The sequence below is a fragment of the Dermacentor silvarum genome, chromosome 10, assembly GCF_013339745.2.
Source record: "Dermacentor silvarum isolate Dsil-2018 chromosome 10, BIME_Dsil_1.4, whole genome shotgun sequence".
NCBI classification, from domain to species: Eukaryota; Metazoa; Arthropoda; class Arachnida; order Ixodida; family Ixodidae; genus Dermacentor; species Dermacentor silvarum.
Window position 1 is genome coordinate 57366063 of NC_051163.1, and position 444078 is coordinate 57810140.

Here is a 444078-nt window from a genome sequence, read left to right on the forward strand (position 1 = left end):
TCAAGCTAAAGTTATGTTTTGCATAATATGCAAGATACAATCTAATAATAACAAAAATAATGCAGAAACGCCACTGGAGTTGTCAAGTATGCGTAATCATACCCCCAAATTTCAGTTGACCCACTCCCAAACTTAAGTAGGCCCACCCCCAAATTCAGGTTGGCTCACCCGGAGCTTTCAACTTGGCCCACTTCCAAATTTAAGTTAGCCTATGCGCAAATTTCGGATTGGCCCAGCCCCAAATTTCAGTTGGCCCACCCCATGCATTTTCCCCATGCTTCCCTATGCCTTTTCTATGGAGCCCTATCGGTATTCTCTATGGGTATTCATCGTGATGATTCTTTTTTTATTATTGTTCCTTCTCGCTCATAAAGCAACCAATCATCTACATTTTACACTAGTACAACGATTACATGTCTTTGCAAATTATGCATTTTTGTGCAGATACAAGGCATTATACTTTTCGAGTGACGAGGCGGGCGTACGTGCCAAAGAATGCTTACGCATTAATAACGCCGAGAGGTATGGTCAGCCTTCGCCTTAAACCTTGTAGTTTTCGAGCTGCAGCCACGACGGTGAATGAACTGGGCAACTTCACCGAGGGAAACGTGCAATGGTGTCTGACTAGTCACTACTTTTCCGAGTTATTCGATGTAACTATGTACCGGCATAATGTTTTCATAGAAACAAGAACTAATACTAGAGTGCAAATACAAACAGAAAAATGCACACAAATTTGGGGAAATAAAAATCTATAAATTTTAACCGGAATTATAAGTGACCAAGCATAAATGTAAAGTGTATGACGGAAAAGCCGATGCCATAGATGTCTCAAAGACATCTGCATTTCTCCCTTCATAGCCCTGTCTAGAGCCAAAGCACGCTCACGGCAAGCTGGACATTCTATATTCCGGCGTTATTGTAGGACCACGACACCCTTTAAGAAACCGATTAAACCGATTAAAAGTGGTAAATCGATTAGACAGCCGAACAATTTCAGAGAAAGATTCTTGGACCATGGTCCCACGCGTCGCAGGCTTACAAAACGACGCCGGCATTGCTACGATTCATGAAATCGACTGGTCTCAGTGACCGATTGTCGAGTGTTGGACAACCGCACGTGTTCACACTAAGAGCACCTTCTTCCCTCTCTCTCTCTCTCTCCATTTTTCATCCCTTTAAATCTATTTCCCGTGTAGGGTAGCAAACCGGACGTGCGCCTGGTTGACCTTTCCTTTCTTTCCCTCCTCTTCCTCCTCCTCCACGTAGATGATGGTGTCAAGCATGCTTCTCATAGTTTTGTATAAAACCCTGTGTTCGAAAGTTCGTAGCCATCGTCCTGATCACAAAAAAAAAAGAATTTTTGGCTTGGGGCAATAAATGGTGACGATATTCGAATTGATACGGTGATCTGCTGGTTCGATTAATGCTAGACTATGACGAAACGGCAATGCGTTTAGCTATAAATCTATACGTATAGCAGCACAACGTATTTCAACCGTATACATTTAAAATATACTTACAGTGTGTTCGGGCTCACAATATTATTTCTCCAGGAGAATAGCGCCTTTTATAGATGCATAAGAGAATACGCAGAACGCAACCTTCACGTATTTGTGCTTTACTGTTGAATAAAAAAAAGCGCCTGACGTCATAATGCAACTGACCACTATTTTGGGAGAGAGGGTCACCTTTGCAAAGAACTCACAGCTGATACAGAGCTGAAAGTTCACCGGAAAAACACTCACTGAATCTTTCACGACATCGAAAAAAGCTACAGTTCCGCCTGTAATGTCAAGCATTGACGCGATAGCTGGCACAAGATTTTGTTGTTGTTTTTTTTTTTGTAGATCGATGACGCGACTGTTTTGGTGCATTTTAAAAATGATGATCGCCCGTATACCACTCACAAGTTGCCCAAAGAGTGCAGTGTTCTCATCGAAACCGGCTCACTCGAAGCGGTCACCCTGTCTACAACCCTAGATCGGCTCCCGAAGAGTGGGCCCATCGGCTAGGCCTAAGATGGCTGCGAAGCGCTTTGTCTGCAGGAAACAACTGACAGCAGCAGCGTCGGAACTGTTGGCTTTACCTCCAGCACCAGGCTTCTGCGCGTTGTCAAGGATTCCGGGCACTTCGCCGAGCCACCAATTAAGCTGCACTGGAGCTTCAGCTGGCTCCATTAGCCGGTCACAGCAGCAGAAGAGACTCTCAAGAAAAAGACAAAAGACATGGACTTCCAATCCTGTACGGCTACTGTATGCCAACTATTCCAGAGCACGTATGATGCAGACACCAGACGCCGGTCCAGACACTCCATGAGTGAAAAAAAAATCGGCAGAACACATACGATGACTTTCGAAAGCAATGCGTTTAGCATTGGATCAGTATAGCGCTACAACGTATTTTCACCGTCGAAACGAGTTATGTAGGTAGGGCGTCCTAAATGCATGAGACACCGGTGCATGCAAACGATGAGAAGTCACGTGGCAACTGGGCTCCTCTCTCGCGCGTCTTTCCGGACACGCCACGAATGCACGCAAAGTGCCTCGTGCGGCCAGTTGTGCGGCAATTTTGCGTGAATTCGCGGGCTTTTTGTCGTTTCTTCACTCGATCCCCGTCTGTGTGCGCTGTTAAGATGCCTAGTTTGAGTTGAAGCAAGACGCAGCGCGAAGGGAAATAACTCACTGCTGCTGCCGCTCTTCATCCCGACAGCGTTGTGACAGCGAGTGTCTGCACTCATCGAGTGAGCTGCGTTCGTGTTTGCTTGTGCGCGCGTGACACCGTGGCTTGTTGATTTAGTTCGTCATCGAATGTTTTACAGCAGTAAAACTACTACCCTTACTGCGTATAGCTGTGTAATAATTTCTTATCGCGATCGATGCTTCACTTTCCGGGCGAAACTGCGACTATTTCGCTATCGGGATCGATGTTTTGCCTTTCAAGCAAAACTGCGGCATTTTCTTCTATCATCTATAACTTATATAAATATACCTTTCTCCATGCTAATGGCAGATGCTAAGCAACCGACACTGTACTAAAAACAATGATGCTGACCTTTAGCAATTAAGCTAAGAGAGGTGAAAAGGCAAGTTGAATAGTTCATTGTGCCTTCATGTATGGCCCAATGCCTTGCGCTCGGCTTTTTGTTGTTTTTTTTTCTACTTTAGGAATACGTCCGTATAATGTATGCATCTGGGTACCCGCTCTAAAAGCTCCCCTATGACGTCGGCTTGACCTTCTAAAGCTGCCGCCTCGGTCGTCGACTAGGGGCAGCGGGCGTCTCTCCTGGCTTTTCAATTTCCTCAGACCATTCCATACTGTGCTTTCATTTGTGTGCGAAGTTTTTCTCGAAAGAAATCTCTCTCATCTTTCCCCTCTGGCCTATAGAATCGCGTGCGTCTTTACTGCACTTCATCTACTGAGATTCAGTCGGTTTGCCGCTGTTGGACATCGACGCAGCCCTAGCTGCTCAGCACTGTTCATGCTTGATTCTTCCATGTTCTTTTAGAACCTTCATTCCCACACCCGACATCCGTATTTTATTTGAAATTCATCGTTGTTCTTTTCGATGGGGGGAGGGGGGGAAGGGGGAGGGGGGAGGGGGAGGGGGGTGCATTGTGTTTCAGTGTCGATAATATAAGCAGTGAAATGTAGGCCACCGCAATGTCCATACAATATTAGGTAGTAAGACGCTCTACGTACGCTATTTTTCGGAAATATGCCCAGCCAGCTTATACAGAGTTCCGACGCGGTCCGCAGGAAGGGGCAGGATTTAGTTTTTTTTGTGGTTGACGACTATAAGAAAGTAATCAATCGCATAGCGGTTACGAATCGCCTTCCATTTTGTGCCCAGTAGAAGTAAAGCAGAACTTATGGCCAAGACTGAAGAGAAATATGAAGTCCAGAGTACCGTGTCTTGATGCGCTGCGTTCTTCCCAATTCATATTTTTTCTGTGACATTCGTGGCTTCTTCATCTTTTAAACCTTCTAGATGTTCTGCCTCACTCAGTGCCGCGAGACGGTCCCTAGAAATGACACCCGCAACGGTGGTGTTTATTGTGCGGTGGTGAGACACGGTAACCGGAAGGACCCCGGTATGATAGCAGGTTATCCTACTGCTCCTTATCGCATAGTTCTAAAAGAAGACCACCGCTTGCCACGTTCGTAGCTTTATACCCTGCCCCGCCCCCCTCCCCAGTCAAGCATTTTGCAATAACAAAAAGTGAGATCAATGTCACTGTGCATTCTGTTGTTGTTTTTGTCACTATTGGTACATTTTACTGGTTTTTACAGCTCTTCAACTCGGTTTGCGGCGGAGGTGGGAGCCAGAGAAATGATGCCCGAGCCCAACGTTCAGCTGCTGCCAGAGCAGTCACAGGATACACGCGATTGGCATTCGATCTCGGTCGTGCTTCCAGCTCGAAGGTGATAGCGCTTCTGAGCGTCCCGGTTGAAACATGCGAGCGTGCTCCAAGCGCTCGATTTCGACCATCTAATGTAAAAGCGCGCCACCATAGCACTCTATAGCGCTCGAAAGGGACCAGTGGAATTTTTCACATAAATATCGTGGTTACAACGAACGATTTCGTTTCGATGTCGAAAAACCTTACATTTCTTCGGTGCGCACTCTTTCCTGAGAGCGATCGATTCGAAAAACCAGGGGAAATTAACACATGTAAAAACGTGGCTGTAATACCATAGTTCCACTACGTTTTATACGGGTTAAGGAAACTGGAGTCAAAGTTTGAAGTGAGTAGCATTTTGGGCAAAGAAGAAATCTTAGCGTCATTTGCCCTGCAGTTCAGAAACATGCCCTTTTCAAGGGACGTTCAGTCAGTGACGTGTGAAAAGACAGTTTGAAATTTGTGCCTTGCAAACGTGACGTCCTTTAATAGATACCATTTTCTTGCGACACAAAAGTTCCCTGGAGGCGTTTGCGTATTCCTACCTATCACTTCACAACCATGATTGCGGCTGCAAGCCAGTTTCTTAAGACACAACGCCGTTATTTAAACATCGGGATAATACGTCCATGTAGGTTATGAAGGCCTTCTACATAAAAAATGCCGCAGTTTCGCCCAAAAGGCGAAGCATCGATTGCGATAGTAAATTAGTAGGGAGCTATTCGGAGTAGGGATAGTAGTTTTATCGGCTGCATAAACTTGGACACATTGGCTTACCAACTGAATTGACAATCGTGGTGTCGGAGCGCACAAGCAAACATGAATAGATCACACTGAATGACCGCAGCCAACGACTATCAAAACGCTGGTAGCAAGCGCAGGTTCGCGCGGTCTATCGCTTCAACGGAAACTGAGCGGCGAATACACAGCGCATACAAAGGTCAGAGCCGTGTGGAGATAAGAGACGGTGCGGGCGAGCGGCACCGCCGGGCAAAGGGCAGAGGAGAAGCTGCCCCCCCCCTCCCCCCCTATTCCCGTTTCTTGCTTTCGCGTGGGAGATTGAGTGGCAAGATACGCTTTTGGTGCCGGAGCACAGCGCCGCCCCGCCTCCCTCCCTCCCATACCCCTACGGCCTTTCGCGCGACGGTCGCGTTTGCTTTCCACCGTGCGTTCGCTCTCCGTGATAGCGCGCGTCCCCCGCGCGCTTTCGCTCGCGCATACGGCGCGCGGCGACGATTTTATCGCCCTTGGAATCTATACGGAACCTCACGGCGACGGCGAAAACGACGGCGACGCCGACGGCAGAAATCCGGTTGAAGTGTCCATATAATTGCTATCGCAATAAAAAGTCGTCTTGGGCAGCTAGGCACAAGGTCGCGAGATCAAATCCCGGCCATGGCGGCCGCATTTCTATGGGGGCGAAATTCGAAAACACCCGGTGTACTTAGATTTAGGTGCAAGTTAAGGAACCCCAGGTGGGCAAAATAGTTCCGGAGTCTCTCACTACGGCGCACCTCATAATCAAACCCCATAATTTTTAAACATAGAAAAGACGGGTTCCACTTATGTCAGGCAGTCATCACTATCGTTGCTGAAGTACAAAACATATTCGCTAGATTTGTGTTGATGGCACGCACGTCTTTGGCTTGTTCGAATCAAGTGTAGTACCTACTTAACCTGCAGTCACCATTGCTGTCTGCCTGGTTCCGTAAATATTATCGGCCTTGCCTTTCTTAACGCTGGGTTTACACTGGGAATCAAGTGATGTGATCAGTGTTATATTTCTTTGCCACAATAAGCTTTCAGTCGTCGCGGGTTTTGTAGTCTCGCTGTCTTCGTCTTCGTTCCATGCACTACCCCTAACCATGAGTTACTTAGTATTAATTAGTAGATTCATTTCGATTTCCCAAAAAGTAATTTCTGCCTTTTGGAGTAAACCAGCTTACAGAGTAAAACTTTACTACCTTTCACAGGCGAGTTTTGAAAAATATGTGCTCTGTACCCGATGTCCTTACAATCAGTGCGGAGAGGCGACATATCAAAGAAATGGACAGGGGTAGGGGTTATCACATAATAGAATATTCAGCTCACTATCTCAGCTGTCCGAGCTTATTGCTTTTCAGCGTGGCCATATAGAAAAAGGCTTGTCTTCGTAATAATGCAGAACAATATCTTTCTTTCATTTCCGCAAGCATCGCTTCCTTTGTGTGCCGATGTAGCAGGACAACCGCGCAAGGCGCATGAGGGACAACTTCACGTGATACGTGGTCTGTCATAACTAACTGTATTGTAATTAACTGGGCCTTAATTAACCTCGCATATTAATTAACACCAATGGTCGTAGGTTCGACTTCCACCAAAGGTCGAGGTTTCGACTATCACCAAAGGTGGGTTCGACTCCCATCAATTTTGGTGCCATTGAATTTTGGAGCTCCAGTGCCCTAATTAAACCTACCTTAGTTGTGCATTAATTACCTTCGCATTAAATAGCAGAGAAGGTCGTGGGTTTGACTCCCACTAATGGCCGCAGGTTCGACTCCATCAACATTGGTGCCACTAAAGTTTGGTGCCCGAGTGCCTTAATTACCTCTACCTCAATTATTTGTATCTTAATTAACGTAGCCATAATTAAAACGAAAGCTCGTGAGTTCGACTCCCACCAAAGGTCCACGATTCGACTCCGACCAAAGGTCGTGGGTGTGAGTGCTAATTTAACTCTATCTTAATTAACCGTGCCTTAAATTAACTTCGCATTAACTAACACTGATGGTCGTGGGTTTCGGTGCCACTTTTTGGTGGTACAGAACTTTGGTGTCACAACGCCGGACTACGGATTTTTAGACCCACGAGCCCCCTAAGGCTTTCGCCTTAATAAACTTGTTGCGCTCGATGATGCACACGCGACGCATGACGACAAAGGAATTGTGACGACAGAACGCATCCCCGTCGTCACGAAGACGATTGGTTTACGATGACGGAACGACGGCGATGGAATGGTGATGACCACAATGACAACGACATGACGGCACCGGAATCAGGGCAAAAAGAGGACAATGCATCGACCACGATGGCGTGCCGAAGGTGCAATGATGACAATGGCACGACGGCTGCTACAATGTGACGACGACGGCACGACGACCATGGAACAAGGACGCTGGAGAAGATGACGATCGTATGACGATGATGTGAAACGAGATGACGACGCCTTGATGCGGATGTTAGAATGATGCCGATGGCATGACGGTGTGGCGAAGGGAGTTATGGATCTAGAATGACTACGACGGCATGACAGTATAATGATGCCAAAGAGATTACAAATGGTATGACGTCACCAGCATGACGACAATGGGAATTACTACGACAACATGAGAACGACGGCGTGGTGATGTTGCAATTCCCTTCCGCCGCCTACGTATGTCACCTGGCGCCGCGGGCCCGCCTCGATTTGTACTGTATCCGGTGTTTGCACTACGCCCGGTATACCTGCGAATCGTAAAAAACCATAACCAGGAGCCAGCAGGGATGGCAATGATACGCCGCCGTCGTCACGCTGTCGACATGTCATCTTCGTCCTCTTTGTCCATGGTATATGTGTGCGTTTTCATATGGGATAATAATTATCGCACATAATAACAGTAACGACGTAACTCCGCAAGCCATAAACAAGAGCACCTGGAGCACACAAAATTCAAGTTAGTACGCAAGGCACCATTCACAAAATGCTTAGGGAAGCCTAACTGTGGCCGAATGTCCTGGAGGACCTCACCTTTTGCATAACCGACAAGTGCGCGAATTCATCGCTGCAGTGCCTGCATCAAACAGAGCTCCGTGCATATATTTGATGCCTCCTGCTAATTTTTTTCTTTCGTGCATATGACTCCGATGTTCCCCCGACAAGTCAGGGCTCCTCCTATACCGCCACACGCTCCGTGGAAGCCCACCACTAGGATCTACGCACAAACGCCACTACGAGGAAATCCAACTCCACGTGAGGGATGCTGGAACCATAACCGTGGTCTCCACCGTGTGGGTCCTCTGCATGGCCATAGAAGCCAACGGCGCCAACTCAACGGCTATATTCAAGCTCCTCCGACAGACGGCCAATACGTCGCGGCTGCTGAAACGGGTGACCAACCGGCGACAAGCAATGAAGGAAGAAAGCGTCATCCGCCTCGTTCACTCGTTCGTCATCTGTCACATCACGTACGTCGCCGCCTTCCATAATTGGCACAAAGCAGAAAAGACTAAATTGGACATCATTATACGCGGCGCTTACAAGCTAGCCTTAGGACTGCCAAACAACACCAGCACTGAACTTCTACTCCAATTAGGACTCCATAACACCCTCGACGAATTAATCGAAGCACAGCGTCGGTCTCATCTGGAGCGTCTCACCCTCACAGAAACGGGCCGGCACATCCTAACTAAAGTCGGAGGACCTCTTGACCTCCGGACACTGTCGGAGGACCTCTTGCTAGGCACAGGGCCACAGAGTTGGCAGACGATAGAGGCAATGCGTGCTTTTGCCCGCTTCTTAGGCGACACGGGCCTGGGACTCACGCTTGTGATAACATTTATGCAATGTGTCCTTTCACCTAGTTCCTCCCATTATCATCCCCCATTGTGACCCTCTTTCTTCCCCTATTCCCCTTCCCTTACGTAGAGTAGCAGGCCAGATGCTCCATTTTCCGGCCGACCGCTCTACATTTTCTAATCATTAAACTACTTCTTCTTCGGCATCACCTACCACCGTCAACATGGAGACAAATACCCAATTCCACGCGGCATACAGACTTGGCTACATGCCGACCCTATCTCCAAAAACATGCACCGGACTACAATAAAGAACGTCGGAAGGCAAGGGCTGCCTCCCTCATTAAAGCCTATGGCGACACCACGGGCGTCACCTTCGTCAACGCAGCTGAATATCAAGACGGGCACCACTTCGCGGCGGCTACCACAGTAGGCGGCTCGCTCAAACATGCCGCCAGCATCGTAACCCAAAACGACGAGACGGCCGAGGAAGTGGCCATCGCCCTGGCCACCCTCGATCTGGACTGCCACACCATCGTGAGCGATTCCCACACGGCAATCAGCCATTACATCAAAGGTCATTTTCAAAACAAGCACTACGCATCCTACACCAAGCCACTCACTCACCTGAAAGCCAAATCACTCTCGTCTGGTTCCCAGCGCACGCCGGCGACGTACATCCGCACCTCACCAAGCTCAACGAGGTCGCTCACTCCGTAGCACGAGGCCTTGTCAGCCGTGCCGGAGACAGCGCAGGTGCACTCGCGGAACGCAATCGCCTCACCAGCTACAACGACCTTACGAAATCATTCTATCTCGAAAGAAGAACCTTCCCCATCCCTCATCACAAGCTAAATAGAGCACAGGCAACCACCCTTCACCTTGTTACAGACAAACACCTACCCCTCACTAACACGTTACCACAGGATCTACCCAGACACGTACCCTAGTAACACTTGCAATATCTGTACGACTCAGGCAGCTTCGCTTCACCACATACTATGGGAATGTAAAGACCAATATCCGACAATTAATATTGTGACCCTCTCGTCGAGATGGCACGCCGCCCTGCCCACCTCGACGACCAGCTCTAGGCTACCCAGCGAGCCTGCAAGGCGGCGAAGAGGCAAGACCTTGACGTCCCCACGTGGGAGGCCTAGGCCCAGCCAACTAAACTGCTGGTTTCAATAAAGGTTTGTTCCTCCTCCTCCTCCTCCTCCTCCTGCATATGTCTTGCGGCAAGTCCGCCGAAATGAAAGGAAATTCCTACTCAGACAAGCAGCTCAAGGATAACTAGATCAAAAATAAATCGACGTGCTGTTATTTTTCCTCCGCAACCGAAGTAGCCAAGAATCAATAAAATACCGCAGTTCCACCATAAAGTCCAAGCATTCACCGCGATAGCAAATTATTAGACAACTACACGAAGTAAGGCTCGTAGCTTTATAGGCCGTGCGAATTGTGGTAAATAATCGCTTACTAATTAAAATAACAAGCATAGTATTGCGCGCGCACATGCACACATGAACACCCGGTGAACGCAAGCACTGGCTCTATCAATGTTGGCGAGAAGAGCGCCGGCCGCTTGGCAGAAAGCGCTTCGTGCTGCCTCTCGCTTCAATGCAACCTCCAACAATAGGTACAAAGGAACAGAGCACACATGAAGCCACCAGCCATCTCTGCTCGCCCTTAACCTTTGTAGCCGCCGCAGATTACCTCCAAGATACGGCACACATTGGGCCGCGCATGCGCTCAACCTCGCGGACAACCGTGCAAGGACTAGATTGAAAACAGTTTCAAGGCTTATGCATAAACATGACACGCAGTTTAACGTTCCCGTATGCATTGAAAATATTCACGCCAAACTCACCGATGACAAGAAGATCCAATTAGTGTAGCTCAGCTTTATCTTCATGGCTCTGTGAAATGTGAGACAAGAACAAACACTGCTTTATTAAAGCGAAAGCCTTATACGTATGTCTCATTAGTCAGACGACCTTGAGCGAAAACACGTCGGCGACACGAAAGGTGCAAAAAAGGCTACGAACCCACGACCAATGGTGGGAGTCAAAACCCCAGCCTTTGGTGAGAGTCCAACCCAACACCATTGGTGGTAATTAAGGCGAAGTTAATTAGGGCACAGTAATTAAGACATAGTTAATTAAGGAACTCAAATCCACGACTTTGGCGAATTAAGAAGGGATGACTAAGCGAAGTAGACTAAGCGAAGTAGGCTAAGCGAATTAAGGGCGATGTGTACGTCATGTATCCATCTTTCATGCATTGGCACTTGGGTTTTCGCATTCAAGTCGTCTTAGGGATAACATAAGAAACCCTGTGAATTTTTAATGATTTATTCCTCTCTTGTCGCCCCACTTTTTTTATGCTAGCTAAAAGGCATACGCTTTGAATTTGCAAAACTAACTTCCGAGCCAGTCTCCTGTTGCTGTATATCACAGTATTGTGTATGTGAGCACAGTTTTGTAGAGTAAACAATCACAAAAACCGTTGGACTAACCCATTGTGGAAATAGTTCCAAGCATGAAACGATGCTTCATTTGAGAATCGTAGCGTAGGCATGATACGCATAAACTCGGGCACGCAATCCGTCTGTTGTTTACTCTGTCCACTCGTACCTGCATTGGGTCCGCGAAAAAACTGCCTCACGCGAGAAATTTCCTTTTGACAAAAAAAAAGTTCGAGTCGTTTTCGTTTCTGGAAGTTGTGCTCCCTGAGGTGAAGCTAATGTTTAGTTTTTTGGAGTGAAGCTGTATATTCCTACGCTGAAACACTCGTGGTCCGAGCACGGTAACCCTCTGGCGGAAATAAAATGATCGAAAACCTATCAAGAACTCGAATCACGTTCACTTGGTATACACCAAAATTGGCACGAATGTATGCCTAACATGACTGATAGGTCATGACATCAATAACATCCCATGCTCGTCAGTTCCGTCACGGTTAACGATAATAAAATCACGTGTGGCCCATACCGGGGCCGCACATTTCAGCGTCGCTGGTTTACCATCTGTACAGGATGCATGGGCAGTGAATTCACTTGAACAAATCAACAAAGGAAACTATTAACCAATCACGTGAACACAACAAATACAAAGTGCGAATACAATTGTCGCAATGCCAAGCTATTCCAGTCATCAATGATGAGCCGAAAAAAAAGTATTTAAATATATTAGCGCGGGCAAAATAGGGCGTTAAAGCACCTTGTTGATTCTAGCGATTGATTCTTCCTTAACAGATTTGTATAGTTGCAGGGGTCGAGTTCCAGTTATTGTTTGGGAAAGATATTCCAGCCGCAATTTCTTGCTACGCAATTCAAATAGTGGAATGTCATTAGATCTCCTTAGCTCAGTTGGAGAGTCTAAGGTTACAAATTTGTTGTACCCAAACCGGACCGCCTGCCTTTGGATGCGTTCAAGGATGTTAATGATGCACTGACTGTAGTATAGGGGTATTAGGCAATGCAGCCGTACTCGAGTTTCGGTGCAATCAAGCAATAATAAACTAGCAAATTAACACAGGGTGGAGTTTTTAATGTATTAGTACTCTTACGGAACCTCCCGCACTTTTCGGCGGCTACGTGTCTGTCTATGCACGTTTGTATCCAACCATTTTCCCGCCTATACCTAGGTCACTGTGTAGTCCGTGGTCAAATGGGTTGAGGTAGCAGGGTTCGAAACCAACCATCGGATCAAGTTGTGTCACTGAGCATGCAGCAATGTGTACATACGTGCCACTCTTCAACGAACCTCCGAGACCACGCGCAGGCTTCCAGGCAGCGTCGATAGATGGCGCCGAGTGTTCTTAGGGAAGTACATATTTGTATTGCAGCGGGATTAATATTTGTGTCGCTACATTGATTCAATGATAAACGCATCACCGTCGACCGTCATCGTGAGATGGAGGTTCTGTCTCAATTTTTTCTTTGCCTCAGAGTACATGCACATACTTAGCCTCTCATCGCACCTCTTGCAATCACCACAAGACTGGTCGTGTGGCGAATGCTCGCGCCCTGGCTTCTGGGAGGTGGTGGCACTCACTCTGGGCAGGTCAAAGTGTGGCCCCTGTTGGACGGGGTCACGTGCACTTTCGTGTCGAGAGCGAGTACACTGCCGGTGCGGTTGTGGGCTTAATTGTAAGATGGTCGAGTCTCTCGAAAGGAGGGCAGGCCACGGCTGGCTCCGAGTCGTATGCGCTTTCGTGATTAGCGGATCTCGGGTAGGTGAGGGGCCAACACAGCACACTACCATTCAGGTTTATTTTTTTTCAAGACTTCTCCTCCCAAAAGCGACCCTCCAACTGCACCGCCATGCCATGAACGGATCGCCATCTGAGACTAAAGCTAGGATCGGTTCGCCAAGCAGTGCCGTGTTCTTGTGTGCTACAGCAGTCATAGATGTGAAAGAAAAACCACAGAGAAAGAAATTCAACAAGAGCGGACACTCAGCGACAACTAGCAACAGGACAGATATCACGCTAGTATTAACATCAGCCGATAGCTGACGTGAGTATCGTAAAAAAATAATGTAAAATGATGTTAACAGACATTTATTTTTGTATTATTTTCATCTAAGATTAAAAAAGTGTTGCGTATAAATGAACCTATACTTTGCGACTTATTTTTTGCGTTACCTAGCAACAAGCCAATGATGCGCCAGACACGCCACCGAAGCGGGCGAGGCTGGATGCGCATGCTGGATCGCCTGTTCGGCAAAAATGCATGTCTTTTTTTTTTTTTTGGGGGGGGGGGGGTTGGGGGGATGTAACTTGTTTTCTTGGGCTCCTGGCGTATTCTCGCGTTCATTCTGCACTTCGACACGGCTCCACTCAGGCAAGGTCACAAATTTTGTTTCACAGTCTGCGACGCGTTTCAAGCAATTTAGGCTTACGGCACGGCACCGAGCGTTGTGACGCAGTAAGCGAAAAACAGCTCAGCCATGCTGCATGGCGCAGTTAATTTGGCGTGTACTGAATCGTACTGGGACATGTTTGCGACGCTTTCTATGGCCCTAAACATTATTAAGCATGAAATGCTTTTATCTCTCGTTGTCGGCGACCTTCAAGTGACATTGAGCCAAAAGCCAGAGCCGTTATCCGGGCACTTCCAACGAGAACATCTGGGCATCATTGCGAGAACAAAGTGAGATCATCTCAGTCAGAACTTAAAATGCGGTCTCTGGCCCCCAAACTTTTCTACAGGACCACATTAATATACCCTAGGTACTCCCCAAACAAGTTATAAAAAAACATTGCTTCCCAGTTCTTCCTATTGTTTGTTCACAATATCACTGAAGCTGTAACTTCTGGTACGCTGAAGTTTTACTTGTCACTTCCAATAGCAGCATTCAAAAGGCAGATACAGTGCACCATACACTTTACTGTCATCTTTTGGCCCCGAGACAGCGTCGCCTGTGCTATTTTCAATGCCAGCTGTCTGTGAGTGTGGTTTGGCGCCGCCTCCTTGACGAGAGATGGCGGCCACGCTGCGTTACCAGGCCGGCAGCGTCCTGCGTGCCGCGGATGGTTGTGTGGTGTGCTGTGGTGGGGCATGCCCTTGCAAACATGCACTATACAGATTTTAAGATTTTGTCTAGTATCATTCTCCAACCAATCTGCTTTGCCAGTAGCCATTTCATGCTTACGTCTACTCTCGATTACGGGAGAGCCAGCATTTTTTGTAACTTATTTCAGTACTTTTTGGCCACGCTCGCCGCACCTAGCAGTTGTGACGCAGCTGTAGCGAAAAGCAGCTCGGTCGTGGTGACAGTTAGTTTCGCGCGTACTGAATCTTACTGGGACAAGCTTGTGGCGCTTTCTCTGACCTCCAACATTATCGTGAGTAATTTCGTTCCTATTTGGGTACTTTTGACGCACGGTGGCCGCTGTTCAATACAAACTGCGGGTACGATGTATATGCACGGAGGGAAGTATGAACTATAGAAAACAATGAACCGAATATGTAAACACAACACATAAAAAGTACGAATACAATTGTCGCAAAGCCGAGCTATGTTCCAGTCATCGATGACGCGCCGAAAAAAGAGTATATAAACTTATTAGCTCGGGCAAAATAGGGCAAAACAGCCATTTGATGAGTGTGGCGAGTTGGTCTCATCATTAGTGGATTTATATATTTGGAGGGGTCGAGTGCCAGTTATTGAGAAATTGCAAAACCGATTCCAGTCGCAATTTTTTCCTGCACCATTCAAGTAGCGGAATATTATTAGATCTCATTAGTTCAGTTGGAGAATCGAAGGTCGAAAACTCGTTGTACATGAACCGGACAGGCTGCCTTTGGATTAATGCAAGGCTGTTTATGAAGGCCTAAGTGTAGGGTATGATGCAATGCAGGCGTACCCGAGCTTCCGTGTAATTAAGCAATAATAAGCTAGGAGTTAACAGATGGTGGGGCTTTTCTTACATTAGCATTCTTAAGGCACATCACGCACTTTCCGGGGACTATGTATGTATCTTTGGATCTAACCATTTTTCCGCCTACCTGCGTCACCGGATAGCTCGAGTACGAAAGGGTAGCGCATCGGGCTGCTGTGCTGAGGGAACAGGGTTCGAATCCAGCCATCGGACCAACTTGTGTCACTGAGCATGCGTACATACGTGCCGCTCTTCAGCGAACCTCTTTCGCACCGATATAGGTGACTGTAGATGCGGGACTGGGTAGGTACCACTGTTCGAAGAAACTGTGTGACGTCGACTCACAGCACTCGGTCATGCGGTCTATCCTGGCCTTCAATGAACCACCTTGATGCCAGCTTGGGTGACTGGATATGTGCCAGTAGGTGTGGTCCGCTCTTCCACTCTGGCCGGGTCAAAGTGTGGCCCCTGTGGGACGGGGTCACGTGCACTTTCGCGTTGAGAATAGTACACTACCAGTGCGGTTGTGGGCTTAATTGTAAGATGGGCGAGTCCCTAGAAATAATGGTAGTCCCCGGTGTCGTGATTCGCGGATGTCGGGTATGTGCGGTGCCAACACAACACACTACCGTTCAGTTTCTTTTTTTTTTTAGGTCGACTTCCCTCAATATCGACCCTCCATCTGCGCCACCATGCCATGAACGGATCGCGACATGAGACTAAAGCTAGGATCGGTTCACCAGCCGGTGCGATGTTCTTGTGTTCTACAACAGTCATAGATGTGAAAGAAAACCCATAGATAAAGGAATTCACGCAGCGCGGACACTCGGCGATAACTGGCAACAGGAAACACATCATGCTAGTATTAACATCAGCCGATAGCAGACGCGAGCAATGGAAGAAAGGAATGTGAAATATCATGTTAACAGAAAATGCGTTATTTTTTATTCTTTCCCTCTAAAATTGAAAATGTTTTGCGTATAAATGAACTTGTAATTTGCGTTACCTAACAACAAGCCAATAACGCGCCAGATGCATCCGCCGTGCGCCAGACACGATATCGAAGCGAGCGAGGCTGGATGCGCATGTGAGCGTTCGCCTGTTCAGCGACCCACCTGTCCTTTTTTTATATAACTTTTGCTTTCTTAGGCTCCAGGCGTACTCTCGCGTTCATTCTGCACTTAGACACGCCACCACTGCTCTGTTGAACAACGGCAAGGTCACAAATTTTGTTTCGCAGTCTGAATTGAATTGAATTGAATTATGGGGTTTTACGTGCCAAAACCAGTTCTGATTATGAGGAACGCCGTAGTGGGGGACTCCGGAAATTTGGACCACCTGGGGTTCTTTAACGTGCACCTAAATCTAAGTACACGGGTGTTTTCGCATTTCGCCCCCATCGAAATGCGGCCGCCATGGCCGGGATTCGATCCCGCGACCTCGTGCTCAGCAGCCCAACACCATAGCCACTGAGCAACCACGGCGGGTGATTCGCAGTCTGTTTCACGCGTTTCAAGCAATTTAGGCTTACGGCATGCCACCGAGCGTTGTGACGCAGTTAGCGAAATAAAGCTCTGCCGTCCTGGCGCAGTTAATTTGATGTCTGCTGAATCGTACTGGGATATGTTTGCGACGCTTTCTATGAGCCCCAATTGTAAGTGATTTCGGTACTTTTTGGTTGCGCTCACCGTACATGGCGTTGTGGCGCATCGGTATCGAAAAGCAGCTCGGCCGTAGTGACGCATTTTCGCGTGTACTGCATCTTTCTGGGACAACATTGTGGTGCTTTCTCTGACCTCCAACATTATTGTGAATAATTTCGTTACATTTTGGAGTACTTTACAGGCACAGAAATGCAAACTGCGAACACAAGGTATATGCACGGAAGGCAAATATAAAAAAAATGATCCAAGCATATGTGAACATAACAAATAAAAAGTGCGAATTGTCACAAAGTCAAGCTACGTTCCAGTAATCGATGATGCGCCGAAAAAAGGAGTACTTAAATTTGTTAGCTCGAAAAAATAGGGCAAGACAGCAATTTCATGATTGTGGCAAGCCGGTCTCGTCATTGGTGGATTTATACGTATATTGGGAGGGGTCGAGTGCCAGTTATTGAGTAATTGGGAAACAAATTCCAGCCGCAATTTTTTCCTACGCCATTCAAGTAGCGGAATGTCATGAGATCTCATTAGTTGCAGGATCGAAGGTCGAAAGTTTGTTGTACATGAACCGGACAGCCTGCCTTTCGATTCGTTCGAGGCTGTTTACGGTGCACTGAGTGTAGGGGTATTAGGCAATGCAGGCGTACCCGAGCTTCGGTGTAATTAAACAATAATAAGCTAGGAGTTTATCAGATGGTGGTGGTATTCATGCGTTAGCATGCTTAAAGGTACTTTACACACTTTCCGGGGGCTATGTATTTATGTATGTCTGTTTGCATCTAATAATTTTCCCGCCTACCAGGGTCACTGGGTAGCCTTAGGACGAACGAGTATAGCGCATCGGGCTCTGCTGAGTGAATAGGGTTCGAAACCTACAATCGGACCGATTTCGATCACAAGAATATGGCAGTGCGTACATACGTGTCGCCCTTCAGCGAACATCATTCACACCGACGTGGTATATACGGAACTGCGCAGATACCGCTGTTCGAAGAAACTCTTTGACGCCGACTTGCAGCACTCGGTTATGTGCCGCTCCATCTGTCCTGGTCTTCAACGAACCTATTTGATGCCAACTTGTATCAGTGTGTATGTGCTACTGGGAATGTGCCGCTCTACAATAATGAAATAGATCCCTTGAATATCTGCAATGTTGAGCGGAATTGAACCCACGTCACAAGGGTTCCTCAAGGGCGGCCATCCGCCGCATTAGCAGGCTGCGCCAGAAATGCACTAAATATACGCAATGTTTTATTGCGATAGCAATTATATGGACACTCCAAAGCGGCTTTCTGCCGTCGTCATCGCCGTCGCGGTCGCCGTGAGGTTCCGTATGACGTCAATGGTGATGAAATCGTCGCCGCGCGCCGGACGCTGTATGTACGAGTGAAATGGGGCGAGGGACGCGCGCTTTCACGGGGAGTGAACGCACGGCGGAGAACAAACGCGCGTTCTGCGCCGTGCTCCCTGAAGGGCTGAAGAATTAAGCGTCTCTTTCCTCCTTTATAAACACCATATATATAGAGCAAACGCGACTTCTTCCGTCGCGCGAAAGGCCGTGGGGGGACTGGAGGGACGGAGGAGAGGCGACGTTTAGCTGCGGCACCAAATTCGTATTTATATAAAAACGTTGCGAGGCGAGAAGGTGGCTAAGATTTCCGACGCAGCTCGACGAGTGTCCCATTCTGATCTCGTCGAAAACCTTCGAGCCGCCCCCAGAGGCACCGGCAATAGTCGCCAACGCCGCGCGCGTTCGGTGCGAACGCGGTTGAAACGCCGACGGCGTCGACAACAGTTCTGCGCGTTGCTGGTGCTGCTGCATGTCCAAGTCTATACAGCTTATAAATCTACTATCCTTACTCCGTATAGCTCTCTAATAATTTGCTATCGCAATTGATGCTTCGCCTTTCGGGTGAAACTGCGACATTTTTTTAAGGAATGACTTTCACGCTAAAGCTTTAGCGAGCTGCGCCATGAATGCACTGGGTATGTGCCACTTTTCAATGAACTTCTCGCCAACTTGGGTGACTGAGTATGTGCCACTGAGTGTGCGGCAAGCGAGTGAATCATTCTCAGCGTTAGCACTCCACGGCGCGACCCTCATTTCGGAGGCAACGCGCAGCCTTCGCCCAGACGGCGCTAGGTGGCGCCAAGTGTTCTTAGGGAAACTCGAAAGAGGAATTCCGCTGCAGTAGACGCCCCATAGCTCGTTTCGACGGTGGCAACATCCTATGTCGCTATATTGATTCAATGATTATTTAATTAAGTATGGTGTTTTACGTGCCAAAACCACGATCTGATTATGAGGCACACCGTAGTGGGGGACTCCGGAAATTTGGACCACCTGGGGTTCTTTAACGTGCACCTAAATCTAAGTACACGGGTGTTTTCGCCTTTCGCCCCCATCGGCATGCGGCCGCCGTGGCCGGGATTCGATCCCGCGACCTCGTGCTCACCAGCCCAACACCATAACGACTGAGCAACCACGGCGGGTATACTGATTCAATGCTAAACGCATTACCGTCGACCGTCAACGTGAGAGGTTGTTCTGTCGCAATCTTTTCTTTGCCTCAGAGTACCTGCACATACTTAGCCTCTCATCGCACCTCTTGCAATCACCACAAGACTGGTCGTGTAGCGAATGCTCGCGCCGTGGCTTCTGGGAGGTGGTGGCACTCATTCTGGGCAGGTCAAAGTGTGGCCCCTGTTGGACGGGGTCACGTGCACTTTCGTGTCGAGAGCGAGTACACTGCCGGTGGGGTTGTGGGCTTAATTGTAAGATGGTCGAGTCTCTCGAAAGAGAGGCAGGCCACGGCTGGCTCCGAGTCGTATGCGCTTTCGTGATTAGCGGATCTCGGGTAGGTGAGGGGCCAACACAGCACACTACCATTAAGTTTTTCTTTCATGATTTTTTATAAGTACGACTTCTCCCAAGATCGACCCTGTATCTGCGCCGCCATGCCATGAACAGATCGCGACCTCAGACTAAAGCTAGGATCGGTTCACCATGCAGTGCCGTGTTCTTGTGTGCTACAACAGTCATAGGTGTGAAAGAAAAACGTAGAATCCCGTACTATGAAGTCAAGAACCGCGGTAAGAAGGCAACAGAAAATAGGACAGTCGCACCAAACAGATGGCCTGGGCACCGCAGCGGTAGCTTTTGCGACGTTAACTTGCGACGTTAACATGCGATGTTAAGCCTTGCGTTAAGCCTTGCGTTGCGTTAACAACTTGCGACGTTAAGCGCGTCTAGTGCGCACGATGCCTCTTGGGCTTCCTGGGCGTTGCCACAGTATCCTCTTGACGGCTGTAATTATCCGTGACCCCCCGCAGAAGCATTGCAGAAACTACAGCGCTTACCTTTCTACTCACTTCTACTAACATGCGACCGTCCAGAAGGGAGTTATATAGAATGGTAGAGAGGAAGGGGGAGAGGAGGGAAAGAATGGGAAGAACCGACGCAGCCACGAAACTCTTGGCCCTCTTTGCTCGCAACTCGCATATAAGGGGGAAGGGCCGGAGAGGGAAAAGGCGACGTGAGAAGGCGAGGAAACGCTACTGCTTGGGTGCCTAGATGCGCGCGCCCCTGAGGCACCCTAGCGGCCTAGCTACTACTAGACACGACAGCGGTTGCGGACAAACTGAATAAATTTAAGTTCAAGGTGAGGTACCGAACATTTGTACTTTTTCCGAAAAATAAACACCACGCAAATTTGTCAAGCGGTCAACTGACGCACGGCATGCAGACTCAAAGACGCATTAAAGCACCGTAGCGTCTAGGCGCCATCGTAGCACCGTAGAGTCTAGGACGTCGCACTTCAGTTCAACACTTCTGCGCCCGCCGTGGTGGCTTTGCGGCTATGGTGTTGCTCCAGGTCATGGGTTCGTTCCGGACCCCGACAGCCACATTTCGGCGGGGGCGAAATACAAAAACGCTCGTGTACTCAGGTTTAGGGGCTCGTTGAAGAAGCCCAGGAGGTCAATATTAATCTGTAGTCTTCCACTACGGCGTGCCTCATAATCCGATTGTGGTTTTGTTACGTACAGTCCCATAATTCTGCCTCGATTCTGTGTGCCGTGTGAGGCAACGACAACACTAACCTTCTCGGAGGTTATGAACAATGGTGCACAACAGCGCCTCAAGCAAACACGTCTCGCTGTGAGTTCTGCGTACTGCGAAGACAAACAACAGTGGTGCACGCAAGGTAACATTTACCATCGACTCATCACTCTCGTATTGCACTAAACACTGAAGAAATGAAACATTCGCCGTCAACGTCACCGCTAATTTTCGTCAATCGAGGCAAACCGCACAGAAAGCTTCGCTAACATCGATTCCCGGGATCCAGATATTTTTCTCAAGAGCAAAAGGACCAGGACAAAAGCTGCCTTGCAGAAGCTTGACGTGGCTCCGGGGCGTTTACAAATTGGCAGCTGGGAGCAAGAAAAGGTGGTACAATCTTAACGTACATCATGTATCAACGAACACTACACGATGCAGCATTGCAATCAAACAGAATTGTGAAACAAAAGTAAGGACTATGATATACAACATACTGAGAAGTAAACACAATACCACAGCAGCTGGCCCGGTGCACGGGCCTCCTCAAACATGCGCACGCGTAAAAGAATCGCTAGTAAATTGTCCCATATATGTATGGGATAATTGTACGAGTCTAAGCGTCTGGTGAGCATTTGGGAAGCAAGCTTAGGTTTATCATCTTAAATATCTAAGCTTAGTACAGCTATCCAGACGTAAATGTGCTTCACAACTCGTGAAAGTCCACTGTAGAGACAGCGTGCTTACTAGTGCTCAACTTTGGTACAAATAAAAAACCATATATATATATATATATATATATATATATATATATATATATAAGAGTGGCTTAAGCCACTCTTATAACCATGTACCAACTAGCCCAACAATTGTTGGGCTAGTTGGTACATGGTTATACTTGGAGAATGCCAGCAAACTTGAAAGTAGAAAAATCGAGAAGCAGAAATAGACAAAGTGACCGGAAGGTGGCTGGCCACCTTCCAATCACTTTGTCTGCCACCTTCCAGCCACCTTCGTGTCATTTTGTCTATGTCTGCTTCTCGATTTTTTCTACTTTCAAGTTTGCTGGCATTCTCCAAGTATAACCATGTGCATATAAGGCGAGAAACCACGGCTTCCCAATTGTAGCGATGTTCGTGGTTAGCATGCATGCCGAGCACGTACGCACATTGCTACTAATCGAGCAAGTTAATTTTAATATTAGTTATTTTTAATCTAGAATATCTCGCAAGTTAATCTATTCTAACCTTTTATTTACGCCGAATAGTGTCCACCTAGTCTATTTGATGCTAACACCGCACGCTGGGGCGAAAATTCAAGAAACACAAATGCACGACTGTGCAGACATTTCCCAACGGGATATTTATTAATGTCTGAATGATGCATGCGATAGCTAGAATAATGCGATAACGATTCTCCGTTTGTTTAACAATGTTTAAAAGTATGCAGAAACTCCACTGGAGTTGTCTAAGTATGCCTAAGCATACCCTAAAGTTTCAGTTGACACCCTCAAATTAGGTTGGCTCACACCCAAATTTCAAGTCAGCCAACCCCTACTAAGCCTCCCCATGCATTTTCTATGGAGCCCTAGTATCCCTATGGGTATTATCAATTATAATATTTTTTTTAATTGTTTCTTATTGCTATAAAGCTACGCACCAATCATCTACATTTACACTTTATAACGATTAAATGCCTCAACTTTCCAAATTACATGTTTTTGTGCAGATACACGGCATTACACTTTTGGCATGACGGGATGGTTAGCAGACGACAAGAAATGATGAACCCCCCCCCCCCCCCCCAGCAATGCAGCACTCCTGGCAGCCAAAGCACAGAGAAAGAAATTCGTCAAGAGGGGACACTCAGAGAAAATGCCAACAGGAAATACGTCACGCTAGGTCACGCTAGTATTAATGCCGTCAGTTAGCTGCCGCGAGCATCGGGGAAAAAATAGAATGTGTAATGAAGTTAACACACATGTTTTATTTTTTTATTCCTTCCCACCCTAACTAAAAAGCTTTGCGTATAAATCAACCTATACTCTGCGACTTATTTTTCTTGCGTTAGCTAGCGACAGGCCAATGACACACCAGACGCGCCAGATGCATGAGCCATGAGCCAGACAATCCACCGAAGCGAGCGAGGCCGGCTGCACATGTGAGCGTTCGCCTGTACGGCAACCCGTCTGTTTCATTTTTTAATGTAGCCTGGTTTTTTGGGCTCCCGGCGTATCCTTGCGTCCCTTTGCCCTTCGACACGGCACCACTGCACTATTGGATTACGGCAAGGTGAAAATATTAATTGACAGTCTGCGACGCATTTCAAGCAATTTAGGCTTACTGCACGGAACTGAGACTTGTGACGCAGCTGGCGAAAATCGGCTCGGCCATCCTGGCGCAGTTAATTTGACTTAATTAATCATACTGGGACATGTCTGCGATGCTTTCTACGGGCCCCAACATTATTTTAACTTATTTCGGTAGTACTCGGGAACGCTCGCCGCACCCGGCGTTGTGACGCAGTTAGCGAAAAGCAGCTCGACCATAGTGCGCAGTTTCCCGTGTACTCTACCTTTCTAGGACAACTCCGTGACGCTTTCTCCGACTGCCAATATTATTGTAATTTTGTTCGTTACGTTTGAGGCACGCTCGCCGCACCCGGCCTTGTGACGCAGTTAGCGAAAGGCAGCTCGGCCGCTGTGCCGCAGTTAGTTTCGCGTGTACCGAATCTTACGGGGCCACCTATGTGACGCATTTTATGCCACCCCCCAACAAAATATACCTTCTTTTAGTACTCACACTTGTCGAAAACGCGACGAGCGATTGCCAAGAGTGATAACACGGGAATGCGCTGCTAGCGCCGGCCGAACGCACCAAAGATAACGCCGAGAAGCTCAAAAAGCAGGAACATGGAACTCGAAAATTCCGTCTTCTTAACGACTGAAAACAGGCTTTGTAAAGGTACGTTCAGAATACGCACGTAATGTGCAGATATTTCGCAAGAAACGGAAATTCAAACGCAAAAAGCGCAACTAAAGTGTTCAGACTACAATCGTATGAAGCGTTAAGAGCGCAACAGCCTTGACGCACGCGAGCGTAATTGTTGGAAGGCCCGCTACTTTTACGTTTCATACAGATACGACAGTTACGGCGTGGCCAGTAAGCGCCGCAGTTTCAGTTTTAAATTTCCGGTGACGCGACTGCCGGCATCCCCAGTTAGAGCAACGGCCCAACGGACGTGGCTGTGTGTGCGTAGTAGCTTGTGTGCGTAGTTCGAGTAGTGTGCGTAGTTGTGTGCGTAGTCTGTTTACAGGCGCCATGTTGAAATCCACTGAGACGCAACTGTCAATGTGAACGACCAGCATTGTTAACGATCTTAACGCTTTTAACGCGCAATACGGTCTTTATGACAGATGCGCACTTTGCTAACGTTACGAACGCAGTCTGAACATACCTTAACCATGCACTTGTGTTGAGTGCGAGTTGAAGGTATCCTGCGAGCGTCTAGCATGGTCTGACTGGGAGCCTGTGTTGTGGCCACCTCTGTGTACGTAGCGTAGCCTCGCGTCGGCTGAAGCCAAGTGGTGCCGAAAATGCGCAGTCGCCCGTGTACTTGTGCTATTAAAGTGCAGGAAATAATGCCCGGGCATAGGGCAATGGTTGGAATTAAGATGTTTTCTTCGTATTTATGGTTATTCTTTGGTATTAGTCGGGTATTTTCTACGCCGTGTAGGTAATTTTTTTTTTTTTTTTGTAATGACACCTATTCACCACTTTCGCACATTTCCCCTCTACACGCAGTATTCCTATAATGTCTAAATACCAAAATGGCACATGCTTGTCTTTTACATTTTTCAGCTGATGCCATCCGGTGGAGCTTTGTTCGGCAACCAGTGCTGCTTATCTGGTGCCACAACATTGCATGAATCCACAAAAGGCAGGGAACAAGCATTTATAAAGAGCAAAATAAACATTTCCTCATTTCACATAGCGTCTTACGTCTACTTTATGAAACTGCACGTTGCACAGATTCGATGGAGGCTTGTAATGATCGTTCGGAATCATGTTTACTAAATAATAAAACGATTCCGCACGAAGACCGCGCGCGGTTGAGGAGTAAAAACGAAAAAAATAAATGCGGCGCGGATCAGCGCAGCCGACGTCACGCATACCGGCTAGCGTTCAAAATGCCCGCGCCCACAACCGAAACCGGAAGTGTGGTTCAGGTTTTAATGCCGGTGGCTTGGTGCGCTGCCGTCAATTCCGCCGGTGGGCTCTATGGGAGTGTCCGCTCTTGAATTATTTCTCTGTGGCAAAGGGATGAAGCCCGAACAGAGTTGTGATCAGCTCGCTCTGCAGACAGACGGCGCCGTTCAGACACATTATCTGTTCTTCCACCGTGGTCTCGAAAGCAACTGCAAACGCACTACAGCGCATATGACCAATGGCAGCACAGTTTGCGTCGCAAAAAGCAACCGATGCGGTTCCTGAGCCTGATGGACCGATCCTATCTTTGGTTTCAAGTCACGATCCCTTCATGGCATGGCGGCGCAGATGGAGGGTTGATTTTGGTCTCAGTCGTGCTATTAAGAAAAAAAGAACCTGAATGGTAGTGTGCTGTGTTGGCCCCTCACCTACCCGAGATCCGCTAATCACGAAAGCGCATACGACTCGGAGCCAGCCGTGGCGTGCCTCTCTTTCGAGAGACTCGACCATCTTACAATTAAGCCCACAACCGCACCGGCAGTGTACTCCCTCTCGACACGAAAGTGCACGTGACCCCGTCCAACAGGAGCCACACTTTGACCTGCCCAGAGTGAGTGCCACCACCTCCCAGAAGCCAGGGCGCGAGCATTCGCAACACGACCAGTCTTGTGGTGATTGCAAGAGGTGTGATGAGAGGCTAAGTATGTGCAGGTACTCTGAGGCAAAGAAAAGATTGCGACAGAACCCCCATCTCACCACGACTGTGGTGAGATGAGGTGGACGGTAATGCGTTAGCATTGAATCAATCAATGTACCGCCACAACGTATTGACATCGTCGAAACGAGTTACGTGTGAGGCGTGTACTGCAGCGGGATTCCTCTTTCGCGCTTGCCTAAGAACACTCGACGCCATCTAACCGCCCCGTTTGTCACCGCCCCGTTTCAAAGGGAATACCAATAAATCATCATCATCATCATGGAGTGGAGGAAGAGCTTCCAGTCGAGGACCGTTTGAGAACACTGGTATAAGTGCTGCCAACCTACGAACGGATCAGTTATGGCCATTCCCACATGGACGTTAAGTTCGATAAGCTACTACTGGAAATTCTGCATAAGGACCTCGGTTCCCGCTTTTCCTTCAATAAACATCTATGTCGCAGGGCAAGCTTCATTAAAAAAAAAGACATGGCTTCTTTTTTTATCTTCAGTATCCTGCCTTTCGTATCTTGCCACTGGCTACGTTTAAGATATTTCAGCTCGGTGCTGGTTCATAGATTAGCAGCAGTGCATGCTACAATGGCAATCGTTGCTCTCCAGGCGCATTATTTCTGCTGCAGCATCGGTCGAGACGCAATATTATGCACTGTAATTCTTACCCTTCTTCATGCTCCTTCATTGTATACCACTACCTGCGTTTAAGTTCATTCACATCTGTGCTTGTTTATCGATAAGCTCCAGAGTGTGATCTGGTACATTTAGAGCACCTGGCGGCACAATCGCAGTGTCCCAGCGCATCACCTGCAACCTCCTTTCGGAGGTATACGCTGAAAACAAATTTATGTAAATTATTCCTCCGGTGTCTACACCCTTTTAAAAAGCTAAATGTGTTTTAATGCTGCAAAGCGGTTCTCAGCTCATAAATACTAATGAGCGTACGAGAATACATCGCGTGTATGCAATTGAAAAGTGTTTTGTTCTTTCTTTTTCTCCTAACCATCATTCCATCAGAATGTGTAGGACTGTCAGCTTCTTGCCGCACTTCCTTAACTGGGGTGTTGTTACACATAGGGAGTCACTGTCTGTGAGAATTAAGGCAGGAAAGTGTTGCGTGTGTGCCTCCAATTCTCAATCTATGCATTATGACATCAAACCATATGCCTCGTTTTTTTGTCTTTGTTTTTGTTTTTGTTTTACAGCGAAGCTGTCTACGGCTAGGGTTCCGTGCATTTTTCGTGTCGGCTATGCGTATACGCTCAAACCGCCCTCTCTTTGTCGTCGTTCCAAGCGTTTCCGTGCCTAGTTTCCTTCCGCTCTCCTGGCGTGGTGGTCCCGTCGACCACGTCTACTTTCAGACGGGTGGCGGTCCCCTCGCGCGTTTCTAGTTTCCTCCGGCTCCCCGAGGTGGCGGCAGTCTTCCACGCTAATGCATGCCGCCGATCAAAATAAGTGTGTGCGTGTGTCTTTCTTCGGAATGACCGCCGTCGCCGCTCAAAATGAATAAAATTTGCTCATACCTTTGACCTAAATTCTGTGTCACCTCTATGTCGTGTGCTAAACTGCTTCGCTGGTAATCCACCCTCACAGCAGTGGAATCGCGCGTGATTTTTCAGTATGAGCAGTGCACTTTACCTGCTTGCCATAACATATAGCACACCATTCATATTCTTTAGATTTAGGTGTTGGCTTAGTTGCACTGCTATCGGACCTAGGCTGGAAAGTGATTCATAGCCTCTACGGGAGTGACGACTTATAATCCTCGACCAACTAAAACAACACACTGCTCCTGCATGTGCCCCCCCCCCCCCCCGATTAAAATTTTGCGAACTGACGGGGCATGTTTCTGAAAAATAACGTACTTAGAGCGTGGTCTAACTACCGAATCGCTGGTGTCGTCGTAACTCTTTGAAATTAACCCTAGTAAAACAGTCTTCATGCTATTTCAACCCCCCGCAAAAGAAAATCATAAATACTCCGACCATAGCTATCGATAGTTATCCCATGAAACCTTTTAGTCATTGTCATTTTTGGTGGGTGTCCTTGATTCCAACTTAAAATACATTAACCACATTTCATATCTAAAGCAAAAAAATGCGATATGGTGACCGGATTCTTATAAAAGCACGTCCATACTTTAGTCTACCAACCTTGCTTTCCCTTTATCATGCATTCATTCACAGTCACTTCACCTACTGCATTGCAACTTGGGGCAACACATATAGCTCTCATCTTGCTCCTTTACAATACGTTAAGAACCAGGCCATCCGCATTATTACTTTCCAGTCACCCAGATATAGTGTATCTGCTCTTTTGCAAGAGCGTCGCATTCTCACGATTCATAGACTATTTCAATTAAACATGGCAATTCTTGACTACAATTCCCTTCACTCAAACATTCCCCACATAATTTTTAACACTGAACAACTTGCTAATCATAATAAAACTCGATTTGCATAATCTAACAACTTATTACCTAAAATCAGAACTAATTATGGTAAATTCGCTTCTGCGTTCACAGCGATGTCTTTCTGGAACTGTATTCCAACGGACATAAAGCTGTCTCCTAGTATAGGCAGCTTTAAAAAGCATTTACTCTCATATTTACTTAACTTGTGAATGCTGTGACGTAATTTAACATGTTCTGTTTGCTTCATTTACGTGTAAACTATTATATCTGTTTAACATTTCACCACATCTCAGTCCACTTGTTTCCTTGTGTCAGTACTTGTTAAAACTCTGCCCCTTGGCTACATTTCACTTCCCTGATTTGTGTTGTTTTCAATTCATTACAAGATGTAATTCTGTACAGCGTTATGCCATGTTTTCAGTTTACTTGTCTTCTTGCATTAATACATGTTAACAATTCTACCTCTTTGTTGCATTTGCATTAACCTGAATTGTTTTGTTACATTTGTATTTGTTGAAAGCGTAATTCTGTATACTATTATATAATGTTTCAATTCTTTTGCCTGCCGTGTGTAATTATTCGTAGACAACTTTACAACTTTGCTGCATTTGCTCTAACCTAAGTTATCTTGTTCTTATTAATTAGAACAGGAGGTCCCCTTACACCCTTGAGCTTTGGTACCTCCTTCTGTATATCTTGTTACTGTGCTTTTATTTTCGTGAATGAATAAATAAAATTCTTCTTCAAAATTCTTCTTGTTGTTGTACTGACGATTCGGTGGTATACATATACCTAGCCCCCCCTTAAAGACAACATAGTTCAAATAAAAGACGGATATATCGCAGTAATGAGGATTCTAAATGTGCAAGAAAAGAATCAAAGCAAGACATGAGCACTGCTGCTTGAAGCCTAATGAATTTCGGGAAATTAAAATCGCAGTGAAGGTGCACGCGACGTCAATCCTAGTGAGGAAGCTGAGAGAGATTCCTTTCGTGTACACACTCCCATAGATATGAAAGTAAAACATGGAATGGTCTGAGGAAATTAAAAGGTCAGGAGACAAACCCACTACCTTTAGTCAACGGCCGAGGTAGCAGCCTAGAAGGTCAAGCCAACGCCCTATGGGAGCATTTAGAGCGCGTATCTAATTCATTACAGTATACAGACGCAACCCTGAAGTACACAAATAAATAGCAGAGCACAAGGCATCGGACCGCGCATGTAGGCAAAACAACAATACAAATGCGTTTTTAACATCCCTGAGCTTAAACCCTCCTTGACCGTTCACTAAAGGTCAGCACGAAGGTTTTTTTAATGCAATGTGGGCTGCTTGATATTATTCCCACCCTCCGCCATTAGCACAGAATGAAGCTATCGTTATACGTGCTGTTATAGACGAGAGCAAAACTTCATCCTCAACATCAAGTTACTAGCCGATAAAACTTACAAGTTGCCTTCTTAAACTTTGTTTTTATAATTAAATGCGGAGCAATACACTTCTTTGAGGCACAATAACTTCCAGAGCCACGAGAAATGCGGCTTTAATTAAAATTAACTCCTGCGGTTTACGTGCCCAAACCACGATATGATTATAGTGCACGACATAGCGCGGGACTCTGGATTAATTTTAACCACCTGGGATTCTTTAACGTGCACCCAATGTACGGTACACGGGCGTTTTTGCATTTCGCCCCCATCGAAATGCGGCCGCCGCTGCCGGGATTTGAACCCGCGACCTTCGGGCTTAGCAGCGCAAAGCCAAAGCCACTGCGACACCACGGCGGGTAAACGCGGTTTTAGAGAGGGCATATCGGAAACTGAAAATTTTGTGTGCTTTGAGGCCGATATTCACGATGCATTTGTCCACGAACAGTTTTTCTTGTCCGTATTGTCACGTTGAATAATGCCGGCGAAGGACCAAGGTGGCACATCTGCGAGTCACGAAACTCTTTATTCGCCGAACCTGAGCCCAGAAAAAAAAAAGCGAGTAACACTCAAGCTCAACGATAACAGCGAGCACAGTTGTTGGTCGTCGAAATCCCATGCATGGGTTAAGTGACCCGGCTCTTTATGCATGACTTGACGTAGACTTCAGCGAAATCGATGATGCTCGCGTGCTTTCCAGAATGTACACCCCTATTCGCGTCGCGGACGCAATATTATTAGACAAGGTTCTTTAGCTGCAGTATCGGCGACAGCATATGAGAAAGTCTCGATACAACAGGGGCGCGTGTGGGGAAGGGCGATAACACTGCAACGGTGGTCAGCCGGCGAGGAATAGTCACAGGAAAAAGCAAACAATGAACACGAGTTACTTGTCAAACCGAAATTTGCGCGAAAGAGTTACCCTTTCGTATATCTTCACGCGGGAGACAGACGTAGCATACCTCAGAGAAGCTGTACACATTTCCCTACGCACCATCCTGCCACGATATATATTTTAGTCAGCTTATGTGGATGATATCCAGATAGGTTCTAAATCCTGCTACTTTGCAATATGTGGGCGACAAGTGCAACTCGTAGCAAGTGAAAACAGTTTCAAGTTTTATGCTCAGAAAAGCACGTGTGTTTTATTCATTCGAATAAGCCGAAAGGTATGCACGTTGCATTTGCAAAACTAACTTTCGAGCCAGTCTCGTTTGATGTACAGGGTGTTCATTTTTAAGTTTTACGGAATTTTTAGAAGTCACCTGTGGCAGGTAGCATAATTCTTATCATTGAGCTCGGTCATTCGATGAGGTGGACATTAGTAGCACGAGAAATCGAAACACATATTCAACTAATTAACAAAAATTGACTAATGAACTCCTTAGTTAATTACTTTACGACAGCATATTGCAATTTACGAATTGTAGCAGGCGAGCTTGCCAGGCGTATCCACTTGAAATGAATTTCCAGAATGACACCAGTTTGGAGATATGCGCCATCAAACTCGCCGTAAAAATGCACTGTCGTTCCAATTACTTTTTTACCAAAATGCTGCTTTATACATTGAAGCACAAAAGTAACTGGAACGCCCATGTATTTCGTCCCACACTTTGGGAAATAATATCTCGAAACTGGTCACTGAGCATGTGGCAATTTGTACATACATGCCGCTCTTCAACGAACCTCTCTTATGCCAACATGGGTCATTGTAGATGCGGGACTGGGTAGGTATACCGCTGTTCGAAGAAACTCTTTGATGCTGAAATTGGAGCACTCCATGGGCATGTGCCAGTCGGTCTGTGGTGGTGGTCAATGAACCTCCTTGATGCCAGCTTGGGTCACTGAGTGTATCTGCTACTGAGAATGCGCCGCTCTAGATTGACGAAAAAGACCCCTTAAATTTATCCGATGTTGAGCGGAACCGAACCCGCGTCGCAAGGGTTCCTCAAAGGCAGCAACTCGACGCATTAGCAGGCCGCGCCACAAATGCGCTGGGTTCATGCCACTTTTCAATGAAATTTCACGCCAACGCTTTGGCGAGATGCGCCATGCGCAACGCAGTGGGTAAGCGCCACTTTTCAATGAACTCGCTCACTTGGGTGGTAGAGTATTTGCCACTGAGTGTACGGCAAGCGAGGGAACCATTCTCAGCGTTCGCACGCACCGGCGTGACACGCATTTCGGAGGCCACGCGCAGGCTTCACGGCGACGGCGCTAGATGGCGCCGAGTGTTCCTAGGGAAGCGCAAAGGAAGAATCCCGCTGCAGTACACGCCTCACACGTAACTCGTTTCGACAGTGGCAATAAGTTGTGTCGCTATTTTGATTCAATGCTAAAGGCAATACCGCCGACAGTTATCGGGAGATATGGGGTTCTGTCGCAATCTTTTCTTTGCCTCAGAGTACCTGCACATACTTAGCCTCTCATCACACCTCTTGCAATCACCACAAGACTGGTCGTGCGGCGAATGCTCGCGCCCTGGCTTCTGGGAGGTGGTGGCACTCACTCTGGGCAGGTCAGTGCGTGGCCCCTGTTGTTCGGTGTCACGTGCACTTTCGTGTCGAGAATGAGTACACTGCCGGTGCGGTTGTGGGCTTAATTGTAAGATGGTCGAGTCTCTCGAAAGAAGGGCAGGCCACGGCTGGCTCCGAGTCGTATGCGCTTTCGTGATTAGCGGATCTCGGGTAGGTGAGGGGCCAACACAGCACACTACCATTCAGTTTATTTTTTTTTAATGCGTAAGCATTTCTATGCCTACCCAACGAGGAAACCCGTCCGTTCGTGTGTACTTCCGTCCGTCCGTCACGTAAGACTATCGATTTCAAGATAGGGCCCGCAGCAGCGAGCGAATTGACCTTCGTGCTGCCTCTCGCTTCAACGCGAACTAAGCGGCGAGAACACAGCGCACACGAAGCTATCAGCACTCGGCGCTCTCTTTACCCATCGCAGATCGCTTTCAAGACAGGGACCTCGCGGCCGCACCATACACAACCGCCGGATTACGGTTGATCAGGGTTGATAATGTTTCGACGCGGATGGGTAAGGCGCTAAAGAACCATAATGACTTATAATGATCGGAACATCATTAGCGCACCTGGCACCGCCACGTGCAGTAGTTTGCTTCCGTCTCAATTCACGTGGTGCCGCCATCCGCAGCAGTTCGTTTCACCGCAGCGCTGTCGTTTATACTGGTCGGATCAAGTTTCATAACACTGATAATGACACCGGGCTACGTGGAGATGAGCAAGTGGCACAATGCTTACGCATGCTGAGACAACTCCCAGGTGAGTTCCTGCGTGCATCTTTAAAGCGAAGTTTTCTTTGCCTCTTCCTTCGACTTTTCTACTGTGCTGCTGTGCTGCTCTTAACCGCCCGTCTGGGGTAAGTTAAGAGCCATTAACGGATCGCGATATGAGACTAAAGCTAGGATCTTTTCACCAGGCAGTGCCGTGTTCTTGTGTGTTACAATAGTAACAGATGTGAAGGAAAAACGTACAAGCCCGTAATATGAAGTCAAGCACCGCGTTAAGAAGGCGACAGAAAAGAAAATGGGACAGGTCGTATCAAACAGATGACCCGGGCACCGCATCGGTTGATTTTTGGGACGTAAACTGCGCTGTCCTAGCTGATATACGCTGTAGGTGCGTCTGCAGTTGCTGTCCGGGCTTCATACTGGTGACAAAATTGTTGAATTTTAATGCGTTAGCAGTTTTATGGTACTTCACGCATTTCCCGGGAACTATGTAGCAGGTCCTGTCTATGTTTGCATCTAACCGTTTTCCCGCCTACCTGGGTTACTGGGTAGTCAGTGGTCGAATAGCTATCGTACGCGCTGCTATCCTTAGGTAACAGAGTTCGAAAACAACCATCGTACCAACTTGGGTCACGGAGCATGTAGCAATGTGTACATACGTGCCGCTCATAAACGAACCTCTATCACACCGACATGGGTCACTGTAGGTGAGGGACTTGGTAGACACCGCTGTTCAATGAACTTCTTTGATACCAACTTGGGTAACTAGGTATGTGCCTGTTATTTATAAAGACAAATGTGCGCGTGTGTGCTGCGGCGGACGGCCAGTGACACTAAAAGCAGAGAATGAATGATGAGACTCGGCGCGAGCTCGCAGGACGCGGCACCTCGTCCAACAGCCAATCACGAAAGCACACAGGTCCTTGAAGAGCGAGGAGAAGAAAAGCAACGCTTTTGGAAGACGACTACTGTGCTGAGGTCGTAGAAGCGAGGCTATCGGGCTGCGGGCCCGAGTTGTAGCTTCAGGAGTGCCGGGCGGAGAAGTGAGGCTGTCGAGCTGCAGGTCCAAGCTTCAAGACTTCAGCGACAATCGGCCTCGATCTACCTCCAGCCTGTCGTCTTCGCTGGTTCTCAACGTACGAGACTGAAGGCAAGAGCTTCACTGTCCTCTAGCTCCTGCGACACCTTGGCCGAGCTGCGGATAATCCTCAAGAAGCAAGCGGCGACTTACCCTCACGCGACCTACACCCTGCAGCTGCTCCACGCATGTCAAGTAATTGTGACCCGTGACGGACCTTGCTTTTTTTTTTTTTTTTTTTTTTTTTTACTGCTAAGCTGTTTATGGCTAGGTTACCGTGGATTTTTCGTGTCCGTCAACAAATCTGCGTATGCCAAAACTCAGCTCCCACATTTGATGCAAAATCGCTTCATTCTATGAACAAGCTTTTACGTCTCATCACTTGCATATGCATTTTCAGTAGATTAGTTATCAATAGGCAACGTTTTCAAGATCAGTAGACTCTCAGGTAGATAACAAAGGCTTCTCAAACATTTGCCGCTGTGCTACCCGCGTCGGCCATGTGTACGCTCGCACCCTCCTCTCTGTCTTTTGTCGTCGTTCCAAGCACTTGCATGCCTAGTGTCCTTCCACTCTCCCGGGGTGGCGGTGCCGTCACGAATGTATATATAGTTTCCTCCAGCTCCCCGACGTGGCGGTAGTCTTCCACGCGAATGAATGCATGTCGCCGATCAAAATAAGTGTGTGTGCGAGTGAGTGTCTTGTCTTATAGCTGCATGAAGGTTTATATTAGTCTTGGCATCTTGTTTAGTTGGTTTGGGTTTGTGTGGCAGTTTGTTTTAATTATATATTCAGGTTTATTAAGTTAACAATCAGCTTCGTTGTTTCTTTTTCCACTGTGGATTCGCCTCAGTGGTGGTCAAAATAATTTAACTTTTTCCGTACCGCACCGACTGGGCACGGTTAGCCTTCTATCGATGGTTTGAAACGCCGCTTTCGAGACCTTCCGCGCCGCTCATGGACATACTGCGCTATGGGACGTGAATGAGAACTACATCTTAATTTTCTAAGCCGTTCGCTTTTTTCCCGCGATGCGGTGATTTTTCAACGCGCTACGAAGTTTCGCATTCGTCAAATGAGAACGAAAAAATGGCCGCCCGCTGTCGATGGTTTGAAACGCCGTTTTCGAGACCTTGCGCACCGCTGACGGACACACTGCGCCATCGGACGTGAAAGAGGAGAACCTATATTTTTGTTTTCTAAGCAGTTTGCTTTTTTCCCGCCAAGAGGTGATTTTTAAACGCGCTTCGAAGTTTCGCGATCGTCAAAGCAGAACGGAAAAATGTCCGGCTTCGGAAACGGCCCGAGTGCTTCGGAAGATCGCAAATATCGCGATTCCGCTGCCTCTGCGGCTGATCTTATCGATACAGCAAATAGCAGCGAATCAGAGGACGCTGACTTTTCGTCGGACTTTAGTCTGACAGCGACGACGACGCAAACCAGACCGCAACATCGACGGCCGCAGCCCGGCACGCCCAGCTGTAGTGCTTGCAGTTACCTTCTTGTAGCGGAATACCTGTTTAATTCAAATTTTAGATTTTTTCGGAGATAGTGCCTAATAGACAGCAATACATATTGTATATCTCATAATTTTCATAACATGTTTTTCTTAGTAGATACAAGCGTGTCTTTACAAACTTTGTTCAATTTTATCGCACAATCTTGATTTTAACAATTTATAGCTTTTTTATGATGTACATCCCGTTAATAAAACTTTTATGCGTGAAAAGTGCATTCATGTTGCTTTCTGTTTATGCGTTACATTAAATATTGAGTGCAGTAGTTCCTTCAGAAAAAACATCTGCCGTAACATACAAAAAACACCTATTTTCCCCATGGTAGGGAAAGAGTTAAATAGCCGCCTTTCAACTCAGTGTTACGACGTCCTGCGTCTAGAGAGTGCTGTGTCACACATGATGCTCATATAATACGCTATTTCAGGTTTCATTTTGTAGTAGCAAATCAAAGTAAAAGTCCACGATTTAGTTGGTAGTCAAAATGAATTCACCGTAGTGGCATCAGAACCCTATAATAGAAAAGCACCTCTGGTTGCGTAACCACTAAGCAAGATCATGCAATTAACGCAATTATAATAATGCATTTGTCGTAATATAAAGTGCATGACGCGACATGATGTGAGTGTTTGTTCACTACTTTTTTTTTCTTTTTTTTTTTTTTTTTTTTTTACTGTTGAGTGATGTTCTCGTCACTCCGTTCATGTTTCATGGTACTACAGAGATTGTGGAGTGATCAACATATCGTGATAATTCAATAAAGCGCGGCATTCACGTCTCACTGCCACTTCACTTAACAGTAGGTGAAATGCTTTTTGTGATGTACTGGAAACATGAAGCGACAATAAAATTGTAGCTTGTGGCTAGCGGAGGGTTCAACAAAAAGTCGCAGTTTCGCCCGAAAGGCGAAGCATCAATTGCGATAGCAAATTTACTAGTAGAGTATATACGGAGTAAGGATAGTAGTTTTATGGGCTGCATAAACTTGGACACATTCGCCTACTAACTGAATTAACGAAAATGGTGTCAGCGCGCTCAAGCACACATGAATATATCACACTCGATGACCGCAGACAAGCACTGTGAAAACGCTGCCATGATCAAGCGCGGCTGGAACAGTGACCGAAGGTTCGTGTGGTCTATCGCTTCAATGCAAACTGAGGGGCGAAAGCACAGCGCATACAAAGGTCAGAGCCATGTGGAGATCGCTTTCAAGATACAGTGCGCGCAAAGTACAAGTACGCAGTTCCTGGCAGAGTAGAAGCAGCGCACCCTCCCTCCCACGCTGCCTTCCCGCTTTCCTCCTTTCGCGTGGGAGATTGCGTCGCCAGTTCCCCTTGCGCCCAGTCGCAAGATACGCATTTTGTGCCGCAGCTAAACGTCACCTTTCCCATCAGAAGTCACGGCCTTCATTTTAAATTTGTAAAGTTCATTATTAAAGGAACTGTCTCCCCCTCGGAGCATGTCTTTGGTTTGTGGTGGGAATGAGACTGTGTATCACAGTAAACGAAACGCACATGCTTGTATCCCAAAACAAGTTTAAAATTTTTCGATGACAGGGGTGCAACAATGACATGTGGCACTGCTCGACGGTGAAAAGGTCGCGCAGGGAGTCAATTTGCTCGTATGCAATATTGCATGGCCAGTAATTGTATTTAGTGCTGTTCTGCCAACGTTTCTTTGATGTGGAATAGTAATTTTATTTTTTCATCTAGCGCGTGTTCACAAATGGCGCCGTCTTGCGCAAACGAACGCAGTGGTGCATTGATGGTCTCCGAGATGCAATAGGAACAACACAAGACAGAGTACACAGGATAGGCGCTAAACTAATAATTCGCTGGTTTATTGCACAAAGGAAAGGAAGAAAAACAGCTCCAATCTATGCTGTGAAGGTAGTTGGTTAGCAAAGCTTGGTATCGCCTAATATGATAGACCAATGTGACGTAGCCTCGAATTGGGTCCTGCCGAGCCTAAGCACGACGCTGTTGTGCATTAACGTTGTTGTACCTTTCGTCGCTCATCGTATTGGCGCTACTCTTCAGGCGTCCTACTGTGCGTGGCTTGCTTTGGGCCGGAACCGGCTGCGTCCTGCCTAGCCCGAGCACGACTCCGTTGTTCATATTGAATATTCACGTTGCAGTTCTCGTCGCGCGGTCATCGGGTTCACGCTGCTCTACTAACTATGCGTGGTTTTTCCAAAGCGCTATCATAACGCAAATGAAATCCCTTGGTAGACGGGTCCTTCTTTTACATATGAAAGTGCAGTTACGTCACTCCCTGCTTCGTACGCTACATTTGCCACTTCTCGGCCGCTGCACCTTACGCAGCCATAATATTAGAGAGCTTTAGATTAGGGGGACGCAAGCGCTAGCGGGCCCCTACGCTTGCGTCCCCCTAATCTAAAACTGTCTATTTACCGAGAAGCGCTTGCGGCGAACGCTATGCGCAAAGGCGAGCTTTCGGATTCTTTTTTTTTTTTCCCTTATGCTCTCGGGCTGTCGGTGTCTCCCGTCGTCGCCGTCACGGTAAGCAAGCGGCACGCGCTCGGCACGAGCGTCCCGCGTGCCGAGCGCTCCCGCGTTCGTCGTCGTTTTCCAGAGTTGTCTACGTTGCCGCTTATCATTCCAGCGTAGAATTTCACTTCTCTTCTGTCGTCGTAATGGGGAGGCCGCGTTTACGGGGTTATGAGCCATTGCTTAAGGCAGTATGAGCCCATTAGCGGTGCATCACTGCATGCTTAGCACCTCCCCAGGTTTCACGTTCGTGGAGCTGCATTTCGCTCAGTGGGTCATTTGACACTTACGCATTAATTAATTCACCGCTCAAACCGAGCGTACAACTTAAATCGTGCTAACTGTAATAACTAATAAAAACTAAAACAGTAAGAAATTTTTTTCTGCGCGCGGTCCGGCGCCGCCGCTGCCACGGATGCGTCAGATGCGCAGACGCGACCACCATCTGGTGGTGGCGCAAGGAACCCAGCAGCGCACGCGGCGCGCGCCTCCTGCTGTGATTGGTTGAGTTTTTGGCTGCGGAGATGAAGAAATCCCGGGATCCTAGTCATATACTGCATCGATGTAAAAGCAATAATGTTCATTCAATTGAACACCGCTGAGCGGTTTATGAACTCCTAGCGGGCAAGCGAGCGCGCTGAGACGCTTGGCGCGTTTTGATTTGGCCTCACCGAGGCGCAGTTACAACGCAGGCGAGACCTTGCACGAACAAGGAACGGAAAGGCACGTTTTACCAAAGGAACTCTAATGTTTTCACATTCCCACACGTCAGCAGTCTTAAGTGTCTCTGCCGAATTTTTTCTTTCGTATCTATGACCATTGTATCACACAAGAACACGGTACTGCCGGATGAACCGATCCCAGCTATTGTCCCAGATTGCGATCCGTTCATGGCATGGCAGCGCAGATAGAGGGTCGATTTTAGAAGAGGTGCTACAAAAAAAAAAAAAAAAACTGAATGGTAGTGTGCTGTGTTGGCCCCTCACCTACCCGAGATCCGCGAAACACGAAAGCGCATACGACTCGGAGCCAGCCGTGGCCTGCCCTCCTTTTGAGAGACTCGACCATCTTACAATTAAGCCCACAACCGCACCGGCAGTGTACTCATTCTCGACAAGTGCACGTGACCCCGTCCAACAGGGGCCACACTTTGACCTGCCCAGAGTGAGTGCCACCACCTCCCAGAAGCCAGGGCGCGAGCATTCGCCACACGACCAGTCTTGTGGTGATTGCAAGAGGTGTGATGAGAGGCTAAGTATGTGCAGGTGCGCTCTGAGGCAAAGAAAAAGAATTGCGACAGAACACCGTCTCTGATGACTGTCGACGGTAATGCGTTTAGCATTGAATTAATATAACGACACAAATATTGCCACCGTCGAAACGAGTTATGTATGAGGCGTGTGCTGCAGCGGGATTCCTCTGTCGCGCTTCCCCAAGAACACTCGGCGCCATCTAGCGTCGTCGCCGCGAAGCATGCGCGGGGCCTCCGAAATGCATGTCGCGCCAGGGTGTGCGAACGCCGAGAACGATTCCCTTGCTTGCGTAAACTCAGTGGCACATACTCAGCTCTTCGTAAGCGCGTTGCTCCTCGGTAGCACTACACGCGGCCTCCCCATTACGAGACAGAAGTGAAATTCAAAATGGAGAACGGCACCTTGTCTTATATACACGCGAGACGGTGCCGCCACCCCGGGAGTGGCAGGAAACTAGGCACACAAGCGGTTGGAACGCCGACAAAGAGAGGGCGATGCAAGTAGACATGTCCGAAGTGGGTCGGCCTTTTGGCCTAAGATCCGATCGTAGTATATGTTGTACCCTTGTTCCTGGTACCTATTTGGGTCCCAGGTGTGACAACGGTAGTCCCAAGGGTGTGTTACAGGTCTTGGAGCCCACTACCCAGGAGTCCACAGGGCTAGGACCATTTCTGCACTATCACCAGGATCCGCCCAGATTTTTGCTTGCGCAGAAGAAAAATGCAAGGAACCCCAGCCATAAACATGTTTGCTGTCACATTTTTATGAAATATTACTATAATGCCTAGGGCACGCAAAAAAAATTTCTTGCCACCTGTGGCCTTCAAACTTTTGCTTGCGAGTGTACATTTGACAATGAGTGCATGCCCATAAACTCATGTAATAAAATGGGCTCGAAGACTCAAGCTCGACCTCACTAATGAGGATAAGAAGAGGTCGCTGGTGTCATGGCTCCAGCTGAGGACGATGGCGAAGGCGCCGGCCAGCCAACAAAGGAATGGCGCACGTAAAGCACAGTGAAAAGGGACGTCAACTCAGACACAGAATAGAAAGGACTCCTTTTAATAACAGCCAGATTGTATATACAGGAGCATCGGTGATGTCATGTACACTTTTGTACATGGACACCTTGTGGATGTCCCGTACCACGCTTTAAACTGAAACCCACGGTAAACCAAGATTCACAACAACACAACTGGCAGTTGAAATTAAGTCTTGTGAAAGCACTTCCATGTCATGAGATGAGGCAAGTAAGATCACCAAATCTGATTGGAGGTTGAGATCAGCTCAAGCTTGGTGGGATCGTTTGCCCACCTTTGCTTGTACGTATAGATTGGCAGAATAAGCCGACATTCACTCATACTCACTCATCAATACTTCTGTAGGCTATACACTCACTCATACTCATGTGTGCTCACACTCCGTAGACACTCACTTTCCTACTCCTGCTCATCAGCACTCACTCGTGTTCATAGTCACTTTCACACTTACTGGTACTTACACTCATACTTGCACCAACACCCACTTAACTGCACTCACTCACATACATACTAATGTGTACTCACATCTTGCTGACAGGCACGTTGATACTCACGTCTGCTCAAACTCGATGTCACTGACTTTCGTTTATAATCACATTAACGGCACTCACTGCTGTTAATACTCCCATCCACTCCAAACTCAATTCCACGCACTCCCTTCATCGCTCACATGCTCTATATCTCATGCCTGTGAAATGAGTGTGAGTATGAATAAAGTGTACTTGTGAGTACATATGCTGACCTATGGGGGGTGATGAAGTTAGGAAATTTGCAGGCGCAAGTTGTAATCAGCTAGCACAAGACATATTGGAGATCGCAGGGAGAGGTCTTCGTCCTGCAGTGGACATAAATATAGGCTGATGACGATGATGCTGACCTATGCTTGTATGTATCACAAACGAAACAAGCTGCATCATGAAAGTGTCATCCAAGCCTACTAAAGAAATGAAAGAACGAAAAAAAATGTTAACTTTCGGAACATACTGAGGGTATGGCGGAAATGAGAGAGCACTTGCACAAAGCTGAAAGCAACACACGTCAAAATCGCTGAAGCTGTAATAAATTCAAGCCATGCACTGCTAGTGGTGCAAGGCTAAGAGCAACTAAAATAATGCCATGAATTTATGCAATACCATGTGTGATGCCTCTGAAATGTCTACCTTGCAACTGATGCTTACTTAGAAGGCAAGGTCATGTATTCAATGTGTTGCAGCGATACAGTTGAAGTTCTCCCGTTTATTTCATTGACGCTTCAAAACTCCCTTCATGATGGCAAAGCCAGCTACAAGCACGTGCATTAATGCACAAGCTCAAACAACCAAGGATTGCGTGATGCATGTCAAAAAATGTTCTTGCAAGTGGATTTCTTTTTTTAGGAGAGAAAGAGTAGTATTCTGAAAAGAAGAAAAAAAAAGCAATGTTTGGTCATTAACTGACAAAATAAAAGTCAGTCATAATTTAAGCAAAAAGATAATTCATGGTATTAAGATAAACAGTGAGATATTACAAGTGCTTATGACATTTAACAGAACCCGCTGAAGAGTTGATGTACCGAAGAAAGCTGTGAACAGCTGGAGCACCAAGTCATGCAAAGAAACCAAGACAATACAAGCGCTTATATGACCTCTTAAAGGATAACTTCTGTGCACGTCTTTGTCTATGCTTCAACACCATAAACATTTACTAATTGCTACAGCTATCTACCCTTCTGAACAAAACAAAAAACGTGGAGGACGCTTAAGCTTCGCCTCTAAGAGTGGAACACAACAGCATTCAAAGATCCCTGAATGCTTGTCAGGCTTCCTGGCAACGGCAGTTTTCCTTTTTGTCCACCTTCGCCTGTGCACGCCGTTGCCCTTTTACGCTGCCAGAGATAAGTGCCATGTGGATGGTGTTTCTGCAAGTAACCTACCCAGGCATGCCGCTGTGAAAAGGGGTTTGTGTTTGAGTTTCCTGGTAACAGAATTATGTTTTCTCGTATATTCAAATTACAATCCGATGCTATAATGCCTGGAGGGTGTGGTTAAGTCATACTTTACGATTTTTCTGACGTATTTTACTTTGAGAAATTCAATTAGTTCACCAGCGTCTTTGCACCACACGGAGGGCCTGCCTGGTTCGAGTGGTTCGGGATGATTTTCTCTGCCGACGCCGCCAGCACGCCCACACCCACGGCGACACCGACGCCGAATTTTCTGCGACACGGGGCCCTTATCGCTATTGCATTAAAATTCTGCTTATAGTGGCCAAATTGTGATGATAATGAAGGCCATCTGTACCACCCAATTCCTTCCTTTGGCCCTAAATGCATTTACTGCAACAGCAGCAGATGCCCATAGTAGACACCTCAATCTCTGGGCTATTTGAATAATAAAGTTCATCTCACTCTCTCAAGAACAACTCTTTCGCATACACACAATGCCACCTTCATCCAATACAGCGTTACCGGCTAGGGCCTCCAAAATATGTGCACAGATGCTATTGCTCTCAGAGTTTGCATGGCGCACAAAATCCTGCACAATTTTCCAGGCGCCAGGGCTGACTCTACTGAAGGAATGTCAAGGCAGTAGGATGCTTTGTACATTTTCTAGATAGTACTCATGAATACAGAGTAATTAAATAGCAATGTAGTGCACAAGAATTGACTGACATTCTCGAAGCACATGAACAAGTGAGGCATTGGCTGAATGCATTATGAGAAAGAATGATTCGCTGATGGAACGCAGCCCATCCACATTCTATCAAACATGGTAGTGAAATTGCCAAAGGTAGTGGCCTCGCTTCCTTATGGAAACACTGCGCAATATAGCCGCACCATCTGTAAATATATATTCAGACAAGACTGTCAGAATATGTACGACGCACTCATTCGCATACAAAAATACTCCTCACGCTCAAATGAAATGGCAGTCACACTGAGGATGTAAGGGGTTCAATTTACCCATAGCGCAATGTCGGATCTTTTTTCCTTGCTACCACAGGACAGAGCTGTAAAAAGAAATTCTGGCAGGACCCATCTCACGATGAATGTCAACATTAATGCAATTAGCATCGAATGAATGTAGCGATGCATGACGTGTGAATGCCGAAGGTTTCGGCTCTCACACTTCCCTCTGAACAAGCTGTACCATCTAACAACACCAATGCAAAGTGCATGTGTGGCGTGTATGTGAATATATAGTCAGATAAGATTGTTTGACTATACGTATGACATTGCTTGATACTGCCCTAAAGAAGCCTTTTTTTTATTAAAAGGTTGCATATATCCAGTGACCCAAGTTGGCATCAAAAAGGTTAATCAAAGAGCAGCACATCCAGATATAGACACCGGAAAGAGCGTGAAGGATCACATACACAAATGTATGCACCATCACCAAAGGGGATAGCAAGAGTGCAGCCGAGGATGACAAGGCGGTTTTACAACAATGACACTATAACGATAACTTGACAATGGCATGACGATAATGTTGGAATGAAAAGGACAGAAGGGATGATCCAGAAGACAGTTTCAAAGATTGCAACTGCCATAACAGCAAAAATACTGATCCAGACAAAGGAGACAGGATCACCTCATTACATCAAATGCGTGGCTAGTAAAGTGTATGCATGAGTTATTGTTGAACTTGCGTTTCTTATGACGATGAGGTTACCTGGCACAGACAGAAAAACCTAACTTATTACAGTAAGCAACCTTGGTGGTGCCAGAGTAAAAAATGTAACCCAAGGAGTGACTAGCAGCTTCAATGGGGCTTGCACTGGAAGTTAGGACTTTTAATAACTCTGTTGAATTCTCTGATGAATGTTTTATGACCTTGTTAATTAAAAAGCACATAAGTAGTTCTAACCTAGAATCTTGCACTAGTTATATGAAACCTCCTATGATTAAACTGAAGCTTTAGGCCAGCCAAAGCTAACGATTCCAGTTTTCTTGAAACAGCTGCCCAATGCTAGATTTGCAAGCCCACATTAACAATGCTTCAAATCTTGGACGCCATTCAGGCTCTGGGGTTTGAATCTCATACATTGCTAAAATTAGGAACATTCTTAGGATACTTCATGCCCTTTCCGTTTTTTTTTTTTTTTTCTACGTCTCTGTTTTCCCACCAACTTGGATGACTGGGTAGCCCATGGTCTAATGGGTAGAGGGTCGGGTTGCAGCACTGAGGGAACCGTGGTCGAAATCAACTGGTGAACCAACATGATTCATGGAGTATACGCCCCTGTGTGTGGGCCACTGGGTATATGCCACTCTTGTCCTGCTGCTGCTCCTCAATCTGAGCCACCCATGCCAAAATGAGCAAGTTGACGTAATCTCCCATGTGACCTCCCTCTATGTTGCTCTCTTTAAATTAGCCAGTTTTGATATCACATGATGTACAATCATTGCATTCTACCAGTGCTAGCATATGGGGCTGAAACTTGGAGGTTAACAAAGAATCTCGAGAACAAGTTAAGGACCGCACAAAGAGCGACGGAACAAAAACATTAGGCCTGGAAGAAAGCGGTGTGGATCAGAGAGCAAACAAGGATAGACCATATTCTAATCGACATTCAAGAGGAAAAAATAGAGCTGGGCAGGCCATGTACTGTGTAGGATGGATAACCGTTGGACCATTAGAGTTACAGAATGGATACCAAGAGAAGTGAAGCGCAGTCGAGGACGGCAGAAAACTCGGTGGGGTGATGAAGTTAGGAAATTTGCAGGAGCAAGTTGGAATCAGCTAGCTCAAGACAGGGGTAATTGAGATCGCAAGGAGTGGCCTTCGTCCTGCAGTGGACATAAATATAGGCTGATGATGATGTCACATGAAAGGTACTATAGTCCGTGACAGGTTGTGCCACTCCAACTTTCCATTTTCTCACTCACAAAACCTCCGTTCTTGCTACGAATGACAAATTTGCCATTAAAGTAAGCCTAATGTTTCAATCTAGCACTACTTAATATTTTCTTTTAGTGTCCCTTTACGTAGTTGCAGTGAACTTAAGACTTGACTAATAGCAGTGTCTCAAAGTAGCACTGCAGAACTGCTGTTTCTTGGCCTGTGCTGGTTATCGCTTAGCCTGCTTTTAAAAATATGTTGTCAATGATAGTCTCACATTTTCCCCTCTTTTAGTACGCACTTCAGTGCAGTGTGATGGCTGGAGCTACAAAGTGTCAAGCTCACAAACTTCATTTTTCCACGGTTGCTCAACATTATCCCTCAATTCCTCACAAATGTTGTGCAATATGCATGCAGCCCTAACAGCTCACTTTGCATTAGGAATGTGACATTCCATTCTCTTCGCAACATAGTGAAAGCGAGCTTTCATCCTACCAAATGTGTTCTCCACAATTCTTCTTGTTTTGGAGAGCTGGTAGCTAGATTCTCAATCAGATGTACCACTTTGGGCTTGCGCAAATGGCTTAAAGAAGTGGGTTGTCAAGGGGAAAGCCTAGTCACACTGTATAAATGGCGGCACAGCGCAGCCCTCTACAACAGCCACAGGGGATCTAAAGTGTTCACCTTCAACGAGAGTGCTCAACCCTGAATGTGCATAAACACTGGCACCATGGCACCTTCCTGGTCTCCCCAGATCAACGTACTAAAAATGGTAGCAGTGGTCCACAAGAGCTAATAGTATGATGCAGTGCCTGCAAGAAAGAAAAAAAGCTTCATGTACCAATTCCCAGCAGCAATTAAAGCTAATAAATTATACACTTTCACAACATTAAAAGATAGCATGCACGTGCAGCACTGAAAACTGAAGGGTCAATGCGACCTCACTGCAACCACACCTTTACTTTGAAAGACAAAAAACAAGCACTTTTGTTATGATGTATTCCTCTGGAATATTGAAATTTAAAAGTTTAAGATAGACAAGTCATTAAGCAATTGACACCAGTGCGGTATACATTTCATAGGCAAACCTACCGTCCTTTGCACTTGTAATAATCTGTTGCATGCTCCTTGGGAGTGAGATGAGAAAATGGCACCCATCCAGGGCACCGATGGCTTGAGGGAAGCCGGTGACGGCGTCGAACTTTCTTATGTGTGTCGCCATCTCGTCTCGATGCAACATGCGCAGCCACTCGCCCTTTAGTCGCTCGATGATGGTAGCGCATAACTCTCTCCGCATGATGACAATTGGCCCATCACCAATTTGTTTACATTGTGTCTCAACTTGTTCATGCTGCATCACTGTTTCACTATTTAGTGGGTACAAGTTCCAACAACCAGTCCAGCTAGTTTTTCCATGATTTTTGTGCTCCTCCTGCTGTCTACACACTGTGAACTGCATGTGGCAATATACTGCATGGTATGGTGACTTGCGCAATACGTCAGCCATTGGTCCTCCTTTTTTCTGCAAGAGATGTGATCACTTTGAAGCCACCTAAGGCAGCGCTGACTGCCCGAGTGCTATGACAATATGTAACTCCTTGTTTGTATGTCTGTTTGTGCAAGTGCATGTGTACACATGTGTGTATGTCAGGATCTTCCTCAGTTGGCATACAAGGGATTCATGAGCAAATAATGGCCTTTAATCAATAAATGCTCACCAGAAATCCGCTCGATCAGTGTGCGCTGTTTTGTACTCATCCCCTGACTAAGCGAAATATAATAAAACAAGTAAAGGTGGCTAAACATTACCCAACTTTCAAGCAATGGCGTTACCCTTCAACTTCACACCGGGTGGCTATTGCTATGTCCCGCCTCCTTCGTACGGCGACACCAATTGCTGTCCATTTCCAGTTGAAGTGAACTAAGTGTGGTTCTGCTTATCTTTCATACGCAGAGAGAGAGAGAGATTCAACTTTAATGGTGCCAGCAATTCACGAGGGCGGACGCAGCCTCCCTCCGCCTAGCAGACGGCCGAGATCCCCTGGGTCTCAGCGGCTGCCTCGGCTAGCTGGACGGCCCAGACCTGGTCTTGCTGGTCTGAGCTGAGCAGCAGGGTCTCCCACTGCCGCCGGTTTTGAATTTTGCAGCCCTCGAAAGGAGCCGCCTTCGAGCATGCCCATAGAATATGTGGCAGATCCGCCCTACATTTACATAATTTGCATTGATCGTTGTATTGCCCTGGATAGAATCTGCTGCAGGCCACTGGGTTTGGATACATGTTTGTTAGCAGTTTTCTTCGTTAAGGCTAGGCTACATGAAGCAAGCTTTAAAGAGTAAATTTGCACCACGAACGGAGACACGGTGGCATGACGCACAGTGTTCGCTGGCTTGCATTGCATGAAGCTAAAAGAGAGGGATGCCTCCATGGGGGTTTGCCACATTGCTGCAAAAATATATGTGACATACAAACAACAAAGTAGCTGTTTCCGGTATTATTTCGGTTTGATAATAGCCTGATAGCATGAAAAACTCTAACACATACATTTACGATTTTCTCTGTATATTACGCTCCCAAGATTTCTTTCCAGCCGTCCGCGGTAAACACCACCGCTCTCACAGCTAGGCTAGAGCTGCTGCTAACTTGCGAATGTGGTGAAATGGGCTATTCCTTTTATTGTTTGGTTTACTCTGGAATAAAAAAAAGAGAGAGAGTAAGGGAAAAAAGAGTACACCGACAGCAGGACATGAGCCCACACTTTCTTAGTACAAGGCAGAGACAGTACCACTACACTAAAGTCTGACTCAAGATGGTGGCATTCTGACTGACGTTTTTCTCACTTTATAAGGCATGTTCAATTGCCTTCGCAGAGCTTTTTCTGTGGATCTTGGCCAGTTCGGATATTTTTCTGCTGCCATTCAAGGCAAATTATACACAAAACTTGCCTCTCTGAGAAATGCGAAACTTGCAGTTGCAGCCAAAAGCACCTTTCTTTTCAAAAACTTGGGGGATCGCTATGTTGACACCAAGGAGGCCCGTGTTGAAATTGCATGCAGCACTCGGTGTCTCCTAAAGCGTGCAGTTGCGTCAGTTTACTTATTGCACACACCTGCAGTGCAATGCGAGCATAGTACAACACTGCTACTATTCATGTTTCTGCCACCAAAAAAGACATTGCTGCACTTATTTTCAATGAGAACTCCGCGTCCACCGGCTGCCATCACCACAACTACCACAGCAGTAGCAGACAATCGGCATTCTCAGGCGGAAGTAGGTCATTGATTTGAATAAACATCTGCATTTATTGCATTCGGTTATTTATTTCTAAGGTTACCCAATTACAATGCATACGTATGGTATTCAAAATAAGCTTAATGACGCTATATGTTTCTAGCATTGTCGACGACGTTGCGCAGGGAGCCAATCGGATTGCTCGCCAGAGTGACTTCACTCATCTCCACTCAATTGCCCCTTCCCACAATATGTACCATGGGTGCCGCTGTGGTTCTGGCAAGGCACATTTTTAAAACCTCATAATGAATTACACACTTTATACACAGCGCTTAAATCCGTCTCTTAATGATCAGAAAGACATACCCTATCGACTCAGTATGTTTATACACAATCGTCAAAATCATTTCAGGGTCCCTTTAAGCATTCCATTGAATAACAGTACATAAGACAGGACAGATAGAAGAAAACGGACGGATCGCTGTGCCTTCTGTCTGTCTTGTCTCTTGTGCTGTTATTCGATTTAACTTCATCATGTACCAACCAGCCCAAGTTTACATTATTTTGCAATCATTCCATGCATAAGGTTCCTGTAAAAATGCATCTCTGTGAATTTCCTGTTAATATTTAGCTGGTTTACAAATGCATGAATATCTTCCGTTAGGGCCAAAGATTTTATAAGTAATTTTATCATGTGGTCCCGGCAGAATATCTCAAAAGCTTTTCTCCATAGTCGCACAACTTCCTATCAAGAACTTACGGCCCTCCTACGATATTGTATCCTTCAGAAAGAGGAGCCGCACAAAAGAAATCCACTCCTTGGCGTCGAGGTTGTCCTCTGCAGGCGCACCACTCCTTAATATTTGGTTTCGGGCTTTCAAAACCCTGCGGAATGTGTCCCGCCACTTCATCCTGCAGCATTTCACAGTAGTCAGTAAAGCATGCGGGAATCCCATGACCCATGCTGCGCACGCTTTACATGCCTTCGTTTGTAGTATGACTATCTGATGCTCAATGGAGAGTGGAGCGCACTTTTGACAGCAGACAATGTGAACATGCAGTGCCATGATTATTGCAGCGATGCATTTTTCCGATGCTATTCCTTTTCGCGCTTCATCAGAGCGAAGCTCCGCGCGCGCTACGATAGAGCTCAGCCAGCCGTTAACGGTGGATCGGAAGACATCGCACAAAAAAAATCCAGGCCCAGCATACAATGTGACCAGCAGTCAGAGAACATGTGCCTTCCTGCTGGAGCAGTACTCCAATCGTCGCGACGAAAAAAGCACCACAACTAGTAAAAAACACGACTGAATAAATATATTTACGCCCAGCCGCCAAGCACTACCGCGCCCCGAGGATAATTACGGAACGCCAACGAGGAATGAACCAAAGTTGAAAGTTTACAACTCACCAGTCGCCCCGAACTCTCCTGCTACTCGCCGCCAAGCTGCCTCATAACCACCACATAAAATAAAGAACCAACTTGCAATACTACTGAACTGAATATCCCACAGGGCACGTTCTTTCCCAATTACGTCGAGGAGACGTTCGTCGAAGGCGTTTTATTTTTTACGAACGTGCGCGGCTCACCACGTTGACGTTTGTTTTGACCAGTGCCGCGTGTTGACAAGCGCGCACGTGCACCAACCGGTAGTACGTCACTGATGCACATCCTGTTCCGGCTTTGTGGCTCGCTCGTAGCACTTCCTTGGTTACGCATGGTTACGCGTGGCGCGAGATCAGCAACAGATGTTGCCATGATATTGGAGCTACCACACCAGAAAACGCTTGTAACAAACTGACCTGACATGATCATTCATGGATCATTCATGGCGCAAACCCACGAGCACGCCCGCGGGCGCCTCGAGATGCCGGTGCCTTTCGGCCGATCGCTGCATGCCCCGAAGGCAGCGATTTAAAGCTTCAAATGAGATTTTTGTTCGTGCTCGAAGCATTATACTCTGGAAAAGATCTCACAAATAGACCAGAAAGCTCGCTTTTTTTTTTTTTTTTTTTTCATAAATCTCATGCAACGTCCACCTCATAGTACTGCTAGCCATTAAGCACGACGAAATTCATCTCCTCGTTAGTATAGTGGTCAGTATCCCCGCCTGTCACGCGGGAGACCGGGGTTCGATTCCCCGACGGGGAGCATTTTTTTTTTTTTTTTCCCTAATGTCTCACAAAATAACTGTTTTTCCGTTTGTATAGCCCACGGGCAACTGCAAAATAGCATCAAGGAGGGCAGGCTCATTAAAATTACAGCCGGCAAGGGGAGAAGCAGCACAAATGGCCACTGCCAACACTCCAGTTGATAGTGTTCAGTCAATCGTTCTTTCACTATACATTAGGGCGCGCATGCCTCACTGCATACTCGGTTTTGTTGTCAGCGCACAAACTTTTTTGCACAAACACATATTTACCAAGATGTGTCAGAAAGTTCCAGCATGTCATGGAATGGGTTGGGAGGTGCAGTTGCCTCCCCGTGTGGCTGTGCTGGCGACCACATCCAGAGTATTTCCAATGCTTTTTAGAGGTGTCTATACTTTGTATGACTATACTTGGACCATGATAGCTGTGTCAGGCGTTGCAAATACATCTTTTTGAGGCTGCTAGTTTACTCGCCAGCTTGTCCTTCTTCTACCAAACACTTTTTAGTACATATATATAGTTCATTTTAGATAAAATATCCATTCTCTTAAAACTGCAACACTTACTAGGCTCTTCCATTGCCATACTTCGATATATATAGAGATGACTAAACAGTAGTAAAAATAGTGGTAGGTGAATATCAAGTTATTTGAATACGAATCAAATAATAGTAAGTATCGAATATCAAATAGTCAAATGCAGACGCATATATTTACAGAGATGGGGTGATGAAGTTAGGAAATTTGCAGGCGCAAGTTGGAATACGCTAGCACAAGACAGGGGTAATTAGAGATCGCAGGGAGAGGCCTTCGTCCTGCAGTGGACATAAAATATAGACAGAAGGAAGATTTATTCCGGTATAGTTAGGTACCACTTCTACACTGACTTTTGCAAGAATATAGACAGCTGCCTGTATTAGGTCACTAATACAGTTAAACACGAGATCACTAATTGGTCATTAAAAACTGCACAAATATTCACTAAACTACTCTTATAGCCTGGCTGCAAACAAGATCTCCAAAAATGAATGACTGCATGCAGTATGATAAGCTCTGTAAAAATGACAAATAAATGTAAAGGAAGAACAAAAGCTGTAGATACATGTAAAAGGGCCCGCTGCGAGAAAAACATTGGCTGTAGCATAAAAAATAAAACTTGTACCTGTGATTAGAATGCAAGGACACCAATTTACAGAACAGAAGCAAGAATAACAGGTTGTCGTGTAGGTTTCTGGTGCGACACCTCAAACAAGGCTTGCATTAGCCCTAGCTTCTGTTCTGTGTTGCTTAAAAAACTTTTTCGTTCACTTCTGGTAATTTGCGATACTTTGTTTAGCACACAACAACAGCAGCAAGACATTAACAGTCTAGGTTGTTGTAAAATGTTTGGCAATTTTCTGATATTCGAACATACTGAATACTTCCTTTTCGAATATGAATGCTCATAGCAAGTTTGAAATATTCGATTCGCATTCAAAACTTTGAATGTGTCACAACTCGGCTGTAATCAAATAAAGACTAATGCAGTCAGTCCCACTCCCTTTAGTACTTCTAGAGGAGCAGGAAGGTAACCGACCACGGTTGCTAAGGGGTTTGAGCTGATCACAAGTCCCAGCTTGCTGAACTCAATTAGCTTGCCTACAGGCCATACAGGTTTTGGATGATACAACAAAGACTTGTATCATGAGAAAGATACTGCTTCAATGTAGGTACATTGATTGAGCAGCTAACGCTCTATTCTGTACAAGGTCACAGAGTTTGATTTAACACAGCTTCGGTGGCATTGCTCTGAAGGGGCCTTCATTCAAAATTGCTTGTGTGCCAACATTGATACAGAGCTCTGTCAGTCTATGGCCCTTAAAGGTGAAATACACGATAATGACACATGATTTTTATCATGAGCAGATTGACGTCTGAAGGCACACTTATTTCTCTTGCAAAACAACTGTTCACCTGTTGCATGGGATGTAGAGCATTTCCTAGGAATCCGACAGAAGTCTCCATGCAAAACATCCCTGTGTAATTGCTTGGAGAAATCTGAACGCAGTTCTTCTTTTAGGCATTAAAATGCTGCAGCACAATAAAGACTGGATGAGAAATGAGAAACAGGAAAAGTTTCATGCTCCACCACTTCCTGTCCTTTCTTTTTCCTGTGCTGTAGCATTTGAACATGGTATACCAAGACGCCCTTGTTAAGCTATTTCTTTGGGCTGTCGCATTAGCACTTGCTATATGGCATGAACAATTCGTAAAGTAGTTTTAAGTGGCTCTGTATTGCAGAGAGCGTTCATACATTGTGCAAGCAGCTGAAGCAAATAGAAGACTTTATTTCTTGTCATATATCAAGGAACGAAAACTGTAACTGACATTAACGCAGAAGCTTCAGAACAGGATAGCAAATTTCGTGCAGTAGCTGCTGCGCTAGCAACTAACGGCCAGAGCGAGTGCTCTTATGGGCCACCAAACTCTTTTTGTGAACACGTTCAAATGAGCAGGTGCTACATTTGAATCGTTTTTTGCCTGTGTGAATGCCCACGTAGACTTCAACGCGATCATTTGTTTTAAATGTCTTCAAGCAGACACTACATTTGAATGGCCTTTCGCTTGTGTGGCTTATTATGTGATTTGTCATATTGGTTAAATGTTGGGCGGTGAAAGGGCAGTGAGGGCAGAATAATAGCTCTCCTGCAACGCATTTCTGCATCTCTGAAATGGGCATGAGTCTCTTGAACTTGTCTGCCTTGCGAGTGTTTGCACCCAAGTCCAAAAGAGGAACCCTCCCGGTCTTGCGAGGACTGAGTCTTCTGGCCCCAGCACTGGACCCTCCCTTCCCAGATGAAGAACCTGGTAAAGAAAGAAAGCAATAATTGACGTGTCACACTCCACTCAACAATTACCACTGGACACTAATCATATCATCAGGTGCTCAGATGAACATACTTTGCTGTTAAAAAAAAGAGTTCTCAGGACCTTAATAAAGTTCTTTGTCTGTCTGTCTGTCTCGGCTACCGAAGTAAAAATTTATTGAGAATATTGTCATTCACCCGACAGTAGCCCGAAGCCATCCTAGGGTAGATGACAATTCCCCCTTTTATAAAAGTTCCCCCAGCTTGTGGATTTCTGTGAAACGAAATTTTGAAATAAGAATTTATGATTGCAAATAATCATGCATCATGCCCACGACACAGTTCGATGTAGGGTATCAAATTGAAACTTAAAAAAAACTATTTTTGTGTGAATGTGAACTGAACCAGAATGTTAAATTTTCTTCTTTTTTTCACTCTGAAACGAGACCAAAAAGAAAGTTTCCTGCACTTGCCTGCACTTATGGCTCAAACAAGACATGACTGTGCTACCTCATTTGTAAATGCACATGAGCTTGCTGTCATTTTGGAAGTGGCAGCACTTTTAGTGTGGTTTTCGATGTGTCGCATTAGGAGGCAGGCATGTTAGTAATACACTTGTATTTGAAATTGGCAACTTTCAAACAGTTATTCGGTAGTGGGAGACCTATATAATTATGTATAAGTATTGAAATGAAAAAGCACTTCCTAGCTAGGCAGTCGCTTTTTATCATACTAGCATGTGAACTAAAGTAAGCGCTGTAGAAATGATGTATTGCTTCTGAGGTGTACTTGCAGAATACAATTTTTTTTACCTACTTGCCACTTTACAAACTGCACACAAAATTTTTTTTCTAAAATTGCGCACAGAAAAAATTTAATTTAAATTCACTTCATTTGGCAAAAGCAGCAAACTTCAATCTTGTACTAAGAATCCCAATCAACCTTTAACCATCTGTGCAAGCAAGAGCTTCAAATTTTATCTGCTTCCTTCTAAATATGCAAAATGTTCTGCACACTTCAGTCAACATGCAGGAAAACACCAAATTAGTGTAAACAAAATTACACTCGTGAACTCAGTACTCAGTGTTTTCGGCCCAATCTTGGATTTCAGAACACATAATTTGTACTAAATTTTGTGGAATTAAAGGGCTCGATAACGTCGAAACACAGACGCAATCCTTTTTAAGACCACCATTTCTTGCGAATCTTAAGCCATTTGCGACAATCACAAAAATTTGGTGCTCAGAAAAGCATAGTTGTTTACAGTAGCATAAAAAAAGCACATTCGTGAAAGTTTCAGTAAGTGCCACATTTTTCAATGCTTAAATGAAAGACCCTGCAGGTGCGTTCAGCTCGATGATGCAGAACAGTGCCCTGAAAAGGAAGACCAAAACACAATCACACTCTGTTCACTTGGTGACAAAATGAAACGTTCTTAATGCAAGCAGCACATTACACCACATTAGTGGCATCTATAAACATAACGAACACATTCAATCATCATAACCAGTAACAGTAAGATTGTACCACACGTAAATCGGGAAGCTATGAACACATTTTTATAATGCAACAAAGCTAAATAAAGGTGCAAATCACTATTACATTTACACATTCTCTACGACAAGATGACAGTGGGCAATTGCAAAATGCTCAAAAGATGATGGAATGTTCAATAGACAAGTTGTTTCTAAGTGCATTGCAGAATTAGTTGTAACCATTTGTTTTTTTAATGGTTTATTTATCATACAATGATGGCCTACGTTTATATTAAATGCAGTTTTCTTTCCTTTTATGTTGATTATGTCGTTTCAGTGCCGTATATATCATTTCCATTTGTACCAATGATACCCATGTATGCCCACTCTTGCTACGGACCTGGTACCCAGGCCTGCAGTATGAAATAAATACGTAGATAATAAACAATGCAAAAACCATAACAAGATCAATGTCAATCTAGGAGATGCAGCATAACTGTAACATCGGAACAGAGAAGCAAATGGCATTTGAAAGTCACTCAGAAAGATTACACGCTCTAGGTTATGCGACAAGACATGGGCACAACTTCACTAATGGTTCTGGTGCAATAAACATAATGCAATAATCATTGCAGCTCAGCATTTGGCCTGTTCTTTTAGCTAAGGCACAGTGCTAACAAATGCAAGGAATGATCACAGCTGATTAAGCTGGAACAAAGTGAGCAGATTCCTATCAACATGGCAATGAACTTAAAATCAAGATCTCCTCTGTGACAGGTCCTGTTTAGTAGGTGCAGTTCCCTGAAAAACAGAAAGGAAAGAGTAAGTGGACAGGTCAACAATGCAGTACATATTAAAGGGACACTAAAAGGAATGGTATTAAGTTGTATGAATTAACTATGCTTCTGCAGCAACAAAATAGCCACTCTGAGCATAACAGAGGCCTTATTAAGTCAAAAAAGATGCAGGAATGAAAAACGGGTAGTGACACGGCCCTGAAATTCTCACACTGGCTTTCTATGGTGTCATGGACATGACTTCCTCTATGAAAAGGAAGTCGTGGTCATGCATTTTGACAATGTACAATAGGACCTAGATAATTGTTTATCAGTAAAACATGGCTACACTGCATTCTAAAGGAACCAAGAACATAACCTAGCAGCTTTTGAGAACTTGTCCTGTGCCCAAAACAGCCCAAATAAGAGAAAATACTACATTGAAATCCGGCACGCCACGCGGATGTACAAGTGCTAAGTTTGGGCATTCAAAAAAGGTAAGCTTGAGCTTAATTTTCTATCGGGAATAATCAATATTTTCCTGGCAAACAAATGAAAATGGAGTTTCTAAAGAATGCTATATTCAGTGTTGTGCTTCAGTGTTTCTTAAAGGGCAGCAAAATCGAAATAATCATTGGCACACTCAAAACAATACAGCATTTAGCCAAGTAATTTTCTCTGGGTTTTGATGTTGCAGCCAAAGGTGCGCCCCATCCCCTTCCTCCATGCCTCCAGGCTGTTCTACATGTAATATGGCTTGAGCTATCCTTCCAACTGTGCGCACAAAATTTAAATTCCCGCACACAACTATACAAAGTATTCGGGTGCCAAGAGTCTGATACAAAGCATAAGACACCTATATAAATGGCTCAAATTGTCGTACAAAATGAATGCATGGGATAGTTGAGAAGAATGCACTGATGGGCTAAGGAATGAAGACACAAGGGCTATTGCAAAACATGGTTAGTAGCGGCCGCCGCTCGAAGCGACGGACTGCATATGCATGTAAGATGGATGCTATAGTGAGTGCCATGGGTTTAAATTTTATTTCGGTTACATCACACGCCGAATGATGTATGTGAGTAACGCAAACCGGCTTTTGTATTTTTTGGATTGACGTGACCTCGCTGTTGACACACGTAAATTCAATGACCCATTTCTCCTTCTTTATATATTTCCTTAGGTTGCAGGCTGCAGTAAGGCAATCGTAGGAGTGTCGTAATAGTGGAATTTCCCAATCAAATATGAGTAGCAGTACAAGAAAAATACTCAAATATTCAACCTAATACCCAACATTTTCTCATTTCTAAACAAAATAAAAACAGAAAACGTTTCTAGGTGTACATTCGGTAGGAAAAAGGTTACTACATCATTTGATGCACGTAATGTCGCTTACAAATGGACGTCTGGTAGAGTGAGCAGCTCTCTATGGAGAGGAACAGCTGAAGGGTGATAAAATCTAGTACATCATGACAACATACCACGACAAAGCACAGCATGCAGAGTGCTGTGTTCGTTGAACAAGCCACAGCGTCACTGATTAAAACATGGTGTGGCTGGACAAATAAGAAATCACCTTGCCCAAAATGAAGACCACAAATGTGTGGGCTGCCTAAAGGAGAGGCATCATTATTGAATGAAAGGATATTCTTATGCAGATGTCACCATATACCCGTGCCACATGGGCACAAAAAATAACACTCAATTGTTAATGCCTTACGTTCCTTAATTACATTTTTTTTTAGGCAGAGCTGCCACATGTCCAAATTTAATTACATTTCCCATGATGAAATCAATGGCAGTGTCTTCTGAAGTCACCAATTTTAGATACTAATGAAAAAATAAAAATGTTACAAGTTTCTTCTGCCTTTATGAATAGTGAAATGTAAAAATCACCATTTTATGGTGCCGTTAACTTGAGCTTTTTGCTATCTTTTACAACATTGCAACCTACAATACCAACTTTGGCCATTGCCTGTCAAATCCAAAGCCCAGAAGCAAAATGGCCCAAGCTGCGTCGAAGCTGTTGCAACGTCAACCAGAGGAAGTTTGTATAGTACAACCTATGACAGAACCATTGTAGTTGAAAGTTATGTATAAATATTTTTTACATAATAAAAACTGTTTTAAATATACTTCAATTATACTGCACTATGCTAGCAGCTCAGTCAAGAGTATGCCTTTCTCTGTTGAATGAGTCCTGGAGAACACATTAAATAACGAATGACATTAAAGCAAATGCTGTTAGGTTTGTCCATGTAACCTCATGCAAATGGCATTAAAAAATTCTTTTTTTCTTTCTTTCTTTCTCTTTTATTTGAGACAATTTCGTACAAATTGGCTTAGGAGGCACAACAAAAGGCCCGGAGAGAGCCTGACTAGGTTGGAACAAAGTGAGCAGGTTCCTGTCAACATGGCAATGAACTTAAAATCAACATCTCCTCTGTGACAGGTCCTGTTTAGACGGTGCATTTCCCTGAAAAACAGAAAAGAAAGAGCAAGGGGACAGGTCAACAATGCAGTACATATTAAACAGTGGAATTACACATTACAGAATGGAGTGGAGTACATATTAAAGAATGGAAAAAAACCTTTTTTAGTGCGCACTTCATAAGAATTTGTGCACTCTGTCCTGTCACCATGTTCCTTCCTTCCTATGAATTGCTCAATAAAAAAGGTTTTTTTCCTTGTTTAAACAATGCTGCGCTGAGGCACGATTTCCTGAAAGAAGGCATGGATCCAGCTAATAGCCGTGCCACACGGACACAAAAAAATAGCATTAACTTGTTAATGCCTTAAATGTTTCATTAAACCACCCTCATCGCAGCAACCACAGCTCCGCTGCAGCACAATTAATAAAATTGAGCACTATCACCATAGGCATTTGGTCTTTCTCCTTGCAGTGTTGTTATCTCTTATACCGGGTGAACGAGGTATTTGAGAACACTATTCCTTATCGCCATAGACACCAGCAGGCTCATCATATTTATCTAGGCGTGCGGCTTCTTGTTGGTTTACCCCTAATCATTTATACTGTGCAGTTTGTTCAAAGATGTAAGCGCACAGGTTTACGCTGGAAATGGAACACTATGCAGTCCTCGTAGCCTTGGCCGCACACCACAGCGACTTGGAAATTGCCACCTTTCTAAACGTGGCGAAGTCTTTCGTTTACAAGGTGCAGATAGAACTGGTGTGTTCTGGCGGTCACGTGGCATCTGCGGCAAAAAAGAAAAAAGCACAGTCAGCGGTCAGACATCATCAGAACCCTGATTTTTCTCCGGTGGCTGCAAGTCATCGTGAGTGACGACCCATGGAAGTCAATGCGGGCCATTGCAAAGGAGCTTCAAGTCGCAGAGTCGACTGTCAGGCTCACTGTGCATGAGGACTTGAGGTACCATTCCTATGTCATGAGGAGGGGGCAATTCATGTCCAATAAAACTTGGGAGAATCGTCTGCTTCGGTCCAAGCGCTTGCTAAGCAAGCTAAAGAGACTTAATTGAGGAGCCTGAAATACTCTTTTTTTTTTTTTCAGATGAATAGAACTTTGACCAAGACCAAAAACTTAACCGCCGTAATGATAGGCGGCTTTACGCAAGCGCTGATGAGGTGCCTACAGTGATGCACACAAAATTTCCGTCGTCTGTGATGGTGTTAGCCATTGTCAGCAACAACGGTGATGTCATGCCGGCACACTTGTTTGCAGAAGGACTCCGCGTTAATGCTGCCGCGTACGTGGAGGTGCCTGCCACCGTTGTAAAGCCCTGGATAGAAGCTGTTTCGAAAGGAAGACCTTATGTCTTTCAGCAAGATTCGGTAGATTCGGCTCCTGCCCACACCGCTTGCGTCACCCAGGAGTGGCTGGCTGACAACTTCTACGACCACGTCACTCCCAACTTGTGGCCTTCTAGTTATCCAGATTTAAATCCGCTCGACCACTATGTCTGAGGCGTCGTTGAGAAAGAGGCCAACAAACAGCCACATAATACAAGACTCGCTGAAAGGCCGCCATTGCTGACTCAATGGCCAACATCTCGAAGGGCCACCTGATCTGTGCATGCAGCCGTTCCCAAAGCCGAATTGAATCGGTTATTGCTGCGGATAGCAGACTCATTGAGTAATAGTAGAAATAAACCATAAGAGAAGTATTTCCCAAAGTTTGGTGAAAATATGTCAATTTTTGCTGGAGATATTATTCTCTGCCTGAAGCCAGCATTGTGTCCTCAAATACCTCGCGCACCCGGTATTTGAACAGAAAGGATTATTTGAACATTTCAAACAGTCGATGCTCAAATTGCATAGCAACCATTCAATGGAATTAAAAATTTGAATATTCGACTCTTGTTGAAATTTGACTGTGCTGCATAAACCAGCTATTGTCAGATATAGTAGGCTTATTTTTCCTGCAGTAAGTCGAAGTCCCTTTCACCTTAGTTTCCACCTCATCTTGTCTAGTCGTCAGTGCGCTCAAAACCACTGAGAGAGGCTGGGAAGTTCTACTGCGTACATCAGCAATCATCAGGCTTTTCCCAGCAGGTGCCTGGCAATGAGGGGAATAGGGATTTTTTTAAGACTGCAGACGCACAGTCATTATGGCAGTAAGCAGTGGGGAATATGAGGTTCACTTTGACCGCTTGGAAAAAGCTTTGTGCATTGTGGCTTTGCGCATGCAGTCGTTTGGCAGTCTGAAAAAAAAAAAGTGCCTGTGTTTCATTGCCTTTTGCTAAAAATAATCAAACCCCTGATTCACGCTTAAAGCTGCACTGCACTTGGCGAACATTTCGAACTGGTAGCATTAAAATGTGATGCAAGTACTTGTTGTACTGTAACTACTTGGTTGACAGCTATCTACGTAAACAAAATTTAACAGGAAAACAAGAAAAGCACTTCATATGTTTCTAGGCAAGGGTCTCACATGCACTCCCAAATGACAAACGTGCCACGCAGTAAAGCATTGTTTGTATTGCGGTAAAGCGCACAGATAGTGGCGAGGGCGGATCTGGCACGTAATATTCCAGCCAAAACAGATAAGCTGTGCAGTGAAGCAGCTTGTGTGTTGCTGCGAGGCATGCGAATGATGCATATAGAAGCATACAGATATCAATGCAGCCTGAAAAAAAAAAAAACATTGCAATGAAACCCATCGCACCATGACTGTTGACGTTATTACCATTAGCATTCAAGCAATGTAGCGACACACCACATTACTGAACACACATTATTTAGAATCTGTAGTGGTCATTCTGAGATTTCTATTGCTCCTGCTATATGCGACATATACTGTATCTGGACACTAGCTCGCTAGGGTCGGCCATGACCACGATGACGACACAGTAACAACAATGGAATGAAGAAGAAGGATTGATGTCGATGGAACAACGAAGGCAGCATGTCGACAATAGGAAAATAATTCTGAAATTAAGACGATGGTATAATGACGAGTGTGTGACGAGAAATTAATATGGCGAAGACAGAATGACGACGACCTAAACCATCCACGATAGCGTCACGGCATGTACATGTAGGACAACAAATGCATAACTACAGCTGTATGATGGCGATGGCATTCCAAGGGTGGCATAATTGTGGTTGGATAACGGCAGCATGATTACAACGGAATGACAAAGAGGGAATTACATTGACAGAATGATGAAAGCAGCACGATGACGACAGCATGACGACATTCAATGGGAGGATGTTTCTGAAATGATGACGGCATGACGTGACTCGGGTGACGGAGCTGGAATGAAGACGATGGAACGACCATGACAGCATCGCAACCATATACCTAGTGGCCCAAGCTAGCAGATAGCTTGGGTCACTGGGCAGGAAAATGCAATTAGAGATGGACATGAAATACGATAAAGTGCGTTGACTATTCTAGAATGCTCGTTGCATTCAAACTGCTTCGTGGCAGAATGCAATCTTCAGTATGTTGTTGGCTGGAGCAATACATGTCAAGTTCAAGCTATAAGTATGCCTTACCTCAATACACAAGACGCTTTACTCAAGGCCTCAATCATAAAAGCCATGGCATAATTTACAACTAAACATTAGGTTTTTCCAGCATGGTAACTTTTATTTACAAGCAATAACAATACGTACAGTCGGAATCCCACTGGTGAATTGGCCAAGCTGGCCGCCATCTTTCGTAAAAGAGAGAGAGGAAAAGAAACAGGCCGAGGCTGCAATGCAATCATGCACGGTCGTGCCACCCCAGGAAGCACGCATCTAGCTAGTAGACGTCTGCTTTCCAGCTTGATCTAGCTAAGGCCAGAGCTAGCAACCTTCTTTTGCAAGCTGTACTCTAGACCTAGACCTCTACAAGCCAGCTGGTAGATCAGCTAATGCTCCCTCCATTTACAGCTAGTAGCCATCTTAGGAAGCATTGCTGTAGCTGCGGTGTAGACATTCAATGTTGAGGCGTTTCAGCTTCGCAGGTGCTATAGTTAGCTCTACTTACCATGTGCGATTCTATTTCCCTTGTTCCACAGGCCATGAGTAGATTGCACTGCATGTGCACCTTATGTACCAGTAGACTTGCACTGATATGAAAACGTATGGATCCATATGCAAAAGCCACATATGCCATTTCCACAAGCAAATACAGCCAATAAATACCACTATCACCTCAGGTAAATTGCACTCTTAAACGGTTGCATGCAGTACTAACGGCAGCAGAACTGAGTGCAAGTGTGTGGAGACAGCCTACTAAGCAAGATAAAACAGTATGCAGAAAGGCTGTTTCCCGTTTCTACAGACACTAGATTCCATAATGGCTCATAAATGCTCAAGGGAGCAGTAAAAAGTGCAGTTTGTTTCATAAATACAAATGTGATTCAATATGGTAGCTATGAATATGAATAATGTAGTGGGTCCATAGCAAATACAACTTCTTTACAGAGAACTCAAAAACCTTCTTATCAATGCAACAAAAATAAAATTGTCTTAGTTAAAATGGCTATTCACATGTTTATAAAACGGGTACAGGGACCAATTGGCTTTGTTTGAGAACATCATTAAAGGCAGTAGTGTTTATTTTCAAATTAAGCAGACAGTGCAGAGAAAGAACAGGCTATGACTTGGACAGAATTGTAAGCTTAAATAGCAGCAAAGGTGCATTGACAATGCTCGCTTGAAATCTTTCCAGTAACCAAAAAGACTTATTTCGCCTAAATCATGGCTGCAAAAACTATACAATTCTCAAAAACACACAGAACTGATTTGTGGTACGCTTTCAACAGTTACCAATAGGAATTACAAGTGAACTGTAGCTGGCCTACCACGAAGAGCTCGTTGTGGGCCCTGGAGCTATGTCTTAATTAGGAAGCCCACCATTTTTGCTAAACGAAAAGGCTTTACTTTCACCCTGGAATACTTTGCTGTAGATCACAGCGACTCAACTTCCTTCTTCGTGCCACCTCAGGAAAAGATCCAGCTGCTTACACAGGGATCGGCGGGCTCAATGGTTTCTAGTATATTGCTGCACGAGTTAACACAAGACATCAACAGTGTAAAACAAATTGTGCATCAAAATCATTACTTTGTTTTAAAATCAATCAACGCACCTAAGAGAAATTCGCGAAGGGAGTGTAGGTAAAGGAGTGACGCATTCAGTCACGCTACATAGTAATATATATTTTAACATTCACACTGGCGAAAACATGACTATCGGGGAACGGCACAACACGCGCGCCCGACTTCATCGTCCTCTTCCTTCGAGCTGACGCACCAAAAAGAAGTAGATGCTACACGAGTATTGACACAAAAATTGTGTACCCCACTTTCGTGCATTTTTAGGTAGTTGCCGACCCCGCGATTATGACATGGAGCCTCAATTCCCTGAGCAGCACAAATAATTATTACATCACATTTTACGCAGCTAGTTTAAAATGTACTCCAAGTGCAGCACTCCTGTAGACGTGAAGTCTAAAATAGTGCTATTCACAAACCTATTCCAAACCTATTCACATCACCGAAACCATAGTCAGAATTCATGCGATGCCACAAACAACTCAAGCACAAGCCAGTTGGCTCAATGCAGTAGTTGACGGTGACGATATAATGAACTTGTCAATGAAGGCCGTCGAATTGAACCTTTCAATTGAGCGCTTCTTTTTTAAGTGCAGGAGGACTCTCTCCCCTGTTATCCTGTCAAGTGTAAAATTATCTGTTTTCGCAGCATGGTCATAGTGTGTGTGCATGTGTCAGTTGTGCCTGGTACCACATCGAGTACTGGTGACACGAATAGACTTCTGTTTCACGTCCAAAGTCGCACTACACTTCGCGCATGTTTTTAGCTTGTCACACTAAAAGGTAATGTATTAATTAATAATATTTATGTATTATTAACAAGTAATTGAGGCTCCGTAGCATAATTACTAATTTGACAGCTATCAATTCTTGGCATAAAAACTAGACAAAAATTTTGTGGTATACTCAAAGAAAAAAAAATCTACTCTCTTGTCATCGCCAACAATGACAAACAACCTTATCATCATTGCTTTGATGTCAAATTCACATTAAATATGGTAAACTTCAAAAGGGAAAGGCCATTTTCCTGACTGACAAATAGCACAACATGAAGCTCCCTTCCTGAAGCTGGCAGCATTTAAACATCGCAATTTGGCAAGCTAGAGTTCAGAATTATACCTAACTAAATTAAAGAGCTAGAGGTCCCCACCAATAAATGCAAGTATAGCTCACTTTCGTACATGCCAGAAAGCACAGTAAGAATTTTATGTAATTAAGGTTATAAAAGGCATCACATTTAACTTTGACTTGCAGATGACACTCAAGCAGCAGTTTTGTCAGCCGGTCTGCCGCTGTTTTGATAGTGTGTGACAGCGTATTAGCTCATGTTGTATCGTTCCTAGCAGCCTCTGAAATTCAGACAACATTGAACAGCTGATGCTGGTAGCATAAACTATCTCAATTGTAATGGCAAAATAATAGCACATATGCACTGGCTTATGTCAAGGAAACAGTTTAAAGATGATAGCTCACTATTCAACAAACAAAATGCACCTTGTTTTAGCCTTGTTTCTTGTCTCAAATTTATTGTCATTGCTTTCTCTCTGCAAGCAAATTAACCCTACACCCCTTCAAGGTCACATTGAATGGCAGCTATGAATCGCTTCATCCAAGGTTTTCCTCTTGAAGTGATAAAGGTTGAATGTCACATGAACAGTGATAGCTTACACAGAATTTAATATGCGACCTCCAAGTGATGACAGGTGCTAAAAAAAAAAAAAAAAACCTTGCAATAAATAAATAAACACATAAAATTAAAAACTATTCATATGTTCGGAACAAAGCACACTACTCTGACAACACTGCAAGCGACACAGCTGTCTTGACAGTCATATGGGTTAGTGCAGTGCAGAAACCATTTAGTAAAAATATAATGAAGGCCAATTGACATTTTTAAGACATCTTAATTAAACAATTTTGAAAAACAAATTATATGCATTACTGAACCAAAACAATACACACAAAAGTAATTTAAACTTCACCATGATTTGCGGATCGGCTTTTTACATTTCACACAGGATCATTGAAAAGAGTCACGCAGTACTAAATTACTTAACCTTGAAATTGCAAGTTTCATTTAGCCAATTTTTGCACTCAATATAGCAGACTTCTGAACCACTTTAAAGGTTACATTTTCATGAAATGTTGCACATGTATGCCTATGAGCTATTGAGGATTTTATTTTACTCCCTTGTGGCGTAATTCCCTTGAAACATCATAAACTTCTGCTCTTTACTGAAATCATTGTACAAAAGAGGCCTCAGCAGCAGGTGGCCGTTACCTTCGGCGACCGCATTTGTTTGGTGCCTGCCATTGGTATGATTTGCATTGCCTTCATGCTTATTATAATAGTGGAGTGGACACTTCCATCAGTTGAATGTAAGGGTATTAGCAGTTGCTTTTTTTTTTTTTTTTTTTTTCCAATTTGGAAGGTCAACGAACGGTGTTGAGGCGACTTTCATGCGATCTTTTTGTGGTTTCACTTATTTTTCGTCTGTAGTCGTCGCAGCCTGCGAGTGTTATTTACGCGCTCAAATCGAGTCGGGAACGGAATATTACACAGCTCCCGTCGCAGCCTCAATGCCAGCACCATAATCAAGTTGCTGCTAACAAACCTAAAAAAAAAAAAAAAAAGCTTCGACAATCCGAAACATTAACTGACGTTCGTGCCGTTCAAACCGTGCATCATGATTTCCAGCAAATTATGAACCCTTCAATATAACAAAATCACTTACCGAACCGAAATAAAGCGGTGTTGTTGCTGCCGTTCTTGCAAACACGATCCGAAGTTCTCCACTCAAAAACAATACTGCCGAACCGCCGCCACAAGTGCAGAAAGTTTCAAAATCGGCAAAAAGAGCGCGAAGCGGCACCGTGGGCACCGCTGCATGTGGCGCCACCCGCGCTGTTAAAACAACTTTAATTTAATGCACAGCGATGTTTTTCTAACAGAATACATTTTATTTTTTACTTGCTTTTTATGTACATTTTAAATTGTGCACCCACCTTTGCGGACTGCAAGTCGCAGCATTCTATCAATGTGGCGCCAGATTTGAACCGGCGGATGTGCGCCCTTCAGAACGTGCGTAGGAAATATGGACAATCGGTTTCCGCGCGCTTCACTTGCGGCGCTGATAACGCTACAAGGGTAAAACCCATGGAGGAAGGAAAAAAACCCGTGGAGGAAGAAAAAGGAGGTTAAACCTCCTTGTAAATTAAGAAATCTCAAACGCATCTCAAACGCCGCGCCACAGCTAGAGTACAGTGCCTAGAATAGCCATGTTTTACGAAGCAGCGCATTTTGTGGATTCTGGAAGCGCAGAGCTTTGGGAGAGGTTCAGAGCAGTTATGTAGCAGCTTTCTAGTGCGTCGTTTTTTAAAAATTAGTCAACATATTACAAAAATTGCCGCGTCGTCTAACCAACGAAAGTGGTTTGTTTTAAACGTGCGCTTCGCAGCTCTCCTCGTTAGTATAGTGGTCAGTATCCCCGCCTGTCACGCGGGAGACCGGGGTTCGATTCCCCGACGGGGAGTTTTTTTTTTTGCACAAGTGATCTTATTTATTGAACATGACACAAAGAGTGTCACACAAAGAGTGTCCCACGAACGCCAAAGCCAGTATTATTACAAGTCTTCCTGTAGTACTGGCACTCGCCCGAACTTATGAATTCATAAGTTCGGGCGAGGCCATAACAAATAAGTAACAATAATTACACACGTAACGCACCTTAGATTTGCGCCTTTGCATAATTGCTTAATCGGTATGCCTTTATATAAAGTAAATACAAAAAGATATAAATTATTCACGCCCTTATGATTAGGAAACACAAAGACTCGCGTTGAAAGGTGTGAATGTTTTACTTTACCGTTTAATATTTTGCGCTCCAGTTTGTGTTAAAATATACTCGTAAAAAGAGAGAGAGAGAGAGAGAGAAAAAAAACAAAGGACGAGAAAAAAAAAAAAAAAGAGTGGAGGTGCGGGGTATCGATCCCCGTACCTCTCGCATGCTAAGCGAGCGCTCTACCATCTGAGCTACACCCCCAAGACGTTCGCTAGAGGTTTAAAAAACGTAGTTGTCCATTCGGTGCTCATTCAAGATTGTCGTGAATTTTTTATTACTTCATCTTGCTTTCCTTCGCTTCATTTTCTGTTGGCTTTACATGATAATGATTAACAAAATCGATCCTCACGTCATTACTGTGCTGTCTAGCCCTGTCGTTGAAGCACTGGCCAGTTTGTCCTTTATGTAGGACAAACTGGAAAGGACAAACTGGCCGCTTCAATGACAGGGCTAGACAGCACAATATGACGTTAGAAAAGGATACGGCAGTAGCCACTGTAACGGTAGCCACTTGGCTGAACACTGCAAGAAGTGCGCATGCACTAGCAGCACTACACAACTTTCTTGAGGAAAGAAAGAAGAAAAACAGAACGCGATATAGTTGAAGCGTATTTTATAAGGAATGGAGGTGACAATTAAGTGTGTCAGCTGTCCATCTTTGGCGTTCCAGGAACATATATATATGCACGTAGGAAAAACATAACAGGACTTTACTGACGTTTCGGCCGGGGTCGGGTCTTCATCAGGTATTTATTTACTTAATACATACTGCTAGCCTTATGCAGGGTCGGGACATAAATGCAACTGTGAAAGTGGTATCAAACATGGTAAACAGTTTCTGTTCATAACAATTCCAAATATTGAGGACAAATAATAAAGACAGTACATACACTATCCTGCAAGTCATGTCAATGTATGCAATTCGTATACGCAAATGTATTAATAACACTGTAAACATAAAAAAGAAACTTTCTACGAGCAATCACTGGCATGAAACACACCGATACATGCATTTAATCTTTCAAGCTAAGGCAGTAAAGAAATATAATTATAGTTAGTCTTGAGACAAACATATCAGTTGAACTACTACTAACGACGTGTTCAGGTAGTGCATTCCATGCTGCATGGTATTGTCTGCATGTGGGAAAAATTAGGACTTAAATGTATCATTGTGAAATCTATACTTTCTAGTGTCTACTAGCTATATTTTGTTCTAGTATGCCTGGTGTCTGAGAACAATAGGAGTCGGCAGCTATTTCCGTTTACTTTATTATTTGAAAGTATACTTCAAATGTCGTCAAATATTCACTCTTGATGAAGGCCGCACCCCGGCCGAAACGTCAGTAAAGTCCTACGTTAGATGGTAAGCTTCCTACGTGCTTCTATTTTTTGTTTTTGTAACTATTTCTGTGCCGGCTCCATTGATTCTTTTCGTCACTGATATATATATATATATATATATATATATATATATATATATATATATATATATATATATATATATATATATATATAACTGATTGACTTGCACAATCTTTTGTATGCTGATGCGTGCATGATCGATGTACCTGATGGGCAGTGCATAAAATAGATGATCATTTGAAATAAACGCCAGTTGGAAGTTAAGCGCCCGTCTTCGTCTGCGCTTTTAGCGCATTTTTATGAAAAGCTATCAAGATGAACCAACTCGTCCAAACCAAGGCGCTGCGACAAGTTCAAATCCATTTGCCATTTCTGCATTGATAATTTCATTCGCAACAAAACAAAAATGGTTCATCAAAAGAACCGTCGGATCTCGTTCGGAAACCAAAAAGACACTGAAAACGTAAAAAAAAAAAAATTGGAACATTTCAAGAGCTAAAACAAACACTCACTGAATGACTGGAAAAATTAGAGCGGGAAGGCAGTTTTATTCCGACACACTTACGGAAATTTCTTAAGACTGGCCCTGAAAAAGTTTGCGCCACTTGAAATCGTTGAACAGATAATTGATGAACGAATAATTCATAATAAGCAATGACAATTAAGCTTCCGAGTTTAATGGCCATTTTTACTCTGCCTTCTCCGAATCGATCTCTCCAAGTTTGCTGACAATGCAGAAACCGTTGTTAAATATTCCGAATGCTTTCCTACGAATGCCGAGTGGCTTTCTAGTTTTCTTCTCGTAATATTTCGATCATTCATATTTCTCATGCCGTCCTTCCATCAGTGTGTCGCTCTTGTGCCTAAAGAACCGCCATCAGCTAGGGATTAGCTTTAGTTGACGAGACGCTTTAGTTGTGCCTATCCTTAAGAAAGGTGACCCATCTTTATTGACAAAATATCGTCCCATAACACAAACGAGTACATCGCGCAAGTTCCTAGAGCATTTATTTGAGACTATAATGGTAGAATTTCTTGAAAAGTGCAACGTCCCTAGTAGCTCGAATTGTTGTCGCCACATTGCCGCTATGTCGTGAGTGTTGTGGAATGTTACGCGAGATTTGGCAACGTTCAGCAATAGTGCACCAACGTCTACGATCGAGCGACGTTAAGATAACGTTGCATTTTTATCTTGAAACAATATGTTGGCCCACATTTGAGCACATGGCAACAACATAGCCACTGCAACCGGATATTTACGATAGAAGCGGACTTAATTTAGTGCATGTACAAATAAAAACGTTTCGTAACATTTACCATTGGCGCAATGTTGCCCATTCCGAACGCATGCGTGCATGTGCAGGGCCTCTTCAAAACAATTTATCCAATGCGACGTGCTAACTGTACTTCTTGCATAAATTATCCTATTTATGCGCGTTTTATAATATTGCGTGTTGATTCGGGCGCAGCCGCGCCGCAGGGGACGCTGCATAAGAAACTGAAATCGAAACAAAAAGCTTAAGTATTGGGGGCGAGCTCCACCACTGGAGAAGCTGGCGCCACCGTCGGTGTGACGTGTATGATGGATCACGTGGGCACAGGGGCCGCGTCGTCTGCTTCGGAAGCGCCGAAGCGAGCTGAAAACGAAAGTTGTCCCACCTGAGTTACGGCACTGATTATGTGGGGATGTTTTCCCGCTTTGGGTGCCTGCTTGACAGCACTTCAAAGCACTATAATAGGTAGTAGCTGTCCTTGAAGGCGTCCGACATGGTAGGCTATTGCTCGGTACCGCAGTGCCGGACGTACGCAACGGCCGGAGCCCGCTGTCAGCCTTCATACGTACCCGAAGGCCAAGAAGCTGCGTGTAGCTTGGATTGCGAAACTTAGAACCGGCAAGCAGCCATCCGCTACAACTCGGGCGCGAAGCAAGCACTTCCGCGTGGAGATTACTGCTACAGCGTTGGGGCTGCGGTGTTCGGTGAGTAGCAGAAACGCGCACTGAGAAGCTTGCCCGCGCGCGCTGCCCGGTTAACGTCATGAAGATTTGGTCTATGAACTTGTTGATACTAGATACTGGCATGTTCACCAGAATGGAAAGGGAACGGTAAATCACATTAAAAAAAGCATGGCATATGGTAATGTTTGTGTTAGCACCAAACAATGAATGTATACTGCATGGATTAACAAAAAGAAGCAGCGGGAAATTCTTCGCTTAGAAGACCGATAAACATACAGTGCGACGCGCCTTGAGAAATTGCGATAATGCAACGTCCAAGAATGTAGAAGAAAAGAAGAAGAAGAAGAAAAAAAGATAGAATGGCCGCGATGGCACATCACGAGTTATAGCGAAATTATTTTTTGAACGGCTCTGATAGCGTCCAGATGTTCATATGCTGAAGTTCACGGCACGGTGCGAAAACGCGCTCGCAGCGAAAGCGAAACATTGCGCGCGGACATGCATGTAGACGCGTAGTCGGTCGCTGCGAACCCGTGCGATTGCTGCATTGAGGCTTCATTCTGTGATGCTCCATTTTGTTATACGGACAGCACTCTACAAAAACACATTTCACATAGCTCTCAGCGACTGCCTACCTTTCACGTAAGAAGCTGGTTCGGGGGACTCCATCACGGCGACCGCGCGCAATGGGCGTCCACTGTGCGTATTCGGTGAAGAGATAGCGCCTGTAAACTATTCTGCGCTTTCTGTTTTCCCAAGATTATTATTTTGACAGTAAGAAACTTCCATCGCTCGGAGAGCGGGCGCCAAATGGCCAGGAGGGCTCCCGCGTGGTGTTTTTATTGAGCGCCGACAGCCAAACCTATGAGGAGCGCTACGCGTTATCCCTCATACCTACGCAAGCGAGGCGCTTCCGACAGATGGCGACTCCATAACCCCTCGCGCTTAAGAAAAAGTAATTGGCATCCTATTATCACTACATTATATAATGATGCTCTTTTATTTTTTGTCGTGAAATTGCAAACTATGAATCATTAGCCCTAGATTCCCCCTAGATCCTAATGGCGGAGCCTTTGCTGACTAGCGGCAGTCCTACGGTTACTGACATCGTCAATTGCCGAGTTTGTTTATTCTATGTTTGTTTTTTCTCTTCCTCGTCAGTGGTATCTCGTGTTCGCGCTTTCCTTGGCCTTCGCGGCGCAAAACTCAAAACGAAATGCCTCATGCTGGCTTGCAAAAAAGCGGTAAGCCTTTGTCAGTATATAGCATGGTTTAGTTGTCCAGTTGGCGATCACTCTTAGGATATGCTGTGCCAAATACAGAGAAAAGAAAACCTCAGCACGAGTGCTCGTCCTATACTTTTCTTTGTGTTTCGGCTGTCGCGATGTCATTATGCAGCTGCAAGTTAGTGACCCAACTGCTGAGCGTGGTAACGCCGTGCTCAGCGCCGGCGTGGTAAGTTTGTCTTGCTAATCGGTCACAGACGAGGATGACGTATGTGGCTTTACTTCGTGGCGAACACAGAATCGGCTGCTTTCGTATTGCCTAACGCCGAACATGTGTTTTCGAACAGCTCTGGAGATGACTGGACAAGTCCGTATGCAGTGGCTGTGTACAGTGCCGAGTCTTTTCTTGAGAGCGATCTGCGCATGTGGGCAGTCTATACTATATAAAGTGTCAGCTTCCCACCTGACTTCTCTCCTCAAGGTGCTGACGCCTTTTCACCCCAAGCTGCTTACGGATGCGAGAACATTACTGAAGGCCTCAAAGAAAACTGAGCCACTGTCGATGTGTAGTGGAGTGTACTATAACTTTGGAATAACATCCAGTCTGATAGAGCGCATTTTGCAGCACATTCTACCAGGGTGCCAGAAGCTCTCTGTGAATGTAAATGTGGATGGGCTGCCAATTTCCTGCAGCTCTCGAGTTTTGCCCAATACTCATGTTGGCTAGGGAAAGTTCCTGCTCTTCGCATTTTGTTGTTCCCCCTTATGAGGGAGACAGCAAGCCTGAGAACGTAACTTTGTACATGAAAGGCTTTTTGAAATCAGTCATGGGCTTAAAGAGGGACTTTTGTACAATGACAAGTCGTATGCTGTGAGACTCATTGCATTTGTTTGTGATGCACCGGCAAAGGCTTATATCAAGTGCATAAAGGGGCGCATCACCTATTTTGGTTGTGAAAAGTGTGCACAAAAGGGCGTGCACTCTGCTCTGGATAAGAAAGCCATTTTTCCAGAATATAACAGCCCCCTGCAGACGGATGAGGACTTTCAAAACTTTCTTCAGAAAGATCACCATCACAGTGTCTCCTCTGCAGTGTTTAGGTGTTGGAATGGTAACCCAGTTTTCTCTCGATTATGTGCATCTGGTGTGTCTAGGTGTGATGAAAAAGCTGCTAGTTCATTACTGAACAAACTCGGTTCTTGCAGTTCTTGTTGCACATGGGAAAGCGGTAGAGTTTAGGAACTTTCTTTTCTCCACTATGGGCCAGTTGCCCTAAAAGGAAAGTTTGAAAGAAAGCTTTTAATCATTTCATGAAGCTCAGCATCTCTATTTTCATTTTTGCTTGTCCAAAATATGCTGTGCACCATACTGATGTTGCTGAGAACCTTCTGCAGCAGTTTCTTTCTGAAGCTGGCTCTCTATGTTTACAATGTGCATTCTCTGTTGCATATTGCTGATGATGTCCGCTGGTTTGGTCCACTAGATCAGTTTTCTGCCTTTCCTTTCGAGAACTTCCTGTACAAGCTGAAGACGCTAGTCAAGTCAAAAGCCCAAGTGTTTCAACAGATTGTCAGGTGTCTTAAGAGGAAAGTTATTGCTGATGATGTCCGCTGGTTTGGTCCACTAGATCAGTTTTCTGCCTTTCCTTTCGAGAACTTCCTGTACAAGCTGAAGACGCTAGTCAAGTCAAAAGCCCAAGTGTTTCAACAGATTGTCAGGTGTCTTAAGAGGAAAGTTGCCTCAGTGGAACTACTTTGCCTGTACCAGATTCGCTTCCCCAGCTTTCTGGAGAGCACTGCAATGGTCCTGTACCACTGAGTTTCGAAGGCCGTCATAACTATTCTAAAGATTGCGGGCACTGTATTGAAGAGCAACAAAATGGATAACCGGGGGTGTCTGTCTAAAAAATGGTCACATTGTGTTGATAGCCAACATTCTTCAGCCATCCCCTGCGACCAGCTTCTGTGGGGGTATTTTAGATAACTGACAGACTCGTATTTGTGCCTAGTGCCATCATCTCAGCTATTTATTTTTGCTGCTAAAAGCCTTTCACAAGAGTTAGCAGTGTGGAATTAGGATGACATTCTGCACAAGTGTGTTTGCTTGGCAAATGAAGTGGGCTGCTACGTTGTTTCCCCCATCTTCTCATGCACAGGAGTGTACTCAAACTGAAGTGAGAGGACTGGTGTTGGAGTATATGCAGTCAGACTTCTTATAAATCCAGAACATAAACAATGCAGCAGTTGCTTGAATGGTTTGCATACTAACATGATGATTGCTTACTTTTGTGGTTACTTTTCTGCGTGCTGTCTTTCTAGGTGCTCAGGCTTACAGCATTGTGCATGTTCCTAAGCGGCATGAGGTGTCCGCTGTTCCATCTGCTTGGGTTGTTGGTGACCGAGTTTTATGGCCACCGTACCGAAGCACAACACGAATAAAGACTGCAGTTGAGGATCAGGAGGAGCCTTCAGAAGGCTGGACTAGTTATGATTGCCGAATGCTGTTCACATGTGGTGAGCTCACACAAAGCTTTTCTTAGCATTTTGAATAGATTAGAGCAGTTCTTGTACCCACTGCTAAGTTGTCCATTTAGAGGTTATTTCTGACAGAAATTCTTATTCGAACCACATTCACAGCACAGCATTGTCCTTTATGTTAAAGGGACCCCGAACGTCTTTTTATTGAAGTGGAGAAATGGATTTTGAGTTAAAAATAGGCTATTTCGGAAATACTTCGCCGCAAAAAGTACTTCAATGCGTTTAGCAGAAGCGGCGTTATTGGCAATCAAACACGACCTTCACGGTGCTTCCGCTCCTTCCTCAATGATTTGCACTGCGAAGGCTATGGCGGAGTGGGCGTTCCCACAACGCTCCGCCTACTGAATGTAGACGCCACTACTTCCGATTTTGGCGCCTACGACGCGCCAAACGTAAGCCAACTTGGTTTTCGTGAGCGACGCGCAGCGCGCTTAGCTAGTGGACTCGTCGTGGTAACCCGCGGCGGCCGTGGTATCTACGCTACGTAGGAGACCGCAGCTACATGCAACTGTAGCATGTATGCGCAGCGTTTGCTTTGTGCACAACTTGGCTTGAGTGCATGCTTGCGCTCGTACGCTGCAGTCTGATTGTGGTGCAGACTGGCTTTGTCCTTCACCAGCTTGACCGACGGATAGTAGCCACATCCAACTTGCGCATTTTGAAGCGCTATCAATAAGTCTACCAAGGCATCTAACTAGGAGCAGCCAGGAGTCAGCGCATGTGGTCTGACCTTAAGTTTCGCGTGTTTCGAGGCTAGTTGAGTGTTAATACTAGTCGAAATGAGTGAGATTTGACGGCTATGACACCGATAAACAGGGTGACCAAAGTTTAATTCCTACGCACGCGGCCGAGCATCCAGAAATGCGGCCGAGCCGCATTTTCTGGATGCTTTATTACGAAATAAAGCATCCAGAAAAGAGTGACGAGCAGGCTTCGTTTGAAAAGAGAGCGTTTGAGAGAAAGGTGACTTCATGCTCTGCTTGCGAGCGCCACGCGCCACACACGACTGCAAAACTTGGCTGAGATGTTCACAGCAGTGTATGCTATCTGCGTTTTTTCACCAAGTCCAAGGGGTGGTTCAGGACCCCTTCAACAATGTCTCTCGCGTTTCGATGGGCGGCGAAATGCAGAAACACCCGTGTACTTAGATTTAGGTGCACGTTAAAGAACCCCAGGTGGCCCAAATTATTCCGTAGTCCCCCACTACGGCGCGCCTCATAATCAGATCGTGGTTTTTACACGTAAAACCCCATAATTTTTAACAATGTCTCTTCCTCATGTTGTCATTTTGCCATTGAGTAATTTTGTCATGGTACTTCTTCTAGACACCTGAGTTTAGTTTTTTTTTTCCTTTAATATAATCAGATAGTGTGAATTTGAGTTTGTAAGAATAATAGGAAAACGGCTAGGAAATATGTCACCAGGGCTGGTATGCAGGGAGCTCAAGAGTTCCGAGTTTCATCTTAGTTTGCATAAGCCAGAGCATATGCCATAGTCAGAGCGCACACAAACTCGGCAAAACGCAGCAGTTAGTGCATGTGGATTGTGCGGAACACACATGGCTAGAGCCTGCACCAAATTTCACGCAAACTGGTGAAACTGGGAACCTCTAGCTTTTTGCACAGCGACCCAGGCAAAGCATAGGGCAACAAAGAAATGTTAATTCCAATGGGGGTAGTTAGGCTTCTTGTCAAGTCGTGTTAAAAGCAAAGTGGAGGTAAAGAGCAAGCTACAATTGCAGTACAAGAGGCGTGCCTTACACTGAGCTCGGATAGAGTGCTCCAAAGGACATGCAGATATTGTGAGTTTTGGACAGTGGTGGTGTATTCTGTTTTGTAATGTTTTTCCAACTGTCTTCGAACAAAAAGGTAATCTTAATGCTTCCATGTGCTTTTCTCGACTCGGCTGACTGCCTTAGGTCACAGAGGTATTCTTGTAATTTACTTTTCAGCTAGCTATGACATCGCCAGGCAGAAGGAACAACGGGCTGCGCTGACATCTGACCTTGCATCTGATAATGGATGTTATGAGGAACAGGCTACACTGCCGTCTGACCTTGCCTTTGATAATGGACGTCGGGAGCCAAAAAGAAAGAGGCGAGCACAGCGACTGGCTTCATCCGATGAAGAAGGTGTCTATGGTTCAGATGCTGAATGTGTGACACCAGTATCAGGACCATTGTGTGGCCCTGCAAGGGCTCCTTTGAACTCGGTTTCACAACCACCAACCCCAAAATTTCGGAAGACGGCACCTTCAAAGGGCACAACTGTTGCAATGCAGCCAACTGCACCCTCCCTACAGCCAGTTGCAGCCACTTTGCAGGCACTGCCAACGGCCAGCATTCAACCTATCCTGAAAAGTAAGCCAACTGATGTGGCCAGCAATCTTAGAAGCCATTTTAGACCAGTGCACTAGAGTTGCTGTGAGGCAGTCAATTGTTAAATTATGTGACAAGCATATATACATATATTTTTTTACAGATATTGCTGCCACTTCATGGTTCATATTAGTCACAGTAGCTATACCATAGGTGGCTCTTATTACTATGCAAACAGTGTGCAGCATGGCGGACAGAAATCGTTTTTACCACGAACAGCATGGATGATGCAGAATTCTGTACGGCTAACCTCCGGGTTAGCTCAGTTGGTAAATTGACGCCCTGGAAAGGTGGTGGTCTTGGGTTTATGCCTGTACCAGAACGAAATTTTTCTGTACCTGCATAGCTTTACTTTTAGGATTAAGTAAACAGCAGTTGTCTGTCAGTTTTTGTACTGATTGAAGGAGACCTGTGTGAGCTAGTTATCATTATCAGTTATCAGCTAGTGTGAGTTAGTTATCATTCTGATTTGGTTAATCATTTTCTTCTAGAAGTACCAGCTTTAAGACTTGGTTTTCTTGCACAGTTATGTTACGTTTCACCCTGATGAGAGCTTTTGAGTATCAAATTTTCAATGACGGGAGCAAAATGGCCGCCATACTTCATCGCCACTCCCTATTGAAAAATCTATATGTCCCATAACTCCCACATCCAATAATCCGATATGAAACGCATAGGATCCAATAAAAAAGAGAATGTTTTCCCATATCATATGCCATGTGATATTATTGGATATAGGAGTTATGGGGAATACAGGGTTTCTTTCAGTAGGGCTGTAACACATTAGCAAGAACCTTGTTCACATTTGCATTTAAAACATTAACACACCTGACTGATTGCAGTAGCAAACAAAGTGGTGTGTAGCAGTTTTATGTCAAGAGTTCAAAAGCTTGTGTAATTCCTTAGAGTAGCAGGCAGAGCAGTCTACATTGGGAACCAATCTGGTATCTGCCACTTTCATGGGTAAAGTTTTGTTAGGTTTAAAAATACAGTACCCGATTGCATTCATTGTTAGTCACAGTTGCCCATCATGGTGGTAGGCTAGTTTGGGGCTACTACATTTAAGAAATTGAATGACCTTGCACTTGCCATTCGAAATTATTGTCTTTTGCAAATTTTTTATATCTACATACATGTGTGCAATTGTCTGCAGCAGCTTTTAGAATGTTGGAACTGTAAAACACTAAATGCTGTGTAGCTTAAGCAGGCTGTCACAATAAAAGGAATTTTGCATTTTATTACCTCTCTTTTTGAAATTGTTCTTATCGCTTGAAAAACAAATATTTGAGGCTTTCTAATTTCAAAATCTTAATGAGCACCGGTATGTACACTCGTGAGCAAAAGTATACGGACCACAGGGTCACCGAAAAAACTGAATTTCTTCATCATTAAGATACATTAACTGAAGTTGACGAGTCTACTAACAATTTCGCAATGCCAAGTTTGAACTCCAGTCTTCAATTTCATGTTACATTCACAGGCAGAGGAGAAAATCAGCTTTATCGCGCAATCTCTGGTCCGTATACTTTTGCTCACTGTGTGTTAACTAGTCTAATATTGTGAAACCTGTTTTGTGTTTTTTTTTTCTTAATTTTACACAGTGCAAGAAGAAACATTTAAGCTGCTGAACGAGATGAAAGCCCAGCTGGATACACTGGAAAATGCCGTGCAGGGTCTGCAAAATTCCGTACCACCAAGGCAGACATCTGGAGGTTCCACTGATACGGGCATGCTTGATTTGCTTCCTTTGGCAACTCACCAGGACCTTGAAAAACTTGAGCAATGTTTGCGGACACTGAAGAATAGGACTGGTCTGGTAAGTTTTATCTGGTTTTAAATTGATTCACTTTGTGATATTTTTGAGCACCTGCTGGCGATGGCTCAGGTGTTCCACTGCTTAACACGTGGTTGTGGGTTCAATGCCATCCATTGTAGCGGCATTTCAATAGAAGCGAAATCCGAACACTTATGTACTTAGATTAAGGGTCACATTTAAAAGCCCCCATTAGTCAAAAGTACCGTATTTGCACGATTATAACGCACACTTTTTTTTTTTTTTGGAAGTTCGCATGTGCATTACAATCGTAACTAATTCTATTCCTAAATCAAAAACGAAACCGATTCTTACTAAAAAAAAGCTCGATGCAAGGTAGCTGGGCACACTGCCATCGAACAAACATTGTTTTTTTTTTTTTCCTTGGTTTGCGGTTGCCCTTTTTCCAGCTTGCTGTACGTGTGGCATTTCTAATGCATTACTTGGAACTGAAGTTGACTTTCTGTGGGTAGACAGCAAAAGGAGATGTCATCGAACTGCAATAGCAACTAGCCGCTAAGATTCAGCTGTGTGCGTGTCTGTGTGCCTTTGTACGTTACGCGTTCGACTCGGGTTTCATTACTTGAAGTGCACGGTAGGATCAGCACCAAGTTATTTTTGGGGATATTTGGGCGGCAAAATAACCGCGTGGTAGAATCCTGCGAATACTGTAAACACAAGCCGTCTGCTATCCCCTGGGCAGATTCGTGATCAGGGCAGCAAAATAACCGCGTGGTAGAATCCTGCAAAAACTGTAAACACAAGCCGTCTGCTATCCCCTGCGCAGATCCTCCTGCTTTCCCCTGGGCAGATTCATAATCTGCGCAGGGGATAGCAGACGGCTTGTGTTTACAGTATTTGCAGGATTCTACCACGCGGTTATTTTGCCGCCCCGATTACAGATGACAGATTCGTGATGAACCCAACCAATCAGATATTCTCCAGCAGTGGGGCAGTGCCAAATTGTACTGCTGGTCTTCTGTAGCATAAGATGAAGGCTATGCAGTGAGATATGGAAGCATTCTTTCTGGCATTATTTCAGGATACTTGCTTCACTAAGCATTGAAATTCATGAAAATTTTTTTTGCCCCTCCAGGTGGCTCACTTCTCTCTGTTTGGAGGCTCTTCTCTGATAGGCGCTCTACGATATCTGATGAGAAAGTGCATGAAGGATGCATTGGCACAAGACTTTTCACTAACGGGGAGAAAAGGAAAAAGGCCGTTTAACGCCTTGCAGCTCCTCCAAGTTGTCACTGGTACGTTTGATCTAATTTTGTTCAACTTCTCTGGGCATGTTTTGTTTTTATTGCAAGTTTCATGAACTAAGGGATTTTGAAAAGCCTCTTGGCGTTGAAACATGTCAAAGTAATCTTCCATCATAATGTTCTTGTTCCGACGACCACTAGGTTTTCCATTTTTGCTGTTAAAGTATAGCAGCAAATTTTGTGACGATGCTTACATTTGAGCTTAGGTCCTATGTGCATTCCCGAGTAACCCATTATAAGGGTGCCATGATTTAAGTTAATGAGAAAGGAAATAAATGAAAAACCTTCTTTTTTTTTTAATAATGCCTCCTTTTGCTCATTTTATTTTTTTGGTAGTATTGCTCTCCTTAAAAAAAAACATTTTTGAATTTTCAGAAACATTACAAAAGGCATACACAACAGCAACGGAGACAGATATACACAGCGGCATTGCAGCCTGGCTACGGCACGCCCCTTCACGGCAGAAGAAACGGTATGCAACTTTTTCATCATTATATAATGTTATTATTATTACATGGAGTCAAACATTGCTAGAGCAAGTTTCAAATCTCTCGGAATATGTTTTGCTGTGTTTTATAAGCACATAAGCATATATGTTCCCATGTTAATTACGCGCCGTGGTCGCTTAGTGGTTATCGTGTTGGACTGCTAAGCACGAGCTCGCGGAATCAAATCCCGGCCACTGTGGCCGCATTTCAGTGTGGGTGAAATGCCGAAAACACTTGTGTACTTGGATTTAGGTGCAAGTTAAAGAACCCCAGGTGGTCGAAATCCGGAGTCCCCCACTACGGCGTGCCTCATAATCAGATGGTGGTTTTGGCACGTAAAACCCCATAATTTAATTAATTTAGTTAATTAATTACCATGTTAATTTTAGAATTCTAGCCCACTTTGGTTATTCCGAGAATTAATTAGGCACCATCACATATAAACCTAAACATAGCACACCTAGGGTATATGGTTGTCAAGTTATTATTGTTACTAAGTGAACTCTGTGCCTAGCTTGTGCATGATTTGTTCATTGTAGGCATGCAAAATTTTATTTAATTTCACTTTTTAATACAGTCGAGTCCCGCTACAATGAAATTCATGGGACACGCGAAAATTTTGTTGTGGAGGAACTTCGTTAACGCGAAATTAGTATGTATATACGTACGTCAAACGGCAAAGCCGCGAACGAAACCGAAACAATCGTCCGGGAAACCTTCACGGACGATTCCGGGAACAATCGTCCGGGCAAAGGTTGAGATGTACTGAAGGCGGTCAATAAGTGTCAACTTCGCGAGAGTATGCATTTCGCGCCGCTGTTATAGCATTTTTCGTACGTTGCGGCCTACGCCCAACTCAACGCGCGTACCCGGCCGATCGCAAAACACTCATTTTGCGGCACATGCACCGTCGCAATGAAACGGATTGAATTATGAGGATTTCATTGCATATTTATGACAAGGTTGGCAAACTTGGCAAGCTTGCGCTTACCGGAAATTTTATTTCTAGAAGTCGGTCAGCCTGGATTTCTTGCGCTTCACGGCAAGCAAAGGCGCTACGCAAGTCTCACAGTCCGTTAAAAGAGCCATCGCAATGTCATTGTCGTGGGCTAAATTTTAAGATGAGGTCAAAATGATCAATTACTTTCAAAGCAGTCGCTAGAATCAGTGTTTCTAGCAGGTTGTCATTTTCCGCAGATGACGAGACGTTAGCATCTTGACAACAGCGGCTGCGGCGCGGCCGCTCGGGCGCTATTAGGCGCTATCGTGAAAGCAATCTGCGACGTCCACAAAGTGAGCGTCCGCGTTGACCTCATCTTGAAAGCGATCTGCAATGTGGGCAAAGTGCAACTAGTGCCGGTAGAGTGTGTGCGCTTTGCTTTCAACGTTTAGTTCGCGTTGAAGTGAGAGACGGCACGGAGGTCAATTCGCTCGCTGCTCGCGCCTTCTCATTCCAGGGTGTTGACACCGAGTTTCCGCGGTCATCAAGCGAGATGGGTTCTTGTTTACCTTGTGCGCGCGCGACACCGTGCGTGGTAATTTAGTTAGTAAGCGAATGTTTACAAGTTTATACGGCCGACAAAACTACGATCCTTAGTTCGTATAGCTGTCTACTAATCTGTTATCGCAATCGATGCTTCTCCTTCGGGTGAAACTGCGAAATTTTTTTCCTTCCGCTTTCTGCCTCGGCGATCATATGTGCCTTCTCCTCGAGAGAGAGAAATTTACGCTTCTTTGTTAGCCTAGGCCATTTCGACTGGACACACACCACAGAAAACGGCAGCGATTGTGGTGATCCGGTGCAGTTTTTCAAAGGTGCGTGATGACCACGCGTGGCTATGGATTATTGCAGTGCCTAAATCGGTACTGTGAACTTGATTTCGTTCGCGAAAGCCTCGTTCAAGCGGACATACGATCGTCACAGCTTTGGAAGGGCCTTCTAGTTTGACTACTCGGCAGTTCCAATTTCAATTCAGTCCCAGTTTCGTTCTCGAAAAGTTCGTTGAAGCAGAAATACCGAATAAAACGCCTTCGTTATGGAGATACTTTTTTTTGTATTACTTTCTATGCGCAGCTGATGGGGAATCGGAAAATCTTCGTTGTGGCGGAAATTTTGTTGTAGCGGCATTTGTTGTAGGGGGATTCGACTGTATCTCAAAGCAACACTTGAGCTATGAGGACAGCTTTGAGTGCGACGGATTAAATTTTACTGCCTAAGGTTATAAAAAGAAAGACCACGGTGGTTGGAATGTACTAAAATGTACTAAGTAGAACCCTGCTGTTACGTGTTTCACCGGACCGTAAAAAAAAAAACGTAAGAGCCGGGAAACAGGAAAAATTGAGAAATGGGAGTAGGTGGTGAACTGGCACACATTATTTTAATTCTTACGTGTGAAAAAAAAAAACGTAGTTTCGCCCGACAGCCCAAGTATCGATTGCGATAAGCTATACAAAGTAAGAACAGTAGTTTTATCGTCTGTACAAACTTGTAAACATTCGCTTATTGACTAATTAACAAGCATGCTGTCAGTGCCCACAGGCAAACATGAACACATCACACTCGATGAGCGTGGAAATGCTGGCGTGAGGAATTTAAGCGCCGCTGCAGAAGCGAGCGAAGTCACCTTCATGCTGGCGTCTATCGCTTCAACGCAAACTGAGCGCCGAGACCACACAACAAGCACATACTACGAGCCGCCGACGCACCTACACTGTGTACACTCTGCCCCCCTGCAGATCGCTTTCAAGATACAGCCCGCGCGCCGCCGCGCAGTATGGTGCCAGAGCACAACGCTGCCCGCTATCCCTCCCCCTCGTTCCCTCGCCGATGCCTCGAGCGCAATGGAAGAAGGCGCGCTTCCTTCCTGCTTTTCTCTCTTTCGCACGAGACGCGGTCGTCGGCTCCCCTCGCACGCTTTCGCTCGCACGCGTTATCACCCTTGGACTTTATACGGAACATCTATGAGCCAAACCAATTTTAGGGCCGCAACGCGTCATAGATAGCAAATCTTTAGATAGCAAATGCGGACCTCAAGGGCCATACTTTTGCTAGCGGAAACCGAAAATACGTAATAAGTGTCGCCCCCGGCACTTTGGGCGGCCAATGCCATCGTCAAGCAACCAAGCCAAGCGACATGAAAAGTAAAAATGGCCGCTCGGGTCGGCGCGGTGTGGCAGTTCGCAACGTATGATGCGGGAACGGTCCCACAGTTTCGACGTAACAGCGGGGTTACCAATGCATTGGGTTCTATGGGAGCTGTGCCGGGACCGGGCGAAAACGACGTAACAGCCGGAAAAACGCAGCACCCGGGAACGTAACAGCGGGGTTCTACTGTATCGACCAAGGAAGTTTACGGACCACGGGATCTCAGAAAACACTAAATATCCGAGCAGCCTTTAAAAGCAGCCAGTAAAACCGTACATCACAATGTTGTTCGCATATTCCTGCAGAGGCTGAAAATGGGAATATCAGGCTGTGTTTTGTTGCTGCGGAGATATTCAGCTTTTTGCCAGATCCCTTGGTCAGGAAACTTTTTTGGCCGATAGTACATTACCATGATTTGAAATCTCATTGCATCGCCGTTTTTGCATTTGCTGCTTTGAAAATGTGATTGCTACAGTCAAGATTAAACGGTGGGTTTATATGGTTACTAATATTGATAGGAATGAGCATCCCGAAATCCATTTACTCTGTAAAACACACTGTAAGAGATGGCTGTACATTGATTATTTCCATCTGTGTTTGTCGAAGAAAAGTGATATTCAAGTACATTTGTGTTCTTGCGTTTCTCGGCAGCCTAATGCTTTAGTCGTTTCGCAGCCACAGCAGGTACACAGGGCTGTGGTCAGCAGACAAGTGCCTTAGACCCTTAGTTGTTTTGTACTGTGAAGATGTAGATAAATTTTGCCGGTGCTCATACCTGGCAATGCATTCATTTCCGACCAATGAAACTGTGAATGAAGCTGTGGTGCATTTTTGAAAACCACCGATAAGAGAAAGCGACACAGGACTCACTGGATGTGTAGTAATCTTTTTGTACGTTTTTGTTTTTTAATGCCTTCACCACAAGTCGTTTGAGTCATATTTGTATAATAGATTTAGAGGTGATCCAGTATGACTTCACTATCAATATGCCTAAGTACTTCAAGTTAATTAAGCCTCTTACTGGCTTTTGCCAACTGTGCCCCCTTTCTTTTCCCTCCAGAGAGGCAGCACTGGCCTCCGACCATAAACGTTCTTCACCTCGGACAAAATGAAACGTCTACGTCTGCCCTCAAGAGTACTGCACCCATCGCTATGGTAACCAAACATTTTTTTTTTTTTTTTGCCATTGCCTTCATCCACATCACTATGCTGTTCATCAGCCGGGAGCACCACGCTTTGCATGTTTCTGCAGTCAGTCGTGACCAAATAATGCCGGTTAACGCACCACATCGGAAAAATGTGAAGCATTTGTGTCAGCTACTCTTCCTTCACCTTACAATGTACCTGCACAGTTCTGTCAGGCAAAGTGAACAAAGCAGGAGGTGCACCACCAGCGGCTGTGTTGATGCCCATACCCTCTGCTGATAGGAAGAGAGGGAAGTGTGTTAAATCTATGTGTCTACTATGCTGACGGGTGCTGGTAGGTGGCTTACTGCCAGTCCTAACTTTGTATCTTACTGACGGTTCGCAGTGGTGATTAATCTTGTGTTATTTCTGGCAAAGCACAGTTATTTCACCAGCGCTGTGAAATGTTTATTTAGGAATTTGCTAGAAAAAGCTTTCGCACATTTGAACGTTTTTTTGTTTCCATTTGCGATCTCGTTCTATGATGGAAATGTGCGAGGCCTCTGATTATTTCCAGGATCGTTGTGATCAAGAACTTGTTAATATTCTGTCAATGTGCACTAAACATTTTTAATTCCTTATAAGTCACTGTCTTAACGTTGTCATTGTCGTAGAAAGCCTCATAGTCATATGTAAAACACAAATTTATCTACACCTGGTTCAGTGGTCAGCATTTCATTTTCACTTGTGGCAGCAGTCACAGTTAAAGTGACTGCCCTTTGTGTGTTGCTGTGAAGGGATTACATAACATAATTTACGAGGTGTGTTCAAAAAGAAACCAAACTTTTGCTATAACACCTTTACTGCTAATGGTACAACATTTTAAGTGCTGTCCCCTTCAAAGTAGTCCCCTCTGCTGGCAATACACTCTTCCCATCTTTTCTTCCATTTTTGGAAAGCCTCCTTGAACACGCTTTCTGGAATGGCACGCAGGTCTCTTCTCGCATTGTCCTGGATCTCCTCTACGGTTTGAAATGACGTCTTTTCAAGGTGGTTTTCAGCTTGGGGAGTAGAAAAAAGTGCTGGGGCTAGGTCGGCAGAATATGGTGGGTGGGGCACAACAGGAGTGTGGTGTTTCGCTAAGTAGCTGCGGACAAGAAGCAATGCGTGAGCCGGGGCATTGTCATGATGCTACATCCCAAGCCTGATTTTCCCACAATTCAGGCCTCTTACTGCACACAGAATCTCTCAAACGTGCTAGGATTCCCTGGTAAACTTCTTTGTTTACTGTCTGACCACGTGGCACAAATTCGTGATGGACAATGCCTTTGCAGTCAAAAAACACAACCAACATCACCTTCATTTTTGATCGACTCATGCATGCTTTTTTTGAGACGAGGAGAACCTTTGGCCACCCACGGCGATGACTGCACTTTCGTTTCAGCATCATAGCCATAAACCCATGTCTCATAGCCTGTTGTGATGTTCTTAAGAAAGTTTTCATCGGCATTGTCAGCGGTAAGCAGTTCCTGGCTGATTTCAACACGGGTCTGCTTCTGTTCGTCAGTCAACAAACGCAGCACGAATTTTGCACTGACGTGACTCATCGCAAGTTTGTCACTCAAAATTTCATGACATGATCCTACGCTGATACTCACTTCGTCAGTGACTTCTCGAACAGTCAAACGGCGATTTCCACGAATCAAAGTTCGAACTCTCTCGACGTGGTCATCATCTGTAGATGTGGAAGGTCGTCCAGGCTTGGGATCGTCACGAACCGACATTCTTCCATCTTCAAAACGCTTGAACCAATCATAGCACTGTGCCCGACTCATACAGTCCTCCCCGTATACTTGACTAAGCAACTGAAATGTCTCTGTAAAAGTTTTCCCAAGTTTGTAGCAGAACTTCACACACACAAACACACACACACACACACGCAGTTCTTCCAATTCTTTCATTGTCACTTTGGCACCAATCCGAAGAACAGCTTGTTCATGTGCTCACTTCAGCGGCTGTAGCTCGCCAACTAACGGTCAGAGCGAAACGCGGCAAATGACAGTTTGTTGTCTAACCCTGCCGCTACATACGCTCAGTAGCCGCAGCGCGCTCCCTCTGCTGATTGGCGCGCTATTTCAAAAGTTCGGTTTCTTTTTGAACACACCTCGTATGTCAATTTCATTCCTGTGCTTGAAGCTGTGAAATTTACTGGGTCCTTTCTAGTTATTTAACAGCTTGCTTTTTAGTGCAGGTTTACATTATTTGCAGTGCTAGAAATTTTATTTGTCCACAAAAGTATGTACACCCGTGAGCAAAAGTATACGGAGAGGGGTTGCGCGATAAAGCCGTTTTTTTCCTCTGCCTGTGAACGCAACTTGAAATTGAGGACTGCAGTCCGAACATGGCATTGGGCGAACTTTTCAGTGTTCTCGTCAATTCTAGTTTATGCTTGTTAGTTACGAAGAAATTAACTTTTTTCGGCGACCCTGTGGTCCGTTTACTTTTGCTCACGGGTGTACACCTTATCTACATTTCGGCCTGTCTTTAGTACCTGAGTGGTGCGCTGGTTGCTGTACTTCATAATATGGCCATTTATGAGTGCAAAATATCTTGTTTAAAAGCTTAACGATCAGTGTATGTTTCTAAATATAGCTAGCCTGTTGCGTTGACGTTCATACACTTGATGAGTGGCCACGCAGTTATGTTGCAAGGTTATTGCTGAGTTTCTCCTGTGTCACATTTTGTCTGGTCAAAGCTGCTAGAATATCTTCAAAAGGGCAAGTTTTCTCATACTAATGTAATATGTTACCATATGCAGTATATTGTTTTCTTAGTTCATACAGTTAAAACTCGATCTAGCGAAACCTGATTTTACGAAGTTCCCGATCTAACAAAGAAATTTAAATTCCCCGGCAGGTACCCATAAGGTTCAATGTAGTCATCAGCCCGAATTAACAATATTAATGGCCAGAAAACCCGATTTAACAAAGTTTTTTCTGAAATTAATTAGTAAATAGAGCAGTGATTTTCTTACAATTTCAACACAGGCGGGTTTTTCTTCGAGCGTGTGCTCTAACGCTGTCGCGTTAAAACATCTCGGTGTCCTAGTCGCGACCCTAGCTTTATTTTGACAAGACTGCACACCGCGCATGACCGTCTACTTGGCCTGCATCGCACAAGCAATTCAGGCCACTCTTGCGGACTTTTCACAGGCGCAGGCGTGGGTTAGTGGCAAATACAATGCCGCGGTAGCTTTTGGGTGTCGCTACGTTACGATTTTAGATTTTGAATGACTGAAAAATCCCTTTATCGATTTTACAAACTTCTCGATTTAACGAAACAATTCGAGCGTGGTTATCACTTCGTTAAATCGAGTTTCAACTGTATTGCTAGTTTAACTAACACCAGCAAGGATTGGTGGCATTATTTCGATTCTTTTAAGCTGTTTTTTACTTTTTTAATTGTGCTATTTGTTGCAGCAGTATTTCGTTCTTTGCAAGACAGTTTATCAACCTTGCTGGTATTGGCTAGCATTTATGTTGTGAATCTCGGACAGCTAGTCGTAATCAGTACCTCTTCTGAGATTGTGAATCCTTCCTGTGATCAAAATTGATGTATTGACATGTTGCTGCTATTTTGATGTGTTCTGCACAGGTATGTTTATCTTGACCAATATGTACAAATATTTTGTTTTATTCTGCACTCATGAAAAAAGTTGTAGCGTTGATTTGATTCTTGCACATTTTTGCTGTTATTGTGTGCAATAAATCTTTCCATTATGTTGTATGTTGTTGCCCCTCAGCTAATGTATTTGTGTGCCCAAGAACTTCCTCCCATGGCACTTGGAAGCTCATTGTTATTCCAACTATTTAATAAGCTGCTGCTGCTTTTCAAAACTATTTTGTGGACAACATATTACGTGCAGTACGGAACCTACCGTGGTTGCTTAGCGGGTATGGTGTTGCGCTGCTAAGCATGAGCCATGGCCAGGATCAAATCCCGGCCATGACGGCCGCATTTCGATGGGGGCGAAATGCAAAAGCACTCGTGTACTTAGATTTAGGTGCTTGTTGCAAAACCCCAGGTGGTCAGAATTAATCCGGAGTCTCCCACTACGACGTGCCTTACAGGGGCCCTGAACCAACCCTCAGGCTTGGTAAAGTAACATAGTCCGCAGGTAGCATACGCTGCACCGAGCATCTCAGCCAAGTTTTGCTGTCGTACGCAGTGCGTGGAGCTCGCAAGCGTGTGAAGCCACCTTTCTCTCAAACGCTCTCGTTTCAACAGAAGCTCTTTTCTGGACTCTTTATTTTGTAATAAAGAGTATTCCCATATGCAGCTGCTATTGGTTGCTGCGGTCGGCTATGCTGCGGGGATGCCGCCACAAGTCCACTGGCTAAGCGTACTGCGGCTCGCTAAGGACAACCGACTTTGGCTTACATTTAGTGTGTCGTAGGCATACCTACCAACTCTTCTGAATTTTCCGTAAAATGTACGAATTTGGACCCATCTAACAAGATTTTACGAATTTCGGCTCACTTTTTACAAGAAAGTGGTTATATTCGCGAAATTATTTTTAAAAATTCTAATAAAGTCACACTGCTGCTGGTGGGTGGGGGCGCCACTTAAATAGGGGTGCATAGATGATAGGAATGTGTGCCGTAACCTTCATTGTCTGCAGAGTAAGGACATTTTTCACTCTGTGACGTTGCCTTCGTCATTGGGTCGTTGACAGACCTGACAACGACCGGACGTCACTGGTTGTCGTTACTCTTAAAATAGAAACCAACCTTGTATGTAAGTGGTGCCCCCAGAGACGACGGCGATTTCTGGTCAATGTGGCAGGCACAGTTTCTGTATTGGAGGCTGCGGCTTGTCGTCTCGTCTGTCACCTTCGCTAGGCTTTTTTCGCGAGTATGACCTGTTTTGTGGGCCTCGCTTTTTTTTTGTGAGATGTGCTGCTGCATCAGGTGTAGGGCGACTCCGGCACTCCGGTTTTCGTAGCCGTAGCGGCTGCGAAGTGTGATGGCGTGCTCGAAGCCTCGTCAATACTAGACTGTCATCAGTACTTCCAAGTGTGTTTGAAGTCGTACTCCTCGGCAGAATTCTCGTGCCTCCCCCCTCTTGGTCACGAGTTTACGAAATTGAAAGTCTTGAGGTTGGCAGGTATGCGTAGGGCACCAAAATCGGAAGCCGTGGCGTCCACGTTAACATCCAAACTGAAATTTAAACTGCATGCCACGGGGAAATTTCAAAGGCGGAGCATTGTGGCCACGCCTCACTTCACTGCAGCCTTCGCAGTGCAAGGCTTTGAAGAAAGAATGGGAGCACAGCGGAAGCCGTGTTTGCCAATAACTCCGTTTCTGCTGTTCTGCTGAATGCATTGAAGTACTTTTTGTGGCAAAGACATTTCTGAAATAGCCTATTTTCACTTCAAATGCCTTTCTCCACTTCGATAAAAAGTGGTTCAGGGCCCCTCTAAAGTCAGATTGTGCTTTTGGCACATAAAACACCCGTAATTTAATTTTTTAAATGCAGTAAGGAAAGCATCATGTGGTGCAATAATTGTTTACGAGACATGGAGAGGGAGTTCATTTTGCACACTGATATACATTGGGCTCGTACAAACAGCACTGTTTACACCTTTTGTAAATATTACTACAGTCGTTACCATCGACCAGCAACAAGTGTGTCTTCACATTAAACATCAGCTCTTCAGGTAAGGCTGGCTTTGTGACCATTTCAGAAAACCTGAAGCTTTATCAAGGCCTTAGACGAGTTGGTGAATATGTGGGACATTGTTACCCTTCTTTTGTGTATCCTGCAAGTTTTAGTGCCGGAAAGTGGAAGTGATATTTTTTCCCCTCTGCCATTAGCGGCTTGACATCCCACTGTCTGTTATCTGTGTGCTTGTGACATGATGGGAGGACCAGAATGCTTGAAAAGAAGCCGTGAAAAATCCACACACAATCAAATAGCAAAGCACACCAACGGCTAGACGTGAATGCGGCTGTATGTCAATTGGTGTACATGGCAAGTTACTCGAAGGTTGCCTGGATATTGTGGGAACTTTCAAGTAGCATTGCAAAGACATTGCATCAACGTTGCTGTATGTAGCAAGTTACTCTAAGGTTGCCTAAGCATTATACGAACTTCCAAGCAGCATTACAAAACTGTTGCACCAATGTTGCTTTTTAACGTTGCAGGAGTGCTTGTAAAAGCAGACATTAGCCACGTTTAGGTGTCACAATGAACTAGTTGCAACAAATTGACAACGTCTGGGCGTAAACTAGACCTATAAAGGCACAAGTTTAAACTCTCCTTCATCCGTGAAGCTAATACGTCTCACCTGTTGAGCCGAGATTGGAATACGCCTGCGTCATAACTGCAGCACATGAACAGACTAGCCGTCCACTTCATATATAATAGTTATGAACGTCACATACGATTCCTCATCTCACTGAATGAATAAAAATAATCTTGCCATGCTTGAAGCTTCCAGAAAAGTAGGATGCCTAAAATTTCTTTTCTTCCTCAGGAAATGTGACTCAGTCTGATTTTTTGCCATATCTCCATTTGCTATCAGACCGACTGTGCGTAATCACCCCGATAAGATAATCCAATTTCACGAGCACAAATTGCTTCATTTTTTCACCAGAAGAATTATCGAATGGAATGCCTTGCCTGTCTATGTATTAATGTCTGATAATGTACCTCTTGCAATAGAAAATTGTGTTTAGCGAACATTTCTCTTTGTGGGTGTGGGCATTTGTGTAAAACGAATCGTGCCCATGCTGTCGTGTTATGTTTGGCACAGTTCTATTAGTTCATAGATTTCATGTACAGTTCATATTTTCTTTCCGCGAAAAAAGGTTCTTGCTTATAAAGCAATGGTCGCATTCCTTTGTATTGTAATTCTACGTTGTACTTTTAGAGCGCAGCTTTTAGGCACCCGTTCCTGCGGCGAGCGTCGGTGCCGTACCTCGTAACCGAGTTAACGAGGACAGCGAAGGATGAGAGCGATCGCGGAGCGCAGCGGGAGGTGAAAGACTGCGAGCGCGATGAGGAGGGTATGGCGAAAGCGTGAGAAGAAAACCGTAGTGCCGCGCAAGATGGGCTTTGCGGCGACGATGGCTACGAGATGGCGCCGGGGTAGCGCGCGTGGTCTATATGGAAACAGCGCTGCATTATCGGAAGGCTGTTGAAGTGGCTGCTGTGAATCGCGCCCACGCGTCACCCACGTGCTGCCTCTCGCGATCTCCCGATCAGTGAGGCAGTCGCGCCACACTTCTCTCCGTCTGCAACGTGGCGCGTGAGACAGATTGTCCGCGCCACCCAGTATATCGCAAAATGAAAGCACGTATACAGCTGGGCTCAAATTTCGCATTAGGGAGTATCGTAATCGTCGGCGAAAAGTTCTATTCCTTTCCTTGGCAAGATTTACATTACGTATCACAGTGATTGTATAAACAATATTCTACTCCTGCTTGGGCCACACGTTGGTCTGCAGTATTCTGTAAATAAAAATTAATAATAATAAAAAACCCTCCGGCCTGGCCCCAACCGGAGACCCATCTTTCACCTCCTGCCTGTCGATCAGGACGCCCTCCAGCACGCGACGGACATTGCCCGGCAATACGCCAGACGCAGCGGCCTCCAATGCTTCCCCCAAAGTCGTCATCATCAGGCAGAAGGGAAGAAGCAAGCATGCACGACCGCCGATCAGTTGACCTCCTTCTAAATAAACAAATAAACTTATTTCCGCATCAGTGACACTTGGTAGGTACAGCTGAGTATTCGTTCGCCATAAATGGTCAACTAATACCCATCTTGGTACCTATCCATAAATGGCCAACTATCCGAAGCTTGCCAGCTCCGCGTCCTCTGCCTCCAAGGCGATGATGGTGGAGCTACAAGCATCCTGTACACATGTGATGCGCATGGTCGGCAGAATTACATCACGGTGACACGACCTCAAGGAAAAGGACCTACTGTGCCTCATCTTAGCCTTCATCATCAGTCGTGTCTAACCTGCCACTCACGCCGAGGGAGCTGGACAAGGAGAGGCTGGCCTCCTTCGCATAGCCTATAAACGTGCCTTATAGGACTTCCACCAGGTACCGCCGCCCTTCGACTGGACGCCCTTGGGGTCCATCACCGCCAGAGAAATGATTGAAACCTATAGTTAATCGCGCAGCCTATTGGAGCGCCGCCTGGCCCTCGCAACACGGGGCCAGAAAATACTCCAACGCGTGGGATAATCCACATAAGGCCCCGGACATGCAAGCACCGCACCCGCCCCTAAATCAGAGAACTCGTCCGCGTGGCCCCAATTTCACGCAACCTGCAACACGAGGCCCGAAACAAGGCAGGCACACTTCACAAACGTTACGGGACACCTTCCAGTCACACACTACACCGCCAACTCAAAAAAAAAAAAGGGGGGGGGGGGGAAGTACAGTGGTTTCTATTGTTTTTTTTTTTTTTTTTCAGTGGGACAAAGTTCTATCAGAATGACCCTGGTTGTATCCTTTTGTGTCTGGTTCCACCTGGACACCATGGTGGGTCCAATTGGTTGTACGATAGTTCCGACTGGACATCGTTATATTGGACCAGTTCATTCAACCGGTGCATTCCAGTTGGACATTGTTAGGGTACCGAGAATGCGAAGACGAGTAGCAAGATTTTCCGCATCGGCGGCAAGGTGGCAGACAAGGATGTGGCCAAGAACCTCGAGCTCCTGGAGGCCGGCGGAGGCAGCGAGTATCCACTGTCAGACACTGAGACTGTTAGGGTACCAGTTGGTATAAAGACTACCAGTGCGCCTCATGGAAGGTCCAGTTGGTATAGACTACAGACAGTTCCAATTGATCCTCACGTCAATTTGAGGATTCGTGTTGCTGAAGTGCTCATTCAAGGCTGTCATGTAGGAATCTGAAATTAGCAACTGGTCTTAAGGGCTCCAAATGCCAGCTGGCTTTAATGGGACTACATCCAATTGCTTTAAATGGGACTTACATGATATGTCATTTGATTTCAATTGGAAGTCACCCGCGCGGCCCAGCGGGATTGCACGTGGTCGCCCGCCGGAGGCGACAAGATGGCGGAGTAAAGCCAACTTCGGCGTTACTGAGGCTTCACGAGTGACTTCAGGGCCTCTCCTCAGGTTTTTCCTTCCTCCATGCTTACAGCCTTCGGTTCTATCATTTTTATCCAGCCGCTGTGGCTATTTCATCCGCCTGTTCACAAATTCAAAGCATCTGCTGTTTCCGCGTCTGTTTTGTGAGTCACTAGATGGCACTACTGGGCTAAATAAGGAAGGCGTGGCTAGGCTGGCCAACACCGGTAACACGTGCCTCTATGTTCATCCGTGCCATTCATTTTTCTTCTCAAGGGCATCATCGGCAGTACAGCTAGTGTAACTGACGAGCACTTTTATAGAGCTTACGTATACGGTGGCTCGAAACACAAGGTACGTGAACAAAAACGAAGACGCCGCCGGCACAAGATCGCGGCACCACGCGTCAGCGACCCATCGTGAATATGGAGTCTACACGTGGAGCTCTGAAGCGCACCTTTTCCACAAAACACCGCTTAAGTCGACGTTTGCTAAAGTCCTTTTAGTCAACCTGTCGCAATATAATCCGAGGGGCTTAAAGCACACGCTAAATCTGGAAATGTGCGAGCGCTTTGTCGGCTGCTCAAAAATACTGTAAAAAGAATGCCAGTGCCCTCTCTGGACAGCTTGAAAAAATACCCGCATCGCGGGTATTTTTTGCGACATGAAGCTCTCGCTTTCGATTTCGAAAGTACTGCGATATTGCAGTGCGTTGTTGTCCGTAGACTTAACAAAAAAAAAATGATCTGATGAAACAACGTTTTTGGCATATCTGCATTGACATTTATGCTTGTTCTTTTGTTTGCAAAATTTTTTTTCCTGTTTCCATCAACTTTACTAGATTACTCTAGTAACGCTGGTTTCCATGGCATCAGAAAATGCGCGCCCAATCTCAAAGGCCACGCTGTCTTTACTCAAGCTTAGAAAAATAGCCGTCAGGAGGCGCGCTAATCGGATGTTTTGCCCACTGTCCGCAGTTCTCGAAATTCCCACACGTTGTTGTGACGTTGTCATGTTGTCTACCACACAGCTGCATGCCGTTATCAAGCACCCACTTTGTCCGACTAGATATTCTGTCAACTTGACACTTAGGGCATCACGTTAGTTAGCGCATTATTGATTGCCCTCTGACTCGCTCCGCTGACGCACGTGCTGGACGGCGATAAACACCGGTTGCCCATGGCGGAAGAAGGCTTCTGCTTCTCCTTCGTGCCCAACCTTGCTCCGGTTACTTCCGCCGCGCCGTGAGCTCGCATGCGCGCCGCTCGCGAGGGACTTCCTTCGCCTCTCCCCTCCTAATCCCAAAAATACGCGCCCACGGAGGCGCTGCTCTGCCCCTCTCCCGACTTGGGCATATATGTGCCTCGGCATCCCACTGGTGACCCAGTGAGCCAGCACGCGTCGCAGACGCTCGTCTTCAAGTCGCGTCAACCCGCTTGCATCAGCACCGCCGGCACATTCACCGACCGATTACAGAGCGTGCGCCGCTCACTGATCAACGTCACAACGCGCGCGCGCGCGGCAGACCGGTTGGCGCACGTGTTTCGAATCTAAAATTCGTGCGACATTGACTTCAATCCGCCTAACGTTAAACAAACCACTGCGATCGATCCTTCCCGAAAAGGAGTTTCTCCGCCCAAGCAAACCTCTGCATCAACCCCGATAAATGGCTCACGGAGAACAACAACATGCAGTCCTACTGAGCTAACTTTCGCTTGCCCCGTGAACGCTCGTTCCGATCCCGTTTCTCTTCTGACCCGTATTTCTTTTGTCTTTTAATTGAGCGCGCGCGCGTCCTTCGAACTGGTTTAAAATTTTCTCCACGACAGCCCACCTCCTACTCTTCTCTACTACGCCCTGTCGCACCGTAGCCGCCGTTCCCCTTTGTCAGCGCTGTCGCGTCCAAGGAGGTTCACTTGGTCGCGTCCGGGTCGCGCCGTGGCAGCTGGAAGTCGGCGAGTTGCATCAGCCGCTTTCCCGACTCGCCGCATCGTCGTCGCGTGGCGCTGGCTACAGCTGCGTGTGACCGTTGTTGAGCTTTTCTCTTTCTCATTGAACCGACTGCCAAGAGCGGCCGCGTTGCGTGGACCGCTCCCCGGCTCCGGCGAGCGCTCAACCTCCGTCGGCGTGGTGTATCTTCGCCGGCCCAAAGAGGACGCAATATTTACATCTGCGTGCGTCGGCGCGCTTTGCCACCGGAGCCCCGAATAATTTGGTGTGTGCGTGCGCGCGCGTGTGGTGGTAGGATAATATAGGGTCAACGGGTGGACACTTTCTGCACCAATGCAAAACGGCAGCTATACCTCGCTGAACAAAACGGGTGAGTAGAATTCTTTACACGTCGTTGTCGATGTCAGTCTTGCGCGAGCGTAGCATATGTCGCTGGCCTGGAGCCTCGATAATCGTCCGGAGTGGTTTTGTTTCAAGTTGGCAGTGAAGGAAGCGGAAACAAGTTTCAAATGACATTACGTTTCGTCTGATGTTTTCGATTGACAACCGTTCTCGTCACATTGTCAGCTGCGACCGCCGTGTATAGCTTGTCAATTTCATTTGTGAATTACTAAAACAGTGCGTTCGTTTTGTCAGTGTCAAAAACAGTACGTGTCAACGAAATCAAGACGAACATCAAGATTGGAATTGTTTTATTTTAACTAGCATATTGGTGGTCTCGTAAACTTGTGGCTACTCAAACGGCGTCTTCGATACGTCAGTTACAGACGCGCAGCTGATCAGCTGACAACGTTCTATTCCAGATGTGTTGACGCGCTTTCAGGTATATTGTAAGCATGCCATAAGTATCGAATAACGCGTAAGCCGCTATACCAATGACACAATATAACCCCGAAATATTTCTCTGCTCCCATATTGTACAATGAGACAACGTCGTGAGAAAGGGTGCTGCAACGCAGCGCGTTGCTTTTGAAGTTGGCGCCTCAGCCACGCTTACGTGACGTCAGAGGTGTTTACTCAGGGATCTGCGAAACGGCAACAGCAGCAGGTGCGGGGACTTCCTCGTCCTGTAAAGCCGGAGACGGGACGCGTGGCTGATTTGACGCCTTCGATTGTGTCGTCATGTCTTCGCGAGCGTGTTAAGAGGAGCCACCTACCGCGGTGCTTTTGTTTTTCGAGCGACATACGCCGGGCTTGACGAAAGGCGGCGTACTACTGTAATAAAGCTATTGTTTCTATATGCAGCGGGGTATCGTAAATTCGGGCATAACGGGCTGCTCAAACTGTGAACAATTGGTGTCTAATTCATAGAGCGTCACAATGTTTGGAAAACGCGCAGACCTCCACGCTTGTTGGTGACGTGCGCGCGACATTTTGCAGAGAACGCAGCTCTAAGGCTAAAAGGCGAGAAGTAAACAAAGGCGTCTCTTTCTTTCCCTTTTCTTTTTTTTCTTTATTAATTTTCTTTCGCTGTTGATTTTCCTACGATATCTTCCAGACGTTTCGAAAGAGCGCGCTCTTGTCAGCAGATGCTCTTGTACGCAGTTAATTTTGGTTCACGTGATTTCGTTGCCTGTCTATGGCAACGTTCTACCTGTATACGATGAACAAATATTGCGTTGCTTCGCAAAATGCGAATTCCGCTGGTTCTAATTAGCGACTCAGTCGGTTTATTTAGCTAACGAGAGCGCTTAAAGAAAGCAATGCAAAAAGATGTCAAACTTTCAAAGACTCCCGATAGTCACTGAAGTCGCGGAAAGCGCACGTGAATTTAGGCGCTTTTCTGTCTAGAACGGATGGTTGTCTCTTTGGCCATAATAGGCGGCCTTTCTTTCGCCTTTTTTGCACTGTACCTCTAACATAATCGAATTGCTGAAATACATACCGTTAGTCTTCAGCTACGTTTGTTCCCATCATCATCATCGTCATCATCATCATTTATGTCCAATGCAGGATTAAAGCCTCCCAGCGTCCTTAAATTACCCCCGTCTTGCGCCAGCTCCCACCATCGTATGCATGCAAAATTTCTCAGGTCTCATCACACTACCTATGGTTCTCTACCGTCCTCGACTATGTTTTGCTTTCCATGGCAGGCTCCCATTCTGTTTTACTCCAATAAACAACCGTGTACTATCTTTCATACGCATTAAATGGTCTGCCAATCTCCATTTCTTCATTTCAATGCCAACTATAGATATTAGCTACCCCGCTTTACTATCTAATTACTCACCGCTGTCTTCCTAATCATTGATACTTTACTAATTGGCTTCAACGTCTTGCGGTTGCTCTGGTAACCAACTACATATATTAAACGACACCAACAAACGATATCCGTGATGCGTGTCCCATGTCTACGCCGTGCTAATAGATGAAATGACGCCGTCACATACTACCTACTGTTCATTTGTCGAGAGCTGTCTTGCCTGCCAACGTGTGTCATGGTTCGGAGGGATTAGAAAAAATAAACAACGCAGCAACTCATCGCACGTGCATCTGTATAGCACACTCGTTCAAAACACTTCTGCACTTAAGAAAGAATACAAGGAAGGAATAAAGAGAACGTTATACATTTTTTGTTCTACGTCGTCCTTTTCGATGTTGACTCTACAAAGCGTTATTTGCTCTCTAGCACAACGGACGATTTTCTGAACGTTCTTGCCTTTATTTTTTGTATTTGTCACTTTTTCAACGTGCCTTTACGCAAGGTTGCAGATTGTTGCAAACCGTTCCAGAGCGAACACGCAAACGCTCCCGATATAAAAAGACATTTGGATAACTGACCCACGTGTCCTGATCAGTCCGCAGAAGAATCGTAAACGTTTCATTCTCCTAACCTACGGCGAATTTCACTTACGGTTATGGCTACCTTCTTCAAAATTTTGTGACAGGGTTCGGCGAAGCTCATTGGCACTTCAATGAGGCTACATTTCGCCGTTTCAGCTCCATTGAAGGATCGAGGTTAGCATCCGGGTTACACTATATCTACGCAGTCAGTGACTATATGGCATCCTGCTCCTGAGAACACAAGGTCGCGGATTACGTTCGATTCCTATTTGGACGAAACGCAGAAAACACGTGTGCTTCAAAAAAAAAAAAAAAAAAAAAAGCGAGAAAAAAAGAAAACCCCAGGTATCATAATCAAAGCGGACTCCTTATCATGTAAAATAGATAGAACTTTTTCGTTGCATCGTTTTTATAATTGTGCACTCACATATGCTCATTCGTATTTCGTGTAATAAGTAATGTAATAACACACACACACACACACACACACACACACACACACACACACACACACACACACACACACACACACACACACACACACACACACACACACACACACACAAAAAAAAAAAAAAAAAAAAAAAAAAAAACGTGTATACCATGCTTCGCGTTCACATAAAACGACCCCCAGATTCATTCATTCATTCATTCACAAAATGTTATTAGAGCCCTGAAACCCGGTCTTTTCAGACCGTGGCGGGCCGCGTCCACGTCGGCACCGTCAGGCGGAGCCTTATGGCGCCATCGTGGACCCTCTGGACAGCCCGTAGTTGATCTTCATACGAAGAGTTTGATATCTTGTGCCAGTAAAGCCATTTTTCGTCGGGGTTGGCGAGAATCGCAGGGACAGCCCGCCAGCATGTGTCTGATTTCAATGATGCCATCGCATACGTTACATTTTTTTTTCGTAATATTCTCTTTCGGGGTGAATTTTATTTATGAAATACGGAGTGGGGTAACGTCCCGGTTTGCAGTAGAGGTAGCGTGACTGCCTGAGCCCTGTTCAACTTCACGTGTGGCAGTGGGAATTGCCTACGCCCCGAGTAGTAGTATTTAGTGATGTCGTTGTAAGTTAGTAAATGATCTTTATGGTCCCCGGAATGGTAGTGGGCGTCGGTTCGGTTCTGATCGGCACGGCAAGCAAGTCCTCGTGCCAGGCCGTTCGTCACCTAGTTGAGGTTGAGCCGAATCTCGTCCACTTGTCCCATATGTGCAGGAAACCATCGGATTTCAGTTTTGATAGTTTCGACCTTATCGATAACTTTAGCTGCAGTCCCAGCGACATTGCCTTTGTCAAAGCTCTTAATTGCTGCCCTTTGGAATCGCTATAAATGAAAGACCGTTTACGGTTCCTGATGGCTGGAGCAATCGCGGCTTGCTCCGCCACCGTGGAATCCTTAGTGAAGATGGTGACGGCGTCCCGTACCTCGCTCTGGCTGCCGACCACCACGGCCGCGCAGGCCTCTTTGCCTTTGACCCAGGCAGCGTCTACTAGGTCCGCCTGTTGCCCTAGCTGTTAAATTTCTTTCAACAAAGCTTTCGCTCTCGCTTTTCTCCTGCTGACATTGTGTTCCGGGTGCATGTTTCTCGGGAGGGGGGTGGTTCTGATCGCGCGTCTCTAAGGTCCGCGCTCAACTCTACCTCGGCCTCCTTCGGATTCCTCGATCTATCGGGGTCTCTTCCCTATCGCTCCGAGTATAAGCCTGCCCGCTCGCGTTTTCGTCACTCTTTCCTGCTGCGCCATCTGTTGAGCTTCCGCCATCTCTTCTATCGTATTGAGTACGCCTAGGTTCATGAGCTTCACGTTCGAGGTGCTATTGGGTATACCTACGGTAGCCTTGACTAACTTTCTGATCATAGTGTTGAGCTTGTTCAGCTCGGCCTGCGACCATTTGAGTAGACCTGCCACGTAGGTGAAGTGACAGAGAGCGAAGGCGTGCACTATAGCCTTAATTAGAGCGCTGTCTTCACCCAGGCCCCTGTGTCTGTTGCTGATTTTTCTTAGTAACCTGATGACTTGGTCCGTTTTGTTTGAAATGTGTTGAATGGCATTGAGGTCGGTACCTCCCGCTGCTATGTGCAAGCCTGAAACTCTAATCTTTTCGACCTGCTTGATCGCGGATCCGTCGTGACAGCGTAAGACAATCTTGGGTTCCTCCCCGGGGACGTAGCCCCTGGGTCTTCGACCCCTAGCTGCCTCGATGTTTTAAGACCAAAAGCTCCGATTTTGCCGCCGAACAGTTTAGTCCCATCTAGCCTATAGTGTGCTTTCCACGGTGTGTATACTCTCCTGCAGTCTAGTCTCCGTTTGGCCTACGTTACCGTTGGCGTTCCATGTGGTTATGTCATCGGTGTATATTGCAAAGTATATACCTTCTATACGCTCCAGTTTCCTCGCTATTCTGGTCATTGCTAGATTAAATAACATGGATGAGAGCACGGCCCCTTGCGGGGTGCCCCTGTTTCCCAGGTTCATCACCTTCGATTTTAGTTCTCCTAGGGTGAGGCTCGCTTGCCTACCGCCGAGAAGCGCCTTGACTATGCTGAAAAGCCTCTCGCCCAACCCCAGCTCGGAGAGGACCTCGAGGATGGCCTTGTGCTCTACGCGATCAAAAGCTTTTTCGACGTCTAGTCCCAGGATCGCTCTCCCGTGCACCGGGATAACTTGTATGAGTTGGTGTTTGATCAGGAGCATGACGTCCTGAGTCGATAGCCCGGGGCGGAAACCAATCAGGTTATAGGGAGTATGTAGTTTTGTTTGACATATCTAGTGAGTCTGTTGAGAATAACGTGTTCCATAGCTTTACCTAGGCACGATGTAAGCGAAATTGCACGGAGGTTATCCAGATGGAGCGGTTTGCCCGGTTTGGGTATGAGGATGGTGTTGGCCATCTTCCATTCCTCCGGATAGTCTCCCTTTCTCCACAACTGGGTGAAATGATCCGCCAAGAAAGTGATCGAGTCGTCGTCTAGATTCATTAAGAGTTTATTAGTAATACCGTCGGATGAAAACATGCGATGAAACATAATTAAACATGTGCACCCACAGATGGTCCACATGTTTAATGCGAGGTCCCTTGATTCACTATACGCCTATACCAAATTGTTCTGTATTGGGCCCTTAAAAATTTAATTCTTGCTCTCATTAACACAAATGGCGACGTTTTTTCGCGCATTACGTGTCGCAAGTAGCACCACATGCAGTAGAATCTAACAGTTTTACCAAGTCCCTTACGTGAGTATAGGCACAGCGCTCATTTAAACGACAAACGCGTACCGCAATGAACCGCAACGGGGCGTGCTCGCCATTCAATGCCGATCGCCATATAAGGAAGGGTATACCGTAATGAGGTCGTTTCATTGTCACGCGGATACAGAATTCCCGGTTAAAGAACGGCAGCCGCCTGAGCAAAGAGCCGGTTTGCGACACTTAATCTGGCGCAAAGGCGCGTGTCCGTATGCTAATTGAATAAAGCGAGAATATGGCGCCCGTATAAATCCACACCGACTTATCGATTCACGAATGCGGATTCAAACGCCGGATATTATAGAGCGCGACGCTCAGTTATGTGTTTCGTCTAGAACTCTTTGTAGTTGTTACGGGAGCAGCTTGCGTGCATTTCGAACGCGAGATGAGCGTGACAAATTTTGCAAGCGTAAAAAGTGTGTATGCTCGATACGTAAGACGTGACAGAGATTAAAGCGAACTAAAGAAAGACAGCAGGCGAGGAACTGTGCCAACTTTTGTGCCCCCTTCATGTTTCCTCGTGTTCCCTCGCCGACATGTTTCAACGACATCATCGCCCTGTGGACGTGGCGACGGCTACGCAATGTGACCCCGGCCGCCCGCAGTCACCTCCGCAGGTGAAATTCCACCTGCGCATGCGCAAAAGAGGTGACTTCGAGCGTTAATCAACTCGCACGGGAATGCGAAGGAATGAACCCGTTCCGGGAATGTTACCGGCCTAAGGAAACGACGTCATCTGAGGACTGGATCCTGCCACAGGGCTAACGTCAAAGAGACACCTATAGCTGACTATATCGAGCATCGCGTATGAAGTTTCCATTTAGCAAGCCACACCTAGCCCGATCTGTTTTCCTTTTACTCGCTTGCCGAAATAGGCCTCGAATTATCACTTAAATATATCATTCTATATCTCTCATAATCGCTATAATGTAGACCTCTATATACAAGTTAACGTGCTAAGAGTGTATCTTTTGAACCGGATCTACGGGGAAAAGAAAGCGTATATCACGGCTGACATTGTCTTTTCGCCGATCATAATCGGCGACGCGAATACTGCGGCTTCGTGGACACTGTTTCCCCGAGAAATCGGGCGTATTATAATCAAACACGATGGCAAAAGTACGGTAAGAAAAGTTCGCCAAGGTCGAGGTTGTGTTGGGACGTCGAAAACGGCACCGCCCAAAAACACGATCTGCTCGCTCAATCAATCATCCAGAGAACCCGTGTTGCAAGGAGAGCCGATCGCGCAAATCAGCGACTGGGTTTCACGATCACCGTGGGGACAGGCGAACGATTTTCCCGAGATCGCGGCCTCAAGATCGCGGAGCTGATCTTATAGCACTGAGCGTGTTCGCTCAACACCAGTATGTGAGTTCAAATGTCTGCAGTTGACAGCTCTTATTGCATTGAATGGACGCCAGAGGGAACATTTAAGACATTTCAGACTCTCATTTGTTTGGAGGGAACGGGCGAATTACAACGAAAAAAAAAAAAAAAGATTAAACCCAGTGTTCACCGTGTTTTTAAATTCGAGCACAAACCTCAACGATGCTAGCGAATGTTACGTCACGGATTTTGAGCTATTTTCGCGAATTTGGACCTTTAGAATCCTTGGTCCCTTTAGAATTTGGTGATTAATTAGTTAATGAATTCATTCACTCAGTCGAATTTACTCATACTCAGCATTGAGTAATGGCCATTTAAGTCATATACACTTGGCCCTCTTTCTGTGTACTATTCTACCTTGTAAATTTGTTCAAACGACACATAAAACACTACTACTACTACTACTACTACTACTACTACTACTACTACTACTACTACTACTACTACTACTACTACTACTACTACTACTACTACTACTACTACTACTACTACTACTAATTATAATAATATAGAAAGTCATTCTCAATTAGACGAACGCAGCGCATTCAAGGGCCTGCAGGAACCGCTGGATTTCATGGGTTCATTTGTTCGTTCATTACGAGTGAGCGAATTAATGATTCATTCACTCAGTCAAATATCTTTATTCATTAAAAACTCACGGGGCGAACGCCAGATTCAGAAACATGTACGAACCGGTACATTTCATCCATTCGTTCATGTTGAGTGAGCGAATGTATATAGTAAATACATTCCTGCAATAAAGTACTAATTTATCGGAAAGCCATTATACACAGCACGAATGCAGGATTTAAACGAGTGTGCGGACCTATAAATTTAATTAATTCCTTCATTCTGGACGAGCGAAACGATAAATTGACTCACTTTTCGAAAGCCATTATACAGCCGTAAGCGTACGAAGGCCGCGTTCACAGCTAGTCGTCTGCGAACGCGCTGGATTTCATTCATTGGCTCGTTCGTTCGTTCCGAGTGCACGGGCGAACTAATGAATTCATTCACTCCGTCAAATATCCTCATTTATCGAAAGTCATTATACACGTAGGACGAACGCAGGATTCACACGCGTGAACGAACCTGTACGTTTCGTTCACTCGTTCGATCATTCAACGAATCCATTCACTCCGCCAGATATAGTGAGCGAATCAACGAATTCATTCACTCAGTCAGAGTGAATGAATTCGTCACCGCCAGGCTAAAATTTCGCGCGCGTTAGGCGCACCCCTCGACGAGAGAGAGAAGTTGAAACGCCTTGCGGAGAAACAGCTACCGTAGGTTTGTCTTTATCAACTGTTACTAGAACCAGCGCTGGTCTTTATCGCCGCTTGGACGGCGGCCATTAGCGGCCTCTTGAGAGAGCCGCCGCCTCGCCGGCATCGTCGGAAAAAGGCGGACCGCGGGGGGTGGCTCTTTTCAAAGAAGTCGTCGCGGTCACCTCGTGTTTGCGAGGTCCGTCTGTGTGTGTGTGTGCCGTCTAGACGTCCTTTTTACACGCGCTGGTCGTCGTCTAGTGAAGCCGTGCTATGTCTTGTGTGTTTTTCCTGAGAAGAGTTCAACAACCTCCGCTTCGTTCCCCGGCTTTCGTAAAGACGGCCGTCGAAGACAAGCTCGTTTGCACCCGTGCCACGTGCTTCAAAACCGCACGATCTGCTCAGGAGGCTTGTCTCGTTTATTGGTGGTAAAAGCTGGGCTCTTGGATTCCAGGGAATGGCAAAAATAGTTTACATAAAAAGCAACCCCCCGCCCCCTCACCCTTAGCGATTCACGTTTCTTCAGCTTTATTTGGTTATTTTTTTCACGAGGTTAAGCCAGCAAGCTGCCCGTCTATAGGACGGAAAAGAAGAAAGTCAGCATACTTTCTCTGGCTTAGAACTCGTCCACTGCGATGGAAGCAGGCCTGCTTAGTTGCTTGCTCCTCATACCAGGGGACATACTTTCTTCCGGCAAGTTTATTCTAACAAGTTGATGAAGCAGGACGAAATATGCTACACTGCAGTAGTTGAAAAAGTCACTGTGATCTAGAAACATATTGTTTCTTGTCAGTCGCTGCTGTTCTAAGTTTATATTCCTCTAACTGCTGCGTCTAGAGGCAAATAATCGTTAAATAAGTACGTATATATTCTGCATTCATTGCATTCTACCGGTGCTAACATATGGGGCAGAAACCTGGAGGTTATCAAAGAAGCTAGAGAAGTTAAGGACTGCGCAAAGAGCGATGGAACGAAAAATGTTAGGCCTAACGTTAAAGGACGGGAAGAGAGCGGTATGGATCAGAGAGCAAACTTGGGATAGCCGATATTCTAGCTGACATTAAGAGAAATAAATGGAGCTGGGCAGGCCACGCAATGCGAAGGATAGATAACCGGTGGACCACAAGAATTACAGAATGGATACCAAGAGCGCAGCGAAGGGAAGCGCAGTCGAGGACGGCAGAAAAATAGGTGGGGTGATGAAGTTAGCAAATTTGCAGGTGCAAGTTGGAATCAGCTAGGGCAAGACAGGGGTAATTGGAGATCGCAGGGAGAAGCCTTCGTCCTGCAGTGGACATAAATAAAGGCTGCTGCTGCTGCTGATGATGATCTAGAAACATTGTGTTTCTTGTAAGTCGCTCTTGTCTCAAGTTTATATTCGTCTTTGGCTGCTGCGTCTAGAGGCAAATAATCGTTAATAGAGTACGTATATATTCCACAAAAGGTGTGTGATCAGGAAAAAAAAAACAAAGAAATAAAAATAAAACAAGCGTGGTACCCTCTCCCCTCTTCGTGATTACGCGGAAATTTTAGGAATATTGAAGTTCGCAGTTTGGCAGGATGCGCGAACTCTTAACGGATTAAGAAAAGCGCCATGGTAGGGCTGTCAGGCTATCATTTTCAATGGCTTTAGAAGTGTCCCAAATAAACACAGTGGCTATGACGGGCGCCATTGTAGAGAACTCCCGTTTATTTATGACCACCTGTGAGTACTATATGTGTACCAAAGTATCACAAAATGTAGTATAAAGACAGTCACAGTAAAAAAAAAAAAAAAAAAAAAAAGTGTGACAAAAGGTGTTCTTTAGATAGCGCTGATAAGCTCGTCCCCGCGCCGCCTTGCCCGATAATTCTTACGTCCTTCGGGTAAGCACGCGCGAACTGTCACGTTTAGTCCGTAGCAAGTGCACTTGGAAGCACGCCCATTGGCATTCCGTTATCTGAAGACGTAACACCTTTCTTTTGGCGTCTGTAGTATATTACGGCGTCCTTTCTTTCTTTCCCTCTCTTTTCCTTTCTTTCTGTCTTTCTTTTTTATGCTCAAGGGCACCATATTCTCAAGCCGCATATCTCTTGCGCGATGTCAACATTGCGAAACTTATACGACCGTCATCGTGCTTGAGATACGGGACGGACGCCACTCCGGTGAGACAAAGTTGCCTTGGTCGTGACAGCGACCAAGGTAACTTTGGACCAAGGCAACGACCAAGATACCTTATCTAGCACCGTGGCGTCTAGCGCTGTTGTACTCTGTACGTTGTGTCATTCTGTGCGCCACGCCCTGTATTTGTGCAGTTCATATACGCCCACTCGAACTTTTTAATGAAGCCAAATCGACAACCGCTTCCTATGGACACCAGAGGGTGAAGCAATAACACCGTATATATATATATATATTGAAGAAAAGAGAAGACGACGTACGTTGTATTAGCACAGTATATTTTGCAACGTTTCGGCTGGTGGACCAGCCTTCGTCAAAGCAACCTATGCTATATATATATATATATATATATATATATATATATATATATATATATATAGCATTAACAAGACGCACACACGAGAAAGGTGACAGGCCGAACGCTACACCTTGTTAACGCGCAGCATCTTGTTAATGCGAGATACGGTTATTGCTTTCAGTACGAACCGACTGGTCAAAAACAAGTTCTTCTAAACCGGGATATGAAATAGTATATACTGCTTAAGAAAGTGTTAGAGAGTAGTGTGAATTGGAGATCGAAATCGGGGTCGCTGATAAGCTAGTTCAGGTTGAGACGGAAAAGGGGAGTTTGGCTGTTCACGTAATGGCTCGGAAAAGATATCCGGTGGTTGGTGGTGATGATGACAGCGAAGACGTCCTGTTCTCGCTGATAGAGGGTTGTGATTGCCATCGGTGTGCTCCTTCATCATATATTCGTGACATTTTGGCGGCAAAAAAAAAAAAATCTAGGCTATATTATAGGTCGCGACTGCAGTGGGCCTCAGTAACGTGCTGTGCGGGCTGCTGAGGGCCTATGGACACTATAGGGCACGAAAATGAGGTTAACAAATACAGAAGTGACGGTTATTCACGCATTACAAGGCTTACATGCTTAGCTTATGATACAGCTAGTGGGAGTCCCACGATCTATAATCGTTTAATGATGCTCGCTCCCTATTCGTATAGTGGGCCCGCCGTGGTCAAAAGCGGTGGACGCAAATTGGTATTCCTCTGTCATGCTGCCCGAGTCTCTTCACGCCTTTTCTGGACCCTACGTGCCGAACGGGGGACGCGACAGCCGAGCAAGCGGGCAATTCCTGCAAAAAGAATTACGCACTTGTAGGCTTGATGATGAGCGCAGGCTTGGGTTTGATGAATTATGCCTACTGTGGCAGAGCGAGCTCTCTCAAACGCGACCACTCCCGCTCGGGTCGACAAAGGTACTGCCCAACTATACGCCTACGACAAGCGTACTCCCCAGCTATACGCCTACGACAAACGTACTGCCCAGCAATGCCTGCGACAGACGTACTGCCCACCTTTATATGCTCACGACAGACGCACTGCCCAGATACGCCTACGACAAACGTACTGCCCAGCTAAGCCTATCTGGACGCCTAGCGAGAGACTAAATTTATCTGCGACAACGGCGTCACCTGTGCATGATCGTGCATGATCGAGTGATGGCTTCCTTCCTGTACCCAATACCAAAGTAAGGCGCGTGGGTAGTACAGTTGCAAATATATAAGCGATATTAGTATTACATGTGTTCGCTACATTTCGTTACATACAAATAACGATACATGCGGTTTTAGCTATAGGGACCTTCTATGCTGACCGAAATGAAAGAGTTTCACGTCAGAATGATTATAAATAGGGATGATCGAAGCAACTGCGCTTACCGAACGCGTTTGTACTTAGGTCAAAAGATTGATTGCTGCATGTGATTTCAGGAGGCAACTCTCTTTGCCGGCACCAGGCCTCTTGAGTATAGTATAGTTAGCTGAACTTAGGCTCTGATGCAACGGGCTTCAGGTAATAAATAAATTAACAAATTATTTATATATGTCCACAGTGGTCACCTTGGTCAGCCCTGAAGTTTCCTTGGAGTTATTAGAATCATACTTTGATTAGATGTAAGAGTGTAATTATTATAATTCGTTCCTCAACTCTTGTGATTAGTCTGGCTTGCTGCATCACGTTGTGGTGAGCTATTGTGTAGAGAACAATGGGCGTTGTAGGGCGTGGGTGCAGAGAAATGGGAGTTGAAATGAAAGTAGGTGAGAAAAAGAAAGAATAATGATGCTGATTCTGACAAAATGTCGTCATTTGTCCTGTAGAAGCATTTAAAGTTGAGCTAGTCGGTATGACTCGAATGTGACAATAAACAGCGCACGCAAACACGTACACCGAGAACGAGGGACAAGGCAACGTGCTGACATTCGACTTTATTGGCACGTGCCCAAATATATAGGCAGGGCAGCACCGCTATCACACCAAAACATGACAAACAACACGCAAAAAAAAAAAAAAATGTGTGACGTTATCTCACTTCTTTTGGCGACATGATCGAAGCCTGGTTTACGCACTCTCCACCAGCTCTGATCATATGATAAGCCTCAGTACCAAATCTAGTGAGGACATGCCTATTCTTAACCAACTCCGTGGTTTTCTTGTAACTTTGTATATAGCTTTGGCACAAGCGGCAGTACGTCGCTAGACGGGCTGTATCAGTCTTTTTTATTGCAGACGCTTGTTCAGCCATCTGCTATAGTCTGTCCTGTTTATCCCTCCTCTCGTGACAAAGGTCTGTAATAGCCGAGGACTGTTGTAACAAATTACTTCCCGTGTTTCACCCAACAGCCGCTCCGTGAACCAGTCGCGCCCTTTTCCGCTTTTCGCTTTACTATAGAGCACAAATAACTAGGGGTGTGCGAATATTCAGTTCGAAAGTTTCGAACTGAATATTCGATCCGGTCTTATTCGATCCGATCTTCGAATAACACGCCAAAATTCAGTCTTCGATTCGGTCTTCGAATCGAATAGTTACTATTCGTAAATACGAATATTTCTTTCGAAAAGTTTTTGAATATTTATAAATGTCAACTGTGCGCAGTCAAACATAAAATTGAAGCAAAAGTACGACAATTTTCATACCTTGGGGCGTAACATACGTATAAAACTTGCACAGTGCAACAGGCTACGTTACAGGGATCATACGCACTCTACGAAAAGTCCTGTATACACGCGAACTGTTTAATTGTTCCTAATGGCTCCATTCTTGGGTTTTGATAAACAGCGTTTGATAAAGCGCAACGTAATGAGAGAAAATTGCCAAGGCGATGAATACTACGATGTGAATACCGTTTTACAGCAATTGCGAAAATGGCTGTTCGTTGTTCGACAAGTATTGGAAAATATTCGATATTCAATTCGATTCGCTTCTAGCTCTACTAGATTCGTATTCGATTCCGTCTCGAAAATTGACTATTCGCACAACCCTACAAAAAAGCCCAAGCGTCCAGAGGCTGAAAGCACAACGTCCACTCCATGTTGACCGGCCACCTTTTTAAGACCGTGTGAGAATTCGTGCACGGCGCTGCTTGTGGGGTGAAACATGTGAAACTCTTTGCAAGGTGCGCAGCATAGGCATCGTCTATTCCATACCTTTGTTAGGTGGGGCGCGATATAATAGGAAAGATGGGCCAGACTTGGCCCATCTTTCGCATGTTCGGCCAAACGTGTGGCCGAACATGCATCAGCAAAAAAGTGATTTAGCCCATCTGGCCACGCACTGCCTATATATTTGTGCACGTGTCAATAAACTTTAGTCGAAAGTCAGCGCCTTGTCGAGTCCTCTTTCTTTTTTTTTCCTCCGTGTACGTGTTTCCTTGCGCTGGTTAGCTAAAATTGAGTCATTTGTCCCTGCTCCGAAAAATGATCTTTGAAATTATTTTTAGACTGTCGACGCGTCTGCCAATTTCGACGTCAAATTTTTTGTCGTTTGAGGCCGCGCAGATAGTTGGGCTCCAGCTACGGCTGTACGCGTGCGTTCGCTACGCTATAGGTTCATAAAATCGTCTTCCAAAGAGAACCGTCTGTGCTGTCGTTTCTTTTTTAGTGACATACCGGATGCAATTCGTTACATGTTTTTTTTTTTTTTTTTTTGCTATTGTCATATTTTTTCTTGAGTGAGTCAACGTGTGATGTGCCGACACGTAGGTATTTATGTTTTCTTTCTTTTTGTTGTTTTTATTTTTAAATGTGAAAAAAATGAAGGGAAGGTAGGTCTGTTTAGTGCCAGCTCTTCCAAAATCGCAAATACATTTACCTTTTCATTCTCAAGCAAGAATAAAGAAGGAAAATATCAAGAACACATCAACAAACACTTCGAAGTCCATGCACACATGAACACTTTTCACAAGCACACATGGGTATGCGTATTTATTAGCGAAAGAAATTACGACGACTAAGACTACAACGACAACAACAACGTTTATGTGGAAAATATTTGTTCGCACGCCTTCGAATGAATTCGTGTAATGGCTGTTTTCCGAGTACACGATTATGCTTCTGGTGCCTGTGACCGCAGTGATTGATCATACTGTTAAGGTTCGTGTGGCTTGGTGCTATGTTTGTGCGTTGTTATACCACGTGTTTCTTATTCTGCGGAACATTTAAAGAAAGTTATAACGAGGCCCCTGCCGTTATCGCAGATGGGCTACGTGGCTAGGCGGACAGAAGCTGCACATATAAGATACTAACTAACTAACTAACTAACTAACTAACTAACTAACTAACTAACTGAATAGAAAATCAGCGATTTCGCTAATTAACAAGGTATACTAATCAACGTTTTTAATTACGAACTTTAGGACACGTGTTGTAACTGCGTAATTAAAGCCGAAGAATAGTGAAGTCGTTCTGCTTAGTATAAATCCTAAGATTACCACCACTTTCGAGGGGAGGAGGAATAAATATCCCTCCCTAAAATGTGCTAAAAAATGCCTCGGCGTTCCAGTAAAGATCGCGCCAAACTGTTAGATGCACGCTTTTGGTAAACTATTAACTGGAACGCTGCAGTGTATTTCGTAGCTCAATTTAATGGCCGCATATCTATGCAAGTGGTGAATAGTCTTAGGATTTATGCTAAGCAGACGTGATTCGCCACTACTCGGTTTCGATTTTCCAATTACAACACGTGCCCTAAAGTTAGTAATTAAAGAGTTAATTGGCGCGTTTCAATTAAATAGTGAAAGTAGCATTCAAAATGGTCATTCTTCCAATGGCCGCGCCTAGCCACGTAGCCTATTGGCAAAAACGGCAGAGGCCTAGGTATTAAAGTATTTCTGTTACGTGCACCGCACAAGGAGAAACACCTGGTGTGTGTGTATAATATATACAGGGTGTTTCAGCGAACACTTTCAAAATTTATTTAAGGTTGCCTGTGGCAGATAGCCCAATTCTAGTTCATGAGCTGGTCTACTCGAAGAGGCGGACATTACTTGCACAAAAAATTCAAATGCATAATACACTTGTCAACAAAAATACACTAATTAAGTTTTTAACTAATTATCTGATAGCCCATATTGCAGTTTACAAATTGTGGCCGTGGAGTTCGCAAGGCGGATCTACTTGGAATTAATTCTCAGGATGACAGCAGTTTCGAGATAATAATTCCCGAACTTTGCGAAGAAATGCATTGGCGTTCAAGTTAATTTTGTGCTTCAGTGCATAAAGCGACGTTTTGTTATATATATATATATATATATATATATATATATATATATATATATTATAACTTGTCATTTTCTTTGGATATTCTATTTCGTATGTGGCATTGCGTTATTAACAGCGAATTTCGGATAGCCGGCTCTACGATATTAAAAGGGCATTGCAACGCTTTTCGAACACGGTATAACAAAACGTTCCCTGTCTGTAGACAATGTTGCCGAGGACATGCGAGCCAAATATTATTCCGCTTGGTGCAGCAGGAAGCCTCTATATACGCTCTCGCACAATAGATCGCTTGCTCTCTCCTGCGACGTTTCAATATCTCCGCTCTTTTCTTTTTTTCCTGGCCAACCACAGTGGAGGCTCAGTAAAAACGTCCCGAAACTTGCCAAGTTCAGCGTTTGAATCTTTTGGAATATACTATGTATAGCTCTATTTTGTATTAGTAAAAAAGAATACATGTACAGTCAAACCTCGATATAAAGAACCTCGATTCAACGAAATTCGCAATGTAACGAACTATCTTTATTTCCCCATCTTAGTTCCGTTGTATTAACGAAACCTCGAAATAACGAAATTTTCCGATATAACGAAGCATTTCGCTGCAAGTACAACTTCGTTATATCGAGATTCGACTGTACAAGGCTGAGCAGACGCCCTCAAAAATCCATGACGCCACAGCGAGTGGTGCGGGAACTTCACAGGCCACGTCGCCACCCGTATCTCGTATTTGTGCGTTTTTTTTTTTAATTTTTTCTGGCCTACCAAGAGCGCCATCTCGTGGTAAGGTTGGGCTTCTGTTGTATTCTGGAAGGATGATGCACTGGTGCAGGTCAAATATTTTTTGTTCTCTCTCTCTTTGGTGTCCAATTTAACCTGTCTCGCGCCTCTCCTCTTACGGAACAGCTCTGGCGCTCTCGGACGCCTTTGCCGATTCGCAGGGCTTACAGTCGAGAGCAAAAGTCTATAATGACCGCGGCATCAGCAAAAGAAATGATTTTTTTTTCTGGCAAAGCAGTGCAACCTTGAAATTGTCTTGACACATGACGCTGATAAAAACAGGCGCACTAGGCAGTATACCACTTTGATTTCAGCCTTTATGCCTATAGGCTGTGAAAAAACAAAAACAAAAACAAATTAGCTGCACCTCTGGTCCCGAAACTTTTGCTCTCGACTGTACGCTGGTTTACTTTGTCGGAGTGCGGGGAATTATACGCTAGCTGCCTCTCCGCCCACGCATACTCACCTCGTGCGCGTTCCGTCAGCGTTATCATTTGTTTGTTTGTTTGTTTGTTTTTGTCACAGGTTGCCGTAAAGCGATTGAGGTATAAGCAGTGACGTGCGCTTTGGATCGTGAGAGAGACGAACTAATTAAAGCTCAGAGCTGGAGAGGCTGGCTATAACCAATCGCTTCGTACGTTTCTCCGAACGTTTGAGAGATAAAAAAAAATGAGGAAAACGAGGGGGGAAAAAAGAAGGAAGAGACAAAAGCTATATCAAAAAGAGTGATTATAGAAAATCTGGGAATGGATAGAAATAACTGGAATATAGGGCTACATGGACACACGGAGACGCGAGCAAACACATGCAACACGCACACGCACAGACAGATAGAGAGAGTGTTCTCAGATCAAAGACAGAAAAGTGAACTGGGTGAGCTCTGTAGAGCCTCGTTAAAAGTACCGACAATTTTTTTATTGCACCTATAGTATTATTGTTTTAGTGTAATAAAAAGCTTAATGTCCCGGGTACTCATTCCAGCAGCGCGGTTAAGCGGAAAACGCCGCGGTACTTCTATTTTAATGATAATTTTTTTATCGTGTTTATGTAGCCGTATGCTGGAAACATTGATAAGTGAGCGCGATAGCGATTATACATATATGCCGGAATAAGAGAGAAGCCGAGAAGTGCACGTCCCAGCCGCAAGAAACAAGAAGTTAAGCTTCTTTCTTTCTTCTTTTGTCTTTCCTTCTCTTTTTTTTTTCTTTTCTTTTCATCAAGGCGGTCATCACGTGGGTTCTGCTTTCAGAGCTGTTGAACTGTTTGTGCGATAATATATACGTGTTCTCGCTGTTGCCCGGCGTACCGTCTTTTATCTCCGGCCATTTCGACGCCAAGCCAAACGTTGCTGGCAGTGCTTTTCCGACCATTGCTCAATGCCTCCGACAGTGCTCTGACAACCCTTTCCGGTACAGGACTTTACTGACGTTTCGGCCGGGGTCCGCATCACTTCCAGTTATACATGGCTAATATATATATATATATATATATATATATATATATATATATATATATATATATATATATCACTCGCTCTTCGAAGTGCTGGGACGGGGTATAGTTGGTGGAATGTCATGACCATATACGTCATCTCACCGTCTCAATGCTGTGCAACAAACATTTTGGGTGGCGTTGTTTGGGTTGGACCTAGTGGTAACTTGTAAGTGGTTGAAGAGAGGAAGAGACGCTATTAGACCTTTTCATGATTCGCAAGTGCGCTTTTCAGCACGGCACATTTGCCCAACTAATGGCAGAACCGGTCATCGTCCAAATAAACAAGAAGTGTTAGCTTTATATGCTGGGACTTGTCTCTTCCTCATGGTTTCCTCACGATAGCCGCGACTGCGTTTTCCGTGCCATCATACAAGGAAACAGCGCTTGTACACGCTGTTTGTGAAAACGACTACGCTACCACTAGCCGGGCCAAACTGCCTTGTAGAAAAGCTAGCTTTACACAATTTAAAAAAGACGGGGATAGGATAGAAGGAGATGGAATATACCGGGTGTTTCAGCGAACACATTTAAATAACTTTTAAGGTTGCCTCTGACATATGGGCCAATTCTAGTTCATGAGCTGGTCTACTCGAGAGTAATTAACGTTACTTGCACAATAAATTGAAATGCATAGCCGACTAATTAAAAATCACTAATTAAGTTTTTAAGCAATTACCTTGTTGCAATTATATTGCAATTTACAAATTCTAACCGTGGAGTTCGCAAGGCGGATCCACTTGGAACGAATTCTCAGGACGACACCAGTTTCGAAATGTTAATTCCAGAAGTTTGCGGAGAAATTCATTGGCCTTCCAGTTATTTTCTTAACAAAACGTCGTTCTAGTGCATTGAAGCACAAAATAACTGGAACGCCAAAGCATTTCTCCGCAAAGTTCGAAATTAATATCTCGAAACTGGTGTCATCTTGAGAATCGTTCAAAGTGGATCCGCCTGGCGAACTCCACGGCTAGAATTTGTAAATTGTAATATAGGCCAAAAGGTAATTAGTTAAGAACTTAACTAGTGAGTTTTTTTAATAAGTCGATTATGCATTTCAATTTTTTTTGCAAGTAAAGTCGGCCTCTTCTAGTAGACCAGCTCATGAACTAGAATTGTGCTATCTGCCACAGGCAACCTTTAGAGATTTTTGAAAGTGTTCGCTGAAACAACCGGTTATAGGAGTCGGCGGCGTCCCATGACAGTGTTTAGGGTACTGGTTTGGGCGAGTTAGTAGCTTTCCATGACGGAAGGCTTTTGCGCACTAACTGAGAGGGCCGGTCACAAGATAACGAGACAGACGCTAACCTTCAGTCAGTCAAAAGTTCACGCTCATGTCTGTTTCGTCTCTTGTCACCGTCAACTGGTTTGCCTTGCTGTCGTGGAATGGAATGCAGTCCTGGCATGGGAATCATGCCACGACTGGCAAGGGCTGCAGTCCCTTAGAGCCTGCTGGACAGCGATGTTGTTTTCCTCGAGGTGGTCGAGGACTGCCTTGAACATCCGGCAGAGGCTGCGGGCGAGGAACAGGGTGACCGCAGGTAGGCCCGATGGTAATGATGATGATTATGATTACGATGGTGATGATTTATTGCCATCCCCGTTGAAACGGGGCGGTGACAAATAGTCACCTAGGCTGCTTTAGTTAATCAGGTATGCTATATACTCTTTTCACTCTAGCAGTTTTGTACACATCTCTTTAATCTTCTTTCTCTTCCTCGAAACGTCTGTATCTCACTTGTACCGTCATCTATGCTCTAACGGATCCGGTCGTATCAATCTCTTTCCGACTTTTATTCGACCAATGCCCGGTCGTAGGGTGCCTCGATGCCAGCGCCGCCGTTGCGCTGGGCATCGAGGCACCCTACCCGGTCGGTGGAGACAGCGCCTCTGGTGGAGAGTGGCAGCAACTTTGACTCGCTGCTGTGGGTGTGCGACCGGGGCAGTTTCTGGGGTCACGAACGCAGCGATGCCGCAGTTCTCTTCTTGTTTTTTTTTTTTTTTAATGTCTACTTTCTCCTATTCTGTTCACTTCTTAATCCCGTCCCGCCGAGGTTCAGTTGTCAGCAGTTGACTAAGCAGCTACGTTGCGGGCAGCCCAGCGCTTCTCCTAACATCCGCAAAACATATGAAACTGAGACTTCGCATCGAGTCTGTTTTCTAAAGCGTGTCATTGCACAACGAAGAAACGCATTTGTGCCGCAGCAGAGCGCGCGTCATCGGAGTATATCCTTGTATATAAACACCTGCGCCGCGTGCGCGAAGCGTTCGGGCTTGTTTTGCTGCGCGCTCTGTGAAAGCCAGCCTCGAGCGTGTATAACCTGCCTCTCTGTGCGACACGCGATGGCACAAAGCAGCAGCAGCTGCTTTGTACCCTTAAATTTCCTTCGCTGCTGCGTTCGCGACAGAAAACTATAAACGCAGGGCTGGAGAATGTCGTAGGCGCCGCTGTACGGCCTGGAAGAACTTGGCTCCATTGTTACGCATGATACACAGCGGGCGGGCTGTTGCGCACTTGAGAACGCGTGTTCAGTCTTCACGCCGCTATTCAAGAGGCCGCCGTGGGCGAGATTTGTGGTTCGTGCGCTAAATGACACGTGAGACCTTGCAGCCGCGCATTGTTTTAGCGACATTGACCTTGTTTTGCTCTTGACCGTTAGGAATTGCTTCGCGCATGGAAAAAAAAAACATTGCGCAGAAACCGTCGCAGGACAGTGGTCGAAGTCAATAAGCGACAGCATCCCGGTATTGTACTTGCTGAGATGTGTATGCCTGCAGGGTACGCGTATTGATTATCGCTGTCGGTTGATGGTGTACGAGGCGTGCGTATGCTTTGACGTTATACACTGCCTCCAGGATTTGACCCGTCTTACAAACCACATTAATACCATTGCGAGGACACATACATCGAGCACTGGTGTAGTAAGCATGCAGGTGGCTTGGCCCACCAAGTCATCGCCTTTGATTACTCGGCCCAGTTTTGATTACACTGTCCCCTGGACCGATGGAGTTTACTCTGCTGATATAAAGCGTATGTGTAACAGTTTGTGTGTAGGGTGGACCCACAAGCTTCAGATTGAAATTTATATTCGTTTAAACGGAAAATTCAAAAATACAAGTATGCATGAACTGTTCAGTCCATATAGCCTATGGGTATAGAGACCTATGAGTATGGTGTGGTGCTCAAACATGACAGTACAACCAGAATATTCTGGTACAGCTGCGGCTGCGACACATTGAGTCATTGTCCAGAAACATAAGATCAGAGTGAAATGCAAATATACAATAACTGATTCATTAACAGAGCCATCGAGAGCGAAATATATACAGGACAAGCATAAAAATAAAGCACGTGAATAACGGTATGGGATATAATGGTCAGTTACAATGTAGCAAGAGATGTAATCTAGGAAGACGCTCTGTGTGAAACTAACTTCCCAACAAGAAGGATAAAAAAAATTATACCTCCCTTCTACTCCGTGAAGATGGTCGAACAGCGAAGCTGTGTTAGTTACACCGAGTGTTACATGTGCATGTGTTGCACGTGATGCAATTGCGTAAACAGACGTCAACACAGATCTACATCAGGAAGTTATATTGAAACGCTGCGAGGCGAGAACAGGCAGCGACTTCCGACGCTACTCGACGAGTGTCCAGTTCTCTGGTGAAAACCAGCCGAGCCGCCGCCAGAGGCAGCGTCTCCTCTATTTTTTCAATTCCAGTGCAATCGATCTCATATTCCTGAAGGACACGGGGCTGTCGTGTAAATTGTGAATGCGCCGCTTGTCTACCGCTGACTTGAGAAGTCAAGGGCTGTGTAATCGCATCGACCTTCTCTCTCTTTTCTCTCTCTTTCTTCTTTATATCCCCCGCCCCTTCCCCAAGGCGCTGAGTCGTGCTCCCTAAAGGGCTGCAGAAAATAGCGCCGCTTCCTCTTCACAACCACAATCGCTCTCCGTAATGGGAGCCGTTGGTGCGCCTTGGTTCAGTGAGTAGCCGCGATGTGACGCTACCCAGAGGGTATGACTGCTTGCGTCACGCGTGCATCTGAGCGCGCGCCCATGCCGTTCCGGAGGAGATGCTATAAACGCTTCACGAGTCTGTCAGGATTACTTCCTCCGACTTCCGTCGTGAGGCGCCACCCAGGGGGTACGCTCCCCCACGACCGTTAAGGATGCGCGAACGCTAGCCGGCCGGGGAGAGTAGGAAAGAACGATAGGAGAGGGTGGTGAACCGTTGTATCGGCCGCATCTGGCTGGCATTGAAAATATAGAGGAGGCGCTGCCAGAGGCATCGACTGCGATCCCGGACACCGCGCGCATTCGGCGCGAACACGGGGAAACGCGGAGGGCATCGGCAGCAGCTCTACGCGTTATCCGAAAGGGCGCGCCGCACAGGCACACCTTCTCTTATCGCATCTCCTCCTCGCGCCCAGCGCGGCCTCTCATTGGTTGCCTCCTCCCCCGGAGCTGCTCTCATCCTCTCCTGGTCTCGTGACCTGCGTGACGCCGGCGGACAGGACGGATGGCGCAGCCTCGACCTACAACAGTTCCGCTGTTCAAATAAAGAATTTTCACTATTGGGCCTTTGCAAGCCCTTTAGGGTCAGCGGTGGAGTTCTTCACTTGTAACACTAATGACACGTAAATAATACGTCTTACTTGATTCTCATAGTAAAGCTTTCGGGAGTTCCGCACGGTGGAGGAAGTTTCGTGAAAAGAAAAACAAAAAAACAAATTCTCATCCACCCAACAATATCATGAAACTACAGAGCGAACCATATGGTTTCCCGAGAAAGTAAGTTAAGCTGTTGAGGAAAACTTTTCTCGCGCTTCGGGGATGAAAGATGATAGAAAGGCAGAAACACGATCAGCGCATAAATCGCGCGCAAAATCCAGGATTAGCACGTAGCATCCTTAAAGTACATGACGCAGGCCTGTAGACCTCAGGAACTGGACCTGCGCCTTCAGCTCAGAGTTACGTTTAGGGGCACTGACCTAATACCTTCCGTTTTGACAGTGGACAACTGTTCATCTTGAAACTGCAGCGCCAAGGTTTGTGAAGGTCTCGTCACAGTTCGCAGGCGCGGGGCTGTCGGCAGTGCCGTCTCTGTTGCACGTGTGCGACCTAGCTGACGGATTTACGGCAGGTCTCCGACAGTCAAGTCAGAGTTTTTTCAGGCTCAGGCAGGTGAACACCTTCTCGCGTTCAAAGCCTCGGCACCTTGTGTTAAAACTGTCGCCCGATTTACGCGTCGGCCCTCTGGCGACGGCTTTTAGTCTGGACGTATACGCCCTCTTGCTAACAAGCAAAGGGTGAAACGAACACTTTTCCGCAGTGCTTTATGGCGCAAGGCCTGCTGGGCAGCGAGCTATACAGTCGAACCCGGATATAACGAATTATGGTGATAACGAACAGCAGTAAAATCCCCTTGAAAACTTTTACATAACATTTTTTATTTTATATATCGAATTACCTATATATCGAACTTTTGTGTGATCCCCTTCAGATTCGATATATCCGGGTTCGACAGTATACCTTTCTTTGTAGCATATGGGCGGGAGCCGGATGTGGCAGGCAAGTGATGATAAGGTGTTACAAAATATTGCGTTATCTCCCCCTTTCATCACCTCATTCCGGGAGAGATAACGCGGAAGTGCGATAATAGCGCAGCTCTTATCGTACTTTCGACAAGTCTGTACCAAAGGAGACCGCTGTTTGTACGCACGCCTGTTACTGCCGCCTATTTCTGGCGCATCCTATACCGATATAGCGCGCGACCTCTTCTTGCGGCGTCCTCTGCGCCCTCGAAGCCTAAAGTTGCAATCGTGAATCAGAATCGTTTGCCATGCTCGGCTACGTTTCTCGTCCCCTGGCACTCGTTCTGTTTGTCTAATGGACCGTCGGTTATCGGATCCACGAATCACACGACTTGCTGAAGTTCACTTTCTCTTAATCTCAACCACAATTTCAGCTCTACGACCATTTTTTTTCTCTCTCTCTAATCCACACTATTTCTGTCCCATAATGCTACGACTGTCATTCGCTGTTCCACCGCCTTTTGCTTCGGTGCAAGTGGCTTGATGATGATGATGATGACGAATATGATGATGACGATGAAGATTGTGCTTCTCAGAATTATTCGTTACCTCCGAGCCCCTGTATCTATACGTTAACAGAGAAGCGAGTTCTAGATTTTGCCTACGGCAAACGGCTTTGGGTACCCAAGGGGACATTTGCGCACCCAAAGCACCGCACCTTGCTTGCGTTCTTTTTGCTCATTTTGCTTTTCTTTTGTTGAATTTTTGCATTATTTTGTACTACGCCCGGCGGTTTGCGTCCCCAAACTTTGGGTGTGCAAAATCTCAATTTGCCTATAGGTTTACATGAGGAGACGCAAACAGCCGGAAAGGCAAGCTTGTTGTTAACTTGATCTAAAACTCCTGTTTACACTAATGCCAGAATTCCCTCTAGTAATTTTTGTAGGTAACTATGGCTCTCTCAGGCCATGGTTCTGAGGTATGTTTTCACGCGGTGAGATGGGTTCGAGCGACGAGAGGTGGCGAGGGCTGAAGAAGGGGACACTAATGCTGCTCGAACCCCCCGCCCCTCTTCCTACGCAGTTGCGAAATTCCCGCCCACGACGTCTCCCACTGCTGCGCCGCTTTTGCCCAGTTCTGCCGCAGCCCCCCCCCATCGCAGATATAGATAAAAGTCATTGGCCTCGGAAGGCCTATATACTCGCGCCGGCAACCACCCTGACCCCATGCGTGGACAGCACAAGCTCACGTTACAGCCACGAGGGCTCGTACAATCCAACGTCCAGAGTCAGCATGCTAACGGTCCCGTCGACTACTGGATTTGCGAGTCTTGTACACCTGTCACACTCACGCTTTCGAAAATAATTCACACCGAAGAACGTCGAAATCTGCGAGCCTGCGGAAAGGGAGCCCGTCGTGATGAAATAAATGCGATCCCGATCGGGGGCTCGATCGAGATCGAAAGTGCCCGCGTGACACCGGTATCAATCAATACCTGTTTACAGCAGACCGTAGCGAAAATCTGGAGACATGGGACGCAGTCTATGAGACGTTTGTGTATGCGGTCTGTGGACAGTCGCAGTCTGATTCTATCCGCAACCGCCCGAGTGGCTATGACTTTCTGCTCCTTAAAAAGAAAGAAAGTAAGTAAGAAAGAAACCCGCTTGTGTACCGTGTCTCAAGTGCACGTTAAAGAACTTCGCATGGTCAAAAATAAAGTAAAAAAAAAAGGAAAAGAAGAGAGAGAGAAATAGAGAGAGACGTAGTCAGTGTACTTTGGAGAGCACATCTGGCAATACTGCAACGGGTGAAGACGACGTTGTGTGCATTTCAAAGAAATAGCTGTTCTTGTTAACGTTATCGTGTACGAGGACGAGCTGCTATCGGAGCGAAGGAGTTCAGAGCCCGAGGAATCGTTGAAGTTTGCCAATCTACTACTCTTTTGCCTTTCACACGTGTCTCTGTCGCTCGTATTTCATTCCACCCCGATAGTATAGTAGACTTATGACGAAACTCTGAACAGTGTAGAAATCGTCTTATCAGTCGTTCTCGTTTTACGTTCGCGATGCAGTCAAGTGCTCTATAGCGTTGGGGGCGTGGATACGTGGTTATACAATGCGGCGCCTACCCAAGCCCAACACTCAATCTGTTTCTTTATTTTTCTTCTCACTCTGCCTGCAGGTACTGTTTTTTTTTCCTTTTTTTTTTACCTTCTCTAAACTTCCTATACAGCGTTACACGTAACGAATGTTGAAACAATAGCGAACGGCGGGTTGTGTCAAGGTTTGCACCACACTTTTTCATCCTGGCAGTTACTGGCGTTCCGAACCATATATAATGTATAATACACACATTTGCAGACTTCGGGAGTGACTCAGTACAACCGCGGCGCATGCGCACTGTGCATACATTAGCACGTGGCGATGTGGAGGCAGTGAGCGTATATACATATATACATATATATCCGGAACACGCAGAAGCTCGCTTACCGGTGTCGCCTTGAAAAACACTGTAAACACGTTGCAAGCTGTCCGCGCCGGCAGGATCGGCACGTGTTTGCTTCTGAAGCGGAAGCAACACAATTTTGTCGTCGTTTCGCTACAGTGATCTGTTTAGAGCCCAACTGAAGTCAAGATATCTATCTGTCTTTGGATTCTGGAAGCTGGATCGGGCTGTGTTCGGAAAAACAGGCGCGCCGAGCTTAGCTCTGCGCGTTGGCGTTGCATGCCGGTTAGAAGACAGTGTATAATTCGTTGGTAGGCCTCTACACTTGTGTCGTCCGGATCTTCGTACCCGGTCGTCGACGCGGGTCATGGCCGTGGCTACGATCTCAGAAGAATTCGCAACGGCCTCTTCTCGGGAACCACCGGAGAAGGATCATTTCGGTGAGGACGGCGCGCGAAGGGCATGTACGCGATAATGCGCGCCGTCACGTTACATTCGTGTCCCCGGTGGCAAGCTGTCTCCGATCCTCAGAAGCCGCCGCGGTCGACATGGTGTGGTGCATGTGATCGTCCATCCGTCTTCTCGTATATCGTGTCTCTCTGGCATCTGTTTGCTTGCTTGCTTACTTGCTTGTTCCTGGCATCTGTCCCACGTTTTCGCCTTATGTGCCTTTTCTTTATTTTCATCTTTTGTACACGTGATGTGGCGTACGGTGGTGTATGAGATCGCGTGAGATCGCGTCGCATGGCATGCATGGTGTGTACGGAAGTCGGTCTAATGTTGCATGACCACACGGCGTCGGTTCTCGCCTTGGTCTGGTTGCTATCCCGAGAGCCTCTGCGCATGTTTGTCTTCTGCCGCAGCGTCAGTTGTATTCGAGGAACACTGCGCGTGATTTAGTGCGTCGTTATCCATGGGAGAAACACGTGTCACGTGTTTCAGTGTATAGCTTCGTTGTCCGAATCCAGCGCCCGTAACTAAAAAAAAAAAAAAAAAAAAAAAAAAAGAACGTTATGCATGTCCAATGCATAACGGTAATCAAATGCTGACAATCTGCCCATTTCAATTCTGCATCTTTGGCGTAAAGGAAATTGGCGCGCACGCATGTGCTCCTCTCGTGCACATGCATGATACGCAATGTGACACTTGCTGCGATAACCTCAAAGAGATGTACACGCGGCGTTGACACGGTAGAAGTAGACGGGCTATTGTGGCCTAATAGAGTACCGAGGTTCAATCCCACCATCGGGCACGTAATTAAATTTGTTAAAAGTACCGTATAGACGCGTCTAAGGGCCGCACCCCCAACTTGACAGGCCCAAACTTGAGAAAAACAATTTCCAGCGGAGAAACAATCGCGTTCTGTCTTACCGATGCCACGCGCTAATCGGCCAATTTTCGCGCCCTGCGTACTTGCCCGTGCCGCTACTAGAGGGTGAGAACCAGGGTGTTTTTTTTTTTATATACCAAAAGGTTTGATCCCGTGCAAAGGCCACACCTTGTCAAAAAAATGCGGCCTCAACACAAGTCTATGCGGTATGAGCCATTCGGCAAGAAAGCAGCGCTCAGCTACCACGGTAAGGAAAGTTCGACAGGGTTCGCTAAGAAGGGTTCGCTTTTCACCTCTTAAGACCCCTTGTACAATATATTGCACATTGCCTTGATTTTTCTTTCTTCAAAATTCACTCGACAGCGATTACTCCAAATAATGATTCTTGAAATGAAGTGCGGTGCGTGTGGAACTGTACAGAAGGTGTTTGCTCATATTCTTGCCCACCCGCTTTCGAGAAATTCGACACTAAGTTGATCTAGACCTCTGTGTTGTCACAGACGGAGGAAAGCACCCTTGAAGGGTGTTTCGAATTGTTTGATATTGCGTGAATATCCAGGATGCAGCAGCAGCATGGCAATGTACTACACGTAGTTCAATCTTCATCTCTGCGTTTAGGCAATGAAATGCAGTTTTTGCTATAGCAAACAAAAGGAGATGGATACTTCTTCCACGTACATGGAGATACAGCTTTTGGCCTCTATCAATGATATCTAAATTTAAGAAAATGTTTTTCACATTCATAATATAGCAGTGCACGATAAAAACCAGCTTGAAGAGCAATTATATCCCATAGCTGTGTTCGTGGTCTCGGGAGTTTAAAGCTGCAGTTTCGCTCATATATAATAAGGTAAGGTGACGTGGTAGCTGCGGAGCGGTGTTATGCTCAGTAAGTCTTGCACTGTGCTGTCCGGTATCGGTTGGAGTAAACGTTCATATACGAGTGCGAGCAATCTCCTTTCTAGTCGAAGACGAAAACTTTAGTCGTCTTCATTTGTTTAGACGGCGCTCCCTGGTGATGGAGAAACGGAGAGACCCTTTCATTTGCGTCTTTCTTATCCAGCCTTTCGCTACTTGCCACAGGCACCGTTTATATTATTTCACCTCGGCGCTGGTTTGTGGACAAACAGGGGGAGCATATAGTGTCAGCCAATCATTTTAGCGAGCGCTCAAGAGGCCAGGCACGATGGTGTCCAGCCGCACTATTTTTCGCTGCAGCATCGGATGAGTAGCTGAGGTAGGATCTTCGGCTGGTATTTGTGGGTACGGAGTTGGAACCCGACCCCCGTGGTTCGAAACCACTGGCATCAGTATGGTTTGAGAGGCGCCCCTTAATGGTTTCTCGAAGTTGTACGAAGAAAAAAAATCGATTTTTTTTAGCTCTTTTGATGTGCTAGCCGGACATTCTGTCAGTGAGGACTAGGTCTTCGTACATATGATATATATCTTCGTACATATATATCTTTGACTAGCGTCCACCTAGTGGACTGTCCACTTCGGCTGTCGCCGATTGGCTCCAGCTGCACGAGCGAGGAGCCAGCCAGTCTCCTTCTCGCTCGTGCAGCTGGAGCCAATAGGTGACAGCCCAAATGGACAGTCCACTAGGTGGACTTTTACAGAATACCCCCCCCCCCCCCCCCCCCCCCACACACACACACACACACCTCTGCTTTTACCTTTTTATTGGATAGAGTACAGGGGTACCAGGAGGAAAGCTACGCTTACTGGACGACCATGTTCTGTGCTTCGTCGGAATATTAATCACGGGCTTACTTGTGATGGTCGCAGTCTGTAGTTTGCATAGCGTTCGTATGCGCACGCCGTGACAAGATTGACAGCGAGAAGGCTTCACCCATCACTCGAACAACTAGACCTCTGCAGGTTTGTTTTCCCGGACGCTCTTCAGTGTCGACGCCCCTTTCACCACTGAGATGAACGACTGCATAGCGGAAGTTTACGACGCGGTTTCGCTGCTCTGGCAGATACCTGTGCTGTTCGGTGAGAAAAAAGACGCTTGCTATCGCTTCGTGATCTGCACACACCGACCACGGCGTTGCGAGGAAGCAAGATAGCAGCTCTTCTGCTGGAATATCTTCGCACACACTTTGGTTTCCTACGTGTGTCTGCACTAAGGCCAGATGGAAGACGCATTCTCCTCCTGTTCCCTTTTAACGCGAAAGCGTTAAGGGCCCCGTGTCGCAGAAAATCCGGCGTCGGCGTGGATGTCGGCGTCTGTGGCGGAGAAAATAGTCCCGAACCACACCGACCGCGCAGGCGCTCCACGTAGCGCAAGGTGTTAGTGCAGGAGTAAATCATTCCCAACCACCCCGACTGCGCAGGCCCTCCGCCTGGGCGCAAGGGGCTTGTGAACAAAAATTGAATTTCTCACAGTGAAATCCGTCAGAAAAATGGCAAAGTACGGCTTAACCACAACCTACAGACAGGGTGGCGTCGAACTGTAATTTGAATGTACGAGAAAACAAAATTGTCTTACGAGGAAACTCAAACACAAACCCCCTTTTCCAGCATTTCTACATACCAACAGCGGCGCGCTCGGGTAGGCTACTTGCGAAAATCTTATCCAGATGGCGCTCGCATCCTCGGCAGGTTTGGGAGTCTACATGCAAAGAACAGCGCTTGAATGTAGGCTCCCTCATCATCATCATCATCATCCTATATTTATGTCCACTGCAGGACCAAGGCCTCTCCCTGCGATCTCCAATTACCCCTGTCTATCAGCCGCAGGCTCCCTACGGCAGGTCAAATTGGGACTTGGCCTGCCTAATGCGTTTTGGACACGCGCGCGCGTCGGGGCAATAGCAAGGTTCTAGGGCCTTCTCATTTTAGTATAAGACGACTTATATTGCCCCTGGAAAAACGTCTTCCCTGCAATGCATTTCTGTTTAAATGTGAAGCCGACTTTAAGGGGATCGGTGTAAGCTTGGTCTTTGTAAGCTGGCTTTCCCACGTTATTTGTTGCAATGAAGCTTATTCGAAGGAAAAATGCGATGCGAACGGGGCCCGGTAACGATCGCGTTCCACTCTAAGGCGAAGCTTAAGCGTTCTCCAATTTTTTAGTGGCACGAGCACCGAATGACACTTTATTTCTTGCGCAGCAACTTCCGGTTAGGGACCGACTTCCGGTTTGTCACAGAGGTGGGACGAAATTAAAAATAAATCATAGAAAAAAAAACAGGTAGATGTCGATGGTTCTACTTGTGGCTGATGATAGATATGACATCAGAGCGCAGGTCCAGTAGAGTAAAGAGCTAATTAAGTGTCAGGAATAATCAGAAACAATTAAGGAAAGTCTAATTGCCGTACACCAACGCACGCAATCGTACGCTTGACATACCCACCGCATCAGTCACCGTTTGGCTCCATGTGCGTGGCGGTTTCCCGCCCGTTCCGTTTTCCATGGAAGTAGACGACGAGGACGCCGGGCCAAGTGTTGTGTAGTGTAGTGTAGGTTACATCGTTTACATCAAGAATTCACCAGCATTCTCTGTGTCTGTGTCGTACTTCACTTTAATAACGCAAAGTTAACACAAGGAAAACACAAAGCTAACACAAACAATACACCAGGGTGCACCAAGGAGGTTAAAAAGCAAATTTTTTAAAACCTCCTTGGGGTACACCAACGCCGAGGTGCGAGTGCCACTAGCAGACACCTAAGTCAAGGATTAAGGTCGTTTCTCTTTTTTTTTTTCTTTATTACCTTTTCTTTAGAAATCTTGCGGCGCGCTGTCTCAAAGAAGGTGTTCTTGCACGACTGACCTGCATCGAACGGGAGTCAAGTGGACCGTGTCGTGCGATTCCAGTGGCGTGCTTTGCTGTGATACTACTACTAAGCGGTCCGTTATGAGAAAAGAAAATGTTGGCGCTATCTTCTGCAGCCCTTGAGGGAGAACGGCTGAGCGCCTATGCAGAACAAGACGTTTAACTGTGGAGGGCTCTCTGGGTAACAGAAACATATGTCGGAGGCTGTGCTTTTGCTCGCTGCTGGCGCCGGAAGCTATTTGGGAACCGGAAACACCTAAACAGACGCCATGTTCGTCGTGACGTTGCGGGTTTTGACGGCGTGTACTCGAGTTAATTGATTATCAATAAGTAATCATTAGGTCGCATTCTAAAGGAAAAAGTGGGACAATCTTAAACAAGCTTCGAGAACTGTTTTTTTTTTTCTTTTCAGCGCCATAACCACCCTAACGCAAGAAAATCACTTTCAAATACGTGACGTCACACTTGCGTACCGGAGCACGAGATTTCGGGGCCAAATTCAACTAATATTTGCCCTCCATAAACGCCACCATAAACGTACAAACGTTTATCTGATACCAAGTTTATTCTCGAACTTCCCGACTCGAGCTGCGTCGCCTTCCGAGATAGCGACCATCGCGAAGGTGTTAGGAAAACAAAAAAAGAGCGGCGCCGCAGGTGTGTTTTTGTTTGCGCGACTGGGATTGCGCTTATCTCGCTTCTGGCGACTTCTCGAGTCTTGAGTGAGCGCGCGCCCAATGCACTAATGAGCTACAACGTCTTATTTCACCCACTCGTGATCTGTCCATCCTCTCGCTGATAATAAGTGAAGAGGATGCACTCGAGAATATCGCGTCGAGTGTGTCGTGTTTGGCGTTCCCGTCCAGGACCTCGCGCCTGCCTGACGGCGGCGTACGTATCTATGGCATAGGCGTAGTGCTTGCGGCAAACGATTGGCTGCTTAGACAAATACAGTAGGTCTGTGTGCGAGAGAGGTTCAGCTTCGGTATTGTGTTTTTGTCGTTTGGCCTTGCTGAAATACGGAGATGAAGAGAAATTTAATTGAGGGAAGGAAGTAACACAACATATCGATGTGTTAATATACAAGAAAGCACTCATTTCGCCTCGTTTACTTACGTATACTCTACACCGTTTCTTGTGAATTGGGCGAAAAAAAAAATAAAGAAAAGGCTTAAAAAAACTATCAATAACTGATATAGCAGTTATTGATAATTTCGTCAGCAGGTAAACGGTCCTTTGTCCTCTTACGCCCGCTAAATTTATTCGGTTATTTGAGAAGGTGAAACCAAAAGTATCTTGTCGTAAATTAAGTTACACTAATTGACTTTATGTCAACTGTGGCGCGGTCACTCGATGAAGTGGCTTGCCTGCGGCTTTTTTCAAAAGGCTGTTAAAGTTTTTCATCGCTATGACAACCACCGCGCACAGTCACATTCGCATGTGAATGATATGCATGCGCAAGCGTTCATCATGCAGTGTGAGAATGCGAATGACTCGGGGCTTTCCGGGATAAGTATACCGGCCAAGCTAGAAGGTGAAGCCACTCAAGGACTGGGTCTGACTACGGGCTAGCGGGGAACAGACACTTAACTCACTTCGAGCTTCGCGTGTGAAGTTTTCATATAGTCAGCCTCACTTAGCGCCTTTTCTCTTATCAACTTCCCCAAATCGGCCTAGCGCCATTATTTAAATATATATTATCTCTTTACTAGTGTACTCAAGCGCGTTTTCACTAAATAAGCAACGCCATCTTGTGAGATTCGGACCACTATTCTGAAATAGCACTAATGTATAGTCCTAGGCGGGATGCTTTACGATGCTGTTATATTTACGATGTTATGCAGTAGAAGCAGCTCCTCTGAACGATCGAACGGCATTTGCTTCTGTTATCCTGATTCTATATCGGCACAGGCTTCGGTGACACCGCAGAGTGCCCTCTCCGCTCTCTCTCTCTCTTGTGTTTATACAGAAAACAAGGCGCGGCAGCCATGTTGCGTTTTCTCCAATTTTAGCAGATATACCTAGAAATCAGATCGATAGTCTGCAGACTAGTTCTTCCGTCAGACGGGCAAATTCAGTGCCACATTGAGCGACTGCACATCGCCAGCCATTCGCAGCTGTCACATTGCGTCGTCGAAGTTGCGCATATAGTCTCAGTACTAGCAGAAAAAAAAAAAAAGTTGAATTCTGAATGCTGGGTACAAAGGGATTCAGAAACCAAAGCTTTATGATTTGAAACTCTATAAGCGTCCCGGTGTCATTAGCAACGGAAAACGACATTCTATCCTTGGCCAACCAAAGCTGCCTCGTTATTATTTTTTTTAACGACATCGCTTCGTTACTCTCAGCACTTCCAAAAGCGCAGCGCATCGCTCGGCCCTTGGATGCCATGGCGTCTTGTCTTAGCTATAGGGACGATTGATCACGCTATTGGGGTGAAGATGTATTACCTAACGTAATTTGTACCAATCTTAATCCACCTTAATCTACTTTAATTCACATTCATTCACTTTACTTGACCTTAATTCCATTTACTCTACTTTAAGTCACCTTACCCTCACTTGTTCTAACTTTAATTCTGTATTACTACTGACGTCATACAAGACGCTGATGACGTCACTGATGATGATGATCCTTGTTACCACTCGTTGCGGACAACGCCGGCTTTTCTGCCTCGTGAGACATATAATGCTTTCGCATTAATAGCACATGCATATAATGTGCCGTTTGATTTATCCATCGACACGGCCATCAATTCCAAATGACAGCTCGCCGCCAAAGTGACACTGCGGCTCATCGCCGCGACACAAATTCATGCACCTGCCGTTAGTTATTTGCGTTGGCTTCAGGTGATGATCACTTTGTCGCCCACAGAAAACGTTTTCATTATTGCTGTTTAGCTTCTGAAGTGCGTCGTTTTCGAGAAGGTCGAGAGGTCAGCTCTAGCGGGGATGTTTTGCTTTGCTTTTTCTCACGCTTTTCCTCTTTATATTCCCCCTTTTCCTTACCCCCAGTGTAGGGTAGCAAACCGGACGCTCGCCGGGTTGACCTCCCTGCCTTACTTCTCCTTGCTTTATCCCTCTCTTTATACTCTGCCACCGAGTTCGCCACCAATGTTTAGCCGGATCGCTTTCTCGCTCAACATTTTTCGTGCAGTGACGTAGCCACTTGTAGACTGAGTCAACTGACATCTTCGATTCTAATCAGCCAACTCCTGAATCCTTGTTGCCGACATTTTGCTAACACAAAAAAGAGGTATCGCCTTACATTCAACTTACTACGGCCAGCGCAGCAAAGCCGGAAAAAAAAAATAACTGAGTTATTTGGTGGTGACAAAGTCGAAAGACGCTGAGAAGGACTCTTCAAATACGGAGCTGATATGGCCAGACCGATAAAGGCGCCCTTTAACAGGCCTCAATGTCGAGAAGGTGACTCCATTTTATGAAAACGAACCTTAGTAAAGTTAAATTGGAACTATAAGGATCGTGCTGCAACAGTGGCAGACCTTGAAATCTTGCAAAATCTTTTACCCCTTCATTTCAACGTTTGCCGCATTGACTTCAGACCTCAAAAGGTGGCGAAATCGAAGTCGCAGCTATATATTCGCTTAACGTAGACCCTTCAAATGGCCCCTGTGAATTGACCTTGAATCAACGCTAGATCTTACGCACTAACTTACTTCGAGCTACTCCGCGTTCCGCTACGTAGAAGCGATGGAAGCTGACGACTTTCACGTGATCTTTTGACGCACCCCCCTCTGTTTGAAGTGGGCGCGTTGGCCAATCGACAATCAAAACTGGTTGCATCAACTCAAGCCTGCGTCGGCATCAGTCATGCAAGCATCGTCATGCTTCGACTTTGCGGGCCATCGGGGAGCGAATGGCGAAAGTCTTGGAGTCACATTGACATTTTCGCTTCGATCCCTGAGTGGCTGAAGTGCACAGCTCTTCGAAAGCTTAGGCCTCCACCAGGCAAACACTGTAATAATCTGACTTATTCAAACACGCCAGTCTCAAACTCCGAGCAATCTTGCTTATCTTTCCATAGGAGAGGAGAGCTAGCTAAGGGAGGGGTGAATTGGCGCACTACTAAATAAGTAACAGGATAAAACTCATCACCCACAGCCTGCTAACGCGTGCTTGAAAGGATTAACTTGACTAATAAAAATCGAAAAAAATTGCCGATTGAAAATTATCTTTGTGTAACTTTGCTTGCAGCGCGTGCCACTATCTGAGTTTGCTGGCCTTAAAAAAGCTGTTATTTCTTAAATGATGAGCGAGTGGGAAAATAGGACACCGATAGGTCGGCTGTACCAATCATCAAAAATCAACTCCAGCGACTAAGGAATGCAAAAAAAAAAAAAAAAAAAAAAACGTAAGGATTACATTATCAAAAGAGAATCCTTAGGATTGTACAGATCTTGAAAAAAGTAGCATTTAGATTTTCTTTTTTTGTCCATAGCTGACGCGACAGTCAGCAGAACCCCTCGTTCAGTATCGGGTATCCCAGTCTAAGAAGTATACTTAAAATGCAAAAGAAGTTAAGCGCGAGTTGAGAATATGTATAGGCTAGAATAGTAATAAAAATACCTAAACTGGAGAGTATATTATTGGTTCACGAATAATACGCGACCTTGGTTTCAATTTATTGCGAGAATAATCGTTGAGAGAGAAAATAACTTATGAAGAATTATGGAAGTAGTGTTCACGTGGTACGTACTTATTTATTTCACTGAATTCCCAGTCTGATATATATCTTTGACCATCAGTTTAATTTACTTAACACTTGGATTTCCTCGCTATGCTGGCAATATAGCCAGAGTATTGGTGTTTCACCACCTTTCTTTCCTTTAAAATGTTTTTAACACTCGGTTTCAGTTCGTTTGCTTTGCTCGGTATGTATAGCCAAACGACGTCAAATCCATTTCTTCTCTTCGTTTAATGTTACGTCACAATCTGTAGACGCCCGATACCCGCAGAATGTTCTCATTACTTTGCAAGTAAACCACACGTGCATCTGAGACCGAGATGCTTATGCGCTTAACGGCAAAAAAATCCGTCTGTTTCGCCGGGTCGTCTGTTTTCATGACCGCTAACTTAGTCTTAGTCTTTAATAGTAACTATTCGATTCGAAGACCGAATCGAATAGGACACTATTTGATTCGTTATTCGAAAGTTTCGAATATTCGCACTTACGAATAGTAACTATTCCATTCGAAGACCGAATCCAATAGGGCACTATTCGTTTCGTTATTCGAAAGTTTCGAATATTCGCACACCTCTACCGCTAACCATACTTGTTGCGAGGAGACAAGCAGCTCGTTCCAAGTCAGCGTGCCACGCCGGCGGCGCATTGTTTTTCGTTATTTTAACGACTGCGTTTGCCAAGCATGCAAAATAAGGCGGCACAATATATTGCTTTGGCGAGCCTCTCCGAAAGCCTTGGCAGTATCGAGGGCTGCTCGGTGACGTAACTGGTGCACTGCGCGCCTTTGAAGCCACGAGCCTTCATGCCGTCTTCGTGGATTTGGCGTTCGCTAATCCTTGCGCACACAATCTCTCTCCCCCCGCTTGTTTCGTCTGCAGCATCTTCCTGTACCGAGCGCTTAGCTAAGGATGACACAAAAAGCAAGCAGTGAGACGAAATTAGAAACCTCAGTCGAAAGCCAACTTCTGCCCCCTTGAAGTAAGAAAGAAAAAATAGCAGACGGCAGGTTAAAAATAGGCACACAAGAGATCTGTCGAATCCTTGCATCACTCCACCGACGTTCGTCGCTAATGGGAACGCGATCTTGTGACGGTTAGCTTTCCGAAACGTTATGTTGGCCTTTTCAGCCAATCAGTGAAGGCCATAGCGGGCCCGCGAGTCAAACCGAAACCGACAAGATGGCGAATTGGAGAATAAGGCGGGAATAGGTAATCTCTAGAACATACCGAACCGGGCACCCGAGACATTGGAAGGAAAAAACGATACCGGCTTTTTTTGAAATTGCAGGCGTTTTTGTTTGGCGCGGAATGCCGGGTTTCTGTCCTTCTTCCACTTCCATCCTCATCAATAGGCTAAGTCGGTCGCTAGGTCACCGAGCCGAGCAGTCAATCGTCATATCAGTGAGAAGTCAATCGATCAATCCACCTAATCAAGCAGCATTCAACCAATTTACCAGCTGTCAGTCGGTTAATATGGCAGTCTATCGAGCGGATCACTCAACGTATCAATTTATTAATCAATAAATCAGCCCACTTTGTCAAGCAGTGATGATCGTCATGATTTCTTCCATATGCTACGTTCTGGGGGTTGCTAAAAGACAACGAAGTTGTACGTATACGCTTATCAAATTATGGGTTTTGCGTGCCAAAACCACGATCTGATTATGAGGCACGCCGCAGTAGAGGACTCCGGAAATTTGGACCACCTGGGGTTCTTTAACGTGCACCTAAATCTAAGTACACGGGTGTTTTCGCATTTCGCCCCCATCGAAATGCGGCCGCCGTGGCCGGGATTCGATCCCGCGACCTCGTGCTCAGCAGTCCAACACCATAGCCACTGAGCAACCACGGCGGGTCATTCGCTTATCAACAAGGAAGTAGGGATGCAATCTGGTTTCCTCAAATCTGGTTCCAACTCACTCCATTGCGGGTAAACAGAGATAAAACTCATCGCTTCGTGCAGCACGCGCAAACACTAATGAGCGATGAAAAAGAAAACGCTAATTAGAAGAAACAGCAGGCGGCTGTGGAATCACCTTTCACGCGACAAACCCTTGACCTTACCCCTGCAGAAAAACGGTTTGAAAACAGGAAAAATTTTGCTTCCGCTGTATTTTTCCGACAGGTGCGCGTTGCTAAGGGCAGCACAGTCACAGAAAGGTGTGTTTATAGTTTCCTCCTCGACGGCCATGCGTAAATCAGGCGGCATTTTATTTCAGTTTGCTGCCATCCAGCTGTTTCTCTCGTGTGATGGAGGGCGTGAACATGACCTCCAATCTCGGAGGCGATAGCGTGCATCATAGAGCTTCTCACAACAATCACTAGGGCAAACTGTGGCGCTGCGATCGTTCCGCTGCAATGGGAACGATTGGCAGTGCAACTGTGTACACGGACTTGCTTAACTTTCGTGCTTGTGTCTACGGAGGTTCTTGTGGCGTTATTTCGTACATTTTATCTTTCTAAATGTAAAAAAAAAAAGGATAAACATCGCAGTTTCCTAAACAAGGCAAGGTGATAAGTCTCTGCGCACGTGCATAATCGTTGACGATTTTGTTGCTTTTATAACCCAGTATTTTGTCGAAAATGGTGAACGTGCAAGATCGCAGTGCTGTCTTGAAGCCAGAAGGATATTTACGTAGGCAAATAAACGTTCCGTCCATTATTCCCATTCTGACGAAACTAACAGAGTTGCAGCCTCCACAGACACTGGAGCCAAAGTTCCCTCTAGTAATTTGCGTGGGAAACTCCACGGGCGGAATATCAGAAACGCGATGGGCAAGTGAGTGAAAAAAAGAAAAAGAAAAAAAAAGGTGAAATTGTGCAAAAAAAAAAAAGAACATCATATGGCCAGCAATGACAATTCCGTGTAGAAAGGTTAGGTTATGTTCGTTAAACGTTAAATATACGTGGTATGTGTTATGTTAAACGCAAATATATGCGTTAAATATAAGCATTACATATATGCGCTCATTCTCGGGTCCAAGAAAACCGACAACATACAAGCCACACGCTCAATTTCTATGGCAAATATCCATTGGTGCACATATTCCTGCTAGTCCGTCTGCAGTCCGGAGTTAGGCGCAATTCGCATAGCAACAGTAAAGAGTCACGTGTTTCTCTCACGTCACCGACCGCGTTTACAACACACCCCGTAGCCATGGCAACTCCGCCAACAAGCGCCACGTGCTCGCAGTTTAGTCCCCTGGGCGCTGCGTCTAGGACAACAAACGACTATTTCGTGCGGGGAATGTTCTTGTGACACACTATGTCGAATTCTGTCTTTCTTTTCTTCAACTTCATTTCTTCTCCTTCTTAAGTTCTTCTCATGTCCTCTTTGATTGTTATTTGCAGCCTGGCGGTGTCGCCCCTGTTTGCCTCGAGACTTCGAGACAGACCGTCAGTGTCTCAAGACGCGGCATCTTTCTCAATTTTCAGTGCGCGCGCCCGACGCCGTGAAATTGCGGATGAAAAAGGTCCCTCGATGGCGTTTTGCACCCAAAGCGTTGTGTTGCGATGAACGAAATGCGAAGAAAAAAGAAACGCACACACAAATTAGATTAAAGGTCATTCGTTTAATAGGAAGTTCAGGAACTCGTCACTTCGCGAGAAACATATTGAACTTCTGCTCCACCTCCAACCCCCCCCCCCCCCCCCCCCCCCCCCCCGCGCGCGCTCTTTTTTTGTTGAGTCTCAAAGTCTTTTTTTACAACTGAATCTCTCCGGTGATATTAACCGATGTGAAGCTATACGGAAGAAAGGAATATACTTTCGGGGCGCGCGCATACATATGAAATCTCAGTGGATTTTCATTAGCCCGGACACGTATGTTCAGAGATCTCGGAAATTCGTCGCGCTGCGTCTTTTGCGATGCCAGCGAAGTCTGGTGGCAGAAGAACGCGCTTCTGGTACATATTAGGCTTAGAAGAGGCGAGCAATTTGGTCGACGTCGTTCGCGATTTAGTTATGTTAACTTGACACGGCGACCTGACTTGCTCGTCTAACTGGATGGATGTCGATCCGTGGGTTGCGCGTAAATTGCTTGGCTCCAATCTAGCCCATTTTCCGGGCTGTCAGGCTAGTTTGAATTGATTGCCAGAAGCCATGTCTCGAGCCTGCATACCGTAGGCATTGGCTACGTTCCAGACGTCATCTGTGGCCGTCGATATGAAGCCAATCCCTTGGTGTTCGCGCGCTTTGCTTACTTTGAAATTGTAATAAGGGTGAGCGCGACATTGCGTAGTTTATTGTCTGTCGTTTTATATTTTAGCGCGTCTACAGCTACGATCCTGAGAGTGCGCTATATAGCTGCAAGGCCTGGTCTACACTAGTCTTGGAGACAGGCGTCGGGTCTTTGCCTCAGCTCGATATCCGTGCTGCTGTAGTAGATTGTGTCGTTCAGTTGTATTCACGAGAGGAGAGTCTATATTTCGGGTTTAGAGTATTGTTTCTCATAGTATAATCGCTGTTTATCGCCCAGTTATGTGTTTATAATTCTATCATCAAAAAAAAAAGGAAAACAAAATAGAAGCTGACTCGCTGCGTTCTTGTGGTCTACAAACAGTGTTCTCGTCTCTTTTGCAACAATGTGTCACAATACCATGCGTTTCTTTTATTCTTCGCAATCGTAGCAATAAACATTTGTTTAAAGAAATAAAGATGTGACGTCGTGTCTGAAAATTGAGGCTTCGTCAGATCGCATCAAAGATTGATATCGTCTATATGGCGATTTGTTTGTGGCTTTGATATCGCCTATGGCCGATAATGGCTTTCCATTATCGCGCGCCGATACTGTCGGAATATCGCTCAACGTGTTTTTGTCTCTTCTACAGCATACATGCATTGCTAACGACCCTTTTGCAAGGATGATTAAGAGTTCTATATCACAAGATTAAACAGGACGTTATTTATAGGCTCTTCTCCTGTGTCGATGTAACAGTTCCTCCTTAACAAAGGTGTTGCTCTGCATGAGCAGTGAGCTTTACCAACGCATATCTACGTTGCTGACCTTTTGTCTTAATAGTTAGCCTAGGTAGTAGGTCTTTTGGCAACCAGAGCTACGGTGCGTGACATAACGAACGTGCGGCTGCACTGCCGTCACATGCCGTATGCGGGCAAGAGCAGAGAGAGAGAGAGAGAGAGAAAGAAAAAGAAAACTAGCGTCTATTTCGTCGACAAGCAAGATTAATAAGACGTGGCCAAGCTTACAACGGTTTTCTTGCAAAACGTTTTTCTTCAACGTGGGAGAGACCGAACAACTGACAACGCGGTCATGGGCTTTTTCTGCCTCTATTATTATTATTATTATTATTATTATTATTATTATTATTATTATTATTATTTGGTTTAAAATCGTGCATACAGGGGACAGAGAAGGAGACGAGGGAAGGCATGGGCTGGAAACTGCCACTGGAAGGGGCACCAAGCCTGCCTATACTCTTTAGGAAGGGGGGATACAAAGGGAAATAGAAGATAGGACGAAGGGAAGCACTGAGGGAAGAAAGAACAAGATGGCAGATCACGTAGACTAGAGTAGACCACTGTTGGTTTACAAGCGTACAGCTTGTGTATACAGCGCCAGCGATATCTTCTAGTATGTTGTTTCTCTCTATGCGAATTGTCGTATGGCGAAGCCGGTCGGATTCAGTTTCGATCAGTAGGGGCAGTCGCACTTCTTTGTGCGCACGGCAGAAAAAAAAAAAGGAAAAACCAAGGCGGGGGTCGTGACTAACGTTAAGTATGAAACAGAAAATTCTACCCCATGACTAACGAAAAGAGAAGAGAGAGAGAGAGAAAAGTCAGCAAACACGTGCCGTCCTAGCCGTGTTCTCCCTTCCCGGAATCGATATTCTAGCCGGCGCGGCAGCTACTGGGCTTCAAAACATCACGTGACCGCCGACATTTCCGGACGTTTCCCCAGAGGGCGCAACGTGGCTTCTCGAAGCGGAATGCAGTAGTAATGAAACACAGAGCACTGTGGGGCCACAGTAAGTATAAGGTGGTGCGTGGAATCTGGAAAGGAGTAATGGTGCCAGCACTAACGTTCGCAAATGCCATTCTATCCTTAAAATAGGATATCTTGTCGGGGTTGGAAGTTCAAAGGTAAGCAGGCCGGTTGGCTTTGGGAGCCCACGGTAAAACCACAAATGAGGCAGTGCAAGGTGAACGACATGGGTTGGGCCTCTTTTGAAGTCAGAGAAGCACAGAGCAAAATTAGTTTGAGGAAAGACTCGGGAACATGGATGGAAATAAATGGGCGGCTAAAGTGCACAAGTATCTGTACCTGAAAAGAGTGGACACAGAATGGAGGAAGAGGTCAAGAAAGTTGGCAACCAAGTACACGTTAATTGAAACTGTCAATAGACAACCAGGAGCAATCAGAAAGAAAGTGAGAGAAACGGAGACAGTGAATTGGATGCAAAGAATGGAAACATAAATGACCACGGTGATTTACAAGAATGAGAAGAAAGAAATTAGAAGGGAAACTCTGTACGATAACACAAACGGCGGTGCCTTGCTATTTAAGGCTCGAGCCTATTACCTAAGGACCAAAACATACCGGAGCAAATATTCGGAACTAGATGAGGCATGTGTATGCTGCGGCAAAGATCCGGAGACCACTCAGCGCATCCTAATGGAATGCGACGGGATTCACCCAGTGAGAGCCGTAGGTAACGTACACCTACCAGAAGCGCTTGGGTTTAAGTGGACGGAAGCATCAGCCGGTCAGCAGTCGAGATAAGCAAGAGACGTTTAGAGTATTGGTGGAAAAAAGGCAGGGAAGAGATTGATACGACCTGATTGGATCTCTTACAGTCATAGGTAGCTGTACAAGGTAGATCTTGAGGGAAAAAAAAAGATTAATGAAATGTATACAAAAATGCTAGATAAAACACATGTATAGCATACCTGATTAAATCAAGCAGGCTAGGTGACCATTTGTCGCCGCCCCGTTTCAAAGGGGATACCATTAAATCATCATCATCATCATAGGCGATTGGAGGTTTGGTGGCAGAGAAGTTGGGAGACCACAAACAACGGAGACGTACAAAAAACAGAGTTCCAGTAATGGTTCAAAGAGTTTGATGCTGGGAATTCGTTGCGTGTTTTCTCGAAAATATAGGTAGGACATTAGCCAACATAATAACAAGAGCTGGGTGGCGCAACCCACCACTCCGTTTCAAAGGGGACGCTCACAGCATCCATCCATCCATCCATCCTATTTAGAAGTGGGAAGCACCAGAGCGGCGGCGTTGGCTCTTTTGACGCACACGCACGCACAAACGCCCACGCACGTGGCGTTCGCGCACACATGTCAGCAAGCAACGTGCCGTCATAGTACCGTTGTGGCGGGTGACGCGGCAACCGGAGCGCGACGCTCCGCGCGTGGGAAGAGAGTTTGCGGAGGGTCGTGGAGAGAGGAGAGAGGCCGAGGGCGCACAACGTGCGCGCATTTTATGCGATGCGATGTCCCACTGGAACCGGCTAGAACCGGCCGGCTACGCGACGCCAACCGCTGTCGTAGCAGCAGTGTACTCGGGCGAGGCGCGCGCTCTCAGCAGGGCGTCGCTATTTAGCCTTGACCGGTGGAGGCGTCGGCTGCTGCTCGCGGAAACAGACGGCAGGAAAGGGGAGGGGAGGGGGGGGGGGGGGGTGAGAGCGGGAGCATCGTACGACGGCATCGAGAAGCTTCTCTTTCATGCTTCGAATCGCGCGCCCAATCTTGGCTTATATAACGCTCCGCTCTGCGTCTAATCGTGCCTTCTCCAGATGCTCCGTCATATAATCACCGTCTGGCGATCTTGTGTTCTTAACGCGATAGCGTTTAGGGGCCCCGTGTCGCAGAAAATCCGGCGTCGGCGTAGGGCGCGGGCGCGCGGGCGTCGTTGGCGGAAATAATCATCCCGAACCACCCAGACCGCGCAGGCCCTCCGCGCGGCGCAAGGCGTTAGTGAACAAAATTGAATTACTCAAAGTCAAATCCGTCAGAAAAATCGTAAAGTGCGACTTAACCACAACCTACAGACGCGATGGCGTCGGATTGTAATTTGAATATACGAGAAAACATAATTCAGTTGCCGGGAAGCCTGATAAGCAGCCAGGGATCTTTGAATGCTATCGCGTTCCACTCTTAAAGGCGAAGCTTAAGCGTCCTCCAAATTTTATGTCCCTCTATTTGTTTCTTACTTTTCCGTCCAGAGCAACCTATTTAATTTGTCTCTTATCCTCCTGATGACCCGACTTTCCCTCTGTTTTTGCGCGGCGCCGTTCGCCACTGTTGTAAAAAAAAAAAAAATAATAAATAAATAAAGGCGTTGATTCCTCCATGCACTCGACCGGGTGGCCTATACAGAGATTTTTGCTGATATCCGCGCGCAAACGGAGGAGCGCCTTCGATGACGAAAGCGAGTGGTCGAATTTCGATAGGTTAAAAAAAAAAAAGCTATGTAGATCCATGCTGGTATTCTGGACACCGCCGAATTCCGCCACATTGTCAACTTCGCCATCTTGTCATCTCTGATTGGCTCAGACGCGTGCGCTACATACGGCTCCTATTACGATTGGCTCAAAACGGCGCTATTGCAGAATTCAACAATATGGCGGAGTTTGACAATCGTCCAGATCCAGATTTAACATCCCCAGTCAGAAAGGCTGTAGGGCAACCCTTGAGAGCCAGCTGACATCAAGACGGTGACTTTGACAATATGGCGGAGTTTGACAATTTCCAGCAACCCCCGATGCCGTCCGGTGTGACACGGTGCTGTCGGGTCAGAGTTGCGCCTGTGATCGAAAAAATTCGGGAATTAGGGAGACAAAGTGACATCTTTTTGTTTCGCGCGCGTTGCATGCGCGCTGAACGGCTTCAACGTGTGTGCTTTCAAATTGTAAAGCGAGTTTTACAACTGGACTGTGGACGAGGCAGATAAGTAGAACGAGTACTTGCCTCCCCCCCTCTACTTTTTTTGTTTGTTGTTGACCATTGTCGGTGGTACAGCTGTTGAACTCGAATTCGTTTAGACTGCATATACTGCACTATCTCCGGGATCGGCCGACCGGGCCTCCTGATTTAAAAAAAAAAGAAAGATGAAAGAAAAAGGCGTGTCAACCAAAGTCGATGTGAAAGAAGAGAACGTCGACGTACAGCCGCCCTCAGAATACTTCGGAACACGGAAAATGAGAATAAGTTAAAGTTTTCTCGCTACTTCACCATAGAGTGTGAAATGTATGTCAGAAATGTGATGACAGTACGGAGAAGTATCAACTCTACCTTTCGGTTAAAGGACCTGTGCCTAGGCTGTGATCAAATTTAAATTTTACTCGCATCTCGTGTTCCGAAAACTTTTGAGGGAGGGTGTAGATGCGCGTAAAGAGAAGGAACAAAAAAAAAAAGGGGGGGGGGGACAGAAAAAGGGGCAAAATTGAATGAATAAGCTAGCCATGAATACAGTAAATAGATTACTCTCGTGCTTCAATGCATAAAACGACATTTTGTTAAGAAAGTAACTGGAACTCCAATGCATTTCTCTGCAAAGTTCGGGAATTAATATCTCGAAACTAGTGTCAGCCTGAGAACTCGTTCCAAGTGGATCCGCCTTACGAACTCCACGGCTAGAATCTGTATATTGAAATAGGTGATTGGCACGCAAATTTCAATAAGGTAATCAGTTAAAAACCCTAATTAGTGAATTTTTGTTTAATTAGTCGATTATGCATTTCAATTTTTGTATGCTAGACCAGCTCACGAACTAGATTCGTGCTCTCTGCCACAGGCAACCTTTGAAAAATGTTTGAAAGTGTCCGCCGAAACACCCGGTATAGTCATTTAAGACGCTATACCCTGTATATTCTTCGTGCACTGCTGTACCATCATTATTCGCACGCTGCTAAGCGGGGAGTCCAACTCCCGACCTTGGAATCGACGGCGCGAAAAAAAAAATAATAATGGCCCCCCACCGAGGACAGACGGCCTTGCCTTTGAATTGAATGCCTCATTACGTATGCGACAGTTGAACTTGACATCCTTTCGCCTGGTGCCGCCGCCGGTGTTGCGAAACTAGAGCGCTCCCGGTGTCTGCGCAGTGCACAATTCGCACGTGTGCAATAAATGAGAACGAAATTGAATGGCGTCCGGACAAGCAGCAGTTGGCAGTTGTTGCGTCATTCGTTGCATGCATTGTGGCTGTGTATAATGCCGACCGGTTAAGATTGTCGCCTGTTCCGATGGTTGTATGTTTATTTTCAGTAGACGTTACTGTAGTAGTGCTTTTGCTTCTGTCTACGTATGTGTATAATATTTGAATTTTGTTCTCCCAGTGTTTACTTGTTGTCCGGCCGTGTGACTCAACAGCGTTATACCGGTGTCACACGGCGCACTTTTGATCACGATTGAGTCCGATCCGGATCGAAATTCTCGACCGCGATTGGCTCCCTCGCGCAGCTTGCGCAAAGGAGCTAATCACTAGCGAGAAATTCGAGCCGGATCGGGCTCGATCGCGATCAAAAGTGCGCCGTGCGACACCCGTATAAGACTCGGGAGAAGGTGACCGTTCAAGTTTAGGTTCAAAAATGCGATTTTCTTGTTACCTGTTTTTTAACCTAATGTCTACGTCTCACGTTTGCTGTATAATAATGAATAGCCTCATTTATCATGTATATTTCAACTACCGTACATTTTTCAGATCATTACGTATATATATAAAAAAGAACAATTTAAAATGTCGTATAGTTGTGCGGTCACTCGTCGCGGTAGCCCAGTGGTTAGGGCACTTTACTGCTGAACTCTAGGTCGCGGGTTCGACCCCCGGCTGCGGCGACCGCATTTCGATGGGTGCGAAGGGCAAGAACGCTCGTTAGGTGCAAGTTGAAAAAAAAAAAAAAAAGTTCTGGGGCTTTACGTACCAGGACCACGATCTGATTGTGAGGCACGCCGTAGTTGGGGACTCCGGGTTAATTTTGACCACCTGGGGTTCTTTAATCTGAGCCCGATGCATGCATAGTACGCGGACGGTTCTTGCATTTCGTCCCCATCGAAACGCGGCCGCCGCGGCCGGGATTCGATCCCGAGACCCCGTGCTTAGCAGCCCAACACCATAGGCACTAAGCCACCACGGCGGGTAGGTGCAAGTTGAAGAACCCCAAGTGGTTAAAATCATTCCGGAGTCCCTCACTACGGCGTGCCTCGTAATCGGATCGCAGTCCTGGCACGCAAAACCTCACAATTTAATATTTTTTGTGTGTCTTTCATCACCCTCTGTCCTTAGCGCACTGCACACTACTAGCTCCGCGAGCTGTACCAAATTAGCTTTAGAAGGCACAGGTTAACCTAATAAAACGGTTCAACAGTTTATCCTTTCCTTCCTTATCGCCCGCCTGCGCGCCGTCACACTCACGTGACAGCATATAAAGTTTATCTGTATCTCTCTCTCCCAGTTCACGGAGTGCTTATCTGTATACGCATCTCTTCGTTTATTGTCTTGATCGCCGCGCGAGCGCGCGCACTAAATCATGCACGCAAACAGTCGCTGTACGCTCGGCCGCGCGCAGCCGTGCGGCGACAAGGTCGCTTCGCCTGTTACGCGGCTGCAAATGATTACCCCCCTCCCGTGTGTGTGTGTGTGTGGCGTTGTTCGACACTTAATCGGGCATTCTTGGCGTGCCTCCCCCCCCCCCCCCCCCCCCCGCCCTCATTTCTCTCTCTTCCTGGGCGAGGCTTCCTTATTATCTCCCTGGTTCTAAGTGGGGCCCCCCAAGAAAACAGCACACCCTCTCCTCCCCACCCCCTATACCCCTCGAGAAAGCGCAAACGTCATATCTGAGCGCGGCGGCGGTGCATACAACGGCGAGCTCTGCTCCGGACAGGAAATGCGCACGACAATTATCGGAGCGATCGAGGCTGTTGTCGTAATCACGGCGCTTTTTTGTATTATTATTGTCACGATGGTTATGTGACAATCGCGAATGCTGCTGGGTACACTCGAAGTGATGCCTCGTTTATCAGCGGTAGTATGCGCCGCTATTGCGTAATCCGGCGTATATTTTGTTGGCGTTGCGCTCCGTCTCTGAATGCTGTCACTCTGACGGCCTATACACAGCGAATATATATATATATATATATATATATATATATACACGACGCAATAGAGCGTGATACGACGGAACGCCCCAAAGGGCACTATGCACTTGCGCAACAGAATGCGGCAAATGTTAAGACACCGCGACGCGGAACCTGCCACGTTAGGAGAGACCTTCCCCTCTCTCTTCTTTTGTAATATCATATTTAACCGAAGGTTTCTTTGCCTCTTCCCCGTGATTTGGCGTGTACGTCGTCGTTTCCTCGTCGGATACACAATTTGCGTACTTGAGACAACTTGGGATCACTGGGTGGTCTGCCACTGAGTATACAGGCCCGTTCTTGGCCGATCCCCCAAAATGGATGCGCCTCTGTGACACAATGGGTACGAAGCCTGAAATGTGTTGAGACATGTGTCGTACTTCCTTGCACGTGCATCTATCATCGGAATTACCCGCCGTGGTGGCTTGGTGGCTACGGTGTTGGGCTGATAAGCGCGAGGTCGCGGCATCGAATCCCGGCCACGGCGGCCGCATTTCGATGGGGGCGGAATGCGAAAACACTCGTGTAATTCGATTTAGTTGCACGTTAAAGAACCCCCCGGGTGGTCCAAATTATTCAGGAGTCCCCCGCTACGGCGTGCCTCATAATCAGATCCTGGTTTTGGCACGTAAAAGATTCCATGATTTTTTAAAGTTTTCCTCGACAAGAATTGTTCCCTCGACAAGTATCATACGTAGTCTTCGTCCTCGTGATGTTGACGACAAACAGCTATAAGGCGACGAGCCTGCGCGCTTGTCATCTGCGATACTGCTTCTATGCCTCGCCAACTCCGGCAAGCTTTGCATAATTCAGATTCGAACATTGTGTTGAATCTGCGTCTCTCTCCTTAATTTTTTTCCTTCTTTTTTTTTTTACATTTGGATATCGTAACCGAAATCCTGCTGTATATAAAGGAGCGGAATACTACTATAGTCACCTTGATTGCAAGACAGGTAAAAAGAAATTATGGGGTTTTACGTGCCAAAACCACGTTTTCATTATGAGGCACGCCGTACTAGGGGACTCTGGGTTAATTTCGACCCCCTGGTGTTTAACGTGCACCCAGTGCACGTACGGTGCACGGGCGTTCTCGCAAAGTACAATGCTCGCCTCTTCGAGCAATGCACCTGAGGGTTAAAAAAAATATGTAGATCCAACGTGCATCTTGGGCTCTGTGTGAAGCGTTTAATCGTGTGAGTTGCCCATTTTATTCGTGCGTCTTTGGCATAATAGAAATATGCGCGCGCGTATGTGCTTCCGCGCACCCATGCTTCACATGCGCGTTGGCGCGATAGAAGTACCTATATACGTACGGTTGGGGCATAACGGTTATAGAATAGTAGGCCTCTGTGCCGGAGGACCGAGATTTGATACCACCATCGGGCACCTACCGTATAGACTCGTGTAAGGGCCGCACTTTTCTTTCACAATTATTGCGAGGTGCGGCCCTTACACGGGACCGAAGCAGGTAGGTCCCGTGTAAGAGCCGCACCTCGTCATAATTGTGAAAGAACGGTGCGGCTTGGTTCGGTCCCGTGTAAGGGCCGCTACTAGATGGCTCCATAGATACTAGATGCCGCTCCTAGATGACTCTCGCCATCTAGCAGTGGCACGCGGAAGTACGCAGCGCGCGAAAATTCTCCGACGCGCGCGTGGCATTGGGGCATCGAACGCAATTGCTTCTCCTTTCGAAAAGAAAATTTTCTTCAAAGTTTGGGCTGCCAAGTTGGGGGTGCGGCCCTTACACGAGTCTATACGGTAGTTCAGTTTACTTTGTAAGTTCGAGCTATAGTCGGCAAGTCAGCAGCGACGGTTAATAAAGTCGGGTAGAGTTCGCAAGGAAAAGCTTCGCTTTCATAACGCGTCAAGCTGTCGATTCTGTTCAACCCTGTGCATGACTTCAATTCTAAACAATATGACTGACATGTGTGAACAAGCTCAGAAACAGGATGCGACGACTGCTGAAGCCATCGCCCAGTGTAGTGGAATATGCGCCGCTGACGCATACGCAAGAGCGAGCGAAGAAGCAGGAAACAACGTGAAGTACTGAACAAGAAGTTGTGTATTGTTGTAGTGTTGTTGTAGTGCAGTCTTGCTGTGACGATCGTCCGTATCGTAGTTTACGTTCCCCAACGTACACTCGACTCGTCCCCCTAGCGATAAATGTGTACTTTATTTGGTAAACCCAACAATGCCAAGAAAGCGTTCGGACTCCTAATTGTAAAATAATTCAATGAAAATTCTGTTGTGCTATTGTTGAATGCACTCGGGAGCTTCGCTGAAAAGTCAATGGAGTCGACAATCTATCAATAAAAAAAATTTCCGACGGTAACGGATATCAGCCTTTATTGCAGCAGCTACCTCTTCTTATTCCTTCACCTATGGCACGTACCCATGATGAGCGGGTTGGCCATGGTTCGCAATGAAAAGATGATACTACTTAACGTGTCCAATAAAGTTTACTTCTCTGTCTCTCTCTCTCTCTCTCTCTGTATATATATATGAAGTTCTTGCTTCCCGTTTACTTATTGATCAGTACTACCTATTTTAATTAATGGTGGTTATAAATAATTTTTATGTTTCCCTGTGCTTGCCTGAATCTCCTCGTTCTCCCTCTACCTTTGCAGCGGACGGCGATGGCCGGCGCAAGAGCTCGGCCAGCGCCGGCAGCGACGACACACGCGGCAAGTTCGGCAGCCGCATCGAGTCGCTACTGTACTGCATCGGCTTCGCCGTCGGCATCGGCGACGTCTGGCGGTTCCCCATCCTGGTCTACCAGAATGGAGGAGGTGCGTCGTTATTGTCCCTATTAAATGCGTTATCATTAGTTAGGGGTGTCAAAGTGGAATAAAAGTGTGTGCGCGTGTATGTGTGTGTGTGTGAAGTGTCGGGCCGCAACGCAGATATTGTCGCCGAAAGCACTGGGCCAAAGCAGCGGTGATCTAAAGTACGTAGAATGAATACATACAAGAGCATGAAAACCCAAGTTTACTCGTAGCACTACAACAGAAGGAGTCTATTAATTTGTGCCAAATCGCCTGTGGCAAATGTAAGATTGTGTATAGGGTGTCTCAGCTAACGTTAGCTAAGCCTGTTCAACTAAAAAAAAATTAGTGCCCATCCACTCTGTTAAGAAGGACGACCAGCGAAGCTGTTATGAGTTCTTTTAAAATGACGAAATAATATATATGTATGACTGCATATTGCAATTAAAAGCATCAGGACAGAGACACCCTAATTCACCTTAGTCCTCCTTCATCCACCTTAACCGACCTTAATCCACCTTAATCAACCGTAATCCTCCTTAATACACCATAATCGACCTTAATTCACCTTAATCCACCCTAGCCCTTAATCCACCTTAATCAACCCTAACTCTCCTTCATCCACCTTAATTGGTGGATTGGTGGGGAGACTAGCTCCACTGCGGGTCGGCCCGGTATTGCACTATCTTCAGGATCGGCCGACTGTTTTCTCTGTCGACGCGACTTTTTTCTAGACACCCTGTCGACGCATGGACTTTTGGTCAGAAGCTAGCCATATACAGCTTCGCTGTAGAAGATAAATACACGGTGCAAGATAAAAATATAAGACCTACGGTGTTCGGTCGGCAGACATCTGATGACCGAACACTGCAAATATTAAAATTGTGTCTTGCACCGCGTTTTTTTAAATATATTTTAGTTTTCTTTCCGTTGAACAGCCTGGATAAGGTTACCTGGGACACGCGGCTGTAGATCCAAGAATTTATGGCGCATAGCGACTCTGGGGGATTGGCCAATAACCGTGTAGTTCGAAACAAAAGAACGAAGAAGTGTAAAACAATTCAAACAATATTTGATAATAGGTAGATTAGAATCAAGAGATAGATTGTACATGTCTTTATGAAAATGAAGGATTAATTGAAAGCAAAAATGCAACTAATTTAACTCAATGTGGCGGAAAGAAAATGAAACTTTTGGGTCTAAATCTTATTAATACTACAAGAACATCCTGAATGGCGGCGCAAACCATCCCGTCGCTGTGCGTAAGAGTCGATGCCTATAATGATTAGTAACTTTCGAACACTTGAATATAATCTAGGAAGACGTGACGGTGCTTTTAAGGTTCTCTTTCGCAAATTAGAATCTTTGACAAGCACCGAAGAAAATTATCTCTTGTCTCATCTTCTCCCAAAAAAGAACAATTCGGCGAAAGTGTCAGGTCGTATTCGTTGTCGTTGCCTGCCTGTTCCTTTTCTCGGAACCTGACCGTTTTAAGTTTTAACATTGCTTATCACAAGGAAGACGTCATGAGCACAGCAAAGGACGACGCATTTACTTCTGTACTAAGGCAGACATTTGGCAGACTTCTGTACTAAGACAGGATCACGCGTTCAGCGATCCGCGTGATTCGTTGCGTGGCATTAAAAACGTAAACGTCCCCGAATGAGAGCACATGACTTGCGGTATTTGTTTATTCAACCTCCCCGCAAACGGTCATCATCATCATCATCGTCGTCGTCGTCATCATTATACGAGATGAAGGCGCCAACAGCCTCGTGTCTCGCGAGTCACGAGGAGCTTGAAGCCGGTGCATCGCGTGGCACGGAATAGTATCGCCACGTTGGACAGCTCCAGACAGCTCGGGCAGTCGCTCGATTCGATTCTCTGGCGATCGCGTCTCAGCCCCCATCCAAGGGTTAGCACTCGCAAACCAGTCTACGCGTCAGCACCTGCCACCGGCGACATCGGAGCCTTCGACCTGCGAACCACCATGGAGGATTCCAGAACCGATGCATGCAGTCACTTCCCGCGAATAGCGCAACGAGGCGCGAAGGGCCGCGGAAGACGAGTCCACCTTGCGTTACCGGCTACGCCACCAGAACTTCTGCCTCGCAGTCCTCTTGTTCTTCGCCGTGCTCACGGTGACGTGCGCCTGCGGAGCCATCGTCTACGCCGTGGTCGAGCACTTCTGGACGACCCTACAAGACGTCTACGAAATGCGCTCCGCGGACTCGGGCGCTACTTCGGCCGGAGGCAGCAGCAGCTTGGTGCTCGGGTTCGCCGCCGCCGAGGTCATCATGCAGCGGCTGCCGGACGCCAAGGAAACGAAGCCGTGCAGGCGCCGTCTTCTGTTTCGTCAACCACAGCGTCTCTTCGGGGTCTCTGCACCGGTTCTACGTGGACAACGTGACGGCCGCCCTCTGCGACGCGCTCGTCTTCGTCTCCGTCGCCCTGCTGCCCCAGGTGAGCGGACTGATCTTCAGGCGACCGACCCGCGACGCCGAAGCGCTCCAGGTCTTGGCCTCCCTCGCCGGACCGTCGTCGGCAGCGTGGACTTGCGTGGGCGGCGAGTCCACGGACAGCGCCGACTTCGAGACGCTGATGGCTTACCGTCGTGGCGGTGGGAGACGCACGCGTTCTCTCGCTGCTCTCTGATCCGTCTGGGAGATCAGCGGTACGGCGTCGAGGACCGCTGGCAGCCTGGGCGCCACTAAGTCCGTGGTCCACAGGATGGCGGGGCTGGCCGTGTGGGACCTCCCCATGGACGACTACGCCGGCGAGCTGGGACCCGCGTGGCCTCTGCTTCGCGCTACCCACGAAGTGGTGCAGGGTTGATCATTGAACCTGCTGGCCCGGCGCCATTGACGCCTGCCTGCTGGAAGGCGTGCCAGCCCGACACGCCCTCAGGCTATGGTGTGACGGCGCTCCACCCGCCAATGATCTTTATTATTTTGTTTAAATGTTATCCACGTTTAGTTAACAGCGAATTAAAATCAAATTATTATGGAATTCTTGTCGAAATTCTTCTCGTGTGCTCGAGCGCGCTGTATGCATGGACTCCGATATAGTTCATCATATAGCTGTCATGTTGAAGTGACAAGCTGCGCCTATTTAACAGCAGCGTGCCATAGCCGAGCAAACCAGAAGCACGTCGCAGAGTATGTGGGCCGTAGTATAGAAGGGGAGCTTCCCGGGGCACGCAGTACATCGGTCGCAGACTTTAATCTACGAAGCGGCGGACATGTCGCCAGGAACTCTATGATACAGTGTTGCATTGCATGTGGAGCTTTCTGTGAATACTCGCGCCGTTCAAGCACCTAGCTCAAATAATTTATCGAATTTCTAGAGGCGCTGGTATGACGAGTGCTAATGGCCGCCCCTCAAGGCCGTACCTATAGGAAACATTTCGGGAGGGGTTCTGCTGCGTCGGCGAATTTGAGCGATATTTACTCGCGTGTTTTGCGCGTGTGACTCAAGGACGTCGCTGACACATAATAGTATAAACATATATATATTGGCATACACATATAATGACATACGTATATGTAAGTGTAGCTGAGCAGTATAACGCCGCAGCGGTAATGTTGGGGCTGTCAGAACCCCCCTAACCCTCCCCCTGGTTACGGCCCTGGTGTTAGCCTGCGCTACTCGCGACCATGGCAACAGATTAATGAGCTAGTAATGGTTTCTTAATGCAATATGGCAGTCCGCCTGTCTCTGCTTATTTTATAAATTTATCTATGCCTGTGACAAACCCGTCCCGACGTACTGTTTCTTTTCTCTCTCTCTCAAAATTCAAAAGCTCCGCACTACCTGCACCACTATCTCCCGAATGATATACAGAATTGCCAATAGACACCGTGGCATTAAAGGAGCTGGCATACTGCGTCTCGTACAGGCCTTTGTGATCAGTCGTGTCACTTACAGCTTCCCGTACCTGCGCATTCTCAAAAAGGATGAACTCAAACTGGACCGCCTACTCCACCTTGCATATCGGAAAGTCCTCACTCTACCACCATGGGCCATGAATGACAGGCTCCTTGAAATGGGCATCTGTAATACAGCGTCAGAGCGCTTCCAAGCTCATTACATGAACCAAGTCATTCGGCTAGCACGCACCAAAGCAGGTCGCGCCACGCTAGAAGCACTGGGCATCAATCAACCCACGCAGGTCGCCAGCAAGCGATCACTACCACCAGAATGGCAGCAGGGTATCATCACTCGCCCGTTACCACGTTATATGCACCCCGTCCACCACGAAAACAGGAGAGCTGCCAGAGCCTACGACAAGTATTCGGATCAAGCAGGTGCCTTCTTTGTAGATGCCGCCGGACTCTTGCACAACCGCCTCACGGCAACCGTTGTACACAGGGGACAGGTGGTAGACTGCATCTCGGCCACCGGAATAGACATCACAGCCATGGAAGAGGCCGGTATAGCCTTAGCCATGCGTAATCCAAGAGCCGCCTTTGTCCTCACGGATTCCCAGGCGGCGTATCGCAACTTCGCCAGAGGTCAAGTCGGCCACCTCGCACACTCAATACTGCAACAGGCTGCGGCCAATCGTCAAGAGGGTCAGTGGAAACAGCTGCTGTGGGTACCAGGGCACGCAGGGAGTTCGAGGCAATGAGATTACTCATGCCTCCGCCCGAGAACTTTTACACCGAGACTCCGCCGATTCCTCCACAGCGCAACTTCTCGCTGACCAGGACGATCCCCAGCCCCTCCTTTCATATTCTGAGATCCTACAGCACATCCGGCTGAGTAGACGCACTTTACCCCCGCCTGATCCTCGTAACAGAATTATGTTTTTCTCGTACATTCAAATTACAATCCGACGCCACCATGTCTGTAGGCTGTGGTCAAGTCGTGCTTAACTATTTTTCTGACGGATTTCACTGAGAAATTAAATTTTTGTTCACTAAAACCTTGCGCCACGCGGAGGGCCTGCGCGGTAGGGGTGGTTCGGGATGATTTTCTCCGCCACGGACGCCAACACCGACGCCGGCGCTTACGCCGGATTTTCTACGACACGGGGCCCTTGAAGCTATCTCGTTAAAATTTTAAATCCCCCTTTGACCTAAATAGAATTTGAATTGTTTTATTCTTACGGTTATGGTAGAATTTTCATTATTTACAAAATAATGCAGGCTGCTTTAATCTCCATCTTCAGAATCTAACTTAGCCAGTATAAAATTTTGCACTCTATTCGACATTTTATTTCGACCTACCTGATTCTTGGCAAATCCCCCAGAGTGGGGGCGAGCCTGTATATCCAAAGGATCTACATCTACATATGAAACATGGAGTGCTTGGGCTAGCGCTAGGGTCTTTATTACGCGACATTTCTTTTGGTGGCGAAATCGCCCGGTCATCGTCTTCCCGGTCTTCTAGCTTCAATGGCATCCGTGGAGCAGCTGCGCAAGAACCGTGGCGTCGTCAGGGCCAGCGTCGCGAAACCAATTACGCTCCTGACCGACGGGCTGCAGGCCTCCGTTCCCGATGCTTCTCAGTTGGACTCGCACTTTACCTACCTTATATTCAGAAGGACGTAATACGTTACTTACCTTATTCAGAAGGCCGAAATTCAATGGCACCAAAATTGATGGTGCCACCATTGATGGTCGAACCCACGACCTTTTTTGTTAATTAACGCGAAGTTAATTCAGACATATTTAGTTAAGATAGAGTTGATTAAGGCACTCGTACCCACGACCCAACATGGAGACATGGGCGAACCGGCCATATCTCCAAGTTGGATTCCAGTTGACATCATGAAGGTCGAGAGTCGAACCCACTACCTTCGACGTTAAGGCGAAGTTGATTAAGGTAGTTAATTAAGGTGGACTTAATTAAGGCACTCGAGCTCACAATCTTTGGCGGGCGAAAACAAGTAATATGAATTGAAAACGCATTAAAATTAAAATGTCAAGCAGTGTAATGAATGTCTCGTGAGCGCGCAGGCGTTCGCCTTCATGCTCTTTAGCGTATGCTAAAGTGACCGACGTTTTCAACTTCGTCGCTAACGGTCATCATCATCATCGCTACACAAGACGAAGGCGCCAACAGCCTCGTGTCTCGCGAGTCACGAGGAGCGTGAAGCCGGTGCATCGCGTGGCACGGAATAGTATCTCCACGTTGGACAGCTCCAGACAGCTCAGGCAGTCGCTCGATTCGATTCTCTGGCGATCACGTCTCAGCCCCCAGGCGAGGCTATAGACACCGCCTTTACTCCATCCAAGGGCTAGCACTCGCACACCAGTCTACGCGTCGGCACCTGCCACCGGCGACATCGGAGACCTCGACCTGCGAACCACCATGGAGGATTCCAGAACGGATGTAGTCACTTCCCGCGAATAGCGCAACGAGGCGCGAAGGGCCGCGGAAGAGGAGTCCACCTTGCGTTACCGGCTACGCCACCAGAACTTCTGCCTCGCAGTCCTCTTTTTCTTCGCCGTGCTCACGGTGACGTGCGCCTGCGGAGCCATCGTCTACGCCGTGGTCGAGCACTTCTGGACGCCCCTACAAGACGTCGACGAAATGCGCTCCGCGGACTCGGGCGCTACTTCGGCCGGAGGCAGCAGCTTGGTGCTCGGGTTCGCCGCCGCCGAGGTCTTCATGCAGCGGCTGCCGGACGCCAAGCAAACTAGCCGTGGTGGCGCCGTCTTCTGTTTCGTCAAGCACAGCGTCTCTTCGGGGTCTCTGCACCGGTTCTACGTGGACAACGTGACGGCCGCCCTCTGCGACGCGCTCGTCTCTGTCGCCCTGCTGCCCCAGGTGAGCGGACTGATCTTCAGGCGCCCGACCCGCGACGTCGAAGCGCTCCAGGTCTTGGCCTCCCTCGCCGGACCGTCGTCGGCAGCGTGGGCTTGCGTGGGCGGCGAGTCCACGGACAGCGCTGACTTCGAGAGGCTGATGGCTTACCGTCGTGGCGGCGGGAGACGCACGCGTTCTCTCGCTGCTCGCTGGTCCGTCTTGGAGATCAGCGGTACGGCGTCGAGGACCGCGGCAGCCTGGGCGCCACGAAGTCCGTGGTCCGCAGGGTGGCGGGGCTGGCCGTGTGGGACCTCCCCATGGACGACTACGCCGGCGAGGTGGGGCCCGCGTGGCCTCTGCTTCGCGCTACCCACGAAGTGGTGCAGGGTTGATCATTGAACCTGCTGGCCCGGCGCCATTGACGCCTGCCTGCTGGAAGACGTGCCAGCCCGACACGCCCTCAGGCTATGGTGCGACGGCGCTCCACCCGCCAATGATCTTTATTAATTTGTTTAAATGTTATCCACGTTTACTTAACAGCGAATTAAAATCAAATTATTATCGAATTCTTGTCGAAATTCTTCTCGTGTGCTCGAGCGCGCTGTATGCATGGACTCCTCTATAAGTTCATCCTATAGCTGTCATGTTGAAGTGACAAGCTGCGCCTATTTAACAGCAGCGTGCCATAGCCGAGCAAACCAGAAGCACGTCGCAGAGTATGTGGGCCGTAGTATAGAAGGGGAGTTTCCCGGGGGCACGCAGTACATCGGTCGCAGACTTTAATCTACGAAGCGGCGGACATGTCGCCAGGAACTCTATGATACAGTGTTGCATTGCATGTGGAGCTTTCTGTGAATACTCGCGCCGTTCAAGCAGCTAGCTCAAATAATTTATCGAATTTCTAGAGGCGCTGGTATGACGAGAGCTAATGGCCGCCCCTCAAGGCCGTACCTATAGGAAGCATTTTCGGGAGGGGTTCTGCTGCGTCGGCGAATTTGAGCGATATTTACTCGCGTGTTTTACGCGTGTGACTCAAGGGCGTCGCTGACACATAATAGTATAAACATATATATATATATATATATATATATATATATATATATATATATATATATATATATATATTGGAATACACATATGACATACGTATATGTAAGTGTAGCTGAGCAGTATAACGCCGCAGCGATAATGTTGGGGGCTGTCAGAAACCCCTAACCCTCCCCCTGGTTACGGCCCTGGTGTTAGCCTGCGCTACTCGCGACCATGGCAACAGATTAATGAGCTAGTTATGGTTTCTTAATGCAATATGGCAGTCCGCCTCTCTCTGCTTATTTTATAAATTTATCTATGCCTGTGCCGATCCCGTCCCGACGTACTGTTTCTCTTTTCTCTCTCTTTCAAAATTCAAAAGCTCCGCACTACCTGCACAAGTATCTCCCGAATGATATCCAGAATTGCCAATAGACACCGTGGCATTAAAGGAGCGGACATACTGCGTCTCGTACAGGCCTTTGTGATCAGTCGCGTCACTTACAGCTTCCCGTACCTGCGCATTAAAAAAGGACGAACTCAAACTGGACCGCCTACTCCACCTTGCATATCGGAAAGCCCTCACTCTACCACCATGGGCCATGAATGACAGGCTCCTTGAAATGAGCATCTATAATACAGCGTCGGAGCTCTTCCAAGTTCATTACATGAAGCAAGTCATTCGGCTCGCACGCACCAAAGCAGGTCGCGCCACGCTAGAAGCACTGGGCATCAATCAACCCACGCAGGTCGCCAGCAAGCGATCACTACGACCAGAATGGCAGCAGGATATCATCACTCGCCCGTTGCGACGTAATATGCATCCCGTCCACCACGAAAACAGGAGAGCTGCCAGAGCCAAGCCTACGACAAGTATTCGGATCAAGCAGGTGCCTTCTTTGTAGATGCCGCCGGACTCTTGCACAACCGCTCCACGGCAACCGTTGTACACAGGGGACAGGTGGTAGACTGCATCTCGGCCACCGGAATAGACATCACAGCCATGGAAGAGGCCGGTATAGCCTTAGCCATGCGTAATCCAAGAGCCGCCTTTGTCCTCACGGATTCCCAGGCGGCGTATCGCAACTTCGCCAGAGGTCAAGTCGGCCACCTCGCACACTCAATACTGCAACAGGCTGCGGCCAATCGTCAAGAGGGTCAGTGGAAACAGCTGCTGTGGGTACCAGGGCACGCAAGAGTTCGAGGCAATAAGATTGCTGATGCCTCCGCCCGAGAACTTTTACACCGAGACTCCGCCGATTCCTCCACAGCACAACTTCTCGCTGACCAGGACGATCCCCAGCCCCTCCTTTCATATTCTGAGATCCTACAGCACATCCGGCTGAGTAGACGCACTTTACCCCCGCCTGATCCTCGTAACAGAATTATGTTTTCTCGTACATTCAAATTACAATCCGACACCACCATGTCTGTAGGCTGTGGTTAAGTCGTGCTTAACCATTTTTTCTGACGGATTTCACTGTGAGAAATTAAATTTTTGTTCACTAAAACCTTGCGCCACGCGGAGGGCCTGCGCGGTAGGGGTGGTTCGGGATGATTTTCTCCGCCACGGACGCCAACACCGACGCCGGCGCTTACGCCGGATTTTCTACGACACGGGGCCCTTGAAGCTATCTCGTTAAAATTTTAAAGCCCCCTTTGACCTAAATGGAATTTGAATTGTTTTATTCTTACGGTTATGGTAGAATTTTCATTATTTACAAAATAATGCAGGCTGCTTTAATCTCCATCTTCAGAATCTAACTTAGCCAATATAAAATTTTGCACTCTTCGACATTTTATTTCGACCTACCTGATTCTTGGCACATCCCCCAGAGTGGGTGCGAGCCTGTATATCCAAAGGATCTACATCTACATATGAAACATGGAGTGCTTGGGCTAGCGCTAGGGTCTTTATTACGCGACATTTCTTTTGGTGGCGAAATCACCCGGTCATCGCCCTTCCCAGTCTTCTAGCTTCGATGGCATCCGTGGAGCAGCTACGCAAGAACCGTGGCGTCGTCAGGGCCAGCGTCGCGAAACCAATTACGCTCATCACTGAAGGGCTGCAGGCCTCCGTTCCCGATGCTTCTCAGTTGGACTCGCACTTTACCTACCTTATATTCAGAAGGACGTAATACGTTACTTACCTTATTCAGAAGGCCGAAATTCAATGGCACCAAAATTGATGGTGCCACCATTGATAGTCGAACCCACGACCTTTTTGTTAATTAACGCGAAGTTAATTCAGACATATTTAGTTAAGATAGAGTTGATTAAGGCACTCGAACCCACGACCCAACATGGAGACATGGGCGAACCGGCCATATCTCCAAGTTGGATTCCAGTTGACATCATGAAGGTCGAGAGTCGAACCCACTACCTTCGACGTTAAGGCGAAGTTGATTAAGGCAGTTAATTAAGGTAGACTTAATTAAGGCACTAGAACCCACAATCTTTGGTGGGCGAAAACAATAGGAAGTGAAAACGCATTAAAATGAAAATGTCAAGCAGTGTAATGAATGTCTGGTGAGCGCGCAGGCGTTCGCCTTCATGCTCTTTAGCGTATGCTAAAGTGACCAACGTTTTCAACTTCGTCGCTAACGGTCATCATCATCACCGCTACACAAGACGAAGGCGCCAACAGCCTTGTGTCTCGCGAGTCACGAGGAGCGTGAAGCCGGTGCAGGGCGTGGCACGGACCAGTATTGCCACGTTGGATGCCCAGACCGTTGCTCAGGCAGTTGCTTGATTCTATTCTCTGGCGATCGCGTCTCGATCCCCAGACTAGGCCTAGGCTTCGCCTCCGCTCTTCCAAGGCTTAGCGCTCGCGCACCGGTCTACGCGTCTCCACCTGCCACCGGCATCGGGTCCCTTGTCCTGCGAACCACCATGGAAGATTCCAGTACCGATGCGGTCACCTCCCGCGAACAGCGCAACGCTGCGCGGAGGGCCGCGGAAGAGGAGTCCAGCTTGCGCTACCGGCTACGCCACCAGAACTTCTGCCTCGCAGTCTTCTTGTTCTTCGCCGTGCTCACGGTGACGTGCGCCTGCGGAGCCATCGTCTACGCCGTGGTCGAGCACTTCTGGACGCCCCTACAGGACGTCGACGAAACGCGCTCCGCGGACTCCGGCACTTCTTCGGCCGGAGGCAGCAGCTCGGTGCTCGGGTTCCCCGCCGCCGAGGTCGACATGCAGCGGCTGCCGGACGCCAAGGAAGCGAACCGCGGTGGCGCCGTCTTCTGCTTCGTCAACCACAGCGTCTCCTCGGGGTCTCCGCACCGGTTCAACGTGGACAACGTGACGGCCGCCCTCTGCGACGCGCTCGTCTTCGTCTCCGTCGCCCTGCTGCCCCAGGTGAGCGGACTGATCTTCAGGCGACCGACCCGCGACGCCGATGCGCTCCAAGTCTTGGTCTCCCTCGCCGGACCGTCGTCGGCAGCGTGGGCTTGCGTGGGCGGCGAGTCCACGGACAGCGCCGACTTCGAGTGGCTGATGGCGGACCGCAAAATGAGGGCGGCTTTCGTCCACAACGCCGTGGCCTGGTCGCGCCGCATGGGCGTCGCGGGCCTGCTGCTCTACTGGAAGTACCCGCCCCGCCAGAGCCGCTCCGGCTACAACAGCTTCATCAATACCATGCGCGCCGCGTTCGAGAGGGACTCGCTTCGCCTGAGCGTGGTGGTGCCCTGGGCCACGACCGCGCGGCGGGACGGCTACGTCGTCCGGTCGCTGTACGGCCACCTGGACTTGGTCGTGGTGGACACGCACCACACGGTGGACCCGCGCGCGTTCCCGGTGACCACGTGCCAGACCCCCATGCGCGCGGCGCTCAGGGCGCAGAACCGCGGTCAGGTCGGCCTCTCCTCGCTGCTTGACGACCTCTCGATGGACGCCGAGCACTTCCTCGCCAAGACCGTAATGAGCGTCTCGTTCTCGGCCGTCACGTTCACCCTGAAAAGACCGTGGCTCAGGCGCGCGAGGCCCGGAATGAGCGCCGTGGGTCCCGGCCGCCCCTTCGGCCGCACCAACCAGTCTGGCCTGGCCAGCTACTGCGACGTGGCGCGGGCGCTCTCCCAGAATGTGTCGTGGCGGCGGGAGACGCACGCGTTCTCTCGCTGCTCGCTGGTCCGTCTGGGAGATCAGTGGTACGGCGTCGAGGATCGCGGCAGCCTGCGCGCCAAGAAGTCCGTGGTCCGCAGGACGGCGGGGCTGGCCGTCTGGGACCTCCCCATGGACGACTTCGCCGGCGAGGTGGGGCCCGCGTGGCCTCTGCTTCGCGCTGCCCACGAAGTGGTGCACGGCTGATCATTGAACCTGCTGGCCAGGCGCCATTGATGCCTGCCGGCTGAAAGGCGTGCCAGCCCGACACGCCCTCGGGATATGGTGCGACGGCGCTCCACCCGCCTTAGATTTTTATTGTTTTCTTTAAATGTTATCCACGTTTATTTAACAGCGAATTAAAATGAATTGATTATCGAATTCTTGTCGAAATTCTTCTCGTATGCTCGAGCACGCTATACGCAGGGGTCGTAGTAAAAGGGGAGCTTCCAGGGCACGCAGTACACCGGTCGCAGATTTTAATCTACTAAGCGGCGGACATTTCGACAGGAACACTATGGTACAGTGTTGCATTGCATATAGAGGTTTCTTTGAATACTCGCCCTGTTCAAGCAGCTAGCTCAAATTGATCGAATTTCAAGAGGCGCTGGCATGATGATGATGATGATAATTTATTGGCATCCCCTTTGAAACGATGCGGCGACAAATAGTCACCTAGCCTGCTTGATTTAATCAGGTATACTATACATGTTCCTTATCTAGCATTTTTGTGTACCTCTCGTTAATCTTTGTTTTGTTTTTTGTTTTTTTTTAATTACCTTGTATCGCTACCTATGATATTAAGAAATCGGGTCGTATCCATATTTTCCCTCCTATTTTTCCACCAGTTCTCTAATCGTCACTTGATTATCTCTACGGCTGATCTGTTGATGTTTCCTTCCACTTTAAACCCCAGCGCTTCTGGGAGTTGCACGTTACCTACGGTTCTCGCTGGGTAGATCCCGTCGCATTTCATTAGGTTGTGATAAGTGGTCTCCGGATCTTTACTGTAGCATACACATGCCTCATCTAATTCCGAATATGTGCTCCGGCATGTTTTCGTCCTTAGGCAACCGGCTCGAGCCTCAAATAGCAAGGCACTGCCCTTCGTGTTATCGTACAGATTTTCCCTTCTAATTTCTTTCTTCTAATTCTTGTAAATCTACATTGTCCTTTTTGTTTCCATTCTTTGCATCCAATTCACGGTCTCTATTTCTCTCACTTTCTTTCTGATGACTCCTGGTTGTCTATTTACAGTTTCGATTATCCTGTACTTGGTTGCCAACTTCCTTGACCTCTTCCTCCACTCTGTGTCCACGCTTTTCATGTACAGATACTTGTGCACTTTAGCCGCCCATTTATTTTCATCCATGTTCCTGAGCCTTTCTTCAAAACTAATTTTGCTCTGTGCTTCTGTGACTTCGAAAGAGGCCCAGCTAGCCCACGTCACCCTGCATGACGAGTGCTAATGTGTGCCCCCTCAAGGCCGTACCCAGGAAACGTTTACGGGAGGGGTTATGCAGGGACTGCGTCGGCGATGTTGAGCGATATTTACTCATGTCTTTTACGCGTGTGACTCAAGCACGTCGCTGACGCATAGTAGTATAAACGTATATATTGGCATACACATATAATGACATACGTATATGTAAGTGTTCCTGAGCAGTATATTGCCGCAGCGATAATATTGGCGGCTGTCAGAACCCCCCTAACCCTCCCCCTGGTTTCGGCCCTGGTGTTAGCCTGCGCTACTCGCGACCATGGACAGTAGATGAATGAGCTAGTTATGGTTTCTTAATGCAATATGGCAGTCCGCCTGTCTCTGTTTATTTTGTAAAGTTATCTATGCCTGTGACGATCCCGTCCCGACGTACTGTTTCTCTTTTCTCTCTCTCTCTCTCTCTCTCTCTCTTACGCCGATGCAGCAGTCATAGCTCGCTCAAGTCCTCCTCTGACCAGTCAACGTTTCCATCAGCTTTGAGCTCCAGCGCACCTGGAAGGTGGATGCTCCCTCTTGTCCAGACTAGATGGATGGGTATTCCATTACAATGGCGCTGATTTGCCTTCGAGATTTATTCTGCAGTAGGGGCAGGTTCTCTTCCCCATCACCCCCCCAGCTGCAAATGTTCTAGGCGACACAGGCACACACCTCCGCATGTTACAGAAAAGCAGTACGTTTAAAGAGACAGTATTGACGAACAAAATCACTTAAGCCCGATGAAATGTTCTTTTAATTGGTTCATTTGCATGAAAAACTATGGGGAAAAAAATAAACGTCAAGCTTCCCTTTGTTGAACTGCGCGCCGAAACGTCAGCGACGGTATGTCAGCGTGACGTCACAAATTTTGGAAGTATTTCCTTCTATTTGGGCAATTTTGCCGCAGGAATGGTTATTTACACTTGCTAGGAATATACACTTTGTGCACTTATTCCTAGCTGATGCTGCCTCTAATAATCTGATATTTTAATAGGAAACATCAGACGATCCTGATAAGATTTCGAGCAAAGTGAACGGTGTGAGTCGAACGCTGTTGTATGTTATCTTTTATTCAGTTCTGCGCGGAGGCATCGCTTTGGCTGCCTGGTTGCACTTCTTTGCTTAAGCCTTCCCGGCATAGGTTAATGGATCTTGCTTCCAAAATTACTCTTCATTCCTTAGATATGCAAGTTTATTTCGATTAACGTCCACTGGTTATTCATGGAAGCGTGATTCATTCTTTTTGCCTAAGTGCATATGGGCCGTGATACATCTCACTGTACACCTTGGCACGCACTGGACTCAACAATTTCATATATATTAGACGCGGACTTGTTACAACTCGGGTCAAAGGAAAATATCTCGCAACACTACTACAAAGCCAGGCATTATGGTTTGTTGCTGACGAAGAGATACAAGGACGGCTTTCCGGCACGCCTCGGTGCATAGTCTATATAAGAATAATCTTGCTCGATCGCCGCAGAGAAATACCACAATAGCATCGTTTAACACAGCACAGCTGCATTGTTTCGCAATACAACCTTGTTCCACATTGAAGGAGCGAGTTCGCGCGTTCGCTTCCGCGACTACCCCAGCATAATGGTTGGTGATCTTCACCTTAATGCAACTGTGAATATTAGGGTCATACATGAAGGTAAGGTGCCAGGCGAAATCTGTTGCGTCGCACAATGGCGTCACAGATTTATTTCAACAAATCTGACGCTGCCATCACATTTCGTGCCGCCGCCGAATGAAAGCGTATCCAAGTGTTTTTTTTTTTTTTTTTTTTTTTTTTTTTTTTTTTTAAACGTTGCTTTGCAAAAGTTGCTGGTCAAAGCCACGAGGAGCGAAGCGAATCGTAGTAACCGTAGCCATCGGCTGCCGTTTGCCTCTATTACGCCTCTGTCTGCAAACATTCAGCTTCACGTGGGACACCACGTCCTTACTGCGTGTGACGTAACAGTATGACGTCACAAGCAACAGCTTCGCAGTAATATCAGTGAGGGCTAGAGCATCTAGGCCTTCCTTTGCCAACCCACGCGCTAATAATTATTTCTTTCTCACGTGATTGTTTCTTGATGAGGAGATTGTTTAGATGCTTGCATGTCTACATCTTCCTACTGCTGAGGCTCCGAGCGCCCAAGTGTCTCTTTTCAGATTCTTTTTTTGACTCCTCTTCATTGTAGTCCGTTGGTCTCGGTAAACCGAAGTAGAGTAGGCTAACGGCATTATGTACACCGCACGATCACCCGCCTTGTTTATAAAAAATGGAACAGTAGAAACAATGCACATTAAACACAAAGAAAGACTGTATTAACAAATTTAAACAAAAGTGATCGACATCCCAGTATTCCCAAAACATTTTATGAGCACTGCTTTCTTTTTTAATACCTAGCGTACGAAAATTTTCTAATTCCAGCTATTCCGGATGTGAGTTAAATGTTGGTGAAATCATGTGTGTTATTTTTGGAAACCGTAGTCCGCATGAGATATTGAAGCGCCAAATTGGCCGTACTTCAATTTGCTCGTTGACGTGACTATAACATACAATATCTACCTCTAAAGTTTGTTGTAGAAAAAAAGAGGGTTGTAATAATTTTGCACAAGTATCGAGTACTCTACCATTAGCGTTTTGTTTTTCCAGAACCCTCGTTAATAGACAATCTTTTTTTTTTTTTCTTCCCACAGGCGCCTTCTTCGCAGCCTACGTCATCGTCATGATTCTGGTCGCCATTCCCTTGTTCACCATGGAACTGGCGCTCGGTCAGTTCTCCAGCCTCGGACCGATTGCCGTGTGGAAGTGTCTACCGGTGGCTCAAGGTTAGTGCATACGTGTCTGCTTACGCGTAATAGGGTGTCTGGCATGCGGCCGAGGTCTTCATTGTACACTTTTAATCTCGTTACGCGTATGTTCGACTAAGTTAGCGGGACAAATTAAAAATTAAATTATGGGTTTTACGTGCCAAAACCACGATCTGATTATGAGGCACGCCGTAGTGGGGGACTCCGGAAATTTGGACCACCTGGGGTTCTTTAACGTGCACCTAAATAAGTTAGCGGGACATATTTGCAAAAAACATTCTACTTACTTAAAGTGTAACCCATGTCGGATGAACGTCCTTGAGCGTCGGCTCTTGCTTATAATAGGTTGAGGCTCTTGCCATGCTTACTGCATTTCATCGTTAAGGGTAAGCTTCAGCTCGGGCTCAACTACAATGTCACCTATTCAAACGCAGAAATGCTTTTTTGAAACAACCCCAGGACTGATTGGAATGAAATTTGCTGCATTTGAGAGAGAGAGAGTCTTATTCTGGTGACTGTATGCAGCAAAGGTTTGGTTTTAGGCGTGAAATTTGTTTAACAGAAATTACCGAACGTTAATGGTGTATTTCAGAGCGCTGTATAATGCGCCGATTTTGTCCACTTCAGATGTACTTATAGGTGCAGTTTTTGGAACTGTGATATCGTTTTTCATTGCTGAATTTTGGAATTGTAAACGTAACAGTTGAGTGTCTCGATATATTGCACTTTTTAAGAGTTTTTTTTTCTAAAACAATCAACGGCCCAAATCAAATATCGGCTTCCTGCAATCACTAGTCTAACTTTTTCATTAAAATGCAAGAAACCAATTGGCTACTCTGCACAGGGAAATGGGGTAAGGGCAGAAAAAATGGGCAACCAAAAGAAGATAAAGGAACGCATCAGTAAGCACCTTCTATAGTTTTTCAATGAGTCCCGTTTCTTTGTAAAATCACACTAGCGTTTTTAAAGCAGCTCGGGCCGACGTCGGCTGGGACCAGGGTCCAAGAATTCGAGCTTCCATATGGGGACGGTTGTCAGTCTTATCGAGCGTGGTGCTGAGGACACTTCTTTGTGCACTGAAACGACGACAATCGCACAGAAGGTGCGATATCGTCTCTTTGCAAACACGAACTTCGCAATTTGGACTTGTGGCGAAATCAGTGCAGTGGTTGCAAAAACAATAAAGAAAAAAAAAACGATTTCTACGCTTCCATGTCCTTAGATGGTATTTAGACAGGAACCACGGCCAGGAAAGTCCAGGAGTGTGTTGCCAACAAAAAGCTTCCATTTAAAAGAAAGTCGTTGTACATTAGTCACCTCCCGTTGCAGGCATCGGCGTCGCCATGGTGGTGATGTCGCTGCTGGTGGCCATCTACTACAACGTGATCCTGTGCTACACGCTCTACTACCTGGCACAGTCGTTCCGGTCGGTGCTGCCGTGGGCCGACTGCTACGAGTGGTGGGGCGCGGACCCGGAGACGTGCTACGTGCGATACGACAACCACGTAAGCGACTGCTAGCTCCGGGCTCGAATTCGCGCGGTCTTTTTTTCTACTGGGAATGCCCTACTTGCGAGAAAAAAATCGAGAGTTTTAGCTTAAATTGTCCGTAAACATCTTACCGTGTGCAGGTGTGTGCCTCTGCGTTTAGTTTGATGCGGCTCACATCACTTTAACGAAACGTTGCGAAGCGTCTTACGACAAGCGTCGCGCTGAACTTCTCTGAGAACATACAAGAGGGCGGAAGTAAAGATAAACTTTTCACTACTCCCAGCATGTCGTGATGGCCTCCGCCTGCCAGACGTAAGGCGTTTTGAGAAAGCACTAGTTGCAAGAACCACACAACATCTTTTTTTAAGGACAAAGATATTCTGAGCGAAGTCTTACTATTTTACTGGTCTAGCAGGTGCTTTCACCACAGAGCGGTACAGGTCCGCAAGCGGAGATACCGCTGTGAATCTACAAAGCAACTTTAGTAATCTAAAATGACAAGTAAGCAGGATCGAGCAAACTAGGCTAATTAGTTTTCAGTTAATGTCCTTGTATAAGGTAGAGGGCGACGCCAAGTATAGTAATGACACCCCACTCAGCCCTGTTATAATGGTTACTGGGTAGTCATTATTTTGTTCGTCCTTTTTGGAGTTGTTGGTAACAAATGCGTTAGCGATGTTCGGCGCGACACAGCAGTCAAATGTGATTACATATGCGTAGTGCGTATATGTAGACTGCCTAATTGTATAAGGAAACTGAGTTACTGCACCTGCTTGTGTTACAGTGCGTTCGAATGTTGTATAAAGCTTTCTTTCGTTTGTTGGAAATATTCGACACAAGTGCGAGGACATCAGTGCAAAGTCAATATCTAGTAAGTGCCCTACAGGTATACAGGTAGAAATAACTGTTTATTTGGAATCTGGGATTCACGCTCTAGATTCCAACTTGAAGACTGCGTGCCGTGTGCTATGTTCTTTTTTTTTTTTTAGCTTCTTCTCTGCATATGTTCTATTTCATTTGACAATTCCCGGAGCGCCGTGTTGAAAAAATGAAGTGCACGTAAGATATAGATGGCTAATATCTAATGGATAATAGTTCGCAGGCGAGATAGAGGTTGTAAATTATTCTTACGACACATTCGACTGATCGTTCCCGAGCGCTCCTGCAAAACGTCAAAGATCTCTTGACAATCTAACTAAGCTTTTATCGTGACAATAAGCACGGTCCTATAGTGTTATCAAAACGTCCATAACGCTACCAAAAAGTCACTTGTATCTGTAACACGGCGTCATTGTCGTTGTCCACGACCGTCAGAGCACTTCGAAAGCGCTCTCAGAAGACCAGTCGAATTTGCTGTTAGAGGGTAGAGGTCAAGGTCTGGGTACACAGTTCTTGTTTATACGGGTCAGTGTGTCCCTGCAAGGGCCACCTGAGCAGCGTGAGTTATAGTATGTACCGTCAACCGCGAAAGTTTACGGGACGCAATATCTGCCAAGAAACTGAATTCTCGCGAAGCGTGGTCACACAGCCTCGAATTGAATGTTCCAGCATGCAGTGTAGCCTTCGCCACCTACACAGTGATTCATTAAATTAAAAGTGTCATGCCTTAACAGTACAGTAATTCACATTTGCAGGGGCAACCGCATCCCGAAGACTTTTGCCGTTGACTGTACTGTCACGCTTCTCGCATCGCATTTCGTGGTTGGCGCAGTGCCTTAGCGCCACGTGCTCCGAGTATTTTACAGGCGAAGCTTGTCTATCCTGAACGTCCGTGTCTGACCTCACATACTATCAACATCCGCAATGGCCCGAGAGTCGTCGCCTTCGTCCGCAGCCGGCATGTTGGCGCCCCTCGGCGTACCCGCGCGAACGCGCTCGTGCCACTGCTCCCGCGTTCGTCGTCGTCGTCGTCGTCTTCTTCCCCAGCTGGCGCCGTTGCCGCTCATCATTCCAGCGTAGAATTCCACTTCTCTTCTGTCGTCGTAATGGGGAGGCCGCGTTTACGGGGTTATGAGTCATTGCTTAAGGGGGTATCATGAGCGCTTCATTGTCTTACGTGAGAGACAGGTTTAATTTGGAAGCAATTTAATTTGGAAGAATCGCAAGCGGCAATGGCGGGCGGATGCTGCTAACCACGCCGCCGAGCAACCTCAAGACATCAAACGCAAGCGTTTGTGGTTCGACGAAAAGCGACACAAGTATGAATGCATGAAGAGATTCTAAGGCAGGATGAAGAACAAGGGCACATTCCAGCAAACATAAAGTCTATGGCAAAGGGGACGGTTAGGTATACAAAGGGACAAGCTTCGCTCATCATCCATCTTCACGGAGTGGAAGGGCCGACGAATTTTTCTTTCCCCGAGTGGCCTAGCGAGGCAGCGCCCTCTGTCGTATGAGGACGACGTTCGGATGCACGTGACGCCGCAGCTGCCACATCTGGCAACTTTCTGACGTCATCCCCAGCGCACCCTCGATCTCGCTACTAAAACGGTACAGGAAATCTCGCCGCCGGCTCGGCGACCTCGGAGGTCACAAATAACGGGGTTTTAATGGGTCGAACGGGGGAGGAAGGAGTGGGTCTTCGTTGTGGCTCAAGCACGCCCAAGAATCGACTAATTCCTTGATTACGAAGGGTTCGTCAGTATTCTGCATAATCTTTACGAAATGCGTACGAAATATAGTCAGTTAAAGGACCGACGGGGTGCACGAATGAAAACGAATCTGGAGAAATGAGGGTCTTACATTGGCTACAATCCGTTCCAAAACTAATTTGGAATAGGTAACATTAAATATTGATCCCGCACTTTGAGTTAGATGCATGGAAAAGTTTACGGAAGTCTTTTCAGTTATATTCTTGCAGTCATCTTTCGAGAAACTGTGGGCACTGATTTGGTCAAGACTTCTGTGTCGTCAAAGACGATGAAAAGCACCCGTGAAGATTGCGGTTTGATTACCGCGAGTTGACGTGAAAATCTGTGATGCAGCATTGACATGGAAAGTAACTTCACGATGCTACATCTTCGTCTCTGCGTTAAAACAAACAAAAGCGGCGTTCGCGACAAAAAAACACTGGGGTGGTCATTTTCTTCACGTACGTGGATATGCTTGCTGCTACCAGCGTTTATGTGTGGGATTTAACCCAATATAGTCTAATAATGATCGCAACACATCAGTTTTGTAGAGTAAGAACTAACTTGCTTGGAAATTATGTACCTGAATTGTCTCCTGGCTCCTGGCTTAGGCTTATCTCGTTCGACCACTGTTGCTCAAAGATGAGAGCAAACACGTTTGAAGGTCGCGCGTTGCCGGTAAAGCCTCCGTCTCTCACTTCTGTACTTCGCAAATTTCTTTGCACGCGGTGAAGCTCTGCCTAGGCGGATCTTGCGTCTAATTGCTCTTCTGGCCGTTTCTAGGTACAATGTGCCCTACGACAATTAGGCATACATCGTTGAATGCACGCGTACGCGTGTCGCTTCATCTTTCAGCATTTACTTGGTGTTGCAGACCGGCCCAGCGACCAGGCTAACATCGCCTGCTCTCGCTGACGTCAGCATCTCTCTTTCACTCTCTAACCATCGCGGTGGCTCAGTGGCTAAAGCTTTCTGCTGCTTAGCACGAGGTCGGAGGTTCGATTCACAGCTGAGGTTGCATGCAAAAACGCTACTGTGCCAAGCACTGGGCGCGCGTTAAAAAGAACCTCAGCTAGTAAACATTTATCCGGCGCCCTGCACCATGGCGTCTTTTTAAATTTATTTCTTGACCGATCAATCAATCAATCAATCAATGTCTTTCCACCGCAGACCAAATGCAGAGACGTTCCAGAGGTGCTGTGGCGGACGTACGGTGGTTCTAGCAGTAGCAACATGAGCAGCATCAGCACTGAGCTTTTCCCTTCAAGTGACGTAGTCTGGCTCACATCGGCAGTGCATGGCGCCAACTTCTCGGTGCCAGTGGAGGCGTTCCAGACCATCATGGCCAACTGTTCCAACGCGACTCAGACGGCGGCAGAACAGTTCTGGGAGTGAGTTTCTTCCGTGTGTTTCCGCGCGATTGAATGCGTATATTAAAGGCCCCGTTACGCAGAGAGCACGGCGTCGCCGTCGTCGCCGGCGTTGACCGTGAGCGAAAATTGTCTAGCAATCACATCCTGGCAGCGCCACCAGATGGCGCTCGCCTCCGCGCATCCGCGACAGCGGCGGCGCCGGCTGTGCGGGGGAAATAAAAAGAAGAACCAGAAAGCTCGCCTTGGTGCGTAGTGTTCGGCGCAAGCTTTTCGTGCGTAGTGTTCGACGCAAGCTTTTGCCGATAAAGTTTACGGTTGCATAAGCTGCAGTTGCCGGTAAGCGTGAGAAGGAGTCAGGGACCCTTTAATGCTATCGCGTCTTACTCTTAAAGGAGAAGCTTAGGCGTCTCCCAAGTTTTTTTTTCTTGCACTGAGGTAATTCAGGTATCGTTTGTTTTTTCATTGCGTAATTCTTTACAGAACAGTATCGTTAACCAGTACATCTGTAGCGGTGCCGCAACTATCTCGTGTATCACCCACACGAGTGGGAGGGCGACGGAACAAGAAGAGGGCAATCCTTCCTTGAGAGCTCCACCCCAACATCTAAACTTTCCGATGCCCCCAAAGCTCTCGCGTGACAGCAAGTGCCAGCAGCTCGGGCTATTCGTTTACACGCGCAACTCTCGGACCGTGTCACGAATTGCACGTCCGCGACGAAGTCGAATTCTACCATCGCATTGTCGCCCATTGCCATTGGCTATCATCACGACCTTCGTAACAGCCCTGAAAGTCCAGCCACCGACTATGAAAACGGACGAAAGGGCCAAAGATTATTCGTTTTAAAAGAAAAAAAAAAGGAACAGGTGGTACGCTTCCAACACCAGCAATTCTCCAATTATCTCAGTTTAAGACGCACATTGCAGTATCTACTACGATGTCGTTAAGAACATACAAGTCGTCGCTGCAACGCCGGCGTAGCACAGTGCAAGGACGTAGCACGGTGCAAGGACGTAGCACGGTAAAAGGTGGTAGCAGGGTGAAAGGTGGTAGCAGGGTGAAATGTGGTAGCAGGGTGAAAGGTCGTAGCAGGGTGAAAGGCCGTAGCACGGTGAAAGGCCGTAGCACGGTGAAAGGCCGTAGCACGGTGAAAGGCCGTAGCAGGGTGAAAGGCCGTAGCAGGGTGAAAGGCCGTAACAGGGTGAAAGGCCGTAGCAGGGTGAAAGGCCGTAGCACGGTGAAAGGCCGTAGCAGGGTGAAAGGCCGTAGCAGGGTGAAAGGCCGTAACAGGGTGAAAGGCCGTAACAGGGTGAAAGGCCGTAACAGGGTGAAAGGCCGTAGCACGGTGAAAGGCCGTAGCAGGGTGAAAGGCCGTAGCAGGGTGAAAGGCCGTAGCAGGGTGAAAGGCCGTAGCAGGGTGAAAGGCCGGTAACAGGGTGAAAAGGCCGTAACAGGGTGAAAGGCCGTAGCAGGGTGAAATGCCGTAGCACGGTGAAAGGCCGTAGCAGGGTGAAAGGCCGTAGCAGGGTGAAAGGCCGTAGCAGGGTGAAAGGCCGTAGCAGGGTGAAAGGCCGTAGCACGGTGAAAGGCCGTAGCAGGGTGAAAGGCCGTAGCAGGGTGAAAGGCCGTAGCACGGTGAAAGGCCGTAGCAGGGTGAAAGGCCGTAGCAGGGTGAAAGGCCGGAACAGGGTGAAAGGCCGTAACAGGGTGAAAGGCCGTAGCACGGTGAAAGGCCGTAGCAGGGTGAAAGGCCGTAACAGGGTGAAAGGCCGTAACAGGGTGAAAGGCCGTAGGCACGGTGAAAGGCCGTAGCAGGGTGAAAGGCGTACGGTAAAGGCCGTAACGGGTGAAAGGCCTTAACAGGGTGAAAGGCCGTAGCAGGGTGAAAGGCGTAGGGTGAAAGGCCGTAGCAGGGTGAAAGGCCGTAGCAGGGTGAAAGGCCGTAACAGGGTGAAAGGCCGTAACAGGGTGAAAGGCCGTAGCAGGGTGAAAGGCCGTAGCAGGTGAAAGGCCGTAGCAGGGTGAAAGGCCGTAACAGGGTGAAAGGCCGTAGGGTGAAAGGCCGTAGCAGGGTGAAAGGCCGTAGGGTGAAAGGCCGTAAGGGTGAAAGGCAGGGTGAAAGGCCGTAGGGTGAAAGGCAGGGTGAAAGGCCGTAGCACGGTGAAAGGCCGTAGCAGGGTGAAAGGCCGTAACAGGGTGAAAGGCATGAAAGGCCGTAGCAGGGTGAAAGGCCGTAACAGGGTGAAAGGCCGTAACAGGGTGAAAGGCCGTAGCAGGGTGAAAGGCCGTAGCACGGTGAAAGGCCGTAGCAGGGTGAAAGGCCGTAACAGGGTGAAAGGCCGTAACAGGGTGAAAGGCCGTAACAGGGTGAAAGGCCGTAAGCAGGGTGAAAGGCCGTAAGCAGGGTGAAAGGCCGTAGCCGGTGAAAGGCCGTAACAGGGTGAAAGGCCGTAGCACGGTGAAAGGCCGTAGCAGGGTGAAAGGCCGTAGCAGGGTGAAAGGCCGTACAGGGTGAAAGGCCGTAACAGGGTGAAAGGCCGTAGCAGGGTGAAAGGCCGTAGCAGGGTGAAAGGCCGTAGCACGGTGAAAGGCCGTAGCAGGGTGAAAGGCCGTAGACAGGGTGAAAGGCCGTAACAGGGTGAAAGGCCGTAGCAGGGTGAAAGGCCGTAGCCGGTGAAAGGCCGTAGCAGGGTGAAAGGCCGTAACAGGTGAAAGGCCGTAACAGGGTGAAAAGGCCGTAGCAGGGTGAAAGGCCGTAGCACGGTGAAAGGCCGTAGCAGGGTGAAAGGCCGTAACAGGGTGAAAGGCCGTAGCAGGGTGAAAGGCCGTAGCACGGGTGAAAGGCCGTAGCAGGGTGAAAGGCCGTAGCAGGGTGAAAGGCCGTAACAGGGTGAAAGGCCGTACAGGGTGAAAGGCCGTAGCACGGTGAAAGGCCGTAGCAGGGTGAAAGGCCGTAGCAGGTGAAAGGCCGTAACAGGGTGAAAGGCCGTAACAGGGTGAAAGGCCGTAGCAGGGTGAAAGGCCGTAGCAGGGTGAAAGTGCCGTAGCACGGTGAAAGGCCGTAGCAGGGTGAAAGGCCGTAACAGGGTGAAAGGCCGTAACAGGGGTGAAAGGCCGTAGCAGGGTGAAAGGCCGTAGCACGGTGAAAGGCCGTAGCAGGGTGAAAGGCCGTAACAGGGTGAAAGCGTAACAGGGTGAAAGGCCGTAGCAGGGTGAAAGGCCGTAGCACGGTGAAAGGCCGTAGCAGGGTGAAAGGCCGTACAGGGTGAAAGGCCGTAACAGGGTGAAAGGCCGTAGCACGGGTGAAAGGCCGTAGCAGGGTGAAAGGCCGTAGCAGGGTGAAAGGCCGTAGCAGGGTGAAAGGCCGTAACAGGGTGAAAGGCCGTAACAGGGTGAAAGGCCGTAGCAGGGTGAAAGGCCGTAGCAGGGTGAAAGGCCGTAGCAGGGTGAAAGGCCGTACAGGGTGAAAGGCCGTAGCAGGGTGAAAGGCCGTAGCAGGGTAAAGGCCGAGCACGGTGAAAGGCCGTAGCAGGGTGAAAGGCCGTAACAAAAGGCCGTAACAGGGTGAAAGGCCGTAGCCGTAGGGGTGAAAGGCCGTAGCACGGTGAAAGGCCGTAGCAGGGTGAAAGGCCGTACAGGGTGAAAGGCCGTAACAGCAGGGTGAAAGGCCGTAACAGGGTGAAAGGCCGTAACAGGGTGAAAGGCCGTAGCAGGGTGAAAGGCCGTAGCAGGGTGAAAGGCCGTAGCACGGTGAAAGGCCGTAGCAGGGTGAAAGGCCGTAACAGGGTGAAAGGCCGTAACAGGGTGAAAGGCCGTAACAGGGTGAAAGGCCGTATGAAAGGCCGTAGCAGGGTGAAAGGCCGTAACAGGGTGAAAGGCCGTAACAGGGTGAAAGGCCGTAACAGGGTGAAAGGCCGTAGCAGGGTGAAAGGCCGTAGGGTGAAAGGCAGGGTGAAAGGCCGTAGCAGGGTGAAAGGCCGTAACAGGGTGAAAGGCCGTAACAGGGTGAAAGGCCGTAGCAGGGTGAAAGGCCGTAGCACGGTGAAAGGCCGTAGCAGGGTGAAAGGCCGTAACAGGGTGAAAGGCCGTAGCAGGGTGAAAGGCCGTAACAGGGTGAAAGGCCGTAGCACGGTGAAAGGCCGTAGCAGGGTGAAAGGCCGTAACAGGGTGAAAGGCCGTAACAGGGTGAAAGGCCGTAGCAGGGTGAAAGGCCGTAGCACGGTGAAAGGCCGTAGCAGGGTGAAAGGCCGTAGCAGGGTGAAAGGCCGTAACAGGGTGAAAGGCCGTAACAGGGTGAAAGGCCGTAGCAGGGTGAAAGGCCGTAGCAGGGTGAAAGGCCGTAGCACGGTGAAAGGCCGTAACAGGGTGAAAGGCCGTAACAGGGTGAAAGGCCGTAGCAGGGTGAAAGGCCGTAGCAGGGTGAAAGGCCGTAGCAGGGTGAAAGGCCGTAACAGGGTGAAAGGCCGTAACAGGGTGAAAGGCCGTAGCAGGGTGAAAGGCCGTAGCAGGGTGAAAGGCCGTAGCAGGGTGAAAGGCCGTAACAGGGTGAAAGGCCGTAACAGGGTGAAAGGCCGTAGCAGGGTGAAAGGCCGTAGCACGGTGAAAGGCCGTAGCAGGGTGAAAGGCCGTAACAGGGTGAAAGGCCGTAACAGGGTGAAAGGCCGTAGCAGGGTGAAAGGCCGTAGCACGGTGAAAGGCCGTAGCAGGGTGAAAGGCCGTAACAGGGTGAAAGGCCGTAACAGGGTGAAAGGCCGTAGCAGGGTGAAAGGCCATAGCAGGGTGAAAGGCCGTAACAGGGTGAAAGGCCGTAGCACGGTGAAAGCGCGCTGACACGTGACGTATACGCGAAGACGATGGAAACATGGCGTGTCCCCGTGCAATCTGTGCAGGAAATACGTCCTGGACCTGTCCCCGAACATTGAAGCGGTGGGCGGCATCAAGTGGGATCTCTGCCTCTGCCTCTTCGTCAGCTGGCTGATCGTGTTCCTCTGCCTCATTCGTGGCGTGTCTTCCTCAGGAAAGGTACGTTCGGAGAATGCGACCATTCCTTTTCCTTAGCCACATGGTCCAATTCGTTGGTTTGTGACTAACCGTGAACACAGGGCACTAATATGGAGCCGAACAGGAGTTAACGAGTAGAAAACAAGACGCTAATCTTGTGGTGATCGTGGACTGTATGTAGTGATAGTAGCCGAGGATGCATTTCGTGTTTAGAAGCCATTTGATGAGTGACAAGATAATTCGCAAGATTATGCGTTATTCGGCAGCTCAGGATAGCTAGTAACGCTGTTTGCGTTATTGCTTATTATTTATTGCCTGTAACGGTAAATAATAGGCGTAACGTCATGAGACAGTACGGCAGAGGTGTGGGTTAGAGAAGTGGCGAGATGAGATCAGGAAGTTTATGCACGCATGCGATGGAGTCTGCTGACACAAAACTAGGTAATTGGAGATCGCTGGTTGAGGCCTCCGTCCTGGCAGCGGCCATAAATCAGGTTGATTATGATTATCATATGTTGCGTGACACGGTAGAGAAAACGGGCAGTACAAGACGGAACAGGAAGAGCTTGGTGCCTTCCTGTTCTTGTACTGCCTTCTTTACCATGTAAGCCAACGTACCCTTGATCAGTAAAAACCGACTAGACTAAGTTGTTGCTCTGTCTTGCGCTCAAATGATATTCCAAAAGAACTCCTTAGGACCGCATTATACTGAAAGCATTGACGTAAGATGTCGCGCGCGCCGTGTCTTCGAAACATGTGATAAAGGCTAGATTGCGAACTGCCGTGCAATCGGCAGCCTTAAATACCGCGATCTTTGTGCTTTGTACCGGTGTCACAAAGGGACATTTTTTGGCAACTTTCTCGATCGCGGGTGGCACCTTTGCGATTGGCGGCACCGCCAGTATGAAAATACTGTGCAACCTACCATGGCGTATCATGTCCCGTTTATTACTGGCATACCGTAGTCAATCACCGACAACAGAGAAAGCTACCTAATCGCGTTGCATTTCAACGGGAAAGAAAGCGCAGTTGCGCCAAATGTAGTGAACTCTCCTAAAGCATAAATCGCAGGCTCTACTTCTTCACAATGCTCTATCAGCGTGTCTTGTTGATGATGATATGGCTACTTTTTTTGTATCGGGCTGTTACAGTCGTAGCTACCGACTTAAAGGAGCCAGTAGCGTCTGGTCTCCTCCGAGATGGTCGGCGCAGCTTCGAAAGTGTAATCTTGCGTCGCGGGCAATTTGATTTGAAGATGCGCACGGCCGCTTCAGTCACGATTTTCTGCAAGGTTTCGTTTCTACGATGGCACTGTAACGATTTCTTAGATTGGTTCAGTTCATCATCAGCCTATATTTATGTCCACTGCAGGACGAAGGCACCTCCCTGCGATCTCCAATTACCCTTGTCTTGCGTTAGCTGATTCCAACTTGCGCCTGCAAATTTCTTAGGTAACTTCATCACCCCACATAGTTTTCTGCCGTCCTCGACTGCACTTCCCTCCTCTTGGTTCAGTTGCTTGCGTATAAAGCGCAGCAGTGTAGGACGGGCAGCAACACGGGAGACGTGGTGGTTCGTTCGCAGAACAAGATGATGACCTGCGCGTGAGACTGTTGAGACCGCATGTAGAGGGGTGGCTTCCCCGTCGTGTGCTCTCTGCCCCGTATAAAACAGGTGGTCTACTTCACGGCGACCTTCCCATACGTGGTGCTCTTCATCCTGCTCGTCAAGGGCGTCACCCTGAGCGGCTCCGGACAGGGCATCGCCTACTTCCTCGTGCCGGACTTCACCAAGCTCACCGACCTCAACGTGAGTGGCCCTGCTGCCCCTCTCCCCCTCTCCCCCTCCCATACCCCTCTCCCTCAGTCTCTCTCTTTCTGTTGCTACCTTCCTTGGTGCATCCAGTCAGAAGTCGGTTAAGCAATAGTGTATTAGCATGGTGCCACCGCGTTACCGCCCGCGACCGGCGTGCGGCGTAACTAGCACTTGCAAAGCTGGCAGGTGACTGGGACCGTAGTAGTAAAAGTATAGAATTAGCGATATGGTACTCTGTTAGGCCTGATTTGCACAGCCGTCATCCGGGCCCGTCCTATCACCGTGTACGGCGCCAGTTTTTGGCAGGAAACAACGTTTCCTCGCCGGTTCTTAAGGAGACATGCACCAGCGAGGTAGCGCTATCCCCGGACGGAAACCTGAGTGGTGACGGTGACGGGGTGGTGACGGGACGTGGTGGATGATGGCTGTGTTAATCAAGGTTTCGGCTGGCGTAGATAGAATACTATAACGGTGACACGTTGAAAAATATAATAAGCGGCAGGGTATAGTCATTGCGAATGGAGAATTTCTGGTGAATAAAGAAGTCAGTCGGGATCATAAATTAGGGAACAGCGCGAAAGATGAGGGACGCAGAAGAGGCGCATAGCAACCACACGGGCTGCGTCCTCTTATGCGTCCTCGTCTTTCGCGCGGTTCCCTAATTCATGATGTTCATCCAACTAGCCGACACGTTCACTTCAATAGACGGAATCCTAAGGCGACGTCTTGCGCAAACAATGCAAAATTTCTCTATGCCATTACATATGGAAGCTAGAACAACTAAAAAGGCGCCGCAGTCTCGTGCCAACGCTTCGACAAGACGACTTGCGCCCTTGTGAAGCCTTCGACCAAGTCTTCCTATCTAAACGCTGGCGCCTAATTGCGACGCCCCTTCCGTTGCTTTTCCTGTACATGTCTCCACCTTCCAGGTATTACTTAATCTTGCAATCACATGAAGGCGAATAAAAATCACGCAGTCGCTTTTTAAATGCCCTGCATATGACCTAGTGTGCGTGAACCAATAACTGGCATGTTCCTATATGCTTCCTATTGATGTCGCCGTGGGTACTACCCTAGACATTGGTCACTTCGGAAACATAAGGAGAGTCTTGGAAGTCACGTGAGGACATGAGTCGCCGAGTGTGCGGGAATAGCAACGGTATCTGTACGCGTCAATACGGGGCGTTTCCATACTTACTTGATCACGGACATTCTTGTTATAGACATGCAGTGATATAGCCCTGTACCCCTGCGGAAGACCATCGCGCTTACGGGTTCCGATGTTACTACAATTCGCGTACGGGTAGGACGTATATAGAAGTGGTCCGTGCTTTCCGAAAGGCAAGCACAAGACGCAGGCTTCAGTGCACTAAAGGTTGGTCGAATTCCGAAAGAGCGCCGCTTTCGAAGCCTCATGGACATAAGCATGTGCTGCGTCCACCTCGACAAGTCTTAGTTCATGACTGTCTTAGTTCTATTGGCGATGCGCTCAAACTGTCTTTATACAAAGCTCCATTGTACCAAGCAGAAATGATTGCTTACCCTCCCAGAGATAGATGTGATAAGGGAAAGACATGGAGGTTGACCAGGCTTGAGTCCGGTTGGCTACCCTGCACTCTGAAAAGGGGACAAAAATTGGTGAGGGCGAGAGAATAAAAACAAGCAGCGCGCACCCTCATGCTCAAGCGTTCCTCATTCACTCTCTTACAAGCACTTACATAGGATGTACAGACATCATCTACTGCGTACAGTCGAGCGCCTTTATAACGAAGTGCTTGAGGCCTCCGAAATCATTTGTGCCACAGGCCACTTCGTTGTAAAGGTCACAACAGCACAGCTGCACAGCTGAAATTAGAACCGGGACAATTATTCCTCTGTTATACAGGTCATTCCGTTGTATAGAGGCTCTCGTTGTAGAGGGGCTCGACTGCCGACGCATCACCAGATTGAATGTCGAACGCTAGAGCTTACCCGGGAGCAGACGTAAAATGATGTGAACAGAGTGCGCCTGTAAGCTTGCTTTTCGCGATGTATCACGCGACAAGTTCAACTGTCCGTCGCGTTCAAATAATGGCGGATGGACTAGTTCTTGTGATGCTCATTGGCGAGTATTAACGCGATAGCGTTAAGGGCCCCGTGTCGCAGAAAATCCGGTATATTCGGGTTATATTGCCACACCATTCTATCATTAATGTTGCTCATACCTTGTCTTGCATTCTTGGCAAAGCTATTCCTCGGGATTTTGAGAATGACAATCCACAAACAAATGTCATTAAACAAAACACCCACAGCGCATGCCTTTTATGTTAAATCTTCTGAGACTGAAATATTAAAAGTACAAAACAAAAATGTCGCAATTTCGCGACAGGGATAGTAGTTGTATCGGCTGCATAAACTTGGACACATTGGCTTACTGACTGAATTAACAATCGTGGTGTCAACGCGCACAAGCAAACATGAATAGATCACACTGAATGACCGCAGACAACGACTGTCAAAACTCTGGCAGCAAGCGCAGGTTCGCGCGGTCTATCGCTTCAACGGAAACTGAGCGGCGAATGCACAGCCCATACAAAGGTCAGAGCCGTGTGGAGATAAGAGACGGCACCGCCGGGCAAAGTGCAGAGGAGAAGTTGTTGGCAGAGGAGAAGCTGCCCCCCCCCCCCCCTCCCTCCCTCCCGCGCTGCCTTCCCGCTTTCATGCTTTCGCGTGGGAGATTGAGTGGCCAGTTCCCCTTGCGCCCGGTTGCAAGATAAGCATTTGGTGAAGCAGCACAGCGTCGCCCCGCCTCCCTCCCATACCCCCACGGCCTTTCGCGCGACGGTCGCGTTTGCTTTCCGCCGTGCGTTCGCTCTCCTTGATAGCGCGCCTCCCCCGCGCGCTTTCTCTCGCGCATACGGCGCGCGGCGACGATTTTATCGCCCTTGGAATCTATACGGCACCTCACGGCGACGCCGACGGCAGAAATCCGGTTGAAGTGTCCATATAATTGCTATCGCAATAAAACGGAAACCTGAAAATTAAGCTTTTTGTTTGCGCGGCTGTGCAATATCTCTAGTAATAAAACAACATGACAGGGTGGGCAGGGAAGTTCATGTCGTTACCGACTCGCAACAGGCCTGCCGAAACTTTACCAACGGACGAACACCGGTGCTGGCGGCTCAAATTCTAGGCCCGAGGCTACAAGAAACCCATCAAATCACTTGGACGCCGGGTCACGCGGGACTGGAGGGGAACGAAAGGGCGAACGCCTTAGCTCGAGCGCTAATTAACCGAGTGGGGCAAAACCAATCATCTTATCAATCCCCTCCCTTTACCTTTGTGCCCCTGCCATCAAATTACTGCGACCGACTCGAAATCCAGCGACTCAACCGCAGGATTTATCCTCCCCCTCACAAAAATCTCAGCACTGAAGAGGCAATAGCCCTCAGACTTATCCAAACAAACACATTCCCAAACCTACACAGATACAGCAAAATATACCCACAAACATATCGCGGCATCTGCCCCTGGTGCGGCGACACACGCCCTACACTCTTTCACATATCGTGGGGGTGCGGGGGCAAACCTCAACATTTAAAGACGCCTAACACGTCATTTGAGCGGTGGGAGGTACAGCTGACCGGCGATACCCTGGCGGGACAACAAGCTCTCGTCCAGCAAGTACGTCGAGCAGCCATGGCCAGTGGAGTCCTGGAATGAGGACACCACCCACTCGTCCTCAAGATCAACGATCTGAATGGTCTAAATAAATGTTTTTCTCTCTCTCTCTCCTACGCAAGAGGCCGCGTTTCTACCAGAAAGCTCGCCTTCGTGCATAGCGTTCGCCGCCAGTGTTTCCCGGTAACCATCTCGGTTGCTTAAGCTGCAGTGTCAGGAAGCGTGAGAAGCAGTCAGGGATCTTTGAATGCTATCGCGTTCCACTCTTAAAAGCAAAGCTTAAGCGTCCTCCAACTTTTTCACTGATAAGCTTTTCCCTTCGACTACAGATATGGAGGCGGGCAACGGAACAGGTGTTCTACTCACTGGCTATCTCGTGGGGAGGCCTCATCATGTCCGGAAGCTACAACCCATTCCGCTATGCCATACAAATGTGAGTAGAGTCTTTGTCTCTGCCGGCGAGTTTGCTTTGTCTGTCACAGAACCAGCTTTAGCTATACGAAAACCTAGATAAACTTTTTGTTTTAAAATAAGGCCTTACTATAGGTATTGTTCTGAATTTGGTAGTAATCGTTACTTGTAATCTATGAGATGATTTACCGACCAATCTCAAAAGGCCTACCAGGAATGCTTATTCGCCGCCGTTGTTACCTAGTTGAAAACGCTGCTGTTCGATTAATTTGATGCCCGTAGTTTATTCTCCCAACTTTTAAGTGACGAAGATAGTTTTGCCCGAGCACTTGAGGAGTTAAGCCTATACAGTGGGCACTGCTTACTTCGTGCAACAAGATGTGATATGAGCTTGATCTCTACTATAGTCGGGTACGAGTTAAGAAGACAGGAGGGGCCCGGCCCAGATGACCGAAGCGCAGCAGCCGATTTCCTCCGCGACTAAAGAAATAGTCCCGCTGACGCGACTCGCCCCGGCTTGAAGCGCGGGCTGCCATGCTCTCCGTCGGCGGGGACACCGGCCGTCCGGCTCATGGCGCAAATCTTTATTGCGCGGTCATTGGTGCAGACTCGTATGAATCCGCCTTTGAGGGGGCAAATGCCGCTGCCTTCTAAAGTTGTACCCGACTATAGGTGCTCGAAAGAAGAGGCAGGTTTCAACATAAACTGACCTACACTCTCTCTCAAAAAAGAGAGAGAGAGAGAGAGAAAACGTCGGAGTAGGTGCCATTTGCTACCTTAGTATAACTGCAGTTGGTAGCGATAGAGTTAGTAACATAACTGACTTAACAAGGTAGTCAGTGTTATTAATGGGTCTCAACTTCTAATTCCGAACGCAGTTACCACCACTGGATTCAATGTTTCTATTCTACTATAACGCATTTATCGGACCCACTGTGGAATACGCAACAGCTGGTCCAATATATGCAGCAGAGGTCAGAATCTTGGTATCAGGTGGTGCTAAGTGCGTTTGGAATTGGCAGCTGAGGCCCATTAGTAACACTGACTACCTTGTTTAGTTAGTTATGTGACTAACTTTATCTTTACCAACTGCCGTTATACTAAGGTAGCAAATAGTGTGACACTAGGTAGTGATTACTACGCCGTTCTTTAGGACTGTAATTTAAATAACCAGTGAAGGTAAACGGAATATTTAGCAAAGATTGTATATGAATATCTTGCATATAGCGTATGCCGTGGTCGCGAGTTCACGGACAGCAAATATCGTTAACCATGACTGTGTGATCCTGGCTGCGAGATGATCGACCTTCCTGGCGGAATGAATGTATGCGCTGCTCTGTCGCAGTGACGCGTCCATCGTAGTGGTGGCCGACCTGATCACAAGCTTGCTCGGCGGTATCGCCATCTTCGCCGTTCTGGGCCACATGTCTCTGGAACTGCAGGTGCCCATAGAGGAGGTCGCCAAGGCTGGTGAGTTCTCCGTATAGTTCTCACTGCCTTTCAGGTATGAAATGTTTTTTTTCCCTGCGTACTGAAGTTTGAGAGCAGCACACGATACTGATTTCTTAGGGCATGTCAGAGAACTCTCACGAACAGCCCAGCCTCAATTGCGGCATCGCGCCGCGACCTCAGGGAAAAAAAAAAAAAAAAGAACGTATATGCAGAAAGTTCATAGATTCATCTCCCGTGAAGAAAAACGATAATTTGATTCTATCACAGATATGCTTGTCTTAGTCTTTATTCCTATAACCCGGTGTGTAACTACAGTTTTAAAGCAATACGTGCGGTTGTTGTTTTTCGCTTGATTTCTCACTTAATTTATTTCTCCCCATAAGGTCAAGGCCTGGCCTTCGTCATCTACCCCGAGGCTCTGACCACATTCTGGTGCCCGCAGCTGTGGTCTTTCATCTTCTTCTTCATGCTCTACCTACTCGGAATTGACAGCGAGGTATGCTGCGCACGTTTCCGAGATTAACCGGCAAATCAAGTGCTTGTATCTTTGACGCTTTCTCTATGTTAACGGACCCCTCGCTCGACCTTGTCGGACATTTCGGTTATACACTGGAAGCTGTAAAGCGCCGCCGTCCAGCCAAGCTTCCAGACCGAGATGATTTGTACCGTTGACCTTTCGGAAGATACTGTCCGCCTCCGTGGATCAGTCGCTACCACGCTTTGCAGCTGAACACGGGGACGCGGGCTTGCTTCATTGTTCATCGACCCGGTTCATTGACCCGGGGCGCTACACTACTTCTTTCCCCATATCCCCACTGCGTAATGTCACAACGTTAAAACCCACATATTAATTAACCTTTTGAAGACTGTGACTGAGCACCACGCGAAGAGTCTGTTCCGTTCTAAGCAGCCCAATTTAAACTGCGATGTCACGCCGCTTCAATGCCCAGATGGCTGATACTGCTCTCTTTGGGACTGCAGTATAACGCACTCGAGTGATCTGCTCGTATCCACTCGGCACGCGCTGAAATCCCCAATATTCTTGATCGAGCCCGTTTGGGAGCATTGCAGTGTGCGCTGATTGGGCCAGACAAGTGGAATCAGTGTTGACGAAATGTATTGCGCGCGTCCAGTCAGTGTTATTTTCACGTCGCGTGGTTGTCGAGTGCCACGGAGGAAGGAAATAAAGCAGGATCGACTATTACGGTGACGCAGCCAGCCTTCGCGAGCCAACTCTCCGTGAATCCCTTCGCCTTTTCACTGTCAAAGCGTCGGCCCAACACGTGACCCTGCGCCCGCGGCAAGCTCGTATAACTCATAGACTTGGGGAGCCTACAGGCAAGCGCTGTTTTTGCGTGTAGGCTCCCTACATAGACTGCCCCCAGTGCTCTAGGTTCCCGGTACAGGTTATAATCGACGCGCACATGTTCGGGTGATTTGCCAAACCGCTCTGCGCGCATTTCATTTGGCCGTTTATTGCGACGTATGCATTTATCCAATCCGTTGCGACATTCGAGTGGCGCAGCCGCACTTTTCCTTGTCTTTTCGGAAGAGCGTGCGCTGAGCGTGGCTATAGAGCTGAGGTGGAAGGCCCAAATTGACCTTCCACCTCCGAAGGTCCGATTGGGTGGTCGATCCGATCTTGTGAGTCGGATTGAAAGACGCTCCGGATCTGAGTCAGATAAAACACGCGCCACACAAACAGCTGGTAACTTTCAGCAGCAGTGACAGGCCAGAAGCGAGGAGCCAAGGGGAACTTAGGCGATGCCCGACTGAATGCCGCCACATCACGGCGAGCGAGAGCGTAAGCCAGGCAGAAATGGTGGGCTGCGAAAGCGAACGCTACAGTGACCGTCGCTTGTAAGACGGTCTCTACTCCGGCTCGGCATGTTTTCAGTACTGCAATAAGATGCTGTCACTGCTTGCCTCTCGACTCAAAAGAACTGAAGGTGCCGCTAACAATTGCAAACGTTCGCCGCCTCGGAATAATCCACGCGAGGCACACAAAAACCACGACAGCGCAATTACTAAACCAACGATGCGAGACTGCCGAAACCAGCAGAAGTCTGCGCCTCCTAGATAGCGCAAGGCCTGTGCACTTCGATCCATGACGTCATGCTACCTTGCCCTAATGTCATAGAATATAATGCGGATGCTCCCGAGTATGGCTTCGATCATGGCTTCGATCAAGCCGCGGTGATTTTCACGTCACCGCTTCCGTCACGCCAGCCTTGGCCAACACCACCTTGATAGCACAAGGCCTGTTCACTCCGATCCAGGACGTCATGCTACTCGGCCCGACTGCCATATATTCTAACGGGGATGCACCCGAGTAAGCAGCGGTGATTTCGACGTCAGCGCTTTCGTCACGCCAGGCTTCGCAATGGAAATTTCGGGCCATGTAGCATCACGTCATGGATCAGAGTGAACAGGCCTTGTGCTATCCAGGTGGTGTTGGCTTGGCGGTGGAAATTTAGGTCCAAGTAGCATGACGTCATAAAACAAAGTGCACAGGCCTGCTATCTAGGAGGCGCTGCAGAAGCGCGCTGGCGGAAGTTACCTATAGCGCTCGCGTAAACGGAAACCGGTCGGACCTCGCAATTGCTCCGACGTCGTCGGTATAGGAGCATTTCTGGGTGCTCCAGGTCGGATATGCGCGATATGAAAGAATCGACCGAATGTAGTCCGAGCGCCCCTTTTTCAAACACCTGAACGCGATGACTACTTCTGGAGCGCTCCGAAACCGACCACCCGAAGAGGTCATACAATTTACCGCTGCATTAGCACGCGTTGGGTCGAATTTTAATGGCTTCGATTTGGTTACGTATAGCTCCCCCGTAGTCTCCATACCGAGTGCGCACTAAAAAGAAGTTCACCCACCGTGGTTGGCTATGGTGCTGGGCTGCAAAGCAAGAGGTCGCGGGATCGAATCCCAGCCACGGCGGCCGCGTTTCGATGGGGGCGAAATGCAGAAAACACCCGTGTACTTAGATTTAGGTGCACAATAAAGAACCCCAGGTGGTCCAAATTATTCCGGAGTCCCCCACTATGGCGTGCCTCATAATCAGATCGTGGTTTTGGCACATAAAACCCCATAATTTGAATTTTTGAAAAGACGTTCGTCCCTGTACTGTGGCGTAGCGCTGGACGTCGCGTCATGCGAAAGTTCTAGTTCACACGAACCCCCGTTGGGTTCGTGAGCTGGCCTATACGCTTGGCATGCGTTCGTTAAGCAGACATTCATAAGAGACACAAGAAGTTGCCTTTCTTTCACTGGTCCATCAGGGCTGGTGCATCCACTAACAAATCAAGAAAGAAAACGAGAAGCACATATCGCCGTGACTCAGCACGACGAAGACGCAAAAACGCACGAACCGACTCCGCTTCAAGGAACTACCACGCGTCACCCGCGTGCTTTTTCTGCAGCTTCACCCCGCCCCTTATCGCAACGCTGCTGTCTCGTGCCCCAGCACCGAAACAGCTAGATTATTTAGAACTACGTCGTTGCAACACCTCCGAGATATAGGAAGCTTGCTTGCTCCGCAGGTGACACCGCTGTAGCCTTCTCGCAGTTGGCGATAATCCGCAGCGGCTATCTTCTTTGAGCCGCGAGCGTCCACGCTCTTTTTGCCTGATGTTACTTTTTTTTTTCTATGTGCCCAGTCGCGACGTCCCCTTGGCGATGAGCGCTGTTGGACAGACTACTGGATATAATTGAACTCGGTGTAAATTGAACAGGGGTAACCGTAAATCTAACGAATAATGACCGCGTGTACTTCCGAGGGCAAATGCGCTGGCAAGCGCAAAAGGATTTAAACTCTTTAGTTTCCGTTGTCTACTGACGGAACTTAAAGGCAGGCTTTTTTATTTATTACTTGGGAAGTCAACGCGCTGCAGCAAGAAGCGACTAGAGGGCGCCTGAAAAATTGTCGTTGATGGGGCCTTGCGCCTGATGAACTTGAAGGCCAAACACACACACCTGAGGGCTTCTACGATTTTTCTTTCACATCTATTATGACTATTGTAGCTCACAGGAAGGCGGCACCGTGGTTGCTTAGTGGTTATTCCGGAGTCCCCCACTATGGCGTGCCTCATAATCAGATCGTGGTTTTGGCACATAAAACCCCATAATTTGAGTTTTTGAAGAGACGTTCGTCACTGTACTGTGGCGTAGCGCTGGACGTCGCGTCATGCGCAAGTTCTAGTTTGACTAGTGGACCGATCCTAGATTCAATCTCGGCTCTCGATCTGTTCATGGCATGGGGGCGTAGACGGAGGGTCGATTTTGGGAAGAGAAGCCGTGCTATTAAAAAAAAAGAATCTGAATGGTAGTGTGCTGTGTTGGCCCCTCACCTACCCGAGATCCGCTAATCACGAAAGCGCATACGACTCGGAGCCAGCCGTGGCCTGCCTCTCTTTCGAGAGACTCGACCATCTTACAATTAAGCCCACAACCGCACCGGCAGTGTGCTCGCTCTCGACACGAAAGTGCACGTGTCCCCGTCCAACAGGGGCCACACTTTGACCTGCCCAGAGTGAGTGCCACCACCTCCCAGAAGCCAGGGCGCGAGCGTTCGCCACACGACCAGTCTTGTGGTGATTGCAAGAAGTGTGATGAGAGGCTAAGTATGTGCAGGTACTCTGAGGCAAAGAAAAAATTGCGACAGAACCCCCATCAGCACGATGACGGTCGACGGTGATGCGTTTAGCCTTGAATCAATACAGCGACACGACGTATTGCCACCGTCTAAACGAGTTACGTGTGAGGCGTGTACTGCAGCGGGATTCCTCTTTCGCGCTCCCCTAAGAACACATGGTGCCATCTAGCGACGACACCGCGAAGCCTGCGCGTGGCCTCCGAAATGCATGTCGCGCCGGCGCGTGCGAACGCTGAGAGTGGTTCAACCCCTCGCTTGCCGCACACTCAGTGGCACATACACAGCGACCCAATTTGTCGATAAGTTCACCGAGAATCGGCACATGCCCTGTGCATTCACGGCGCAGCTCCCTCAAGCGTTGGCGTGGAAGTCGTTCCTTGAAAAACGACGTATGCCTAGTGCATTTGTGGCGCAGCCTGCTAAAGCGTCGGATTGCTGTCCTTGAGGAACCCTTGTGACGTGGGCTGGATTCCGCCCGGCATTCGAGAAATTTAAAAGATCTCTTTCGTTATTGTAGAGCAGCATGCACACTCCCACTGGCACATACCTAGATGCCTAAGTTGGCTTCAAAGACGCTCGTTGAAGAGCGGCACGCACCTACTGGCTCTTACTCGGTGGCCCAAGTTGGCATTCAAGGAGGTTCATCGAAGTCCAGCACAGACCGAGTGGCACATGGCCAATGCTCCAAGTCGGCGTCAAAGAGTTTCCTCGAACAACGGCACCTCTACGCAGTCCCCCCTCTACAGTGACCCGCGTCGGCGTAAAAAGAGTTTCGTCGAAAAGTGGTACATAGGTGCACATCGCCGCGTGCTCGGTGACCCAACTATGTCCGGTGGTTGGTTCCGAACCTTGTTCCCTAAGCACGGCAGCCCGATGCGCTACCCATTCGACCGTGGACTACTCGGTGACCCAGGAAGGCGGGAAACAGATAAAGACAAACGTATAGAGCCCCCAGAAAGTTCGTCAAGTACCCTAAAAATGCTAACGCGTTAGTAGCAAAAATCGTGCATTTTCGGTCGTGGGTACAAGAATGACTAAGCAGTAATGCCGCTTTCGACGCTCGACGGAACAGTGCACAGTTCTCGGTAACGTTTCCTGGAACGCTGCAGTCAGGCAGTGGCCAGAAAGATGAAGGAACGACAAACGCCGCTTCGAGAACAGCTTCGAGATCGTTTTTCTAAAGTAATTGGAGTTTTAACTGTCGAAGAATTGTTAGAAATAATTTCACTAACCTCTGTGTAGAGCTCTCATCACTTCGTATTCCTTCCAAGGTATTGCACGCGTAACAACCTATATGACGGCGGCTTCCTTCCTCCGGTTAGAAGCACGCGCGTAGCTGCGGCTCGTTGGGGACAGTTGTCGTGGCACCTTTGCACTCGACACTTAAATGGCATGGCTCTCACGTTTGGCAAAGCAGTATCACAACCACACGGTGCCCGCGAAATTACGCGCACTCGTCACACGCCGATGTGGCACACTGCAAGCACGACACGATCACAGAAAGACTTGCTCCCAAGCCGGGCGGCTCGTCGCCTACTGCCGGCCACCGTGCTGCCGGCCGACTGCGAAAAAGTGACGTGCGTGACGTCACGCGGAAAGCAAGCAGCATTTCACCTAGGAAGTGTTTGTCGTTGCCCGAGGGGGTGCGAAAGATGCGCGCCAGGTTTGAACGTTAAGTGGTTCGTAATGCTCCACTAAGTCTACCCTTAAAATAAGTCTGTCCTTAAAATGAATCGGTTTAGAAGCGTTGCAGCGAGCGCTTTTTTAAATTCTTATTGCTGCGATAGCAATTATATGGACACTCCAGGCGCATTTCTGCCGTCGCCATGGTCGTGGACATCGCTGTGAGTTTTCGTATGAAGTCCAAACAAGGTAACACAGTCGCCGCGCGCCGTACGCGGTATATGCGAGTGAAAGCTAGCGAGGGTCCGCCGATGATTGCAGCTCAATCTCGCGCGCGCGAGGGAGAAAGGCGGGGCGCAAGCGCGCCCTTGTCACGCGCTAGCGAGGGTCCGCCGATGATTGCAGCTCAATCTCGCGCGCGCGAGGGAGAAAGGCGGGGCGCAAGCGCGCCATGTCACGCGCGAGGCACGAGGGTGGGAGTTTACTTTGGCGACAGCCGCGCGGGCGCCGTATCTGTAAAGCGATCTGCGACGTGGAAAAAGTGCGCGGCCGCGCGGGCCTCATCTTCAAAGCGATCTGCGAAGTCGACACAGTGCAACTAGTGGCGGTAGCTTTGTATGTGCTGTGCTTTCGACGTTTAGTTCGCGTTGAAGCGAGAGACGGCACGAAGGTCAATGCTCGCTGCCGCGCCTCGTCACCCCAGCGTTTTGACAGCGAGTTTCCGCGGTCATCGAAGGAGATGTGTTCATGTTTACCTGTGCACGCGTTACGCCGTGCTTGTTAATTTAGTTGGTAAGCGAATGTTTACAAGTTCATAGGGCCGATAAAACTACTATCCACAGTTCGTATAGTTGTCTTCTAATTTGCTATCGCAATCGATGCTTCGCCTTCCGGGCAAAACTGTGACATTTTCTTTGCGATTTTAAATAAGCGCACGCTATGGATGAAGAAGAAAGGAAGACGAAATGCCAGTGCTGTCACCTTGTCCAATGCATCCATTTATTTTCATATAGGGCTGATATACGGCATATGAGCTGGTGAAGCTGACACGATTGATAAATATTTCTTGTTCTCTCGCCGTTTCTCATCGCCACGAGAAAATATTTTAGAAGTACCGTTTCTCTGCATTGCGATGAATATTTATACTCTTAACGATGTGTCTCCGGGAGGCTCTTGCCTCGAGCACTGTCATATGGATGTTTACGTTGCCGTTGAGTAATTTCTATTTCTTTCAAGACGATTTCCTTGCTAACTTCTTACGTCATAATTTATTTTCGCCAAATGTTTCCTTTGCTTTCTAGGCAACGTTAAGGCACCGAAGTGGGTAAGAAGGCAAAAGATAAGTGTAAGGTTGGTTTGTGAATACAGGTTCATAATTTCCCAATCCGATTCTTCTCCAGCCTTACAACTTAAAAGCGCCATATTTAGATGGAAACCAAACCAAACCTTCTCCGTCTTATTTAAACCTGAAACCTGAACCAATGGACTAGTCCAGCAACGTGTATCTTTTTTTAATATATAATCGTTAATTTTGATATTTGCCCCGTCCTGCTGTCTGCTCTTGCAGTTCCCGCTTCTGCAGACGACGCTGACCGTGCTGTCGGACACCTTTCCCGTGCTCCGCAAGTACCGCAGCCTCACCGCACTCATCGCCTGCACCACCTGCTTCATCATCGGACTCACCTGTGTCACTCAGGTGGGGCGCACCAGTAATACTGATAGACTGCTCCATGTTTGCTATAGTGAATTTATAAACCCCGTGAAGGGGGCACCACGGAAAAAGAATACCGAGCTACATTGGCATACTGCACCTTTGAAAAGGAATAGACAAGTGACTTTGAACTTCGGCAGATTCTTTTGTTTGCCAGAAAACGGCGACTCGAAATATAAGGACAGGGGGCGACGCAGGCCCTGATTTCCCTTACTACCCGTGATGTCAGTGACCAGGGTAACGCACAAACGAGAGAGAGAGAGAGAATAAACATCTTTATTATGTGAATGTAGCGCAAACGAGAACTGTTTGAGCATAATAATACCGATAACCTTAAAGACCGCATTAAGGAGTAACCGAACACTCAACTCGGTAAGTGCTGCATAACACAGCATCTAATACTCTGGCATTCGTGACATTGTTTCTCTTCCCTTGGCACATTCTGTTCACCGGTCACCTAGTTCACACACTGCATGATCCCACCGAAATTTCACTTTTTTTTTTTTCTTCTTAATCTCAGCTACCTTATCAGCTACGCAATTTTTTCTCTCCGAGCCCCACACGTGTCAATGTGACCCTTCTTTTCCTCTCATTTCTTCACGCATTCCGCAGGGCGGCCAGTACGTGCTGAACCTGCTGGACACCTACTGTGCCGGCGTGTCTGCGCTGTTCATCGCCATGTGCGAAGTCATGGCACTCATGTGGCTGTACGGTAAGTGTCTCGGAGAGGCTTCTTGACACTGAATTCGGCGATGCCGCCTCCGTTGGTCTCGGGAACCGACGTGTGGAACGCTAAACGTCCCACTCCTGAACAGACGGCAGCAACGGAGGATCGAGCGATGTAGTCGTTCGCAGGCTAGACTGAGGCGTTGATATCATGTAATATGCTACTCAGAAAGACAATTGGCAGTGTTCTCAGAGCGCGCAGAAGCCTGGACATAAACGTCAGACTTCTTGTGCTTCGCTTTTCATTGCTTGATAGAGAAGACAACGCGACGTACTTTGATGTGATACTGCCGAGAGAAAAATAGGGTTCATTATGAAAAAGCAAGGAAATTCGCCGGCGTGGAAGTATTCGGCGGCATGCTACATTGCAAGGGAGGGGGAGAGTAAGGCCCTAGGAGGAGTGCGGAAGAAATTGACAACAAATTAGAAAACAAGTTGATATGTTGATTTCGCTTTTGGCATTTTTAGTGATGAAGATTTAAGCCCAACTTGTCTTCCAAATTACACTGCCGGCTTCCTTGGCGTAATGTACATTAAAGTCCGATTAACAGCTAAATTTCTGCGCGCGGTTGGGAAATGGCTGCACGTTACTTTGGGAATCTTTCTGGCGTCTTTCGAATTACATTACCTTTCTCACTGTTCGAGCATTTTGCTTTCTTCTTCTTTCAGGGGTTTTACGTGCCAAAACCAGTTCTGATTATGGGGCACGCTGTAGTGGAGGGCTCCGGATTAATTTTCACCTCCTGGAGTTCTTTAACGTGCACTACAACGCCAGCACACGGGCGTTCTTGCATTTCGCCTCCATCGAAATGTGGCCGCCGCGGCCGGTATTTGATCCCGCGATCTCGTGCTCCATTTTGCTTTAACAAGCGAACATAATAAAATATCGCAGAAATCAAAGGACTTGCACAAAGCACTTTATTAGCACAAATTTTCGTCGGAGAAAAACCGATGCATTGCTTGCCTTATAGGGGTTTCGTTAAGCTAGTTCGTTAATCAGAAAGCTTCGTTAATCAGAAAGGTATAAAATTCCTAAGCTCCTAAATGAAAACAGGGAAATGTTAGACCTAATAAAGCAATCGTCTTCAATAAAATTGTATAAAAGAAATATATGTTACCGAACATAGCTCGTTGGTGTGATGTGCGGTTTTCATGTGGATTATGTGTTTTTTCGCTCTAAATGTTTATTCATGCCAGTTGGAGCCCAGTGAATAGTACAGCGCTTTTATATGTAGGACACAGTAATGAACTATGGCTGTTTTTGTTTCCCTGTTTCCTATATTTGTTCCCGGATGCGTACTGTAGCAATTCGTGACGTCAAGAACTGGAACAGCAGTACTACAAATATGGTTAATTACGTTTCTTATTACTCGCCCAAACTGTGTTTCATGCTGTTTTTTTTTTTAATGTTTGCACGTGGTTGTGCTTGTTTTTCTTAAATTGCATGTATAATTTTTTTCTCGAACTTGCCTGCTTAATTTGCTTGTTCACGTTTCCCCTACTCCCTTTTCGTTTATTCTTACACTGTCCTGATTGCGTCGCTGGAGCGCAGATTGTACAGGGGTCAGGGCCTCAGGCGCTTCCTAGCGCCTTTAGTCCTGACCCTTCTGGTTTTCTGTAAGCAAACTGGAGAATTTGTGAATAAAAAAAAAGTTCGTGTGAAAAAAAAATTCTTTTTTTTTCCCTTGACTTTGTTAAACCATAGGTTTTCCATGGAACGTCAAAGAGACATTTGCATCAGTACTGCTCACAGAAATGTACTTATACAGCCTTTAGGAGCTCTATCGATTATCTATAGATAGCTCGTGGACTTACAGTCTTTGCAAACTGTTGTCTGTACACGTTTTACAAACAAACCGTTCGGAAACCTAAGGACCACAATTACTAAAATAAATGACGTAGCGAAAATAACTGTCTCAAGCTGCTTACATGTATGGACAGTCTGTAGGCACTTTAGATAGTATACTGTGTCTAAATTTTCATTTGTACGAGCACTGCGGTCATGAAAGTACAAAGCGAAGGGGGGAGTGTACGTACGTCAGTCGTTTCGCTTGTATCTAGATTTCGCCGGCAGTGCGCCTGAGCTGCCCCCTGGCGTCTCCTCTGTGCAGGTGTGCGACGTTTCTCTAACGACATCAAGTTCATGCTGGGCAAGTCGCCCCCGTGGATCTTCCGCTTCAGCTGGGCATTCCTGTCACCACTCATCCTATGCGTACGTCTACCATCCTGATTTCCTCATCCCATCCAACATATATTTATTTCAGTATTCGATTCGACATTCGAAACTCGTTCTTTTTCTAACATTCGTATTATATTCGAAAATTTTACCATGTTTTTTTTAATTATGCTGTTATACGGGGCAAAACCACCGTCTGATTATGACGCACGCCGTAGTGGGGGTTCTTCAATGTGCACCTAAATCTAAGTACATGCATGGGTGTTTTCTGCATTTCGCCTCCATCGAAATGCGGCCGCCGTGGCTGGGTCCCGCGATCTCGTGCTTAGAAGCCCAAACCAGCGCGGGTAAAAAAAAAAAATACAATTTGAACACCCTTACTACCTGACCATTTGATGTCCGCACTCAGACAAGCAACACGCTAGTTATGCCGAGAAGGCGCTCAGTACTGTTCCCCTTACCATTACAGCCGATGTTTGCAGTTACAGCATTACGTTGCCGCATTACAACTGCGGGCGTTTATAAAAGCACACTGAAGGGTAATCTGGTGTGATAATAATATATCACACTTCTGAGGTTGCGGATAGGTCACTTTAATGTGTATGTAAGGTGTTTCTGGCACACACGTCTCCCTATTTTCGGCTTTCGCGTAGCTTATCAGCCGCAGCATGTCGCCGCCATGTTGAACAGTGCTTGTGGCGCCACCTGTTCGCGAATGTCGCGAGGCAGCGGACTCCGGGCCGCGGCGCTACGCGACGCGTGCGCGACCGTCGTAATCGGTAGTGAATTCCCGAGGTTGGGACCAAAAAAAAAAATTATAATGTCGCAGATTCGCCACGAAGGGCGAAGCGTTGACAGTGACCAGCCACTATAATATTACTCAAAGTAAGGTTTGTAGTTTAGGATAGTATAAATTCCGGGCGCAAATTATATTCAGTGAGCGGCCGAGTCGAGGTGATTTAATTGCAGCTCCAATACAATATTTATTTCAGCCTGGATACATCTGTGAACTGAGAAACGTGCGGTGGTGATGTTCCCGTTTACTCTGTTCCAAAAGAGAATCTCTTCTGCCGTATTAACTATATATAGCTGGCGCGGAGCTGCGCACTCTCCCCCGCTGCCGACTCCGAGCCGAGTGCGAGCGATATCTGCTCTTGTCCGTCCACCACGCAGGTTCTAGTGGTGTACGGCCTAGCCATGGCCGCCCCCGTCATGTACAACAACGTCGAGCCGTATCCAGCGTGGGCCAACAGGGTCGGCTGGTTCTTGGCCTCCTTGTCAATGATCCAGATCCCGCTCTGGGCGGGCGTGGCGCTCTTCAGGGCCAGAAAGGTATGTTCTGCTACCTTATAAACGAACGTTTATGTTACACCTATTTGCTAGTATGCACATATGCTTACGTGATTATACGGGCTAATCCAACGCGTAACCAGATGTCTGTCTGGTAGACCTTGTGTTTGGTTATTGAGCATTCCTTGTCCAACTGGACGTATATAGCCCACCGCAAATGTTTTAGAAGTACGCAAGTTGCGACAAGGTTAAACTTCCTCGCGACATTGCCGCTGATCTTGCAATATTGCTTAGAAATGCGCCAGTTGCACTGAAGTATTCGCTGCACTACTCGGTGACGATATAAATCATTATATCCATAATAAACCGCCCGGCACCGGCAATCTGTTCCTCCGCGTTCCAAGATATAGTTCCCGTCAGACGCCAGTATTAAAAGATGTTGACCTCCGCCATGACGTCACGGAAATAAGCGAAAGCGATTGGCTGGCGCATGTATACAAGTGGACAGTGGTGTACACTTGCAAGTGAATTCTTTGGTTGTCACCGACTACAATTGATTGAAGGATGGATGCATTGGCTGCAAGAAATTTTCGCTTTTTTCCTCCTTCCTGGTTTTCGAATTTCGTGCTCCGAGATATCGTCCTTGAGACTGCATAAACCGCCTGGAGTGTTCGTTCCGCTAAGGCTCCTCCAGGCAATATTTTCTGATAAGCGTTCATCAAGTAAATGATAGGGTGAGCTGCATTAGTCGCTAAACACATTGAGAGAAATGCATGCTGCTGCTTTGATCAGAGCTGTTCGAAGCACGTATTCCCTGACTGAGCCTATATGCAGTTGCGTCCATGTCCTGGTACGCTACGTTCATTGCACCCTATTTAAGCGCATCAACCCGTACATATACAGGTGATATAACCCTGCATACGGGTGATATTGCATCAGCACTGATATGCCCTCTTTATACGTATATCCTCTTCTTGTTCTCTGCGCAGAACATTCGCTCGGCGTTCGAGCCGACGGACACGTGGGGCCCTGCGGAGAAGAAGCTTCTCCAGGAGTACCGAGCGACGGTGGCCAACACCAAGGACAGGACTTGCAATGTGGCGCTGCGGACAGTGTCCGCGAACGGAACGGCGGCTTAACTTATTCTGTCCCAGTGCTTCACCGAAGCTAGTTCGTTTCGATTTACTCAGACTCGGCTGCAGCGTGTAGAATAATTTGCTTCCTGCTTGGCGGGATGAGGATGAAAAAAGAAACGGGGCCATCGAATTTAGAAGAGCTCGTCGACACAGATTTCTTACAGGACCACGCACCCCACCCTTGCAAGGGCAAGGGCCTGGAGTGTTGCGCCGTTGATGGGAAAGACACGGTTTCGATTACGTATGTCTGTGTGAGAGAGAATTACTTTATTGAAACAGTTCCTTGTCCTAACCGTCGATGGGATGATGTTAACACTTTCGTTAGTTTAGGGCACTACGCATTCACATCGTTTCGGACAAGGAGTGGCTGTGTAACTGTTTCGACGAAGGACTTATTATTTTTGGACACTAATATTTTTAATGGAAGGACTGTCGTTCTCAGTGTAGCCGATGCACTGACTTTCGCTCTGTTTGAGCTGGAGTGTGCCGTTAAGCCGCCATGTTGAACAGCGCTTGTGGTGCCATCTTTTATAGAGCGTCATGAGGAAGCACATTATAAGGATGGCCTCCGAGATTCCTAGCGACCGCGCGCCGCCGCTCGATGTCGGAGGCCTTGTTTATCTGCGAGATGGGACGTAATCGTAACCGTCGTAATCGTAAGATAATTTTCTCTGGTCACGTGCCATCACGTAAGCGGTAGTAAGAACCCTGTGTCGTGAAACCGTTCCGTGAACGCCACGGTTATCCTTCCAGAATTTCGCGTCGAGATTTGCACTACATTGTGTTCATTGTCAGTTCACAGAGCTTTCGTCGCTTCTGACAGATGGCGTCGCCAGCGTATTAAATGTGGCGGAGTCCTGCAGCTGCAGGATGGGCCAAGTCGAATAATACGCCGTTCATGTCGATATCCCTAACCTACATACGTGTCGATCTCTTCGGACTAGGCGAGCGTTATGTGCGTAATTGCTCGCAGTTAATAAGATAATTTTTCGACCCGTTCGGCGTTTACGGAAGCAGATGAATCTACACTAGCCATTTCGGCAGTTTTTAAAACGAACGAACCCGGTGAGTGCGTCTTTCCTGAAGATGTACGTTCCTGATAGTGGTCTGATGGACGAATTCCGAGCGATGTTCGAGCATCACCGATGCGGATTGAAATTGTTGTTCCATCGCAACTACGACGCGTGAAGAGAGAAAAAAAAAAGGACATCTGTGCCGCTGTGCGGCTGCTCTCGTCTAAACAGAAAGAAAAATAAAAAAAAATAATGAGAAATGCGAACGAAAGAAAACGCAGAGTGCGAAATCCTGTATGTCAGTTGATGCATTCATGTCTCTGTTTACAAAGAAACTTCGCGAAACTTAATCTCCATTGTACTTTGAGTCTGCGACAAACTGGCAGACTCAAAGTTCGTCTGCTTAGTCCATATACGCGTATACCCTCATCGCAATTCTAAACTTACCCTTGATGTTTGTAACTCTGCATGCTTATGTATAACTCTGCCGGTTAGCAGAGTTCAACCTGTCTCAAACATTCTATGAATGTTTACTTGTTTCATTATTTCGGACAATCAGTTTTTTACGTGCGTTATTCGTGCCTCCTCTTCTCAAAACTTTCCCTATGTTCATTTACACAGGAGGACATCCACATACGCTTTCGTTATGTTTTTCCCGCACACTTGTACATATCGGAATACTTGACGGTAAATGCTGTTTTCCATGATTGCATCGGCGCATCTTATGCGATAAACGACAATTGCGTTCAAATAGGACGTTCTTCTCAACCTACATTACCTCAGCATGTCGGCTGTCTGTGATCGATGAGAAAATGCGAGGATCTCGCGATTCTAGCGGAGTACACCTCGCGATCAAAATTATAACTCTGTGTGTGGTCAAGTGACTAAATGTGGTATAACAAGGAATGTCGCTCAAGCCTTCAGCGACATTCCTTGTTCTACCACAGTAAATCATTTCAACTATCTTATCTTTCTGTGAGCCTCTCTCTTGTTCGTGTATGGTCAAGGCACATGTGAAACGCAGACTTTGCAGTCTGAAAAAAAAAAAAAAAGTAGCACCCTGTGGGGGCTTATCGTCGCTCTACAATTATATTGATTTATCTTTGCTTCCGGTTACTTTATTTAATGCTGCGCTGCCAGTACACTCTCAAGTCACGAAAGTGCCCGGGGCGTACCAGTGTGGCATATAGAGTTCCTAACAGGAAAGTAGCCAGCGCAGTTTGTTAGCCCTTTCTGGTCCAAGGATTCTTGCATGATCGGAATATAATGCTTTGCATTAAAAATCCGATACGGAGAAAAACAAACACCAAAAACAATCTTAGAATAATCTGGGCGTCAGCATCTTTAATTATGTTGTCTGTCAATTCCGTGGGGCATATTAAATGTGGTTCCCCGTGACATTTCACAAATGTCCGGGCGCCGCATCAAGCGGAAGTTACACCGTAATGATTAGGAAATAAGTTCGAAGATACACGCGCTGCCTCCAACGGCTTGATTTATGAGCAGATTATGAGACAAGCATTTCATACGTTGCCAAAAACTGCTTCGATAATTTTTCTTTTTTTCCCCCCACTTTTGTTACGCAGATACACACATAAATTTCTCACTTCAGTGATAAAATTCGGACCAGAAAGCGTTAAAGAAAGGAGCTGCCCGGAATATAGATAGCAATTATTTTTTGAGGATAGTGATAAGCCCCGAAGTGTGTAAAAATCTCTTTAGAATGTGTTGTTATCGGGGGCCATGCTGTATCCTACATTCATATACGAAGAGTATATTCGAGGGAAGATCAAGGAACTGCGCCACAAGACAAAGTACTGAACATGCCCACTGCATGTTGGAAACACGAAGCAGTTCTTGTGCCTACATATAAGAACACAACTTCATTGTTCACTGGGCTTCGTCACGCACAGGTATCGAATTGTTACAAGACGAGCGGTCAACTTGTCTCGCGGAGTTCTCTGTTCATGGAACATTGCGAACACTCCAGAATTAAAATGCATTTTGTTATTTCTGGCTCGTGTTGTGACAGTTCTTTGGCGAGTGCTAAAAAAAAAAAGAAAGAAAACGGCAACCAGTATATGTATGCGACTTTGTCTGAACTCAACTGCGGTCGGAGACAACGTGAACTGCTCGTGATCAGTATACGACAGTCATGAAGCGCTCGACGAGAATCCAGCTGCATAAGCTGATCTCACAAAGAGTTCGAGCACCCTATCGCTTTCATAAAGGATGCCGGCAGGAGTGACTCTTTCAGCGGGCTAAACGGTAAGTATGGCGGGAATTTCATAGTTTCGCTTTTGACATTTTTAACGTGACAGCGTTTAGGGCCCTGTGCCGCAGAAAATACGGCGTCGGCAACCGGCGTGTGATCGAGGTGGCGGAGAAAATCATTCAACCGCATCGACCGCGCAGGCCCTCCACGTGGTGCATGGTTTTGGTGAACAAAAATTGAATTTCTCACGGTGAAATCCGTCAGAAAAAAAATGGTAAAGTACGACTTTACCGTTCGGCGTCGGATTGTAGTTTGAATGTACGAGAAAACCTAATTCTGGTACGAGGAAACTCAAACATTTCCCCCAGACCTGCGCGCGTCGGGGCAATAGCAAACAATAAAATAAAAAAAAAAGTGCTAGGGCCTTCACATTTTAATATAAGACCACTTATACTGCCCCTGGAAAAACGTCTTTCCAGCAATGCATTCAGTTTAAAAGTGAAGTCGACTTTAAGGGATCGGTGTAAGCTTGGTCTTTGTAAGCTGGCTTTCCACGTTCAGTGTTGCAGTGAATGAAGCCTACAGGTCCCGATAGTGCTATCGCGTTCTACTCTTACAGGCGAAGCTTAAGCGTCCTCCAAGTTTTTTTGCATGATTTGTGTGTGTGTGCGGGGGGCTGGATAAAGGTGGACGAGGGATGTGCAGATGAGATTAGAGGTTGTAAGGTACAGCAGGGGGCAGGTGAAGGATACAAACCGACACAAACATCGCTACTCATCTTTCGATGTCGATGGCTCAAACGCAAATGAAAAACAAGCACCATTTTTTGTCATTCTCAAATCCAGCGTAGGTATTCAGAAATGCACGATCTTGTTCACACTGTACTCATCTTCATAGTAATCAGGGACTGGGAGTGGAAGTTATGAGACATGCTCTGGAGCTCCGGACCTCTGCTGCTGAGTATACGATACGTGACCCTGTGCGTACATTCACATGATTGCGCAACTTTCTGACATATATCAATTTAGGGCATGTCACTTTCAGTGAGCGTTAACTGGCTGAACTAGTAGCGTAACGGATCGGGCTATCGCTTGTGTTAGTCACCGAATTTCTGTTCAGTGTGTTCTGTTGCTCTACTGGGCTATTCAAATGGCTAAGCCAACAGGCACAATGATCAGACAAACGCGGAAGCACCCCGCAAGTGATAAGTCGAGAAAATAACATTAGCTATAGCTTCTACTCCAGGAACTCCAGGGAGTTAGTGTAGTAGTTATATAAACCCTGTGTGCTGTGTGTGCACATGTGATCACTGTGTGTACCAAGGTTATCAACCAACACCAGCAGTAGCATATGCTGGGCCATCAGCTAGGCTAACATCTCCAGCTTGTCATTATGGTCGGCATCTGTCACACGAGTGGCAGCTAGCGGATATCCTTAAAACTGCACTGCCCAGAGACCGTGCGTGCATAATATAAGTATTCTGCATCGAACTTTTTCCATTCCGCGCTTCATCAATGGCAAGAGCGGCGCTACACTTGCGCTTTAACGTACACGGTCAATATTTCCGCTGGAGTGAGACATGCAATGCAATTCTGTTGAAACAGGTCGATCTTTATCAACGTGTTAACAGAGCGGTGGCCACAGAAACAGACAATAGAGAAGAGCAGAAAGTGAACAGAAGGGTACTCAAAGCATACATCGAGAAGCTCGGACAGCATATGTGAATGACTCGCCAAACATTAAACACACTATACATAGTCATTGATGCACTAATGAGTGATCCAGCAGTAAGATATAACATAAATCTGAGATAAATGAGCAGAGTCGCTTTAAGGTGATTGTTTTGGCGATGGAAATAGCTCATAACACACGTTTTCGTCACCTTCCGTACCTTCAATTTTCGTCTCCTCCATCTTCCTGTGAACTTCTGCCTTGTTTACCTTTCGTATCTCAGCGCACCATTCTAAGCGCGCACATTGTACTGACAGAGGACCAGGCTCCCCAACAATCCGGAGCCTATCGCTTTAATAAACACACCTTAATTGTTGGAGTGCCCCATAGCCTCCACTTTCAAAAGCAGAATACTTTCAAAATTACCACCGCAAGAACGACCTGGCGGCTGGGATGAGCAAACCAATCCCTCACGAACGTTCGGTAAGATATAATGGCTACTCTTGGTACAACGCATCGAGAATGTGCTGGGACAAGAGCCCTGAGCCTTCCAAACAGGCCCGGAATGGGGCCTTAGTTTCTATAGGACTAATAAACGTCAATTCCTCCTCACCTCACTTCTTCACAAGTTTCTTAAAAGTGTCCTTAAGCCTTCACTGTACAATCTTTCACGCAGGTTAAAATTCCTGACTTGTGGTTCCTCAGGCACGGCACGGTATATCGCCTGTCTTAGCCGTCGACGCAACGCATCGTCTTCCGCCGTGAACCCGTAGGCAGAATCTGTAGAGAAGTACGTCGCATCCACCACAGACCAGAGCCCCGTGAACGGGCAAGGCATACTCGACACCGCAAGTAGCGCTCACGTCACACAACAGACGCGGAGCGGTTGTTTTGGACGACGTCAGGAATAGATCGAGAGAACGTGCCTACTCCGGGCGGTGCTATCCTGAACGTTGTCAAATCCTTCGTAGGCGGCGTTTTGAGTCAATCAGAGAGGCCGTGGCAGCCCTTTTAGCCAATCAGAACTGATAAGATGGCGGATTCGGCAATGTCCAGAATGGCCGAAATAGCACTATAGCACCCTCGGTCAGCCGAGTTGCGCATCGGGGCGCAATTCATTAGTTTGGCTTGGCGCTGCCACTCGTTGTGACCGCGGTCCAGAAATAACGTCGAGTTTTCTATTCTCACTGGTGTAGCCGTGTCTACGAAAACTACAAGAGATGTTTATTGATCAAACGCAAGTGTATTGTGTGTTAGTCAAGATAAACGTGTAGTCGAATTGTATTTTGAGATGAACATGTATACTGCTTTGCAGGTCATGCGCTGCGTAGATGATACGGCAGATACCAAGGCTAGATAAATGCTACCGAGAGCGACATCAGTCGTTAGTTGTGTATCTAGAGAAATGGGTCGCGTCAGCCAATCAGAACAGAGAACCGAAAGAAAAACCGTTCCAATGTCCGCCTTCGATCAAACCTCCGCGAGACGCCGACTGAATGAAAGCTTCGCGGAAGGATTAGTAACATATAATGGGTGAGCTTTCGCAGCTCCCTTCTCTGGAACATGCAGCTGGCTCTCGTTATAGAATGGCTCGATATATGAGCTCCATACCCTGTACTGCGCAGAGTTGGTGAGACGGTGCATGCATAGGCAGATGATGACGATGACAAAGACTCATGGCGTGTCACGTGGCGCGGCAGCCCGCGGAAGGTCTTGTCGACTCGCGTGCAGCGCGATAATCTCCAAGTCCGCAGCGCAAATCATGGCCTCCGAGATATGCGAGCGCCGCTGCGCGCATATTTCGGAGGCTTTGTCTAGATCAAATTGCCTCGCGGCGTTCACGATACGTGGCGCCGTCTGCGCTCTCAAGTATGGCGGCGATACGTTCGGTTTCACGGTGTTCTGGTCTGTATACGGCGGTGAGCTTGCGATAGATGTAACGTAATGCGGTGGCTGGAGGCTCTAGTTGTCGCCGCTGCTCGTAGGCTGCAGCAGGATGGTAGTCAGGTTGCTGCGCGGGTACCTCCGCGCTGCCAGATAGACCGCGCCCACAGCGATAGCAGCGCCCAGGAGAAGCATCATGATGCCCAGCGCCGCCATGCTTCCTGCACGCATGCGCAGAGACCAATTACGGGACAGACATTGCGGTCTACAGTGGCAACAAAACTTTAAATGTCGTACCTCCCTCACAACAGAGAGGTTATAAGGAAATGCTAAGAATGTCAGCCTGAACCAGTATGTTCTACGCAGCTACTCACCATTTGGAAAATGGAGGAAAAGAGAACAAAGAAAGGTTAGGAATGCCGGTGACAGAAATATGACATAGCATATACTATGCTCGTCGGGCGATGAAGGCGATTGCGAATTTTTTTGAGAAAGGGGGAACACGATAAGAAGTGCTTCCCTCGCAAGGATTTGGTTAGACATTTATGGACCGTACGCAGACTCGCCTTTTACGAGGTCTATACAATGCTAAAGACAGTCTACGGACTTGGCTTGGCATCGTTTCTCGGGATTTGCTTTGGGACTTTTTGCAGACAACTCGTTCGGAAATCAACACAAGTTAGCCGACTGAAATGGACAGGCGAAAGGTTTCCGTGCATGGCCAGTCTGTTCATATCTTGCGTAGACAAATGAGCACGTGTATGCCAAGGCAAAACAACGAAGTCTACGGGTGGTATACAGAGTGCCCAGAATAATATAAGATGCAATACTGCTGAATTAAGTACAGTGTACTGCAAGATGACACCGAAAGACAAAAAAAAATATGTCATCGGACTCGAACGTTTGCGCACTTCGACTCAAAAAGCAAACGGCGAATATCACTGAGATTCGTACTTTAAAGCTCATGCGACCAATAGCGTTTGCCCCAACCCCTTTCACCCTTAACCCTCTGTCACCAGGTCGGCTTCGGAAAACATCGTACAACTCCGAAGATTGCCCCAGAGCCAAGAAGGCGAAAACAGAGTGGGCGAGGGTTGGAGCAAAGCTAGAGAGAGAGAAGGGCTCGACAAGAACAGCAACAGCGTTCGGTGGCATGTTATGAACGAGTATTGAGCAATATGAGGCACAAGTGGCAATGAATACTCACCGCTAGAGTATCCTTTGGACGAAGCGTCGGGTGCTGCCGCTGAAAAACAGGACGTGAACGCTGTACGAAACATTTCTCGAAGCACAGACATATTTGTGCGGAACAACCCGCTGTACGTATTTCAGGCATTATCACAGCGTGGTTACCACGCAGCGCGAAATGAACGCGGCGCCACCGGACGAAGCGGCGCGAAAATACGTCGGATAGACGTTAAACATAGTTGTCACTTACACGTGCAGGAACACTGCGGCCTGGGATGTGTTCTTCCTTGTTTTATTTATTTTCCTGAATATGTATACGCCTAAATGTATTACTTTATGACCATGCCTGCCATGGCAAACGCACGACATCGATTGATCACGGTTTGCGTATCGCTGACATTTGCGAAAGTGAGAAGAGACAACGACAATATGATTCTGGAATTGACGCTTTTGCTGGACATTAGCGTCAAACTGACGCAAGTTCAAAAAAAAAAAAAGCCGCAGTCTCATCCGAAAGGCGAAGCATAGATTGCGATAGCAAATTATTAAACAGCTGTACGAAGTAAGGATAGTAGTCTTATCAGCCGTAAATACTGGCAAACATTCGCTTATTAACTAAATTAACAAGTATGGTGTCAGCCGCGCACATGCAAACATGAACACATCACACTCGATGAGCGCAGATACTCGCTGTCAAAACGCTGGCGTGAGGAAGCGCGGCGGCAGCAGTGAGCGAATTGACCTTCGTGCTGCCTGTCGCTTCAACGCGAACGAAGCGGCGAGAACACAGCGCGCGCGAAGCTACCAGCCTTCGGCGCACCTACACACTGTCTCCGATCGCACATCGCTTTGAAGATGGGTCCTGCGCGGTCGCTGATACGCAGCCGCCGCCGGAATAGAACGCCTCACCTTCCCCCCGTCCACGGTGCATTTCGCGCGATGGAAGCCGGCGCGCTTCGATCCTCGCCGCCTTCCTCCCTTGCGCGCCCGAGATCGAGCCAGCATCCTAGGCTCACCCTCGCACGCTTTCACTCGCACACACAGTATACGGTGCGCGCCCGTGATGTGATCGCACTCGGACTTTATACGGAACATCACGGCGACGACGACAGCGGAAATGCGCATAGAGTCTCCATATAATTTATATCGCAATGAAACGAAGAGGGAGGGGGAGAGAGAAACCTTACTGCTGTATCCTAGCGCCCGATGCTGGGTTTAAGCGGTGAAGAAAAGAAAGAAAATGGCGCTGCCTGCTTTCATCAGGAGAGTAGCTTTGTCGGCGCCTCCAGCTTGAAAGCTCGCATTCTCGGGAAGTGCGTGGATCTCGGGACCGTTAACGTATTTCCGCCGACGGCTGTACGAATAAATCACAAAGAAGTGAAGCAAATTCCTGCAGGCTAATGCTGTTTCTGGTGGTCTTGGTATCGCTTTCTCCCATCGTCTTGCGACAGTGGTTTGACCGAAAGCTGCGTCCTGAGCACCGGAAGACCAACAGTTCGCGCAAGCCGGTCTTAACCCCGTTTTCAGAAATGCACCTTAACGTGAAGGCCATGCTTGACCTGATCTAGATGACGCCTGGGGTGAATGTACCAAGACGCTGATTGCGTTTCTTCGGTGTGTTGACGTCAGGTGCCATCTAGAACAAGTCAGGCATGGGCTTCAGTGTTAAGGCGCACTTTTGCAATACGGGGGTCATTCTCGCTAAAGAGCAATAAAGCTACACAGTGTTTGAGGTGCGAGCAAACGCCAAGAAAATCGAAACAGTTGAGGATAACTGCTACATATTTTTTTCACATGTTGTATAGTTAAACCTTGTGAGGAGAGAGTGAAGCCACTTACCTACGAATCGAGACGTCAGCTGTGTGGCTACGTACTCAGGCTTCTGTCGTAGGCAATGAAAAATGATAGATAGATAGATAGATAGATAGATAGATAGATAGATAGATAGATAGATAGATAGATAGATAGATAGATAGATAGATAGATAGATAGATAGATAGATAGATAGATAGATAGATAGATAGATAGATAGATAGATAGATATGACGTTTATAAAGCTGTAAGAGAGGTTGAGGAAAAGAAAGAAGAAAGGGAGAGGAAAACGTGTGTCAGTTAGTTCTCTTAATGCACAAGTTAGGAACACGTTAGCATGAACGAGTGCCACTAGCATTCAATTAATACTTTCACAGGAACGAACAAAGCTAAGGAAAATTTAATGAGTCTGTGCACGGACGTATAACAAAGTACGGATGCCAATATATCGTCATATGAGGTGGCAGATTCAGATAAGCGTTCCTCGCACACTGCACGTTAAAAACTTGAATGGGACATTAAGGAATGTCATCGCCCATTCTAAGGATAGATATCTCAAAACTGGTACCATTATCAGTATTTCAAAGAAAATAGATGCAATCGTTTTATCATCCGGCTCTTCAATCCCGCAATAACAACATGAGACCTAAAGTGAATAGTTTAAAGAAAGTCGATTAGTTTATCTCTGCCAATTAGCAAGATGAGCAATGCGACTTGTGGAAGTGATGTCCGCCTCTTCAACTGATTCACACGAAGAGGTGCAACCGCACTACCAGACGTGCTTTTTTTTTGTAATCAGTTAAAAGCACTAGATAAAGAACGACAGTGTAAAACATGCAGTGACAAAACATTTGCACCACCTTATAATGTGTCTACAGTATTTTTTATACTGCAAAAAATGTTTAGACATCGGAAGTGCTAATTCAATGACTGTGTGACATTTCTTGACGGGCTCATCCCAGAGGCAGTGCACGTTTTATACCATAGCGTCCGAAAGCTATCAAAGGACCCTGTTTTATTTCGCGCACACACAAACACATGGGCATCGAGACAAAGCCGAGAGATCCCGCTCCTAACCCAAGAAAAGGGAGTTGCACCAACACGATACCTGGTCGGAGCCAGTGACGTTGAGGAACACCCTGAAGTTCCCCGCGTTGACCGTCTCGTTCAGCTTCTTGGTGGCCTCGTCCACCGTGGGGTCCGTCACCACTGAAAACGGGTAATGTCATCTATCTTACTTGAACGGTTCAACGCATTCTTTTGATTGCATTAAAGGGACACTAAGAAGAAACATTATTTGAGCTATATTCGTAAATTACCCTTCTGTAATACCAAAAATACAGCCGGAAAGGACGCGAAAACTAAAGACGAGTGGTGACGCCAAGTTCCCGCTTCGTCGGTCGATAATTTTTTTTATTCTATTAACGATTAATCATTCATCACTTTAGCCTCTAATTGATTAATCGCTTTCGATGCAGGGAAGCACTCGGCTCAGCATCTCTCGTGACTCGGAAAAACAATCAACAGTCGCTCTACCCAGCTGCACAGTCACTGCTCGTGCTCCGCCATTCTAACGAATTCATAATTTTCGCCCCACTCCTGTCAAGCTCTCGAAAATGTGTCTAATCGATTAAGTTTAATAAATGAAAGGTGGACATCGATGAAGATTAATCGTTTTGAGGGATAATTATAATCGTATAATCGAACAATTGTTAATCGATATTATCAACCCTAGTTCCCACACTAGCTCGCCGTGACGTCATGGATTTAAACGCCGTCTGCTCGAGCAGTCACGGTAAATTTCTTTTTTTCTTTTTTTAGCGGTTAAGATATGCTACCGTTGTATTCTAAATGGACTCCGAAGACTCAACTTATCTATTTTCAAGAACGTTTACCGAGCCACGTCAGCCAAAATACGAGACGATACGCTGATGTACCGACGCTGGTGCTACGGCGCGAAATTCAATAAACGATACTTTGACCTTCCATTTCTTTTCTAATAATTGATCCATTACCTCGAAATTAACGAAGGTAGGGTTCTTGAAAGAATACTCGTCCCACCCTAAACTTATTTAGCGCTTCACTTTAGTGCCCCTTCATTTCGGAAAGTTATCTAATTTACATACTAATGTGGTCAGTGTTGGCTGCTGGCAGCAGGCGGGCGATGACAATCAGTCGGTTATTGCCCCGAGCAAACACCTGCGAATGAAGAATAAGAACGTGTACAGCGCGGTCCCAGTTACCACAGAATAGAGAAATCGTCACCAAAAGTATACAGATATAAAGATTATACGGACATGGTTCCGGTGCCCTGTATTTTTATGGAGGTAAAGAAGTTTCAGCTTGTCCGTAACTGTATTACCTTTTGCGGACTGCCGGGTCACCGGATGAGTGGATGGAAGCAACAACGCCAGCAGCGCTATCTTGCGCCCCCAAGTTTAGCCAGGGAGGACACAAAGTTATTATTGCAGTGACCTAACATATTTTGCTTAATTGCTTGCGTAAAGAATCGGTAGTGACACAATCGTTAACGTGCAGTCGTTTAATGATTTTCCTTGGACGAAAACACTCACGCAACTTAAAGACGTTTCAACGCTTTGTAGTTAAAAAAAGCGCCACAGGGTGTCGCTACCATCATTGCTAGTACCGTTCAGGGCTTGGGTAACCCAGTATTCCGTGTTATGTTTTCCGGAATACCCCTTTACCCTTTCAAAATTAATCCGCAACTCTTAATATATGCCCCAAAATCAAGATGCAAAAATTCTGTGAATTACACTGGTTAGAGCTTCTAACTACTTGACGCTACCCCCCAAGAGACTCAATTTTTATTGTACAGTTTCACCAAAACTCGCCTAACCTAGGTAGCGATTTCATTGAACATGCAAATCAACATATATTCTTTTTTTTTTACTTTCAAAACTTTATATTAGCTGCAGTTTGCAAAACAACTATATCTGTTCTTCAGGCAAAGTTACAGAATTCCAACTTACACATTCCAAGTTGTCACTGACCAAGTCAAGGTGGAAAAACTACTTGAACTTTTAAGGCCACAGACCGCACTCATCTGCTCATCGGAGCAGGACCACGGTTTAATCGCTTTGCTCAGTGCGGCACAACACCTGTGAAAGATGTTCGAACGGTCATGCACGCGAACACGCTGATGATCTTTATAGAATGCCATTTTAATGATCATATACTTGACTGAAGCGCCCGGCCTGTCACGGAAAATGAAATCTGAGCACTTTCATATTTTGGCACGAGAGAAAAAGTGAAACTAGTGAACTACACGCCTAAGCGCAGACGATGGAGGAGCATGTCGAACGTGTGGTTAATAATTCGCTTAGGTCAGAATTCAGCGGGAATGGCTTAACTCTGAACAGGAGTGTCTGCACAGGAGTGTCTGCACGGGGTTCAACTCTGCACAGCGTTTGAACTACGTCTCTTTCTTGAGAAGTTTCACGCGAATGCGCTTCAGGATGCGCAGTACTCACGGACACGCGGCTCAGTCGTATGTCTTGCGCGATGCCCATGGTCTGCCTCAGCTGGACCCTGAACGCATTAGCCAAAGCGTCTCGGGTGCCCTTGCCGGGACCAAAGTCGGAGTTTCCTAAATAAAAAAGAGAAGAGGGCGGGGAAAAAATAAGAAAGCCAAAAGACTGATGAGAACTTAAATGTCCGTTTGCACTGCAAAGCCTTGCGCAGTCTGTTTCCAATCGTGTTCAAATACTGTTCAAATGTTGTTCAGTGTGGCAGGTGCTGCAAGCATTTCTAATGGTGTCGATTTTAGGTGGAGCGCATTAAAAAAAAGAAAACACGGAACAGCAGCAAATCAGGACCGCCTCAACGTGTTCTAAATGCCCGATGTTTGTCATATTTGTCCAAGGAGCACTTTCTCCGCATGTCCTGTCTGTCCGAGCCACCGTCTGATGACTGTCTGCTGCTCGGGCCTCGATTGGTCCGGTTTGTCTGTTCGTCCTTTGCGTCCTATCATTTATCTCAGTTCTGCCTTTCTGATGGTCTGTTGCATTCACGTCTGTCCTGTCTCTCCAAGCCCCCCACCTTTCTGTCTGCCGGTCTGTTCGTCTGTGCTGTCTGTTCCGACTCTGTCCATCTGTCTGCCTAAAGATACTGATGATGATGACGATGGGGATGAAGATGCGGATGATCAGAAGGAAACGTGTCCTAACCTTGTACGCTGAGAAAGAACACCCTGACTTCGTGGGGATGGAAGCAGACCCCGATGTCGAACGGCGACCAGTCCCTCAGGTCCGTCTCGTACTCGAAGATGTGCCGCCTCTCGATGACGTCGCCGCCCTGCTCGTGGAAAGAAGCACAGTAGATCGCGTTGGAATCATGGTACAAAGCCAGGGTTCACCGCACCAACCATGTATCCGATAATGGCGTATACAAAATCGCAAACCGCATTTACTGTTTCACTCCAAAGTACTGTCTACAATCTTGTGCAGTGAGTACACAGAGGCAGCATTCTAAGACAAAGTTACACGCTACTTAAAATAAAGGGGTCTCCATTCATCTGGTGATATATCACCAGATGAATGTGGTCCCCTCTATATCAAGCCCGTGTGCCTCGTCTAAAATTGACAAGGCAGCTGACAAGCGCAGTGCTATCATCCCAGTTAGGGAGCCTTCATGGACAGACACGCTCAAATATGGGCCTATGAAGGCTCCCTAATCCCAGTCATTTCTCAGACCGACAAAACCCAATCGTTCAAATGGCCGACTAATCAGTTCCGTTGATTTACCTATATGACATGTGAGCATTTGGTATAATACACTCGTTTTGGCAGTCAGTCGTTTGACAGTATGAAGTTGACATCGACACTGCGGACAGCATGATGCTTAAAAAGTGGTCATTCTTTTCGAGCACCTCAAGTTTGCCGCATTTATCACTATGCGTTTCCCGAGCGCGATACCAGCGAACGCAACTGTTAACGACGCTCGATATATCGCACTGGGTAGAAGGATGTATCACGCGAACAAGGAAACTATTGTCAGAAACACTGAGTCAGTGAGAGAACTTTAATGAATACCCTGCAAATTGATGGCCTGGGTCTAGGCCGCACCGGGGGCAGCCGAGAGACCCCGTCTCTCGGTAGCTTCCCGGGTTTGCTGAATGACCCAAAGTTGGTCCTGGAGATCTGAGCTAGACAGTGCGGCTCTCCACCGCGTCCTGAGTTACCCCGGGGGGGATTGCAATTCTCCTCTGAACTATTTCGCAATGCCCTAGTATATACTCTATGGTGGCTCCTCTATCATCACATAATTTACATTTGGCCTCCGGGTAAAAGTCCGGAAACATACGGTTAGGATGTACCGAGTTCGTGTAACCTCTGGTTTGAAGTCGCCTCCAGTCAACCGCCGAGACCTGTCCAATTTCGGGTAAGGAGGTGGATATATACACCTCGACTTTCGATAGAATTGGGTAAAGTCACTGAATGTAAAAAGTCTAGCCCTATCCATCAACTCCATCTCCTCCTCGGCCAGAGCCACCCCCTAATCGGGTGCGGTTAATGAGTCCTCGTGTAACACGATGGGCAGGCTCGTTAAGGTTGGGGTGACGGTGGATTCGCACTCTGTATGGGCCGGGAACCAGATGATTTCCGTTTCGTAACACTCCTCAGATGATACGAGTTTGGTTTTACTGTTTGGAATTCTTGCAGCTTCAACTGATATCCGAAACAGTGAGCAGAATTTTTTGAGAGCGGCAGCTTCGGACTCCAAGAGATAAACCGCGTAGAGAAAGAGAAAAAAAATTGCCACGAACCATCAAGGGATATTCTTTAAGTAAAGTGACATCTTCGTGATGTGAACCGGAGCTGAGATGTCCGGTTGCGTGTGACGCGAGCGTGTGTGCTACGATGAGTAGAAGACAGCGGAGATAACAACATTGGCATAACGGCGATAGAATAACGACAATGACATGACGTTCTTTCTTGGCTTCTCTCTCATTTGTCCCCGCCTCTGTTCTCAGGCTGCCACTGTCCTGGCGGCATCAGTGCTCACGAGCGCGTGCGCCGAGCGGATGCCATTTCCACTCGCTATGACGTCACTCATCGCGCCCTCGATGTGCGCGCGAAACCCTAACCATGAAAACCGGGGGAAGTGAGTAAAGAAAAGTATCGCTCCGAAAGAACTAATCAAGGGTAAGCTAACTGAGCCGAACAATAAGCATTGCCACAATGTTGCAACAAGTTGACCGACAAGGTGACCGCAAGCAACGTGCTGCAGGTGCTTCCGCGACATAGAAGCAACGATACTCAAAGCAGTGTTACAGACACTGCATGTGCCCTTCGCGAATAAGGCATTTCCGTGACCGTCTGTAAATGTAATACTGTACTTGCCTTGGCTTCGTCGAAGAGTTCCATGAAAACGGGAAGCGTAGCTTCGTACATCTCGTTTTCCTGCAAGAAATGGGGATTTTATACATAAGCAATCAAGTTTGTTTTACACAAAATATCTCTCTGTTTCTTAGTTTTCCTCAATTAGTTGTCGACTCCCCTTTCACTGCATTTCTATGTACGATTTCATGCCTGCAGAAAAGTGTTGGATGACTGTATGTTACCTGCTCCTGCCTGAGCCCTGGCAATCAGGCCGATAGTAATAAACACGCGAGCACGTTAATCAATTAAAATGTTGTCCACGTTGGAACGAAGCAAGCCCGCGAGGCAGTGTGACGGTTCCATTCACCACTCACATAGGCGTAGTACAGGTTGGACACCACGGACTTCTCGGGAGCTGCGCTGGCGTCGTCCATGCCGGCGTAGACGGCGCAGTTCCAGGACCGGCAGCGTCTCTGCCAAGACCAAAGGCACGACGAGCAGCAGATCGTTTGAAACACTACTACACCGTTTGCGACTATGTACTACGGCGTTCACTAAACACATTCCGAGCAATATTTCCCGTTCCCCACAGTCCTCAATGCACTTGCGGCCTTGCAGTTTAGGGTCTTCAAGTTAGAACGTTGGTGATGTAAACTTTTATGCTTACACTAACATTATACATTGTGCATGCCTTCTTCTCTATCTCGTTGCAGTTTCCGCCAAATGCGTTCTTGTATCTGTCAATTGTTTCTGTTTTCTCTTCTTCATTCTAAAAATAAATTCTGGGGTTTTACATGCCAAATCTCCGATCTGATTAGGAGGCACGCCATAGTGGGCGACTCCAGGTTCATTTTGACTACCTGCGGTTCTTTAACGTAAATCTAAACCTAAGTATACGACGGTTATTGCAATTTGCCACCGTCACCTATCGAAATGCAACCGCCGCGGCTGGAAACGAACCCGCGACCTCGAGCTCAGCCATCGCAATGCCATAGCCACGGGGCTACCGCAGCGGGCCTCTTTTTTTTTTTTTTTTTTCATTTAGAACCCACTTCTGAGATAAACCCTCCTAGGGCTTGATACAAGTACGAGCAAATAAGTAATGATAAAATGTCCGCGACACGATACTAAAAGGCGCCGTTTGGTAATTAATCTAGTCACAGTGGCACGCAGGACTCTTAGCCTCAAAAATGTGCATAGTCAATCGCCAACAGGCACATAGGAATTCAAGGCGAGCGATTCAGAGATTTCTTCAGAGATTTCTGCAAGTGAGCAATATTATTCACATATAAGTGTGGAGTACAGCCTGCACCACCTGTTGTAAGCTGACTCTATGTGTTTTAAGTGACTGGGTTGTGTGTTCTTTTCTGTGCCTTAATTACTTTATGTGTCTATCTGAGACCTGACGTAGTGTTCTTTTTTATTATTATTATGGTATCTTATAATGTGCGTTTCTCTGACGATGAACTTCGTGTCTGAGAATGTTTCATCTTTTTTTTTTTCTTTGGAAGGGGTGGGTGCGTGTGACCTATCTTCGGTGCATGTATGTGACCTGACTTTACGTTTGCGTGTGTTCACGTGACTTGTTTTATTCCTGTTGTACACCTTTTTCAGGGGGGCCTTGTTCTTGCGTTTCCTTGGTATTATTATTACAATAGCATTATAGGCGGACTTCAACCACTTAAGATCCCGCCGCGTGGGCTTAGCGACTATGGTGAGCTGCTAGCACGAGGTCGCGGGATCGAATCCCAGCCGCGGCAGTCGCATTTCGATGGGCGCGCAATGCAAAAACGCCCGTGTCTTGTGCTTTGGGGGAAACGTTAAAGATCCCCTGGTGGTCAAAATTAATCCGGAACCCTCCACTATTGCGTGCCTCATACACAAATCGGGATTTTTGGCACGTCAAACCTCGGAATTCAATTCAATTCACAATTCTGGTATTTGAACAGGATTGCTCGAACAGGCGGGCATTACTTGCACGATAAATGAAATGCGTAATTTACTATCTACCAACATTTATCTAATTCAGTTTTTCAATCAATTACGCTTCGCTAAGATAGTGCAATTTACGAATTGTAGCCGGTAAGTTTGCAAGATACAGCTGCAGTGGAAGGAATTTTGAAACTTACAGCTGTTTCGAGATATGTGCGCCGTCCGACGTTCGGGTAAGAATGCACAGTAGTTACGCCAAATTTTATAACACAACGGCTTTTTTATGCATTGAAGCACAAAGATAATTGGAACGCCTATTAAATTTATCGCACATTTTGGGAAAGCATTCTCCCGAAATTGGTGTCATCCTCAGAATTAATTCCAAGAGGATACGCCCTGCCATCCCACCAGATGCAGTTCACTAATTGTAGCATTTGCCGTAAAGCAATTAGTTCAAATCTTAATTAGCAATATGTTGGTAATTAGTCTAGGAAATTACTAGATTTCGCGTGCAATCAATGTCCGCCTCTTGGAGTAGTCCAGATCAAGGAGCAGAAAAAAAAAATGTGCTGCATGTCGCAGACTATCTTTTTAAACGTCTAAATTAACTCAAAATACACCCCAGATATATCTCGACCGTGATTTTAAAGAGGTGAAATAAAAACTAGGTATATAATCGTCATGCCTCTCCGGCCTTCTGGTAGGCGTAGTTGCGTTTCGCTCCCCAGACCAGGGACAAGGGCTCAGGGACGTCCAGCTCTTCCTTCTCCATCACGAAGGCCTGACACTTGCCCGTGTTGGGAGCGATGAAGTACTTCATGCCTGTAAGAGAGAGGGCACGTGGTCACACGTAGATTTTCCTCGGTACTGATCCCGACCCGAGCTTGGATTATTCCCGCACGTCCAAACGACACTCTTATGCCTGAATTCGTGATACTTGCGCTTGTAATGTGGTGCTCAAGAAGGACCACAATGAACATTTATAAGCGTGAACATTTTTATTGATGCGATAGCATCCAACAAAAAGAGATAAAGCCGGCGTCTGTAGCTGCGAAACGGCACCTAAATTCCCATTGGCCACGACGCCACGTCACCCTCGCTCACGGAAGCCTGCGCTATTCACGCGTTCCTGGTCCGCGTGAGTTCTCGCCTGCCTTCTAACTTCGCCTCGGTAATTATTTAATTCATTCGTTTATTCATTCATTTATATCCACCAAGCCAGAAAAGGTGTCCACCTTCCCGAATCACTGTAGGTTCAAAGCTGACAGGAGCATCAACTGGTCGGGGTGGAAATGAACAAGAATTTATGTGAGTTTCCGTGGAGAAAAAAAAAAAGCAGCGAACCGATCCGCACGGTGTCGTCTCAGGCATAGGCAACTTTAAAAGCTAGCAGGCAGAATGTTAGATTGCAATATAGTAACAGTAGTATAGATATAGTAAAGCCTCGTTAGCTAGCGAAGGCTAGGCCACTATTGGTCACCACCAAGATCCATGGCCATCGCAAGATATCGTTCATCGCGCTTATCTGTGTTGGAGGTGACTTGCCCGTGACGTAGTCGAAGACGCTTCTCAAGACTGGCGTGTCGACATCTTCGTTGTACGTTTCCCGGGCCACCAGGAAGCTGGGAAGGTTGCACCACACCTACGCCACAGATTCGAAATGATTTCACCAACTCGAGTCGCCGATAGAGCACGTGAATAGAAAGCATTGGCCTTGTCCGCATGCATATTATCCTTTACGGAATGCCGAGCCTATTTAGTATGTTCGGTACACAACGATTAAGTAGTTCGACTAACGCCTTTAATTAAGCAATCATTTCTTCTGGCTGCGACTGAGTTGAACAAGTTACCTTGTTTAAAATAAATAAATACAACCCTTCAAGGTTGCGATAAGCATTGTTAAAATGGCCCAAACCTAACGCGCGAAATTGCAGAAGCGCACGCGATACACAGGAGGGACCTTTGGTGCGCAAACGCGCGAACAATCAGTTTAATTCACAAAGAGTCTAATTATATTTCCAGTTTGATCATCTGATCGAGTGATTTGGCTGTACGCTAGGGTTGCTCGATACGTTGGCTATTTGGCGTCGCAGTGAACGTTTACTTGCGCATCGTCTTTCAGTACATGTTTCTTCAGATAAAAACTGCCTTTATTTGTCCCTTTGTTTAGCGCTTCTGCAATAAGTGTCAATGCACCAACAAGCTCAATTTTCAACCCTTCTGCAGAAAGATAGTCTCAGCGGTATCACTAAATTACGCTTCTACAATACCAAAACAGAGCCGCTCCAGATACCACGTTATGTCGCCGCGACGTCGTGGATTTTGACGGCATCGGCTTGAACCGCAGATAAATTTTCAAGGATGGACTATGCGAACGTTACAACAGATGAATCGCAACAAATGATTGAAGGTCTTAACCAAGAAATTGCAAGAGTGGGGTTGAAGATTAGTATGCAGAAGACAAAGATAACGTTCAATAATAGCCTGGCAAGAGAACAAGAATTCAGGATCTCCAGTCAACCTCTAGAGATTGTACAGGAGCGCGTTTCTATCCACGACTTTGTCATCTCAAGGCTCACCTACGCCCTTCCCTACCTACAGGCTACATCTTCTCCAAACCGAAAGCGCACAACTGGACCGCCTCATTCGCAAAGTGTGCAAGGCGGCGCTGGGGCTCATCCGTACCCCCTCTACCGAGCACCTCCTAAGCCTGAGGGTTACCCAACACCCTGGAAGAGCTTCTAGAAGCACAGCGTACGGCGCACATTCGCATACTACAAGGAAGCAAGACATATATTGTCACGTGTCTTCAAAGGGGGCTGAAGAGGTTTATTGAGAGCAGCTGGCTCCTGGAGAAATGGAATATGGATCCTGGACCGAATCGGGCACAGAGTATCCCCAACGCACAACGATCCTGCCGCCATTCCCACCGACATCAGAAAGAGATTCGTCATCAAGCCACAGTCAAAGAACATGCTGGCAGGTCATCACGATGGCAGACGAAAAGCAAGAGCTCAAGCCCTGCACAAAACTCACGGGTCCCACTCCAAAGTAGCATACGTCAACGCTACTCAATATTCCTTGCTAAATAAAACGTACGCAATCAGCGTAATTACCCTTCCCAAGATCACTACAAGTAAGGACGGCCGGTTCTGCCCGTGCCCTAAACTTGGCGGAGGCAGCAGAGGCGGCCATTGCCCTCGCTGCAGCGGCTGGATTTACCACCATAATCGGCGACTCAAAGACCGACATATTCAACTTTGCACGTGGAATTGTGGCCCCAACCACGCTGCGAATACGAGGCGGCCCGGGTAACGAGGCGGCCCACCAATGTGCTCGAGGATTTGTCAACCGAGTGGTGGGTCCCGTCTCTGACCCAGGAGACCTGGTCAGCGAGCCACTGACCACATAACATGATATTGCACAACACTACCGCCTCGCAAGACGGCCCCACCTCATCCCAAGCTCACCAAGAGACAAGAAGTCATCTGGCGCCGACTCCAGACGCACTCATTTGCCAACCCACAAATATACACACACTTTTACCCTGACTTGACACACCCACATTGCTCATTATGTGGGTCCATATCCTCTTTAAATGACATTCTCTGGTACAGCAGGAAAGACCCCCCCCACCAGGCCGTTCCCTCGCCTGAAGCGTGGGAAGCGATACTCCGGGACCCGAGCCTGGAGGTTCAACTTCGGGTCATCAAAAGAGCTAAGGAGGTGGCTGTAAGGCATCGCCTGGTAGCCACCCCGAACTAATTCAAATTGACAAAATAAAGTTGGTTCCGCCTCCTCTAGGCCAATTACTCACAGGGGACCCTCACCACGAGATGGGAATTTACAGAATAACAATGGGTTGGACTGCATACGGCAGGCATTGCCAAATTCTGACTGAGTGCTTACTACTGTCATTGAGAAGAAAAGTGCACAATCATTGAGTTCTACCGGTTCTTGGAGGTTAACAAAGAAGCTCGAGAACAAGTTAAGGACCGTGCAAAGAGCGATGGAAGGAAAATATTAGGCGTAGCTTCAATAGACAAGAAGGAAGTGGTGTGGATCAGAGAGAAAACGGGGATAGCCGATATTCTAGTCGGCATAAAGAGAAAAAATTATAGCTGAGCAGGCCATGTAATGCGTAGGTTAAATAACCGGTGGACCACTAGAGTTACAGAGTGGGTGGCAAGGGAAGGGAAGCGCTGTCGAGGACGGTAGAAAATTAGGTGGGTTGATGAAATGAGGAAATTTGCGAGCGCAAGTGGGAATCAGCTCGCGAAAGACAGGCGTAATTGGAGATCGCTGGGAGAGGCCTTCGTCTTGCAGTGGACATGCAAATGGGCTGATGATAATGATGATGTAACATTGTACTCTAAAGGAGCCGAAGACTGAACTTGGCAATTTTCGATAACTTTTACTGACCCACAACAGGTCAGATACTAGAAAGCACTTTGAAAGCAATGACCCCACACTGACAAACAAACGCTGGGATTTCGGCGCGCAATGTTAAAAATGAAAATTTTGACCTAGTTTCTTTTTGTTCCAGTAATCAGTCTATTACCAAGAGACAACAAAAATGGAAAAAGATATTTATCTGTCCCAATAGTTTTTTTTTTCTTTCTTGAGTGTCCCTTAAAGCGTCGCTGTAGTCAGCCACACACTACCAACTGATGTACACTTTACTCGCCCTACTTACGCTTGTGTAATCCAGCCATATAAGTGCCTTAATTGTGTTCTTTATGTCAGGTCAGTTTCTTTTGTCCCGATGATACTTTTTTTATGATTCTACAGATAAAATGGTTGATAGTGATGTTTACCACCCCCTGCCTCTTGAGTCCCTCAGGGACCCTTAGAGCAAAAATAAATGATGATGATGATGATGATGATGATGATGATGATGATGATGATGATGATGATGACGCACATATAAGTAGCCGCGTTGGTGACGCCATCTAGTGGGGCGGAGTTTAACCTGAGAATACGCAGAGCTATTAATGCAGTGACCAACCATATTGCCACATAGTGTCCTCGTTAGCTTTATAAAAGACGGAGAAGAGTTGGGAGGCCAGGCGATAGCACGAGGCCGGTTATTTGCTGCGCGTATATTGTAGGACGTAGAAGCTTTTGTGTCGACCTGCTGCGCGACAATATTCTACTTGGCTGCCCGTGTAAAGCGTCGGCAGGGACTGTAATCATTAACACGCCCTCGGTACTTTTTTTTTCCGTGTAACACAAAAACGTTTCTAACACATTGTGCTCGGATAAAGCGTCACAAGGTGTCCCTATCGACGGCGTTACAGCCGTCCGAGTCTCTGGTACAGCTGTATTTCATGTACGTGCAACCTAAAGCACTAGATGAAGCTTATCTCTTTCTCTGCGTAAGACTGCCATGCCATTTCAAAAAGAAACATTGTTAGCGAACTTTCGCGTACTTCGCTGACCGTAGTTGCTGGGTACCACTGTCTGGTCGAATAGCTCCACAAAAAAAACATAAAAAATTACAGGATTACGTGTCCGGTGGTGTTATCGAACCTCGGTCTCCCTGCACAAAACAGCCCGATGGTCTAACCATTAGGCCACTATCCCCAATGTCCATTGTCAAATTCAGCCATATTGTCAAATTCGCCATCTTGTCATCTATCATTGGCTCAGAGGGCTGCTACGGAGTCCCTCATTGGCTCAAAATGCCGCCACTACATAGCTTGACAATATGGCAGAATTTAACAATGTCTTCACTAGCTCTCCAAGCTGGTAAGACTAAGGCTTCATGATCAGAAAGACATTATTCAGATCTAATGCACATGTTCGAATCCATGTGAAAGCTCTCGTGAAGCACTTAATGAAATGCTATTAATTTGCCAATTTCATTCGCGCGTCTTTGGCATAAAGGAAACTGGCGCATGTATTGTGCTCTCTCGAACCCGGGCAATTTCACAAATCTTATATTGGCTTGTATATCTTCATTTCTTCGTTCATTACTATCAATGTCCCATCTTTCTTTATACTAGCAACTTCTCAAGATAAGCATGATATGCGCTGACAGTGATTAGAATGATGATGATTACGATGCGGGCACTACGAAAGTTCCCTCGAGTAGCTTTACCAATAGTCGCAGCAAGGCAAAAGAACTTACCGGGCACGCCCTAAAAAGAACACTAAGCCAGCCCCCTGTACTATAATGTTCCTCCACTTAACACAGGCCGACTTAAGTGGTTTCCAACGCCGCCTCTCGACATAAGTAGGCGGTGCGTTTTCAGTGACGCTCTAAGGTGATTCTTGAGCGAAAATATTGTAACTAGACGCTCTCGAGGCGTGTACTCGAGCGCGCTAGAACGAAGGTGTGAGAGTCACTTGAGAAGCGTTACTTCATTGCCTCCGAAACGGCGGGCGGCGCGAGCAGCGCACGCTACAAATCTTGGAGGTCATGATCGTTGAGTTATTGTTCGATACAGAGAATAAGACTCAGCGTCTTCTCCTTCGCAGGGTGGCGCTGTGCTCCACTCGGTGGATTCAACTAAAAGCTTTCGAGTGAAGTCCCATTGGCAAATAACGGCGCTAGCATTTCACTGCAATTGAAAGTGGGACAACAACGGCTTCACTGTGTCCTTCTGTTCTACGAAAGTTGAGGAAGGCAATTGCACGATAAGTAACCTTGCTTTTCTGGATGTCTTGGCTGTCGGCCACCTTGGTCTCGGCAGAGAACGAAAACACTCGTGGAAGTTCGGGAAGCTGCGCCTTCTCGGCGCCAGCGCAGAAGAATCCCACGGGTTCCTGAAAATAAACACGGAATAACATTTAAATGCAGCATTAGGCCAGGTTTCTTTGTACCTGGTGCAAACAAACCCCAGTGCAAAGCCAAACAGCGTGTCGTCTGCTCTGTGGCCTCAGAGAATGTGCACGTGCGAGGCCACGTATCTCGGAGGCACCCAGGAGTTGCATACTAAATATACTAGAGGGAAAGGTGGCGATGTAGTCGTTCGACCACGGCGAAAATCGCGAGATAGTTCATTGATCATTATACGATTCGGGATGACTTCGTTGAATATCACGTTACGCTTTCTTTTCTTTTTATTACATAATGTTTAGCAGCTGTTGGCGTGTTTACGAGCTTATTTTAGGGGCGAAGCACCTTAGGGCCGAACCTTGTCCCTCCCTCGTCGTCCCTAGCTCTGGTTTGCATGGAGTACGCTAGGGGCGCTGCAGTCTTTCCCGACGCGCGTTCTCTTACTCTCTTCAGCCATGGATGATAACGGTCGCTTCTGATAACGGCACGCCCGCTATGGATGAAAAGGCGAGCGTGGCGGCTCAACTGCAAGCGGAGTCGAGGGCTCGCAAAGCTGCTGCAGCACGGCAACGCCGGCAAGCGGACCCGGAGCTGAGGGCTCGCGAAGCTCGCGCTTGAACCGAGCCTCGGCGCCACCAATTTCAGGTAGAGAACGCTTCCGGCGTTTTGCCGCCGCTTCCCGCGCTCTCGTCGCCTCGGGGTCCGCTTGCCGGCGTCGCCGTGCTGCTGCACTGATCACAAGGCAGTCTGAATGAAGGGAAAACAAAGTCCGCACCTCAATACCATATACGACCAATAAAACAACATTGTATATACTGTACACATGTGTTGTCACTCATTTGCATGTTCGAGTGGGCAATGGGGGATTCACTGTTACCCGAATGATCCCCCGGTGCTTCGCCCACTCATCATCATTCACTTCGCGGATATGCGGTGTTTCTTACTGCTCTTTCAGCCTTATTTTGGCGTGCAAGCTTCGCGACGTTTCTTCCGAAATTACGTGTGCCTAACAAATGCAATTAAGTCATCTTCTCAAGTAAACTTTCGACGTAATTATACCAAGGTGTTGAGATTAATTTATGCATTAAGTCTAGACGGCATCTGGGCTTATCGTGTCGCTTACCATGGTAATTATTTTGCAAATTCTGAAGAATTCCATTTGCCGGCGAAAACTGTCGATTGATATCGAAACTGTAGAAGTTTAACATAATAATCATCTTCGTAAGAAATTTTCCATGACAAGTTAGTTTAAGTAAATGTTTTCTGAAACCATCAAGACGAAGCGTAGCAAAAAATTCACGCACTGTCGATCATTACCACAGTGTCTCAACCGCCACATTGATGGTGCACGACTTCCCGCTCTACCACTGAGTAAACCACAGAGTTTACTCTGTAGTCTACTCCTCTTTCAGCGCTGCCTGGCTCTGTGGCATTTCACAGTACTTTCACAGAGCGCGCAACCCTTGTTTAGGCGACTAACGTAGGCAAAACTATTGCACCCCTCGCCCTTTTCTCACAGCCCTTCTTTCATGCAGCTGTGAACGAGTTTGCCGTCACCCCATTCTCACCTACTTGCTCGACAGGCTGCACTAACACAAGCTTGTCTTGTTTGTCCTTTGTACTTATGACCTTGACACGTTCAACTATTCTTTGCACTTTCCGAAAACAGCTCATTCGTATATTCTCCGACCGCAGCAGTACGAAGTACACGTTGTAGAACACTGCGAAATATTTTTGAACTCCTGGTACACTTTAAGTGCACGCATGATCATACCTACATTTAAAAAAAAAACACGTTTGGACCCTTTGGGGCGTATCTTAGTTCCACAACTATACATGTCCAGGAAGCTTGGACATTCCCGCTTCGGCTCTCCGTGGAACTTCACCGCAGCGTACCAGCGTAACTCAATGGGCAGCATTATCAAAAAAAATGATATTTCAGAAAGCCGCCCGAATTTCAACAAATTTCAATCGGCAATGTCCACTGTTTATTGTTACCATGCATATTCACGGCACATAATCGTAGCGTCATTGCTGCGTTGTAGCAGTGTTTTGATCAGGATTAAAACACTACTGAAACAGAGCAGGAAAGTTATGAATAACTTCTGTAAACAGAAGTTATTCTTATGATATGATTATTCTTCTTATGATATGATTAATAAAAATCGGGCCCCTCGGTTCTCTTTCTTCTCGTTCTGTAAACAGGCGTGTTATGGGTGTACCCGCTCGCCGTTATTAACCGAAAGTTGTTGAAATTCGGATGGCCTTCTGAAATATAATTGTATTGCGATAACAATTATTAGGGCACTCCAGGCGCATTTTTGCCGTCGGCGTCGCCGTGATGATCCGTATAAAGATCAAGGGCAATAACATCGTCGCCGCGCGCCGTATGCTGTACGGGCGATTGAAAGCGTGCGAGGGTTGCCGACTGTCGCGGCTCAATCTGGCGCGTATAACGGAGGAAACAGGAAAGGAAGCGCGCCGTCTTCCGTCGCGCGCTAGGTTCAGAGGGGACGGGGGGGGGGGGGGGGGGTGCGGCGTCGTACTCCCGCAGCAACTGCCTGTTCCGCGGCCGCGCGCGCCATATCTTGAAAGCGACCTGCGTTGACAGTCTAGGCGCTTCGACGGCTCATACCTTTGTGCGTGCTGCGTTCTCGCCGCTCAGTTGGTAGACAGCACGAAGGTCACTTCGCTCGCTGCTGCTACCGCGCTTCCTCACGCCAGCGTTTTGACAGTGAGTGTTTGCGCTCATAGAGTGTGATGTGTTCATGTTGGCCTGTGCGCGCTGACACCGTGCTTGTTATTTTAGTTAGTGAATATTTGGAAGTTTATGTGGCCGAGAAAACTACTATCTTTTATTAACTTACTATCTAATTTGGTATCGCAATCAATGGTTCGCCTTTAAGCCCAACTGCGACTTTTTTGAAAATGCTGTCCATACAGTTACGCTGGTGCATTGTGGTGAAGTTTGGCAGATGGTCGCAGGGGCAATGTCCAAAATGCCTGCGTGTATGACCGTCATCTGTCTTGCTTGAGTTTCCTTTCCTGAAAACTCTGCGCTCGCTACTTTCCTGTCAAGAATGCCGCGTCACGCTGATAATGCACGTAACGTGGAAGTAGCGGGCGCGCAGCCTTAAATAACAGAAAAGGCATGCGAGACATATGCCGATTAAAAATTAATTAATTAAATTATGGGGTTTTACGTGCCAAAACCACGATCTGATTATGAGGCACGCCGTAGTGGGGGACTCCGGAAATTTGGACCACCTGGGGTTCTTTAACGTGCACCTAAATCTAATTACACGGGTGTTTTCGCATTTCGCCCCCATCGAAATGCGGCCGCCGTGGCCGGGACATAAGCCGATTATCGTTTGGGACAACATAAACCTCCACAACCTGTAAACTCTTTTCAGAGTGTAGCACACTGGAGAGACTATCCAATATTTTCCTCTGCGGTGGCGAAACTGCGCTGGAAACCGAAACTGCAAACTTTGCACTCTGAGCCTACAGACCTTAAGTGCTGAGACAGCGTGGCAGGCAACCCTGATCAACGGCTGACACGTACCTCGAAAATGGTGTAATCAAGGTTCTCCTCGTAGTCGGCAAAGGTGTAGCGGATGGCTTTGTCGTCATCGCACGTCACGATAGCATCCAATGGCACGGGAGGGCAGAAGCCTTTGTTGGCTACCTTGTTGTCGCACCTCGGAGTGACGGCACCGTTCTCTGCGCGGTTGCGTTAAAGGAAGAAGCGCACTTAAAGGAGCATGCTGACGTGGCGTTTGCGACTTTTCCGTAGTTGCCGTTTTTTACGTTACATGAAAGTTCTAGACGTCGAAGCCTTAGAAGAAAATATTGGCGGAAAGTTCCTAGTGAAAAAAAAACGCATTCCCCGTAACTCCCATATCTATAGAAGGTTTGGGCTAGTTGGTTTTCCACGAGGCTATGTGGTGAAGCGTGAAGCAGGCCGAGGGACCAGATAAACGAGAACAAGCGCTTACTGCTTACTGCCGCTTACTTCTTCTGCTCTTTCCCATCTAATACCTTGCATCAGACAACAAAATCTCACTTGGCAGCAAGCGCCAACTCTCTCTGTGTCCCTCGTCCTGCTTCGGGCTACACCACATAGTCGAATATCCAATAGCATCATAAAACACACTATTGCAAAAACGTGTTTTTATATAGGATCCTATATGTTTGGTACCAAATTCTTGGATGCCGGAGTTGTGGAGCATACGGGTTGTTTTCAATAGGGAAGCCTCACGGCGCCCTAAATAATTCAAATAGGTAGCTTTTCCGCGAACCAGTTTTGATTTCGTTTCCCGTGCCATGATGTCATGACACGGAAAGTGGTCACGTGGTAGTAGGAGATCGCGACATTTTGGAACTCGTTCGAACTCTCTCGGTCGTCTGCTATGCTACTACTGATTTCGCGACCCAAAGAAGCAGCGTAGCTGAAGACTTAGCGAGTCTTAGCGAGTCTTAGCGAGTGGCAAAAGAGAACAGAAAAAAGAGGTCAAAAATAAAGGAACACTTCTGTTCACCATGCCTCCCTTTCCAAATCGCGTTTTTTTTTAACTTGTTCTCGTCATATTTATTAGGGCACCAGAACAATCTCGGGAAATGGTGTGGGTTTCGAAAGCTGAAGGAAATGGCAGGCAGCTCTATCGATTCAAACTGTAGGACATCTGCTTCGTGTACACGAATAATATTTGGCTGAGGTGTTCACGACAGCGCTGCCTAGCGACTGGGAATGCTGATTTTACCGCGCACTCAAAAAGTGTTGCAGGGCCCCTGTGAATATCACGGTTGTTTTTCGTTATTGAGAATAAAGCGACTTCGCACTTACTGCTCCAGACGAAACTGGTAGTGCACAGGTAGCTCCGCCCTTGGACGTTGACAGTGGTGTTCATCCTCCACTCGTCCGCATCCATGGGTGTTTCTGCCTTTTTCTGTTGGGAGTATAAAATGCGTCGGGTGCCGGCTCCAAATCACACTGTGAACACGTCTCCTCTGGACATGCTATCTTATGTCCTTAACATCGTGCATTGCAGTAAAGAGACACGTTATAAGAAGACATCGACGGACGGATAAGCAGGCTGTTACATACCTTGTCACCTCCCATGAAGCGTATCAGCGAGTCGGGATTGTCGAAGACCTTGCCTCCTTTGGCGGCTGCACGGAATGCCACCGGGAAGTAGGGGTCGTCCTTCTCCGAGTCCGGAATACCCTTGGTCACCTGGCACTGCCGCGTAGCGCCTGCGTGCCACGGCAGTCATCGGCAGCCTTAACTACCCGCAACAACAACGGCGGAACCAGCAAAAACAACCTGCGAGTTTTTGAACGCCCATTCGAACAGTGCACACACCCGAGAGTGAGTATGTATGTATGTATGTATGTATGTATGTATGTATGTATGTATGTATGTATGTATGTATGTATGTATGTATGTATGTATGTATGTATGTATGTATGTATGTATGTATGTATGTGTGTGTGTGTGTGTGTGTGTGTGTGTATGTATGTATGTAGTGTATGTGTGTATGTATGTATGTATGTATGTATGTATGTATGTATGTATGTATGTATGTATGTATGTATGTATGTATGTATGTATGTATGTATGTATGTATGTATGTATGTATGTATGTATGTATGTATGCACGCATGCATGCATGACCGACCGACCGACTGACTGACTGACTGACGGGTTAGTTCGTTGGTTAGCCGGTCTCTCGGCGGATTGGTTGGTTGATCGATTTACTGAGTCCAATGTCGCAAAGAAAGGCAGGGGTTAGGAGGCGTTGGCAGGGGCTACAGGTGACGTCACAGTGGGAGACTCCAAGTTCACTTAGACCACGTATACGGTTCTTCAATTGTGCTCCCAAATCGCGGTACACGAGCGTTTCTGCACCCCCCTTAGAACGCGACTTATAGTCGAACCTATAGGACCTAATAATCAGCAACCCAACCACACAGCCATGCATGTAACCAAGCGCGGTGTGCAAACCGCCGAGGAGCGTTTCGTGTCTAGTTGCTTTCAAGAAACGCAGTACCGCTTCAGTATAATCCAGTGCACCCAATTTCAGGACACAAAAAGACATCATTCGTTTCGGTTTTAACGTGATAGCGTTAAGGGCCCCGTTTCGCAGAAAATCCGGCGTCGGCAAGCGGCGTCGGCGTGCGATGCCGGCGGGTGGTGGTGAAAATTAACCCCAATCACGCAGGCCCTCCGAATATATTATTGCGATAGCAATTATATAGACACTCCAAAGCGGATTCCTGCCGTCGCCGTGAGGTTCCCTATGACGTCAACGCCGATGAAATCGTCGCCGCGCGCCGTATGCTGTATGTGTGAGTGAAATGGCGCGAGGGACGCGCGCTTTCACGCGGAGCGAACGCACGGCGGAGAGGAAACGCGCGTTCTGCGCCGTGCTCCATGAAGGGCTGCAGAATTAAGCGTCTCTCCTCCTTTACAATCACCACATATATGTTTGCAGAAGATAGCGTCAACCTTTTCCTTTCCTCACGAACCACTTACTACTACTACTATATGGAGCAAAGGCGACTTCTTCCGTCGCGCGAAAGGCCGTGGGGGGGGGGGGGGACGGAAGGGGAGGCGACGTTTAGCTGCGGCACCAAATACATATTTATATAAAAATGTTGCGAGGCGAGAAGGTGATAAAGACTTCCGACACTGCTCGACGAGTGTCCCGTTCTGATCTCGTCGAAAACCTCCGAGCCGCCCCCAGAGGCAAATAAATGTTTTCACCACCACCACCCCCAGAGGCACCGGCCGCAGTCACCAACGCCGCGGCGCGTTTGGTGCGAACGCGGGCAAAACGCCGATGGCGTCGACAACAGTTCTGCGCGTTGCTGGTGCTGCTGCATGTCCAAGTATACAGAGCTGATAAAACTACCACGGCCGCTGGATAAAAAAGTTGTCGCAGTTTCACCTGAAAGGCGAAGCATCAATTGCGATAGCAAACTTGTAGAGAGCTATACGGAGTAATGATATTAGCATTATCAGCTGTATAAACTTGGACATGCAGCAGCATCGGCAACACGCAGAACTGTTGTCGACGCTATCGGCGTTTTGCCCGCGTTCGCTCAAAATGCGTGCGGCGTTGGTGACTGTTGCCGGAGCCTCTGATATAAATAGGCACTGCGTGCAGCAGCTAAACGTCGCCTCCCTTCCCTCCCCCTCCCCCACGGCCTCTCGCTCGTCGGAAGAAGGCGCGTTTGCTCTACATACATGGTGATTGTGAAGGAGAACAGAGACGCCTACTTCTGGAGCCCTTAAGCGAGCACGGCGCTGAACGCGCGTTTGTTCTCCGCCGTGCGTTCACTCCCCGTGAAAGACGCGCCCCTCGCGCCCTTTCACTCGCACATACAGCGTTCGGCGCGCGGCGCTGAGCCGTGCTCCCTCAAGGGCTGCAGAAGATAGCGCCAACCTTTCCCTTTCCCTCAAGAACCACTTACCGCGGCGACGATTTCTTCTCCAAATGACGTCATACGGAACCTCACGGCGACGGCGACGCCGACGGCGACGGCGACGCCGACGGCAGAAATCTGCTTTTGAGTGTCCATATAATTGCTATCGCAATAAAAAAAAGGTGCGGCCTGCCGCGTGCATCGAAAACAATGTGATCCGCCGCGGCGCCACACGCCGGGGTCTGTTGTCTGGCATCGGCATAGAAAATGCGTCGGGAACGCGCTTACAACGCATTCGCGCGTGCAAGCCGACGCGTTCCATCCCTATTCCATCCCCCTCAGCCAGCGCCGTTCGGCACAGCCGACAATGCAACTACCGCCGCCACGTTCGCTCCCATAGCAGCGCGCCCGACGTGGCAGGCCGCACCTTCATCCAGCGGCCGTGAAACTACTATCCTTACCGGATCCGTATAGCTCTCTACTAATTTGCTATCGCAATTGATGCTTAGCCTTTCGGGCGAAACTGCGTCATTTTTAGGTACATGTATATGCCACGCCTTCTTATATGACATGCGGTATATGCGGGTTACATTGCCACATCAAATTCTATCATTAATGTTGCTCATACCTTGTGTTGCATTCTTGGCAAAGCTATTCCTCGGAATTTTGAGAATGTCAATCCACAAACAAATGTCATGAAACAAAACACTCACAGCGCATGCCTTTTATGTTAAATCTTCTCAGACTGAAATATTAAAAGTTACGAAACAAAAGAAAAATTGTCGCAGTTTCACCCGAAAGGCGAAGCACCAATTGCGATAGCAAATTAGTAGAGAGCTATACGGAGTAAGGATAGTAGTTTTATCAGCTGTATAAACTTGGACATGCAGCAGCACCAGCAACGCACAGAACTGTTGTCGACGCCGTCGGCGTTTTGCCCGCGTTCGCACCGAACGCGCGCGGCGTTTTTATATAAATATACGTATTTGGCGCCGCAGCTAAACGTCGCCTCTCCTCTCTCCCTCCCGTCCCCCACAGCCTTTCGCGCGACGGGAAAAGTTGTGTTTGCTCTTTATATATGGAAAGGAGGAAAGAGACGCTTGATTCTGCAGCCCTTCAGGGAGCACGGCGCAGAACGCGCGTTTCCTCTCCGACGTGCGTTCGCTCCCCGTGAAAGCGCGCGTCCCTCGCGCCCTTTCACTCGCACATACAGCGTCCGGAGCGCGGCGACGATTTCATCGCCGTTGACATCATACGGAACCTCACGGCGACGGGGACGCCGACGACAGAAATCTGCTTTGGAGTGTCCATATAATTTGCTATCGCAATAAAACGGAAACCTGAAAATTATGCGATTTTTTTGGCGCGGATGTGCAATATCTCCGGGATCGCCCCACGCAAAAGGCCGCGTTTCTACCAGAAAGCTCGGCTTTGTGCATAGCGCTCGCCGCCAATGTTTCCCGGTAACCATTACGGTTGCTTAAGCTGCAGTTGTCGGGAAGCGTGAGAAGCAGTCAGGGATCTTTGAATGCTATCGCGTTCCACTCTTAAAAGCGAAGCTTAAGCGTCCCCCCCCCCCTTTTTTTTTTATCCGTTGCGGCCGCCCCTCTGTGCACACACACGCCGCCGCAGTATATCATCGCTATAGCGACCGCTGTGCTGGCTCACCATCGGCCACGTAGAGGACGTCGTTGTCGAAGTCGTACAGCTTGATGTAACTGATGCCCTGCGACATCCGGGACACGTACAGGCGGTTGCCCAGGCCCTGGCCCTGGCGGGTGTAGGCAACCGTGAAGGAGTAGAGCTTGGTGTCGAACCAGGACTTGTACATCACGTTCATTCTGAAGTCCGAGGGCAGGTACGGAACGGCCCCTGCTCGTTGGCCTGGAAAGGGCAAGCGACAAGGGTGTTTCATTCATTCATTCATTCATTCATTCATTCATTCATTCATTCATTCATTCATTCATTCATTCATTCATTCATATGCCTGACTAGGCCATTCTACCAACACAACAGCGACAATACAATTTTCCCTGCAGTATCGCCATCGAAATTAACGCAACCACAAATACTAAGAAAACGTCGACCGCTCACGGGTTAAATGAGACAAAACAATGTACAAAATATGACATTACGCAGAGAGAGAACATAAATGTGACATTAGGGACACATAAATTTTCAATATGCAAATGAACTGAGGACTTGACTTTGCACAATATACCTATAATATATAGGGCGACTAATGCATTGAAGAAATAATTCGCAACTCTTTACATATCATCAAGCAAGAGATTCCTCGTCATACATATATATATATATATATATATATATATATATATATATATATTTGCAGTGAAGGTGAACACTGTAATACCTGTTGGAATAGCAAGGTATTAATTTAATAAATTGTAAATTTGCGAACATAACATGCGGAACATGACTGCTCCATGTTAATATGTGGAGCTTGAAGTGCGCAAGAATTCCTTATTCTGGGAGCCCCATTACACAAAGTTTAAAAGTTGCAATAAACATAGCATCACGCTGGGCTTCCCGACTCGATGCCACACCCCGCATGTGTGCTACAGGCTTTAGAGAGCTTTAGGGCAGCGCACTAGCGTAGTCAGTCGTAGACCGGTGTCCGGAATAGCGGAAGGCGCACATGCAAGCACTAACGCCGATGGTGACCTCTTACAAACGTGTTCAAACGACCTCACTAGGCTTGACCTCGCCTCAACGTTCAATCACCATTTTGCGAGCTCACTCATGAGATGCTCTCGGAAGATCTCACCTCAGTGCTTAGCAAGGGACCTCAACTCGATTTTATCTGGATCTCATCTCAAACTCATTTCGTCAGTTCGAGATCCAGTACTCAATGCTTAGTGTACCTGTATTTCGTAACCATAAATCTACACTGTATAAAATTTTGTGAGAGAAAAAAAGACAGAACAAGTATGGAAATTTTAGTCACATAGCTATACTCTGTCTTTTTCTTGTTTTTTTTTACGTTTTCTGTATTTTCACTAAAAAATTCTGCTGATGGATTTTTCCGTCACTTCACTGAAAATTACGTGTACATCGCCCCTTAATAGGAGTAACATTAACTAGCATTCTAGGAGCAAACGGGGATAACCGATATTCTTAATCCAGTGCTTGCAAGTCTCGAGTAAGCCCCATGGCTCACCCGCAGCCTCTTATTCACGCAACGACCACCGGCCCTTGGTTCTTGTCAGATGTCTTCAACGCGCATTACCAGCTATGGGACTTGACTTTGGTGTCATGGTGCTTCGCTGCACACACAGTACTCACTCTCTTCCTCTTTTTATTCCCCCTTTCCCTTACCCCAGTCTAGGGTAGCAAACCGGACGTTCATCTGGTTGACATCCCTGCCTTTCCTCTCCTTGCTCTCCCCCCCCCCCCCCCCAATTGACATTAAGTGAAAAAAATGTAGCTAGGCAGACCATGTAATGCGTAGGGTAGATAATCTATGGACCATTAGAGTTACATGTGCCAAGAGCGCAGTCGAGGATGGCAGAAAACTAGGTGGAGCGATGAAGTTAGGAAATGTGTAGGTGGAAATTGGAATCAGTCAGAGCAAGACAGGGGTAATCGGAGTTCACAGGGAGACGCCTTCGTCCTGCATGTACATAAAAATATAGGATGATGATGATGATGATGATGATGTGTAAACATCATGTGATCGCCTCTGATACAGGGGTCTCAAAGCCATGACATAGCCAATTAAATGTAGCGCTTCATCAAAAAACGTGTAGATCCCGCGCGCTGTAGGAATCCGTTTAGGCGAGGCCTTAATTGGTGTTCGAAAGGTATATATATATATATATATATATATATATATATATATATATATATATACATTTGTAAAGACGACGACCGCTTGAATGACGCCGACGGAATGAGGCAATGGAAAGACGACGATGACAAAATGACGACGACAGAATCACAACTACATGAATATACAACGACGTAGTAGTAATAATCATGGGGTTTTACGTGTCAAAACCACGATCTGATTATGAGGCACGCCGGCCGTAGTGGGGGAATCCGGAATAACTTGGGCCACCTGGGGTTCTTTAACGTGCACCTAAATCTAAGTGCACGGGTTTTTTTCGCATTTCGCCCGCATCGAAATGAGGCCGCCGTGGCCGGGATTCGATCCCACGACCTCGTATACTTCGCGGCCCAACACCAAAGCCACTATGCTACCGCGACGTGTCGTAGCGTAGCCTACCACAGCCGCCACACACAACTTCTGGCCGGGACTTTGCACTCTCGGTTTCTCCGCTGCGAAGCTTCAAGAGCGCTGGCGGATACGAAAACAGAGAGAAAGCCGTGTACATCGGTGCAATAACCTCACTTATAGTTGAATGATTCGACAGATTTTTGCGGCATGAGATTCGCGAGACGACGCCCTTCAATAGTGAAACCATTCTATTATTAGTTAAAAAGTGTTTCAGGGCCCCTTTAAATCTTCTCAGACTGTTAAAAAGTGCAAAACGATATTAGTGCTCACAATATAAAAGTTATGTAAAGTCATTGGCGCCGCTCATCGCGGGCAGCGTAATGCCTCATGTGTGATGATATTACGGGCCCGACACAGCGTGGTAATTTTTTTTTATTTAGTTACACGATACTGCAGACCTCATTGGTCCAAGCCCAGGATGGGCAAAAATTAAAACATACAATATTTGAAACGCCAAGAAACAGCAGTGCAAGTCAATAAAATACAGGGGATCATCCCTAACAGCAGACAGCTACAGGCAGAATATGTAAAACATGAATAGGACACAGTTATACAACGTTGGCAACGGCATTTACAAAATTTTCATTTTTAAACACTTCTGCTGGTAATGAATTCCGTTCCATGATTGTTCGCCAAAATATGAATATTGATATTGGTTTGTCCGAGCAAAGTATAGGGAGCTAAAGTGAAATTATGTTTGTGGCGGGTTTTCCGTGTAACTGAGTGCGTGACGTAAGGGTCTGGAGAGATTCCAAATTTCTTAAGTGGAATGAAGAAAGCTTTATCGGTAAATTTTTTCGCCTTTTTGTGGAAGGCCTGAATTTGGATAGCTACCATGTTAAAGCTTTAAAAGGAGCCAGCAATTTTGGTGAACCCTCCTATGTCGCATACGCAACACCGTCCAAGGAATTATAGAGCGCAACTCCAAACCTTGCAATCACTGTCAGGCACCAATTTCTTTTCCTCTTAAAAATTGATATCCTTGACAAAAAAAAAATCGTCCCAATAGTCAGTAGATTGTAACCCACTTTAAGAGTACTAATCATCACCAAATCGGATGCATCAGTGGATGTCGAGGAAAACGATTTCTCCGTTCCCGCGTATTTCAGTAGCGATTAAAGGCGTGCAACAGCGAAAAAGGAGTTACGGAGAGATGGCGTCTCGATAAGCGCGCCACGGACGGCAGTCTGTGTCTATTGGCCTCTTAGTGCGACTCGTGCCACCACTGATAAGCCTACAAAAGCGTAACATGCCAAACTTCCAATCTCCGCACTGCCCCGGCGTTCAATACCGGTATAACCTGCAACTAAAATGTTACGGGCGATAGCCGCCGCGTATCTCGGCGAGCGCTTTCTTTCCACCTCTGTCGATGCCCGATTTATCAGATAACTAAGCTGCTACCGGACGTCGTAATCACCGGCGTTATCCGTTCTGTACGCGCACAGTACGATACGAAGGCGTTGGCTAGATCTTAGCGCACGGCTGACGGTGCGATCGGTGTAACGGTCGCCTCAGAACCGAGAGGCGGTTTCGCTCGTGCGATAACAGCAGCGCGAGTGTCGTGCCGAGAGATTTCCGGTCACGGGCCTTATGAGTTTACTGCGCCGGAACGCAAAACGTGTCTTTTTTAAGTTTCACTGTGCGGAAAGTCCATTGTTAAGTTTCGAGATAAAAATTGGAGGACGCTTAAGCTTCGCATTCAAGAGTGGAACGCGACACCATTCAAAGATCCCTGGCTGCTTATCAGGCTTCCCGGCAACCGCAACTTTCGGTTTCTCCAACTTCGCCTCCAAATGCGGCTGCCGTAGGAAGCCTACATGCAGCGCTGTTGTAGGCTGCCGTATAGAGTTACTGTATATATGCTCTCCTTGGGGAGCAGAGTTGCGCATCTGATTGAACGCGCCGCTAGCGCCCCTATTCGCCAAATTTGGACACATGCGCAAACAGCAACCTTTTGAGGAAAAGCCAACTTCACGGCTGCGCCTGCACCATAGCGTCTCTATGGCCTGCACTGCCGCCCGTGCGTCACCGTCGTCGCGAGCCTCTGCGCTGCCGCCCGCCGCGCCACCTAGAACAGAACAGTGTTCTGATCTGATCTAGAAGAGTGTTCTAGAAGCATATACAGTAACTCTAGGCTGCCGAGGAGGCGAGCTCCATCTGGATGGTATTTTTGCAAGGAGCATTTCTACCAGCATTAATTCTACCGTTGCAAGGAGCATTTCTTGCAATGGTAGAAAATGGGCTTGTGGGGGAGTTTCTGCGTAACATAATTATGTATTCTCGTATATTCAAATTACAATCCGACGCTACCACGTCTGTACAGGTTGTGGTTAAGTCGTACTTTACGATTTTTCTGACGCCTTTTACTCTGAGCCACGTGGAGGGCCTGCGTGGTCGGCGTGCTTCGGCATGATTTTCTTGGCCACGTACGCCGGACGCCGATACAGGGTTTTCTGCGACACGGGGCCCTTAAAGCTGTCGCGGTAAAAGACGTTCGCATTACACCTCAAGACTAATGCAGAAAATTTTATTGCTGTAGCAATTATATGGATACTCCAAGTGGATTTCTGGCGTAGGCGTTACCGTTGCCGTCATCGTTGCCGTCGCCGTGAGGTTCCGTATAAAGTCCAAGGGCGATAAAATCGTCGCCGGGCGCCGTATGCTATATGTGCAAGTGAAAGCGCGCGAGGGACGCGCGCTTTCACGGAGAGCGAACGCACGGCGGAGAGCAAGCGCGACGTCTTCCGTCGTCCGAAAGGCCGTGGGAGGATGGGAGGGAGGGAAGGAGAGGAGGCGACGTTTCACTGCGGTAGCTGCGGCACCAACTGCGTATCTTGCCACCGGGCGCAAGGGGAAATGGCGACTCAATCTCCCACGCGAAAGGAGAAAAGCGGGAAGGAGGGATGCGGTTTCTACTCTGCCAGCAACTGCGTACTTGTACTTTGCGCGGCTGCGGGCGCAGACAACATGGTTGTCTGCGGTCACCGAGTGTGAGCTATTCATGTTTGCCTGTGCGTGCTGACACCATGCTTTTTAATTCAGTTAGTAAGCGAATGTGTCCAAGTTTATGCAGCCGATAAAACTGCTATCCTATACTCCGTATAGATCTCTACTAATTTGCTATCGCAAATGATGCTTGGCCTTTCGAGCAAAACTGAGGCTTTTTTCGTATAACTTACGGCAACCTTGACTTGTAAAATTATCAATAAGTACAGAGGAAAAGTGTTGAAAATCTGCGGGCTTAGATTTTAACGCACTCCTACTACTCGATATCGCCCCCAATGCCTTTCTTGCTCGCTACGTTTAGCGGGCTATGTCAATGAGCAAAACCGGAAGCCGTCCAGGGCTATGATCACACTATGACGTTCACATGACTATTCCTTCATTATTTGCCGCATTTCTTGGCGCAAAAGCTACACTTTCTTTCGGAAACTTGGAAGGGTGGGGGCTCTCAGTCAAGTCGGCGAGATGATTGTCGGCTAAAACCGTGAACGACGTGGCAGATGATGTACAGAATAATGAAAAGAGTGGTTACTGAGTAAGACACACATTTATGCAATATACAGTACTACTGATCAAGTTTCGCTTCATTCTTTGGTGTTCCCACTCTTGTTCTCGCTCCCGTCGTCAAAGGAGCTTACCACCTCATCCGCAAAGGTGGTCGTCTTCAGTAGATATCCTAGCAAGCTCAAAACATTTAGCGACGGTATCAACTGATAGCGAATGGTTCAAAATCGAATGTTTGTTGAAACGTTTTTTTTTTATTTATTTATTTACATCTTTCTTTCTTTCAAACTGTTGACCTCGAAAGCAGCGAGTGCGATTCTTAAACTGAAGGGCAGGACGTACGCGAGTAACTACGGCATTGTGGTGTGTGGTAGTGCGCGAAGACAAAGTTCAGTGAATTGTGCGCGTCTGAACGTGAGCATGATGAGCGCAAGACGACGACGATGACAAAGAGCGTCAAGCACGAGGCGCCGCGGCACAAAGAAAAGAAAAAACACCGCATATCCACGGGGTGAATGATGATGAGTGGGCGAAGCTCCGGGGGGAATCATCGGTAAACGGTGAATATTCCGTGTAATTCGCCCAGTCTCGCCGCACTAAATCGAACGATTGACTTTCACCAATGACACGCGCCATATGTGACGTCATTCCTATTTTATAACAGCGCCCTTCATTATAATTGCACCATCTCCTGCTTAAGGGGACGCTAGCACAAACGCGTTAGAAACGTGCAGTACTCTAAGGGGAAGAGGCCACAGCGTCTTACGCAGCCGTTTACACATGCCGGAACGTGCACCGCGTTTGCCGACGCCATCAGCGTTTATGAATACGGGGGTAAGGCGGAGAGGCCACAGCGTCTTACACCAGCTTCTTACACGGGCCGTAACGCGCTAGCACAAACGCGTTAGAAACGCGCAGTCTTTCGTTAATGTTGGGTATTTATTGCCATCGTGGTGCGTGTGTCCATGTGCGCTTCGTGGCGTAGAATGGCAGTAAGGCACGCTGATCTCGACGCAAGAGCGGCTCGCCAGTATTTTAAAGAAAGCATAAGGGACTTTGTGGAAGAACAAAAGTTGCTAGAATGTATCCCAGAATGGTTGCCTCGGGTGGAATTATTACTGACGATGAGACAATTTTAGCGTGTACGCGTCCGCACAAGTTGAGCGGTCGTATTTAACGAATGTTGTGATTGTGATTCTGTTTTGTTATTCTCTGTGAATTTATGTATTTCTGTGTGTGCCAAAGACCCGCAATAAAGAAAAAAAAAAAGCTTCGTGGCGTAGTGGTTAGCGCCGCGCGTTCAGAAGCGAGGGGTCCCTGGTTCGATTCCGCTACGGACACAACTATCGCAATTTTTTTTTCTCATAAAAGTAGACGTGGCTACCTACTACGACGACTACTACTACTACGACGACGACTACTACTACTACTACTACTACATACTACAGAGGATGGACAGACCCACACCCTAAGGAGCTTCGCCCCTAAAACAAACAAACGAAGCACCATCCAATTTGAAAGAACCACGGTGCTCACGGAGGCCAATGACCGATGCCCACGGAGCCCGAAGGTAACCAATCCGAAAGGAACACACGGACCAGAGGGAAGAAAAACGAGGCAGTGGCCGAAGAGAAGGGAAGAGTTCCAGAAGCGGCACCAGGAGAAGGTGGGCCACCGGATCGGGAGTTGACGGCCGTCGGGTTCCGGACCCGAGCCATCAGGACTTCACCCGGCCGGGGCCTCCTGCCAACCCATTCCTGGGCGTCGCCACTCTGTCCTATCGTCTACTGCTGTCCGAGGCCGGCGAGCGTCTGTGCCCGTGGGCAGAACGTGAGCTGTCGGGCTACGGGCCCGAGTTCCACAACCAGCTGCCCGGCCAGAACGCCGCCGCCGTCTGCCAGTGTCGCCAAGCCGTCTGCCTTCCCGGGCATCGCCACTCCACTCGGTCACAGAACGCTACTTGAGACCGGCGAGCTCCAGCGTCTGTAGACAGCGATCGAGCTGTCGGGCTATGGGCCCGAGTTTGCGCCCAGCTGTCTGGCGAGAACGCCGCCTCGCTCTTCACGTGCCGCCAGCGGCCCGTGTCCCCTACGCGAGCCGGAGCCGATGCGATCGGCCGCTCTACCCAGTCGTCGACCAGCCCGTCATCCACTTGGTGAGACGAACGCCCTTCTTTCGTCGCCTTACCACCACCCTACCACATCGAACTGTTACGCACGCCGTAACCTATGACTAGCCCTAGCTATGTGTGTTTTCTAACTTGGATTTTACTTGTGCCTTCCTTTCTATTTATTTCCTCTGCTGTTCAATTCATTTCTCCTACTTGCTTTCATAACGTGTGTATTAAATGTCTCGTTCTGTTCTTTGAAACCAACGGCTTCGTCCTTTGATTCGGTCCTCTGAGGCCCTGCCTCAGAGACCTGCTTTCAAACAAGAACCTGCACATCACAGGCATGTAAAGTGGCGCGTTCACCGTCGCTATTGCAACATTGCCGGTTTTATACACGCAAATACAGTCAACGTATTGGCTACCACATAGTATAATACAAAGGGGGTATGACAGAAGCATGCTTCTCCCTTGAGCGCATCTCACTGCGGAGAAGCAAGCTTTGACAAGCGCCTCTTGGTCTACGCACGAACGCCGGTGGGCGCTTGTGCCGCGTAGCAGAGCGCGACCATCATCATCATCAGCAGCAGCAGCAGCAGCAGCAGCAGCCTATATTTTATGTCCATTGAAGGACGAAGGCCTCTCCCTGCGAAGTGTAGCGGTCCAGGAAGTATACCAACCTACTGCAAAGTGCCTGCGCTGAGGCAACGAATGCTTCGCATGAAAAATATGAGGAGCGTTTCAGAAGCATGTGAAAACTCCGAGAAGTATATGCTCACGTATAGAGGGATGATAATTATGGGCTTAAACAAGGCCTTGCTTACGTATCTTGAAATCCTTGAAATAAAGTCGGTGCTTGTTTAGAAATCTATTATCATGGCTTTGAAGAATCTAGATATATATTTGCAGTTTAGATGGCTTGTTTTAAGAAAACTTACACAGAAACCTTGTGCCACTGCTGTTGCTCAAATGAAAGAGCCCTACATCGGAAAGTGTGTTAGAACGGCTCCGTTTGCGCTCCAATGTAGCCATGCGGTAGGAATGGGATTTGTTAGCTGCTAACTGGCTGACATCAGCTGATATATGTTCTGCTAAGTCTACTAAACTTCTCCTTCCGAAGCGTTCGATTGACCTCACACGTGTATCATTGATACGTGCACAGTTAGTTGTCGAAGTTGCTCTGCTATGCATGAGGTCGTGGGTTCAAACCCAGGCACTTCGCAGTATCGGTCTACATACATACCCAGTACTTTCATCGTAGCAGAAAGCGCTAATTAGAAACTGTGTGACGCTGCGCCGCCTTCATGGTCAGCCCAGGTCACGCAGCTGGTTTCTACGTTTCATCGCTGGAGCGCAATTAAATGTCATCGTCGTTTCAAGTTTAACATGCGGTGCTTTTGTATCGAGGTGGTCAACGCTGCCTTGCCAACGCTGCTTAGCAATTCTGCATATACCATATGACATAGCCATAGGTACGTACTACAGCTGTGTAACACGTAATCGCCGATGGCGTCACAATATCTGCTTCCCTCTCTGACGCTCGTCAGACGAACAATGCAGACTCAACAATTGGCACGTCGTAAGCTCGCGTCCCTCTAGTAATTGTAGGAAACTATGTGTCGAACGGCCGGAGTGGAAATCATGCCGTCGGCGTCACATTATCGCCGTCACCGTTGTCTCGCTGCTGTCGCGAAATACACGCTCACGTCAGACACACAGTTGCTCGTCTGGCACAAACACATTGGTCCACCTGGTAATGTAATCCCGGACAATACTGGCTCGCCAGCTACCGGGAAAATGCTTCGCATAACATCGAATCCCACAGTGCGTGGGACCATGCTTCGTTTCTTTTCTTTATTTCCTATTTTTTATGTGTAGCATTATATGGTTCGTCGGTCGAAAAATTATGTGTGAAGCCTGAAAACCGCTTTCCCACTACAGGGCGAGAATGCGCAGTTTAAGACCATTGTGGGTGTGCGCGGCTGACAGCTGCCATCTGGAGTACAGTGACAAACGACCCATTCCCCGCGATAACAATAGGCGCGCCGGCGCAGAACATTCCACGAGCCCGTCCACTCTCGCCGTTCCCCATATGCCATACGTAGAAGGTGACATTAAATCTATAGGCCAGAAATGCCTAAGCCCATACTAATAGGGGGATAGCAAGCGCAACGCTACGCCTTGCTCTTGAAGGCCTCAATGTTCCAACTATACAAGGGTGCGACACGTTGGCGCGACAGAGCACGCAAGGCGACTCCTGTTGGCCAGAATGAACAGCGCCTTGTCAGCCGTAGAGTTTCCTACAATTACTAGAGGGAACTCCAGCGCTTCGATCGTCCAGCCACCATGGGAATGATGGGTACTACATGGATTTGTCTAATCTTCGTGCTTGGGGCTTCAGATGTCCTTGTGGTTTAGTTTATTATGCTTTATCTGGGCCTAAATTTCACAAGTTTCAAGCCACCTTATACTGTCTTTTAAGGTCGGCGTGGTGCAGAATGTTCGGCAATGTAAATATGTGCATTTCACTGCCCGTACTCCTCACGCATGTATAAATAAGTCACGCATGCCACATAAGCATAAACCCCCCACACACATCATTACCACGCATAACACATTCCGCACCACGCCGACAGCCATATAATGCTACACACACCTTGGTCAGTTCTCGTTCATGGAGGTATTTAAATTTTCTTTTTTTTTTCGCGATGTCTTGTTTTATAAGAAAATTGGCAGTCTCGCCCGAAGGGCGAAGCACGGACAGTGATAGCAAGGCGTAGCGTTGCGCTTGAAGGCCTCGATGTTCCAACTATACAAGGGTGCGACACCTTGGCACGACCTAGCACGCAAGGCAACTCGCCAGAATGAACTGCGCCTTGCCACCCGTAGAGTTTCCTACAATTACTAGAGGGAACTCCGGCGCTTCGATCGTCCAGCCACCATAGGAATGATGGGTACTACATGGATTTGTCTGATCTTCGTGCTTGGGGCTTCAGACGTTCTTGTGGCTTCGTTTATTACGCTTTATCTGGGCCTAAATTTGTCTAAGTTTCAAGCTACTTTATACTGTCTTTTTTTAATGCAGGAGGTAATAACACTCTCCAAGCACGCATAATCACTGCTAATTGCAGTGGTTCCACTTGTCCATGCGTCCGTGGCTTAATGGTTTCAATACCGGGCTTCTGTGTTTGAAGTCCTGTGTTCGAATTCTGCCGTCGGACAGTTGTAATAAGGCTTACTTAATTATTTGAAACGCAGTATGGCTCTTAAAAGTGGTCACCTTGCAATGTCAGGAAGCCATTTAAAGCCACAAGGACGAAGCTTAGGCAAATCCATGTGCTTTCCCATTTTTTCCGTGCAGGCTGAACTGTCCTACTTGCAACTCACGTGGACATTAGCGCCACAGTTCCCTCTAGTTATTGCATGGAACTCTATGCTGTCAGCTACCAGGCGTCCCAGAACGCTGGCGTCATTAGCTCCATCAATGGCGTTGTGGGCGTCGCACATCGGCGCTGCCGCACGAGATGGAACCGACGGGAGACCGTTGGTTTATTAGCCAGCGGCCAGTGAAGTATTAGACAACGGCAGCTATATCCTACTGCTTAGACCAGAGCATACACACAGCAGCTCAGCAGGGAACTAACTCTGGGATGCTTACAGAGTGTGCGTGCGTGCCATCGCTCGTGCCTGCAGGGGAAGGTGGAACGCTGCGCCTGGGTGATTGAGCGCAGCGTTGCCGGTGCGCCCACTTTGCTTCGTCGTATTAACAGCGGAGCTGTTCTTAGTCGAGCGTGCGCCGTCGATGACGGCGCCGTAACGCAGGAGCAGAGCCGGAGAGCTAGGTCCCGTGGCCCGCTCGCCTGAAGGAGAGGAGCCGACCAATCGGAGCGCGCGCCGGGGAGGAGGAGGAGAGGTGCGGGGTATATAATAGCAGGTGTTTGCGCCGCGCGCTCTTCGCACGATGGACGCCGGTCAGCGTCCATCACTGTTAAAAGAAAACACGCGACAGTCGCAGAAACAGAACGACCAGAGCTCCGCTGTTTCGAGAGATTTCACTTCGTGGAAGTGGCTGTTCATCGAAATGCAGTAGGCGGCGACAGCTTGCTTCATTTTCGCTTCACACTTTACACTCTACCATCTCCTCCGCCTACAAGATTACGCACCCTGTATGCCTACAACGTTCCAGCGGTAGGAAAGTGAGTGCCTATAGCATTCGTTCATCAATGACTGAAGTGAGTTCCTTGCGTTGCTTATCAACGGTTTAGAGTGCGACTGCCGCGGCACCAGACAATAGGATTATCTTTTATCGGAGTATAGGTCGAATGCCCTGCTCTAATTCGCTCACTCGATAAGCCATTGGTTTGCTGTTGAACGATGATAGGCGATTTTCGCATTACTTTCGCGCAGAGAAAACGTTTCATCATCATCATCAGATTTATGTACGCTGCAGGACAAAGGCCCCAGGGAGAGAGACAACTCAACGATAATGTAAGTTCTTGGCCTGTAAACACAATGCATAGACCTCACTATATTGGCATAGTGGAATCGAAGTTCCTTGTCCTATTATTTTCCTTTTCTTTTCATTTTCATTTTTTTCGACATCAAGAAATATTTGGTACTAGGTACATAATATTCGAAGGCACTTTTTTTTCTTGTGTTCGATCCGAAATTTTTCGCTAATTATTCCAGCACTCCTGCTATTGAGACCCGTGCATTTTCTGCGCCGTGGTTAAGAGAACCCCCTTTCTGCACATTCGCTGTCACCAGGGCTGATCAATCTGGTCCTGCAGACAATAGCGAAATGAGGTAAGGAAGAAAAAAAAAAGCGACGCGGAAACAATGGGCGGGTTATCAAGCCTTTGTTGCCATCGCAGCCGTGCCTGTTTCTACTCCGCCTCAACTGAGGTCGTTCCAACACGCACGCAGCATATATGAGGGAACAAAAACCTCTCATGGCCTATTTATGTCCACTTCTCAATCACACGTTTTGCCAGCACGTGGCCGACTGCAGTCAGAGCGCCATTGTATTTATTTATTTATTTACTTACATTTCATGCTATATATATATATATATATATATATATATATATATATATGCAGGGTGATCAAAGTTAAGTTGACAGTTTTCTTTTTTTTTAATAGGCGCTGGGACGTACGTGAAGACCACCTCTACAGTAGGGTTACGTGGCGAGGGGGACACAGTGAGATGATAATTATCGCTGTTAGCAGTGCAATAAATAAAAATTGAATAATTAACCTTTGACTGGCCGCATTAAGAAGACACGTTTGCATTTCAAAGTTATAGGCATGCAGTCGTTTTTCTACAGAGTTTCACTTGGCAGAATTCTTCTAGCGTATCCGTGCTTTCAGATATCGAACTGCGAAGTTTAATTGCCGTACGCATGATCACGCATGCAAGACAGCGAGCACTTATGCAAACACTTTTGTGCTTCAATGCATAAAACAACGTTTTGTTGAGAAAGCAACTGGAACGCCCAATGCATTTTCCCGCAAAGTTCTGGAATTAATATCTCGGAACTGGTGTCACGGCCGCTCGATAATTTTTTTTTTTTTTTAATCCAGCGGCCGTGCTGATGTCATCCTGAGAATTCGTTCCAAGTGAATCCGCCTTGCGAACTCCACGGCTACAACTAGTAAATTGCAATATGGGCCGTACGGTAATTAGTTCAAACTTAATAAGCAAATTTTGTTCATTAGTCAATTACGCATTTCAATTTTTTCTGCAAGTAATGTCCACCTCTCCGAGTAGACCAGCTCATGAACTAGAATTGCGCTATCTTCCACAGGCAACCTTTACAGATTTTTGAAGGTGTTCGCTGAAACACCCTGTGTATATGGATGGGTATTGACCCTTTTCGAGGAGCAGTTTGTTTTAGAGAAACGAGATGGCGCTCACGGCGGCGCGCCATACCTCTCCTCAGGGACCGCGCACCAATACGAAACCATTACCGCTTCTACCTTGCTTCTGTGCTTTCAGCTGTCGTAAATGCCACTGAGCTTTCGCTAACACACTGTGCTCCAATCATGCTAGATTGAATCATGTGGATTGAAGACGTGTGCAGTAGTTGGCAGCAAAAATAGTGACTGGCATGTTAAGGAATAGAATGAATCTGTGTGGCCAAGTTCGCGGACCGCTGCTGCAACTGTCCGAACGTGTTACCGGCACTTCGTAATGTACGGCTTTCCTCGAGGATACAGAAATTTGCTCATCCGCCAGCCTTGTATCGCTAACCTTCAAAGAAAGGGCTTCATCCCCAGAACGCCGGCAAGAGTGAGTACCACTCGTTAAACAATGACAAAGGGAATAACGCCGCTTCCTGTCATAGTAAGTTTCGCGCACGTTATCTATGCACATCTTTCCCAAATGGCAGGAAAACTTACGCCCGCTCTTTCGCCGATGTGTCAAGAATAAGTGAATGGGCGTACACTTGAATATAAGCGCACTGTATACGCACAATAAATGACGGACAACACCTATATAGGGCGCACGAGTGGTCGAAGCTGAATGTTCCGTGATGGTCCACAACAGTAAGTGAGTTACTAGCTGTAATATATATTTGCTACAAGGTACCCAATGTACAAAACAGCTAAGTTTCAAGCCTTGTGCGCAGCAAGAACAAATCTATAGGAACTGAGCACACCCGCGAGCGATTAGGCAGAAAATAATCAGATAGTGGCCGCACCGAGGAACTTCACTGAGTCAGAAACTGACAAGCCACTGCTTCAAAATATTTGCCGAATAAAGAACAAAGAGCAAAACACACTAATCCTGACTTAATTCATAATCGGAAAGCTTGGATAGCTTGGAATACATATTTAGCCCCGCTTTTAGAACAAGCACCATATACGCTGTTTGCGCCTTTTGGACATAGCTTAATCAGCTCCGAAATCGCTTTTGCATGTTCTCTGAAGCTGTGATCAAAGCTTCGTGTCGTCCACCTAGTCACCGTCTACAATATCTCCGAAAACAGAGGTTTTCTAAGCCGCGCAAGCGTCATACACTTCCATTGTAAACAAGGAGGCAACGGAGGCAGTTGAGGCAAGCAATGGACGCGTCACCACGTGATCAAACATGGCAGCGCCCACGGGAAGTCACCGCGAAAAGGGTCAATAGCCATATCTATGGAGGTTTACGTAGGAAGCCTCATAGTGAGTTAAGTGGCCCGCGGGGCCGAATACAACCTCGAAGGACGCGAACGTCTCGGCGTAACACGCTGCCGCATCCGGACATTGACAGTGGCAACAACGAATGAATGGATGAGATATTGAGCGGCTGCTTGCATAATCGGATTTGTGATAGGAAAAGTGAGCGCACGAATGGGAAAGTGATACATTATTGGGCGAGTGATTATAGTGACCAAATTCATGATGACTGAGTTTGTTTTCTCTAGTTAGTTAGTTAGTTCGTTAGTTAGCTTAATCAGCTCCGAAATCGCTTTTGCATGTTCTCTGAAGCTGTGATCAAAGCTTCGTGTCGTCCACCTAGTCACCGTCTACAATATCTCCGAAAACAGAGGTTTTCTAAGCCGCGCAAGCGTCATACACTTCCATTGTAAACAAGGAGGCAACGGAGGCAGTTGAGGCAAGCAATGGACGCGTCACCACGTGATCAAACATGGCAGCGCCCACGGGATCACCGCGAAAAGGGTCAATAGCCATATCTATGGAAGGTTTACGTAGGAAGCCTCATAGTGAGTTAAGTGGCCCGCGGGGCCGAATACAACCTCGAAGGACGCGAACGTCTCGGCGTAACACGCTGCCGCATCCGGACAATTGACAGTGGCAACAACGAATGAATGGATGAGATATTGAGCGGCTGCTTGCATAATCGGATTTGTGATAGGAAAAGTGAGCGCACGAATGGGAAAGTGATACATTATTGGGCGAGTGATTATAGTGACCAAATTCATGATGAACTGAGTTTGTTTCTCTAGTTAGTTAGTTAGTTCGTTAGTTAGTTAGTTAGTTAGTTAGTTAGTTAGTTAGTTAGTTAGTTAGTTAGTTAGTTAGTTAGTAGTAGTTAGTAGTTAGTTAGTTAGTTAGTTAGTTAGTTAGTTAGTTAGTTAGTTAGTTAGTTAGTTAGTTAGTTAGTTAGTTAGTTAGTTAGTTAGTTAGAAACGACTAGAACTGTCTGCGCATCGTCGTGCATACAGGTGTGTCGAGCTTCATCATCATCAGCAGCAGCCTATATTTATGTCCACTGCAGGACGAAGACCTCTCCCTGCGATCTCCAATTACCCCTGTCTCTTGGGCTAGCTGATTCCAACTTGCGCCTGCAAATTTCCTAACTTCATCACCCCACCTCGTTTTCTGCCGTCCTCGACTGCGCTTCCCTTCTCTCGGTGCCCATTCTGTAACTCTAATGGTCCACCGCGGTTATCCATCTTACGCATTACGTGGCCTGCCCAGCTCCATTTCTTTTTTCTCTTAATATCACTTAGAATATCGTGTCGAGCTTACCCGCTGGCAATGCTCGCAGTTCCCCGCGCTCATGAAGAGGCGGCATGCCTGGCCACGCGAAACAAAGTATAAGGCAGTAACGGCCGCCTCATAAGCACCGAAACAAGAAACGAAAAGTGCCCACAAACCCCGTACTTGGCAGTAATTAGGTCTATACTCACATGCTGCTAGGTGGAACAGTACCACAAGGACAGCACACGCGGTCGCCGCGGCGGATGCCATTGTGCGTGGTCTTGGCTACGTTCTCCTTTTTGTTTTAGGCTGAACAGCGCGAGGGTCAATAAGGCGGCGGATTGGTACCACTGACGCGTCTCCGGGTTATATACTGTGCCGCGAGTGAGTTATCCGCCGAAAAACGCCCACCACCCGTCCGAGACCAGACGGAGAGGCGAAATGAGCGGCGAGTACAGCACCTTTGGACCTTATCTCACTAGAAACGAGATCGAAGCCCACACGCCCCGCTGCGGAGATAAGCGGTAGGCATTGTTCTTGAGAGGATCGTGCCTGGAATGGCCCCTCGCCCCGCATCATCCGTTATCTCGGTTCTGTAACGTTTTTTCCCGTGCATCCTGGTTTTATCGCTTATGAATAGCGTCGTGGAGAAGTAATCATTATCATCAGCAGCAGCCTATTTCGTGTCCACTGTATATAGGACGAACGCCTCTCCCAGCGATCTCCAATTACCCCTGTCTTGCGCCAGCAGACCCCATCTTAATTTCTTAAGTATAAAGTGGAGGTATAGGACCACGCTCAACCACATTTTGTGGAGGTGTGACAGGAAACCCAGAAGGCCAGGTAATTATCTAGCTAACCCCCATTACAGAGAAATGGGAGGTACAGCTCGCCAACTCGGACCCAGAGGTATACAGATGGCGCTTCTGAACCAAGCCCGGCGGGCAGCCAAGGCTAGTGGAGCCCAGGACCTGGGGCACCACCCATATGAACTCCAAGACCGTATCATTCCCTCAACAGACTTCATCATCATTATCATCATCTTCATTTCACCACACCATCTAGTTCTCTGCGGCCCTCGATGGCGCACCCCTTCTCTTGGCACCCATTCTGTGACCCGATAGGCCACCGGTTATCTTCTCCACAGATTACATGATGTGTTCAGTTCCACTTTTTTACCTTAATCTCAGTAGCTACCCATTTACTCTGTAATCCGCACAGTCGTATTTAGGGACACATCATGGATGGTGATGGCCATTGGTTATTCGTTTATCTATTCATTAATTTATTAAGTCCCAAATGTATATTGGGACCTAATACCTTGCACGTATAGTATACACGGTGTCGAAGAAGACTTCGCCCCGATTTCCGCCAGCTGGGGTGCTATCCAGGGCATTTCCAAGTGCCGCCATGTTGGCATTCTCAGCCAATCAGATGAGCCGTATATATATATATATATATATATATATATATATATATATATATATATAAGGATGCCCTGTGGGACAATAAGAGATGACATTATGGCGAAATTTGATGTTGTCCAGTACTGCACCCCATGTGGCTTCTTGAAGGGACGAGAAAACCTGCAGCGATACTGTTGGATTCGAACTGCAGACCTGCAGATTCGAAGGCAATGACGTGTGACTAAGCTCGCAAGTGCCCGTCAGGACTATAGGGACTCCTTCGGCAAGACTGCGTCGCAATTCCGTTTAACGGCCGCGTTATCCCGCGCTACAGCTGCGACAGCCGCTACGACCGGTGCTGCAAGTTTGGCGCTTCTGTGGAGTACGGAACGCAATGCCAATGGCAATGAATTCTTGCGGTGATAATAGGCGAAAGTGGAACGCCAAGTAAGACGCGTTCCGAGATTTAATTAAGGAGCGACGAAATTCGTACTGCCACAAAGAACGAATAATTTTACTTTCCGTTCTGTTCAGGAAGACTTATACATAGACTGCCGAGTGACCAGAGGGGAGCAGCGAAGTTACGGTAGCCACCGTAGCGAAGTGTTTCAGCACGCGGCCAAGCGATTCGCCATTTTGCGTGGCCTACGCCAACTGTCCACGTGTGAACAACAGCCCCACACAATAAAGAACTCTCGTTGGAAGGTTATATCTATACACTTTCACTGCGGGCCCAAAGAGGCTCGATGGGAATGCCACTTTGGCTTTCACGATAACCATTCTCGCGCACTTGTATAGGGCGCTGATATGAGTGTGTGTTACCTGTCTGATGCAAATAAATCGGTATTTTGCGCCAGCAAACACCTCTTTTTATCTCGTTGAGACAACTTTGGCAGCGCACACGACTCAATGCGCTCGGCTTTGGACAGCACGCGTTGACCAGTCACGGTGTGACGAAAAGACACCTATGCTATCCATATGTGATCCCTTGTATATTTTAACGCACATTGCCTTGGATCCTCTTTTTTATATTATCTCGGAAGCGATTACGTACAATATTCATCCCGGATATAAATCCCGATGTCCGAGGAACTGTGTGGAAGTGGCTTAATCATGTTATTGCCGTCGGCTTAATTTCGGGAAAGTTGGCCCCATTTTGGTCTAGAGTTTCCAGACAGTTGGGGGTGTCGTCACCAGACGACGAAAGGTGCCAGTGAAGTGCCTTTCCAGTACTACGAACTGATATGGAAATCAAGGATGGCAGCACAAACATGGCAACCCACCACACAATGCTACGTATTCATATCTTTGTTTAAGCAAGGAGAAACGGTTGTTACTACAAGCAAACTGAAATATAAGGAGACGGTTACTTTCTCTACGTACATAAGGGCTACCACGCATACATAGACCACATAACCGGTGTACTTAAGCAAAGTATGTTTCCCACATATCCGGGCTGCTTCTCACCTAAATGCAAAAACTGCGAGGCCTATAAAGCGGACCTGACACATATATTGAGCGACTGCCCCGGGCTCAAACCTAGGGCGGAACTCCAACTTAATAACACTTCGGACTGGGAGGTAGCGGTGTCCAGCTCGGATCCCGCCGTCCAGCTGCGGACCGTCATCTGGGCTTTGGAGGTCGCCGAAAGTCAAAGGCTTACGGCCACCTCAAGCCGCCTAGCAGAAGAAGAAACGCAGTAATTCAAATAACTACTCTGCATCTGACGAAAATAAAGTTTTCCCTCCTCCTCCTCCTTCACGTTCGTAAACCACCTTTATTCGATAATAAGAACCGACTTAGGGTAGGATGCCAAGTTGAAAATGCAATTTTTAAAGAAAAACCTCGATGTTTATTTTTTTCTTTGTTAGATGTGCGATTCATTTGAGAATTTTTTGCAGCAAAAATTATGTCCCTGCACTGTCTCTTTCAATATATACGGCGAAACTTGTAACTCTACCCAGTGTCTGTGAAAGTGAAGCTATCGGTTTGGTGTTCAACATAAAAATGCTAAAAAATGTGTAGCATTTTCTTCTTTTTTCTGACATTAACATTATGTTAAAAAAGCAACAAAAGAGACAGACAGACCGACAAACAAACACACGGACAGAAAAGTACAAACACTGAATAATACTGCCACAATAGTGCAAAGGACAGATGGTCAGACGGGCGGACGGAACAGTACAGAAATGACCCTACAAACACAGGGCAGACCGTCAAAAGGACGGGCAGAGCAGTACAAACACAGAACAGGTCGAGGATTCGACGCCCGGCCATCAAAGGACGTGGTTTCGACTCTCGAGCTTCACGATGTCAATTGGAATTCAACTTGGAGATGTCGCTGGTTCGCGCATACCTCAAAGTGTATTCGACTCCTACCAAAGGTCGAGGGATTGACTCCCACCAAAGATCGTGGGTTCGAGTGCCTTAATTAAATATATCGTAATTAAATGTGCCTTAGTTAACTTCGCCTTAATTAACAGCAAAGGTAGTGGGTTCGACTCTCGACCTTCACGACGTCAATTCGGATCCAACTTGGAGATATGGCCGGTTCGCCTACATCTCCAACTAGGTTCGACTCCCACCAAAGGTCGTGGGTACGAGTGCCTTAATAAACTGTAACTTAATTACCTGTGCCTTAATTAACGTTGCCTTAATTAACACCAGAAGTCATGTACGGGTTTGACTCCCACCGTAGTAACAATTGACCATGACCATGACTTTCGTGCCTGCAGGTTCAAGAGCAAGAGAAATACACCCGGACCAGCGCTGACATATTTTGCTCTCGAGCATGTCAAAAACAGCTACAGGGCTCACCATCATATTTACACTGATGGTTCTGTTACACGCCTACATCATCTCACATGTGTGGATTCCGCCTGCGAGTGTTACCATCTCTGCCACTCTCAGTCACCGTACTTAATCTACAGCCACGGAACTAGCTGCACTGCGGGCTGCTTTCAATTACATCACGGGCCAGACAGCCGAGTCTTGGGTCATCTTCACCGACTCAAGAGCGACCCTGCAGTACCTGAAGTCCCTACGCACGCAGGAACAACTCGTAATGGACGTCAGACGCCTGTGCAACAAAGCCTGCGAACTGCATCACAGCGTTGTGCTGCAGTGGTTGCCAGCCCACGGCGGAATACAAGGCAACGTCCAGGCTGAACACGCTGCCACAGCTGGACACGACACTTCGAGAGAAATGATCCAGATACCTTTCTCGAGAAAAGACACGACGACACTGGTATCTGCACACGCCAGGTGCTTCCAGCGATCCCCTGGACAGATGCAAGTCACCAGTACGGACCCCTATACGAAATTTATCCATCGTACGAGTTCTACATGCCGCGAGGCCTCAACAGAGAAGACAAACATGCCTACACCGCATCAGACTAAACGTCGCCTACACTAACTACTTCAACAGCAAGATTAAACTGACTGTCTCTCGCCAACGTGCTTTCAATGTGACGCCCCTGAAGACCTGAAACATGTTCTGGGTGACTTCTGGTGCTCAGAGAGACAGTCTTTGAAGGCCGCGCTACACCTTCAAGGGGACTCGAGCTTGGAAATGCGGCACATGCTCAGCCCATGGCAAAGCGCGCTTGTGTGTGTGTGTGTGTGCGTGTGTTAAGTGTTTAGCACTGTATATATCATAATAATCACCCAGCACCTGGAGTAGCATATCAGGCGAATAGCCAGGCTAACATCCCCAGCATCTCATTAAAGCATATTTCTCTATTTCACCCACCAAAGGTGGAAGGTTCGACGCCAGAGACGCTACCAAGCCTTTACCTTGCAAAAAAAAACGGTGGGCGACTTTAATCTTTGACTTAGGTGTCTCTTAGTGGCACTCGCACCTTGACGGTGTTTTTCTGTGCATTGGTGTGCGGTAATCAGTGATTTCTAATTATTTCTAATTATTCCAGACACTTCTAGAGCTGAACTTGTAGCTAAACTTCTGCTCTAATATCGTATCTATAATGAAACCTATGAATTTTGTACTGTACTACTTTTTCAGATTTATTTTCAATTTCATCCCCGATCGTCTCTGCTAATTAATTCTAATTATTCCAGATGCTTCAGTAACTCAACTTGTAACTAAACTTACGCTCTGATATCATATACATAATGAAATCCATAAATTTTGTACTGTACTTTTTCTATTTTTTATTATTTATTTTGAATTTCGTCTCACCTAATTAATTCTAATTATTCCAGACACTTCAGTAACTCAACTTGTAACTGAACTTATGCTCTGATATCATATCTATAATGAAACCCATGAATTCTGTACTGTACAATTTTTTTTTCTGAATTTCGTCCCCGGTCGTCTCTGGAGGTGGACCGGAATTGCTGCGCAAGAAACAAGAGTGTCACTCGATGCTCGTGCCACTAAAAAGGCCGGCACTAAAAAACGTGGCTGGAAACACTTAAGCTTCTCTAATACAATGCTATATAGCGGGAGTCTAGAAACCATGTACTGAATAGCAGATACATAAAAATTTGTTGCACCAGGCCGGGCTTTTTTTTTTTTTTTTCTCGAACAAACGAATAAAGCGACAGCCCGCTTTGTTCATTTGTTTTCTGACTCAGGCAATGCATGCCGATTCATAACCGGGTATACTAACGCACCACCATCAAAGCACGAACGCGTAGGTTGGGTTTTGTTTTTATAGTCGATACCGCCAGACATACAGAACCCTCCGGAACCACTTTTTAAGCAGCCACGGGACAATTTTTACCAAAATCGGGCTTAGCTAGCATCATGTAGCAGATTTTGCACTTCGTAGCTATGAAGCAATGTAGCAGCAGTTCTACCAATGCAGACCCCTTATGCCTGCTTATCTGGTAACGCGTCTTGAACCAGTCGAATCAATGCTTTGAGCCCATCAGAGATGACAAGATGGCGAATTCATTAACATGGCGGACTTTGATAGGCGAGCTGAATCCAGACCAGACCCCATCTTGCTTGCTTCGATTGTACGCAACTTGAACCTATCGAATTGATCTTTTGAGCCAATCAGAGATGGCAAGATGCGAATAAGACAAAATTGCAGACTTTTATAGACGTCCCGAATCCATTCCTGAACCCCTTTTGCCAGCTTCGCTTGTACGCATCTTGAACCCGACGAATTGCTGCTTTGAGCCAGAGATAAGATAGCGAATTCGACAAAATGGAAAGACTTTGATAGGCGTCCTGAATCGAGCCCTGAACCCCTTTTGTCTGCTTCGCTTACACGCACCTTTAACCTGTCGAATCGATATGTTTTGAGCCAATCAGAGATGACAAGACGGCGAATTCGACAAAATGGCGGACTTTGATAGGCGTCCTGAATCCAGTCCTGAACCCCTCTTGCCTGCTTCGCTGGTACGCGTCCTGAACCACTCAAATCAGTGTTTTCAGCCAATCAGGGATGATGAGATGGCGACTTTGACATGGCTTCCAGAATCCAAACCAGAGCCCCTAGGGGGTTCCCTGCTTCGCCTGTACGCGTCTTGAAACGGTCGAATAGATACTTTGAGCCAATCAGAGATGACAAGATGTCGAACAACATGGCGGCCTTTGATAAGCCTCCTGAATCCAGAACCAACCCCTGCTACCTGCTTCGCTTGTACGCATCTTTAACCAGTCCAATTAAATGAAGTAATTTGGCGGTTGGGGCGCTCGATAAATTCAGGCTCCATGCTTCAATTACGAAGTTCACAGCCACGTCCATCAAAAACTAGAAAACATGCAAACAAAAAGAAAGTAAAGAAACGAGACAATCTTTGTGTCATGAAGCACTAGCTCTGTCACCCGATTTATAGGCACCAATGTTCAATAGTTCAAATGATGCAATGATTGATGTTGTGAACATCGCGAAACAATGTCGACTTAATTGTACCGACAAAAAATGTTGGAGACATTTGTATCCAAATAAGACTGGAGAAGAAATTTCGAGATTTCCACAGGATTCTCTTGAAAAGCGATCCGACCTGTCTTTTTAACCGAGATTTTTTAAGTAATTAAATTCTGCCCCTTGCGTGCCAGGCATGCTAACCTCCCCCACCCCCGCATGGCTACGCGCCTGCAGTTCTGCCACCTACCCAATATTTCCTGTACGCTACTAGCAACATTTTTGTCAACAGCACGAAATATAGATTTTTTTTTTTACAAATGAAAAGTCATTTGACTGGCCCTCGTATGAAGATATCATAGCACATACACCTTTTCGGTATCGAAACTGGTTTATAGAAACAGGTATTGTGCTAAATTATTTCGGGCACTCTGACGTTCCCCAATATTCTTTTCTACGTGGTTTAAAGGATTTGGACCTTCAGTTAACGCAAGAAACTGACCAGTCGGAACTTTCAGGAGCGAGACTACTGCTGTCTAATGACGAAACAACCAATTAATACGTGGACCGTCTGATTGCTTCTTTCATTTGTCCTTGCTTTATGTAATTCTCATCAGCTTCGGTGTGGCCGCAATCCCGTCCATGGCCATGACACATGTTTCGAGACCACAACGACAACATATCAGCTAAAAAAAAAAAAAAGACAGACAGCCGATAGTACACAACAAAACAAAACACGTGACACCCTTTTCGATTAGATTGCTTTCGGGCATCGACGGCTAAATGGAGCAGCGGTGGCGCCGTCCGTGAGGTCAGATTTTGCTAAAAGAACAGCCAGACCCGGCGTTCGCACCCGCTTCCACAGGCAGCTTGTAATGACGTCGTCACGGCCGCAGCCGTATCTCGAAAACACGCTAGTATGCCAAAAATAGGGGCGTTCGTCCAATCCGATTATCTGCAGAATTACGTTCAGCCAAGCCTAGCAACATATGGCGTCCGCGACCTCAATCCTTGTTCGCAGTACAGTCTGTCCCACGCACACTGGGCATGTACCATGACTCCGAAATGTTTGTTATATATACGCCCAGGCACGGATCCAGCTTCTTTCAAAACGGGGGGGGGGTCCGACTTCGCGAGATGGTCATTGATGATGATAATGAAGATGACGTTTCCACGTGCTGGCGGGTTCTCTTCAATATTCATCAAACCTTTCGTGCCTCTCCAGAGCAAAAAGAGCGCAGCTGGAAGAAGTACTTCATCAGTTCTCGTGCCGTACGTTGGAGCTGCGCACACAAATTTTAAAGGGGAGGGGGAGTCAGGATATCCGGACATTCCCCATGGATCTGGGCATGATCATATACATGGATAGTTGACAAATCCAGGGGGGATTTCTGGATGTCCTAAGCCCCCCCCCCCCCCCCCCCCACTCCTCTTTAAAGTTTGTGTGCGCAGCGCCAGCGTACGGCACGTGACAAACTCATTAAGTACTTCCTTCCAGCTGTTACTGTTATTTTGATCTGGCGAGGCAAAGAATAGTTAATTATCGAAAAGAACCCACCAGCACGTAAAAAAAAAAAAAAACATTGCCGTAAAGAAAGCTGGTACAGATGTCGGACTCGAGAAAAATGTTTTAAATCCTGTTTGACGATGACCAAAGTACTGGCCCCTCACTATCGGAACGCACAAAGGCAGCCTGCATGTATCTTTAGCTTTAAAATATTATTGCGATAGCAATTATATCGACACTCCAAGCGCATTCCTGCCGTCGCCGCCGCCGTGAGGTTCCGTATAAAGTCCAACGGCGATAAACTCGTCACCGTGCGCCGTATCACATGCTGTATGTGCGAGTGACAGCACGCGAGGGACGCGCGCTCCCGCCGTGCATCCTGGCCGTGGGATGGGGGGATGGGAGGTAGGGAGGAAGGGGAGGCGACGTTTAGCTGCGGCACTTCATGCGTATCTTGCGACCGGGCGCAAGGGTAACTGGCGACTCAATCCCCCACGCGAAAGGAGGAAAGCGGGAATGCAGCGCGGGAGGGAGGGTGCGCGGCTTCTACTCTGCCAGGAATTGCGTACTTGTACTTTGCGCGACTGAGGGCTGTCGCGCGCACCGTATCATGAAAGTGATCTCCACACGGCTCTGACCTTTGTACGCGCTGTGCTTTCGCCGCTCAGTTTCCGTTGAAGCGAGAGACCACACGAACCTTCTGTCACTGCTCCTACGCGCTTGCTCACGCCAGCGTTTTGACAGTGCTTGTCTGCGGTCATCGAGTGTGATCTATTCCATATTTGCTTGAGCGCGCTGACACCATGATTGTTAATTCAGTTAGTAAGCGAACGTGTCCAAGTTTATGCAGCCCATAAAACGACTATCCTTACTCCGTACACTCTACTAGTAAATTTGCTATCGCAATTGATGCTGCGCCTTTCGGGCGAAACTGCGACTTTTTTTTTCCTTTCATATCCAACCAAAACAGAAATAGAAAACTGGCCTTATTGCCGTCTCTGTGTGCCTCAGGAAATTAGTTGCGTCAGGGTCAGCGTGGGCATTTATTACGCACGTCTTCTTCATCTGTATATTATCATCATCATCCTACGTTGCGCGATCCTCATCTTCAGTTATGTGTGATCGTCATCATCATCGGGTGTGTGCCTTTGCTGGTTCGCTCCCGAGTACTCGGGCCGAATAAACGTCGTGCCAACAGAGACGTCATAAGTGGTGGAGGTGCGGGGTAAAAAAGTAAAAAAGCGACATGCTTCTTGAATGCCAACACTTCGTGTTTAAACAAATTCAGAGCCCTTTCATTAGGTGAAGATGGAAGACCGGCGGAGCTGTTCGTTTTGTTTAATTATATTTTAAATTTTCTAATTTGGTGGTTATGGTAAATGGTTGAAAAGACACAACACATCACTTCGTTGCGTCGCCGCACGCCGTATGCTGTATGTGCGAGTGAAAGCGAGTTTAGGCGACTAGATTCACACCACCTTGCACCATCGGCCGCAACACGTTGGGCTGCTGCGCGTTCGGCTTCTCGTCACTTTCGCATCCATTTGCGCTGTTGAGCGCGCCGGCGCTATTTGAAGGCGCGCTCTTCCTCTTCGGGGCCAGCGACACAAAGAATTCTACTTGCTGTTTAAGTCTACAACACGAATGTATCGCTATTTAACGTAATAGTATTGTGGAGGTCATACGAAACAAAATACAATACATATAAATGACAGCAGATGCATTTCCAGCGAAGCTGTTTCTTTCGAGCAGTTGCAATAAAGTATAAACAGCATGCACGCGATCTTGCACGCAACAGCGACAAGCAACGCGATATGTCGCGGTCGCTCGTCGCCTACAAGTCGTACTGCATGCAAGCGACGAGACGAGCGACAACTTTGAGCGACGTCTCCCAGGTGTTGCCGGCATGAGCTAGGGCAGCAAATACTCACCGAAACTGGCGTGACGCGTGCTTTATTAATTTAAGTTGATGTGTTTTAGTGTAAAGAGCAGCATAAATATTTCTAAAAGTCTTGCACTACGTTATCATGCTTGCACGTATCAAAATCTAGTCGTTTGCTCGTTCCGTGCGACAATCCGTAGTACTTCACTGATGTATATCCAGTTCCGGTTTCGCGCTATTGGCTAGTCGCTCATAGCACTTCCGGGCGACGAGCTACGAATTCAAGATTTCCAGATCCGACCGATCGAGCGACAAGAACGAGCGATCTGTTCGCGTGACGGCCCGTTTCGTCACTCGTCGCTGTCGCGCACAAAATCGCTCTCATGCGGTTTGGGCTTAAATGCTTCAGTTTCCTGTAATCACATTGCATACTTTAAAATGTTGCCCGTATAACATAAAGCTGCCTTTTTTCAGTTCAATGAGGACACCAGGCGAACCTAATATATCACGCATGAAAAAGTAAAAAGAAGGGCAGGCAAGCTTGCACTCGGTCGTGCAAAGCTTAGGCACAGCGAAAGTGTCAATCCTCAAGTCTTACTGGCTGCTACTGCTAGGTATTAACTTGGTTGCTGCTAGGTCATAACTTGGTTTAACTTAACTACGCATGTAGGAACGTATTCTCGAGCGATCATTTTCAGAGGTACCTTCCCGTTCGCAACATTTCGCGTGACTAGCGCTGGACGCGTCGGCGCCTACGAGTGACAGCGTTCCTGGCATGCCATAAACGCAGGCAGGCGGGAGCCGTGTCTGTGTCGGGCGAAGCGAGCACGCACCTGCGCCGGCGGTTACTAGGCGACGCGAGGTGACGTCATCGCTACTGCTTCGGCGCATGCGCAGCTAGGCAACACGGGCGGCGCCGGCAGCAGCTCTGCGCGTTGCCTCGTTGGTGCTGCTACAATTTCTTTCTCACTCTATCTCGCTCTCATTTTCTCTTTCCCTCTCCTGAGCAGTGCGCGCGCTGAGCGCATGCTCTCCTTCCTTCTCCTTAACGTCCCATGTCAAGGCAACATGTGCACAGCACGGAAAGGAGGTGAGGCAGATGCCGCTCCGCGAGGTGGTTGCTAGGCAACGCAGTTACGTCATAGCTCAGCGAGGTTTTGCGACAGCAGGCGCCACTTTTTACGGTTAGCTAGAACAGCTTCGCTGTTAAAAAAAGAGGGTTCAATAACTATTCATAACGCTTCCAAATAAGCCACTAATGTGAGAACTTCGTGACACCTTGCATTTAAAATGCTGCTCACTTCTTCAAAGTATAAAATTTAGGAAACGCAGGGTTCTCTTGTGACATTGGGAAACCTAGCTAAAGATTTGCGGTGGTTGAATGTGGTTAAACGAAGTTTGTCGAGCAATAGCACGGTTTTGCTTGCTTTGAGAAAGGACACAGATGCTGCTCGGCACCGCCAGCAACTAATGCATCTACAATTGCGCCACAAGACAACACACAGACGCTGCTTGGCGCAGCGAGTGAATTGACCTTCAGGCTGCGTCTCGCTTCAACGCGAACTAAGCGTCGAAAGCACAGCGCATACGAAGCTACCAGCACCAGGCACACTGTGTACACATCGCAGATCGCTTTGAAGATGAGGCCCACGCGACCGCGCACTTTGTCCACATCGCAGATCACTTTCAAGATAAGGGCACCCACGTGGCGCACGCAGCAGCCACCGGTCGTGGCAGGCTAAGTCCCAGTTTGACCTTGGCTAAGCTTGAAGGTCCGAGTTACGGAACCAGGCATTTTCTGGGTTTGTACCTGAAGTAGTAGAGCTATTGCTCTAATAACAGTAGTGCGATACTTTCAAATGCTTGCTTGCGATGTTTTAAAGCCGTGTTTGATCAACACGCATTTACCATCACATAAACTTGGCATATTGTTCCCCTTATGTTCACAAAATTAGACCTCAGTTGTTGTAATTATGCCGGCACAGCAGTTTTACACCGCTCGTAAAACACACTACTAATAACGCTATGGACCACTTGCATATGTAATTTACTGGAAAAGACACATTTAACCTACTCGTTTAAAACATCCCCTACACATTACCCATACCATGCCCCTAGCTTTCCCCAGATATAAACAAGGTACCTTGTTTAGCTCACCGAGGACACCACAGAAACAAATTACGAATCTCATGTTATGCACAAGAAACACATGGAAAAATAAGGGTTTAGTAATTATCTGCAGTAATTCCATTTAAAGCAGGAACGTGAATGTTTAGCAACGCATCTCACTCAAAATTCTCCATATTCTGACAAAATTTCAAGTTCGTATAACGTGCAGTTGTTTTAGAAGTCTGGGAAACATTTCGATTTGTGGTAGTATAGCACCCTGGAATGCTTGAATGAGTAACTTTCTACAAAGGCTGCAGTAAACCTACACAGAATAAAAATGTATCACCCTTCACTCATAACACTGCTTCATACTTCGAAGAAATATAAGCAACATTCCTCGCATAGTTTCCCGAGGATACCGGGAAAAGACACCTAAATGCCGTGTATAACGCATAAAAATTGCGAGATGGTTGAAGAAAACGAGCATTCGCCAACCGAAAAACAAAACGAAAAACGAGAACATTTTTGGCGTTTTTGCACCCAATACGGGTGCCTTGTTCACAATGAACCAAGGTGCATGGCGGTCTTTATTATATACATGCCGAATGACGTAATGCGTTTGCGTATAGCTCAGGGAGGGGTCCCCAGTGTCTGGTCAATCTTGTGTGCCGTAGATTATATGCAAAATGATTCAAGGAACAAGCGGGATGATAATTTCTTCTCCTTTTCGATGACGAAAGCCGATTTCCAATCAATACTGTGACCTGTTTTGTCGTGACACTCTGGCAGTGCGTTTGACAGTGTGCCACTTGGCTACGATTGCCACATTGGCAATCGGCTTCCTTCACCAAAATGAATAAATTAAGTCTTGCTTAAGCTGTGTTTTGTTGGAAAGTGTCTGCTCTCAAAAGTGGGGGGCGGGGAAGGGGGGCAAATGGCATACTTTGCCCCCCCCCCCCCACTTTTGACAGTAGGGGGGGGCAAGTGCCCCCCGTAGATACGCCTATGTCCGTAACGTGAATGTAATAATGCATTCTCACAATGTTTGCAAACAGTTCCGGAATGCCAAGTGGAGTAACAAAAATTCATAAATAGTGATATTAGGTTTTCAGAATGCTTCCATTTATTCAAGGCAAACAAAGCACGAAATGTGTGACCAGCAACATTTGTGCAAAGACAAACAAGAACACTTGTGGTAAGTCGGACCTACTAGGCACAAAGGCAATAAACTGCCTAGCTGTATGTACAAACAAACATGACACATACGGCCTTCACAGCCATGGAAGCACCAACACCAAGAAATCCAGCAAAAAGTCACACGAATGCTTCCCACTTTGGTACCTAAACACTAAGGGCTTGTGGCCTACGGAACATTTCATCACTTGTCGTCACTCGCATTAAAAAAAAAACTCATAATTTTCTGTGATTGCACATTTTCAGCCCTGCGATCAACAACAGAAGTTGCCAAATTTCACTGCAAGCCACTTATTACACCTGCTCAACGCATCACTTAAATGCAAGATGTATGTCATGCATAGAGAACCAGAGTTTAGTTTTTTTTTTTTTTTTGGTTTCACACTGCACACACAAATCACAAGTTGTCCTCATAGTATCTTCTGCGACCAAACCGGCTGATGCGGTACAGCGACGGTGATGACGCATCACCGCTTCCCCTCCCATCGCCGTCATCATCGTCGTCCAGCCGTAATGAGCCAATGGAGGTCCCTTCGAGAAAGGAATCTGTAGACGTGTCCTCTTCGGAGAGTGACACAATGCTATCACCTCCTCCGTTGGAAGAGTTGAGAAGCGTGGCATCCTGCTCGACCGTGGAGTCTGAGGCCTGTAGGTCTGTAGTCTCGGCACTGCTGGCACCTTCAGCAGCAGTGCCCGAATCACCATGCGATGAATGCTCCGTAGCACTGCACTCCCTCGTGTGTGGTGGTACATCACCGGTCGTGTCGTGCGCCGGTTCCTCGAGTCTGATCCCCGCTATTCCTTTCTTGGGGACACCAGCTAGATCGCGTTTCACTCGTCGTCGCCGAGAAAAATCGTTCCGGCGCACTTGCACCATGTGCTCAAAGTCAACGATGTAGAGGAAGCCTGCGATCAGTACTTCGCACCTGCAAGGATGCATTGCGTGTTTCAAATGAAGAAAAAAAAAGGTTATGTGAATCTATAAAGACATATGTTGAATGACACCAGCACCAGATGCAAGTCCAAACTTCTTTGCTGATTGGTTTAACATCCAGAACCAACGTGCTCGTTATGAGGGATGCTGTAATGGGAGCTCTGGATTAATTTCGACCATCAGGAGTTCTACAACGGCCACACAAAGCGCGACACACACAAGCATCTTTGCATTTCACCCAACACTGAAATGTGACTGTGGCGGCCAGAATTTGAACCAATGAACATGTGTTCAGCAGTAGATTGCTGTAGACTCTAGGCCACTCAGACAGACAGTCCAAACCAGCAAGGACTAAGCGCTCAAGTTTGTTCAAATGTGACTGTGATCGAACAGCACAGCAGTGCTGATATTTTGTCTGATTGCAGCTTAGTGTTGCAACACAACAAAAGGGGCTGTGAGACATTGTGGTAGAGGGCTGCTGATTAATTTTGAATACGAAGAGTTCTTTAACGTACACCCAATGCGCTAGTACATTAGTGTTCTCGCATTTCACCCCCACTGAAATGCACCTGGGCATCAAATCAACGACTTCATGCTCAAAGGCAGCATATTATAACCAGTGAGTCACTGCAGCAAGTTGCCAGTACTCCTTATATATTTCGATCAGGCCAGTAAAATTTTTGTTTCACTAAACAAAGTGCACATTGGTACTACAGTGGGGGGAAGATAACAATACAGATTCAGTAGCAAAATGCGGAGGCAAACTAGCTGAGAAATTGCTCTGTAAACAAAGAAAATACAACTAAACATGATGTGAGAAAAATTCCATCACAGAGATGTGTAAACCATTCCTTCAATAAAGTAAAGTACAACCTAAAAGGATGCAGTAAACACATCACTTCCAACAAACAATCATCCCAACATCACTTGGCAGCCTGCTCCACGTTAATATTAGGCGGGGAAAAAAGACCAACCTCACTTTACATTGAACTTCCCTCACTTGGCTCATATGATCTGTGAAAAGAATATGTAATCTTGGTTGTAATATATATACTTATCCCTGTTTATCCCTGTTCTCACATAAATTTTGCGAAAAAAAAACAAATTGGTGTATGGCATGCTGGTAGGTTTTTCCATTTGAAGTTTCTTTGGCTTTTCATGAGCCAAATTCAGGAGCAGAATTGTGAAAACAAATCAAACTGCTACGTCCTTCCACTCTATTTTGTCAACATCCCCCCCCCCCCCCCCTTAGTCTACGAATTCCGCATGTGCAGGATTGTGGCACCTTCCCAGCCCTGTGTTTTCTGAAAACCCTGCAGGCTGGGATCTAAAAAGAAAGCCAAAGAAGAACCAGCAAGATTTCCCACACAGCACTCGCTCTTTTCTTGACACCAGCGAGGCTGTCAACTAGAAACAGCTTCACATGAAGCCCAGCCCCATAGGAAAACACCCTGGACAGCCAGTGGCAACTCACAACAAGCATCCACTACTCTAGATATGGCAAATGTCGTCTCCCATGACTCGAAAAGCATCCACTGACTTTCACTTTACTCAAACTTTATTTGAACATCACTGGATGTTTGGGGTGAAGAGAAAAAGCTTTTACCAGGCTTGAATGGGTCCATGCCCTGCTACAAATGGCACACAGTGAAAAACCGCCAGGTAAACAGATCGCAGAATTGCAGTATGGATATAGTTAACGACAGGCGTAGAAAAAGATGTCAGCACTGTCTAGCACAACAAATCATACAACTATACCAGGTGCTTTTTTTTTTTTTTAAACACTACACAATCTCAAAAAATCACTTGTGGCAGATAGCCTAATTCAAGTCATCAAGCTAGATTACTCAAGGATGGAGACATTACTTGTACAAGAAATCGAAACAGATAGCCAACTAATCTTTCCAATTTCACTAGAACCTTTTATTACTTACCGGAAGGCATATATGTCGCAATTTACAAATAGCAGCTGGTACGCTCACAAGGCATATCTACTTGAAACAAATTTTCAAGATGACACCATTCATTCCCAAGGTGTGCGACAAAATCCGTGGGTGTTCCAGCTACATTTGTGCATCAATGCAGAAAACATTGGTTTGTTACGAATGTTAGTAGAATGATAGATAGTGCACTCTCATCGCTAGTTCCATGGCGCATATCTCGAAACCCATGCGATACTGAGAATCAAAGGAGGCAGCAGTGTGCAGCAAAACATGACCTCCGAGATCCCGAGTGCAGCTATGTAACACCCACTGTTCATTTCGAGTGCCTCGAACTGCAGGATAATGTCGCAGCTCCATTCAATCACAATTTTTCTCCGCAACAAAGTCGTCTCTTGTCGTGAAAGAAACGTTAATGAAGCCCTATAAAAAGGGCATTCCAACATCGAAACTAATTTTATCATGTTTGCCTTTAGTATTTGTTTAAACGGTATTCATACAGGGGAGCAATAACTCGCTTCACAGCAAGGAGTGCACATCATGTGACAATGTCACATTTTTTTGGTGCCGAGAGGCTGACGTGGACATCAGCCGGAGTATGGGAGATTTTTTGCTGTGCCAGTACAAAACATCCTCTCTCAACGGGAGAGACAGCAGGATCTTGCCCCCAACTAGTCTAGTAAACTATTACACTGCGCCCACCGGCAGTACAGAGGCTACATTGAAATCGCCACTGCCTTCGCGGGTGCTTGGCGGTCCTTGTTCGCTTGGCAGTGATTATTTTTCAATGGCACAAACACCTTTGACATGTTGAAGTGCAGCAATGAAGCGACTCCATCTTTAATTTCACGCACCACAGCATACGTCTACGCGGATGCTCTGTGTTGAGAGTGTAAGCCACTAAAACCGTCTCTGCCAACATTGACATACGCCAATCCCCCTGCAAGCAGAGGAGCAGCGCGACAGCTTATGACATTATGCTCCCCACCGTGTTGAGGGTTGCCCAGTGTTTCAACACTTTAACTGCTTGTACGGGGCAAAATGTTTATCATCTGTAGTAATCTGGAAAAAGCAAACAATCTAACATTTATGTACAGTTAAAAAAAAAGGTACAGACAAGGTAATGTATGCACAACACAAGCGCTTGCACTATTTCAATTCGCAGTTTATTAAAATCATGTGACAATTATACAATTGCTACTTGTTAAACCTTTACAGAGAGACACTGCTCTTGCTGCCCATATGTATTTCTTGTCTGTGTGTTTTTCGTGCTGTATATTGTGAACTTATTCTAACTCATCCAGCATTCTGTTTCTGTTCCAATGCTTATTGAACAGACCCAATTATTGCGTGAGCAACCCTAGAAACGTTTGCAGTTTGCATGCTCTAACAGCATACCTGGGAAGTTGCTTCGCAGCCGCTGCCTCCAGCTCTGCGCTGGTCCTTTCATCGTACTGCCACCAGCCATTGCGGCCCTCGTAAAACCACCTGTAGCTTTCCTCGGTAGGCGAGTCCTGCTCGGCCTCTGGATCTGGAATCAACTCTGGCTTCTCCGTGAAGTCAGCGGGAATTTCCTAAGGTAAAAAAAAAAGAAAAGGAAGAAAAACTTGACGCATTTTATAACAACTTTTCACCTGCGAGAATACATGGGGACAGCGCAGAAAGGCTGGACAAGATTTACAACACAAGCTAATTATGCCGTCTAATCTTGTCTCCTTTCTTTCACGCTATCCCCAAGTATTCTCATAGATAAGTACCAGCAAGCTCAGCTTACAACCCCTCAGTAACTTTACATCATCAACATAAGGCAGACGTCTGCAACCAAAACTTGTCTGACATTTTGCAATCAGATGGGCTCCTCCTTCAAGGATGAATACAGACAGGAGCTGCAGTTTTCTTCAAACTCTTCAAATAGGTGATAAAGAAGGGCGGAAATTCTGACGGTGAAGGTGGGGTGGGGAGGTAACCCAAGTACCATTATCTGGTAACCCAACCAGATAAAGATACTGACGAAAGGCTTCCCTTTATCATGAGCCTATATTTAAAAATAGCACTGAACAAAACTCTCCCAGAGCTCTCTCTCCAACCTCTAGTGATACGAGTTGATGGATAGGATTTTGTCTCACAGCAACAGAGGGCCTACAAGAGACGCCGTAGCGCGAGTAAGATTAGTTTCGACCAGATAGGGTGTTTTTCTAATGCTCACAGAAACCTTGGCCCACGAGCGTTTTTGCCATTTCGACCCCACTAGAATGCAGCCGCTGCAGTCAAGGAGCAATCCTGCAACCATGTGCCCAGCACCAGAATGGCACAGCCTTCAAGCCACCATGACAGGTTCCCATGACCCCTGTCCTTAATCAAAGCTGAGCGTCACCCTGCATTAACAAATTCCCTAATCTAATCTCGCCATACGACTCTCTTCGATTCTCGTTTATAACTAGAAGTGGTCTATTACCAAATTTTGACGCGAAAGCGTCAAAAGGCCCATTGAGCGAAAAGGCCTCGTGTCTGTCGTCTGTAGCAGTGAAGCGGCACCCGAGCTCCCATTTCCATTGGCACGAGTGCGCCTGGACTGAGCAAAGCAGGCGAAAGGGTACACGCACTGCTACGGTATAGTGTGAGGGGAGAGGGCATTGCCATGAGGACACGTCACCCTCGCTCTTAGAAGCCTGTGTTATCCACGCGTTCCTTGTCTATGCAAGCTCTCGTCTGCGTTCTAACTGCGCCTCGGTAAGGCCAAATCAAAACGCTCCAAGCATCTCAACGCGCTCGCTTGCCCGCGAGGAGTTCATAACTCGAATAAACGCTCAGCAGCGTTTGATTGGGCATTAATGCTTTCGCATTCACAACTGATAAAAAGTGATTAGGTGTCCTAGGATTTTTTCAAATATGAACCGAATACTCATAGTAAGTATTGAACATCAAATCGAATATTGAATAGTCAATTGCAGGCACATAAACGTATTGGCAGGAGGAATATTTACTTCTGCCTCATTAGCTACCATGCCTTTACTGACTAATCCCCCCAAAAAAGCAGCTTTCTAACCAGAACAAAGAATCAGTCTTGAAACACAAGATAACTAATTGTCATTAAACTAGGAATAGCCTCTCAACATCTTTAGAGCCTGGTGGCAAACAAGCTTTCCAAGAATTGAAAGCTGCTGGATGGAAGAGAGCTTTAGAAATACAATAAATAAATGGTTGCCAAAAAAAAAAAAGATTGTTAGTTGTGGTAAAAGAAAAAGACAAAAGTTGTTGAAGGGCTTGTACGCCGTAGACACATATAAAAGGGCCTGTTGCGAGGAAAACATTACTGGTTGTAGCATAAAATATAAAGCTGCAACATGACTAGACTGCAAAAACCAATAAATGATAAACAACAAACAAGAATCACAGGTTGTAATGCAGGCTTCTGCCACGAAATCAAAAGCAAAACTTGCATTACCTACTTTGCTTTTGCACTCTTTCGAAAAATTTTGGTTTCACTTCTGATAATTTGTGATACTTTTTCTTTTTGTAGAAAGAGAACAGTAACCAGAATTCAAGTCGGCTGTTCCAAATGTTTCATTAGGTACGACTGTCAATGAAAATATTGAATAGTTCCTTTGCAAATACAAATACTGTGTTATTTTCTATTTGTATCTGAAAGTGTAAATATTCACCCACCTCTAGGTACAACAGCAACTTGTCAAACATTCCATCAGAATGAAGCACCGACCAAATTTTTTCAAGACTGTGCAAAGTCAAACCTTGGTATAAACCTTGACTCAGGACACCTTAACAATTTTGTTGGATCCTGGAGAGTGTCTAAAGTGCATTGTACTGTTCAAGGAAGTCTACAACAAACTTCAAACTTCTATATGGGTAAATTGGTTATGAATGAGTTGACTATAAAATGAGTCTAGAGTATATCGAGACTTATACAGTGTGTAATGACTATTAAAGCTGTCTTGGCAAGGCTACAGGGCTGCTAATTTCCTTATTAAGAGCCATTAAATAGCATCTAAGCAGACGACGCATGCAGCTGGTAGTTAGCGGATAATACGGTAAACCCAGATCATGGCCTTCAAGATTTTCAGAACCTCAGGGGTGCCACCTAATCTCAGAGGTCTTGCCGAGGGGCTGCACTGGTTCTTGATGTTCTGGGTTGTGCACAACTGCCAGCAAGCGGTAATGATGAAAATCATTTTGCAATTTCAATATCAAAAACATCTATTTTTGTTAACTTCTCGTGGAGCATCCACTCGTATTTGCAGTAAAAGCTAGCATAGAGGCTGCTTTATATCTACAGCATCTGAAACCAGATTTTTCTTTGGGCAGTCCCACATTTCACTGCAGTTGGCCTTTAACAAAAATATATGAGGAGTCCTAACCCTACCCTAGTAGTTGTGGCCCGATTCTGTTGACATAACAAATTCATGGTTGAAACAATGAGCCCTTCGCTGCTGCAGCCGATTAGAAACGTTCAGTGCTCGTTCGCCTGGAAAGCCCATTCCAGGTGAACACACGCACAAGGTGTTTGTAAACTCTTCTACAGTGCCAAGTTCTGCACTTAAAACTTGAATGCACGTAAACATGAATACATCATAGGTACAGAATGGTTGGATCATTAAACACATTTTTTCCTGATGATTGTATGTTTTTTACTTTTTTGTTTCCCTTATGATCCTATTTTAAAATGGCCTTATCACTTATCAAGCATTTTCAGTTGTTTTATATACATATTGGTAATATATATGTTTGTTAGCACAAAAATGAAGTGCTTCTGTGTTGCGTCCGCATTGAACGCTATCACACATGATTTCTTTATGGAAACAACAACAACAACACGTATGGTATTCCAACTAATGAATTACAGGCCCCTAGACTGACAGCCATGTGGTTCAAGCTATGTGGTTCCAGAGTTGAAACTTGATATAACAATGTCACATCCGGCACAAAATAGGATATTTATTATAAGCATATATTTGTCAAACGCTGGCATCACCGAGATACATATTAGATTCCCTCGATATATGAGTGTTTGTTACATCGATGTCTGGCTATACCTGTGCTAATCACCATGGCTGGAAACAGGTCACTGCACTCACCTGTCGGCACATGGCACACCTCTTGCTCTGGTTTGCTATGCCCTTCACACATAGGAAACAGAAGATGTGGCCACAAGGTAGCCGGGCAGGGTGAATGCACTTCTGAAGGCAGATGGCACACTCGAGCCTCGGAGCGGTCAGTTCTTCTTCCGCGTCAGCGTCTTCTGAGGCTGGCGACAAGGGAGGCACTTTATGTGAAACTTCAAAGCCTAAACATTATAGATCATTCGTGCCAGCAAACCATTTTCACTGCAAGAATCAACCCTGACCAAAATCAAATCAAATTATATAGTTTAATGTACCAAAGTAACGCATGCCGCAAGACTGAGATTCGATTTTGACCAGCTAGTGTCCCACCATGCCACAGTACTATCGAAATCCCCCTTCCCAAGAAATTTATGCCGGCAGTCTTCTAGCACTTTTTTTGATATACATCTGGTTCTGGTTATCTTGAACCCTCAATTGCAAAAGTGAAGATTAACAGCACTGCACAAAAAAGTGAAAAGTATATATATTTTCACTGAGAAAATCATTGAGCATTTCTTGTAATAACACCCAAATCCTTGGGTGTTATTAGAAGAAATGTGTGGACAAACCCCGCTCATCCATGGCATGATAGGGGTTCATCATTATCATCATCAGCCTATAATATCCACTGCAGGACAAAAGCCTCTCCCTGCGATCTCCAATTACCCCTGTTTTGCACTAGCTGATTCCAACTTTCGCCTGAAAATTTCCTAACTTCATCACTGGGGTGATGAAGTTAGGAAATCATTGCACTAAATTGGCAACTTCATCACCCCAGTGATGAAGTTGCCAATTGCTTGCACCAGCCTGCTGTTTCCCCACTTTTGCATTGAAGTCGCCCATGACTACGGTATACTGAGTTTGCACCCTTTCTCATTGCGAATTCAACATCTTCATAAAACTGTTCTATTTCTTCATCATCGTGACTGGAGGTGGTGCATAGGCTTGTACAACCTTCATTCTATACCTCCTATTCAGCTTTATTACGACAGCTGATACCTTCTCATTAATGCTGTAGAATTCATCAATGTTGCCCGTTATGTCCTTATGGACTAGAAATCCTACTCCGAATTCTCTATCTGGAAGACTTCTGTAGCAGATGACGTGGCAGTTAGTCAGCACTGCATAAGCCTCACCAGTTCTTCTAACCTCACTAAGGCCAATAATATCTCAGGCAATGCCTGATAATTCCTCAAATAGCCCTGCTAAGCTAGCCTCACTCAAAAGGGTGCGCCTGTTGAACGTTGCCAGGTTCAGATTCCAGTGGCGGCATTCCATTTACATTCCCACAGGCACTAGCACCGGACGGCAACTGTAATTATTGTACAAAACTCGATGTGCTAAACAGATCCAAGTTCTGCAGAAATCCATCAGGTGGCAGTGCCCAGATGCAGCCCAAATGTGTCCAAATGCAGCCATTTCCTTTGCGAGTTGTACTGCCCGCGTTACCCACCCATTGTACCTCTTGAATATTAAGCTGTCCGTCCATTGTTCTTGTTTGTTTTTTGTTTTTTTTTCCACGTATTGGTGGGTTGCGAAACAATTTAGACGCGCATTACGGGAGTTGTCGCACAAACTATTTGTGAAGGATCTGCCTAACAGCATTCTTTATTATTTCTTGCACTTAAGTGTACTCTTCTGTGTCCATTCCTGCAATGTCCTAGCGTATGGGATAGCAGCATGTACAAATAAATAAATAGATAATTTTAAAAATGTCAAGCTCCCAACTATGGCAGGATGCCATAAAGGCTGTTGCGGCTCGAGGTGGCGTTTGGGCCAAGAATCCACCAAGCCCATTGATGAGTATGTTCGGTAGTGGGAATGAAGGAAACAGGGTTTAATTTACATGATTTACACTGCCCCCCCCCCCCCCCCCTGGTATGGAAGCCCACTCCATCAGGAGCATATTAAACATCCGAGTTCACATCAGGACACGTCAGAACCACCCTCGCTGCACCACAGGTGTCCGCTTTTAATACCGTCGTCTCCCCTAGGAGACTGCCCTGGGGAATCTGATGACGGTAGCTCGGCCAATCACAATCATTGAATCGGTTGCAACATCCCTCCCATGTTGATGCACCGTTCTGCCGGGCCCGCCTCCAATGTCACATCCCCGCCCCCACATTCCTGAATATGCGTGGCCTCCTGGGAAACTGAGCTCGAAGCTGTTCCCACGATTTTGGGCGACAATGGCCCCTTTCATCAATTAATGGGCTCTGCGTGACGGCCCTCTTGTCAGGATTAGGTGTGGTCTTCTCGGTGATTACCATATCCACGGATGACGGTGGTGTTGTTGCCTCGTCATTGTTGTTGGCGTCGGTTGTTGTTGCCTTTGTTAACGCGTCACAGTCTATGACACGCCCGGTTGCTGTCGGTGCGCGCACTGATGAATGGACTGCCTTGTGGGTAACGTCCAAGGTATGCGCTTGTCCAGGTTGAGACGTAACAAGGTACTTCAGTAAGGTGGAAACTTGGGCCAGTTGGTGTAGCATAGTTCAAATTATGGAAGACCAGCGCTCAGACGAAGTACACAGAGAAGAATGACACACACAGCGTAATCTACGTGTCGTCCTTCTCTGTGTATTTCGTCTTAGCGCTGGTCTTCCAGAATTTCAACCATAAAGGTAACCATACAGGTAACCATAAAGGTAGTCACTGTTTGACCTAGATAGGTCAAGAAAAATTCATCTTCGTCTGGAAACTGAACCCAGTGCGACAACTTTACTAGGGCAGTCGCTCAAGCAAGTGCACTACACTAACCTGGAGGCTAGCTTCTGGTACTACAAGGGCAGAAGTGTCTTGGCGTGCTAGCTCATTAATTAGCCAAATTACACTGCATTCAAAAATTGGTGCTTTCAGTTTTATACACGTGTAAAGAACGATTTATTACCTAGTGAATGAGGTGCAATGGGCACACTGTATAAACTGAAATATGGGCTGCGATTTTTTTACCAAAAAGAAAAAAATTGCTACAGTCGCCCTTCACCTCATATAATGGACTGTAGCACACTGTGAGCTTTCATCTGGCCAAGTAAAGGTCAGGGGTCAACCTATATTTCGGACCAACCTGTGTTCCAGTTTATATGGTATGCACACACACGAGCTTTTAAAAGGACATACCCGACTCTAATAATTTCTTTGGAAGCTTTCCGTTGCAACTTCATGTAGCATAAAGATTTAGATTTTTTTTTTCTTTTCTTTTTCCACAGCGTATTTCGTGGCAGAATGAGTCAAGCCAACGTTTTTACTACTGTCGTATTTTTATAGACCCGCCAGAGAAAATAATTTCCTGTCAAGCGCCATTCTGTTAGTTTTGAGTTAGTGCAGTAAGATAATACAGTCCACCGTCACCACATCCTCTACAATGAAGGAATAATTCTGTCCCTGTTCCATTGTGAGCAGCTGTGTGGTGCGCAACCTTTGCAACAAAGTGACGAATTGTTTCGGAGGCCCCAAACATTTTGTTATAAAGGCGTTCGACTGTACATCGCAGAGAAATGCGCATTTTACAGTATGCCTCAAACGCACTCTTCACAGATAGATAAGAGTGCGGCTAAGCAATACTTTCTATTAGACGTATACGCGTGACGGCGTCACAAGCGTGTCGTTACAAGGCCAGAAACGTTTGTACGAGTGCACATGTGCAACACTTGACGTGTTGACATGACAACAAAGGCCGCATAAACAACAATGTGTACCTGCGCGAGCAGGTCAGACGAAACATAAGTAGGACATATTTGTTCCTTCACACCACAAATTGACGGTGCGAGCACGAGCACAAGTTTATGCACGCAAGCTCAGTTCGTTCCAGACTTAATATGTTTATGGTAGTTTACATGCGTACACAACGAGCGTTCAGTAGTCCACGCTAGTCACTATCTTGACTACTCCAAAAGAACGTTGCCCGGTGATTTTTAGCAAACTGAAAGCAGGAGGCAAAATTTTGCTCATTAAGACGCAGTTCATCTACCAAGTCAGCAACAGCTTCCCGTCTCACAACTTCCTCACACACAAAAACAAAAAAACAAAAAGCTCGCACCACGGTAGTGATGTTCTCTACATTGACTACGATTGACCACGAATATTGCAGTAGCATGCAGCTAAGGTCTGTTTAAAGCACGTCTGTTTAAAGCACGTATGCACGTGACTTCGCACATACGCGCCCACGACATACCGACGGCGCAGCGGGACTATCACGAACGTTCCAAGCAAAACAATATTTAAAACTTACCCGGAGAAGTTTCAGTTGGCTCTCGGCGTTCACCCATGTTCTTCCGCGCTTCACAGAACGGCACGAGCCGCGAAAATTTTCACTTGTGTAAGATACAAAACATTTTGTCCCTCCAACAAGGCGAGCGCCTAAACGGAGACAATTTGAAGCTGTTGCAGCACGCAAAACAAACGGCTGCACGGACCAACAGCAAAACAAACGGAAAACGGTTGTCACCTTGGCTGTTATTTTGCTGGGATCCCGTGCCTCCTAGATGCCAGCGCAGTTATTTTGCTGACACCGTGGGGTCTTTCTGAGACGCGAACGCAACACGCGTCTCTTCATGGCACCCCACCACATGTGCCCGATGTTGCACGTATAAAGTTAAATAATATTTACGTAGTTATAACAATGCTGAAACAGCTAAAAAGAACTAACATTGCTGTTGTGTTGACCTTAATTAAGAATTAGTTTAGTTTCGCTTACAAGCCCGTCGAAATAGCTCCAGCTGTGCTCCAGCTTGTTGCTCACTTTAATAAAACTACTTTTGCTAAATTCGTCTCAGATTTAGAATAATTAAAAATTATTTATTTATGTACAGATTAAAAGCCAACAGTGCAAGCGAGAACATCTTACAAGGGCATTAGAGCGTTTTTTAGCAGAAATAAAGCGGCCCTAGGGCGCACTGCGGTCGAGGCTTTTCTCTCGGCAGTTCTCACCGCCATTGCTCACACTGCACGGCACCTTCGAACTGTGAAATGGCTTTCGTGTCTGCTCGATTTACCGGCGCAGTCGCCAAACAGCTAGTGCGGGGCGTTGCCAAGTATCCCACCCGTTGCACCGGCGTGAGTTCGTACGTTGCGCGGCACTTTTCTACCTCGAAATGCGTGTCAGCCGGCCCCAGTGCCGCCGAGGTGTCCTCCATCTTGGAGGAACGCGTCCTGGCCCAGGGGACCACGGCCAATCTGGAGGAGACCGGGCGCGTGCTCTCCATCGGAGACGGCATCGCTCGCGTCTACGGACTCAAGAACATCCAAGCCGAGGAGATGGTGGAGTTCTCTAGCGGCCTAAAGGGTATGGCCCTTAACTTGGAGCCGGACAACGTCGGTATCGTCGTGTTCGGTAACGACAGGCTCATCAAGGAAGGTGACATTGTCAAGCGGACTGGTGCCATCGTCGACGTGCCGGTAGGACCCGAGCTTTTGGGTCGTGTCGTCGACGCCCTGGGCAACCCCATCGACGGTAAGGGTCCCGTGGCGTGCAAGGGCAGGGCCCGTGTCGGAGTCAAGGCGCCCGGCATCATTCCCCGAATCTCTGTCAAGGAGCCCATGTTGACGGGAATCAAGGCCGTCGACAGCCTGGTGCCCATCGGTCGTGGCCAGCGTGAGCTCATCATCGGCGACCGTCAGACGGGCAAGACTGCCATCGCCATCGACGCCATCATCAACCAGAAGCGCTTCAACGAGGGCTCGGACGAGAAGAAGAAACTGTTCTGCATCTACGTCGCCATCGGCCAAAAGAGGAGTACCGTCGCCCAGATCGTCAAGCGACTGACGGGCGCCGACGCCATGAAATACACCATCATCGTCAGTGCCACGGCCTCGGACGCCGCTCCGCTGCAGTACCTGGCGCCGTACTCCGGCTGCGCCATGGGAGAGTACTTCCGGGACAACGGCATGCACGGTCTCATCATCTACGACGACTTGTCCAAGCAGGCCGTGGCCTACCGTCAAATGTCGCTGCTGCTACGGCGACCCCCCGGTCGTGAGGCCTACCCGGGAGACGTGTTCTACCTTCACTCCCGTCTTCTGGAGCGCGCGGCCAAGATGAACGACACCTTCGGAGGCGGCTCCCTTACTGCCCTCCCGGTCATCGAAACCCAGGCCGGCGACGTGTCTGCCTACATTCCGACCAACGTCATCTCCATCACCGACGGGCAGATCTTCTTGGAGACTGAGCTCTTCTACAAGGGCATCCGGCCAGCCATCAACGTCGGTCTGTCTGTCAGCAGAGTCGGATCGGCGGCTCAGACGAAGGCCATGAAGCAGGTCGCAGGTTCCATGAAGCTGGAGCTGGCGCAGTACCGAGAGGTGGCTGCGTTCGCCCAGTTCGGCTCCGACCTTGATGCTGCCACGCAGCAGCTGCTGAACCGGGGTGTCCGTCTCACGGAGCTTCTGAAGCAGGGCCAGTACAGCCCGATGGCCATCGAGGAGCAGGTGGCAGTCATTTACACGGGTGTGCGCGGTTACCTGGACAAGATGGACCCGTCCAACATCAACCAGTTCGAGCTCGAGTTCCTGCAGCACATCAGGACCACGCAGAAGGACCTTTTGGCGACCATTGCTAAGGAGGGCCAAATCAGCGACGACACAGACGCAAAGCTTAAGAAGGTAGTCACAGACTTCATGGCATCATTCCAGCAGTGATAGTGAGGAACTGTGCCCAGCCATTCCAGGGTGCCTCCCCTGCAATAGACTCGAGGGGGTTCAAAGGGAACACAAGCGGCTTCGTGTGTTGGAGAGGTTTTGTGAATAAATATATTTTCATACAGGACAAGAACGCTTGGCCACGGTGCCTATTTTGATGGTTGCCTGTCTAGTGGGCCCAGGGCCTAATCATTGGGCAGTTTCGTGGCCAGGAATGAACCAGCTGCTTCGTTTGCAGTAGCAGGGTTGCTTTGACTGTCTGCACTGCTTGGTTGCAAAACTCTCGAAGATTGCATCCCAGCACTTATGTTTCAATTAGACAGCAATTTGCTTTTGAAACCAAAAAAACTTGAAATTTATGAACACGTGAGCATATGCTCAACTAGCTCGAGTTTTTGTACCATGTAGGCTTGGTGGTGTAGTTTTGACCTTGATTAGGATAATAATGACCTTCACTTACCAGAGTGATTAGTAAGTGACCTTTCCTTACTACCCATACTCTAAGCACCCTGTTCTTGCACCCCAGAGCATGAGAGTCAAGAACAGTTGAAGGTAGATCGATAACCATTGATATCAATTGTGGCACGATACATTTCATAACTAGTGTCGTATGAACTGCAATATGTATACAGTGCAGGTTAGATCCACAACCTCTTGATTCCACATTGTGTGTTATCTCGTCCAGTTCAGCTTCCATGGTTAGGATTAACACGATAATTTGGACGCATTTAGATGCCTGAAACAGAACTATATGCAACATGCAAAAGACATACATTCAGCCCCAATTATTCATGTGCTCTGCTTAGTTTGAATTCTGTACGAATAATCCACAATGTTTGACCTGCCCTCACAAGTTGCATGTTCCCCTTTATTACCATATCCGTCTTTCAGAAACAGACTCCTCCTTAAAAACACTACTGGAAAATCCCGAGCAAGTGCCTCACCCCCGGGCTTGGGGTAATATCAGAAAAAGTTGGGGGGGAGGCTGCTTGCTTATGCCTGCTGTGGAATTGCAGATAGGTCATAGAGCAATCAAAAACTATATTGACGCAAGGAGTTAAGTACATCAAAGGACTTATCAAAGTAAGTTTGCTCGTTGTAGAATCCGAACTCGCAACCTACGCATTACGCGAGCGTTGCTTTACGAATTGAGAGTTCAGCTCCCACCAGAGGCAAGTTTTTTTCGTCCACTTTCATTTCTCTTGTGTTTAAAATTTCTACACTTCAGTTAAAACTACAAATAATTTCCCCTATGCTTTCCTTGGCTTCATATGGATGCAACACAATCAAGGCATATTTCATGTAAAGTCAATTCAGGCCACCTATGAAATTTACTTTTCTCAAGCAGCCGTAACTGCTACCTTGGAAGGCAGAAGGAGTACGCATTCACCGGTCAAATGAGTTGTGAGAACACACTATATCGCAAGTGGAATTAAGATTTATTGTCTGGCATGTCCATGTGGCACCGTGTGAATGGCATCAAACTTAAGACGTTGAGCAGGTAATGTCATTTTTTGTACCCATGTGTCACAGGCATTGATATGTGCGACAGTAAAGGCGATAAATCTACAACCACGCACTGATGTGGACACCAAAATCAATCGCAGGCTAACAAGGTAAAATCAGAAAAGGTTTTTTTATAACAGTACCAAAGTGCAATGATGCTTTCAGGCATACCCTCTTTTTTTATTGCCTTAAGTTCAACAGAAAAAAAAAAAAAGTGATATGCAAATCAACTGCAGAGAGCTTGCTTGCATCAGTATAGTCCGCGACTCTGTCCAGCACCAAGTCATTCTTCAAAGAGATCACTCATGCAAATCGTCCATGCTTGTAAATGTCAAAAGTCCATTTGTTTCAGGCATCACTGTTTGTCAATGTTGGCCACTCGTCAATCACATCACCTGCAAAAAGACAAGCAGCACACACTAAAAATGCTGCACATAACATTTGGAGGCCTTTCTGTTTATATACAGAAACAAAGGTCACTATCTTTGTACAACGATACCTTATTACACACAATTAGCTTTAACCTGTAACACTGTTCACACTTGTTCAAGCTAAGAATGCAGGCCTAACAATACTGTGATGCTAAATAAAATGCATCGACTGAATCTCCCAACATCGTCCATCACGCTGAGCAATTACACTAAATGAATGTGTTCGCCAGAACCTTTTTTGTACAGACTTTACATGTGCAGTTAGGGCCAGCTATGAAAAAGAACAGCTCATTTGAATTCAAAACGGTAACACCCCAATCGCAGGGGCAAAATTAGTGTCACTTTGAGTGAGTGCGCTTAGCAATTACTGTCATTCTCAGTCTGTCACATGGAAAGGTTTAGTGAGGCTCTCTGTCGAACATACTCACCGGCTAGTGCTTTCACCTAACACACTTCACTTTGTCGAAGTGTGTACTCGTGATAGCAGTGCTTAAAAATTAAAATAATACTTAACACAGGGCTGGCGCTGATTGTAAAACCACATTTTTTTCTTAATTCAAATGTTATAAGCACCCCCGCTTATGGAAACCCTTCTCTCTCTGCCAATGAAAGGCATCTCATTCTTTTAGGCACCAACACTTCGCCACACTTGGCACTTTCAAATGTGCAGCGTGTGACTCTGGCACTCCATCGATTGTGCCGACTGATCATGTCAAAGTTATTATGCAAACAATGTCTAAAATAGCAAATATATAATGTACCGATTGATAAACCGATCAACAATGCCGTCAATCACAACGACACCAATGACAGCATAGGAGAAATTACTTGGTACTTACTAAGTAACTAAAGAAATGATAAATTAATAGAAATTAAAATGGATGAAAGAACAACTTGCCACAGGTGGGGTACGATCCCACGTCTTTGCATAACGCGTGCGATGCTCTTGCCAATTGAGCGACCACGGCGCCGCTTTCTCATCCACTTTCTGGGCTATTTATGTTTGCTACTACCAGAACTAACCCTGGGAGTGGTGGCAAGCGCCACCTTCCTTTTCCTAGCAGCACACTGCCAAAGTAACACTTGCTACGACAATATGCACTAGCTCAAAGTGTCACTAGATTTGCCCACCTGACCGGGGTATGAAGCTGTTTGTCAGATAGTGATAAACCAAGAAACCAGAGAGAGACAGGTTCTTGGATGGCCGACCTACTTGGTAAGTACACTATTGAGAGAGTTCCGAGGACACAATTTTGCAGTAATTGTCGAGGCTTGCATACCGATTAGCTATTTCCTTTCACAGTGACACACTATGTCGCCTCAGCATAAATTGAAATGCGAATAGAGAAAGTAAAACAACCAGGACACCTGTTACGTGCAATTACATAGGAATGCGATAGCAAGCACTCCGAAGCTTGTGTATGTAAGCATATTGTACAGTCTCGGATGTACATTTTGGAGCCTGAAATTAAACGGCTCTTACAAGTGAAGGTAAGCATAGAAACACAAGCACGCATAGCAGTTGTTTTCAACATGTTCACATTTGAACTTAAGTTGATAGTATACATGACTCATAATTGTGATGAATTATCTCTACAGCACAATTTAGAGGAGGCAACACTAGATATTCCGTGTATGTATTTGTATTTCATGCTATATTGCAGTAAGGTCGCCAACTGATAATTAAAACATGCTCATTTATTCAGACAGCTTCGTGCCATCTTTACTTGCCCTATAAATGTAATGTATAAGGACGGCCAAAATTTCGGGACTCCTTACAGCACACCATTGAATAATTTGGACACTGAGATCAGCAAAAAGAGCTATGGTTTTTGTTTTGATAAATTTCCGGCGCCTCTCCAGGACCGAAAGTAGCGACGCCTAGTAATCAGTAGCTGGCGACCAAGTCATCACCACGAGACAAGCCAAGCCTGCATTTGTGTGTTTGTCATGCACCTCCCCATCCCAACATCCAGCATTCTTTCCAGTCTTTTGCGGCTTTAAAGTCTGCTTTTATCATTCATTCTTTCACTCAAAGTCGTCAAGCAGCTTCAAATGGCGCCAATTCCACCCTCGACGTTGGCGTCAATGAGGGTGGTGCTACGACTGGCCTGTGTGATGAACTTGTTTCATGCCGCCAAAGCCACGAGGAAAGCCCGGACGTTTCAAATACGCCGAGCCACCCGCAACTGTTGAAAGCACCTAGGAAGGCCGCAACGGCCGAAAAGACGTTAGCCTTTCTGGGCGCATTCTCGCCTCCTTCCCCAGGGCGTGGATGACACACTATGTCTGCGTGGGCTTACCAGTGCTGTCTCGTTTCAGCAACGAGTCAATTAAGCTTCGTGTGCGCATTCGGTCCTTCTCCTCCTCGGCACGAAAGACACCGGCAGTGTCAGTGTGCAGGTCAGTGTTTTTCCCTCTGCTGCGCTGGTTGCGGTTAGAAAATCCGCTGAACTGACTGCCATGTACCGAGTGGCAGCCGCAAGTGTGGAGAGCATTCGCTCTCTCCTTCTCTCGAGCGAGGGCATTGTGAAGATGCGATAAATGAAGCCCCCACCAACGGACTCCCGCCTTCAGCACAAGCTTAGAGCCTGTGTGTCGCTCTCCGTCACGAAGCTTGTGGAGCTGACCACACCGTAGCGATGTAATTAAACATTCTTTGTTCATCGTTACGTCGCCGCTGTGTCCTCTGCCTGGCCTCCTCGGGACTCATGAACCGCAATAAGTAACAGTGGCAATAAAATGAGGCTAGTGCCAGAAAATCACTGTTGCCAAGAAACCCTCAATCATTCGGCTGTCGAAGTACACCCAACTTCTGCGTGATTTGTCAGGGGATGAAAATTTGATGCTTCCATTGATTGTCTTTTTTGTCTATTCTGTAGCGACAGCGAGACAAGTGGTTGAAATACAGACTGACCGGGTCGCATGCAATCATATGCACGTGCAGGAATGCATTGACAAGCTTTTTCAGCCATTTGTGGAACGAAGTCTTGTGAATTCATTACTTTGAACTCCCAACTATGCAGACATTTTGGAAGTCTGCAGCAAGTTCAAATTATCGGTACTAAATTACTTGTTGACGACTGAACTACTCATTTTCATGACAATGCTAACTTTTGAACAGGACCGTAAGTACTTGCCTCAGTGATAACGCCAGCAGCTACAGTGCTGCCACCTGACCGAAGAGTGATGCGGCCGAGCTCCTTGAACTCCTTGTAGAGCTCCACACATATCGGACGGCTCACCTTGATTTCAACCAGGCCACTTGTGTTTTTCACTAAACACCTGCACGGACAAAAAAGAAAAAGAATTCAAGTTTCAATACCCATGCAATGTCCATTTATTATCGGCTTCCAAGACAAGACAAACTTCTTACTGTTGTATGAATAAACAATGAATGAATGAATCCTAGCTGTCTAGAGGAGTAGCAAAAATGCTTTCGAAATATGACTAAGTAGTTCACGATGTCTGCAGTGCATGTAAAGCTTAAAGGGAACACCAATATGTGTTCAAAGGAAAACACTGTTCAAGGTGTTTCTCTTGGACAAAAGTGACCAATACTATGATGTGTCAGGCAAGAATCTACTAAGAGACGACCAGTATGCACAGCTTCGTATATAATGTGAACTGTATTTGCTGCCCAAGTTCTAAATCAAATGTTCCTTCTTAGTTTCACCAACACCATTATCACTAATCCAGCTGTCAATGCAGTTGCAAATGAAGTGGTTTTAAGTAAAAGTGTGCATTTATAATGTGGTCCAGAGAACCCCCCTGCACAAATTGAAATGGTCCACAGACCACTTAGAGAGGCAGCTTAACAGTTTCCATCATGACTGTCACCATTATGAGCTATTGAAATGGCCATTTCCTTATAAGGGGCACTGCAACACTTTTTGAACATGGCAAAAAGCATTGTTACTTTGTAGACAATGCTGCCCTGAGCTGGCGGCCAGCGCAATGTTCTCCAGCTGCATGCAGCAGGGAACCTACAATCTTGCATAGCAGATCACTCTCTCTCCTGCAGCTTTAGAAGCTCCCGCTTTTTTTTTTAGAAGCCCCCCCTTGTTTAAGCTAAATGCTGGGATTTTACGTGCCAAAACTACAATCTTATTGTGAGGCGTGCCGTAGTGGGGAAGTCCAGATTAATTTTGACCGCCTGAAATTCTTTAATGTGCAGCTAAATGAAGTTACATGGCCGTTTTTGCGTTCCGTCCCCACTGAAATGTCTGGGATCGAGCCTCCAACCTCGACCTCAGCAGCGCAACGCCATAGCCGCACGGACGGGTTCCCACCCTAGTGGCAGTGATGACACTGTAGCATGCGTAACAGTCCATAGCCATTGGGCAATCGTTATGACCAGTCGTTAGCTGCGAGGTAAAGCAAGGAGCGAGACCGGACTAGTTGGTAATCCATGATGCCCACAGCTGTTTGCTTTTCCGTCCTAGATAAAGAGGACGGAAGATTCCAGTTCTGCTCGGGGTCCAGTCATGGCTATGTTCTCCTCTCTTTAAACAGCCCCGCCATGCACTTGGGGGGCTACTACAAAGGCTCGAAAACACAATTCAGGAGATGGCACTACTGCTTCCCTAGGCAACGAAGGTGACTGTAGCAACTTGTCCTGCAGTGACGATGACGATTTGCGCTGTGCCCTGGATGATATCTCATGAGGATTTCATCAGTGCCGATGACAGTGTTGAGGTTTGTGGGCGACTGACTGGCGACAACATGTACAGCTGTTGTAATACTGCATTGAAGTAGGCCAGTCAACGATCACAGACTACTTCAAGCAATAAATACGAATCTAACTCGCTCATTTTGGCGCTGTTTGATTAATTCGACCTTTCAGATAATTTGACCAAACCTTGCTACCCGCAAAGGTCGAGTCAACGGGAGTCGACTCTATTATAAGTGTTAAATTTTCATCATCGGATGCAAACGCAAAAAAGTTTCGCCTTACAGCGCATGATGGTGGCACCCAATGGCCAAAGCTTCGACGGTCTACTGAGTATTCCACGATCGAAGGATGTGCAAAGCCTTGCCTAGATAACAAAGTCACGAGTCGTGACCAGCAGTCGACGCGGGTTCCATACCTTGGCTTGTTGCGCACCACTTCACCGGTGACCTTGTTCAGCTGGGAAATGATGCGATGGATGGAAGCCTGCTCCGTGGTGCTCTGGTAGTGAAGCACGACGGGGAAGCCCCTCGTCAGGGGCACCTCAATGTTGAACACCACCAGGCGCGCCTGGAACCGTGTCGACACTCGGATCGGGAGAGCCGGATCACAGAGGAAGCTTCCCGTAGTGACCTAGAATCACCAAGGCGGTGCAGGCACAAGTTACTCCCTCTGAATGACTGATGCTAATCAGCAAGTTAGTGAGAAAGTTGCTACATTTATTTATTTATTTATTTCAAATACTGCTAACCTCGATGATAGGGGTTGTGGCAGAGTGGTACAAACAACATGATAAATACATTGAAGCGAGTCTTTAGCCATCTTAACAACGTTGCCTTTCTGGAGTCTTAGTGACGTAAATAGCCAATAATGTGAGGGGATGAAATTAAAAAATTTGCAGGTGGAAATTGGAACCAGCTAGCGCAAGGCAGGGGTAATTGGAGATCGCAGGGAGAGGCCTTTGTCCTGCAGTGGACATAAAGATAGGCTGATGATGATGATGATAGCCAATAAATTGCCTTGGTAAAATTCCTCTAGAGACCTTGACTGCATTCAGTGCCTTGCCCTCATTATATCCCAAGGGAAACATATGCCTTCATTTGTCACTACTTCTGAAGCCATATCAAGTACCTAATTTAGTGAGCCATCTGTGTGCGTCAAAGCTGCCCTTTTTAGGCAAAGCAAAATCTTGAGACCTGACACTGTTTTAGAAAATTGGGGGTTCAGCCTTTTCACATTTCAGCTGGAGGTAGTTCAAAGCTATACTGTTAAACCTCGATTTAACGAAGTCGGTAAAATCGGCAATTTGCTTCGTTATATTGAAATTCAACCTTTTATGCAAATAAGTACAGCTGCCGATAGATTTTTCTTACGCTGAAGGGGCGCAAAGCTTTCCGAATTATTGGGCAATCGGGAAAAGCAAACTTGAACTGGAAAAAAATTCATTTTGTTGAATTTGAGACTCAGCGTTGAAAGATACGGTTTCAGGCAGTGTCAACGATATCTCCACGTCGGCGGTACGAACGAAACAAAGCCAGCCATGCTTTGCAAAGCCAGCCATGCAGCTGATAGCATCGTCCCACTGCGGACAGCACTATCATGAAAAGCGGCAGCAGTGGGGAGTGAATGCTTCGTCTGTGTCTCGCTTCAACATATCTACAAAACTTGAGATTACACAACCTCCAGTACTAAACATGCTGGAAAACAGTACACGATACCACGCAATCTCGGCTTGCCCACTCGTTGCCCATGCGGCAGATTACCTCTAAAACAGGACGTGTGGGTTGTGTATGCGCTCAGTTATGCTGACAGTCATGCGTAGCCACGGCCGCACTAGGAAAGAAGACGTGCATCAACCCTGCCGTTGTATTGGTGCAACACCTTTTAACCTACCTTGATCATGTCGACCCCGGCCAGAGTCAGTGCCACCTGGTCTCCAGCAAAGGCCTGAGTTACCGGTAATTCATCAATGGTGATACCTGCGCAGTTACCGTGTGTGAGTTTTCACACTGCGGACAATGCCGCACTGCCGGTTTCATCAGCAGCACAACATATTCCTTTCAGTCACCATTCACTCATTTGTCTTCGCGATTTGCTCTTGCCAGTTCTGTCAAGTGGCGGTAGCACGGAAAAGAATAACCACAAGCACTGAGCTGCAAGTAAATTGAACTGTACGCTTACCCAATGAGACTTAATTTCACTTGCGTGTGCTGTGTACTGCACTATTGCTACAAAGAAACACTACTGCTACACACAACCGACGTGGCTCAATGTACCACGTTGCATCAGTAACGGTGAAGGAATAGTTTGTTCCTTTGTAATGCCTGTAGTCAATAATTAACACGCACATAGCTAGTGATCTAATTCTCCTTAAGCAAAAACGTGATATGGCTGACTGTCTGCTAAATTAAGAATTAATTACTCTCCGATTATGAGGACCCATTAGAATATATTTGCAAGGTATTATGCTACTACTCTACCTTACATTTTATCAAGCGCCTTCAAATGAAATTAAGCAAATGTGACACATTTGTTGACAGCCCATCATAATTTGTGACAGATGGAGATGCAGTGGAACCTCGTTGAGACCATTCTGCGTAATACGTTTTTCGGGTTGATACGATCGCATTTTCACCTGAAATTGGATGATACGACTGCAAACTGGTATTTCTGAAACTCGTAGCTTTATATTCAAGTGTACAAGATTAAATTACATTCCAACGACCCAGGAACAATGTGCTAAGGGCCGGCGACACTAGCGAAAAAACACGTGCTGCGCTCCGGTGGCGGCAGAACAAGCACCACCAAAGCTGCCGCAAAGCAGGTTTTTCGTGCCGTGGGAGGGATCGGCCCTGGACCGATTTAAATTGCCGCGCACCCCGGTGGCAAACGAGCCACGAGTGAAGTAGACCAATGAGAGCTGCCCCTCAGTGACGTACACGCAGGAAACTGGTGTCATGCGGACCCACCCGACCGCTATTTTCGCACTCCTAGTATCGTCTGCTCGCGTCAGCTTTCGCTCAGCGCTTGCTTTGGTTGGCTTTTAAGGCTAAATATTCATGCGGTCACTTGGGCGAACGAAGCGCCTGCCTTTGTCCTCCAGTTGGATTGCTCAATGTGTCATGCTGCTCTACGGTGTTCCTTTGTTTCGGAATTCTCAGCCTCATTTTTTAACTTTCAGAAGAACTTGTTTACAGATTTTGAAAAATATAACGTTCAGCAAAAACTGACGAGCTATTTAAAGTTGCTCAATAAAAGTGTTCTGAACTTAAACTTACAGCGCAAACACCGAAGACGTACCACAAAAGGAAGATACGACACACACTGGCGCTGTGTGTGGCGTATCTTCCTTTTGTGGTACGGCTTTTGTGTTTGCACTGTAAGTTTAAGTTCAGAATTATGTACCAACTAGGCCCAAATGATGTTTTACTGAAATTCAATAAAAGTGTGTTGGCTGCGGTTCGTGTAATGTCGAGTGATGCTGCTCTGCATAACGCACGTGTTATGCAAGTAAGCCTGTTGTCACCAAGTAAGCCTGTTTTCTTAGGTTTTGGGGTTTGCTTTGAATGATACAATTTTTGGATGATAAGTTTCATTTTCTGGTTCCCGCTAAGATCGTATCAACGAGGTTTCACTGTATACAGCACTATACAGCAGACACACCTATTGCACATTTGTGCAAGTACACGTCCTCCTGGACTTAAAGATAAGGTTTATACGCGCAGAGCTTTCTTTCTAGACTTAAACATCAGCCTTATCGAATGATGGATTGTTTTTTTGATTGATTCATTCATTCATTCATGGGATTTAAAGTCCCAAAGCAATACCGGGGCTATGAGGGATGCTGTATTGGAGGGCTATGAATTAATTTCAAACACCAGAGGGTTCTTTTAGCTCATCGGTGGTGAGGCCCGAAAGCACGTACATGACTAAAAGCCACGAAAGCATCATTCTGGGCCACGGGCGACCAGCTGACAATTACAGTGAGCATGCCTACCAAGTTGGTTTGCACACCTACTGAAAAGAAAGGGTTAGGCTCACATCGTAGCCTGAAAGCACAGAACTCAATTTGCGCAACACAGCCTAAACTGCCTGCGTCACGCAGTCAAGGTCACACTTAGCGAAATCGCGATGGTGCTAGATACACGCTGGGCTGCGTGGTAGGTGAACGTGAAACCTCAAGTAGACTGAATACCAGGAAGCAAAGATCTGTAAATTAATTTTCTGTACTGCTGGCGTTGTAAAATACAATAAACAACTTGCATTTTTGCATGAAAATGTCTGAACAATGGCACTTCGCAAAAAAGAATCTACTGATTTCAAAGATGAAACTGTTTCCAACCTTGCAAAGGATCTTTCTTTTTTCCTTTTTGAGATTTGTCAACTTCTAGCAAAATAATTTTATCAAGGTTTTACGAAAGTCCCACGGCTATTCGAACTATTCACTTCAAATTTATTCAACACTATTTATTACCATATGCTTCGACTTAACTTCGAACCAAAAAAATTGATATTCGCACAAGCCTATAAAGTTGTAAACACTATGTGGAAGGAAGATGGCAACTTGCCTTTTACAGTTCCCTGCTCGGCTGCTGGCATCACGAGGACTTTGTCACCATTGGCCGCACAGCCTGCGTCTATCCGGCCAGACACACAGAAGCCGGAGCCCTGGCCCTTGAAGACATCACTCACACACAGCCGGAACGGCTTTGACACGGGCCGCTCAGGTGGCTTGAAGCTATCTGAAAAGACAGTACAGCTATCGCTGACACATATGACATCACACACTAATCACGATCTACAACTTTTCCCCCCCTCAGTGACAGCTTGCTCATATGCTGAAATGCAACCACACATTAACTCCTTCCCTACCGTGGGGAAAATAGGTGTTTTTTGTAGGTTACAGCAGATGTTTTTTTCTGAAGGAACTACTGCACTCAATATTTTATGCAATACATCAACAAAATGCAGAATGAATGCACTTTTCATGCATAAAAGTTTTATTAACAAGATGTATGTCATGCAAAAGATATAAATTGGCAAACTCAAGATTTTGGGATGAAATTTAACAAAGTTTGTAAAGACACGCATTTATCTACTAAGAAGAAAAATATAACGAAAATTATTATATACAAAATGTATTGCCACCTAATAGGCACTATCTCTGAAAAAAATCAAAGTTTTTCATCGAACAAGTATTCCGCTACAAAAGAGAGAGAGAGAGAGAGAAAATGATTTAATGAAAGGCAGGGAGGTTAACCAGGACTGAGCCCGGTTGGCTACCCTACACTGGGGGAAGAGAAAATGGGAGAGAGAGAGATGAAGAGAAGAATAGAAAGTCCGCTGTTGATATCGCCGCTACAAAAATTTAACTGCAAGCACTACAGTTGGGCATGCCGGGCTGCGGCCACTGATGTTCCGGGCTGGTTTACGTCTTCATGGCTCGCAGAGTCAAAGCCCAACAAAAAAGCAGCATCCTCAGACTCGCTGCTGCTGGATCCATCGATAAAATCAGCCGCAGACGCAGTGGAATCACAAGATCTGCGATCTTTCGAAGCGCACATGCCGCTCTTGGAGGCAGCCATTTTTGCTTTCTACTTTGACGATCATAAAACTTCGGAGTGCTTTTAAAAATTACCACCTGGAGGAAAAAAAGCGAACTGCTTAGAAAACAAAAACATAGTTCTCCTCCTTCACGTCCGATGGCGCAGTGTGTCCATGAGCAGCGTGGAAGGTCTCGAAAGCGGCATTTCAAACCATCGATAGCGGCTAACGATGCCCTAAGGCGCGGTACAGAAAGAGTTAAGACTTGTTTTGACAAACAGATGGGCACGCCTGTCAAAAGCAATACCTTCAGTTATGCTTCGGCCACGCACCGCTGTATGCGTTTCATTTGACGCCGACAGTACATGTACAGCAGAGGTGAAGTTTGTGCAAGTGCTAGCCATGTCCGCCATGTTCTCGCCAGGGTGGTTGTTTCCGGGGATCAGGCTTGGCTAATTACCATCAACCAATGCGAGTTGGTGATCCCACGCTGGAGGGCACCTCAATCCTAACGCATTACAGCTATGAGTCGAAGTCACTGACGTGCTCAGAGGAAGATCACGGCCACTTGACTAGTGCAGTGGGTGTGGTACAATGAATCAAGCAATTGAAACCAGATATCAAAACAATGGAACACTAAGAAACATACCGATAACATCAACAAGGCAGGGTCCCGTGTACCACTTGGTGAGTGGTGAACCAGGCTCGGGCTTGGTGGTCAGATTCTCGCCCGTCAGGCCGCTGCAAGGCACGAAGGTGAAGTCAGACTCCCGATAGCCAGCTTGGCGCAGGAAACTGCGCAGCTTGGCCGTGATTTCGTTGTAGCGCCCCTCGTCCCAGGAGACATTGTCCAGCTTGTTGATGGCCACCGCAAGCTGCGACACACCTGAAAAAAAAAAAAAAGAGATAAAGTTCATTAACTCTGGGCCGACCAGCAGGCCAGCGAGGCGGCGGCGAGGCAACACCTCGACGTCCCCACCTGGGAGACCTAAGGCACCGTCGGCAAAAGCTCTGCAGGACTATCAATAAAGTTGTTACCAACCAACCAAGGAAAGTTTGTTTTTTATTGAGATGAGCGGCGTTTATCTGGCGTATATTCACCTACGTGCCACTTTGTGGGAATGTGGATAAAAACAGAGGAAGGCCCTAGTAGGTGGGTGGAAGAGTGAAAAGAGATAAAGAATACAACAGATACAGATCTTGTGGTCTTGCTGTGAGTATAAATGTTCTAGGTGATGGAGCAAGGCTTGCAGTACAGGGCATGTAATCTCGGCACTTTTTACGAAGAAAACATTTTTGATGAGTAGAGAAGAGTGACGCACAGTGTCAAGAGCAAGCCTACTGCTTCAAGGCACAAAAACAATATGTTAAGAACTTTGCACTGTTTTTGTAAAGGACTGCCAGGGAACCAGCATCCTGCATTTACAATGAAGGGCCTCGGTTGAGCTTTTCTGTGTTCAAGAGCTGTCAGGTTTGGTCATCTCGATAAGTTCTGCAGTCAAGGAAAGATGTGCTCATGGAAAGAGAGACAGGCATGTGTGGCCTGCACAATTATGCCAGCCCACACATTCTTTTTTTGTGCACCCTTCCTTTTTTCTTAGCATTCCAGACATATGCTGATGAGGATGATTATACGCAATCAAGAGAGATGCGTTTAGGCCCAACTTGGGAGACTTTGAAGCGTGAGGCACGACCATTGCATATGCATGTGGTTTGCCTTGGATTCATTGTCTGTTCACGCGGTCATGACTGCACTACATTTCGTACATAGTGGGCAACACTATGAAGGTTATGAAGACTTCCCTTACTGCTCCCATTTGTAACAAAAAAATGGTGCTTTACATAAGAAAAGAAAGATACTATAGATGCACATCATGCAATTCAACGCAACAAAAAGTTCCATTCCTGTATGGTGCGAAAAGAACGATGCAATTATTACATGGAAGGCGTCGCAGATCTGAACTTATTTACCACCGAAGAAGCGGAATGACACACTTCGGTGACCAGCAGCCACAACGCACCGCTTCTGCTTGCAACCAAAACATGGTATGTCGCATAGTAGAAGCGCAAAAGTGCACAAATAATGTGCAACTCGACACAAACTTCTATTCACATGTTGTAGTTATATTATGCGAAGTAGTTATTCAGTAGAAAGTATCGCAAATCAAAAATAACCACACTGTGAAAGGGCTGGAGTGAGACTTCCATGATCGAACTACTTGCACAACTTCCGCAGGGTGTCGCCTACGAAGTATGGAACGAAGTATAATAAGAACACAGCACCTCGGCTCCCAGACTTCTTGTTCAATGCTTACCTAGTGACCGCACGAGCAAGGTGTGCTCCCTTGTCTGCCCTCCCGTTTCGAAACCAGTTTCGAATTCACCCCGCGTAGCGTCAACCACTAGGATGGCAACGTCCGCTTGGGCAGCACCTGCAATGCCAACATGAATGTGAATTTCCCAAAAAATTATAGAAAACATGCAGTAAAAGAAATCTCGCAGGTGTGACAAGAGCACGCCAGAGACAGGACAAAAAGAAGGCAGACACGACACAAGTGCAATACCTGCAAGTACAAAGCAAGCCAACTTGTTAGACCTGCAAGTATGAAGTGCAAACTAACAATCCCAGCAACGCATTCTGTTAAGAAAGATCTCGCAGAATGTGAGCTGATAGTCAGGCTGCTGGGCGTTCAGCCCTTTCTCGTCCAAATTTGAACACTGAAGTGAGAAATTTATATTTCGTGCATCAGAATGACAAAAGACAGGCAAACATTTAGAAAGAATTCCCAGTGCCGTTTATCGCAACATATCAACGACATTTCTCATAAACTGTCAACAAATCAATACTTAGAGGCACTGAATGGTTCCTTTACCTTCTTATTTAACAATCATAATGGTGGAAAGTGTCAACACAAAATATTTGAAGACCATTTTTGCACCACCAAAGGCAAGTGGCATGCCTTTGGGCGCACACTCCAGACATAACGCACAGAGGCCCAACCTGCAATGCATCGTGCAGACATTCACAAAATTACAGCGAGGACCACGTTTATGTTTATCTGAAGTGCAAAGTTGGCAAGTTATGCAATTATAGTTGCCTACGCCCAGATTTCCAAGTTTAGTATTGTTGCTTGTTTTTATCCACGTCAGATATTTGTTGTAGAGAGTTACGATTTCTGGAGAAATTATTGTAACAGAACGGGTTAGGAAAACTTGGAAACTTGCAAGAGAAGTTCCATACCAAGAGCAGTAATAACTCGGAAGATGAGACGTACCTGTGATCATGTTTGGGATGAAGTCCCGATGACCCGGTGCGTCTAAGAGTACGATGCTTCTGTTGGGTGTCTCAAACTTCGCCTGAGCCACGTCCATGGTGATCCCACGATTCCTGAGATGGAAGAGGTGAAGAACCGAGTGTCAGAGTCCATTCGTTGCTGGACCAGACTCTCCAAAAAGTGGCAACAAGTCCACTACAGCATGCAGTAATGTTATGACTCGGCCATTTTCCAATGACCACATTCTACACAGAGAGTACAAAAAAGAGAGAGAGAAGGAAGCAAGGTAACCAATTGTACCCCTCCATTTCTTGGCCATTCTGAAATGTTTCTTGAATTGTGTACCAAGGACAAGCTTAAAAAGTGCTACGATGAATAAAATTTCCCTTCCAAAGCAAAATGTACGCATTCTCAAAGTGAGGTCAACCTCTGCACGTTATCAGAATAGTTGAGAACAAGGAAATTCCCATGAACGGGTGCTCCTACATTCTACAAAAGCTCTGCAATATATATATATATACATATAGCCAACTATCACATTTTAAAGTGTTCCTTAGAGTGTCCCTCCCTAGTCCCTACCAGAAATTTTGGTTATACACTGGAAATTGTAAAGTACCATTCTAGGTGCAAGTGGTTTACCACAAGACACTCTCTCCCTTTGCCTCGACTGGCATTCATAAGCGAAACTACTTTCCTGCCTTCTCGCACAGTGGAGTAGAGGAACAGTGTCGCAATGACATCATGAGACCTGCCCCTCCTTTCTTTTTTCTCTTCTCTCTCTCTCTCTCTTTGTTGCACAGCACAATTTTTTTTTTGCCTTCCGCATTGAATAATTCACTGTAGTTGCAGTGTCGTCGATAAAGCGCACTTGCGCGCCCGAGTTCCTCATCAGCCATCAGCAAGAAATGATGCACTTAGCCACAGTGGCTGTCGCTACCCACATGGTTTTCAGTTACTTAAAAAGCTCAAGCGGAGAGCAATAAACCGTTCAGTATTCTTGTCGCTACTCAGTTGCGTCACTTTAGTAGCCACATGCCATAATCGGTGACATTGCAGGCAGCGCGTGTGACCCGTAGAGGCATTTTTGTGTGTCACTTTGACTCTCCGGCAGGAAGCGAGGCTCCCTCAAAAGGAAGGACACGCAGGCTTTCGTTTGAAATTAGAGCTGCTTTCACGCCGTGGAGCGGTTTGATACATTGTAAGACAGAATCGTCAGTGCACAATCAGTGCCCTGCGCTTGTCTGTTTGAAATGCTTAAACCTAGTAAGGAAACATTCAAGCATTGAAAAGCATAATGCAAAAAAAAAAAAAAACAGGAACTGATTGACACATGCGGACACTAAATATTGAACTGTTCAGATTTAGTAAACTTGCAAACGCAAAGAAATCACTAACTTGGGCACGTCTGGCCAGTGCCTGAAGGCACTGTCCAAAGTTACATCATAATTAAAGAACTGCGTGATCCAGTGAACGAACTGTTCCTGTAGCACACACCTTCCTTTTCTGTATGCGTGTGTGTGTTTCGAGCTCGCTTGGTTGATACTGACAATGAAGTGTCAAGTAATGTATCACCACCACCCCTGCGCATTGCCATTTGTGCAGTGAAATCCAACAGTGTTGCTTCATTTGTGAATTGGTAATTCATACTGCTCAGATATCTGCCAGAATACACAGATAACGAATAAAACACACATGGGCCCGTAAATTTATTGCCATTTCTGCATTCATATCAAACAAATTCTTTACTACATGAAGAGTTATACATTGGGCATATAATAAGGGTGGGACACCCATAACTTTTGTAGGAGTTGTAAGTGGGGTCTTTATAAGTACACTGTCACAATGTCACATTATGCTCATGATTTATCTTTCTGCTAAGGTTAAGGGCACCTTGGTTAGAGACGTCACCTTTGTATTCTAACTTGTTCAAAAGTGAGAAAAATTATTGGCAATAAATTTGACATTTTAAAGTTATTTTTTCTAGAACATCAACATTCAATTCAATTAAGAAACTTCCCTGCTAAACTCCCCTACTTACCTCTCTTCTGACGTCTCGTCCAATACCCAGGCATACATAAACGAAGCCTTTCCCAGTTTTTTGGACTCCTGCTCATACTTGTGCATCTGCTTCTTCTGTACACAGCCAAGCCTGCAGGTAAAACGAACACAACAGGTCTCATTGAAACATGTCGAGATGTGCTTGAAATGTTGGCCGTTTCACAAGTGCAAAACATGCAAAGGACGACAAATGACTGCGCGCATGCAATGCTGTGTGAGCCGAGTTCTGAAGTTATAAAATAAGCAGATCACACGCAGTGCGAAAATCAATGTTACGCAAAGCATTTCGCCCTTAGCTTGCTGTCTGCAGCCTAGCTTTGGGTTTTGCAAAGTGTTAACGTAGACAAAGCAAGGTGTCCATGTAAGGCAAGAAAATGCTTGTGTGACGTGAGCACATGTGCCATGATAACGACAAGATGATGGCATGAAGACGAGAATGGCTTAACGATAATGGCATGACTGGTGACAGCGATGCCTGTGGCATGACGACAATGGTGTGAGGGCAGTGACACATATATGACGATGACAGTCACGTGGTGATGACGACAAGACTATGGCGTGACGGCAGCCAATCTTGAAAGTGGTACACTGGGAAATGATGCGAGACGAGCAGCTAACCCCAATGTGCAGGTTGAGGCAAAGAATGCTTCGCATTAAAACTGGCTGCAAATTGGAAGGTGTACGAGTCCATTTGATGAGAAAGCTTTTGCATGCACATACCATGATGCACAGCGAGCTTGTCTTGTCTGGAACCAGGACACAAGAAATTTACAAGCCATTCCAGTTTCTAGAAGGCTAGTCGTAAAATGCGTTTATTGTTGTGGCAAAAACAACCTTCTCTAGGTGACCGCAGGCATATTTACACAAGCTTGCATTTGATTTCAGTTCCACGCAAATCAACTGCAGGAGCAGTGTTGCCTGTGTGCCTCCTTAACTTTATCAATCTTTTCACTTCTCGCATCCTTAGAGAGGACATTTCCGACATGCTTTTTAACAAGGCACATCCAAAACCTCTCCAAAGAACAAGGAACCAAGAACAAGGTCAACGTGTCAAGTGTTGCTGGGGAGTTGGAGCAGGATTACTATAAATGGGGCTGGAGATTACAAAGAGATCCAAGTCTGAATTATACTGCGAACAACTTTCCGAGTCGATTAGGGGAAAAACTAGAGAGGCGAAGTTCAAATGTGACAGTGCTCCTGAATATAGTCCCACAAGTCACATTTTGTTCATTTAAGCCGGTGAACAAAAACAAGCATATCATTTACTACAGCATTCACAATAAAATAAGACATAAAATACACCACTCACGGTCAAATTTGACTCTCTCTCTCTATTTTTCTTTTTTTTTTTTGCACTTCCGTATTCTAGCACATGCGAAACCTTCGTGAATAGCAAGTTACTCTGATTCCGTATTTGCTTCAAGAAGCAACAACTGAAAGTGTCGTCAAACTTTGCCAGAGTACCGTAGAGACTCGTGCAAGGGCCGCACTTTTCTTTCACAATTATAACGAGGTGCAGCCCTTACACGGGACCGAATCTTTCGCTTTGGTCCCATTTAAGGAACGCTACTAGATGGCTCCAGTTACTAGATGCCGCTACTAGATGGCTTTGGCCACCTAGAAGCGGCTTTTCTGTTCGAAAATTTCTTTCTAAATTTTGGGCTGCCAAGTTGGAGGTGCGGCCCTTACACGGTTGCACCCCTTACACGAGTCTATACGGTACTTGGCCCAGTAACACATGTGCAGAAGCTTTGCCCCTGGAGCTTACCCTGCATTGCCAAAAGTGCGGGCCTTACACGAGTAATTACAATACAAACATGCCAACCTTAAAATGTAAAAAATAGCACCACCGCAGCCAAGAAATAATAAAGTTTTGTGAGAGATACTAGAAGTTGTTTCAAAAGTCAAGATAGACACAGTTTATTAAACATAATTACATGACGTTGTCCTGTAGGGTTGCTTCTCTATACTGTGGAATCCCATTGATAAGGTTTTGCATAATACGTCTTTTGGGATAATAAGTTTTTTTTTTTCTTATATACAGTTTTTTTTCTTATATACGATTATGTTTGGATAATACGATTTTCAGATGATACGTTTTATTTTCCAGTTCCCATGAAGATCGTATCAAAGAGATTCCACTGTATTTGTATCAAAATATAATTTGCATCACAGAAAAACGGAAATGTTCATTATGTTTATTCTTGAACTATCCAAGTATAATGGCAGCCAAAATTTCACAGGCCATTTTAATGGTGGCGCTGCCGCCGGTAGGTCAGACTAATCAAGCAGGTCCGAAAAGGGAGGCTGCGAAAAATATCTTCACGACTATGTAATTGGATCCTGATGAGATCAGTCCAGCTTAAAACAAGACGCAAATGAAAAGTCGTAAAATTATTGGCATCAATATGACAATCATAAGCAAACACTATAAATCAGGCATCTTATTTCTATAAAAACTGTAAAAGTTGGCAGATAATGCAGTAGATCTTTGTGTACTCCAAGTTCCTTCGAACTCGTGTGCGGTATGCTACACACAGTGTAGGCAGGAACACAAGTGCAGCGACTCTTACTTGCAACGACCCCCAACTTGACTGACCTGTACAGGAGGTGACCCATGAGTGTGCTCTTGCCAGCGTCTACATGCCCAATGACCACCAAGTTGAGGAGAGACTTGGTCGAGCCCCTCTCCTTGGCATATTCTGCAGCCACGTCCTTGGGTGGCTTGGACCTGCACACAGCGTCAGCAGCATGGAGGCAGGCCAACGGAGGACAAGATGAAACCAAACCAGTGCAGCAAAAAAAAAAAGAAAAGCCTAGGCAAACCATTTCCCCGACCGACCACTCTTTGTTTCCTTGGCAGGCATGAAAAAAGAAGACTACAATAATCGCTACAAATAATCGGACAGAAATAATAACTGCCACTCAGTCTAAATTTTAATTTCACTTATCATTTGGAACAGGGTAAGAGAATGAGGCCATAGAAAGCAAGATGACACATATGACGATGTGTTTATCATCTCGCTTCCTTTTGCCACCCCACTTGTGCTGTCCTTGACCACAAATTCAAAATCCAACTCGAGTTGTCGGATTTTTTGTTCTCAACTACCGTATTTACTCGCATAATGAACGCACTTTATTTCCCGCAAATATGCGCAAAGTTGGGGGGTGCGTTTATTGTGCGGGATAAAATTTTGAGCTATTTTTTTTCCGCGGCCACCTCCAAAAAAAGTCGCAGTTTCGCCCGAAAGGTGAACCACTGATTGCGATAGCAAATGCGCAAAGAGCTATACGAAGTAAGGATGGTAGTTTTATCGGCCGTATAAACTTGCGAAGTAATTTAACCGGCATGGTGTCGGCGTGCACAGGCAAACATGAACACATCACACTCGATGACCGCGGACACTCGCTGTCAAAACGCTGGCACGAGGAAGTGCGGCGGCAATTCGTGCCGTGTGTCGCTTCAACGCCAACTGAGCGGCGAGAACTGAGCACACACGAACGTATAAGCCGCTGTCGTACCTCGACTCGGCCCCCACGCAGATCGCTTTCAAGATAGGGCGCATAATGCGCAGTTGCTGCGCCGCCCTCCTCCCCTCCCCCCGGCGCCATGCGCACGACGGAATACGGCACGTTTCCTTCCCGCTTTCCTCCCTCGAACGCGGGAGATAGAGCCCCGATCGTCAGCGCCGACGACAATAATGCGCCTGGGGTGTCTATATGATTGCTGTCGCAATAAAAGAAGGCGACACACGGTATGATTCGGCGTCCGATACAGTGTCTGACACAATCTTACCCACTGGACGTCATATCGGACACCAAATCGTACCGTCTCTCCTACTTCACGGCAGCAAGTTCAGGGTGCATTTATTACGCAGGAGTAAAAAAAAAATCTAATTTTGACGACTAAAGTTGGGGGTGCGTTCTTTATGCGAGTGCGGTCATTACGTGAGTAAATACGGTAAATTCTGCTCTATTCTCTTGCTGCTACTAAAGTCAGCTGGGCATAATTTTCGTCCCCCTTTTCCTCTCAAACACGCTACCAACAGACCACCTTCTGGTTTACATCAAAAGAGCTCAGACCATGGCTTTGCACACAGTTCATAGCCATAGAACGTCCTTATTGCGATAGCAATTACACTAGATGCTTTGAGGCGCATTCCCACAATCATGCTGCCCGACTATAAAGAGCGCATGCGCAGCCCTTGCGGGCGGAAAGTTTGAGGGGCTCCAGTAACACGGATTTTATTAGGCTGCAAAAATGATGAAGCGAAGTGGATGCATCGTTAACACTTCACTCAACTTGAATTGGTGGTGGAGCCAGGACAGCGTTCTCTCCTCTGCTGCAGGCCCGAGCGTTGTGCACATGCACACTAAAAGCACACTAGTGTTCCTGCTGAATATGCTCTGGTCTGCATGAGCAGTAAACGCCAAGCTAACGTTACGTAATATATCACTGGGAGCTGACTAAGACAGTTGGTCTCGTCTTGTGCACACCATCAAGGTGTGACGCCTGAAATGGCACTGGCGAAGCCCATCACGCCAGCGTTCTGAGACGCCTGGTAGCTGACGCTGTTCCTACGGCTCAGCATGAGTTGCCTTGCGTGCTGCATTGTGCCAAGATGTCTCACTCGTGCACAATTAGAATGTCATCCGAGTAGTTCAAGCGCAAAGCTAAGTTTTGCTATTGCTGTAAATGCTTCACCCCTTAGGGTGAAATTGCCAAATTTGTTTTTTACTTGCTGTCATTTATGTGTTTCCCAGAATATTATTAGAAAGTTTGGTCAACTTGAAGAAGATATCTTAAAGATATCTCTCCCAACTGGCTGCCTGGAAACAAGGGCACATCTATCCAATGTGAAGTAGCCTTACTGTTATGTCATTGAGAGCTCCAGCAGTAATATCATTTCGTGGGTAAGTGCTGCAAGTGTTATCTACAACATCAGCACCCCGAGTGCCTGATTCCAGGCAACTCAAAACTACACCTCAAGTGTGCCTGCCACGTAATACGTTCAACAGTGCAAGCAGGATGAAGTTTCTTTTGCTTGTTCAGTTACTGATCGCGGGTACATGATGACACGGTACGCATACCAAGGCGACTTGAGAAAAGAGACAAACGAGAGAACAGTTCAGTTCCTGTCATGACACTCAACTAATTAATTGATTGACTGATTGATTTGTGGTATTTAACAACCCAAAGCAACACTGGGACTCTGAAGATGCCACAGTGAAGGGCTTTGAGCTGCGATTTTGTAGCCATGCCTTCCAATCAATTCTACGCCACACTTATCATCTACCGTTCACGACGGTTGATCCTGTTGATGACGCGGGCAAAGTGTCACTCTGACTACTGGCAAAGAGCAAAAAGTGCCAAAAGGAATAGAATAAGAAAAAGCATGGCTACAAAATCGCAGCCCAGGATTAATTTCAACTTCCTGGGGTTCTAACGTGCACATCAGTATGTCTGAAAACGTGCACATTAGTATAAGTACACCAGTGAGGAAAAGTACACAGACCACAAGCTTGCTGAAAAAAAAAAACTGAATTTCTTCGTAATTAGGAAGCACAAACTGAAATTGACAAGTGCACTGGAAAGGTCATGATGCCAAGTTTGGACTGCAATCCTCAATTTCATGTTACATCAATGGGCAGAGGATAAAATCGGCTTTATCGAAGAATCCCTGGTCCGTATACTTTTGCTATGGGGAGTACATGAGTGCCTATGCAACCCCGACCATCGGAATGTGACCGCCATTGTCAAGTATTGAACCCGCAACCTTGTGCTCCGCAGCAAAACACAATACCCACTAATCTACCACAGTGCGATAAACAACACATAACACTGATGTTGCATCACAGTCTTGAGTAACAGTGTGAAATGTGCACATATCATTGTAGCCTTGCAGCATAGCGCGGTGCACACCTTGGTGTCTTGGGAGTGGCACCGTCGGCCGGCTGCGTGTCCCCGGCAGCTTCCGGAGAGGGCTCCTTACGATCCAGATCCGGAGAACTACGGTTGGAGCTTGTCGCACTCGGCACCTTGAGAGTTTCCGACGATGCCCTGCAGAGAATGACAACAGCAAAAACACAAATCCAGTTTCTAGACGGGCTGCAGTGGGCCCCCCAAAAAACGAACCCTTAGGTTGCAGCACAGATTATACAGAATGCAATGCCATCGTCATCAAAAGACTATTTTATGTCCACTTTCAGGACGAAGGCATCATTCAGTGGTCTCCAATTACCCCAGCCTCGGGCTAGCTGACCCCATCTTATGCCTGCAAATTTCGTAATTTCATCATACCACCTAAGATTTTGCAGTTCTCGATTGCACTTCCCTTCTCTCGGCACCCATTCTGTAGCTCTATTAGGCTACTGGTTATTTACACCAAACACAATAGATGGCCTCCCTAACTCCATTTCTTTCTTTAGTCTCTAATTAAAAAAGAAGCAGCCAATACTGTTGGTGAGATTAAGAACAAGAAATGGAGAAAGAAATGCCACACTTAAGTGCAATCTAAGAAAAATGTTTACTCTTTGGGGCGTGGTACTGTTGCGCTCGAGCAATAATCGTCATCCATCTTGCATTTCCTTCCTTTCTGTAACACTGCACTCCCGGTACCTTATGATCATGTACGGCACAGATATATTGGCATGGCACAGTGTTCCTGGCAGGAAAGTATCGGGTGCACTGCGCTATAAAAAGGAAGTGAGTGCAAGATAAATTTTTTCTAAAGCAAAGTATGCCTCAGCGAATTGTTCCGAGTCATTTAAATTGTGTGCGTTTATCAGCCTGCATCATCGTTTACCTGGTTTCCAAAAGAGAGCACCATCTGTCGCCTGGGGCGGCCATTAAAAAAAAAGAAGAAAATGGCTGCAAGCAGCTCACACGAGGCTTTGTCGACACAGCTTTCTGGCTTCAAAATGCTTTTTAGGAGACCAATTTTTTTCTGCGAGCTCCTGAACTTGCATGAAATAAAATTTTAAAAACAGTTACTAATTTGCGTGCCCACATTTGTTTCGGTAGTGAAGAGGTTATGATCGCGTATGGCACGCATTTATTGGCAGGGCACAGCGTTCCTGACAGGAAAGTATCGGGCACACAGCACTAGAGAAAGGAAGTGTATGCAAGATAGGCGACAATTATTGTTAGGGGACAAGATAAGCCACAAAGGGCGTAAAAATTTGTTAATAGCTCTCACAACAGCAATTCATCATCATCAGCAGCAGCCTATATTTATGTCCACTGCAAGACGAAGGCCTCTCCCTGCGATCTCTAATTACCCCTGTCTTGCGCTAGCCGATTCCAATTATGCGCATACAAATCAATGCTCACTTGCTGCGCCTGTCCTCGACATCAAGCTGAGGCTGCCTGGGAAACGTCTGCCTCAGTGCCGAGTCAACGGCGGGCAGCAGCTCCTTGTTCGCCCCAGCAGCTCTGACAGGTGCGCCAACTTGCTCGAGAGGTGTGAGCGGCTTCCGTTCTGCAAACAATGGGCACAAGGAACAGAAGGGGCAGGAGGCGAGGACAAGCAAGCAAAGGCATTTAGCACCGCAAAGTGCTCGAGCTTAACGAGATGCTGGAGAGTGACACAAAATGATTTTAGACTGAAAGAGCACTTTTTCAATGCTATATTTGCATGGTAATGAAAAAAAAAAAAAAAACCCTTACTTTTGTAAGATAGGTTAAAGTTTACGTTTTTCAACCTTGCAGCTGAACTGCAAAGCTGGTACATCACGGAAATAGAAAGCTGGGCACTCAAGATGTAGCAGCATAAAGCATGGACACAAACGCAGAGACCGAGAACGACTAGCTTTGAGAGGGCGCCGATGAGGCAAGCTCATCAAACGCACGACGAAGACGACGACTGAATAAATGTGTTCATAGTCAGCCGCCAGCGATTGCGTTATTCTGCATTGCAGTCTAGGCACAGTTCAAGGCTTCCGTGAGTGGCTATAAGCCTGCCTTGCGTAAGGACCGCAGCCTGTAAAAAATCCAGAAAGTAGGGCCTTAGATAAGTAAATAGGGTAGATAATATATTTTTGAGCACAGGGTGAGCTGATAGTGATGCTACTTCTTCAGCGATGATGGTTGCCAATTGCTAGTTTGTGTTCTGATTTATCTGCACATGGTGTCCAGTCAAAGCATTAGAAGCAGTGTGCCCTTTAAGGCCGATATTTAAAAAATTTGTGGGGTTTAACGTCATGAAACTGCCCAATAGTCATGGTACATGCCTCAGTGGAGGGCTCCAGATTCATTTTGACCACAACGAGTCCTTTAACGTGCACTTAAATCACGGATTGCAAGTGGTTTTTCATTCTGCCCCCACCAGAATGCGGCCACCGCGGCCTGGAACTAAACTTGTGACTTCATGCTCGGCAGCTTAATGCCACAGTCACTGATGCCGACTCTACCTAAGTCGTTAATTAGAATCACCAGATTCCCTCATATAAGATGCTTCATAGCCTAAACATGGAATCTTGTAAAAGACTCCCAAGTAACGTGTTTCTCAACTTTCACTTCTATTGTGAACAAAGAACCACTATGATGAGCGTATGTTTTAGGCTCAGGAATTCCTCATCGGTGCAGAGCATTAACATCAGACTCCTCTTTCTCGAATGTCATCCTTATACTTTGGTGCTTCGGAAAGTCGAAACGTTGACGTCCCTGCTCTCCGATCATCTGTCTCGCAATGTGGTCAAAGCAATTCAAATAGTGGGAATCCCGTGTGTTTCCAGGCTTCAAATAGTAGTGCTGTTTAATGTTGGTTGGTGCATTTCAAGGACAATTCTTGCACCTAAAATTTACCTTGTTTCTATATAAAATTTCTGAAGTTTACAAACTTTTCAGTGAAATTCAAGGTGCTATGATAGGTTCCCATTCTTTCTATCATTAAATTGGTCTAGCTTACGGCAAAGCCTTTAAGTGGAAAGCCACTCAAACAGAATTTACTAAGTGACTTTAGCTGCACACAACACAGCTACTGCTATCCTGACTGTGTGTCAGCAAAAAATGTCTAGACAAGTGCCATCCTACCAAAAAGCCTACCAAAAGGACACTTGAAAGTTTACTGCTTTTGATGACATTACAACAACAAAATTTTTAAAATACGCACACAAAAGTTTTCAAGGGGCCGACAGTTAACCAAATTAAGAAAACCACAGGGGTATTGCATTTATGTCTTTTTTATTTGAAGGGAACCATTGATACTACTGCCATACTCAAGGAAAGAAACGATACAAACAGCACAACATTTTTTTTTGCATAGGAACAAATTTAAATGTTCCCCTAAATGTCCTTCACAACTATACCACCTTTTTGTAACTCATACCATTTAGTTATGCAAAAGTTTTGCACAAACAGCTTGCAGGCACAAATAACTCACACCTGCTATTGCAACTTTCAAAGAATTAAAAATAAAAAAAAATTGTGGCTATAACTTCTACATGTAACCGCATACAACAGTGCTTAAATATTTATAGAGCAACTCAGCATGACTGTCAATGCAAAGAAAAGCTTGTTTTGTGTGCACTGCTGTTCAGTGCAGCTTCACAGCAAAGCGGAGTGCACTTACATGCAAATTTTGCCTCCAGGCACTCCTTCACAACAATACAGTTTCCGTCGCATAATACAACTCCTCTAGAATATCTAAGCTTCTGCTACACCACGAAGCTGAACTTGAAGGCAAAATTTGTATATTATTATTTCTATTTTGTACTCTATCCTTCATTTTACGTGTCCTTTATTCTTACATACAGGAGGATGTATACAGTAGATCAGTCAGGCCAGTTAATGCAAAAGCACAGCATCCCACCAAACTGCAATTACTCATTGACCTACAATTGCTTATTATAACAACTACTCAGAGAATTTCCACCTGTCACTCGCATGCAAACAGTTCTTACGTCTGAAAAAGAATGCAAGGAACAAACTAACAGAAGAGCCTGTACCTGATGCCTCCACTGCTCGCTTCCGACACGCGCGCACAACGTCGTCGGGCGACGGCACACCGAAATTGAACGCTGCTGTCCTCGCTTTTTCACCGGGCCTTGGCTCCAGCAGACCAAGTTTCCTCAACCAACTCGTGAGATCAAAGACAGACTTCTGTCGCCGGACAAAATGGAAGTACACGAGCACTTTGCCAAAAAGGGACGCTTCTTTCACGGTCACGGCCGTCGCACTGTGTAACGGACTCAGCTCGGGGCTCTCGCCATCGTTGCCGTATGGGCCGCTCTCATGTTCGGCGACCGCTGGACTTCCCGCGGCACCTTTCAGAATGTCATCTAGCTTGAGAGCTCCACTTTCAACAGCTGAATCGGGGGTGTGCTCCCTGTTCAGACCAAGTATCTCGCCGAGATTGAGCAAGGCGGGCTGCTTCAATTCCGGTTTCTGCGGGAGCTTCCCTGGGCCTTTTTCATCGCTGGAAGCCACAGACAAAATATCTGCGATGGGCAACAGCGCCAGACCATCATCCTGTGCTTTTAAGTCGCTCGTGCCACCAATGTCACTTCTCAATGACATGAGAAAGTCGTCGAAGTCCGTCTTGGCCGCATCTTCGCCGCCTTGTTGCGGAGTCACAGCAGAGTCTGCACCAATTCCCAGAAGTGCGTCTAAGCTGTCTCCAACTGGATCTTTTGTAGGTCTGCCTAAAGACAGTGCTTCGTGACTCACACTCGCAGAAGCAGTTCGGCCGTTGTCTCTTAAAGTATCTGTCGGGGTAGCAGGACGGGGCTTGTAGCTCGAGACCATGCCCAACAGTATGTCCAGTTCATCAGGCACTGCAACTGATGCTTGTGCCGTAGGTTTTCGTTGCGAGGTAGCACTCGGCGCATTTCCTTCTTGGAGAAGTGTTTCAAGAAAGTCATCAACAGAGTCTGTATCACAAGCTTGATGGTTAGGACTGAGATCGTAAGTAGCGCTTGAAGCATGGGTGAGTGATGTAGCAGGTACTGTTTCACAGTCAAGATGAGCAAGAACGGGCGGTGCATCGTCACAACCACTAATACTGTGCGCAGCTTTCGATAAGCTGTCTGTCCTATGAGATTCCCCCAACCCACTTGATTTGAGCAATTCGTCCAGTTTTAATTCACAACCTGAAGTTTCAACTGTACACATGGAGGGAGAAGAAAGAGCAAACTTTGAAGGCATTGCCGACTCTGTCCCTGAATTAGCTGGCACGGCAGCTCCACCTACGTGTTCACCACCGTCCAACATTCGCGCGTTATCGCTCCGGCATTTCGCCGGCGCGTCAAAGTTCGCGACAATGGTCCTCAAGTTAAGCGGTACCATCGCCGACGCCCCACCACCATCAAACACGGTGTCAGACGGCGAAACGACACAAGAGTCATCGTCATCGCTGTCCGATTCTTACCTTGCGAGCGGCACGTTGAAATGATGGAAAGTGATGAGCAAGCACGGTGATGATGAGGTGCGATGACGAGAGGGCATGCCAGTAGCGTTTATGCAAAAAAAAGCAAATAGACGAGAGAGAGAGGGGAGAGAAGGAGAAAAGGTGGGAGGGAGGGAAGGAGGGAAAGAGGAATGAAGCCAGACAGCAGAGAAGGGAAGAGGAATGAAAGCCTAGAGTTAGTTTCCGAATGCTGCGAAACACAAAAGCAGTGGCCGCTAGACTTCGGACTGTTCTCCAGTCTGCGGCACATTAGGTCACAAATAAAATTTTTTTAACATTTGCACTTCGAGTCACGGTGCTGAAACCTTGCAGGTTTTATTTGTTACAGATTTATGTGCAAGTTTATTTCAAATATGATGTCCATTTTTGTTGATCTCATTTGGTTCTTAATTTGTGCAAGCTTTCTGTACTTCATTTTCAGGAGAAATTTGTGAAAAATTTGTTCCTCAAATATCGCCAATAGGGTATCAAAGGCTTGCACAAGATTCAAGAAATCGAATTAGGACAACCTTATTGCTCAGTCTACACAGAACGACAGTTGCGAGACTGCCCCCCTGCTCCCCCCACCCCCCCCCCCAAAAAAAAGGAAAGAAAAAAACCAGTATTCAGAGTGCAAACTTCAAAGTCTTGCAACTCTTTCTGTAGGATATAAATGAAATAAACAAATATGAACCTCATATTTTAAAATAAGTGCATAAATTTACATATATCCAGAAGTTTTCAGCACCATAATTTAAAGAATAATGGTTTTAAACCTTTTCTGGTTTAAGCCCCAACTCAACACCTGATCCCCATGCTCACAAACCGGTCTCGACACAAAGCTCCTCCTCGACTTAAATGGGTGCAAGACAACACTGCCCTCTGACCACAATGCAAGATATACACTTTTTAGGGGGGACACTTCTTGGCTTGCTTGCGAGGCGCGATCGACCAGATAAAGTGGCAACGACGCGCGTACAACGGCCCGGTGACGGCAGCGGATACCTACCAGCGGGACAACACGGCTTCAGTTAGAATGCAGGCAAGAGCTTGCGCGGACAAGGAACACGCTGAACTCTCTGCTTCGTCGAGGCGATGCCCACTTCCCAACCCTTTCCCCTCACCACAGTGACCTACTTTCGCGCTTCCCTCACTCATTTCGGATTTCCCGGGATGCGCCAGTTGCTATAGCAACAGGTGACAAAACCTTTCTGTCTTGAATCTGCATCGCCCCACCGATAGGTATCTGCTGCCGTCACCGGGCCGATGGACGCGCGCCGTTGCTACTTACCTAGTCGATCGCATCTAACGAGTGTCCTCACCTAAAGAGCATATATCTTACACCGTGCCTTTGAGCGAACTGGTGCAGTCACTGCTATTCCAATCTCGGACTTCAGTGATTCACGAGCATTGTGATTGAACACAGCCCGAGTCCATGTAAAGGCATTGGAGTGGAGACATGTTTCTCAAACAATTCATCCTCACAAAAAATTGCCAAGGAGATTATCGGATCCCATCTATAGACTTCAGTCAAGACACCACATTGTCCTCCAATCGTTGGAGCCGAGGTTTGAGTCAAGACCTATTTGCGAATATGGGAGCCCAGCATATTTTGCTTTGCAAGCCCTCCAGCCTTCATTTAGACTATGCTGCTGAAATATAACATGCATGTCTGCATCTTTTACTGCCATGCACTGGGTGTTCTAACTATGCAGGCTTTACCCAGTTTGATAGAAAACTGCGCTGTCATGGGACGGTACACAGCAGGGTGGGGGAGATGGGGGGGGAGAGGGGGGAGGGGGGGGGGGTGAGACCGAGGAGAAAGTTACGATAACTAAGAAGATTCTACATCGAGCGTGAGCTCGCCAGAAGGTACCGCGAATATTTCACTGTTTTGCTGAGGGTTACAAATGCAAGCCACTCGGGCTTCGATGAAGCCAACATTATATATGTGAGAGGCCCCACCCACGCCTGTTTCAATTGCTTGCCTGTGTCCTTTGTGCCCAGCCTTGGCCGGTTCGCAACCACACGCAAACATGGGCATGCTCGACACTCTCACTTCTGCAAGAGCAGGTCCGTGCCCCATTATGCGGCCCCATGCTGTCATTCCTTAGCCATTAAAACTGATGGTTTTGCTTCAAAACAAGCAATAGAAGGCAGCGCCATGAAAGTGCTTGTAATGCATTGCTATCGTGCTAATGGGCAGAACCTCTCTGAAGCTTTCAGCTCAATGCACAGGGAAGCTTGTGAGCAGTGTTTGCAAAACTAAAACTGCAGCTTCCTTCAGAACCACTGGGCCTGCCTGTCCACATACTATAAATGCCACAAAAGAAACTATCCCCATATTCCTATCCTCTCGTCTCATGAATTCGCAAAGGGTGAGTTGGACACCTCAATCGTGAAGTCATTTCAATGTTTGCAGTACCATCCTCTCGTGTCATTCAAATACAAACGATCAGCAAGACACTTTAGTTATCAAATATTTGAACAAGCTAAAGCATGTCCAAAGTGCATTCAAGGCAGCCTGCAGTAACCAGTGCACCCTTTAAATGGCAACTGAGAGCAGAATCGCCCAAATGATTATACATGAGTCTCACAAGGGACCTCTCAAACTCACAGAATGGCCACTTGGCACCACCCTGCAATATTCCTTTAACTTTTAGCCATATATATATATCCACACATATATCCACAGTGCAGCATTCAAAGGAAACAAGATTATGCGGATAATGGCACTTTTGCATGCGTTGCAATGCAGGCACACGCGAGCATTGCACTTGTGGGAACACACCTCTTTTCCGTGGCTCTCGCTGCGGCTTTGGCTTGTCCGCTTCTGTATTTAGGAAAAAGAACAGAAGTCAGTTTCGAAAGTGAGTATCATCAAAAGGGGGAAACTGTCAAACACCCAACAGTAGCACAGTGACACAAAGGAAACCATTCATATCCAGTGTCTCCGTGTGTAGTAGGGTCCTGCTTGTGTTGACCTCGAGAATCCGGTTTCAGTCGACCCATCGCCACTTGCATCATGAACTAAGGCACGCTGGGACAGACCAAGCCTGGCAGCGACCATCAAATGTCGGCAGCAGGTGAGATCGTCAACGTACATGTTGTATCCAAACTAATCCCTTCATTAAAAAGTCTGATTTGGAGTCACTACACCGTGTTTCGTATTGTCGATTTCATTTGGCCTTGGCTCTGCGATCTGCTAGCCTCCGAGTTAGCTCAGACAGCATAGCAACCATACCGGAAGGCCTCTGGTCCCGAATTCGATCCTTGGACCAGGACAAATTTTCATTCAATAGCAATGGTTTCTTTTTCTTTTTTTTTTTCTGAGAAACTGGGTTTCCTTTGAGGCTTTAAGCTACTATTGGATGGAATCCAATTTTCCCTTCCATAAACCTTCCTGCACCTTGAACATTTCCACATAACTTATTTGCCATATTTGCAGTGTGTCGACTACAATGGCACTTTCAAATTCCCCGATTTCTTCCAGGCTTTCCCCGACTGTCTTTTTAAAAATTCCCAGGTTGTCTATGACTGAATAAGTTCAGCTGCAAGAAAGAAAAAAAAAAAACAGTGGTTTATAGCTTGCCAAGTGACTATGCCAGCCCATAATTGTCAACAAATGCTACCGGTAAGCTATGTCAGGTAGGATGCGCTGCAGATTTGAATTTATCACGTGTTTCGTGATACCATTCCAACCATCCGGCCAGGCTTACACTTAAAGAAACAGCAAAAAACACCACCATTTGTCCATTGCATTAGTTTAATGGAGAAGTTCGCGTCCTTCTGCCATGCCACTAACTTTGCCCTAACCACTGTAGGTAACAATTTCTCTGAACTGAAAAATTTAACGAAAATTCCAGGTTTTAGAATTCACTAATGGTAGGTCTCACAAGTAATGATCCTTCTACAACAAAGGCTGCAACCGAATGCATGTCAACAAGTAACACCAAATTCGAATGAAAGTCAGGTGTAATTGGCTTTCCAAGCTATACCCACTGAAATGTCTAGGCCCACATTTCACACAGGAATGGCACTTCATGATAATTATTGTGTGAAACTGTCTAGACACCCTGTGCTTTTCCATTTCATCCAGAATTAGTCTCAATCACATGTTATGCTATGCATGACCAAAAGAAAAAAAAAAATGTAAATGCCTCGGTCAAAAGAACACTCGCGCCTTATGTCCCAGATAGAAGGAAACGCACACCAACTGCCTGGTCCCAAAATTTGCATACTATGTGACGCCAGCGGTTAAAAGGATGTTCTACATCCACCACCTTGCCCATGAGCAACATTGGCTAGCACCTCCAGGGTTAATCTTGTACACATATGCAAACAAGTCCAGCAGAACCCACCTCACAATGACTGTCAACGTTAATGCAATTCGCACTCAAGCAATATAGGAACACACCGTATTGAGGCAAGTTATCTTTCCATTCACTTTCAATTCCCTTTACCTTACTATTTCCACATTTCAACTAAATATAACGATATCTCCTATGCTTTCTCTTGCTTCATTGGTTGTTCTTTCAGATGGTTGCAACTAACAAAAAATCTAACCCCTTGCATCGCCTTATTTTTCTTGCTCGTGCTAGAAAAAGTGGGAAGCAGTTACACGCCCCTGGAGATTGATGGCACCACTGTTCCATCCTTAAAAAATTCTGGCTTGCCTTTTTTTTTTTTTTTTTTCACAGACAAATGTGCACTTCTGGTTCACCCTGAACGAAACAACTATACTGGGCAAGTGGGCAAATGAGTGCTTCTCTTGCACCATCGAAATGCCGCATGCCACATACTCCATGTCACAATGCAAAATCTTGAATGCACTCGTTTCCCAAAAGTAAAGCTGATGGCACCTATAAGCGTGTAGCGTATTCTGTATCAATATTCAAGCTTAAAGGCCAACTACAACGAAAATTCAATTTACCTAAATTGGTTGTACATGACCAGTATGTACCATGGGTCCCACGTAACTTGTGTTAAAATTTTAAAATATGCAAGTGCCACACACAGGCCCAAGGTAATGTTGTTTGCCGTCGCTTGGAGCAAGTCAAACTATTTTTTGTATTTCGCATAAGTGCATAATTAGTTATTGTTAATTAATCAATTGCTCAAATATTATATTCAGAGCAAAAGTGCCAATGAGAAAATTGCAGACCACCTTAAAAATTCAAATTCAGCTTTATGTCACTCAATACGCGCTACGTAAAAGTTTTTTACAAGCCTGAAATAAAGCCCGTGAAATGCGAAAGAGTGCGACGCTTCTAGTCGCACGGCAACTAGCGGCAGTCAGCTGACCTTGCAGAAGATGGTCAAGAGCCACTTCTGCATTGAAGTCTCCCTCGAGTGCCGCTCGACGAAGCGTAGCCTCTGGGATCGAGTCGCCCACCACGTTCTGCATCTTCTCAATACACTCGTAGAGCCTCACTGGAAAGAAGGCAGTGCCAAGAAGTTAATACACAGCTCACTGTAAACTGTAACAGAACAGACAGGGCAGCATGACGCAAACTTCATGGGGAAACTATGCCTCATGACGCGGGAACAGGCGTGACAGACAAGTGCTTCGATCCCAGATATTTCCCCTCACAAACCCTGGTTACCTTAGGTAACTTTTACATGCACTAGTGGTGGATCCAAAAAGGGGCCTCTGGCCGCCCTACCCCAAATGTGCCGGCACTTTAGCCCTCCCTGCACAGAACTGAGTGTGCAGTGGGCCTCAAATCCACGGCTCAGTCTCCTTGTGTTGCAATGAGGGCTCTAACCACCTTCAGGCAGCCCTGGATCCAGCCTCTGATTTGCAACAAAGTTGCTTTTTTTCCTAGTCATCAATATGCGCTCTTTTTTAATCTTATTGCACTTAATTCCTCACAGCGAAAAGTCGCTGAACTTTACAGCATGGTGCCTAACATGTGTAAATCACTCCTTTAGTTCCTGAAAGCAATCTTTATCCATTATTTAGCTGGTGTTTCATAGGTTTTTTTTTTTTACTTTTACCTTTTTAGATTACCTAAGTAAATTTTTCTTGGAAAAACATTTCTGTGCAAAAGATCAGCTAACGTCAACATCATCCACATGACTGACATATCCTCCTAGGTCCCATAGTACCCAATTTGGTATACGCTGCCTTTGTTCTTTTTCAGGATTATCTCAGCGGCAATTAAGTAAAATATCCAACTCCGACTTAAAGTTTGAAGCCAGTGGAACTGTGTGAAAGGGGTTTAAGCACATTACTGCTGTAAGCTTTCGTGAAAATTCCTACTAATTCAGGTCTAGGCTGTTGTGTTGTCACAGACGACAAAAGGAAACCATTAAGTACATCTCGATTACTGCGAGTTGACAAAAAAATACAGAATGCGGCATCAATAAGCCAACGTTCCATGCGATGTTAGAGCTTCATCTGTGTCTTTTGGCCAATAAAAACGGTTTTCATGACAGTAATTGTAAGGTTACTTTCTCCATTTACATGGAGATGCTGCCGTCAGTATCTAACCGGGGTATTCCAATGAGAAATTGTGTTTTCACGTTTAAAATATACCAATCGGTAATAAGAACCGACTTCAAAAGTTATCATGCCCCCAAGCGCGCTTCGGGACTGAGGAGGATATTGAGTTTGCTGCGGGATAGTTATCAGTTTTTTGAATGGCACTTAAAGTGTTAACAGGGCAATGTAACCTATATTGGCTAAAGGAAAAACAGGTTCATAACAGAATGTAACCAAAAGAGTAAGAACACCAAGAAAATGCAAAGCTTGATTTTCTTATATATTTTGAAAGTGAATGCATTTGAAGTGAATAAGTTTGAATTTAAAAATTAGCACAGCTAAGATCGAAACCAGCCATGAACATGTGATGTCGCACTGTCACAACCAAAACCAATATAACTTCTATAAAGCCCTCACGGTTGCTAATAAGCAAGATATTTAACTCTATATAGTGAGTTTTTTTGAGTAACTGAAATGAGCAATTGATCAAAGGCTTAGAAAAAAAAAAAAAAAACTCTGAGTACATTCAGTATCTATGGTGTCAACACCTCAACAGTTACAGTGGGTACAGTAACACTGTACAGTGTTACAAATACAAGACCTATTCGACAGAAATATTAAAATTTGGCCCACCAGAAAAGTAAATAAACAAGCAACACCACGAAAAGAGACACCCAGATGACTTATTTTTCATCAACATGGTACTTTTCATTAGCAGCACATGGTAACAGCATGTTGTTCTTAGGCCTAATTTAATGTCTGTACAAATATGCACAGTGCAAAAAAAAAGAAAAGAAGAACCATATCTTCTTCACCCACAAACCTGTTCACATCTTGTCAAACTGTGCAAAGAAAAAATTTAAGTTTGTCTCTTCACCGCCACGGGTCGGCCACATTTTACATTGAGTGACAGGCCCTTGGTCAGGTGAAGACTGGGTACTTTAGCACGGGCTACCAATACATTGGGCAATGGTGATGTTCCAATGTACCGTTTGCCATGCATTCATGAGCCAAACAAACAGAAGAAAAACCCACACCACCAGAATTCAGGTGTTCAAATTGACAACCCTGCCATGGGATTTGAACCCACAACCTCTGGGTCATGAAAATGCAGGCTTAGCCAACTAGGCTACAAAATCACACTTACCTCAACCAATAAAACTTGTTTTTGTTTCCACAAAAGCAACTGCCTCCAGTCACAAGCATTGAAACACCCAATTCAAGCACTTTTCTGTCCAATTACCTCGTTTTAAGAGCACATGGCCTTGATATCCACGTCGGCCATGGTGCCATGTGCTTTGTATCTGCAATTTTTTTTTTTTCTTTTTCATGATAAAACATCGCTCAGTGCTTACTACTCCTAATTACCCGCCCTACTTACGCACCCTTTTCCCATTCTTATATGCACTCACAGGCTTCTTTCATTATATCGATACAGCATCATAAGAATGTGAAGTACTCCACTAACGACAGCTAAGACCTGTCAGTGAAGTTCCATGCAACTCATCCCAGAACTTTTAAGTATGAACATGTCCAAAAAAAATAATAAACCTTGTATGTACTACCTTCCAACATTAGATGCACTTGGAAAAATATGAAAGGCTGCATCAAACAAGTTACTCAGAATCATTGTACACGCACATCACATGAACATCACCTCATCTAGCAGTAGCAATGTTTCTGCAGAACACTTTTTCAACAAATAGCATGCACACCTTCGTCTACGGGGCTGAGTTCGGGTTCCTGAGGGCCGGACTTGTGGGCTCCATCCTCTTCTTCGTCGTCCTCCTCATTTTCCTCTTGGAGGGCTTCGGGAGACAGGAATGACGACATGGAATGAAGCTTGTCCCTGTTGTACAGGAACTGCTCCTCTGTTAAACAAACAGAAGTGTTAGCTACAGCAATACGTGCAGCACTGCTGCTGGCAAAGAAGCTGAACAACAAGCTGCTCGGGGAAAAAGTTTGCAGGTACCGAAACACGGGCAGTTCACAAAGTGCCTGTTCCCATAACAGGCATAAGTTACCCAAGGGCACATCAAATCACCTAAGCTAGAACCACGGCGGCAAACAGTGACCACGTTTACAGATACACACATCCTTGACAGAAGAGATGTTCTGGCAACCTGCTTCATACATATATTTTAACTTTAGCAAATGTCATCACCTGTTTTCAAACCCAGATTGAAGCTGGAACATAGGCGAACATACACATTTGTACAAAGACCAAGCGCAATTCTAAAACACGTCTCTGTAAACTAGAAGTTTCGAACGCTAGACGTGTTTAAGCGCATGCAATCACACTCCGTGATAAACGAAGAATTGTAATGACCTGTGGTCGGAGATATGCACGAGTCTTCTTCCTGGGACCTGCCGTAGACATCGTAGTAGCCTTCGTAGTCTGCGAGGAAACAAAAATGTTTGATGTTCTTGCGCTGCCGCACTGGCAACTACAGCGCTTAAGCAGCAATCAAAGGCACGAAACCAAAATAGGAAGTAAATATAAACTTGGTGTGATCTCGGTAACGATAAGGGCCGTGACGTAGGTCTGAGTAGATTTAAAGAAAGCAACTTATTTAAAAACGTTAGTAGACAATTCCTAGGTTTCAGTTTAAAAGCTGGTTCCCTATAGCGCACGTAAATGAACTCCATGCTACGGCAGTTATGACGTAGATTTCAGTAGCGCAGACCGACAACGCAACGATAACTAATGTTCGATGGGGAAAAGCGTAGGAAGTTTCTGCGCACGCTTGAGAAATGCATACAGTCGGGGTAACGGGAACTGAATCCGCGTTTACGTTCCATAACCGATATGCGCGCGATCGGTGTGAAGCCGAGCTCGATGCCTGCTTTCGAACGAGCGGCGAATGGACCTGTTGCGCAGACCACACGGCGAAATCTGTAAGGTCCGATACAATGTGGAAAGTTGAAGGCATCGAAGGCGCGCTGGGGGAGCGAGCTGTCACAACACAATTTGACGCGAAAAGCTTTGCTTGCAGAACGAGCGTTTACCGTCATCATAATTCATAGTCCGAACATTTCGGTGACGAGACATCTTGCAGCACACTCGCCCGCCTTCGCGTGGGGCAGTTCGCTAAAAGAGGAGACGGTGCTTCTTTGTGCGCGCAGTTTCACATCCCTGAGTGACTGACGCTTGGGCGACTTCGAACACGGCGTCAAACAACAAGCGTGCCATGCCTCAGTGGCTCAACAACACACACAACACGATCAGTCTGCACACACGCACGCTCGTCAAGTCCAAAAATGGCGAAAAAGCACACTGTTGCTCGACAACGATCAGTCTCGGCTTTCTAGCGTTTTACGTGTACTTACTTTCGTTTCCAGCCTCGAGGAGGCGGTGGTCGAGGGATTTGCTTAGGAAGCCTACATGCAAGCTAGATTTGTTACAGAGGCACCGATAACCGCGCAAGGTTAAAGCTTCTTGTTACTGAACTTTATTACAGTGAAGCTGTTTATGGCTAGTGTTCCGTGGATTTTTCGTGTGCGTAAGCAAAACCTCAGGTCCCGCGCGAACGCGCTCGTGCCACTACTGGCGCGTTTGTCATCTTCCACAGCTGGCTAGTTGGCGTGAACGCGATCGAGCCACTGCTCGCACGTTCGTCGTCTTCTTCTACAGCTGGCTCATGGGCTGGCTCGTCGGCGTCCCTCGGATATGCATTTTGAGTAGATTATGAATAGGCACCATTTTCAAGATCAGTAGACTTCTAGGTAGATAAGGTTTCTGAAAGATTTGCCGCTGTGCGACCCGCGTCGGCCACGTCTGCGTTCGCACCGCCCTCTCTTTGTCAGCGTTCCAAGCGCTTGCGTATCTACTTTCCTTTCCTTCCGCTCTCCCATGGTGGCGGTGTATAAACAAAGCAGAAGGACATGTTGCCGTTCTCCATTTTGAATTTCACTTCTGTCGTAATGATGAGGCCGCGTACTCCCGTCGAGCGACGCGCCTGTGAAGAGCGACGGCGAGAAAAGTTTCTCACTATATGGCCATAACAGATGTGAGAATGCAATCGGCATCGGCGGGCCGCAAACACTAATTGTCCACCGATCAAGCCAATAACTGTGTACGCGTACCTTTCCTCGCGATGACAACCGATCAAGACAATAAATGTGTTCGTACCTTTGTTCAAAATTATTTGTCATGTCTATGTCGTGTGCTAAACAGCTTCGCTGGTCGTTCACCTTCACAGAGTGTGTAATGACTCATGGTTTTACAGCGGAGCTGTTACAACCTCGCTATAATTATCATTCCGTCGTCCGCAGCTTCGCCGAGCTGGGGAGAGAGCTGAGAGAGTGTAAAAGCAGAGCATAAAAATAGCATCGCGCAGCATAGCGGATGTGAGGTGGCGAAGACCAGTGAGGCGGGTGGTAGTGGGACGCGTAGATCTGCTGCCGACGCCGACCGCGTTTCCCCGCGTTCGCGCCGAACGCGCCCGGTCTCCGTTACTGCAGCCGCCGCCGGCTCGGCAGGTTTAGACCAGGGAACTGGACACTCGTCGCTTCCGAAAGGCTGAATGCGAGAGCTAGGGAAGCTGAAACCAAGTTTAGGAGAATCGGAAAAATAAAATACTTGGTTATTCATGCTGGATTTATGAATTACTGTGGCTTTGCTAGAAGAGAGATTGCTAATCTTAGCATTCTCAATCTGCACTATCACGTCAAAAAAATTATGCATGGCTCTGCTATCGCAAACACCAGAGACCAGCGGAGATGGGGGGAAGCCCAGCAAAAGTTAGACTAAGTGTGTTATTTGCCACGACCAACTACGTTTTCCCCAGCTCCGCTGGTCTCAGGTGTTTTCGGATAGCAGAGGCACGCATAATTTTTTTTATTCAGGTGATAGGCAGAAGCTAAAATGATAAATTATCAAATAAAAGCTTGCTGGCCCTGCGTGATGCTGTTGCTACAATCACTTTCCTAAGTTATTCGTTTAACCAGCAGGTACAGAACATCACATACACAGTAACTCGAGTCCCATGACACAACCAACGAAATATTACCCATGGTACAGTCAACCACAAAAGTTTACGGACCACGGGATCTCGGAAAACATTCAATTTTCGAGCAGCCTGCAACAGTAGTCACTGGTCAGTAAAACCAAACATCACAATGTTGTTCCCGTATACTGATAGAGGCTGTAAATGCATACACTAGGATACGTTGCGAGGCTGCGCAGGTATTCAGCTTCTTGTAAAATCTCGTGTTCCGTAAAATTTTGCAGTTGACTGTACAGGAGCCAGGTGCGTGGGACACATGTGAGGGTCTGACTTTTGGTCCCCACAGATCAGCAATAGCAGCTGTCAGGGTTACAACAGCCTGAAGTGTCCTACGAAAAATTTGCTCCACTTAGGAAAGACTGTGGGGAACAAAATAGGTACGGACTGCGCGTTGACTTTAAAAATGGACCGCACTGCATATGCTGCTTTTCTGTATGCAAAGTGTCCTAAGCAAGCAGTAGAATAGACCACAAACTGATAAAAGTCTATATTTATTGTACATTTATTACACAGGCCAATGCTGACAAGACATCACATGAAGTCATCCGAGTCATAGCCATCCTCCTGCAAGAGAAAGAAAAAAAAGAAAAGAAAGAAGCAAAAGTAAAGTGAATAACTGTACAAAAAGCAATGATGAAAGGCTAGGTGTTTATTAACAAGCCATGACATTGTGTGTAGTATCTTTCGTGCTTACATTTTAAATTTAATTTTTGAAGCCTTTTCCATACCTGCCAAACTGTGAACTGCAAGGACTGAAAGGCAACAGTGCTTTTGCATTACACTGACTTTTTCAGCAACTGCTATTGCCGCTTTCGTGTCCTTTATGAACGTGCCAGTATAAACTTGCTCTACAAAAGTAGATATCCCTCTGAGGCCCTTTTCACCATAAGAAGGCTTTTAATGGAAGGTTTGGAGAGTGGCAAGCAAAACCTTCTTGCAAAAAAAAAAAATCATTTTCAAAAAATTTGACGTAACATTCCAACAATATAAGAACAAAAGCCAAATTTGCATAATACTTTATGCAAAATTCGGGAGAGTTGGCAGGTATGCTTGTATCTGCACGGCACATAGTTAACACCATGCAGAAAGCCAAGGTTTCAAAGCTGCAGCTTCCCAATTTAGTGAAAATGCTTACATGCCGTCTCATTCGTGTAGACATAATGAACATGTACAAGTAAGAGTTATGGTCACTACTGCTCATGGCCGGCTTCATGGTTATCAGTGGTGCTGGCTAACCCTCCCAAGATCAGGTCATGTACACATACATAACTATCCAAGAACGTAGATATGGGAAGCGTAGCCGCCACCAGACGTCAATTGATAAGAACACTGCACGTGTAATGTGGGAGATGTGGCTTAGGGGCGCGATCTTGACGCGTTCCAAAATGGAACGGAGGCGTTCCGTTCCATCGAGCCGCACGCGATTGGCCAATTTCAACCGCGACGTTCAAATTGACCAATCGTGCGCGGCTCGATAGAACGGAACGCCTCCGTTCCATTTTGGAACGCGTACAACATCGCGCCCTAGGTCTCAACCTGCGGCAAGTTATCTTTTCACCCACTTTCACCTCATTATTTCAAAATTTTAATTACAGTAAACATAACACTTAACTTCCCCTATGCCTTCTCTGGCTTTGTTGTTACTTTATTTGGCTGTGATTAAAAAATGTCTAACCCCTTGGTTAGATATTAGTCTTGCTCATGCAGTAAGTATAATATCATCACACATTGTGGCAATATGAAAAACAACCCCCAGGTTTGCGTTCAATGCTCACAATTTTGCTTGGTTTTGCACTGAAAATAAGAAAATTGCTCCAATGCAGATTCTTCACCCCGAGAATTTATGCTGCAGAATTTGCCGAGAATTTATACCTTTTAACGAAACCCTTTTATCCCCACTCCGTCCAATATATCATCCCCTAGTGACCACAGACCTAAAGTACAGGTACCAGTCTGCTGTGCAAACACTTAAGGTGATGTCCTCGTCCCTATTACTATAAGCGTCCACTGGAATCGTTTCCCCAGCCTCCGCGGAAGCGTTGCGCTGCTGAGCTCAAGGCCATGGGTTCAATGGCAGCTGCAGCGGCCACATTCCGATGGGAGGCGAAACGTGTTAAAGAATCCCAGACGGTCAAAATTAATCTGGAGCATCCAACCATGTGGCGTGCCTCCTAATTAGATCGTGCTTTTGGCATGTAGAACCTCAGAATTTTATTTTAATCATCTTCCTGTCTCAATCACTATCACTGACATTAATTATTCAAAATTCAATTGTAGGGGTTTAATGCTGACGAGGCACGCCGCCGTGGGAGACCCCAGAATAATTTTGACCACCTGGCGTTCTAAATCTAAATCTAAGTACACGAGCATTCTGGCATTTTCCCCCCTATCAAACTGGGGCCACCGCTGGTTGGAATTGCAGCTGCAACTTTCTGCTGAAGCAGCCAAATGCCATCACCGACATGAACAAAGTCAAGACATTGGTAAATAATACCTTTTGTAAATTTCTTTACAAGATGAAAAAAAATATATGTATATATATTTTAAAAGCACTATCCTCCTCAAAAGCATGTAAAAAATACTTAAGTGATCTAATGAACTAATTAACAATAGACTTTAAAGAAATAGTGCAATGCAATGACAGAAAATTATGGTTTCAAATTCCCAGAACTAATGTTACAAACATTAATGCTTGATGACTGGCCACATTTTTCGCACGGCTGCATTTCTACTTTTTGTATACTAGAATGAAAAGTTGATAATTAGATTTATTGCACTTGCCAAATTTTCTGCTGCCAAATAAATTTGTACAATTTTTTACAGCCTTATACTCGATGACAGTAAAGAAGAATAGAATTAATGAACAGAACATCCCCAACGTGATTCCCACCAATACTACATGAAATGACACCAGAAATATCAAGCACAAATGGCAAAATGCAACTAAGCCACGTTACCCTGGAAACATTTAAAGTATATAAATCGTCCGCTGATGGCTTAAACGACCAGTGACCAAAACTAACATCATCTGCAGCATTTGCTAAGCCTCGAGCTAACTTATGTAGACTGCTTAAATTTTCTACTTGGGCTTCACTTAAAATTTAGGTTCACACCATGTGGTTTAATTCAATGGAATGCAGCTGACTTTCGTTAATTCAACCCCAACGGGACCGACAAAATTGATCAAATTACCCGACAGGCTGAATTAAACAACATTCATAAAGAATGCCATAACACACCATGCAACGGTAAGAAAATCTACTGCAAGACCTTCAGGAATATTTTATGCTGCTCTGTACGGCAAAACAAATCAACTTAAGTTATTAGAGCATGCACCACGCCAGTTTTGGTGCGCATTTCCTGCCCTCATACTGGCAACACCGGGGAGACGTCACTCAAAGTCATCGCTCGCGTGGGGTTCGGCTTGTAGGGGACGAGTGGGTGCGACAGCCATCTGAATCGCGTCGTTTGTCACTGTCGCCCACTAGATCGCTTACATGGGGTTTATACCTTTAGCAAGAAAAATGGGCAAGAGTCTATATGTCCTGCACAATGGCAGCCGGTTTTCTGAAGTCAGCTTTGCCGCAAAACATCCATGTTATGCTGCAAAGCATACAAACGCCACGAAGGTGGTTTTGGTGTCATATCTGACTGCATCAACAAGCAATTTTCAGCCAATTTCCTTGAAAGAAAAAAAAAGGGGGGGGGGGGCATATTATAATGAGGGTAAATATCGCAACTAGCCATTGTCAGCTACAGTTATTGCTTGACAATCTCAGGGCTGGCCAAAAATAGCTGTTTCCGACGGGAGGTGACGTGTGTTCAACGCATTCACTGTCTTTTAACCTTCGCCTAGACAGACACTCACTATACGAGTCACTCCACAAACAGGTCACCATAGGGGTCAGGCACGAGCATGCTCACAGGTAAAGTTCGAATTATCTAGCGAAGGCCACTTTTAGGATCAAAATAACGAAAGTTTGGTCCCATAGAAATGCATGGGCACCAACCAGAACTTTCGGTCGGGATCGAATTAACCTGAGTCGAATTAACAGAAGTCAACTGTATACCGTGCTTTTTGACGTTGACATATTCAACTGCCGTGTTTGCTCTTTGAAAGATTTCGACCTTTTATGTATATTTCTACGTTCTTTTAGTGTATTATAATGCTGTTCTCTTTTTTCTTATATTTTTTGTTTTAATATTGTTTTCCAGTTTTTCATCACTCAAGTGCCATGACGACCAAGGCTCTGAACTGTACATGGGCATTTTCAGATATGAATGAAGGAATGATTGAATAAATGATACCTTGTTTGATTTCATGTTTTCTCCTTTCATCAATGTGTCATAGGTCCTGCAAAGAGATATAAAAATGTGAAACAAAATTCTCAACTTATTCTTTTCATCCACTAATGAAGCACCCATGCTTGCTTTATTCACCTGAAGCATACTTTACCAACGACACACGAGCCAAAAACCACTGCTCAGAATTTAAAAATTTTCTGTAGATCTGCGCTATCTTTCATGCTGCGTTCACCCAGGCTTTCTTTTCGTACTTCTTCCATTGTGCTTTGACTGGCAAACAATACAAGTTGGTGTCGCTGCTAGAGGTGAGACTTCAATATTTGGTAGGTCCAAGAAGTTATGCTCTAAATAATCTGTAAATGACTGCATGCAGAGAGTTCTTATATCCAGGTACTTACACCACCAGTAACCTGTTGTGGCATGTACACATTGATTACGTAATAAATAATGGTAATCGCACACTTAGTTTCATACACGGTAATTTTTCCTCTGCTCCCAGGTCTCTGAATGTGATACAGTGGAACCTCGATATAACGAAGTAGGTAAAACCGGCAATTTGCTGCATTATATCAAAATTTTGTTATAATGACATTCAATCTTTTATGCTAATAAGCACAGTAGCCAATACATTGTTCTTACATTGAAGGATCCACAAATGTTTCCGATTTTTTCAAGCAAATGAAAAATGATATTTTGAATAAGAAAAAATAAAATCATGTTGTTGAATTTAAGAGTCGGCAACGAAGGATACAGCTTCATGCTGTGTCGATATGTTCACACTGGCAGTACAAAGTGAAGCCAGCCACGCTTTCGCGTCCACTAAGCCCTCGCGGCTGATGGTGTCGTCCAGAGTGGGATGACGCTATCATGAAAAGTGCCAGCAGTGGAATGCTTCGTCTGCCTCTCCCCCCCCCCTTCAACTTCAACGTGTCTCCGAAACTCGAGATTATGCAACCTCCAGCACTAAACCGAGCGGGACAGCTTGCCCAGTCTTTGCGCACACAGCAGATTACCTCTAAAAGAGGGCACGTCAACCTGCCCCCCCTTACTCCACCCCCTCCCCCCTAACCTCGCTGCCCTCCCCCTTTTGCCCCTTGGTCACACGGGAAGACTGCACTCATCATGCCACCATCTTTCTTGGCTCACCCTCGCACCTAAAGCATACAGCATGCGGGGCACGTTAGGATCTTATCGCACTTGGGCGTTATACCAAACATGACGCTGCACCGCTTCAGTGGTCACTCTCAGTGGGGCAACTTGAGAGGTGTGTTTGCAAGCAACCGCACGTAATTCAACCATTTTAACATCTGCACCAGTGGAAGTTTCCCTTTATTGTCTCGTTATTCCTTCGGGGTGCCAATGAAATATCATTATATTGAAATTGTGTACGAACACACTTCGTTATACTGAGGTTCAGAATACATGGTGTTCTATGGACAAGATGTTATAAAAAGTTAATATACTTTGCTATATTGAGAATTCCATTATATTAAGGTTCGTTGTATCGAGCTGTAACTGCACTTTATAAAACACTCGTTAGGTTGAAGCTGGAATATGCTTGCTCTATATGAAATCCTCATTCAGCATTAATTAGTCCATCGAAACCCTTCAAAACCGACCTGCAACATTTATTGCTGCCAACTGCTCTCGAACTGCCAGCGTCGCCGGTATTACAAGTTCCCTTCATCTCCATGACTTGGCACTTAAAGGAAATGTTGCCCGACTATGCCTGTTCCATAACATATACTTCTCTATTCCAGATTTAAAAAGTGACCTTTTCTATGCCCCTTCATACATCTTTTCCCGCATTGATCACTGCCTCAAGGCCCAAGTATCAAGTTGTCACACCCCCAACATGTACCCCAACTCATTCATACCCATGACTGCTTCGGACTGGAACCACCTGCCTGAATTCATTGCCAGCAATCCTGACCATGCTTCATTTAAAACTCCTATCACTAACATTGTACAAGTACATAAAAAACTGGATAAGATTTCAATTTCTTTGGGGGTGTGTGCATGCTTGCCCACTCGTCTCTGTAATGCCCTAGAGACCCCGGGAGTACTTAAATAAATAAATACACAAGATGAAACCCAAGGATTCTCTCTGTTATCCTTCTATGTCCTCACTTGAGCTTGGCCTGTTCCTCCTTCTCCTTCAGCTCCTGCTTCTCTCGCTCCTTTTGCTCGCGAAGGATCTGCTTCTTGTCCTCGCGCTCCTTATGGTCCCGCTCCTCGCGCTCGGCGCGCAGGTCCGGCTGCCGTTCCTCCTTGGTCTTCATCAGCCGGTTGACAATCTCATTGACGCGCTTCTCCACCCGGATTGTCCGTACCTGCGGGAACGACCATCGCAGTGTTTGCACCACTCTCGCATCTCGAAAAAAAAAAAAAAAAAATCAATGGATCGTGCAGCAGCAAGTCGGAGGATGCTGTTATTGCGTCGAACTTCGACTCAGAGAGCGACGACGACGCAAACCAGCTCAGAATATCAACGGCTGCAGCCCGGCACGCCGAAATGTAGTGCTTGAAGTTAAATTTTTTGTAGTAGAATACCTGTTCAATTAAAAATTTCAATTTTTTTGGAGATAGTACCTATTATACGGCAATACATTTTGCATATATCATAATTTTCGTACCATTTCTTTTTTAGTAGATACAAGCGTGTCTTTACAAACTTTGTTAAATTTTATCCCATAATCTTGATTTTGGCAATTTATATCTTTTTTATGACATACATCTCGTTAATAAAACTTTTATGCGTGAAAAGTGCATTCACTCTGCTTTTTGTTTGTGTATTACATAAAATATTGATTGTAGTAGTTCCTTCAGTAAAACAAATCTGGCGCAACCTACAAAAGACACCTATTTTCCCCATGGTAGGAAAAGAGTTAAGTAACATCTGAAATCTAGGAACGTTTGAGGTATTATTAATAAGTAAAAAAATTGCAGTGCAAAAGGTACTGTGCCGACAACTTTTGAAATTTGGGTTTATTACTGCTATCATTTCTAGCTGCTTCCTTTTTGGCCTGATTTTCGTGTCGGATGCGAGTTCGTTACAATGAAGTTTAACTTCATACGATTGCTTGTTTCAAAGGGCTATGGTACCCCATCATGACAATCATCATCATGCCTACAATCCATCATAACAAGAAACTGACGAAGAAACAAGAGACATCAATCCTTACCTCCTTTTGCTTGTGGAAGCCAACCTGGCCAACTTCCATTCCTTGAGTCTTCTTCAGGTTGGCCCACATGGTGTAAACAACATCGATGGAGTTCATCTTGTTGCCTGGACAAGAGAACAGCTCACAGTGAACATCACAGGAAATGCTCACATCAATGGAGGACACTACTTACACTTGAAGGGAAAGCATTTCAATTGTTTGTGCACATATAAACTAGACAGTTCGGTCCACAACCTAACTGCAACTGACCTTGCAAAGCTTCTCTCACACAAGATTATTTCCTCATTAACAGACATTCAGAATCCAGCAAATTACGACAGCGACTGGAGTGATAACACAATCACCAATCATGGACGGCCATTATGTAAAAAGAGATTTTGTAGATATGGGTCCCAGGTGGGTTACTCTTCATTCACTTTTTCAGGGGCCTGATATTAAATCACGGCTAAAGCCCAAAGTCCACGCCTTGGCCCCCTAACAGATATCCATATAGCGCTGTTATATTTCATACATACGTAAAATGCGCCACAAAAGTGTAGAGGCCATGCCTCTCACTCCTGGAGCATGCCAGCTTCTACACACTACTTGTTCACTATGAGGAGCTCACCTGCAGCTCTGATCGGGCTGCTAACAAATTCCGCTGACAATAGCTTCTACATTTGTGCAGTGCTTCAACAGCAGAGGACTCCTTGGTGTTACAATATTGTCTGCCCTGTCTTCACTCTCAATGCACTTGCCAATGATATGCTGGTGAGATAACATGCATGAGAACAGTGCCTGCTCACGGATCTCTTTAGTTTAGCTAACCAGCACGTGAAAGTATCTCCAGATACAACTGCGGCAGAATGTGGCTTCAAGAGCACTAATAGAGAAAAATAATTAATCAACCATCCATGGTCCTAGTTTTTTTCGAATGCTGAATGGCGTGCCAGCAGCATATATCATTCAATTAGCTGTGCAAGTGAATCACCAGAAGAACCTGGAATATAATTTTACCCTGCTGCTGAGACTTTTGTTTAGTTCAAGTTGAGAACTTGTTACCAACATTAACAAAGCGGCCAGTAAATGAAGCAGTCGGTAACCAAAGCTCGCGAGAAACATGAATGCAAAATGAACCTCAGTTAAGGTTGAACAGAAATTGCCGCAGCCACTTGCGGCGAAGAAAGTTGACGAGACGTTCACAACACCTTGAATGCTGTTTGCCTTCACGAGCTGCGCACAGTCCTCGAGTACGCTCGATGGCACATCATCCAGTGTTTGGTTCTGCAAGAAAAAAAAAAAAAAATTCACTGACGATCACGATAACTCTAATGCGAAATTTGGGCGCAGCTCTATACATGTTTTCACTTCACGACATATTGGCTGGCACGAACAATCGGTCTCGTGCGGGACGTTGCAAACGGAGGGAAGTGTGGCGCAACTGCCTCACTAATCTGGAGATCGCGAGAGCCAGCGCATGGGGCCAGCGCGTGGGTGACGCGTGGGCGCGATTCACAGCAGCCGCCGCTGACAGATCTCCCAGATGACACATGCTGCTCTGGCGCCATCTTGTAGCCATCGTCGCGGCACTACACTTCTCACGCTTTCGCCATACCCTACTCCTTCGCTGCACTCTCTCTCCTTTCTGCTTTCCTCCTCGCGCCTCTTCGCTTTTTTCATATATATATATATATATATATATATATATATATATATATATATATATATATAACCACATTGCTAATGGCATTACACGGCCAGTTTTGTATGTACAACTACACCAGCTGCGTTTCTTAATCTGTCTCGGAGTAAGGAACGTTGTTACATTCGGGGAAACTATAGTAACAATGCACAAAGGATGGTGAAAGACACGCCTGTGCTTATGTCGCGTCTTTCTCAGCTAGTTAGTTATTTACTTAGTTGGGATGCTTTCACCGTTCTTCGCGCGCTGTTACCAGTTTCGATACATATGTGCGGCAACAGTTATCTACTTCGACTGCTGCATTACTTCGGAATTTGTTGGATGCGGTATTTACGCGCGCGTGTTTCGCACAAATAACGCAAGCACAAGGTTTCACCTACTGGCTGCAGCCGAAGGTACACATGGGCTGAAGACACCTTGTCCACGTGGAACCACACGTCTTCGGGCCAGCCCCACTTGATGAGATCTTCGTCTGGGTGTAAAGCGAAACAACGGCAGCGTTTAGACAATCAGAGTTGCACTGTGTGCTTAAGCGAGTGAAGTAATAAAGGCACACAACACAAGGAACTCACTTTCGAACTTGTCCACTCCCATGAAGATGACAGCCGGTGGCGAAACCACTGCAAGCACGCGAGAGGAAGATCGTAAATTGACAGTACTTTCTCAGTCAAGTACAACGGCCGAAATAGGTTGGCGCAAAGAACAGATGGTTAAATACAAGTGACACACACATTCCATACTGAAACGTGATCCGCATGTGTGACAGAATACGGAGCGAGGGATCATTCCGACACTCGCCTTTCACGAATTATAGCCGATCTTGCTCCTTTCACTGCCACTTATGTGGTCATATACAGAAAGTACAGCACACTCACCTGTGCTTTTGAAGTATATCACCATATTTTACGCCTTTCCAGGCCAAAAAGCGCGCAGCAATCCCAGAAGCGAAAGAAAATTTTCTCGTTTCCCGACAAACTGGATTTCGTCGACTCGGCTAGTTACTCTTGGCAGTGAAACAATCCTATCTGCTTCCGAGGCTTGTCAAGGCTTGTCCGAGGCAAAGTAAAGGAGGCATTGTCCGAGGCGATATCCGAGGCTGCCGAGGCGCCGTAGTGTTGGCCGTAGCGGGATAGCATTTGTACACGGGCAACACTGAAAAAGTTTTATCCGATCGGTGATCCGGCGCGAAAACTGAGGACTCGCTCGCTCAAATTCATCGGTTTTGTGAGCGAAAGTCTTTACCATAAGCGTGTTCTCGTTTCTTTGATTGCTCCGAACATTCAGGTTCTTTTCGGTGAGTTCTTTATGTCTAAACTTGGAACAGCTTCAGTTAACAGCTCGAAATGCACTTCACCTCTCAACATTCGTGGGCTTCAGAGTATCATTTGTCGTTGATCGACTATTAGCAAATTAATAATGGTTACGAGAGCTCTTATTTTACCTTTCTGTCCACTGCTTTACAATTTACACTCCAAAGCCCAAATTGTCGACGTAATCAATTTTCTATTCCGTGTCTACTGCAAGCAATATGACCTCTTCATCCATGTACTAGAGCACTTTCGTTCTGTTAACAGTCAGTCGTGATCCCAGTGTTGTGCTTGACCCGTTGATCATTGCGTTGCGCTGGTGTCAACGAGTGATTTAAGGGAGTCGCGTTTTTTTTTTTTTTTTTTTTTTTTTCGCGCAGGTATTCCGAAATGCCTTACGAGGGCAGGAAGCCGAACAGTTTCTACTCCTCGACCAACTATCTGAGCCCACTCGAGCGAAAGCGCCTGCGAGCCATCGAGAACCAAACGCCAGCGACGGAAAGGACAGATCAAACTTCCAGCAAGCGCACTTCGAAGAAGAGCGCTCCGAAACGTCGGGATAATGCCGGAAAAACACAGCCGCCCGGGAAGCGAAAGCGAAGCGCCTCGGATTCGTCGAGGACCACCAGGGCGAAGTCCCGGCAGCAACGCTCGGCCGCAGCGCACAAGGCTCCTTCGGCGGCTGCCAAAAAGAAAGCCTTGGTCGTACCGCTGTCGGAGCAGGCTAGCTTACCGTCGGCTACTTCGGAGAATCCCGAAACTGAGCCGCCTGCCAAGAAAGTCCGCAAGTTCTTCTCGTCAGGGCTGCGCGCTCCGGCGAACGCCTCCAGCAGCCCGATGGCAGTGGCCACGGCTGTCTCGTGGAACCCCAAGTTCAAACTGAAGTTCGAGCCAACCGTCGCGCCGCTGAAGAAACCGTCGACCCCGGCTTCGGTCAAGTCGGCCAAGAAGGAGCTGGTAATGACCGTGCCTTTCAGGCCGGCCAAAAAAGCGACGGTGGAAGCTATCACTTCCTTAAGGAGCGTCGATTGCGTTTTGCCTGAGCCGAAGCTTCGTGAACCGCCGGGTGAACCCAGAGTGGATGACGCTGGGCCAGGGAAAACAGTCAGTGGAATCGCAAACACAATGGCGAAAAGGTCACTGGTGATGACTGTACCTTTCAGACGGTCTCATGTGCAGGCACCGACTGTCGTCTCTGGTTCGAGAGTTGACCTCAGTATGCAAGAGCAAGTACCTCGCAAACCACCGGAGAAAACAAAAGCCGAAAACATAGAATTGCGAGACAACGAGCATGCCAAAACTAGAGCTGAAACTAGCTGTGCAAATGTGAGCTCTCTCGGAGTAAAGACAGATGTCTTGGAAGAAGCAGGGCACGAGTTTTCTGATGTGTGCGAGCCATGTGGCAGAATGAACGACAACAGTGAGGTTGAAGAAGACCACAGTTCCTCGAAGAAAGATGACTCCCCATCTTCCGCAACTATGCACGAACATTCCATTGTTCACTTAGAGGCCGAAGTAAAGCAAAGCAAGCCCATTGTCACTACCCCAACTCGAGGCAGTAGCACTCGCAGTTTCACGTTCCAAGACCGCCGTGACAGTGCAGACCGTTCCATGCCCCTGAGAGCATTGTGCACAAATACACCGGGCACCACAGATGGCAGGAAATTTGGCGACCATTCCCTGCCTTTGAGAGCACTGTGCGTAAATACACCGGATCACACAGGTGGCAGAACATTTGCCAAGAGGCCAAGTACGCCACCACCAGACAGCTCTCGCAGCCCAAATAGACAGTCTCTTTACCCAATCTTTTCAACACCCACTTCAAACCGCAAAACGAGGATGGAACTGCGCCAAATACCCGCCTCGCCCATCGAGGTGCCAAAAAAACGGTTCATGCCGGGATCGTCAGACCCAGCGCAGCTCATAATTGACGCTGGACAAAAGAAGTTTGGACACACGACGTGTGCCGTGTGTGGGATGGTGTACACGATTGGAGAAGTTGAAGACGAAAAGCTGCACGCAAAGTACCATCGGTCCTACCTGGCAATTGTGAAGTTTCCGGTAAGAGCTCCTATGTCTATGTACAGTCGACTGCAAATGTTTATAGACTGCAGGATCTGAGAAAACGTCAAATTTCTAAGCAGCTGAAAATCCAAATGCCAGGCTGCATTCTGAGGCTGCAGTGGTAGTTCTTTTTTTTTTTTTTTTTGGAATATCACGGTTCATAAACTTTTTAAGTTAACTGTACAAACACAGGACATGCTTTGTAAATAGCATGACTGTTCTCCCGATTGGAGTCTAAACATTCTGACCATTGACGCGGTATAATTTTTGTGTGAAATTGTGGAGGGCCATCTGCTGGGCGCTCATGTGCATGTGCAACACAGATGCATACCTGGTTCTAGTGTTGTTCCTCTCGGTGCGCTCACTTTCAATCTTTTGACTTATCCGCGCTTTTTATTTTAGCCTCTCTCTCTTCTTGTTCACTCTCTATTCCACACTCTTTTTTTAAATTTCTGTAATCTCTCCTGTGGTTTCCTCACTGTCCTTTTCTTTCTTTTTCTGTTTACAAAATGCATATTCTATGACGGATGTGAATTTGTGCTCTGCTCAGGCATGGCACTTCTAATTTAATGGATCACTGTGTGCGTCGCAAAAACTGCTACATATTGGCACTTTGAATTCAAAGCTGTGTGCCCCTCTCCACAGTATGATTTGCCTCATAATCATATCGTAATTTTGGAACGTAAAATCACGCAATTTAATGTTTTAATTTCCATCGCTGAATGCAACTGATTGTCTTGAAGCACGAGTGTGTTGTAAAAATGAAGATACATTTTTTTAAATGGCAATACCCCCCCTTCTGTAACACCCTCTGGCAATGTGGGGTGATTCTTGATTAAGGGAGCAATGCAAAAATTGTTTGTACACCATGCTTTTATTGCCTAACACTGGATAGTTCAAAGTAATTCAGAGTACCCTGCTACGGCATCTCTCATTGTGAGCTGCTTTACGATGTTAAATCCCGTAATTTAATGTTGTTCATTTCTATCAAGGGTCACGCATCTCAGTCAAGTTATCGGTCTGAGCCATGCATAATTTTGACCTAACAAAAAGGCTCATGATGGGGAGAACAGACATCAAGTCAGCACTCTTTAGAATAAAGCGCTAGCGCAAACAAGTTTGAAAGACCATGACAGCCTGCAAGTACAAGTGACCCAGCAAGAAACGACAACCCTAAATGCACTTATAGAAAGTAAGACGGGTGTCACTCGTTTAAATGGAATGGACTGCTTGTAAGCCATACTCAGTCCACAAACAAGATGCACCAAGCACTTCCATCTTGCTGCTGTGACAAAAATAGTAGAAAAAGAAGAAGAAACAGGTGGTCAATGAACTCGGTGAAGGTACACTTTACTGTCCAATGCATACTTTTTTTTTTCTTTTGTGGCATACATTACAGCAACATTGAAAACAACAGCACTTGATTAGAAAACTAGTGACACCAATGGCGGACTCAATAAAACAATCACCAGATGTGCATAGTACTTCAGAATGGCCGGTGCAATGTCAGTCGCTGTGGCACAGAGGAGGGACCATCACGAACAGTGTTCATGCTTCCAGTGGAAGCATGAACACTCATTTCGCCGTTTCGCTTTGCTGTTCTGTGCATGCATGCTTGCTCTTTTCTGTGTCTATTGCATTTTTTTCTCTCGTCCTGGTCGTCTGCACTGTGCCCGTTATCACTATAAATTGCCGACTCTTGCAAGCCTCTATGCTTGTAAGGAGTAGGTTACTGGTTTGGGTGAGGTGGTAAGTGTAATCTGCATTGGCAAGTTTTCGCACTCAAAGGACAAATATAAATCGACAGGCACAAGTGCAACTGTCCTACGCTTGTGTCTGTCGCCTCATGCGATTTCCTTGTCTATTTGTGCGCATAAAACCCGCCGATGTGGAAAAAATGCGCAGTCAGCATTGCCGACGGCCGAGCGCTGTGCGTTCTGACAGCAACGAAGGTTTTCGCACTTCCGGAGTCCCTAATTCAGTGTGTTGTCGCCGACGCAGGGCTGGAAGAACCAGCGCGAAGTTGGCCTCTATCCGGACGGCAAGATAATCATGGTGTCGCCGAATGATCCCAAGTGCATGCTCAACAAGATGGACGAGATACGACAGATGGTTGACAGGTGGGCAAATTGTTGCTCGACAAGAGCTTTGGCATTTTCAGTGGCGGCCCCCGCCATGGCTATGGCTGTGGCTATGGCATTCTGCTGCCGAGCACGGTGTCATGAGTTCGATTCCTGCCTACTGTGGCTGTATGTTGATGGGGGTGATATGGAAAAAGCTCATGCACTTAGATTTAGGTGCACGTTAAAGAACCACATGCTGGCAAAGCTGAGGAATTCAATCCTAATTGGACTTGATTGCGATCAAAAGTGCCCAGCATGACATGGGGTGTTACTGTCTGTTGGCGCAAGGGCACTGTAATTGTAACTGAAGCACGGGTATCACATTAATAAAAAATTATCTCGAACTACCTTCCCTTGATTCTCAATGTAAGGTGTTCCGACTAAGTCTCTCTCATCAATTTTCTTCATCGTCACGACCTGCGCGATCAACTTGTCCTTCCAGCCAGTTGTAATTTATTGTCACTTGGATTTTGTTCATAAAGCTTTATCGAATTTATCCTCGCGGTCTTACTACATGCATCTAAAGATTGGGATTGCCTTCATGAACCTATTGTAACAATTTTTGACAGCATTAGCTGGTTTTTTGTAACAACATACTTCGTGCATTTCCCTTCATCCACTGTGTTTACTTATGGCTACAATTGAAAAATTAGGAACACTTTTTTGCATCCTGCATAACTTATCACTTCCCTCCACAATGCCTGTTAGCCCTGGGGTTATAATATATAAGTAAATAAAATTAATCATGAAATTTAGATGGTAGTCTGCGCTCGTACTGTGTTGTTTACACACACTCAGTGTTTTTCTGTGCGGCAAATTTCTTTGTCAGAGATGGGCACCAACTAGCATAACGAGACATTCTAGTCATTCTTTCCTTGTTTCCTTCTATGTAATGAAATAGTAAACGGCAATAATTTGGGAGTAGGCTAATGGTTTGGTCGGTTACTTTAATCTATATTGGCGGGTTTAGGTGCACAAATAGACGACGTTAGAACATGAAGTGATGTGATTTCTATTAGTGGTGTGCAGGGTAGAGTTCTTGTGCAGAGGTGATATGACATATCTTCAGGTTGGGTTGCTTCAGAGTGACAGGAAAAAGAAATTGCAGAACATTTGAGTTGCTAACACGAGGAATGCACCGAAAGCCTAGAAACTCCCAACGCAGAGGGAAGGCAGGTCTTTGTCCTTTAGCTGTCCACAAAAGCCTGCCGGTACGGATTGCAGTAATAATAGAATATTTCAAGCACCTCTATCCTTTGGAGATGAATGGCAATGTTAATGCAATTAGCAATGTTTAGTATGATAGGTGTGTAATTGGTGATATATCTTATATGCTATGATGGATTATTGAGATGGCTATGATTACTGAAGTAACAAGACAGAGTTGTCATATGTACAAGTGCAGAGTGTCTATTAAAGAGCTTGACGTGCTATCTTTAATTCTTCTATGTACATAAATATCCACTTGGCACATACCCAAGTTGTACGCACGGCCACATACCTAGTGGCTCAAGCTAGGGCCAGTGGGTTTGTGAAAGAGGTTAGATGCGGACGGACAGACAAACATACTGCAGTGTAGATAAAGTTCCCAAAGAATGATAACCATGATATCTTCCTTCAATTTTCAAAGGGAGCTGGGCATACTAGAAGATGAGTCGACTCACCGTGCTCCACAGATGTACTTTGTGTTCGTGTCGTACTCGAAGAACGTGCTCGGATTCCTCTCTGCTCAGGAAATCAAGCAGGTGAGTGCCCGCGATTAATTTCCTGTGTTGCTCTGACGAGACCTCTTTCAAATGCACACTGAAATTCAGCAGTGCAAACTGCTGGAGTGAACAGTCATCGGTCATCGGCCACTGTAGGACGAAGGCCTCTCCCAGCGGTCTCCGATTACCCCCGTCTTGAACCAGCTGACCCCTTCGTATCCCGGCAAACTTTCTCATTTCATCACGCCATCTAATGAACGGTGTTACTGACTTGGACCGGCTGGTACATACCTTTGCGAAGGAACAGCGCTTAAGAACGAGACGAGGGCATGTCGTGTATGTCATCTCCCATGTCTCTTGTTCTAGCGCTGTTTTTTCGCAAAACCATCTAATCCTCTGCAGTCCTCGGCTGGACTTCCCTTTCCTTGGCACCCATTCTGGAACTCTAATAGATTACCGGCCACGGCAGCCGCATTTCGATGGGGGTGAAATGCGAAAACACCCGTGTACTTAGATTTAGGTGCATGTTAAAGAACCCCAGGTGGTCCAAATTTCCGGAGTCCCCCGCTACGGCATGCCTCATAATCAGATCGTGGTTTTGGCACGTAAAATCCCATAATTTAATTAATTAGAGCTGTGCAATAGTAATTTTTAGAGACCGACTCGAACATGTATCGAATAGTGCCAGAAGCTGAGCGGATCGAATTTTGTACACTTTTCTAGAAGTTTTCAAATAATGAACAGTCGTTTCCATGATTAATACATTGGGATGTTCACAACGTAGTATTCATAATGTTAAAAAGCTTTTTTTGTCACTACATTGTATGTTATGAAGCAGTGGTTATTAAATTCACAAATAGAACATTAGGAACAAATATGCAGTCCGCATGCAAAGGGCTCCTCGGAGAGTGCCAACGATCACTGTATAGCTGGCAAAACGTCTGGCTTATTGAGTGACGTAGCCTGCTTCACTTCGCAGCTTGTCAGGTTTTATGTTTGTAGGTACTGTGCATGCAATTTTATGTTTGATGTGCACGCTTGATGTTTTGAAATGTCCGAAAAATATTCATATTTACAAATATCGACGATTCAGTTTGAAGACCGAATCGAATAGAATAATATTCGATTCATTATTCAAAATTATGAATATTCGCGCACCCCTAGCTAACAGGCAGAGCCTGCTGATGTGTGCAGGTTGCAAGCAGTTGCTGCTCTGTGATTGGTCAGTCATTGAGACACATATGAAGTTCGCAGCAGGTCCAAACTTGTCACGATCTCCGCAGTGAACTGGTTTCTGCCACTGCTACAGCAGGAGTCTCATAGTGTGAGAAATGTGTTTATGGTGGGGTGGGTATTTGTGTTTTAAATCAAAGCTTTGTGTACCTTACTCCACAGACATTTTGCATGGTTGCTGGGTTGCTCAGTATCTCGCAAGACGCAAGCTTCAGCAAACCAACTTATATAGCCCTGAATGTTGACTGACGAAGTAAAATGCCAGTGATGACACCTCTGTTCTGCGTAATCAAACAACAAATTGCATCAGCAGTGGTGTCTAAACAAAGTAAAGCGAACTCATCATGTGGTAATATGATGGTACACTCACATTCAGCGTGGGCTGCAACATGGTGCCAGTGATAAAAGCACCTCCAAGAGCGCACAGCAACGGCGACATACAATTTTTTATTTTTTAACATAGATACCAGTAGTTCAAACTGTGTTTAGTTCTCCAATCTTTCGTGTGTCGGCGCCACTGCGTAGTCTTGGAGCCTCTTCAACCATGGGCACCGTGTTGCAGCTCATCTGGAATATGTGACGGTCTAGCATGGTTAACCCTTTCAGGCGCTGACTAATTTTGTTGATTTAAAACTTCCCTCTACTGCATTTCCTACATTTTCAGAATCATAAAAAGCATACAGCTGCAAAATAGATTAACAATTTTCAATCGTTTAGTATGTTTTCGCATGTTTAGAGAATGTGGACTCCATGCGAAAACTCATACAGGAGCATCGGATATGAGAACATCAACTGCGTGTTTTCATGTTTAGCAGGCTTGAAAAGCACCTATCCAGTCCCTTGAAAATTGTGCCTGTTGCAACGAATTGTGAAAAACAATGAAAGAAGTGAACCCGCTTCATACAATGACATACTCACACCGAGTAAAAATACCCAGCCGTCTACATTCCCACTCGTTTTACTAAAGCATTTTGCATGTGTTATTCAAACTTATAGCGCATTTCTAATCAGAAGTCTTCTAAGATGTATGTGACACATTTTAAATGTCATTAATTTCATCAGTGTCTTTGCTGTTGATGAACAACCTTGGCATACACATTTGTGTACACATCACCTCAAAGGGTTAATGTGTCCTATGTTTGCTTCTAAGATGTCCAGTGTATAGTACAAGAGTGAAGCGCATTCAACATGCGCAAGATTTTTTCTCAAGTGAACGCCCGTTACTATTGAACAGTAAATACTAGCATGAGGAGTTCAGGCTGCAACGAGGCCTGCTTTTTACTTGTTCAAGATTGTTTCAGTGGATGCAAATGTCTTAGAATGTTTCTTGGCTTTCTTGAATTTCAATGGCATGTCTTATACACTGCAAAGTTGTACTAAACGCGCTGCAGAGCTGGGCACAAACTGCTAACTATAACTTCAACTTGCTTCCTTATTCCATCATCCACTTCACTTTACATGCTTGAGAATTAGTTAACGGCCAATTAACCCCTTCCGTGCCATGGGCGAGCCGGGTTCGTCCATGCATTTCTGGTAAAAATGGCCAAGGACGAGCTCAGCTCGTCGAGGGTGCTTTTCATTTTCTAGCACTGTCGTGGACGAGCTGATTTCGTCTCAGTGCTTTGTCGCGCTTCTGGTAGATGGCAGCACGCAATGCTTGGGGAAGACAAGCAGAAGCGAGCTTATTTTGGCGGAGGAGCTAAGACGTGTCAGCAGCTGGGATCTTGAAAAAATAATTTGGCTGTTGGTGGTCAGAATTCCGGATAATAGTGTGGCACGGAAGCAACCCAGCACGTTACGCCGTCGTCTTCTTCGCACAGGGCTATAGAGTAATCCCCAACGAAAACAGCGACGGGAACAACAGTTACTGCTGCGAGTGCGACCCAAAACCAGCCGTTTGCGGAGTCACTCGAATCTGGACGGCGCCATTCTACAGGCGAAAGAAGGTGGCATCGAGGTTGCTGAACCGACTTCGGTAAGCGCCAAATCTTGTAGTCGACCCTCGTTAGTCCGACTGTTGTGGGACCGCAAAGTTTGGCTGAATTATCCGAGACGCTGAATTAACAAACGGGCAGAATGAACAAATTCAAACCTTTTTTAAGATCAAGAGATTTAGAAAATTTTCTTTCTCGATCTCGATAGAACGCTCTGTAATTACCATGCAACATCGTGGTGAATAGACGAAGCAGACTGCTGAATATGAGGGCGTGACACGACAAAAACAATAGCGAATGGATGGCTTCATGGGCTGGGACTATCCAGTAAGCTCGAATTAATAGAATTGGCGAATTAACCAAGGTCAAAATTAACGGGAGTCGACTGCATTTTGGGACCCACCACAGTGGTTACGGTGCACTGCTGCCAAGCACAAGGACATGGGTACGATTCCCGGCCACTGCGGCCACATTCAGGTAGGGATGGAATGTGAAAATGATGGCGTGCCTAGGTTTAGGTGCACGCTAGAGCCCCATAGGGTCAAATTAATCCAGAGCCCCCTAACTACAGCATCTGTCATAGCTAGTGAGTAGCTTTTGGGATGTTACACCCAGTGCAGCATAACCTTGACATGACGATGGATATAACAAATTTTGATATACAACGGAAGTAAATCTAAAATGTTTCTCACTGATATCAGCTTCTAACGAGTATTTGCTTATAAAGAATGTCGGATATAATGAAGGTATCTTTTGCGTTGGATGTGACTTCATTGTAGCAAGGCCGACTGCAATTTGATTTCATTTGTTTTGGGTCAGCGTGATTCAATGTCAAGACGTCTCGCAACAAAGTCAGACAGAGTATTTGGGTAAAGATGCTGGATGCTTTATCATGAACAAAACCTTAATAAGCAAGACTTCTGTGCAGAGCAGAGCAATTAATGGCTTTCAAAAGTTAGCTGTTCAAATAGCGTACCTCTCAGTTCATTAGTCGATAGTCTTGGACCTGTTAAGTTCCTGGCATGCCTAAAGCAGACATTACAAAAAGTTTATAAAAGAAGCACTATTTATGGAGTTTAAATGCCACCACTTTGAATTGTTTGTACAAGTGCAGAGTCACTCTACCTTTTTCTTTAATTATTGCTGACATTCTGTACAAAATGTTTTGAAAAGTTCGTTATTTTCGGTCTTGTATGTGCTGTTTAATTGTCCTTCTGTTGCAGTTGTAAGGGTGAATCCTCTGGCCTAGACCCTGAAGGTGAACTTCGTAAAAGTGCCCTAAATGAATGAATAAACAACAATAGAAAGAAATAAGAATATTGCATATAATAAGTTTATCGTAACGTTCAGCCACCTTATCAGCTTCTGTGCGGACTCTCTGCAAAACGAAACTGTGCATAACAGCATTGTTGTCAGTCAGCATATGATGCAAAAATATTTTGACACTGACAAGCTTCATCATACAATGGACATGAAATGTGGTCATCCTGCAGTGGGCAAAGCTGGAAATGTGGCGCATGTCGTGCAACCTTTACAATTTTATCATAATGTTCTTGATTTTACAAGCTCGTTTACGATTGTCGTATTGACAAGGATAAGTTTACAACACTTTATTTGTGTCCAGCTTAGGGCAAACTCATTTCAGGTGGATACAGGTACAGTCTCCAACCATTTTTGTAGAGGCAAACTTATTCTCGATTATTTGGGCCTACCTACAGCACCGCCACCTTCTCTGTAGGAACACTGTATAATGGCGACCAAAATCTTGAGTGCCATTACATAAATATTTTGGTTGTCTTTTATCACAGATTATAGAGCTGAGTGCCCGTTCAGTGTTCCAAGGTCTGCAAATTTTTAATAAACACTAAATTCTGAAGTGATAAAAAATTCTTAGTATTTTACACTGCATTCTAGCTTTTATTTCTTTTACGGTAATACTGCTCGTGGTGTTGTCATGTCTTTTCAGAATGAACTTTTCCTTTGGCTGCCCGCTCGAGTTGAGCAAGATTGCCTTCTCGGACCCAACCCTCATGGGCCGTGAGCTCGCCGCAGCATACACACGGAACGACAGATTCCTCGTATTCCGTCCCTGAATTGCGCTCTCAGCCACCTGGTTGTCAAAGTTCAGGTTTGAGAGGCCACTCTCAAAGGTTCTTGAGGTACGAGGCCAGAAAGGAAGTTAATTTTCCTGTGTTTTCATGAATTTATTACCATGAATTTTCCTGCGGTGTGAATGCATCTGCTAGAATTGAGAAGTATGCTGCTGTGAACCACGTGCACGAGATACAAGTATGTCTCTCAACTAGATTTTCAGCCGTACCTCCAGGATGCAAGAAAATTTTTGGCATCTTCATGGCGTCCTTGTTCTGTAAACTTTTCTGACAAATTGTACAGCTCCTTGACAGAAGGTATAGCTTACAGCGTTTGATCTAGTCACTCATTAAGGCGCGTAACTATACCCTGCCTAATTTGCGGTCCCGTGTCTAACAACACCTGCACCTTGACAACCGTTACGATGTAACTGATGAGTAGACAGAGAAACGGTAAAGTGGGTCACATGCCAGGCGTGTGCACCAATGTGCATTGCGTGTATGCATAGGATACTGCCATACTGTGCACAACTGCTGTAGTGTGTATGTTGTAGCCAGCTTATGGTACTAAAGACATTGCATCTTGTTGCAAACAGTGTTTGAAAGGTTTAGCATAGGCTGTCACTGTTCGACAGTAATGCTTACTCGTTATAAGGGGAGCTGTACAATGCTGAGTTACACTACGGCAGTGTGACAGAGTTGACAAGCTGTCACAAAAACGGGTCACAATTGATTTGATACTCATATTACGGTGCAGCACGGTCCACTGTTAAGAGGAACACCTAACCAGTCATAAAGCCGGTATAACTGGAACATTTGCTTGCCTTTATCAGAAGAAAGTGGTTGATACAATCAAATATAAATCAAACATATATATTTATGCATAAAACATTTGTCTGCGGTCCTTAATGCCATATGTCAGCGGTAATCTATGGCAAAGTACTAAGAACATGTTCCGTTTAACAGCGGATCGTGCTGTATATTGTGTCATCGGACAAAGGTCACCTGAGACTGCAAAGTTGTGTCATTATTATTGCCTTAACCAGATAAGTATCTACAAAGGCAGCTTTTTCACTGCGAATAGTATTCAAAAGGTTTGTAATGATCGCAAGGGACGATCTTGTAAAATATTTCATTGCCACAAGGGTGATGTTGACACCCAGGTCCCTGTAGGCTTCTGTAACCGACGGCCAGGTATCTTTTTTTACATGTATGTGTACTCGTCTACTGCAGAAGCCTTTGTAACAATTTTGTTTTGCTTCTTGATGTGAACAAATAAAAAACTGTATTTTACAGGAAGTGACTGTTTCCTTGCGATTAACCGAGCTGCATACTAAGAATTCAGCAGCATGGCCAGAAACCCCAGTGGCTATGGTGCTGTGCTGCTGAGCTTGAGGTCGCGGGTTCAAGGAGGTCGCCAGCAGCTGCATTCCAATAGGGGCGGAGTGTAAAAATGCCCGTTTACCTTGCATTAGGTGCAGGTTAGAGCACCACCAGGTGGTCAAAATTAATCCGGAGTCCCCCATAATCAGTTTGTGCTTTCTGCATGTAAGACACCAGCACTTAATTTTTTATTAGCCAGAAAGCTGTTCATCAAGTCCCCCCTTTTAAAATTTTTTTTATCTTCAAGCAGGCGGGTAATGCCTAATACTGCGTCCCAACAAAGGTAAAAAAGCATTTGTTTGGCAATACACTGTTCTTGGCCCACAGACGTAAGCAGTTACACTATACGCACATTAATTAGCCAAAACTCGCTACAGTGGTGCCTTGTTCAGTGAACATTCCGCAGACCAAAGTGGGCTCGCTCGCGATTTTTTATTCGCAGAGTTATTACCAGGTTCTTCTTAATGAACCAGACACGTTTTCGTGGGGCTCCCCGTTTTCCCTAGCCTAGACACTTTAACGTCACTCTTGTTTCGCCTTCGGAAATGTGATTGAGTAAGGGGAGAGGCAGGTGACTTTAGATCAGTTTTTCCGTGCTGAGTCTTTAAAACATGTAACGGAAAGACGGAGACAGGAGAGAGTTATTTGCAACAGTGTTTTTCCACCTCGTCTAGCGGAGGGAGACTGACCCAGGCTGATCTCGGAGAAGTGTTTCTAAACTGAAGATGAGCGTAAACGCTAGTGTGAACAATTTCCCTTCCTCCACCACCTCTCTGGACTTTGAGCATAATAATAATAATCATTTATTTCCATCAATATAACGTGGACGGAGGTGTTGAGAATAAAAGCAACTATCTGCTTGACAACGTTCTCGCCCCCTGTAACTGAGGCGGAGGCAACAGAATTAGCATGATGACGAACGGAACTAGCATTCGGCATAATGTTGCCATTTTTCACAATGAAGCCGTTATGGGGAGCTTCGCAACCGTTTTCACATGGCAGGGTGCTCGGTATCAATGAGCAATGCAACCTGCGTCGGAGTCCCGAATGGTTGCTTTGAAACGTAATTGCCGATGATTATAACGCAAACGTTACCTTGTGTACACCTCACACGAGTAGACAACACATTCTTTGCGCATTTTCTTTTTAGCCAGTAATTCAGTCATTTTTGTTTCCCACGTGTTTTACCGCCTCTACGTGGAACATCGGTTAGGAGTTTGTATGGCTGCAGTGGTAATGAGCAGCCAGCAACGCATCCTACGCGGTAGCCCAGAAGGAGACGTATGACCAGGGCGTCGGTGATGAATTGACACTAATAACAGCCAGCAAATATATCCCTAGTACTTTCGAAGGGTTAATTGGATGGTTGTTCCTCAGTGAACTTGTGCAACCCACTCTGGGGCATTGGCCATGAATCAAGTGGTACAAGGGTTAAAAAAAATAATACTAATACGTGCAAAAGCTTGCTTGTACAGCTGTGCTGTCATTGCACAGCTGCGATGCTCAGATTGGCATACATCTGCGAAGGATTTTCTTCCTGATGGGTTGTCGTATCTTTTGCATTTTTGAAAGATTAACCAAGGTCTGGGAACGAATTCATAGGTTCCCTAAAGGAAACAATGGGGAAACGTGTCCTGCAGAATGAACGTCTCGCAGAACAAGCCCGCCCGCGGAATGAATTAAGATAGTTCTGCAAGGGGGCACCACCGTAAACGGGGTCAGTTCGAAGCCGTCCTTCCCCAAATTGTCGGTTGAACACATTGGCATTCCATACGTCATTACTGTAAATTATGCTAATCATTGCATGCATATCGCAGTTGCTCAATTCTGCCGTGAGCTATTGTTTTCGATAAAAAATTATATTAAAAACATTCCGCCAGTACCCATCTTACGATGACTGTTGGTGGCAATGCAATTAGCATTCAAGCAACGTATCAACCCACCGTATTGCTGGAGACACAATTTGTAGTAGTCATTACAAGATTTCCATTGCTCTGGATTTGTTACCAACTGCACATGCGAGGAGTCTGCTCATGTCCACGTCAAAAAAATGTAGGCATCATGTAATTCAATCTAACATTGTTAGTCAACAACAGTATTATTATGTCACAAATTATGATATAATTGCTGCATGGAAGATGTCACAAATATGAATGTACTATTTGCCACCAAACAAGTGTAGTGATTAATTTTTCTTGCGCTAAGTACTGTAGGACGCAACAGGTACGAAACGAACGCTGGATATGAAGCGGACACGAAATGACACGGGAGTGCAATCCTGTGTCACTTCGTGTCCGCTTCATATCCAGTGTTCGTTTCGTCCCTGTTACATCCTACAGTACTTAGCGCAAGAAAAAAAAAATGAATGCACGCAAACTAGCCCAATTCATAGCTCTTCTAAGTGCAGTGATGTTTTTTGCAACCAGCGGTTATAGCGCACTGCTAGCACTCTTGACCAAAACATGGCACATTGCGTACTGGGAGCACAAAAGTGCAAAAATAATGCGCGGTTCAACGTAACCTTGCATTCAAAAGTTGTATTTGCAACATATGGAGTAGTTATTCTTCAGAAAGCAGCTCGGATCAAACACAACTGCACTGCGGAACAGGCGGACTTTAAGAACGCACTACTTCAAAGGTTTAGTATCGTTGCCTGCTAAGTATAAAACGGTATAGGGAGTCTGTGCTGAAAGTTCATGCGGTGAGTCAGAAAAAAGAGTGGGAGAGTGTGTAGCAGCGTTGTCCTCTCCACTTGAAAGGACCCGGCTGACCTCTAGTCAAAGTGCTGTACGACAAGGCAGAATTTTATGCATGCACATTTTTTTGTGCAACCCACATTTTTAGTTTGTCGGTATGGGGATTGATGAACAGATGGAACAAAGAATCTATGCCAAATTTCTTGTGATATTGGGAACGAACCGTGCAAAAATTCATAAAATGTTGCCAAAGGCCTATGAAAATCATGCGTTGAAGGAAAGAACTACAACATTAAAGTGGGGCCAGTGTTTTTCGGGCGAAGATGAAAACATTGATCATGTGCGTTTCCTTGTTCTCGGTGACCACCGAATGACTGTCGTAATGATATCGGAAGTACTTGGTTTGGGAATTCATCCATTCACTGGATTTTGACAGAAAATCAGGAAATGAAAAACGTTCCACATTTGTAACGTTACGTGCAATAAGCTGAAACAATACCCTCCCCAATTGCCTCATCTAGCCCCTGCAACTCTTCTCTTGTTTTATTATTACTATTTTTATAACCCCTATTACAAACTAGTTTGTAGGCAATACTTTAAGGATGTGACGTCAATTCAAAAGGAAACATCGCTGCTCAAGTGCTTGACAGAGGAGGACTTCCAAGGATGCTTCCAGCAATGAAAGAATAGAAACTAGTGTATCACGTCTAATGGCGAGTATTTTGAAGGTTACCACATCAGTGTATTTGAAAATTAGTGTAACGAATGTTTTTTCAAGTGTACTGCGCGAAATTTTGGGGCAGACCTTATATAGTTAGCTAGCAGTCTAAGGCCAGGAGTGATCTCGCTTAGCGGCTACCACTGCTTTAGTGATAACATAGCTTCTCTGAAGAGCCCTAGAAAATCTTTAGTCAAACTCGGAGTCTGTCGCTCTCCTATGCACTCACAATCCTGCATGGCAAAGGAACAGCAGTCCACCAGTGCTTAGCAATGAGGTGTTGGTACGAAACAGTTAGATTCTACAGCAGCCAAGTGCACTTCAAAAAGCAGTGTCTAGCTTCAGGCAAACAGCGCAATAATTGTGTGAAGCCACAGTCAGCAATTTGGGACGCCAGAACATGACACGTCTGTCACACACGGGTAAGCATGAAGCAGCCAACACGGAAGAAGTTTTCCCGAGTGAACTATCCAATGCCAGTCGAAAGAGCAGCTGGTATATTGTACCATTTGCAGAGAGCTGCCCAATGCAGTTCAAGGTTGACACAGGGCAGACAGGTCCTTCCAGCTCGATTGCACGACAACAGTCGCATGGATAAGCCAACAACTGTGGACAAGCCGATTTTTCAGATCAGGCAGAACCCCCAATAGCAACATGCGGCATATTTGACACTACCATAATTATCATGGCAACAGAAGCCAACTCGCCAAGTTGTGTTTGTGGTGGACTGGCCTGCAGACAGCACTCTTGCATCAGCCAGCCATTCAGTGCCCTTGATGTTTCGGCCCATTTAGAGGCCATCGATACAAACATCCGACCTTCAGCACAGAAGCTCAACGCTCCACTACAGGTGATGGAGGAGTTCAAAGGATCAGGATAGATGAAGATGGTTTACTAAGGTGGCAGTGCGACCGAATGCTACAGTACCATACACCGTTGATTCTCTTTGGATCAGAGTGATGCAGGACAGGCTGGTTTCACCATAGAGTTAGTTTCGTACAATTACTAGAGGGAACTGTGATGTCTACGGGAGCTGGAAGCGGCACAGTTCTGCCAGCATGGGAATGATGGGTAATACATGGATTTGCCTAAACATCGTCCTTTTGGCTTTAAATGGCTTCGCGACTCTGCAAAGTGATCACTTTTAAGAAAGCAATGCGTTTTACGTAATTAGATATACATGATTAACATTGTCCGACAGGCAGGATTCGAACACAGGACCTCTAGCACAGAAGCCTGATATTGAAACCATTACGCCGCGGACGCGTGGACAAGCGGAACCACTGCAATTAGCAGCGATTACGCATGCTTGCAGTCTTATTACCCTCTGCATTAAAAAAAGCACAAATTGCCTTCAAATTTAGGCCCAGATAAAGCGTAATAAACGAAGCCACAAGAACGTCTGAAGCTCCAAGCATGAAGATCAGACCAGTCCATGTACTGCCCATCATTCCCACAGTGGCTGAACAATCGCAGCTCCAGATTTCCCTTTAGGAATGGTAGGAAACTATGGGTTTCACCACCCACAGCGGTCAAACTGTAAGGCTGCCAGTGCCTGGTGAGGACTCTTCTGCAGAAAAGGGTGTTGTATGCAGACATGTAAGCAGAGCAGTGGTCCACTATGATCACCACCACCATGCCAGCTGCTATTAACAAGACAGTTAATGACAAGTGCACGAGCACTAGAATGACAAGCTTGGTTTGTAGCCTTGCAAGGTCAAACAAGTTCTCGGACCTCAATAAGTACCCATCCCCAAATTACCATGTGGTCCTTTCCTTCTCTCAGTTACACTACAGTGGCTTTAGCCCCTATGAAGCATGAAAATTAGTGTTTCTGAGGATATGTAGCAGAACGTTAATGGAACATCAATGGGCCCACATTCGAGTTCTTTGAAAGTATTGCAGCAACACGACTCGCTTTTGAACTCAACAGGAACACCAACACGGCACACTTGCATGTCAGAGGTTACCAATGTGGCCCCCCATCTACCGAGCAGATCAAGACATGCTTGTTTGGTGAAGTCCCTGCAGGCTAAAGACGTTCCGTCGCAAGCTAGGGCACCACACTGTACAAACCATCTGTAGGTGCAAGGCTGGCAATCAACTTCGAACTGCCTGCGTGTAGTACCTGCAAGCTAATGCTCTAATGGAAGCTGGCGAACATGACAGAAAAAAATAGCACAACTTCTCACACAGAGTATCAGTGTCGGCGTGCGTCTACTCTGTACCCGTCCATGTAAAAAGTTGCACTGTCTTTTCCACAATGCTCTAATGAAACATCTAATGCTCACCATCATAGTGAACACCACATGTAAGGCTGCACATTGGCACCAGAATGGTGTCTCTGGTAAATCGTACAGCAAAAAACTTCATTTTATCCTGAATCAACATATCCAGTGTGCCTATTCTAAGACACGTGGTCGACTGGCAAAAGCACTGCACGTGCAATTGCTCTTGAAAACCGCCACATGTAGGGAAACCGCAGCCGATGGGGTGGTGTATACAATGCACATTTAATGCAACCGAGGGAGTTACAGCGCAGAACTGCCAACTGCTTTTAACTTATGGTACATGAAATTAATGAGAAATGAAACAAATGAAATAGTCCATTTACAGCTGCAGTCCACACTTGTAATCCCGCTGCAAGCTCCCCTCCTTGCTATTCGGCAGCAGCTTCACCGTCCGTCTTGGACCTCTTGGCTTTGCTGGCTGCGCAATCATCCGCCGCGCCTTCTTTCGCGGCTGGCTTCTTGGCTTCGTTGTCTTCGTCGCCAGCATCATCTTCGGCGGCGCGCTTCTTGCCTCGGTCCTGCCTCCTGCTGCCCTGGTGACGACCTCGTCCATGACCACCCTTGTTACCGCGTTGACCGCCCTTGAAGCGGTTCTTCTTGTCTCGCTTGGCCGCGGTCAGCTTCTTCCAGTACTCGACCTCCTCGTCGCCTTCCAAGGCCTCGGCGGTGACGTCGTTCCCGTCGATCTTGAGGCCTTCGCCCTGCGCCTTCAGTTTGGCCAGGACGGCTTGCGCGGAGCCTTCCTCGACGAAACGCAGCACGGCCTCGGGTTGGCCCCTCGAGTAATCGACGAAAGCAACCGCGGCGTACGGCGCGAGAGCCTGCTTGAGGTTCTCCCACGTGGTCTTCTCGCCGAGCCCTTTGACGCGCAGAATGCAACCGAGCACGATTTCGGGAGCCTCCGGCTCCTCGGCTGCGTCACCGCCTCCCGCCGCTTCATTGTTGGCGGCCTTCTTCTTGGCCTTCTCGTCTAGTCTGGCCTGGCGCTCCTGCTTCTTTCGGGCCACGTAGTCCGTCTTCATGGACCGCGTCAGCTCGAGCTCGTTGAACTTGACGCCCTCCTTCGCGAGGAACGCGTCGGCTTCTTCCTTCGTCGCGAAGGTGGCGAACACGGAGCCCTTGAACTTGTGTGTCTTGGGGTAGCGCCTCATGAAGACGTTGATGCACTGGCCGAACTGGCCGAAAAATTCCAGCAGCTCGTCGATGGTGGCGGTGGGTGGAAAACCCTTGACGTAGACGCTAAGCTCGTCCAACTTCTGCTGGTGCTCCTTGTTGCTTTCGGGCACCGGCTTGGAGGCGCTGCGACGGATCTTCTTCCCATCGTCACTGACCTCCAGGAGCTGGCTGGTGGACTTCTTCAGCGCCTCGGCCACCACGTTCTCCGCCGTGGTGAGGCTCTTGAGCCTGTTGAATGTCAGCAGGGTTTCTATCGTCACCCAGCCGTCGTCCAGCTTGAGCTTGGCTTGGAGGAATTTGTCGCGAGGCAAGTTGAAGTCGCCAAAATAGTACTCCACCTGCTTGATGATTTTGGCTTCCAGCGCCGACACGTCGGCGGACACGTTGTCAACGTCCGCATTCGTCATTGCCAAGCTTCACGGGCGCACCATTCAACTACGAACGACACACTCACAATGGTAGTCGCGGGACAAAGCGCGGAGGGCTAAGCCGGCGTCATGGCATATTCCAGAGGTTCCACGTGCAGCTTAGTTTCAGGCCTGCCAGTAACTGTCAAGGCCTTGCAGATGACGTGGCGCAAGGCGCTTCAGGCGCCGAGAAGCTCTTCGGCTTTTTTATACTTTTCCACGCGTCCTCTGCGTACTTACGTTACAGCTTCAAGTGCTCCAAACGTTCAACGAACGCACATACGACGCAAATGCCGGGACCACGCCGGTATAAGAAGCCAATGGCGCCTGTGGCTTAGCTATGGCTAGGCTAGGCTCAGCCAAAACTCTGGCTGTTTTTGGCTACGTTTTTACCGTTCTACTTGTCTTGGCTCAAACATGCTCGCAAAGCCACCATCATCACCACCATTTGCTTTCAAAGAGCCGCGCGAAACTTAAAACTAGAGCGTACTAAAATACATCATTCTAGTACGCTCTACTTAAAACCAAATGCACGAGGAGTTTGAGGCCTACGCAATTTTGTGTGAGAGGGACACGTGTGTCAGCAAGCCGTCTGTCTCTCCCAGATAAAGCTTGAAATAATATTTATTTTTAATTTTACTTTTCTTCACTAGTTACATGTTTTATTCGGCAAGATTTACCTTCTTTTTTTCCTAGCTGCTTTCCTTTTCACCGTTCTCTTTTTCTCAAATTTTAGGCCGCTCATCGACGACCTCAACTCTTTTATTCAGCTAAATATCTTAGCCCCGCTTAGTCCTCAGTCCCGGCCGCGCCCCTCGGGATTGAGGAACTTCAGCAGTTGGTTCTTTATTCTATGCTTCAGCTCTTAATTCAGCCGTCAAGCTTCCGAACGACGCGGCGGGCCTAACATTCCTTTTTCTTTTCCTTCCAACGGAGAGTAGTAACGGTTCGTCTGAACAGCCCTCCGCCCTCCTAGTCGCTTCCTTGTCTCTGTTCTCGTACTCCTCGTTCCTGTCACTTCACTTAAAGCTGAAAGTCAGCGTCTCTGAGTGTTTCACTTTCTTGTCCCGTTCCCTGGCACTCGGAGCTAAAGTCGTCGCTCGGCATACAGAGGGTTCAGAGGCGTAGCCTGGCAGTTCGTTTGTCCGATCCAAGCGGAAGTTGTCGCGCTCACTCTGCCATATATACCAGGTGTAATCCATCAAGTACCCTTTAGGAGTTACAAGGCTCACAAGCAACCGTGCAGATGTTCGACCCAGAAATAGCGTGAGGAGACAGGGCAGCAACGCAGAGGTATGCCAAACCGCGCCCACCACCTTTACCTAAAGTCCCTTGCTTTACCGTTCGTAAGATTAAACCGCAGGTCCTCACTAGTTGTATCATGTTTGTAATACGCGGCATTGCGTTTTTATTTTTTTTCTGCCTTCCGATCTCAAGGGTGCACAGATATCTTTGTCAAGCCAATTTTTAACGATTTTTGTCCGTGCTTGACATCACGTAAAATTTGAATAAATTCTGAATAAATGTCACTTGCGTATTTGTCAACGGTCACTTCTGTACCCTAGTGCCCATACAACCTCAGCATAGAATAAGGAACCAACTGCACGCACAAGACGTTTCATATGTGCCCACTGCGGCTGCATCCCTGATACAGCCTATCCAATCTTTTTTTTTTTTTTTTGGACAACAGAAAGCGTTCATTAAAAAAAAAAAAAAAAGCACACGCTTATTTTCCAGACTTCGCACCAATCCTGCTTGGGCTTTGAAATCATATCATGCGCGGACTGTTGATACTCACCACCCTAAGCTGCACACAAAGTTATGGGCACCCCAACACGCATTCTACAACATCCATCCACCAAATGTCTGTTTCAGGCACCCCACCAAGCTTCTGTACCAAGGGACTTGGTCATCATTTACTGACCAACGATTACCCAATAAGGTTTTTTTTTTTGTTTGTTTTTGTTTTGTTTCCAAACGCCTCCCATCCCCTCGTTGCCCTTGCTGTGGTGCTGTGGGATTCGGCTATCGCAAAGCAGCAGTGCGTTGAAAGTTCAACATACACATGCTAGCATCCCTATACAGTGTGTTAGAGCTACTATGTGTAGCTCTTAAAAGTTGCATCAATTTCCACGATTCTTCTTTAAAAGCAAAGCTCTCTTTACCTATCCCACGCTCTGCATTCTTTGGTGCTGTCTCGCCAATTACAACGGCTGCTAACCGCCAGTGCCAGCGAGCACATTTGTGTTCTGCACAATAAAACATCAAATCACAATAAAATCCCTCGCATGTAACGCCTCAGGCATGTGGGAATCCAAAGCATGTAGACTTCATGGAAATAAAACCAGATATTTAATTACTTGTTCTTATGTTTCCCACATTTGAGCAGACTGTTTGAGACGATGGTTGCATATTGATTACCATTCCCATATGCCCACAATGGGGGATGGAAGAAGCATGTCCACACGTTATGACGAAGATTTCCAAACAATGAGAGATAACCAGAATGGATAACCAGGGGGGGGGGGATTCGCCAAGTAGGAGGTACATATTGTGCAAGGAGGTTTAAAAAAAACTTGATATTAATTTGTGCCAATGTCAACTAGATCTTTGAGATTGCTGCATGTCGATTTCTACACTATCGCAAACACCCACAACGAGGGCCTGGCCAAGACACGGCCGGTAGATTTAAAATAAAGGAGAAATGAAGAAATCTAAGCCTTTATAAGATTTGTCACTTTGCGTGGCACAGGTATGCGAGAACACAGTGTGCGCACGAGTTTCTTTTACGCAGGAACGAAATGGTCAAATTTATAGCATTTTACAAAAGCTTCGCTTTAAATTCCAACATGTGTGCTGGATCCGCATACGTTTATTAGTAATGACATGGATGAGCCTAGCTTCATCTCACTGTTTACTCATGCTTTTGGTGGATAGCAGCCCACAATCCATGGGAGAGTGCAAGCAGAAGCGAATTTATTTTTTCTGAGGAAGTAAAGCATGTTGGCAATTGGGATTCCTCATAAATAATCTGGCCCTTTTTCGGCAATAATTTGGGATAATACAATCATACAGAAATGTACTTACATGCGTGTTGTACTTCTCTGTAGATACCTCTCATCTCAATTCTTCCCTTTACACAGCTGTGCTAAGAATATAACAAACCCAGATAAAACAATTTATCCTCTACATCACACTAAACTTACTGGCCAATACTTATGCAAAGTAACTACCTTTTAACGACCTGGACATAGCATGCATCGAACATTGGGCATCTGCTTCCAGGTGAAGAGCCGCTCACCCTTCTGCACACTTCTGCGGTGGATGCGTTGTAACGGTAATGTGCGGACATTGAAGGAAGTGGCCCTTCGTGTAAAAATGAAGGCAATTCTTAGTGCCATTGAGGAACACATTAAGGGGCAAGAATAAATTGCTGCTTGCTTTACACAAAAGCTCAAAAATGACATAACCAGAGGGCACAACACAGCAGTGTCGCCCCCTCTGCTTGTTCGTCCCGTCTTCTTTGTGCTGTTCAGTGAAGCGTGCCTTGTGAACAAGCCTAACAGTATACCCTCGTAAGCTGCCTGCTATGCCTACTTATGTTTTCAGTAAATGAATCCTTTCTAGCTTGTTTTCTCAACTGGAGACCTCAAATCCACATGAGAAATGCATCACAAAAGTTTATGCCCAACAAAACACATTACTGGCATAGTCGTTGGGCGTTTTCTTTACCAGAATTGCAGAGCAGCAGAAGAACAAGGACAAGACTTGCATGGACTGGTGCTAGTTCACATCAGTTCTCTCATCCCCGTTATTTAGCTGCACCAGAATATTGGTTTACAGCCACGCATATCTAATTGTGTTGTATAAAGAACTATATTTGTTTTGTGCACAAGCATGTTCATCATAGCTGGGCTTGAATGTAGATTCCGCAATGTGTAGTTGACCTGGATAAATTTTTTTTCATAAATTGTGAAATATGGTCTGCTGGATCAGGTGGTTTCAGGTGCAAGCAGTGGTAGCCATGTGCATGTCTGCACGTGTTTTAGTGCCATGTTGCATTTAGTGCAGAGCAAGTTTGTGCTGTACATTTGTCTTGCAGCAGCAGCAGCACCAACTTTTACAAGATTCTGGTTAAGTGCATCATACTTGCAAAAAAATGGTATTGTGTCACGTGCTGGAACCCTCAACCTGTCGCTCAGACCACTGATACGTTCGCTCAGTTTCAAACTCCTACAAAGTGTCCATGCATGCTCCTGAATGATGCCAACAAAGACAGTAATGTTTAACGAGGCTTTGCCTTTTATTTGCCTTTGACCAGTTCAATGCTTACGTTGGATAAATGCAGAATGATGAGATTACGAAAGCCGCCATACGAATACAGCCAGGGTGCTCACATATTGTAGCGGCACCAAAGGTGTGGATACCACAAATCACTCCTGGAGTGTGATGACAAATGCAAACACTGCACTAGGACGCAAGATACAAGCATTTGGGATCAGCACAGTCAGTGACAATTCTGCACATCACGCTGCTGACATGCTCAAGAAAAGTGCAGCAAGCAAGGGCACTCGACAATTCATTCTCGAATTACAGGAGTCCTTTCAACTACCAACAAACTTTGCACAGCAATGAATTGTAAAAGTAGTAAAGGTTGGGTGAGTTGGTAGCTATTCATTATGAAACTGCAGCACACACAAAGTAACGAGGACACAAGGCAAAGGTAACACACCAGCGCTCGTGTGTTAGCCTTGCTTTGTGTACTCGTTACTTGTGTGTGTGCTGCAGTTCCATAATTATTTGCACAGCAAGGTCTGGTAAACAATTAGTGCAGCAACTCGAACGGTGCGCCCAGACAAGGTATTAAAATCAACGCACCACAAAATGTCACAACCATATAAAGTTTGAGCGCAGATTGGCCAGTGCTTTAACTGTAAGAGCCTAACACATTCGTAAATTATAGGAAACCATGAGCTATGTCAGGCCTGTCAGAAGTGCCAAGCTGCACACCAAAATTTACTTGACCATGCACTACCTGGTATGAGCAAGGGATTATCACAATTGCATAGGAATCACTTGTAAACAGGTACAAGGAAGACTAGGAAAAACACACACATAATCAATAAAAGGAACATCCTTTTGATTAATGAACCCATTCAGTGAATGCGTGAACAGCTGTAGAGGCAATGCAAATTGAACAGAAAGGGCCAAACAATTCCATAGACTCGACTACTTCCTATTATGAGTACAAAAAGACACCTCCAAAAACATTTACGAAATCCATGCAGCAGGTCTACTGTGCAACAATTTCAGCATGAATAATTGTAAAACTTTACACACCAACGACCACAGTTGTAAAACCTGCAACAATGGTGCATTAACTCTTTCGTTACCGCACCTATAGAAATCGATCAATTTGAGTGACAGTTCCTCCATACGTTGTTAAACATTTCTAGTGGAATGCTTCTACTAGCAACATCATGCACCTTCTTAAATAATGACTCAACTACTGTCAGATTTAATCATTTTTCGAAGTTTAGGGAGTTAGGCAAAATAAAACTTCGACTGGCGGAGCTGTTGAAACTAGCCTCCAGGGCTTCTTGCACTTCCTCAATAAAAAGATGCAACATTTGTGCTTTGGTCAGCTCGGCAACAATTTTTAAATGAAAGCAGCAGTGAAGACACTAAAGATTCTTTCGCATTGCCAATTTTCCAATCCCACGTAGAGGCAGTTTTAACGGTGTCAAAAAAGGGTAGATATGCTCATGAGTGCGTGTTTTAATAATTGTGTTAGACTAATATCAAATGCAACTTTATTTTTCCCACCGTGGGTTGCTTTTATCCATCAGCGTTTGACAGCGTACGCACAAATTATTACAAGCAATCCTTCGTGTCGTGTGGGGTTTTCACTCAAACAAAAGCTCACAGCTGATTTAAGACCGACCTTCGACAGAAGCCCGACTAGCTGTCTAATCTCTCAATTTAAACACCATCCGAGAGCAAGTGCCCTTATTCATTAGAGTACAATATTTTGCAAGACTCCACTGTACAACACTGCACAACACTGTACAGGAGCTGAACAAGGCATGTGCAGGTTCCAGCGACAGTTGATTACCTGTTTTCATGCGAGGCTACTGCTTTTCCGCATAGCGCGGGCATATCTATGGCTAGTATAGATGCCAACAAATATTCATAAAATTTTACCTGTGTGATCTGACATACAAAAGTTGGGGTCTAGGAACCAAGTGCATATTTTGTATATTTCAGTTTTTTTTTTTTTTTTTTACTCTTAGTACTTATACTAAAAATAGCAAATTATTACTTTCGTGTTCCTTGAGGTGCTTTTTTTGAAGCATCACATAGAAATTCTCAAAATTTGCCTGAGCAATTACTACTGCTACATATTCATTCAAAGCACCAGTGATCAGGCTATAAATTTATGTACGTTTATGTACAAGTTAATTGTTAAAATGTAAAAGCATAAAAAAGCTGTACATTTCATGTGGTAACGAAAGGGTTAAATAATTGATATATTACCAAAAACAAAAAGCAAGACCTGCTGCTTTTCATATACACATGCGTGATTTAACTATGCAGGATACTTCTAGCACACATTAAAGAAAAGATACATTTAAAAGACAACTATCATTAATTAAGAAGGCATTAATGAAAGCATAAAAGCTGCATAGGTTATAAAATGCACATAAATGGTACATGTGCAACCTGCACTTGTCTTACATGGATGTACCTTCGTAGTTATACCTCACAAAACATCGTAGTAATTAATGCTATTTCACATTCATTCTCATTCTTTGGCCCAACTGAACACGTTTTACGTGAATAAAGCGCTATTATGAACATAATATAAGATGGGGAAAAAAATTAGACAGTAATATGTTTTCCATCTGGATGATAACATTGCAATCTCTTGCAATGGCATGTTAACACCCTGTCAGACTACAATGTCCGTTACCTTCAGATGGGAGAATATGTTCAGCCAACAGAAGATGTTCAGACAGTCTATTTGCAGTGCACCTTCTGGGTGCGGCCAGCAAGTGACGGGCACTTGGCACACACCTGTGATGGCAAACAGGTTCGTGGTGATGTGCCGACGGGCATTGCGCATCGCCTCGGGCGCACCGCGCGGCCCGGCAATGCTGGCAAGATGGTTCTGGAAGGAGTCCGTCTGACAGAGCTCCTCAAAAGCCACAGCAGGATACCGCTGGGTACCAAACTTCTCCGGCTCCATGGCAAACTCGACAGCCCGGTTGAGGTACGAGACGTTACGCCGAAGGATTTCGTGAATTTCAAAGATGGTCTCCCGGAAGCTGGGCTTCTCCCAAATCTTGAGGGAAGTCAGGACGTGATTTGCCAGCAGCTCGCGAGCAATCACCTGCAGCTCGGACAGCTTGGTGGTAATGTAGCCAAAATGGGTGAGCGTTGTGTTCCCCTTCAACATGTCCACAAATGCTTCGGTGCAAGCAATGTTGCAGGCCGCAAACTCCATCTCCATGAACAGCACAGACCGGTTCTTCTTCAAGCCCCTCATGACTGTTTCCAGCGCCACGCTGTCAGCGCTGCAGGAGTTCATCTGAATATGCTTCAACGTCTTCGTTGTTACCAGTAGCTTGGCAAACCTCCTTGCTGCGGAACCGTCCATAGTGGCTTGGGATTCTATGCAGAGAAACTTGAGGCACGAAACCGTAGCCAGTGCAACAAACAGGTCCTTGAGGCAATCAGCATCGAGGTCGACGCTCGAGTCCAAGTGCACCGATGTGATACGGTCGGCATGCATGCGGAGGCTCGCCGAGAGCTGGAAGACACCTCGAATGTCATAGCAGCTCAGTCGCACGCGGTCATAGGCAGCGGTGCGGTTTAGAGCGGCTGTGACTGCCCGTTGGTCCTCTTCGTCCTCTGCTTCAACACAGCCTAGCATCAGCTCTTTCAGTACACTGTTGCTCCCAAGTGCTTCGACGAGCGAAACCACTCCCTGCGAGTTGATATGGTTAGCCTCAAGGTTGAGCTTCTCCAGGTGCATATTGAACTTCAATGCCTGCGCCAGCCGGATTGCTCCAATGTCATCGATGAGGTTGTCCCTGAAGTCTACTTCAAGGAGACCGGTGTTAAGCTCCAAAAGGATTGCGAAAGACCTGGTTTCTGCTTGTGCAAGGTTGCATGCGGACACCTCCAAACACTTCAGAGTGGTGTTGGTCTTTAGAACTTCAGCAAGCCTGTCAATGCCACCCGGAGCAACGCGGCACCCATGAATCTCCAGTTTCTCGAGGCTACAATTTGTCTTCAGCCCCTCTGCAATGAACACCAGTTGCTGTTCATCGAAGCATGGCACATCACTCAGCGACAGCTCTCGCAACTTAGGAGACGTGGCGAGGAATTCGCCAAGGAAACGTGCTCCGCCGGTTCCGAGGGCATTGTCGTCAAGCCAAATAAGCTCAAGGTTGCTGTTGCGACACAGTCCCTTCATGAGCTCTGTACCGGCCTCAGGTGACATGTCATTTTCCAGGAACTTAACCTTGCGTATGCACTTTGCCCTCGCTATCATGTCACCAATGCGTGCAGCTGCACTTGGCGTGACAGACAGTTGGGAAATGCAAATACATTCGAGCGCAGGCATCTTGCACAGCGAGTAGACAAGCGTGCGCTCTGTGGCGGGTAAGAAATCCCAACAGGCAATGGCCAAGCGCTTAAGGCCCCTGTTGCAGGCCAACGCGTCACAGAGTATCTGTGGGTAACCGGATGCCACAGCAGTCTTGTCTAGGTGCAACGTTTGTATGCACTTGTGCCTTTTGAGGAGCAAGTGGAATAGGATGCAGGCATCGAAGACCCAGTTGTCGTTTGAGTGCACGACCACCGCTTCGTCGAGAGAACAAACGCAGAGTTTGCGCGGCTCTTCTTCCTTCAGTTCAATGTCGACTCTCATCAAGATGCGGTTGAATGTCCTCAGGTTGTCCAAAATCCAGCAGGGCTTCGTGTCCGTCATCGAGCATGGCAGTTCCATACTGAGGCCGTCCCTTTGAAATTCCATTTGTATTTCTTGCAGGCGCTTCACGATGTCCTCCACTGGTGGCAACTCTGGACAGTTGTTGTGCAAGTGCAGCGCGTACAGATGGCCTGTGCCAGTGGCAACGGTCATGGCTACAGCTCGTCCATGGTGAGCCTCATCGCTACTAGCGAGACTTTTCCAACTCTTTGATGATCGTGCAAATGGCTTGGTACCTGGTGGGTAGCCAGAGGAGGGCCTGCAGGTCATTGCATCAGTCTTGCTGTTGGAACGGTCATGCGGAACTTTTTCTGCCAATGGCCTGCGCTGTTGCCCACTGCGTTCGGGCAGAGACGCGCACCTGGGTTCAGCTCTGCAACGCCTGGGCAAGCTGGACACATGGCTCACAGGCAAGTCACTCGAATTGTTTGTACTTAGCATAGGTCGGGACTTCGGTTTACTTTCTGTAGAATCCCGGACACCACTTGCGTGGCTGTGCCAACTGCGCTGCCCATTCCTGGGTGATTTGGTGGTCTTGTCTGCACGCCTGCTGTTGACCGCAGCGGGTGCAGAGGCATCACCCCCACCTCTCGTGCCAATGGGGTCTATGCGCCTGTACGCCAACTGGTCAGCAGCAAAATCACGAACAGGAACTGAAGGTGCCGCCCCACAAGCCACATTTAGCTTGCCAGTGATGTCTGCTGCTGTGTTGCTGTTGGCAGCATGGACCAACTGGATGTCAGGCCTGCAAAAAAATTAATAAAAATAAAGTTAGTCTTACTTTACTGACACCACAGCAACACAGATCACATTTACTCAAGCTCAACTATGAAAATGCAAGCCTACAGCTCTGGTTAAAAAAAATTGCAGTTTCGCCAGTAACACGAAACAGTTGCATGATAGCTGGCACAGTAATGTGTGGTAAACCTTTTACTACTTTGTGCGGTGCTTCTTTACGTGAACACTGGCAAGCACGAGCAAGCTATTTCCTTTCGAGAAGTTAAAGAAGTGTCAGTCGTATTCGTTTGTGGAAGTTGCAAGCTCCAGTGGCAAAGTCGAAACACGTGGCTTTTTTTTTTCCACCTCCTTAGCTATCTAGACTTAGCCAATTATTTCTACTAAAACAACACTTAGCTTCTTACTGACAGATTCATTCAGCTTTTCTCAAATTTAGACTTCAGCTACCCCGGTAATAGACCATACACTATCCTGCAAGAAGACAGGGCATCTGTAATCATCGTCATCAGCCTATATTTATGTCCACTGCAGGACGAAGGCCTCTCCCCGCGATCTCCAATTACCCCTGTCTTGCGCCTCCTCCTCCTGCTAAGGACATCTGTACCATCCAGTAAACCTTAAGAAGAAGCCGAGCACTAAAAGAACACTAATGAAGATGAAGCAGACACGCTCAATCGTTGTCATTACATGTTGAACACTTAATTTAGAACCACCTCCACAACTGGGAACAGGACGTACTATAACACGAAGAAGGCGTGGACGCCAGCTCTATCCAGTACACAGATTTCATTAGCCAATCATGGCAGCTGCGGGCCCAATCATGCTCTTCAGGATCAGTATTGTCCACTGGTGCAGCATAGGCAGAGAGGCCGAGAGGTAGAATCCTGGACTGCCAATCTGTTGGTTGCAAGTCTGAATCCTCGCAGAACAAGGGAGTTTTTCTTTTCTCGCGATTTTCTCGAAAATAATTTTGGGATTCCAGTGCAGTAGGGGACATCACAATGCAACTTGTGAATTATAACAGCCTGCTACTAGGATGTGCCGATCGAAGTGCAGTAGTTATTCGAAGAATCATGCCAACAATATATTGAGCACCTGTTGATACCTTATATGATTGAACCATTCCATGCCGAATCGCTAACCATTCTTCTTTTCAGTTCAGGTTCGGTTCTGGTTCAGTTCCTCACAAGATTGCAGTTCAGATACAGTTTTCGGTTAGAGTTCGGTTCGACACATTGAACCTATCTCGCCACTCAAAAAATATACCTGATGTGAAACACAAGGAAAGAAGCAAACCCGGTATGCGACAACACATTGATACAGAGAGCAAACACCCAGTTGTCTACCTTCAAACTTGCAGCACAAGTCCAATCAGAAGCGTTTCAACATGTATAGTACACATATGAAATATTACTGTCCTCAGTGCTTTTTGCATTTGATGCACTGCCTTGGCACGCACAATAGTGCACACAGTGCCTGAAGGGGTAATGCCATACGATGTTAGCTTATACTATTGCAGCAACATCAAACCAGTTTTTGCATGAAAAAAAAAAAAAAAACTTATTTGATTCACCGGTTAACCAGAGTGACTGGTCATTCGGTTAATACTATCCGGATATTTGGACAGCCTGATATTTGTTCTTCTGTACTTGTGCCGAAATGACCTCTCTTTCTCTCTTGTATTCTTATATTTGTAGTTATATTTTGCAACTGCCCGTGCAAACCCGATATCTGCTCTGGTTAACCTCCTTACCTTTCCTTTTTTTAAACACCAAATATTCGGGTCCAAACATTCACATATCCGGGTAACCGGTTATTTAAACTGGATTTCCTGAATATCCGTTTCTTGAAAGCTGGATAAGCGGTTTTTGAGATCGCATTCACTTCCCTCCATTTAAAAGGAATAGTCAGTTTGACGGATATTCGTAAGCAGTAGTTTATACGCTAAACTGTTGACAAGGCATGGTCAAATGCAAACAATAGTTTAGACAAATGAACACTGGGTCATCAAAGCAGTAATGCCACGAAGACAAAGGCAATGTTTGGTGCTTGTAGAGTGAATGGTCAGGATAGTTGTGTGCACAGAGAGGCCCAGCACATATCCAAATACACGTCAGGGTCCCATACCCCCTTGTGTCAGTGGCGCATACCTATCGGGAGGATTAGCCAAGGAAGGGCATACCCAATGGGCCAAGCACACAGTTTCCCAGATACGAGAAATTCAAGAATTACAGTGAAGCCATTCAATAACATCCACTGTTCCACTTAGAAGTCTATCTGCTTTAGAGATGCCTATGAAGCAAGATTATATGTATGGGTTGTATGTCGGGAATTATTGTTTCAACCGGAATCACAGATGTGCGGCTCACTGGAACTGCTTTGGCAGTTAAGATTCCACGCTGCGTGACGACACACGGATGTACATGCGAAACACCGGGGAAGAGGCAAAGAAAGGTTAACTTTAAAAGACAATACAGCAGATTGTGGTTAGGTTTGCCCTCCTACCCGTGCCACTCCTGAACACCCCCGTCACCAATGCACCTATTACAGGCAGCGCCACCAATCTGCAGGCAACGAACTGAAGACCAATGCTGTGCTGACAACACACAGTTTCCAGATGGAAATAAAACGCTAATTTATAGCATTCATGCCATGACAGATAAAAAGTAGATGCCAAAAGTCAGCGCTACTGAAGCACTGGCTCTTGCTATCTTGGTGGTGGACTCTTGGCTTCACATTTTTGTCACCTGCCAAATATCTAAAACTTCAACACTCGTGGCACCGACAGAATAAGCTGCAAATACTAGCACCTTGGTCCCACGAGGCACTTTAAATCATGATCAAATCTGATTAGGATCTATTTTATCGATCACATTGACCGACTTCTGCAGCTTCCGCAAATGATCACCTTGTGACTGCCAAATATTTAGAACTATATTCTCTTGGCCCAATCCGTTTGTGTAATTATCTGCTCCAAGCAGCTGCAACTAACACTATCGTTTGATAACCGTCCGTGCTTTAAATGAAGAGCCATTATATGTTCACCACACCCAGTACTGTCGAGGCTTTGAATCCAAGCTAGTTCGAACTTTGGGAAATTTTTTTGTGCTGCCGAGATAAAAGTTAAAACAGAAGAAGCAGACATCTGTTGTTTATACCTCTGCATAACTACCCATTAACAAGTGGAGCGTGATTCTTTCTCTACAAGACAATTCTGGCTTAATGTTCCAGAAGTGAACATTTGATTGGGCTGCTCAAAAAACATGTCAGGTCCCCAACTACGCTTGTGACTTAAGATATTAAGCAAAAGGATTGCAAAAGGATGGTTCTATATTATACAGCCCCTACTTTCAGCAGACAAATTAGGAACTTCAGGCAGCTCTGGGTGCAACGCAGCATGGTGAAAAGCAGTCCGCAGCTAAACCCTTCAGTAATTGGATGGTGGGCCTGCAATTGTATTGGTATTGTCATGCCAAACGAGCAACCATCAAGGAGGAGCTCAAAAGACTAGCCTGTGAAAATGACTTGAACACTTCCAGCTAGACAAACTATGATGCCCTCAAAGTGGAGCAGTTCGTGGAATGCTTTTCCCCGTCTCTGCAACTTGCAAACATGGTCTTTCATATAGTGGCACAGCAGTTGATGAAATCCGGAAAAGGCCATGTTTATGCTCAATTTGAAAAACTTTTCTTGCTAATTTTGTGTACACCGTGATTCAGGCTCAGCCTGATCAGGTACTGTATTCACACTCCCGAGTATACGCCAGCGCAAAAGACTGGATAAGTGCCTGTTGAGTGTAGACAGGTACAGGCAGCTGTTCCATCTTTTACTACCATGCGTCATCCTGTTTAGTACCATTTCTATGAAGATGAACTTGTACCAACTAGGCCAACAACAAGTCCCACTCAAGCCAGCGGAGTTTTGTCAAATCTACATATTTTTCTGGGTAAAGTAGAGGCTTCCTTGAGTGACTATGAAACTAGGCCAGAGCCTGATCGCATGCTTCCACTCGGTCAAAGCAATCAAGAGTACACAGATTGATTTCAGACTAGTGTCTTTCAGCAACAAGCCCTGCCAGTGATCTGTTTTATCACGAAAAAACTGGCAGCACAAACAACCCACAGCTTTATTTGCCTACCTCCTCAAAGTTTAGTGTGGCTGCTGTTGGATTTTTCACTGGGTAACTAGTACCCATCAGGGGAGGTTGTGTAATCAAGACTAAACTGACCCTAGAGACAGTGTAATCATGGGCGGTGACTTGGTGCATTCATGCTGACACTAGGGTATGATGTGCCCTCACAAGTAGATATTATGTTAAAAGATGACCAAGATACCATTCCGTACGTATCAACAGGTGCTGCGCACAACTTTTCATGTGAGCTAAAATCTATTCAGCTTCGCTGCAATGACCAAGAGAACCAGCTTCGACGTTCCAACCCAATATTTGTTCGTATTCCTGATTATTCCTCAGAAACTTGGTCTGCTTCTGAGGGCAAAGTAACTGCCTTTTGCTCAACCCATCTCGGTATCACAATGGAGCCATCTCAGATCAAATGGGTACATCACCTTGGTCACTACCAAGAACCAAAATCCAGACCTGTTATCGTAAAATGAATGCTTTTCAAGGACAAGCGGCGCATAATGAAAAAAGGATTCAAATTCAAAGGCACTGCATATGCTGTATCAGAATACTTTTCACTCCAAACGCGCACCGCAAGAAAAAAAAAAAAAGAAGGCTGCCCAATTGCGCAAAATCTAAAACCACCACTTTTAAACTTCATGCTGACAGACTAAGGATACATAATTCAGTATACATGTACGATACCACCTTGGACACTGTAAAAGCATCTTCAAGACAGATAGTTCAACTTTCAAAAGGTCTGGCTTCTGCGCTGTTAGTCTACACATGCAAGCAACGTTCACAGATTTTGCTGTGTCGTAAACTAACATACGCAGCCTCATACGAAAATGCATCGATTCGTATCTAGACAATAGTGACTAACACACTGCTACTAACCGAAACATGGTTAGATTTGGGCATCTCAAACTTGAGGTCCTGTGGAAATGCGACGAGTACATCATCATCATCAGCCTAAATTTATGTCCACTGCAGGACGAAGGCATCTCCCTGCGATCTCCAATTACCCCTGTCTTGCGCTAGCTGATAACAACTTGTGCCTGCAAATTTTCTAACTTCATCACCCCACCTAGTTTTCTGCCGTCCTCGACTGCACTTCCCTTCTCTTGGTATCCATTCTGTACCTCTAATGGTCCACCGGTTATCTATCCAGTGCATTACATAGCCCGCCCAGCTCCATTTTTTTTCTAATATCAATTAGAATATCGGCTATCCCCGTTCGCTCTCTGATCCACTCCGCTTTCTTCCTGTCTCTTGCAATATATTGCAAAGATTTATCAAACAGGAAAGGAGGTGGAGTACTCAGTGCAGCAAAAAAAAGCATATTTCGTCTGCACTACATCATCTTTCAAATCGCTTTTTTCCGTGTCTGCTTATAAGCTTCCAGATTCCCAAAAGCCACTACTAACCTTTTCGGTGACAGATCTAACAACCTCCTGCTCAAGTAGCACTCGTGACTTCATTCAATTGCCATCAGATCTTTCTCTCACTCAATTAGTTCACTGCACTATGTCCATAACAACATGACAGCCTAATATCCTGTGACACCAATTTCAGTGACCATTCACTCCTGTCTGCAAAGTTCACTTTATCTAAAATTTTCACATACTCCTGCACAAAAGCATATTCTCAATTATAACAAAGCAAACTTTGAAGCTATTAACCAGGGTCATTTGTGCTTTTCTGAAACCTTTCTTCCGGCTTTCTCTTTTTGAACAGTAACTGAAAACTGGTAGCTGTACAAAAACAAGCTCACAGATTTAATATATAAGCACATAACACTCATACGTTTAGAGTTAACCCACCTAAAACATGGTTCAACAGATGATTACACACGTTGCAGAACAAAGCGTCTCTTCAAGGCTTCCCAGTGCTTAGGAACAGCATTATCCCCGGCCAAGCACAAGGCTGCAGAAAAAGGAATACTGCTCTGCCATTCGGAAAGCAAAGTTTTTATCTTGCGACCTTCAATCACCAATTAAAAGCAACCCCCAGGATATTATGGAAGACAATCTCTACTAACACCACAGCCGATATATAATTATTAGGCCCAGAGGTGTCTACGAACGCGAATGAAAAAATGCTCGTCTGTTTCAAATAAACACTGCACTGACGTCTTCACAAAAGGAGATATTTCGAACATATCATCCACAAACGATGTAAATTACAGCTATACAAGTCTCATCATCAGTTACACAGGCATTTCATCACTAATCAATAACCTTAAGATAACTTGAGGTTAAGCGCAAGAGAGCACGTAGAACAAAAGGGAATGAAGACCTTATGATATTGGCATGCACGGGAGTAGACGACATTAACACTAAAATTCTCAAAATACCGTTTTTGTTTCTAGTGTAATTCTGTCAGTTTCTTTTAACAATCTTTACCAACCAGTGAAATACCACACGAATGAAAAACTGGTAATGTGATACACGTCTTTAAAAGCAGCAATAAAAGCATCGCTAGCGACAACCACCCTATATCGTTAACCAGTGTTGTATGCAAACTTCTTGAACATATCATCACCTCTAATAATTTTCAGCACTTTGAAGACAAGCTTTTTTCCACGCAAACCACCATGGCTTTAAAAAATATTTTCTTGCGACTCCCATCTCATCGAATTTACTAACTCATTTATGTATATGGATGAAAGCTTGGACGCAGATTGCATATTCATCGACTTCGCTAAATCCTTCGATTGCAATGCACCCTGTCAACTAATATCTAAACTTTCCTTACTGAACTTGGATTCATCAACTTTATCCAGGGTGGGGAACTTTCTCTTATACCGTCAGTAGTTTACTGTTGTTAATTCCTTCTCTTCTAATGTAGCGTTCTCGGCCCACTATTATTTCTAATCTATATTCATGACCTACATCCTACTTAACCTCTTTTCTTCTTTCTGGGGTTTTATTTGCCAAAACCAGTTATGATTATGAGGCACGATATAGTGGAGGGCTCCGGATTAATTTTGACCACCTGTGGTTCTTTAACGTGCACTACAACTTAAGCACACAGGCGTTTTTGCATTTCGCCTCCATCGAAAATGCGGCTGCCGCGGTCAGGATTAGATCCCGCAACCTCGTGCTCAGTAGTGCAAACGCCTTAGTCGAGTGAGCTACCCCAGCGGGTGCCTATGTAACCTCTAGTATTCAACTTTTTGCTGATGACTGTGTAATCTATCATAAAATTCACTCAACCTACCAGACCATTTCGCTCTTCAATATTACCTTAATGTTACAACCAACTGGTGCTCACTTTGGCAAATGTTGCTCAACACAGAAAAATGTCAAGTTGTAACCTTCACCTGCAAGCCACAATATTCTGTTTTCAACTACTTGCTTAATAATTCTGACGTATCCTGTGCAACATGCTTTCGTATTTCTCAGTACATACACTTTGCAATTCAACCTGCACCATGATATCATTTCGGTATTGTGCGACAGAAGCAGTGTAGTACGGAACGGCATTCCTGGAACAAGTTTTTTTTTTTTTTTTTTTTTAAGTGCAAGTGCTTTATTCATTCTTCAAATGAACATGATTACACAGATATCTGGACTGATAGCCAGGGAAGGCTAGTTTCAGGTCTAGTGTCAAAATATAACAGACAGGTCAGGTGCAGAATGTATGCAGAATGGTGGCGTTCCTTTTGGGAGGAACGCCACCATTCTGTTAAGGGTCGGTGTAACTGCAACGGTAACTAGTTAGGTTTACGAAGGAATGGCGTTCCTTCTGTAAACGTTCCAGACGCTCGCACATACGCGGCACACCATGCAGGGCGGATGGGTGCCGTGTGAGGCGCAAAGAACTACCGCTTGCCTGTCAGGTGACTATGGTGCGTTTTTTTTTTTTCGAGAGTTCTCCGTTATATTCTTTTATGACTAGGCTTCAAGACTGTCACGCGACGCTCCCTCCTGTAGTTTCTTTCCTCCATGCTGGCATGCCCGCCTAGCACAGAGGAACGATGACATCGAAAACTTCCAGTCCTCACGTGACTCGCATTCGTCATAACCCTATCGACCAATCCTGGTTTTCACTTCACAAGAGGTAAGCGATGCCAGTATCCGAGTTTAATATCTTGCTTTTCTAAGGAATTGCTCGGGATTGCAGGTTTGGACACCTCAAAGAAAAGTGCGAGCTCGTTGTCGCCAGTTGCTGAATCCCAAGGTTTAAGCTATCATGGATCCCAGACAGTTCTATGCGAGACCAGGCGACCGTCAACATAAAGACAGAGCTGGCTGCAGTGACCAAACCAGCCAGCTCAGATGTTGCCACCTCGTCCGCGCCCAAAGATTTCCTCTCATTCAGGCACCAATACCTTCCAGCCGAGGAACAGGATGAGCTGTCGCGGTACCTGCTGGTACCAGTTGACTACCCGCTGTCACAGATGAACTCCGAGAGACTCGCCCAACTTTTCCTCAAGTACAACACGGCAGTACCCTCAAGCGCTTCGGTGGAACGGCTCTTCAACATTGCCAACGAAGTGATGACAAAAAAAAAAAAAAAAAACGGGTTCGTCTGTCGGACGCCCACATCGAGATGCAACTCTTAAGGCTGATTCACACTAAGCCGACACGACAACTATTTTGGTGTGCCGACTGATGACAGCAGTTTACAGGACGAAAAACGCTGTGGCCAATGGTTTAAAGTAAGGAAAACGCTGTTGCCAACAGTCGGCAGACCAAAATCGGTGCCCTGTCGGCGTACTGTGGATCAGCCTTTACAGAGTTCAAACAAGGGACTTTACTAAGTTGTGAATATGTATTCTCGACATTTCCCCCCCTCATACTGCAATAGTGAATCAGCATTCATTAAACGCCTATATATTGCTCCTTTCGATGTGGTTTCTTGTGCAAGAAATTTAATTATATTGGTGCATGTGAGTAACTTTCTATTTGCACATTGAAGCGCAGTATCCTGACTGCATTTTAAAACCGAAGTGGAAAGTGCCATATGTGTTGCACTTGTAACATACGAGTACCAAAGTTGCAGTCATACATGTATGGAGTATGTCCGGTGCTCCCTGAAAAAATTCACCTAGGTGCGTTTCATTGGATTCTTTTAATCTCCAGATAATCTGCTGCTGGCGATGTTCAAATTCGTATAACATATGTAGTTCGATGTGAGTATTAAATTGTTCACTTTATTTCGCCTCAGGATTACCCAACACTATATTCTATTTTTTAAAAATCAAATGTAATGTTAATGTAACGACACATTCTAATGTTTGAAGTGTAACTAGAACACGTCCCTTTCGCATTAAAGTAACTTGTAACAGGAACTCATTTCAGATTGGGAAGGAACGAGGAATGAGCTTTCGTTCCTGTTTTAGAGGAACGTGTATAACACTGGACAGAAGCCATCGCCGGTATCTGTATGTTTGAATGTGAAACACTGATGATTATTCTCAATTCCTTGAAGGAATAAAGAAGTCCACTCAATTTGTTTTCGTGCATATTGCATCAACAAAAGCAATCGCATGCATAACACAGGACCGAGACTCTACACACATCGTGCTCGAACTTCCGGCGCGTTGGAACGTTTTTAATGCGTAAGCATTCTAGGGCTACAACCCTCGGAAATCAGCGTGTCTGCAACGCGCGGCACCAAGCGCTCCATAGATATAAATGGGGTCCTACGGGGATATATATATGACAATGCCTTATGACTACGTATGACTACTGAGATTTACAATTATTACCATATATATATTTTCAGCAGTAAGTGCTTTTTCGTGCTTCCATCGCTTCAGCTTTGAAACCTATACCACTTCAGCGACATGGGACACAGCTGTCATTTGTGGCTGACATGTTAAAACGCTTGCTCTCAATGCACTGACTTCAAGCATCCACATCAGACAAGCTTTGTCGTCCGCCCATTCCTATAGTACGGAAAATCTACGCGTCCTGCCTTTTCTTTCTTTGTTCAGCGAAGGTTTAACGGTCTTAACCTTTCGTTGCATGCTGTCCACTATAGTGGACAAATTTCGGCAATTTTTTTAGCAAGTTTAGTGCTTCACAGAAGTTCTTGTGCATAGTGTGAGCTTCAGTAGACAACAGAAGTTTTCTATAGCTGCCCTAGAGGGTGCTACTGATCACCGTCTTTCCCCAACTCAGCTTCAAAGGTAGCGTCCTGTTGCTCCGGAGCACTGGATAACTCACGTGCGTCCCCACAATTTTACAACTCTCGTGACATTGTAGTTGGGTGCTTATGACTGTCTACATAGGATAGAAGAAGCCTTCAGAGGCAACACCTGTAAATATTGCGGCTGAGAGAAGCCAAGTTCTTTCTGTGGGACACATTTTCTAAAGTGTCCACTGTAGTAGACAATGCATGAGTGGAACAACATGTGCATAGGAGCATAGTATAGTCTTAGCTCCTGTCACTTTTGATTGGATTGTGTTTGATTTTTGCCTCATGCTTCCACGTAATAACACCTTGTTCATTATATTATCCAGCGAGCCATTTGAAAGAAAAAATTAACTGAGTTACCAGCAGCTCCTGCAGCAGCAAAAATGATTAAAGGCACCTGTCAAAGCAAGTTTACCGGCTGCCACAGGCGTTATGACAACGTCAGGAATTTTTCCCGTGAGGAATATTGTACAGCACAAACATGTAAAATGTCAGTTGGCAAGTGCAGAGCGACATATATAATCGTGGTGTCGGGGTTTCGGTTTCAAACCCAAGTTCACCCAGTCATTTGAGAGTCATTTTAACAAAATGTGACTAGCATCAGCTCTTTGCAATGTCTTGCTTTAGATGCAGAATTGTTTTTGAACTTTCCTTAACAGGGGGAGGGAGAGTCATATGTGAACATTCTGCTGGAATGGTGTAGCAATGTCGATAGGTAAATTTTTCACTCGTCTCACAGTTATGCATACTTGTGTATTGTAAATGAAGCTTTGAAATTGCATAACGATGTCCGTTTTTTCCCTTTCCGTCTTCCACAAGGGCATATTCAACTGCAATTTTAAAGTTGTGTAAGGATGTCTCTTGTCCCCCTAGTTCTCCTTAAAAAGAGGAGTTTCTGTTTTGAAACCAAGTCCAGTCGCACAGGGGGGCGCTACCGTAGTCGACCGGCCCGGCATCCCGACGAGCCCTGCCCCTGCGTTCTTCGTCCCCAGCACTGGCGTCCACGGCAGACGCATACAACAAATGATTGCGTGAAATGCAAGGCATAAGGGGCTACTACGCAACTGCAAGGTATACCGGCAGATTACCGGCAAAAGTGACTTTTTTTTTTTTTTTTCGTATTCCACTACGCAGAGTAACTTTCGTCGCATCCAAACTTTTCTAACGTTTCGAACAGGCACTTCGCTTATTGGAGCAAAACTGTCGGCACCTACACTCACTGCAGCTGATGCGCATGTTGCCCACTGTAGTGGACATTCTGTACCTTGTTAAATAAATATTTCAAGGCATAGAAGCCATTTTCCTGGTTTTCTGGACGCACATTGATAGAAATCTAAAGGGACCCACGATTTGCATGCGCAATTTTTCTTCATGCAGCAAAGGGTTAATTTGACGTCTCGCCTATGACACCGTGCACCGGCCAAGAACTGTCCTATGCTCTTCGCGGCTTCCATGACCCTTCTGTTGGATGATTGACGGGTCTAGCGAAAGAGTGACAGAATAATAATAATAATAACATTACCTTACTCGGCTCCTGCCACGACCGCGGCCCCGGGGTGCGGGTTGGTTGGTCGGTGTTGCTGCCATGCCAAGGCAGCGGGCATTCGAGACCCCAGGCGTCAAAGGCACTACCGGGACAGCGACGGACAGCTGCCAACGAACACCTACGCTGCGCTAGCTACACAGTGCACACAAGAGCGTTGGTGCGCACGGCTGCAACCCGGCCACACCAGGCCACCCGCAATGCATCCTGGGAAGGAAGGAGAGAGGGATCAATCATGGGGGAACATGGAGGAAAGAAATGTGGGGGAAGGAAAAAATATTTTTCCTTTTTCACATCTTGTGGGGATGCCAAATAAACCCTCCCCAGAGAAAACTCTTTAGGCGAGCTCCTTCACACGAAAAGTGGGAGATGAAGACGAAAACTTGCAACCCGGAAGACGGTTGGCGGAATGGGCTGATAGCGTCGCGGCGAAGCAGACGCCACGCTAGCCCATTCCGCTGGGAAAGAAAACTCCACTCAGACTCGGTAATAAAAGTTCATTCTCTCTCTCCTTTCTCTATGAAAGACGGTGCGGTGCGAGGGAACGCACATCAACAGAAATAAACTTATGTGGCAATATACAGCTATGCAGTGCTTTCGTTCGTCCAAAGCGTTGGTTTGTCTGTTCCCTCGTGAACTTGGTGCTTGCTGCAACGTTGGTTCTTCGGGAACATTATTATCATTTTTGCGTTGTTTTCATGCTTTCACGCAAAAATAGCGTTTCTTTCTTTTTTTTTTTTTTTTTTGCCGTGTGTTCTAATCGCGTAGTAAGGGCGGCATCTTCGGCTTGCTGGACGGTCCAGAGGGGTCACTCTACCAGAGGTTTTCCTTCAAAGAAAAAATTTGTGACGCAGAAGGCGCGCGCTCTACGTCGTGCCTCCTGCACGCCACGAGCGCGCAAGCAACCGCCTGCGCGGTTGCTTCCATTCCAGCAGGCACTGTAACGCTAGCAACGCGTAGTCAGATGCGCCGCTGCGCCGACACAGCGTTGCCGATAGCGTCACTCCGGCTCTTACAGCCATAGAGTTTCACACTATATGCTTACGGCGGTTCCAGTTCCAGCATAGAACAAAGAACCGACTTTACCAGTCGGTTCAGTGACTTTACCATGACTGATTTACCACAGCATAGTGAGTGTACAGTTTCCATGGGTCATACCAGCGTTACTAGATTACCTCTAATCTAGTAACGTTGGGTCATACAACGCCTCCTATTATAGGAGGGAGGACTTGGGTCATATGCATATGGCGTGATTGTGAAAAGCATGGAGGAAGGTTTCCTTCCTCCATCCATGGTGAAAAGCATCTGAAAAGGAAAGGGCATGAAAGTAGGCATAGAAAAGACAAACAAACGAAGGAATTTTTTTTTTTTAATAATCCGCCAAATATGTTACGGCATGTTGAGCTAGTATTTACTCTGAGTAGTAATAAATGTATGAAGTTGAAAATAAATATTATTGTTTCACATGAAAACAAACGACGTCATGACTCGTGTAGCATGTGACAAGGCGTGTTCGTCTGCAGCGGCAGGGCCACTGTAGCAGGGCCAAGGCAGCGGCGTGCTTGGATTGCTAGAATTGGAGCTATTTGTTACGCTTTAATTTCCATGGAAGCAAACTAGCAAAGTCTGTGGAGCAAGCGTAAGCTTTGCCTCTGCATGGACCAACGCGCGCCGACTCGCACATTTAAGGGTGCTTGTGGAAAAGACTCCTTGACACACTGATGCTGACGCCTTCGACGCCCTCTGTTTACATTAGTCACCCAAGATATACGCTATCGCATGCTTCGTTGTCGGGGCCACGAATTCACAGCGAACAGATAAGGTCGACCGGCAGTCAAATTTGGAAGGAGAGATTGACAGAAGGCCTGAAGACGGTCCGAAATATGGAGGCGCACGGTGTTTGCCAAGACGGAATGCACGCCGCCGCCGAAACGGTCAGCGGTAATTGTGGAGAGCCATCTCGAAGCGTCACTCATTACATCGACGACCGCGTCCGTCATATCCGCGGTGTCCTCGCCCGTAGCGGCATCAACTTCGACAGGGCCTGCACCGACGGTGCCAATGGCGACTGCTGGCTGTCCGCAAGTTTGACTCCGTGGAACAAGCTCCTCGCACCGCTGTGCCTAGAGCTCATCGAGTTGGAACCGTCGAAGCTTTGTCTTCGCTCCATCAACGTCGATGGCCGGAGCCATCCTGGCGTGGACGCTCTGTACGACGGCGCGTACATCTTCACGTGGCTGCCAAAGCAGCACGCGTGCGTACAAACAATATGTCTGGAAGATAACGTCCTCTTCCAAAAGCCGGCGTACGCGCTCAAGCTCGCGCTTGGCGAGAGCGCCCGCTTGCGTCATCTCAGGCTGAAAGGCGGCTACTCGACACCTTTCAGCGAGCGCGACCTGTCCGAGGGCATGAAGGCGTTGACGGCCCTCGAGAGCTTCGAGTTCCGCAAGCTGGACATCGCCTCCCACAAGCTCGCCATTGACATCGCGTTTCTTCTGCGCAGAAACGGGGACCACCTTGCCAAGGTAACTTTCGAGCGCAACATATTCTCGCAACGCAGCATTTCCACCCTTCTCGCCGCGCTCGTCAAGTGCAAGGTCCTGGCCGAACTTTCGTTTGACCACAACGACATGAACAAGGCCAATATCGCAGCGATGGCCGTGGTAATCCACTCCTGCAAGCACCTGAAGAAGCTCGCCCTTCGCTACAGCTTTGGCGGTGGAGGACACATCGGCCCCATCGCAGAGGCCCTGCAGTGCAATGCGTCGATCGTGGAGCTAAAGTTGCACGCGTGTCAGACATCTTTGGCACCGCTCTTCAAAGTCTTGGAAACAAACACAACTATGAGGCTATTAGACCTGGACTCTTGCACGTTGTCCGCCGCCTCTACGACACCCCTTGCCGAAGCTCTACGCTGCAATAAGGCCCTGCAGTCGGTAGCGCTGCAGCACTGCAGTGTGGTTGACAGTGGCGCCGTAGCGCTTGCCAGTGCAATCGTTGAAAATGTCGCGCTTGAAACGTTGGACCTGTTGCACAACAGGGTTAGCATAGGAGGCGTCACAGCTTTCTGCCAGGCTCTGAGGAAGAATCGCACTCTAAGGAGAGTCGCCATTGGACCCTTTGGGGCTACAAATCAGCAAAGGTGCGTAAACCGAGGTGTGTGAGCTATGATCGCAGTCGCACGTCGCAGATGGACTGGCGGATTCACATTAGGTACGTTCGATTTGCCTGCACCACCTGAACCGGTTGCCGAGGTGCTGCACCCTGCCATTCATTTCAGCGGTGTAGCAATGGCACCCTCTGAACCACACTGTTCTTTTCAAAAGGTGTAGAGCTTTGTTCATGATTTTGCTGTACCCACTCCCCTGTCGGTGCCGTCTTGGTGCAGGCGTACAGGTGCGAAGCAGCAGATGACGCAGCACATGGGCGCGAGCGCTGTTAGAACCTCGCTTACGCACATCTGCTGTGTCTACACAAGCGTGGGTTTATTTATGCCCCAGAAGTCAATCATACCTGCAGTTCAGGACCTCTTACGCACTCCATGCACAATGCTCAGACATAACACCTGCACTGCTTCTGCGCCTTGGCATTCATTCCGTGTGTCGAGCTGTGCCTGCACCGCAGAAATCGAGCTGCGCAATTTCTGATCTTCTCATGAACCGCCGTGAAGTGCTTCATGGTTGTGCAGGCGAATCGAATGGACCTATTGAGGTAACTGAATCTGCTTGTCGTTTAGCAAAGTCTTTCTCTGCAAGTTGGCACAGGTTATCATGCTCCTGTGAAACAAATGGAAACTGAAATGCTAAATATGTGGGATATTTTGAAGACAAAAACTTTAATACGTTGGCACATAAGATGCTACGTTTAAGGAATTGACACATTTCTTTTCATGCCTAAACTTCAATTGTTACTTTCTGTATGAAGAGAGCTTTCCTTTCAGCATCCTGTCTACATTTCTTTCACTTGCACTTTACGTAAATGTAACAAAGTTTGAATGTTGAATGAATGAATTCGGGATCAGTCTGAAATCAGAAGGTCTTTATAACAGTTCCATGAGGACTCAAGCTGTGGCTATCAGCAGGTATTGATGGATGGACTTGTAGGTTCTTTTTTTAAATATTTGGTTGGAATCGCTTCCTACATAATTATCGTCTCACATCCGTACTGCCTCTTTTCTAATGTTGCTGAACGCTTAATATATCGGAGATTGCATTCCTTCACTTTAAAAAAAAAAGTTGTTTGTTAACAATATAGATTTCACAATTTGTTATAATGTTTCTTTGCAAAAAAAAATGTGTTGTTTGTTAACAATATAGATTGCAGAATTGGTTATAATGTTTCTTTGCATTCTTAATAGTATAAAGCTTTACAATAAGGGCCCCAAAGGTCTTTGGGGGGTTAGCATTGGTAGGGTTGGTAATATCGAACGGATTAATTGATTAAAAGTGTCCCGCAAGACGATTAATCTTCATCAATGTCCATCTTTCATTTAATCGACTTAATCGCTTAAACATGTTCGATTAATCGCTTTCGAGAGTTTGACAGGAGTTGCAGGAAAATTTTGAAATCGTACTAGAATGCCGGAGCACGAGGAGTGACTGTGCGCTGTGGTATGTAGAGCGACTCAAGTCCCAAGTGATGCCGAGCCGAATGCTTCCTCTCTCTTCACCCACACTGCACACGCCACCATGCCACCCGAAGCCCGATGCTTGAAATGCCCTCGCAATTCAGTGCATACTATAGCAACCCAGTCATTGATTGTCGTGTTACTCCCACTCCACTAAAGACGTGGCACAGCATGCGCGCCAGTTTGGAGCACGTATTTGACGTAACGGTGAAGTTCATGTCGATTCCAGCAAATCTGTAGCTTCCAAGCATCTATTCTCGCATGCTGGTTGTATGGCCATTCAAAGAAGGTGTCCGTTTCACCCGAACATCCCTGCCACTTGACATTCCTTCGCTCTGTAGAAAAGAACATGTGGCTTAAAATCCTAAACCATGGTTTTGGGGTTGGTGTTGCAGCAGGCGGGGGGTTAGCCTGGCATACATAGCCAGTAATTGTTCTGCCCGAGCCTCCTATTAGTTGAGATCAGGGGTGTGTCACCAGTTGTCGATGAGCCCCATGTCTCACAGGAAGGCAATCAGCACTCGTTGCACTCTCTTCCTGATTGCCGAGGGCCCTCCGGGGAAAACGACCTCTTCAAGGGCCCTGTGTGAAAGACCACACTTTTGCAGGCTGTCGATCATCGTGTTTCTTTCTGTGTTGAACTGTGGGCATAGCCAAATTAAATGTTAAATGTTGCGATATCACCACAGAAGGCGCATAAAGGGGAAGCGCGAAGCCCAACCTTGAATGACCAAGCCGGGCACGCGGAGTCGGTTCTGATGCAGTACAACAGCGTTGCTTCCTCGCGAGTAAGTACATGGATCACACAGGTTTGACGTGGAGTCTTGTGGATCGCCCTAAAGTGATTGCGGATTGCATCCTTAGAATTCTAAAATATGCTTGGTGCTCTCACTTTTGGGACACATGTCAGCGCTAGGCGTGCGAGAGCGCCAGCTTTTTGTTTGCTTTAATTCCTACGTAGGATGCGATCCATTGAAATTTTAGGTTACAACATTCCTTGCTCATTAGAACTTTGATCTATGCTAGAGATTGCCTTGTGAACTTCTCTCGATGTAGGCCAAGATGTAATCGTTGTAATGCTGACTTTGAGTCCGTCAGCACCACAATATCTCGTGCAGAATAGGCCCGTAGTTATTGCAAGGCCACGGTAATTGCGGTGCTTTGTACTGTTGTAGAGGAAACTATGCGATCAAGGCAGCCAGACCATGATACATCAGAGGAGGGTATGCAGAATGCCGCTGCGCAGCTATCTGTTTGTGCACACTCCAACCCGTCTGTGTACGCTTGTAGGTGGCTTTGATACGCTGTGCTCGAGGGTACAGTCAAGGAACTTAGCTTCGGCAGTTGGAATGGTGCATTTCACCGGTAGCCGGGGTACATTGAGGCTGCAGGTAACGTTCAAAAAAGACCATGGCGGGTCGAGACTACTCCGTTTAGGCCATTCCAATCCTAAGAATCGGAAGGTGTTGAGCGCCGCATGAAAATTGGAGCGAGTTCTTGTTCTTGGCCGCCGGAGAAGCACCGTGCCTGCGGGGGACTCGCCCAGCCTTAATAGCTGCTTGAACAAGGCCTGTGGTACCAAGAGGTGGAGCGGAAGAGACTGCTTCATTAGTAACCTTCTTGTTTTAAGTTTCCTGAGGAACTCCCATCGCTAAGCGAAGTCCCTTTCTATATACTGCCTGGAAGCGTTCGAACTGACTCCTAGAATTGAATATGAGCAGCAGCGTTCAGTTAAGCATGGACATTGGATTGTTTCCCGAACGTACACCTGCCAAGCGACGAAGTATGTTGGCTCTTGGCACTGATGCAGTCGCAACACCTTCGACCACGCGTTGCCACAGTGCCTTGCTGTCTATGGTGACGCTCAGCAAACGAACACTAGTTGCACGACGCTGCATTACCTCTGATATCCAGCGTCAGACGTGTTGACTTCCACCTCACTCCACTAATTTTCTTTTCCCCTGTGCATATTGCAATTCCTTGCATATTTTAGTTGGACTTCACCTTTCACTTTTGCCATTTTATTGCGATAGCAAGTATATGGACACTTCAAGCGCATTTCTACCGTCGTCGTCGCCGTGAGGTTCCGTATAAAGTCCAACGGCGATAAAATCGTCGCCGCGCACCATATGCTGTATGTGCGAGTGAAAGCGCGCGAGGGACGCGCGCTTTCACGGAGAGCGATCGTACGGCGGAGAGCAAACGCGATGTCTTCCGTGGGAGGCGTCATTTAGCTGTAGCACCAAATGCGTATCTTGCGACCGGTCGCAAGGGGAATTGGCAACTCAATCTCCCACGAGAAAGGAGGAAAGCAATAAGGCAGCGCGGGAGGGAGGGGCGCAGCTTCTACTCTGCCAGCAACTGCGTACTTGTACTTTGCGCGTCTGAGGGCTGTCGCGCGCACTAGAGCACTGCACGGGCCGATTTTTGCGGCCCGGTCCCGGCCCGGGCCCGTTTTTACATTGGGCGGCCCGCCCGAGCCCGATCAAAACATTTATGGCGAGACCCGGGCCCGGGCCATAATCTACGTTACCCGCCCGGCCCGGCCCGCCACCCCTTTACCTTAAGCCCGAGCCTGGCCCGAGCCCGACTCTAAACTGGCCTGAACCTGGCCCGAGACTGAAAAATACATGTTTTTCAGAGTTGAGAATCCCGAGAATAACTCGAGAAAGCCCGAGCCCGGCCCGGGCCCGCGTCAAAAAACCTGAGCCCGGCCCGGGCCCGGGTCAAAAAGCACACGCCGTGCCCGAGCCCGGCCCGAGCCCGTGAGAAAACTGCTCTACCCGGCCCGGCCCGGGCTTTCAGGTAAGCTTGAGCCCGTGCAGTGCTCTAGCGCGCACCGTATCTTGAAAGCGATCTCCACACAGCTCTTACCTTTGTATGCGCTGTGCTTTCACCGCTCAGTTTCCGTTGAAGCGATAGACCGCGCTTCAACGACCGCGCAAAACTTCGGTCGCTGCTGCTGCCGCGCTTGCTCACGCCAGCGTTTTGACAGTGGTTGTCTGCGCTCATCGAGTGTAATCTATTTGTTTGCTTGTGCGTGCTGACACCATGCTTGATAATTCACTTAGTATGCGAATGTGTCCAAGCTTATACAGCCGCTAAAAATGCTATCCTTACTCCGTGTGGCTCTCTACTAGTAATTTGCTATCGCAATTGATGCTTCGCCTTTTCGGGCAGAACTGTGACTTTTTTTTCTTATTTCTTGTTTAACCGTATTGCACAGTGCCATTTATCTTGTTTAATGCTGCTCTAAGGGCCATTTTATAAGATATAGTGCTTAAATCTGCAAAGGCCACTAGGTAATTTTCAAAGGCCAGTAGTGGGAACTCTATTTAGTCTAACAAATTAAATATTAAGCTTTATACACTTGTATTTCTAACTTGGTTCCACCTCTAAAACATTAAAATAGGGTCCTAGAAAAGTACATAACTGTGTTTCAACCTTTTTAAAGTGCCCGGCAAAAATTTCGATTAATCAATTAATTGAAGAAAAACCCTGCATTGAAAGCGATTAGTCGATTAAAGGCTCAGATTATGAATGATTAATCGTTAATCGAATAAAAAGATTAATCGACCATTCCTAAGCATTGGGGCATGCACGAGTGAAGAAGAGCTTTAGAATAGGGCTTTGCGTTTGCGGATAGCATCTTGCACTTGCAGAGCCACTACTGCGTCAAAGAAAAGCTATTATAAATATTAAAATAAAATATACCATTTTATGATAGAAGATTAATTTTGACTTCCACGTTTTCGTGTTTAATTACAATTTAGAAATTTATTCATTAGCAGCAAGCAATTTGTTGCACTTGGTTTTGAGTAACCATGTTTATGTGCCTTCACTAGCCAAGTTAATCCGTGTTAGGCCTACGAGCCATGAAATCGGCAATCGAATTTGGAATCCGTGGTGCCCGTTGAATGAATCTGCATTACACACGTTAGTTGAGAGAAAGCGATAACTGCACTCACTTCTCCTAGCTTCCGAACTTCACGCGTTACCACGAATCGAGCCAGGTTTAGTCCTACGTTAAAGCCGTCGCTTCAATGGGTGCCACCATGTATGTGGACACGAAGCTTTTGGGGCATATTTTGGGGCTCCCGCTAAATCGGTGAAATATCATGCCCAAAGCAAAACCCAAACACAGTTTGTGTCTTTGTTTGTGGCTCAATTTCTGGCTTCGACGCTATTTCTTTGGGGCCCCTATTCTAAAACTCCCCAGCGAAAGCAACTCACAGGCACACTCAAATCAACTTCTTGGAGTGTGTTTTCGGAGTTATCCGAGTGAAATGTTTGAGTAAAAATATCAGGTTTATTGGCCTAATTCGGCGTTACATTATCACCTGCTGGGCAATGCAGCAGCTATACTTTTCCCTTACTCATTCTCGGCTTATGTATTGCATTCTAGTCTGGGGCACCTGTAACATCACGGATGCAAACAGGCTGCTTTCCCTACAAAAACACACATTCGGTCTAATAATATTGCACAGCCTAATACACGCATCACTTTTTCGTGTGTATAATGTGATGCCATTTCCAGATTGTTATAAACATCTAGCTGCGCCAGTCTTTCGGAAAATAAGACAAGATATCTAACATCTTGTGACTTTTTCCTGAACGGAAATATTTCGCATAATCTGACTGTTGCAGCACTTGTCAGGCCAATAAGTCGCACATATTTTGGAGTACAGCCGATAAGCAACCAAATTGTTTTACCATGCAATTAGCATCCTGAAATGAAGGAATATGCAGAACGAGACCGCTCACATATTGCAAATTAAGAAGAAATCTTCCCAGTTTAAAAAAATGTCAACTGTTTTTCATGCAAATAGAAGATATACAGCTGTGTATTGTTTCATGACATATGCGCCAAATTTAGTACAAATGCATGTGTCTGAACTCTTTTATTAGTGTTTCTTTGCTGATGGCTTGCTTGCTTTTATTTAAATGTGTCATGTGCTGTTTGAGTCACATTCCTGTACGACTAACACACACATTGTGTGTACTTCTCCACGAGCGTGACTTAGATTTGTTTTGTGTGTACGTGTTTAATTTTATTGTCAAATGTACAGTCTCTGTACATAGCATATTTTATTTTGCTTTCTGCATTGCTGTGCCCGTCTTAAGTGCAGTATGAAGATTGGACCCAATCGGGAGACAGATAGCCTCCTTTTGAATCTCTTCATGGGAATCTCTTCACAGACAGCTATCGTCATATGGTTCACATTTCATTTGCTCTATGTCACGCGTGTGACACTACTGTAGCCGGAGATCTTGTACCGGCACACGCTTTCAAAAGTGTGTCGTGTGCCAAACTTCTTCCTCTTCACCCTGTGTTCCTGACCTATAAACCAACAAAAGATGCTTGCTGCCTGTCATTCAGTGTTGGCCGAAGGCATTTATACAGAAAGTTTGCGCTCAATACCGAAACTCGGCATGAGAGAGAGAGAGAGAGAAAGCACTTTATTTGCACCCGTCAGAGAGTATGGGTGATCGGGGTGAGACGCAGCTCCCCCTTTCACCGCCTACCTCCCCCCTAGACGTCGGCCGGAATCAGTTGGCTTCCGGCGGCGGCCTGGGCTTGACAGATGGCTTGTTTTTGGGCATGTTCTTCCTGGCTATGAAGGGAGGATTCCCATGACTCTTGGTTCCCATGTAGACCGTTTAGCGCTGGGCAAGCCCAGAGCATGTGATTTAGGGTCGCTATACCTTCACAGTTTTTGCATTTCGAAGAGTGCACCTCAGGATGCCATTTATGTAGGATATACGGGTTTGGGAAGGTACCCGTCTGCAGTTTTCGCCAGATTACTTCTTCCTTCTTTGTGAGAGATCTATGGGGGGGAGGAAAAGTTCTCCTGCCCATTCTATAGTGTTGTAGAATTTCTCTGTAAGTGGTTAAGTCTCGCTTTTTGGACAGGGAGTAGTATGCCTGCGCTGGGGCCCGGTGTGTAAGTCCTCGGGCGACCTCGTTGGCGATCTCGTTCCCTGTGAGTCCACTATGAGCGGGCGCCCATATTATTCTAATTAGGTCATTGGGTACGTTCTCCTTGCCTGCTTGCAGAATTTTGGCGGCCTCTTTGGACACCTTACCAGTGTCATAGGCTTTGATTGCAGTTTTAGAATCGGTGATGATTATTCTGGTTGATGGGTTTGTGATTGCCAGGGCAATCGCCGCCATCTCTGCCTCCTCTGGTGAAGAGTGTCTCACGCTACAGCTCGAGATTAGCTCACCTTTGTCGCTCACTACCACTGCAGCGTAGTGCCCTTCTGGGTACTCTGCCGCATCGGTGTACACTACTCCTTGTTTTTGGAGGAGGGAGCTTTGGAGTCTTTGTACTCTGCTTCTCCTGCGTTCGTCGTTGTATATTGGGTGCATGTTTCTTGGGATGGGGGGTATTCTTAACCTGTTGGCAATTTCTTTGGGGATGGCGGTTATCCCCTCTCGCGATTCTGGATTCCGGTAGCCCAGTTTCCTAAGAATGGATCTGCTCGTTTTGCTGCCGGTTAGTCTGACATATTGTGCCGTGAGTTTCGCCTCGCATATTTCATCTAGGGTGTTTGAGACTCCTAGGTTGAGGATCGTCTCGGTTGATGTGCACGCTGGTAAACCTAGGGCGGTTTTGACACCTTTCCTGATGAGGATGTCTACCTTGTCTCTCTCTGCTTTAGTTGTTTTTAAGTACGGGATAGCGTAGGTGATTCTGCTAATGATGAAAGAGTGGACAAGTCTAAGTAGGTTCGCCTCCTTCATCCCCGCATTTTTGTTTGCTATCCTCCTGAGGAGCCTGCAAGTTTGGTTGGTCGTGGCTTCTAGTCTGTTTATTGTTTCAGTGTTTCTCCCATTTTCTTGTATCCACATACCCAGTATCCTGATCTTGTCCACCCTTGGGACCGGGGTGTTGTTGACCAGGAGCTGGATATTGACGTGCTGCTTGCTCATGATTAGCATCTCCGATTTTTCCGGCGAGCATTTTAGCCCTATGGGTCTCAGATAGCTTTCTGTTTCCCAGATTGCCCTTTGTAGGGTGTCTTCTATTTGGCTATCGCTCCCCCCTCTGTCGACCCAAAGAGTGAGGTCATCAGCGTAGAGAGTGTGGCAGAGGCCCTCTAGCTTTCTGAGTCTTTCTGGCAGCCCGATCATTGCAATGTTAAAAAGGGTAGGAGATAGCACCGATCCCTGTGGTGTTCCCTTGTTGCCCAGCCTAATGTTGTCTCTGATTGTGCCCCCGATTTCTATGTTCACTGTTCGGTCCGTGAGGAAGCTTTTAATATAGTTGTATAGCTTGCTGCCTACATTCAGGTGATTGAGGTGTGACAGGATCGCTTGATGTTTTACGTTGTCAAACGCTTTGCTGACGTCCAGTCCCACTATGACTCTCGAGTCGCTAGTCTTCCTTTCCAATACTTGTTCTTTGAGTTGTAGCATGACGTCGTTTGTGGATAGTTGTTGTCTGAATCCAACCATGCTGTCTGGATAGAGTTCCTTACTTTCCAAGTATCCGTTGAGCCTGTTCTGTATGACGTGCTCCATGAGCTTGCCTACACAGGAGGTTAACGATATTGGCCTAAGGTTCTCTAGTTTGAGTTCTTTCCCTGGTTTGGGGATGAGGACTAGCTTTGCTTTCTTCCGGTATCTCCCCCCGCTCCCAACATTTTTGCATGAATGCCGTTAGTTGTTGGAGGGAGTTGTCATCGAGGTTTCTAAGCATCTTGTTGTTGACCCCATCTGGGCCAGCCGCGGTTTTTCCTCTGAGCTTGTTTAAGGCAGCTTGGACCTCTCTTATAGTGATTGGTTGGTCGAGCTCCTCGTTGTTTGCGCCACTATAGTGGGGGAATGTTTCGGTGTTTGTTCCCCCTATGTACCTCTCTTTTATCTGGTTGATCTTTTATCTGGTTGAGAAAGTTTGCGCTCAATACCGAAACTCGGCATGAAAAAAAGTGTTTTTTCTCTCGTATATTGCCCGTAGGCAACATTTGTCAATAAAAGGTTAATGCCAGTCTCATTTCACAGCTCAACATTTCAGTGCTTGCATGTGTGTAGCTACATTCATAACAGCTTTATTTTGCATTACAGGAGGGACTTGGCTCATCTGCTGAACCAGTACGAGTGCTATGGCCGCATCACACTGTCATGGGCCGACGTTGATTTGGCACCTCTGACAATAGCGTTGGCACTGGACTCTCAGTCTCCCCTGGAACTCGACCTTGGTGAAGCTTGCGAGCTCTCCAGCTCCCTAGTGTGCGCACTTTTTGAAACTCTTGCCAGCAACGCCGTGGTCAGGGTCTTAAGGTTTGAGGCACGGCACTATGAACCTCTCAAGGCTGAAGCACTGTGCAAAGCGTTGATCTCCAACCAGTCTATCAAGATACTGGAGTTGCAGATGGGCATCAATTCGTTTGAAGGTTCCATGCTTGTCGACGTATCCAAAGCCCTGCTTGTAAACACTTCCGTGACTGAACTGATCATACACACACGTGAAATTGGCCTTCGCGCTTCTAAGGCATTTGCCAAAATGCTGACACAGAACAGGACCCTGACGACGATAGAGCTTTACTGCCGGCATTTTGAAACAAAGCGACTGGAGATGATATCTCGGGGAATGATAGAGAACAGGGTTGTCACGTCATTCACGTTTGGCAACCCCTTGCCGAGAAATCGTTCCACGTTCCGTCTTCACGAGGCTCTCAGGCGGAACATGATGCTGCTCAACATGGCGGTGAAGTTTGTGATGCAGACCAACGTGACAAAGTGCTGTGCCCGAGCGTTTGAGATGCTGCACGGAACTTCTTCGTTGGTGTCGCAGATCTCCAAGGTATCTGGGAAGCCCGAACAAGACGTCATGGCGGCAGTTGACGCGGCGGACAAATACATACATTCGCATTACCTGTACCTGACTGGAGTCGTCAGGTCTTCAGTGAAGTGTTACCCCAGCACGCAGACGCAGGCGGATGCACTGAATGATTACTGCTGGCAAGCAATTGCAGAGTTCCTCAAGGTTTCTGATGTACTTGATGAATGACAATCTCTTGGTGCTATTCCACGTGCTTGGTCAATTTATACTGCTTTGTATTTATGCGTGCTATTACTTCCGTATGTAAAGTTGCCCAGCGATTGTGAAAGTGCTCACTGAAAAGCCTTATGCAAGGGACCTTTCAGTACGTTGTATGAGTGCCAGTTCCTCAAGTTTGAGGAACAAGCATATTGCGATGCTATTAAATTTGAAGTTAAATGTTTTAAATTTGAAAAACTTTTTTTCGAATACTTTTTTTTTAGTCTGTCACCCTTTTTTAAAGCTGAACACGTACCTGAAAGCACTTGTTACAAAGCTTGTTAATGTAATGTATAGTTCAGAACAGGCACTTTATAATTGTACTCTCCCGCCTGCACTTATCTTGTCTGTATGGTTACATTTGGCTATAAAAAGTTTTGCCAAATGCTGTCAGTGTTCTCTGCATGACGAGCCATAGACTATGGCTTGGCAGTGGTGACGTTCTGTTGTTTCTTAACGTCGGATATTAAGGCTCAATTCCAAGTTGCAATAACCCCATTTCACTGAAGATCTGGTGCAAAAGTATTCTTGCGCACAAGCTTAGTTGCACTTCAAGAAGGGCGCTGTGGGACTCTACTCTAATTGAGAGTCCTCTAGAAAGATGCATCTCGGAGCTTAGCCGTCAGTTTTGGACCTGAATGATCGTCAAAGAGAAGTACTGGGGCAGCCCGGTCAAGACTTCGTTCACTTGGTGTATTGTGGAAACGTACTTTTGAAATTTACTGTCGCTGAGCTCAATGTGAGTTACAAAACGGGCATACATCCGTCATTTTTTTTTACTGTGGACTATAAGAACTATGGCCACTTAACGCAAATAGACAAAAATAAGGGAAGAATGGGACAAGGTGAGCTCTCTTATGGTCTGTAGCAAAGTATGAACCGACCAGCCCGGCAATCGGCTAGCCTAGCAGAATGTATGTGCAACAGCCACTGTTACTTGAATATATTGTGAATAAACTTAAGAAACGTTTATTTCTTGCAGTGCCCTTTCAGTGTTCCTTCAGAGCACTGTCTGCAAATTTTGAATTTTGTATATAAGTCAATATGTGTAACAAATTTTTACTATTTCAGCCAATTTTAGTAATGTCTGAGTGCATTATTTTTAATTTCTTAAATTGGGAAGTCTAGCAAGCATTACTGGAATAGGAGTACATATTGCAGCTAATAGAAGTATGGTTTGAAAAAAAAAAAAAACCTGGGGACACTGCGACTTGCAGCTGAACTTTGATTTAACTAAGATGACTGAACTAAGTCGAGAGTATGACGGAAGCCCTTTGGTCGGGATGATGTATACTTAAAAGGAAGAGATCCGGACACTGACTGAAATGGTTTGGAAATATATTAACGTTTCAGCTCCCCCACGGGAACCTTGTTCCATTGTGAACAAGGCTTTCGTGGGGGAACCGAAACGTTAATATATTTTCAAACCATTTCGGTCGGTGTCCGAATCTCCTCCTTTTAAGTAAACTAAAATGACTGGACCTGAAAAATTTTTAGTTGCAATCGAAGACAATTAAAACCGGTTTGAATAGCATAATACTCAATCGAGAGTAAAAAAGATTTTTGCCTGCCTGGTCTCTGACGGACCAAGAAATGCTGGAACAGCTGGTACCATCTGGTAGAGCCAATGCCAGGATTTCAATGCTGAGGCACTGCAACAGGCAGTTTCGGAAAAAGGAAAATGGTCCACCTCAAATCGACATTCTAATTAGTTTGTGGTAACAATACTGGAATAATATTCTAGGCGTATTGAACCCCCCACCCCATCCTTATTGTGCACTCTCTTTCACTTTGGTCCGGCCCAAGGCTGGACCTGGCCAAAATGTTGGAAAATAACAACCTTTTCGCACAGATGTCTTCCTTTAAGTAATTGTGCGTGACTGCATTTGAATTTTGGAACAAAGCCTGCCCGTATTATTGCAATTACTTTCTGTGTGCACCTAGTTGCCATGAAACGTCTCTCTGCGTGATCAATTAGCATTGACGAACAAGGCATTTAGCCATGCATAGTCACCAGCACATGGTGGCACATTTGTTCTTCATTGCAAGCTTTTAATTTTATCTTGAAATGGTGATGATTGGTCTGATTGCACTTCGCTCTTTGTCCAAAAGGCCTCTGAAAAGTTTGTCCAAGAAGCTCTGTAAAGTTCACCAGCAGCTTGTCACTTTGTTTATCAACATAAGAAGGTTATGTGAAAATTCCACCAGTTGTGTAACTGTACGGAAACCACGACGGAATTCATGTTGAATATTAGAGAGAAGGTAATTGGATTCACGGTATTTTAGTATATGCTGGTGTATAACGTGCTCTATTATCTTGCAGGAATTCGAAATAAGTGATACCGACCTAATTGTTGTTTTCACCAGATTTTTAGAGGGACAGGACTTTGGGTACCTTCCAGGAGTGGGTACAATGCCTGATGTCAATAGTTTGTTTAAAATTGCAGCCGAATGATGTAAGCACCAGAAAGCTGTTTGGAATATTGTCGGTGCCTGGGCACTTCTTGTCTCGGTTGAGCATCAGATTCAGGGTACCATTTTCGTTTATTATAACATCTCTGATAGCAAGCTCTGGATTAGCGTGTGTAAATGGCGGCAGAATGTTATCACCTTGTGCTAGCATAGGTTGGAAGCAAACATTGAAAGAATAAGCTATAAGAAGATCTGGACATCCGAAGAAGAAGCTGCTCATCTTGAAGCGCGTCGCGCGGCCAAGTGAGAATCTGCGCATCAGCGGCGAGCCGATTCGGAATACCGTGCCTAGCAGCACTTAGCATTTCCTAGCAAAACTTAGCCAAGTCTAGCAAAACCTGGAAGAAGCTAGGTCGATCACCAGCTCTGCTGTTTACTCCAGCCTTGCACCACTAGAGCAAGCTGTCCACATTTTTTTCAGACAGATCAGGAATGGTTCTAAATTCTGATATAAAATAAACTACAGCAGTTTTGGCTGGCAAGATAGAACTCCAGAATGTATGTGAGTTATGTTATAATAATCCTTGTAATTGAATACGAAAATAGAAGTCTTGCTACGGGCAAGTTTTGCTACGCAGCTCCCTTTTAGCAATGTTAAAGCATACAATACCAACTCGATCGTCGGCCTTTTTGGCTGTCGCAAATGACAAACACGACGTGCCGATTACAGTATACTGCAATTCATCCAGGAAATATTAGGATTTTTTGTTGTAGTCTTTAAGGGAACAAAGTGATTGACGCACAGTTGTACAGTGCACTCGCAAACGTCAACCTAAGCATCAGCATCATCCTGAAGACCAAGCACATGAAAGGAATCAAAGTTAGAGGCTAAAATATCATGAAAGAAGGCAAGATGTACAGACACAGGAGAAGAGAGCCAGACGACACGAACGCTGGCGTTTGCCGGCGTTCCTGTTGTCTGGCTCTATTCTCTTGTGCCCGTGTCCATACGCCTTGCCTTCTTTCACAATGAATTCATACCAACCAGCTCAACTTTCTGTAGCTTTTAGGCTAAATTATGTTATAGATATGTCATTGGCATGCAAGAAGTCGGGAAACTCTGTCAAGTGAGGTGCAAGTTGATCAATGAGGTGGGAAGGGAAACGTGCACAGCTTTGTGATCAGAAATGCCATCTATCATGTCACACTAAAAAGTGTTTTGGTTGAGAACTGAGAAAATCCACACCTTGAAGTTCGGTCCGGGTGAAATTAAACAAATTCTGGGGTTTTACATGCCAAAACCAAGATCTGAATATGAGGCACGCTGCATAGTGGGAGACCCCGGATTTTATTTTTACCGCCCAGGAATCTTTTGTGCACCCAAAAAGCGTAACACACAAGCCCCGTCGGAATGCAGCGGGGAAATGGTGGTGCGCTTGGCAGCACGATGCCAAAGCCACCGCGGCGAGCGAGTCCGACTGGATCCGATTTTTATGGCCATGAGTCCGAGTGCAAACGTCTGCACTTGAGTGCTACAGATTCTGCGACCGAGTGAACCCAGCTGGGTTTCATTTTGGTGGATCTGGATGAGTTTTGCATTTCTATGACCTCAGTCCTCGGTGGTGATGCTTCAATAACTGATAAATGTTGTAAATCATTTTTAAAATTAAATTATGGGGTTTTATGGGTGCCAAAACTGTAATCTGATTATGAGGCACGCCATAGTGGGGGACTCCGGAATAATTTGGACCACCTGGGGTTCTTTAACATACACCTAAATCTAAGTACACGGGTGTTTTCGCGTTTTGCCCCCATCTAAACTTGGCCGCCGTGGCCAGGATTTGATGCCACGACCTCGTGCTTACCAGCCCGACACCATAGCCACGGCGGGTAATGTTGTAAATAATTAAACAGTTCATGAGTGAGGAGGATGTAGGTCAGGATATATAGTTACATATGTTGTCTGGTGTACATGTCGCAAAAGAGCGTGTAGGTCAGAGAAACGCAAGGCTACTGAATGTATAAGCACTGATGTGATCGACAGCAGACTGAGTTGCAACATTGTTGTCTGTGGGTGGTGTCGACATTGCACTCTACCAGTGACAGTTCTCTCAAAGTAGTGAAAACCAATATTGTAGGCACAGCCAGGGGCTACGGAAGTATATCTGATGTGCGGGGGCGATGTCTGGGGGCTCATGTCACATCGTACAGTTCACCTATCTCTCTCTCTCTCACTATATATATAAAAACACTTGGACTAAGGCCAGTCCTCCGGCCAAACTGGCAGTAAAAAGATGTGCCATAACGTACGCCTTTCCTCTTTTCTTTTAATGTTATCGTACTTCCGGTCTGGCGCGAAACCCTTCATCTTGTACATATATACAGGGTGTTTCAGCGAACACTTTCAAAATTGAATAATTAACAAAAAATTCACTAATTAAGAGTTTAACTATTTACCTGATGGCCCATATTGCAATTTACAAATTGTAGCCGTGGAGTTCGCAAAGCGAATCCACTTGGAACGAATTCTCGGTATGACACCAGCTTCGAGATATTAATTCCCGAACTTTGCGGAGAAATGCATTGGCATTCCAGTTAGTTTCTTAACAAAACGTCGCTTTATGCATTGAAGCACAAAATTAACTGGAACGCCAATGCATTTCTCCACAAATTTCGGGAATTAATATCTCGAAACTGGTGTCATCCTGAGAATTAATTCCAAGTGGATCCGCCTTGCGAACTCCACGGCTACAATTTGTACATTGCAATATGGGCCATCAGCAGTAGCGCACCCAGGATCCCTGCAAGGGGGGGTTGACAGTTTGCCAATACCATCTAAACAGCACTAATTTCGATTTCTTCACGGGAAATTGTCAAAAAAATGCGCTTTTTGCGAGTGTGCAGACGATTGCGCGTCTTACATCTTAGTTGCAGCACTCAAATGCGTAAGGAAAGAAAAGGGGTTAAACAAAAGGGGGGGTTAAGTCGGCCTCAGGGGGGGGTTACAATCCCCGAATCCCCCCCCTGTCGGTGCGCCACTGGCCATCAGGTAATTAGTTAAAAAAGTTGCAGCTTCGCCTGAAAGGCGAAGCATCAATTGCGATAGCAAATTAGTAGTGAACTATTCGGAGTAGGGATAGTAGTTTTATCGGCTGCATAAACTTGGACACATCTGCTTACTAACTGATTTAACAAGCGTGGTGTAAGCGCGCACAAGCAAACATGAATAGATCACACTGAATGACCACAGACAACGACTGTCAAAACGCTGGCAGCAAGCGCAGCTGCCGCAGCGGGCAAGGTCTTCAAAGGAAACTGAGCGGCGGATACACAGCATGCACAGCGCATACAAAGGTCAGAGCCATGTGGAGATAAGAGACGGCGCGTGCGACGGCCACAGCCGGGCAAAGTACGAACGCAGTTGGCAGATTAGAAGCTGCGCCCCCCGCCCTCCCTCCCGCGCTGCCTTCCCGCTCTCTTGCTTTCGTGTGGGAGATTGAGTGGCAAGTTCCCCTTACGCCCGGTTGCAAGATACGCATTTGGTGCCGGAGCACAGCGTCGCCCCGCCTCCCTCCCTCCCATACCCCCACGGCCTTTTGCGCAACGGTCGCGTTTGCTTTCCGCCGTGCGTTCGCTCTCCGTGATAGCGCGCGTCCCCCGTGCGCTTTCGCTCGCGCATACGGCGCGCGGCGACGATTTTATCGCCCTTGGAATCTATACGGAACCTGACGGCGATGCCGACGGCACAAATCCGGTTGAAGTGCCCATATAATTGCTATCGCAATAAAACTTAATTAGTGAATTTCTGTTGATTAGTCGATTATGCTTTGCAATTTTTTGTGCAAGTAATGTCCGCCTCTTCGAGTAGACCTGCTCATTGACTATAATGGAGCTATCTACGACAGGCAACCTTCAATAAATTTTGAAAGTGTTCGCTGAAAATTACACTTTCAAAATTTATTTAAGGTTGCCTGTGGCGGATAGCCGAATTCTAGTTAATGAGCTGGTCTACTCGAAGAGGCGGACATTACTTGCACGAAAAATTGAAATGCATAATGGACTAATTAACAAAAATTAACAGTAGGTCGTGCCCAAAAGTCCCGAAATGATCGTGTCCCTAGGTGCCTAGGATCAGGTCACGTGAGGGATTCTTGGAGGCGTTGGTCCGGCCAACGCGTTGGTCCGACATGCCCTCGCTCCAGGATTTCGGCGGCCGCTCCCGATCGACCAGTGAAAAACGCCATTAGACGCACGCTCGTTCTTGACTTGGGTGCTGCAGTCTTCGCGATACTGCCTACTTTGACATCTTTGTGAGAATTGGAATGAGACATAAGATGGCCTCCGTCCACTTAGCTCTGGTCGAAACCTAGCAGATCGGCAGGTTTCGACCAGAGAACTGGACACTAGTTGCTTCCGAAAGACTGAAGCGAGAGCTAGGGAAGCTGAAACCAAGCATCGCAGAAGAGTACATCCCGAGATTTGATTTAGGGAAGCCGAGAGTTCGTGTAGCCGAAGAAATGAAGATCCGGAGGCTTGTGAATGTGGCCGGTTGAATTCATTGCGATACTACGCAGAACATCGCGAAGAAATTATGAGCGCCAGAAAACTAAGTGTGTGGTTTGTCACTACTTTACAAGGCTTTCCCCAGCTCCGCTGGTCTTTGATGTTTCCGGTAGCAGAGCCACACATTTTTTTTTTTTTTTTGCATTATGAATCCTTACCAACTAGCTCAGCTTTCTGTCGTTCTAGAAATCGGCAATTTGCTTCATTGTATCGAAATTTCGTTGTATTGAAATTTGACTTTTTATGCACATAAGTACAGTCACCGATCAATTTTTCTTGTATGGAAAGGGGCCGTGATATTTTCCGAATTGTTGGGCAATCAAAAAACGCAAATTTGAATGAGGAAACCATTTAATATTTTTCATTTGGAAGTCGGCGACGAATGATACGGTTTCATGCCACAACAACGATATCTTCACATCGCCGGTACGGATTAAGCGAAGCCATTCGTCACTCTTTCACGTCCACTCCACCTCCGAGGCCGATAGCGTCGCCCGCAGTGGGACAACGCTATCATGAAAAGCACCGTTAGCGGGGAGCGAATGTTTCGCCTGCCTCTCGCTTCAACGGGTCTCCGAAACTCGAGATTACTCAACCGCCAATACTAAATGCACGGGATGACAGATTACATGACGCCAAGCCGTCTCGGCACGCCCACTCTGCACACGCGGCAGATTATGTCTAAAACAGGGTACGCGGCTGCTATGTGCTCAGCCGTTACAGCCATGCGCAGCTACAGCCGAGACGCGTACCAGAAATCGAGATGTGCGCGAACTGCTAGCTCGCTCTTCTCCCCGTCATAGGTTCTTATCGCATTTATACGGAACATGACGCTGCTCCACTTCGGCGGTCGCTCATGTTGCGCGGCGCTATTTCAGAGGTGCGTTCGCAAGCAGCCGCTTGTAATTCAATCATTTGACTGTCTGCGTCCGTGGAAGTTTCATTTATTGTCTCGGGATTTCTTTGCGGCGGCACTGAAATTTCATTATATTAAAATCGCGGATAAACACGCTTAGTTATATTGAGGTTATAAATGCATAGTGTTCTACGTACAAGGGTTATGAAAAGTGAAATACTTCGTTATACAGAGAATTTCGTTATATTGAAGTTCGTTATATCGAGGTTTAACTGTATTTGCATAGCTCCTGCAGTGTTGCCTGCTGTGTATGAAACGGAGTACCAATGAGCAATACCTCCCCCCTTGTTTTTCTTGATCTAGCCGAGCACATAAGACCAAGACATAAAAGACATACTGCAAAAAATTTAATGAAAATGCCCTCTGAACATCATGTTCTAGACTATGGTTTTCAAGGACTTTCATGGGAAATGGTTGTAAAAGACAGGACATGTGGGTAAGCAATCTGAGGTCATTGCAAATGCAGGGAAAGTTGATAGCTAGATGTGTAGCTCACAATAACCGCAGTTGGTCATAATCACTCATTCATCCTTTAGCTAGACATGGAGCCTTTTGTGCCTTCATTCAAGCTGCCACAGCTTGTCCTCTGCCACAAGAGTGCTCCACTGACAGTAGAAGTGTAATGAGGTGGGAGGGTTGCTGAACTTTCACTATGTATAACCACGGCCGCTCGATTGAAAAAAGGTATGGGCTGCAATGGGAGCGAGCGTCCCAGCCGTAGTTGCATTCCTGGCCGCTTGGCTGGGCCAAACGGCGCTAGCTGACAGGCATGGAACGCATCGGCTTCCACGGGTGACAGCGTTCCAAGCAAGTTACTAACACATTTTCTATGCCGATCCCAGACAACAGTCCTCCCCGACTGGTGGCGCCAGTCCACCAGTTGGGGACTGGTGTCAGTGGCCGTGGTATGACACTTGTGTACAGTGTTGTTCACTGTTGCAAGGAACACAGGAGAGTAGAGCACCTGGTGAATTTCTTCCTCTGGCAAGTGTACAGTTGCTCAGCTTCACTGCAGGTGAACTGTGCTCGGTGACGCTGGCACTTTTCTGTACCCCTGTACACTTAATTGATGCCACTTCTGCTGGAACGTGCTGCTAGAGTGCCAGCAAAGTGTGAGCCGCCTGTTGATTTGTTCTCTTTAACAGTGGACCGCACTGTAGCACTTGAGAGGGAGGGTGATTATCCTTTAAAGATTCTATAGCAGTGCAAGTGATGTTCGCCTTTCTTTACAAAATAGAGGTGGCGCTCATGTCACGACATGTGCAGCTGATGAAAAAGTGCAGTGATGCAGATGTCTTTTCTTTACAGGGCTGGTTTGTCTGGAAAGCTGGTGGCTGCCAAATGCTTCGCTCGTGTGGTCACAACTTGGCCTGAGGCATATGTGCCGGCTCTCATCGAAGCCCTGAAGGTGCCTGCACTGTGCCCGACAGAGCTGCACATCAGGTGCTCCGGGTCTTCTGACAGATCCTTCGCACAGCTGTGTGCAGCCCTAGGATCCAGCACCGTAAAGCACCTCTTTGTGAAATTCTGGCACTGTGACTTCAGGCCGGCGATTCAGTTGCGTGAAGCACTCTTTGCCAACTGCTCCATCAAGACGCTTGAATTGCAGGAGGACAGCATCTCTCGCGATACGTGCTTTGTTGTGGCGGAAGCCTTGGCGCGAAACAGAACAGTGACCGAAATTTCCCTCCTCATCAGCGAGCTAAATGAGAGAAATGTAAAATATCTCGCGTCAGTAGCAACCGGCAGTGATGCCTTGGAAAAAGTGTCGCTGAACTGCATCACTACAGTACCATGGTTTGTGGACCACCTATGCGGCATTTCCTTTTGGCTGAAGCGTAACCGTACACTAACAGATTTTTGCATCTTCGAAGAGAGAAACGGCATTGAATTCTTTGTTGCTGAAGTCAAGGAGTGTGTGGATAAGAATCGGAGACAGTGGAAGTGCGCTCTTAAATTTGTGCTTGACCCCTGCATCAACAAGGGCTGGGCAGAGGCGTTCGAGTCGTTGCATAAAAACCCTCGTTTCCTCCTGCGCATTGCGGCTGCCTCAGGAATGTCGTTGGAAGATGCGTCGAGAATGGTGAAATCGGCTAAGCATTTCATTGCGAGAAACTACTTTTTAGTAACTGGAGTGGTGTCTCGAGGTGTCACTTGCCATCCTCATCAGAGGACTCAGGTGGACAGCCTGAACAGCGACTGCTGGCTCGCCATTGGGCGGTACCTAGACGTGTTCGATGTGCTTGATGAAGGTAGCGTACCTGTCGCGAATTGGGACCATTACTATGGTTTTACGAATATTTCGTCTAGTTGAACGAAAAATTCTGTCCACTAAAGAGTTCAACCTAACTGTCTACGACTATACTGTAGCGAGCGAAGAAAAAGAAGTGCAGGGGCGACCATGTTCAGGCACATGGTGAAAAGAGAAAAGGTGATGGAAGACAAAGAGAATGACTATGCCGATGTGTGGGTGCTCGTGGTGTGGAACGAACAGCAGGTCTTCAGCCTGCTGTGCTCTTCGAACAGCGAGCTCTCGAGGTTTTGGCTAAGTGTCGGGTGGATTTATTTCCCTTAATGTTGGTGCCAAGTAGCGTTTTGAGAGTAATTTAGTTGTTTGATAGTGAGATAGTGCCGACAGATGTCGATTAATTTTCGAGGGAACGGCCCGGGTCGATCTCCGCCTCGGTCGGCCTTCCCTACCACCTGATCAAATGCCTCTAAAGCCTTCTTTCATAGTGGGGGAGCAGCATTCCTGTGGCGCTGATGCCTTTGCATGGAGGAACCATCCGGCTAAAGAACCCGAAGGCAGTGCAGGCGGAACTTCAGGCGGCCACACATCACTACTTGTACATATTAGGTCCCCTACTTTTCCTAATTTATATTGTTACGGGTTATTCTGTTAAGAGTGGGTTTATTGGGACACGACGTAACCGACGGTCTTGAGCGCCAGCCTAGGTTCCGTGATCGTGATCGCTTGGCAAACGTCCTTTTCTTCCACACCTCTTATCAGTGTCCCACTACAGCTTATGGCACATACCCAAATAACACAAGACTTTCACGCTTGTAACACATCCCCCCGTGCAGACGAAGCCCACCGGGCAAGTCAAACAGCATCTCGAGAGGTAAAGGGCTTCAAGCGGGCAAGATGAGCCACTTCAGTCTTTGAAGAGCGTCGACCATTTGAATGGAGGCGTGCCGTACAGTAATTAAATTCGCTTATACGCTCTAGAACAGCATAAGGTCCAACATAGTATGCCATTAGTTTTTCGCACAACCCACGTTTTCTTGTTGGCATCCATAGCCACACTAAGTCACCTGGATCATATGTGATGTGTCGGCGTCGGCGGTCGTAATGTGCCTTTGAGCGATCTTGTGAAGCAAGAGTGCGCAAATAAGCAAGGTGTCGGGCTTCTTTTGCCACGACAGATGGTCTCAGATATGCAGGCATCATCGTGGTTCATAAATGGGAAAATCGTATCAAGGGTATAATGTGGCGGCCGGGCGTAAAGGAGAAAGAAGGGGCTGTAGCCGGTAGTATCGTGCTGGGTGGTGTTAAATGCATAAGTAATGAAAGGTAGAACACTGTCCCAGTTCTTGTGATCTCTTGAGACGTACATGGACATGTTTGTGAGAGTTCTGTTAATGCGTTCCGTAAGGCCGTTCGTTTGGGGATGGTACGGCGTAGAGTGTCGAAAACATAGACGAAGCATCTCTTCCACGACATCTGCAGTAAACTGTCGCCCGCGATCGCTAATAACGACTTAAGGAGGCCCGTGTCGGAGAATGATAAATCGTAGCAAGAAAAGGCACACATCGGCTGCAGTAGCCGATGGTATTGCAGCCGTCTCACAGTAGCGTGTCAGGTGGTCAGTGCACACAACGATCCAACGATTTCCAGTAGAGGACCGTGGAAACGGGTCGAGAAGGTCGACGCCGACTTGCTCGAATGGAGTCCTTGGGGGTGGAACATGGGTGTAGTCTACCAGGAGGAGTACTTGTGGGACGCTTGCGACGTAGACATTCGTTGCAGCTAGAGATGTACTGCCGCATCATCTGATGCATATTAGGCCAGTAAAATCTGTCTTGAAGACGGCAAAGCGTTCTAGCTGCTCCCAAATGACCGGAGGTTGGGTCATCATGCATAGCCCGTAAGATGGAAGTGTGTAGACTTTTCGGGACCATGAGGAGATATCGTGAGCCTGTGGTAGAATAGTTCTTATATAGGAGCCCATTACGTGTGCAAAAGCGATTGGCTGTTGATTTCTTTTTGGCAGCCAGCAGTTGCTTTAAAGTATCGTTGTTTTGCTGCTCAGTCTTAAAGGTATTTAGAACAGGAAATGCTGGCACCAAGGATACGATGTAGTGGTCGAAGTTGTCTGCATCACAGTCCGTCGTGGGAAGCGGTAGCCGCGAAAGGCAGTCTGCGTCGGTGTGCTGTCGACCGCTTTTATAGGAAACGGTGAGTACTCCTGAAGACGGAGGGTCCAACGTGCAAGCCTACCAGATGGATCACGCAGATTGACGAGCCAGCACAAGTGATGGTCTGTAATGATGGTGAAAGGGCGTCCGTACAGGTATGACCGAAAGCGCTGTACTGCAAAGATCACTGCGAGACATTACTGTTCCGTGACGGTGTAATTGCGCTCGGGCTTGCTTAGAGAGCGACTCGTGTATGCTACGACGTGTGCTTTGGTGTCGAAGCATTGAATAAGAACAGCGCCGACACCAATACCGCTAGCATCCATGTGTAGTTTTGTTGGAGCCGCAGGGTCGAAGTGTTTGTGTCACAAACCCCGTGAACGAGGCGCAGACGCCGGACCAAATTCCAAAGCCGACTTATCAGCTTCCGAAAATAATCCCACGAAAGCAAGGACAATTAATAGTGGGCCCTCTGGTGCGCCAGCGAATGCTGGTTGCTGTCCAAAGACTGAGTCAGAGCCCAGAGTTGTCAAAACACAACAAAATATATTCTTCACACAAGGCAGTTACACACACACTTGCACACTTAGGCTAGACACAACACAATACAAATCAGATGGGTATTAACAAACACAAGAAAATAATTAACGACAAGCACTAAGAGTCCAACACGTAAAGTACAAAATAAAAAGGAACACTAAGTGTCCAATCGTATTCACCAGTGTTGGTCTTGAAGTCGGACGATCTCGGCGTAACTCGGGGCAGATCTCGAAGAAAGAACTTCTTCCGGAAATGCAGACGCTCGATGAACTCGTCGACTAGCTTGCCGGGGAATCCCCTTCTTCCGGAGACGCTCGGTCTTCACGTTACATCACTTCACCGGTGCGGACTGAACTCTTGAACTCCCGAATTCCACTGAACGATTCTCGCACGGCGGTTATATAGCTTCCACAGGCGTTCTCGAACATTCTTATCGGAGTCGTGATCTCGTAGCATGGCCAAAACTTGGGAACCTTCGAGCCTTTTCTCGTACCTTCGAACGCCGCTGTCGGAGCATTCTCGAGGGGGGGTGATGACTCATCTTGTTGGTGTATGCTCACGCGGTAGTAATGTCTGTTGACCCACCGGTTGAGAAGGTGTCTCGGCGCGTGCGTGTGCTCTCTCTCTCTCTCTCCGGTTAACGTCGCTTCGTCGAGTCTCTTCCAGACGTTTCGGCGCCGTTGTTAGCGTTGTTGCTTAAGGCGTATGCGCTCTCTTCCTCTGTTGAAGTTGCCGCGGGGCCGGCGTGTTCTTTCGCTGGCTTGCGTGACACTCGGCGAGCGCTTGGATTACGCGCTCTTTTGTGACAGTTTGAGAACGGGATTGGACGTCAAATGGAACTTCAGTTCACGAAAAGCAGATGCACATTCTGGGGTCCAGTCGAATTGAACGCCTTTCTGAAGCAGACACGTCAGTGGATGCGCGATGTGAGCAAATCCGGGAATAAACCGACGGAAGTATGAGCAAAGGCCCAAGAAGCTTCGCAGCTCTTTTACGAAGTGAGGTTGTGGAAAGGCTTCGACTGCAGCCGTTTTCACTGGATCAGGTCTTATGCCCTCTTTGTCCACTAGGTGGCCTAGAACCAGCGTTTGGCGTTCGCCAAAGCGACATTTCTTGGAGTTTAATACCAAGTGTGCTTTGCCTAGGCACTCTAGCACAAGATTGAGGCGTGCGTTGTGTTCACAAAACGTGCGTCCGAAAATCACGACAACATCCAAATAACACATGCAGACTTCCCACTTCAAACCACGCAGAATGTTGTCCATGAATCTCTCAAAAGTTGCGGGCGCGTTACACAGCCCCGAACGGCATCACATTAAATTCGAAAAGTCCGTCTGGTGTAACCAATGCCGTTTTTTCCTTGTCTGCCTTGTGCATCGGAATCTGCCAGTATCCGGACCGCAAGTCTACACTCGAAAAGTATGAGGCCGAAGAAAGGCAATCTATAGCATCATCAATTCGTGGCAAAGGGTATATGTCTTTCTTGGTAATGGCGTTGAGACGGCGGTAATCAACGCAAAATCGCCATGTGCTATCTTTCTTTCTGACTAGAATTACTGGGGCTGCCCATGGACTACTTGACTCTTGGATAACATTTTTCTTTAGCATGTCACATACTTGGTCATTGATCACCTTGTGCTCCGAAGGGGACACCCGGTATGGCTTGTGTCGCAGAGGCTGGTGAGATCCTGTGTCTATGCGGTGCTGTACACGAGAAGGGGGAAAGGATGGTGGAGCCTCTTGCTGGGAAAAGTCGAACACCGCGAAGTGCTTTCGTAGAATATTCGTGAGCTCCTGACGTTGGTTAGTACTGAGCAATTTGTTTACCATAGCCATTATGGAAGTGTCCGTCGCACATGCAGCTGAATGGGACTCATCCGTGGCATCGGGGCCTTCTGCGAGGATGGCGAGCGCCAACACTTGATGTTCACGAATAGCTGCAAGTTTCAGACCCTCTGGTAGTATTGTGGGTTCACTGGAGCAATTTATCGTCCATAAGACAGTACACCCATCAATAACCGACAGCGTGCAATAGGGGACCAGAACGTTCTTCTTAATGCAACTAAGGGGAACGGGCTCTACGTTAGCATCAAATGTTCTGTCGGTTGCAGGAGAACAGGCGACTGGGACACATTTGGCAGACAACAGCGGTACGACGGTACCTGCAGACACACGTACAAAGGGCACTTTCACTTTCGTGATGATGTCTAGTTGCCTCTTCTCATCGAAGTGCATTCGGTTCGCTGATGACACTACTATATTTAATTCTAACAATTGTGTAGCAACACTAACGAGTAAGCTAAACGAAGATCTTGTGCCAATCTCCATGTGGTGTGAACCTAATAAGCTGCAGATTAACGATAATAAGACCAATTTTGCCGTCTTTACCTCGCATCAGAGATCGCCTGAGCACCTTCAATCAATTTCCATCAACAATCACCTAATCACTGCAGTTCATCACTGCACCTATTTAGGTGTGGAATTTGATCGCCACCTTAAGTTTCACCTTCACATAGCTAAGATAATAAAGAAAATGGCATATGGAACACGCATTCTAATTGAAGCACGACCATATTTCTCATTTTCTACTCTAATGTCGCTGTATTATGCTTTTGTTCATTCTCATATCAACTATAACATTGAATCATGGGGAAACATAACTGTGGTGAAATGACGACGACATTGACTACATGTGCGGCGCGTCGCGGTAAAATGAGAGAGAGCACGAGGTGGCACAGTGGAAGGAGAAAAAAAAAAGAAGAGGTAGAAGGCACGAGTGCAGCAGAGACTGGTTCGACACGGCGTTTGAAGAGCTAGGGTTCGAGAGGGTTGCTCGGGTGAACGGCTGGGCAACCTCCTGACCAGTTGCGCTCCTGCGGATGTCGGTGACCAGTGCGGTGCCTACTGGCGAGACTGTTCCCGGCCAGTACTGTTCCTGGTCGTCTGATCTCATGCCGCTCCTGAACGTCCGAGCCGCCGCCACCGCTCACCCAGCATCTCGGCAAGTCGACCCACTACGTCTTGCTCAGCGACCAAGTCGTCCGTCACGGTCTCCTTCTACTGAAGACGACGAGGACGTGAGCGCGAGCAAGAACCTTGTAGCGTAGAGATTTAGCATGCATGTGTTACATGTACTTTAGTTACTGTGTGATGTGTGCGTCGTTCTGGTTGTATAGTATATTATAGAGTGCTTAGTTTTAATGTATGTTATCTACCAACCTAAACGTCTACGGCTCCATCCTTCACTACACCGCACTTCAACAAACATGACGGTCCGCAATCATCTCTCTACATTTCTGGCGTCCGCGTGACAGGAGAAAACTCTAACACCTTTTAAGAGTCTCACTTTGTTTATGTGCGGTGGTTGAAGATGGATGCCGAAAAGCTGATAGGTCTTGGTAAAGAGTTGGGACTGACAGGAAAGGCACTCCAGCAGTGGATAGAGAAGGAGCGGGAGAGAGAAAGCGAGAGATATACGCTACAGCGTGAAGCTGCTAAGGAGGATCACGAGAGAGAGTTAGAGCGGCAAGCCGGAGAACGCCAGTTACTTGAGCTACGGCTACGCGTGCAAGAGTTGCAACAACCTAGCCAAGCAGTCACCACTGAACCAAGCAAACGCAGCACGAGCAGTCGAGGCTTTCGGAGTCCACACAAGCTAATTCCAGCTTTCAGTGAATCTCGGGATGAACTCGACGTTTATATTCAAAGGTTTGAGTGAGTAGCCACTGACCAAGGATGGCCTCGTGACAGGTGGGGTCTATCCCCAAGTTCGTGCCTAACGGGGAAGGCTCTCACTGTTGTCGGATGCATGTCTGCTGAAGGTGCGACTGATTTTGCAAAGCTGAAGTCAACATTACTTCAGAGGTTCCGGAATACGGAAGAGGGTTACCGAATCAAGTTCCGAGAGGCCAAACCTGAAAATGGCGAAACAGGATGTCAATTCGCAGGCAGACTGCTTCGTTATTTTGACCATTGCCAAGAACTGGCCAAAACCGAAAGGACATATGATGCCTTGAAAGACAGGGTCGTCTCGGAACAATTTTTGTGCCGATGCAACCAGAAGCTTGCTGTATTTTTGAAGGAGCAAGGTTGTAAAGATTTGAGCAATTTGGCCGCAACAGCGGGCCATTATCTCGAAGCCCAAGGCTTGGCACACCTGGCTAGAGGCAGAGAAGAGAATGCGTATGTGAAGAGCAGGATGGTGCCAAAAGAGCCAACGAGCGCTCAAGCCTGAAGAATGTATAGATGGATGTATACATTGCAAGGACAACACCGATCCTGTTTGCAACGATGATGTGGCTGCTGTGTCATGATCCGGTGGCAAAGAATCACCAAAGCTGCCAGTAGCCATGCCAAGCCCGTTGGACGTTGGTCCCGAAAGATTGGCGAAAATGCAAAAGGACGATCGAAGCCTCAGTGGTTGCTTCGCGGACTTGGGCAAGACTAAAACGACACGATCGACCACTGCCATATTCGTCATCATCAATGACCTTCTCTACCGGCGTTACAAATCCACGACACAGAGAGAAGTGGAACAGCTGGTTGTTCCGAAGGAACTTTGAGCATCCGTCCTGAAGATCTCACACGAAGGCATACTGCCCGGTCACCAAGGGACAAAGAGGACGGCGGATAGGGTTTCGGAAGAATTCTACTGGCCTGGTGTTCAAGCAGAAGTCACGCGGTTTGTGAAGTCCTGTGACATTTGTCAGAGGACCGCCCCAAAACATCTTGCAGGACGTGGGCCTCTGCGGAATGCGCCGATCATCAATACGCCTTTCCAGCGGGTCGCTATAAATAATAGACAGTTCTAGTATAGCGTACACCACTAATAGCGTACGCTATATGCTATAGTACAGCGTATGCTAAGCAGCGCACGTTTATTACAGTTTTAGTTGGCCTGCGAGATCTTCCAATCTCAGAGGCCATATGCCATCGTCGCGCCTATCTCTCGACTTTACCGATAGGTGGCGCTGAGTTTCCCTCGTTAGGCTTCGTGTCGTTTGAAACGAGAAGCGATCTCGAAAACTCCACAAGGTAATTCACAATACACTGTCATCGAAGCGGCCTGAGTCTAAGCGAAAAAAGCCGTTTACGCAGTCATTTGCTACGAACGAAGCGAATTCTACAAAAGCCACGCCAAATTCAATTCGAAGTGGGATGCGGGGAGCGCCGCCATGTTTTACGTAAACTACGCAAGCCACGCAAAGACGGTAACGCTAAATCTGAGAAATAGCGTACGTACGCTATACGCTATGGGTTGCGTAGCGTTCTGCGCATGCGCAGTGACGACCCGCTATATTGTAGCGTACGCAATGGTATAGCATACGCTAAACTAAAACTGTCTATCATTGGACCCCTGTCACCTACATCGGCAAGTGGTGATCGATATGTCCTAACTATGGTGGACTTTGCAACCCGTTATCCAGACGTGGTTGCGTTGCCAAGCATCACCACTGAAAGAATTGCCGAGGCATTGCTTGAGATGTTTTCCAGGGTCGGAATTCCACGAGAAATGGTAACCGACTGAGGCACACAATTCACCTCGCAACTCATGAAAGAGTTAAGCCGTCTGCTGTCTTTTAAACAGCTACTGACCACGCCTTACCATCCAATGGCGAATGGTCTAGTGGAGCGATTTAACGGAACGTTGAAGCAAATGATCCGGAAGATGAAAGATTGGCAATGACCGATACTTAGCTCCACTGTTATTTGATTACAGGGAAGTCCCGCAGGCAAGCTTGGTTTTCTCGCCCTTTGATCTGCTATATGGATGCTACGTACGAGGACCGATGGCAATCCTCAAGGAGCTGTGGTCGGGAAGCCAACTGCATGACGAGACAAAAACAACGTACGGCTACGTTGTGGAGCTGCAAGAACGATTACACTGAATGTGCTTACTTGCCCATGAGGTACTTCGACGGTCGAAGGCGACCCAGAAGCAATATTATGACTGGAAGGCGAAGGTTCGACACCTTGCCGTGGGAGACAAAGTGTTACTTTTGCTCCCATCCAACAACAAACTAATACTGACTTGGAAGGGACCATTTACTATTATTGACAAGCGAAGCAACATCGACTTTGTTGTAGACTTAGGGACACGAGAAGGTACCTTCCACATCAATCTCCTGAAAAAGTACGAGGAGCGGGAGTCATTGCCACCGGCAAACACCAAGCTGCTGCCGCGGTCAACACTTGCGAAGGTGTTGAAAATAGCGACCCTCCATTTATTGTACTCAAGCAGAAAGAAACTCATGAGAACGTAAAGATTGCCATGGACTTGCCAGTAGAGCCAGGCGATCAAGCAATGGATATGATGTGTACATTCCAAGACATATTCTCGGATGTTCCTGGCAAGACGCATCTCGTAGAATGCCAACTAAGACTGACCATGGAAGCTACTACCCAGAGAGGCACGCTACCTACCATAGAACGGGAGTGCCTCGCCCTTGTATGGGCCATCCAAAAGTTCCATGTGTTCCTCTACGGGAAGCGTTCCGTTTTGCGAACGGACCACGAACCACTTTCCTACATTAATTCCACTAAGCATGTCAACAACAGAGTGCTCCACTGGAGTTTGCTAGTCATGGAGTATGACTTCACTGTCGAGTATATCAAAGGCAGTGATAACATTGGCACCGACTAGCTCAGCAGAGTCTCATAGCCCACTAAAATGACACCGACTATTGTTTATGTTTGTGTTGATCTTACTGCTTCTGTGTATCGTGTGTGCGTGCTTTAGAAATGTATGAACGGTGCGAACAGTCTGTGTACTTTCACATGTGTGCGATAAGTGCTAGTGAAACCAATGCTCCTTCTGCAAGCCCACTCCTCAGAGCAAAGTTGGTTAAAGATAAACAACTTTCTTTGGTGAGGGGTAGTGTGGTGAAACGACGACGACGTCGACATTGACTACATGTGCGGCGTGTGGCGGAAAAAAAGAAAGAGAGAGCACGAGGTGGCACGGTGGAAGGAGAAAAAAAAAAAAAAGAAGAGGTAGAAGGCACGAGCGCAGCAGAGACTGGTTCGACACGGTGTTTGAAGAGCTAGGGTTCGAGAGGGTTGCCCGGGTGAACCGCTGGGCAACCTCCTGACCAGTTGCGCTCCTGCAGATGTCGGTGACCAGTGCGGCACCTACCTGCCCGCGAGACTGTTCCCGGCCAGTACTGTTCCTGGTCGTCTGATCTCATGCCGCTCCTGAACGTCCGAGCCGCTGCCACCGCTCATCTAGCATCTCGGCAAGTCGACCCACTACGTCTTGCTCAGCGACCAAGTCGTCCGTCACGGTCTCCTTCTACTGAAGACGACGAGGACGTGAGCGCGAGCAAGAACCTTGTAGCGTAGGGACTTAGCATACATGTGTTACATGTACTTTAGTTACTGTGATGATGTGTGCGTCCTTCTGGTTGTATAGTATATTATAGAGTGCTTAGTTTTAATATATCCTATCTACCAACCTAAACGCCTACGGCTCCATCCTTCACCACTCCGGACGTCGTGACGTGTGGTGTGGTGAAGTGACAATAACAGTCACCTAACGTCATTGCAAGTCATTCAAAATCAAGCTATTCGTCTAATAACATTTTCATCTTGTTGCATTGGCGCGAATGAGTTATTACATGCTCATAATTATTGTTACGGGGAAAGAGATGTTTAAATTATATTTACAGAATATTTACAAAGTGCCCACTGGCATACAAGGCATACAAGATGCAACACCAGTCCACGCGACATCAGTGAGTGTCGTCATCTTCAGTATGTTGTATGTGACAGATCTTGTTAAATATAACCTCAGAATTTTTATTTTTAAGGCAATAAACAATAATATTCCAGTAACCATCATACCAAAGACGTCTCTTATTATATGAATAATACTAAATTTGCCTTTATTTTGCCCAGCGTTCGCACCAAATACGGCAAGCAGTCATTACACTTTTCAGCTTTATCTCTCTGGAACACATTATCATTTCCTTTAAAATTGTTGAAAGCTCACAGGTTTCATACAGAATTTAAGCACTTTCTTTTAGCTTCATCCGACTCTCATTTTTCAGTGTAGTATGTGTTTTTTTTGTTCTTTTTTTACTTTAAGTGTGTTTCTCTGTTCCTGGTTTGCAGTTTTCCCTATCATTGACTAATCCGCAGCCTTGTTATGCATTCAACTGCGGCATTTTTTTTTCTTTCATTTATGCCTTGTCTTCTTAAAACCTTTTTTATCGTAAACTTTACATGTTGCCATTGTTGTTTGTATTAATAATTCTGGTCATCATGCATAGGAGGTCCCATTTCAGTTTCTAACTACGGGACCTCCTTCTGTATATACTTATCATGTAAGTATCCCCGTTTTTGTATTAAATAAACTGATTCTGATAACCGATGTATGTACCTAAGTGCTCATCATTTGGATCGATGCAAGTGAGTGCCTTCATTCCTCCACATCTTGCCTGCACCAAGGGAATGGTTTCTGGCGTGGACTAAAATTTGAGTCTCAGCAGAGACCCTGAAAAAGCTCTCCGTGGCCGGGGTAATTGCTGTTTACCGGTGTAACAGAATGGTGGACAATGCACGTGTACCCACTGAATCAGTAAGTGCCACGTTCGCGGGTACATCTTGCCCTACTGAGATAAAAGTCTAGCCTCTAATCTTCAGAGTGGACCCACTTGCCTCGCGCCCATTACAATGCCGCAATTGTTGGCGCTTTGGACATAGCATAGGCTGGTGGTAACTCTAGCCTTCGTTGTAGTGCTTTCGGGGATAGCCATTCCGCTCGTGGACTGCTCGGCTCAATCGGACACGTGCTGCCTTTGCGGTGGAGCCCACAAGGCTGATTACTCTAACTGCCCTGCTAGAACTCGAGAAGTTCAAGGACTGGAAGTTATGGACAAAAGGCGTTGCTCACGCCGAGATGCCATTGCAGCGGTAAAGGAAAGAGCTTGTGGATATGCGAGTGTGACAGCACGACACCAGGCTGTCGTTGATAGAACCCTGTCAGAGGTAATCGCACAGGTTATCGAAAAGTCTATGGCTAAAATTATGGAGCATATTGTAGAAAGCGTCACGGCATGCTTTAATGCACTAGTACCCTTATTACCTTAATGGACTTGTACAATTATTACCGACTGCTACTGCTCAGCCAATACACTCCGACATGAATGCTAGTACACCTCACGCTCAGGAAGATGAGGCAATCTCACATAAAGCAAGTCAGGCCTGTACCAGTTTCCTCAAACAAGGACACTACTAGCCCTGGCAATTCTGATTCTCGGGATACCTCAAAGATGGAAATTGACGTGCGGGCACAGGAAAGGAGGTTTTCTCCCCTGGAAAGTACCACTTTACGCTCAATTTGTAAATTTAAGAAACTCCTCTCTGAAGTCAAATCAAAATCGAATATCTTGGAGGAAGCAGTTGCCTCTGTGGTGCTCTCATCACCAGAAGGTAGAGGAGGGTGCTACAGTGGAACTGCAGATCAATATTTGCTGCTTGTACCGATTTAAACGTTCTACCTTCTTAACTTTGTCCAGATGTAATTCTACTGCAAGGAACTTGGTTATCTCCTGAAAAATTATTTTGTTTGCGTAATGTTAGATTGTTTGGCCTAGATTGCCCGTCTAGAGGAGGGGGCTCATAAATTATGGTCTCGAGCAAGTTTTGCCACAGGGCAAATATATCATTCTAGCTGAAGTTTTTGCAGTAGAAATTATTCTCCCTGGCAGTAGGCCTTTCTTATTGGTTAAATTATGTATACTTTCCTTCTTTGGCTGTGGACGATGCACGCCCACTAGAATCAGTTGTGGCAAACTGCGGTAAAGAAATTGTATTGGCTGGAGACTTTAACTTGTGTAACAGCGCGAAAAAAGAAGACTGTAACTCACCTAATGTATCATGGAGATCCAGATCGGACAAGTGTGAAAAACTTCTGTGGGACTGGGCAACAAGTAAAAATTTTTTGTGTAAAATTTCAAGTTCAGTTACATATCTTCACGGACAGTTTAGATCCGTGCTGGATCTTACATTTTCGGGCCGTCTTTCCATATCCTCATGGGAAACAGATCTGTATGAGGAGTCCTTACGTCACTTTTGTCTCTTAGCATCCCTTCGGCCCGCACATGTTGGATATAGCCTATTTGATGCACAGCGTTGGAAATGGGCTGGGCGTTGTCTACCAGACAAAACGTTTGATCCTGCATCGACCCTTTCTCTGGTCACAGTTTTGCCTCATGACCGTGTCGACGGCATTTGGGGTAAAATGCTTTTGTTGTGGCCCGGCAGTTTGGAGCGTACGTCCTGCCTTACCACACAAGAAGCACTCCGAAGTGGTATCTCCACCATCTCGACCAGTTTTCTGACTGGGAGTGTTATTCATTTCTGAATCTTTCTTGAAGTAATACAAATGTTTTTGTTGTAACTTGGACCTCCATAAACTGATCAGCTGCTTTTTTAGCAGCACACGTAGTAGGGCACTCTCTCTCGCGGAGAAACGCCACTAGTTTTTTTTTTATTGCAGTTTGCAAAGAATTGCCAGTCATGACCAACTCGGCCAGACCTTCCGAAAGTTGGTGGGGCCTCTGACAGCTCTATCCACCTGTCAAAATAGCCTCTAAGCCAAGCAACATACTGTGTAGCCATTTCATCGGTCTCAGGTTTGGATGCGCAGTAGTGTTCGTGATAACCTTCTGCCGTGAAGCAAAAACGTTGCAGCAAAGCTATTTTGACATGACATACACTAAACAGCATTGTGGAGACAGTCTACCATACACGTTCAATGCTCCCCCGTGAGGCACATGCTCAGTGAAATGGCCCACTGCGATTTATCCAAAGAGTTTCTAAATAAAAAACCCTAGTTATAGTAATATGAAACTCTATGGATTTATCCCAGTCTTGGCTGGTGGCGACGCACTCAAATCTTTTGAGGTAAGTGTCTAAATCGTCTCGGGCGTCCTCAAACTGCGGCGCTTTTCTGCGTCATACCGACCGCGCCGCCAAACAGAGAGGAAAAAAATAAAATAAAATAAAAAAATGGTGACACGTCATCGAGGCGAGGCCCCGCCTCTGCACGGATTTGTTGTGAAAACAGTCGCACCCTCTGAACTCGAGTTCTCGATTTTCTGAACTTCTCGTGCCCTGACTCGGCGTCTTTCAAATATCGCCTTCAAGATTGCGTTAATAGCTATGTCAGAGGCCGCAGTCTGATTTTTACAAAACTTGAGTGTTGTGGAGGGTCACGGACGCCACCACACGACCTCTGCGGTTACCTTTGACAGTTGCGCCTTGCTCCTTTGTGTGTTTATTGGCTGTATGAAGGATTCGCTCTGTGTCAGAAGTAGTGAGAAGTTCGCTGTGCAATCCATGCAAAACGCAAAGTTTCCAACTGCTTGCGGTAGACGTTTCGACCACCCCAAGCCCGTCCCTCGGACTACGAGCAAAGAAGCAGACGCATGCAGTGTTCGTTGTGTAGTTGTCCATCACATGTTGTGCTGCTTAATTTTCCGAAAATTCAACGACGTTGAAGCTGCAGCATAGCGACAATGCCGTTGACGATTTCCATGATGCTACCAGGCATCACCGAGACTTGTTCATCGTCGCCGTACAAGGACTGTTGGCTGTGCGAAGCAGTGACGCACTGGAACTTCTGCCTGCGCTGTTTCTGTCTCGAACTGGAGGAGGAAGAGCCCGGGAACTTGTGTCTGCGGACTTTGAGCAACGCCTGGCGATACGAGATCGATACGTTTGACGACAACGGCGTAAGCTACAACACGATATATGTTCTCAAGCGCCTTTCCCGTCAGCACAGGTGCATCAAAAGGCTCAGCCTTAGCCATGATGTGTTCGCCTCTCTGAGGGCTCCACCCCCAATCGAAACAGTAACAGCGAGCGCTGTTGAGTGCATAGAGATTTCCGGAGGCGCAACTTATTATTGGAATCTATTGCTCAATGCTGTAGGCGACGTCGTCACCTTAAAGAGCCTGCGTATAGAAGGCGTTGTCGTCGACAGTAACCTGATATCGAGACTCGCCGAACTTTTTGCGGCAAATAGAGGATGTCTGCAGGAACTCGCCATTTCCGCAAGCGAGCTACTCCCAAACATACCCAGGCAGCTGATTTGTGCCGTCAATCAGTGTAAAGCCCTGACTGCGTTGTCAATTGGTGGCCATCTGACGTTAGAGGCTACCACTGCCTTGGAACAACTTCTGCAGTCAAACAAGTGTATCCAGAAGCTTTCTCTTCGAGATAGAGGAAGCAACCAAGCTTTTTTAAGCGCGCTCTGCAGTGGGCTTAGTTTGAACTTCTCGCCCACGGAGCTGCAATATGAATGTGCAAATTTGAACTTCGGAGAGCTGCTCAAGCTGCTCAGGTTCAACCGAGTGCTAAAGCATCTAGTTTTGAGCGGCGACAAGCGCAAACCGGGAATGTTTCGAAAACATGATGGCATGTCGTTGAACACTCTCTTGGCACATAATACTGGACTTTGCAGCTTGGCAGTTCGTCACTGCACTTGGACCCTTGATGCCGCTGAAGAAGTTGCTACTGGGATCTCGCTTAATGGCTCTTTGGAGCGTTTTGACCTTTCTCAGTGTCACCTGACCTTTAATGCAGTGCTGACATTGTGCAATGGACTCGACACCAATGATACTTTGAAGCTGCTCGTGTTTCATCCCACGGAGAAATTCGTGCATCCGCCGTAAGTATGAAAATCGATTGAAATTGTAAGAGTAACGTAAACTGCCAGTAGCAAACAATACTTATGAATGACAATTTTGTGGCAGCATGAACCAACTTTGATGATTCGGCTAAACATTTGCCAAAACGTAGTGAAACCGACTACTGACTTGCTGTGGCTGCTATGGGACTGGGATGGAGGCTTAATTCAAATGAATTTTAAGGAAGTAAAGGAATACTGACACCTATTTTCAATTTGCAGAAACTCTACCATATATAAACACACTTAGCAAGTGCGAAGATTACCAAATGCAAGATATCTTAATTTGATACTAAAGTTGGTGTGAAAATGCCGGACCTGTGTCTTTGACATCAATGTACCATCATGACAGCAAAATTTGCTGATGTGTGCCAGCAAGGCTACCTATGATGATGCAGCTTATAATAAAAACAAGAGTGCTGCTCGCGTTCTGCCTGAAATGGCGTGTGGCAGCATTACCGATCACAGGAATGAAGCCAGCCAGTTATGACATCATGGCACATCAACCTCCCGGGTATCAACACTGAAACTGGCTTACTTAAACAGTATTATGTCATCCTCTTCAGATACCAACAAATTCTGTTCACTGAAATCTTGATTTCCATACACTTGTATCATCAGAATAATGAAAAGCGTACATTTCCAGAATGGAGTAAACATTTTCAATTCTTCAGTGAGCTTTGCCAAGGCATATAGATTGAAAACACCACACAAGAACACCTCACAGGAACATCAGATGCAAAAACATAAACTATTTCATGTCTAGCATACTTAGAAAGTAACTATCCAGCCACTTAAAAAAATACCCTTGATATAAAACATTGTGAAAAACACTGAAAGCAGTGAACCCACTACACGATCGATGACATGGTGAAATTGACAGCAAACACCCAGCTGTCTACCATCCAACTCGTTTCACAGCTCCAGTCAGAAGTGTTTCAGGATGTATGTGAGAGAATATTTTCCTCAGTGCTTTTGCTTTTGATACACCCTCCTTGCATGCATGATGGTGCGTGCAGCACCTTAGAGGGTTACTTGGGGTGCTTCAATGCATGGCAGTATTTTTTCTAGGGTCTAAAGCTCTTGGGACTTCACTTCACAAAACAAATGATGTCAGAAGTTTAGTACCACCTAGTACCATGTTCAGCCTCTCTTTCAGAGAGGCTGAACAGCACTGAGATTCACACGATACAGAAATTAACTTTTTGGCAGTGGTCAAATATTACTCTGTCCCAAAAAAGGACAAGGTTGGGACATGGTGCTAGATCTTGGAAACAACCATTCTCTGGAAAATTTTCAGTGATAGGAAGGTAACAACAGTTTTAACTAGAAAGGTGATTACAGTCTGAACAAGTATTCCATTATGATTGCGCTGGAGTTGCAAGTGGAGTTGTCGAGGGTAAAATGAATAGAGTAGGTACGGACAAGTCGAGTGATTCGATTAGGTTGCGAGTCCTGAAGCAATCTCGAGCTCACCCCAGATTAGTGCTTTTTACAAGGGTGGTGTCACTGACGCATGGTCGGAGTTTGTTCACCAGCCTCTGTGGTGCAGTGGAGCTGTGTTCCTGCAAAACTGTTGAATGTTTTCAGCCACATTTGATGCTCAGGTGCGCGGTGAACTTTTGCACTAACACATGTGTGTCTTCATTATATTTAGAGTATACCCTGTTTCACACATAGCATGCTACACTGCAAAGGCTAGAGGAACTTCTCTAACAGCCTGCATTCAGGTGGGGAAAAGAAAAAAAGAAGCCTACACGGTAGTACACCAATCTGACAACAGATACATCAAAGACAGTGAAGGTGTACGTATAAGTGACTTCTCGCACCCATCGGAAGTACTAAGAGTTTGTTTTCTGGCTCATGGTCTCGCTCAAGTGCAGCAACTGCTGCAGCATTCTTATGGCTGACTTTTGTTAGTGACAGCTCCGATGCAGGCTGCATTGCAGAAACATGCTGCCAGCATTCACCGTTGCAACTGTACAAACTCTTAGCTGACCTCCAATGTGGAGCTGGCATAACGCAACATTAGAAAAAGAAAACTACAGATTTCTGGTCAAGAAATACGATGTGTACATAAGTTGTTCCCTCCTGTGAGGTCGGCAGAAGGTTACTTTTATAATCATTGGTTGTGACGTTTCCAAGCAAATCCAGGGCTTTGATGTACATCGTTTTGAACTTAGCTTTGATATCAATCACAATATCACACACCGCAGCATGAAAACTGCTGCAGAGCTCCCCTCCACAGCAACGCTGTGGAGCTGTAGTGTGTGCTGCGTGCTGTGTACGCTGTGTGCTGTAGTGTGTCATATATGAAAGAAAGTTACAGGTATGTTTCAGATAATCCGATGTAACACTGTCTCATGCCTTTATCTAACAAAACTTGTTGCAGCTATTACTAGGAAGGCATTGCAGATGCGAACCTATTTGCCATTAAACGAGTGTTGTGGCACATTTTTGCAACCAAAACATAGTATGTTGCATATTAGAAGCACAGAGGTGCACAAAAAATTGAGCGGAACCTTCCTGAATGGGAACTGCCCGAGATGTGTGTAGCATTATTTGGCTGTTGACGTGGTGCGGAATCTGTTATGCATGATGATGATGTGTGGGGGTTATGCTGATGTAGTGTGCATTATTTATTTATATATGCGTGAGGGGTACAAGCAGAGAGATTCACATAATTAGATTGCCGGACATATACATTGCACAACACGTTGACCACCATATAATGCTACGCATGTCTTCGATAGTTCACGTTCAGGGAAGTTCCGCATAATTTGTTCACGAGATGTTTCACGCGGCATGGCATAACCAACGTGTTGTGATGTTTGTCTTGTGTCCCCATTAGTCACCTTCCATCCTCACTGGTTACCAAGGTGTCCCATACTGCTTGCTGTCCCCCATTTAGTATGGACTAAGGAATTTCTGGCCTAGGTTTAACGCCTCTGTTCTACATATGGGGAATGGTGAAATCGGACAAGGCTCGTAGAATGTTTTGCACAAGCACGCCAATTGTTATCGCGACAATTGGGCTGTTTGTCACTGTAGTCCAAATGGCAGCTATCAACCGCACACACAATTGACTTCAACTGTGCATTCTCCTCCTGTAATGAAAAATGGTTTTTTGGCTTCACATGGAATTTTCCAACCGACCAACCATATAATGCTACACATTAATATATGATTTGACATAACCTTATGCCTGCAAGATGTAGTTGTAATGTATGAAGTACATAGTTGTTTCATATAGAAAGGGTTGTAGAACAAAAACAACTGCACTGAAAAAATATGCGAATTGACCACACTACATAACAAAGTCGGTAAAATTGGCAAAAAGGTAAGGTGTGCCGGCACTGACACAAGTGGACAACACGAACCGTTCGTGTTACCGTTCGTGTTGTGCACTTGTCTTGTGTCCGTGTCTACACGCCTTAACTTTAACAGCGGAGCTGTTTAAGCCGGCCATATGTTGTGCCGTGAGCCGCAAAACCTCGCCGAGCTATGACGTCACTGCGTTGCGTAGCAACCCCATACCAGCTGTGCGATAGTTTCGCCGAGCTGGGGGAGAGAGCTGAGAGAGAGTGAAAGCAGAGTATAGAAATAGCATCGTGCAGCATATTGGATGCGACGTGGAGAGGAGTGAGGCATGTGGTAGTGGGACGTGTAGAGCTGTTGCCGACGCCGATCGTGTTTCCCTGTGTTCGCGCTAAACGCACCTGGTGTCCGTGACTGCAACCGGTGCCTCTCGGGATGTTCTCTTCTGCGACGCTTGGTTTCAGCTTCCCTAGCTCTCGCTTCAGTCTTTCGGAAGCAACTAGTGTCCTCCAGTTCTCTGGTCGAAACCTGGCGGATCGGCAGGTTTCGACCAGAGAACTGGACACTAGTTTTTTTTTTTTTGCATTATGAATCCTTACCAACTAGCTCAGCTTTCTGTCATTCTAAAAAGTGGCAATTTGCTTCGTTATATCGAAATTGTTATTGAAATTTGACTTTTTATGCACATAAGTACAGTCATCGATGAATTTTTCTTGCATAGAAAGGGGCCGCGATATTTTCCGAATTGTCGGGCAATCGCAAAACACAAATATGAATGAGAAACCATTTAATTTTTTTAATTTGGGAGTCGGCGACGAATGATATGGTTTCATGCCACATCAACAATATCTTCACATCAGCGGTACGAATTAAGTGAAGCCATTCATCATTCTTTCACGTCCACTCCGCCTCCGAGGCCGATAGCGTTGCCCGCAGTGGGATGACGTTATCATGAAAAGCACTGGCAGTGGGGAGCGAATGTTTCGCCTGCCTCTCGCTTCAACAGGTCTCCGAAACTCAACATTACTCAACCGCCAATACTAAACGCGCGGGATGACAGATTAAATGATGCCAAGCTGTTTCGGCATGCCCACTCTGCACACGCGGCAGATTATGTCGAAAACGGGGTGCGCGGCTGCTATGTGCTCAGCCGCGCTTATAGCCATGCGCAGCTACAGCCGAGACGTGCACCAGAAATCAAGACGCGTGCGAATCGCTAGCTTGCTCTCCTCCCCGTCTTTCCCTTTGCTCGCGCGCCAAGGCGGCATTCTTGAAGCAGCCATCTTTCTTGTCTCACCCTTGCACGCTTTCATGAAATCGCACCTAAAGCATGTGGTGCGCGGGGCACAATAGGTGCTTATTGCACTTATACGGAACACTGCTCCACTTCGGCGGTCGCTCTTGTCGCGCAGCGCTATTTCAGAGGTGTGTTCGCAAGCAGCCGCTTGTAATTTAACCATTTGACCGTCTGCATCTGCGGAAGTTTCCATTTATTGTCTCGGGATTTCTTTGCGGCGGCACTGAAATATATTGAAATCGCAGATAAACGCGCTTCGTTATATTGAGGTTATAAATACATAGTGTTCCATGTACAAGGGTTATGAAAAGTGAAATACTTCGTTATATCGAGAATTTTGTTATATTGAAGCTCGTTATCTTAAGCTTTAATTGTATTTGCATAGCTCCTGCAGTGTTGCCTGCTGTGTATGAAACGGAGTACTAATGAGCGATACCTCCCCCCTTGTTTTTCTTGATCTAGCCGAGCACATAAGGCCAAGACATAAAAGACAAACTGCAAAAAGTTTAACGAAAATGCCCTCTGAACATCATGTTCTAGACTATGGTTTTCATGGGACTATGTTGGTAAATACGAAACAGCTGTGAGTGACTCCTCCCTGGTTTTCAAAACTGGTACTGAAGCCCAGTAGTAGACCTTTTTTCTATGAAAAGATTAGTTCACTTCTTTAGCCATGCCTTCAATGGGCAAAATGGAAATGGTTGTAAAAGACAGGACATGTGAGTAAAGCAGTCTGAGGTGTTTGCAAATGCCGGGAAAGTTGATAGCTAGATGTGTAGCTCATAATAACCGCAGTTGGTCATAATCACTCATTCATCCTTTAGCTAGACATGGAGCGTTTTGTGCCTTCATTCAAGCTGCCACAGCTTGTCCTCTGCCACAAGAGTGCTCCACTGACAGTAGAAGTGTAATGAGGTGGGAGGGTTGCTGAACTTTCCCTATGTATAACCACGGCCGCTCGATTAAAAAAAAGGTACAGGTCGCAATGGGAGCGAGCGTCACAGCCATAGTTGCATTCCCGGCCGCTTGGCTGGGCCAAACGGCGCTAGCTGACAGGCATGGAACGCATCGGCTTCCACAGGTGACGGTGTTCCAAGCACGTTACCAACACATTTTCTATGCCGATCCCAGACAACAGTCCTCCCCGACTGGTGGCGCCAGTCCACCAGTCGGGGACTGGTGCTGGTGTCAGCGGCCGTGGTATGACACTTGTGTACAGTGTTGTTCACTGTTGCAAGGAACACAGGAGAGTAGAGCACCTGGTGAATTTCTTCCTCTGGCAAGTGTACAGTTGCTCAGCTTCACTGCAGGTGAACTGTGCTCGGTGACGCTGTCACTTTTCTGTACCCCTGTACACTTAATTGACGCCACTTCTGCTGGAACGTGCTGCTAGAGTGCCAGCAAAGTGTGAGCCGCCTGTTGATTTGTTCTCTTTAACAGTGGACTGCACGGTACTTATTTGACAGTCTGCTACCAAAGAGATTGGTGGTGTCCAACTTGAAAGCATGTAGTGATTTTTCTGAAGGCTTCCCGCGGCCAGCCCATCTTTGAGAGGGAGGGTGATTATCCTTTAAAGATTCTATAGCAGTGCAAGGTGATGTTCGCCTTTCTTTACAAAATAGAGGTGACGCTCATGTCCCGACATGTGCGGCTGATGAAAAAGTGCAGTGACGCAGATGTCTTTTCTTTACAGGGCTGATCTGTCTGGAAAGCTGGTGGCTGCCCAATGGTTCGCTCGTGTGGTCACAACTTGGCCCGAGGCATATGTGCCGGCTCTCATCAAAGCCCTGAAGGTGCCTGCACTGTGCCCGACAGAGCTGCACATCGGATGCTCCGGGTATTCTGACAGATCCTTTGCACAGCTGTGTGCAGCCCTTGGATCCAGCACTGTAAAGCACCTCTTTGTGAAATTCTGCAACTGTGACTGTAGGCCGGCGATGCGGTTGCGTGAAGCACTCATTGCCAACTGCTCCATCAAGACGCTTGCATTGCAGGAGGACAGCATCTCTCGCGATACGTGCTTTGTTGTGGCGGGAGCCTTATCGCGAAACAGAACAGTGACCGAAATTTCCCTCCGCATCAGCGAGCTAAATCAGAGAAATGTAAAATATCTCTCGTCAATAGCAACCAGCAGTGATGCCTTGGAAAAAGTGTCTCTAAACTGCATCACTACAGTACCGTGGTTTGCGGACTACCTACGCGGCATTTCCTTTTGGCTGAAGCGTAACGGTACACTAACAGGTTTTTGCATCTTTGAAGAGAGAAACGGCATTGAATTCTTAGTTGCTGAAGTCAAGGAGTGTGTGGATAAGAATCGGAGACAGTGGAACTGCGCTCTCAAATTTGTGCTTGACCCCTGCATCAACAAGGGCTGGGCAGAGGCGTTCGAGTCGTTGCATAAAAAGCCTCGTTTCCTCCTACGCATTGCGGCTGCCTCAGGAATGTCTTTGGAAGATGCGTCGAGAATGGTGAAATCGGCTAAGCATTTCATTGCGAGAAACTACCTTTTAATAACTGGAGTGGTGTCTCAAGGTGTCACTTGCCATCCTCATCAGAGGACTCAAGTGGACAGCCTGAACAGCGACTGCTGGCTCGCCATTGGGCGGTACCTAGATGTGTCTGATGTGCTTGACGAAAGTAGCGTACCTGTCGCGAATTCGGACCATTACTATGGTTTTACGAATGTTTCGTCTAGTTGAACGAAAAATTCCGTCCACTAAAGAGTTCAACTGCAGATTAACTATAATAAGACCAATTTTGTCATCTTTACCTCGCATCAGAGATCGCCTGAGCACCTTCAATCCATTTCCATCAACAATCACCTAATCACTGCACTTCATCACTGCACCTATTTAGGTGTTGAATTTGATCGCCACCTTAAGTTTCACCTTCACATAGCTAACGTAAAAAAGAAAATGGCATATGGAATATGCATTCCATTTAAAGCACGACCATATTTCTCATTTTCTACTCTAATGTCGCTGTATTACGCTTTTGTTCATTCTCATAACTATAACATTGTATCATGGGGAAACATAACAGTCACCTAACGTCATTGCAAGTCATTCAAAATCAAGCTATTCGTCTAATAACATTTTCATCTTGTTGCATTAGCGCGAATGAATTATTACATGCTCATAATATTGTTATGGGAAAAGAAAGGTTTAAATTATATTTACAGAATATTTACAAAGCGCCCACTGGCATACAAGGCATACAAGATGCAACACCAGTCCGCGCGACATCAGAGAGCGTTGTCGTCGTATTCGGTATTGTCCTCAGCGTTGTCTCAAGCATTGCTTGGTAACAATATTTTGAATGTGACAGATCTTGTTAAATATAACCTCGGAATTTTTATTTTTAGGGCAATGAACAATAATATTCCAGTAAGCATCATACCAAAGACATCTCTTATTAACATGAATAATACCAAATTTGCAGAGAATATGAACTTTATTTTGCCCAGTGTTTGCACCAACTACGGCAAGCAGTCATTACACTTTTCAGCTTTATCTCTCTGGAAAACATTACCATTTCTTTTAAAATTGTTGAAAACTCACAGGTTTCATACAGAACTTAAGCACTTTCTTTTAGCTTCATCCGACTGTCATTTTTCAGTGTAGTATGTGTTTTTTTGTTCATTTTTTTACTTTAACTGTGTTTCTCTGTTCCTGGTTTACAGTTTTCCCTATTATTGACTAATCCGCAGCCTTGTTATGCATTCAACTGCGGCATTTCTTTCTCTTTCATTTATGCCTTGTCTTCTTAAAACCTTTTTTATTGTAAACTTTACATGTTGCCATTGTTGTTTGTATTAATAATTCTTGTCATCATGCATAGGAGGTCCCATTTCAGTTTCTAACTACGGGACCTCCTTCTGTATATACTTATCATGTAAGTATCCCCGTTTTTGTATTAAATAAACTGATTCTGATAACCGATGTATGTACCTAAGTGCTCATCATTTGGATCGATGCAAGTGAGTGCCTTCATTCCTCCACATCTTGCCTGTACCAAGGGAATGGTTTCTGGCGTGGACTAAAATTTGAGTCTCGCAGAGGCCCAGAAAAAGCTCTCTGCGGCCGGGGTAATTGCTGTTTACCGGTGTAACAGAATGGTGGACAATGCACGTGTACCCACTGAATCAGTAATTGCCACGTTCGCGGGTACATCTTGCCCTACTGAGATAAAAGTCTAGCCTCTAATCTTCAGAGTGGACCCACTTTCCTCGCGCCCATTACAATGCCGCAATCGTTGGCGCTTTGGACATAGCATAGGCGGTGGTAACTCTAGCCTTCGTTGTAGTGCATTCGGGGATAGCCATTCCGCTCGTGGACTGCTCGGCTCACTCGGACACGTGCTGCCTTTGCGGTGGAGCCCACAAGGCTGATTACTCTAACTGCCCTGCTAGAACTCGAGAAGTTCAAGTACTGGAAGTTATGGACAAAAGGCGTTGCTCACGCCGAATCAAATCAAATGAAAATTCAATATTTTGGCGGAGGCAGTTGCCTCTGCGGTGCTCTCATCACCGGAAGGTAGATGAGGGTGCTACAGTGGAACTGCAGATCAATATTCGCTGCTTCTACCGATTTAAACGTTCTATCTTCTTAACTTTGTCCAGATGTAATTCTACTGCAAGAAACTTCGTTATCTCCTGAAAAATTATTTTGTTTGCGTAATATTAGATTGTTTGGCCTAGATCGCCCGTCTAGAGGAGGGGGCTCGTAAATTATGGTCTCGAGCAAGTTTTGCCACAGGGCAAATATATCATTCCAACTGATGTCTACAGAATGTGAAATTTTTGCGGTAGAAATTATTCTCCCTGGCAGTAGGCCTTTCTCATTGGTTAAATTATGTATACTTTCCTTCTTTGGCTGTGGACGATGCACGCCCACTAGAATCAGTTGTGGCAAACTGCGGTAAAGAAATTGTATTGGCTGGAGACTTTAACTTGTGTAACAGCGCGAAAAAAGAAGACTGTAACTCACCTAATGTATCATGGGGATCCAGATCGGACCAGTGTGAAAAGCTTCTGTGGGACTGGGCAACAAGTAAAAATTTTTTGTGTCAAAATTCGGGTTCAGTTACATTTCTTCGCGGACAGTTTAGATCTGTGCTGGATCTTACATTTTCAGGCCGTCTTTCCATATCCTCATGGGAAACAGTGGATGTTGGGACAAACAGTGATTATGTTCCAGTTAAGTTTGAACTGATAGTTCTGCAGTCCACCGCAGAGGATCGAATCCAGTCATTTGCGGATTACCATAGCTTTAAAAAATGTTTACAGACCACTTTCAAATAAATTGAAAAGTATTTATTGAATGCTGATTATATTTGCTCAATCTTGGACACTTTGCGTAAGAGATCAGAATTCCAGTGAAAGGCAAACAAGGACACTACTTCTACAAATTGGTGGAATGACGACTGCTCGCGGGACTACAAGCGACGGAAAGCTGCGTGGAAACAACTCATGCAGAACCAGTCTCCGAGAAACTGCAATAACTATAAATTTATGGCTAGAACATTTAAAAGAATGGTATCTAAGGCAAAACATGATTACAGTGTTCATCATTTCAAATTTCTTTCAAAGTCAAATAATAAGCGTGCATTGTTTTGGTTTTTAAGATCACAAAAAATTATTCAATGTCCCTTGGAACTTGGAGTCAATAGTTTTAACTAGCAGTGATAAAGCAGACTCTCTAGATGTAATTGCGAGAGGTTAGGAGACACAATTCGTGACCAGTCTTCGCTCCTCTCCTCAGAGAGACGGGGCACATTCGAAGATTTTGAAGAGAGTTCTTTGTCAGAATTTTCCCACGCTGTTTCATGTTTGCCACCTGCAGACCCAGGTCCTGATGGACTCTTTACTAAGATGATTAAACTTCTGTTTGACGTCGCTCCTAACGTTTTGTTAGATACCGTAAATTACTCTATACAATATGCATGGATCCCTCCTGTGTGGAGAATTGCGATGGTGATCCCGCTGCTTAACGACCAAAGCAAAGGGTATGTACTAGACAATATTCGGCCTATTTCTCTAACATCAACGCTCAAGCTACTGGAGAATGAATTCAAGGGCAACGACGAGGAACTCATTGATCACTTAAAGCATATTTATATAGGTACGAATTCCAAAGAGGCGAGCCGGTGCGGTAGCTATACGGGGCCGGAACAACCGAATCTGGACGCATCGATAACTACGGCGGAGGTTTATGCCGCGGCGCAGTCCTTCAAAAGAAACACGGCGCCAGGGCCCGATCAGATTACTAATGCCATAATTCGAAACTTGAGCGACGAAACAATAGAGCAGTTAACTGAATACTTTAACGAGAATGTATGGGTGGATCAGGGAGAACTACCGGCTGAATGGAGGGAAGCAAAAATAATCCTTATTCCAAAACCAGGGAAGCCCCGAGATATTCGAAACCTACGACATATATCGCTAACATCGTGTGCCGGAAAGCTCTTTGAAAAGGTGATACAGACCCGGTTATCGCGCTACATAGAAAGCAACTATCTTTTTCCCACAAGCATGTTCGGATTTCGTCCAGATGTGTCGGCACAGGACGTTTTTCTGATGCTTCAGCAGGACGTTCTGCACCCGGTAAGGGCTTCCGAAGACAGCATTGTGCTTGCTCTCGATGTAGAAAAGGCATTTGATACGATTTCCCACGATGCAATACTGGAAGGACTAGAAGCAGTAGGTTGCGGGATGCGCATTTACCAGTATGTACGCAGCTTTCTGAGAAGCCGTACGGCCACCATCGGTCTGGGCTTAAATAGGTCGAAACCCTTTGCAGTTCCCGATCGAGGAACTCCACAAGGGTCCATACTCTCCCCTCTCCTATTTAATCTGGGAATGCGTAAACTCGCACTAGAGTTGGATGCGAAGCAAGCCCTAGGGAGCGCCATTTACGCTGACGATATTACGTTGTGGGCAAATCGGGGATCCTACGGGGATAAGCAGGAGCTTCTCCAGTGGGCCATCCAACAGGTCGAGACCTTCACGCAAGGGGCCGGCATGACATGTGCCCCAGAGAAGTCCGAATTTATTCGTATAAGAGCGAAGTACGCGAGACGAGAAAATCGTCCGAGTTTCGAACTGTTCTTGGACGGGGGGCGTGTAAGAGAGGTGGATAAACTCCGCGTCCTGGGATTATGGATCCATCAAACGGCCGGAGTAGCGCACATGCTCCACCTCCTCAAAGGTACTACACAAAACGTAGCCAAGATGATCCGTAGGGTTACGCGAACCCGCGAGGGCTTCTCGGAAGAAGAAACGATCCGACTGGTACACGCCTTTGTCATCAGTAGGATAACGTATGCACTCCCCTTCCAAAGCATTACCAAGCAGGAGCTCAAACAGCTTGAAGTGATCATTCGGCGGGCATTTAAAGCTGCTCTAGGGCTCCCAGAAAGTACCAGTACAGAACGTTTCGACAAATTAGGAATCCACAATACCTTCGAGGAATATGCGACAGCCACCCTCATCGCACAAAAGGAACGGCTGTGCGCATCAACGCAGGGTCGGGCCATATTAACCAAACTGGGCTTTGCCCTCCGCCCCCAGTTCAGTGCAGAAGAGACAGTGCAGATGACCCAGGAAGTCAGGCAGCACATAATGGTGTCCCCAATTCCGAAGAATATGAGTCCGAGATATCATGCAGGGCGCCGGAAGGCCCGAGCGAGAACCTTGCACCAAAGATTTAGAGGACAACCGGACGTGTACTACACAGACGCGAGTCAAACGAACAGGGACTAGTTACGGTGGTAGCCACGAACCAAAATCGTGTGATAGCTGCATCGGTCAGGGCAAAATCTGCCAGCACAGCAGAAGCCGTAGCGATTGCACTTGCAGTTAGGGACGCGGAGAATAGGGACGTATCTGCTGCCATACTCACGGACTCACAAACCGCCTGTCGCCTGTATCTCTCCGGGACGGCGCCGCGCTTAGTACTAAAAATTCTAGGGAGTCAAATTACCGGATTCCACAACCTCACTTGGTGCCCCGCACACGAGAGCATGGAGGGCAACACAAGGGTGGACCGGCTAGCTCGCGTACTAAGCATCCGAGCTGTGGACCGACCCAGTGACGAGCCTCCCTCTACACCGTGCGACATCCTCGAACACCAAAGACAGGAGCGGAGGCAATATGGACACCCTCACCCTTAGTTAAACAGTCAACAGGCGAGGAATTGGCGCCGACTTCAAACACACACATACCCAAACCTACATACACTTAGCCGTATTCACCAAGCACGATACGCTGACGAATGCCCGTGGTGCGGGGACACGCCAACATTACCGCACATCACGTGGATATGCCCAAACAGACCGACACATATAAACTCCACACTACTAAAAACACAAGATTTTAACAAACAGTGGGAGGCGCGGCTTGCGGACGAGGACCAGGACAGCCAACTGGCACTCCTGGACCAAGCCCAGCGAACCGCTCGTGCCAGTGGAGCCCTGGACTAGGGGCCCCAACCACGGGACCTCAAATTTTATTTTATTCATTAAAGTTTCTCTCTCTCTCTCTAACATCAAATTTTGTAAAATTAATGGAAAGATTATTACAAGCACGTATGCTTAATTTTGTGACCACAAGAGAATTATTTAGCCTCTGTCAAATTGGATTTAGGCTAGGAATTTCAATGTGGTCGTCGACCTAGAAAGCCGAATTCATTTGTCTCATTAGCACAAACAATGTGCAGCTCTAGTTAACACTAGACATTTCGAAGTCATACAATAGTGTGGAATTTCCTCTCTATTTTAATAGAGAGGATGCAGGATATTGGATTACCTGAATACTTCGTAACATGGACTGCCGAGTTCTTGCAGGGCAGGGAGTTTTACTGTACACAAAGTTGAATCTCATCAGGAAAATCCGGACAAAATGCGCGAGGTTCCACAAGGCTGTGTTATCCCTGCTGTAGTTTAATATCTTGCTAAGCTCCATTCCTTGTCATCAGAATGTATGCACGGACGTTTACGCTGATGATGTAGCGTTTTTTTTTTTTGCGTCAGCTAATGATATTCAGTCACTGTACGAGTGCGTACAGTAATACTTGCACGATTTGGAAGCTTGGCTGGATAGTATCCACTTGTCCCTTCATGTAAATAAGAGTGCTGTTCTTGTCTTTCCGCTACAAGACCCAGTTATTATATCCCGTTCGCACCGCCGCTCCACTATTCCACAAGTGGGAAAAAAGTCAGGTATCTTGGAATTATTTATGGTGGAAATCTAAACTGGCGTCAACATATTGAACACATAACTTCAAAAGCGTCCCGTGCAATAGGGATATTGAGAAGGATAAGCAATAATTGATGGGGCATGCGCAGAGACACACTTGTTATGATTTACTGCATGTATATCCGACCTATGCTAGAGTTCGGCTGTGTGTTATTCTCCGGCTCCCCCTGCTAGACACTACGTCCACTAGCTTTGCTGGAAAGGGAGCGCTTCGCTTATGTCTGGGGCTGCCAAAGTTTGTACCAAACACCGTGCTCTACAAGGAATCGCGACTTCCTTCCCTAGAAATGAGATTTAAAATACTCACCGTTCAAACATTCATAAGGCTCTATGAATCTCCAATAAGAAAGTCCCAGTCGATCTTTATCAGTCAACCAGCCTTATTTTTTGGAGTCTAATGGCCTCGGTTTCATATGCCACAGGTGGATATAACACAATTGTTATTGAGTCCGTTAAATGTATGTACAAATGATATAATCACGGTAAGCAGTATCCCAAATTCATTGGTTATTACTTATGATGACATATACCCCAACAATGCAAAGCAGCTTCTCTGGCAGCTTCTCTGGATGCTTCGCAGAGGGAGGAAAAGGCCGGAGTTGGAATTTTTTTTTCTTTATTAGATTGGTATTTTTCTGTTTAGCTGCCCGACTACACTCCAATATTCCTAGTGGAATTCCTAGCAGAATTCCTAGCTGTTGACCTCGCGTTGCGTAAGCTACAGCCTTCCACAACAACCGCGGTAATAGCAAGATAGCTTGGCCAAGGCTTCTATTAGAGGTCCTGTGTTTTTCCGTCTTCCAACGACGGGTTTTATCACGTCTGTCAGGTTTAGAAGATACACCCTTTTGGCATCAAAATCAAATCTAGCATCATCCACGGAACTGCACCACTTACAATTCCCTTGGAGCAGGACATTTTGCAAAACCAGACAGACAGAAAAGACAGTCCCATGTCTAAATTTATACATGCACCGATCTGGTCTGGCAATTTCCCCTTTGTGCCATTTCTGCAACGCATTAGAAGCGATCGACCATTACTTGCTGGACTGCCTGCGTTTCTCCTCCCTGAGAAAAAGGACATTGCAAATTGCAATGTGACACCTTGGCCTGCCATTGAACTCTCCGGTACTGCTGTCTTTCAGAGCTTCTGTGCTTGGACACTCACACAGGGATGTATGCATCGCCATATAGAAATTCATTGTTGCATCAAACCGATTTCATTGTTAATCATATTATTCGATTCATCTTTACCTTATTGCCTCATGTATAAGTATATATATTGACAATTTGTATAATGAATGACTGTCCACTGAATCGCCTTGGAATTTACTCGCTTTAATTTATTCACCAAAATTATCGATTTTCTAAACTTATTCACTTAGCACATATGTAAAATTTGCCCGACTCTCGGCCAATCCCCGTGAGTGGGCATGTGCCAAAGACGTTAAGGCCATCATCATCGTCTATCGTGATTGGGCCTGTCTGTGCATGCAAGCGGCCCAATGAGTGATGGCCTTGTGGTGCCCTGAAGGTGCGGTGTTCTACGATTGGGCCAAGTGTCTGGAGCGTGTCAAGGGGAGGTTAGACGGCAGGAGAGGCGAGACGGGCACCTTGAGCCAATGAAATTGGATGCGGCGGACACTCCTGGAGAACCCAACGACCCGGAGCAAGTGACGAGGCAGCCAAATGGGCACTGCTGAGCACGAGGGAGTTCCGAGGCCACCCCCCCATTCTGGCACCACCAGGGACATGTTGCCGAGGTTGAGGGTGGCTGCGCAAGGGACGAGTGCTCAACGCCAGGTGCGGGTGTGCATGGGTGTCTGGGGCAACTGCTAGGCAATGCTGACCTGTGGCCCTACCAGGGACATGTTGTCGAGGTGCAGGTGTGCATGGGTGTCTGGGGCAACTGCTAGGCAATGCTGACCTGTGGCCCTAGCATGTGTCATCGCCACCCCCGTCTCTGCTACCTGCCACCTCACGTCACTGCAAGCCACCATCAGCCAGAGCCAGCCCTAACAGCACTAGCCACAGCGTACCTGCCCGTCTTAGTTCACCTGAATGAACTGACATACATGAACGTGTCGAAGCTTCTCTTTAGTGACTCGCTGCACTTTAGTGACCCGCTGCACTTCGCTAGCAGTCGCATACAAACTCCTAGAACTTGGGGTAGATGGATGGTTGTGTTTGCCTCATGAGCATGCTTTATGCAAAAGTATGGTTTAGTTCATCCTGTGTCATATTGTAAATACAAATGAGTGTGCTTTAAATGAGTTTCCTGACAGGGCCTCCTGTGTGTGTTCCCCGATGCACTGCACTATTTGCCTGAAGGAAGTTATTCAAACAAGTTTCTAAAGACCGGGCAAACTTGGCAACAGCGAAAGTGTTGAGAAGGTCACTATGATCTAAAAGCAATTTCTTGCTTGTCAATCTCTGCTGGTTTAGGTTTTTCTGCTGCATCTAAAACTAAACCATCAGCGGTCTTGCATATCAGAGAGTAAACTCGATGACGGGCGGCTTCTGAGATCATGCTCACACTCTTGACTCAAAGCATTGAACCTGCTGAGAAAATTTCTGATTAACTCTTGGAGAAAATTAAATACTATAACTTAGAAAAGCACTGATTTTCGTTATTTTGGTTAGGAATTCATGGTAAAGTTACTTGTTTGTTTTATTCCTGTCCAGGGTTTTTAAAGGGGAAATCTTATGATATTATAGTTACTCTAACTTCAATCTTTTGCATACGAATGTGTTGAAATTTTGGGACGAGCGCAAAGAGCGGCAACCGGAGCTGTACATGTTAGCACAAGTGGCCCTTGGTGTGCCAGCCACACAAGTCAGCGTTGAGAGGGCATTTTCGGCACTCAAGTTCGTTTTGTCAGAGCAGCGGTCTTGCTTATCGGCGAGTACACTTGATGACCTGCTGCTTCTGAAATCGTGTGCCCCCCCTTGACGAAAATTCGGGATTCAAACTTGAGGAAAAATAAATACCAAGTTTTTATTGTGTCCTTGCTTCGAAACTTTTTGCGACTTCCCTCATAGTCACATCGTGGCTTTGGGACCTAAAACCCCAACAATTATTATTGCATTTTTATGTATTAGTTCAGTATTTTTTGCTGTTTTTAAAAGATACTTTTAATATTAAGTATTTTGTTCGTTTTTCTTATTGAAAAAAAAAAAAAAACCGGTATGAACCGTTACGGAACGGTTTTTTTTTTTGTTCCGGAACGAAAACGGAACGGAACTTTTTTCTCCAGAACGAAACGAAAACCGGAACGAAAAACATTTCGTTCCGACACCCTGCATTAAATACAAGAAACATGTATAGTATAAGTGCAATGCAGTTTCAGAATGCAATAGTTCCTGAAAACACATTATCTAAAACAATGATTGAACGCGAGGTGGTCAAAATTAATCGGGAGTTCCCCATTATGGCATGCCTCATGATCATATTGTTTTTTCGGCAAGTAATGCCCCAGAATTCTGCATCGACCCTTTCTCTGGGCACAGTTTTGCCTCATGACCGTGTTGACGGCATTTGGGGCAAAATGCTTTTGTTTTGGCCCGGCAGTTTGGAGCGTACGTCCTGCCTTACCACACAAAAAGCACTCTGAAATGGTATCTCCACCATGTCGACCAGTTTTCTGACTGGGAGTGTTATTCATTCCTGAATCTTTCTTGAAGTAATACAAATGTTTTTGTTGTTGGACCTCCATAAACTGATCAGCTGCTTTTTTAGCAGCACACGTAGTAGGGCACTCTCTCTCGCGGAGAAACGCCACTAGTTTTTTTATTGCAGTTTGCAAAGAATTGCCAGTCATGACCAACTCGGCCAGACCTTCGAAAGTTGGTGAGGCCTCTGACAGCTCTATCCACCTGTCAAAATAGCCTCTAAGCCAAGCAACATACTGTGTAGCCATTTCATCTGTCTCAGGTTTGGATGTGCAGAAGTGTTCGTGATAACCTTCTGCCGTAAAGCGAAAACGTTGCAGCAAAGCTATTTTGACATGTCATACACTAAACAGCAATGTGGAGACAGTCTACCATACACGTTCAATGCTCCCCCCTTGAGGCACATGCTCAGTGCAATGGCCCACTGCGATTTATCCCAGTCTTGGCTGGTGGCGACGCACTCAAATCTTTTGAGGTAAGTGTCTAAATCGTCTCGGGCATCCTCAAACTGCGGGAGAAAGTTATGCGGATTTATCGTTTATGAATGAACCGCTTGTGCAGTTTCAGGGGATTCTCCCACCTGTGGTCTGTCCCCTCGGGCTGCGTCCATTTCAGGAGCTTAATGCGTAGCTGACGGCTGCGTCCCTCTGCTTCTGCTGGGGCTCGTTCAGACATCGCACGCTCGGCAGCAAGCGGATCACGCTCCTTAGTGGCCTCGCGCTCCACTGCCCTCTCATCGCGATGACGCTTTTCTGCGTCCATTACCCACTCTCACAGTTCCGCCTCCGACAAGCTAGTGGATAATGGCGGGAACGCCTCCGACAAGAATAGCTTCGGCCTGTCGCGCGGATGCCAATGTGTCACGGTATAGATTTTTTTCACCGTAGTCTGTTCTTGAACGTGGTCAATACAGACCGATTTAGGAAAGAAAATACGAAGCGTATTTCTCTGTCGCACACACACACACGTTTATATCAATACGACTACATACAACTTGTAACGAACACTACTATGGAACGCTTCTAAGTATAGAGTGTCTAACTAGTCTGCAAATTACAGTTACGCCATTAAAGTTCAAACGTTACCATATTATTCAGTGTGGGTGTTGGAGGAGGTCACGGCTGGAATGGTGCAGGCGTTGAGAGGGCTGCTGCTGAGTTACCCTGCTGGAGCCGGGCGGCGAGACGTGTCACGAGGTAGCAGGAACGTGGACCAGGGGGAAGTCCAGGATCATCGAGGCTGGGGTCTGTGCTTCGCTGGACACCTCGTAGATATACACCAGAGCTAGTGGTTGAGCCGTAGGCTCAGGAGCACCAGGCATAGGCAGGAGCCCGGATCCAATGTCCAACAGGCTGCTTCTTTCACTGCTGCTGCCTTCTCCGCTTCCTCCCTCACAATGGGTCCGCTCTTGCGTTCCACGCTCACGCCACGTGGTTCTCTGGAGATCCTTCTTTTTCTTTTTTGCCTTTTTCGGGTGCTTTGCACGATCATGCTCGCCGTGCTCATGGGCGACCTTAGCAAGCGAGTGCCATAGCTAAGTGGGACACTACCGGAGTATGTCGCATATAGCAGAAGCAGCGGAAGTCTCAGAATGACCACTACAGATGTTAAGTAAACGTGACTGTCGCTAGATTGCTCGAATGCTAATCGCATTGCCATCGGCAGTCATCGTGAGACGAGTTCTACCATAATTTTTTTTTCCCATTGAAGAGCAGCACATATCCAATGAACCAAGTTGGCACGAGAGGTTCATTGAAATGCGGCGCCTACCCAGTGTCACAGACAAAAGTTGGTGGGAAAATAATTGGAGAATAAATCCTGGGAAGTGCGTGATAGATCCAAAGCATTGTGATTGCATCAATAAAGATAACCAACAGCACTGACAACCAAATTAGGTGCGGTGCACCGGCCAAAAGTGTGATGCAACATTTAATAATGCTTTGGAGACACATTAAAGCGGATGTGAAACTGAAACTACACAGTGCATTAAGAGTTGGGCTCCAACATGCTCAACAGTGTGGTGCGCATGTCACACTCCCTAGTTGAGACCATTGAAACAATTTTAACATTCAGCAAAGCTTGACTCCGAATGTTGGTATACAGGCATGAATGTGTACTGTTACATGTTTTATTGTGTATGTACATAACACTAATTTTTGTACCCACCCCAGCAATGTCTTCTAATAAAAAGTTATTTGTGAAAAGGAAGTAATAAACTAGTAATGCAACAAATAATTTATTGAATTGGTTTTACATCAAGAACAAACATGAAGCTGTAAGCGACAAGTAGCTGTATCTCACAAGCACCAACATATTTGTTGAAAGTTGGCTTTTCAACAATCCTACAGACACCACCACAAGGTGACAGGAATGGCTCTGTACAAATGACTGGAGGTGTAAAGTTGTTCGTCCCACACCATACGTGAAACTGCGAGAATGTGCAAACTTTCTTTCTGCAGATGTGACAAAGTAACAGGCTTTTGATTTTCACTTTGGCATCACTTAGCGCATTACCACAAGCTTGAGCACTGCACGGTGGACTGTCATCGTGCGCGACGTTCATGAGCAACAACTCGATGAAAATTTAGTAGTCGGAAAGTTTTTCTAACTTTGGTAGCACCCGAATGACACAAGCGCAATCTTTATATTTATGAGTATAGTAATAGCCTGGCACAAAATTCTTCACTATACTTTACCTAAAGTTGTCTCACACCAGTTCTCTGTTGTACATCAGTGGGGGTTTTGTGTGACTAGCATTCAGTACAACACTACTCGAATATGACAACTAGAAGTTGCATCTTGATACTGTACACTGAAAGCAACAATAACATAGCCTCGGAAATCTTGCCACTGCGCTAGTTGGCAGCTGGTAATGACGTCTGATCAGCAACAGTTGTTTTCTTATCAGGAACTGACATTCGTTACAAAATGATCCACTACAATACAGGGACTGCAAAATCGGCACATTTACAAAAAGAGTCAACACATTTACTCATAACTCTTTTTTTCCTCAGCCCAACTGGCTGAAGTTGTGCTTGACTCTGAAGGAATGACATCTGACAAACTTAGGTAGCGTGCGATTGCGCACCAACAATCTTGGTTTAGAGCATCCAGCTGTGTGCTAGTAGAGGGATGACAGACGACACCATGTCGCACAACACCGGCAAGACGCAGGTAGTTTGAACTGATGTAATGCTGTGCTGAGACAATTGTAGAGCTCGCATCCTCGTCACTTTGTCCGTTTACCTTCAGTTGCGGCAGAAGAGATGGCTTCATTCGGAGTGTCTCAAATGCTCTCGCAGCTTGTCCGTCCAGCCTCTGCCCCGCAAGGAACCTAATCGCCAGGTTCAAAAGGTTTGTGTTCCTCCGCAGAGCATTCGAGATCCGCCACGACACACGGTTTGCATCGAGGTTGGGGGAAAGCACAAAGTCCATGACAGCTGTGTTTTTGGCCAGTGCCCGAGATATGATGCCAACCCGCTTAATCTTGAGCTCCCATAGTGTGTTCAGGGATAACTTAGTTATGCTGGAGTTCTTTGATAAAAGGAAGGCAATAGTCTTAGCAGATTTCAGGGACAGGCTGGTGCTTTTCATGTGGACCTCCGACACGGTCCGATTCACCAGGAGAGCTTTGGCCACTCGGGCGAGCAGTCCATCGTCTTTGGAGTCGCTGCCCACAGCGATTTCAAGACGCTCGATGGTTCGGTTCGAGACGAGCGCATGGCACAATGCATCAACTGTTTCCGCACAGTGTGTTACTGCCACAACCGTGACGACCTTGACACGTGAATTGGTAGCGAGGCTCTTGAGAAGTGTGCGAATTGCGTTCCCCGTAAGGTAAAAGGTGTTGCAAAGGTGGAGCTCCGTTGGCGAGTCTGAGGCCATTGCCATGGAAAGCATTGGGATGTCTGGCAGTGCCCAGGACACCTGTATGCATGTGTAGCCTCTACCTGCAGCCATTTGGACCGAAAGCCATGCTCTGTAACAAACAAAAGCACCGATGTTGGCCATTCATTTCTGCACAAAATCTGCCAGACTTGCAATATTAAAGTTTCAACAATGCTGAAGTCTTTCAAGGGCACGGCCATGAGCAGCCGTTGCTTTACACAACTGGCGGCTAGCACAAAGTTCTTGCAAAACAGTTTTGCTCCAGGATGCGTCAACTGCTTTGATTTAAAGGGGCATTGCAGCACTTTTTAAGCACAATAAGGAAGTGCTCGCAGTCTGCAGACAATGCTGCCATGAATATGTGAGCCAAATATTATTCCTGTGCATGGAAAAAAGCTCACAATCTCGCATAAAAGATCGCTCACTCTCCTGCTGTGTTGAGGACCCCCCATTACTTACTTCCCAGCTACTGTGCTCCTTTGTTGAGTAAAGCAAGAAATGAGGCTAGTTGATGTTTCCTAATCTTTTAATGTGCCGAGAAGAACTAAGCATAACACGATAGGACAGACCAGGCAACTCTTGCTCTGTCGTCCCTTGCTGGTGTGTCCTGTCGTGCTATTAGTTGTACTTGGTGCACTACAAGATGAAAGCTCTCTCGTTGCTTTCCAACATCTTTGTCAGGCACCAGCTTTAAAGGGCTTTCATGGGTGCACCACGGGTACAAGGAAAAGTAAGAAAGGAGAAATAGGAAGGGCACTGCTGCTGGCACTGCTTCTGCTGAGAATGAACGCGTCGAGGAAGAATGGAGAAAGGAAACATTACACTTGTTGTATCTCCATTATTATTAGGTCCTTTTCAAGAACTTCTGCGAGAATACATTAATTGAAAGACATCGCACTCACTCCAATGTGTTGTCAGTGTTGAAGAATAGATGTTGGAAAACCTCCCTTAAAGGAGCACTAGAGCAACACAATATTTGCGCAGACTAGTAGATTTATCTTTCAAGGCTTTATAGGGTACTGTCAGCGTAAATTGAAAGGCAAACAGGAAGTAGCTGATCAGAACGCCAGTAAGAAATAATTGCATGGAACTTTGTCGTGTAACTGCTCTGTAGCCAGTTTATAGACTCTGTTCATGTTTACAGACAGAGCTACCAGGATACTCCCGGTTGAGCCCTCTTGAATAACAAAGCTTATTTATTTATTTATTATTTACATATTTATAGAACTCTCCAGCTGGCACCGGTTCTGCAGTAGAGTTGGAGTGTCCGACAAGTTAATTTTTATTATGGTTAAGGTAAAAAAAAAAAAAAAAACAACATCCACGAGTTCGACCCATGGCGCACTTACTTTCTTTATATGTGAACAGAATAAGAATATGTGCGATGTGGCAAAATACTTTTTTCTTTGTTAACTTGACTGTAAAAATGCAGGACAGGAAGTTTTCTTGGGTCCTGAACACACTACTAACACAGAGTGGAGGAAAAGGACTATGAGCATGGTGTAGTCCCAAGAGTATGTTTTGGAGTCTGAATTAAGCCCATGATGCAAATGCAGGTGAACATGGAAATGGAACAGTGCGTTGGAGTAGTTTCGGAATTGTTTGCATTTCAATTTATGCTGAAAGTACAGGCATTTCTTTGGCACAGAAAGGTTGATTATCAGTAGAGAAAATGAAGACCTAACTCGTTCCTATTTGGAATTCAGTGCCAGAAATTATGGCATCAGTGACATTAGTCTGGTGTTAGAACTTTACAATGTTTTCGCGCATCAGCAGAGATTATGTCAACTCTTCTGTTTTGGCACAGACAGCTCAAATTGAGGAGCAGTACTGGGACTTTCGGCAGAAATTTTTTACGCAACAAAAAGTTACATATTGACACACAGTAAAGGATGATACCCTTCTAGACGAATAGTCTATCGATGTAGCTCCACTTAATATTTCCCTCTAGAGTTCCTTTAAGTAGTTGTACTACTAGTGACTTGCTCAGTGACTTAAGACAATGAACATCCATTTTGCATCGCGCATTGCTCCATGAGTATACTTCTTTGTTGGCATGATTGTGCATGTCTGCATTGTATTTGTCCAAACATTGGTTATCTACGTCACCCCTTTGCGGGAAGAAAGCTCCTTTTCTCTGGACCTTTGAGTGGAAGTACAAAGGCATGCGTTGTAGCTTATGCACTGCTTTTGCAGGGGGGCTCAAGTGTAATCACAACAGTCCAGAGGGCATTATGGCAATACCCAGGGTGCTCTCCTTGGAAACGTCTATACAAAATACTTGTGCAAAATCAAGTGGGCAGTATTGTCACGGTGCCCTGTGTACAATCACAAGAGGTCATAGCACGCTTAATCTGCAATTGCAACCTCATTGCATGCCAAGGACCGTTCTATTAATCACACTAAATGCACCTCAAGGTTCACACCTTGAGCTACAACTTGCGCTTGGACCATGTATTAGTGCCGCTGATGCATCCCACGATATGAGGGCAGTTTTAACTTTTCTGCGAGACACTCGTATCAATGAGATAATTTCATTCTGTATATTGTGTTATGTGTATGTTATGTCTGTTAAGTGTTGTATGTCCTGCATCCCATTTTGCATAATAAAATATGCACTAAATGCACTGGCGTTCGTGCCAACAATGCAAAATATGGCGCCGTGCTAGCATGTTTACCGCATACAACAAATACATTTGAGCTACTTTGTTTGATTAAAAAGAAGAGTTACCTTTCCTCTTCAGAAGCTCGAACCTGACTGAAAAGCACTTGCTTCAAAGTCCTGTTTTTATGCAGTGCCGTGCAGAACGCTGCGACCGCACGCGCAGTGAACATGTTGTCCTTCAGGTTCAGCACTTCGAGGGTACGGTTGGTCTCCAGTGCTGCTGCGAGTTGCACGGCGCAGCTGTCATCAAGTCGCGAGTACATCATCTCCAACCTTCGTAGTCCTGTGTTCGCCCGCAGCGCCTCTGCAAGTAACGCTACACTGTCACCAACATTGGAACCACACAGGTCCAGATGCCTCAGGGTTTTGTTCACAGCCAAGGCTTCAAGCAGGCGGCGAATGTCCGCTTCGCTCTGAGTAACATCCGATTCGCACTGGAAAAAGCACAATTCTTCAAGCGACGTATTGACTTCCAGAGCTTCTGCAATGCCGCCGAGATTCGCCCGTTTTTTAAGGCTATCGCTCAGATCCAGCTTACGCAGCTGCTTGGCGTCTCGCACAAGTATGGCCACAGACGCCATACAGCTTTTACCGAGAATGTTCTTGACAACGGACAGCTCGCTGAGGACACGGCAACGGCGCATGGCTCGGAGCAGCCTGTTGGTGATGTTCTTCGACACGCCATTGTTCTCGAAGACGATGGAGGTAAGATGGTCCACGTTACGGTTTATCAGCTTGACCATGTGCCGGGAAAGGGGCACACTAATGGGCAATTGCGCGAACTCAAACTTTTCGAGTACGGCGAGGGCCGCCAATCCTTCGGCGAGCTCGTCGTCGCTGACGGGCGTGTCGTAGTCACGACCTACTGTATTCTCTATTGGGTCGTAGTCGTAGTTGCCCCGAAGCACCAGGTGCCGCAGGTTGCAACTCCGGCCCAAAGTCAGGGCGAGCGTCGACGCCGGCCGGTTCAGTAGAACAGTTCGCGTCCCGTCGAGCGAGACACACTGTACGCATCGGTGCACCCTCGGAAGCCAAGAGAGGACGTAAGCCGCATCGTACAACTCCTCGACGTCGCCGTACGGACGCCTGTTTGTCGGCAGCGTAAGGAAGGCGAGTCTGCCGGGTGCAACTTGTTTTAGTTCGAGGCTCGCCGGATACAGGACCTTGTTCCATCCGTGCAGGCCACGAGAAAGCCAGCAGTCGTCGTCGTGAGATTGGTACTGACAGGGACGGTCGAGGTCCAGACCACGAGCTGTCAGGCGCCCCACGATCTTTTCGGGATACGTCATTATTGCTCCGATTTGCGGATTTGGACGTACCAGCTTCCGTTGAGTTGCCAAGTAGATGAATTCAGCTACAGTTTCGAGCAACGTACGACGCAGAGATGTACTTGCCCGTCTTCAGCGTTATGCTTCTGAATAAGCGTTTTTGCGATCACCGCCACGGCGAAGCCTCTACGTTTTAGCATGCGTCGTAGTCAGTTTGTATCGACCAAGTATGACACTTGTGCCGGCGATTAGACAGCCTCCACCGTATCTCGATCTACATAGCGGCGTTCGACCAAAATTGAGAAAACTCCAAGCTGTATTTGCCCTAACACAACCGAAATCGAAGTATTGATCGAAGTCACTCTAATCGAAGTAGCAGACGTCGTCCGTTGGTGGCCATGACGATAATGTTTCTTAAGTTTATATAGTGGTTCACATGGTGGTTCAGGAAGTGGAAACGACGCTATTTTCTGCTACCCGGAAAGGAGTATGGCTCAGCATCATGGGTAGAGTGACCTAGAATATTTTAGGTCACTCTAATCATGGGGGGAGGGGGAGAGGGGGAAGAAGAGATAGGAAGGATAAGTGGGACGGGGTATGTAGTAAAGCCCTCTCCTCCTCCGCCTTCTCTCCTCCTCGTTTCTCCTCTCTTTCGCGCTCCTTTTTCGACCGTTGCGCCGCCTACACCGCTCGAAACACGTGCACTTGTTTATCTTTCGCCGCTGATCAGATTCGACGATCGCGGACGGTGTTCGCCGCTATCGTCGTGCTCCTCGCCAGTCGGTAGACGCTTCTCGGGCGAAAATGGCGATGGAGCGTGATCGTAAACAAACGCAGCCAGCGCCCGGCAGCGCGACGGTCCACGTGATGCCATTAGGCCAATACCGACGCGGAGTCGGCCTCGGACAGGGTGTGCGAGGAGGCGGCGGCATTCTTCAAAGCGTGACGCTAAAATCCCTATATAAGAAAAGTACCGCCATCCTTTGATAAACACCGCTTCGCTCTTTTCCTTATCTCCGATTGGGCGATGATAGCGCGCGCTTTTCACTTCTTTATATTTTCTTTTTTTTCCGCCTCAGAGCCATGTCGAAAGTCCTCTGCGCAGCCGCAGTCGCCGGCGGCGGCGCGCGCCCGGCCTGAAAGCTTCAACGTGGACTTTCTAGGTGCGCCACCGTCGACTTGGCTTTCGCAAGCAAAAAGTAAAGAAAACAGCAAGCGCTTTAGGAGAGGAAGCGGCGGAGGAAAGAGTAGATGGCGGTACTTTTCTTATATAGGGACTTTAGGTAGGACGAGGTACAGTCAACGCCTCCTATAAAGACGTTGGTACAGTGTACTAGAAGAGTCTAGTACACTGTAGACGAGGAAAGGGGTAGGTGGCAGCAGCATGCCATGGCAAGTAAAATCCCTATATAAGAAAAGTACCGCCATCCTTTGATAAACGCCGCTTCTCTCTCTCTCTCCTGTATCTCCGATTGGACGATGATAGCGCGCGCTTTTCACTTCTTTATATTTTCTTTTTTTCCGCCTCAGAGCCATGTTGAAAGTCCTCTGCGCAGCCGCAGTCGCCGGCGGCGGCGGCGCGCGCCCGGCCTGAAAGCTTCAACGTGGACTTTCTAGGTGCGCCACCGTCGACTTTGCTTTCGCAAGAAAAGTAAAGAAAAAAGCAAGCGCTTTAGGAGAGGAGGCGGCGGAGGAAATAGTAGATGGCGGTACTTTTCTTATATAGGGACTTTAATGGCAAGGGCCGCAAGGGGCGGGCAGGCCCCCCTACAGGGATGCAAGTCCCGCCACAGTGGCAAACTCCAAGAAGGATTGCAAAGCTGCGCCGGGACTGTGGCGGGGGAAGAGGAAGTCTTCCTCTGTGGTGGCTGGAAGGCCGAGATTGTATGCCACTGTCATTGCGTGCCTTGTGTTCGCGAGGTCTGGACAGTGGCATATAATGTGTTCCAAGGTCTCTGGAGTACTCTCTCTGAGGTAGCTAAAGCACGCTAAAGAGGCAAAAGCTGCAATAAACATTCCACTTTCTTAGACATTTGTTATCTTAGGGCGACAGACGGCAATCTAGCATAGAATACAACCTGCAAACATACGCATTTGTAGCCGCAGCTAAACGTCGCCTCCCCACTCTCCCTCCCGTCCCTCCACGGCCTTTCGCGCGACGGAAGAAGTGCGTTCGCTCCCCGTGAAAGCGTCCCTCGCGCGCTTTTACTCGCACATACAGCATACGGCGCGCGGCGACGATTTCATCGCCGTTGGACTTTATACAAAACCTCACGGCGAAGACGCCACCGACGGCATAAATCCGCTTGGAGTGTCCATATAATTGCTATCGCAATAAAAAGTGAGGGGCCCTAACGTCACTCATTGTGAAGCGAAGTGACGCCGGAAGTTGGCGTTACTCCACTATCTTGTCGTGGCAGATTCTCCTCTCTTGTTTACATTTCTCGCGAAACCACGCCGTGCTGCGCGCAACCGGGCTGCTCGGGCGCACGTGCTCGATCCGCATCGCATTACCGTTGTCGACGTCATGTTGAAAGAAGTTCCAAGAAACGGGAGGAGACAACCTCACGTCCCCACACATCACATGGTTCCCGGCCCACATGGGCAACATTTCCTGACCTCCTTACTGTAATCCGAACGAGCGCGGGCATACCAACTGGAGCGAGAACTCACATTCCGCGTCTGCGTTCCGCCCCCTCGCTTCAACCCAGTCTTGAGCAACCTAGACAACAAAGACCCGCTCGTGTCACACCACGAAAACACTTCAAATCATAGGTCTAGCCACTGTATCATAGGTTATCACGAAGAGTTTTTCCTCCTCCTCACCCAAAGCTCAAAAAAGCACAGACCGTTAGTGTTGTTGGTGTGATGTATGTTCTAGTCTGCAACTGTCTGTAAGTGAGAGATTGCGGTTGTGAAGAGGAAGAGGCGCAGATAATAGCGCCTCTTCCTCTTCACAACCACAATCTCTCACTTACAGACAGCTGCAGACTAGAACATACATCACACCAACAACACTAAGCAGGATCAATCCCGACCTTCCTACTGAATGCCCACATTGCGGCCACGAATACAACAACTTCGAATTAGAGCACGGGCTCGGGCTTACCCGAAAGCCCGGGCCCGGCCCGGCCCAGGGCAGTTTTTTCACGGGCTCGGGCCGGGCTCGGGCACGGCATGTGTTTTTTGACCCGGGACTTTTTGACCCGAGATCCGGACTTTCTGGTGGTGTGCATGTAACGTGCAGGGAGTTATCCTCGCGCGTCTCGAATCTGAAAAACCTGTTGCCCCGGCGCAGCTGGAAGCTAGCAGTGCTACTCCTGTGTACTTCCCTTTTCTTCTTCCGTCGTATATTGTGCTGTTTGAGAATGTAAAAATCCAGAAAGACCGCAGTCGCCTCAAACCGAAGGATGCCATTGTATTCCTTACCTAAAGCAATGTAATTAATGCTTTCAGCGCGGTGCAAGCGCGTTTGCGACTTGCCGATTCTTCAAAGGCCAATTGGTAAAACGATGACTGGTAAGATAAGATAATTCGTCACGCGGCTGAAATATGGCACTGCGTCCATCCACGATTGCACGCACGTTTTCAACCGGCCGCCTAGCAGCAGCGCATTACGCTGCACCATGGAGGAACGAGAAGCTTTCGGTCGTGGCTAGAATACGGTTGAGTGGGACGAGCGGCTGGGGCGGCGCATGATTTGCAGCGAGGCGCCTGACGCAGAAAAATACTGTGGCGGCGCTGCGGAGTGGATTGGGACGCCCGCATCATGGTCGCGCCGTTGGAAACTGCTGGCGATACTGCTCAGCAGAGTCATTCGTACTACTTCGCACGCTGGTATTTGCGTTCAGACAGCTCAAATGGTGTTGATAATTGCATATGACATGTATTTATGACTTAAGAATGAATTCCCTTCATTCTCTTCTTTATTTTTTTTTAAATGTCGCTTGGTGATCTTTTTCGGTCTCGGGCCGGGTTTGGGCCGGGCTCGGGCCGAAGGTAAAGGGGTGGCGGGCCGGGCGGGTAACGTAGATTATGTCCGGGCCCGGGTCACGCCATAAAACTTTTGGTCGGGCTCGGGCGGGCAGCCCAACGTGAAAACGGGCCCGGGCCGGGCCCGGGCTGAAAAAATCGGCCCGTGCAGTGCTCTACTTCGAATACACGCTCTGGCTGCGCCCTGCCAACGCGAGCATGGACTTTCCTGACCAGTCCTCCTGGGACTCGGCGCTCAGAAACACAGAGCTCATCGCTCAGCTCAAGGCTGTCCAGAGGGCCCGGGCCGTCGCCGAAGAACTCTGTCTACCGGCCCCGACATGGGTGGAGCCACCGTATTGATTAGCGGGGCCTCCTGCCCCGCTTTAATTCTTACTCCTCAGGACCTAAATAAAGTTCGTACTCACTCACTCCCTCGAAAGCGCTCTCCTCAAACGAGCTCGTGCTGTCGCGAGTACTGCGCGAGAAACAACAGTTGAGCAACATGTGTTTTAATATGTACAAAAGCAAGTTGTTATACTGAACACAAAGCTCTAAAGCCAGGATTACACATTCTTGCATAACGTTCTACGTTATCATCGTTACTTATTATCACCCGCTGTCAAAAGCAGGAATACTGCACGACTGTCAATGACCTGCAAGGCGTTCATTCTACAGATTCTGAAACACAGTGGTTTCGGTCTACAATGGCACGTTAGTATGATTCCGCCGAAGAGGGCAAAATTTCCCCGCAGATATTCCTTTGTCTGTGGCCATTGCCGTGGCGCGGTACATTGCGTACAGCGTTGCATACGCATTCATATCTCACGCGTTTGAGTTCCTTCAGTCACACCTGGCCACAGCAACATCCGGGAGAGCACGGTCCAGACAAAACAACTGAACAAAACACAGAGACTAACGCAAACCTGCCCATATACGACGCCTTTGCCACACGGTACGAAACCTACGGCGCAACACGTGTGAGCGCACACACCATAACAAAGCGGCCATTGTTCCACGACAACATGGCCGCTACAGCGCGAAAATCGTGAAAAAAAGAAAATGCCGTGACTACGTCACTTCCTCCGCACTTTTCTCCTAGCGCGCGGAGGGGGTAGAGCGTCTCCTCAGTTTTTTTTTCCTTCCTACATGGTCGGAACCCATCTCACGATGACTGTCGGCATTGAAACAATATAGCGACACAACGTATTACCAGCGTTGAGACGAGTTATGTAAGAGCGGGACTACTCTTTCGCGCTTCGATGATATAATGATTTATTGGTATCCTCTTTGAAATGGGGCAGCGACAAATTGTCATCTAGCTTGCTTGAGTTAATCAGGTTTTGCATTCTAGCATTTTTGTATACATCTCCTTAATCCTTCTTTATCTTCCTCAAAGACTTTCCTATCTACCTTGTACCGCGCTACCTGTGCCTGTAATGCCACGTACACACTAGCGGAAAAACGCGCGCGGCGCGCCGCCGGCGGCAAGACGCGCGCCGCGAAACGGGTTTTTGTTGCCGCGGCAGGGATCGCTCCTGGACCGATTTCTTGCGGTTAGCCGCGTGCCGCGGATGAAGGAGACCAATGAGAGCGGCCCGCTTCCGTGACGTGCGCGCGGGAAACTGGTGCCATGCGGACCCGCCCGACCGCTTGTTTCTCGTTTCGCACTATCATCTGCACGCGTGAGCTCCCGGATAGTTCGAGAAGGGGAGAGGAGTCTAGTCTGTCACGTGATTGCCGCAGCGGCGCGCCGCCGGTTGGTGTGGCCGCCCTGCCGCTGCTGCGTTTTGCCGCCGGTGGCGCGCCGCGCGCGTTTTGCCGCTAGTGTGTACGTGCCATAACGGATCCGGTCGTATCCCTTCCCTGCTTTTTCATCCACGAATAATCTAAACGTCGCTTGCTTAACTAGACTGCTGACCGGTTGGTGCTTCCGTACACTTCAAATCGAAGCGCTTCTGAAAGGCGTACACTTCCGTAAGAACACTCGGCGTCATCTAGCGGCGCCTCTGAGAAGCCTGAGCATGGCCTCCGAAATGCACGGCGCGCCACTGCGTGCGAAGAAACGCGTCATGCGGCCGCCGGGCTCCCCTCCCGCGCTTCTTTCCGGACACGCTGCGACATCTAGTGGCACTGCCAATAAGTTCGCGCGTGGCCTCTGAGATCAGAAGCCGTGACGCGCCGGTGCCTGCGAACGCCGAGAATTGTTTTCTCGCTTGCCGCACAATCAGTGGCACATACTTAGTGACCCAAGTTGACGAGAGGTCCATCGAAGAGCGGCGCAACTCGCTGAAGCGTCGGCTTGAAATGCGTTCATTGAAAAGCGGCATGTTCCCAGAGCATTTGTGGCGCAGCCTGCTAATGCGTATAGGGTTGCTGTCCTAGAGGAACCCTTGTGACGTGGGCTCGATTTTGCGCAGCATCGGAGAAAGGGATCTTTTTTGTCATTGTAGAGCTGCACATTCCCAGAGGCACATGCCTATAGTTACCCAAGTTTCGTCAAAGACGTTCATTGAAGAGCGGGACGCGCCTGCTGAAACATATCCAGTGCCCCAACTCGGCGTCAGGCAGTTTCTTTACCGCATCTATAGTACATGTGACCCATGTCGGCGTGAAAGAGGTTCGTTTAAGAGCGGTACGCATGTACACTTTCTCACATACTCGCTGACGCAAGTTGGTCCGACGGTTGGTTCCGACCCCTGTTCCCTAAGCCCAGCAGCCCGATGCGTTATACCCATTCGACCACGCGGACTACCCGGTGACCCAAGTACAGGAGGGAAAACGGTTAGATGCAATCGTATATATACATATAGCGATAGTTGGCCTCTGATGGTGCTGTGAAGTACCATAAGAATACTAACGCGCAACGCGGTAACTAACACCACCGTGAGACAACGACAGTCTGTATGTTAAGCGCGGGATATTTGAATTTATATACTCTTGCGTTCATGGTTTGTGCCATAGATATAAAGTCGTTATCACTGCAATTATTCGCAGCTTTCTTGTACCCTTCGAGGTCGTTCGAACGTCAGTAAGCGCGAGACTATTATAGTACTGCGCAAAGTTTTAGACCTCACATTTTCCTTGTTCGCATCATGACCCCCAATATGCGTCGATCCGAATTTCCGTGTGTGTTGCGGGCTGTTGCCTTTACTCTCGGTAAGCGTTATTCTCCCGAGAGTCAACAAAATTCCAGTGGCACAGTGCCCTTTAAAGTCAGTTGCTATTGTGAACCAGCCTCCCAAGAACCTGGAGCCAGATTCACAAAGGTTTTCTTTCGTAAGCTCGCTTTGCCATTGGCTAGCCGCGTTCACTAATGATATGTCTGGCATCCGGATTGGCTCAAATTCTTTCTTACGAAAAAATTCTAGCGTAAGACGTTTTTGTTAATTCGGGCCCTGAAAACTATATGCTTGATCAGATGGCGCGGGTACATGTTCACAGCAGCATCTCCAAGTGTATAGGTATAGCTTGGTCACACACTATAGCGTACGTCTTTTATTTGCGTAAACACAGCTACATATTTAAAATAACATGGCGATTCGATGCCTCAACTTTTCATCCTGTATTGCCGCATTATATGCGGTATTCTACACAATTTTAGGAGCGTTATTCTTTTATACTTTTGGGGACGTTATTCCACGACGGAGGATCAACCAAGAAGCGTGTCCGCGTGCTCAACAATGATGATTTTCATACTATCGCACAACGGAGGACCGGCCACGAAGCGGTCAGTCAATTCAAAATAAATAAGATGAAATGAAGAAATAGAAGTCAATATAATAGTTGTCCCACTACGTAGCACTAAAGCGCGCGAAAGCAAACGCGCGCGAAAGCAAACGCGCGCACACGCCAGTTTTCGTTGCGGCAACAAGGCAGGAATGAAATGGGCAAGTTTATAGCATTTCATTAACCTCTTCACGAAAGTTTCGGTTCATAGATTCCTAAATGTGCGTTGGATCTGCGCTTTTACTTTCTTAATTTCCCGTTCTACTTAACCGAGACACACAATTCCGGCGCGCAAAGCAAGACTGAGTTTGTAAAAACATTTATGAGCAAACGTACATTTAAACCATGATCCATCAGGAATATTAGTTCGTGGGTATACCAATCGCATAAGGACACATTCGCTCCTAATATGAACTGATGGGAGGCCTACAACTTTGTACACCTTGCAGAACCCACGTTTAAACGTCAACAGGTAATACGCATTTTCTATAGCTCTCTTGAAGGTGTTCACAGCGCTCTCATAGTTAGGAGGTACTCGCGGTATATATATATATATATATATATATATATATATTGCCACGACCTTGACACGACTGAAAGCCACTCGGTGCAATTCCATGCTAGGCACGTCGGGTTGATCATCGAAGAAGACAACGACGAAGGTGCCAGAGTTGTTCTATAAAACATCTATAGCGTCGACGGAAGTCTTTTGTTGTTTTGTCTGTGACAAACTGGTGGAAGTGCTGGGTACGCGTCTATGTACTCTGACCCCCAGGATCTGCAAGCGGACCACCTACGCAAAAGCCGACGGCTTCAAAGACTACCTCCGGAATACGGCCTTCAAGATCTGCCGAGGATGTCGACCACAACCGCAACCCAGACACAGGAGACATACGGTACGGGACAGCCTCCTGCGTCGCTAGTTCTCCACACGCCCCAATGGCCGCGGCCTTTCCATGGTGAGCCTTTTGAGGACGTGGAAGATTGGCTCGATGACTTCGATCGTGTGGCCGAGGTTAATGATTGGGATGAACGGAAGAAGCTAAGGCGCGTGTACTTCGCCCTAGAGGACTCTGCCCGAACATGGTTCGCTAACCACGAGCCATCCATCACCACCTGGCAAGAATTTCAACGGCAGATACGCGATACGTACAGCAGTCCCGCAAGAAAAGAGCGAGCAGAGCAAGCTCTCCAGAGCAGGGTTCAAAAGCCTAATGAAAGCGTAGCCATGTTCGTAGAGGACATGTCGCGGCTTTTCAAGCGTGCTGACCCTGGCATGACAGAAGCGAAGAAGGTCCGCCTGCTGATGCGAGCAGTGAAAGAGCAGCTGTTTGCAGGACTAATGCGAAGGCCTCCAGCTACAGTAGCTGAGTTTGTCAGTGAGGCGACAACAATGGAGCGAGCCCTTCAGCAACGCTCCTCGGTCTACGATCGCCAAATCACCCTGGGATCAGCATCTCCATCTCTCTCGTTGCCCTGTGACACCGATGCGCTTCGAGAGCTTGTGCGTAGTGTCGTGCGGGAGGAGCTTGATCGACTACAGGGAGTGCGTTTTCAGCCGACCGCAACGGCCCTCACAGATATCGTCCGCGAAGAAGTCCGCCAGGCGGCACAGCCATTCGTGCAAACCCGACCTGAAGCCGCCCCTGTACTGACTTATGCGCAAGCAGTGAGGCTACCTGCGCAGCCCGTGAACCACCATAACCTGCCTTCTTCTGAAGAACCGCTGCGCCATTTCCAGGGTCAAACTTCGCATACAACTATGTACGAGTCCACAAGCCCCCGAATCAATACGCGAAAGTCAGACGTGTGGCGCACACCTGACTATCAGCCACTCTGTTTCCACTGTGGCGAAGCGGGCCACTTGTACCGTGCCTGCTACTACCGACGAATAGGACTCCAGGGATATCACCCCGGCGCTCGTCGCCCACGTGAGGGAGAGCGCCCGAGAGAAATCCAGCAATATCTGGCCAGTCGAGATTCGTCGCCGTACGCGCAGTTCCCACCGTTTGAACAGTCCCTGCCAACGAGCCGATCTCCGTCTCCACAGAGGCGCCAGTCACGATCACCACCTCCTCGACGATCGGCGTCACCTAGTCGCTACACTACGTTCTCCGCTTCTGTGGGCAACCGGCCCACGAGCCCAAGTCGGGGAAACTAAGAACAGCGACCTCGGGGGGTGGGGCCGCTGTACAACGCACTTCGAAAGATCCTCCGCTGCGACACCCCGACGGCGACGTCACCGACGGCGACGTCACCGACGACGATAACGATGACGACAACGATGACTGTGTACCTTCGGCACCTTCATTCGAAAACCGTAAACCTGTTTCAGCCGACATACTCGTTTCTGTAGATAACCACCCGGTAACCGCTCTTGTCGATACTGGTGCCGATTATTCTGTTCTAAGCGGACAACTGGCTACTGCACTTCGCAAGGTGACGACACCGTGGCCCGGACCTAAGCTCCGTACAGCCGGCGGTCATGTTCTCACACCGACCGGCAAATGCACTGCGAGGGTACGCATTCGTGAGGCCACGTTTGTCGCTTCATTTATTATACTGGCAGAGTGCTCTAGGCAGATCATTCTCGGTATGGACTTTCTTCTAGAGTACGGGGCAATCATAAACCTTCGCGAGTTGCTTGTCACTTTTTCCAGCGAACATGCAACTCATTCGGACGACTATCACCTACAGTCCACGGTGTTACGCGTTTCTGGTGACTGCGCTACTTTGCCACCACGGAGTACTACGTTGATCACTGTGGAAACAGACGACGATCCTCCCCATCTCGGAATCGCTGAAGGCAATCTGTCAGTCTTGTTGGCTCGACAGGTTTGCGTAGCTCGCGGCATCTTGCAGCTGTCGTCACGGACTGCTCAGATTTTAGTGACTAATTTCAGTCGTGAATACCAGCACTTCGCCCCACGAACTGCCATCGCCTATTTGGAGCCAGTCAGTGACAATCCTGCTTGTTTAACTGTAGGACAGAATGGTGCAGATGCTACCTGTGACGTACCGGCCAACAGCAAGATTGATGTGAATTCAAAATTATCAGGTGGACAACAGGCTAGCATTCGGAGCCTTTTACAGTCTTTTGCGGACTGTTTCGCTTCAACATCGAAGGTCAACCAAACGCCTATTGCGAAACACCGAATTATTACAAATCCCGATGAAAGACCCGTGCGCCAACGTGCCTACCGTGTTTCTCGTAAAGAGCAAGACGCCATCCGCAATCAAGTCCAACAAATGCTTACCGACGACATCATACAGCCCTCCACCAGTCCATGGGCGTCACCTGTAGTTCTGGTGAAAAAGAAAGACGGTACAATGCGTTTTTGTGTTGACTATCGCAAGCTTAACAACGTTACGAAGAAAGACGTTTATCCCCTTCCCCGCATCGACGATTCTTTGGACCGCCTTCGACATGCCCGATACTTCTCATCGATGGACCTACGCAGCGGCTACTGGCAAATAGAGGTTGATGACCGTGACCGTGAGAAAACCGCCTTTATTACGCCTGATGGACTCTACGAATTCAAGGTCCTTCCTTTCGGATTGTGCTCTGCGCCTGCTACCTTTCAGCGCATGATGGACACAGTACTATCAGGTCTCAAGTGGCAGTCATGCCTTGTCTATTTAGATGATATCGTTGTGTTTTCTGACACTTTTGAGCAGCACCTACAGCGCTTACAAGCAGTTCTTGACGCAATTCGTGCTGCTGGCCTGTCCTTAAAGCCTGAAAAATGCCATTTCGGGTATGACGAACTCAAATTTTTAGGCCATGTTGTCAGCTACGCAGGCATTCGACCAGACCCCGACAAAACCATTGCTGTCGCTTCGTTTCCTACACCTGCGAACAAACACGAACTCCGCCGTTTTCTAGGGCTTTGCGCATATTATAGACGCTTCGTGGCTAACTTTTCAAGGATAGCCGAACCTTTGCAGCGGCTAACAAAGGATAATGTTCCGTTTGTCTGGGAGCAGGACCAACAAGAGGCCTTCTGTGAACTACAGAAACGTCTGCAAACACCTCCCGTTCTAGGACACTTTGACGAAGACAGTGACACCGAGTTGCACACGGATGCCAGCAACGTTGGCCTTGGTGCCGTCCTCGTACAGTGGCAAGATGGAGCCGAGCGCGTCATTGCGTACGCAAGCCGCACTTTGTCTCCAGCTGAAAGGAACTATTCGACTACGGAGAAGGAATGCTTGGCTGTTGTGTGGGCAATTGCTAAGTTCCGCCCATATTTGTACGGCCGATCGTTTCGAGTTGTGACAGATCACCATTCATTGTGCTGGCTCGCCAATCTGAAGGATCCCTCTGGCCGTCTCGCACGCTGGAGTCTTCGCTTGCAAGAATACGACATGACGATCGTGTTCAAGTCCGGGCGTAAACACACCGACGCCGACTGCCTCTCGCGTGCTCCTCTTCAACCGTCGCCATTCGATGTTGATGAAGAGGACGCATTTCTTTCCATTGTCACAGTGTCAGACATCAGCAAGCAACAGCGCGATGATTCAGAACTCCGGCCTCTCATCGACTACCTTGAGAACCGTCTACCAGAGCCGCCTCGTATGTTCGTCCGAACGTTATCTTCGTATTTTCTCCGCGATGGCGTCCTCTACAAATTGGGTTTTCACTCAACCGCAACCGCCTGCCTCCTTGTAGTGCCGTCTGCACTACGTGACGACATCCTGCGGGCCTCTCATGACGAGCCATCTTCGGGCCACTTGGGATTCGCACGGACGTTCTCACGCATACGCCAAAAGTACTTCTGGCCTAACCTTCGCCGTGATGTCAAGCAATATGTGAAGACATGCCGCGACTGCCAGAGACGCAAAACACCACCCCTGCGTCCCGCTGGACTTCTCCATCCCGTTGATCCTCCACGGATCCCTTTTCAGCAAGTCGGCATAGATTTGCTTGGACCATTCCCCACGTCGAGGGCTGGTAACCGTTGGATTGCTGTAGCCACAGACTACCTTACACGTTACATTGAAACCAGAGCTCTCCCACGAGGCACTGCTAATGATATTGCGACCTTCTTTGTACATGGCATCGTACTCCGCCACGGTGCTCCGACAGTGGTTATAACCGACCGGGGCACAGCATTTACTGCGCAGCTCACAGAAGATATCATGCATCTCAGTGGTTCAGTTCACCGCAAAGCCACTGCTTACCATCCCCAGACGAATGGGCTTACAGAAAGGCTAAACAAAACGATCGCTGATATGATTTCCATGTATGTTGACGTCGACCACAAGAACTGGGACGACGTTCTCCCATATGTTACGTTTGCGTATAATACTGCCGTTCAAGAAACTACCGGCTTCACCCCTTTTCGCTTGGTGCATGGCCGGGAAGCTGTAACAACGTTGGACGCGATGCTTTTACCCACCCACTGTTCTAATGTTGTCACTGATGCTGCCGAATTCGCTCGATGCGCCGAAGAGGCGCGCCAGCTCGCACGAATGCGTATCCGCTACCAACAACACAACGACGCCAACCGATACAATCTTCGTCACCGAGACGTCACTTATCAACCTGGTGACAAAGTATGGGTGTGGACACCGATCCGCCAGCGTGGTCGGTCGGAGAAACTTTTGCGCCGCTACTTTGGACCCTATAGGATCGTTCAACGACTCGGCGACGTGACATACGAAGTGATTCCTGAAGTAGAAGGCACCACTCGCCGTCCCCGACGCCCACGCCTGTCCGATGTCGTTCACGTCTCTCGGTTGAAGCTTTACTACTCCCGCTGACCTCAAAGCTCTACACCTCTCTCATCATCTACGTATACCTTAACAGTATCACTGTGGCACCCCCCAAGTGCATCAATGTTCTGCATCGAGACGATGCTTCTAGGGAGGGGGGTAATGCCACGACCTTGACACGACTGAAAGCCACTCGGTGCAATTCCATGCTAGGCACGTCGGGTTGATCATCGAAGAAGACAACGACGAAGGTGCCAGAGTTGTTCTATAAAACATCTATAGCGTCGACGGAAGTCTTTTGTTGTTTTGTCTGTGACAATATATATATATATATATATATATATATATGGTAAGCAGTATATATACAGGGTGTCCCAGTTATGGTCAACGTTTTGCTAGGGTTAGCCAAGCTGTTCAAAGATGAAAACAGATATTCATAAAACGATACGATTCGTTTCACGATACGTTACGTTACGTTATGCGATACATAAAACGTAAGATACGATTTTAACATACGCTTTTCGATCATTCAGACCAATGACGACCGAGCACCTTATGCCTTATAAATT

The 444078-nt window shown here is 46.6% G+C and overlaps 13 protein-coding genes, 3 long non-coding RNA genes and 3 other non-coding genes across 23 annotated transcripts in view; 9 read left to right on the forward strand and 10 right to left on the reverse strand.

Annotated features, from left to right (window-relative positions):
- Positions 1 to 10859, reverse strand: part of LOC125940618 (uncharacterized) — a 30796-nt gene extending 19937 nt beyond the window's left edge. The window contains exon 1 of the long non-coding RNA XR_007463812.1: positions 10807 to 10859. This is a non-coding gene — a long non-coding RNA (uncharacterized LOC125940618). The remainder of the gene's footprint in view (positions 1 to 10806) is intronic.
- A 30765-nt stretch (positions 10860 to 41624) lies between these two features.
- LOC125940619 (uncharacterized) lies at positions 41625 to 49641 on the reverse strand. The gene is made up of 3 exons (XR_007463813.1): positions 49271 to 49641; positions 45966 to 46093; positions 41625 to 41855 (listed from the first exon to the last, which is right to left on the reverse strand). It is a non-coding gene; the product is annotated as an uncharacterized LOC125940619 (long non-coding RNA).
- A 949-nt stretch (positions 49642 to 50590) lies between these two features.
- Trnad-guc (transfer RNA aspartic acid (anticodon GUC)) lies at positions 50591 to 50662 on the forward strand. Its single transcript has one exon. It is a non-coding gene; the product is annotated as a tRNA-Asp (tRNA).
- A 16086-nt stretch (positions 50663 to 66748) lies between these two features.
- On the forward strand, positions 66749 to 66820 carry Trnad-guc (transfer RNA aspartic acid (anticodon GUC)). Its single transcript has one exon. It is a non-coding gene; the product is annotated as a tRNA-Asp (tRNA).
- A 437-nt stretch (positions 66821 to 67257) lies between these two features.
- On the reverse strand, positions 67258 to 67330 carry Trnaa-agc (transfer RNA alanine (anticodon AGC)). Its single transcript has one exon. It is a non-coding gene; the product is annotated as a tRNA-Ala (tRNA).
- A 4208-nt stretch (positions 67331 to 71538) lies between these two features.
- On the forward strand, positions 71539 to 84595 carry LOC119431546 (uncharacterized). 2 transcript variants are annotated; one of them, XM_049656996.1, is made up of 7 exons: positions 71539 to 71692; positions 73994 to 74188; positions 76164 to 76571; positions 78191 to 78405; positions 79499 to 79658; positions 80043 to 80139; positions 84361 to 84595. In XM_049656996.1, exons 1-7 carry the CDS (start codon positions 71665 to 71667, stop codon positions 84410 to 84412), a joined length of 1155 nt encoding a protein of 384 aa, XP_049512953.1. In that variant the 5' UTR covers positions 71539 to 71664; the 3' UTR covers positions 84413 to 84595. The 2 variants fall into 2 exon arrangements, with proteins under 2 accessions (XP_049512953.1, XP_049512954.1); XM_049656997.1 differs by lacking the exon at positions 73994 to 74188.
- Positions 84596 to 95483: 10888 nt separating this feature from the next.
- Positions 95484 to 197177, forward strand: LOC119431679 (sodium-dependent proline transporter-like). 2 transcript variants are annotated; one of them, XM_037699156.2, is made up of 15 exons: positions 95511 to 95863; positions 146700 to 146861; positions 162886 to 163017; positions 164329 to 164504; positions 168290 to 168510; positions 173379 to 173511; positions 175165 to 175299; positions 179295 to 179398; positions 180722 to 180846; positions 181212 to 181324; positions 188677 to 188805; positions 189433 to 189532; positions 191658 to 191758; positions 192896 to 193054; positions 194002 to 197177. In XM_037699156.2, exons 1-15 carry the CDS (start codon positions 95827 to 95829, stop codon positions 194149 to 194151), a joined length of 1977 nt encoding a protein of 658 aa, XP_037555084.1. In that variant the 5' UTR covers positions 95511 to 95826; the 3' UTR covers positions 194152 to 197177. The 2 variants fall into 2 exon arrangements, with proteins under 2 accessions (XP_049512952.1, XP_037555084.1); XM_049656995.1 differs by lacking the exon at positions 146700 to 146861 and having other exon boundaries at positions 95484 to 95863.
- A 1789-nt stretch (positions 197178 to 198966) lies between these two features.
- Positions 198967 to 245178, reverse strand: LOC119431680 (uncharacterized). The gene is made up of 17 exons (XM_037699158.2): positions 244937 to 245178; positions 228088 to 228303; positions 224096 to 224244; positions 223835 to 223937; positions 222554 to 222711; positions 218856 to 218975; positions 213750 to 213846; positions 212890 to 213026; positions 210647 to 210745; positions 210294 to 210353; positions 208119 to 208245; positions 207423 to 207538; positions 206058 to 206130; positions 205040 to 205140; positions 203959 to 204001; positions 202139 to 202177; positions 198967 to 201152 (listed from the first exon to the last, which is right to left on the reverse strand). The coding sequence occupies exons 1-17, from the start codon at positions 244995 to 244997 to the stop codon at positions 201010 to 201012; spliced, it is 1842 nt and encodes a 613-aa protein (XP_037555086.1). The 5' UTR covers positions 244998 to 245178; the 3' UTR covers positions 198967 to 201009.
- A 13393-nt stretch (positions 245179 to 258571) lies between these two features.
- Positions 258572 to 271097, reverse strand: LOC119431888 (E3 ubiquitin-protein ligase RNF146). The gene is made up of 4 exons (XM_037699333.2): positions 270888 to 271097; positions 266630 to 266799; positions 262938 to 263113; positions 258572 to 259591 (listed from the first exon to the last, which is right to left on the reverse strand). Exons 1-4 carry the CDS (start codon positions 270922 to 270924, stop codon positions 259063 to 259065), a joined length of 912 nt encoding a protein of 303 aa, XP_037555261.1. The 5' UTR covers positions 270925 to 271097; the 3' UTR covers positions 258572 to 259062.
- Positions 271098 to 271556: 459 nt separating this feature from the next.
- Positions 271557 to 273425, forward strand: LOC119431887 (ATP synthase subunit alpha, mitochondrial). The gene has a single exon (XM_037699331.2). It carries the CDS (start codon positions 271625 to 271627, stop codon positions 273290 to 273292), a length of 1668 nt encoding a protein of 555 aa, XP_037555259.1. The 5' UTR covers positions 271557 to 271624; the 3' UTR covers positions 273293 to 273425.
- A 1526-nt stretch (positions 273426 to 274951) lies between these two features.
- LOC119431902 (HBS1-like protein) lies at positions 274952 to 311924 on the reverse strand. Of its 2 annotated transcripts, XM_037699343.2 has the most exons (18): positions 311662 to 311924; positions 310982 to 311050; positions 310368 to 310523; positions 307470 to 307598; positions 304957 to 304998; positions 300727 to 302142; positions 298112 to 298259; positions 296702 to 296839; positions 293378 to 293509; positions 290759 to 290869; positions 288721 to 288833; positions 287761 to 287877; positions 286095 to 286331; positions 284470 to 284643; positions 281795 to 281880; positions 280320 to 280534; positions 278370 to 278514; positions 274952 to 275193 (listed from the first exon to the last, which is right to left on the reverse strand). In XM_037699343.2, the coding sequence occupies exons 1-18, from the start codon at positions 311702 to 311704 to the stop codon at positions 275185 to 275187; spliced, it is 3480 nt and encodes a 1159-aa protein (XP_037555271.1). In that variant the 5' UTR covers positions 311705 to 311924; the 3' UTR covers positions 274952 to 275184. The 2 variants fall into 2 exon arrangements, with proteins under 2 accessions (XP_037555271.1, XP_037555272.1); XM_037699344.2 differs by lacking the exon at positions 300727 to 302142 and having other exon boundaries at positions 311662 to 311919.
- A 2209-nt stretch (positions 311925 to 314133) lies between these two features.
- On the reverse strand, positions 314134 to 323853 carry LOC119431950 (coiled-coil domain-containing protein 25-like). The gene is made up of 8 exons (XM_037699391.2): positions 323708 to 323853; positions 323405 to 323452; positions 323213 to 323304; positions 322339 to 322414; positions 321152 to 321255; positions 320097 to 320299; positions 317970 to 318015; positions 314134 to 314225 (listed from the first exon to the last, which is right to left on the reverse strand). Exons 1-8 carry the CDS (start codon positions 323730 to 323732, stop codon positions 314193 to 314195), a joined length of 627 nt encoding a protein of 208 aa, XP_037555319.1. The 5' UTR covers positions 323733 to 323853; the 3' UTR covers positions 314134 to 314192.
- A 30-nt stretch (positions 323854 to 323883) lies between these two features.
- On the forward strand, positions 323884 to 336582 carry LOC119431973 (N-acetyltransferase ESCO2). The gene is made up of 6 exons (XM_037699410.2): positions 323884 to 324126; positions 324520 to 326200; positions 328205 to 328323; positions 329957 to 330071; positions 333086 to 333240; positions 335166 to 336582. The coding sequence occupies exons 2-6, from the start codon at positions 324530 to 324532 to the stop codon at positions 335290 to 335292; spliced, it is 2187 nt and encodes a 728-aa protein (XP_037555338.1). The 5' UTR covers positions 323884 to 324126; positions 324520 to 324529; the 3' UTR covers positions 335293 to 336582.
- Positions 336583 to 342580: 5998 nt separating this feature from the next.
- Positions 342581 to 344300, reverse strand: LOC119431974 (lupus La protein). The gene has a single exon (XM_037699411.2). The coding sequence runs from the start codon at positions 343958 to 343960 to the stop codon at positions 342746 to 342748; it is 1215 nt and encodes a 404-aa protein (XP_037555339.1). The 5' UTR covers positions 343961 to 344300; the 3' UTR covers positions 342581 to 342745.
- A 5912-nt stretch (positions 344301 to 350212) lies between these two features.
- On the reverse strand, positions 350213 to 365720 carry LOC119431972 (uncharacterized). Its single transcript, XM_037699409.2, has 2 exons — positions 365489 to 365720; positions 350213 to 353703 (listed from the first exon to the last, which is right to left on the reverse strand). Exons 1-2 carry the CDS (start codon positions 365551 to 365553, stop codon positions 350913 to 350915), a joined length of 2856 nt encoding a protein of 951 aa, XP_037555337.1. The 5' UTR covers positions 365554 to 365720; the 3' UTR covers positions 350213 to 350912.
- Positions 365721 to 367001: 1281 nt separating this feature from the next.
- Positions 367002 to 380155, forward strand: LOC119431977 (uncharacterized). Of its 2 annotated transcripts, XR_007463695.1 has the most exons (3): positions 367002 to 368651; positions 378208 to 379410; positions 379447 to 380155. XR_007463695.1 is itself a non-coding variant. In XM_037699414.2 (2 exons), the coding sequence occupies exons 1-2, from the start codon at positions 367231 to 367233 to the stop codon at positions 379151 to 379153; spliced, it is 2367 nt and encodes a 788-aa protein (XP_037555342.1). In that variant the 5' UTR covers positions 367002 to 367230; the 3' UTR covers positions 379154 to 380155. The 2 variants fall into 2 exon arrangements, 1 of the variants encoding a protein (XP_037555342.1); XM_037699414.2 differs by having other exon boundaries at positions 378208 to 380155.
- A 22431-nt stretch (positions 380156 to 402586) lies between these two features.
- On the forward strand, positions 402587 to 424504 carry LOC125939603 (uncharacterized). The gene is made up of 2 exons (XR_007464119.1): positions 402587 to 402670; positions 422532 to 424504. It is a non-coding gene; the product is annotated as an uncharacterized LOC125939603 (long non-coding RNA).
- Positions 403051 to 413283, forward strand: LOC119431979 (uncharacterized). Its single transcript, XM_037699416.2, has 2 exons — positions 403051 to 404709; positions 411036 to 413283. Exons 1-2 carry the CDS (start codon positions 403556 to 403558, stop codon positions 412039 to 412041), a joined length of 2160 nt encoding a protein of 719 aa, XP_037555344.1. The 5' UTR covers positions 403051 to 403555; the 3' UTR covers positions 412042 to 413283.
- A 215-nt stretch (positions 424505 to 424719) lies between the features above and the next one.
- Positions 424720 to 430549, reverse strand: LOC119431982 (uncharacterized). Its single transcript, XM_037699423.2, has 2 exons — positions 428889 to 430549; positions 424720 to 426248 (listed from the first exon to the last, which is right to left on the reverse strand). The coding sequence occupies exons 1-2, from the start codon at positions 430109 to 430111 to the stop codon at positions 425258 to 425260; spliced, it is 2214 nt and encodes a 737-aa protein (XP_037555351.1). The 5' UTR covers positions 430112 to 430549; the 3' UTR covers positions 424720 to 425257.
- Positions 430550 to 444078: the final 13529 nt, after the last annotated feature.

Bases quoted from the DNA above. Each gene is read 5' to 3' on its own strand.
- LOC119431973 (XM_037699410.2), top strand. From the start codon at position 324,530: ATGCCTTACGAGGGCAGGAAGCCGAACAGTTTCTACTCCTCGACCAAC. The intron at 328,324-329,956 runs GTGGGCAAATTG...CAATTTTCAAAG, and splicing joins ATACGACAGATGGTTGACAG to GGAGCTGGGCATACTAGAAG. The intron at 330,072-333,085 runs GTGAGTGCCCGC...TTCTTCGCACAG, and splicing joins CTGCTCAGGAAATCAAGCAG to GGCTATAGAGTAATCCCCAA.
- LOC119431972 (XM_037699409.2), bottom strand. From the start codon at position 365,553: ATGGCAGCAACACCGACCAACCAACCCGCACCCCGGGGCCGCGGTCGT. The intron at 353,704-365,488 runs GTAATGTTATTA...ATTTTTTTGCAG, and splicing joins CGTGGCAGGAGCCGAGTAAG to GCCTGACATCCAGTTGGTCC.
- LOC119431888 (XM_037699333.2), bottom strand. From the start codon at position 270,924: ATGGGTGAACGCCGAGAGCCAACTGAAACTTCTCCGG. The intron at 266,800-270,887 runs GTAAGTTTTAAA...CCTTGTCGCCAG, and splicing joins GCCAACTGAAACTTCTCCGG to CCTCAGAAGACGCTGACGCG. The intron at 263,114-266,629 runs GTGAGTGCAGTG...TTTTTACCTTAG, and splicing joins GGTGTGCCATGTGCCGACAG to GAAATTCCCGCTGACTTCAC.
- LOC119431679 (XM_037699156.2), top strand. From the start codon at position 95,827: ATGCAAAACGGCAGCTATACCTCGCTGAACAAAACGG. The intron at 173,512-175,164 runs GTACGTTCGGAG...CGTATAAAACAG, and splicing joins GCGTGTCTTCCTCAGGAAAG to GTGGTCTACTTCACGGCGAC. The intron at 181,325-188,676 runs GTATGCTGCGCA...CTGCTCTTGCAG, and splicing joins TACTCGGAATTGACAGCGAG to TTCCCGCTTCTGCAGACGAC.
- LOC119431982 (XM_037699423.2), bottom strand. From the start codon at position 430,111: ATGACGTATCCCGAAAAGATCGTGGGGCGCCTGACAGCTCGTGGTCTG. The intron at 426,249-428,888 runs GTAACTCTTCTT...TGTTTGTTACAG, and splicing joins CGAGCTTCTGAAGAGGAAAG to AGCATGGCTTTCGGTCCAAA.
- LOC119431950 (XM_037699391.2), bottom strand. From the start codon at position 323,732: ATGGTGATATACTTCAAAAGCACAG. The intron at 323,453-323,707 runs GTGAGTGTGCTG...GCGTGCTTGCAG, and splicing joins GATATACTTCAAAAGCACAG to TGGTTTCGCCACCGGCTGTC. The intron at 322,415-323,212 runs GTAGGTGAAACC...TTTTTCTTGCAG, and splicing joins TGTACCTTCGGCTGCAGCCA to AACCAAACACTGGATGATGT.
- LOC119431977 (XM_037699414.2), top strand. From the start codon at position 367,231: ATGCTGACGCCTTCGACGCCCTCTGTTTACATTAGTCACCCAAGATAT. The intron at 368,652-378,207 runs GTGCGTAAACCG...TTTGCATTACAG, and splicing joins GGGGCTACAAATCAGCAAAG to GAGGGACTTGGCTCATCTGC.
- LOC119431680 (XM_037699158.2), bottom strand. From the start codon at position 244,997: ATGGCATCCGCCGCGGCGACCGCGTGTGCTGTCCTTGTGGTACTGTTC. The intron at 213,847-218,855 runs GTTACTTATCGT...TCTGTGGCGTAG, and splicing joins AAGACATCCAGAAAAGCAAG to GTGTGGTGCAACCTTCCCAG. The intron at 210,746-212,889 runs GCATGACGATTA...TGGTCTTGGCAG, and splicing joins CCTACCAGAAGGCCGGAGAG to AGACGCTGCCGGTCCTGGAA.
- LOC119431887 (XM_037699331.2), top strand. From the start codon at position 271,625: ATGGCTTTCGTGTCTGCTCGATTTACCGGCGCAGTCGCCAAACAGCTA.
- LOC119431902 (XM_037699343.2), bottom strand. From the start codon at position 311,704: ATGTCTCGTCACCGAAATGTTCGGACTATGAATTATGATGACG. The intron at 298,260-300,726 runs GTACAGGCTCTT...CATTGTTTGCAG, and splicing joins GCGAGCAGTGGAGGCATCAG to AACGGAAGCCGCTCACACCT. The intron at 280,535-281,794 runs GTAGGTTAAAAG...TGGTGATTCTAG, and splicing joins CCGGGGTCGACATGATCAAG to GTCACTACGGGAAGCTTCCT.
- LOC119431979 (XM_037699416.2), top strand. From the start codon at position 403,556: ATGCCGTTGACGATTTCCATGATGCTACCAGGCATCACCGAGACTTGT. The intron at 404,710-411,035 runs GTAAGTATGAAA...TTTTCTTTACAG, and splicing joins GAGAAATTCGTGCATCCGCC to GGCTGATCTGTCTGGAAAGC.
- LOC119431974 (XM_037699411.2), bottom strand. From the start codon at position 343,960: ATGACGAATGCGGACGTTGACAACGTGTCCGCCGACGTGTCGGCGCTG.
- LOC119431546 (XM_049656996.1), top strand. From the start codon at position 71,665: ATGCCTCATGCTGGCTTGCAAAAAAGCG. The intron at 71,693-73,993 runs GTAAGCCTTTGT...CTGTCTTTCTAG, and splicing joins TGCTGGCTTGCAAAAAAGCG to GTGCTCAGGCTTACAGCATT. The intron at 74,189-76,163 runs GTGAGCTCACAC...TTTACTTTTCAG, and splicing joins CCGAATGCTGTTCACATGTG to CTAGCTATGACATCGCCAGG.